The 576,716-nt window shown below is 36.3% G+C and overlaps 1 protein-coding gene across 12 annotated transcripts; it reads left to right on the forward strand.

Annotated features, from left to right (window-relative positions):
- Nucleotides 1-12,236: 12,236 nt before the first annotated feature.
- TAFA5 (TAFA chemokine like family member 5) lies at nucleotides 12,237-464,380 on the forward strand. 12 transcript variants are annotated; one of them, XR_007375143.1, is made up of 7 exons: nucleotides 12,237-12,348; nucleotides 237,709-237,858; nucleotides 351,768-351,895; nucleotides 441,149-441,324; nucleotides 460,180-460,289; nucleotides 460,417-462,728; nucleotides 463,405-464,380. XR_007375143.1 is itself a non-coding variant. In XM_048936224.1 (5 exons), exons 1-5 carry the CDS (start codon nucleotides 12,237-12,239, stop codon nucleotides 445,190-445,192), a joined length of 579 nt encoding a protein of 192 aa, XP_048792181.1. In that variant the 3' UTR covers nucleotides 445,193-454,731. The 12 variants fall into 12 exon arrangements, 4 of the variants coding, with proteins under 4 accessions (XP_048792181.1, XP_048792175.1, XP_048792199.1 ...); XR_007375154.1 differs by lacking the exons at nucleotides 460,417-462,728; nucleotides 463,405-464,380 and adding exons at nucleotides 445,410-452,306; nucleotides 459,539-459,705 and having other exon boundaries at nucleotides 460,180-460,271; XR_007375146.1 differs by lacking the exon at nucleotides 12,237-12,348 and adding an exon at nucleotides 115,574-115,920.
- Nucleotides 464,381-576,716: the final 112,336 nt, after the last annotated feature.

The following is a 576,716-nucleotide window of genomic DNA, read 5'->3' on the forward strand; positions in this document are numbered from 1 at the left end:
TGCATTAAATTTATGTGCAAGTCATGTATTTCGTTATCATAGAATTATACAATCATAGAATGGCCTGGGTGGGAAGGGACCTCAGGGATCACCAAGCTCCAACCGCACTCTCACAGGCAGGATTGCCAGCTGCTAAATCAAGTACAAGATCAGATTGCCCAGGACTCCATTTAACCTGGTCTTAAACACCTTCTGGGACAGGGCATCCACAGTCTCTCTGGGCAACTTGTTCCAGCACCTCACCACTCTTTCAGTCAACAACTTCCCCCTGACATGTAGTCTAAATCTCCCTTCCTTTAGTTGAGAATCATCCTCTCTTGTCTTATCACTATCTACCCATGTAAAAAGTTAATTTCCCTCATGTCCATAAACTCCCTTTAAATACTGGAAGGCTGCAGTAAGGTCTCCCTGCAGCTTTCTCTTTTCCAGGCTGAGCAAGACAGTTCCTTCAGCCTGTCTTTACAGGAGAGGTGCTCCAGCCCTTGGATCATCTTCGTGGCCCTCCAAGGAACCATTTCCAAAAGCTCCACATTTTTCCTATCTTGGCAGACCTAGATATGGACACAATACTCCAGATGGGGACTCACGAGGGCAGAATGGAGAGGGACAACCACCTCTCTCACCTTGCTGGCCACCCCTCTTCTGATGGAACCCAGGACACCATTGGCCTTCCAGGCTGTAGACATACACTGCTGGCTCATGTTAAGTTTTTCATCAACCACAATCCCTAAATCCTTCTTAGTAGATTTGCTCTCAAGGAGTTCTTCTCCCAGTTTGTAAACATATCTGGGATTACCTAAGCTAAGGCTTCATTTTCCTTGTGGAATCTTAAAAACAGAAATGCTCAAGCTTTCTATCGGTACCATAGAGGTAATTACACTAAGTCAGGAAGGATAATGTGTTATGAATTAGCACAGAGTTGTGATCTGAAGCTTAGTACATAGGTTGCTCCAAAAGTAATGCCTCATATTTATTTCCACAGAAACTACCACAACACAAAAAGCAAAAAGGAACACTAGTTGACAGAGCAAATTCACCACTACAAAACAGTATTTTTTCCAACATAGTCACCACCAGTAACTATGCATTCTTGACAGCAATCAACAAGAGCCTGCATGCTGTGCTTGTAAAAATCTTCACCAGCAGGGATGATGTATAATATCTATGATCACTATTTCACAGCTGCTATGATGGTGTCACTGCTGAAATGCACAACGTCACAGTGTTCACATCCACTGTTTAGTCTAGATAAACATTCAGCATGTATCAATGAGTGTCAATGGGAGCAATTTTTTTTTCTACGTGGAGGAATTCAATGACATACCTTTGCTTCATTCATACTTCCACATAAGACATCATTTTATCAGACTGCTCCTCTGCTGCTATCTGTTGCACAGCAACAAAATGTACTAGAATACTGTCTGGAAGGTTCAGCCCCCACTGTCATACCATCAGCATCTGCCTCTGACATCATGGGCCAACATAATAAAATAGGAGGCATTACTTTTGGAGCATCCATTGTAGAATAGGAGGCATTGCTTTCAGAGCAGCCCTCACAGAACATCACAAATGCAGTGAGAATTTCCCTGCCTAACAACATACTGCTAACCTTTTCATTCTGATAAATAGACCTACCTGAAAACATAATAATTCTAGTAAACATAGTTGTCATTTTTAATTTATCTTCATGCAAGGGAAAACTATGATACTTAGAAACTTCTTAAGTAATATGAAGGACAGAAACAGAGAGATTTATCCTAAAAGCCAGCATTCAAGTGCTGAGGACAGCTACCTTGAAAGTGATAGTCCAAAGCTCACCCACATGAGCTGAAGCTCAAAGTGACAGAGTTATATCTATGTCTGTTAACTTGCCCTGATCATAATGGTAGGTGTATCTCCATTTTGTAAGGACTCAATTAGAAAAAATGTATTTCGAAACCGGAAAAAAAAAATATTATGAAATTTTTATTAAAAAGAGATATTTCTGTAAAAAGCTTTGGTTCAACCAACTCAACATCTTCTCATGAAAAATGTTTTGTCAAAATTATTCTCACCAGATCTTCCTGAGAGAGACAAGAAAACAACTAATTTTGACATTCTTTAAAGGATACTTATTCTTTTACTTCTGATTTGGCATTGGAATCACGTTAGAAATATGTTTATGTTTCTGCAACTCTGGAAAGTTATCAAAGTTTCCAAGAATGACAGTTTATGGGAAATCTCATAAGATGTGTTATCGAAGTTTAAAAGTAAGTTAAAAAGAAGCTAGGGTGTCTGGATTGCAATTAAAGTAAAGACAATGTATGCTGTAATAGGTTCAGTTCTTGCCATATCATGCCTATAATAGCTTTGCAATTAGGTGGAAAATCTAATGATTCAAAAGCTCTCTTAAAATGATACCGTAGCTAAAACTGACAAGACAGGAAAGAATACTGCGTAGGAAAACTACATCCAGCAGTAGAGTTAATAGTAATGCAGAATACATCATCGTCTAAAAACTTCCCTTAAACCCACTTTTAATCACTTCTGAAGTTTGAAGAACATCTGAATCAGTCAAAACCTGCACAATTCTGCTACACCAAAACTTCTAAGAACAGCTCTTTAAAGTATGCAAGATTTTCATTCAATCTGTTCTCAAATCCAATACTTCTTATGCTTAAAATATTGTGTAAATTATTTATTTATTTATTATAATTTTTTTGTTATAGAGCATAATATTTATGCCCTATATTTATTTTTTTTATATATATAGGGGGCAAGGAAGGACAAAATTCTGTAGAATTTCAAGCAGCAGAGATTATCAAAGGTTCATGTTACATCAGGTGCCAATACTGAACATCTTCAAAAAGATCTGTGGATGTACAGGCGTTCACAATATACTTTAAGCATCATGTTAGTTTCATGTTTGCCACGTTCATATAATAAATAAAGACATTACTAATGTTGTTCCTGTCTGACAAAGAAGGCTTATGCAGCTGATGAGATTTAAAAATCCACTGTGTTATGAGCATCAGAAAAGCCCCTAATGATGAGGGCTGGCAGCTTGTCAAGGAATTATACTGATTGCCTTAATTCATGATGACACAGAAACGTGTTAGGGTTCCATTTTTATTGTTCAGCTAAACTCAGCATAAGAATAAAAATGAATTAAATATTCATTATTGTTCTTGCAAACAAATATACTATTTCCCTAATTTAAGACAAAGAGAGTTGAATTATTTTTAACATTTTGCACATTATTTTTCAGTACAGGACCTACAACTGGATCAACAAACTGTGTGAGTCACCCGATTCCAAACAGAAAGGAAATCTATTCAATTGGAGACAGTATTGCAGGATATCAGTATGATGGAGTGAAACTGTACAGATGAGCAACAAAGAGATATCTGAAAGAAATACAGACTGAGGCAAGAGTTGACCAGCTTTTTGCTAGCTTGCTCACCAAGAGACAGAACTAAGTTGCCCTGAACATAGAATCCTATCTAGGGAACTGATGAACCAGTTCTAATGAGTTGATCATTTTGGGGAATAGTCATTTGTTAAAGCCTTATGAATAAAAAATATATGTGACAAGTTGACATGTACAGCTGAAGCATTCTGTCTCCCTACTTACACTACGTGTTCAACAGGTTTCAATATTGAGAATATCCATTTCTAAAAAGAACAATAATGCTGTTTATTCACAGAATGACAGATTTAGGCTGGGAGGGATCTCCAGAACATCTAGTTCAGACTTCTTGCTCAGGCATGGTAAGCTACAGCAGGTTGCTCAGGATCATGTCCAATCAGGTTTTGAGTATCTCTGCAGATGGAGAACTCTTCAACTTCTCTAGGCAAAATTCATGAAGGACAGTCTCTTGCAGCTTTTTACATCCACCCATTCAGCTGCTATCCACAAAATCCAGCTGACTCTACTGTTACATTCTGCTGCCACACCACGTCCCCATCCCTCATCCACACCAAGACCTGTTCCAAAAAATCCCAGATTCCATCACAGTGAGGCTGAAGTGTAAGGTTTTTGCTACTCTCCATTAGGGCTGGGACCATTGGCATGGGTATGCAGCAAACCAGAGTGCACCCGTGTCCTCACTTCCTGCAGACAGGTTCCTGCACTAGGTATGGGCATTGCACAAAGAGCAGGCATGGTTTATGTGCAGGTAAAGTTTATATGCCAGGCATAAACGCTACTACATAATATTGCTCATTTTTTATTGTAATGAGTAATCTCCATGAAGAAGAATTTGACTTCTCATTTTATAAAACTTACAGATATTGAAAGGTAAAAAAAATGAATATATAGAGAACACAAAAAAGTATTACATGGAGGAAAAATATTTTTTGTAAGAAGAAATGGCATTTCCAGAAATCTCAATTTCCTAATTAATTATCTCTGTTAATAAAAGAAAAAAAAATCGTAGAATTTGAGTCTGAATAAAAGACTTCAGATGAGTGAATAACAGTGTATCATGATATTTGTTGATCTTCTCATAAAACATGTTGAGTTTAATACACAATTTTTGTTTGTTTGATGAAATTTGTCCTAGATATAGCTACTCAGAAAAAGCAGCTATGTGTTGGCTGGAAACTGATTCAATGTCAGAATGTTAATATCATGGGTTATCTCATTATGTGCAACATGATAACAAATTTGCCATGAATATTACATAATTACACTAGGTATTATCAGCACCAGAGACTAGGCATGGAAGCTAAGACTAAGTAAATCAAAGTTTTCTGATATCAATCTTCTACAATGGCCTGTCTTTTTCATAATTAAGCACATTATACATTCATTGTTAAAATTATAGAAACTATCTTGGGATTAGGCAAGAACAGATTTGTCTCCTCTCAAGGTGACTACCCACATAAATAGCTACAGAATCAGCTTCACTTTTATACTTTCTCCTCCTGCCCTGTAATTCTTGATTTATTATATGTACAGTGACACTGTTTCAACAAGGGGATTTTAAGTGCCCCATTATGGAATCATTGATTGATGCAGATTTGCCTAAGGCAGAGACGAGAACTGAACTGAGCTGCCATACATCCTGAACAAATGCTGTAATAACCAGGATGCCTTGAGGACATGGTGTGGCATCTGCCCTACCGTCACCACTCTGTTCTCCTCTAAACATGACACATAGTTAGAACGAAGGATTATAGGTGACTGCCTTCATGAACGGCATCTGGGATAAAGACCCAAATGGATAGCAAAAATACTTACAGTCCCAATGACAGAACAGAAGGTAACTTTGTCCTTGGTATTTTCTACTGGCTATTTACTAGTTATGTCTTAAGTTACGTCCATGTGCTGACTCAGTGTTTAGAGCTTGTGCCAGGGTATATAGCTTTCATCATGTTCTGTAAAAGGATAAATTTTACTGGAAGCCTTAGATGATAGTCAAATACTTTTTAAAGAGGCATGCCAGCATCCAACTTGTATTGCTTTTTTTGGTTTTTAATGTTATTATTTAACAATAATCAATTACTTTTTAAAGGATAATCACAGTTGCTACAGACCTCTGGAGATTGTATATTCCAACCTACTTGCTCAAAGCAGTATCAGCTAGAGCACACTACTTATGAAAGCTTCTAATTTCCACACAGGAAAGTAATGATTTGTTTGAGAGATTTCCTGATTACACAATGTTAGGTGCTTTCTGAAACATGGTGTAAAGATAAAAGAATCACTGTTTCATTCTACTCTGAGAAGCTAGTAGTTAAATAGGCAAGTGGGGAATGCAAACAAATCATATTGTCTGTAAGTCTTGTCAATTCTGGATGAAAATTTTAGCTTTTAAATCTGAAGCTTTAGTTTGTCAAGATTCTTGTTTTCTGATGAAGCTTCTTACTAGTCACTGAGAAACCACATTGCTGCATGGTGAATTTAAATAATTCAAGTTCCGTCTAGGCAGAACATGACTACTCACTGCCAGTTGTTGAGATGAGTTCTTAGCAACATATTAGTAGAATGTTTGTGCCCTGCCTCACTTTCAATTAGAACATTTCATCATATAGCTTTAAATACTTCATAGAGAAATCATTAAATTTTCACAGTTCCAGCAGAAACTAAGGAAAAGAAACATTGAAACAATTGTTAAATAGCTGCTCAGAAAAAAATAATAGCTTAGCTATCAACAGATGTCAGTTCCCAGAAAGTGATCCAGTACTCTACCTTCAGACAGTATCACCTCTTGTACTACAGTAATCTTTGTAAAGAAGTGATGAGATTTCCAGCAAATGCCAGGCAGAAACACTTGCCATATATGCCCTCAACTCTCTGTTGTGCATTTGAACATCAAAGGAAACAATCACTCTTCGGAGCACGCTCCCTGAAAGACAAATGCCAGGGTCATGCAACTGCCAAATCTACAATTACTTCTTTTTCTCAAATAGGTAGGTGCTGAATATATAGGATGTACACCCACAGGATACCTTGATTACTCTATCCTGGAGAACTACATCTTACAGTCATAAAAAGACCAAGGAGAAAGTGAGGGAAAAGAAAACAAAATATATTTTTTGTGATCCTACAGTCTTTAACATTTCTATGATGTGTAAGTTAACAAATTGTGTTATGTCATGCAAAGAAAGCTTATAAAAGGAAATTAGAACAAAAACAGACAAAAACCGAGTACGTTACCCCAAAAACCTTTTTATTCTTTCCTTGCTTAAATCCTATTGAAAAAGAGTTTTGTATGATAATGACTACATATCAAACACACGTTTTTCTGTACTTTCAAAACGACAACTGAATGTTCCTTTCACTTTAATATATTAAATGAAACTAGATCTAACCCACAACAGATTTTATAGTTTATATAATTTATATAATTTCCAACAAAGAAATTTGCTCAGTTAGTTATGATCTCATATCCTTCCTATTCTTTATCTATATACTGAAACAAAAATGATCTACAATAATTTTTATTTATTTTAGTTTTATTTTGTCACGTCCTGATCTTTTTCTTAATATTTAAAAATAACTTCCTAAATTGCCTCTGTATACAAGTTAGTTATTTCTGCTATTACTTTCAGATCCAGTCTATAGCAGCACTGTAGCTCAGGTAATGACTCACTTCTGAATGCTTTGATAATTTGCTAAACTCCAGAATATTTCAATAATAGCATTCCAGATACCTGTTTTTTTTTCTTTTTTTTTCTGAAACAGTGAAGGTTGCTAAGTTACAGAAACGTACTTATCTACCACATCAGTTGCAGGCACTTCAGTGCAAAGAAATCTTACACACCCACATCATAAAAACAAACATTTTATTAGTAAGTGGTACAAAGAGATGCATTTTATTTTAACCGCACCTTAGTTCTGACATTTGAGCCATGTTTGCTTTTGCGTATTAACTGTTACTATGTTTCTTTAGCTCAATATTTTAAGGATCTAAATGAGAATGAAATATTAAGAAAACAACAACAACAACAAAACCATTAAATTTCTTGGTTATTTACAGTGAGGATTTCTTGAAAAACATGCATAGACTTTGATAAGATATCATATTGCCATTATTTTTCTTAAAAGTGTAGACTTGCATTTGTCACACACTGAAATTAAAATGCATGGTTCACCTTCAGACTTTTCCTGAAATTTAGCGTGAATTCTATGAATACTATTTGGTCAGAACAATAATATGGATGTTTTGACAACAGATCAGTTGTACTGACATGTATAAAAATGTTTTGTATAGACAGTGTACTTTTACTGTCACTTTTTTTTTTTTTATGTTTTTCTGTTTGTCTTTGCAAATAACTGGATAATTGGTTTACGGTGATAGTGTAAAACTTTAAATATTTTGGGTTTTTTTGTTACGTTTTCAGTATTAACCTCCACTGCCTTTTCTCTGAAAATTCTGGTGAGATAAAATAATAAGCTGACGTTACATAGATTTTTGTATTTAAATCATGTCTATAATGTTGTAAAAAAAAACATTTCTCTTAATGTTAGCACATTTAAGCAGAAATTCTTTTTTTTTTTTTTTTTTTTTTTTAATCAAAACCTCGAATCAACTAAAACACTTTACCTAAAGCTAAAACTCAATTACTGGCTCATGTATTATTGGTTAGTAATTCTTTACCATGTGCACGTAATCACTGCCACAGAATTTAACCACCCTCTACTTCAAATTTCTCTTATCAAAGTAAATGAAAAAACTCAGAAAGAACAGAAGGTCTCTGCGTAAGACCTGAAGAATGTTTCTTTCCCTCTACCCTCTACATGCTCTGTGCTAACAGTATGTTAGGATTTATCCTCTGAGACTGCACCTGTAATAGAGGTCAACATCACTGCACATGCTTTACAGGTCTGACATTCTAGCAGAAAGCAGTGGTGCGCATACACATCACGCACAAACTGTCTGACACATAAATACAGCATACAACAGACTTCAAACTATGCCTGTTTGAAGTCAATAGAAACATTTTGCTTGTGATTTTAGTCAGAGCAATGGCACACCCTATCTTAATAAATAGCATAACTATTATTTTAATTTCCTTGTAGACATTAACTCTGCCAACAGCAGTGGCAGAACAAGAGATCTGTGTCCCTGATTGTAGGGGAATAAATCTGATTTCTGACAAGCTTTGACATACAGCCTTTATTGTGGGTTTCTGTTTTCTTATTCAAGGTATACTTGCTTTCAGACATCTGTCTATCGCTTTAATCATTGTTTCTACATCTCTGCACACTCACAGGTTTGAATACCGGGAATTTGTTGGAGGAAAAAGTAAGTATTAGAGGCATCAGGCATAACACAATATCCTTGAAAATGACCATGGGCAAAGACGTGTCAAGAAGGATACAAACACATTACTTTAAGGTCATGTCCTGCCACTGCTTCACCACGTAGAATTTCAGTCTATGAGTAGTGTCCCTCTAATGTGACTTATTTCTCAATACACCACATAGCAGAACAGCCAGACCATTGCTTGGGCTCAAAACATATACCTTCCTAACAACAGTGACACAGTTATTTTTAAGGAATTTTAAGGCTTGTTTTTGACAAACAAATCAGAACGTAATATGCCTCACATAAAACTGTTATGTGGATAGCTTTGTAGGCCCCATCTCAGTAATCCTTGTTCTCAGAGCGCAGTACCTTGCTTTCTGAGTAGCCAAGTAGTTCTCAGCCAGCAGAGTTAGCCTGGTCTCAAGTGAGCAATGTCAATTTTCAGAACTAGCAAAGCAATACTTTCACCTCTGCAAGGCTTCAGGCTTTATTTAGTTGAACAGTAATCATGATTCCCATTCCTCAGAGTTAAAACTGGATGTATTTCCAAGGGAAATCCCCTTGTATAACCACAGACTAATGGGTAAACTATAAGATTTGCTTTATAAAATTCTATGGGCTATACTGAAAGGTATAGCAGCGTATATAAAGCTGCAGCTATTCCTCATGGCTTTAAAGTTTATTAATTTATATGTCACACTATATATCTCTTATCAAGTTACTCATGGTTTTTCTCCTTCTTGTAATAGTTAAAATATATAATTCAACAGTATGTTCAATATATGCAGGTGAAATGGAAATCAATTTTCTTTTCACATATCCAGAAAATGGCTCAATTTACATGTTAGTCCTGGAATTGCAATGAACAGTAGCACATCATGCTGGAGTATTTTTGTTGCTTAATACTTATTTACATTTGTTTTGAGAATAGGGAATTTGAAAGTCCAATTCTTTTTAAAAACTCATTATGCAGTAGTACTTTATAACATCAAATTGAACTAATACTTCAGGATACCAAGGGAGGCATGGAATTTATATTGACTTACAAAGGAAATCTGGTGTCTAAGTGAGGGATAGAAGGTGTTACATAAATGTAATCTCTAAATGCAAAATAATAAAAAAGCTTTTTTAAATGACATAGGGGTGGAGAATAAAGCTTTGCAAGTTACATTCTGATTTTTAACTGTAATATAAATAAATTCCAACTGTAAGTATGGCCACATCCTGGGAGAGGATGTTGTGCATATGTATACCAAAGTGATAGTTAGCTACATCTCTGTGTTCACACATGAACACTTGAACACACATGTAGGCATATGTTGAACACGTTAGCCTACTGCCCTAACAGTTAAGGTTGAAGATGACCCTGGTAGAAAATCAGATCAGAAGATCAGACACAACATTGACAACACTTTCATGATGCAAAACTGAATTTATTTCCAAGTACCTAACCAAGTTCAAATATACTAAACAAATACAAGAGGATGTGGTTGGGATATTTTGTGACCTAGCTTCTCTTCTTGTTTGCCATCCCTGCCTGTACCCAGAGCATGACCACTTTGTACAAAACTTCAAAAATTAATTTGAAGATACTGCCATGGAGACTTCAAATTGAAAGGCTCAAGTATTTGGGCCCTTTTAACACACCAAGGTTTTTTTATTACCCTGAAGACTACTGAGCATGGGTGAACTGGAGCCCCTAAGCAGAGTTCCACACCAACGCATCCCTGACCCGTTAGTGACAGAAACCATGTGCCCAATAAGGACCACAGATGAATACAGGAGGAAACTACAAGAAAGACATCAAGGCCCTGGAGCTTGTCCAGAGGAGGGCAATGAAGCTGTGAGGGATTTGGAACACAATTCTTATGGGGAGCAGCTGGGGGAGCTGGGATTGTTCAGCCTGGAGAAGGCCTGGGGGAGACCTCATTGCTCTCTACAACTGCTTGAAAGGAGGTTGTGGTGAGGTGGGGCAGGACTCTTCTCCCAGGTGAAGAGTGATAGGGAGAAGTAATGGCCTTCAGTAAAGCTAGGGGAGGTTCAGGTTAGATATTAGGAAAAAAATGTCCTCAGAAAGTATGGTGAGGCATTGCAACGGATTGCCTAGGGAGGTGATGGAGTCACTGTCCCTAGAGATTTTCAAGAAAAGGGCACAGGACACACTGAGGGAAATGCTCTATAGCGGTTGCAGGCGTGGGCTGACAGTTGACCTAAACGATCTTACTGGTCTTTCCAACATTAGTGATTCGGCAAACGTTTCTGTGACCACAGATGTTGAGCCGTGCAGGTGATGGGGCAGGCAGAGGCCTCAGGCCCCCTCCCTTCCTTTGGAAACGCCGTCTCGGGAGCTCCGGGGGCTCTGGCCGGGCGCTGCCTCCTTCCCTCCCATCGCCTCTCCGAGCCTCTGAGCTCGCCACTCGCCGCCACCGCCAAGGGCCCCCGCACCGCGCCCGCAGCGGAGGCGGCGGCGAGTGGGATCGCGGCTGCAGCGGATGCGCGCAGGTGGTGCGGCGCCGGGAGAAGGGCCGCTCCGTGCGCTCTTCACCTGTGGGCGTGACCACCGTCCCCCCTCCTCCTCCTCCTCCTCCTCTTCCTCCTCCTTTTTTACTTGAAAGGCCAGCGTCGCTCTTGCTGCAGAGATTACGAGCGGAGCTGTGGCTGCGCAGCGGAGAGCGTCTCGTTGTCACTACTGCCCTGCGCGAAGTGTCCCGCTCGCTGCGAATCCGCGGGACCGGCCGGGAAAGGGAACAGGCTGGGCTCGCCGCGGGGCGCCGCTTTGCCTGGCGGACCGGACCGTCCTTCCCCTCTGTCTCCATCCCCGGCCGCTGGCGGGAACCGCCGGTCTCCCCGTCTTTTCCGCGGTATCGCTCTCTCCCGTCCGCGGCGCTGTCCGATGAAGCGTTGATCGGGCGGCAGGTAGCGGCGGGCTCCCTGGTGCCCCGGCCCCGCGGCGGCCATGCGGCGTGGCGCCGTCAGGCGGTGGGCGCCCTAGTGCGGCGCTTGGGCGGGTGGGGGGCGGAAGAGGCCGCCCCGCTGCTGGCACCGCCTCGGCCCCGGTCCGTGTCTGAGGAGATCCCCTCTCCTGGGAGAGGGGGAGGAGAGCGAGGAGAGAGCGGGATAACTTCTGCCCGTTGAAAAAGGAAGGAGAGGGGGACGAAAAAAAAAAACCCGCAATCTCGTTTGTGGGACATCTTCAAAGCTCGGCGTAGCGCCAGGCCCCCGAGTTCCCATAGGACGCACCGACGCTGGTGGACCTCGCCACGGCGGCAGGAGGAAACCTGGTTGCAGCTGCCGCAGCGAACTCCTGCACGCCTTAGAGACTCCTGGGCTTTCCGGCTGGAAAATGCGTCCTGCCGCAGGAGCGTGCTGCTGCTGAGGAGCGTGCGGCTGTGGAACATGCTTGCCTTTGGGATTATGTGTGGAGAAAGGCCGTCGGTCCTGGGGAGAGCTGGCTGGTGAACCTGTCTGACTTTGTCCCCTTCTGGGGAAGTGGCTTCAATGGCTCCATCTCCCAGGAGAAGCAGTAGAAAAGATGCCAATGCCTTGCCAAGCATGTCCTCAACTTTCTGGGCTATCATGATCCTGGCTAGTCTCCTGATCGCTTACTGCAGTAAGTACATGTTTGTCCTGGTGCTTTTCCTGAATGTAAATCTTCAGGTAACACTTCAGGTGAAGGCTGAGGTTTGAGTCTGGCAGGTGCATACTACAGCACATACTACAGTTCGACTCCTCTCCTGGTAAACTAGGTAGAGTGACACTTTAATAATGCTGTTTCTTGGAAGCGCAGAGTGTCCTTAGGTTGAAGATATGGCGTATCTACTGTAAGCATGAACGTTTATTGGATCTAAGGAGCTAACTTTTCAATTGCAGTAACAGTGATCTAGTGTTCACTGTTACCAGATGTTACCCACTTCTCCCTCTGCGTACATGCTTTACTACTTCAGTCCACATTTCATCAATGGGAGCAATTTTGCTTATGTTAATTCCTGTAGGAAGCATATACTTAGTCAAGCGACAGGTGCCTTGACACCTCTTGGATCATGTGTGGTTCTCTGACTGTGAAATTGCACTGGAACAAGCCAGGATACTCCCAGAGAACATCCTCAGCAGTTTTGTGAGCCCTTGTTATTGGTTTTAGGTTCATCAGTAGAGTGTTGCATATTCCTTTTCAAGCTTGGTAGATAGTCCATTAATCACACTCACTTGGAGATAAATCTCTAAGAATCAAGTGGCTGAAATACCAGTACTTTTAAAGGTCTGAATTTTTTCTTGTTCCAGTTCTATGATCTCAGGAAGTGTAATTTACAAGCAGTTATGCAATATAAATGTTATTACTACCCATTCTTTTGGGGAATGCACGTTTCACCATCATACCAGGTTAAGAATTTTCCAACTGGAGGAGTAGAAGCAAGCAAGCAAAATTCCTATGCAGTAATTAAAAACAAAACAATAACTTATCAGGACGGGCCTGCACAACTTTGCCAGAATGCATCCACACTGTATTTTCCCAAGATGAGTGTGATCTATAATATAGCCATAGTGTGTATTCTATTCCTTAGCTGTAATATGAAGACTTTTCTCTGGGCTTGTTGTGTTGGGCTATAATAGGTGGAGGTTATGATGAATAGGAAATGGATTCTGGTTTTCAGGAGCATGTCTGCTGCATTTTTTAACTCTGTTCCATTTCTTTCAAAATGTAGCACATTCTCCTGTTGTTCTATGTTTTTTTTTTTTTTTTTTAATTTTTCTGAAAAAAGAGTTGGCAAAGAAAACCTTTAATTCATTTCTCTGCACATTACAGGGATGCTGTGCTGACAACAGTGAGAAGAAACTTATTCCAAAAAAGAATAGCATATTTTGTAATGATTTATAATTTAACACACTTTGCTTTGCACTTCTCATCTCAAAATCATCTCAAACAGGCCACTCTTCTAAATAATTTCATTTTGTACATAGATCTGTATTCTCATATTCAGTGTACTAATATGTAGGGTATACTTGGCAACACTTAAGATTTACAAGAATTGATATACATACCGAGGGAGAAGTGCATCAGTAAGAGCATGTTTGAGAATGAATAGTTCAAATGTAAAGGGAATTATTAAGGAATTTAGTAAGTTTGTTTTAGAAATCTCTGGAGGATCCTAAGCTTTTCATGAAATGACGTAAATTCTTCTGTGAGTTTATCTTCTATGAGCATAACCTCAGAAAGCATTAATTGTAAAGTCCTTAAAGATACTTTTGCTCAACAGTGAGAGGTTTGACATTGTTCTCTTTTTAAGGAGTAAAGCCTTTAACTTGAGTTGTTACATCTTTATTATTGGCATTATTCACTGATACATGTAAATGTTAGCTAATAGGAAGACAATTTCTGATGTGTTTAAATGACCAGTTCCTAATTACTTCTCTCGCTCAGTGTCAGTAGTTTTCCTCATGGAGTGCACTCTTCATGCCGTATAATGCTGAAAAACACTATGCAGCCTAAAATATGCAGTGTCAAAACACTCCACCATTTATGCAGTATTTCACTCATTTGACAACAACAATTCCAAATGTTAATGAAGCACCGTGTACACTTCATCTAGCTGTACTATTTGCAGAATTGCAAAAATGTTTTTTTTCTGTGTAAAGGCTGAAGATATCTAAAAATCAAGGAAAAAAATACAGCTATTTCAAGGTAAAGTACTGCAAAATTTATGAATTCTTTTCAAGATAACCTAGAGTTTATTCATTTTTTTTTCCTTCAGCTGATTAATTTTTTTTTTTTCTTTGAGAAAAAGCATAATTGTGGTGGCAAGGATAATGGCTAGTTTGCTTTTTAAGAGAAAGAGTCTTGCATTTTTTTTTAATGTAAATGGAGAATAACTTGACCATGTAAAAAGTTTTGTATTTCTCTACAAACCTCATATTCAGCTGAATTGCAGTATGGTTATTTATATCTCTTATATGAAGCAGGATTCTGTGGAAAAAAAAAAATAATCATGTGAATATATTGTTCATGTTACTACAGGAACCTCGTTTTTGTTTTTCTCCCACTGTATCATTTGCATCAAATTCTGCGGCTCAAAAACAAACAAAAAAAAAAAGAACTTTTTCTTACAGTGCTGTAGAAAAGGGAAAATGTAAAACTTCTGAAGCTACCATGCTTATTTTAATTTTTAATATACTACTCTGGTGAAGCTTGTTCCTGAATTAGTCAATGAATATTTCTTTCCTTTCTCCTGATTACTTTGTGTCTCTGTTTCTGGGAGCGTATTTATTGTTCCATGGTTGTTCCTGTTTACTGAAAGCAACTAGTAAATACTGTACTCAGAGTTCCAGCTGACAACTAAACGGATACTATGAAGCCTGCGCTGAATGTATGTGTACAAGCCATTAGATTTAATTTATACTTTACTTTCCAAAGTACAGTTATGTTCTTTGTAATTGTAAAATGATGAGCAGATAACTTATTATTTCTTAAATGTTTAGATTATACATAGGGATAGTGGCTCCATCCTATGGTGGAAGAGAAACCTGCATCAGATCAATTAGGTTAGTTGCTATAGTGATACATATAATGTAATATTCTCTCCCTAGACATTCGGTAGATTCTCCAATGGAGAAGGCTGTGGAGTAGATTAAAGTAGTAAATTAGGCTGTTAATAAAGAAAGTTCACTTGAGTGTCTACCAAGGAGTTTGTTCACTCATCAGAAGCATCATTAAATGTAGAAACAGTCTAGAAATGCTGTCCTGGTAGAAGAGGAAACTGTAATTCAGAGTTGCAGAAAGTATTGCATTTTCTAGATTTCAGATGCGTGCCCTACATAATTAATGAGCAGTAGGAGACCACACAGTAGTACCTACAATGAATTCCTTAAGTTACTGTTTTAATGTCGTGAAGGTCCGCTGAATTGTTTTCATTTCCCTCCTTTTGTAACTGGACTTTGCTTTTTTTTTTTTTCCTTTGACATATTAAGGTCAGTAAACCAATTGAATTTTCTGTGTTATCATAGCTGTATACTAACTACACGAAGAATCCAGCCGATGTGTTTTAGAGTCAGCATCTTCTCTTTTTCCTAGTGCATTTTTATTTTCATTTGATTTGTCTGTAAATAAGGAGGTGCTTTTTATATGTAAATAATGACTTCTAAACAACAAATGATTCAGCATTAGTGAAACTGTGGCTGTTAGGAGCTTTTGATTTTCCATATTTTATACTGTTTCGTAAGTATAAGAAATAGAACATTACACCCCTGTGATATTTTGCTGTTCTATTAATACTTTTAAGGACAAGCAAGCAGTTTATTACGTATTTATTTATTTTGAAAGGCTATATCAAAAACAAGTAATTGGAAAGTTCAGTTTCATGTTTTTAACACTGTGCTTGGAAGAGAGCAATATGAAGCTCTGGTGATGAACTTCTGACTTATTTATTTTCATTTTACTATCAAAATGCAAAGTATTTCCTCTAACTCAACAATTCTGCTTTGTAAGTGCAAGTTATTTCATGAAAGGTAGGCCCTTAGCACAAATAAAAATGCATCTGAAAGACTTGGCTTGGCTTTGTACTGTTAAAAATGCAGATAATTCTTATCAAAAATATTACATTGATCTCACCTTAATTTGAAATTCTGCTGTTACATGTTGGACACTGCTTGCTTGAGAAATACCTTTAAACTGTCCTGTTCTGTAATTATGTAATTCTAGAAAGCAAAGGTTACTATAGTCTTCAGGGCTTATAGTTTCCTTATACTGTTTGAGACTGCTATCAGGGATGAACACTAGCAGTGACAGCTGGGCACTTCTCAAACAGGCACTACTGCACCATCATCTGTAGGCTACTGAACAGTTGTTGCATGATAAGTCTCACTATTCGTTTGTGTTTTATGTAAACCAGTCTCCACTGAATGAAGGACTGCAGCTCCCATTGCTGATCTTATGTCATACATACCACTTTCTCTGTTTTTTACAAATGGAAAAAAAAAAATCTGTACAACTGGTCTGTAGTTTTATTAGCTTTTCTGCAAGAATTACTGTGCTTGTATTTCTCCAAAACTCCACAAGAGTGGAGTTAATGTGACATATAAAGCAACAGTTATAATTCAGACTTCTTTTAGTTTACGTCTACATCGCATAATCTTTTATAACATTACATAAAGCCAAAATATTAAAGTTGTTTTGTTGTGTAATATCCTTGCTACACCTTTTTAGAAAGGTTTCTTAAGAAATAAATAAAATTAAAACCAGCACTTTAAATTTAGTGACCTCTACAAACTCTGCTGTTTGTCAGTGTAGTACTGAATTGACAGGGGGGTTATCTGGCTAATTCTGTTGTAATTTGTCCAGATGATCTTTACATAGAACTCAGGGTGTCAACATAGGAAATGGTTTCTTATTGCCTTTAATGTTGAATTCAGCCTTTAAGGATGAGTAATCACTGTTTACAGTTCTGGAATGTATCCTCAAATTATGAAAGCTACAGCTTCCGTGCAAGTATAGCTCAAGTGATAGATACAGTGTAAAGCAGAGGAGGATGGAGACACTGGAAAGAATGGATGTTCTCAATTAAATATGTGGCTTAGGATTCTCCCTGTCCTTCAGCAGGGTTGTAGGAGGGAGACTAAGATCTTATAGGGTAAACTGTGAAAAGAGTATTGGGAGTGTGCAGCAGAGCCCCTTTGCTCTGGCCTCTACTGCTGTACCACCACCATCTGCCTCTGAAGTTGAGGGCCAATGTTACAGACTGAGACATTACTTTTAGAGCAGCCCTTGGAATTTATTTTAGATTTCCTGCTTGCTCAGTGTACATTCTAGCCATAAAACCATTATTTGAACCAACTAGAGCTGCATGTGACATAGTAAATACATTCTCATTATAGGTGCCTTGAATGTTGTCTTTAACAAAAATGCTTTTGGATACTGAACTGTGGACAGCAGTGTGAAAAGCAAGGACAAATCTACATAGTGTTGGTTAACTGTAATCTTTCTGATTTGATTATTTGTTGCAAAACTCAGAACAGAGTGTTTTCATGCTTAGGTTCATATTTGATCAGATGTGTCGTTCTGCTGTTGAACTGGGAACTTAGTTATTTTGGGGTTGTTTAAAGGGAAGTTACATTATTATTTGCACAGACAAATGGCAAAATTACATACTGTGGTGTTTTTGGGAAGTCATCACTTTGGAGATGTACTTTTATGTTAATTTTTTGGGAAGTCAGTGATATACTTTCACGTTAGCCCTGCAAATTGTCACAACAGAAGATTTTACTATTTGGAAATGTATGAACTATATGAAATATATGTATTTTCCAATATTTTTTCTGTAGACATTTATTTCAAAGATTTTGTGCATTTTTAAAAAAGTGTAGACTGGCTGAAGCATAGGAATTGCAGGCATAATTGTGTATAATTTTGCATTCATATGATGATCTACTAATTTCCTGAAGTTTTTGTGACTTGTCCTATTTCAGGCTTTGGATGAACTTTTTTTTTTGGTCACCTTTCTTCAAACACTTCTTTGCTCTCAGGCAACAACCGAGTGTCTCATCTAATTCTGGGGTGAGGAATGTAGTAGGGTATTTTCTGAGTGAGAGTTAGCTTGTTACTTGTTAGCCTGTAGCCCAGGACATCAATAAAGAAATTTTTCCTAATATCCAGCCTGAATCTTTTCTGATACAACTTTAGGCCATTCACTCCTGGCTCTCCAACAATGGCAGCTCCTGCTCTTCCAAAAAGAGAATGTGGTAATAGGGTGGAATTTTACAGTGCTTTCAGGATAACATATCTGGCAAAATAAAGCTTCTTTCTGTCTTTGTGACTGGAACAGGCAATTTGAGACATAACCCCCTTGTTCTCTTTAGTGTTGTGATGGTTCAGAATAGGGGCTATCATTGTCTTTAGGCTGTTCACTTTGTGTGGAGTTAATTCCTGAGTGCTGTTACCAGATATGTTCTGTTTTATTATTTTGTGTAGCAAAGACTGAGGAAAAGTCCAGAGCAGAATAGCAGAGAGAGAGGTGACAATTCAAGTTGCAAGTTCTGTTGGTTGAACTCATCCCTGATTTTCTTCAGTTACAAAGTAAAATCATAGTGACCAGTTGTACTCAAGCACAGGGATAGAACCTACTGGTTCCATTAGCTAACAAAGCTATATCATTAAGGAGAGAAAGGTCCTGAATTCTTACAGAAAAAAGAAATTACTAGGTACGGGGAAAACAAAAACAAAAAAAGGGGGGGGCTTCCAAATTCTACCTATCAAAAAGTAAGAGGAATTTGTGCTCTTGTTAATCAGTGTAATTTATGATGGCTTTTACCTTTAGTCTTAGGCCTTTTTTTTGATCCTTGATTCCCAAGACCGTGATATTGACAAATAGATTCTAAGAGATGATAGTCTGACAAAGTGACATACTGTTAATGCCAAATGCCTGTACTGTTTTTAATACTCTCAGATGTCTGTACCCTTCTTTGTAGAATATCTAATCTTTACATTGAACTACTGCAGCTTGGTAAAACAGTTTAGCCAAATGGTAGAAGTGAGCCTAAGCTACGCTTCTGCGCTTTTCTTTAAATAGTTCATTTGCTGACAGAAACATAGAAGTGCTGTGGGACCAGCAATGCCTGACACTTCTTATCTTTCTTCAGACTAACCAAAATATGAACATATCTGATATTGTGAAAAAGTTATGTGTCGCTGATGGCGTTCTCTGGTGGTACTGAAAGAGTACACCATTTTCTCTTTTTCTGTTCTGGATATAGTTTTGAATGAAAAAAATTGTTTTCTGAATAGAGCTGATCCTGTAATCTGAGTTAATCTTGAAAATAATTTTAGTGAAAAATACCAGAGAGCTGTTCCAGGACTTTTTCAGTACACTCTATCAGCAGTACTTTATTGAACGTTCACCTTAAGAATCATCTCAGGATGAGTAAGTGTATGTTACGGTTGGTGCTACAGCTTGAAAGATCGTGGAGAAAATGGGAAAAGAAACAAATAGGGAAGGAGTGCTCACCTGTATCCAAAGATCTAGATTCTCATGAAAGGCTCCACAGAGAGAAAGGACCTCAAGAAAGAGATCCTTCCTCAGTGGCAGTCAGCCCTTACATGGGGTCTAGGAGGAGTGCAGTCAGACTCCATCCCTTCCAGTCACACAGCTGAATTGCTTTCACCTGTGCCCTCAGGGCTGACTCAGTCCTTGCCTCAGGTGATTAATCAGTGGTTTAGGCTGTGACTCAACAGTTCCCATACACTGTATAAGCATTTATGAATGTCTATGCACTATAAAAAAGCAAACAAACAAAAAAAACCCTTCAGTTTTTAAAATAAAAACAGGAGGCGTTAGCAATCATTCTCACTGAATGTAATTTAAAGGTGGTAGTTTCCCTGAAATCATTTCCTATAAAACATTAGACCTAGCAGATATTTACATATCTTAACACTCAGGTCAATAATACTTTTAAGACACCAAAAATAATTCTGGTGGATGTTTTCTGTTGCGAGTTAGGAACAAGACCTCTCCATCTCCCACAGTTTTCCTGTTAGGTTATCAGCTCCAACTAGAAAAAGATCAAATATTTATGTTCTGTTTGGGTTAAAAGACATGACAAGCACGTTTTTTAGCTTTTTGAATAAGATTGATCTTTCCTTAATGAAGATTTCTGCAGTACAGTCATTTGCATTTATCATAATCTCCTTTTAAAGTCAATGGAAATTGAGATAATTTACTGTACAAGACCTGCAACCTGCTTTAGATACTTTTCTGTTGGACAGTCTGCCTCAAACTGCATTGTGTTTAGTTTTGTGGACCATAATGCAGCTTAGACAACATGCACTTATTTAAACATATGTGTTATCAGAGGACTTCTATTGTTTTTGACTGCATCTTTAGAGTATTGCTTATGTTATTTTCAAGGTTCATGGTTAATGTTTAAATGCTTAATTTTAAGTAATCAGCTCAATATTTCTGTAGGGAAGAAAAAGTGTGGAGAAATAGGTTTGTGGTAAAGATTCATTAAGAGTGTAGGTCAAGATTCTGAGCTTTTAAAGCAAAAAAAAAAAAGTGTAAATTGAGATGTAGTTGGCATACACTACTGGGATCTTCTGAAGACATCTTTGCAAACAGCTTGTAATCTGAACATTTTTTTGCAGTGTATTTTGTCTTACTGTAAATGCTCCTGTTTTGTTGCCAGTATTTTCACATTCTAGACACTCTAAAAAATGCTGTCTTTTCCACAAGAGCTGGAAACTAGGTGAGTTTTAGGTCAGGGTATCAGAGTTTATTAACGTCACTGTTGTGCTTTCCTCATTTTTAGGTGTGCTCTGTAGAAAATATTTTTAAACTTTTCTGCACTGTGCAGAATTTTACGGTGTGATTGACTCATTTAAATCACCTGCTAGTGAATTAGCTAAGAAAGAGTTTAGAGATTAACAATTTGTATATAAATATAGGATGCTGCAGGGAAGAAGAAGACTAGGATTAAAATCCTTTAACTCTTGGTTAGTCCTGAAATAGGCAATTGGACTAGCTGATCTTTAAGGGACCCTTCCAAAAGAGTTTATTTATTCTCCTCTGTGTTCTATTATATATTCTATTCGCCTTGAACATCAGAGCAGATATGAATTGCATACAACCTTGAAGTTCTACCCCTTCAACTCCTGCTCTTACTCCCCTACTGGGAAAATAAGAATCTATTTTTGAAAAAAAAAAAAAAAAAAAAAAAAAGTATGTTATGTTTGTTAGGGTATTGCTTGTGCTAAAATAGTTCCCCAATTCTATGTTCTTCAATGCCAATGTCACTTTTACAGTCCTTTTTGTCTTAAGGGCTTTTTTTTTCCCTGTACTTCATTCTTTTATCAACATAAAACCTTTCAAGGAGTACATTTGTACTTTTTGTGTGTTTCCACGGTATGTATCTTCACTTTGGGTTGTTCACGGACACTTTTTGTCTTAACAGCTGAGCAAAACTAGGTTTGCTTTCTGTATAGCTAGAGAACCCTATCTTAATCCTATCTACAAATGTCATTATTTTTAGTATAATCTTACTGAGAATGCCTTACTGAAGAGACTTTTTAACGTTTGAAGATGTTACGTGGCATCTTTGCTATGTTTTGTAGAGTTTCTTAAAATGCTGCTGCAAACTCTCAGGGTGATAACAAGTTGCGTGAACTGCCACTTGTAATTACAATAAATGGATTTAAGGTATTTCTGATACAATTCCAAGGAATTAGTTTGGAAACAATTTATAATACTTGGAGGCATTTCAAAATCAATTTCTGTGAAACAGCTTAATCTTTATCTGCTTCCATTTTGACATTTGACAGGAATATAGGTAAGACAGTATATTATTTGGCACAAATATTAACTGACTTTATGAGACTGATATCTTATTGAGCATATGTTACACTAAGAATCATTGCTTAATGTTTTCTCAGATAATTTATCTCTATATAGAGGAAAGGGAGTGAATCAGAGTCCTCAATTTTGCAGTGTGAAAATTCTTTCCCTCTTGAGGTCTTAGTACAAGATGCAAAACAAAACGAAGCAACTACTTTTCCTCATTATTTGTATTAAGACCTTGAAATTTCTATAGTGTTTTCTTATCTCTATCACAGACCAAATCTGTAAAATCAAACAAATATTTAATACATTACTTTAGTAGAGTTCATTCTTGGTACATTCCACAGTCTTTCTTTTTTGCTGCTTGTCACAACTGATGCCCATTTCCTTCCTGAGTGCTTCTTTTAAAATTTAGTGCTCCGTGTTGGTGCAGCCTCAGTAATAAGTTTTCTACATTTTTCAGTTTTCTTTATTTTTCTTAACTAAGGTCAGGTGAATTGGTCCTACTGTTCATCTTGCTGCTTTTTGAAGTGCTTTGTATATTACTAAGTCTGACAAGTACAGCTATGTGAATCACGTTGGCTTGCTAGTGACTTCTCAAACAAATTAACTTGATTTATGTGTAGAGGCTTTTCTTCCTAACTGCTAGCCCTGCAGAGGTTTGAGAATTGCACTTGATTGTTTTTCTTCCACATGTATCATATTTCCTGAGCCCAATTATAAACTCTGATCATTTTGCATGTATGTACGTTAGTAGAACTTAAAGAGCAGTGTGAATGATGTGCATTCAATAGTTTCTATTGTTCTTTGTGATTCCAAATTAAGTTTAAAGAATTTTGGAACAACAGAAGTGAGCTGCTGAGGAAAAACATGCTTCCACTTTCAACGCAGGGGATTTGAGCAAACACTTTTAGTTTCCATTTTCTCATCGATGGGAAGAGAGGTAGAACATTTCTCAGGCAGTAAAAGTAATATTGCATTTTTTGGAGGTACAGTAGACCTGCATGCCTGAGGCAGTATTCTGGAGAACCGTGTTACATGTTGACTGTGTTATTTGTCATGATTGGAACATCTAAATTTTAAATACATTTCAGTATTATTCATCTGAAGTTTGCTTTGTATAACAAAAGAAAGTCTGTGTTTTGTTTGGATGTTATACATTTTTCCAGCTGTAGCAGGAATATAAAATGTAAACCATGGTCTTTGTTTGAGAGAGATCTGGAAGAGGTAGTTTTTGGTGGGTCACATAAAACATGGAATGAAAATTTCAGACCTCTTCTGTAAAGTCTAACAGCGGTGTTTCTAAAGTTTGCTTTCATCATACTTTGTGTTCTTATTTTGCTTTTGGATTTACTGAAGTTATCTTGAAGGCTCTGTGTACTTGTACAAATGCATATATTTATTCTTAGGACATAGAACTGTATTTGAACTTAACTTTCTAAAATGTGGTTTTACTTCCCAGATCTCTAAATTCGTCAGGTTATTTTCTTGAAGAGGAGAGATAATCACAAGATTTTTCTTAAAGAGAAGGAAATGTGGAAGCCTCGGAAGGAAGAATTGCGTTTAAACAAAGAAGAGAGGAAATAAAATTGTTAATCGTGGCTATTAGCAGGTTGAAAAGAACTGTAACTTAGATATTAATTTTCTGAGTTTAATAATGTTTCTTTAAAAGTGAACAGAGAGCTTTTCATATCAAGAACAGGTGTATGACACACACACTGGAGAAAAACCTGTCCTTAAGAAATGAAAGCATGGGACTTCACGCTTTTGCTTGTTTGTGTGTTGATTGCTTTATCCTCTTACCTTCGTCTCAGGATCTTTTGATGTATAAACACACAGAAGCAGATACAATTAAGCCACATGATACTTTGGAACATGAGATTTAGTTTAGCTTAATTTCAAATTAAGTTATCATATTGGTTTACTTATATCTTGTCTGGAATCTTTGAGAAGAGTAGTTTTCTTTTATTTAGGAATATTTTGGTCAGTAAATAAATGTAATTTTTTCTTTGATGACTCTTTCCTGAAACATCGTATGAGAACACTTTAAATCTTGATAACATCACTTCTTTCCAGTCCTATAAGGTAAAGAGCTTTATTGATTTTTAGGGCATTAGATACATCTATGGCTGCAAATCATACAAAGAAAACTAAAATTTGAGTTCAGAGATTGCTTTGAGGTAGTGGTTTGAGTGTGTCCAGCTTTGTCTCTAGTGCCTTTTGCAGAGGCACCTGGGTTTGAAACATTACTGCTTGTGAGGAACTTCTACTTATTGAAAGTCAAAACTTCCAATTCCATACTTGCATAATATGAGAACTTTCTTAGTGGAGGAATTAAAGCTGTTGAAAATAATGAAAATCTTAGCTCCCTACAGTACTGTAGCTGAGGCTGGAAGAACAATTTTTTGCTTTTTATGTCTGTTTGGCTAATTAATCCAGTTGCTACACTTAGGCATACTGACACTGCTGGAATCTCAGCCAAGAGGTTGATCTACTTTTAGTGGATAACCGAGAGATTACAACTTTCAGCTCTCTAAAATGCCATTGTGGCAACGAAAGAGAATTTACTTTCTTTCAAATTGACAGTAGGTGTTATTGGGTCTATCCTTGGGAAGAAGGAAGAAGGTATTGCTTGATATATTTATCAACTGCGTAGTCTATCCGTTGATGTTATTTTGGGAAAATGACCATAATGCTTCTTTTCCTGTAAACAAGCATTTTGAACTGGTATAAATACACAAGATGAGGAATGATTTATTGTGTGTAAAGAATTTAAAAGACTCATTTTAAATCAATTGCAGATAATGAAAGAGAATTAATGGTGAAAAGAGTGTTTGTTTTTTTCCCTTGAACTTTGATTTAAAATGACTAATGATGAAACAACGCGTCAGAGATTTGCATCAGTGTCTGAGCCAGCAAAGCTAACAAAGGAAGAATAGCTTCCACAAGTGAAATCCATGCAAGCACAGCATCAAAATATCAAAATGTCTCTCAAAATTTACCTAATTAAATGTACTTTTCTTAAAAAACAGAAGCTAGATTACTAAAGGGGGATTGAAAGATCACTCTTAAAATGTGCTTTGGTTTTCTGTTCAATATGCTAAAATATGAAAACATTTTCATGTGGTATCTACAAATGCAGGATATTTTTTCCCAGAATGTCATTTTACACAGTGATTCTGACCGCGTTTAGAACGAGCACACATATACAGAAGAAGCCTCATTTTATTGCAGATATTTTTTTTCCTCCATTGCTCAACTTGTTTCTGTACAAAAAGAGGGATAGTTAAGCAGGATGAATTCAATTTTCCATGAACAATATTGATTTTATAGTAACAATAGGCTTCTAAATGTAAATGCATTTGGATGACACTGAAAAAGAGAGATTGTGATATGTTGGATTTTGTTTGTTTGTTTTGCAGGACAGGCCTAATGAAGTTGTTTTGCATTTGATGGCAGACATTGCATCAAGTAAAATAATTATTTTAAAGAGAAATGAATAAATCATAGGAAATGTTTGTGAGGCAAAACAAAGTAGTTTCTTTTGACATGTCAAGTGTACACTGAATTTGTGAAGTTCAGAAACAAATGTCAGGGAGTTTTATGGGCCCCATTACCTTTCAGGTTCATGAAATACTGCCAACAAACATACCCATTTCTTTTGTAGAATAAATAGTTCAATAACTTTATAGGATACTTTCTTCTGTGCAAAAGAACTTTAGAGTAAATTAATCTTAATAGACTTCACTTGTAATTTATTCCATTAATCTTGTGGGAATTAGTATCAGAATGATGCTAATACTGTTTTAACATCTTTTACATTGCCAAGAATGGCAAACATAATGTCTGTCTTGGAATTGCAATGCCATGAAATCCTGCTTATTATAGACCAGTGTAGGCCTTTGAAAGTTTGAACTGGGCTTACTTTATACAAGTTTTCATTGCTTCATGTCTGGTTTCTGTTACTGAACATGAACTCTTGAGTTTTGTCCAATTTGGAGATTCATTTCCCTATAAAATCAGTTTCCCCTTTCTTCTGTGCATACACTGCAAATAGGAAATTCTGAGTGACTGCTTCACGCTGCCCAGTCCAACCTGCAAAGCAGGTAAATTCCAGCAAATCTTGAATGAAACTCGGGAGAATGCATTTTGTTTAGTAGGACAATCATACTCTTTAGTAGAAGTGACTGTAGAGAAAGGGTGGTTTTATTTTTTTTTATTTTTTTTTTTTTAGCACTTTTGTTAAGCTTCCAGCATTATTTTAGCCCTCCCGGAGTTTGGTTCTTACCAGCTTCTGTTTAAACAGGTGCGCTTGACAGCTTTCATTCACAATTAGCATGGAGATGAGTTCACTGGTGTGAACATGATGTGCTGCTAATACTCAGATTATGGATCCTGTTGACAAGTAGATAGGATGAGTGTGATCGTTGTGAGTCTGAAGACGGTAGGCAAAAAAAACCAACAAACCAACAACCAAACAAATGAAAAACAGCCTTTACTGTCCTGAGTGTATCAGAGAAAAATGTCAGAAGTCATCTCAAGCTGAATGTTTATCATCTGAAGCTGCCTTTGGAATGGAAAAAGGAGTACTTGGAGGTCAGATGTACCAGAGATGCCAGAGGTCTTAGAATGAATAGGATTGTTCATTTGTTTCCCTATATTGAGAAGGTCATCCAGCCCAGCCACAGATGCTGTCTCAGCCTGGTGGCCTGGTCTGTGAAATCCCGCTGACCAGTTGTGTTTGGCAGGAGAGTTTTGTTTTGTTTTTTAATCCACTACATTAAACACCTTGCTTAGAAGAAGTTATTTAGTACTGCCCAGCAGTTGGGAATGCATCCAGCACTGGTTTATTTGAGTGCTGTAATGTTCAGCACTTTTATTACCTGGCATCAGTAGTCATAATCAAAAGAAGATGAATAAACATGATGTCTGTTTTTGTACGTGTATGCTCATATTCAAGATCAAAATCTTGTTACTGCATTTATGGTAAAAGTTGCTTTGCTAGAAAATACTGTGTCAAATTCTCTATAGAAAATTCATTTATTTGACCCCTTTTTAGAAGAATAATACATTTATTAAAACCATAGAAAAGCTGTCGATATTCTTTTGATTGAAGTGTGAGTGGAAAGAACCAGGCAGAGCTTAATCTTTTGCTAATTTCCCAGTACAGCTTTTGTGTAGAATGTGTATAACTTTCCATTAAAAAAAAATTATGGCTAAAAACATAATAATTCAGGTTCTCTTTTTCTTTTTTCTTTTTTTCTTTCTTTTTTTTTTTTTTTTTTTTCCTCCCAACAAAATGGGAAAAAGGAGAGAAAGGGATAAAGTGATTGCTTTTCTCTTACTACTTCAAAGCTCCCTTTTTCAACATTTTTTTTTGATACGTCAGGTAGCTGCTGTAGTGTGTCAGTGACTGGAAAATTTTCTTAGGATTGTGTAGTCTTAATTGCTGATATGTGTGAACAGTTTTTATTTTTTGTTCCTTTTTTCATAATTATTTGAAAATTTTCTGAGTCTTCATACATTTTTATTTTAGTGCTTTGCTAGTAATTTTCTAACAACTTAGTGACATCAGCAATTATTCCCAAAGTTGAAACCATTTTTCACGACAAATGAAATGATTGTTCTAAACAGCTACTTTTCCTCCTCATGCTTTCCAGATAGTAAAGTCAGAAGTGCAGATGTTTTATACTAAATGAAAAGCATAAATCATTTTCTTTTACACATAAAATCAAATAGCTGTTGCAGTAGCCTCTGTACGTAGAAATTGTTGTTTGGCTGGTTGATTCCAAATGATTCAACCTCAACGTCATTTGATACAAGTCTGGAATATTTTGTTTTTCAGTCAAGGGTCAAAATAATGTTGAAGAATGCCTTATATCTAATGCTACAAAAAGCAATAACATTTGGATTGCACGTATCAAGAGAAATGTATTTGAGTTGCATTTAAAAATGCTGCAGATCTGAGTATAGGATGAAGTGTAACCCCAGTGAATGATACTGAATGATATCGAAGACTTAAATAATGGAAAAGGGATGAACTACAAGTAGAGGAAGTATAACATCATGTGCTTATTAACTGTCCACATGAATTTTTGAAGTAAAATGAAAGCTCCTTGACTGTCATCCAGGGCAAGAGGTTGTTAGACCTTATGGAATTCTTTATGGAATTGTTGTCTGTGTTGCCTGAAATCTCTTACACGTTTAACTCCTTTGAACTAATTACTAAGGGTTTGTAAGTTCAAATTTTAAGTTACACCTCTAATCCCTCTTTCTCTTCAATATTATATGTCCAGTGGTAATGTACTTGTTCTGAGAAGTTACCATAGTGAATACTAGGAGAAATCCCTCTTTTTATTTAACACTTCTTATGTTGATAAAATATGTCCAAGTACCCAAAGTTGTCTGGTATCTTCATAACTTACGGGCTACATCTGTATTTAGTTTAGTTGTTAATTCTGAAGCATAAAAACATACACTCTTGGTTCTATCAAAAAGTCATTCTGCCCAGAAATCACGGCAGCGGCTGTAAATGGGTACTTAAGAAAGCATAAAGGTAGCACTTGTCCCCAAACCCCTTCAATCCTTTCCCTCTTTTCTATTTAGAATCCTGGTTTAATTGAGATTTCTAGGCAGTCTGTAAACCATGGATTGTTTCCATTAAATTCATTTGGCAATTGCATTGAGATATGAAGTTATTGTTTTGCCTCCTTTATCTCATTGGGTCATCAGACACCACAAACTAGTGTAGTTTAGGATTGCAGTAGGATGGTTAGGCTGTGGTTGGACTTGATGGTCTTTAAGGTCTTTTCCAACCTGAGCAATTCTACGATTCTATGACATCAATTGTGCAAGAGACAGCAAAGCTGAAGAGTTGAGAAAACCTGTTTATTTAAAATGATTTAAATTATTTTTAATGTGATGGATAAGGCTTTAGTTCACTTTTTACTTAATTCATGACTACCACCTAATGTTCTTTCTCATGTATATAGCTGAAATCAGGAACAGAGAATGAGAACAATAGCATGCATTTGAGAGTACAAGTATGCATGTTACAAGATTTAAATGTCCTTTTTCTTTTGGCAAATTCAGCTTAGTATGTTGTGTGTTCCTTAAAATATTCATTTTTTTTATGCATCCCCTGAGAAGAAATTATATCCTAGACTTACTTAATTTATATATATCTGTATGTTTGTGTGTATCTCTCTCTCTTTCTCTCTCTCTCTAATTTAATTATTTGTATTCCTTAGTTCCAAAACCCTATCAGGGGCAATAGAATTTTTTTGATTTTAACAAAATATTCATTTCAATAAGAATTTTTTAAGAGTGTTTAGTTTTTCGAATAATAGTTCTGAAGAGAATCAATACAAGGATAGTTTTTAGCAAGAGCAGTAACTAGGTCCAGTTGATAGTTGGCAGGAATTGAATGGTGAACTTCATAGGACTCTTTGAAACTGGGATTGTGCAAAACTGCTTGAAATTACTTTTCAACTCAAAGATGTTGAAGTGAATCCCTAAATCCCTACCTTCCCTCTGGTATTACATACATTGAATAATGAATACTCCATATTTCACTTGCCTAGTTGATCAAAGAACTGGATTTAATACATCTCACTGGCATATCTTTCCTTGCTGAAATGAGGATTGAGATTGACTTTAGGATTTTGATTCTTTAATTAATGTGACTTAAGTAAACTGCAGGTTACTGCCTTTTAACAGACAATCCTGTAAGACGTTTTTTTAATGCCATAATATCTTCTAAACTATTTTAAAACTATTTTAGTATCTTTTATTAAAATGCTTACAAAGGATTTTTGTAATTTGCCTGAAACTCTAATTAAAAAGAGTACTTTGGATTGGTACTAAATTTTTCTGAATGCACAGAAAATTTGAGTTAACATAGAGGAGATAATCCTAAACTCACATTAGCTAAAAGTTGGCAGTTACCTAATTCTTATGCAAAAGTTTTTTACATTGACCTCATCATCAGTGAGTTTAAGAGAAACATCCTTGGTGAAAAATCACAACAGAACCGTTCTTTTTGATTGGCTTAACAATACTGTTACTATTATCTTTATAGTGTACTACCTAAGGAATAATTAAACCAGATGGTGTGTTAAAACCAACTGAAAGAATGAAGACATTTTTACTTATAAGTTGATCAAAATTAGGTAAAACAACATATGTTCATGTTCATTACGATTCCTTTAACTACATATTAAGTGCTTTCCTTAATATTCTTCTTGGTGATCTGAGAGCTCTTCCTCTTGAAAAGAGAAAAAAACAATCCCTCCTTGAATTCCTCCTTTCTGACTCTCCGGCCACTCATACCTGTGTGTTGCTTTGTTATGTATTTTAAATAAGCAGGTTGCTTACTGCAGCATCCTTAAATTATCTGAAATTAAAACGCAGGTCATTGTGGGCCACGTTCAAGTTGTACAAATTGGGGCAGGTATATCCAGAAAGGATTTGGAGATTTGCTAAAGAAGCAGTTTGTACAAATGAGCAAATTACATTTTATGGAGCAGATGTTGAGAGGGTAATTATAAATACTCTAGTTCCTGTTACATTAGCTCTAACTTGCCACTATTTCTCTTTAGCGGTGCCATACAAGGCTAATAATACTGAGTAACATCTTATACCACATACATTGTAACTGTAATCTTTGTGCTTCTTGTGAACCAGAGCTACGTTGCATTACTCCCCAAAGCATTTAGCACTATTATAATTACCCTTGTCATAACAATAACTTTTCAGTCGTGATAGTATTTCCCTCCTAAAGTTGATCCCATGAATGAACTGCAGCTCATGGAAATACACAGTCCCATTGCTTGAACTGATACAAAATTTAATGAGTGGAAATATCCAAATGAGATTTATGATCATAAAGCAATATGAAGTAATTATTTGTCTTTATATCTGCTTCTTATCCAGGTGCTGTTAAAAGAAATACAAAAGATTCATAAAATGAAGTTGACTGTATCTTCATTTTGAGAAATATTCTGAATATTCATGAACTCAATTATACTATATGCTTCTGTCTTTCTAGTGTAAATCACTTCTCTGAAAGGGTCACAACTACCCTTTCAGTTAACCAGCGCAGTTAGCAGTGAGTATCTCTTGTTTTGGTGGTTGAGCTTTCTTCATGTATTTTACTGGGAGAGGTTTAGGTGAACCTTAGAAGCGGAAGGAAAAAATCAACATTCACTTGTATATTATTTTCTTCAGCTCTGAATTTCTTGTTATAAAGAAGTCCATAGCAATAGTACAAGTTGTCATTCAGTGTTGTATTGTTGATGTTATAAAGTATGGAGACTAAACAGAAATGACCCTTGATCCCTTATTTTTTTTTTTTTGAATGGAGAAACAGTGTGATAAAAAGGTGAATCAGTATATGTCACAGGCTTTGCAATTTCCCATGAATATTCCAACCAGAGCATTTAGTATGTATTTAAAGTTTATATCAAGGCAGTTCTTTCAACAATGTTTGCACATCTGTAACATACTGCATATAACATAGTGAGTGTGTTGGCATTGGTAGTTGGCAAGGAACTTTATCTTATTGAATTTAATGCTTATTTAAATAGAATTAAGATTATTAGCTAAAGCTAGGCTTGATGTTGTTAATTCAGTTTAATTCTGTATAGGATCCTGCCACCTTTTTTTAATTACTCTGAAAGCTTTGGTTTTATGACTTCTGTACCTCCATTGGTTTACAGTAATACAACACAAACCTCTGCTACATCAGAAAACAAAACAAAACATTTCTCTTAATAATCTCACCACCTATACAACTATTGAATTAGTATTGAAAGTATTGAAAGTTTTCAAGTTCTTATGATAAAAACTTGGCTGAAGGTGAAATAATTTTGAAAGTAGTTACAGCTATGACATTAACAGAATGCTTATCAATTATACCAATATATACTGTATTGTTGAGTCTTTTCTCATGGGGCTGGAGTGGGAGCATATTCTAATAACAATGAAGAATGAGTTCTCTGTAAAAGAAAAATAAGCTACATTGAGGTTACAGTGCTCAGTTTGCATTATAATGCAATGTTTTGTGGTAATTACTTTGACAGCTCTGATGATGCCTCCCCAGAAGAGGGGTTGGAGTGCTCTAGGCTGTTTTGTTTCTTAAGTAGCTGTATGAGGACCTCAGAGAAGAGAAGAACTCACCAATAGCTTCTGGCAATAGCTTGGAAAAAAAGCATCCTTTATTGTTATAATGCTATGATGTAGCTAAAATAACGTAATTGTGTCTTGTAGTAAGAATAGGGAAAACTGAATCCTCTTTCTTTTTTGTGTCTCAGTCTACTTCCACTTTCATTGTAGGTTTTTCAGAGAATTACAGAATGTTTGATGTTGGAAGGCACCTCTGATCTAACACCCATGTTCAAACAGGACCAACTAGGGCAGGTTACCCAGAACCATTTCCAGATGACTTTTAAATGTTTCTAGTAGTGGAGACTTCACAATCTCTGTGTGCAACCTATGCCAGTGCTCACCCACACAGTAAGGGAATTTTTCTGGTTGTTGAAGTTCCTGTGATCAGTTTGCTCCCTTTACCTCTTGTGTCCCTAGGTATTAGTGAAAAGATCTTGACTCCATCTTCTTTGCGCTCTTCCTTCGGATATTTATAGACATTCATAAAATGATCCTTGAGCCTCCTCTTCTCCAGATTGAACAGGCTCAGCTCTCTCAGCTTCTCCTCACAGGAGGGATGCTCCAGTCTCTTCTTCGTTCTTGTGACTCTTCGTTTTAGACTTTTCCAGTATATCCATGTCTCTCCCAAAATTGAACACAGTGCTCCAAGTGTGGGCTTGTCAATGCTGAGTGGAGGGAAAGGCTTGCCTCCCTCAGCCTGCTTGCCATACTTTGCAACCTAGTAGATTTCTTTGCAGCAAAAGCACTTTGCTGATTCACGTCCATCAGGACCCACCAGGTCTTTTTTGCAGATCTGTTTTCCAGCTGGTTAGCCCCCAGCATGTAGTGGTGCCAGGTTCCTCCTTGGGATCTGCATTTTCCTTTATTGATCTGCATAAGGTTCCTGTCAGCCCGTTTCACTAGCCTGTCGCAACAAAACTTTGGTGTATTTTTCAGTGCTCTCTATTTAGTGTCATTTGTCAGCACATTTACGACCATCTGATCATGAATGAAGTTATTAAACAGAGTTGGAACCAGTATTATCCCCAATGTACACCACTAAATTCTGGCTTCAAACAGAATTTTTTGTCACATGAGCTGGCCTGAGGTGATAAGCATGACTTCTTTGTGAATCCAGTGCTGACTACGCCTGATGACTTTCTTGCTCTCCTTGTAGGTAGAAATGGTACGCAGGATTAGTAAGTAGTTCCATCCCCTTCCCAGGAACTGAGGTAAGGCTGACTGGCCTGTTGTTTCCTGAATGCTGCTTCTTTCTCAATTTGTATGTAGAATTGACGTTATCTTTGCTCCAGTCTTCAGGGGCCTCTCCCAATAGCCGTTATCATTCAAAGACACTTGAGAGTTTACAGTCACATCTGTCAGCTCCATCCGCACTGATGGATGCATCCCATCAGGGCCCATGGACGTAAGTGTGTCCTGTTTATTTATTTTCTAACCTCATTCAATTAAGGATAAGTCTTCCTTGCTCCTTTTTTTTTTTTCCTTATTTTTAAAAATAATTAGTACATATTTGTTTAGAACAGTAGTCTTTTCACAGTTTTTGGTAAAGGCTCACTGTTTTCCTAGAGCATTGATTACTGTAACTTAGAATGGAGTTGAATAAGACTTGGAGTATGCAGAATGAACTGTAAAAGGAAATTAGACATTGCCAAATTATGACTGCTTAGAAATTGGTATGAAATAATATAAAAAAATAAATGTTCTGATACTGTAAAGAGATTTGTGTATTTAGCCTACACACAGATTCATGAGACTTGTAAAGACTATATGGGAAAACCTTCAAGGATGTCCCTGTTAAATTTGATATTGATGGATTTTTGGATACTACTGAAGATGCTGTGCATTTCAGAGTCCTTTGAATGAAACAATTCTTAGGGAGGCTTTTACTCAAATGCTTTCCTTTGCAGCTAGTGTTGTAAAGCATAGGTCTCTTCATTTTTTTTCCCTCTCTCTATATATTTCTAGCCGCATCACAGAATCATTGTCAGTAAGTTTTCAAGCAAGCATGGTGAAGAAATGCAGTTTTAAAAGAACTATACAGAATTAAAAATGATGCACAAAAATTAAGATTAGACAAAATAATATTTGCATTTTTATGTGCCTGAAATCAGTTACTATGTATTGTAATGATGCCCTATGCATGTTAATAGATGAAACTAATTAAAGCCTTCAGAAATTATGCTAGAATATTATTCAAATTCTTGCATAATTCCATATAACCTTCCTAAAATTCTATGTGAATGATTGTATATTAAATTCAACAAATCTGTATCAGGACAGTTTGACCTTTTGGTATTAACAAGAAATCTTATCCCTTTCAGTCTTCAGTTATTAGTAAAAAGCAGAGATTTTGGTGCAGAAATCTGCTGTTGCCATGCTTAAAGAGAACACTCAACAGTCTAAATGGAACAGAAAAAAAATCTGAAAATTATTTACCCTGGCACACTGGGATGATTTTTTTGCTTCCTTGCCTTAACCCTTTAGTTTCATTATCAGTTCTGTTCACTTACTAATTCTAGTCTTTCTAGGTGATGTTCCCTGTAAGGGATTTGGGATTGAAGACTGCATGTTGCGTGTATTAAAAAACATAATTCTGCGTTTTATACTGTCTCAAGGTAAATCAAATAGAAATCAGTAGTCAGTACAAACTAGCTGTCAGTGTTGATTTCCAAGTGGACTCAACCTGACTTACTAAAAACAAGGTTGTTTTTGAAAGACGGTAGATGTAAACAACAAGGAAACACATGGTGCACTATAGCAGCCTGAATTTCATAGCAAATCTACAAACTGCATACACATACAACTCAGGAAGTTATATCTATACTAAGCCTGCTTCATCACTGGAGGGATTATTAAACTGCAAGCTGTGCTTCATTAAATTTTGTACCCATGTTACAAACACCAAACAAATCCACAACTCTTAAGAAAAAAACTCAATTTCCTCAACTGTTTGTATACCTTCTTTTGTGACTTGGGTTAGACAAAATATTATTCTGTTTTGAAGTCTACATTTTTTCTCAAACTCCATTTCTGGAAAATAAAATAATGAGTTGATAATTGTTTGCGTTGTTTTCCAGCATATCATACTGTAGACAGTAGACATAAGTTTCCCTTTTTACAAAACAAAAAAGTATGAGAATAATAGAAGAACAAATGCAGTAAAGCATCTGTACTAGCCTCAGAAGAAGAGAAATAAGTACAACTTAGTATGGTGATATTTCATTCTTCAATTCCAGGTATTCTGTCTCAGATAAAAAATAAAGGAGGTGGAAAATTGAATACTAAATGTGTTTGTTGATGCTCTGGATTCGAAGGCTTGGGAACAAGCACATCCTTTAAGGGCAAGCATGCACTTAAACTTCCTGACATGTGCAATAATTCAGTGAAAATTCTACATAGAAGTTTTTCAGGAAAAAAAAAGAAATCCTTTAAAATAAAGTAAAAAATAAAAAGAACAGGAAAAATTCTACCACTGTGCTCTGTGCGCTCCCCAGACTTGTCTGAAACACCATCTATAATTTCATTTTATTTCTTCAGGGGGGTTCGAAATATTAACGTGTTTAGATATCATAGAATATCCAAACCTAGGTGATAATGTTCTCGTTTGATCTAATGCTTGAAAATTGTACTCGGAGATAACCATGTAAGAAATACCCTTGACTCAGGCCAGGGGTCCATCTAGCCTAGTATTCTGTCTATGGCAGTGGCAAGAGTGCATAAGCCTTGCCATTTTCTGCAGAGCAGTGTCTACTGTTAGCATGACTTATTCATCCAGAACATCTGTGTCCACAGTAGATAACTCAAAGCAGTAACTTTTAGTATATATTTGGATTTTCTGACTTTCATGCTATATGAAGAGTATACATGATACTCCCCCATTTCTGTTACAACAAATCACACAGCCTAAATATGAAAGAGTTTAATTTGAGCTAAAATTTGATTTGGGCGGTATATCTCTGAGGCATGACTTGCACAATGGGCCAACTTGGAGAAAAATAACTGTTTTTTTGTTAGGACTTGGTGCAATTAGCATTAGCACAGGGGTACCTCTTCCTTTATTTGTTTGTTGACTAGTAATGGGGATAGATGTCTTCTTAAGGCATGTACCTATCAACAAGATGAATTCTCTTAAGAGAGATGTCTTAGCTTTATGTGTTTAGGCCTTCTCTTATAACCTGTATATTTTATGGTGTTTCAATATTTAACTCAGTTTTCAGTATTGATCAGACTTTGAAAATTTAGAGATTTTGGTCATTGGTTTATTTATTTATTTCATTTAGATTGATTTAGAGTGTACTATACATGTAAGACAATTTAATGTTTATTTTTGATTTGGCAAAGTATTTTAAACCTAAGTAGGGCAGTTATAAAGACTGTTTTGATTTAAAGAGACAACAGATACATACATATTAGCAACTTTTTAAAAGCAACCCCCCCATTCCCAACCCAATACTATTTCTGTGAATTTTGGTAGTATCTAAAATCCATGCCTTTCAAAGGCAATGTAGAATCACTTAGTCTTCAGACTGTGTAATGCTAGAAGCACAGCTACAGCTAGCAGTAAAAATCCCTTCTGCTCAGCAAGGATCATTGACTTTCTTGACTCTTCATACAATAATGTACTTTGTAAGAATAATTACTGTGATGACATTAAGAGCATTTTTGTGTCAAGCTTCAGCATAAGACCTATAGTTCAATTCATTATATGTTAGCTCTCCTAGAGGAAGTTAGTGGATGAACCTTTTCCCTAGAAGTTTTACTTTTTCAGGTAAAAGAAAATGTTACATATTCCCCATTTGCATTATTATCAAATTGCTGCAAGCCGTTGAAGACAGTAGAAAAAGATGAAATATTGTCAGATTTCTAAGAGCAAGTTTAAATTTTTCTTTAGTGTAATAATATGTTAAAAAGCTGCCTTAAATAAATTAACAAGTGACTTTAAATTTGAAAATTGAGACTGAATAAAAAAGGGTGGGGTAATTTTTTATTCAACTGAAGAAGTTACTTATTTTCTGAACTGATACTAAGAATAGTAATGTATGATGCCAAAAGAAAAATTCTTTTGAGGAAGATTTAATTTAAATTGCATTACATATTTGTTTGAAATCAAGGATTCAGCATTTGTTTCTTCCCTTTCACTTTGAGGATCTTTCATTTTTAATAACTCCATTGCCTAATGCCCTAATCTGTTTATTACTCTATAACTTAACTTGAACAATGCTGTTTCTATTCAAAGTAAACAGATTTAGTGTGTCTGTGAAATAGACTTATGTGTAGTAGGATGCTTTACTATCTAGAAAAGCTTGGAGGTTTCTGAATGCTTAAGAAATGATAATGCCAGTGGATTTAGCATTTGTATATCTGTAGGCTCATGCTTATTCAGTTGTACCAAGGCAGCTTAAGCTAATATCTAATCTTCTTATGGAACGGTTCTCCCTATAACAACAGGATTGCGTATAACAAGCTTGAACAACCACTTGGCTCCAACTGTTGTGCGAAAGGAAGGAAAGAAGGAGTTGCTCAACTTTTTATTCTTTACAAAATGTCTAATTGCCATTATCCGTGAGTATATAGGACAGCCCAAGAGTCATGCAGGGATACGATGTACTCAATATGTAGAAACACAACTTAGAAGAAAATAATGAGTAAGTTATTCAAAGTTGTTCACCTTGATGTTCTCCTTTACACCATTTTTCCATCAAAGGGGGAGAAATTCAAAAGACATAGAACATTTATTTTGGCAATATGTTGAGCTGAGATACATATGACAATGGAGAAAAAAAAAAAAAGTGAAATTCTCTGCTTGTTAGAGGGGAAAACAAGTTAAAAATATTTAGCATTGTTTTCCTGAAATTAGCTTTAAATAGCTTTCTTTGCATATGCATTTTCTGGTTTTGACCAAATTATACTATTCTTAACTATTTATTAAGTTTGAAGTAGGAATCTAAGTGGCACTATTTCAAGCTTGAACATTTTTAGGAAAAAAAAAAAAAAAAAGATACAACTTGTACGTGAAGATTAGTCTGAGTTCATTGCTCGTTTTGCCCAGCACTTTAAATTGTACCTCATTGGTAAAATTCCCTTAGGCTACAAGGGAAATGTAGATCTTCTGTAGTGGAAATGAGAAGCCAAAAGATTAATAACCAAAGTTGTTACATGGATTGCAGAAATCTAGGAAGAGAGTCAAGGGGTGGTGTAGGGAGGAATTAATAAGGGAAGTTTGGGTAATTCTTGCTTTTTTTGTAGTATAAAAAGCTATATCAATTCTTTTTTTTATTTGTTTATTTATTTATTTTTCCATTTAATTGATCTCATCAACGAGCTGAAATAGCCATGTTTAATCTATCTGATTATCTACCTCCAAATATTATCTTCTCTTTAACAAGCTTTGCAACTGAATGTGTCTGAGGAGAAAGCCAGTAAGATAAACTCTTCCTATTCAGATCCTGAACAGGTTCGTGCCGTTTACCAAAGTTAAATGACCTAGTCTTGTCTCCCTTGCTTCTTCAAATATCCACAAAAAATGTGGATATTTTTGCTGTCTATTCCTATTTCCTAAAATCTCATTTATAACTCAGTGTGCTGAAAGAATACCAAGTAACTCTATTGTGGAATCCTATGTTATAAAATAATTAATTACGATATTTAGATTGAGAAACAAAGAGGGCATGGAATTTTCCAGTTTATATTAGTTGTTCTATTCTGGTAGGGAGTGGTAGTGTTCTAATAATGCTATTTCTTCCATTAAAGAGAAGTGTATAATACAGGAAGTGTGAAACGTTTTCTAGTGTCAGATAGGATAAATAAAGAAAAGCCATGTTATTTATAAAATGGTTTATATGCTTTTTCCCCATTCAAGAATGTGAAGAGGAAAAAATCCCAAACATTTAGTTTACCTAGTTGTGCTAGAAATACAAGAAATTTGATTTCCCATTTTTCTATGAAACTCCAAACTGAATTTAAACCTAATATTTTTTTTTCTAGAAGAGGAAAAATATTTAAAAATATCACATTGAAATTGCACAGTTTAGAAATTTCAGGGTTTGGGATAACTTCTGGAGAAGAGTCATCCAATTTTTTTTGTTACTTGAATCCTGTGTTCTTTGTGCATCCCATTTTATTCATCATTTCTTTTAAATTAAGATTTTTCCTATATTTCTTTAACATAGTAACACTGTTGAAAACTAACAAAATTCAATTTAGAAACTTGTTGAAATCAGGTATATAAATTAAATTCATCTTAATGGAAAGGAATCAGACTTTATTTTTCTTATATAGTAATCATAGTTTAGATAAAGCACAATCAAAATATTCATAGCATAATAATCTCATTCACAATTATTGCTTAATACAGGCAAGCTGTTCTTTGTAAATCTGTTTGACTTTTATTTTGATTATAGATTTTAATGCACCGGGTTTATTCAGGTTGTTTTGCTCATCATAGTGGGGCAAATGGGTTTCTGAAACAAGTGCAGGAAGCTGAGGTTTATTAATCAGCACTGGAATCACAGACATACTATGTTAGTATGTTTTTAGGTTGTTGACTGTAGAAAAAGCTACGAGGACTGCTCCAAAACGAATGCTTTCTATTTTACAGTATTGGCCCACAGTGTCAGAAGTGGATGTTGGTGGTATGGCAGTAGAGGCTGAACCTTTCCACTAGTATTCTGTTAAATTTTGTGGCTGTTTGACAGATGGCAACAAAGGGGCTATCTAACATGGAAGTGTGTTCAAAGCAAAGGTGTGATATTGAATTCCTCTATGAGGAAAAAGTGCATCCATTGACATTCATTGATGCTTACTGAATGCTTATGGAGGGCAAACAGTGGATGTGAGCACAACTGTGAGCATAGCGAGGCATGCTGCATTCCAGCAGTGGTGGCACTGACAGTGGTGACTTCCACTGATGTAGACTTTCACGAGCGTGGCATGTAGGCTTTTGTTCATCTCTGGGTAAAATGCATAGCCAGTGATCACGACTGCTGAAAAGTAGTGATTTGTAGGTGAGAATTTCCTCTATCACATAATGTTATTGTGCTTTTTGTATCTGTCATAGCTTCTATGGAAATAAATAAGAGGCATTACTTTCAGAGCAGCCTACATGTTTGCAGCTTTTTAAATCATGCTTTGAAGTAGTATTCCTGTACTGCTTTTTCTTCCTTGTCTTCAGCTTTTATTCCTCTATTTCAAACACCCTTAATTATATTTTTATTCTGATCACTACATTAAAGGGAAAGGATAATAACAGATCCATTAGATTTCATTAAACTGATGATTAAAGCCAGAAATTCTAAAGGTCTGTTTACAAGATGACGAAGTTCTAAATAAATGTATGACTTCTTGGATCCATCATATCCTAATATATCCTTAGAGCTGTAACTAAAAAACAACAGTAAATCATTCTAATGCATTAAATATGAAAGAAAAATACGGCCGAAGGATTAAAATTATAGTCAGGCTCACAGTATTTGTCATTTAAAAAATCATTAATTTCTACAGGCTGCGCATTGTTATTAGCAATTGGATTCTTTTTATTTCTTTGAACACACACTTCGCATTTCAGATATTTGTTCCAAATTACGTACAATGAGATGAATTCTAAACGTAAGGATTCTTTTTTTTTTTCTTTTTTTTAAGCTTTAAAATGAATAGAATCAAATTGTTAAATAGAGAAGTGAACATTCAAATACGATAATAGGCACGTGTGAATTTTTGTTGATTTGAACTGGTTGCTGCTTACCTACAAGCGCAGAGAAAAGGTGAGCAGTGTATTGACCAAAGATGGACGGACTCAGTCTAGCACAACAGTGATATACAGTTAACTTTTTTATGAAAGATACACACTATACATTTCTCTTTCCTTGCTAATAGTTCAAGAAAGAATGAATATTTTAAAAAAAGTAAGCAAGAAAATGAAAATGAATAAAATGATCCTTTTCTTAGCACACTGTGAATACATTCAACATATTGCAGTGAGGAATCAAAGAGATTGAAAGCAAGATAAAATTGAAAATGATTATTTTTTTAATATTTTTTTTTAATATGTAAACTTAGTTAATTCTAGACCAATATAAAAGTAAAACTTGCACTTACAAAATCTCATAATTTACAAGAGAAGCTTATCCATAGCTTGTGGTGGAGAGACCTCTGTACAGACATTGTTTTGTACACTCTAGAAGCAGAATTTCCTCTCAGAGGAAGGTGAACCTTACTATTACCAGCAGCATGGTGCTAGACTAGATGAATAGCTGGATTTATCTTGTGTAGTAATGTGCTTCTTGTATTACAAATATGTGACTGATGTTTTTAGTTTTCATGAGATGCCTTATGGATTATTGGAGATAATAGGATGATTTAGTGAGAAATTTTTAGAGGTGAAAGAGGTCAGTTGGCTTAAATTTTCTCTCATCTCTCAGTGTTAGCTGAGTATATAGGATGTACATCTGAAGGTGTAAGAGTGTCAGAAGAAAGAAGCAGATGTCAAATTATTGTTGAATTTCTACACTAAAGTTCTGTAAAGTTTAGTTCTTGGAACCTTTTGAAGCTTTCCAGAGTTTGATTCAAATTAGCGCAGTTGCAAATTCTAACTGTACTTTCATGTTGCTCTCTGTTATTTTGCCAAAGATCTGATTTCCTTTTTTTTGCTTTCTTTTTATTACTACAAGGCATGAGTCCAAAGATCATTTCAGGGATGATATATATATTTTACTGTTTTGTAGGCCTCCACGTTTCCCAGCTTTTTTTTCCCCCCACAAGTTCCATCATGCTGACCTATTGTTCCTATTCACTTTAACTATATGTATGCTGCACTTCTTAGCGGTGCACCTGAGCTATAATAGTTCAGTTTTTCTTCTCATCTTTGCAAGGCACGGCTGAAAAATTGGACCCAACAGTATGCCATCTTAAAAGCTCGTATAATCTCACTTCTTTTTCAACGTAATATAAAGAGTCTTCTAGTATAATTTTGCATTTCAGCGAGGTTAATTCTGTCTTTCATTAAAGTGCCTTTGTGATCTAAGCTTCTAATGGAGATTTAAAAATATTTCATCACCTGCATATTTTCAGGACCATATCCATTAGGCCAGAAGTGTTTCTTACATAGGCATGAAGAACTCTTTGAACAATTGTCATAATTGAAATAGATTTTTAAATTTTTAATTTTGAGCTATATAGTGTTTGCATTCTATGTTTAAAAATGAGATTTTTTTCCCCACTCTTACTGTTCAGAAAAGGAGACAGGTTGCGTAAAGAAAATGTCTTAGTAAGAAAGTACACCTGATTAGTCTTAATTCTACTGAGAAATGAAAAATACTCTCAGGACCTCCTGATAAATTGTGATGGTATGTAACATTTGTGACTGCAACAGAGGAGGTGACACTTTACAGAATCAGAACGTGAAGATCAGTATGTAAAGTGAATTTCCTATGCAAATGATTTGTTTCACTGAAGAATCATCATTATGAAGAGGTAGAAAGTGTCCAAAACAGAATACATGAACCATGAACCATGATGGTTTTCTACTACATTTCTATGAGGTTAGAATTTCTTCCCCCTTTTTTTGGGCAAAGAGGCCTGTTGTTACTGTCTCCTACCTGATTCTCTTGGGAGGGGAGGAAGGAAAGTGATGGAAGACATGGCAGAATGTAGTTGCAGACATGAACAGAACGAAGGACAAGCATGAGAGCAATATGAATTCTCATCTTTTCTAAAGCTTTTAAGTCCTGCTGCTAGTAGTGAAAACTGCAGGCACTGGGTTTTGCACCATGAACTTTCTGACCAATCCTCAACAGAGAGGATTCAACTACCTCATGAAGAAGAGATGTGGCAAACCAAAACCATAGTTCAAATTGACTCTTCTTAAAAGAATATCTTTACCGGATAACAGTTATTATTACTTTCTTTCCAGCTATTCACTTAAAACCTCCTGAAAGTGGGCACAGGAGATAGAAAAAAAGACTAAGAATTTGTGCAGAAAGAGATTTTGTTCTTTTCATCATTACATCAAATTTGCACTTAAGCTGGGCTGTACTTAGCGGCTAAAATGGATATCTGCTCTCAGTGAGTGGCAGATATCCAGTGATAGTGACCATTACTGACTGTCCAGTGATAGTGACCATCACTGACTACTTCTCAGGTTCAGTACAATTTCCTTTGAGAAAAACAATGTTGCAGATTCTGATGGAATACTGAGAGTTTTGTTGAGCTCAGGTATCATGAATATTTTTTTCAAATAGCTTCAAAGATTGGGTTATATAAATATTTCATTGCCTTATTTGTGTTGTTTAAACACAAGTCTATTTAGTGAATGGTTTCTGGTCCTTCCATGGTCAATAGAGAAGTTTCAGGTTTAACTTACAGTAGACATTAGAGGGGAAGTCAGTATAAAGGCAGATAAAACTAAGTGTATTTTAAGATTTCTAGAAAACCTTTCCAATTGATGGAGAATTTTAGCTTGAAAATGGCTGGAAAAGAAAAAAAACAACCCGTAACAGAAAACCAAGAGTTGGTAATGTTGTTACTGCTGCCATCCTCAGATTTTTTGTTTATGGTAAGGTGCGCAGATTGGCAACTCATGAAATCTTGAAATATCTTATATAGCTCTGCTCTGTCAATTAGAGAACCTCATATTATTATAAGAGGTAAAATTACATTTCTTAATGCTTTCCCTTAACATTAGCTTAAGCTTTGTAAAGAAGATATGAGTCTGTTCTTTGTACAAATTTGTGTAGAGTTTTGATGAATTACGTCTGTTGCTTATACAGCAAAGTAGTGCATGAATAGTTAGCATATTTTATTTTTACATGCTAATTTATTCATAGTACTAAGCTAAAGATCGCTCAGCTCCCCAGTCAGACCTTAATTACTTCAGAGGCTTGCAAGGGATCTATGAATCTAGTTATTCAAGCTTTTTGAAACTGGATTATTCAAAAATTATTGGTTGTCTGTTGCTACTTGTAGTTAGCCATTTGATTTTTTGCTTCTCTTACCTCTAGGGAGGGGAACATAACCTTATTAATATAGTGAAGGACCAAGACTTATGAGTCCTGTTAGCTTAGCTGTATGATTTATATTATGAGTATCCTTTAAAAGGCACTCGACCTTTCTGTGACTAAGTTTCTCAGTTGATCACAGAAGAGAACACAATACAGAACTTCTTTACAAAATATTATATGAGAATTGATAAAAGCACTACATAGGAATAAGAACTTACCATACCTCGTTAGGAGATGCAGAAAATAAATACCATGATAGACTTGCTACATATATAATGCACAATGTCTTGATAAGAAAGTCTTATATATGTTAATGAGGCAAACCTCAATTAAATGGAGCTCCACTGTCAAAAATCATTGTAGCTGCTAACCTGAGCTTATTTATACATTTATCACTGAAGTGTATTGCAGTCAAAAATATTTTATGTTAAATCAGTATAGAAGAACAGAGCATGTATAAGCTATTGCTGATACTCTTGTATAGAATGCAGTTATGGCTTCACTAAGCTACCGGGTCACAGCTGTATTGCCTGCAGCTCAATGATTCTTTCAAAGACTGTTTTAGGGGGGATTACCTTTGCTTCTGGGTGGTCAGGCAAGGAAATGGGGAAACTTATCCTACCTAAACTTATGTACAGCAGAATTCTCTTTAACCATGAGACTGTCTCACAAATGCTGCATTTATTTGTTTCAGGGCTGTATTTTACTTAATGCATTTCCCCTTCTTGTCTGCATAAGCAGTAAAAGTATCTGAAGTTACCTGAGATATCTGAGGAATATGTGATCTTGGCTGTCTGCTAGAAACTGGTATTTTTGTGTTCAGAATTTTTGCAAAAACAAAGGACAGAAGATAGTCAATTAAACAGGTTTCATTCCAAGCCAAGGGGCCCATTACTTCTTATTTTTCGTTGATTCAGGCTACCAGATTTTCAAACTACACAGTCATATCGTTTTCTTGAGCAATTTAATTTTTACCCATTGTTCTAAATAAAATTTCTTTTCCTCTTCCTCATTGCATTAATTCTTTTTGATTAGTTTAGTCTCTCTCTTACTATCTAAGCAGAATGTTACAAAACCAATAGATGACACAACATACAGCTTTTATTTATAATGTTTTCAGTATGGATCTTAAGCACAGGTATCCATTCTCCAAATAGCTTTTCTGGTTTAATAATGTATTTCATTACAGATATTGACTTTTCATTTTAACAAGAGTAAAACAATGAAGTTGGTGGTAGCTGTATAAAGGAAATAATAAAATCCTGTAAAAATGGAAGCTATGTAAAACTGTTGGAGGCTTGGAAAGATTAGAATATCAAAGATTAACTGGGAATTGCTGTTGTCTAGCAGAAGACTTCACTCGGGAAAAATGTTGTAAGCATTTATCTCGGATCCGTAGATGCCATGTGTTTTCAGCTGGAAAAATAAAGACTGTATGAGAGAGACACTTTATGTTCTAAACATTCTAGTTCATTGTTTCTGTGTTAGTCACTACAAAGACTAAGCCTTAGTTTTCTTTATAATAAAAGATAGCATTCCTCTATTTGGTATTGCAGACATGAAAAGATAAGGTAAAGATGCAAGTGTGTTTTATTCAAATCTGTTACGGGCTTGGAACAGTCATGCAATATGAACTTGATTTCATGTTAGGTCCTGAACAAGTTGTTAGTAAATATTTCCTTTCAGGGAATTCATATATCTAAGGCTATAGAGAGAGAAAAAAAAAAAAAAAGTGATTACCACAGGGAAATAACGTAAGTTAGCATGAAGAATGACAGTCATAGCATACTTTCTGTTAGTAAAGTGGAGTATTTTGTTTATGTAGGCTCTTATGGTTGGGAAGAGGAACAGCAGTGAAAGGGTTTTTCCCATTTAATTAATATTATATTTAGTATAATTTAAGGAGTTGGTATCTGTTGATTTATGAGCCCTATGAAGCTTGAAACTTGGCTTCCTAGATAAACTTGGCTTCCTAAAAGCTGTTCCTCTGAGGCGATGCAGTTAGTAGCTCCCTAAGCTGAACTAGTTCAGTATATGTCATTGAGGCATGATAAAAAGTAAAGAGTCTGAATGCTAGATTAACATCATTTTCTCTACAACCAGAAGGACTCTCTGGGTTTTCTGGGCTTTGATATAAAGTGTACTCATTTTCTTGAAGGATTTTTATTCGTGTTGCTGGAGAAGAGTTTAGTTACATGCATTTTGATGGATGAATTATATCAGTAGTTCTGATATATTCATTTTTCATATAAAATATGAGGCCATGGAATCTGTAACTTTATTATTTTGAACAAACGCATTTTCAAAAAGAATAAACGCAGTTCATATTTGAAGTAAAGTGTACGTGTGTTCTAGGCTCTTTTATACAATGAGAGAGATAGAAAAAACCTAGCAGGATGTTTAGATTAAACATTAAAGTGAATAATCATCTTGCACACCAATCCTGCTATGTTCCTTCACTTTGTAATGAATAATTTGGAAGACGAGGAGACTCAGCATTAGTCAGGATAAGGCTGTAAATGCTATTTATCTCTGTTATTTCTGTATTCATTAATTTCATTTCAAACTTTGAGATCGTCACTTTTAGGATACTCACCCATAAAGGATAGAAGAGGGTTTCTTAGCTGCTTATTGTTAGTTTTTTCCTGGTCTTTATAGGATTAGACAATGTCTAGTGAATTCATTTAAATGTTGATTACACTGTCATTATGTGTGCTCTGGGTTTTTTGCAGGAGAAGAATGAGATGATCAAGTTGGTATGTTGTGAATAGACTTTAAAAAAAATTGCAACATAGCACTTTTATTGGAGGAGGAAATTTCATTTAAAAATATACTATCAAATGTGTTTTTCTTAAATGCTGAACTGATGATTCCTTTTATTTTGCTTTTGTTTCTTGAATGTGTCATTCAGGAAAATTAACAGAGATCTACTGTTTGTTGGAACTGTGGTACATGAGTACTCTGTGACAGTGAGTACTCAAGCTGTGGAACTGATTTTTATATATATTTTTTATATTATATGAGTTTTTCTTCTTTATTTGATTCTTTTGTATTTCGATGGTCCAACTTTTATAAAACATCAGTTTTATGACAACAGACTAGGAATTCAGTGATTATGACAGTCTGTAAAAGCAATTTGAACTGGAAGAGAACTTAGCATTACATTTCCAGTCCAAGCCAGTTAATTAAATAATGGTCTTTTCTCTTGTAGTTGTTCCTAAATGTGATTGTGAAATACTGCCTTGTAGCCATGTGGTAGAAGGGCAAAGGAAGCTCTTTGGTAGCACTTTCAGAAATGTTTAATTACCATGCAGATGAGGGAAGAATGTTTTCATGGACCATATGTTTCACTCAAGATAGGGACATATATCTTTAAGAAGGCAAGATAAAGAATACTAATTATTTTTTGTACTTGTTTATACAGCAGATAAAAAGAAAATAAAAGGAAAAAGAAAAAAAAGGAGAGGCAGAAGCAGGTTTCTACTTGTCACAGATCCAGGGAAAAAAAAAAGTGAAACAAAACAAACAAACAAAAAAAGGAACCAGTGCCTAAGTTTTTTCCCAAACCCAAAGTTTTTCAGAGTTTATTTTAGAGAGGATAGAAGTTACTGAAATTATTAAGAGGGGGATTTTTTGTGTACGTGACTGATCTTTGTTTACTAAATATCCGGAATGTATGTAAGTGTAAGAATCAAATTTTCCTTCAAAAGATTTATGTTCAAATCTTCTTGATTTGTGTCTTTCAAATTTTGCCACTCTTCCCAGAAATGTCTGTATTACCAAGAGAACAAGCTCCATGGGAAAAGATGGTTAATGTGCATGAGTATAATATGTATTTTTTCTTCATTAATCACTTAAATAGTTATGTTTGGAGGTTGTTTCTTTGGCTTATTATTGAAACTCTTGTCCTGTATTTTTACATGAACTTTGCTTTAGATGCACTTTCACGTATGTTTCTTGGAGGATAGATGTAATCATCCAATTGCAGCCTTCTGTAAGACAGAAATTATTAACAGCAGATCAGTCAGATGTATAGTTTCAGAAAGCGCGAGCCCAAGGCTCAGTAATTTTGTGAGTTCCCATATGGTTCTCTGGGGCTCTGCAGCAGACTCTAGAATGATTTAAACAAGGGGTGGGTGTGCTGCATCTAAATGTGAAAAGGAGGTATATCAGGGAAGGCATAACCCCAGCTGTGCCAGAGAACGAGACTGAGTTTGGGACATTTCCTGAGGGCAGAATTATAGCGTCATCCAAATGTGTGGCACCTCAGTGATGGATCTGAGTCAGGAGAACCAGTAGCAGGCTGGGTCAGACCTGCGATGTCTGCAGGACTGAAGGCACAGAGATTAGCCACAGCACAGTGTGGACATCCACCTATTCCAGTTGACTGTTGGGTGGATCAGTAACTCCTCAGTGTACAGCGGTCTTCTGGTTAGGATCGCTACATGTATAGTCTGGCATTTTAGGAGGCACAACAGTCATGACATGAAGAATTATTATGTTGTTTTGTAGAAGTACTTAATGCTATTTTTTATGCTCAGTTTGAGCATAAAATTCAATTTCCATTTTTCTGATAATATCTGGACTCTGGTACTTGTTTAACTGCTGTCTGAAACTGACTTCCTGATCAGGTCTGTCTTAGTGGTGGAAATAAATGTCATAATATGTGACAGTATCTGATAATCTACTTATTGTTTTGTTTTTCCTTTAACTGTTTAGTTGTCGACCAAAAGCTGTACCAAGAAATGTGTCTGATTGTTTCCAAAGAATTAGGGCCCTCCCTTGCTTCTGTTTTAAGTCAGTAATGTGTAATTTAGCAGCAGTGAGCTTGTGCATCTTCAAACTCAGTGTAATTTATACACTGGTTCTATAGTGGTTGTGTTTGCTTAAGTTTCATTTTTGCAAATGTAACGGACTCTACATTGGTCAGTGAGTCACACTGACATTGTGAGTGTGCAGGCTCACCTAAATCTTACAGGATCTTAGAAGCCAAGCATTCAGTTCCTTTCTGTGCCTTGAAGCAGGAACTGGACCTGAAGTTCTTCCCTTTTAATATCTTACCTGATTATTTATGCAGCTACTTTCTGTCTTTCCACAGTCTTAACAGATGAATTCTTATCTGCCTTGGGTTAGAAAAGGTGTAGTCTATCCAATGTAGCCTTCTAATTAGTGTGTTCACCTAAGAGAAATTGGGTTGTTTCTTGCTGCAAGGCACTAAGTCATGGCATGAACAATGATCACTCCTATAAATATCCCCTTGAGCTTTTCTTAAAGGATATCCTATCCTTTGTTCTTTGGGAGGGTGACCATAACTACAGGAGATTCCAGCTGTGAATGAAGCATCTTTTTTCATTATTTCATCGTGGTCCTAGTGTTTAGCTCCATATAGATACATTAGGTGCCACTGCTTTATTTGCAATTTTGATTTCTGTTCTGGAAGGTCACAGTTTTTGATTCTGAAAATGACAAAACATTAAATTCTCACTAATTTTATGGCATTTAGGCAATTTTTAGTCATTAAAAAAAAAGTTCAGATCGCTTATTCTACGCTTTTATAGAGTTGATGGAAAAAGAAGAATCATAACCAGCTTTAATTCATCCTGTTTTTTGGTGTGTCTGAGTTGCCTCATGTTGTGGCCTCTGCTGGAACTAAGAATTTTAGTGCCAACTAAATGACTGTTAGACTTCTGAAGTAGCTGCAGTTAAGTCCCAGCTATGTCTTTTTCTGAAGGAAATTAAAAAAAAAAAAACAACATGGCAAAGAAAGGATTGATAGCCTGCTCTCGACCATTTTACTGCTAGTTTGGAAAACTTTTTGTTCAATTGGATGTTTACCCAAGCAGCTTATTCCTTTTCATGTAATTAGATTTCAGTAAATGGTATGGAATATGTCACTTATATGTTCTTTTTTTTTTGCATTCTGTTAGTTTCTTTTAGATTACGAGAATTTCTCAAACATGACCTTTCAACAGAAGACTAATCACTTTAAGAATATTCTTTGAATGCTGGAAAAAGAAAACCTATCGTGAATGTTCAAGACAAAGAACAATTAAATACTTCTGGCACAATGAAGTAGAGAAGAAGACATGAAAGGAAATTTTGACTACTTGTATTTACTCTGTAAATGTATAGAAAACAAAATGGTTTGTGCTGTTCTGCGGTGCTCAAGTGCTAGAATATTAACTGGACCCACAGGTCGTTCTTTAGGGGAGACAGTAAAATTGTCTTTGTATTTAAACAAAACAATTATATAATTCTTTAAACGAACGGTAACAGTAAGTAACTTGATGTCAATATTGCCTCCCTTTTGTTTGAAGAATATTCACTTCAGTGCTTTAACCTGTAACTGTTGCCACTACTTTGGCTAGGCTTTTTGTTTTTAGTTTAGCTTTAGTTTAGTTAGGCTTTTTCTTTTTTTTTTTTCTTTTTCTTTGCATTGTGCAAATTCTTTCTACACGTGCCCAGTTTCTAGAGGTTGGCAGAGAAAAAAGTTTTTTTCCCATAGGTTCTTGACTCTGTGCAGCCATGCAAAACTCATGAATATCTTTACCGAAAAGAAGCCAGCTATCTCCATGAATTTAGGAAAAAATCTAAGGAATCAAAATACATAATGGAAGTTTCAGTTAATTGTCCAAAATTAGGGGAGATGGACTCGAGCAAACTGATCTGAATAATATTTTTTTATCTAGATTGAAGGTTTGAACTACCTTTTTGATATCTTACCTTTTCCATCTCACACAGGACAGCCATAATGGCTGGAAATAGAGGTGCCAGTCATATCTGCTACACTGAGAGAGTGTTTGATGAGTGTAGTGCATTACTATTGAAACAATGTTTCTCATTCTGAATGTGTTGGACTAGCTGATATATTAGGAAAAGCAAATAAATCAGAGTTTGTGGTTGTGGCTTAGTTATTTCAGACTAGTACTGCTGGAACTTCAGACAAAGTGGCAAGAAAAGCAGAAGGGGAAAAAGTTACCCAAATGTAGTCAGTAGAGAACACTTACCATGTACAAATTTTTTTTTTCCTTTTTTTTTTTTTTTTTTTCTTTTTTGCTTCCTAAAGGAAACATACTCTTTTTCCATAAATGAAAGACCAGGAGGGTTTATTAGAGCGTCTCATGTTAGGTGGGCCATACACACAAGTGTCACAGAATTGACTCTGTACCAAATGTTGTTTGTGTTTGCTTTTTGTTTTTATATAAACATCTTGCTAAAATCTGATATCGATAATCTGTGTAGCATCTCTCTAGGTGAGAATTTTTATTCACCTTGACTGCTAACTTGCTTACTTTTTAAAGTAAGTAGGATAAACAAGGGTACCAACAGATGCTTTTCAAAACATGCTGTCTTATTTTCTCTCTGCTATTGGACAATAACTCAAATGCATCAGCAGTTGATGCACAGACTTCTGGTCAAAACTTTGGTGAATTATTTTTTATTTGGTGTAAAAGATAAAAAATTGAAATGTATTTATTACAACAGTATATATTAACCTGAAGACATTCTGTAAATGCTTACTGGCAGAGACACGTGTTAGGACATTTGGAAATGACTGCATTTTCAGTTGATATTTTTCTTTCTGCATAGTTTAAAGCTGTGCAGTCTCTGTCAAATGTCATGCCTGTACTAACATGCATTGACATTTCATACTTCTTTAAGTTTTATGGCTATTGCCTTTTCTGATGGCAATCTTACCTGCTTCAGTATAATGATATATGCAGACAGGTTTTAAAAATACTGCTGTCAGCGTACTTTGCTGCATAACTTTGAAATACTGGGCCAGTGGTGGCCCACTAGTGAGGGAGGCATCCTGCCCCTCTGCTCTGTGCTGATGAGGCCTCACCTGGAGTACTGAGTCCAGATGTGGAGTCTTCAGTGCGGGAGAGACATGGATCTGTTGAAGTGTGTCTAGAGGAGAGCCACAAAAGTGATCCAAGAGATGAAACACCTCTCCTATGAGGACAAGCTGAATGAGTTGGGGCTATTCAGCCTGGAGAAGGCCACAGGGTGACCTGATAGTGGACTTCCAATATCTAAAAGAGAACTATAGGAAAAAAGGGGATAGACTCTTGAGCAGGGGTGATAGAACAAGGGGAAATGGTTTCAAGCTTAAAGACAGTAGATTTACTTTAGATATAAGGAAAAAATCCTTTACATTGAGAGTGGTGAGGCACTGGAACAGATTGCCCAGAATTGTGGTGGGTGCCCTGTCCATGGAGACTTTCAATGCAAGGCTGGCTCAGCCCTGGGCAACCTGACATAGCTGTGCACGTTCCTTTTCTTTGCAGAGGAGTTGGATTAGATGACCTTTAAAGGTCCCTTCCTACTCTAAGGATTCTATGATTTACACATTTTGTTTAATCACATGCACTACTGAAGTTCTTTATTAAAAAGTAGTATTTAAGCTTTGAAGTATGTTAAAAAAGGAACAGAAAATCCCTTCCTCTTCTTTCCAACCATCTATAATTGCTGATAGTTTTTTTGTAATCATCTTATTTTACAGATGAAACTTCAGGTCAGTGAAAGTCAATTTTAAATGGATTTGTTATAATTTCTACAGAAGAGATAAGATTGTAGCATTAAGAATGGGAGAGCTGGCCTAGTACTTTTAATTTCTTGAACAGAATATTTTCTTTTTTTTTAATAATGTTCTTAAGTATCAAAAGTTATATGCGGGGGTTACTCTGAAAGTAGTGCCTCCTATTATTTTTTGTCTTGGCCCATGATGTCAGAGGCAGGTGTTTGTGGTATGATAATAGAGGCTGAAACTTCTGAACAGTACCCCATTACATTTTGTTGCTGTGTGACAGATGGCAGCTAAGGGGCAGTCTCACAAAATGGTGTCTGGCATGGGCATTTGTACGAAGCAAAGATGTGTCACTGAATCCCTTCACATGGAAAAAATGAAACCCATTGACATGCACTGAAGCTTGCTGAGTGTTTATGAAGACCAAACAGTGGATGTGAGCACAGTGAGGTGCTGAGTGGAGCTTTTCAGCAGTCGTGACAGCAATAGTGTGTCACCTCCACTGGTGCAGTTTCATGAGCATGGCACGCAGGTTCTTGTTCACTGCTTGCAAAAGCACCTAGCTACTGAATATGGTGGTGACTGTGTTGAAAAATAATGTTTTGTAGCTGAGAATTTGCTCTACTGAGCAAATTATTAGCGTTATTGAGCTCTTTTGTTTGTTGTAGTTTCCATGGAAATAAATAAGCGGCATTACTTTTGAAACAATATATATATATATATATCCATGTTGCAGTCTGTTTCATCTCTCTTCAGAAAAGATTTTGTACATACTATAATGTCATGACAAAGAGAATATAAAAGAAGACGTATCATCATGGAATAATAGAATAGTAATAGAATAGTTTGGGTTGGAAGGTTTCTTATAGATCATCTATTTCTAAGCCTCCTTCTTAGGCAGAGACATCTTCAAACCTTGCCCTAGACTTGATCTAACCTGGCCTTGAACACTCCTAGGGATAGAGTATTCACAGCTTCTCTGAGCAATGTGTTCCAGTGCCTCACTATCCTTGTTGTAAAGAATTTCTTCCTTGTATCTTATCTAAATCTGCCCCCTTTTAGTCTAAAACCTTAGTCTAAAACTACTCCTTGTCCTGTCTCTAAGCTCCCTGATAAACAGTCCCTCCCCAGCTTTCCCATATTCCCAGTTTGGATACTACAAGGCCACTATAAGGTCTCCACGTAGCGTTATCTTCTCTAGACTGAATAACCCCAGCTCCTTCAGCCTTCCTTCATAGGATTCTGATAATACTCAGGGACCTCTTCTTCACTCAGTCCAACAGGTCCATGTCCTTCTTGTGCTGGCAGCCCCAGATGTGAATGTAGTAGTGCAGAGGGAGTATCTTGAGAGCAGAGCAGAGGGGGAAGATCACCTCTCTCAACTTGCAGTTGGCCTTATGGGCCGCGAGGGCATGTTGACGACTCGTACTGAGCTTCTCATCAATCAGCACTCTCAACTTCTTTTTCTCAGTGCTGTTCTCAAACCATTCTCCACCCAGCCTTTATTTGTGCATGAGATTAGTCTGAGCCAGATTGGGTCCTTGCACTTGTCTTTGCTGAACTTCAAGAGGTTTTTATGGGCTCTCTCAAGCCTATTCTGGTCCCTCTGAATGACATCTCTTCCCTCTGGCATGTCAATCACACCACACGGCTTGGTGACTTTGGCAAACTTGCTGAGAGTTCAATCAGTCCAACTGTCCATGTAGCCAACAAAGCTGTTGTAGTGCCAGTCCCAATGCTGACCCCTAGTCTCCACGTGGACTTCAAGTCATTGATTACAACTCTTTGACTGGAACCTTACGCCAGTTCCTTATTGGAAAAGTGATCCATTCATCGAATCAAAATATAACCATACTGGGACAGGAACAATTGCCATTCTCTTTAAATATTGTGCTCTTCTTTTCTCTCATCAGGTCTCAATTTATATTCTCACTAGGTACTGACTCTGAGTAATGAAATGTCTAATAAAATTCCACACCTTAATACGTTAGCAAGCAATCCAAAACATTTATCATCTTCAGTAGGTAAGTTATTACCATATAGAAACTGAGATCCTTGTTGTGCAGCAACAGTACCTTTAGTTCTATATGTTCACTTCTGTATATTTAAATTGAATCTGCATAAACGGTATATGTTCTATGATAAAAAAATTATCCCAAGAGATGAGTCAGATTAGTTTTTGTTTTGCTTAGGAAAACTGTTTGCAACTTTAGGTTTATGTGAAGTTCTCAATCTGCTCTGTTACTCTGAAAGGCCAGTCTGTATCGCAGTTTAAATTACAACCTCCTGATCTGATGAATCTCATACACAGTTTTTGACTTTAGTGCTTTCATTTGCATCCTTTTTCTGTATAGTGATTGGGATGTTCTGTTTACTGTTTAAATACTGCTATGTCTCCTCCTGCCCCAGAAATTCACTCTGGATCACTCACTATACTGAATGTGGTTTTCTGTCTGCCTCATTTCATTGTGAAACAAAGTGAGAAAGTTGGAGAGGAAATGATATTATCTTATCGTATGGAGAAGAGTTTCTACTCAATTCATTCTTTAAAATGTTCTAATTTGCATGTAAGCACTTTACATTATTTCATTTACATTTTCAATAGAAAGCCAGACTTGGTCATCAAGAATGAAACAAATTTCCTTTCATAATCATGTTGTAGCAATTATTTCTAACATGAATGTGTGTGGGCTGAACAGTTTTGCAGAAACAATTAAAAGATAAAAAATGAAAATAGGATTCAGTTGAAATTTGTACAAGTCATCTAGTAGTCTAGACTCTGTAAACAGTATATGTTTTTATATTGTGGCAGACAGAGTGAATATTGTATTAGATTGAGATCAGGAAACCTTTAGTCGTTTTTTGGCACTGGCTTGGGCTAGGTCCTTTTCTTGTTAGCCCTGTCCATCAGGGCTGTTTGTAGTCTCCTACATTGTTCCTAGTGTGCACGATCAACCATCCTGTTGGCAAAGATATCTTTGCCCCCACTTAGCAAGTTGGGTCTCATCTCTCCCTGAAAGACATCTGGCAGCAGCAGGTACCCTCATGAGTTTCCAGGTTCCTGGAGAGGTCCTGGACCTTATCCCCAGCAGATCCCAAAGTGGAATTCAGTGAAAAATTTTGTAATTTTCTACCAAGTAATATTTTCTTGACTGTGATTATTCTTGTTTATTATAGCTTTTATCAGAGATTATTAAGGGCAGAAAAATATGCAGATATTTGGACAAAGTGCTTCTCTGTGATGGTTCAGAAATGTTGTAACGCATTTATTGAAACCTGATTGTTATCTTAAAAGCTTTCTTGAAAGAATGTTTGTTGTTTGTCTTGTATTTCTTGTTGAATATTTATTTTTTAGAGGGCAAAACATTAAGATTGTCAGTAAATTCTTACATGGACACCACCAGTATTTACAGTTTGTAATTACCATTTTTATTCCTTTGCCTTGTGTTTGTATTACATCATCAACCAAAATGATGGATAACTCTTTAATTTTTTTTGATACATCTATTTCAATTACTATGTTTTATTAACTTTGTCCTCATGCTTCACTATTAGACATATCCTGCAATGTTCTTCCTTTCCTTTGGATTGGTTGCTTTCCATTTTCTCACCATGCTTCTAACTTCAAAGATGTCAGATAAATATGATTTTCCCTGACACGCAACTGATCCTTCAAGGGAGGGAAAAGAAGAATCAGGAGAAGGCAACAGCGGTGTTTTATTCAGTTGCCAGTTTGTAGCAAAATACAGCACATATGTCATCTAGGAATTGACTGTGGCTTTCTTATTCCATGAGATAGTTGTAGTAAAAAACATAAAACTGAGAATATATAGTTCACTTTGAAGCATCTTTGATCGTGTAAACATCATTGCCACTATTATTCAAAGGTGAACACTGAAATTGTAAGAAATTAAGTGACTTTTTCTGAAATCACATATTAGTCATCATCATATCAAGTTAGGTCATCTTGTTCTGATTCTGGTGCACAGAACATATCCTAGTGAAAACTCTTTCAAAAAGACTTGAGGAAAAATAGTCTGTAGTTCTGGATTTCTCCAAGTTTTCTCCTGTTTTAACTTAAATTCCCTCTAATTTTCTTACAAATTTTTGTGCAATCATGCAAATGTTAACCTATCTTTCAGATTTTACTCCTAATTTAATTATTGTTTTAAAAAAGTCTTAAAGAATGGTTAATAATAGCAACTATAATTCAAGTATAATCTTACTGGCAGATAAGAGCTTCCTTCACTTTTTTCTGTTTCTAGGAAGTACAAGGACAGAAGAAAAGTACTGGATGCTTTTGTTAGGAAGACTATGTCTTTAGTTCTAAATACTTTTTTGGTGGAGATCTTCCGAAATGTTCTCCCAGCAGGTTGAGGAGGTGATCCTTCCCCTCTATTCAGTTCTGGTGATGCCTCATCTGGAGTACTGTATCAATTTCAGGGCTCCTCGGTACAAGAGAGATATGGATATACTGGACAGGATCCAGTGCGGGGCTTCAGGGCTTTAAAGAACATCTCTGCTGTGAGAAAAGACTGAGGCACCTGGGACTATTCAGACTGGAGAAGAGGAGGCTCAGGGGGGCCTCATCAATGACTATACATACATGAAAGGAAAATGTAGGGATGATGGAGTCGGGCTCATTTAAGTGATGCCCAGGGACAGGAAAAGAGAGTTGGCACAAACTGAAACACAGAATGTTCTGAGTGAACATCAGGAAGCATTTCTGTACTGTTGGAGTGACAGTGCTAGTACAGGTTATAGAATCTCCAGACTTGGAAATATTTAAAATCCAAGTGGCCATGGTGCTGGCAACCTACTTTACGTGGTCCATCTTTATTTTGGAGCAAGTGAATTTCAGAGGCCCCTTATGATCTAAGCCATTTTGTGATTCTGTGAAGAGATCACTTGCTGCTAAAAGTTTATGAGGTTTTGTGAAAGATCCTTTATCTGTCATGCTAATCTAAATAATTAGGCAGGCTTACTTACAGATTTTTTTTTTACAAGATTTTGGAAATAGTTTGCTTTTGATCTCACAAGCATGTGAAAAGCAAAAGCTTTCACTTTTTTCCTGTTTTAATGGTGTGCAATCCAGTTTATAAGTTATCACTGTTGCTCTACTAGCCTGCTAAAGTGCAGTTTTAAAAGGCAGTAAATTTTGTTTGTCAACAGGGCAGGAAGAAAGCACAGTAATAGTGAAGTTTTCAGTGAAGTCATACAAAAATGGTGTTCTTTTTGAAAAGCCTTGTAGTGGAGGATTTCACAGAATCACAGAATTGTAGGGGTTGTAGGGGTTGGAAGGGACCTCCAGAGATCATCGAGTCCAACCCCCAGCTGATTTTCTTCAGCTACAAGATTTGTTTTGTACAAACCTGCCCTGATCTGGCTTCTTCCCTCATTTTTCTTTTGCAACAGAAAGTCAGCTTTTTGCTGCTTTCCCTTTGCAAAACACTTTTTTCAAATCAGTTTTCATATTAATAACAACAGTACTACTGCATGACTCAAATTAATTGCTGGTACAGAAAGATGAATGCAGCATCACATCATTCAGGTTCTGCATTTTTCTGCTAGCAGTGAATCTGGGTGTCTGTCTGGTCACTTGCTTATTTTCAAACCTTGATAACGAAAGAGTTCTTGTTGAGTTGTGTTTTATTTCATAACAAGACAGTTCTAGATTTTTAAAGTATAATAATGGTTGATTAGTCTAAACTTTTATCTATTTTGATTATTTTTTTCCGGGCATGAATGTATTTAATGCAGTATTTACCATGGCTTAATCATTTATCCCTAAAAAACTGTGAAGTGGCGGCTGATACAAAAACTAGGTGAATTTCTTCTATGTCATATTACATTTTATTCATGAAGCAATGTTAGGTAATATCCATCTTTTGCAGTGTTCTTTAATTATATCGGAGGTCAAAACTTCACCTGGGTTCATTCAACTAAGCATCTAATCAAATGAGCTTTCTTCTGAGAAGAAGAAAAAATGTTTCAGATTGTCAATCTTTTTAAGTATGTATAATAATTTCTATAACCCTAGATTATTTTTCAGTTTCTAAAGTGTTAAGTTAGATGGCAATGTAGAATAAACATAAAAGATGTGATATTCTGACAGTCATTTTAATCTTATTCTCATGTTGTTTAGTACAGTTTTATGTAGCTCTACTGGTATTCTATTTCTTCATAAAGACAAGATACATTTCAGGAACATTACATTTAAATGTTAAGTAGCCAAGCTATAAAAAATGATCCTTCCTTCCTGGAGTAAAACATCTGCTGAAACTACTGAAGAGTCTATTTTCCCTTAATAATACGATGCATATATTATTTCCGTTGATTGGATTACATGTGCATTTGAAGAAGAGAAAAAAATACTAAGTAAGTCTGAATATATTTTTTCTGAACTAGGTTTCTAATGTGATTACAGATCGGGGTAAGAATTACAAGGCAGTTTGCCCAATGATTTCTATCGTGATTACTCTAAAGTGTGACAATATATGGACCTTGGGTTGGAAAGAAGAGTATTGTTCTAGTGTCACATTTAAGTGCAGTGGTTGTTTCCATCTCTTCCAAAGACAATGACTGGTTTCAGCTCCTCTGTTAGGGATCCGGATAGTATCATTTATTTTTCTACCATTCAATTACAGTATCATAGTGCTGTTCAGGAACATAGCCTTGGGGAAAGTTAGTGATGAGAAATGTTTCTTTCTACAGTTAGGCCAGAGATATACTGCATAGCAAAGGGACCTCCTAGTTTTGCAGTACACTTGAAGTCTTCTTCCCCAGTTTTAAATACAGCATCCTGGCTTGTCCCTAGATACTGACAATCATTGAAAATCATTTTGAAAATGAAAATCAGTTATGATAAAATAAAATACTTCTTGGTGGAATGTGTTTGGTTTAAAAAAAATATGTATTTAACTCTGAGGCATAATACATTTTAGGAATCATATTTCAGCAGTAGATGAAGGGTTTTAGTGTATTTATATTTTAGCAGGCTGTTTTTTCCCTTGTGAATTGTCATAAAATGCAGTTGTCCTAGAGATATTTCTATCTATGCAAACCCAAGGTTATCCACCCAGAAATCTAGTGAAAATTCTGATGGTATCTTAACACTTCTAAAGATGTCTACTTCCTCAGTAGGTCTTCCAAATCTATAGCAGTTGAACTCTCATCTCTTCTCCATCTTGACCATTACTACTTTCATTTTAGAGGGACAGGAAACAATGAAATTGCTACTTCCTATTTCAGAGTTATCTGATTACCAGTTCAAGCTGCTTTATTCTATGTCTTGAGATTATTAGAATTATGATGAAGAAAACATGCTAGATATTAAACATTATTTTTAATTAATATATTATATTAATATATATTAATAATATATATTAATATATAATTAATATATTAATTAAACATTAGATATGCTCAGAAGGTAATAGTTTTAAAGTAAAAGAGTTTAGACTTAGATTAGATATCAGGAAGAAACTCTTTGCCATTAAGGTTCTGAAACATACGTGAGATACCAGCCACAGGTTGCCCAGATGAGCTGTGGATGCCCCATCCCTGGAGTCACTCAGGGCCAGTCTGTATGGGGCCCTGGGCAGTCTAATCTGGTAGGTGACTGCTCTGTGCATGGCAGGCATGTTGGAATTAGGTGATCTTTAATGTACCTTCCAACCCAAGCCTTTCTATCATTCTATAATTCCACGATTACCAGACCTCATCTGAAGTACTATTCTCTATTTTAGTATGGCAGCCATTCATGAAAGATTTGATGAGAGAATAGTGTTTTCTTTCTGCAAGCATGCTTCTGTGGCCGATTTCATAGATGACTTTCCATTCACTTGAGCCAACCCTACCAAGCACTAAGAGCGGATGAGATAGCTGAGCCAAGCAGACGTCAATTTGTAACAGTGCCAGCAGGCTATCTGAGTCTCTTCCTATTTCTTTTTCCTCTAGAAATAACTAAGTACTGGCACATTCTGATGTGCGGGTGTTTGAATATTTTGTTTTCTCACAATTATTTGGGACCACTATTCATTCAATAACTGCCTTTTACAAGCAAACAAACAAAACAAACAAACAAACAAAAAAAACAAACAAAAAACCATGTACAAATTTGTACTGAGATTTGTACAAAATTAGTACAAAATACAAGAACAGTGTCTTAAATGGTCATTATTCTGTATGCAAACAAGGAACTGAATTTAACTTATGTTTGTGCTCTGTGAAGTTTTTGTAAACCCAAGTAATGTTTCTGTCAAAAATGACAGAATATCCAAAATCTGAGTTTCATATCATAATGTTGATGTTTTTCCCCCACTATACTGTCCAAGCAATTTTAGAAACGACTTCTCTTGTACTAAATAGCAGTGTAGACATATGGCTTTGCTCAACCACTGAAGATGATCTGTTGTCGAAGATTCATGCCAGCACTTGTTTCGCCAAATAGTTTACTTTAAGGAGCAGGGAATCCAACCTAGTTATCAAAATTTGATCTTTTGAGAGAGCATTAGAAATTTTAACTGTTTCCATGACAACACCTTTTCTTCTTTTTCTTTATCTTTTTGATTTATCTCTGCCATTCATGACAATATGAAGCAGATTGTTTTGTTTAATAATTAAGAAACCTGTTTATCTCATTTTCACTGCAGAAAATTCATACAACTGCAATTACTGCTCTGCATAAATTGTGTAATACCTAGATCACCTTGAATTCTTGAGGCCAGCATAATTTTTATGTAATCAGACTGATTAAATTATAATCAGGCTTTGATGATACTTTATGTCAACAATTAGATAAGTAAAGTTTTAAAGTAGGCAATATGAGAACAAGATTAGGAGCACAGAGGTCAATTTTCTGTTCTACATTGTGCAAACCTGCTTGAATAACCTTAAACGATGGTGTTGGTTTCTTTTGAGTGCCTCCAATTTTAGATGTTTAGTTTCAGGTGCTAACAAATTTTCATGAAGCTGAGTAGCTTCAAGTCTCACTTAAAAAAAAATTGAAAATACAAACACACACTGTCTCTCCTACCTAATAAATAAACAAACTGACTGCTTGCTGCTATCATAACCAGAGGAAAACACAGTGAACTAATCAATCTCCTTCCGACTCACAAAAAAAAAAAAAAAAAAGTGGGGAGAGAGAAAGTGTCATTTGTTCTCAGTTCGTAGTCACTGTTGTTGCCTCAGGGCTGTACCAAACTTGCTACACTCCCCTCTGAAAGACAAGAGAAGAAATCAGATGCGTGTGTAGAACTGAATACATTATCACCAGACTTTGAATGCCTTGAGCAGGTGAGACAGACACATGTGCAGGCACTCTGTATTGCTCCTGCATGAAGACAAAGCACCATTTATTTCCCTTGTGTTCAAAACCTACTTCAGTGGTATTATAGTGAGAATATTTTTCCTCAGTGGCTCATGTGTGCTTCATATGTAAGTATGTAAATATGAAAAATTGAAAATACCTGCTTATTCTTCTGCCAGTGCTTTAGGATTTTGTTTCTCATGACGTTTAGTAAGTACATGGGAAAAATTTTGTTCCATGAGAAGCAGGACTAACGATGCTTGGATTCCCAGGGATTTGTATTCATTATCTTTCCCTCCTTCCTTCTGCAACAACCACAGCTCTCCCTGTGTGGAAAATCCTCTAGGCAAGACCCAGTACATACTGTGGCTCATGCAGAGCTATTCATATATTGATCAGCTGGCCAATATACACATCTGGCCAGCTGGTTGCTGTCAAACAATCTGTTACAAGCTCTGTTCTCACTGGAACTTATGTTTAGGAAGGTTTTTTATCTTACCAGCTATTTTTATAGAATTAGGAAAGTAATGGACTATGTTTTTCAGATAAACAGAAATTGTCCAGAGGATTCAAAAATTAATGAGTGCCACATAAATGACAGACATTCAAAGCAATGATCTGCATTTTATACCTATAAGAAATAAGCTAAATATACTATATGACTATTACTGATGTCTCAATGTCAAGTACTCAGAAATTAGCAGAAGTAAGTATTAAGATTACTTCTGTGATGTGATTTTAACTTCTTTGTTAATATGCTGTATTTTAAATCATTAGCTGTTGGATCACATACTATATTTTCCATCTTCATCTGTAATTTATGTAATTATGAGGAATGCAACTTGAAGAATGTTTTAGATTTCTCTGAGATTTCACAGACCAGGGTCAAAGTTGCAAATTTGTGTTGCAATTAAAAATACATACAAACAAAATCTTGGCAGTATTTTACTTTAGTTTATCACTCATTCTAGTAGAGATATTTAAGATTAGTAGATATTGATTGGGCTTGTTTCTGCCCTCATTTAATTGATGTAAACAGGAGATACTCTAACTGAAATCAATAGGGAGAACTGACCTATGTTTAGTTTGATTTATCCAGAACCTAAACAGTGAATGCTAATTTTTTTCAAACTTCTCATATGACTGTTTCTGTATTTCACCCTACTGAGTAGATATAGATAGCTGGAATAAAATGTTTAGACATCCTAAGACAAGTTCTCATGTGGTTGAGATTATTGTGAAACAAGAACTGTTTATGTGGCAGTTAATTGTGATCGCATATAAGCCATTTTAAATGCCAATTCAGTTATATATATATAAATGTATCTCTTATATATATAAATGTATCTTTTTAATTAAAAAAAAGAAACAACACTATTTTATTGGAAGCAAAATTTAATGCTTGTCATTTAAATTTTATGTAAATAACTATTACTTATAAATATTTGAGATGCCTTCTATATCTCAAATACAGTTTTGGAGTACAGATTTTCATGGACACACATTAGTCTGTTTAAATCAACTGTAGCATTTCAAATTTGATACAATTTGTACTGTAGCATCTAAGTCATTGCTTCTAATTTACCTGATCTACTTTCCTGAGAGGGAAATACATTTCTTACATGCCCCACATTCTGAGCCCTCCATCATGTAATCTGGTTGATTTTGGAATCTGAGAGGTGTAACGTCAAGCATTTCAAGGAAGTCTTCTAGATGGATGCAGGCAAATGATTGACGATCTGTGTCCTACTAACTTATGTAAACAGATAGTTCCTTGAAGCAAATACAGTTTCATTTGCTTCCATTAAAGCATGCATTTTTCTGAAATGACATTCATCCTTCGCATGTCTTATTTTTCCAAGATAAGAGGGATGATCACATTTATGTTCCAAATAGACGTTGAAGAATGTAGTCCATATAGATTCTGAGCAGAGATTATTTCATATTTAGGAAAAAATGCTGAAGGATATAAAGAAAAAAAGTCATGTTTTGACCTCAGACCTGGATATGCTTTGAAAATTTCCCTACTGAATGATTGTAATTTGGTGAATGGAACCTCTAAGTCTAGAGACAACAACAATTAGTAACTGAATATGAATTTGTAGGTGTAATGTATGAAGTTGGTCAGAATACAATGAACTTGAATTTTATCTTTCACTTGGGGAAAATTGAGACTAATTCTTCTGAAATCAGTAGAATTACATTAGAACAAGGTTTGTATATAGAAGGGAAATGGATCAGAATAAATTATTCAGCTATAATTGTTTTCAAATAATTCCCTTATGATCCTTCTGTTCTGGAAAAAAAGTTACTGCGTTAAGAATAATAATTCTTTTTCATACAAGTAAGGCCTAATGCCCTAGCATCAGAATTTGTTACGTGGTTTGAAATGTTAAGAGTATGACATAGAGGTTTGGGTACTGATTTGATATTAAAATGCTGTTCTGGTAATTGGAAGCTTAGTGCTAATGTTGACTCAATTGGTATTCTCAGTACTGCACTGGTGCAGTATCCTTTATCATAGACATCTTTCATATTTAGTATTCTACTTGACTGTTTAGATAGACTAGTAAAAGACTGCCTTGTTCTTAATCACTAAAAAGTTAGATTTTTGCTGAAGAATAATTACTAACAGATATATAGCTGTAAATTTTTTATACAGGTCAAGCTGAGTAATTTTTGTCAATATTTTATAAACATGGAGTCAAACACACAGTTTGAAACCTTTATTTCAGTGTATTATAAGACACAAGATTTTCTGCCCAGAAAGGGAGAAAAAAATCATGGAATCATCGAATATCTCAAGTTCTATGGGGCCCACAAGGATTATTGAATCCAGCTCCTGGCTCAACACAGGAACATGCCCAAATTAACCGTATTTATGAAAGCGTTGTCCAAATGGTATAGGGAAGCTATACAAACAATTTAAAGAAAAGCTATTTTCATCCCTTTCTGGCCTGCAAAACTTTGGGCTGTCACTATTATTTGTCTCAGATTGGGGGAACCTCCTTATACAGCTTTAGTAGCTGTCTGGTTCCAAGAATCTTATTCATATGTCATTAAATGGCACTCTGTGTGGCAAACCTTAATATTACTCCTCAACAGATACTATTGAAACTATCTTTCGTAATACCTTTTATGGGCAAAACAATCTTCAATATGCCAGTTAAATATCTGTGTCACAGATGTCACAATTTAGCTGAGAATAAATCTTATTCAGAGTGTCACAGTTTCACATTTAAGGTCATCTTCACTTGCTTTCTAAGTGAGCTACTGACTTCGGAGAGAACTAGTAACAGAGGTTCAAGGCACACACATATGACCTGCTCGCAGCTATGCTGGATTCTGGTTATGTGCAGTTGTCATAGACAAGATCTGCAGATTGGGTGCAGGCAGGCAGGATGATTGTCTTTGTGCAGTAAGTACCAAATTCTGCTGCAGATGTACTTTAATTAAAGTAATACAAGAGTATTTCAGTACTGAGGCATGCTCTCAACTGCATTTTAGAAGTTTGATGTGGTATAGATACTTTGTTTAATGCAAATCACGAACAATATACTATGCCTAGTACCCTGATCTTGAAATGTATTTTGTAATTCATGGAAGAAGGATCAGTCCAAGTAGAGCTGAAACAACACCTTTAGTGAAGATATCAGACAACTTTTCTAAAGGAAGGCAATTCTGAATAGACCAAAAGGAAGATATAAAGGCAATAAAAGCAGTAGTACAGATACTAAGAAATCATTTTTCTGATGAGTTTTAAGACTTCCCTGGACATTAACAAATTATAATGAAATAGGGTGAAACAGCTATTAGGAAAAAACAGTGAGTCTAAAATTGTGAAGTGGGGAGCATTAGACATCAGACCCTCCCTTCCTGATGCACAGAGATCTATCAGTGATCTATTCATTTTAAGGAATTGAGTATAACTTGCTAAGGATGTTTTGTATTTTGAGAAAGATAGCTTTACATTCAGGGATAAGAGTATCCTACGTATGTAATATGTAGGTCACTCTGAAAGCAATGCCTCCTATTTATCTCCATAGAAACTACAACAGATACAAAGAACTACAAAACTCTATTTTACAAGATAGTCACAACTATTAACTATATATTTTCATCAGTGATGAATAAAAGCCTGCATGCCATGCTCATAAACTTCTGCACCAGCAGAGGTGACCCACTGTTTCACAGCTGCTATGATGGTGTTGTTTCTAGGAAAATATTGCCCATGTATTCCATTGTGCATCAGCCTGAACAGATGGAACTCAGAAGGTGCCAAATCTGGACTATATGGTGTGTGTGGTAGGACAGTCCATCTTAGATTGGCAATATATTCCACAAATTTCAAACTGGTATGGGCCTGGTATTACAGTATTTCAAGTGAAAAGTAGTTTTCTTCTCTGGTCTGGAGGAAGTGTGAGCCTTCAGCTTAGTCAGTGTTATGATGTGGAAATCAGAGTTGATGGTTTTACTGGGTTACAGGAAATCCAGAAGGATCACCTCTTTTCTACTGCAAAAGACAGTATAGACCAGTTTACCTTCTGAGGGCCATGTCTTGAACTTTTACTTTGATGGGGAATTCACATGGCAACTCTGTAGACTGCAGTTTTTGCTCCAGCTCGTAGTAGTGACACCACATCTCATCACTGGTAGTTTTGTGATCCAGGAAACTGTCATTTTCAGCCTCGTATTTATTCAATAGATCCTGAAAAAATTGCACAGTATGTTCTCCTTTTCTTGTGTGAACATTTATGGGATGCACCTGACACAGTTTTTGCAATATTTGTATTTGCCACCGTAATTTCCAACACACTGAAGCTGATATTCAGCTCCATTCACAGTTAACTTTTTGTACTGCTCTGTTTTGCTTGGATGAAGTGCTCTTCATTTCATGGTGTGAGCTGTGCATGTCTGTCTGGAACATGGTTCATCTTTTGTGTCCGAGTCACCTCTGATGAATCACAGGATCACAGGGGTTGGAAGGGACCTCAAGAGATCATTGAGTTCCAACTCCCCTGCTAAAGCAGGCTCCCTACAATAGGTTGCACAGGTAGGCATGATGAGTCTTGAATATCTCAAGGAGACTTCACAGCCTCTCTGGGCAATCTGTTCCAGTGCTCTGTCACTCTTACTGTAAAGAAGTTTTTCCACATGTTAGTACAGAACTTCCTGTGTACAAGTTTTAGGCCATTGCTGAATGGTATCACACAGCCTTCTGGTGAGTCACTCCTCCCGGCTTTCTATCATCAGCAAACTTGCTGAAGGTGGACTCTATCCCTTTATCCGGATTGTTGATGAAGATGTTGAACATGCCTGGACCCAGTATTGACCCCTGGGCATCACCGCTAGTTACAGCCCTCCAACCAGACGCTGCACTGCTGATGACAAACCTCTGAGCTCTTCCAGTCAGCCAGTTCTCAATCTACCTCACCATCCACTCATCCATCACACTCTTTCTGTGATTCATAACAAGGATGTTGTTAGATGTTGTGGAAAACACACTACCTTGCCTTACCCATCGCCTCATTGTGCTAGCAAATGCTGTTTGGTCTCCATAAACATCCAGCAAGTGTCAGAGAATGTCAGTGAGTAATATTTTTAATGCATGCGGGAGTTTAGTGACACACTTTTACTTCCTTGTCAGATGCTATTTTGTCAGGCTGTCGCTCTACTACCGTCTGTTGCATTGAACCAGAATGGAACTGAGTATTGTTGGGAATGTTCAACCTCTACTGCTGTACCACTAATTTTTGCCTCTGACACTGTGGGCCAACAATAAAATAGGAAGTATAACTTTTGGAGCTGCTCTCATATGGAAGTGCATTTCACTTTCAAACATTGGTTCTAAACAATACATAAGGAAAGATCTCACATAGAAAAGTGCTGGAAGTAGGCCAGAGGGTTGTGAACTTGTTTAGAGCTTGCCTATGCTGCTATTTCAAAAATGTATTGTTAGAGATAAATGCCAGCCAGGCTCTGTGTGGAAATAATAATAAAAAAAAAAGATATAAAGAAATATGGATTAAGTACTGTATTTATAACCAAATAAAATCTTGTAATTTTTTTCATTTTTTTTCAGCTCTGTGATTGCAAATATTCCATACCTGTTCATATTACAGGTAGAATACTATAAATACAATCAAAATGTCCCGTCATTAACTAAACTTAGTCCAGATCTATTTTAATGTGGGCCATATTTCCCTATGTGTTAATGTTGTATCTGAAAAAGAAGGGTTACCATTTTAGGCTAGAATGAAAGAATAAAAGGTAAGAGCACAACTTTCTTCTCATTGCATGTAGCAATTAATGTACGTAACTCAGAAATTCCTTTGACTGATAACCACATTATTGGCAAGTGATTCTCACCAAGAGGGTGGAAACAGTGCCTGCTTGTCAGTTCTGTTCTCCACTGAAGTCTGCCCTGACAACACATGTTCATCTTGGCAGGACTTCAGAGGCATTGCCAACTGTATTGCTTTCTGTCCCAGAGCTGTAAATGGTGCTGCAGTTGATACACTGTTAACTGGAATGACAGTCATGGACTACTACAGTGGTTTTACTTTTCAAACTGAACTTTCCAGGATGTTATCTAAATCTGTATGTGTATTTCCATGTATACTTCTCAGCTGCTGGCATACAATGCTGTTTGAAGTACGCAGATGGGCAGCGCGGTTCCATTTACCTCTGGTGTGCATTCTGTCATTGGCAGCTGATATGAGGAAGCTACAGAGACACATCTCCATACAAATGTGATTTTAAAAAGGCAATTTTCATTTTTTACAGAGGCTTTACAGAGTTTTCATAAAAGGTAATGTGCAGATGACTTGCTGCAGCATATTGAAAGTGAAAAGGCTTTATTCAACTTTTGTGCTTAACAGATTACGTGTTATTTCAAAATTAAAGTAGCTACAATTATAAGATGTTATTTGTGGTTGGAGACAATGGACTTCTTTGCAGAGTTTGGTGTTTAATCATGCAAGGCACTCAGCTGCTCTGAAAAGAAGACATTAAAAACAACGTGCAAGAGTTTAATCAGTATAATTATTATTTAAATATAGGTTTAAAGTTTTAATGCTTTTAAATTATAGTTCATTATCCTTACAGTGAGTGAAATCTATACGTTACAAGGAAGACCGTGAGTCTTTGTTAATAGAGTTATTGCAGTTCTTCAGTAGCGTTGCTCTACTTAGCACTGCTCTGGCACGTTTGGATAATACCAGCTCTGGTGAGAGCTGAAAGAGCTGTAATTCTTCTCTTCTAAGAAAGATACTCAGAAATGTTGACAATCTATGGAACTGGAACATTAACTCTTTAATTTCTCAGTGCACTACATGATCTTATGATGTGACATATTGATAACAGGAATTGTAAAACCATGATGGACCCACAGATCATCATCTAGAATGTACTATTATTTATTTATTATTATTTAGAACTGACAGACAAAAAAAATATCAGGGACTCAAAAGACACTGTGGTTTTTAAATTAATTTCAATCTCTTCCTCCACTTAACTGTTTACAAGTATCTGCAAAGTTTAAGAAGTCTGTGAATTCGTAAAATTAGTTGACATGAAAGACAATATTATTATATTTGTTCTTTCAATATTTCATGCTCTTGTCACTATTCTTATCCACACCACGTACCCACAACAATAAATATGTGACATTCATTATACAAGGGAATTCTTACTTTTTCAAAGTTTCAAATTGGCCTAGTGCTTGTTTATTACCTTAAATTTTAATACTAATAAATGAAATAATGCATCAATAATAAGTGCTTGTGGAATTAGTCCTTAAGAGAATATAGGACATATACAGCATCACAAACAATAATTAAAATAATATAATGCAGTAATTCTTAGTACTTCTGGATGTAATGGAAAGTCCACATATATAGAGTATTTGAGTGATGAGTGAATAGGGCTTATTAACTATGTAAAATAATAAATAAATAGTTCATAAGTCATATGAAGTCCAGAGTAGAAAAAAGGAGGCAAAACTGTAGTTTCAAAAGCACCTGTGATTTCTTCAATAAAAAAACTAATGGTGACAACGTTGTATCAGTATTAACTACTATTGAGAACATACTCCCAGATGTGCTGTACAGCTGCTATTACCCTTTTTTAATGCACTACTTCACTGTGAATAGATAAAGCAAATTAAACTCACGTTTTTGCTAATTTAATGACAAGAGGTATACGGGGTCAGTGTCCCGTTGCTTTTTTTGCAGACACATGCCCCTTTAGAAGTCTTCAGATTATTTATTTATTTATTGAAGTGTACAACCCAAGTATAATTGAATGAGCATACATACTTTTTTTTTATTATCAGACAAATGGCTGGATAGATGAAGGGAGAGCAGTGGATGTTGACTGCTGTCTGCAGTTCAGCAAGGCTTTTGATACTGTCTTCCTCATGAGTGAGCTCAGGAAGTGTGAGCTGTATGTGTGGACGGTGGGGTGGATTGAGAACAGTATTGTGCTACACTGCTACATAGCTATCCTGTCTTTATTTGCCAGTCACGCTGTAAACACTGCACAGACATTTCCATCTGTTCTAGGACCCACCTCCTCAAGGCAAATAGAACATTTTAAGAGACAAGCTTTTGTCAGCTGTCTTCTGTTGCTCAAGGAAGGCTGTGAAGAATACAGACAAATATTATAATACATTATTAATAATATTATTATTTAGTATGTAACTTGTAAACAGTTGTACTGCCTATAAGCATAGTTGCACTCAGAGCTGTGAAAAGCTCACAACAGTAACTGAATTTGTGCAGTTGCAGCTAAACATAGAGTCTGATTCTGCAGTCAGTGGGAAATCAAACACTTTAAGCAATCAAAATTCAGTTGTCTTAAACGTCAAGCAAAGGCATCATAAGCCCAAAAGCGGTCATCTTTGCATCTACGAAAACTTAGTAAGGACAGGATCTTTTACTAGGATGTGAAATTCATAACATTGACTTTATCTGTTTAGATTATCAAAACTTTTTTTTCATATCTTTTCTAATATAGTACTTCTAGAAACACGAGAATGCTATTTTTTTATTTTTAAATGTTTTGGCTTGGAAGATTTTTGACTAATTAGTTTTTTGACTAAGGTTTTGAAAATTTAACCTTAATTTTACCTTATTTTAGCAAGGTGCTGGAATGACTTAAAATGAATGTAGGGTCTTAGAAATAACTAAGAGATCAGTATGAGAAAGTCTTTCATTTGGATTATCTTTAAAAAGGTTTGTTGTCATTAAGAAATAAAAGAGCCAGATGTATGAAGTTTTTCATAGGAAAAACTACTTAGAGAAGCTTTCTTCCCCATTTTTGAAAAACTGTATCATAAAGACTAGAATTGGTGTAAAGATTTTAATGCTTTTTAGACATATACATGTGTGCTATTAATACAGTACACGAGTTCTCATGATTTTGCTTAGTTATTTAAAATTGGAATGAGTTTCATGTCTCAAATTACGTTTCTGCTATCAGTGACAACAGGTGCTGTACACTGTAGCATGTTTCGTATGTATATGTACTTTCATCCTCAAAGACATTCTTTGTAATATTGTTGAAAATATGACCTTTCTAATTCACCTGAAGTGGCTTTGTTTTGTTTAACCATTAGACAACACTATTGTACTGTATATAGGTAAATCTCTTAAGAGGCAAAGAAGGATTCTTTTATTGAATTAACGTGATTGTAGGCATTTACTGGCATTTGCAAAACAGCCAAACTCTTTGATGTCATTGCTGGTGAATGATTATTATTCTCAGAAGCTTGTGAGGATTCAGTGATGCAACTGACCTAGTTGTCTCCATTTTTAGTTTTTTGGGGAACAATCAACAGGATTACAGGAAGAATGTATGTTAATTGCAGTCTTCAATTACCTCACAGATCAAGTGGTGTGAGAAAACAGAAAATTGATGTCTGCATTAGTTTATTTACTATCTGTAGATTTGCTATTAAGCAAATGGAATTCAGAATCCAGTAAGCAAATAAATTGTGCCACTATCTTTTTTATTAATTTTACCTTTTGTTGTTGAGTACACATATTTTTAAATCCTTCCTAGGCTTGGTCAGTATTTTTCACACACACAAGTATTATGCCTGCTAGTTTCAGCAGGATATTAAGTTGAAAATCTATTTCAAAAGCTGCTATGGCTGTAGATCACAATAGAAAGCTTCTTTGGTGTTCAGACCAATAAATAAATTAGAAGAAGGGCTTTAAGCTCTGTATGATAAAATGAGCTGAAAGTAGGGCATAGAAAGAACAACCTTTGTAACGAGCCTAGCCTGGAGCTAAGGAGAATCAGAAGTTCATTGTGTATTTCAGTACATGGTGCAACAACAGTATGAGGAGTTGGTGACTGAGGTTTTTCACTGCCTCAGGATGTCAGCAATTCAGCTGTGTATAATGATAGGGAATGCCAAGAATGCACAAAATAAATCTTGTCTTTATAGCTCGTAATTTCATACTGGAGCTGTGAGCAGGCGGAAAGCCTTGACATGAGTTTGTAGCCAGCAGGATATGGTGTGGTCACATTTGCCATCATACTTACTTGATCACCAGGGCACACAGAGTGTATTAGTGTGATTTCATTAAAAGAAGAAACAAAAGCAATTGAAATAAGGCATGAATAAGGCATATGCAGCACTTACTTGTAGACTAAGAGAATCATCTAATTTGAAGATGGTAGCAAGTGTTCTCTTGAAAATCAGAGAGACAAACACTGAACAGATTAATGAATGCCTTATCTGTTGAATCATACACTCCAGAGTTGTTCTTGTTTCTGAAGTACATTTACAGGATGTCCTATCAGATTCTTCATTCTGCTGTGCATGTACCGCTTCTGAAAGCATGATAAAGAACATGCATACGAGCTTGCGGAAAACGATTTGAAAGTATGGACCCATTGAGATGTTAATGTGCTTGTAAATTGCAACAAAATTCACATCTTTAAAGTACTGAATTAAGGCTAGATTTTTAGTTTAAACTATTGGATTAGGACTAACACATGTTTTTTTCATCATTTTCATCAGTTCTTGGTTTTCTACTTCTTTTCTGAATATCCGAATACTTGACATATAAATATTGCCTTGCCCACTTAATATGTGAAATACAGTATTTTGCACTGTGAATGCATGAGATTTCCTCTTTTATGAAGTTTCTTCTGTAGAAAAATCACAAGTTGAAAACGGAGGAATTCCAATGTGCAATTCACAGTAGAGACCGTGTTAATACTGCTCACCGTGATTTTTATGGCAGCCTTCAGGAGTGCCAGGGTATAACTTAAGTGACAGATCTGAACAAATAAATTTCTGCTGTAGCAGAAACATCTTCTAGTATTTGAGATGTTCATTTAGAAGAGTATTCTGGTTCCATTATTAAACGGCAACAGCAACAAAATAGAAAAACAAACAAAAACACCCTGAGTTGTTTAATATAGAATTGATCTTTATTTATCTTCCTATTTCAGTAATTTCCATTTCTTCTTCCATTACATGAAGTCCCCAGTGGTTTCTCACCTTTCTAGAAATGTAAAAAAATCAGTCATATGAAGTGCTCTTTCTAACCTAGTTGCTGCAGAGATTTAGACTTTTGCACAGAATTCAGTCAGCTCTTAAAAATAGCCAGATTCCTTGGGGGAGTAGCCCTGGGGCAAGCAGACTTCTCAGTTTAGCCAGGTAAACAAAATATAAAGAATAAGGGAATAAAGAAAAGCTAGAAACCCAGCAGAAACAAACAAACAAACAAACAAAAAGCTCGTACAAATATTTTTAGATCTTTACACTTCAAAATAGCTCATGATAAAAAAATGCACCTAAAACCTTTCCAAACATCAGCTCTCTAAAGAAGGCTTCATCTTACAGCAGGGGGATGAACCATTCCACCTCTTCAGGGTTAATATGGTTCATTTGCTAAACAGAGTTTAAGACATTGATGCAGAGAAGAACAAGTAGAATCCAGGCTCTGTCCTTGCTCCAAGTAATGTCTGTGCAGGGAATATGTCAAGTTCTTGAATCTCCTAGCAGATGAAGTCCTGCAGAGTTTTCATGGCTCCATCTAGATACAAACTAGCTCTAACCTGGCTGGCAGATAGCAGAGCTTTTCCCAATTTTGCATGGATCTGTGTGTCTTGGAACAGGCTACAGTAAGCAGAACTTGATTAATATTTATCTGTTTTATAGTCTGTGCTGAAGTTTGGCTTCTGAAACTCCTGTGTGCCATGTTTGAAGTCGTCTGGGTTATGTCTATGTGAGCTATATGAGATCAGTAATTAAACGGAGGAAATATCCTAGGTCAGTTCTGACAGTGATTTATCCTTTACCACTTTGGTGCTGCTAAACAGTATTTCCCTCTTCTTCATCAACCATCTTCCTTGTTCCAATTTACTTTTAAACTTGGGAGTTATTCTGACTTAATACTCATTTAGTGTGGAGTTAAACTGACCGTTGTTACACTACACGTAGGATGACAATTCTTAAATAGCTCATCATTTTATAATGTTGCTTTATCCATAAAATGTAAAACATAATAAATAACTATTATGTTTGCAGGAGTTAATTTTCTTTATTAGTGTTTTCACGAACAGAAAAAAATATTAATCACTGAAAAAAAAATACAAAAAGCAACAATTCCAATAATAATATAATACCCTGCTAAGTTGAAAAGGCCCTTGAAGGTGTTTCTAAACTATTAGTAAAAAGACAAGAAGCAGAGGGGAAATAATTAAGATCAGAAGGAAGCAAGAGGTTGTGGGGTTTACAAAACACAGTATTTATTAAATAGTGAGAAATTGAGTTGAGAAATTGAGTAACGAATGGTTTACTGTCCTCCTTTATTATCTTAATTCCTTGGCAAGATATTAATGTTTTGATTCATGTTCATGGTTTTTAGAATTCATGCAAACAACAGGGACCTCTTCAAAAGGAATAGTTGCCTTCTCCCTGTGTCGAACAGGAAAACAGTGGTCACCTTTCCATACATTTTCTCTCAAGATTAAGAAAGGGTGAGTCACTGCTGCTTGGACTGTCAAAGAGAGGCCATTTTCTAAGGTTGGTGTGGGAATGGCATTGCTGTCATGAATTTTCCGCTTTCCGTGAGATCATTTTAAGCAGCATTGCAACACTGCTGTGCTAAGGCCAGAAAGGCACAGTAGTTATGTTGTGCCTCATTTACCTCAAATATACCTTAATTGTTGCTTGAGGGTTCTAAAATAGAGGCATGGCAATAAAAGAATGCTCATAACTTTTTACAGTTGTAGTAGTAATAATATATTTTGTATTTATTGCAGTAATGGCTGGTAATGTATAACTCAATTAGTTTTGACTCCATTTGTTATGGCACTATTCAAATACTGTTCCTCAAACAGCTAATAACTTAAGAGATTAGAATATGACAAAAATAGATAAGAGGATTGAAAGAAGAGAGGATAACAATGATAATTAGAGGTTTTTAGCACAAATAAGTAGTGAGAAATACTTGACCATTAAGCTTTTATTACTTGTTTTCTGCCAGTATGTACGATAGCAGGAGAAACTTAACAGTGGAGGAGATGCTGTCTTCATAGATTCAACTGGGAATTCTTTACTTGTGAAACAATCTTATTTTTCACTTTAGTGTGGCTTTCAGCTAAAATATAAGAGGCTGGCCATTCAGCAAGATAGTACGGTAGCAAAGGTTTGGTTAATTTTGTGAGAGCTTTCCAGTGTGGGGTGAATTGATCTGGGCTTGAAAGGAAGGAAATGAGTCAGGTGGTAGTAAACAAAAACTTTAAAAAAGATAGTGGTATGTGATAATCTAAAAAAATGATTTTACTTACCAGTATTTTGAACTAATTAGAAAAGAAATGGTAACTGAGTAAAGTAAGGGATTGGGACATCAAGGTCAAAAGGATACTGATGACTGTTAGATTGTAGTTCTTGAAGAATTAGAAAAATCAGAAAGAAGTTACAAAATTTGAAAAGCTATGTTTTTCTCCTTCAAAAAGCTGTGGTTCATTTACTGGTATTATACTCTGTAGCTAATTAATAGCCTACATGAAATTATTGTAGTTAATTATGTGGCCATTAATATCCCACAAAGAAAGAATCTTGGTTTCAGTACACAAATTGCTGCAAAAAAAGATTCCAGTTTAATTACGATCAACACTAGAGCAAGAAAGAGAAATTTTTGTTAATTTTATTTAAAAGCATGTCAATTCCTTCCTATCTTTCTGTAAAAGGACATGTCATGAGATTTTTTTTGTTTTGTTTTGCTTTAATTGTTTGTTTTTACTGTGGTATGCAGCTGTTCTCTTTTTTTCAATGCTACAGTTTTTTGGGTTTTTTTTGTTAGTTTTTCAGTTTCTGTAACATCTGAAGTGTGTACAAACATTCAGTAAGTAAAAATCCTGTATAATTTAGAATTTCATTACTAATCTTCAGAATGGTTAAAATCTTGTCACCAGTTAAAATAAGGTAAAATGAAGACTTTTTTGTATCTTGTTAGGAATTGTAAAATCTGGTTGGATTTGCTAGATATACGGATATGTTTTGTGGAAACAATGCTTTGCTTGTATCGGAAATAGTGTTGCCAGTGGCAGCCATGAAGTGTTCATCCCTCTGTACTCAGCACTGGTGAGGCCACACCTGAAGTACTGTGTTCAGCTATTTGCCCCGCAATGCAAGAAAGACATTGAGGTCCTGGATCATTTTCAGAGAAGAGCAACAAAGCTGCAGACGGGTCTGGAGCACAGGCTTTATGAAGAGAGGCTGAGGGTACTCGGTTGTTCAGTCTGGACAATGGGAGGCTCAGGGGTGACCTTATCACTGCCTATAACTGCCTGAACAGAGGTTGTGCCAAAGTAGGGGTTGGCCTGTTCTCCCATGTAACTAAGAATAGAATCAGAGGGAATGGCCTAAAGTTGTGGCAGGGGAGATTCAGGTTGAGTGCCGGGAAATACCTTGTGAGAATCCTCCCTGTTTTTTTTGGCTCAAAGCTTGCTTCCTTAGGTATTTTGTTCAGGAGGCAAGTGATGGATGTTGTGTGGCAATCAACATCGCTGTGTGGACAATTTTACATCTTTGGAGCTGTTTGCCTTTGGAAGATAGTGCTCAGGACTGTTTACTGGCAAAAGATCTAGCCTGCGACCAAAGAACTCCTGTTTGCTATGGAAGACTGGGGGACAATGCCATTGTATCCTGCGAAGGCAAGATACAAGGTGGCACCTCCCTGCTCCCTCTTATCTGCTGTCAAGGCCAGGAAGATAAGAACAAAGGAGTTTCCTGCTGAGATCCCAGAGCCAGAAGCTGCCACTCAAAGGAGAGCTGACTCGACCACTTTGGATTTGAGCTGTCACTCCAAAGACAGCTGACTCGACCACTTTGAAAGCATTGAAAAGGGGCCATCATCGCCATGGTCGTGGTCGTTGTCGTTGTCAACAGAACAACTCTGCCTGACGACGACCCACCACTACTGAGGATCAAAGACGGAACTACGAACCTCACTGGATCCATAGTGGTGACTATGTCCCTCTTGCTGCCTATAAAGACTCCTTGCTTCTTCTCTTCTATCTTCTCTATCGCCCTCCTTCCCTTCCCCATTACCGTAATTCATAATAGTGTCCGTCCTCCCCTTCCCCATTTCCCCTGATTAAGATTTGTAATAAACTGGTCGGACCAACATTTGAACCGTTGCTTCTTAATCTCACGCTGGGTATATAGATAATAAAAGAACCTCCTCTCCCTCCTATAAATTGGAGCGAGACATACCTCTTCTCTGAGAGCGTGGTCAGATGCTGGCACAGGCTGGAAGAGGTGGTGGAGCCATTGACCTTGGAGGTGTTCACGAAATGTTCAGATGTTGTACTGAGGGACCTGGTTTAATGGGAAATATTTAGGTGGACAGTTGAACTGGATGATCTTAGAGGTCTTTTCTAACCTCAATGATTCTATGAGTCTATAATTTTGGGTTGTTTTTCAACATAAGGACTGTTTTATTCATATACTTGTCACTTTTAGTTGTTTCAGTATAAAAGATATCTAGTACCTTCTTTATTGCACAGATATTATCATTAATCTACTCCCTCCCTAATCATCTCTGCCTGTAAAAGAATGCTGGCAAGAGATCAGTTTCCTTGGTTTGCTTCATGCACTACCTCTTATTGGCTTTCTCTTCAGGAAAAAGAAATAATTGAGTCTAATCTTTGAAACTTGTGTCTTGGACACTGATTTGGCAAAATTAGATTCTTCAGTGCACAGACTAAACTGTCATGAAAATGTTTGAACCATAGGGTATACTGGACTACAAAACTCTTAGCAATGCAAGATTTCAAAATTATTTGATTAGCTGAAATTTACTGGGTATCGGTGAATGTTCAATCTGGCTCATGTTTTTATCTTTAAATATAAAGAGTAGTTCTTGAAGATGAACCACCTAACTAAAATTGTTGTGCTAAAATAAATATATTCCATTGACTTTCATAATGAATGCACATCCTCTCAAGTATTGTGACTAGATTCCAGCTAAAAATTCATGTGAAATTATTTTTTAGCTTTTATTGAAGAATAATTGCCTGCAAACCTGTAATAAGGATGTAGTTCTTTAGCCCTCAGTATTCAGTAGCCCTCATCAATTCAGTATTGATGTTCAGAATTACTTTCATGTTGCATTTTTGCCATTAGCAGCTTTTAGTCACACAATTATCATCTCTAGATATAAAACTTCACAAAAATACTGAATGTGAAGATCTCAATAAAGTATAATTCAGTGGCCTAAATAAGGTGCAGCTCAGTGCGATACCTGTGTAAATACCAGGTACATCCACTCGTAGACTTAGTTTCACCTGCTTGAAAGCATGAGAGTGAAAAGGGTTGAAGTGTTGTTTAGCTTTCAAGAAAAACTGTTACGTTCTAATTAAAAGCAAGTTTGAACACAGATTGCTTTTCATCTTCCTGACTTTAATGACAGGCAGTTTATTCTTTTTGTCAACATTCTGTATCCTGATGAGCACAAGAAACAATTTTTTTTCCTAATATTAAAAGGCAAACAAACTCAATTTCTCGAGAGTTTCAAGGAAGTGAAAGACAAAATGAGAAAACTGCAATACCTGCAGTGTTCTTCTCTTTTGGATACCATATGATAAAGGGTTGTTAGCAGATTTTGGATGAAGACAAGAAGAAATGTTAATAGAATATACATTTTTATCAGGTGTTTTAAGATACCTGAGATGTGGATAGGCACCAAGACTGTATAACCAAACTTGTACGAAATTATAAGGTGATTCACCAGGTTGGAAGATGGTAATTGAATTCACCTACCAGGAGTGTATTCAAGCACAGCAAATTCTGAAGACTTGCTGCTCGTAGTTAGCTGAAAGCAGAATAGAACATATGGAAATTCAAGAACAGTCTTTAAATATATCACAATATAAAATGCAAGGTACAAATATTATAAACAGTCAGTTAATCAGTATATATTATGTGTATAGGAATTTATATATATGTATATGTAGGAATATATAAAGGTTATGTGTAGGAAGACTTAGACTATCAAAATGACAGCTATTCCTGTGGATTTTATCCAATCTTATTAAGAGAGGAGGCAGAAGGCCTAGGGCAAAGTGGGCAAAAGAAAAAATGTTCTACAAAGTAATGGGAGAGAAATTCGTCCTGCTAGACAGAGACATCTCTTTGCTTAGCTGTATTAATAAACAGAGGAGATGTTACATAAGCCCTAACCATTGGTACATCATTGGTCACATTGATATGAAAAGCAGTACCATAGTTGTGTTGAAATCAGGTACATAATTTTCTTCTACTCCTCTCAGAAGTCATGTTTATCCTACAGGAGCCTGGGCTGCAACATTGAAGTGCTGCAATATTTCATGAAATCAGATTTACTATTTTTGAGACTTTTGTAGATGGCAGAAACATGCTTTGTAAATCATTATTTTTGTAGCTTGTATGAATCAGTGTAAAAGAAATGTCTGTGAATCTGTTCCAGTATTTGTGGAACAGATTATCCTGTAAATAGCTGATATTTTATTAGCTGAAGCATCAGTTTTGCATTGTCATCAAGGTAACCAGATTTGTTGGAAGGTTAATGAAATCAACCAAACTTCCTTACTACTCTTTACATTCTTTCTTTCACTACTGTATTCTCTTAGAAGTTGGCTACCAATTAGATCATCCGCTCGCCTTTCCAAAATTATTATTTTTTAAGAGAATTGCAATGTATTTTTATTTTTAGGAAAATGTATCACAGTATGGAATGAAGAACTAACTGATGGGATTTTATGAGTGCTCTGTGAGATTAGCTTGCTTCCCCTTTTTTTAAATAGAACAAAACGAGGAATTGACCTGTGTATCACCTGAAATGTAAACTTGCAATAGCAGAATAATTGCTCAATATCTTGCTTATAGTTATATAAGCATACCAGAAGGCTACTGAGCAGGGCTGGAGTGACTCGTGCAAATAAAGAGAAAATCTTGACTCTCCTAAGGTTGGTTTGTTTGTTTTCAAGGGCATGCTTACTGCTTTAATTACCGTAATGTTTATTTGTGAAAGATAAACAATTTAGAACTATAAGGCACTTGATCTCAAAATAAGATCAGTGGGATTGAGATGTAGGCATGATATTAATTACTGTAATCGGGTGTCTGTGGCTGGAATAAAATATTTTTCAGTATATTCCAGTTTACATGCCATTTGTACATACATTTCTGTTGCCTTATTATCCAGCCCTTTACTTTTCTCTCTGCTCAGTCATGGATCTTGAATTAGTTAAAATTTGTTGAGTACATTTAATATGTGCTTTAATTAGGTCAATCACTTCAAATGCCTTATCAGCATTATCAGCATTTTTGCTAAGCACATGATGCTTAAAATAGTTTCACGATGTTTTAATATACATTACCTAATCTTTTTTTTCTCTCTTTTTTTTTTTTTTTTTTTTTTTTTTGCGTGTGTGTGTGTGTGTGTCAAGGTTTGGTTATGTGATAGCAACTAACAAAAAGGAAGAAGTATTAAAAAGAAAAATCAGTCACCTGCCTTTTTTATGGTTCTTATAAAGAGAAAATACAATATTTACATTTGACCTTTGTAGTTCTTCATAACTTATAAAACAATTGCTTCTCGACAGCTCTTACATGTCTCTAAATACTGGCAGTACATAAAGGTTGATCCCTCTGCAGACTTTTCTGCTATGAAAGTAACTCAAAATCAAAATTAAGAACATATGGAAAAGGCTAAGATTCTGAAGACTCTGTGGAAGAAATGATCTGTTTCTTTTTGTTTCTTTTTTAAAATACTTTTTTTTTTTTTTTTCTCCCCAAGGATGTGTAGTGCACTGAAGATAATTAGGGCCATAATCTTGTTTAGAATCAAAAATGTTTCAGACATATATATGACATCACATATTTTGTAAGGAATTATCACAAAGGGTCTTTCAAAAACAAAATTCTATTAATCATTACGTTCAAAAAAGTAATGCACAGTAGTTGCACAAACCTCACCAGTGATTATTTTTATTGAAACGCAAAAAACTGCTGCTTCCAGGTTTCCAGGCCATGATTATTAAACCTGTGTCTTTGACCAGCTTTTGAAGAATACCTGTTCGTTCACAAAGAAAGGACAAGTAAGGTAATTCTGGCAAACTGGCAATTCTGGCAAATAAGAATATTGAATTTACAAAAATATATCAATCTAATTTATATTATCCCAAGTAATTGCTACACTATGGCTATTTTTAATACTAGTTCAGTATTTTCCTCTTAATTTCTCTTAATTCAGAACAAAAATATTTATCCATAAGCTTCAGTATAAGGCTGTAATTACTCGGTACGTGCATCCATTTTTTGTTACACATACATAAATTAAACATTATTTTATCCGAACTGTTAAATGCTCTTGAGCAAGCATTTATAAAGACTTGAACAGGATGATATTACAGATTTGAAAAAAAAAAAAAGACTGAAACCAAGCTTTAATGAGAATGCAAATGAGAATTACTAAGGTTCAGTGAAGGTCAGAGCAGCTTAATCATCAATTTGTGTCAGCAACTTCTCACAAGTAACAAATGAGTATTAATAAAAACTGTTGTCTTAACAGATTAAACCACAAAATTATGATTGCTCTAGAATTTGACCAGCTGTCCTCATACACATGCAGTTCAGTTTAAGTTAGCTTTTTTATCTACAGATTCAGGAGTAAGCTATGTAGGTATCTTATTTATTTTTTTAATGAACATTTAAAATGACTTGGTGTGGTGTACAAAGAGGTGTTCTAAAAGCACGTTGCTCTTCTGTCTAAGATATCAAATTTTTCCCCTGAAAACACAGTTTTCATCATGATGAATTTATAAGGTACTTGTTTCAGTTAAATGTAGATAAGTTGCATGGATATGCTCCTACGAAGTTGAATAAAAATCCTGATTTTCCTAGGGCAAAATCACTTAATTGAAATTTAAATTGAATCTAATTTCACCTTGTAAATTACATCTCTACAACTATATGGTTTTCAAGAATAAAATGTAATGTTGAGAGGGTGATATTTCTTTTATCTGAAGCATTCATGAAACCTAAACAGAATAACCCAAAATAGCAAACTACATTGCTCTTTTAATTTGCCCAACTTTTTATTTTGACAGTTTGAATATATTTTTCAACAAATAATATTCCTTTGATGTAACTAAAATATAAGCAAAAATGATGTAATTAGAAAAAAATTTTATTCTAAACAATTGCAGAAAAATACATAAGTATTTACCTGAGTATGGGCAGTTGTTGGATGCTTCAATTTTTATGAAAGCTGTCTGATCTTAAAATAAGATTATCATGTCACAGTTCCCCTAGTTTATACATCTTTTGGGTATATAGATAATCAAGTAAGAGGAAAGATTCATTAATACAGTCATAGTACTTTGCAAACATGACCTAATAGCTGTTGGATTATTAACAGTTCCCACTCTGACAGCTTGCAGTGTGGGCTGCACTTATGAGATACTTTCTACATCAAACTGTTTAGACAAGCCCACAAAAACATGTGCAAACAACCAAATTAGCAGAACAGTTTTTTTCTTGAGAAAATTTCCAGCATCAGACAATCACTCTTGATTATCACTTGCTATCCTAGAGAATAAGTGAAATCAAATGAATACCACATATCAGCTTCAAGTCCAGCAAGCACTTTCATTTCTTACATCAAGATATGGAATCTAAAGTTAGAATATTAACTTTGTAATGCACAAAACCTTCCTACAGGTGTGCAAAAAGGGATGATCAATCTATGAAACTAATGAAAATTTCAGAAAATATGCAATGGTAATTAGTGTCGAGCATTTACAAATAGAATTGAATTAAGGATTTCTTAATTTTATCAGTATTAGTCGTTTTAAATCAATGTTAAATTAAACAAATAAGTAAATGAATAAAGATGAAAAGATGAACTTCTCAAAAGCTTGAATTAATGGATAGAAATTAGTGAGTGGTCTTTCAGACAAGTTGTATTTTCATGTCTGCTCATTTCAGAGCAGATGGAAGGCAGATCGAGCTCTTGTCCTCTTGCACAAATTACATATCTACATGACCTTGTTTTGGCAGTCAATAAAGGTTGGATTGGTAGCTTGGGTAGGTGACAATTCTTTCTCCTTCCTATTATTACCACATGGACATGTGTTCTCTGTAAGAGGGTAGGGAATTTGTTTTTATGAAGTCCTTTTCTGTTCTTCATGCACTATAACCCATGCTTCTTAAATCTTCATTTATGTGTACCCTAAACACCAGCAGGGGTGCGCACTGATGCTTTGAAGTTCCATACTAGTGTGCTGACTGTGTGACTCACCTGATCCTTATCTGCTTCCAACAGATACCTAGTTTAAAATGATGCAGAAGCTCAGTAACACCAACCAACTTTCTGTAATACTAACTCTAGTTCAATGACTAATGCATAAGAATAATAGTCCTCCTATATAAAGAAATTATATACCTACCAGCTTTGTTTCATTTATGTTCTTAGACCACTGTAGGTACAGCAATAAAGCTAATCGTGTGGGCTACACTTAAACTTGGAGGAGAGAGGTAGGTATCTTGATGTAGGAGTCAAAGAAAAATAGAATGGTACCATCTGGGAAGCCTGCCTTCCCTCTAGGATTACAGATGGAGTCTAGTTGAGCAGCTGAGGTTAGGCTTCTGAGCTTTTATAAATTTGGTGATGGATCCTGTTTGTGCTAGTTTACTTTCATATGCCCTGAATAGTAATAAAATTACGCTTTGCATTATATCTCTTTTATACTCCTAAGTTTATGTATATACTAGTTCTTGGTTTGTTTTTATTTATTTGTATTGAAATGCTCTCAGTGTAGTAGTTGCATTTCATGTTGGTGACACTTAATTGCATATGCTATTTCTAATTTTTTTTATTCATTATGTCTTGTAACTTCATCTGCTACCTCATATGTAACTGAGTTATGATTTACTTTCACCATCTGATTCCCAGTTATAACTCCACATCAGGTCAGTAATAACTGAAACACCCTGCATTGCTGTTAACAGCCATATTACTGTACATGTAAAACTAGTTGCTTCCTTATTTTAACCAGGCTTTAACCAGGCTTATGTATGTAACAGAATCACAGAATCACAGAAACACCAAGGTTGGAAAAGACCTACAAAATCATCCAGCCCAGCCATCCACCCATCACCTACAGTTCTCACTAAACCACGTCTCTCAACACAAAATCCACATGTTCCTTGAACACCTCCTGAGGGTCAGTGACCCAATCGTCTCCTGGGCAGCCCATTCTAGTGCCTGATCACTCTTTCAGTATTTCCTAACATCTAACTTAAATCTCCCCTGGCACAGCTTGAAGCCATTCCCTTTAGTTCTATCACCAGATACACAAGAGAAGAGGCAGACCCCCAGCTCATACAACCTCCCTTAAGGAAGTTGTAGAGTGCAATGAGGTCTCCCCTGAGCCTCCTCTTCTCCAGGCTGAACATTCCCAGCTCCTTCAGCTGTTCCTCACAAGGCCTGTGCTGCAGACCCCTCACCAGCTTTGTTGCCCTTCTCTGAACCCGCTCCAGGGCCTCAATGTGTTTCTTGCAGTGAGGGGCCCAAAACTGGACACAGTACTTGAGGTGCGGCCTCACCAGAGCTGAGTACAGGGGCACAATCACTGCCCTGAGTAAGCATAAGTAAGCATAAATAGAAGATGGAATTTTTAGAAAAAATACTTTTTATATAACCATTCACATGAATTCTGTTCTTATTTTAGAAATAATAGGGGAAAAATACCACATTGAAGACAGTGCTAAGATGAATTGTGAGCTTTACATCTTCAGTGGTAACAATGTTTTTAATCATATTATCCTACCTATTGTAGGAGTTAGCATTTTCATGTATTTTCTTTTAAGTAAATTTATTGTTGGATTACATCATAGGACACATTCCTCGCTTTATTTTCAGTGATTTTTTTATTTGCTGTGTTAAATGTGGCTACTGATTTTGATGACAGTTGGCAGTTAGTTTGCTTTAACTGAATATACTTAGAATGTTACTAGTAACTGAATTAATATCACTTTTATCAAGATTTTTTATCAAGATTTATTTTCTGTTGAAAGTGCTCAGTGAAGTACTCTTTATACTTTTTTCCTCAAATAATCTTGAAAGCTAGAGTAAAAGACCAAAAACTTGAATATAATTTAATGTAACTTAGTTACTTATTCTTTTAGTTATTAATCTGTTCAATGTTTCTAATAACCTTGCTATTTATTTCATTATTTGAAAGTCAAATCATTGTGTTAGTTTTTTATGGTGTCTTCTCATGTAGAAAAATAGATTGATGGAATGATTGAATAAAGGATAATTTCATGATTTAGTTTCATAAAAGGTGGTAACAATAATATGAAGGAGTAGCAAGAAAGGAGAGCTCCAGGAAGAACAAGTAAGGAGCTGTTTAACAGCAAGGAAGACGACAGTGACCTCACCAGAAAGGGTCCAGTCCAGACTGTTTGTGCACTCTGCTTGCACAAACAAAGGAAGCAGAGCAGGTCTGATGGCATTAACCAGAGTAAGATGACAGTCCAGAGCAGCAGACAAGACTGAAGTGATGACAGAGATCTTAGGTCAATGTGGGACCAACTGGGACCAACCACAGCACAGGGATCACCAGAAAAGATGCAGTGAGAAGTCAGGTCCCAGGGCCAGACAAGAAATCACATCTTTACATTGGGTTTTTGGTCCTGATAAGCACAGTACATGGCCAGGCAGGACACAGTTATAGTGTAACTTAGAAAGGGTCAAATGGTGAGAGCCTGAGCTCAAATACAGCTCTTCAGAAAGATGTTGAGAGGCCACTCCTTCCCATAGCTCTTTGTCCTGTCAGGCTGAAACACAGCTATATGGCTGTGCTGTATTAGCACTCGCCCTCACACAAGGGGTTGAACCCTAAGAGGAAGGAGTGCACTAAGGATCCTGACAAACAATTTCATAGATAATTGCAGATATATATATATTTTTCTCTGAACTGGTCATATGGAAAATAGTTATTGATTTTACCTAATGGGTATCTGGGAGAAGTAATTTATTTTGACAATTTAATTTCTTTTCTTTGGTGCTTTTAACTTGCTAAGTGTTTAAAACCTAGCACTTAGAAAGACAGCCTATTATCCTAACATAACACCACGGTATTTTTAAATCTTGACTTGTGGGTTATATTTAAAATCAACTGTGACTTTATTTATTCTTTTCTTTGACGGTGTTTTCCTTCTTTAAATAAATGCAATTGAACTTAAAAAATCCCTTTCCACTTTCCAAGTATGTACTTAAAATTGACTTCATTGAACAACCTGAATCCATTGAAATCAATAGTTATGCAGTATAAAATTATGCAAAATATTAAAACCCATACATTACATTTTCAAGAACTTGATCTTAACTGTTTACCAATTAAACAGTTCCTTTTTGATGGCATAGTGTATGAAAGTGTATCCAGAAGGCAAGTTAGTTAATTCATCATCAAGTCCATAGGAAAACATCAGAAATGTCTTCCTGTACATTCAGGATCCTATCTGCCCACTTTTCTTTGGGAGTGATGGTTTGTACTATACGTCTTCTATGTAATAGCTAATAAATAAAATACTCTTGCAAGTGAAAGGAGATTGAACATCTGTCTTCTATATTTCTGATCTAATATCCAGGCTGCAGGTCTCACAGATAAGAGTACTTACACTGCTTCTTCTTGAAGTTAAACTGCTATGTCAACAAAAAATGCGAGTCAGAGTACCAAGAAAGTGGGAAAGATCTGATTTTAGTCTGATGAGGAACTTGTTCATCAAACAGTGAATGGGCAAGAGGTATGGATTTTGTCCCAAATACGGCTCCTTGACTGCATAATCGTTTAACATAGACATTATTTAAACAAATTAAACTGTTTCTGCCCACAGCTTCTACTGTTATGCAGTCAGCATTGCCTGTTCTACTTTCATGATAGCCTAGTTTCAGGAAAAGATGTAGAAGAGTTTTACACAAGGTGATTACTGCAGAGCTCTTCTGAGACATGAATTCACTATTTCTCAGTTGAGTACAGATGGAAGCCCATCTCGCAATTCCAATAGGAGCGCTATAATTGCTCATATGAGTTACATGACAATTTCTAAGTTTTTCATCATCTGCAGAGGTGCACAGGAATAGGGGTATGAGCAAATAAATGTTAGATCTCATTAACTTCTAATTTAGTTCATAAGGAGTTTAGATTACAGGAGACCTTATTGAAAAACAAATAGCTTTAATAGTTTTAGATATTTAAATCTTATTCTATGAAGAATTTAGATGGACTGGATTCTTTTTCTGAGTTGCTCTTTTAAAATGAAATAAATAAAACATAAAAAAAAATAAAATGCATTGAAACGGCTTATTACTTATTCATTATGATGTATAGAGAAAGAATATATACAATCAGTTTAAAGAATAAAATGATTGGCACATGCTACTCCTAAATAAAGTCATTGCAGAGAGCTTCCTTAGAATAAAATTTCCCTCTATTGTATCATGAAATTTTAATATTACTAATTTAATTACTTTACCAACAAAGAAGGATTCCTAAATGTCTTCATCAAAAGTAAAATCACAGCAAATTTTGAAGCACTTAACATTTATGATTAGCACTGGTACAATGTGTGACAATGTATTTTCAGATTCGCCTCTGCTACCTCTGAAGCTGTACCTCTTGGGAAAATATGGAACATATGGAGCAGTTTGTTTATTTATTTACTTTTTACATTATTGTTAACTTTTAGAAAACATCAATTTAAGTGTGTACAATCCATCCAAAGTATAGGACACATCCACAGAAACATTTTAAATAACAAATTGACGTTCTGTTTTTAATAACTAAAGCCTATTTTTCTATGAAAGAAAATTCTTTCTGCATTTATCTTTACAGTGCATGTTCACTGTAAGTATGTGACAGAAAACATGCATTCCTTCTAATTTCCATGAATGCTTTTATATTATTTTACAGCATTTTCTGAAGTATTTACATTATGTCAAAAAAGAATATTAATGTCAGAATGTATTGAATGCTGAATCTATTGTGTTAAATTATCACTTCCGTTGAAATCAGAGAAGTATTCTGTCTTTAAGAAATCCCTACAGGTGGGGTTTATGCTTTGAAGGTGAAGTTTACATTTCATAAATCCTTTTTGAAGGACTGTAAACAACTCAGTCAAGGAAACGATCTGTTGAATTTGAGGACACGGCTATAATCTAAATCTGCTTAACAGACCTTTGACTAATCATAAATCCGTTCTGTTTTTTTCCTCAGGATTATTTAGCAGTAAAATTTCTTGGAATTTAGTATGTGTATGTAATAGCTGCATTTTACACACTGGTGAAAATATAAATGCCTTGCTTTGTAACATTACAACCTAAATAAACCTGTAGCTAAAAACTTGGAAAGCAGGTAATATGACAGCCCAGATGCAAAAATTGTGTGCTGTAGAAGCTGTATTCCATAGAAAGAGAGTTCTGCATACAGATCAAAACCTGTAATATATCAAAATAATATAATATAATAATATTGATATAATAATATATCAAAACCTGTAAAATACCAGCAAAGTTAGCTATTTCCAATAATTCAAAATTGTATACCTCAAATTATAGTAAACTATTTATCTGTGCACTGGATAACTGATTTAAACCCTTTGCGCACTCCTGGAGCTTTCGTTGCATTCATAATGATAAAAAAAATCAGATGAAAATAATTTATGATGTATATTTTAAGTCAGCATCTAATGTTGGACTGGTATAAGGTTTCGGTTTTCTTCATTTTGTCAAAGAAGAGTGAAAGTGGCAGTAAAAAATTGCCTTGAGTTTTTAATGCCAATAAAATGCCCCTCCCCCTTTTCCTGGATTAGAAGTTTTCCTGAGCTTGACGTGATTGTTCATATTAACAACTCTCAGTTTAATTTTCACCTGTGCTAACTGCTCTGTTTCCTCTTGAATTAATCCATGATATTACAAGATGTTCCACAGAACTCTTTCTGCTAAGAAGTATTCATTTTTGTTTCCCTAGCGCACAGTTATTGCTAGTGTCATCTGACAGCTTCAAGCTTTTATACCAGAGGAGACAAAAACTAGCTACCCCCTGTCTACCTTCCCTGTGTCATCATGATTTTGTCAACCTCTGTTATGCCTCCATTTTTTCCCTTTTCAGGGCTAAAAATTCTTCGGATTCAAAAGTGTTAACTTGTATGATACAGAAGTTATCACTGTATTGCTGGTTATGCGAATATGTTTGTTAATTTCTACAAGTTAAAACATCCACTCCTCAAAATATTAGGCAAAGGTTTTCAGGCTAACAACCACAAAATAAGTAGACATTGTTTTTTAGAATCCCTCCATGTAATTTAGCATGATATTTTCTTTTATTTTTTTTCCTCTTTCCAGGTTACATATAGGTGTAGGAGAATTGATGATGAAAGCAGAAACTGGTTTTACAAACTACTGTCATTTTCCCAGTTGCATGATAAATGGTACTGTATGCCTCATTACTACTGACTACTCTGCCCTGCAAATAAACCAGCAGCAAGCTAATGGCAAGAAATTCATATCAGCAAGGTCTCAATTAATAGAGAACTATATTTGCAGTGTTATAACCTATACTAGAGATATTCTGGTGCTGACCTAAGAGCTGGGTATGCTTCTGTTCTCGAGTCACCCTATTTGTAAAGCTGTCTTGAGAAGACTTTATATGCTGAACTCTATAGTTCAAGGATCAGTAAACTTCTGTCTTTAGTAGCGTTTCAGTTAGCTTGCCACTTTCCATTTTAAGATACGAAACCTCAGTTGTCTTCCTGTAACTTAGCTGAATGATTAAGAGCTGTGTATCATATTGGAAGGAATTAGAGATCCATGTGGTTTCTTACCTGGAAAAAAAAAAAAAAAAAAGTATTTTTAAAGTTTGTGGGTTTTGTTTTGCTTTTATTTTAAAGTACTCTTCTAAATAACAGTAATATGGGAAAGGTATATGAAGACAGGGAAGTTATGTTCTATTACTTCCCAAGATGTCTTCTGTAAGTTAGTCAGTTCACTGATGTACAAAATTCCACATTTCCCTGTTGAATTTTAATGCTGTATTAGAAATTGTAGTGTTTTAGATAGTGGCTGTTGGACATCAATACACTATCACTGCTATTAAAGCAGTGTGGAAAATTGAATTTATTTGTTTAGAATTGAAATGTGAATAAAACATTGCTTGTGATCCTTTTATAAATGAGAGCAACAATCAGAAGATTTTTTTATGATACATATATTTTATGACTGATATTTTCTGCTAGCATCATTTCACTTGGATTCTGGTTTTTTTTTGTTTGGTTTTGTTTTTTGTCTTCTGAGATAATTGTAGTATTTTCCTGTACTCTGTTTTGGCACACTGTTAACAGCAGTAGATGTTAGATACTGTCTATTACCCTTCCCCTGCCAACAACCATAGAGAAAATGTTTGCATCTGCTTTGAGCTGTGCACCAAACAGGAAACTGCTGTGCTTATATTGTGCCTGCACAACTGACTGACGACAACTGCCCTTCAGTGTATATGGGTGTTTTATGCCTAATTATTTTTACTGCAGAGTTGGGAACTTAAGGAAATACTGTGAACAAATCTCAGGTAACTTGGACTTAAGAATAATAGGATAATGAGAATTGAAAAGATGATAAAAATGTGTTTGAAGTCAGAAAATAGCTTTCCAGTACATTTATCCTTTCACATTGGATATTTTAAATATTTCTGATTTTTATTTTCTTTTCCTTAGTAATTGCTATAAATACAGCAATCAGTAATACACTTTCCCCATGACATTTTCAAATGCTTTTCTGGTCCTTCCTCCTCCTTTCCTGGAAGTAATATGTTTTTCTATGCATTGAATGTAGCTTTGAAGAGTAGTTCTGTAATTATCCGACAAAAAAATTTCTAAGTACTGGCATATTTTTGTAACATAAAATCTGTTAGTTTAGCCAAACTAATTAGAAAATGAGCAATTAATTCATCTTGGAAACTGAAACTCAGTTGGAACATATTTACATTTCTTTTAAAAAACTATTACTGTTTATATGAACATATATTTTACACTGGAGATAATAAGATTTTTAGTGAAGTGAATGGTAATGGTTTGGTCATAAATAATATTATTTGCAATCGGAGTATTATTTTTAAAACAAATGAATATTTTCTTAATTTATTTTATAATGAGTTAACAGGTAAGCTATCCGATTCTCATATTGGAATTCAGTTGGTATTTGATTTGATTTTAAACATTAAATTTCCATGAAGAAAACTCTTGTTTATATTTTTATACATAGCAAGTGTTTAACTCATAGAATCACAGAATGGCTTAGGTTGGAAGGGGCTTTAAATATCATCTAGTTCCAACTCCCCCTGCCACAGGAAGGCTGCCACCCACCAGATCTGTTTGCCCAAACTGGCCTTTAATGCCTTCAGTGATGGTACATCCACAGCTTCTTTGGGCAGCCTGTGCCAGTACCTTATTACCCTCTGAATAAAGAATTTCCTCCAAACAGCTAATGTAGATCTCCCCTCTCCTAGTTTAATACCATTCCTCTCTTGTCCTACAACTATCTTTCCATGTAAAATATCAGTATCCCTTCAAGTATGGAAGGTCAGTGAAATATCCCCAGGACCTTCTCCAAGCTGAACAACTCAACTTTTCTTCATAAAAATGGTGCTCCAGCCTTCTGATAATCCTTGGATCCTCCTCTGGACCCATATCAACAGCTCCAAAGTACTTCAAAGAATTCAATCATAGTTAACCTGTGTGTTGATTCCTCTTCTTAAATCTAGATAAAACTATATTACGGCATCAGTCATTTCAAAGATGCCATCCATACACAGAAATATTTGCTCATTAGAGAAATGAGATCTTATCCAAGTGAGAAGTTAGTATGATGACACTCCATCTTTCAAAGGGATAAGCATTTAAGTATCCATGTTTTGAACAAAGCAACTTTGGGTTTGGTAGTATAATGTATTGCTATGCTTTATTACCTGTCTTTTGTCATAGAACGGAAAGCCATGTCTGTAGTCATATCACAGAATTGGCCAGGGTTGCAAGGGACCTCAAGGATCATGACTCTCCAACTGCCCTGCCACATGCAGGGCCACCAACCTCCACATTTAATGCTAAACCAGGCTGCCCAGGGCCCCATCCAACCTGGCCTTGAACACCTCCAAGGACGGGGCATCCACAACCTCTCTGGGCAGCCTGTTCCAGTACCTCACCACTCTCTGGGTGAAGAATTTCCCTCTGATTTAGTCTGACCTAAATCTCCCCTCCCTCAACTTCAAACCATTTCCCCTCGTCCTACACATATCAACCCTTTCAAAGAGTTGATTCCCCTCTCCTCTGTAGGCTCCCTTTAGGTATTGAAAGGCTGCAATGAGGTCACCCCGCAGCCTTCTTTTCTCCAGGCTGAACAAGCCCTGCTCCCTCAGCCTGTCCTCATAGGGGAGGTGCTCCAGTCCCCTAATCATCCTAGTGGCCCTCCTCTGCACCCTCTCCAACAGCTCCCTGTCTTTTCTGTACTGAGGGCTCCACACTTGGACACAGTATTCTACATTGGGCCCCACAAGAGCAGAGTAGAGGGGGACAATCACTTCCCTGTCCCTGCTGGACACCCCTCTTTTGATGGACCCCAGGATACCATTTGCCCTCCGAGCCGCAAGAGCACACTGTTGGCTCATACTAAGTTTTTCATCTATCAGGATCCCCAGGTCCTTCTCCACAGGGCTGCTTTCAAGGACCTCTCCTTCCAGTCTGTATGGATGCCTGGGATTCCTCCGTCCCAAGTGCAAAACTTTGCACTTTGCCGTGTTGAACCTCATCAGGTTCACCCGGGCCCACCTTTCTAGTCTGTCGAGTTCCCTCTGAATGGCATCCATTCCTTCAACCGTGTCGACCGCACCACTCAGCTTGGTGTCATCAGCAAACTTGCTGAGGGTGCACTCCATTCCTACATCGATGTCATTGATAAAGATGTTGAAGAGCACTGGTCCCAAGACAGACCCATGGGCTGCTCGTTACCGGCCTCCATTTGGACATAGAGCCATAGATGACTACCCTCTGTCTGCGGCCTTTCAACCAGTTTCTTATCCATCGAGTGGTCCACCCATCAAATCCACATCCCTCCAATTTGGAGATAAGGATGTGGTGGGGAACCATGTCAAAGGCCTTGCTCAAGTCCAGGTAAATGACATCGGTCGCCTTTCCCTTATCCACCGATGCCGTCACTCCATCATAGAAGGCCACCAGATTGGTTAAGCATGACCTTCCTCTGATGAAGCCGTGCTGACTGTCACGGATGACATGCCCATCCCTCATGTGGTCGAGCATGTCATCCAGGATGATCTGTTCCATGATCTTCCCAGGCACAGAGGTGAGACTCACCGGCCTGTAGTTCCCCGGTCCTCCTTGCTCCCTTTCTTGCAAATGGGAGTGATGTGACCCTTCCTCCAGTCAACTGGGATCTCACCTGACAGCCACGACTTTCAAAAATGATGGAGAGTGGCTCGACAACCACCTCAACCAGCTCCTTCAGAACCCTGGGATGATATATGTCAGAAATTTTTGATTGCTACGATACCCTCTTTGGAAAAAAGAAAATTAAATACCACATACACTCTGAAAAATAATGAATGTTTATTCTTACAAATACTAAACTGAAGGTGTTGAACTTACTTAGAATCTAATCAGTGTCACCAGTTATCCTGACTTCCTCAGGATAGTGAATAGTCACTTAAAAAATCCTTTGTGCGTTCATTCAGATAGTTGTCCTAAGCTGTGGGCTTCTTTGTGGCTTGCTGCAGTTTACAACAGAATATATAAATGTTAGCGAGGAAACTATTGAAGTATGTAGTGGACAGTACAACCTAAGATCATTGAGGAAGCAATAGCATTTCAGTAAACTATGAAAGTATGTCTTTTACTAGGAGCAATGACTGGAACTTACTACACAAACTTTATTAAAATCTTGTCCTTATATATCTGCTTTTCAGAATTTCTTTGTTGTTCAAGAAACAATATGCAAACAGGATTTTTTTGTTTGTTTGTTTTATTTTAAAGGATTTTATTTTCGGCTTTCAGTCGAATTTATACTGAAAAGTATGTTTTCTTTAATTGCTTTCATACTTTTTTTCCTAATGCAGAGAAAAATGCCAATAATATTGGCTACAATGGTGCTGTGTGCAGCATAAATGGCAGCACCACAGAAAGAGAGTGAGAAAAGTTAGCAACTCATGCTCAGCAAGTGACAGTTTCAGTGCAGGTGCAATACCTGAGGTCAGTACAGCACAATGTTAAGTGGAATCTCTGAGAAACTAAAAAAATTCTTCCTGGATTGAAGAAAATCTGTAATTACAGTATATACTCAATTAGACCAACAAAAGCAACCACTTACATGAACCATGATTATCATATTGTGTAGGAATTTGGCAGTAATAAAGGCATGTGGCTAAGTTCCTTGAGAAAAGAATTTCTCACTTAAAAATTGTTCCTAAATTATTGCCAGTAGATTCTCCCTCTGGAACTCACTGTATCGTAAAAAATGCAATAACGGTAAATACTGTCACAGACACAGTGCATACATAAACCATCCTTAAGAGTGTGCATTTGAAATACTGAAACAAAAATAATACATTTACAAGCTATGTAAAGCCATTACAGCCAGGAAGGTAATAAGCCAGTTTAGGGCTCTACTCACTATTCTCTATCACCAGAGAGAATGCTTCATAAAATGGGGAAAACATAGATGAATATGTTTTGTTTTGTTTTGTTTTTAAAATTTTATGCTTGGAAATTCAGAAAATAAGATATAGAAATGTGGACATTCCCAAATGAAATTTTGCCTGCTTTGCTGTTAAAGGAAAGTAATGGACAAGATTAGAAGTAGGGATCTGAGGGTACAAGAGATGGGCAGGCTTCTAGCTAAGAAGCTAAGACTGAGAGGCGAGAGAATCTAGGAAACTTACAGATGACCTGGTAACTGATGTGCAAGTTCACATGTGTGGATTTGGAGAAGCACTGACATGACGTGATTTTATGTCTGCCTGTTTTGACTAATGTTTATGATGTTTCAGTAGTTTATAGACTGAGCTGATTTTTAAATGAGCTGCTGATGTATTTATCATTATGGGAATCAAGTAAGATAAGCATTTAATTCATTCCAGTAAAACCTTTATTGTCTTGCAGAGTTCTGTGATTGCATGCATTCATTTGACAGGATATCCTCCAGTTGCTTTGTCTGTGCAGCACAGAATAACGGTAGCAATGCTTCATTAAGAGGCAGCCATGCTAAAAACTAATAAAAAGTTATCATTCTATGTAACCACCCTGTAGACTCAGCACTCTTTGTTGATATCTTTTCTGTCATGACCTGAACGTTTATATTATATTGAATTATAAGCAACATTTAAAACTGTATATTGCTTTTGCTACTAGCTTCATGACATGATAGCTATATTCCAGTGTATATGTAGGTTGTGTGTTTGTTTTATTTACCTTTATTTATACTAATGGGTTCATTTTAATGAGTCTGTTCACACGGTGATTCATAATGATATATTTCAGAGACAAGTGTGAACTAATTGATTTGTAGAAGAGGGTAAGCCCTTGGTTTTTAATCTTTACACCATCTTCTGAAATCTTTCACCTCTTCTGAAATTCCAGCTACTCAGGGCTAAACAGCACTTGCTTTCAGACATCATTTTTAGTGTGAGCTGTTAGGGAACATGAATATATATATATACATATGTAGTAAAGGTAGGCATACTTTTTTAAAGACTCTATTTGAAATGTCTTCTTTAAGATTAGCAGTGTCTTTATTTTCCTATCTATATCCTCCTTCTGCAGGAGGCTGCTGTTGGTGTATAAAGGCTCTGAAATGCATACAAGGGAACAATTCATGATGTCTCTTCCTTAAGTTTGTACGTGGTTAGATGTAGAGCTATTAATATCTTTTGCAACACACTAGTGCTTTCAGTAATTAAGGCATGTCTGACCATAAATGGAGTTGTGCTACTTACACAGAAAGCTTAGTACCCCTGGTAGGCTAGATTCATTGTTTTTACCTCAATCTAAGATTGAAGAGGTTCAAAGAGTGGCCTATTCTTCAAGAACAGAACTAACCACAGTGTTAGTAGACAAGTTTGTAGTATTTTTGTGTTTGTTTTGAACAGCTGAGATAATTCAGTTCATGTTTTCTACAAAGGCACATCAGCAGTGGAGCATAAGAAGCTTACTTCTCCCAAATTGTTTTTGGTGTATAGTTAAAATTATCGCCACAAGATGGAGTTCTGAACTTTCCATCATGAACAATCATTTCATTGTATCAACAAGGAGTAAACATCATTTATTTCTATTATACTTCCCTTATATCTGAAAGGATATATTCTCCAGGAAGAAGGTAACAACTTTGAAACTATTTACATGGCTAAGATAGAACCTTAATGCATTGTTACTGATAGTTTTAAATCTGTGCTTTTTATCTCTTCTAGTCAGATATGTTCATAGTGAAAGGAAGCAGGAAAAGAAAGAAAAAAAAAACTAGTAGATTCTCATATAGCTTTATTGTCTAAGAATCTTTTCTTCATCTTTTCCCATTCCTGTATGTATTCACTATGAACCTGCAGCATATCAAAGATGTTGCAAAGATGATCTTGTTACTGATTACAAGGAAGGAACTTTCTGCTACATTTACACTTGAAGTTTTGAAAATGAAAGCAGCATCTACACTTACCACATATATAAATAATGATTGTTTATAGTATGTGGGATTTAGAATAATTAGTTTACTGTTTAATGAATGTCTTGTGAAATGCAAATTGTAAGAACACTTTTTAGTTTCGGTTGATGCTTCAGTTTACATGATTAATTGCTTTGTAACTATGATAAGATTTTAAAAGACTGATGGAGGTTGAACAACTAAGTGAGTTTAAAGGACTTTTCGTTTGATCTGATCTGTACAATAAATATAGTTTCGTAACATCAGTGTTTCTATTCCACTGTAAAATAATATTTTCATAAACACATATTACAGATCTATGTTTGATTTTTTAACTTGTTTCTTTTAATTATGTAGGCTTTACAGTCTGAAAATGCATGCAGAACTCTTACCGTTTTATAAGGCAATTGCTGGAGTTAATTGCTGAAGCTGTAGCATGACAGCTGGTGGTGCTTTGGCGCGTGTGGTGCTGAACGGACAGCTCATGGCAGAGCTGAGCTTTGCCTCAGTGGTGCAGTATGGGCAGCCGTATAGAAATGGTTACAGTATGTGAGGCTTTTAAAAATTACATTTCAAGTAAATATGGCTGTTTATAGAAAATAATTTGTTCCTCTTATGGGATACACTACAATGTCTGAGGTCTTACAGTCTTGTACTTTATGAGGACCCTTCCTTTAAATGATCGTGCTTTAATGCTTAGAAGAACAAGAAAAGTAAAATATTGGTATTTGTGTTCTTTTTTTTTTTTTTTTTCTTTCTTCCAGTCCTTTCCTCTCCACTCCCCCCCTTTTCTTTTTTTTTCATTAGTTTATGATATGGTGTGTTAGTTCTCCCTCACCTTATCTGCAAATCCCTTGCTTTGGGATATCATGCAATATAATTTTAATCTGTTATGTTACTCAATAGTAATGAAAAGTTCAAACTGTTAAGCTTTAATTGAACAAAACCAAACCAGCAGAATTATAATGAAGCAATTAGCGCTTTGCTCTAATTTTCTTTAACCCAGTTATTCAGTCATTAGTAATTTCATCTCTGATATATTAAGCAAACTTTGAAAGTTCTATTGATCTTTTAAATTTTCATGCTATTCATCATTTTAGAAGACAAACAGAAAACAAAGCAAAATAATGAACAACAATAAAAAACACCTTTGCTCTGAAGGTAAACACAAGAACTCTTGAGAATAAACACTAAATTCAGGAGTTTCAAACACATAACTACTAGAATGTGCTTCTCATTATTATAGGAAATGATCTCATTAATAACCAGGAATGATGTCTTCCTTTGTAGGGTCAGAAAGATTTCTGGTGTAACCTTCCTATTTGTTCTCTCTGTTGACTTAAATGTCTTAGAGCGTGCTCAAATTCTCCTGAAAATATTTAAAGAATGTCATACCTTTAGTGACTTGGCCCTCTACTTCATAGACAGGTCTACTGACACTTAAGCTTCAACAGGAGCTAGTACAGCAACAAATTTGAGAACAAAATTTGGCCTTGTATATTTCAAACTTTAGAATGATCACTGCTGTTCTGTTGATACTTCTGCTTATTAAGGATTAATTATTGAAATCATTTGTAATAGTATGTTGTTATCCATGTACCGTGATTATTACCTTCCAAATGAAATAATGCTCTTTTCAAATTTCAAATAATGCTCTAATTCCTAACATTTTTGTAAAGTAATATATTAATAATCAAACTAATTAAATTCAGACCCAGACAATTCTCATATGTTAAAAATTAGGCAAACACAAAAATTAACTCAGATTGTAGAGCTAATCATTTATGCAACACACAGCTGTGTGTTTAAGAAATCTTAGTGATAGGGCCTAGTTTCAGAACTCTAAGTTCTATATTAGATTTCATAGAATTATGTTTTATCTAACCTCTACCCATTTAAGAGCAAATTTAGAGCAGAGAGAGATCTAAGAAATCATCTTAAACAAAATAAAATGGGCATCCAGTTAGAAGAAATGTAACATTGCACAGTCTTCGTGGAGATAGCTGGATAGACCTTTTTTTTCTGGAGTTATCATGTTATTTTGTTACTGTATTTCATTTTACAGACAGAACTATGTCATTATATGTATTTCCACAAATGCAGAAAGAAATACCATTTAAACCTAAGTTTTTATTATTATTATTTTCTGCGTAAGAGTGATTGAACACCAGAAGATCTGGTTCAGAGAAGTTGTGGAGATCCATGTCCTGACATTGAAACAGTTCTGAGCAACCAGAAAGTTAGTTCTGCTCTGACCAGAGAGTTTGAACAGTTTGATCATCTGCGTAAGATGATCTCCAGAGATTCCTTCTACATTCAACTATTCTGTAACCCCATAATTCTGTGAAACTGGAGAATATTTTCTATGTTTCTGGGTGAAAGGAACCTAATTGGGGAAACTATGTTTTCTGTCTGAATTTTTACGGGATAACTACCAGTAATTCCACAGATTTTTATTGTTTAATGGGTCAAAGTGAAAAAGACTATGTACTTGTCCATAGTCAATAACATGACTACTCAAAAAAGCCCCAAACTACCTCACATCTAAAAGACTGTGTTTTAGAAATCCTCTAACTGGAGATTATTAATACAGACAATGAAAATGAGACCTTTGCAAGAGAATGAATTTGCTTTGCTTGTGCCATTCTCTGAGATGTTACCTCTAGGGTGGCAATCTGTTAGCTCCTGGTAAAATGAGCACAGTGCAGCTCATGAGCAAATGTCAAGTAACATTTTATGACATTTTTGTTTACTGAGTCTTCATCATTCACTTTGCTGGTTATGCGGATAGTGGTTTTCCATTTTAAGTGGTGCCATCTATTTTAACTGATGCTTAAACTGATGCTTTCCTTTCCTCTATATGATCTTCCTATGAGAAACAGCAAAGGCTGTTGTCTATACCATCATAACTACCCGGAACTCCTGCAGACAGTTTAGCTCCCTGTGTTTCCCTCATATCTTAACTGCTTAACTTCCAGTTACCAGTGTGGGAATTCTGTGGCATTTTCATTAGTGTTTGACCAAGCACTCCAGATCTCTTATTAACATATAAGAAGGTTTGCTGTTAACTTGCTTTAGATTTATTGCTCTTTCTTGCCAGTTTTTTTTTTTTTTTCCCCTCCCTCCTCCCTTTAAAGTATCCAGCAGGCTCCTCCATGTAATAGACAAAGGTATATTTTCTCTTTGAGTGAGAACATGTACTGTGGTGGCTGTACTCTGGTGGCAGCTAAACTCTACCATAATTGATCTGTCACTCTCCCTCCACAAAGGAAAAGGGGAAGAACATATGAGGAAAGAGGAGGATGTGGGGATTGGTATAAGGACAGGGAGATCACTCACCTACTACAGTCATGGGCAGACTCAACATAGGGATATTAATATAATTTATTGGCAATCACTAACAGACTAGAGCAGTGAGGAACTGGTGTTTGTTTACTTTCGGATGATTGAATGTTTTCTCCCAGTCAGTTGTGTATCTCTGGGGATGAAGTAGTCTGGGGATTAACCTATTCCAACCAGATTACATGGCCTGAACTCATATCACAAAGAGGATGTTACAGGCTTGAAGTTTTGGTTTTGTCCTTAAAAACATTTCCTCAAGTCTTGTTTCACTGCTTAAAGACCACTTCCCACCTGCATCTAGGAACTACTTGGTACTATTACTCCTTTAGTTGGATGCATTTTCCAGCTAACTCTAACTAACCTCTGTTTCAACAATGTGGAAAGATATGAAAGGAAATAAAGAAATGGTCATACAGGTAGTCATTTTGTTGTCTATCACCTGTCCTTTTTTTTTGCTTTTATGAAACAGAGCCACCACCTATATACTGAATTAGACTATGTTTTTTACAGGTGCAAACAAAAGCAGGTAGCTTACAGGAGCAGGCAACCAACTTCACTGTAGTACTGGAAGAATGAGAGAAAATTAAAAGCTACTCATGCAACCTAACTGGGCACCTAAGCTCTTTAATAACAAGAGTCTCTTTTTCTAACCTAATTATTTTACCCATGTATAGTTCACCTACATATTTTTTTTTCTATTGTTTAATGACAATTAACCTTAGCCAGTTACCTAGTTGTTGCAATTTTCTCTGAAATTCTGAAGTAAAGGTATGGTACCTGCTTTCTGTTCTCAAGATTAGCAGCTGTGTACTAAAGCAGAGGAGAGCCTAGAAACCCAACTACAACCCCGTTTTTTGGGGGCAGCACTGGACTACTGCTGCCAAAGGGGAGCACTGTTCTCAACTTGATATTTAAATGAATTCAGCACTGTCTGATAAAGTTCATTGTGGCCAGACTATGATGTTTTGATCTATTGGGAAAGTAAACACCAATAAGACATCTCAGTGAGAGAATGAAGGAGAAGAAGGAAAGAATAATAGATTCCAAACTGGGGTTCATTGAGAACAGGTGATCTGAATGGCTGTTTCTAGTATTTGTACTGCAATGATATGTATGTATATATATATATGTATATATATATATATATACATATATACAGTAATATATATATAAAATATTGGGATGAATCTCGAGACACAGTGTAGTCTATACTCTTACGAGAATGAGGATTACCCCTAATGGATATTTATTTAACTGAAAAAAAATCACGTTAAGATGTGGCTTCTCTGTCAGTGATAATCTGCGCCATCATTTAACTGTCCCGATAGCTAGACTGTTTTCAATTAGCATCTGATGTAAATCCCCTCTGCTATGTTGGTAGCTCTAATTAAAACCAGATCTAATTTATCTACATCTTTCTTAAGACATGAAGCCACAAACTGAAAAAATGTGCTATTGTTGGAACTGCAGGAGCGAAGTTTAACAGATGCTGCTTGCCTTGTCTCTCTCTTTTTTTTTTTTTTTTTTTTTTTTTTCTGTGTGTGTGTGTGTGTGTCAATGAATTCCAAAGTTATGCTTAACTTTGTTTCAACACGGTGTTTTTTGATCATTATTCACTTTATGATCCACTACCCCTTCACATCTTTTTCTATTATTTATGCAGTTGTCCAATACTTCTATATTTAAAAAAAATTATAGCATTTGAGGAAAAATGTGATGCCTGTACCTTTCCCCTTCCAAAATGAAAGACAATGTGCTGTGTTCCTGATTCGGTAGAATCATGTCATCATTTGATCAGATCTCTGAGTTCATTATACTGTTATCCTCTCTAAATTACTAAAAAACTATCCTGTAATATGGAGAATAACCTTGATGCTCAGTGCATATCTTTGCATGATTCTAATATTTAATTTATAAGCCAAATTCTGTTCTCTGTTTTTCTGGGGTAAATACACTTACTGCAGTTGTCCCTCCTGATTTGACCTCATTAAAATTGAAAGTACTATATACCTCTTATTACACAAATAGCAGAAATATTTTATCTGAAAGAAACCATGTTGGGAATATAGTGAGCCTGTTTTTGTTTGTTTGTTTTTGTTGTTGTCCCTTTTTTACTTTATTCCTTCTAGATAACGAAATGCTTTACATCATCTGAAGGAAAATATTTTTTTGTATTAAAATCCAATTCTGGATATGGTGCATCCTGTTCTGGATATGGTGATCAAGGAATACATTTCTATTGCTCTTCTATATTAGAACCAGTTATGGCCTATTTAACTGTCATTGTTTCAGTAACCTGTAAATTTGTTGCCGTAATGAAGCTTCTCAATAAACAAAGTTATTCTTATTTATTAAGTCAGCAACGGAATCTGCATCTGAACAGAGAGGCTTATTGTGTAAAGATCTGAGGTTATATGTAACATATTTTGAAATGCTGTATATGGATGGCAGAATATAGTCATGGTTACGGCTGCGAGCAGGAAATCACAGTTTTGAGTCTTGGCTGTGCCACAGACTTTCTGTGTGACTTTGGACAAGCTACTCTTTGTGCATTAGCTAATAATACTATCTCTATCTCCCAGGGGTGTTGTGAGAATACATTCATTAATGTTTGTAAGGCGCTTGGATACTATAGTGATGGGGCCATATAAGCACTTAGAGAAACAATCCACTTTTGCAACAATGTGCATCTCCCTGACTAAGGACTTTTTTGCTGGAAGTTTTTCATCGATGCTTGTTATGAATAAATCTACTTTATAATGATACAGCGAGGTTAAACTGCCTTTTGGAGTGCAGTCTCACTTTAGTATTCAGAACAGGTGGGAACAGTCATAAGTTTGAAAGCTGTTCCCAAGGAAAGAGAATAGAATTTTTATACTCAGGAATTTGAATAGAAAAGATACCTCTCCTGATTCATCTAGTTCAAAACATGGAGGATTATTTACATCTGTATCTGTCTCACAAATAGTTTATTCTATTTTAAGCACTTCTCATTACATTGTCTAAACTACCTCCTCAGGCAAGTCATTCCATCGCCTAATTGCCTTTAAAGTTAAACAGTCTGCTCAAATGTCTACCCTATTTTTTTTTCCTTGTGGAAATAAGCTGCTCTTTCAGTCTGTCCTTTCTTTCTGAAATAACCTTCACTGATTCGTGTTCAGTTCAGACACACAACACAGTTACAGCAGGTTAACAAGGTATTGCTTTAGAGCTGATGGGAGGTAAATTGGTGAGCCACTGTAATTTGATTTGATAATTTGCCTGGCTGAGTGCTGTACAGTATTAAAATCTGAATGTGGGGCTGAGAGCATTAGCACCAAAGAGAAGAACAAGAATATTAAGTATTCCCAAGGCCTTCATAGAGAACTTGTTGATAATAAGTTTCCAATCTAGGAAAATTGTTGCTGCAAAGAGTTCATAAAGAGCTGTTTTGTGTTGTTTTTGTTTGTAGAAAGTAGAGGCAGAAGATAAATTATGGAAGTAAGTGATCTGGATGAAAGTGAGCAGTCCTTCTCAGAAGTGGAAAGGATTTTAGAGGTTTGAAACTCGGGAAACTTTTTAATTTGGGACCTTGAAATCAACCACATTTCCCAAAGAGAGAGAAGTATCAAATACAGATTGCAAAAGGTTCATGAAAATGCTTGGCTGTTGGAAGACAGAAACACTGAAAATGCCCCAGTGGTGGGAAAAGATACTGTGTCCTTGCTTTCTGTATTAAATCTAGAGAATCCACATGATCTTCAAAAGTATCCAGTTATGGCAAATCAGAACTTGCAGTCAATTACAAGATGTAAACTTACAGTTTAAACCAGCATAATTGCTTCTTGGGCTTATAGGATTGCTTGTTGTTAATGTACAGATTGCGGTGAAGTCCATCCCTGCACTATTGTTTGAATATGTACTGAATAGGATTGTTCTTTAATAAAGTTCTTGTGTAAGTGATAGTGGAAATGCTTCTGAAAGTGATGACTTCTCAAGAGGAATACTGCTTTTAAGCTATGGTTGGACTTTATTAGCTATACGTAAGACAGAGCTGTATCATTTATTATTATTATTATTATTATTATTATTATTATTATTATTATTATTATTATTATATTCCTGTCTGTTACTGGGAATTGAATGGGTTTGATATCATCCTCTTTTACACATATAAGTAAAATATACCACTGTGGGCAGAAGTACAAATGAAAGAAAGAAGCAAGATAGAATATTCCATCACAAAACTACTACAGAAAGAGCTACAGGTAGCAATATGTAATTTTAACTGAATTCACAATCATCAGTCTGCTCCCAACCTCATGTACTGTTTCCTAGGCTTAGCTAAAGTCTCAGTACAGCCATCTCTCCTTTCAGTCTTTCAGTAGATGCAGGACCTATGTTTGAAGATTCATAATCAGAATTTAATATTTTTTTAGTAAAACTTGTTGCAGTACTGAAGTAAAATCAAAAAGAAGCATCATTAACAATATTTAATAATGAAATATTATTTGAAGTTAGTTGCTTTTCATGACATCTCTTTTTAAGTTGCTCGTGATTCTGTTAATTAGGCATTATTGCAATCCTTTGTTACCCAAAATTTCCCCAATGCCTGTATTTTCATACTAGATTACTGCAATAACAATAAAATTTCTACCAAAATATTTGGAAATAAAAAAAATCTCAAAAGACTCAGAAGACCACTGTTGTTTTAAAAATAGGGAATCTTTTACATTTTATGTCAAACTAATGTTCTTTGATACATGGCATGCATCACACGCACATGAAAATAATTGGGATAACAATTTATATACTGAAAGACATTGTACAAAAAAGAAAAAAAGTCTGTTTGCACAACTCCATTCTGATCACCAGCCTATCAAAAATAGGACCACCACCACAATGAAAATTTAAGTTTCTGTTAAAATTTTCTCATCCTCCGTGGTGTCTCTCACAAGGAACATAAACATTTTCAGTAGTATATCTGAACAGGTAAAACAAAAACAGTTAAACCTACTCAGACTACTACAGTTGCATTACTAGAACTTAATGATTGCCTTACCCCATGCCAACAACTTCTTGAGGCACAATTTTGATATGTGAAGCAGTAGAGTGTACAATCTGGAAAGGATAAGAACTTTTTCCTTATGGCACAGGAGATTGTCGTGATTTCTCACAGTAGGAAGTCACTGGCTCATATGCTTATTCTGTCCACTTTGATAGGACAACTTTATTGATAAATAGCTTCATACCTATGGCATGCCATTAGGATTGATGCCAACTGCACGTTTCCAACAGATTAACTTCTTCCTTCCTCATCTCTTTGCAGACCTTAAACCATAAGGTGATGCTCTGTATACAATTAGAAACTGTGTTGCTCATACTACCTTCTTCTCATTTCTTTTCTGTATTCTTCTGAAGTGATTATGAAGGAAGGATATTTATTTAAAAAAACTAATGATACCTAATGGAGGAAAAAAAATGTGTATGGGCAAACAGAAGAAGAGAATACACATTGTTGTTGGCGTTTAAAATAAATGTAAAATGCCCTATGACAGTTATTCTAGTTTGTTATACTGTCTTTTGCTAGTCCCTCTTTTTGACAAGTGATTGTCATTTTGTTGAGTTCTTTGATTTGTCCTCTTTTCATGGAATACTGTTTTTTTTTTGTTGTTTGTTTGTTTGTTTTTTGTTTTTTTTCCTGTAGTGAAAAAAACAAAAGAAAAAAAGAAAAAAAAAAGGGGTGTTCTTTTTATGTCATAGTTTCTTCATAAAAACTAAAACAACAACAAAAAGCAACAACAACAACAACAAAAGAGTCAACAAAGCAAACTGTTGCTGGATCCAACATTTGACGGCATTAGAGTTTAGGATTTTATTTCATATGGCTGAATTTTAGTATGAAGGCTGTAAGTAGATGTGCTATATACTATGTTATATTTCCTTTATAGGGAAGATATGAATACTTAGCCTCTTTCAAGGAAAGTGGGGGTGGGGAAGAAAAAGGCTATTTTACCTAGTTTCAGTTGTATTAGATGCAGCTGGGTATGTACTTCGTTGACTTGTATCTGAAATGATGCAAAAATACTTTCTAAAATCACTGGAGGTCAGTTTTAGTAATACTGTTCTCAGCATCTGGAGGTAGCCATTATATAGAGTAATTATAAGGGGAAACTTCAAAGTCTTCAGATCTATGATCATCAGGTCTGTGGGCTGCTAGCCCCACTAATGTTGTAGTTTATTCTGTGTTCATTTATTTTTTTCATTTTCAGAAGTGATTCCAATTGAATCATTTATGGTTCTTCCATTCAGATTATAACAGCTATTTTGGAGCGGATAACCCTCAATGGCTGTATATGAGACATTGTCCGGGGTGCTTCCAAGATGCTTTTGAGCTGGGTAAGGAAATCGCTGAGTGTTGACACGTTCTGAAAGCACTGTGGCATGGACTGAGAGCATACAGTTTATAAAATGTGTTACTAACCTATTATTTTTTTTGCATTAATGACAGAATAGACTATAAATCTTTCCTCTGAAGTATAAAAATGAACCAAATAAGCACTTAATCATTTGCCAAAACAAGAAAATCAAATATTTTCAAAAATGAAATACTGTATCAAGTCTGTGTATAGTAGTTCATACAAAAAACCTTTGTCATCATTAACCACTTCTAATGTAGCCATTCAATGTATAATATCATACTGATCTAATGTTATAATGTTAGCATTATATTAGTATACTGGTGAGGTAAACTGTAATCAAATTTTTGCAGTGACTTTAGGGTCAAAGATAACTCTTTCTGTGGGCATGCTTTAACCAGTATGTCAATTTAAGACTTCAACTCATATTCCAGCTCTAATCTGTGATCGACCCTGCACTGCACATGTAACCTTATACATTCTTACAGTCATTAGCAATTAGCTATGATGAATCCTCTGCCCTTTCACATATAGACATGGGCAACTAAAAACATGTGGGCTACTGAACTTGAACCTGTGCCCAATAAGGCTGTATGGGCATGGGGTGTTTGTGTGGACCTTCTGCTGCTATAGTATTCTTTGTAGTATTTCATCCATATGAAATCTGACTGAATCAGCTGCAGTATCTGCAAGATTTTTACTGAAGTTAGTGTGCTGCTAGTAGCTGAAGTTGCAACGTAACAAAGTTAATGTTGCCCAGTATGTTAAGGGTATCGCTTTAATAGCTTTACTTTTTTGCTTTTAAATGCCAAAATCTTAGATGCCCCCTTTCGTTTTGTAATTAAAGCTTTCTACTTCAAAACAAAACAAAAAAAAAAAAAAAAGAGGATATAATCCTTTAGAGACGTGCTTTTCACCAAAAAAGAAAAATAGAAAGAAGTGCAAAGCTGCTATACAGTGTCCACTTCATTAGCTGTAGTAAGCTTTGGGGTGTCTGATGTGTCTGGCAAATAGAAAAAAAAAATACAAAAACAAGCAAGCAAACAAATAGTAAGTAGGTTGCACATGCAGGAGATTATATAAATCTGTATTTCCTACCATTATCCCACCCCAGGTGTATATCGATGGGCCTCCAGTGTGTTAATTTCTCATAGCAGAGTCTGGTAATAAAACTCATATTGGCTTGCAGTAATCCATTTTCATCCTACTGAACAAAATTTGTCGTATATTACTTAGTGTTATCTGTCCATATCTAATAGTCTAATACTAGCTAGAGACTTGCAAATTTGTTGTTTTTTTCTTTTTTTTTTTATTATTGAAAACTAGGAGACTATATTATACATGAATGGCTTGTAAAAGTATGGCTTTATATTTCAGAATGGCAAGCAAGTTTGTGTTCTAATTTCTCCTTTACTTAATCAAGTTTTCAAAATGATGTCCTGAACACAGACCCAGAAGAAATTTAATGTACAACGTTCTGGGTCTCCTTTAATGTCACAGTTGGATTCAGGTTTAAAACACTTGAAAACAGAGTTTTCAGGCTTAAAATAAGAATGCCATAGTGGTAAACCCATTTTAGCTCACACATAACTGTTCTAATTGTTTCTTTTGTGCATGTAACAATTTTTTTCTTTTTTTTTTCTTTTTTTTTTTTTTTTTTGAGGTTTTGAATATTTTTAAAGCATCTGCACATTAATCTGAGAAGTATTTGTCCCTTCTCCACTGGTTTGTTAGCAACTAGTGACTGCCTCTTCTCTCAGTAATATCAGCCAACAAGCTCAAACATTACAGAGGCACACACTGTCTCTTCCTTGTATGTTCAGAGCATATTTTATCTAACTCTGGAGACGCCTTCTTTGCTCTAGATATGTTCTATTTTTGCTGCAGTTTCCATTCTTACCAATCAGCAATTAAAAGTGTCCATTGTTTTGTGATTTCAGCTCCTGATCAGTGTTTGTGATATTCATGTTTTGAGGGGAAAGGCCAACGGGTAAATAAATATAAAGAAAGTTTTCTTGGTAAAGTTTGAGCTATAAGACATAGAGCTTATTAGGCAGGCTGCTGATGAGTACGAGTTTACAATTTGTATACTACTGCTCCTGTTGATTCCATATTTTTTTTTCCCCATCTCCACTTAGGTGAGGGAAAGCAACAAAACCCTCAAAACGTTCTAACTTTTGAACTTTTCTGTACAAGACTGTTATACTGCATTGCTGGCTGATCTGTGAAGGTTTGCTATGTCTTGGTTCATATGACTTGAGTCACTGCTTATTCTGCATGGCTTACTTTATGGATCTCATTTTCAATGAAGAACTTACTGATTAAATGTCACAACATTTCAATTGTGTTTATTTAGGCTAGATCTTCAGGAAGTGATGCTGGAAACTGTGGATCTTAAATTCCATTAATTTCATTTGTTTAGTCATCGCGGTTATAATACAAATCCTTTCCAAGGGAAAAAAGGAATAAAAAAAAATAAATTTTGATTAGAAGTGAGAAAAAAGCAAATTATTTTAAAATACAAAAAGTGAAAATATGAGGATAAGCCTGTTTGTGATTTTTTGTAGCTCTGCAGTCACTGGAACATTTAAGACTGTTGTTCATCAGTCTTAACTGTGAGTTTTGGGTGTTATATACTCTCTGAACTATTTTAAGATGATAATCTTACAACTGGGGGCAGGTGGAAAGGCCGCTGAGACCCTGTAGACTTTCTCTTTGAGTTTAGTAGTTCTCTTCCTGTGTCAGAGTTGCTGCCTATTTTATTCTTTGTAGACAAATGAAAGTGTCTTGAAAGCATTTTGAGTATATGAAGGCCATAACCAAACCAGGAAAAAAAAAAAAAGGGGGAGTGGAAAGGAAGGTCAGGCAGGCAACATGATTACACAATTGTCTCCATTCTGACACGTGTGGTTTTGATGATGTAATACATCAGGGGGAGGTTGTTTCGGATACTAAAGGGTATCCCCTTTTGAAGGAGGGGTGGGTTCCCCTCCCTCCTTCAAAGATACGAAACTATCCAACGGGAGACATACTGTACATGTGTCAGATAAATGAAATCACACCTTTTGGAGGACTGTATGAAAGTTCTTGTCTCTCTCTTCAGACATCGATTTATTTCTTCCTAAAGAAGTTGAGGGAAACCTCGCATGGAAACGATTCCATGCTACAGAAGGCAAGAATGAGTTTCAGCATCGCAAGGTTCCTCACGGAACATGCTGTCCTATTTCCTTTCTCAGTGGCTTCTACTTTGTGACAGCTTGTGTCCTCTCTCCTATGCATAGTGGCATTAGTTTGTGTGGATATGTGCTGGTTGCAAGTGCCACCAGTGCAGGAAGTGAATTCTGTTAACGCTCTAAATGTTGCAGTCCCAGATGTGTTGGTTTTGTTTCTACGTCAGAAATTCCCCAGGTCATAATGCTGTCACTGTTCTCAATAGGAAACCTTAATTGCAGAGCTAGTTGGAAAAGAGATTAGCTAGCAGTGTTGTCTGGAAAATCTTTCAGCTGTGCAGTGTTATCTCATCCCCTGATATTCCCCATCCCCACCCCTGAGGATTCCTAGCCTGCTGCATTTGGTGAGATACATATGTTTTCCCCAGCTCCAAGAACTGTGAAGGGTTCCTCTGGGATATCTGAGTATAGATACCTAAGTGTGTCTTCAGTTGCTAGGTTATTTTTAGTCAATGGGTGGTTACCAAGTCATCTATAATTGTGCTGTTAAATGTGTCAGAGCAGCTACTGCAAAGTGAGGTGCTCCCTGTAACAGGTTGAGTGTGTAAGGTAAAATGAGACTACAAGATCAGAAGTACTTAAGTGAGCTGTTTAAAGCTTTGAGGGATATAAGGGTCTCTCCTATGTAATGCTTGGTGAGCACATATGGGGAGGGTGGTCCACAAGTATATCACAAAAGGAGGAATATGATGATATACACTTTGACCCTGCTATCCATAGTTCCTGTGGCTGGCATACTGTGTCATTTCTGATTTGTGGTGGTTGGAAACTTAGCAGTGATCAGTGGTTTCACAGATCTTTTCACTTCTTAGCCAGCTTCTGTGCTGCCCTGGCCAGCAGTGGCTAAAAGCTGTTGCCAATTGGTGGCTGTTTAGTGGAAGAATGTGCAGGAAGTTCCCAGTGGACAACTGTCCATATGACATGCATTGCTGGCGCAGTTCTTTCCCTATGAATAAAATCATACCTACACAGAATCTCAGTAATAGTGAGAAGAAGGCAGGAACAGCAAAATAAGGCAAGTGGAAACCCAAAGAAGATCCAAAGACTTTTTCTAAAAATATGCATCAGAAGTATTAAGCAGAAAAGACACACAACAGCAAAGAAATTACTCCTTGCTTACTCCAAACCATCCTGACTGCATTATCCCTTTCATGGATCTACAGGCAGGAGAAAGGGCAGGAAGAAGGGTTTGTTAAAAAAAAAAAATTGTTTGTTAAATTAAAAAATTGTTAAAGCCATATTAATCACACACATCATTTATTTAGGTGAGTGAAGGGAAAAATGAAGTGAAAACTTCAGGCATTCATGGAAGGAGATGGTCAGATGAATACACTGTGAATACAGTATATAGAATAGCTACCTCACCTCTCAAACCAGCCATTAACAGAATTTCTCTAGAGATGAATTTCTATTTTGGTGTGCTTGCCATCATCAGCAGAAGATCAGTGATGGTATTTTGAAGAGTGCTGATGTGGTGGCCCAATAGCAAGGAAATGTGAACCAGCTGTTGGTATATGGAAAGCAATGGGGAAAAAGTATTTGGAGGCTGCAAAAAAAAAAAAAAAAAAATTGGTAGAAATATACCCATCTGTATTCATTACTTACACTCAATATATCATTTATTTTGGTTAGATTCAAAGTGGGAAAGGATTTATAATGCCACTTCAGGCATACTTGAAAGATGAACTGGGTGAATTTCAACAAAATAAAATGTTAAACTTAGCATCAAGAGAAGCATTCCAGCTGAGAGAACCGCTGGGCTGGAATAATCGCCTCAAGTGACTGGTGACAGAATATTGCCTGAGTAACTCAGAAGTAACAAAAATGAAATCCAGTGGGCACTGGCAAAGGTTTGGGCTCGATAACCTAATAATAGATACTGTCTGCTCTTCTCTCTCTCTTTTTTTTTTTTTTTTGGTGTGTGTGTGATTCAGTGCCAGTAGTAGATTCCAAATTCATTAGTGAAAATGGGCTAACGTCATCTCATGCTACTGTATTTAGATCTGCATTGGCCATGCATAATTTTGGGGCTTATCGCATGAACAGGAATAAAATCATTATGCAAAAATACATTCAACACAACTGAAAATACCAGGCGCTTATTTACAGTGGTATGGAACACAATATAAACATGGTCGTGTTCCAGGAACTTTAGCATTTTTTTAATTTAAAATATCTCATTATGGAAGAATGGGTCTTTTAAAGATTGGTGGATTTTTTTTTTTCCCCATGGAATTAAATGCAGAGCAGAGAAGATATTTTTAAACCTCTAGAATTGAGCAAGGGCTGCTGTCTTCGCTACAGAGTTCCAGTTTTAGTAATTCTGTTGAACTAGACAGAAGTTCCAGAAAAAGGAACAAATGAGCTGCGTTTCCAAAATCGAACATACATTTGGAAAAGATGCACTTATTTGTTGTGCAGCTTCCCCTAAGAACCAGGAAGAGCTCATATTTTAAGTGCAGTTGCCTTTGCCACGTGATTATCTGGAAAATGCATTCCTTACTGCTTTTCCCAGTTGCAACACTGTTGGAAATCTCTTCCAGCTCTATGACCATCCTTCACCTGTGCTAAGGGGCTTTCAGGTGCTCAGCATCCCTCTTTAACATTAGAACACAAGTGGAAGATTCCCTGCGGAGTGGTTTCCAGATAGAAGCTATTGCTGGGACAAGAGCTTTTTGGTTCTGCATTACTGGAGATGCCTGAGGTCAAAGCTTTGGCAAAAACCTGGAAACAAACAGTGAGTTGGTGCTATAAATCTCTTGGCCCAAGCAGCTTGCGAACTGTTGGACAGGTGTTACTGCATTGGTTGGAGTTCAAACCTTAATAGGCTGAAAGGTTTTAGTAAGGGGAATTTATTCTTAAAAGTCTTCCAGAGAAGTCCATGCTGGTAATTTGAGGTATCTTTAATATCTTATAAATCTTTACGTAGGTAACAAGTCAAGAATTTGAAGGTGGCTATTTTTGAACAGGGATCATCCTATACCTGAAAGGTCCAAGTCTGTCAAGAAAATGCAAAAAGCACAGCACACCATATTTAGTACAGCAAGCATCGTTGCCAGGTACCACTGTCCTCCCAAATGGGAAGTCTTCTGGAATCCCTTGTTGCTATGAGACTAAATATCTCCGTACTGTGTGAGTGCTGAACCAGATTTTGCTCCCACTTACACCACTGTGCGTGTGGAGGGACTCCCCTGTGGCTGCAGGCACAGCGCTGCGTTCTGATGTCGTTCTTCTGAAAGGGTCTGCTCCAAAGGCTGCTAGAGCCCAGGAGTGTTTGCCTCATGCAGGAGCTCCACAAAGTAAGACCAGCTTAAAATCAAAGAACATGGGGGCTGCACTGTCGCAATGAACCTCAAAGGAGCAAACAAGGGATTTCAGTCTGCTAGCAGTGTCTCTTTGTGTGCTTTTTGGAAGGCAGTATGTAAAATTTGCCATGATATCTCCCTACCAGCTTTGCATGTTCATACTGAACGGTACATGTTGCTGATCCAGAACTGCATAAACTGTTGAGACACCTTTAAAATCTACATATCTGGAGACTTAAAAAAACACATTTTTTCAAGGTTTTTGGTAGGGTTGTGCGATTTTCTTAGGACTGCTTAAGTGTAAATATATGAATTTTCTTTAGTGACTCAACCTGTTTCCTCTTCATCCAGAAGACAACAAACAAAACCCAACTTGAACTGAGCCCAAGCATGGCCAATTTCTCACCAAAGGGTACATTTGAGAATTAAAGATTTACATGGAGTATCTCTACTGTAGCTCTGACATTGCTTTAACATTGCATTGCTGTAATCTTCGAATACAGTGAATACAATAAATGGGTTTATAGGGATTTGTGTGAAGTTTAAAATTCCAGAGATAGTTTTCAGTGTTTCTCTGTGCTATCAGCAAAAAACAAACAAACAAACAAAACTGCACACCGTCAACAGGAAAATGTTTGCCCAACAGAAACACTGATACTGTATTAATCTGTCCTTCCAAGCCTCTTGAGCACCTGCTGGTTCTTAAAAACTAAGAAAATATGCCAGCAATGAGTATTACCAAAAAATCAGCATAAATGCAAACATTTCATCAAAGAGCTATGAAAGCACAGCTTCGCAAGCATTCTCTTACTTGGTTTGGATCTCCAAACTACGGATGCGCTGCTGCCTATCCCGGATAACCGGGGTAACGCGGCGGCCGCCACCGCTCCGCTCCCGCCGGTAACGCCGCGCAGTCCCCCCGCAGCCGGCTGGGGATCGCGGTACCTTCCTGCCGTCCGCGGAGCAGCGCGCCAGGGCGCTCCCGCAGCGCCCGCGCCCCCGCCCGCCCCGCGGCTCTCGCTCCCTCCGTCTCCCCAGCGCGCCTTCCCGGCGAGGAGCTCGGGGCCGGCAGCCCTCGGCAGGCACTCCCGGCCGTCGGGGCGGCCCTCCCAGCTCCGCGCCGCAGCGGTCCCGCGGCATGCCCGCCCCCCGGCTGCATGGGGAGCCGCTTCTGTACCGCAGCTCGGCCCTTCCCCTGGAGCGAGCGGGCGGGCGGCAGCAAAACCACAGCCTTGGCTTTTTTTTTTTTTTTTTTTTTTTTTTTTTTTTTTTTAAAGAAGGGGTGATTTATGGCATTCCTTCATTTGCGCTCTCGCTTTCCGCGGCGATGGCTGCGACGGAAGCATCAACCTGTAGACTGAGCTCGCTCCCGCCGTAGCCCGGCGTTCGGAGGGCGCTCTGCGGTGTCACCGCCGGGCAGCGGCGCCGGGACGGGGACGGACGAGGGAAGAAGCGGAGCCCCCGAGGCGGGAGGCGCGGAGCCGAGCGGAGGGCGGCCGTTCCCGCGCCGCCGGGGATGTCGGGCTGAGCCGAATCCCCCCGCGCCTCGGAGGATCTCGAGGATCTCCGAGCCGGGGGAGGAGGAGGCGGGGGGGTGCAACAAATTGCCGCCAGCCGGGAGAAGTTGCAGTAAAGAGAAATCCCTCCCTCCCTCCGCTCCCTCCCCTCCTTGCTCGCTCGCTCGCTCTCTCTCTCCCTCCCTCCTCCCCGAGCCGTGGCAGCGAGCGGCGGAGCGGCGGCCCGACGAGCGAGCGAAGGAGTGAGGCGGCGAGCGGCTCCCGCAGCCCGGCGATGCTGCAGCGGCTCCCGCGGAGCCTCCCCGGGATGGGCCCGGCCCCCGCTCGCCCCGCGCCGCCCGGCGGCGGCGCGCCCTGAGCGGGCGGCGGCGGCGGCGGCCCCGCGGCGCAGCGGGCGCTGTTGCGCAACCTGCCCGGCGCTGCCGGCCTCCCTGCCCCCGCCGCCGGCTCGGCGCGGCTCCCGCGGACACGGAGCGCTGATTCATGGGGCCCCGCGCCGGCCGCCTCGGCGAGGAGAGCGCGGCGCTGCCGCTGCCCCCGCGCGGGGTGTGAAGCCCCGGCCCCTCCTCCGCAGCCCCGGGCTCGCCCGCCCTGCTCGGGAGTGTGGTCCCTGCCGGGAGCCGCCGCGCCTGGCGCACAGAGGGAAGCGTTGATGCATCGCTGTGGAAATTCATTGTGTGACTTTCTGGGTATTTACTGAGTTTCAGACCGAGATGCAGCTCTTGAAAGCTTTATGGGCACTAGCAGGAGCAGCGATCTGCTGTTTTCTTATATTTGTCATCCACTCACAGTTTCTTAAAGAAGGTAATTATATCTGCATGTCTACATACCCTGATCTTTAATACTACGGTCTGTACGAGGTGCCTTAATTATTTTTTACTGTTTCCAGTATGTTCTATTTACAGCAGTGCTTCCACGCCGTTTTTATTTTTTGTTGTTGTTGTTGTTTGTTTTTTTGGTTTTTTTTGGTTTCTTTTCTTTTTTTTTTTTTTTCTTGCCGCTTAAAGCCTTCTCGTGTTTGTTTCGTTAGCAAATAGCGAGCTTTGGACTTATGTTCTTGGTAAATGCATAGATGTATAAAATCGGTTTGATGTTTGCATTCTGCATTTTAGTGGACGTCTCATGGCTCTGTGGGGTACGTCCGGTGCATAGGAAATATTTGTTGCTGTCAGATGACCACCGAACAGCAGTCGTCATGGGAGTATTAATAAACCAAAAACCCCTTAACAAGTAAACGTCTTATTTTTATACCGAATCAATAGGCATCCTTTCCCTCTTCCTTGTTCAGTAAGTTTTCAATAGATGGCACTAAAGTTCTATGGAAAGGGCAGGGCAGAGCAAATCCTGGGCATGCAGCGTCCTCCTCCTCGCTGCCCCAACAGGAGCAGAGGCCTTTGCATGCTTTCAAGGCTCTGTTTTTTCCACCTTGCGGTCAGAAAACTGTGATTGCAATTTGTCGGAGAGAACAGCTCAGATGGGGCGGCGGGTTTTATATTACAGTTTCTTTTCTCTTTATTTGCTGTGTGAGTTGGGTGGGAAAAGAAAGCGTTTGATTAAGTGGATAGAGGAATTTTCTTAGGGAGCAACGCTCCTGTGTTTCTAGTTTTGTTTCCTTATCTTCTTTCCTTCACTGGGAAATTACACTTATTTTTTTTTAAATTTTTAATTTTTTTTTTTTCCGTGTTGTAATAATGATTCCTTTCCTTATCTATAAAGGAAACTGCTCTGAGATACGAGCGTGAATCCTGAGAGATGTAGTTATACTGGGTGGCTTATGAGAAGGATGCTGTTCCTTAAGAAGCACAACGCAGAAACATGGGGTTTTGACAGACCCACGTATTCCTTTTTGTCACGGTAGTGCAGCCGAGGTGGTGGCTTCTGGAGAACGCAGCCGGGCTGGCTGTGGAGCTCTGCAAAGTGAGGAGAAAAAGTTTTCTGTGCCTGGGACAAAGTTTCTTTCCGGGCTGGGCAGAGCGCCTGCCCTGCGCCCGTGGAAGGGCCTCTGCTGGCGGTACTGCAGCGCGGGGCGTCGCACCGCCGGGCTGTGCCTTTGTGCTGATCTTTCCTGGGACAAAAAAACAGGGATTTGCTCAGTTTGCTTGGTCTAGAAACCGGTATCCAGAAAACCGATGGTGCCAGAGATTTCTCCTTTAAGAAAGGAGCCCATGCTTTAGTTGCATTGGGTGCAGTGCCTTTAAAGCATGCCTTTAAAATGCTCGGACTGGTCTGTTTGTGTATCTCTGTCTAATCAGATGACTCATTTTGAGGAGATACAGCAGAAAGAAATATAGCCCGGCATCTCAGGCTAATTTTTTTTTTTTTTTTTTTTTTGTCAGCATTTGCATGATGCTGCTTCTTTCTTTCTCCTTTCTGTTCTTTTTTTAAATGTCTTTCACTCCTTGATTTTTAGACCCATGTTACCCCAAAAAAATCCATAATGGAAGAAGCATTTAGTATCACTTTAAGTATTTCTTCTTGCATTGTGGGATGGAAAACTGCTGTTAAGTTAATATGTGAAGGCAGAAACCATGGCCATGCACCCAGCACTTCAACACGTTTTCCACTGCTTCTCCTCCAGCTTTTATAGCCGCTCTTCACTTTCTGAGCACAGGGAGAAAGCTGAAGCCGTGGAGCTTGTTGGGTAACTTAATTACACCGGTCTGTTTATACTTGTGAAGAAAATATTTCTTTTTTATTTCTTCTTTAACACTGTGACCCGTGTACATGCGGTAAATACAGACTGTGTGTGTGGGGGCTGCTTGTCGGCCCTTCCTGACCGCTGCTCATCTGCACAACAGCGTTCCCATCCCTGTGTACAATTACTTCACCAGTGCACGTTGTCACCCCCTTGGTTTCAGTCCTGACATGGAGCAGTGCAGTGGAATTGGGCTGAAACTCGAGGTGATATAACTGAATTCTTCTCTCTGAGGAACTTTCAGAATATCTAATAAAAATGATAGTTCTAGCCACCATGGATTGAAAAGCAGGGATGTAGGAGGAGGAGGAATAGATAATAGAAGACTTAAGCTGCATATTGTAAACAATTAGCAAAAGCAGCATGGAATTTTCTACTTTTTTGTTTTGAAGCCTGCACTAAGCAAGCAAGGGAAAGCAAAGTGAGGGAACGACTAGCAAAGCATTTAACCATAAGTCTACCACACTGGTTTACTGAACAGATATGTATCAAGAAGAACACGTGAGATGGCAGTTACCTCCAGAAGATGTGGAGTTATTCTCTGATATTTGAGTTAGCCTTTTGCATTCAGATTTTATTAAAAAGTTGGGAATGGTGTGTCTCATTACACATAATGGTGCTAGACTGTTGATTTCCTGGCAAAAAGATTAATTTCCCATCGGAGCCTAATGAACTACATGGGCTCATTGTTTGCAACTCCGCTGTGCGGTTAAATCCCGAAGTTAAATACTTGGACATTTTCATGTGATTGTTTCTTGTGCAGAAGGATAATTTCCTGTGGTCCCAAGCAGCAAACAAGTAAGCCACCCGTTTGCCAAGCTCGATCAGATGAGCTGATAGCATGCATCTCCTGAGACAGTTTGACAGTACAAGTTTATACAGCATACATTCCTTTTGTTTGTGAGACAACTGATGTAAGAAGAATGACATGAAGAATTAATTAAAGGTCTGACTTAATTTATTAATGTGCACTCTCTCCATTTTTGATTGTTTTGTATTATTTACAGCTTAGTATTTTTCCAAAGGCCAGTCTTAATGGAAAACTGACATCACCTTCACGTCTTACATCTCTAAATGATTGCCATTTGCTTTTTTTTTCTTTTTCTGTATAATTTTCCCTTTAATCACTTTGAATTAGTGATGTTATCTGTTAAACTCTTGCCACCTATTAACACAAGAAATTTTGACAATTTCAGCCGTGCTGCATGGCTACAGAGTATAACTTTGATGACATCCAACTAAAACTTACTACCAGAAGCAAATCCTCCTTCAGTCATATTCATAGATACGTTATTGTGTGTTACTGTGGTCTACTGAGAGTTTTCACACTGTTATGTTTTCTTTTTAGTTCCTATGCTGAACTTATATTTTTTGCTAAGTAGACCTGTCTTCATTCTTAAATATTTTAACACAAATTTCTGAGTTAAGGCGATTTTGTAGCAGCCTTACATTGCTGCAGTTTAAACTGCGCAAGAGACAATGAGTGCTTGTTCTGAGATGAGTGGGAAAGAGCTGTTTAAAGGTTTATTTTCATGAATATGTTTTTTTCAGGAAGTGAAGAATGGGTGACACAGGGTGCCATTTTTTCCACACTTAGGCTTTTGTGTGGAAATACAGGTCATCCTGTGGCTAATCCGTTCCCCTCTGTCCAATCTGTCCTTCAGTGTTTCTATAAGATGAATAGAGCTGTGAACCCAGAAAAGGGCATTGTGATTCGTAATTGCAGTCCCAAGCCGGTCTGATCTTCCTGCAAAGCAGTTTAATGCGCCCCAGTCAACCCCAGTCACTGTGAAGAGGTCTGGAGAACTGAAATATCTGCACCTTTTTTTTTTTTTTTGCGTACACAACTGACAATTAAAATAAGGAGTTACTTTTCACTACCCGAGTCTGGTTTTAAATTATTTATAATCTGTAATTCTCTTTCAAAGAGAGCCGGGGAAAAAAAAAACTGAGTTGGTGCTATGCACACTAATTGTGGGCCCTCCTCTGCCCCAGACACTCACCCTTTCACCTAACGGAGCATTTAACCATTCAGGCACAGTAATGGTGGGGAAAGGTAAAGGATACACTTTCTAAGTATGTCTTTGAATACCGTGGAAAACAGTGCAGCAAAGGGGTAAACTTTGGAAGGGCACGAGTATACTGCATCCAGGATGCATTACAGCCTAATATATACCTTCAACCTTTTTTTTTTTTTTAATCCTGTGGTTGTTAATTAAGAGCCTAGAACACCTCATCTATCAAGGGCAAATTAATATTTTGAATCATTTATGAGCGGGACTAAACAGAAACACGGGTTCAGTCCCAAGACTCAAAACAGAAAGAAGTAGAGCATTAAGGTCTCAAAACTGCATCCTTAATCTGCTGGGTAAAATCTCTGGAGCAAGCAATGTAAAATAGGCAGTAGTTGAGTAGAGGCAGGAGAATTCTGATACTTCTGTTATAAACTGATTATTATAGTTATAAACCAGAATTTTAGTATCACCTGTGCAAATTTAGCATATGTGGGTATATACAAATAGTGGACCTGTTTAGCACATCTTTCATAGTTATCTTTTTTTCTGCCCTAGGCAGAAGTTTGCAGTTGTTGGTTACACTCTGACTGACACTTTTCTGTCAGGAATATTTAGAGGAATCATTGTCACAACAGCGGAAACGCTTCAGTGCTTACTTCTAAAAAGCACATTTCTTACTCATAATATCTTGGTTAAGGTTATTCTTAATGTTAATATCTTTAATCTGACACTTTTTACAGATTGTAAGATACTAACCTGCTGTAAAACTATGGGGATATTTTATACATTTTTAATGTGTTTTTAGGATGTACATTTTGCAACTGGAAATATCCAGGCCATATTATTTCATTTAGGTAGCCCCAGATGACTCTGCTACCCCTCTGCTAACATGCAAAAACCTCTGTTGATGAGATTATTTCTTAGGAGCTTTCTGTTACTCTAACCTCACAGCTTTGTGTAGTTGCTAGGACTAATGTGGACTGCTGTATAAAACATTTGAGTAGAGGACTTGTCTTCTGAAACTTTCTGAGAATCCTGCAGTATCCATTGAAAGAACTTGAATGTGATTTATTAGGAGAGCTAATATTCCCCTTAAGATTTGTTTTTATTTCATATTTAAAACATTCCAAAAAATGACTTGAGACAAAGCAAGAAAGAAAACTGCCCTTAAGAATGTGGGAAAAAAGTTTGCTTTTATCTTAGAGGTTTTTTTTTTTTTTCTTTTTTTCTTTTTTTCTTTTTTTTTTCTTTCCATTTGCCCTGTGTTTCGAAACAGTGAGGGACCTTGCATACAAGATGTGCTGTGTATGTTACCTATACATATGAGATCTGAGTTGAGAACAGTTTGTCTCAGATGTAAATGTTTCTGCTTTTTGGTGTTCGGTTGCTTTTAGAGAACTGTTGTATAGTTATTTTCTCCTGTTCATCCTATTTTACTGGTCAGTGAAGAGGCAGATAGGAGTGTGATTCTCAGAGCAGCATGACAGATTGGAGAGGGGTGCAGGATGCTGGAGTGGAGGGATTGCCTTCTCATTCAAGGAAACAGATTTGACTGTTAAAAAACCATGAACTTGAGTATGTGCTGCGCAAGGAAAGAATACATATTTGAAAGATTTTGGTTTTTCCATTATTTATTTATTTTCTCATTTTCTTATGTACTTATGTTAGGATAGAGAAGTCACGCAGACAGAATTCTCAAAAGTTTCCTTTTCAGGGAGGTCAGAGAGGTGTTTCTGTCTGGTGTCTGGTTGTGCCAGGAGATACAGAGAGGAGGAGTCTGGTAGTTTTTCTGTGCATAGAAGGCAGCTTCAAAATAATCTTTGGTTTTGAGTGATGAAAATTACAGATGCATTTGTCTTCACAGTGCACCATAGATGGTATAAAACCCCTACTTTTCCTGACTGAGTAATCTGACAAAAGGAGTTAGTAACAGATTTTCAGTAGTCTTTTTTGTCTGCCCGTTTTCGTGCCCCAAGAGCACGAGTGAGGAAATGCTGACCTTTCTCAGTATTTACTAGCACTACCTATTAAGAAAGGCAGCACTGTAGACTGATGTGATTCACATCATACAAAATTGTGTACTTGTGAGATCTGTTGATTACTCTCTATTTCTCTTATTTCTAAGTGGACATGCACATTTGATCTTTACTGTATCAGAAATGAAGCTGGAATTAAAACAAGGCATACACAATGAGGTATCTTTAACTAAATTTAAAGCATTGAGAGAAAAAAAGCATGTATTTAGAGATCAAGAGTTCAATATAGTATTGATAAAAAAAAATATATCTTTAACATAAGTTCACTAATACAAATATACGTAAAGGTCCTCATTTATATTATAAAATATATATATTTAAATATAATCATATGAAGAAAATGAGCAACACAAGCTCTTGTCCCAGTGATAACAACAGTGTTTGGTTTTTGGTGGTATGTAGGTGTCCCACTTGGAATCGGTGGCTCACCTGTGTATGAATGGCCAGCTCCAGCGTATGTTCATACGAGTCCAGGCCAGGTATCTGTTACATCCAGTGTCAGGATTTTAGTGCATATTTATTTTGCTCAGAAATTATATCCTCTTGCTACTTTAAACCTTTAGTAAGAAAGGATTCTATTTAATAGCAAAATCCGATTATTTGCCTAAATGTGCTTATTATGTGTGCTCTAGAAAACCAACACAGTGTAATGAAACTGCCTATTCATTATGTTTTACCTTTGGCACTACATCCGTTCATGAGAAATGCTAGTCAGAACAATAGATCTTCCTACTAATTGTCATTAGTCTTGTGAAAAGCAATGAGTAACATGTTTGAAATATATCCAAACAACAAATTAACATATAAATAATCAGAAAAATAATGTAATGGATCAATACCTATCGAAATATATTCTAAAAGCAGATGCAATGCTAATGCATGTTTTTGTGTGAGAGATTTATTATTTTTGACCGTGAGGAGGACTGTAGAAGTCTGCTAATGTGAAAAATTGGTTTTACAATAAACCAGTGTAATTTGGATCTCAGTTTCTTTCTACCATGCTACAAGGCCATATTTTATTCCAAAGTGTAGATGCTTAACAGCAATCATATGAAGAGAGATGTAGGCCGAATTAGGTGGATATACAGGAGAACAAGGGGATGAAATGCAACGATAGAAGATCTGACCTAGAAAGGAGTAATGAAGAGGTCGAGGTCATTATGTTTAGACAAGTGACTGCTGTGTTGGTAGGAGTTTTCAGTGGATAAAATTTTGCCTTAGGAGTAACAAACCGTTCTTTCTGAAAAGCGAGAAGATGGTGAGAAGCAGTCGGCACAAACTGAATTGAGGGAAATTTAAGCTCGATATCAGGAAAAAGAGTAGCAAAGGAAATTTGTGCTAAACATCAGGGAAGAATTACAGATGGCAAGGACAGTTAAGGACTGCAATAGATTTCCTTGGGAAGCTGTGAAACAGGAGAGTTTTACTTTCAGGTCAAAAGGTCATGTGTTAGGAATAGCATCACCAAGTTGAAGCAGACAGGTAGACTAGGTGACCTCTTGAAGCTCCTTCAAGTCTTATCCTCCAAAATGCTAGCTTACCTGACATGTATTTAGAAAGCTGAAAGGGCTTTAGGAAGCATCTAACTTTAGGGCAGTTTTCTGTTAACTGATTAAGTGAAGGCTTATGAGAAGATACACTGGGATCTGAAGGAATTCAGAGGATAAAGCAGTATATGAAATCTCTCCCAGTGGTTTGGGTATTTTATTAGCTAACCACTTTCTGAGTTAGAGATGTAATTGAAAAAAAAAACAAGCAGAAAATCTCATGATTTATGACTTCCGGGACGTGTCAGAAAATAAACTGAGGTAGCTAACAGTTAATTTTTTAAGAGCTTTTTACTCTGCAAGTTCTTCAGGACTTCAGGGTGTCATGAAATAGGGCCTTACTCTGTTCATTCTTCATATACAAAGAGCAGTGAAATTAGAACGAGGAGTGATCCAGAAATAATGCCTCCTATTTTTATTTTTACCCATGGCATTGGAGGCAGATGTTGATGGTATGGCAGAAGAGGCTGAACTTTCCCACCAGTGTTCCATTACATTTTGCTGATGTGTGACAAATGGTAGCACAGGGGCAGTCTGACACGTTGGTGTCTGACATGGAAGTGCACATGAAGAGAATGTAAGTAGCTGAATTCCTCCACAATGAAAAAAATGCACCCACTGACATTCTCTGATGCTTGCTGCATGTTTATGGAGACCCAGCAGTGGGTGTTGGCACATTGAGGTGCTGGGTGGTGCATTTCAGCTGTGAAGGCTGCAACACGAATGACAAGCCACAAACCAGATGCCCATATACAGCTGCTGTACTGAGAAATGAAGAACATCTCAATCACCTCATCCACACAAATAGGTAGATTATGACCAGGAAACTGTGTCTGGAGATGAATATTAGCTTCAATGCACCAGAAATGGTGGTGGCAAGCTTGGAATATCATTGCATATTTTGTGTCAGATGGGTCCCATGAATGCTCATACAGAAACAGAAAGAACACTGTATGCAAGATTGCCAGGACTTACTGAACCAATACAAGGCTGAAAGTGAGAGTTTTGGAGTGCATCATTACTGGTAATGAGATGGAGCCACTATGAGGCAGAATCAAAACAGCAGTCTATGGAGTACCAACATGTGAATTCCACATCATAGAAGAAGTTCAAGACACAGCCCTCCGTGGGCAAAGTTATGAGCACTGTATTTTATGGTAGGAAAGGGGTGAAAGGTATTTCTGGTTTTCCTGGAACCCATCAACTTTGACTGCTATATTGCAGCACTGACTAAGCTGAAGGCTTGAACTTGCAGAGTCAGGTCCGAGAAGAACCACAGAATCATATCATAGAATCATAGAATTGCCTGAGTCGAAAAGGACCAGAATGATCATCTGGTTTAAATCCCCCTGCTATATGCAGGGTTGCCAATCACCAGACCAGGCTGCCCAGAGCCACATCCAGCCTGGCCTTGAATGCCTCCAGGGATGGGGCATCCACAACCTCCTTGGGCAGCCTGTTCAGTGTGTCACCATCCTGTGTGTGAAAAACTTCCTCCTAATACCTGACCTAAACCTCCCCTGTCTCAGTTTAAGACCATTCTCCCTTGTCCTATCACTTTCCACCCTCGTAAACAGCTGTGCCCCTTTTCATATGCTCCCTTCAAGTACTGGAAGACCACAATGAACACAATAATGCCAAGCTCCATACCAGTTTGAAGACCATGGAGTGCACTGCCGATCTTGGTGGACTGTGCTATCACACCCACCATCTAGTCCAGTTTCTGTACTTTCTGATTTTCATCTTTTTGGGCTTATGAAAGACGGACTGTGTGGGCAATATTTTCTGAGCAATGAAGCTGTTACGGTAGCTTTGAAACAGTGGGTCACTTCTGCTGATGCAGATTGTTATGAGCACAGTCTGCAGGCTCTTTCTCATCACTGATGAAAATGCACAGCTGATTGCGGTGACTGTTGAAAAACGGCGATTTGTAGCTAAGAATTTGTTCCACCTTGATGCAATGCCATCCAATTTTTATTTCTGTGTGGTTTTAAATCCAATTTCAAAATGAAAAGCAGCAAGCTGTGCCGACAGAAGATGCGTAGGAAAACAGAGGTCACTTGTTAAATAGAAATAGGCAAACCTAGACATAGTCTGCTGTTGGTGTCACACACCACAGCTTGTACTTGGAGCCCGTCTTATCTGGAATTTGTTCATGCCTCTGGAACAGCTACACACTGCAGAGTTGTTCTGCTTGGAGGTGTAGGAGAGCTGAATACCAGGTGTTTCTTCCCTGAGCAGCATTAATATTTATTTAAAGACAGGATATAGGAAATCTTTTATAAGATTCTGTAATGAAAAGTAAAAATTTCTTTACACCTTTACAGTAGTTTGTCAGAAAGCACCCACATTTTACGTGGCTGTGTAGTGAGCACTAATTAATCATGACAATGATGTTTTATGGTATCTTTTGTACTTTACTACAGCTTTTATTATATTAAATTACATGGTTTTCTGCATAATTCTTTCGATACAAATTTATGGCTTTAAGGAAAAAAAGAAACACAGCACTGCTCCATTATTCAGTGTTGTACATGTTTTAGAGCTGTGCATGATGGATCTGGGAATACTTTTAGCCTCAAGAGAATCAAACAGTTATTTGAAATGGTCACCGCTTGAGTATCACCTTGCTTACGGCTATGAACTAATTGAGATTAAACTAAAATGATTGTGAGATGCTTCCTTTTCCTGTGCATTGGCAGTTCCCATTATCTGTTAATGCTTTAAAAGTATTATTTAGTCATTTAGCCATTAAAAAAAAAAAAAAAAAAAGAGATGTGCTTCTGGGTTCCTCTTTCATTCTTGCTTTTGCTTTAGTTTTTCTGAATACATATCAGTAGATGAAGTAGATTCTTCAGCTTCATTTATTGCGAGATCTCATAACTGCTGTAAGCATTTTTGTATACTTGGCCAAAAAGGTACACAAACTGTACCAGATGCTGCCTTGACTGTTGCAGAATTGTAATGGATGCTGGTGAGACTTCGAGTCAAATCTTTAAAGATAAAACTCATTTGTTTTGTGCTACTTCTTTCTTTGCATTACAGACTAATAGCTCTGTTTGACTGAAACTTTTTCAACTTTCCATTCCTGTCCCTTTTTTCCATATATGTCCCATTTTCCTTTGTGTTGTATCAGTTTTTCCTTTGTGTGGCGCTTTCTTGAGCCCCAAAGCATTTCACAAACCACACATGGCTTTTCAGTTTTTAAAATAAGCTTAAAATGAAAAGTGTCCCTGGTAACAGCCTTCAGAAACTAAACTGAAAGGCTAAAGGTGGCAATGTGGTGGTTAGAGAAAATGAATACTATTTTATGTTTTCTATATTTTTTTATGTTGAGAATGAAATCTTGTCACCAAGCTGATGGTGAGCTTCTTTCAGCCCACTTTAGCAATGTTCGCAGCATTCAATGGTTCTTCAGCTCACTTTTGCCTTGGTTCATTGGCTTGGGAAAGCATCTTTTCCTATCTGTAAGATTTGTGAATCAAATAACTTGTATCTGCAAAGTAATTGTTACAGAAGAGTTTTGCAAACCAACCAATTAAAGCTTATGCTTCACTTAGGCAGGTTTGGCTTATTACACCTGTTCTTTGCTCCATGCTGAGTCAACTCCTCACTCCAACTCCTGATGAGACTGTCATTTTTCTGGTAAAATGAGGTTATTTTTCTGGCTCCAGAGATTCTAAAAGTTAGGTATTTATACTATGTGCAATTGCATACTCCTGTACAGTGAATTATTAGTACTCATAATATCATCTTCTGTTTTAGTACGCATTGAGGCATACCTAAAGCCAGAGTTGTACCATTGCAAACTACCCATTAAGAAATCTAGAGAAGCTCACAGTTCACAGAAGTACACACATTAAATAAATAAATACATAAAGCACAAGCAAATAATCATAGACTGACTGGGGTGGGAATGGAGCTCTGCAAGTCACCTGGCCCAACCTCTGCCCCAGCAGAGACACCCAAGGCTGTGTCCAGGAGGCTTCAGGGGACATCCAAGGAGGAGACTCCACAGCCTCCAGGCAACCTATGTCAGTTGTGCATCACCTGCACAGCACAGAAATTCTTGCTTTTGTTCAGGTGCAATCTCCTGTGTTCCAGCTTGTATACATTCTCTCTTGTCCTTTTAGTGGGGACCACTGAAAAGAGCCTGGTTTATTCCTGCTTGCACTCTTCCTTCTGGTATTTATGGTTGTATTAATGCTTCTTGACAGCTAGAATTGCTTAATTTCAAGGAGTCCTTGTCCACTTCCAGCACACTCCTGCCTTCTGTCCTGTGTGCTATGCCAAACAGCCACAGCTTCATTCTTCAAGCATGTGTGGGAACACTGGGGAAAAAGGAGATTGTCAGTGGATCTGTTATGACACTCAAATATCATGGATTTTCTCTTAAATTATAGGCTCCCTGACAGACAGTTTCCTTTCTAGTTTTGTCTATATGCTTGCGTAGCCTTGACTGTCCCTCTTCCCAGTACAGAATTCCTCCAGTATGATTTTTAAGTTAGAATATGGCCACTTGTACAGTGGGCATCAGGACATTGAGGTATTACCAGTGTTCTGTTTTAGTTGCTTTGGAATACATTCTAACAGAGAACTAAGGTGAATGAGGAATTGATGCCCTTTTCATAATTACCTTTTCTTTATTGCATGGAAATTTTTCACTAGATGACTCAGAATTGCAAACTTACAGGGTGACTGGTCCTTAGGAAACAAGAACAAATGCCCACACTGGGGAGGGGAGACTCAATTCTGTGTATGGTCAAGCTCATCTATTTTTATATGCATTTTATTATTCTCTTGCTCTTTAAAGTTTTCTTCAGTTTTGTGAGCTCTGTTATGATGAGAGCTAAACCAAATTATATTGATAATAATTCTTAATATTAAACTCAGTCCACATAAATAATGCATATCTAATAATTTGCATTATGGATCTGGAATGAATGTAGATTCTCTATTTGTTACAGGTATTTTAATGAGTAGTTTGAAAATGACTTTCAGTTCAGAAGTAGATGAGATTTGCAAAGCTCCCTTTTTCAGCAGACAAATGATGAAAGTCAAATTAAAGGGAGTAGCTTGTCTTTCTGATTCATACTAATGCTATTACTTTATGAGGTGATGCTGAAAACGACAGATCCATCTCTGGATTCCTATAGTTCCTGTTCACTGTAATGGGAATTGCAGACACCTGTGTACCTTTAGGTAGGCAGTTTCCTGAATTCAGTGAAGCCGTCCTGTAATAGAGTGGCATGTCAAAACACAACTTCCTTTGTAAGAAAACAAAGCAATCATATTTTCTGCTCCATTTTTTTTTTTTTTTAACAGAAAAGGAGAGGAAAAAAAAACAGCACGATTTTCATAGAATTAACAGTAAGAACAGCATAAAAAAGACTGCAATTTGCAGCGTACTTTAATTTTCTAATAGTTTACAATTACAAAAAGCCAAACAGAGAAACCTTTGACATAGAACTACTCATTTGTTTGATTGCTTTCTCCTGGGTTTGTTTATGGTTTACAAGTGGTCAAGGTTAAGCAGAGGTGTGTTTACCAACTGTGATTTAATCACGACCTCTTAATGTAACTTCATCTTTTAGTACAGACTGTAGTGGTATAAAATAAAGAGATTTTTTCTCAATCCATATGCAAGGAAAGATTATGTACAAGCACAATGGAAATGAAGAGTTTGAAATGTAGCCTCACTGTTAATTTACATTTTGAAAAACAAAAAGTTACCATAGTAACATGTAGGTTGTAAAAATTTTCTAGATCTGATGTATTAGACTTAGGAAACTTATTTGCATGAGACATTTCTCAAGTTTTGTGAATAACAAGGAGCCTAAATCTAGGCATATATGAGTTTGGCCTCAAATAGTTCAGATTTGTGCAAAGCATTAGTAAATTATGCAACCCAAGCCTTTCTATCTTTTCAATTATGTTTTTCTAAGATAATTGTTTCCTTTTTTTTTTTAAACTTAATATTGGTGAAGTATATAGGTGTTTTATGCACTCTGTCACAGTTGGTTTTGTTCAGAAACCATGTATTTAATATTGAGGAGTTGTAAATTTTTGCGACAGTACATTCTATTATTTTCTTACACATTTATGTTTAAATCTATTTAATAATTCTTATTTCTAAAACACAGTATGTACATATTAAAGCATATATCCTACATGAAATATCTTATATTTTCTGTATAAGCCAGAACTTTGATAAAACAGACCAAAATATATAGTTCTTTATGAGATCCCTTTTAGTTTAGCATTTTTTTGTACTGTTCACTATAGGTATCATAAATGGAGTGCCACAGACTGCTCTGGTGGCCTTCCAGCTCAGTGTGCAGCCAAACCAAACAAGTTACTTTCATGGAACAATCTTCAAGATCAGTTGTTTAACTACTTTGTAACTCAAGTATAAGGAAGCACTGATTTCTTATTTTCAGTTCTATTTTTTTTTTTATTACATATATCTGTATTTGTGAATTTTCATACATACGTTTAAAAATAGTTAAGAAATAATAATGTTTGCCCCAGTCATCATATATTGCTTTCTCAATATTGTGGTGTTGGACCCAGCTCTACTGATGATGGCCAGTGGCCTTTTCAGTCATGGTTTAATTTTTTAGGGTGAAGATTTTTGCTGATGCACGATCTTGTTTAGTGTTGTAACTTGAATAATTCTTCCATACAGGTATGGACTTAAAAATAGATCTTATTTCTGAATGTGTTACGTAATAAAAAACTGCTTATCACTTTACAGCACTAAAATATTCCAATACTTTTCAACTGCAGTCCTATTTCAAAGTCTCCCACTCTCTTAAGAAATATTAGTGCATATAAATATAGATATTTTGTGTAACTCATGTTCTTTTCTATAGAACCATTTTTAAGAAGTTGAAAGCCCACTGTAGAACTGAACACACCTAAACCATTGCCCTGCTTTAAGGTTGCTGGCGATGGACATTCTATCGCTTTCCTGTATTTTCATGCTGCACTCATCTATAATATCTGCATTTTCTCCGATGAGTTGCTGCAGTATCAATCATTTTGTCATGTGGGTAGGCTGGAGCAGAAAGCATGAACGCACGCAGCTCTTTGAAAACCTGACATACTTAACCCAATTAAATCCTAAAAGGTAGTATTTTACATATGATTGCTGGGCTTGGTTGCAGGATGAGGGAATGGCAAATCATGTCCTGCTGGAGATGAGGGACCTGCTGGTGACACCTAGGCTCAGTGGTGGGTTGTGGCATCCTTCTCTGGAGTGACAGTTCCAGGATACTACTTACAATCTCTTTTCTTCCTTTGCTCCTATCTTTGAGGTAGCTGCAGCCATTTTTTTATACTCACTTGCGGCCATCTCTGTGTTCGCACCTCAGGGTTTTTTATATATGCAAGATACAAAACACTTATTCTTTTTGTTATTCCTGTTCTTTCAGTCTCCAAGACTGCATTCATAGAATTACAGAATCATGGAATCCTTAGAGTTGGAAAGGACCTTTAAAGATCATCTAGCCCAACCCCCCCTGCAATGAACAGGAACATGCACAGCAAGATCAGATTGCTTGATCTAGCCTTACCTTGAATGTCTCCAGGGATGAGACATCCACCACATCTTTGGGCAAACTGTTCCAGTGCCACACCACTGTCACTGTAAAAGACTTTTTCTTTATATCTAAGCTAAATGTGCTTTCTTTATGCTTGAAATCATTTCCCCTTGTTTTGTCACAGCAGACCCTGCTACAGAGTCTGTCACCTTCTTTTCTGTAGCTCAGCATTAGATACTGAAAGGCCATTATCAGGTCACCTTGCAGCCTTCTCTTCTCCAGGCAGCACAGCCTCTTTCAGCATGTCCTCATAGGAGAAGTGTTCTGTTCCTTTAGTAGCCTGTGACTGACAGTGCCTTGTGTTTTGTACACTCTGCCTCTGCCATCATCCTCTGCTTACAGCCCAGAGAGGGTGTCGTGCTCATATCAGCACATCAGATTGCCTACTGGTGCTTGCCCTCATGCTCCTCTGCTCCACAACATCTTAGGTCAGCTGTTGGTTTTACAGTTTGCTATTAAACAATAATGTGGAGTTTTAAAATGCAGAGTCCATGAGTGTTACTATTTAGTGGTGGCGGCCACGGAGCTTGACCACCAAGACAGCCCAAGGCCTGCTGTAAGTCTCGGTAATCCAGTTCATAACGATGCATTCAGTATTGTGGCTAATTTCTCCCTCATGTTGCTTTGTGTCTTTCTGAAATGTAAATATGTAAGGGAGAATTTGTATTGATATTTTTTTCCTATTTAAAAAAAGCTGTGAGTTTTTTGTTTGAGGTAGAGAAGGCATTGAAAGAAGTACATTTTGCTCTTTAGTGGTACTGTTATTTCTGACCATTCTGAAGGAGGTCACCAACAAGCCTCTGACCACTGGGAGAGAACTGGGAAATGCTGGGATAAAATTTGGGTATTACATCAATTTTAATGTAAACATTCGGTTCTTGGAAGCTTTTAGGGGCTACAGTTACTGCTGTAGTCAATCTTGAGTTTTTGAAAATCATCTAATTGTGAGTCTTAATAGTCTAATTTTTTTTTTCCATTTTCAGAAGTTTTGACAAATGTATAGGTTATTTCTTAATGATAAAGGTGATAATTGACTTGTATAGTAGAGTGCAAAATCTATTAGAAAATATTCCTTACATGCACTTAATTAAGATCTGTCTTCTGCATTTTTATATGTGAGTGTAAGCACCGTAAAGTCTGGCATTTCTCTGGGGTCAGGGGACTGTGAGCACTGAGGGCTCTGCAAGAAACCTGGCAGTGCAGAACCTAACCACCAGGGCCCACCTGGCAGAGCGCTGGAGCAGCTCCAGACACAGCCATCCTGGTACCTCCCAGGGGATGGAGACTGGCTGAGGCCAGGCTGGGACACAGGCCTGCAAGTGAGCTAGGCCTGGAGATCCATGGCAGGAGAGGGAGCTGGAGACCTGCCTTGCTGCAGCAACTGCAGCAGCCTTCTAGCGTGAGGGCTGATGTCCCTGGGCTGAGGCGGGCTGCTAGGACTGGGCAGGGTGGAGAGGACTAGGGGCTGGCTGGAACTTTAGCGTCTGTAGTGCCCTGACAGTTCATGTTTTTGTAGCTGGCCCTGTAGTAAGAAAGCTACTCAAAACTGTAAGAAAAACAGTGTGAAAATATCAGCATTCATTGACGCACTGATTTATTTTGCGTATTATGTCACAGACATGCACTTGTGTTTTAAAGATGATGTGCATTATGGATTTGGTAATAGGTCCTGAATGAGCCTGATTTGGACTGCGAGTTGAAGAGAATTTGAATTCTGCACTTAAAATGATTGATGTGGTATTTCTTGATATTGATACTTCAGGGAAACACAAACTCCTGCTGAAAATGCTACTTTTTCAGAAAGATAGAACAGGAATCCAAAGGGGAGGGGTAATGCTAAATTGAACTGTACTGTATGTTCTCTAAATCCTCTCCAAAGTGCCAGTGAGAATTCCTTTCTCTAAGTGTGTACAATGGGAAGTCTGTTGAGGCTTAGTAGTACCCAGATGTTTTAGAAGGGTGTGAAGTCGTCTTCCACAGATGTGAGTTTGTGTTGTGATGTGCTATGGGAGACGTCTGAAAAGACAGTGTTATACCACTGTGCAGTCATTTTAAACCGGTGCTTTCATATCCTTTCTAGTTTCTATACTTCCACTTGATGCTGTAGAAATTGAGTAATGCTGAATATGGGATATCATAGTCAATCTATGGTAATAGACTGTTACCATGACATAGTGTTTAGTCATTTTAGCATCACATCGGAGAGGACAATTGGTAAAAGAATGCAGCTGAACTCTGAAATGTTAAAAAAAAATGTAGGAATCAGGAGCAAACCATACGTGCTTAACTTCTTTTTTCTTCTATTGCTCATTATGGTATTACAACATTATGACTTGCATCCCTGCAAATTTAGTAATACTTTGCTGTATTTCTGTATGCTAGAGCAGCTCATATTTTAGATGTTTTCATGATTGAATCATATATAAACATAGTGATGCATTTAACTGCGGTAGTACAATGTGCTCTTTGTATTCCTGTATGCAAAACACAGGCTGCTATGTCACTGAAACACACATTGGCCTTCTGTGAGATAGTTTCCGGGGAAATTATGATTTATTTTTTCAAATAACAGTTGTCAGTGCTGTGATGTACTGCTGGTAAATCAGTAATCAGAACTCTTTTCTAACCCCTCCAGCTGTAGCAGTGTGCTCTTTTTAAATTCTGCAAATACCTCAGGTCTCTGTGTGCAGATATGTGCAGTGAATCTTTGCTGCTGAAACGGTAGTTGTCCTTCCTTCACCCCTCCACTACCAAAGCTTTACTTTGTATTTCAGTTGGATCACAATCCCAGCTGTCCTGAAGCTTTGTGAAGCTTACATACAGTTCTGGGACCTGACAGGCTTAAATGCACATTCATGGAAGGTAGCCTGCTTGCATTTTGTTTTAACTGGATGAGTGACTGCTTTCAGCAGTGTGGAAGTGCTCTACTTGTAAGGAGCATGTGTGCATATTTATCTGAATCTTGTTGTACAGAATGTGTTTTTGATTTTCGTTCTGGTATGATGACTATAATTTGGATGTTGGATGAAAATTGGAAATCTTGTGACCACATGAGTGGTATACTTCTTGAATCTTTGTTCAAACAGAAGATGAAATGTTTATTTATATTTCGTATCCCATGTTTTTCCTTTTCTGTACATTCAAGAACATTCTTAATTATATAGTGGTAATGTTCAGCATCATAAAAATTGCGAACATGTTTAAGGTGTATGTTTGCGTTCTGTAGTATTAGGCGTGTATGTACTGTGAATATGAATGTGGAGAGTATTTCATAATTCCAGTAAGCAAGGGACTAAGTGCTATTTGGTATTCATCATTACCTTTAAAGAACTTTGTTTTTCAAAGGTTTGTAGCAAGTGGTGGAAGATAGAAAATAATGATACCCTTGTCACTTGTCAAACATTGCCAAGACAATAAGTGTCTCTCACTAACAGGAAATTCTGAATGTGCAGACTGAAGAATCTGTTGACAAAAAGCTGCTTTAGCCCTAAATATACATATAGGCTTTTTTTTATAAATGAGAAGTTAATAGTAGGTCTCATCTGTCTTTTAAGCAACTCTGAAAACGTTTTGTCACTCAAGTTCTATTGCTCTTTTCGCAAGCCAGCTTTTATTCATCTGCATGCTTCAGCGTAAGCACCTGAAGTTCAATTGTACACCATCACAGTCAACCACATTATATTCTGTCTATAAACTGAGTTTGTGGTTCTCTCTACCATTAATCCTATCATGGACTATTACAATATTGCTTTTGCTACTGGGAATCTAGATTTTCTTCAGCCTAAGTTTATTTGTAGCACGTATCCATTTGCTGTTTTGCACTTTGCGGAGTTTATCCCTGCTGAATTTGTGAACATTCTCATATCTCTTCTTAGCCTTTGTTTGCACAGAATCATAGAACAACAGAATGTTCTGAGTTGAAAAGGACCACAATGATCATTTAGTTCCAACCTCCCTGGTACGTGCAGGGTCGCCAACCACCAGACCAGGCTGCCCAGAGCCATCCAGCCTGGCCTTGAATGCCTCCAGGGATGGGGCATCCACAGCCTCCCTGGGCAACCTGTTCCAGTGTGTCACCATCCTGTGTGTGAAAAACTTCCTCCTAATACCTGACCTAAACCTCCCCTGTCTCAGTTTAAGACCATTCCCCCTTGTCCTATCACTATCCACCCTTGTAAACAGCTGTTCTCCCTCCAAGCTAAACAAACCCAGTTCCCTCAACCTTTCCTCATAGGAAAGCTGCTCCAGCCCTCTGATCATCTTAGTGGCCCTCCTCTGGACCCACTCTAAGAGCTCCACGTCCTTCCTGTGCTGGGAGCCCCAGGCCTGGATGCAGTACTCTTGTGATGGGGCCTCACAAGAGCCGAGCAGAGGGGGACAAACACCTCCCTGCTGGACACTCCTTTTTTAATGCAGCCCAGAACACAGTTGACCTTCTGGGCTGTAAGCGCACACTGCTGGCTCATGTCCAGCTTCTCGTCCACCAGAACCCCCAAGCACTTCTCTGCAGGACTGCTGAGGGAGATCTTCCCCCACTTTATATAAATACCTGGGATTGCCCTGACCCAAGTCCAGCACCCTGCACTTGGCCTTATTGAACCTCATTAGGTTTTTATGGGGCCACTTCTCCAGCCTGTCCAGGTCCCCCTTGATGGCTTCCCTTCCTTCCCATGTATCAACTGCATCTCTCAGCTTGGTGTCATCCACAGACTTGATGAGGGTGCCATCGTCTGTGTCACTGATGAAGATGTTGAAGAGCACTGATCCCAAGACCGACCCCTCAGGGACACTGCTTGTGACTGGCCTCATCCTGACAATGTTCCCGAAAATGTTTTGCCACATTAAATGAAAGCATTTATTTTTCCATCATTATTCTAGAACGTATATTTGCAATTCTCTAAATTATTTCAGTAGTTCTTTCCCATACAGTGGCTTCAACAGGTATAATCTGAACGTTAACACTGACTTACAGTTGCACTGAGCACCGATGTTTATTTTTGCCTCCCTCTTTAGCAGTACCTTCTCTCTTCTATTTTGTTATGCTAGCTGTTGTCCTTTCACAGCCTCTTAACAGTGACAGTAAATCTATCACCAGTTCATCTTTCTAGTTCTTTTTCCTCCTTTGTCATTTCCAGCCAATAATTTCCCAAGTTTTTAATATTAATCATTCTAGTTTCTGCCTACCTGGCTTTTTACATTGCTGTTCACAGAATCACAGAATCACAAGGTTGGAAACGACCTATAAGATCATCTAGTCTAACTGTTCTCCCATTACCACCGCTACCACAAGCACTAAAGCATATCTCGTAGCTCCTCATCCAGGCGTCTCTTGAACACTGCGACTCCACCACCTCTCTTCACAGCCAGTCCAGTGCCTGACCACGCTCTGAGAGAAAAATGTTTTCCTCATGTCCAACCTAAACTCCTCTGGTACAACTTGCGGCCATTTCCCCAGGTCCTGTTTGTTGCCTGGCAGAAGAGGCCAAACCCCTCCTCACCACAGCCTCCCTTCAGGAAGTTGTAGAGTGCAATGAGGTCTCCCCTGAGCCTCCCCTGCTCCTCATAAGGTTTGTGCTCCAGACCCCTCACCAGTTTCATTGCCCTTCTCTGGACACGCTCCAGGGCCTCAATGTCTTTCCTGTAGTGAGGGGTCCAAGCTGACTTCTGATAATCCAGTCATCAGTTCAGATTCAGTTTCTCTTACATTGTATTTTGCGCTTTTTCTTTCTTTTTATTGTTTTTTTTGGTCTGTATTAACAATGTCTCAGCAATCTGTGTATTGTAATTCTTTTGAAGTTCTAGTTTAGAAGGACTAACTCACTAGAACTCACTAACTGCAATTATAACATTTTATTTGCACACATAAAAGCATAGGGCCAAAAAGAAGATTTAGTATCTGATCTGAGTTTAAACTGGCATTTGGAGGTTGGATTTCCAAATTAAAACTGTGCCTATGTCTCAGAGGAATCGATCAGAAATAATAAAATAGCAGGCTCAGGTTTTGTTTTTTTTTTTGTATTTCTTAGTACAGTAATATTATAAGCCATCATAATTAAATGAGAAAATCATGGTTGTTGGTTTGTTTTTTTTTGTTTGTTAGTTTGTTTTAGCAGAAGTGAATTGCTAAGCCTTGGCTTACCTATGGCAATAAATATTTAATTAATCACCTCTAATTTTATACACTGTATTTTGTCTACTTGTTTCTAGCTAGAAAGCAAAAGAATGACAGTGCTTATTTGTTCTCTATTGCAGAACATTTATTTATTTTTTCCTGTGTCTGATACCTGCTGTTTGAGAAATATGGTTTGGAATTGTCAATGGCTTTTGCTTCTGCAAGGATAAACTTAGTGCCTTGAGGATTTTGCTGCTTATTTTCCAGTGTATGAAGTTTGTAGACTTTTCAAGTTATTTTTGTATTTCTAAATGTTCTTACTGTAAACAAGTAATGGGGTTATAGGAAAAGAATAACTTGAGAAATGTTTGTGTTTCTTTTTTAGATTGAGAAGCCCCTTCAAACTTAAAAGGCCTCAGAGACTCTACTGAGTAAAGTGGAAATTACTAAATATAGGTTGACTGCCTTGGGATTTGGACATTAAATATCTGCCTTGATTAATATAAATAAACAAACAAACAAACAAATATACGTGTGTATATATATATATATATATACATATATATATATATATATATAATAATTGAGTAGGTGAAATTAGATTCCCAAATGCATTTTGATTCTCAGGTAGGATTGTTCCACAGTTGGTAAAGAAACATCTCAACTTTCTCTTCCAGGCAGACGTGAAGAAGCAATATTTTACTGTCTTTGGGATAGAATGTTTGTACAGCTGTGGGGTGTGAAACTATCAAATTTCCATTTTTTATGTGAATCACCTACCTGACTTAATTTCACTGAAATATTAGCAGAAATTCATTGTTCTTATGTGTGATCAATGGCTCAGCTTTGATCCAAACTGTACATCAAGGAGGGATTCCTTTTTTGGAATGTTTTGTTCAATGCTAGCAAAAGTTTCATGGTTTGAGATCCTGAGATATCAAATCAAGAAATTCACTGCAGACTTCAGGGCTACCAACTCATGGGAACCATGAGCAAAAAAATAGTTTGTTATCCTGTAAGCTGTTTTCCATTTCTAATTCTCTTATTCAGTACATCTCATATTCTGTGGACTGATCTCCAAATGCTGTCCTGGTCCCGTGTCAGAGTGAGTGACGAATACGTTACCTCCTGCTGGCCCTTCACTTGTATCATTTGCCCTCAGGAGGATTTCGGAGGCATGTGCTTTATAAATGGCATCTTCTATCTTCTTTTGAGAATTGTTAATGCACTTTTAAAAGGAATAGTGTTAGCACATTTACAGCACAGTGCAAACTATAAACTTGATTTATATGGAAGTACATATTTTACTGGAGAAGACAGTGTACCCTAGCTGCTTATAATTTGACTGTAAATTTACAGGATTCTTTTTAATGCTACAAGCTAAACTAGAATTGGGAGTTTCTGAAAATGAAGTATTTTGGCTGAGTTTTGTGACCTCCTTTCATGTGTAAATACATCAGTGGTTACATTGCTTCACAGCATTCGCTGATTAAGGTTTTCTATTTTAAGCTGTGATTTTTTTCCTGTTATGTATGTTTCTGGTATTCTGCAGCAAAAGCTGTGGTTATTTTTATACTTTCAAATAGAGTTTCTTCCATTGAAACCTATCAAAGGAAAAAAAAAACAAAAACAAAACTGCTTCAGAATTTAAACCCTGGAAGTATGATTTGTATACGCTATGACTTTTTCATTATTTACTAACTTGAAATGCTGTAAATCTTATCCTTGGAATCAACATACTCTGCTCTATTGCTGCAGCAGGAGCAGCGCTCAGGCAGCGAGCAGTGAGCTCAGCTGACAAGATTCTGGCTTGTGTTTCTCTGACACAAACATGGCTCAGAGAAAATGGATACACAGACCAATTCTGGCAGGAGCAGTATGAGCTTGTGGAGGGAGTTCTGTGCAGGTTGGATTGCTGTGGAACTGATACAAACGCTGCTCGTCTGAGTCTCTGAGTGGACTGGGTTCAAACTCCTGAAATGTAAATAAGATTTATCAGTTTCAGGAAGGAAACCTGCATTATTTGATAAATGTCTACAAAAGGCATTTAAAAGGATAGTTAGAAAGCTTTCTTGGCCTGGAATTCAACTGGCTTTGAACTTATCAGTATACTGCTTAATTAACGTCTTTGTGCAGCAGCACTGAAATAATAATGTGCTCTAATCCTCTAAGAAGTAACACAGTCCTGAGCTACAGCTGAATTACATGATGTATAAATCAAAATTTGCAGGGCACAGTACCTTTTGGGGGCTTTATTAAGTGGTGTGATTATGAAAAAATAGAAAAATATGAAAAGAGGCATTTTTGTATAATCATTTATGTCATTATCCTCCATTTCATTAATACTTAAGTTTAATAACACTTAGAATTGGTATGTTTTATTTCAGTCATTTCTTACTGTTAAGAAGAGCACGCTGTATAGTTAGTGTAGTGCATGTGGACTTTTTTTTACAAATTCAACTTAACAGAAGAAAAATAATTTATTTCAACATGTTATTCATTTTCTCAGATTATTTTGCACTTAGGTCAATAGAATGAGATTTTCAATGTAGTGTAAACTAATTCCAGTCAGAAGAAAGTGATGCTAACACAAATGACATGTTTTTAAATAAGAAATATTGCCAAATACTCAATGCATTTAGTCTGCACAGGAGTAGGTTTTGAATAAATCTAGGATATAACTGGTGTATTAACACTGCTCCTTGAGCAGAAAATGAGGGAACTGCCCTTCAGAGGTGGAGGCTTATTTAATCCAAACCAAATGATGGTCTTCAGTTCAGCAGCTTCATTTTGCCAGAAGGAAGAGCAGAGTTGAGTCCCTTTGTCCCTGGCGCAGTGCAGCCCCATCCCCACCGCAGCACAGATGGGCTCCAGTTGGGCTGCTTAAGGTCTCTGTGCTGCTGTGACAACAACAGTCTGTGGTAAAAACAGCAGGTGGAAAAAACAGTTTCGTTGTTTTTGTTTTTGTTTTGTTTTGTTTTGTTTTGTTTGTTTGTTACAAAGGCAAAAAGTAAGAACTGACTCCATTCTATGAAACTGAGGTTATCCTCCTTTTTAAGCATAACTGAGAAGCTGCTTTCAGTTCTGGTGAACCCAAGCTTCAGGATCTTTCATCCAGAGGACACAGACCTTGCTTATTGTTCTAGACCACAGAGGTCCTCTTCCCCTGGCCTCCTTGCTCCTTCCACCAGGGACTCAGGCTGTCAGGACAGCTACTAAGATTTAAGTGAAGAAATCAGTTGTCTGGAAAATGTAAGGGAATTTCTGTCCACCTGGGCACTGCCATATTGTGTTGGGAAGGATGATGCACATAGGATAGGATCTTTCTATATGAGAGTATGAAATTGAATACTCTGAGGATGGTACCTGTATACTTCTTATATTTAAAAAAAAAAAAATCCATTCACAGACACCAGTGTCAAGCAAAAAAAGGCATTTTGTTGTTATTTCTGCTGTTCTGATGGTTATTTTTGGAAAGTATGAACTTGCACATTTGGTTATCTGTGAATATAGCGGTGGGAAGACATGAGCCCTCACCACTATGTTTAAGAATCCAGCTGTGCATACACTGACATGATGATTCATGTGCTGACCTTAATTCATATTACAGTGCCCCTTGACAGTGTGCCAGCTGTGAACATGCACACAAAGTTTAACAGGATCCATTCTTGCTGTCTGGAAACTATGAAGTTTGTCAGCCTTTTTTTAGTTACCATTGCATTGTCAAGTACTGTAAACAAGGATATTCAATGTCACAAGGAATATAAGAGAGAGTTATGTTATCCATCAGCATGATCTAATTGGTTTGTGTTGGAGCAGAATACTGAATGTATAAAATGCAGCCAATTGGAGAGGATAAGACCTTACAGCCTCTCTAGACCTCACAGCCAGATTCACTGTACGCACATTAATGATGGTTATCTTTTCATTTGGTGAAAATAAGAAGTTGTTGGAATGGAGTGCTGCCAAAGAGGTGTTCCCTTTCTTATTTTACCAACTGTATTCAGCCTAAGAACTGAGAGGAATCCTGTTGTTTTCAAATTGTTTAAAAAACTAATTTCTAGTAACAAATTGCTTGCTAACCAAATTAAATCAGCAGTCAACTTGGTTTGCACCTGTCTAGTTTAAAAGTAAATGACCCATTTTGGAGAAAAGTGTTTTGTAATTTGAAATGGAGTAATTTATAGACCGAAATAAAAAGGGAGAGTAACAACTGCAGTATTGTCATCTCCAAGGAGCAGGAGCATTCTTTTACCCCAGACTTGATAGCTAATGGCCCTTCTTTTCTATTGAACATCCATTGCAGGAAGCAGTCTCTCAGAGATATGGAAAGGCAAGCCTTTCTGCATTAGAGTTCTATGTAGGGGCAGTGTCCTCTCCAGCTACCAGCTCGAAATACTCAAAATAATGCAGCCAATCGATCTGTTTACTTTTGCTGTGCTTTGGATGGGAAGCTTTGGACTGTACACCCTGCCCTACAGTACTCTGAAACTTTACCTGGAGGGGACCCCTGCTTTGAGAGTGTCCACACTCCCTTCAGAAGTCTACACATCAAAACCAGACTGTAATTCAGTAAAAACACTGCTCTTAACTTTGGTGAGAAATGGGTGTCATCTTATGTTGTCTAAAAGTAGGGATTTGTTCACTGGAGGCATACACATACATACAACATGCTGATGTTTTATTTCATGAAGAAGTACCACTTTTTATATGTGGACATCGACTTGTGGGGATGGAAGGAAGGAAAGATCCTTTCAGAGCTTTATTTAGCAAAGGTACTGTTGAATTCTCATTGTTGTGTCCTCTCATCCAAAAATGAGATTCTCTTCCTGCATTCTTCATTTCTACTGCATCTGGTTGAGCTGTTCCTGGCCAGAGACTGTGCTTGTGTTTACCTTCTGCACTGCACTGAAGTTGGAAATTTATCTAGAAAAAAATGATCAGTAAACACTAGTAAGTATTGAATTCCATCCAAACTTGTCATAGTTACCTTTCCCAAGCATTATTTAATATGATTATGAATATTTTATATTATTTATAGCCTTGATAGGAACAATGTTGCTGTCACCGAAGGCTCTGTCCTGAAAATAGCTGAACATACCATGGTTAAAGGAAGACAAAAGCAAGACATAGGCAGGTGAATGAAACTGTTACTAATTTCTACTGCTAGCTGGAATTATGCTGCTGTTTGGCTAACTGCTTTTGGCCATTGTCCTCTAAATTTAATTGCCTGGAGGAAAGAAGCCTTAGGCTCTCAAATGTTGTAAAGGTAAAACAGTACCAAAAATACTGAATACAGCTGAGAGGTGAGAGGTGGTATTTTCTTTAAACAGTCTGAGACCTTTTTCACCTAGGATGCATGTTGACTGGCTGAGTAAAAGACAGAATTTTTTTTCCTACACAGTATAACTCCCTCTATAAATCTTTCTTCTTCTTCTTCTTCTTCTTCTTCTTCTTCTTCTTTTTCTTCTTTTTTTTTAATTTTTCAGATAGCTTTTTCTAGGAGGTGAGGACTTCAAGCATTACTTCAGTCAACCTAATAATTTTCGTATTATATGCTCTTACAGATTTTTTCAGCAGCTTAATGAAACAGAATGATTGCACCAGAGCTTACTCTGTAGTTCCAGTGAAGCATGTACAAGAAGAATCGAATTGGTGCTGTCTTGTTATTAGCAAGAAATAACTTTATCTGATAGATGGATTTATAACTATAGTAACTGTGTTTTGTGGAGTTTTTTTAATCCATTTTTATTTATTATAAATGTTTCAAGAAATATTGTTGGGTTTGGGGGGATGAGCCTTGTGTATTTATTAATGATGCTTGTTTTACAAGTTTAAGCCTTACTGGTTATGCACACTATATAGAGCATGTGGACCCACTACTGAGAGTTTTATGAATGTTTCATGTATGGCACTATGAGACCTTGCATGTGAGTTCAGATAATTTAGAGGTTGCTCTGTTCTGAACAACCTTGGAAAAATGCATTAGGTCAGTGCGTATCAACATTACATACTGTGTTTTGTCCTTCCTTCTTTCTGACTCATCTATTGTTAAAGGAGAACTTAGATTGGACTGGGTCTAGGGTTTCCCCTGTGTAAGCTGGAAGAATAATTAAACAGGCTCAGTTAATTAGTATTTGTGAATTGTTCAAACCTTACAGTGATAAGGTCCATAAATATGCCATGATATAAAATAAAAATGATTTACTTGAAGGCCATAATCCTCTCTGCCCTTTGTCAACATATGTCCTATGTAGACTGTTAGTTTTATAGCAATATGCTTCTGCAGCATTTGCCTTTTGAAAAATTCAAGATGATTTATCATGAATTAGCCAATTTTCACAGTACGTATTGAGATTGGTAAATCTTTCTCTTTGTTATAACACCATGAAATATTAAATGGCAATATATGTGAGTGAATTGACCATGGGAGGTCTATGCAGAGCTAATAGAAAGACTGCTAAAACTGTGGATGTCTGATGCCACCATTTTGCTTTGACTTACGTAGAGAGAAATGAATGGTATCAGCTGAGTGCAATTCCAGCAAAGAACGAGATTAAGAAGAATTGGAGCATAGTAAGAGATTCACTTAGTTGTGACTTTACTTATTTTGCCTAGGCCTAAGTGTAACCTAAGAATTTATGAAGCTAGTGGCAGTGCCTCATACTGGAGCATTTGTCCATGATTCAGAGTCCTAGATTTTGTAGAACGGTTCAGATATGTCTTTACTAGAAGTCAGACTGATGCTTACAGAGGTGCCATTGGTACACACCTTTCTCTGGTGCGCTGTTCTTGGTCCATCAGTGCTCTCTACACCTCTGCAGACCTACAGCTCTCAGGAATCTGATCACTGCTGCAGCTTCACATCCTCTTGACTGTTACGAGCTTGGTGTTAACCGAAGTGGTATTAGCAGGGAAAGAAAAGGGCACCAGGGCACAAGGTGGAGCAGGAATGTTATGAAAGCTCAGAAAGGGGAACAGCTTCACCTACTTACTGTCTGTGTTGCCGTCTGCTGAATATATCTCATGGGTCGTGTTGATCACTTCGGATGCTGGCACAGAACTGTAAAACTTAGTGTCATGAGCTGTTCCATATTGACTTTATACCCCATGGGATCAGGGTATACAGACACGAAATAACCACTCTTTAGATTATCACTTCCAAATGTGCAAGATAACCTCAATAGCTGTTTGTGATGAATTGGCTTTGACTTGAGGGAGGTTGCACAATTGTTTCTAGCTCTGAATCAGAGCCCAGAAGCAGAAAGGAATTGTGCACTGGAAACTAGCCATAACCAGGCTTGTGCCAGTCAGTAGCACAGCAGCACTGCAGTCTGCATGGTTATCGCTGTCATTATGGCTCATCTTCAACATTATCCTTCGCCCCTGGTTGGTGTCTCAGGAATCATGAGAGCCTTCAAGTGGAATGTCTTACTCAGCTTGCTGGAGGCACTGCAGATACAGTCCTGGCAAAGCCTCACCAACTCCACTGCTTGACTTTACCAACAGTGTCTTCTACCTGTCTGTGGTTTATATATGTTCCACGTTTCTGGTATTTTTTCTTCATGCTGATGTTTTTCTTACAAAATCATCACAAATTAGGGTGTTCATGAGGTCTTTTGCCATAAACCTAACACTTATGGGGCACCACTGAGGGAACCTCTTATTGCTGTAAGTTTGCTTTGAAAAGAAACTGTTCAGATAATCCTGCCCTGAGAAGACATCTACTCTTTTCCCAATGATCTTCCAATCCAATGCTTCCACTCTTTTCCCACTGCTGCTGTTTTGACTGTTTTAGGTACTGCCAGTGTAAGGAGTTTCCTTGGTCCTAATTTGGGTGTTTCCCTTGCAGATACAATGTTCACTGTAGTGTCTCATCATCTCTGGATTAGTTTGTGGAAGTGTCCTGTCAAGAATAAAAGGAGAAATAAAAATCACTGTGGCCCAGGTATGACGGAGGCTGTGAAACTCTCTTCAGCACTGGGAATTTAGCTTGACTGGTTCACTTCAACTGCTGCTGTATTGCCAGCTGCTCATTAGATAGCCACTGAAGTTGATCTAATTGTGGTCTGTCTCCTTATAGTAATGTCTCTGGGGCTTGGAAGAAATACTCATAGTCCTCTTCATGTCAGGCAACTTTTGCACTTTTACACTGTGGCACATCCTATGTGGTCCTCTGCTTGAGGGGGCAACAAATGCAGCATGGTCTGTGTTAATTAAGGTCCTCCCTCTGAAAAAGAGTTGATTTGGGAAGGCTGTTGCAGAGTTGGCTAAGTGCAAACCAAAAACTACTTTAGTTTCATTCTCTGTGGCATGGATAACATCCTTTCTAGGACTTTAGGATGTGTTAGTTGGAGTCAAAGCTGAATCTGGACGTGGACAACTTCCTGTAGATGTTCTCTGTAGCTAGGCAGTGTGCACAGTGGGAGATCTGTTCTTGTGGTTGTCTCTAAAGCTGCTCTCAGAAAGTAGTGTGTATGCAGGCCTTAGAATTAAGTATGTATTAAGTAAGTGGAGGGCTAAACAAAGAAGTTGGTATTAATGCATGAGGATGGAGGTAAAGAAGAACTAGATGAAGATTATGCCATTGATTGAGATTAATATAACAAAGCTCTGCCAATGTAGGTCCTTACTTTTGAAATCCTCAAAAGTTTAAAGGATGTGATAATTCATGTATAATATAGTCTGGTTTACTTAATATTTGTATGAGGTGGCCAATGCTTTCAAATTGTGGAATGTTTTCATTTAGTTTTATGTGATTACACAGATGTCACTACAAATTACTTTATTAAATTAGTAAATGTGTATCTGGATATATGTGATGGTTCTATTCTTAGGTTTTCACACTGAATCTTTCTCAGGAAGTACCTTGGCCTCTAGAGTAGTGATGTAAAATTCGTTTGTGGACTGTATATCTGCCAAGAAACTGCATTCGTGCAGGACATTGTGTTTGGGTTTTTGTTTGTTTGTTTGTTGGCAGCTTATAGACTTATTTAGTGAAGTCTGTACTGGAAAAAAGCATAAAAGGTTCCAGAGCTTGAAATGAGGTACTGTGCAAAGGACCTTTGTTTACAGAAGCAAAACTGAGAAATAATTTTTCTTGACATCGAATTAGCATTAGACCTTAGCCTCAGTAAATGCTGCTATTATTTCCATTATTTTTTCTTGGTTTAGTGTTAATATGCAATTAACTTCTCACGATTACTTATTTACCTTTTTTTTTTTTTTTTCTTTCAAAGGGGATGATATTATTAAGGTAATTTGGATCATAAGTACAGGAGCACCTCTCTTTTAGATGACACTAAGTTTTTTTTTTTTGTATTATAGTTACAGCATGAATGAATTTCTTATAATCATTCAAAAGTCTGATATGATTCAGTTTTTATTCCTGAAGGGTATTTTATTATCTCCTTTTACCCTTTCACACTGGAAGCTATTTTAACAACTGAAATGAGAATATGGGATGAAGCATTTGTTTGCACTTAAAAATTCTATTTTGCACTCAAAATTGAATTTTGAAGCACAATTAATATATGGCCAATGTTTTTTTTTTCTGCTTTTCATTAATCTATGAAGAGTTCTTGATGTATCTATATGTGGTTTTCCAAATAGAATCTTGGCAGACTTCCACTGCAAGCTAGGCTTTACTGCTATTCATTAGCTGGCTTATCAAAATAGTGTAATCAATGCCTGTCATAACTTAAATACATGAACGATTTCAGTAGCCCAAGTAGCTATGTTTGCTTCTCTTTGAAAGAAGTATTTAATTCCTATAGGAACCAGAAAGTCAAATGAACACCTGCAGAGTTTACTTCTATCAGTTTTATCTGTATGCTTTAGAAACTCTGGATTTGTTTTAGAAGCTCATTTTTCATTCTTTTCCTGTCAAGGCACCTGGGAATATGCATTTTTTTTGTCTTATTATTATTATTTTTTTGCTGATAATGCATTACTGAAAATTATTAGATTCTGCTGAGATAAAAATACAGCCTGGCTTATGAATATACAGCAATCAATAGATGCTATTGATTGAGATGTATGACTTTTCTTACAGACATTTGCAATAATCTTCTTAAGTATCACATGTACCTGAGCAACAAATGGAAAGAAGTTGCAGTTCTATAAGGACTTGTCTAACGTTGAAACAATGAGCAGCAGGCTGAGTTATTAAAGAAGCTCCTTGAAAACCTGAAGAGATGATTGATGTATTGTTTTGATTAGAACTGTAGGATGACAGGAAAATGGACTGGATTCTTCATAAGGTTTTTGTATCTGATATGTGATTTCTCTGTCTTGTTTTTTGACTGACAGGATTTTTTCCTGCTTACTCTTGACATTTTTGGGGTAATTTACCTACAATGGGAATTAATTTTTTTTTTTTTAACTCATCAATAAAACATTACCTTTAGTAATATATTTTAGTGACACGCGATTCAAATGCAGGAAGTTCACATAGATATAATTTTGTTAGTTTGATTGAATTTATGGGAAGATTTGGGGAACACTGACTTCTGTGAAGTTACATGTTTTATATATGTGTCATATGATGCTATATTGAGTATTGCTTTGCAAAAGCAAATGAAATCCTCATGTTTTTGAAAAACAAAAGAAAAAAAAAATCTGTTTTCTGAGGGGTGTGTTCTGCAAATGGCTAAGACCACTCTCAGAGGCAGTTTAAAGTATGAGGAACTTCATGAATCTGTAGAGTTTTTTTGGGGACAATATTGATATAAGCTGTTTTAAATAAAATGCCAGACTCCTGCAAATAATTTGTTTGTCATTTAAGTGTTACCTTAGCTTAAGGTATAGAGAGCTGTCTTTGTGACATTTTTCATTTGTAGAATGCTATGTCTCCACTGTATTGTCTGAATAATTTGTAGTGAATAATTTTAGACCACAGCAACAGATATGATAAGCTGTAGCTTTAGCAGCAGTACCTATAAATATATTGTTTTTGTTTCAGTTACTTCAATTGCAAAAATGTAGTCAGAATATTTGGAAATTATATTTCATGTATTTTTTGCTTGTATTACATATATAAATTCAATACTGAATTGCAATTTTTGGTTTATATATAGAATACTTAAAAGAATATACAAAACAAAACAGAAATATGTTATGTCCTGAACTTATTATTTACTTATTTGTTTTTTGTCAGGGAGACATAAAGTGATGCTTGAAATACTAGGGATTTTTATATGGTCATAAAAAGGAATCATAGAATCTCCTGGATTGAAAAGGAACACAATGATCATCTAGTTTTAATCCCCCTGCTATGTGCAGGGTCGCCAACCAGCAGACCAGGCTGCCCAGAGCCACATCCAGCCTGGGCTTGAATGCCTCCAGGGATGGGGCATCCACAGCCTCCTTGGGCAACCTGTTCCAGTGCGTCACCATCCTGTGTTTGAAAAACTTCCTCCTAACATCTGACCTAAACCTCCCCTGTCTCAGTTTAATATCATTCCCCCTTGTCCTATCACTATCCACCCTCGTAAACAGCCATTCCCCTTCTTGTTTATACACTCCCTGCAAGTACTGGAAGACCACAATGAGGTCTCCCCAGAGCCTTCTCTTCTTCAAGTTAAACAAGCCATATTCCCTCAACCTTTCCTCATAGGAGAGCTGCTCTAGCCCTCTGATTGTCTTCTCCATCATCTCCTCTGGACCCACTCTAAGAGCTCCATGTTCTTCCTGTGCTGGGGGCCCCAGGCCTGGATGCAGTACTCTTGTGATGGGGCCTCACAAGAGCCAAGCAGAGGGGGACAACCACCTCCCTGCTGGACACTCCTTTTTTAATGCAGCCCAGAACACAGTTGGCCTTCTGGGCTGTAAGCGCACACTGCTGACTCATGTCCAGCTTCTCGTCCACCAGGATCCCCAGGCACTTCTCTGCAGGGCTGCTGAGGGAGATCTTCCCCCAATTTGTATAAATATCTGGTATTGCCCCGACCCAAGTCCAGCACCCTGCACTTGGCCTTATTGAACCTCATTAAATTTTCATGGGCCCAATTCTCCAGCCTGTCCAGGTCCCTCTGGATGGCTTCCTTTCCTTGCAGTGTATCGACTGCACTGCTTAGCTTTGTGAAGGTGCACTCACTGGTCCCAAGACCAACCCCTCAGGGACACCGCTTGTGACTGGCCTCCACCCTGACACAGAACCACTGATCACAACCTTCTGGCTGCATCCAGCAGCCAATTCCTAATCCATTGAACAGTCCATCCTTCAAGTCCACACCCCTCCAATTTAGAGAGAAGGATGTGGTGAGGGACCATGTCAAAGGCCTTGCAGAAGTCCAGATAGATGACATCTATCACCCTTCCCCTGTTCCCTGAAACTATCACTCCATCACAGAAGGCCACTACATTGGTCAGGTACGATCTGCCCTTGGTGAAGCCATGCTGGCTGTCTCAAATCACCTCTTTATCTTGTATGTGCCTTAACATAGCTTCTAGGAGGATTTGCTCCGTTATCTTCCCAGGCACAGAGGTGAGGCTCACCAGCCTGTAGTTCCCCGGGTCTTCCTTTCTCCCTTTCTTAAAATGTTTCCTTTTTTCCAGTCACCAGGGACTTCACCAGACAGCCTTGATTTTTCAAATATGATGGAGAACGGCTCGGCAACCATATCAGTTATTTATTTCAGAACCCTAGTATGGATATCATCTGGCCCCATGGACTTATAAACGTTCAATTTCATGGTGAGGACTTGGACTTGTTTCACTATTACAGTGGGACAGAAACCACTCCTCACACCCTCACCTAGAGGCTCATGGTCCTGGCAGACACAGGAAGCCTGATCACCCATGGAGACTGAGGCAAAGCAGTCACTGAGTACCTCAGCTCTTTCTGTGTCTGAGGAAGCCAGCTCCCCATTACCTTTCATCAGAGGGGGAACACTCTCCTTGTCCTGTCTCTTCCTGCCCATGTACCTGTAGAACCCCTTCTTATTTTTCACATCCCTTGAAAAGTTCAGCTCCATCTGCACCTTGTCTTTCCTAGTCCTACCTCTACATAAACAGGCAAGCAAAGCTTCCTTAGCAGCAGCATGGAATGCTTCCTCAGAATCCCACCCAAGAAGATAAAAGTGAAGAAATTAAGGAAGTGAACGGTCTTTTGATAAAACAGTGAGGTTTCTTTAGAGAGTATTCAGATGTAACATTGATTCTTTGACTCTTTTTGTTTATGTAACTGCGTGTTTTCCAAAGTACTGAAAAACATGCTGTCTTGTTTAATTCTTTCTATCTTTTGCTCTCATTGGCACAATCAGAGCAAAATGACTTTCTCTTAATAGAGCCTGACAATTCCGAATCTGACTTACAGTCTCTTTTTCTCAGCCTATCATCTCTATAATGGGACAAGGCAGTTGGCTTTAACAAATTCCTGTTTTATTACTAGCCTTATATATTTTTTGTCACTGTTATGCACAGTGGCATGAGTAGCTGTTCACATTGTGTTGAATAACATGCCAAAATTGAAAGTTATCGTGTTTCACAATGTGAAACCAATAAAAAGCTGCAATATTTCTGTTCACATGACCACAGTATTGCTTAGTTTTTGAGAACCTTCTTATATACCTATTAGGATTGCTCCATTGAGAGTAGGAAGTCTTTATTGGGCTATGTGATATCTACAATTAAAGTTTGAATGTGTTGGGTTAAAAGTGGATAAAAATCTCCTTTATCTTAATTGCATAGGCATTACATTGCCAAAATAAAGCATACATCTATAGTCAGAATACATTCCAGAGGGCTTGTCAGTATATTCAGTCTGTTGTATATCCCTACATGCAAACAAAAAAATTATGACATAAAGTAGTTATATTTAATGTTGCTGATATGAGGGCAGTCAATAATACAGAAGGCAATCATAAAAACGTACAGAAAAAGAAGATGGTACTGGCAGTTTTTGAAAGTTCTCCATGGTTCCTTCTCTGAATATTCTTCTAAATATATAGTTTGATTTCTGATTTACACTGACCTTTTTAGGCAATATAATATCTATTTCAGAAGAAACAGATAAAATGAGAAGATTCTGTACTCACTATGAGATAGGAAAAACTATTATTTCTTCAAATTTTATTGAAGAATATGGAATTTAGTAAGGGACACAAGACTTACTGGGAAGATGCTATAGCAAACACGTAACAATATGTGTGGCAGTAGGAGGTGTTAGTCAGACACCACTGGAGCTGCCCAACTATATGAGAACTTTGTCTGCTGTTTGTGCCAGACATCTACAAAAAGTCTAGAATTATTTCCTAGAATGTTTTTGTTCCTGTTTTTATTCTCTTGAGATCAAGACACATATGACAAAAGACACAAGAAGTAGCATATGCATTTTTAAAATATTTGAAACCTTTTAATTTTGATTAAGATCTCTTTCATAGGGACTTCAATTCAGACTAGTATTAGGTCCTATATTTATGGGAACCACAGTGCCTAAGGAATTGAACTTTTAGGTTAGATAAAGAGATGTCTTAGAGCTTCTGATATAGCTACCAGATTAGAATTGGTCATTAACCTTCACCAAATGGATCTTCTCAGGCTTGAAGATGAAGACCCACTGCCAATGCTACATCTCCTATTTTTGCCAGAATGTATAGGAGTGACATCAGTGTCTTTGTTTCTTTCTTCTGTTCTTTTTGCTATTCTGAAATTTCTGTCTGAGACTGAAACTTACAAGTTTTGGACATCTGCTACTGACATTTCTGTGTAGTAACTGGAATTATTTATAGAGCAAGAAAATTCAAGATGCAGTTATGATGAAACAAAGCACTTGGGAACCTCTTCCATCCTTTTCTTTTAGCAGTGTTTAATGTGTGCAGAAAAGATGAAATGGCCAGGAGTTAATTCCATTACATTTGTGGAAATTAATAGATTTAGGTGAGATGTGCTGAGTTAGAAACTCCACTACATATGGGTGGGATTCTGATAGCAAGTTGGGATGCAGTCTGTGGTAGCTCAGCTGAATTTCTGGTACTCCTCATTCAGAACCAGAAAGGGAATACGCATTTCAGGTATAGTGCTTGGGGCTCACATTTAAGGACATTTTTCTCTTATCTCTACTTTTTACTGTTATTTTGTAGAGGCTGACACTACTTACAGACAAAAACATTGAAGTGTTGATATGTGGCTGTCTGCATGTCTGGAGAAATATTAAACTCAATTTTTAATGTGTTTAATAACTTGAATTTGGCCAGCTTAACCTATAAATTTAATTCTACCCTGAATACCAGATATTCTTTCAGTGCTGGTAAATTGAAGAAAAACTGGAAACAGTGAGAAGGCAAATCACAAAGAATAAGACTTAGTCACTTCAGAGATTGTGTCAGCTACTTTATGCAAGCTAGTTCCACTACTATTTTTATACAGTTGGTGGGAAAAGTGACTACGTAGATGCGTACATTTGTCAAGCTTCAGAGGTAACCAAAAGAGAATAGCAGGAATACGGTATATATCAAGCTCTTCTTTTTTTTTCCGAGATAACCTGCTCTGGAGTATTTATCTAAGGTATATGAGCAAACCCTCAGGTAGCTTCTGGAGGAGTGGTTTCTGTGTTTTTCCCTAGAGGAACTTGATATTTGTACTTCTCAGCCCAAGAAGGTTGCACACTCTGAAACAGTAATTAAACCCCTCAAGGCACTTCTTGCTCTTGTCAAAGTAGAACCCCAGTGGAGCCAGAGATGTTGGCATTTTAGAATCATAGAATCACCAAGCTTGGAATAGACCTCTAAGATCATCCAGTCCAACCGTCCTCTTATCACCAATATTTCCCACTAAAACATGTCTCTTAATATTACATTGAAACGTTTTTTGAACATCTCCAGGGACAGTGACACCACCACCTTCCTGGACAGCCCATTCCAGCAGCTGACCACTCTTTTGGAGAAGTATCTCCTAATGTTCAACCTGAATCTTCCCTGGTGCAGCTTGAGGCCTTTCCCTCTCGTTTTATCGCTAGTTACATGGGAGAAGAGGCTGACTCCCACCACCTTACTACAACCTCCCTTCAGGTAGTTGTAGAGGTCTTCCTTGTGCCTCCTCTTTTCCAGAGTAAATAATTCCAGTTCCCTCAGCTGCTGAGGGACTTGTGCTCCGGACCCCTCACCAGCTTCTTTGCCCTTCTCTAACAATAGTTCAGGGCCTCAGTATCTTTCTTGTAGCAAGGAGCCCAAAACTGAGCACAGTACTTGAGGTATGGCTTCAGCAGAACTGAATACGGAGGGATGATCACTCCCCTACTCCCACTGGCAACACTATTTCTGTGTATATATGTGTATACATGCCAGGATGCCACTGGCCTTCTTGGCCACCTGGGCACACTGATGGCTCATGTTCAACCAAGCATCAACCAGTATCCCCAGGTCCATTTCTTCCTACCCTGCCCCAAGCCTGTAGTGTTGTAGTGTTGCCTAGGGTTGTTGTGGCCCAAGTGCCGGACCTGACACTTGGTCTTGTTGAACTTCATCCCCCTGGCCTTAGCCCAGCTACCCAGAAACAGAAAAAGCTTATGTAAGGGTGACTAGGTCTCAGCCTAGCGATTCAAGCAGTCTTTTGAAGAGACTAAAATCACCTGTGGTCTCTGATCCTTCAGTCCTAATGTGCAATGCATCTGCCGTGGCATAAATTACAGGGCTTAGTTCTGATGAGATTTTGTAGAATTCATCTATGGGAAGTTGGAACATATATAGACTAAACATCATTCTGCAGTTACATATTGACTAGGCTTTTATGGTAGCAGCTAGTGAAAATCTTAGTAATTACATTATAAGTATATACATATCAAATAGTAACACCTTTATTTGTTGAAGTAAACAGTACATGTCTTAGAGTGAAAGTAAAAATTGCAGTGATAGAGACATTTGCAACTGCTTCAGTGAGAGACATGTAGTCAAAGTAGCTAGTTCATAGAATTAATGTTTAAAGTTATTAAAAAGTAGTGCAGGGCAACAGTTCAGTATACTCCACTAGATTATAAACACCTTTTTCTCTAAACTAAGTAAAATCTAAAGGAATTGACAACTTGATTTTTTTTTTTCCTGTTGGTGTCATACTGAACATTGCTCATCATAAATGTTTCCATCTTTCATTAATAGGATTCATTTAATTTTTAATACTCTTCAAGAACCGTGTGTCTAAACATAGAGCTAGTTCTTCATTATTCATACATACAAATTCCTTTAGTATATACAAGATAATAATTCACATGCAGGTCAGGTTTTTCAGTCACTTTCCCTTTTTATGTTCCCATCTGGAATTTGTTCCATAGTGATGTGGTCAACACAGTATAGAAAACTCTACAGAAGTCCTGGAGCTATGGACACGACCGTATCTAGTACTTGCTTTTGGATGTAAGGTTTGGGTAATCTCACCAGACATCTGAGAGTTTGTGGGCACCATTGTGTTTTCTCCCTCTCACTGTCAAATGCAAACATTAATTTCTGAAAGTTACTGAAAAATATTTCTGTGCATATGGAAAGTTAATGCTTTGCTGAGAGAGTGCAATCATTAAAAAGCTTTCCCAAGTTCATTTTATTACATTTCATACCACTTACACAGTCTTGTAATGGTTTGTTGCTAATGCTGGTATACTTCCTATCTGGGGCTTCTTTTTTGTTTTCACAAGTCCTTACTGTCTAGACATTTAATTCTATGTCTTTAATGTTTTTACTTCTCATGTCTTAAGTTAAAATTCAACCCAGACATTTGATTTATATTTTTTCCTATAAATTTTAATTGTAAATATTAATTATTTAGTATTTTTTCCTAATTAAATATTGTACCAGAAAAAATCCGAAAAAAAAAAAAAAAAGATGTCATACTCAAAATATTATTACAGACAAGAGGGAGCACACAATAGACAGACCAAAGAATTTATTAGTGGTCTATTTTAAGTCGTAGCAATCTAGTGAAAAGATAACAAGCAGATCCTAGTTCACATTCAAAAATGCAAGTCTAAATTTTTTATATATATATATATAAATCTAGTTAATCATAACACTCTTAGAATTGTTATATTGGAAAAGTTAATAGTTCTTACCTTTTCCTCAGGTGCTGTGCTCACCTTTCCAGTGCTCTGGGTCCTAAGGACCTATGGTTTCAGTCTTAGCCATACAGAAGGGTGGTGGGATGGCACACGGGGAGCCTGCTGGTAGGACTTTGATGTTGGTTGGACTCCTTCCTTCACAGCAGTGGAATCTGCACCAGGTTATTTTTTGCCCTCCTGGCTTCTCCCAGCATGGTATAGCGTGGCCCTGCAGCCCTCCCAGCCTCAGCCTCCAAAGTCTCCTGCTTGCCGGGCAGTGACTCCCAGTCTTTGCCAGACCCTTGACAGGAGGCACTGCAAAGCTCAGCTCAGGCAGGCAGGCAGCAGCACGTGGCCCTGGGGCGGGTGCTGAAGGCGGCTCGGCCCAGCTGCGGCCTAGGGGAGCCCAGACAGGCCTGAGGTCTGTGCTTGCAGCTCAGGGCACATCCCCTGGATTTTAGGAATAGAAAAAAATCATATGAACTGGACCATAACAGGCAAAAGCTACGAATGAGTATTTATATCTTGTCACTTTTATCCAAAAAGACAATGAAGTCAACAGCCAACCCTTCAAAGGTTGTGAACACTTGCAATTTTGCCTTGGGTGGTTTCTCTTTGAGTTAGGGATGCATCCCTGAAAACCAAGCTAGTCTTTCAGTGTCTTTCTTTAAATAAATATCTACAGATAGGCCAAAGTTCATAATTAATTTGTTTCTAGTAATTAATCTTGCCTTTCATTGAGAATCCTGACTTGTGACTATGCTTAATTTTTGTTTTTTAACACATCTTTTTTTTTTTTTTTCTTTTTTTTTTTCTTCTTTTTTTCCTTTCAGTGTAGAATATAATCTTCTCAGGCTGGTTAGCTTGTCTGTCATAAGTCTAGTAAAAAAGACAGTGATGTGAAGAGTAAGTGAAATTTATGCAATGCTGTCACAAGATAAAGTTGTCATTTACTGGAGGAGCACATTATAGCCTTTCATATGGAAATTTCTTGAAATTTCTAATAAAAGTAATCAGAGAGGCTACTTTTCCTAATGCTAAGAGGCATCTCATATGTCTTCAGTGCTTCTTTGTTATCATGATGTGTTATGATTCATAGAGTGGATCGCAGAGTGGCACGGCACATATCTCTTCCTATGGGACTTGACTGTTTCAGAGACGAATGTCAAATTTTTGCTCCTAATTAGTAATGAGGCTGATTTAGAGAACTAGGAACTAGATTGTTTTGAGAGAGATTATTTGTTGTCTAAAAGATTACAACCATTATATATTCAGCAACATAAGGCTTGACAATATAGAACTGAGGCTGCACTGAAATGGTCAGTTAGAAATTTGCTTTGAGTTCAGCAGGAGCACTACTGCCCAGTAGCAGAAATAAAGGAAGTCAAAGTAACCTGCATTAACTACTTGTATACTCTGGTCCATTTGTGGCACCTTGTTTCTGAATCTGTGTTAATTATTTTTGAAGTAATGTGGAGGTCAGGATTTTCAGTGCTAAGGAGCACAAGTGAAGGAGTAGCGAAAAGAGGAAGGCTTGCAGTTACATGAACCAAGTCAGAAAATAGGCTGGGAAGAGTGATGTAATCTTAGTTTTGTTCTTGGCAAAAGGAAACTCTTTATGTGCATACTAAAATAAACAGAACTGAAATTAGTGTATTTGAAATCTTAAGAGTCTAGTGAAATAATTATTTTTTTATTCCAAATCTAATTGTTACAGAAGAAGAAAAAAGAAAATAAGGGGAGGATGATTATTGTGAAAAAATTTTGGATACTAAATACTGCGAATATTGTTTTGGGCATATTTACTTCTTTCTACACCTTTCACTAATGTTACATTCATCCTGCCCTGCTCTTCTGCATCATAAGGCTGTTGGCATCAGTTGTGATTTGTGGTGAGCCACCAGCATCTGGTGGGGTTTTCTTTTTCCTCTTTTAGAACTGTGATACCAAACTTAATGGTTTCCTCTTCATCTCTTTATAATCTGCTTGGGACTCCTTCTGCCCATTCCTTATCATTTATGCTACCTTCTTTTTACCCTTTGGTATGCAGTTCCACATTGCATTCAAACCTGTTACCTACAGTATGCCTGATAAATTGGATGCTGTTCTTTACTGTCTTTCTTACATTTGCATCTGTTTTTGCCCAGTTACCAGGTATTCTTTTCTTTACCTGTCCATTGGTGACTTTTTGTTACAGCCCTGGGTCTCTGAAGGTCTACTTTCTTACTGTCCTGTGCTTTTATTCCTCTACACTACTGTATCCTATGTCTCCACCATTGCTGTAGCTATTGCCATGCCATGTTTGTATTCTTCTGATACACTGTCATGCTGAGATGACAAACATTTCTTTCTTTGGAGAGTAAGTACTTGTTACTGCTGTTCCTAAAAGTTATGATTGTACCACACAGTAATTCCAATACAAATAAAGAAGTAGTCACCTGAGCCTTAATAAAATTCCTGTTTCCACCAAACAAGTGGAAACAAAGATCCAGGGAGACAGAGACGAGTGTAAATTCTCTGACAGGTGTCATTCTCAAGGCCACATAAAGGCAATGCAAAACCAGCAGCGTTGGGTTTACTGCGCTACTGAGATTCTGTCTGTAAAGGACAGGATGTTGAACAGGAAACTTGGGAAGGGTCTATTGATTTTATCCTGATAATGAACTGTTACATGGCTGCTTATATTCAGACTGTTTTACCATTTCAGGAAATTTTTTAGTGTTTTCTGTTTACCTCACTATGGTACAAAGACATCATTGTACAAAAAGTGGTAGTGAAATATCCTCCCTGAAACAAATACAGTCACAGATCAATGTCAAACTTGGTTCAGTGCTCATCCTGACTGCAGTTGTGCATGCTTTCCATCAGACAACAGAATAATGTCCTGAAAAATGTTCCAAGGAATTTTGACATGAAGATGCTCTTTGCATTTATCACGCAAAAAGTGAACTAGAAATTTTGTACTGCATTAAGTTTATGTAACAGTTTAAACTAAAACTGTCTATTTATACTGGTCTTTCTCATAATTTCCATGTACACTACACATAAATACATACAAGAAATGGTAAAATATAAATAGTTGTTTTGGTTATTTAACTTAAAAAGTATTAACTCTCACAACATACTATAGTGAGTGCTTGCTTTTAGTGCACCTTTCCTGATTTTCACTTCCCAGGACATACTGAGGTAGATTTTAGTTACAAGATTAAGAGGAAGCTCTAGCACTGAGTTCTGCTCAAAGTGTGATGAAGTGAGAAAGAAATCAATGGTTGACAGGATAGAAATTTTAATAGTCTTATTTTACAGCTGGGGCTACTGTGTTATACTGAGTTGCAGAAAAGTTGTCAAGCTTTTCTTTAATTTATTGTTTGTGAAATAATATCTTGGCTTTTCCATGAGCGCTTTCTCTCTCTCTCTCTCTCTCTCTCTCTGATCTGCTTCCTTAAAGCATATTCGTCGTCACATATTATGGGTCTGGGACAGTTGCCTGTGATTATATGATTGCTCATGAATGCTGTGCTAATGGTATTTTTCCTGAAGAAAAATATTGACTCATTTGTTTTGAACTCCTACTCCACCCACATGTAGTAGTGTAGAATTATGTAAATTTTGTAAATGAGAAAAGTAAAGTTCTACCAAGTGTAATGATGTTTATTTAAATGTGGGTATCTCTTATTTCAGCTTTATTTGAATGAATGACTGCTATGGAAGGCCTGTTCTAGCACATGTAAATATTTTGTTTTTTATATTTAATCCTTAAAAGGTTGTCTATGTAACATGACATCATAAGCAATAGAAGATCTAATTAAATAAATTCAGTTTTACTTCCACTTATCAAATTTAGATTTACTGTGCTGATATTTAAAACTTTTTGCTTTATGTTTTAATTGCTATACTTTTATAAAATTCCTAGACTAGAGAAAAAAAAAAGATTTTGTGTTTTGGCCTTTTCTACTGTACATCATTCAGGTGAGATTTCTATGCCTTTGCTTGATATGAGTAGCAATTCACACTAAGTACATTAAACACATTCCCTCTGTGTTAAACCATCTCTCCATTTGTTTCAAACTCTTTGTAACAGGAAGGAGAGTGTGTAACACCAAACTTAAAACATTACTATATTAAAAGCAAACAAACAAACAACAGCGAAGAAAGAAAAGTGCTTCACTGCACAAGAAGCTGAGAATACATTACAACAATATTGTAATGGTTTCAGCAGAATAAGAAGATAGTGTTGGACCATTTCAGGACATCCTTTATTTAAATTGTAAAATCTATATTGATTATACTGTCTTTTTATTATTGCAATTTTTTTTTTTTCCCATAGCAAATATGGTTATGGAAAAATGGAAACTTAACTACAAAGGATGAATTATACTCTATGTCATTCCAGAAGTACAAAAATATATATAAAAGCTGAAATGAATGTGCATCAATATAAGGAAGACTTCTGGGAATTACTGTGGAAACTATCGAAGTATTACAATGACAATATAAAAATAATCCTATACTCTCTGAACTATGTAAGTTTTGAAAACTCCAGAAACTAACATATCAAATGAATCAACAGAGGAAAAAAGTCTTTAAAAAAAAAAAAAAATGTTTTGTAGAACTTTCCTTTGCTTTATTGCCAAATCTATATTCATTTCTTTTTCTTGCATTTTTCTTTGGTATTTTTGATTTGTTTTGTATTCTTGACTATTGGCTTTCAACAAAGAGCTACTAAACCAATTAAAAAATGTTCTTTTAAATCACCTTGTTCTAGGAATCTAAAATGTTTTTAAGTTAAATTATAGACTTCTTCTGAAAAAAAAAAAAAAAAAAAAAAACAAAAAACATTGACTTCAGATGCAACATAGGAGTTATGGCGTCATGTTTGAAACTTGTGAGGATAAAACTCTGACATATGTATCTCCTCCACTTACCTCTTACGTCATTAAAAAGTTTACTTCTATCCTAGGAAATGTCTTTTTGATATATGGCTTTAGTACCTGAAGGGAATCAGCAGGCATGGATCACAGCAGGTGATATAGGTTTGATGGAGAAGGTTGAAACAGTGATTAGGTTCTTAATTAACAAGAATCTACAGGCTATAAATTAGTGATAGCAGAAGTAATTAAGCTGCTTTTATTTGAGTTTGGTGATAAACATACCTAGTTTTAGGAGGCAAACTATGTGAAGATTAAAATAAAAATATACTCTTTTTTTTTGGACGTGCTACACTTATTTTTCAACTGTAATGAAATGAACACATTTTTTTCTTCTGTTACTCTTGTTTGAGACTTGTTAATTATTCATTAGAAGTTTTTGTTTTGTTTTTTGTATGTGTATACCTTTGTTTTATTTCTTTGTGAGGGTAAGTGTACAAGCATAGCAGTCAAAGGTGTGTGGGGAGAAAACCTCTTCTTCCTTGTTTATTTGTTTCTACTCTCACTTTTTAATTTGAATATCTCTTGGATCTAGAAAACAAAATTATTTTTGGCTATTGTTTCTGTTTGGGGGACTCTTTTGTGTTTCTGTTATGCTACTGTTCACTGGCTAAGCATGGACATCAACTACTTCGAAAAAATTAAACATGACATTGCTCAAATGCTTAGTATTTGTGAATCTCTAGAACCTTCTGAGTTTTTCAGTGTCTTTAAATGCGATAATTGTTTGTTTTGTGGTGCTTTTATTGGAAACAGAAAAGTGCTGCATTGCCAGTGGATATTTGAATATTCTTAGGGTGTTGCTGTTGATAGATATTTTGTCTCAGTTGAAGCAGCAGATAGACAGAATAAACCACTTTTGTTTCTGTTTTTTTTTTTTTTTTTTTTTCTAATATTCTTTCTGCATTTATTCTATGTCTTCTTTTTCTGCTTTCTTTAGGACTTTAGATCACCTTTAGTAGCTTTCCTTTTTTTCCTCTTGTGTTGAAACTGCATGTAATCTCATGCAACTACAGGAGATTGAGAGCTCTCTTAACCCTACAGTCACGTCAAAATAATTTATCTGAGTGTAATCAGCTGATGCTTGTAGCAACTTTGCATCCATCCAGATAATTTATTATTTTTTTTATAGAATCACTTAGGTTAGAAAAGGTCATCATGTTCAACCATTAACATGACCTACCAAGTCCCATTGCTAAATTATGTCCCTTAGTGCCATTTCCACATGTCTCTTAAATGCCTCCAGACATGGACTCTACCAGTTCCATGGGTAGTCAATGCTTGGCCACCTTTTCTGTGAAGAAATTCTTCTTAATGTTTAATCTAAGCCTCCCCTGTTGAAACAAAGGCAATTGCTTCGTGCTCCTTCATGTCACCTGAGGTAAGAGACAACACCCTCCTCTCTGCAAGTTTCTTTCAAGTAGTTGTAGAGAGCAGAGAGGTCTCCCTTCAGCCGCCTTTTCTCAAGACTAAACGCCGGCTGCTCTTCATAACTCTCATTTTCCACTCTCTTCACCAGCTTTGTTGCTCCTCTTTGTGCACGCTTGAGGAACTCAACATCCTTCTAGTAGTGAGAAGCCCAAAACTGAACACAGTTCAGTGAAGTCAAGGTGAAGTCTCGTTAGAACTGAGTAAAGGAACAAACAGTTCTCTTATCCTGCTGGCCATGCTGTTTCTGATTTTGCTAGATTTTGTCATTCATGTGGCATATTCTGTTGTTTTTATTTTTGATTAGAATCTCCTCAGTGGATAATATATCTAGAGTTAGTTGAATCTTACTCTTAAGATGAGTCAGTTTTACTCCTCCTCTCTTTGCTCCTCCTCCTGATATTTCTGCCTCAGAAACAGTAATATTATCCAACTCATTTTTTTAGAGATCAAAGGGAATTCAGACTGAGGAAAGCATACTCAGATGCGTCAGACAGGGAGCACTCCAAATATTGGGCTCCATCAAAAGAGGGTTGGTCAGCAGGGACAGGGAGTTGATTGCCCCCCTTTACTCTGCCCTTGTATGGCCTGATCTGGAGTACTGTGTCCAGGTCTGGAGCTCCCAGTACAAGAAAGGCAGGGAGCTGTTGGAGAGGGCCAGAGCAGAGCCACAAAGATGATCAGGGGACTGGAGCACCTTCCATATCAAGACAGGCTGAGGGAGCTGGGCTTGTTCAGCCTGGAGAAAAGAAGGTTGCGGGGTGACCTCATTGCAGCCTTTCAATACCTAAAGGGAGCCTACAGAGGGGAGGGGAATCAACTCTTTGTTAAGGTAGATAACAGCAGGACAAGGGGAAATGGTTTGAATTTGAGGGAGGGAAGATTTAGGTTGGATTTCAGGGGGAAATTCTTTGCCCAGGGAGTGGTGAGGTGCTGGAACAGGCTGCCCAGAGAGGTTGTGGATGCCCCGTCCTTGGAGGTGTTCAAGGCCAGGTTGGATGGGGCCCTGGGCAGCCTGGTTTAGCATTAAACGTGGAGTTTGGTGGCCCTGCATGTGGCAGGGCAGTTGGAGAGTCATGATCCTTGAGGTCCCTTGCAACCCTGGCCATTCTGTGATTCTGTGAGTGATAAGTGCAACCTATTGAACTTTTTTCTGGCTTCTGCTTCCTAGGAAGTTTTTTTGCTCTGTATTTTATTTGGTTCAAGAATCAGTAGATCCGAAAAGCAGACTGCTAAGGAGACTGCTCCCTTTGATTATTAAGTGAATATATTTGGTGTGGAGCCAGGAATGGAACATCTTGTAACTGTTGGCAGCATCGCTAAAAGAATAGGTATCCTCATGGAAGGGGGCAGAGAGTGTTGACCAGTAAGAAGGAAGAACAGGCGTAGAAAGGCTTTCAGAAGTTGTTGGATTTCTGTAAACAGCTATCTGTTTTCTTTTGGGTATGGTCCAGTGACTGCAGGATCTAAACAAATCATTTTCAGGCTCATGTGATCATGAAGCTGGACATTTTTATTTATTTATTTATTTTAAGCTACTTCCTTTCTTCTATTCTGTCAGAATCTCTCTGACTTTTCATGTCTGATGCCAGGAATGTGACATTCATATTTTTTTAGCTCAGGAGGTTGCCACTGTAAATCTGCATAAGACTGTTCTCATTTTCTCTTCAGAAGTATTTGCACTGCTAGAGAAAAGTGGAATGCATCATTTAAGACAATTTGGGAAACTGTTTCAGTGAGCTCATCTCGAGTAAGGATAAGAGTCCCTGTTTGAGCATCTCCCAGTTAGGAGAGATGGTAAATGCAGGATAGTCCCCTGCTCTTTTAACTTCTCTAGTGGCAGTAGAGATATCACAGGTCAGTACCCGTTCTCCTTCTCTGGTACGACTTATGTAAAGGAAATGCCAGAGAAATCACTGGAGCACAGCACACTCTGGCTGCCTCCCTAGCTATGTTATGACTGGGTGTCCTTGAGTATGACAAGTAAAAGCGTTTCTTTGTGTAGGCCTTGTATTCTCAGTGCCTGGGACACAAAAACACTTCCTGGCTACATCCCATCCTGGATCTGCTGCATCCAGCAGATTTTCCATGCTGCAGAAAAGCTGGCAGACTGTGTAGTTTCACAGATTTCACAATCTGCTCCTAGAAGCCAAAGACAACCATGATTAAAGGAAGCCATAGTATTGAGGGAACCGTTCACCCAGGAGTTATTTGTTTTAACAATTTCAGCCATTTAATTCACAAAAGAGAAGGAAACAAACAAAAGGGAATGTAACAAACAAGAAAGAATACAGCTTAACACAGCTGCTGAAAATAGTCTCCTTGGGTTCTAAAGTACAAAACTCACTGTTTGGATGCATAGGTATCTTTTTTAGTCACAAACATCAGTAACTGGAAGGAGAAGTTTGGTACTTATAAGCAATACTAGATTACATATGTTGCATTAGAGTCTCATTGGATTTTATCATGAGGATTCTGGCTATTTCACTGCAACAAAGTGTCCTTTGAAAGATAACAAAGAGGAGGACCTGGTTTTCTTAGTGACAGAACATGGTGCATCCCTGAACTCATGGTCAAGATCTCATTTTTTACCTAGAAGCTAAGAACTGTTTCATTTTAAGATGAAAAAAATAGGTCATTTACATTGCAGGCAGTAGTGTGTATCCTCCAACGCTTATCAAGAACTTGATTCTTACTGGCTTTGAGGAAGGGAGAAGGGAGAAGAAAGCTTGCAGTGTTTGGCTCATACTGAAGTTCATAATTTGTAGGTTGGCAGGTTATGGTTCTTACTGTGTGTAAAATAATGCTGAACATTGATAAAACACATTATTAATTTCAGTAGAAAATGGCTTAGCTTCTCTTTACAACTGAAAAGAACATTAAGGGCTATCAAAATTCTGCAAATATGCATTTTGATTTCTTCTGCAAGATGATTTAATGTGATTTTGTTTATCATGATTTTTATCATAAATTTTATTAGTTCTCCAGTTTTCCTTTCCTACTGCTATTTATTCATGAGGTGTCTAAAACATTATTGTACAACAAAACTAAAAGTTCTTTAAAAAAACTAACCCTCACGAGCAACAATAATAATAACTCCCTCCCTCTACTCCATAACTTGTTGGGGTTTGATTATGCTAGCACAAATTTAGACTTCTCTTTGTAGCAAATGATAGCTGTAAATTGCTTTGGCATATTATCTTCCATGGACTTAAAATATCATTAGTTTAATATTTATTATGCTTCATTAACTATATAGAAGTTGCTGAATGATTTAATTTTCGTAAATGGGAGTTATCTTTACATAAGTTCAATCATTAGGACATTTTATTTATAATTTTATGCTGTCTCAAAGTTAGTGAGAAGAAATTGACTGTTGTGAAAACAGTTACTTTTAACACAATTGAATATTTTCTCTTTGGATCCAAGCAGATGTTGAAGCGTGCAAAAATAATGTTTTATATTAATTCGTAGATATTGATGCAGCTGATTTTGGGTAAACACAACAAATTCATATATTCCAAAACTATCTAGTGTTTGTTTCCCTTTTTCCTTGAGTTTGGAGTTACCTTCTGCACTTCATATTGCAGATGCATGTTATAATAAACAAAGCACAAATTCTGATTCTTAAAATAGACTGTTACAAACATGATTTGTAGTATGTATGTAAATGTCACACTTACTTGTAATGAAATATTGAGATTAATACTCTGAGAGAAATGATAATCATCTTTGTTTAGCAAGTGCAGCAAATATCAGTAAGAATACAGATATTTTTAGTCAACAACTGCAGCTAAGGCTGTTTTCTTGTAGAGCAGACTAACAGCTTTTTGGAGTATGATGGACGGTGAGGGTGTGAGAAGAAGTGGTCACCTTGAGGCAGATATCAGCTAGAAATTTCTGTGTACCAGAGGATTAGGAAATTTCATTTATAATTGAGAAATATCTTTTATTTTGGCATAGAATTTCACCTGCAGAAGTTGGCTTAGCATTGATGTCCTTTTGATGAACAAAATAAAAACTGATATAAAATAAAAAATAGCTCCATGAGACTTTCTATTCAAAACAAATGTATAAAAGCAAGAAGTAACAGCAACCAGTTGTGATAAAAATGAGTGTTGTGCTAGATTTAATAATTCATAAGAGTAATAAAAAGGAGGAAAAAAAGCGATATTCAATTTACTGTTTCTCTTTAAAGCTTTATTTCTACCAGCCTCCAGCTGAGTTACAGACCAAGAAGGACAAACACGAGGACTGCAATTGTACCAAATGTCCTTGCTGAGATACAGTATTTCATCTGTCAGAAGTAAAGCTGTATTAATAGTTAGGCTCAAATAACCAGTCCTTAAAATTTTTCTGCTCTGAAATCAACAATATTGAAGCCAAAGCTTTGTGATATTTAGCATATGCAGTTTTCTGCTTATTATTGAGCCACACTGAAATCTTTCTTAAATGCATACTTTTGGAATTTATCATATTTTCCAATCTCATTATTGTATGGTCATTTTTTTAAAGACTTTTACTTTAAAAATTTCTCTACCAAAAGTATAAGTGTTTTAGTTGTCAACTGTTTTACGGTCAGGGCTTGTCATTAATATACTCATTCTGAAGAGATAGCAGAAGAAGCAAAACATACAAACTGGTACTTGTAGATATCATAGACTTATTCCAAGAAGACCAGAGAAATTCAGGTTCAGAAGAGTGAGGCCTGCAAAGCTTTTTGAGCAAGGATGGACATGCAGTGGGACCTGTAGAGCCAGTTTGTCACTGACACTTAAAATCAGAGAAAAGTATTTTTCTTTTGAATGAGTAGACTTAGTTGTATAGTTTAAAAATCATTCATAACTACGCTTTCAAAATATCTACCCTCAAGTATAAATGAGTGAAACAACCAAAAAATAGAAAACCTCCTTCTGATGATGTGTAAAATGTGATAATAGCTCCCTTAAAGTTATTTAAGGTAGAGCATATTTTGAGCCAAATAAAATAAAGCATGAGGTAAGGGAACAATTAAGCTGTTATCAGCATTTCTTGGCCCCCAGACCTTTTAAAAGGTCAGGAGCACCTAGAAAATTGCCCTGAGAGCTAGTCTTTTGATTTCATCTTATCCTTCCTGTAAGGCTATTTGTTACATAAAACTGAACTATTTCTTTCTTTCTTTCTTTCTTTTATTTGTTCACATGACATACTTGGTGTGATTTTCCTAGAGAGACCATCTGAAGTTTGTGGTAAGCCACTGGTTTCATGGAATTTACTCCTTTTTTCACCCTTTAGGAATCATAGCTAACCTTATTACATCCTCCATTAATTAGTTGTAATGTACTTTCCCTCTTTTGTAAGTGTGCAAACAGAATTCTTTTTCCCTTCTCAGGATGCTGAAATTGCTGATGGCTCTTCCTTTTCTTCCTTTCCTGTGCTATTAGCTTCTTCCACCAACTTTTTTCATTTGTTTGTTTGTTTTTCCCCAAATCCTCTAATTCCCTACTTCTTTTCCTACTTGTAAAAAGCCAGCTGCTTCAAGAAGTTAATAGTACTTATTAATTTATTTTTTAATTTACTGATCTTATGTTGTCTAATGGATTTTTTCCTGAAGGTTTTGCAGTCATGTATGGTATTTTGTTTCCTGTTGTGTTTTGTTTGGATATATATATATATATATAATTTTTTTTTTGCAGTGAAAACATGTATCTGTATTCAAAAGCTGAAAGGAAAAGTTAAAATTTCTGTAACTTAGTGTACAATGTGAGAGTCCTCATTTCATGGAAGAAATTAAATCACATTTCATGTGATAATTGAGATATCTGTACTACTTTGGTCTCTTAGTGGGTGTCCATTAAGTAAGACAGATGTCTCATAATCTCCTTTTCTTCTCCATCTTTCTGTGCTGATTGTTTTCCTTTGACCTTAATAATTACAAAACTGTAGCTATTTGGTCCTCCAGAAATACCATTAATAATTTTTCTTCTGTGCTGTAGGATTCTGACCTAGGAATTTCCTTAATAAATTGTTCAGCTTTTTATTTAGGAGAGCTCAAACTAGGCCTAAACTAAAGTCTTGCGTGGTGGATTGACCTTGGCAGACTTCAAGGAACCCACTCAGCCCACCCTCAATAGGAACAGGAGATAAAATAAGATGGAAAAGCTCATGGGTTGAGATAAATGTAGGGAAATCACTTAGCCATTGCTGTTATGGGCAAAACAGACTCCACTCGGAGCAAATTGATTTATGGACAACTACAGTAGATTTGGATGGTGAAAAACAATGTATTAAAACAATACCTCTCCGTTAACCATTTTCTTAAATTCAGCTTCACTATTGGGCACTCTACCTGCCCTCACCTTCCACAGAACACTGCAGGGGAATGGGGAATGGGTATTGTGCTCAGACCAGAACAGATCATCTGTACTGCTCCTTCCTCACACTTTTTTCTTACTCTTGTGTGAGCCCTTCCCAAGAGCTGCTGTCCTTCACTGTAAACTTGCTATTAGCATGGGCTCTTCACAGGCAACAGTTGCTTCAGGAAATATCCCCCTGGCATGCATTGTGGTGTGGACATGTGGGTCAGAACTAGTTTTCTCTAATAGCTCAGTTAATTGTCATCTTTCCTTCTAGTGCTGAAAGAAATCTTCAGACAACATCCCCCTTAAAGGCAGTGCTGTCTTGGAAGGTGCTGACTTGTCACACTAAAGTAACATTCTGCTGGAGTCTGAGCATTTTCATTCATATGCTGTTTCTACTCTTGACATCTCTGAATACTCTGAATTAATGAAGTAATAAACAGTGAAAAAATAAATTGTCAAGTTACTTTTTCATTGAAATAGAAACCAAGCATTGACAAACAACAACAACAAAACCTAACTCCTTGAAGTATCAATTGAATTTTTATTCAGTCTCCTATTACTGTTTTGGTAAAAATTGACTTTTGCCTTGTGTAAAGGGACATAAGCTTGACCACTGAGGCAGATTTGGGTGGATAAAATCCTGCCACGTTTAATTCAGTGATATTTTGAGACCATATGAGTGTTACATTTTAATGCAAATACATTAGAAGATTTATGGACCAGGTTGAGAATGGATAGCACTGCAAATTGAATCTGGTGATAGTGGGGTGATAAAAGTTTATCTGCAGTTGAGTTAGTAGTCTGGACCTTTATTTATTGGGCTATTTGGGATACTTAGAGCTGAGATTTTGTGTATATTCTTGCTAATTTTATTCAAAATTTGGTATCTAAGTCTCATGTCAGAGATATCGGTTCTGATTTTCTTAGCAGAGTAATTTGTTCTGTTATTTTGTAGATAGGAGTTGAAATTGATGAATGCATATTACCACCATACTTTTTCACTTAACTGTAGAAAAACTACTACCATGTCACATTATTTTTATACTTAAATGTTAATCTGATATATATGAAAGATATGATAGTAAAGTACCTTTGAGAGATGGTGTAAATAAGAAGACTAAGTTTACTGTCTGTGTAATATATAGGCACACATATGTGTGTGTTTGTACCTAGCATAAAATTGCAAAAACAACAGCAAAAAAGAAACACCAAAAAACACATTCTTCTCTGTTTCTCTCAACAATTGATATTTATTGATAATTTTCTTTTTATATGTCTGTATTGATAACTATCATTAGGGAATAATACATGCATTGTAATCACTGGAGTGTAAATAAGTATGTCTCTTTAAAAGGAAAATTCAGATGGTTTCACCTAAAATATGCACTTTTTGCTTGTAAAATGTATGTAAATACACTCTTGTATGAAACACAATTTGGAAAGAAGGAACCATTTAACCTATGATAGTTAGCTACTTAAAGCAGTAATTCTGTAGTCTCTCCCTCGTTCTTTACCACTGCTACTTCAGTGTGGAAGTGTTTTCCTAAAAACTAGTAATTCCTTGAAAATGGTGAATTGAAAAAAAAAAAAAGTTTTTGCATCATTTCAACTGAAATTTACAGATAGCTTAACATCAATATGAATCCTACAGTGTATAGATTTCAACTAGGAGGTTGAATAAGTCTTCTTTATTTGTGATCTGTTTTTTAACAGTGAAGTTAAAATAATAGCTTTCCTCTAGAATACAGTTCCAGTCAGGAAAAGTTGCTTGGATTACGCTCTGTAAAGTAAAAAACTGCAAAGCCAAACTACTGTGAAGCATGAAACACTTCTCTCTCCTTTCCAATTCTAATATCATAATAGAAACTAACAAAAAATATCTTTGCCTTAATAAATATGTATATGCTTCAAAAGAAATGGAGAAAGTTCTTACTCAAATTTGGAATTAGAGTTTGAATTCAAATTTATTGATATTGTCATTTCTTTGACATTTTATTGTACTTGCTTGCATTGTTTACATGCATGCTTAATGTAGTAATTAAATAATAATTATAAGAAATAATAAAAGAAGGGAAAATTACTGTGCAGTATTGAGAAATCTATCCCAGTTGATCTTTGCATAAAATATATTGATAAAGAAGGATCCTCATTATTCATGTGCCAGTAAGGCTCAGTGACTTCTAAAACTGAGTAACCATAGCAACACAATTGAGTTGAATTCAGAAGAAAGTATAGGAGTAAGTTTACACTTAGCCTTCTAATCAAGTTATTATATGAGATCTGTTCTTACGATGTAACTGAGTTCAGGGTTTTTTAACTAATCTCTTACTAATGTAAGTGTATGCAGGTATATTATATATATGTCTACATATATATAAAACATAGTTTAGATGAATATTTAATTTCATTGCAGCCTTTTTTCTGATTTTCTTCAGTATATTTTAACAAGGAAATCTGCCAACATCTCCCCTTCCATTTCTACTTCATATATATATTTGTATATGAGAGTTAGAGAACTATTCTTGACACAGATTAATTTTAAAAGGCAGATTTGTTAAGCACTCTCTGGTAAAATACCCTAGCAGTCTAATGAATTAAAAGGATCACAGATGGATTATTACAGAAAAGCATAATAAAAGGTTGAGAATGTAAGGTAAAGTAAGGTTTTTGCTACTGTATAAAGCATATGTTGTTTTTTAATGTGATAAATTACAGAACTCATAGAGTTTTGCGTAGTACTTGGCCCATATTCCAGTGTCTGTCTTTTATATTGCTAGTGATTGTTGACTGAGAAAATGTATTAGCCTTTTTAGAAAAGTATGCCTCAGGTATTTCTGGACTATTCTATTCATATAATGGCCTGCTGGATAATGTTTTCTCTTTTATATGTTATTGTGAACCTCAGCCTACATCTTTTCTTAACATTTTTAATCTGTATGAGGGTATACCTCCTTGTATGGAAGAAAATGTATTGAATTCTGTAGGGTTAATTGTAGTGCTTTTTTCATATTATTTTTGCTTTATGTCATGACCTAGAGACCACAGAGTCAAATACATTAAGAAATTAGGAAGATGTATTTGTATTTTGAGTTTCTGTACTTTAAAATTCTGAAATCTGTAGTATGTCAGTTTATCTGTGATAGCAATATTTACTTTCTACCTAAATTCAACACTGTTGGGAATTAGATCTTTCTTCTTAAATGTTTTTGCCCTCTTTTTTTTTTTCACTTGTCTTCTTCTATTGCACAGAAGAATAAAACTGGAAGCTAAGTCCCAAAATATATTCTCTGGGTTCAGGTGTAACCTCTGAAATGCAAGAAATGTCAAGCTATGCCCACTGAGCAATTCATGAAGAAATTGCCTCAAGATTTTGATCACTGTTGGGCTTTTATTGTGAAAGTAGTTGACATAGAAGGACACCTTTAGAAGTGTGAAAACAAGTAACACAATGAAGTAAAAATGATAAAATGGAAAACAGAGCTGGCACAGTACAGCTCTTGGCCCTGGCAGCTGCCAGGAAAACCCCACTCATCATGAGAAAGTAATTTCTGTTGATTAACTTTCATTTTAATATCAGAGGAGAGTTCAAGCCAGGCCAAAAAACCATCTTAGGAAGCCCCTTTATTTTTAAGATTTAGCTAAAGGAACACTTTATCCTTTAAGTAAATTTTTTCTCAAATCTAAACGAATGTTGTTGACAGATATCTTTCCAATGAAAAGAATATATTGAGAACTCAAAGGAAAAAAACCTGACAAAAATAAACAACAGAGATCCTAAGCAGACATGCAAATCACTTACGTGGTAGAACGTGGAATCACTTCTTCCTTTCCTGAGATTTGGTTTGTAGGGGAGACATTTTCAGAAGAATCATCTATGGTATGACAATATCAAAGCTTCAGTAATGTCTTAGATTCTCATAATTTTCCCAGTAAGGATTTATGTCCTCATACTTGCTATCACCATCATTTCGTGGAAGGATGAATTTAAGTCCATCAGATGTCTTATATTCAGACAGTTTTGTAAAGTTCAACAGATTCAGTAGATCTTTGCCTACTACTTAGAAGTGTGCCATGTGTTTTATAGTGTAGAAGGGACACATATATTCTGATACTCTAGCTCTAACCTACTTACTGGATTGGATGAAGTGTACTCATTTAGGCTTGGTAGTCACTGTGGATCCAATTATCCACTGCCTGCCTCCTTGCATGATCATTTATAGCCATGTGAGAAGGTATATAATATTACCATGATATAAAGTCATTTCATCTCTGATATGCCTAGGTGACAAAGACTACAAAAATCATGAAGCAATGGAGTTTGTGATACTATACTTGAATAACTGTGATACTGACACTGATGTGTCGCAGAAAATTGAAGATTAAAATCTGGTGAATTTCAAACATTCCTTGTTTTATTTTAATCTTAAAAGCTTGCAGAGGTAAGGAACAAAAAACACTCATACAATCTTGAATTAAAAGTCCAATTTATAAGATAATTTTGGCTCATGAAGGTGTTGGGATGCTTCCTTCTGTAAGGATTATACCAAGGAATAAATTTCTACATCATTGCAATGTTAGAAGTAAAACACCTTTAAGACATCCTAGATACATGTAGCTTGAACTTAGACCTGAACTTATGGAGACGTTTAGATAACATTTGTATTTTTTCTTAGGCTGATCTGGGAATTTTTCTTTCCTGTTCTTTTTTCATTTCAGTCATCCTCATTTAGCCAAGTGTGTTCCTTTTTCCAAGAAGTTGTCGAGACAGAAACACTCAAGAATTGTATCTGTTATTTTTGTAGCTTTGTAAACATCAATGTTTTTTGAATTCTAATTATTTTCCATCTTGTTTTGAAATGTCTGTTACTTATATTTTTAGATTTTTCTTTTTTCTTTTTTCTTACAGCTACTGTGACTCATACTTTGGGAAAATATATACTATTGTGTTTTTTTCCTCTTTTCCTCATGTGTCATATGGAAATATAATGAAAAAGTGCCGTCAAATAGTTTTTCTCACAGTCATATTAACCACTACTTCCCAGTGCTTCCTGAAGGCAACAAGATGATTAAAACATTCTAGCTTCCTGTCATAGTGGAGGTTGTTAAAATATGATCCTCTTGCAGCTTAAAGGATACAGGACAGATATATAGAAATATAAGAATTTATTTTTAGTCTAATTAATATCTTCATAAACATATCTAGACAGAGTAAAATAAAGAGTAGATCCAGTTATAAATTTGTATTATCTCATTACTAGTGACCCAGACATGGTTATAGAGGTGATTACAAAAAATGTCCAGCTTTGTGTCTTTTCCTTGGTGCTGTGCTTAACCTTCCAGACTCCTTTTGGGTCATCAGGTTGTTGGTTCCTGGTTTCACCAAGGCAGCAACGTGGAGATGATCATAGTGAAAAATAACATACTAAGGTCTGTGCTGAGAGGGGTATGAGGTTCAGGGTGGGGACGTCTTCCTCTTCAGTCCTCAGACATGCTTGGGTTTATTCTTAAGTGAGTCCTCATGTAAGGACCTCAGACCTCAGAAGGTCTGCTGCCTCCTGGTTTCTCCCAGCAGCGTGAGCAAAGCCTGACAGCTTCCCCCAGCCTAGCCCCCAGGGGCTTCTGCTTGTCGGGTAGCAAATCCTGGCTTTGCCAGACCCTTCCCACTGATGAGCTCAGCTCAGACAGGCAGGCAGCAGCTCTCGGCCCCAGGGCAGGCGCTGACACAGCTCAACCCAGCTGTGGCCTAGGGGAGCACTGAGGCCTGTGCACGCAACTCAGGGCACAGTTCCCAGGCTTTTACTTTACTTTTGCCCCTGCAAGTGACAGAAATCATCATAGTCTACAAGTAAAAGCAGCTTTTGGTAGAGTTGGCCTCCTATTTTATTATGTTAGCCTGTGATAGCAGAGGCAGACATTGGTGCTATGACAGTAGAGGTTGAACCTTCCCACCAATACTGTGCTAGATGTCGTTGCCATGCAACACATGGCAGCAGAGGTGCAGCCTGACAAAATGGCGTCTGACATGGAAGTTCATGTGAAGAAAAGGTACGTCATTAATTCCTCCATGTGGAAAAAAACCACCCACTGATGCTCATGAATGCTTGCTGAATGTTTTTGGAGACCAGACAGTAGACGTGAACATAGTGGAGGCGGTGGGTGGTGTATTTCAGCAGGAGTGACAGTGATGGTGTGTCACCTCTGCTGTTGCAGATTTTTAGGTGCACACCATTCAGGCTCTTGTTAGTCACTGGAAAAAATGCATAACTGCTGGTGATGACTGTGTTGAAAAAATAACGTTTTGTAGCTGAGAATTTGCTCTATCAAACAGTATTATTGTGCTCTTTGTATCTTTGTACTCTCCATAGAAATAAATAGAAGGCATTACCATCTATTGCTTTCATTGCATCTAATGCTTTCATAAATAGAAAGCATTACCATCTTTTACCATAGAAGGCAAACCATCTTTTCAGTGGTGAGTGGAGACATGACAAGGGGAAATGGCCAGAAACTGGAGCATAGGAAGTTCCGCACAAACATGCGCAAGAACTTCTTTACAGTGAGGGTGACGGAGCACTGGAACAGGCTGCCCAGGGAGGTGGTGGAGTCTCCTTCTCTGGAGATGTTCAAGACCTGCCTGGATGCCGACCTGTGCTACCTGGTGTAGGGAACCTGCTTTGGCAGGGGGGTTGGACTCGATGATCTCTGGAGGTCCCTTCCAACCCCTACAATTCTGTGATTCTGTGATTCTGTGATTACTTTTCGTGTGAACTCTGAATGTCATCAAGCAGAACATCACTGCTGGTTCAGACAGCTAGGATAATGTTTCCAAGATGTTTTGGAATTTTTCTTCCTCTTTGTGTCATGATCTGTCTCACCATTCCCTCCAGTAGGTGCTCTTTACCCTGGAACTAGATGTGTATTTTTAATTTACAACAGCAGCTTATTGCTTGCAGAACTAGAGTTTAAGAAGTTCTTCTAATTACTACTTGCAGCATGAGAAAGACAAAACAGAGGAAAGGAACTGCAAGAACACTGAAATCCTTCTGAAATTTGCATGGCATGGGAGAATAGCAATTTGTGGTGGTTGAGAGATATATGAAGGGAAGGAACAGAGGCCAGTGGTACAAATGCAGAATGAAAGAGGATAGATAGTAATTTAGCTCTGCTAAACTACTGAAGGTAGTGAATGTTTGGGAAGGGTGAGGTGCAGCCTGTTGTTTCTTAATCAGGATTTGATGTGTTCATGAGTGTGTGTGTGTGTGTGTGTGTGTGTGTGTGTGTGTAGGGAGTCTGCTGTACAGCCTGCTAACAGAAGCTCTCATGGTGTTCCCAGATGTGTCACAGTTGAAAGGGCTCAGGGTAAAAGCTGTAGCTTCAGATGCAGCAGCACAGCTTGCTTGCCTCTTCATGCCCCATGAGCTCCCTTCTCTATGAAAGATCTTCACTTTTTTTTTATTATTATTTAATCATATGATAGTTCCTTTTAATAGCTCTGATAGAGGATGGCAGCATCAGGACAGTGATAGGAGCTGTATGGCATTTCTCTGAACTTAAGGGTGAGCAGTGGGTCACTGGAGTCTCCTGTGGAGCAGCCAGAGATATGTGCATTAAAGTTTGATTTTTCAACCTTAAGTTATTGTACATATATAGTGGTAGAGAAGATGCACAGAACTAAAAAGTCAAGAGGCAGAAAAACTCTTACATCAGAACAATTGTATTATCTGTAAAAGAAAAGTGTAATGTGTTGAGGTCAGTCTTTAGGAGGAGTAAGGGGCAATGTGACTTTTTGGACGTCTCTTGAAATAGCAATATTATTTTTGTTATATATAGTATTTTAAAATATTTTTCCATGTTCAGGAAAAAGAATTCTTATTTAACCCTTATGACACTCAACATTACTTGCTTTTTATTTTATCTCAGGAGACAAGTAGAACAGGAAGTACTATCTTAAAAATGTAGATAGTGGCATATTCAAAGAAAGAAATATATATATATATATTTATATTATATATATAATATATATTTAAAAATATATTTGTAAAATATATCCTTAATGCACAAACTGATGATTTAAAGCTGTTTATCAAGCCAAACTGCATATCTTCATTGAGCTATGTTTTTTTACACAGTTTTTGAATGTACCACTCCTCTTGTTTTCAAAGAAGTAGCTTTGGTTTGATGCTTTGTTTATAAATGGGAATGATATTCAAGTATCAGAAATTTCTAGAACTGTGAAATTTATTCCTGTGTTACCTTTAGTTCTGTACTGCAACAGCAGTTCCATCCAACTGAGCTTTGAGAGTAAATAGATATGGTGAAACATTCCTCTGGAAGTGTTCTGTTGAGCACTTTACAGATGGACAAATTATATTTTACTAGGATTCCATACAGAACTTAATTATTTTTTCCAATTGAGAGAGAGAGAGAGGAAAACTTACTGGGACCCCACAATGGGTTTGAGAGAGAGATGCAACATATCTCAAGACATGTTGCAGATTTCCCTTACTGCACAGCACTGCAGCCCTAGCTCCTTCCCAGCTGCAGCGGATCACAGCACACTGCTCAGTGCAAGATTGCAGTAAAAAAAAATGTGTGCTTGTGTAGGTGTAAACATGTGTCAGCCTATTAAGTAAATTTCCAGTTCCAAAAGCAGTAGATGCTCGTTTATTAGTAGGAATTGAATTATGGGGAAGTATTAAGAATCAATGATCCATAAACAGTAGGACCTGGATTGCCTAGAAAACTATCTGTTAGTTTACTTACGATTTCTGTATACTGATACTTTTCTCTGCATTGATATGCTTCTATGTATTAACTGCTTTATGGCTTCCCATTATGGAACAAATATCTTCCAGTGTCTTCTTATAAAATTACGAAATCTTTAAGGCTAGATGTCACTCAGTGGTTACAGAATGGATAATATATAGTAAATGTGAAATGCTTAACACAGAAATCTTTGAGTCCTTCTCTTCTTCCATTTATCCAGTACACAAAGTTGTGATTTGAGGAAGGGTTTGAAGGTGATTGCCAAAGATCAGTGTACATGAGCTGTTCTTAAGCAATTAATTGCATTGTTGGTTGAATTAATTTGTGTTTTCCAGTGAATATGAGCCAGGGTGTTCTCAGTCCATTTATTTTATGCAGACTATTGGCAGAATATATATGTATCCATTTTCAATACTGCCAGGCTTAACCAATACACTTATTTTCTCAGCAGAATTTTTATTCCAAAAGAGGTAAATTATATTACTCTGTGCGCATATCTAGTGTTACAGCTGAGGGTTACATCATGAAAAATTTCCTTATACTGCTATATGTGGTGTTAGAACCAGTGTTAAGAAAACGCGTGGAAAACTGTAGAGGAAGGATGATATTATAAGTGAAGAAGAGGTTGAGATCTGACATAGTTTCATCTTGCTGCATAAATTGTGCAAGGCTGTGAACAAGTCACATTCTGTCTCTGCCAATCCATTTGTAAAATGGTACAAAGTATGGTACCTTGTGGAGATTTAATAAAATTAAATAGTGTTTGAATGATGTCTGGGGAGATTTGAATCCAAGATGTGATCGTTTACTGTAAGTGCTGAGTAGGACTTAGGGTGGGGGAATATCTGTTATAGTATACTGCATAGAGATCTCACTGGCAACACAGAATTTTAGAGTCTTTATATGCACTCTTTTGGTATTTGATCTTTTTGTTAGTTTTCCATTACCGTCCTGTAAAGTTCAGCTACTTCTAACTGTGAAGTTAATCCGTACTCTTTTATTCTGCTAAATTTCTTTCTCCTATTTCTTTATATTCACATTTTCTTACTTACCTTCCTGGATCAACGTTCCATCTCTTAGAGATAATGTGGTTGAGAGCTGTCTCCCAGCAGTTATCAGCTCTTTCTAATTCGTCTTCTATCTTTCCGCTGCCTGGAGACATACAGTTATGAAAGAAACTCAAGGCTGTGCAAAACTCGTGCACTTTGATTTAATTTTAATTTGTTGATGGTTTTTTTTTTCTGAATAGCAAATACTTATCTGGTTCAATATTTATTCTGTTTTTCAGAATTTTTGTGCTGGATATTTCTCATCTATCTATTTGTAATTATTTATGTTTACAATGGAAAAAAAAAAAAAAAAAAAAAAAGCTATTTTAGTTTATACCTTTGAAGTTATTTTGTCATTTCCTTGTACATTTGGTAGCAGATTTGTAGAATTTCCTGTAGACTGTACTTCAAGAAATAATGCAGTGAAGAAAGTATGTTGTAGCTTTTTTAATTATTGTGAATTTCTTTCTCTATCATGGGTTATTTGTCAGTATTTGTTCTGCTGTCTGCTTCTGTATTGACAAAAGTCAGAGCTGTTTATTTTCAGCGCTTTATGAATTACTTTACTTTCCTCTCCCTTACAAATGTTTTGTTTTTTTTTTCTTTCTCCTTGGATACTGAAGGTATGAAAGATACTGAATTACTTTTTAAAAAGTATTTAACATCAGTTCTTTTTTAGTGCTATATAAACATCTCTATCTCTGTGTTACAAAAGAACACAAAATTACTAAATTGCATGATTCTTCTGCATAAGAGGGACAAGTAGCTCTGGGACACAGTTAGGAATGTCGTTTGCAACACATGGGAGTTGCTATTGTTCTTGCTTTAGCGGGTGGAATGTCACTTGAGTATTTTGCCTTGTCTTAGGCTTTGAGCTTAAAGAAGGAAATAAATGAATTGGATGAGGTCCAAAGAAGACAAGCAATATCCAGAACCAGATATTATGAAGAATAAAGAAGGTTTGTTAGCACTAAATAGAAAGGTTGAGAGGTATAAATGTCAATGCAAGAAATACCTTCAGTGAAAGATTATTATGAATAATTACTGATTGTATTTCCCTTATCAAAGAAGATAGAGTAAAAATAATCTGCATAACTTGTAACACTGAGGATTTGCAATAGATACAAGTAAATTCTTTATTTATGACACACTAAATACTTGAAAAACTGTAGGGCATCTGGGTCTCTGGAGTTTTAAAAAAAGTGAGGCAAATCTGTACTAAATATAGTATAAGGATACAGTGTCCTCCCCCAGAGTCAGGAGGGTAGATGAAACAACATCTTTGTTTTTCAGTCTCATATTTGATGACTTATCTCCTTGCCTAATTAAACTAGTATGTGTTTGTGAGATGTGATACAGAAATATTTAAAACTATTTTAATGATTTTGTAACCTAAAGTTTTTTACAAAGATGCATTCTGTATTTACACATGCACACATATATAATGCATGTATATAATACATATATACAATATACATACATTCATGTAAAATGTATATGTATATATAAATATGTAAGTAAATATGCATGTTATTCATAAGTAATTATGCATGTGCGTGCATCTCTGAGTTTTATAAGCAAGTGATACTGGAAACATAAATAAACACCTGGATACAAAACCTTTCTTTGAAAACTAAAACAGAACGCTACATGTTGAAAATAGAATCATGAAATCATAGAGTCACAGAATGGTTTGGGTTGGAAGGGATCTTTAAGGATCATTAATGCTAATCCCCATGCCATGGCAGGGACATTTTTCACTAGATCAGTGTCATTATCCAGAGAACTAAATCAGGGTGCCCAAAATCCTGTCCAACCTGGTTTTGAATAATTCCAATGGTGGGGTATACACAACTCTGGCCAACTGGTTCCAGTGTCTCACCTCCCTCACATTAAAAAAAAAAATAAAAATAAAAAAAATGGCCTTCCTTAAATCCAATCTAAATCTATTCTCTTTCAGTTTACTGCTATTGCTCTGTTTAATTTAATTAAATTCATTTAACATACAGTCTAAGAAACAGTGGTAGTGTTTTTATTTTTACACGTGGGACAGCAGAAGCTGCCAGCAAGGCTGGAGGTGTTCAAGTTGTTATCTCTGTGGGATGAAGAGAGACAGATAATTATTACCTGTGGAACACAGAGGAGTTACCTAGGGAGAGAAAGTGAGAAAAATAATAATGTGCCTCTCTTAGGTACATGATTTTTAGCATGTGGCAAAGCTGTAAGTTTTAGTTCCCAAGGTTGTCTTTTGGAGATATTTGGTAAGTCTCTGCTGACAAGCAGGCTGAGAGATCAGAAATACAGTAAATGTTTTATGGAAACTGTTCTTCCACTGACTAGATGTTTTGTCTCTCCCTCTTTTTGTATATGAATTAATTCCTATGTTGGAAGGTCTGTTCCCTTTGACCTACATAGTTTCATAACAGTTATAAAACTCACGCAGGATGAGCGTGCATGCATAGGATCCATGAGTTTGATGACTCTGTTATGCAAGGATTTTTCAATCCACATTGTGAAGAGGGAAGTGCATTTTACATTCTTATTTCTGGGAAAGCTTGTCCCCTGTGTTGCACATTGATGGCAATTTTGATGATAAGTTTACTGGAATGGAAGACTTTTTTAAGGTTAGACTCAAAGGGTGGTGAGGTCCTGGCATAGCTGCCCACAGAAGTGTGTGCTTCATCCCTGGAGGTGTTTAAGGCCGGTTTGGATGAGGCTCTGGGCAGCCTGAGCTGGTGAGTTGAAACTAGAAAGCTTTTAAGGACCCTTCCAACCCCAGCCTATCTATGGTTCTATGATATGTGAGGAGGATGGAGTTCCTGATTAGCTCTTCAGATTCAGTGTGACTTGTGCACTGAGAAAATTCCTTCCAATTTTTGAAAATTCAACCTTAAATTCATAGATAAGAACTCTTTAAATCAAGTTTAGTTGCTATTGAAAACACTAATTCATAGTGTTTATGCCAGGATTTCAGTAATAGGAGTGGTTTAAAGTCTTCTCATTTTCTGAAAGGGCATGTGATAATAGTATACATTAGCTTTTACATTTATTGCAGTGCAGCAAAAATAAAAAGTCAAAGTCAAAGGCAGGGGAAAAAAAATCTAATTACCGATTTCAAGATGTAGCTGTAATGTGTTGCAGAAGTTCTTTTATTCATGGATTAGGAGTCTTCAGTTTGAGGAAGACAGAGAGAAGTCCTACTAGTTCTAATAAGTGGGGTGGAGGTTCTGGCTGAATAGCAGGAAGATGTTGCTTCTAAAATAGTGAAAGGCACTTTTCTATGAAATGCTAATAGAAGAAAAATGATATGCAAATATGGTGGGTCTTGCAGTAGCCTCTGTGTGAATGTTTAAAAATGATTATCAGTTCTTCTAGTAGGTATGTAGCTGTGTTCAGCTGTGTTTTTTTGCAGCATGGCTGGAAAGTAAGGATGGAAAGAGAGAAAAGGCAGTTCCAGTATTTTGCTGCATGGTGATTTAGCTGGGTAGGAATTGTTGGGTTGCCTAAAGAACCACTTTGAGGTTTCACAGATCAGCTCAGTCATAATGGCCATTGCCGTGTGTAAGAAGTGAGCCCTGCTTCACTGAGCAGGACTGAAAAAGGGGTCATCCCTTAGAATGTGAAAACAACTTTCAGGTTTCAGTATTTTTCTGTGGAAATTCAGATTGGACCATTTATATAGCTACAACTCAATGGAAAGTTTGTACATCACAGGCTATACTAAAGCATAAGATTAATATGCTTTTGGTTATTTTAACAGGTTTTCAATAATGTTATGTTTGAATTGCCAAAACAAAACAAAACAAACATGCTTCTAGAATCACTTGTTTTAAAAGTGCTGTTGGTCTGTGTCATGGCCACCTGAAAGAGAAAAGAATTCATACTTTTGCCTTTGCAATAGTACATGCTTGTACAGAAGACCTAAAATAAATGTGTCTGCAGCCTTGTAGAACATTACAGCTCTCAGGTATTAACTGGCTTGTTTTGGAAGTTGCTGTTCATTGCCAGCAATTTCCCCAGCATTTTAGCTTAAAATGTCAAACTGAGAGGAATTTTGCATTAAGGCATGCTGTGATCTGGAAAGGTGAACATGTGCACACGTGCTCTGTCCTGCTGGGCTTGCTGTGAGTGACTGCAGTGGAATTGCCAGGTCACAGCCTGAGCCAATGGTTCAGCACCAGGTGAGAAGGTGTGGATAACACACAGAGCTCAGGTGCAAGCAATGCACACCACTGACTGGAAGGGCTGGAGCCTGGGTCCAGCCCTCCTCACCCTCATTCAAGGGTTAGCAACTGAGGGAGTTGCATTTTTGGATAGAGGTTGTGCTCCTCTTGAGCTATTGATGGTTATTGGAAGGGGTGAGCCAGTCTTCCTTTGTTTCCTGTTACTGTTCTGTGGTGCCTGTTTCTGTATTGAAGACGTTGTCACCTTTTGCCATACAGTGATGTACCTGCACTAGCACAGCAAAATGGATTTAATGTAAAAAAAAATAAAGACATAAAGGAACAAACAAAAACCCAAAGAAATATTATCATGTGCTGTTTTCAAATATGTCAAACTTCCTGCCTGCACCACCTTACTCAATTTTAATATTGAGACTAACCACATTTTAAAGACACGCTGAAGTACAACTATTCAACTTAGGCTTTAAGTCATATTTTTGCTTTAGGGGATTGTAACCAATGTGTTTGAGATCTGGTTGCCATTAGGCTGCCTTTTAGGTCATAGGCCAGGGATAACAGGAAGATACTTAGAAATAGGTTGTTATTTAACCAACCACCTGCAGAACTTAGTCCACCCCAGCGAGGGCTTCTGGAACAGGGAGTTTTACTGTCTTTGGCCCAGGTACAGACACCACTGGCATTGGAGCTGAACAGCAGCCAAATTTATCTCTGCAGCTGAAATGAACCCTAAGAATTAGGGATTTGAAAAATACAAATTGAGAAATGGGGTGACGTGGTTATAGGCAGCCTTGAATACCGATACAGAGGGTGAAAATAGGAATGCATTTCCTAACAGTTAACAGCTTCAGTGGCAGATGAATTTCCAGTTATGTGATCATCACTCTTCTGTGAGTTTCTATTTCTGAGAAGTAATTTTTAGGCATCATGATTATATATAGCTTTGTGCATAAACATTACAAAACATTAAAAATTCCATATGTAGACTGTTCTGGTGAGTTTGTGCTCTTGCCCTTTGTAGGTACGTGTGATGGAAATCTGTAATTGGCTTGCTGACAACTAAATTTCTGGTCACAAAATTTATGGAGGAAGTGAAGGAAGACTGGCAGGCTTAGCCTGAACTGTACTATGACTCATAGGAAGGAGTCTTCCCATTTGCTTCAATGAATGTCTGTAGGGAGAGGATGCTGGCTGCATCTTTTAAACTATGGAGCCAAGTCTTGGAAGAGATGATCTTTTCTAGAGCTGCTCATGCCTGAGAGTCTCCAGAGACAGCTGTTTTAAAAACAAAGCAAAACAAAAAAATCTGGCAGCATAAAATGTTAGGAGTTGGATAGAAGACTGCCTAGTATTCTGTTTGATAGTAAGTGCCATCAATTTTGGATGTTTCCAGGATTATGTTCTGTGTCTCTACAATTAAAAAGAAAATAAGACAAATGCATCACAGAACATTAGCATAATTGTCGTAATGTTGCAAAGGCTGTGCTTGCAGCTTGTATTTTCTTAGCTGTTTGACTTGAGCTATTTAGCAAAGGAACTATTTCTACATGACTTACTAGGTAAAGACTACATTTCAAAATCCATTTTTGCAGAAATAAAGCAAGAAGTTCTCCAACTCATGGAAGAAAACAGAAACTCCTTGAATTGTCTGAATTGAGGAGTGAAAATAATCATTAATGAAAGATAGTAAATTGATTTGGGAGATACAGACTACTAGAAAGGTGAAGGTCTTGAAACAGAGGAGATATTAAGGCCTCTCAAATCTTATGATCAAACTTTTCCATCAGCTGTCATGCTATGCTTTTGAGATAGGGAATACCAGCACTGTCTGGTTCTGCCCATACTACTTTTACTGTCTCAGGGATTGGTACTGCTGGATGCTAGAGCATCCAAAATAAATGAAAGCACAGATGGTGCTAATTGAAAATGTATTTCCAAATGGTCTGTTTTCTGAATTGCAGATTGGGACTGTGTTTTAGACCTGTCCCAAAGATGTCTGTTGACTAGGACATCATCATGTTATGTTTTGTTGGCTACCCTCTCTTTATATAGACAGATAAAGATCATTGTACATGGGTATTTTGTTCAATTTGTTTTTGCTGTCATTTTGCTGATGTCTGAAATGCTATTATTTACATTATAGAGCCAAACATGATGGTCCAGTTGGGCCAGAGACTGTAATTTGAGAAAAAAAGATGTCAGCATGGTTTATGAGCATGGACACCACACCAAAGTTAAATTCCTTTCAGGCTGGAGATGATTCCCATCTAGCTATTATGCAGCACAGTCAGAAGGAGTTCAATGTCTGTCCATATCTGTTCAAATTGCTGAAGAAGAAAAAGGAGGGGAGTGTGGAAAAGGAGGAAAATGAGACTGAGGTTAGACATTGGATTAGCTGTGAAGGCTTTGTGTTAAACTAATCCTTTCTCACTGAAGCCACATTGCTTTTTGCTGCTTTTTAACTCCTGACCTTTGTACAAAACTTGACGTCTTCAACACTTTCATTATTTTAGTAGCTGTTCTCTGAATTGCTTCCAATTTCCCTCCATCTTCCTTTCATGGAGTTCAGGTACCCAAACTGACTGCTGTGATTTAAATTAAATTACACTGGTTATTATACCATGGACAGGCTATCACATTGGGGGCGTATGATGGGATACCCTTAGAAGTGGTTACCTTCTGATTGCAATGCTCTACTATACAGTTATATTAGGTTCAGTGTTTACTAGAACCTCTAACTTTTCACTCAGTGCTACTGCTACTTTGTAAGACAAAATCATTTGTAAATCATCCTTCCAGCTATATTCAGAAACTTTTCTAGTTTTAATTTCCTTATGTTTCCCAGGTTTGTTCACTGTTCAGTTATTGTTCTTCAGATGTATTTGAAGTATCATCCAAAACCAAAGCTTTTTATTTTTGCATTTTTACTCATTCAGATAAGCACATTGCTCCTAGAATCAGTCCTTTAAGGGGTGTATTTAAAGACAAATGTTTACTATTTTGAAACCTGCCAAGCAGAGGTTTTATTGTTACTTATTTATTGCATAGATAATATAACAGTAATCCAATTAAATCTAAAAAATCAAATATAATACTCTAATAAGTATAAGTAAAGCAAAGTACTGGATTTCACTGAATGTTTCCTCTTGTAGAGTAGAATTCATGCATCTATAGTAGGGAACGTGTATTTTTCAAAATACAGATAAAGTTTTGCTTCTGATTCACATGTTAAACATTATTAAGTGCTTGTAATAACATAGTGTGTAGCCTTGAACCAAAATGACTTGTGCTGTATAAAAACAGGAAAGAAGGCTCCAAAGGTCTTAAAATGTAAGATCAGAAAAGACAAGAAAAGGTGAGTATGAGAGCAGGTAGTGTTGCTTTGCAAGATGTACTGTGGTTATAGCACACTGAAAAGCCTATTGACTCATGGGTTCCTTGTTGGAAGGAGACCAAACGTCTAGATTAACTAATACACTTGGTAAAAAATAGCATTTTAGGTTTGTAGCAGGTCTGGAACAGAGTCTAAATATATGGTGAAATAATTTGCTAATTAATCAGATTATCTGGGAGGTTACTATTTCCATTGTGCCAAGTTTTATGTTCGTGAAAGGGAGGTGGAGAGCATCCTGATACGAGTATTTTCAGCCTGCGTTGGAAGGAGCATAAGAAACTTTTGAAAGTTTCCTGCTGGTTGGCATGATGGACACAAAGGTGTGTTTGAAGCTTTGAATTTGTCAGAGGCATAAAGCAACCATGATTTATATTTTAATTTGCACATTTGGTCTTTTCTTCATTTTGAGACCACCTGATATTTCGAAAATGACATATGAGCAGGTACAGTACATACAATATATGTCCTAGAATGTTTAGGAGTGGTTTTTTTTAGATATTTGAGTCAGGTTGTTTTTTTTTTTGTTTTTTTTTTTTCCCTATTTTTTTCTGGAAGGAGTTGGCGTGTGGCCTTCTCTGGGTTTCTGGAAGCCAAAAAATTCTTTTGATGCCTGTATGAATTGAGGTTGGGTTACCTAGAAACAGGGGAATGAAGTACACAAAAATGATATGGTTTGATTATGATACATAATTTTCAAGCTCTTAACGTTTGGTTTCTGTTACTTATTTCAGGATGCTTTGTATTTTTTCTTAATGCTTTTTTTTAGTGTATTAATCTATTGAATGTTTCTGATATGACAGGTTTAGTTATATGGCCAAGTTACCTGTTTTTAACTTCTCCATTCTATCACCTCAAGTTTTGATAGAAGGTGCAAAATACAATTATTTCATTTTATTTTTATTTGCCTATGCGAATGGCTGCCAGAGCTTCTATCTTGACTGTTTAGAAGTCTTGGTGTCTTGGAGAGGCAGTATAAGTGACCATGATGTTGGCCAGAGTCTGGCTGCCTAAATGAAGGGAAAGCCAGATGGACAGCTTGGTAATTCAAGAAAAAAGACAGCTGTGACTTAGCTCAACATTTATTTTCTGAGCAGAAAATAGGCTTGTTAGGGTCTGTCTCCTCTTCCTTCTTAGTAGCCCAGAAACCTTAAGAATTCTGCTCCATAGAATACACTCGATGGCCTTGTGCCCAGCTGCAAAACCTTGGACAGACAGATAATTGCCAGCAGCCAGGAACAAATGCTAGTGGAAACAGTCCTGATACTGGCCTTAAGCTTTGAGATAGATTTGTTTAGCCAATATTGTTTACACAGGGCCATCAATTGTCTGCTGAAAAATTGCTCATTCTAAAGATTAACGATAATTTGTAATCAGTGTAGGGAGTTAGTGTAATTCCCTTCTTTTTTTAGAATGTAGAGAACTTCCAGTGGTCAAACAAAGTATTTGGAGAGGAAATTAATAAGAATTTGGTAAATGATTCTTTCTGTAGCCATTTCATTATTTCAAGTTCACAAAAATATTGTTTTCCTTATTTTAAATTTAAGAGACAATAGAAAAACTCTTTGAGTATGCATGTACAAGAACATAGACTACATATGCCCAGTTGGTTTATTTTTATTTTTATTTTTATTTTTATTTTTATTTTTATTTTTATTTTTATTTTTATTTTTATTTTTATTTTTATTTTTATTCTTTTATTTTTTAACCCAATACATACTTCAAGGGACACATGGATTACAAGATGAAGAGGTCAAATATTATTTTAGTTTTTTGTCATTTTACTCTTGCTTTGAGTGCTGGGAAGTGCTTGACTTAATGGGCTGTGACTTCCAAATGTGACTATATATAGGAAAACCGGTTTTGTATCGTACAGTGCTCTGGGACCTATGTGAGTTCACCGAGTTTTGTAGAAATTCCAAGGCAGTATAAATCTTGAATTTTTATGATATTTATTTTTTTATTTACAAATAATTTTTGAAAGGTGTAGGCATTTACACTGATATTTTGATTGTTAATAATGTATTAATAAATGTTTTCTGAAAATCAAATTTTATCTGACATGGTGATTGAAGTAAATGTGACTTCACATGAGCAGAAATATTCAAATATTTTTATATAGTATGTATTAAGAGTGAAAATAAGATAGAAAAGCTTATAATATTTAAGCTATAATAAATGATTTGCAATGAGAAATTTGCAAACAAATGTGTCTATCTTTGGAGTACATATTCATATCAATTGGTATTGAAGAGAATTAAGGAAATATTCTTTTGAGATGAATAGTAAAATACACTTAGTAGATTCAAATATATCCTCTGATCAGGTAATAAAATACATTTTATTAAACTACTTAAGAGATACAGTCTTTGGATCACACAAAAAAAGAAATAAAATCTAAGAGTTCTCCATGCATCTCAATGAAATCCATTCACATGTTTTAAATTTCGTTATGGATTCACATATTGTAACTCACTGCATAATTCTATTTGTTCCGTAAATAGAATGAATATTTTAAAGTGATACATATGTGAATTTGGAAGAAAATCTGAGCTGTCACTAACAGAAAATTTATGCTGGCAACAGTGATAAAGTACCACATGTAAAAGGACTTGAGGGGAGGTTGTTTTGTTGCTTTTTGACATTGAGATTGTGTGACGATGAGAACTACTGAAGCATATTGCACTGATTAAATGTAGTACATGGGAGTTGCAAATGTCACAAAACAGATGGAATAGTAGGAAATTCTTCACTGTTTGAAGGGACTGTCTAAAGCCTTGATAGCCTGGTCTAACGATTGTGCCAATAAAATAGTGAATGAAATGAAGATCTGGTAGCATTAACAAAAAAAAAAGTGAACTGATTTTGGAACCAGGAGCTCTAGACTGCTATGGAATTACATTTTCTTCTTTTCTCTTCCTCTTCCGATGGAAGAACCAAGATTGTGGTCACAAACAGACATACAGATGCTATTAGCCTTCCTCTAGCAATAAACATACATTAATCTGTATATATATTTGGGACTTAAAAAACTAAAATTTGAACACAAGTGAGTGCATTTTGTTTCACTGAACACAGATTTGGAATATGTAAATATTACTAAATCAAATGCTGTTTTTTTTTCCTCATTAAGCACTAACAGTAATGAGTGTATTTTTGGTGGAGAAGGGGAGGGGCTCAGCTGCAAAACTTTAATTTAAAACATTTTTTTTTGAAGTTTAAAATAATCTGTAGGGTAGTATAAAAGGCAGAGGGATGAGAGAGATTCCTGGAAGCAGTTCACAGATAGTAACAGGTTGTTTACTCACATGCAAGGTCACATTTTTAATGCATTTTAAAGAAAATGGAAAATTTATAGGTAATATTTCAAGAGTTTGAAATCTTGACAGAAGACAAAGAGTTCCCTAAAAATATCTTGATTCTTTTTCTTTCTAGTATCACACATTGAAACTACATGATTCAAATGCAAAACTAATTTACCATTTGTTTCACTTACACTAAAATACTGAGATTACTAAAGTAGAAGTGCCCAATCCATTGCAAGAAAATTGTCTGTCAATGTTGATTGTTTATATGTCATAGAATCATAAAATGTCTTGGTATGGAAGGGACCTCAAAGATCAACCTGCTCTCAGACCGATAGAATGGTTTGGGCTGTGAGGGCCTTTAACATCATCTAGTTCCAATCTCCCTGCTGTAGGCAGAGACACCTCCCTCTAGACTGGGTTGCTCACAGCCCCATCCAGCCTGGCCCTGAATGTCTCCAGGGAGGCAACATCCACAGTCTGCCTGGGCAACTTGTTCCAGTGTCTCACCACCTTCACAGCAAAGAATTTCTTCCTGATATCTAGTCTAAATCTCCCCTCTTCCACTTTAAAACCATTTCCCCTTGTCCTGCTGCTATATGCCCTTATAAAAAGTTTCCCCTCAGCTTTACTGTAGGTTCCCTTCAGGTACTGAAAGACTGCTCTAAGGTAGCCCCAGAATCTTCTCCATGCTGAAGATCCCCAGCTCTCAGTATGTCCCCACTGTGGAGGTGCTCCAGCCCTCTGGTTATCTTCATGGCCCTCCTCTGGACCCACTAAAACAGCTCCCTGTCCTTCTTGTGTTGGGAGCCATAGAACCGAACATGGTAATTCCAACTTCTATGCTGTGGACAGGGATGGCACCCATCAGATCAGGCTACCCAGAGCCCCACCCAACCTGGCTTTGAACAACTTTATTTTTCCTATAAACAAAGAAATGTTTCTGCCCTCTCCTTACTCAATACATACTCTTCTGTATCTGCATTTAGCTTATGTTTCTTTGAATTGCTGAGGAACAGAAGTCAGAAAATATTGTTTTACATAGTCATTAATCAGTCAAGAAAGAAATTTACCAATTACATGTTTTTTTTTCTTAGGTAGGCATGATAGTACTTGAGGATCTAGACAGAGTTTTTTAAATTTTTGCAGATGCAAAATACTATTCCAATTTATGTGGCATCAAGTATTGCCTTTTATTCTTTGAATAAATTGATTCAGCTAGTGTTATTTTGAGTTTTATCATCAAATCTTGTTTATGCACAGAAGCTGTTGCAAAATGAGCTCGGATATGAAATTAAAACATCGTAACTATTCTGTGCTGTCTTCTTTTAAATTCTGAAGTGGACTAAATTACCCGAACAAAGAAATTTTAGGACTAATGGAATAAGAGTGTCTGTAGGAGAAGCTATTACAGATTGTTTTCCCTGGATAGATAAGCCTGGAGTCAGTAGAGGAGCTGAGTTTAATCTGGGTCATCTGACTACTGCTTGTGCAGCCTGTTCTCTGGGCACTTTCTCTCTGCTAAGAGCCTCTTCTTGGGGAATTATGTGGTGATATTTTCTACATTTGCACTGCAGTGGTAAAGATTATTATGGTATATCTGTTGCTATGATTTTGTGGTATCCTACTGAGACATCTATTCAGCAAATAAGTTGCAGTTTCTGAAAAAGAAGTTACTGATCTAATGTGATGTTGTGGTTATAGGAATACACGTACTACATTTTCATTGTTTGACATAGGCAAGGAACAATCTCCTATTCCTAATGTATTTATTGTAATATGGAGTAAAAATGAAATCACTTGCACATTCCCTTTTTGAAAGCAGGATAACAATCCTATGTTGTGGCAGTTCAGGACTGAGCACAGTTTCAAGTGTTAGGAGAAAAATACTCTTATGAAATCCATAGGTGGTGCATTCAGAAGATCTCTCTATAGATTTTGCACATTGCAATTACCAGGTGAAATTTTAAAAACAAACATAAAAAAAATTATATTTGGCTGTGTCAAATACTAAGTTCAGGGTATAGGAAAATGTTTTGGTGGCTAAATCCAGGAACACGTGTTAAGAATTCTTGACTCTTGTGTGTCCCTGGAGAAAAAGAAGTCCTCAGTACTCTTATTTGCTTCAAGGCCTGCAAGCAAAGGAGATATGCTTGTGTATGTGAGGGAGGGGATGATCTTTTGTCTTTGAGATTACAACATTTGATTGGGTCACTTCCTTCCTCATCTCAAAAGGTTCAGTGTCAGCTCTTCTGTGGTTACTCTCAGTGGACAGCTCAGCACCACACAGCTGCTTGCTCATTTTTCCAAGGTGGGATGAGAGAGAGAATTGGAAAGGTAAAAGAGTGAGAACTTGTGGGTTGAGGAAGAAGGAAATTTAATAGGTAAAGCAAAAGCTGCATGTGCAAGCAAAGCAAAATAAGAGATTCATTTGCTACTCCCCATTAGCAGGCAGATGTTCAGATACTTCCAAGAAAGCAGGGCTTATGATACATCAAGGTTTATTGGGAAGAAAAATGCCAGAATATTTATCTCCTACTCCTGCCTCCTTTTTCTTTAACCCAGCTTTTATTGCTGAGTAAGATCCCTTATCATACGGGATTTTCCTTTGATCAGTTGGGTCAGCTGTACTGGTTCTATCTCCTTCTAGCTCCCTGTGCACCCCCAGCTCCTCTCTGGCAGAGCAGCATGAGAAGCTGAAAAGTTCTTGGTTCAGTGCAACACTGCTCAACAACTAAAACACTAATGTATTATCTCCACTGTTTTCATTAAAAATCCAAAATTTGGTATTATGTGAGCCTCTATGAAGAAAATTAACTATCCCAGCCAAAGCCTTGACAAACTTTCAGAACAGAGCCTGGCATCCAGTTGTCATGTTGAGCATGCTGAGAAGTTCAAGCACCTGCACATCTATGTGAAGTCAGTTGTTCCTTTGTGCAGCTAAGAACTGATAACTTGTGGAGCAAGGAGGGGTGAGAAGCAGCATGACTTTGTGTCTGCTGATTAAGGTTTTTATGGGGGCTGTGGGAGTCCTGGCTTCAATTCCTGTTCCCACAGTGACTGCTTAGGTATAGTCTCAGGAGGAATTAATATAAGGAAGGAAACTTTCTGACATGATAGAGATAAAACTCTAGGTGTCTACAGATCATGAAGTAATGGTAGGCATGCATGGAGGTAAAACTCTAGGTGTCCAGAGATCATTAAAGTGAAAATAAAACTTACTGAGGCATACAGAGCTTTTTGACATGTACATTTGGGCACCAAATTCTTAGCTAAAATTTACCATGTTGAAATGTATCCTTGTATCAAAATGTCTTAAAATAGAAAGGAAGAAAGGAAGAAAAAAGAAAGGAAAGAGAGATGAAGAAAGGAAAGAAAGGAAGGAAAGGAAGAAAGAGAGAGAGAAAAAGAGAGAAAGAAAGAAATATGTTTATCTAATCTTTCCTTAACGACTAAGTAGTTCTATGAAGTTCATAGAAAACCTTTCCTTGTTCACTCAAGATTATTGGATTTAGACATGCTTCTGTAGTTTCTGGGCTTTTGTTACTAATTCTGGTCTTTGTTCCAAGTTTTTATCAGAAAGACCAGATATTGCAAATAAATGAAAACAAATCTGGCTATTGTTCCTTAATCTTTCTGTTGAGTCACTGTAAGCGATTTCTGTAAAGAAGATTTTCCTTCTTCTATATGATATATCATTCTTACAAAAGCAAATGCTTGTTCTTCTGAGTTTATGTCAATCTGATAACTTCATGAAGACCCGTATTACCTGTAACAGAAGAAAGAAAACTTGTAAAAGCAATTAACAGCAATCAAAAAAGAAAAGATATATCATGAATAATGAGTTTATATAGTTGCAGAGCTCAGCAATGAAGCAGCAGTAGTATCTCAGAGTTGTTAAGGTGGTTTTAAAATATAATACTCAAACATTTCTTTGGAAACCCAGGCTGGATGTGGCTCTGGGCAGCCTGGTCTAGTGATTGGCGACTGCACATAGCAGGGGGGTTGAAATTAGATGATCATTGTGGTCCTTTTCAACCCAGCTCATTCTATGATTCTGTGAAACTAGATAATTTTCCTTCATTATCTGATTTATGGGTTTGTTATATTGTCTTTTTGTATATATTGTCTTTTTGTAGTAATTTGAGATTATAAGCTATTTTGAAAAAAGTAATTAAAAAAACCCACAAAGTTTATTCTGTTTTAAAATTTGAATTCAATTAAACAATTTCATCAGAGCATCATGAGAAATACTCAGGTATTTTCAAATCATTGTGTCTTTCTAAGATTGCTTTTGCAATCTGGAGCAGGGTGTGCAGACTCCTGCTATGTTTATTGATTACTTAATAAAAATTTTAAACAGAAATACTAGATTGATTAATATATTGCAAAGAAACAAATACCTTATTACTTGGCATTAAAAATAAATGAATAAATAAATTCTGGAAAAAAACTCCATGCATCGTCATTTACTGTAGCTACTTGAATAATGGAAATTACCAGGGCTTTGTCCTGCTAGAATTTGAGTGTCTCCAAATATGGAGATCCCACAGTCTCTCCAGGTTCCTGTTCCACTGTTTGCTCTCAGTGTAATTTATTGCCCCATTGTGTCTAACTAAACTTCCTTTTGTCATGGTTTCATGTCTCATTGTTGTACACTTTCTAGAAGGATGTCTATCTTTTTTGCATTCTGAAACAATCCAGGCCATTAACTAACACCTAACCTGTACCTCTCATGGAACAACTTCAAGCCATTAAGAGACACAATGTTTCCCAAGTCTCTTTGCCAAGAGATGCAGCTGAACAGACGCATCTCTTTCATCCTCTCTGGGTCCATCCTGTGCTCCAGTCCTCTGACCAGCTTGTTGGCTCCCAGTGGACTCACTCCAGTACATCTTTTTTCTTTTCTGTACTGAGAAGCCAAAACTGGATCCAGCATTCCAGATGCAGTCTCACAAGTGATGAGTAGAGTAGACGGATCATTTCCTTGGACCTGCTGGCTTCATTCTTAACTAATACAACTATTGACCTTCTTTGCTGCAGAGTCATGCTGCTGACTCATATTTATTTTGTTGTCCACCAGGACACCACATCTTGTTCTATAGTGTTGCTTTCTAGCCACTCAACCATTAATATGCTGTTCAGTGGAGTTTTATTTCTGCTTGTACAGGATATTTGCCTAGGACTTGCTATATCTGCCAATGAAGAATCATGTGATTTTTAAGAATAGTGTTGCTGATACTTGAGCCATTTTTTTCTTCTTGTCAAACAATAGCAGAAAGGTTGTTCAAAACATCGGGGGGGGGGGGGGGGGGGGAAGTTAGTTGCCTGCTTGTGCTTCTGTGTTTATTGCTGTCATTACAGCTTGCAGGATGCCCACAATATTGTATAGTTAGCAAATTAGCAGTGACTGTTAGAGTCTTATATCTGTGTTCTCAAAGTGCTTTTTATGTTTTCTAAAAAAAAAAAAATTTTTTTTTTTTTATTTTTTATTTTTTATTTTTTTTTTTGTCTTAGAAATATAAAGAGCATAGGCAGCTTTTTCACAACAGATTCTCTGAAGGTAAACTGAAATAATTGAAGACTCACACTATATTTGATTTAAGCCCATTTCTGTGCAACCTCAGAAGCCTAGAAATGCCTTAATCAAGAAAGATTTTCATATTCTGTACTGTGGGTACTCTCTGCTAGTAACACAATTGATTGGCATGTAGCCATATAGCCATATAGATTACACTTTAAACTTTTTTTTTCTTTTTGTATGTGCATTAAGTGGTTTGTTCAAATCAGGAAGTACATTCCAAAGTCTTGGAATTGCTAAGGCAGATAATACTGCTTGGTCAAGAACTGTATGAGTTGATGTCTATTTCAACGCAGAATGATTAAGCGATGCTGTGGAGTTTGTTGCTCCTCAGGCTTCTTCAAGAGGTAATCTAGAGATATAGCTAACTGTACAAGCTGCTTCACAAAAGCTTTTTGTTTGAGTTCAAGTTTCAGTTTTAAAATGCACTATTCACATGTTTTTAAAATTTACTCTTCCTGTTGTGTTACAAGAAAGCTTTCAGAGGCCCCTTATTTCCCACATTTTCATTACTGATAAATCCTGCAACATGATATAGCCCAAGTCACTTAATATTAATGGTGGCCTGCTCCTGTACAACAGGAAAGAGTGCAACAATAGATGGATTTGGCAGGCATTGCTGGCTGGAAATATGGATCTAACTGCTCACCACCCAATATTATGTGGAAGAACAAGAGACATTAAGAAGAAAGATCTCTCCTCAGGTGTTTCGTGTACTACATGTGGTTGGGATTCAAGTTAGTTCTCTCTACAAGTTTGGATTTTCCAGCAGTTTAGGTATCTGTTGACACATTTTGCATGTTTTTGGTTTGTTTGCTTGTTTTCATCATTCAGAACCATTGTTAGCTGATTCTTTAGCTCTGCTGAGTCTTGGTTTGCAGAAAGGACCTGAGGCTCAGTGGTTCTGCTGCTGGCTTCAGGCACATAGCCTTTATGCACAGTTCATGAAGGCAGTTTTCAGAGACTGAAAGATTTTATGTCCCCAGTGTATTCTCGTTATCTCATTGTTATCTCATGTAGTACCTTATAAAGCAAGTGCCCTTATTGTTTTCACAAGCTTGTAACCTTGTAAAATATTTAACTTAATCATTGAAAATATTCATTGATTTTTTCTTCTATATACAAATATATTTGAGTGAACCTTTTGCTTATTCCTGAAACGTTTCAAAATACCTTTCCTTTCTTTCCTAATGAAAGAAAGTTGTGTACGCATGTGTGCATTTCTGCAAGTTTATGTGCTGAAAAGAGGAGCAAAAATGTTATGTCTGTTACAAACTGAAACTGGATACTGCTATGCTGGATTCAGAAAATGTTTCAGGCAATTAAGGGTTATTCATGTGTATTTTCAGTAAATTCTCATGCAGTACTTCAGGCTGTATCTTTTCACTAAAATCACTGTTTCCTTCCAGAATATCCTTTCTTGATTTGAAAATTATGTAGCAGAGGGAGAGCATAGAGAGTTTTTCTCTCCTCTTAGTTTGGGTCAACTCAACTATTTGCATGTCTCATAGCTTCCAATTGTTGTGTTTTAATCTGTGCTTGTAGAGCTTTACACTGAGATATTTCAGTATGAAGACAGCTGTGTTTTTCTGTGACAGCCCAATCAGTATCAGCGTAACTCTTTTGGTATTCTGTTTATGGCAGGAAACCTTTGTGTGAACAGTTTTTCATTTTTGGATGAGAAGATTAGCACTTATTTTACTCATCCTTCTCACAGAACAAAAGAAGAAATTTAAATGCTAGCATGTGTTGAAAACTTTTGTTTCATTCTGCAGCACTAGATATGTTCTGAACTTGCACTGAAAAGGAAACAAAAATAACTATTCCCCATGCCATAATAAGGGGAAGCAAAATCTGCTGCTTGCTTGGGTTGGCCAGATCTGGAGAACACAGTGCAAACCAAAGTATCGGCAGAAGAGAGGCTTCCTTTGTGCACTTCCATTTATTTACTTAAAAAACTTGAAATCTGAAGGTGAACCAAACCCATTTTAATGGTGCTGTCATTAAGTGAAATCAGTCTGTCTCATGTCCCACTTCTTTTGGAGGAAAAGAGGCTGGGGGGGAAATTATAGATGTAAAAAATTAATTTTCCACTTTCCCACACTTACAAACATTTGTGGGTCTTCAGGAGATGTCTAAAGCAACAATGCTTATTTTTGAATATATACAAGTAAAATAAATATACAACCTTATTTTTTTAAAAATACAATGTTCCTGTTGATGCTCTCTCTGTATTTCAAACAATTAAGCTTTAACTCTTTCATAACCTGAAACTCAGTTGAAGATGGATTTTCATGTCTGTGATCACATCTTGCTATCCTGCTTGTTCCTTGAAGCAGGAAAGGTGCTGAATGTACAAGACCCAGATTTTCTAAATTCATCAGCGACCTGAATTCTTGTGCATTTTATATTTTGCCTACTCAGATCAATCTAACTGACTGGATGTCTACACTGATAATAGGATTGTCATGCATGTATTGAGGCTGCAAATAGTCTAAGTAAGCTTTTATTGTGCCTTGTTACCTAAGGTCAGGTGAGGAGGGACTGGGAAGAATTTTGCCTTTGTTCTATCGAGTATTCTGAGATAATTAGATTGCCTTTTCCTTCCTTCCTTCCTTCCTTCCTTCCTTCCTTCCTTCCTCCCTTCCTTCCTTCCTTCCTTCCTTCCTTCCTTGCTTCCTTGCTTCCTTGCTTCCACCCACCCGCCCATGTGCAGGGTGCTGTACTTGGGTCAGTGCAATCCCAGGTATTTATACAAACTGGGGGAAGATCCCCAGCAACCCTGCGGAGAAGTGCTTGGGGGTCCTGGTGGACGAGAAGCTGGACATGAGTCAGCAGTGTTCTGGGCTGCATTAAAAAAGGAGTGTCCAGCAGGGAGAGGGAGGTGATTGTCCCCCTCTGCTCGGCTCTTGTGAAGCTCCATCACAAGAGTACTGCATCCAGGCCTGGGGCCCCCAGTACAGGAAGAACATGGAGCTCTTGGAGCAGGTCCAGAGGAGGGCCACTAAGATGATCAGAGGGCTGGAGCAGCTCTCCTGTGAGGAAAGGTTGAGGTAACTGGGCTTGTTTAGCTTGGAGAAGAGAAGGCTCTGGGGGAACCTCATTGTGGCCTTCCAGTACTTGAAGGGAGCATATAAACAAGAAGGGGAATGGCTGCTTACGAGGGTGGATAGTGATAGGACAAGGGGGAATGGTTTTAAACTAAGACAAGGGAGGTTTAGGTTAGACATTAGGAGTAAGTTTTTCACATAGAGGATGGTGACACACTGTAACAGGCTGCCCAAAGAGGTTGTGGATGCCCCATCCCTGGAGGCATTCAAGGCCAGGCTGGATGTGGCTCTGGGCAGCCTGGTCTGGTGGTTGGTGACCCTGCACACAGCGAGGGGGTTAAAACTCGATGATCATTGTTGTCCTTTTCAACCCAGACCATTCTATGATTCTATGATTCTGTGATTTCAAATAGTTAAAATTAGATAAGTTATCTATTGATTCTGGCACTTTGACAGTATTTTCTTATGAAAATTGGTGCTGCTTCTCTCAGGGTATTATTCCCTGCACTCCTATAAAAATTACAGTCTACTGTATTAGAAACATATTTATGAAGAAACTAGGAACAATTTAATACAAGTAGTCCATGGTAATAGATAAAATTAGAGAAATGCATAATGCATGTGAGAATCAGCAATTCTCTGCTATAAAAATGCTCATGTAAAATTCACAAATTCTTCTCAGAGCAACAATATTTTTATTCCTACTTCTGTAGCTAGGCATGTCTTTTATTGGAATGATATTTTGAAATACAATTTCCTTATACCACAGTCATTTCCTCATTACAGGGTGTTGTTTTATTTCCTATTAGAACCATTGTGAAGTAACAGTCTGAGTTGTATCCTCATAAGGAAGTGTTGTTGAGGACCAGACTCTTGTCCCAGCACTGACTCCTGAGAATACCTGTTACTCCTAACACCATGAAAAATATATTCTTTTCTTCTTTACTAGTGTGAAGCTAATGGAATTACCATCATCTAAAAAGGAGCATAAAAGTCAAGCTAGTTGCATGTTTTACTACCTTTTTTCAAGCTGTGGTAGTCCATGGTTCTTCCTGAGAAGCATTCTCCCTCCTGTAGTGTGGGCTGCCATCCTCTTGATCCTTGCTGACCGAGATACAGAGTGGCTGATATCAGTTAATACTCTGCCCACAACCTGCAGCACAGTTGTACTCGTGGTTTCACAAGTAATAGCTTGTGGGATGTATTCTGACTGGAAATCTGCCTAAGAAAAAATGGAACATATGCTAAATCCCTCCTCTCCTTTTATTTGCCAGTATTTCCATTTCTCAAATAGATTCACCCTCGTAGAGATGTGATTGCATTTTTCATGCATGACAGCCTCTGTGGCCTCAGGATCAAAGAAGAATCTTCTGCTGAAGTTTCAGTGTGTTCTTCTGTGTTTTTTGTTTGTTTGTTTGTTTTAATAGATTTGCTTTTCTGACACACAGTTTTACGTTCATTTAGTGTGGGAAATATTTGCATAATAACTTGAACACTTAAATAACCAACTCAGTACTGACTAGGCACAATATTAATTGTTTTGTTCTGTGCATTTTTTATTTTTTATTACTTCTTGATTATTCTCCTCTAGAATACATTGTGTCTTGGAATATGTCTGGACTAAATAACATGTTGCATGTTGCTTTTATTAAACTCTGTTTTAATTTCAGTGAACTGAAAGATAATTAGAAAGTATTTATTATTTTATGCCAAAGAAGTACCAATCATGAACTCACATTGGAGCGGACAGTTTATGATTATAACTGTACATCAAGATCTTCATTAATATGCACATTAACTGAACATAATTGACTGTAAAATGGCTGGACTGTGGTAAAATATTTAGAAATGGAGCTCTTTACTGCAGTAGTTTTTGTTTCAAGGAGAACAATAAACATGTCCATATTTTCTTTTAATATGCTTTAGTAAATGCTGCCATATTAGTAAGCAAAATGATGTGATCACAAGGGCTTCAAAGTTTCTTCTTCTCTAGAATGCTAATGCTATTAGTATCAAAACATATGTCTGTGGAAGAGGAGGCTGAGGGGAGACCTTATTGCTCTCTTCCAATATTTGAAAGGTGCCTTCAGTGAGAGTGGGGTTGGCCTCTTCTCACTGGTGACAGGTGACAGGACAAGGGGAAATGGCCTTAAGTTGCACCAGGGTAAGTTTAGGTTGGATATCAGGAAACTGCTTCACAGAAATGGTTGTTAAGTACTGGAATGGGCTCCCCAGCAAGGTGGTTGAGTCACCACCCCTGGATGTGTTTAAAAACCGTGTGGATGTGGTGCTCAGGGACATGACTTAGTGGAGAGTTGTTAGAGTTACAGTGGTTTGGTTAGGTTGTGGTTGGACTCGATGATCTTTAAAGTCTTTTCCAACCTGAGCAATTCTATGACAGTATGATTCTATAGAGGAAATAGAACAGAGAGTTTTTGTAGCTGGGGTCTTTTGTGCCTGACTATTGCACTTGGAACTACGAGACTAAAAAATAGCTGATTTTACTACATTAAAATTTGGACTCTAGCAGCTTTCTTTCCAATTTGTTATAAGTAACAATGTGTAATTATACTTCTAGAAAATAACTGTCATTCATCTGAACTCACATTTTAAAAAAATTGATACAGTATTAGGGAAAATATCTCACACACTTCCATCATTTTGAGTTACTTTTCAAAGGTAAGTGATCTTATGCTAACATTTCACAGAGTTTGATGGTGTCTAACCATCAAATTGATTTTATTTCTTCATACTAAATGTATAAACCTGCACTTTAGTGATGAGGTGCTTAAAATAAATTGGTAATTATTCCTTAAGTTCATAATGCTTCTTCTAGTAGTTACAGACTTATCTTAGAAATAATACTTTCTTGAAATCTGGATTTGTGTGAACTTTCTATCATATCTGTGGAATATAATGAGTAAGGTGTAACAAATTTATTATTATGGGCTTTCTGGATTCTGTAAGACAAGCTTCTCAACAGCAAAGGACTGAAGATCCCAATTTTCTTTAGGAAACATAATTACTTAATTGCACATAAAACGTCTGTTGCAACAAATGAGAAACTGTATAATAGCATTGTGTTTATTATTACCAATTTCTAACACAGTCTCCCTTATGTTCTTTCATTATAAAATGTTACTAGCATAATATTTTAAAGCAAAGGTATAGATATAATCCCTTAAAGTATTTGGTGTTGTTGCCCGTCTTGTTCTCATTACAGAGATCTATCAAAGCCTTTCCTTCACACAGCCCCGTAATATCCCTGTGTTAAATACAGTACAATTGAGCTTCACAAGAGTGTTTTCAGAATGGATAATGTAATTCTGTGCTGAGGTTTGAGTGACTTTTGTTGGATTTTGCTATAATCTAAGATTTGATGGGCAAAATTTATTCCTTCAGATACATCCAACTGTCATCAGTAATTTATTTTTTATTCTTTGAGCGGTGTTCTAAGACTTCAGAAAAGGCACATTACTTTCTTTAATTTAGATTTTTGAGAATAAATGCATAGAATAATCTCCTGAAAAATATTTGCCTTGGTATTTCATGCAACTTTAAGTGAATAGTTCTATTTAGTACAGAGAACATGAAAACAAAAAGGTGTTGATCTTCTTCCTGCTTTTGTTATTCCTCCAGCTGAGAAGCTTCAGCTCAGATGTACCATCTGTTGGGTATTTTCCACATTTTTTACGTTAGATTTTTCTTTAAGTTTTTATGTTTTCTGACTAGATTTTCACAAAGAGTCAGATTATTTCTCCCAGTTCACTTATTGAGTCAGTGGCATTAGAACTCAAAATCTTAGTTCTCTCTGCGCTCCCCCCCCTTTTTTTTATAACACAGAAGCATGAAAGCATGAAGGAACATTTTGTGATAACCTTCATGCTCAGCTGTACCATTTTTCTGATATGTTCTATTATGATATGAATGCACATTGTTACTGTTATTGCATCAATACAAGTGGATCTGGAAGAATTCAGAATAGTGATCTTAATCTGCATACAAAACATGTGAAAAAGTTTGAGGACAGATCACAATGTATGGTGTGTAGAGTTCTTTGCAAGTAAATTTACAAAGAATGAGTAAATGTATCATATATATATCTTTGCATTCATGTTGTCATATATTCCATTGCACAAATATTTGCCTTTTAAATGTGTTATCCTGGCATTTGGGTATTGATTTCCTAGCATATTATATCTCCACAAGAAATTTATAATTTTTAACATTGTCTTTTATTGTTGTAGCTATATATTTTCTGGCTTGCTTTAGACCATCTGCAGTTGTCAGTTACCTGGAGAATTTTGGAGAATCAGGAAAAGCCTTTATTTCATGTTAGTTGTTAGGGTGCAAATCTTGACTATTTGGCTTGGAAACCAGGGTAGCTCCACTGATACTAATGAAATGTTTACAAAGCTTGTCACATCTCCTGTCCTCATGGAGGTTTTGGAAGCATTGAGCGTGTAAGGCTCTTCTTTTTTTGTTCCCTTCACTGTATTCCTGAACACCTGGTATGATGCATGCATGTCCCATTGCTCCTTCGTCCTGTGAAATATCTTTCTTTCACAAGAAGCACAGATAAACCTAACTTTTCTGTCAGGATTATTTAAGCCATGTTGTGTCCTTAAACCGTCAGTGAGAGCTGAGTCAGAAATCAGAAAGAGTAGCAGCGTTTGATAAAAAAGAATATAGTTGGCGTTAAAGTAGTGTTGTTTTTTTATTGGCTTTTTTGTTTTGTTTTCTTTTGTTTTCCAAAGCTCACAGACAAATAACTCCTGAAAATATGTTATTTCCTTGTGCTCTTCTGAGAGTGGTACCTTTCAAAACACTGTATGATGTTGCCTTGACAAGACAACCTAAGTATTAGTTTGTTTTAAAGAAACAATCTAATTTCTACTCACTGTGTTTGGATAACAAAAGGAAAGGAAAAAAGACTCTGATTATCTGTACCACAGAGAAGAAAAGTGGCCTTTTCATCTGCCATCTCCTTCTCATCCCATGAGTAGCTATGCCAATTTAATGCTTGAAAGGTTAGTCTCTTCATATAGACTTATATTCTTGTAAATAAATTTGAAAACAAACAAAAAAAAGCAAAACAAAACAAAACAAGCAAAACATGAGAAAATTACTGAAATTTCTAAAAAATTCTTCGCTGTGACATTAATGCTCTTAAAATGTTTTGTCTATCAACAACTCAGTGTTTACATGATTTATTTGCTATTGCACATTTTCCTGACTGTACTAATATTATGATAATCTCTTTAAACAGTTGATTCTGACTGACCTAATTTTTAAACTGCTGAGCATTTATCACTTATACAGAAGAAAATCTGTTTCAGAAAGTGTCTGTTCTGTTGGGGTGTGGATGTTTATGCATGCTTACTTTTCTGTCTCTCATAAATCGTGGCATCATAGAATGGCTTAGGTTGGAGGGGACCTTAAAGATCATCTAATTCCAACTCCTTGCTGTGGGCAGTGTTGCTATCCACTAGCTCAAGCCATTCAGAGCCCCATCCTATCTGGCCTTGAATGCCTCCCAGCAATGGGATGCACACATTCTTCTCTGGCCTACCTTTTCCAGTGCCTCATTACCTTCTGAGTAAAGAATTTCCTCCTAAACATCCAACCTAAATATCCCCTATTTTATTTTATAGATTTTCCCCTTTCCCCTATCACTATCAGACCACGTAAAAAGTTCATCTTTATCCTCTTTATAAACTTCCCTCAAGAACTGGAAAGCCAGAGTGAGGTCTCCCTGATGCCCTCTCCAAGCTAAAGAAACCAAGCTCCCTCAATCTTTGTTCATAAGAGAGATGCTCCAGTCCTTTGATCATCCTTGTGGCTCTCCTCTGGATTCACTCCAACTCCTTTCACACCAAATCCTTTTTCTGTTGGGGGCCCCAGGCATAGATGCAGTACACCAAATGGAGAATTAGATGGGAAGTGTAAGGGGGAACAGTTATATCCCTTTCCCTGCTGGCCACCCATCTTTTGATGAAGTCCAGGATGCAGTTGCCTTTATAGGCTGCAAGCAAACACTACTGGCCCATGTCAAGCTTTCCATCCACAAGGATCCTTGAGTCCTTGACCACAGAGCTGCTCTCAAAGAGTTCTTTTCTGTACGCATAACTGGGATTGCTCCAATCCAATTGCAACACCATGTATTTGGTCTTGCTGAACTTCACTAGGTTCACGTGGGCCCACTTTTCAAGCCTGTCCAAGTTGCTCTGGATGGTATCCCTTCCATTGTGTCAACTGCAGCATTCAGGTTTGTGACATTAGGAAACGTTTTGAGGGTACACTCGATCCCAGTGTCTATATCATTGATCAAGGTGCTGAAGAACAACAGTTCCAAGATGGACCCTTGTGGGAAGCCACTTATGACTGGACTTCACCTAAACCTAGAGCTGCTGACCACAACCCTCTGACTGACCATCCAACCAACTCTTTATCCACCGAGTACCCCAGCCTTAACAACCAAATATCTCTGATTTAGAGATAAGGATGTTGTTTGCAACCATGTCAAAGGCCTTGCGCAAGTCCAGGTAGTCAACATCAGTTGTCCTTCCTTTGTCCATTGATGTCATCACTCCAGTGTAGAAGGCCACAAGATTGTTCAGGCATGATCTGCCCTTGGTGTAGCTGTGCTGGTTGTCTCAGATCACCTACTCTTCTCACGTGTGTCTTAACATCTCTTCCAGAGGAATCTGCTCCATCATCTTCCCAGGCACAGCGGTGAGAATCACCAGCCTGAAGTTCCCTAGGCCTCCCTTTCTACCTTTCACAAAAATGGGACTGAATACTTCCTTCCATGTTTTTACTGAGATTTGGTTTTTCCTTTTAAATTTGAGCCTCATATTCTTGCATTGTTTTCCACTTTTCTCATGAAAAAATAGGCTAATGATGTTTTGGTTCTTCAAAGAATAATGTCATTTCAAGAAGCAAAGCAGTGGGTAGAAATAACTTTTCAAGTTCTCAATTCACAATTGAACTGTTGCAGACTCTTTTCAAAGTCTGCATCTGCATCCCCAAATAAATAAAAAAGTAGCATAAATAATTTGAAGCCAATACATTTAATTTTCTTTTTGTTGTTATTATTATATCATTAGTGGAACCTGTAACAATTAAGTGGATGTAAGAATGTGTCAGTGTAGTCTATTGGAATTTTCAAATTACATTTATATATTTTAATAATATGTTTCTTATGAACACGTTTTCATTTTACATTAGAAGTATCTGGAGTTATGGTCTAAACAGAACAACCTTTTCTACTTAATAGGTGATTTAATGAGAAATCCTTATATGCTGTTGGAATACAGTGTGTGTGTGAACCAACTGTGAAGTTGGTTCCTAGATTCTGAATCTATCTGATGTGAACTGCTTATTAAGCAAGGAACAGCTGTTCCAAACATATAAGAACTAGATATTGTTAGGATATTATATGATTAAATAGGTAATCCTCTTATCAAGCTGTATTTCTGCATGTATTTTAAATAGTTATGTCATCACTGCAGATACTTTTGCATAGTTCCATGCACATTGGAAATGTATATTGCTTGTTTATTAAAAATACGAAGCTTTGAGCATGGATGCATTTTTCATCACCTTTCCATGCTCAATAGACTACTACTAGATCAGTTTATATTATAAGTAATTCAACAAGTCGTAGACAATAAAACAGGATTCTCAACAGCCTACTCTTTTGGAGAAATAGTTGTACAAGGAAAATAAACTTTTTTTTCCTTCTTTGGAAAATCAATGTAATATATGCCTGAAATTTATTTTGTTCTGGCTAAGCTGAATTTGTAAGAATATTTTTTTTTACTATTACTATTATTTTTTATTTTCATAAGTAGTATCTATGAACAAGTTCAGTTCACAGATAGTATCTATGAACAGTCAACAGTTATTGCTGGACACAGATTTCATATTGTAAAGTTTATTTTTGATACTTTTCCATGTGAAGATGAACACAGCTGCAGTGCATACAGTATAACAAAACTAGGTCAAGCAGACAGATTAATGATGTCTGGCGTATAATCACAACCATTTAAGTAACATATTATTCTCTTCCTTTATGTCATTTCTATGCACAGTATTATATAGTTTACAGAAAGGCGATGTTGACTTGTATAATTTATTATCCAGGAAACACTGTAATCATGAAGCATATCTACAATATATTTATAAGAATTGCCATGTCACTTGCATAATCCCTGTTCAGCTTATAAATAAGTGCTCATCTAGTTAATTTTAAACAGTTTATCCTCAACCTGAGTTTAAAAGAAAACAATCTTTGACTGAAGTACTCTTAAAAATATTTTCAGTCAGGAATAATAATAATAATAACATATTTCTTACTCTTTGGCTGTGATTATTTTAATCAACATCGAATTTAATGTAATAGAAATATTCTCAGTGAGGATATAAATAATACTCTGCACTAGTATTCTCAAAACTGTGCATAAAACCTTCTACAGGTCTTCATTCTGTCTTTTACCCATACTGAAAGAAGTAATTTCTAATCTACAGCTAATGTTGTACATCAGTTGCATAAAGTAGCTCGTAACATATTTAGTGGGAGCTCAATATTAAGCTTTGAGCTAGTTTCTACAAGTATCCCGATCAGATATTTTTTCAAGATTCGCAGATTCTGCATGTTACCATATCAGATAAAGTGACTGCAAAAAGGATAGCCAAGTGTCTGCCATGATTGCAGATTTCCTCACTTTGCTTTGGACTGAGAGAAAAACTCAATACCATTTTGGCTGTAGATTAATTCAAAGATGATTCCAAACATGCAGCAGAAAACAAATTGTGATTGCTTTGGTTGTTTCTCCCCATATCATCATTTGGACATGGGAACCTTTGGTCTCTGAAAAAGAGACTTTCATGTTACACCTAGGAAACACAAAATTTTCTTGCAATCTGACTGTAGAAAAACATTTAATTTGGTTGTTCTGATTTGACCGTCCATTCCAAGCCTAAACAGAAATCACAGAGTATGCCCTGAAGTCACAGGAGCAGGTCCAGGTCCATTAAATAGCCAAAGCCAAATACCAGGTGGTGCAGCCAGGAGAATTTGCTCTGAAAAGTGTCATACAAAACTATAAGGAGTGGTGGGAAAATCTGTTCAATTTGACTTTGGGACTATGGATCATTCCCTGCCATTTTCCATTTAATTGTACAGAAAAATACCTGGGGTATCTATGCAAATGCTTTTATTTTCTCATCGAAAATAAAATTGACAGTTTTCAGCCTTGATTCTTCAGTGTTTTGAGTAAGGGTACCTCCAGCCTCATGATTTTCCTTCTAAATAAATCTCAGAGCACCAGTGGATTGCCAGAAGGAAAAAGGATTCTTCATGTTTTATGAGTCTCCCAAATGAGAAGTAGCTTAATGATTGATTCATTTGGTGTCACATATGGAAACAATAACATTATGTATAATAATAGATTCAATTAATGGAGAGTTAAGGGAAAAAGAATGTAGTTAATGAAAGGTAGCAGACTTTTCTACAGAGTTTTTTTCTAAGGAAATTTGAAACATTGGAGAAAAATATATCAGTAATAACTCTTAACTGAGGCTACTTCTTTTGAACTTCAGATTAGTTCAGCAAGAACATCAACAGTGACAACAGGACAAATGTGCTACTTGGGGATGAAAACCAATATAAAAAATAATGATAGTAAGTTTATTGCACATCATAAAACAGTATGCTGTACAATATAAAGCAGTGGCAGAATAATACCTGATTGAGGAAGTTCTTTTTAATATTGGAAATAAAGAGGATGAAGAAAACACTAAAACTGAGCTTCTGATAGAAGAAAATGACATACACTTTCATATACATCAGAATGCATTTAGCAGACGTGATGGAGAGATGTTTTGCTAACTGTGTCTAAAACACGTAGTAATAAAAGGTTCTCTAATTTTACAAAGCATGTTAGTAGAAGCTGAAGCCAGAAATTCAAATTAAATATATAGCAAATACTTTCAGTAGGGAGGTGATTAACCACTGGGACAAATTGCCAAGAGTAGCAAGTGATTTTTCATCACATGAGGTTGTCAGATTAGAACTAAATAACTCTCAGGAAATTATTTGGCTCTTGCCAAGAACAAATTATTGGTCTCAGTACATTGTTAACTAGATGAAATTTTAAAGCAGGTGGTTGGGATAGTGGATCAAATAATTTCTTAGATTTATAACGTAAAATCAGAACGAATATTTTATCCAACTTCCGCTTATTGAATCTCACATCAGGAACTTAATTGCAACATTGTACAAGTTCAAGTTGGTGGAGTATTATTAATTCATGTTATGTTCCCGTTGGTGCTACACCTTACTCAGGAGATACTCTCTTGTTCTCTACTTGATCAGATCTAATGTCATAGGCTTGCTTTGATTATTGTTTTTTAAGTAATTCAGTCTTGGAGAATCTGCTGCTTGGGATGGAACAGTATCATTGTCAGTAGAACTAAACTCACTGATTTACATAGGTGAAAAACTATTTATTAAAAAAGAATCACTGAATATCATCAAAATTTATTTAATATTGGAGTGATAGGTCAAATTTGAGGGACAAACTGAAGGCTTGGTTGCTATGGCTGACATGCATACATATTACTGCAATATGCAAACACATGACTCAGAAATAATTGAGGGAATTAGTACAGAAATCCTGCAGTCTCCTTTAAACTCTCCTTCTGTGATTATATATGCACTTCAATTGGCTATCTTGGATTTTCTTCTGTACTTGCATATAAATGTTGTAATATAAGATAAGAATCTTTAACTGCCTGAAAAAGAATATTTAAATGGCAGGTGATGGTATTGTATCAGCAATCACTTGGGGAAGTCCAGATTGAATTAGTCTGTTGCTAAGTATGTGTGGGTGACATAGTAGATGCCTCATGCCGGCAGTCCCAGGACATCCAATGTGACTTCTCTGGGCAGAGTTTTTTCTTTAGTGATGCTTCAACAGGCACTGTAAAACTGTTTGTCTGTTTCACTGGAAGAGTTTTAATGGAGCTTAAGTTCTCAAATATTTCACTTCAGTACTTTATTTCAAATATAAATTCATATGTTTCAGAGGTGCAACAGTATTGTGTCATGCTGAAGAGAAAGTGATGCAAAGTGAATTGGATTCTAGTCTGCCAGCCTTCGCAGTCACACGCCTGTGCTTTCCAAGCTATTAGAAAAATTAATAAACTCACTCCTTGGATTAATGGATGGGTTTGCAGGACACCATCAAACATAAATTTTGAAGCTGAATGATATTTACATTGCTATTTGTACTGTAAAATTAGTAAAGGTTATTAATTCTATCTGGTCTCCATATGATCAGTTTTATACCATAATTACATGCATAGACACACACAACCTCTTGAGAGGAGTGCTGAAACGAAGGCACTTAGCAGTACATGAAGGGCTGAAGCAAATGTTCACAAGTTATCCTATCTGTCAGTTTTACATTTTTTTCCCTTTGCCTTTTGGTCCTTCTGCTCATCTTGATAGGAAGATGGAATCACTACATTTTCTGTGATTATGCTGTACTACTCAGATCATAAGGACTGTCTTGCCCAAAATTTTAAATACATATTCCCACAGTGATGAAATCAAACTGACTGTGCTGACCTGCAATCTCTGCTACAGAGACCCTCAGACAAGATGGGAAGTTTCGTTTCCAAGTGCTTTTGTGCATATGTGTGGTAGCTAGTGCTAAGAATGAAGAGGTATGCAAGGAAATCAAGGAATTGAAAATTGTTACAAGAATGTGATTTAAAGACTCCTGTGTATCCACCATCAAATTTTATTTGGTTGGTTAGTCTTGCTTGATTTGTTTATTTGGTAATTTATTTTTAGTATCTGCAATACAACATATTTTTTTCCTGATTACAAAAGGCAGATTCCTCAAAACTTGTGTTTGTGAGCTTTATTTCTTGATTTTTCAATAACTTTATATTTTTAATAACTTCCATGAATTTTCTTGGAGAATCTGCTGCTTGGGACAGAACAATATAATTGTCAGTAGAACTAAAATCACTGATTTACACTGGCTCACTTTTAGGGATCATCAGATCTTATAAAAATGAAGGAGAACAAAATTAGAGCACGTCTTTCTATCATTCAGTCCACCATTTAGAAATATCATCCATTTGAATCAGAGGCCCTTATCCTTCTTCATTTAGGATGTAATACATGCCTTTTTTCTAAGGGGCGAGGAAGGAAAAAGTGTTCCAATTTAAGAATATTCAGTATTTTACCAATTAATGTTCCCTTACAATGTTAAAACAATGTGAAAAAAATAAATATCTGAATTTGCAATTCTGACAGTTGCCAATTTTTTGTCATTTGTCATCAGGGTAACTGAAAAAGAGTTATTAGACTTTCAGTACTACCCTTTGTATACTTTCTACTTTGAAATCTCTTCAGGGAAGATGTCTCTACTTCCTGTAACATGAAATTATGCTGTAAATTTTATTAGAGATTTTTAACAATAAGTTTTTATAACATAATGCGAGTGTTACAGCATCATACTGTTGTTTTTTATAGCATCATACGATTAATGATTTGCTGAATCACTGTAGACCTTTATCCTTTCAATATTTGGCCTACATGCTCTAGGTTTATCTCACTGTCATGACCACTCTATCCAAATCTGTACACTAAGACAAAGGAGCACAGGTATAGTAAAAGGACATGTTATTTTTCAAATCTTGCTTTATGATAGATGGACACATTTTTTGTAGGTTACATTTTTATATACTGATCCCCCATTTCAAACAGTAGTGATATGGTCCAAAGGCTTTCAGTTACCGCAGTATAGTTTGTCAGTCATTAATGTGACTATCTCTAGCTAGAAAATATTCTGTATTCTCAAGAATTCAAGAATTGGAAAATAAAGGATGGACACAAACTTTTAAACAAAAATGTAATTCTGTATTACTATAGGAAAGCCAATTTCAGTGACATTTTTAGTATTGTCAGTGAGAAGACATCAATCTACAATAACAAGAATTGAACAGAAATATAATCATGAGAGTTTTGGGTTATTTGTTTAATACTGGGTCATTAGGCTGTTATATAGAGAGGAGAAATGTTACAACAATATATTTATTGGTGATAAATAGCTTCTTGATGACAAAGAAATGTGACAGTTTTATTTGGATAATTTGTTGGTAGGTGCACTGAGCAGTTCCCAATTGTAGATGGAATCACTATGGAAAAAATGGCTTTACAAGTTTTTTTTTAGTGAGCATGCAAGACTTTTTTTTTTTTTTTTTTTTTTTTTTTCTTTTTTTTTTTCTTTTTTCCCTTGGATATACTTGTTGAGCTTGCATTTTAAGTTCTGTACATCAGAGTTTTGTATTAGTCAGGGGAAATGACAGTGTATACCACCTCAATAATTTCAACATTATTGAGTAGAGTGTGAAGTGGTAGTAATACAGAGTTAATCTCTACTGTTTTTCCACTGCTTCTCAAAACGTTGTATTCACAGTATTTGCATATTTGGCCTCAGAGGAAATAATATTTGAAGAAGTCAAATAGAAAGCTGTTTTTGAATTTTGAACAGTGCACATACCAAAAATACCTTCCTAGAAAATATGCAAATAAATTTGACGGAATTTAGTAGTAAGTGAAGTTAGGTTTCATTTCCTAGATCTTACAAGAAACCTTCAGTTAAGGGTTATCTCCAGGAACATGCTAGTAGAGGAAAATCCTTTCAAAATCACTGGTCAAGTTGGGCATCCATCTCCCCATAGATTCCTGATACAGTTTTCTGAGAAAGTTGGTAGGATGCTGCCATTAGACTCATTCCAACAAATGGAATCACATTCAAGTGACTTGAATGTCACTTGACACAGCACTTCTACTAATATTTGTGTTCCCGCAAATTTGCAGGAACTGCTGCAAACTGCATTTATCATTTCTGTACCTCAGTTTTGGGAAATGTGCATATGCCTTCCCCTATATCTAAATGAAGGATTTTCTCTGTAGGAGGCTTCAAAATAATTCAAATGGTAGGATCTCTAGAGATATATCGGTGACCTTGTCATGGGTATCCTTCAATCCTGTGCTTTCCACTACATATTGAGATTTGTAAAGAGAGTTTGATGTGCTTTTTTTTTTTTTTTTTTTTTTTTTTTTCCAGTTCCACTCTCCTATACTCTCCTTATAATTTATCTTTCATGGGAGCATGGAGGCTTGGAATTTCATTTCATGTTTATTTATTTTTTTTCAACTTTTCTACATCGAGCCCTGTTTTCTGTGCTTCAGAAACCTTGTTCATGAAGGCTTGTTCTGACAAGATACAAATATTTATTGGTCTTGATAATGATAGAACTGGTCTAACTTGTTTTATTTTACTGTAACTTATTTATTGTATTGAGGAGACGGAAGACCTATTCTGAAACTCAGAAGTTCAAGTTCAGAACAGAGACCTTGACAGTCTGATGCTTTAGAAAGGAACATTGCTTTGTGTATCTTGACCTGCAAGATGCTTACTTCAAGGTCTGAATCACATTTTCAGACTGAAGGTATCTTTGTTTCTGCAGAGATTAAGTACCTTTGTAGAGACTCTGCTGTTTTTGTGCAAGACCTGAAATGTGGAGGTTTTCTGACAACAAATGCACTAAAACAAACAAACAAAAAAGAAGAATTACATTTAATAGTGTAATGAAGAGCTTTGCAAAATCTTCTTTCTGGAAGCACATATTGGTTATAGGGATCAGTCTTAATTCCATGTACTTATTTTAAATTAATAACGATTAGTTTCTCTTTTCTTGGATAAGTATTTCATGTCAGTGATCTCAAGGACCAGGGTTTTTGGTTGAACTTTAGATTCGGTGTATATATACATATATATATTTATATCACTGACTTGGGGCTCACACTATTGAGAATGGACAGGCTTTCTTTCCACGTGTAGGAGGACCTCAATTACAAATAATGTGCACGAAATGCATAGTCTGCAACTCATGCTAGAGAAAAGAAAAATAACACAAAATTGTTTCTGGTTATGTAGGTACTTCTTATCTAAGAAGCTCTAGCAGATTTTAAGAATGCTGCATCAGCCACCAAATAAGGTAACCAAAGGCTTACCTTTGTAATTACAATTAAATAATTATAAACTATATGACACAGTGGAAAGAGGAAAATGAATGAAAGGTGAAGAAAGAGGAGACGTGCTCAGGAATCAGTAATTGGAGCATTAGAAAGAAATGGCAACTAAACTGGCAAGACATACTTAAGAATCCTCAATCAGTGTAAATGATTCTATTTTCTCCAGCGTGAAAACATAATCCATACCTTAACCTGACCATTGTGTTAGTGGTGAGCCTCCAGACAAATTTAGCCTCTGTTATCTTTCCCTAAGGATATCCCTAAGGATACCCAAGAAAGGGAAGATATCTGGATCCTTGTGGCTGATTCTTTATATATGAATAGGATGTGTATATATATATATTTACATCCTCCTCCCCCACATTTTTCTGTGATCTGTCATCCTCTGAAAGAAACCTTTATTTTCTAAGGCAATGGATTTTGTTTAAGCCAAGGCTGCCTATCTTTGTCCCAATGTATGTGCTAGTTCTTCTTACACTTTTCTCAGGCAAGCTGTTTCTTTTTAAATTGCCAGGATGAGGCCTTTCAGGAAGAATCCTTGTTTGTCCATATGACAACAAAGTGAACTAGAAATCAGCTGTTTCAACAGATTGTCTTGCTGGATAGCTAACCATGTGGGAAGCTGTTTGTCTGCTGAACTGGAGCCACCGTGGATTAACATAGCTGTCTTACTTTCTTCAGAATGCCTCTATTCCAATCCTCTGCAGGCTGCACATCTAGCTGCCATTTAGATCTTCATTCTGAAATCCACCAAGCCTTACTGATAAAGTGGTGCTGCTTTTGGAGGAGACCTTTTTTCAATCTTTAGTTGACTTTGGATCCTGTGATTTTTCTTCAAATACCTCATGCTTTGTGTTCATAAAGACCATCACTTTAAAACAGAACATCAAGAGAATGAAAGATCACTTATCATCTGAGGAAGCAGTACCTCCTCAAATTATTTCTCCATTTGTAAATTCACAGCTTTTCCTCCTTCCCCATGGAGATTTCAAAGCCGAGAGCTGGGTGGTGGTCTGGTTTGTTCTGTGAATCTCTGAGAGACCAGGGACTTGCATTTGTTTGCTATATGTATTTCTGAAACAACACAGGCCTATAGACCTTGCACTATGAGTTCTCAAATAGGCAAAATATTTTGGAGTAGAAATTACGGAATGAATAACCATTTTTTTTTATTTTGCTGCAGGATTGACTATAAATGAGAAAGAAAAGGAAAGCGCATAATTCTCCAAAGCTAGAAGAGATCCTCTGGGCTGTTTAAGAGCTTGTCTCATGTCATATGCTCTAGCATAGTGGAGTGATATTAACTGAAAGAGGTCGGCATATGCTCCAGCTAATCATGGTTGTCACTTGAGCTCTCATAATGCTGTTATAAGCTACTTTGATTTAGCGTATCTTAAAGATACACTCTGAGTTTCTCTGTAGGCCATGCAGGCACTGACACAATTCAGAGAATGTATTTAAACAATTCCTATAGCTTCTTAAGGCAAAGCAAGCTCAGGATTGTTTAATTATGCTTTCGTTTGCAGTTTAATGTTGTGCCCTAAATAATTTATTTCTTTCAGAATAGAATATTTAAAAGCAAGTGACAAGGGCAAGTTTGTTCTCCTCATAAATCCCTCTAATTGCTTCCATAACATATAGAACATGTATTGAATTCTGTATTAAAGAAGAAACAGAATGCATTTGAATCCTCACTTATATAAATTATGATGTTTTGGGTATATAAATAAAACTAGTATCTGCAAATATGAGCTGTTTATTTTATAAACAATTACATGTAAATACAGTAATTCGCTATTCAGGATAAGGAAGAAAAAAGCTGTTTCACCATGACTGCTACTCTCCTATGAGTAACAAAAGAAATGAAAAAAAAACAAAAAAACATAATTATATACAATACAGTGTAGAATAGATGTTAATTGAATTATGAAAATGCGAAGCATTTCTGTGAAGCATTTTATGTGAAGCAACTGAGAGAGGAGTAATGTTCTTGCAATGAAGGCAAGGTTGACTTCTTGTTGTTTGTTTTGTTTTCCTGTGTATTTTTAGCATGATACAGTGATACATTCAGTGATACATTCTGAGGGAGACCTCGGAGCACTTAATGGCCTGAATATACGTTTCCTCCTGAAATAAACTCATGTTCAGCAGAAGTCTTAAAGTTCAAAGCTCCTAGAGCAAAGCTTTTAAAGTTCAGACGCTTAAGTATAAATTAATGTCTATTTATGCATTGTTCTGTTTAATTATATTCACATCTTCACCATAGCATTCCCTCAGTTGCCTGCTGTACAATCATGTACGTGGAACTTTAGAGAAGCACATTGTCTAATTCTTGAAGCTGCAATTAAGTCATCCATTTTAAGTTCATAGTCAAAATATTTCCTTTCACTTTATTTATTTATCTGTTTATTTATTTATCTATTTATTTATTTATTTTACTTGCCCAGGCTATGCAGAAAAAATATTAAAGCTCAGGGTAATATTATAATTATAATGACATGACACATGTTTAAGAAGATATGAGTCTTCAGTATTTGAAAATGTTCAAGATAAATGAATGAGAGAGACAAAAACTAAAAACTGCATCTGGGGGAATCATACTTTGGAATGCATTATTTAATTGATAAATAAGAAATTTGTTTCAGGCAAAAAAAATTGTGAGTAGGAGCCAAAAAATAGAAGCACAAATATGCTAGACGTACCAGAAAGAAAGAGGAAATAAATAAATAAATAAATAAATAAAAATAGGAAAAAAAATGGCAGAGATATTTGCATTTTATCCACATATTTTAGTTATTTAATTTCTTAACAAAATCATTACAAACATATATTTTCAGATGACTTAAAGCTTTCTCTGAATGGATCAGATTTTTGGTTTTATGGGTTATTTTACTGTAGAGGAAAGGGACTGACTTGTAGCAGATGGAATCTGTTGGAATTTCCTATAATTATTTTCAAAATCTGCTGCAAACCTTTAAGCAATATGAAAAAAGCTAAAGTTTTCAAAATATTCCTATATAATGTATTACCTGAAAGAGAAGTCTTTTGTTAGTGTTGTATCTATTGGTAAAGGACCTTCATAGCACTGAGGATCTTGTTATATATTTAGAATATATATTGATATAACATATATTCATTTAATGATTTTGTTAAAAACTTGTTTTTCTCTTCATTGATTTTGTCATAGAGTAATAGAAAAATGTGAAGATTATTTTGGAAATCTGTGATTTAAAGCCTTATTCTATAAAAGATTTCAAAGGATAATAGAGATGTGATCCACCCATTTAGTCTAGACTAGGTTTAAAATATAAGATTTTCTGCACTTATACTAAATTGCTGATTTGGAAAGGACTAAACAGTGAGATCCATATTGGTACTTGGTTTGAAAAACAAGCATGTAGCTGGAATTGCATCTGCTGCAAACTTTAAATCTTGTTATTACTGATTGTTATTTGGAGATAGACAGCAGATTTTGTTGATGAAACTAGTGTTCATTGACAGTGTTCACTGTTTTAAAGATTACTGCTGCTCAGCAAAGTTTGTTCTAAGGAAGTATTTTTGCATTGGATTCAGTGATCCTTGACAGTATTTAGAGAGTGAAAAAGTAATCCTTATCATACGGACTGCCTTGCTATGATGGGAAAGTGACTGCTTAATGCATCGTATCATGTATTTTTCTTTTTCTTTTTTTTGTTCTGTATAAGACATGTATAAATGTTGCCGCATCATCAATCCTTTGCCTCATAATTTTTCTTCATCAGCTAATTTCTGAAACTCTGTCCACCAGGTTCAGTAACTCAGCAATATGATGTTCTGAATTACTAATTCACTGAAGCATTTTGCAAAGATTGCCTAGTATTATGACAAGTTTTACAAGACTTCAGCTAAACATACAGTGGCAAGCTAGATAAGTCAACAGTTCCCAGCTTTGGTCATTGTCAGCAGTCCATCATCTGAAGCACATATGTGAATTTCTAATAAAGTAAAATTTATTATTTATCTCACTGCAGCTGTACTGATTGTCTAAAGAGAGTTTAAGGAGCGAAGAATTAGTACAAAGAGGTTAGAAGACAGAGATTGGCTTACATTATTTGGTAAAACTGTAACAATGTGTCATATTTGAAAAGTAGATTATTTACTTGCTTTCCATTCTGTAATCAAGAAACACACATTTTGAGTAGGCAGTCTTCTATATTTTTGTATCTGTACTTATACAGCATAGTAGCATGTGGTTTGAAATGATGTGCCATGTTGACACGTTTCATTGATCCCCAGTGATAAATAAGTTTTCTGAAGAGCTACATATCAGTTGTATGCACTAAGCTTGGGAGAGAATACTGATCTTCCTTCATTAAATTAGTTACACTGGAGTGTTCTTATACTTCCAAGTAATATAGTCTTTTACATATTGCCTTATATATACCTGATTTTTCCAGGGAGTGTCACAAATGCACTCACTGTTCCTTAATGTTATATTTTGCATTTCGAGCTCAAATTTAGCTGACAAATGTGAAAAAGCACATGTTGCCAGAGAGCTTTCAAGAGACAGGCTGTGAAGTCTAAAGAACATAGGTTATTCCAGCTAAGGTTGGCACTGACTTCTGCTAAAAGTTTTTCTCCTAGCATAAAGTTTTTAAACTTGTACCTGCAGAATATAGGTTATCATACTTCTGATACAGATACTTATTTTCCAGTTTTATAGGGATGGAAGTATTACTTTTATTTTTCTCATTTTCTTCTACTCACATTCTGAAGCGCTGAAACACACAAAATGAGAGCATTTTGACAGTTGGTGAACAAGATTACATTAACATTGCACTACTTTGTTTATTTGAATACTCTGATTGGGGGGGGGGCATGTGAACAACAGAAGGACATGTTAAAGATCACAGAATCACAAAATAGTAGCATAATAGAATGGTTTGGGTTGCAAGGGGCCGCAAAGATCATCTGGTTCCATTCGCCTGCCATGTTCAGGGTTGCCACCAGATCCAGGCTGCTCAGGGCCTCATCAAACATGGCCTTGAACACCTGTAGGGATGAGGCATCCACACTTATCTGGAGAACCTGTTCCAGTGCTTCTCCACTCTGCCTAACATCCAAAATAAATTTCCCCTCATCTAGTTTAAAGCCATTCCAACTTGTCCTTTCACTGTCTGTCCACGTTGGGTCGTACCCCCCTTCCCCTTCCCCACCCCCACCCCGCTTATTAAGCTTTCTTTAAATACTGGAAGAGCCCAATGAAGGCTCTCCAGAATCTTCTGTTCTTCAAGCTGAACAAGCCTAGCTGCCTCAACTTTTCTTCCTAAGAGTGATCCAGCCCTCTAATCATCCATGTGGCCCTCTGGACCTGCTCCAACATCTCTGTATCTCCCCTTCTCCACATTTAAGCATTCATCTCAGTGGCATGACTGTCTTGACATGGAATTTGAGCTGTTTAAATTAGAAGGATTACTACGGAGGGTTTCACACAGTTCTTACAGAAGTCAGTGGAAAAAATCCTGCTGTCTCTCTAAGCAATGTTTTAGAGCATTCTGGGCTCTGAAGTCCTTCTCACCAAATGTCTTTATAAATAATCAGATTTTATTTTCCTCTGATAAGTACCTGGGTTTGTTGTGGAGAATCTTACTTTATTTCCAACAGTTAGCTACACAAGTTTCTGCCACTCATATTGACATGCCTGTGCAATACAGATTGAAATTCAGACTGATGGCATTTATTGTCCATGAGATCTAAAAAAGGGTGTGACAAATAAGACTGTGTGTCTGAACTGTATTTAAAGAGGAAAAAGTGCTAAAATACACTGCTACCTACTTTTGATTGATGAGTTAGATTATTTTAAAGACAGATTAAGTAGCTGAATTTCAGCAGAGCAATGATGTGTTTCAAAACAAAGCACCATCTCCCTAAACTACTTATTAAAAAAAAATAATAAAAACAACAAAACAATAGACTTAGTTCAATTTGTTAGTAGGGCAACAAAGAAACCTTCCCAGCTAAAATCAAAAGAAACATCTCAGACATCAGCAAACATCAACTGGTTCTGAAGCCTGATAACTAGAAATTTAAGTTTACCCACAGTGACAAAGACTTACGGTTCTGTTGCCTTGATGTGTTATTTGTGGAGTCAACAGAAAGCAATGTAATGAAATATTGTAGGTGAAAGAAATAAGGACTAATTCAGGCAATTTTTATTAGCTCTTTTGTTGTATGATAGAAATTTGTGTGGGGATTGAAAATAGAAAATGCAAAATGCCGAATATAATTTGTTTCATGCCTCCCCACAAGGTACAGAGCAAAATGTAGATACTATTACATTTTCATTTAAATTGCACCTCTAGGGTCATTTCTTCAAATCCTCATTAAACTCATTCAGAGTGGATTTCTTTTTAACCAAGGTCAGGATGATTGTATTGCAAATCTTTGGACACCGTGAGTGGGAATTCATAAATCCTGACATTGGGAACCAAGGTTGCTCTTGCCCTACATTTAATAAGGAGAGGAAGTAAGATTAAGAAAAAAAAAAAAAAAAAAAAAGAAAAAAAAAAGCAAGCTGCTTTCCCCGATGGTGTTAAATGGAAAATCTAACTTTGCTGGGATTGTAAAATAAGGCTTTTTCTTTAAGCAGGTCACAATGCACTGATGATGTCTCCTGTGATATTCATCATTTATATTTCTAGTAAGCTGGTGTGTAACCTGTAATCACTTGTCAGTTTTCCCTTTCTATGGCCTGGTAGTCTTAAGTGCACGCTAGTGAAAATATATCATAAATTACTTTTACATGAAAAATATGAACAGTTAATAGAATGGTTAATTTAAGAAATAGATGTATAATTAACAGAATGTTTTTTCATATCCATCATAAATCAGATTGTGCACCCTACTGAGTAGTTGTGACTTATTTTTGATACTGCATTTAACTTGTCAAGAAAATCTGTTGCTTTTAATTACAGAGAAATTATTTAAATTAAATATTTAAGTAACCAGTATGAACATTTGGAGAGGTGTTTTTGTGATGATGACATATTATGTTTCGAAATAAAGAATAAAAAAATCATACTGTAAGCTCATATAGTCATATCATCCAGGATTACTGACCAATTTCTCTTACTGATTTGGTTATTCTCAGGGAATACAACACGGACACAACAATAAATAAATATAGTGTATAGCTAATGATTTGAGGTAGTTACATAATTGTAGTGAAGGCAACTTTCAGTTCTGTTTTCCATGAGGACATAAAGATCTCAAGATTACTGTCTTACTGTTTGTTGTAGTCCTTCATTGTTTCTACTTAGCAGATTTTAATCTGTCACATCTGAGGATGACTTTTCTCAGATTTGAAGCCTTATTTTCAGAATGAATCAAATGGCTAATGAAATAAATTCCTTAAAAGTGAACAATATCATAAAAGCACTTAGGAGTGGTGGTGCTGGATTGTTTCCTGCTATTTAAGTATATAAAATCTCAAGAGGGTCTTTTCAAATACAGAATTCTTCCTGGTAGACTTCATTGTATGTTCAACCTGGACAAAAGACTTTGTTTTCTGGAGACAACCTTTAGCTCCCTTACTTTATGTGTAGCTGCAGTTGGCAGAATATATTTTATCTCTAAAAGATTTATTTTAGCTATCCAAAGGACATTTCTGTGTCTCCCTAGGAAACCATGAAGTTCATCTTTTCTGTTTCCTTCCCTCAGTGATCTGTTGTCTCCAGATTTTTGTGCAATCTATTAATTGTTCCTTACCCAGTTGAAAGAGGTGGTGGTGAATGTTTTATGAACAGGATGGTGGGACCTCTTCCACTTCCTCTTCCCCGTTTTCTTTCCTTTTCTTTTGTTGGTTGTACAGTAATTCCTTGGCACAAGGGAAAACTTTATGTAAAAGAAGTGACATTGCAACAGGCATTCTAGAGCCAGCCCTCCATGGGGCTCTGTCCCACTCCTCTCTAAACATTAAGGGATGGCCACATGCATTCAGTCAGCTAATCTGCAAATGTTTTCTCATCTTAGCCAGAACCTATTAAACAGGTTCTTTATAGTGTTTTGTTTGCCGTAAGATTAATCCCTTCTATTACACTACAATTGTTGTAGTGATCAAACAGCATCAAACTCAATACAAAAAGCGAAAAGCTGACGTAGTTGTATGTAGCAGGCTTGTGATTTCAGAGGATCTGGCATCCTGTGCCGAACAATTCAGTTTAGGTTCTTGAAGCACACCTGGCAGTTTTCCTTAAAATTATTATGCATGTATTTTAAAATGAGGAAGAAATAATATAAAATACAAGTGGTTTGTTTGTTAGTTTGTTTTTCCAACAAAAAGTGTCACGTGAGCAGAACAATCACTATCCAGCATATTATACTAACATTTGCAGAAGTTGCTATTGCTTATTGACTTTACAAATCTAACTCTATGAACTTTAATATAGTATGGTTGAGGCATGTATTAGGCCCTACGCTATTCAAGACCCTTAGCACCTAACTGGATATAAATCCAAGTCAAAATCAGGTAACTGGTGATACTGAACGGCATGTGAGCTCTTCTTGGAGAGAAGTTGAACAAATATATAGCAAAATAAACAGATGAACAAATAAAAAGAAGTACTAAATAATGAAGTGTAATTTCTTTAATGTAAGTACAAGAGACAGTCTTAACATTATGTTTAAAACCTTAATTAACCAGTTATATTTTGTGTGTTATAAACATATACATACACAGTGTATATGCCATTTTTCAGAGAAGGTAGCAGAAAAAAAATAGTAAGTTATAAATTTACCTTGTTTTAAGAGATCTCCAGTAACAGGGAACTTCACTTAATTCTCCTTCAGTAAAATAATTACACTTTGATCATAAATGCATAGTAAACCTGTTGATTGCTTATATCTAAATATTTTTTATGGTTTTTGGACATAGATTTTCTTTGCTACCTTTAGTATGTAGCAAACATACACACAGCAATCATGAGATTCCAAAGGAGGGTGGGCAAGGAAGAATGTTAGAGTGTTTATCATACAGCTGTGCCAAAAGTAAAGGCTCAATGAATGAGATGGAGATTAAAGCCAGTAGTCTGAGCCTGTATTCAATCACTGCAGTCACTCTGTTTGCCTCCTGCATGCTGATGAAGTGTCATGAATGGTCCCATGTACTTTTATTCCAATATATTTCAGGCAGTAGTGATTATTGCTTGTACTCAGCTAAAGCTTGAAATAGCTGGCAAACTCGTGCTTAGCAACTGAAGGCCTCATCTTCTCTCCCTTGGGACCACTAACTCAAAAATGTGTTACTTCTTTTAAAAGGTGAAGTTAGGAGTAGGAGATACTTTACATTCATTGCTTTCCTTGATAATTTAAAGAAGAAACCACATACTGAAGCCTACAAATGATTCTGTTCCATAAATAATTATTGACTGATTTATGAAGACCAAATGCAGTTTCTTTTATCACATATTAAACTGTTCTATGGTTGAACTACATGGGAATTTTTACAAAGCCTTTGTATGTGCTGAGAGAACATAAGCACTCTCTTTAAAAATAATAATAATAATAATAATAATAATAATAAAATCTCTTACTATATTTTGATAAAATCCTTTGGAAGACAGTTAGTATTAAATCATTTCATTTTGTGCTTCTATTAAGTGCTTCTGCTATGGTTTCTATTTTTTTGCAAGCTCAATCTTAAAGGGAAAATGAGGGCACTTTTGTTAAAAACATGACAAAATGCAGAGCATGTTTTGAGTTGTAGACCTTCAGCATGTACACCGAAGAATTCATTAAAAAATGCAGCAATATTATTCTAGTGTGAATTATATGCTGCTCTGTAGGTTTCTATTTTTGGTTACCACAAGATGGCAAAAGCAATGAGCACACAAATGCAAGGATGAGTGAGTTTCATAATAACGCGTTCCGCATTCACACTTTATGCACATCAAGAGAGAATTCAGGCACAGCAGGGGTGACAATCACTCCAACAGTCTTTTGAAATCAAAGTACTTCCCTGAGAATGTCTTTCCAGTGCTAATTGCACTCTTCTATTGCGGGTCTTATATTGTGCAAAGTAAAATGTTTATACTGTCACAGGATACAACTCCATCACTCGGGCAATGGAAGGTAAAAACTAATCAGGTTATTAAATAAATGTATTTTCGTCCACGTCTTGCTTCTTTTGAGTTTAGGGTTGAAATATCAAAGTCTCTGTCCTTTGTCACCAAGGGACTTCGCAAAGATGCTGTTTTTTCACCAATCCCAAGGAAGTCTCTCCACTCAAGAGAGCTGTTACAGTGTAGGAAGGGTTGGTTGCCTAGATATCGAGACTTTTTTTCCTGCTGTTTTTCTGTTGTTCTGTTCTGATCACACAGTAACTACTATCAGTGATTTTTTTTTTCCTGATAAGAAGACGAAAAAGCTTAAAATACAATTCCTATTACAGAGTATTATAAGATAGGATATGGTGTGCATGCACATGTTTATGTGCATAACATTGTATAAAGAATCTCAATAATCAATATATGAAACTCATTGTGTTGGAGATAATGTATAATACCAGTCAAGCAATCTTTTTATGAAAGAGTAGAAAAAAGTTTCTAATTTTTTGTCATGTTCCTGACTACACAGAGGTTTATCTAAAGGGTTAAACAGTCAGTCTGTTCTTGATCATTATTTCTTGTCTTTACTTTTAGAGTTGATAAAAGGGTAATTGGCAGAAAGGATTGTCAGATGTAAGTGGAACTGGGAATCTATTAAATATTCATTGTTGAAAACACAGCCAGATTTCCCCTTCCTTGTCATTCAAAGGCCTGGTTCTTCATTGCTTTGTGTTTGTATAGCCATTTGCAACTGGACACATTTCATGACTGTTTTAGTCTTGCTGTTCTGAATGAGAAAATATTAGTTACTAGCAATGTACACATTTTTGTAGATCAGTTTTATGAGAGCCATGTATACATGTCAACCTGATGCAATATTTATACATCAAAACACCCTTTCCTGATCTATAAATTTAATGTATTATTTACTCTTCTCTCCTAGAAGATGTCATTTATAATCTGTTTATCCATACACATATATCCACAAATGTGTGTGTGCATGCATACATTCTCTCCATATATGTGTATATATATATTTGCTATTTAAGCAGTAATTTTACTTGCATATTCTGGCCGAATACTGCTGCAGATTCAGTTCTGTTGTCAAATACTAGTACACCATCTCTGCAGTTTTTGAGTGTGGAATGTTTACTAACAATTTTGAACTACAGACTATTTCCATTATATATTATACATAATTATACAATGTATGCCCCATTTCTATACTGCATGCAATTTTATACTGTTTTAAGAAGGTTTGTGTGGTCAGAAGTAGTTTATGTATATTCTTTACTCTGATTAAAGTCTCGGTATTGTTGCTATTTGTTTTTTTAGTAGTGATCAACTTCATTTGAAAAAGGATACCAGAATTCAGAATAGATACCAGAATCCCAATTAAAGGGATTTTAATAAGTTTATCTCATACCAACAAGGCAATGCTGTTATTGTAAATTGATATTTATATATGAAATCAGGGAGTGACAGATAACAGAAGCTGTCTACTTGAAACTGCAAGAATACAAGTGGTGATCCAGGTGCACATATTTAAAACATTTAAATCATCAAAAGCCGTAACCAAGACACTATGTACTGGTGGATTCCCACAGTGTACGCTAGTATGTATTAGTATGTTTCTTGAACAATTAATCATTTAATCATTGAATGATTTAGTTGGGAGTTCATCTAGTCCAAAAACAGCATGTGTGGTAGACAGTTGAGAAATTGGGACTTTTATCATGTACCTCAACAAGGAAATGAGCTGTGATGGAGGGGATGCAATGGGGGCACAAATTGAAGCACTCATGCTAGCAGGAGCCTTTTTTGGTGTTACACTTAAAATCTGTTTTGTTGTAGTAGCTCAACACTGCTGAAAATCAAGTTGATGATTTACAGCTTGATGAATAATAATCTGTAATTGTAGAACTTTGAGAATTTAGGAGTGCTGTTGATTAGTAAACCTTAAAATATCCCAAATAATTAGATGGATAATATAATCTTTTTTTATAACAAGGGAATAAGTTAAAAAACTTTTAAGAATCTTTACCAGAACTCTACATCACTACATGAAACAGAATTGAAGTTGCGTACTCCCAGTATAAGGTTTAACATCATTGCTATGTTGTGGTCTTCTGTACTAAAAAATTATATTACAGTGTGAGTTTCACTGCAACCTGTAGATGTATTCTGACACCTTCTGTCTTGTTGCTTTTTGTTTGATTTTAATCATTCAAGTATCTTTTGTATGATTTTCATAAATACTCTAAATTGTGAAGTTATTTTTCAGTCACTTCTAAATAGTGACCTTATCTCTTTGGATAACATGAATGGTTGTTAAAGTAGAGCTTTAACTTGGATAAGACTTCATTTGATGAATGTCAGAATCACGGCTATTCAGGTTGCTAAAGGGCTGGTCTGGGAGTGGGCAGATTTCCTCATTATTCTGTTGAGTTTCTGTCTGTGAAGTTAGTAATACAACTTTAATTGATTTTATTGGGAGTGAGATTAGTCATTGTGCAAAGATCCATGTTGTACAGAAGAGGTACAACTCTTTTCACGTAAGACTAGCGTAAGGTTGTAGTTGTTTAATTACTATTATAGTGGTGTACTTCCACTGAAATTAGTGCTGTATCCTCCTTTGAACAAGAGCAATACAGTTTGTCAAGCAGAAAAGATACATGGTGACATCAGAAACTGACTCCTAGAATTTTGACTGCCATTCCTCTTTTAAACCAAGACCATATGATTGACATTTAATACATTTCTTCCTCTTAATGATAACATGGTCACTATTTTTGTTTGTTTGTTTGTTTGTTTTTTGTATAATACCAGGTGTATGTTTCTTTTATAGTGAGTTTAAGTGATGTTTCCATGTTAATTCAAAAACAACTGTCTCCCTCTGCTGTTATCCTCCCCAGCATGAGACTAAAATACAAGTGTTTGTGTGCATAAACACAGACACACAAATAACGTAATTTGTATTTACAGCTGTGATTAATCATTCAGTTCACTACTCTTTGTTGCCCCTCAGGTAACATATGCTGTAATGGCCTATTTTCTCTGGAGATACCTTACCTAGTCCTGGGCTGGATGATAGGATTTGTCTTATTGTTGTAACGACTCTCCCTTTAACATCCACTGTATAAGTTCAGATTACCTATATCTAATTAAAATAACTTTATTTTATTTGAACCTAATACATTTTGGATTTGAAGCATTTAGAGAAAAGGTTATATGGCCTTTCAGAAACCCTTTTTTAATGAAATATTTATTGCCAGCTTTCCTGTTCTGATTCATATCAGCTTATCCTCAGGTTTCATTCAAACTGTTATATTGCTATTGGGAAAATTAAAATAAGAACGGCAGACCATAAGTGGTCAACATGGCCATGTATATCTCATATATGTTAGTGGACTGCTTGATATCATTCACCTTTTATTATATCTGGTGGGTGCAAACATTCATTCAATAAATCTCTATTTGCTGCTTTCCTACTTACCTCTATGGGAACATTCTCTTGTCTATGAATTTTAGACATTTGTCTGCCTGCACACAAGTATGACAGAAATACTAACCAGAATCACTGACCTAAACAAGTAAGTATATTCACACACACACACACACACAAACAAACAAACAAAAAAAGTTAATGCTTCTCAATAATGTTAGCGATTCTCCTTCAGAATTTCCTCGGCATTTTCACTAAGTACACTAAGCAGGAGTTGATGATGCTAAGGTCTCTTTACCTTGACAGCCTTTGTGCTGTCCTCTGCACCAGAGAACTCTGGGTCAGTGCTAGTTCAGTGTGACTTGTGAAGCTTCTCAAGTCTCAAGTCCTCTTAGATTTTCTTATTGGAGGCTTAGCTGATAGAAGGTGAAATATATCATCTGGTGGTTTGTAATAAAATCGCTTCCAAATTGGAGGGGATAATTTGGTGCCATCTACCAGATGCAGCCAGAACACTGAGATTTTTACTACACTTGATAGTCTGGTGTTAAAGTTCTAGCAAGCAGGTGAGAAAAAGCAGTGCAAAGAACAGCCAATTTGACTCAGACCTGACATTCTTTTACATATGGCGTTCCCTTAGAGATCAGTGAGAATTCTTCTTACATAGGTAGTTTCTACTTTGAAAATGTTCTTTGATTTGGACTGAAGTTTACATATTGAAAACTAAAAATATTGCATCTATTGATATGGTATTGTAAAGAGTGTTTGTGGTCCACATGGAAGTTGTGGTCAATGGCTCAATGCCCACGTGGACTCTGGTGATTACTTCCTCATGCATTCGTACTGGAACTGGTGCTATTTAACATCATTGTAAGTGACACGGACAGTGGGATCAAGTGCACCCTCAGCAAATTTGCAGATGACACCAAGCTGACTGGTGCAGCTGACATGCTAGAGAGAAGGAATGCTGTCCAGAGGGACCTGGACAGGCTAGAGGTGGACCCATGCCAACCTCATGAAGTTCAACAAGTCCAAGAACAAGGTCCTTCACCTGGGCTGGGGCAATCCCAAGCACAAATACAGGCTGAGTGGACAATTGCTTCAGAGCAGCCCAGAAGAGAAGGATTTGGGGGTATCGGTAGACAAACGACTCAACATGAGCTGGCATAGTGTGCTTGCAGCCCAGAAGGCCAACCGTATCCTCGGTTACAACGAGAGAAGCTTTACCAGCATATCAAGGAAGGTTATTCTGCTTTGATGAGACCCAACTTAGAATACTGTGTCCATTCTGGGGACTAGAAAACACTGTGCATTGAGAGGGCCACATAGATGATCAGAGCGCACCTCCTCTACAGAGAGAGTCTGAGAGTACTGGGGCTCTTCAGCCTGGAGAAGAGAAGCTTCCACTACCTGAAGGGAGCTTACAGGAAAGCTGCAGAGGAACTTTTTATAAGGGCATATAGCAACAGGACGAGGGGAAATGGGTTTAAACTGGAAGAGGGTAGATTTAGACTAGATCACAGAATCACCACAGAACTAGACTAGAACTAGAACTAGACAGACTAGATACCAGGAAGAAATTATTTACTGTGAGGCTGGTGTGGACGCAGGTTGCCCAGTGAGGTTGCGGATACCCCTCTCCCAGAAGCGTTCAAGGCCAGGCTGGATGGGGCTTTGAGTATAAGAAAAGTGCTTCTATTTTATGATAAATGTAAGAAGCCATGCATTTCTAAGCATCTTCATCTTGAAGGTTGTATAGTACATTATATTCTTCTTTGAATTGTCAGTGCACATTTGTGTGTTTACCAATGTACATACTTTGTGTGTTTAGAAAACTGTTAGCTACAGTGTGTGCTGTCTTGGAAACCTTATCACAGGATGGTTCACCATGGGTGACAGTAAATTTCATTCATCAAAATGCAGAGTGAAACAGTGACAGGCCTCATTTTAGTTTCTTTTTATTAAAGACCTTGATCTGAGGAAGTATTATTTATAAGGCATTCATTGAGAAATTGATAGCATACTTTAACTTTTTATTAGCTAGTAAAACTGATAAGCAGTACATAAAAGATATGGACTTTGTTATAGAAGGAATAATAAAAAAAAGGTTAACAAAGTTTTTTAAAAGGTTATCAGCGTAAAGACTTTCTAACACTGCTTTCTGTCATATGAACTCATATGTTGATGTTTTGCTTCTGCCAATAATTTTTGTATTTCAGATCTGCTAAGTCTTGCATATACAAACACGGAATGTATCTGTACACTTCAAATGCTTATATCTTTTCAGTATCTTGAAATTAATTCTTCATCTGATATAAATGTATGAAACATCACATTTGAGCAGTAGTCCCTCTGTATAGTGTAGAGGTGAAAAACTGGATGAATGTGCAGTATAAGTGTGCAGTGACTAAACATTTCTTTAAATTGAAGACATTGTGGCTTATAAATCGAGTATCTCTAGAAGTGTAAATCTCCAATCTAAAGTGCTTTCCTGGTTTTTAAAGGTACTTGAGTTGACTCTCGTCTGTGTTCACTGTGCTGTTTTTGACCAGCCTTGGATATATGTAAAGAAGGTAAAAAACTCATCCTTTCACCCTTCTCAGAATTGGGCAGAGGAGAATCTTATCCCATAAATGGTTATCTTCGTGGAAGACTAGAAACGTGGATATAAAAATCGTGGATCTCATCCATAAAAACTTTTAGTTTCAGCATGCACCTGTTTCATAAGCCATTTTAAGCAGACGGATAAAAATGTTTAAGGCAGCAGTCTAACTGGCCCAGAAAGAAAGTCATTCCTCCTAGTCTGTGGAACAGCTGAGAATAATAGCCAGCACACTCAAGCTTCTCTGTCACATTTGCCTAAAGCACTATTCCCAGACAAACCTTTAAAATAAAAGTAATCACTCAAATTCATCACTTAAAGAGACTGTCAGATTCACTTCCTCTACTTGGTGTTGTCTGGTATTGTCTTATAGGAAGGATATATTTAGCATACTGCATCTATATTTTTTATACTTTTTAAGACAGTGTGATCATCTAAAACCCTGTGATCTACCTGGGGCTTATGTTTAGGGATTTCTTTTAGCTGCCACATAGGCCTTGTAGTTAATAAAATCTAGTCATGTATTCATAGTACCTAAATTAAGGGCTTCATTGCTCTATGCAGTAAACACAGAGATGCTGGTACCACTGAGGAACATTACAGTGTTTTGGTGAGCTCAGTAATGAAACTCTGAGAGCTTACCAAAATAAAATAGCAGACACAGCAGTTACATGCTATTATGTTCTGGTCCTTATGTGCTTGATTTGACAATTCATGGTACCACATAGATTAACTGAACCTATACATCATAAACATATTTTATAGTCACTGCAGAGGCAGAAACAGTCCATGAGGTGGCTGCAAATTGTGTCTGCTGAAGCTCTGGACCTGAGGATACTTTGTTTGCTCAAGGCTCTCAGCATCAAGCCTGGATTTGGGTTTATCTGTAGTACTTCTAATTTTAATTGATGGCACATATTATTCAGTGAGATTATTACTTCTTAGGTATAGTGAGAAATTCAACATTGTTCAAATTTATTTCCTTCTTGGATGTGCGTGCCAGGCTAATTCATTACCTCTCTTTTTCAGTGTTTACTTTTTCAATATTTTGAAATATTATTATAAAACAATTATTATATGTATATATATATATATATAACACTTTAAAGTAACTTCTTTGTTTCCCAGAAGTTATATGTGAGCTGTTGCACCTGTGTTTTCTCAGAAAGTGCAGTACTGCAGAGCACAAAACCTTATAGAATATGTTTTGGATGGTGAATGTTAATGGACTCATTCCATGGAAAAAATGGCAGAAGAATGACAGTGAGTCCAAGATAAGCATATCATGCACATTGCCAAAAACGAACAAACAAACAAAAAAGAGGGAGAGAAAGAAAATGCCCAAGAATGAAAAGCTTTTTTTAGGGTTAAAAAAACAGTGTAGGTGTTTCCAGTTTAAATGTGGCTTAGCAGCTGAAATCAAAACCTGCTGGGGAATCTGGGATTTAATTTGAATTTTCAGCCCTAGGAGCACCTTCTTCTCCTACTGTTGTAATTCCAATTAATAACACAAGGACATATTTCCTCCTTTGTGTCACAATACCATCCCTGGAAAGGAAATCACTTCTTGTCTCATATGCTTTTGCAAAAAGGGAAGAGTAGTTGTCACAGACAATAGTAAAAATAGACAAGTTTATTTTAAGGAAATGGAATCTTTTAAGAATGCAATGGACGATTAGTGTGGCCATGACAGAAAAATTATATCATTAAATTTTTGATGCATTCACAGGTGTTAGTTAGCAGATTACATGTCTACAAGTCGGATGTGGCTAGGTAATAGTTGTTTTCATCTCTGCATTTTGGCCTTCTTATTTTCAAACTTGCTGCAGGTGTAGAGTAGTCAAAGAGTCATAGTTTGACTTGAGTTGGACAGGGAATCGACCAGTCTCAACTCTCCAGCCATGGACAGGGCTGCCACCCGTTAGGTCAGGCTGCACAGGGACCCATCTAGTCTGGCCTTGAACACCTCCAGAGTACAGTTCTTGTTGTGTAGGAGCTGCTTTCCTGTCTAATCAGATGTTTGGGGTTATTATTTCTATAGTAGTTTAAGGACTAAGAAATATGATTTAAAGCAATAAAATTTCAGTGTATAGATCTGTCTTTCCCGTATGAACTGTACTGGACCAAATTTTACCTCAAGTCTGCTGTGGAGCCTGTGATCTTGTAGTAAATATCTTCATACTGGTAAGCAGGGCACTTATGAGATGGCATTTTAAAGTCTGTTATGTGTAAATAGTTCTCATGTTATTTTGAAATGGAAAGCACAGTTCACCTGTACTGCTACATTGCGTCTACCTGATATGTGACTTTATCTGCATGTTCCTTCAAACTGATTTTATGCTCCCTGCAGTGACATATTTTGCTAACACAACAGACTTGTTCCTTCCTGACGTACAGCTTCTGGCTCCAGCAAATGTCAGTAGCTTTTTAGACAATCTTGTGCTTTTTATTCCTGTCTTTCTCAAGAGAAATATCAGCATCTCTCCAAAAACAGTTTCCCCCCTGTGGCTATTCTGTTTGTTTTGTAAACAGTCTAGGTTTATTTTACATGTAGAGGCTGGTAAAACATTCTTCTTACTTTGTTTTTTTGTTTCTCTTTTCTTAACAGTTCTAAGTATTTTAGGGAAGTAATAAGAATGAAAACTATTTCTTAACTTATGCAAATAAGCATAGCTATGTTTAATTCATGCAATTATTTCCTTTTTTTTAACTAATTGAGTTCTCCAGAACCAATTAACTGAACCATCTTGAGCAGGAGGGAAGAGGAGGCCCTTTGAGCTGTAGGTCCTCCCTGAAGGAGCTTTGTGTTGCTGAGATTTGTGCTTCAGACTGGCCTACACAGTGCAAAAAGTTATGTAAGGAGGAAGGACTTAAATGCATTGTCTTTTCTGCTTAACTTTCATAGCACTGGTTATATGTTTTCCTTATTTGTAGTCTTCTTTTAATTCACTATCCAAGAAGAAACACAGAAACTTGATGCAAAACCCCAAATTACTGTGGATTAGGAGATTATTTCTGTAACATTTATGAAAGAAGTACCGGCATTGATGGGATTCATTTGGTTGTTTTATTTGTGAATCTGTGTTAAAGACATTTCTCAAAGCTAGAAGCTGTGGTCTGTCACTGAAGTGAGCAGTGCCAGGGTTACAGGTTTTACTGGTGCTACAGCCTGAAGTGTTTCCAGCCTCTGTGCTGGGATCAGCGAGACTCTCTTCAGGAGATTCAGCTTTGCAGGACTCCACAACGAGGCCCATCTAGTCTCAGACAGGAGTAAGGCAACAAGGGGCACTGGTGTAGTTGCAAACCTAGGAACCATGCACCTCCCCTACAACAGTGACTGACTGAGACCAGGCTGAGACATGGGCCTGTGGGTGGGCTGGGCTTGAGGGCCCATGGCAGGGTGAGGAAAAGCTGTGAGGAGATGAAGATCAGACTTCCTGTAGCTTTTCTGGGACAAATGCTGATGGCCACATGGCTGATGTGAGGTCCTCAGCCTTGGGCAGAGTGAGGAGCCCCAGTGAGCGAACCTATTGCAGCCCTCAGGGCCCTGAAATTAAGTTTCTGGAATATTTTCCTTTTTTCTTTCTTTGTTGTAATACGCAGCATCTGCTGGTTTTGATATGAGACTGTATGGGAATCTGAGGAGTGAGATTGCCATGTACTAAATCCACTGTTCAACCCTTTTCTGGCCTAGAATCCCACTTGGTGTCAATTCCTTATGAAGATTAGTTCAGAATCTTGTCCTTTATGTTTACAACTTTTATGAAGTTTGGTTTTGCATATATATTTTTTTCTTTGTGTTAAATTGTTAACAGTAAGATACTAAACAATTGCATTCAACAGTAGTATCGGATTCAGTAAGTTAGAACATTAGTCTTGTCTAGAAAAAAATGAAATTTCAACATGGGTCCTTGAATCTCCAAAATTATTATTATTATTATTTTTCCCAATGCAACTATTTAGGAGGAGAGAATCTATCTTAATTAAAATTTACTGCTCATTTCAGAATGGAAGGGCTGAAAGCTATTTTGCAATCTTCCTAATGTCTGTCCTGTTTATGTGCTTGAGATGGCTAAGTGGTAGTCTGAAAATTGCAGTAAGATTAGTGATTACTAAAGGGACATAATGTTCACTGTTGTTGCAGTGAAACTCTGAAAATACTTAAAGTCACTTTCTTAAAAGGAGAAGACATTCATCATATTTTTCTCATGTTATTCAGAAGATTTTCTTAACTGCATTCTATAATGATTTTTGCTTTGTAGAATGAGCACTAAAAACATGCTGTGATACCAATGCTGTTTTTATACAACTAAAACCCAGAATAATTCCCTTTAAAACTGTGGAATTACAGCAGTCACATGGCAAGGACGATTCCAGCCAAGTATAGCTCTCAACCAGAAGCAAAGCAAATGGGAAATTCTAAAAAAATCTGCCTACCACTTTTTGATTAACTGGGTACCTGTATGTTGCACTGGTAAATCAATATTATCCAAATAAGTTATTTTTTGTTTATGTGACAATGGCATCTGTCTTGTTTTCTATTGATGGCATATATATAACCACAATAAAACACAGGAAGTGTTTTAAAAAAGTTGTTTAACTGTAGTGGCATGAAGAGTTGCTGTGTAATCTGTTCAACAGCCACAGTATGTTTCAGTAGAAAGATTTGGATTCTACAAGATCCTAAATGACATGCTAAGCATCTTGGTGGCAGATGCTTTCAGTGCCAGAAACTTTAGTAATGTAAGATGGAAATATATAAATACATTCTATTAAAAAAAAAAAGAAAAAAAAAAAAGCATATGTTAAAATTGAAACAAGGTTCTTATTTGAGAGTTGTTTTGAAATTGTGCTCGTTCATTTGAGTAGTTGTTCCCATGCTGAGATACAGAAGCTTAGCCAATTCTGGTTTGTTGCTTCACATTAAGTAACATTTTTTTCAGCAGCTTTGTTTAAATTGATCTTTCTCATTTTATACTAAATGAATTTCTACAAATTTTGCTGTTGAGTAAAAGTGAATGGCATTCTTTGGGGCAAATCAGTCCTTTGTTGTAATCTTTCTTGTTCTGAACCAAAATTGGAAAAGAAAAGGTAATAGGACTGTCTGAAATTGAATGATGTTTAAGTCAAAAGATCTTGTTGCAGAACATCTTCACTGAGGAAGGATACATAATTTAAAAAAAAGTTCTGCTAAATACACACTTAAAATGATCAAAATATGTTGAAATATTTGACATGCAGGTTAATGTCAGATCATAAATTATGCTATATACTTAGGTTCCCCTTTGTTTCAGTGAGAATTGCTGATATTCAGCTCTGCTCAAGAGTTAGCATGACTTTGTTGTCAGAAAGCCTTCAATATTGTAATAGAAAGCTACTGAATGTGTTCCTATGATCTGATTTTGAAACAACTCCTGCATTGTGTTCTCTGACAAAAGAGTATCTGAATCTAGCCAAGATTTTTAATAACATCTAACTTTATGCATTTTAAACTAAAAGAGCTTGTGTTGCTAGGCATCAAATTTATGATGCATGGAAAAAAAAATTATTCACTGGAACTGCAATATAACCCTGTATATACAATTTAAGAGATTTTCTGGATGAACATGAAATCTGAAACCCTGGAAAGACCTATATACTTAGATCAAGTTTATTGCCATTCAATTAACAGATATTATGAGCTCATCATCTGATTTTATTTACTTAAAAGATTTTTAGGGAAAAGTTTTCAGCTTTCCAGCATGAATAAATTTAAAATTCATAATATCTATAACTTGCTTACTAAAATGAACGCAAATTAGATTTTATTTACTGTTAGAGAACTGACGTATTTTCCTCCTTAAAGCAATAGCAAAGAAATAGCTAGACACTTTTTTTTTTTTTAAGTAAAAGGATTATTATAACTTTGAAAGAATCTTTGTTCTTTATTTTGATACATAAAATAGTTTTAAAAAGACATTTTCTTGGAAAATAAACAAACAACCTTTCAGACTATTCAGCGAATCTAAGTTCACTGGTGGTGCTTGTCTTTTTATTTCCCCTCAAGATTGTTTCATTCGGGTTGGATAGAGGTGAATTTGTTTGTGTACTGTGAGTACATCTATAGGATCTACTAAAAATATTGGCCTTTTTTCATTAATGTCCTTTAAAGAGGTCATTGTGCCAACTTCCATGAAAATGAAAGGCACCCTAATTCTTGAAACTGCCTTTAGAAGAAGTATATTCCTTCTGTTTCTTCTCTTTAAACCTTATATTTCTAGATAAAATTCTTAAAAAATAAAAGTAACATTCACAAGTCACAAGTCACATATGTAATGTTATCCTGAATGTTTACTTTCTACTTATTGAGAAACAGAGAAGACCTCCAGATAAACCCAGATACTCTGAAGGTGGGCCTCCATAAATTTGTCTTCCGCTTTTCATGCTTTACAGCCATCTAAAGCCAAGTAACAGTAGATGTAAAATATATTCTTGCAATCTTTGCAACCTGTGACACAGTGACAAGGAAGTACTTACATCACATTAAGTGGGAAAATTTGCTGCAGATCTGCAATAACTTCTATTTTTCTTCTGCAGTAGGAACGAGAATGACAACAGATAAGTGATTTATTTACATATTTATCTTTAAAATCTATAAAATATCTCAAGAATCTATCTAATATTCCATTATATTTTAATAGCTGCACGAAGTTCCTTGAAAGGCAATGTAACATTATCTTTGTAGTCTAGTCTCATTTTAGGTACCCAAGATTTCCAGGTTCTTAAAAAAAAAAAGAGGTTACTGTGCCTGAAAGGAATCATCATCTTTAAAAAGGAGCATAAATAGCCATCTGAAAATAATCATTTAAAAAAAAAACAAAAAACAAACAAACAAAAAAAAACACAAATGGCCCAGGTATTTTAAAATAAATCTTTGTCTAACTAAAACTGGACAGGTTCAAAAGCAGAAAATATTGTCTGTGGACATGTTTATCAACACTCTCTGCTTGCATTCCCTAAAATTTATCTTTACATAAAGCTTCAGTGTTGTTTTTATTTTGAGGGTAGTTCTTATTAACCTTCACCATGCTTGTCCCTTTCCTATGAAATTGGGTTTTATACAATGATTTACCTAGATTATATGATTTAAATTATCTTTTAATGAAAATAACAATAGTATAAAGACTTCCAGATAGGGGAGAATAAGATAGCCCATTCTCTCAGGAGCACTTACTCGTATCATATTTGCACTTTCCATTTTTCTTTGGTTTCCATTCAATTTCTATTCTCAATGCAGAACCTTAAGCGTGATGTTCAGACGCCTAAGGGGTCATGTTCTAAATGCATCTCTGATTGTGTCTTTTTTTCTTGATCTACTAAGACAGCTTCATTCCTTGGGAGGGATGCATATCTTGCAATCCTGAATGAAATGTATTAGCAATGGGTGAAAGTTAATGCTTTTTTTTCTCAGCTCAGGATTTCTCAGTGTATGGATTTCCCCTGCCTGCATTTGAAGAATCACATGCTACTTCCTTTCTTGCTAAACCGGTGCTTTCTAACCCAAGATTTCTGAAAAAAATAGCATATAACAAAGTAAAAATCCCCTCATCAGTGTGTTTATCCTAAGATGTTTTTGTTAATAGTGTGGGTGGAAAAGAGTAGAAAGCTAATGAAAGTCAGGATTGACTTAGCTCGTAAGTCTGATTGCCAGTAACCATTAAAATATTACAGTGATTTTGACTGTTGAATATCTTGTCTATATTTCTGAAGGCCTTAATATCTATAACCTCTATATATTTGCATGAATTTTTAGAGCACTTCATTCTATAATCATCTTTATGATCCTTGCTTTTACCACATTGTACATTCACTGTAGTGTAGGAGTTACAGCAACATGAAATTTAGGTAGCTTAGCATTGAACAAGTACCAGCACTGTTGACAGCCTACAGTGTTTTGGTATTCTGAAAATTTCAGAACTATAACCACAAAAAAGCAAACATTGAAGGCTGATTCTGAGAAGAATAGAAAAAAATACAGTACAAAGTAATATCATTAGACTTATAGATGTTAATTAACACTGCTGACATGTATTTCACTATTTTTTCAATTTAAGTTACTGCAGATTTAAAATTCCTGGTTTTTCTCTCATTATTTTTCAGAAGTTCAATGAGAAAAGTTTCAATGAAAAAAATTCACTTTATTCTTTAAATATTCTTTAAATATTCTTTAAACTGTATATTAAAAATACAATATTGCATTTATTTCAATTCAATCTCAGTATTTTATGGAAAGAGAATATAGTTCATGGCTTACAAACATATTTTTCCATATATTTCTTTGAAGTGTTACAACTGATTGCTTAAAAGACAGAATCCAACAGAAATGCTGTTTAGTAGTACAGTATGTATGCAAAAATTATAGTTAAAGGTGATGGCTGTTTTTTTTTTTTTTTTTTTTCAGTCTTACTAAACACTGAAATGATAGTATTTTGCTACCTTATTAGCATACTGCTTATATGCCATTTTAATTGTAGTATTTTCACTTTTACTTTTGACTAAGAGTCCACGAGAACAAATTTTTGTAACTTTTTTTTTTTTTGGTCCCTTACATTATGGTCCAAGCTGTAGGGTGGGTTTTCATAATATTCAGGAACACACTGAAGAAGTCAGTAAAATGCAGTCAGTGGTGCTGAGCGAACGAGGCTCTGCCAATTTACTGTCATATGCAGAATAGTTAAATTGTAAGTTTAGCGAAAGACAGGGGGTTAGCTACTTCAAAACTGAGTCAGGTAGAGCATGAGTTGCTAAGACCCTATGCAAAGCAAGAGCCAAAGAGCCTGACAAAATTGGGCATTCTTTGATGCACCTGGTCTTTGAGGAATAACACATGAAGCAATTAAGACTAAATCATACTCACGAATATGGAGAAGGCCTTTAAATATTGTCTGGTTTTGTTTTCCATATACTTAATCATTTTTTTGTAAATACATGAAGAGCATGCAATTTAAATTTTGTGGCTGTAAAAGTAGATTGTTCCTTTACTCAGAAGACATAAGTAACCTGTGTGACCTCAACTCTCTGGCTTTTATGGAATAATCATTTTCTGACAGAACCAGTTTGCAGGGTTTTCACATGTCCACCACAGAGAAAAATTGTATGTCATTTCAGTTTTATTATATCCATCAGCTGGCTGCCATTTATTGTTGAGTGTCTGTGGTGACGTAGGGCCATGACTCTCTTCGGCTGTAATAGATTGCCTGCAGTGCATTCAGTGACTCTGGTACCTGTTGCTGGTTCTTTTTCCAGGTCAACTGGCTGCAGGTACATGTGAGATTGTTACTTTGGACAGAGATAGCAGTCAACCCCGAAGGACTATAGCTCGACAAACAGCTCGCTGTGCATGTAAAAAAGGACAGATTGCCGGTACAACAAGAGCAAGGCCAGCCTGTGTTGATGGTAAGAAGTAAAAGATCTATTCAATTAGTTTCTGCCAATACGAGAGCGGTGTCAACTAGTAGTGCGTGTCAGCAAATAAAAGCTCTTTGGAAGGAATTTTTATATGTTCCTGCTAGCACTGGTAATGCCATTGAAATACCGAAAAGGGTATATTTCAAGTGATTTTTCTTTTTAATTTGAATTTTTTCCTTTTGTTTATAGTTTGATGTGCAGTTGAATGCTGAGAGCGTTACTGTCGTATTTTGCATGTGATGACTGTATCAGCAGTGAAATTGCATTTCCCCCCTGCCTCTTATTCCTTGTAATATGTATATACATATAAAAAGCCACAAAAGTGATTCAAAGCTGGGGAGCTCATGTCACTGCTCTTGTACTGAAACTTAATATTGAAAAAAAATTGATATTTTAACTGGAATATAATATTTGAATACACCTTATATGTCCAGCATTCCTCCTCTCCTTAAAACGATGACTCTGTATGATTCACTGCAGATGCAGTGATAGCGTGCAGACTGGAAAACTGCTGACATAGAAGGAGATATGAAAATATTTCACTCTGATATTGTTTTGTGAGATGAATTTCTGTATGGCAGCTAAATAAGGTGTTAACAACAGTAGAATCTTCAAGACAGGTCTGCCTGCGAACACTGAATGCGTTAGCAGACATTCATAATAAAATAGGAAATATGTAGAAAATACTTGATGCAAAATGGCTTGTTTTGACCTAGCCTTTGTTAACAAACATGAAAAGATGCTTATGTATGGAAATACAAAAAATTCACAGAGCCTTTGAATACAGTCTGGGTTGAGTTCTCAAATAATAATTGCTGAGAATACCTCTCCAGAATTCGGTCTTACCAGCGATTATCAGAGAAGACAGCTCAAAGGAAATTTAAGAGCCTACTCACAAAACTAAATATAGAACATCATGCACATTCTATTTTTGCGTTCTTCTTTCAATGTTTTTGGTACTCTGTAACACAGTTTCTTAGCTGTCTCTCATAATTTGATTCTATATCAAGAAATTCTCTTCTTTCCTGTTATACTATAAGATTGTAAGATTTAATTGCTTAAAAAAGGAATTATTTTCCTATGTAATTTATAGCATCAATTTTGGCAAAACCACTTATTAGGAATCAAAATAAATTCAACAACATTAGCAGTTTAAAACAACAAAATTATATGGGAAAATCTGATGTGAAAGAGGCATTTTTACTCAGTCAGTTATGACATATGGTGCAATTCATTTACTTTAACTTGGGTATCCAGAGTTAGTCACTCTCTGCTACTCACTTTGTTTGTCTTGCTTTGAGACACCCCTGGTAATGAAATTAGACTTCAGACAGCTAAAATCTATCTGTCAGGAAAAAGAGATTAGTACCTCTGGCCATCCAATTGTGACATTAGCTTAGCTTCCAAGTATGGAAGCTTTATTTAATATTTGAAAATATGTTATCTTTTTTAGTATTATTGGAAACTCATGAGGAAGGACTATTTTAAATTCTACTTCTGCTTTCAATGTTCTTAGTCATCATTTTGTAAAAGCAGAGGGCTAGGTTATTGGACGTATGGTTAGATGTTATTTAATCAGGGAGGATTCTGTGTGTAGTACTTCAGTTTTGAAAATTAAGTAGGAAATATGTCACTTGAAATTAGAGTTTCCAATTACATGTTCAAGCACTTTACTTCCAGGTAGTTGTAATAAGATCAAATAACGTAGTTCTTCATTATTTTTATAAAATGCTTGTTAAGATGTTGGGCTCTTTTCTAAGAATGATGACTACCAGATGGGTAGGACATGATATTTTGCTTTCCTTGACCATCTTAGGATATTTTGTAATCAAAGCTTGAAAAGCTTGATAATTCTTAGAGCTGGCTAGTGAATTTCTGAATTAAGTAGAAAACACAAGCCAAGTCTCTTGTCTGTAATTTTTATTTAGGAATGGTGTTAAGAAAATAAGGATTTTTTACATACGGTAAGCACAATTTTATGGGAAAGAATAAACAAACACTTAATGTTGTCTGTAATCTTCTTTTGGTAAATAAAGTTGGCAAATGGACTGGTCATTAACTAGCAAGTATCCATTTTTGCATTTACCAGGTTCATACTTTAAAGAATATACACTGAATTTTCCCATGCTGTTTAACTCAATTTCTAGAAAAAAAGTGTTTGAAACAAAACTACTAAATGCTTTATCTTGGTCAGAATATTTTATCTACGTAAAATCATGTCTGTGAAATGATACTTTTCTTTCTGATGTAAAGTCAAATATTACTCTTTGAGGAATACCACAGCCAAACACATTTTTTGGTTGATTTGTTTGTTTTGTTTTTACAATAAAGAAAAGTATTTCCATCTATTGAAATCTTCCATCTAGCAGAGATTACTTTCAGTTTTTTTTTCCATTGTCCAAACAAATGTTCCTCTGAGCTTTTGTGAAAGGGATATAGAATGTGCTTTTGCATATTTTATTTTATTTTTATTGTAGCTGATGTTACAAATGTACTGCTATTGTGATTTCATTTCTGCTAGCAAAACATGTTTTAATACCTACTTTTCTTTATATGGTTTTGATTTTAATTACATTATTTTTGAAGTAAAGGTATCAGGTTAGACCTTAGTCTTTTAATAATTAATGCAAATTTGTTTGAGGAGTAAGCAGGCATAGTAACTGTGACCTCCTAACCCACTAACAAGAAAAAAAAATACATAACAACTGTGTTACAGCTTTTGTTAAAACTACATTTTGAATCTGCACTACCATTTTTTATAACTTTAAAGAGCATCATGTTGCACCTGGTTCATCGTTTAATGGGAGAGGTACCACAGAATATATTTGGATGTGCTCTATATTCCTGACGCTTTGAAAGGTGAGTGTCAATTATTATAGCAAAAGGAGTAAGCAATTTAAGGACTCTTAAACCTCAGAAGCATTGCCTGAGATTGCACTTGTCAAAGTACCTTTTAGAATAAGGCCTGAGTTGATTACCAAACTCCACTCTGATTTCCACTGCTACTCAACTAAGGTATTTTCTGTAGACATGAGAGACAGTATCTGTCAGATATAGAAAACTGGAATTCTTAGAAAATGAAAATGCTGTGCTTAGGGATAGGTTTGAACAGAACATGAAGAACAGAACTTTTCTGGAAATGTCTTTCAATTTATTTATTTATTTATGTATATATTTATTTATTTATTTATTTATTTTTCAATCTTTAAGTATGGCATTTTTTTATGTAATAAAAACAAAACAAAACAAAACAGTATTCACCCTGATTTCAGGCATGATTTAGTGCTGATTGCTTCAGTCCTAATCCCACTAAGCCATAGCATGTATATGGTCTATTCTGTTTTGATGTATTTTTTAATTTATGAATGTAGGTTTTGCAATACTTTGATAGTAGCTTGCCTTCACTTCAAGTTGCATTATTATTATTTACAGCTGTGTTCCTTAGCCTTTTTTTTTTTTTTTCTGAGAGAGAGAGAGCAAATTCCATAATAATGACCTCAGTTGCATTACTTAGATGAAATAAAAAATTTCAACATAGCATTTGGTTTATCAGTGCAGTATTTTCCATATGTATCAGTCAAGCTTCATCAGTTTTTTAATCTATGAGAGATTGGAAGTGAGCAATTATTCTCTATTTTTCTCCAGTACCTTCACTAATTTGGAACTGTTTTAAAGCAAGTGAAAAAAGTCCTTGATAGCAGTCTGTGTACACATGCACCCATGGTTTTTGTTCTTTCAAGAGAACAACTGTCCAAAAATAATATTTGTTATGCCAAAGTTTTTCTGTAGAATGCAAGTACCTAAGGAGTATGTATTGAACACGTAAATGTTAAATAGATTTCAGGAACTCTATCCAATATATATTTCTGGAACAAAAGTAAACAGAAATTTTCCTCAGAAGATAGAAGCAGTTGATAAGAGGAAAATTGTGTATTAGAAAAGTAGTTTAATTATTTGAAGAAAATGAGTTTTGCACTGTTTAGTTTGTTTACCTGTATTCTGTGATTAGAACATTCACATGCTTCATGTTTGAATTTTGTCCACTAAGTGAAGTGAAAAAACCTGGGACATAGATCCCAAATTCCAAAATTTCTGAAATTCCCGAACTTTGAATGGCAGACACTCAAGTAACTGAGTTCAGGCTTTCAGACAATTTATTTGAAAGTCAGTCTTTTTTTTTTTCTTTTTTTTTTTTTTTTTTTTCCCCCTTATATTTTTAATTCATTAGCAAACATTGTAACATGATTTTTTAAATATGATCTTATTTGTTATAATTTGTTCATACATTATAATTAATGTACTTTTCAGTTGGCATTGATTTATGTTGTTTGACACAGAAATTCAAGATCCACAAGGAAGCCACGTTAGTTTCAATCAATAATTCTCTGCTCTTCTCATTAGCTCTAAGAGTCTATAGGGAGGTGGAGGGTTCAGAATTGATCATTAATAGAATCCTAGGTCATGCAATTAAAACAAAACTCAATTTAATACCTGGAGATCTTCAAAACTTTATCCATAACAACAACAACAACAAAAGAAAATAAAAAAAGAATTGTAATGATTTTCCAGAAAGGACATTTTAGCTTTTACATTTTGAATATTTTGTATTTTTATTAGTCAGATGTTTATATTATCTAGCCTGGCCTTATTGCAGATATCTGTAGATGTTTTGCTGATGTTAAATACTGTGCATTTTAACCCGTGTTACAATTAAGGTAAGCCAGCGTGAAAGACATAAAATTAAATTGCAAAGTGTGATGGGTCTGAAATTACACAGAAAATAAATACTACTGTGTAGACTTTTTGCTGAAACAGAAGCAGCATGGAAGATTATTTGCCCACAATGAGACTGAAATGCTGCTGCAGAAGAAATGCCACTGTTCAACCCTAATACAGAAAGTGAGAAAAATAAAGTGAACAGACCAGTAGCTGCAGCATCAGTGGCGACAGTGATGATTTATAGGAAGTACAGGAAAAAAATAAAGGTTCTCTTTTGACTGAGAATTAGCAACTGGAGAAACCAAAGACATGACCAGAAAAAAATAATAATAAAAAAAAAAAAGCAAAAAAGCAAAAAAAAAAAAAAAAACCAAAAAACAATTTCCATTTGGATGGTAAGTATTTGAAAGTATTGAGTACTTAAGCTCAATACTTCATATGCTTCATTAAGTATATAATATAGTTAATTTATGTAAAGTAACAAAACTAATTTTAATTCTTAATGTTTTTTTTAATTAAAACATATTAAAAAAAGACCAACAAACCCAAAAAACTAGTGGAGTATTCAACCTTTTTTTTTTTTTTTTTTTTTTTTTTGTGAAATAAGCACATCAGTCTGGCTTGATTGCACTGGGTGCAATTCTTAGTGAGCTCTCCAGGTGTTCGTCAGAAATTTTTGAGGAAATTCTTCTCATCCTTGACGATAATTGCTTGCATACGTACATACTGCCATAACTGAGTAAGACATGATTGTGAGGTGATGGATATCTGCCATGAGCAGCAGATTAGTCTAGTGATTTCCACGGAATGACTAATTCTTCAACAGTCCAGCACTGTGAAATATGGTACAGGCACCATTGACCATGTTTTGGAAGTCAGGCCCATTAGGCATTCTCACACTGAGGGGTATCCGCAACCTCACTAGGCAACCTGTTCCAGTGCCACACCAGCCTCACAGTATCTAATTTCTTCCTGGTATCTAGTCTAAATCTACCCTCTTCCAGTTTAAAACCATTTTCCCTTGTCCTGTTGCTACACACCCTTTTAAAAAGTTCCTCTGCAGCTTTCCTGTAGGCTCCCTTCAGGTACTAGTAGAACCTGAAGGTTCTACTGTAGAACCTGAAGCTGTCTACAGTAGACAGCTATAAAGTCCCCCTGAAGTCTTCTCTTCTCCAGGCTGAAGAGCCCCAACTGGTGGAAGGAAGGGATGCCATTGGTGGAAGGAAGGGATGCCATTCAGAGGGACCTCGACAGGCTGGAGGGCTGGGCTCGGGTGAACCTGATGAAGTTCAACACGGCAAAGTGCAAGGTTTTGCATTTGGGCCGGAAGAACCCCAGGCACCTGTACAGGCTGGGAGGAGTGGTCCTTGAGAGCAGCTCGGCAGAGAAGGACCTGGGGGTCCTGATGGACGAGAGACTGAATATGAGCCAGCAGTGCGCTCTGGCAGCTCGAAAGGCAAATGGGATCCTGGGCTCCATCAGGAGAGGGGTGGCCAGCAGGGACAGGGAGGTGATTGTCCCTCTCTACTCGGCTCTTGTGAGGCCCCACCTGGAGTACTGTGTCCAGGTGTGGAGCCCTCAGTACAAGAAAGACATTGAGATTTTGGAAAGGGTCCAGAGGAGGGCGACTAAGATGATCAGGGGGCTGGAGCACCTCCCCTATGAGGACAGGCTGAGGGAGTTGGGCTTGTTCAGCCTGGAGAAGAGAAGGCTGCGGGGTGACCTCATTGCAGCCTATCAATACCTGAAGGGAACCTACACCCAGGAGGGGAGTAAACTCTTCAAAAGGGCTGACAACAGCAGGACTAGGGGAAATGGTTTTAAGTTGAAGGAGGGAAGATTTAGGTTGGATGTTAGGGGGAAGTTCTTTACTAGGAGAGTGGTTAGGCCCTGGAACGGGCTGCCCAGGGAGGTTGTGGATGCCCCGTCCTTGGACGTGTTTAAGGCCAGGTTGGACGGGGTCCTGGGCAACCTGATCTGAATGTGTATGTTTGGTGGCCCTGCTAGGCAGGGGGGTTGGAACTACATGATCCTTGGGGTCCCTTCCAACCCGGGTGATTCTGTGATTCTGTGATTCTGTGTAACTCCATCAGCCCGTCTCTGTACAGGAAGTGCTCCAGACCTATAATCATCTTTGTGGACCTGCTCAATGTCCTTCCAGTTTTGGGGTCCCCAGAACTAGACTAGACTACAGGACGCAGTACTCCAGTTGTTGTCTTACAAGAGTAGAGTACAGGGTCAGAATAACCTCCCTTGATCTGCTAGTAAGGCTTCTCTCGTTGTAACCCAGGATACAGTTGGCCTTCTGGGCTGCAAGCACACTATGCCAGCTCGTGCTGACTCATTTGTCTACCGATACCCCCAAATTCTTCTCTTCTGGGCTGCTCTGAAGCAATTGTCCACTCAGCCTGTATTTGTGCTTGGGATTGCCCCAGCCCAGGTGAAGGACCTTGTTCTTGGACTTGTTGAACTTCATGAGGTTGGCATGGGTCCACCTCTAGCCTGTCCAGGTCCCTCTGGACCGCATTCCTTCTCTCTAGCATGTCAGCTGCACCAGTCAGCTTGGTGTCATCTGCAAACTTGCTGAGGGTGCACTTGATCCCACTGTCCATGTCACTTACAATGATGTTAAATAGCACCAGTTCCAGTACGAATGCATGAGGAAGTAATCACCAGACTCCACTTGGGCATTGAGCCATTGACCACAATTTCCATGTGGACCACAAACACTCTTTACAATACCATATCAATAGATGCAATATTTTTAGTTTTCAACATGTAAACTTTAGTCCAATAGCACTACTGATCTCAACACTGATCCCTGAGTAACACTACTCATCACTGGTCTCCACTTGGACACTGAGCCATTGACCACAACTCTCTGACTGCAACCTTCCAACCAAATTCCTATCCAGAAAGTGGTCCGTCCATCAAATCCATTTTTCTCCAATTTGGTGACCAGAATGTCATGCAGGACAATGTGAAATACTTTGCACAAATCTAGTAGAGGACGTCAGTTGCTCTTCCTTTATCTTGACACTGTAACTCCATCATAAAAGGCCACTAAGTTTGTCAGGCAGGTCTTGCCTTTGATGAAACCGTGTGGGTTACTACCAATCACCTTATCTTTATTTTCCATGTGCCTTGGTAGGGCCTTCAGGAGGATCTGCTCCATGATTTTACCAGACTCAGAAGTGAGGTTGACTGGCCTGTAATTCCCCAGTTCTTTTTTTTTCTCTTTTTGAAAATTGGTGTTTTGTTTCCCCTTTTCCAATCCATGGGAACTTTAACAAACTGCCATCATCTTTCAAATATAATGGATAGCAGCTTGGAAACCTCATCTGCCAATTCCCTCTGAACCCATGGATGGATCTTGTTAGGTCCCATGGACTTGTGCACCTATGGGTTCTTTAGAGGGTCTCAAACCTGGTTTTTGCTTACAGTGGGCAGATCTATGTTCTTAACTTTGCTTTCTGCAACTTGGGCAGTGCAGCTAGAGGCAGTGTGCCAAGACTGAGCCAAGGAAGTCATTGAGCACCTCAGCTTTCTCCATATTCCTCATGACCAGGTCTCCGGTTTCCTTCTGGAGAGGGCCCACATCTTCCCTGACCTTCTTTTTATCACTGATACCCCTGTAGAATTTCTTCATCCCCTCTATGTCCCTGGCCAGATTTAATTCTGTCTGTATTTTAGTATTCCTAACCTGATCCCTGGCTGCTCAGACTACTTGTTTGTAGTCTTTTTCAGGTAACCTGTTTCTGCTTCCACATCCTGTATACTTTGGCTATCTTCTTGAGCTTAAGTAAATCCAGGAGCTCCTTGTTGATCCATGGAGGCCTCCTGGAATTCTTGCCTGCCTTCCCTTTTCTCAGGATGCACTACTTCTGGGCTTGGAGGAGATGATCTTTGAATACCAACGGGCTTTCTTGGGCCCCTCTTCTCTCCATGGTTTTCTCCCATGTGACCCTGCCAAACAGTTCCCTAAAGAGTTCAAAGTCTGCTCTCCTGAAGTCTAGAGTAGCAAGCTTGCTGGGCACTCTCTTTGACAACCTAAGGATTTTGAAGTCCACCATTTCATGATCTCTACAGCCAAGGCTGCCCTTGAACTTCACATTGCCCACCACCCTCTCCTTGTGGGTGAGGACAATATCCTAGCACCTTTTCTTGTAGGTTTCTGTACTACTTGGAAGAGGAATTGATGATCCAGGAAAGGACAAATCAATCAAGGATTTAGAGAAATCAGGTTTAATTGATTATGTTGTAAACTAGTGAATTATTATCTAAAGATTCTGAAGGATTATACACAGATTAAATAACTTTGGATATATTAGGGGAATAGATCTGGGATAAGTGTGAATAAAATCTAATTTAAAATATTTTTCTAAGCCTTGTAACTATAATGAACTGACCAAACTGGAATTATTTTGCACTTATTTTACATCTGCCTTTGATGTTAAACCTGGCATCAATGCACCATTTCAGGTTAAGAGATGACTGTATTTCTAAATGATCATGCAGGGAAATATTTAGGAAAGGAAAATTTAATTATGTGATTTGGAAGGTAGCCAGAAACCAGGGGTTAAGACTGGTACTGTTGCAAAGAGTGCTGTGAGAACTTTAATTGCCTCTAATGCTTAATGCCTTGCTTTCACATTTCATCTGAAAGACAACACCTTCAGCCTCCCAGTGTTTCATTAGATGCATTAGTTCACCAGTGCCAGCAGCTTCGTTTCCTTTAGATCCCAGACACTCCTAAGCAGTCATCCATGTAGTCTAATCCTCCTTCCTCTGCGTGCGCTGATGACAGTTTCAGTACAGAAAAATGTTTGGAGATTATGTGACATTAGATTGTGGAACAATTTTCTGAGGGAGTGGCTAGAAGCCTAATCACTGCAGACATTTTAAACTGAACTGGACAAAATACTAGAGAATGTATTGGACATTATCACTGGGCAGAGTTTTCTGTGGTTGATTTGTTATAACAGAGCATTGCCAACAATCACACTGGAATTGCTTCAGTCTGATTCATTTGCTAACTTCAAGTAATAGGTCAACATGACATTCCTAATTCTGGACTTTGGTCATTGTAAGCTCCATTTTCAGACAGCGAGATGAGATGGACACATCAGGGGTTGCATAGTGTTGGTATTGGAATCAGCTCCTGAAAGCTCCTCTCTTCTCTCTTCTGGGATTAAAAAGCATAGGATGATGAGAAAAGTAGGTTTTCTGCTTGAATGTAATGTGTGTAAACACTTCAGGCTATCAGCTGCTCAGATCACCTTCTGGAAGAGTCACTGTCTTCACTAATTAGAGGCATTTCAAGGGGAAAAATAATAATAATAAAAAATTAATGTTTGCATTACCCTCTCTGCTTGTCATCCTAGGTTCTAATTTTTCCCTGAAAGACAGAGGAAAGAGAGTTTCATAAAAATTTGTGTGTGCAGGTGGACTTCTGTGAAGGCAATGTGCTGATTTCTAGTGAGGGTAAGGGAATCTAGAGAAACAAGTTTTTCTTAATACCCCTACTAAGGCTAAGTTACATTTCCTGCACTATGTAAAAGCATCATCGTGATGGAGTACTTTTTATTTTTGTTTTTTTCTTCCCTAAATAATCTCATTAAGCACAGAGAACTGTAAACAGAGAACTAATATGTTACATAAAAGTGAATTAAGAAAGAATAATATGGTTAGAAATGGCATTTTAAACATAAATACCACTTTATTTTTAACTTACCTTAGATTTAATATCTGCGGTGATAGATGATGTGTCAGAAGACTCCTAGAAAACATTGAAATTGATTGCTAAATTAGTGGCAACATTAATAGCACTGATATATCCAGCACCTGGAATAGACTAATTAATGCTAGGCATTTTTTCATGCCTCTTTCAGAGTACTTTGCAAAGGGCTTATTCTGAGAAAACACGTTTCTTGAAGATAGGACCTTAAAAAGATACCTTTTAAAGGAGATTGTGGAGTTTCCTTCTCTAACGATGTTCAAGACCCATCTCGACACTTGCCTGTATGACCTACTGTAGGGAACCTGCTTTAGCAGGAAGTTGGTCTTGATGATCTCCAGAGGTCTCTTCCAACCCCTGCAATTCTGTGATTGTGTAATAAAAAAGACCAGAGTTTCCTCTGCTGCTGAGGGCTCAGATTATACTACAAGAGAACATGGGTGGTTCTTTTTTGCATTCATTTGCATTCACGATGTTTTAATATCATAATTTAAGTTTTCATAGGACTGTATTTTTTCTTTACATAAACTGTCTCACTGTTGTTTCATTTCTGCAATGCCATATGAATGGCAGGTGCTTTGTAAATACATACAGTCCTAGATGGAAAAGCGGTTGCAAACTAATGACAAGAGTCCTTGTTTGTACAGCTAGATAAGTAAATAAGAATGTTTAGATGTTTCCTTCTGTTAATTACTCAGGCTGGAAAGTGAGAAAGGAAGAAGTTGGGAAAAGACTGAAATTTCCCTCCACTTCTTTCACAGTTTTGAGACTGCCAGTCTTTCCTCTGGTCATCCTCCTTAAGCGGGTGTAGAGTACCTGTACCCTTCCTCCCTTATCCAACAGTCATGCCCATTACCTTGCACTACACTTACAGTACTCTTCATTTGGTACTTTATGCTACGACATGCAGGGAAGACATTGCTAATTTTGAGCATAGCAAAGTCAGAAAGAGACATAAACGTCTACAGAGGTATTTGATACAAAATGTGTGAAAAGAGCTGAAAGAGAAAAGAGCAAAAAGCAAAGAGAGAGAGTGTGGCAAGGATGTGTGGAATGAAGTTAGTTCAATCACTCAAACTTCCTCACCCAGATGTACAAGTCTAGACTACGTCACAACTGATAAGCAAATTCTTGCATGGGCTAGAAAGAAATGAATATTTTTAGACTGCTGTAGATGAAGAATGGAAGTCATTTAAAGACAGAGATTTCAAGACTTGGCAAAAAAAAAGTAGAAAGCTATGATATTTTTTCTTTAACTTTGATAGGATGTTTTGATTAACTGAATGACATTGGCATGACAATATCAATAGATAATGTGAAGCAAAGAAACAAAAACCCTTTTCTTTTTTCTATCATATTGTAGTTTTTATGATTGTCTTTACTGCTTAGATTTTAAGAAACTGCTGCCATAGTCCTGTATAACAATGGGACTCAGTCCTCCAGACCTGGGAATAATCACTTTTTTTTTGTTTGTTTTACTTTTCAAATTTAATATTTGGAGGATATATGATACATACTGAAGGATATTAAGAACAAGCTATCTTTGGTAATATAGATATCAGATAAACTGCTGGAACATACTAGCCTTACATTTTGATAACAGAAAGACATCAGAATTTAGAATAATGAGGTAAGACTTCACCATTAGGAAATATGCTACTAGATCTCTAGTGTCTGGTTTCTCAGTCTTTTTATACAAAACAACTGTCGCGGTTTTGCATGTGTCAGGCCTTGTAAGTGGAAGTCTCAGACTGTATGAGTGCCTACCCTTTGTTCATTTTAATTCAAATCAGGCTATAATTCTCTTATGATTTCACTATCATACGCTGAGAGGTGCTGTATTGCTGCTGGATTCTTTCAAAAGTAAGATGAACTGCATTATCTACATTTCTTGGCAGCACTGGCTGCTGATCCATCACATTTTCATATATTCTTATGGGTAACATAGTCTCTGGCTAGTTTTGAACTCTTTTTTTATATGTTTAGAAACCAAATATATATACTAGATATTACACTACTTTCATTTATGTAAATGCTTTACACAATATGTGTATTATTATTTTTTAATAGTTTTATGTTGTTTTTCAGATCTCCCTTCATATTCATGGTATATATGTATATGATGAATGCATACATACATATATAATATACGCACACACGTGCTCACATACATATAAGCTGTTTTATATGTAAGTGAATGTTACATATACAATTCTGTATGTAGCATATATACATATGCTATAATACATATACAATTGTATTACTGGCTTTATGTGTCATTACAATGAATAAACTGGGAGCTGAAAGGCCAAGACACAAAGCTGTCTTCCAGCAATTAGTGTTTCTGCTTTGAAATTACTTGCTTTATCATGGCTGAGCTAGCAAGTCATCAAGACTTAGCAAAAAAGTCATTGAGTAAAATGTTGCAAAAAATAAAAGGACAGAGTAACCATCGGTTGCAATTGTCCCAAACTATTAATTATACCCATCATTGTAGTTTCCGGGACAAGACAGAGGACTCAAGTCAGGTTTAAACCAGTGTAAGAGCCCATCTGTCTATTACAATGGCTAAACTAATTTCTTATGAATTAAGTGGTGCCAGTTCTTTGTGTTGGATATTCTAAAATGATATTGTGTGCAGTGTGCAAATAAAGATTATGGAAGGGTTTCTGTACTTGAAGCAATTTTTGCTTTTGTTCAGATGTTGATGACTATGACTGGAACATGAACATAAGTTTAGATCCTATTACAGAATAAATAAAAAAGCCTACTCAGACAGAAAGATGTGATTCCTATCTTGAGATTCTTATAATTTAAGGTTCACATACTTCAACCTCTTAGTCAAATTAAGAATTCTATTGAAACTAATGAACCTGTTTCCTTGAATTTAAATTTACTGGACCAGATAGATATAATAAAAAATGATAGAATCAATGCAGTGATAAGCTTCCCGTAAGAACAAACTTGGAGAGGAGATTTGGATTCATATATAGAATAATTTAAATTATGCAGATTTTTCTTTTATATTAATGATTTTCATTTGTTCACTTCTTAAGGCAATAAATAGTGTAAGTTTCACTTTTAAAAAAATTGATACACTTTTTTTCAAATTTGAGAGGATTATTTGAAGTTTATTTGACAAACTTATGAAGGTTTGGATCAGTTCTGGATCTAATGTTCTAGATGAACCTGAATGAAAACCAGAAATCAAAATGAGAAAGAACAATATTTCAACTTTTTTTCCTCAAGGGTTGTGACTCTGTATCCCTGCATGAGTAATGTTAGATCACTATCCTTATTTCTTACTCTTTGAAATTCACAATAACTTCTGAAGTGGTATTTCTTTTGAACTCAGTTATTTATTTCTTCCTCTTTGTGTGTGTGTGTATGTGCCTGTTGATAAACACCAGTTAACTCATGAAAGTCTTAGTTTTTCTAGCTTTTCATACAGATAAGCCTTCCATTTGGGCTCCATATAACTATGAAACATGGAGTAGCTTTTGGCATGCAAGTGAAACAGAAGCACATAGAGGATGTGGAAACAGGCGATTTGTAATCTGATTCTTCATGTGAAAAGATATAGTAATAAAATAAACACATAAATAAAAATTAGCACAGAAAAAAAAACTCAAGGTATTATTTTTTTTAAGATGTACTGTGAAATGGTGAATATTGGAGGAGCAATGACATTTCAGTTTTAGAATATAGTTAGTCTACAACCTTACAAAGCTGCACTTCCAACTTCTGTTTTAATTCTAAAATATAGCACCTTAAAACTCCTTGTTTGAAAAAAATTTCGTAGTCTAGCTTAACACTGTAATTTCTAAGTCATCCAGTTGAAGACTGTGTGTATGGTTTTCTCAGATTGTGTCTGTAGTTCTGATAAAAGATGGAAAAATAAAGTATAATATCTGATAAAAGATGTGGAAAAATAAAGTATAACTATTTTTGAAATCCTTTGCTATCTTCTATAAGGTACTCAGTAGATATTGAAACCAAGCTTTTATTGGTTTATTTATATGACAAAGATTATTGATGTACAAAAGATTTTTTCATTGCTTCCACTACTGATTTCTTTGTCAGGTGTGCATTGTTTATTTACCACTTCCAGTAGTCTTCCATAGGCAGGTATCTTCATGACTACAAACCTTGTCTGAAAATGGCTGCTGCTGGGTGCACCTGTACTAGTACTCCATTGGTGTACAATAAAACAGTACTTCCCATGTCCTTCCTTAAAAAAGCTGTGGACTGGAACAGTATTTCGTAGCATCTTTGCATTAGTTTAGCTACATGCATTTTAGGTTTGTATTAAAATGGTGGTTTACCATTGGCTTGTTCTCCCATCATCAGAAGTTACATTGCATCCTCAAGATCAAACTGAGATCAATTCAGGGCATTGGTTTTGGTTTCTGAAGTATGATAAAATGAGTAAATTTAGAAAGAAAGTTAGTACCTTCATAAATAGTGACAGATAGGCTTCTTGATTTTACTGTTACGTGCTCATGGCTGCTATAGTAGTCCACAAGAGCAAATGATAGTCTTTTATTATGCTGAAGACTACAGAAATTGAAAATTGTAGTCTCTCTTCTGAAGAAATTACAGTTAGAAGACTGAGAAATGGAAACCTGGTAGACAAATCATGAGAGTAACAGTCTTGCTCCAGTTTTGTTCATTTCTGCATACCTGTAGAGGAAGTGAGAGCAGCTAAAAGAGAGTACAGCTAGATTACGAGAGTTTGAGGTGGAAAGAAATTCTGAAGGAGAAACAGTTTACAGGAGAAAAGAGGATAAGATGGGTGAGTATGCAAAGAAGTTCAGACTTATTTTTATAAAAACAGGAAGAGTGAATGACTTCAGAGGAAGCCAGTGCAGAGCACAAAAAAATACTACCAGTGTTTGAAACAACTTATGTCATTATGTCTCTTCTTTTGCTGTTAATAAATGTATTTGTTAGTTTTATTATATCTTTGACTGCAGTGTCTTCACTATATTCTCTTTTTCCTTTTCTTTCACATCCTTTTTTTTTCTTTTCCCTCAATAATAATAATAATAATAATAATAATAATAATAATAACAACAACAATAATAATAGAGTTGTTGAATTCTGAACTACTGTACTTTTTATAATAACAGGAAGGACAGCAGAAGAAAAACAGTGTTTCTTTCTAGCTGTCATGCATAGTTCACTCAGATGGACTAATTTATCTTCCAAAATAAGACATTTGGAAACTCGGAAGCTAGTTAAGTTAGTCATGTTTGTGTAGCTTCCTATTTTCCTCTTTCTTGTCATTCTTTACAAAAGTTGCTTCTGCAAACTTCTGCCCTTTTCTCATACACTTCTTAGCAAGCTTTCATCACATTTCATTGTCTTATAAAAAGAACCTGGAATGGAAATACCACTAGACATCTAGAATGTAAGTTAACTCTTTGGTTAGCTAGTATATTTACTTGAAGTCTGTATTGCTATGGGACTAGTATTTTCATTTCCTTTATTTTTGTTTACAAAGAGTTTTCATGATTTTGGGGAGGAAAACCTTTCTCTCACAAGTAACTACAGTGTAAAAGTTTCTTTAGTTCTTTTTATTCATTTATCTTTATTAGACTGTTCAGACCAGGGTGTCCTTCCACTTTTCTTGCAAAGCACTTATAGATAATCATGTTGCTAAAAATAATCTGAATTAAAATATGAATAAGTCTGTCCCCCATTCATTGGGAAGTAGGACAAGGACATTGCACATAATATTTTCATAAGTATATATGTTCTTGTCCCCTTTCTAGCCCCAGTGTGTGGTCTGTATATATTATTGTTTTGTTTCATTTGTTTGCCTGCTTTAGTTTGAAAATAAGTTAACCAGTCCTGATCTTCATGAGACAGGGTGCTTGGATGAACAATTTAGAGTTGAGGAGATGGAAGTATGTTCAATGTAAGAATGGGGAAAATAGATGTGCTACTAGATTTCTCATGTTGAGAGACAGGTAATTTTATAGAAAGTAATTTGCAGTTTTGCCGTAATGAAAGAGGAGTAGCATCTCACATCTGCTTCAGGGTAAGCACTTGCTTGCGGATAACTCTAGAATAGTTAATCACATGCTCAGATACATTATTATTCATCATTCTACCCCTGTCATAACACTGACTAGTGATCTTGTCAGTACTTTTCAACTAAATTTACAAAAATACACTGGTGAGGAGTGAAGGGTGATGAATTCAGTAAGGGTCATATTATATTGGCCTGTAGGACAAAGCAAGAAGATAGTAGCTCTGTAGCTCTGTCTAGCCCACAAATCCTATCTTCATAGACAAAAAAGTAACAGAAGGGGGCAATTAGTATTTCCTTGGTAATATCAAAGGCTGATGGTGCAAGACTGCAAGTTGCATCCTTTTTTTTTCTTTTTTCCTGTTTTCCTTTTTTTTTTTTTTTTTTTATTCCCATGGTCCCTGAAAGTTTTTCCTAACAGTTGAGACTGTTTGAAACCATGTACAGTTGAGCCTTCATAGTATCTTCAGCCAATCAGTTCAGCTGTCAGGAAATGTCATATGATGTCCCTCGTTCTTCTGCTGTGTTGTAAGTAATGTTTCCCTTTTCCTGTGACACTCAGTGCACTACATGTGCACATTCATTTGTACTCTTCTAGTAGATCAGTTAGTTTAATTTCCGAGTGCTATGACTCTCTCTCTTTCTTTTTTTGAACATTTATTTCAACTATGTATTTTCAGTTTTAAGATTGCCTGAATAGCATAGCTGATGCAGTTTCATAATACGTAGTTTTATTTTCCTATTTTGTTTTCTGTTCTTTCTTAGAAAATTATGCCATTCCTGACAACCACTGATTTCTGAATTTATGTTTATTTTGAAACAATTCTAGTTTGATTACCAGAAATCTCTTTTAGATGATAACAGCTAATTTGGAATATATCACTGTAGTAAAAGCTGTTTTTCCTGTGTGCGTTAGAATGGCTTAGGTTGGAAGAGACTTCAGAGATCATCATCACCTTCCTTTTATTGACGTAGAATTTCATCTGCCATTTCATCATCTTTTATAACTGTGTAAGCTCTCTGTAGTTTTCGTAGTTTTCTTTTTACAACTCAGAATGATGCATTTCCATCAGTGTTTGCACCTCACAGTTCCGGCTGAACAAAAGCTGCAACATTACATCTTCCTAGTTGTCCGACTTGTGTTCACCTTTATTTTTTCTCTTCATTAGTAAAATTCTTCACATCTCTCAGTGCAAGATAGTGTATTAGGCTTCAGGTTATCATTGATATTTTTTCTTCCCCTGATTTCCTTGTTCCTTTCTAATAAAAAAGATGCTAAAAGCAGAACATAGCTGTGGCATTAGTCCATTCAATATGTAGAGATAGTATCACCTCCTGTTGTTTGAAAGAGGAGATTTCTGAGATGAGTTGGAGATTTTTGTCAGAAAATAAGCCTCACACCTGCAGAATCGGGTCTTTTTCAAGGCTGGCATAAATTATCAAATGCTGTTGGAAACTTTCTCTTTAATGTAAGATTTTCAGTTGACTGTGCTGGCCAACATTTAATCTCATTATTGCATTCCAGAATTTTATTTTACTTTACCTATGCATTTTTTCCAGCAAAGAAAGCCTTGATTGGTTGCAGATTTGAAGGAGACTTTATTATGGGCTGAAAATATAACTCAATTTCCCTAAAACGTATAACATCAATTCACACAAATTTGTGGGAAGTTATGCACTGCTTACTTAACCACTAGTAAAAAGTCTATAACTGGCAATTCTTTAGTTAAAGCTTTAGTCCTTGCTCAAAAACGTCAAAGCCAAGATTGTTTATTTTCTGTTACATCAAAATACATGGAAGTGATAGGATTTTTGATCATCAGTAAACTAGAAATGAACTTACAGAGTCTATCAAATGCCCATGAAGAATAATTGGCTCTGTAAAAATGATCTTCTAGCAAAAATGACTTCTGACTCCATATCTCTAATATGGCATGTTGTTGTTTCTGAAACAAACAGATCAGAATTAAGTAATTTTTTTCCATGTTTTTGTGTGGGTTTTTTGTTTGTTTATTTTTCATTTATTTTTGTTGTTTTGTTGCCTGGTTTGCTTGGTTTGGTTTCCTTTTTGTTTTGTTTATTTATTTTGTGTGTGTGAGTTTAAAACAACTCTCTGGAGATCACGTGTACTGAAAATAATTGTTTTTCAAGTTAATAAGAAAGTGAAATATATTCTGCCATAGGAGATAAAATAATGGTTACACTTAGGAATTTATAATCTTCATTTTTTTTCCCTAGCATTTTAAAACTTTGCTTTTACTGTTAATGACAAATTTTGTATTATTATATAAATTATACCTTTTTTATTTGTATTGTAGATGAATGTTATTTAATACTATTATCTTAAAAAGCAGGTTCTTATAGATGCATTATAAGTGTTTTGTTCTTAGTTGTTACTGGATTTTTTGCATTTGTTTTTCAAATTTTTCAATTCTATATGTTTTTAAAGATTTAATTAATAAGTTTAATATTATAAGGGTTTTTTTTAGCATTGAATCTTTAAAAGATAAAGTAAAACCCTCTTACTGTAGAGGTATCTTCATTCATTGCTACTCACTGACAAAGTTTATTTTTTTTTTTTTTTAATTATGAATTAATTAGAGCTTTCAAATAATTCAGACAAGAAATCAGATCATATATATGTATACTATTAATGTAATTGAATGTCAAACTCATTATATAGTATTATAATTTTGGCAAAATCAGGATAACTTTAAGAACTACTTGAAATATTTGGCATTTACAGCACGCATGTTGCCTCTGCCTTTAGGCATAGCCTGAGGCTTAGAGCATTTTTAGCAAGTGGAGCTCTAATAGAATCAATTTTCATAAATAAAAACAGAATTTAAGTTATTCTTCCCAGGGATTGCCAATGTGGGACTATTCAGTAATGTATTTATATTAGTGTTAATTTTTTTAGCATTCTAATTTGATTCTATTTCACGTTTGTATGCTCAAGCACAAACTCCTTCAGGACTATCCCTACATCAGTCAGCACATGCAAATTTGTTCTTATGGTTCTGCTTAAGCTACTCTTGAAATAAATTTAGAGAAGTAGATCTATAAGGTATTTCCAAGGGAATTAATTTCTTAATGGTTAGCTGTATGTTTGCTCTCCATATTAACAAAGTAACAAAGTCACATATTCCTAGAAGCTTATCTTAATTTTACACTTGATATTAGAAAACATGAGTCTTTTAAATGATTACTAAGATAGCTTATATTTTCTGGCAGATATTAGTCCCCTAAGTCTCCTTCCAGCTATTGTATACTGGTAGAAGTTTTTTTACACTCCAGTTTTTCCATAGTGGAGATAATTTGGGCATGACATGGTTAGACTTCTGTGTGAATATGTAGATCTAGTTAGAACTTTATTTCTTTCATCTTTTTGGTAACTAGTGGTATTTCCTGGTCTCCATCATAGATAATGAGGATCGATGTGTGTTGGGGGATACAGAAGAGCTGTAAATATTAATAAGGAATAGAGATTTGGAGTAAATTGCAAGAAAAGGAAAATATGCAATTATATGTTGTAGGTATAATTAAGTTATAATAAAGTCCATATTGATAAAACATGGCACTTTAAAAGTAAGATGTAGTAAGTCACATAGATAAAAATATTCTCTGTAATAGGATGGGTCCATTCTTTCTAGCGTGTTCTTGTTGGCATTCCTGAAATGCCTAAGAGCACAACAAATATGCAAATAAGACATAACTTGGTTATGCATTAGAGATTAAATCATGGGAAGTAGAACAATATTCTGTTTTCTATAAACTGCATAATATATAGATTTAAAGCCCTAATCTGAAAGTATGGTTGCACAGTTGTTTTCACCTTTTGTTCAATATTTCATTGTATGGTATCTCATAGGACTTAACTGTTCTGGCAACTATTTGTTATGTTTTCCAAAGATCATCTTTGCTGTATAGGTAGCAAAGAACACAGTGTTGTTGGTCCTCTTTGAAGAATTTCTGACCTGCCTATTTTTCTAGCTTCTTTTCAGTGTTTCTGTTTCAAATGGGAAACCCACGTTCTGTGCAATCTCGTAATTGTGTAGCTAATTTGATGGACCACAGAGCTCCTAAATATGTGTACTTGAAGATCAAGTAGAAATGTCTTGTAATTTTCTGAATTACAGACTAAAATGCAGCAGTTTCTTCTGTGTTGTAGTGTGCCATGTTTTAATGATGCATGAATGTCTACTCTTTGGTGACATCTTACTAGAATATCGCAGTCAGTATATCCTTGGTTTCAGGCAGTGGTTCAACTGAGTTTGCTTCCAATTAATTCCTTATTTCTCACATAATAAATGTCCTGGAAGATGATTTCAGTCTACGTTATCACTTTTGAGCCTTCTGGGGAAGCAGCAGGGGAAAACTTTTTACTTGACAGAATAAAATCAAAGTCCTTTGTTCACATTATTTTTTGAAATTTATAAAGAATGGTTTTAAAGATGTATCTAGTTTCATTACTTAAAAAAAGTCCTGTAACTTCTTCAGAACTGTAAAATTGGATAACAAAACTCTTTATCGGTAGAAGTCCAATATTCCCGGAGTTTTTGTTACAAGAAACCTTTGTCTGGGGAAGCTCATGGCATTTGTTCATGAAATGAAAACATTTTTTTTTTCAATTATGTTTCTATCAGTTCTGTCACTTGAAAAAGACTTACAGCTGTTATACTGGCTTTGAAATACTAGTCTGCTTCTATAAAGTAATCTTTGATCTTTGGTAATGATAAATGATGAAATTGCTGTGCAGTGTCTCCCTAAATATATGATAACTTTACTTATAGACTGCAACTGTAATACCAAAGTTTTAAAAGTCAGGACAAGTCCTATTGTCCCGAAAAACTTTTCCTGTAGGTATATACATAATTAAGAAATCTTCTATGTGCCAATTCTATTGTCTGTGCAGTAGAACAGCTCTGTCTTTTTCTTATACCAGAGTATCTAAAATCCATGTATAAGAGTAATGAGGACTTGTTTCCAGATCCTTATGTTTTTGTTTTGTTTTGTTTTTCTTTCTAAAATCATACCAGGAATCATTTTGGATGTGGTTCTAGTATGTGGTTCTAGTGATTGCTGGTTGTATTTTGTAAGTCACTCCTTTACACTGTATGCCAAATAGTCTAAGAAAGCAATCAAAAGGTTTAAGTACCACAACCTAAGATTGTGATGTGATGGTAGTAGTAATTATTATTACCTTCACATTCACACATTTTACTATTTGGGAGATCAGAACAATCTGTCAAAAAGTTGTCAAGATTCATCAGTCAAAATGAACCAGACCTTCTTGTGGGTATGATAATACCAGCACTTATGTGCTTTTCCTTAATTTTAAAAGTCTAAAAACTATTTTAATGTGGTTTCTTTTCCTCTTTTTAGAGGCTTTTAGTGTGTACAACATTATTTATCATTTGCTTTGCAATGTATGCTGAAATTTAACTTTGTACTGGACTTTTTAACACTGGACAATCACATGTAAATTTGTTTCTTTCAGTACAGTAGTTATGCTTTCCAAAACTGTGCTCAAATCCTTCTAACAAATTCATACAAATTAGAGCTCTGCCTGTACAACAGTTACAGCCGTTATTCATGCTGTTACATTTTGGTTTAGAATTCAACATTTTCTTTTAGAATTTGACAGTTTATAGGATATAAAAACACAGAACATGATCATTGTTTTCACTGTTAGTAGCTTGCAACAGTTGAGATTAATCTGTATGTCTTCTAGCAGACCTTCTGGGGTTACTAGTACCAGTATTGCAGTGCCAGGACAAAATATTTAGCAGCAGCAGATACCTCACTTTTGAAGCAGGAGGTGGAACGAACAAAAAAGCTAAACGCTTGGCAGAATTCATATGTTCTATTTTCAGTTCTCTAAAGAGATATTACAAACTAGAGTGAGGGAGTAAAAGCTACAGATAGTAATTTTCAGTGTCACTGCAGAAGAAAGACACGGACACTTGTCAGCAGTAGCAATATATACAGCGCTGGTGCTCCACAACCCCCTATGATCTGCTCTGCCCATGCAGTTTGTTACTGAGAAAATAGTAACTGTTTTGTATTCCTCCATGCTGTTGCAGTTCTTCAGTGTCTAGGTACAATATCAATGCTTACTGTACTTTGGAAGCAGGATACATAAAGGACAATGTTTTTTTGTTGTTGTTTTGTTTGTTTGTTTGTTTGTTTTTTAATTATCAAAAACAGTGATTAAACTTAGAGTCATAGAATTCTAGAATAGTTCGAATTGGAAGTACATCTATTTCCAACCTCTCTGCCATCGGCAGGGACACCTTGCACTAGATCTACTTAATCAAAGTCCCATCCAACTTGTCTCCTTAAGCTTATTATAATTTCTAATAGAGCTGGATTTTATTAAATGCTATAGGGAGAATTCTGTTAGTCAACTGATTCACCATCTAGATTAAAATGCGCCTCTCTAAATCAATTTTCAGAAATGTTGCTCTGGTATTTTAAGGAATCAAGTGAAGCTGCTATAGATGCAGGATAAGGAAGTTCCTCTGTGCAACATGCTGTTGTCTCTCTTAGCACTGCCTAGATTAGCACACAGCTCACCTTGTACTCTGCTTGAGTGTAACACAGAGGGCACCCTGTTTCTCTCCTGCCATGGACTGTAACACAAAGTCAGCACAGAACGTGGAGACATTTAGTCAAAACAGTGTCTCATCTAACTTTTAGTAAAGATACCCCATAAACAAAAGTGAATTGTAAGGAATAAGAGGAATAGATAAATCCTGTTTAAGCAATTTATTTTGAAGTCTACAAGAATGCTATTATTTGTGCTCAACACTGATGGCATTGGCACAAGGCGTGAATGTAAAAATTACTGTTCTAAATAAGTTTGGAATTACTACAGGTTTCATGAGAAAACAGCAATTTCATTGGTCTTGATGCAGCATTGTCTTTACTCATTTTAATATTGAGTCATTTAGTTTAATGCTTATGCTTAAAGTATTCACTTTCTGATTGAAAGCTAAAATATCTGAACAAATTTCTAACATAATATGATGCTGATAATATTATGGCTATTCAGAGTCATCATCAGATGCAGCATTCAGCTAAATTGGAATTTCTCTTAAAAGAATAAAAAAATATTTCCTGTCATGTTCAATGTAATGAAAGTAAAACAGGTAATTTTCATTCACTGTGTTTGTGGCAAAACAGATGAGCTTATTATATTTTTTCTTACATTACAATTTATGTTTCAGCCTACAATGAAATATTTATTACTCAGGTTCTTTTCACATATTGTCCAGTGAAACAACTGCATATGCCATAATATCAGCAGTTTCTTAACCAGATTATTACCAACGAGTTACAGAGCCAGGTTTTATTATCGTGATTTATCTCAAATTTCATACCTCCAAGAGAAATGAAATAGCCTCTTAGCATAATTGTATTAATATGTTCTCCATGGAATCACACTCCATGATGTGAACAGAAATTCTCTATTGGATTAAATCATTGCAATATCCTCATAGCTGGTGGTAAACTCAGGCTGAGATTCTTGGTGAAATTATGCATTTAAGTAATGTCAACTTCAGCAAACCAGGTTGACCTTAATCAGCTCTTTGTTTTATGACTTCATATATATGGGAGCAGTATTTCCTGAATAGCCTTGTAATTTATGATCAGTCTGAGTAATTCCAAAGAACTAAAGCTGAAAAGAAAATAGAGAAGACAAGGAAAAAGAAAACCACATAATAAATCCACCTGCCTCAAATATCACTGCTCATTTAAAAGCCTTTCTTTGATATCTGAGGTGAAAATAGCTAGTATAGGAACTGCCTAAATTTAATTACCTAAATTAACCTGTCAGGACCTTAAGAACTGGAGCACACCAAGAGTGACTACATGGCTCTAGGGCTGAAGAACATTGGAGCCTGAGATGGTGTCACCTCAATCCTGCTAGTAAAAGGGAATAGCTTAGGTGGGTACAGGTGAATCTTGCTGAATAGCACGTGGTTGAATATCTGATATTAACAGGGATTTGAGTTTTGTGACCATAGAATTAACTTTGAGGACTGAGGACTTCAGAAGAGAAACAGAATCCAGCTGACAAAATGGGGCAAGAACATTTTTGCCAACTGTCTACTAACCTAGTGAGGAGAACTTTAAGTTAGAAATATAGACAGGATCAGAAAGCAAAGTTTTTGGTGTAATGGGAGAAGAGATCTCAGGAGTGACAAAAAAATAGCAAAAGCATATCTGTTTCAGGTATGTGCCCACAAAGAAAATAAAGCCTGAAAAACAGGTAGGAAGAACTAGAGCATCAGGTACTTAAACTAGGGCTTTAAACTAGATCTGAAGGGAAAAGGTGAAATCAGGCTTACTAGAAATGAACCTAGGGGCAGCTTGCTAGGGTTACCAGCCCTAGCCCATCTGTTGAAGTGCATCTACACCAATGCATGTAGCATGGACAAGAAAGAGGACAAACTGGAAGCCATTGTGCAGCAGGCAAACTACAACTGAGTTGCCATTATAAAAACATGGTTGGGTCACTCTCATGACTGGAATGCTGCAGTGAAGAGCTATATGCTCTTTAGGAGAGATAGGCAAGAAATTTCCTGCTATACCACCCCACACAATAGAGTTTATGCAAAAGTATCATTCAAGAAGAAAATGAGCCTCTAAGAAATATAATGTTTTTCATACTCTTCATAGCTAAATTAATAATGGCAATGCTAGTATGAGGATGGTTGTAGAAAATATGTTTTATCCTCACCAGTTGTAGCAGTGCTACAAACTAAATTTGCAATAATAGCAAGGTAATTTTTTTAAGGTAAATTATGAGTAAGAATTTTCCTGTTGTATACTAGTTTATCTTACAAGGAAGAAAATGTAGAAAGTTTGGGTAATCCATATACAGCATTAAAAGATATTTTCTTGTTACTCTTATTAAAGCTGAGGTGTGAACTGATGAAACATCCTTTGCTTCTTAATCACGTAAACCTTGGAAATGAAAATAATATTGTGAAGATTTTTACTCCAAGGTCATATAAGCAACATGTGCTTTTTACTGTTTTTATAATTATTAATTTAATTTCTTTTTTTAATAACATCTAAAAACGAGGAAAATATTGCTCAAGTGTTGAAAAAAATAACTTTTGAAAAGAGTACTGTAGAATTATTTTAATTTGGAGAAGTCAATAGAAAAACTACAATTTGATTTCATAATGCTGGATTCTTTGTGCATTTAATAATCAGACATTACAGTTCACATACGTTGAAATATATGAGTAAGTAAAATCTTTAGTAGTTACAAAACATAGCTAAGTTTCAAATATAAGATATATAAAAATGGAAATGTTACTTCTCATCTTCATTTTCATTTATTCTTTTGTATTTGAGTAGTTGATGATCTATGAGTTTAGATCTGTGAAATTCACTGTGAATTCAGTGAATTAGTGTTATAGACATCACTGAAATTATTTTATAGTAATGGGATTTTACCAATCACCTCGTGTCTCTGATGGGAGCACTTTAGAGAGCAAAACATTGATGATGTTGACATTATACTAACGTTGTCTTATCAAAATAATTCCATACCAAGTGCAGTCATGCACAAAAGGTTGCAGATACCTGACACGAAATATGTCTTTTGATAAAACAAATTGCTGTAGAATTTAGAAGTAATACTTCCTGAGAATGATACTGTCACCTGGGAAATGTCACTACTGCATCCTTTTGGCCTGCAATCGATCTTTGCACTCCGTTCATCCTGCAGAAAGGTTTGTGTGTACAGGTAATATTTAATACAAAGCCATTATAATTGTACCATGTTACGAATTAAGCAGGATAACCTTTTTCCAAATATAGTGGATTACAAAAACCAGCCTGCCTTCTGTCACTTTTACCTTTACAATGTAGCTCTTGGATTTTAACTAGATCTTCCTTGGATAACTCTTACTGTTACAAGCTCTTCACCATGTTTGTCTGAGTAATGATACCATAGGACACAATTACTCACTAGTAGAAATATCATTCATTTCTTGCAAGATGAGAAGCTTGTTAGCTTGTTTAAATGGGGAAATGAAAACATTTTTTCTCCTCTCCTTTTGCTCACATTTTGAGTCCAGTTTCAGAAGATATGAAAAATGAGCCTGCTTGTCTCATGTGGACAGCAGTCCACATCATAAAGCATCATGTATTATTCAGTTAAACTGGCAGACTTTTGGCAAGATAGCCTAAATGCCAGCCAGCAGACAAGCTGATTTACTTCATAGGTGCATTTGGGACGCCTGCAGTGTAATGATATTAAGTCTTCTGAAATAGTTTATCCTTCCTTATATTCAGAATAAAATGTAGGTTAAAATGTGATTCTGTTTCCGAAATCATTAGGATTTTTAAACCTCACTGAAAGTGAAATTGAGTAATTTATAAGTTCTTGGAAGGTTGCTGATCACTTTCTGCTAAAGATTTACAAATCATAAAACAATACATTTTATGTAAAGCCTATGTAATGTTTTCCATTTTGATTATTGTCTGTAATGAAGGAATTCTACATATTTTCAAATAAAATAACATAAAAATCTTTAAGGTGACTTTTGTTTGTTTGTTTGTTTGTTTCTCATTGTGATTCTAAGTGGATTGTGGACAGCAACTGGGTTGCTAGAAAACACTGGTGTTTATTTAATAATGTATCCTCTGTGAGACAGTAATTCACAAAAAATTATATACACTGCAGCACCTCAGAGTGTTTTCTGCTGCTAGTTGGCATTTGTAATTTGATTGTAATTAATTTGTAATTTCCTAATATAGGAGATTAGTTCTAATGTAAAAAATTTTGTACAGGGAATTCCATCCTTTTTGTTTTGTTTTTCATTAAATAGATATCCTTTCTCTACTTTTCTTCCTCTCTCTTAAAAAAGATCTCACTTTGCACTGAGTATCTGTGCATGCTTATTAAAATGTAAACAAGGAGCAGTGAAAGTGCAAGACTTCATTCACAACCTGACAAAGTTTTTTTCTTTTTTTTTCCCCATGTTTTTTGATTGATTCCATCTAAGAATATGACATTTGCATTTTTATGTAATTGCCAGCTTAAGAGAAGTATATAAGATGATCAGAGGGCTTGAGCCCCTCTTCGATGAAGAAGGGTTGAGGGAACTGACCTTGTTTAGCTTGGAGAAGAGAAGGCTTCTGGGAGACCTCATTGTGGCCTTCCAATGCTTGAAAGGAGGAGGAATGGCTGTTTACGCAGATGGATAGTGATAGGACAAGGGAGAATGGTTTTCAACTAAGACAGAGGAGGTTTAGGTTAGATACTAGGAGGAAGTTTTTTATACAGAGGGTGGTAACACACTGGAACAGGTTGCCTAGAAAGGTTGTGGATGCCCCATCCCTGGAGGCGTTCAGAGAAGAAACCAATCTGCCTGCAGAAATGGCAGCATCAAAATAAAAAGAAAAGATCATGTCTTACAAGTTACATCACATTTGTACGGTTGAAAAATAGAGGGCAATATTCCCTGACACTTTTGCTTGTGCAGACCTTGTGTTTGTTTTGTTTCTAATACTTGCATCTTGTTCTCAGCTACCTTGAGTATTTCCATACAATACTGCAGGATGCAACAGAATACTCTGTTGAATGCTAAACTGTGTGATGTTCGGTGAGATTCTTAATGAACAATTACAACTCAACTGTTTCCATAGATCAGGCATTAACTGCTAATCGTGTGGCATTTGACAGAGTCATGCTGTTGAATGAAATGGCTCAGGCCATCTTACCATGTGGAAAAGGCAGTACTGTTGTTTTTTGTTTGTTTGTTTGTTTGTTTTATCCAGGTGTTGTCTATCATTGGAAAACAGTCAAATACATATATAATCCCAGTCTATTAAATCTTTTTAAAGAACTCCTAGGTTAAATGGATTTAACAGGCAGAATGCAATTAACAAGATGACTTATAATTAAAAAAATCCATTGCTCATTCTCTGGGCAGTATTAGAAAATAAAGGAGTTAATCTGATATTTGTTCACCTGATGACGAGCCACTGCTGTCACTATTCTCCATAGGGGTGGCCTTAAAAGAATGAGGAGATCAGAGAGTCCAGAAAACAGATGGCTGACAGTTACACAGTTAGGCCCTGGGGAGATGGGCCATAATATTGATGACTTGCAACATCTGCCCACCAACTTTAGACCTATCAGATAGGTACAGCAGACTATGTGCCCACAGAGAGGACATTTTGTGAAATGCAGTTTTTGTAGCATCTTGAACTCAAGCAGTTCTTACATATATACAAGAGTTTAAATTATCCCAAAGCAATTCACATGGCAAATCAATTCCAATCAAATGTTGAGTACTGGGGGAAGAGTTTCATATTTTCACTGACTCTTTATGTTTCTTCTCAAAGTTTGATACCGTCATCTTTAACTTTGCCGATTTCTATTACATGCATAGAAACAATAAGTCAGTGAAGAAATCCCCTCATTTTTACATGTAACAGGACTGTTAAGCTTGTTCAGAAAGAGTCACAGTTTATATCTGATTTTCTTACCCATTGTCTTTCATATAGATCTGCAGTAGCTTTCAGCACCTAGTTCAGGTACCAGAAGTCTTATGTTAACAGTGACAATAAGGAAAAAGTACTTTAAGATAAGGGTCTGGCACTGGGACAGGTTGCCCAGAGATGTGGTGGATGCCCCATCCCTAGAGACTTCCAGGGTGAGGTTAGATCAGGCCTTGGGCAACCTGATCTATCTGTGTGCGTCCCTGTTCACTGCAGGGGAGTTGGACTAGATGACCTTTAAAAATCCTTCCAACTCTAAGAATTCTATGATTCTATAATAATTTATTGCAGTATGGTTGTACAGTGCACTGATGGAGGCAAAATGCAGAAGAATTATAAGTATATATATATTTAATGATTTGTTAGCTAAGAATCATGAGTTTTAAAATAACCAGCGTATTCAATTTTTATATTTTTATTCTGTTGGATGAGGAGTACCTGGCAGAATTCCAGAGATAAAATACAGTATGTACATCTTTCTCTTAAGGTCCACTAGCACTTTGCAATGGTGGGATAATTATTAAGAAAGTAAAATCATACTTTTTAAGGCATTTCAGCTTCATAAGAGACTGTAATGTCCTTATTTTTTCTTGTGTATTAATTAACTATTTGTGCAGTGCCAATTGCAACACGTTGTAAATAGCACAACTTCAATTTGATAGCCTGATACTCTGAAACGTCCTTTGTGCTTGTAGTGAATAGAATTATACACTTATAGGAAAGAAGCAGCAATATATTTATTGATATAAAATAGTCAATTAACCACACTTAATTGTACATAAGAGAGTGATGAGTGACTTAGATTTGAGATAGCAAGGTACAGTTGATTATTTACTACATACAGGATAGAGTTAAACTCCATCCACCAAGAGACCCTCCCATTGAGCCACGATGTTCAGAGAGGACCCATTTGGTTTCAAAACTCTTTGAATCAAAGTGATAAGGAGTGTAGGTACGGTTGAATGTGATATTATCATGTTTTAAGTTGTCAGTGCTGTCCTCATTCAAAAAAGTTATTCAAATTAATTTGAAAGATTCTGGTCTTTCAAAAGTACCAACTCTTCCACACCTCATATTTAAAGAGTGGATATATAAAGGATTATGATTTATAGACTGAGGAGGCAGATAAGAGTTCAGAAGTACTGTTTTGGGTCCAACTGTCTCAGCTATTCAAGCAATGCACATGAACATTCTAGTGTTTATTTTCAGTCACTCAGTATATAAACCGCTGTCTTCTTAATTTTCTAAGGGCAAGGCTCCATAAGGGATCTGCCCCTAGACAGTGGGGAATTTTTTTTCCAATGGGACAGTATGCATAGATTCTTTGAAATGCTCTTCAGAAACATTAGGTTTATTCAGACAGTCTAATCTAATGGCTGGCAGCCCTACCCATGGCAGGGAGGTGGAGCTCAATGATATTTAAGCTCCCTTTCCGGCCTAAGCCATTCTCTGACTGTTCGAACATCCCAAGCTCAGCAACAAATCAAATAGAACATTTTCCAGTGATCTTGTCTGTAATTAGTTTATCTCAACATTTAATTTTCTTATGAAAATAGCACGTTTTCAAAGTTTTCTTAAATCTCACATATATGAGGTTTCTCTGAAGCCCCACTAAGTGTTTTTCAACTGTTCCTCTTGGTATTACTCAAATCAGACTGTAACAATAATTAATAAATAGCCCTAATCAAAGTGAAACCAAGTAATAAACAAAGCAAAATTCACAACAACGTACTGCATGAAATACAGCTTGCTGTGTGCGTGTGTCTTCACACTTAGGGTAGCCAACAGCATCTGTGGACCAATTATGCTGAGAACTAGGCATTATATGATTGTGTTTAAAACAGTAGATTGTAAAAAAATTATGTGACATTCAATTAGGTTTGGCAGTGGGACAAAATAATTGACTGATTGACTAATAACAGTGCCACATGTTTCAGATTCTTCTCCTTCCTATTCTTCCTATGGAGAGAGGTGTTTCTTCTCTTCCCTTTCTTTTTTTAATTTTTTTTTCTAAATATTTACTCATTTTTTCCCTTTCCTAAATCTGCTCTCCCAGAGGCATAATCAACATTGCTCATGCCTCATCTCTGACCAGCAGTGGTCCCCTTTGGGAACTTGCTGTTATCTGACATGGAGCAGCTTCTGGGCTTCCATGTAAACCAAATACATTATTCTGAAAACTTACTGCATTTTAGGGTTTAGAGTGTTAACTGTTGATGTTTTTTTCTTTTCTTAACTTTATCTGATATTCAAAAGTGTGAGGGTACACCTTAGAGATAGTTTCTCTCTGCATAAATGCTTCTGCTCATACTTGAATTTCTTATGTGTGCTTTCATAACACAATACCAAATTCGAGAATGTTTCAAGATCAAATATTTGCAATTGCCCAAGTACTTCCATTTGTGCAGTGTAACAGATTTTCTCTGTTGTCTGATAGTATTTCCTATTTTTTAGTCACCTTAAAGTAATTCCAATATGTATTTCCATCTGGTTTGCAAGGTAGTCTTGGTCTATTTAGGAAAATGCAGATTGCCCTATAGTAGATAAAAATTGAGAATGTAGGTCACTTCCAGCCTACATCCTGTTGGCATCCTGCAAAAAGACAGACTTTTTTTTTTAATATATAGCACTATATATCATAAATATACATAACCACTGTCTTAAGACATCCAATAAGTAACATATCTATTAATTCTTCCCACCTCTGGTACCCATTTATGTGCAGTGGTGCAGCTGTGAAGTTCTTCTGGTTAAATTCATTCTTACTTACACAGATTTACCAGATTCACTGAAGGGCTTTAAATTTCTGATACTTCATTAATTTGATGATTCTATATATGAATTACTTAATTTTGACACTTCTCTTCTTGAGTTTTTAAATTCTTTTCATGTACAGCAGCTTAGTATTTATTGCATGTAATCAGTCTGCTGTTCACCACTTTAATTTTTACCTTAGCTAAGTGATGGAAAGCTGTTAATTTAAAGGATTAAAAACAAAACTCAGTGCCTTAAAACTCAGATCATTACTTTATGGAAGCCAATAATAATTGTAAATTCCTTACTTCTTCAATAATCCTCTTGCACTATTTAGCATAAGCTTCAGTTGTTGAGCTACTTCGTATAGGTACAAAAATTCATATTTTTCCAAGAACAAAAAACTGCCCACACAGCTTTCTTTCTTGTCACTTCATAGGTTTATATTTAGTATGTGATTGTACCAACTGATTTCACTCTACTTGTTATTAAGAATTATACTTTAACTTTTCCTAGTTTGTGTAACTGTAGATTCATTGAATTTTGTCTGCTACATCTCTCTACTACTTATGATTTCATCTAGCAACGTGCTGGAGAAGAAATAATGTTATTTATCTACCAGTGTGTTAAGTCTCCTTGGCACTGGAAGAATTGCAGGCTTCTGAGATTTAGATGGCCTGTGAATCAGGCCTTTTCATTTTGATTAGGTTATCTCATACTGCTTTTTTTTTTTTTTTTTTTTTTTTCCTTAATTTTTATGTGTTTTAATGAAGATATATTCCCCATTTCTGCATTTGGAAGCAGCTATTTTTTTTTTTTTTTTTTTTTTTCTCAACTAATTGTAGTCTCAAAAGCATTAGTTTTGCCATTCAGACTACACTACCATGTATATAGTGTGTATAATGCATTTGTTGTTGTTTTTTTTTTTTTTGTCTGTTTTAAGGATAGATTGGAGTGTATGTTTTATATGTACATCTTTTTGCACATTATTTAAGTTGACTAAAAGAAAGGTGAGCCTTTGGTTTTGATTGCTTATAACTTTAAAAAACTTTATCCTTTTGGACTGAGTTTTTGTTTTGTTTTGTTTTGTTTTTTACTCCAGCTGCTTGCCTGAGGCTAAATATTGTTCATCTGTTTCCAGGAAAGAGACTAGGGAAATAATATATTCTGCTTTGTTAAGCATGAGACTAGGAATGGGTATGAAGGGGGTGAAACTGGGAGGAGAATCCACTGAAGAGAAGATAGGAGATAAATGAGCAGAAAGTGACGACAGTAAAGAGCTAGAAATTAATAAAATTGTTTTGGTATGATGTCAAATTGAAAATAATTAATGATGAGAGTTTCACTGGAGAAAAATGACAGGAAAAATATTCACTTAGAAAGATATTTATGATTCCCAGTCTTTACTATTAGTCAACATTGGTGAAACCCACTGTAAAATTTCTCTACAACCTACTCCTTTGTTTACCTACCAGCGCTGCATCCTGCTAACTCTATAGCAGGGATCTGTATAACAAGTAAAACAGGGCCAGAGCATTAGCTTGAGCCCTGGCCTGCAGTCCCCCATTCTGTTTATCGCCGTGGTTCCTAACACATCTGTGGCCTGGAACAGCTCATGGTCTTTGAGGCAGTACCTGAGGGAGTACACAGAATCATAGAATCATAGATATATGCCTCAGGCCAGTCCCAGAGGAGCACTATGAACAGGATAAATTCAAGTCTGACTCTCTCCATGGTTTTCCATTGCTATTTCAGCTTGGTTTTTTTTTTGTTTTGTTTTTGTTTTTGTTTTTTAATCAAATACTCCTATTTGCAGTCATGTCTTGTCTCAGGGCATGGCACAGTTGCAATTGCATGGTAAAAATAGGCTACACACCACCTTCCTGTTATTTCAAACCAGAAAATTAAAAACAACCAAGCCAACCAACGAACAAAAAATGCAAATAACTTTACCATAGAGCCCCATGGTTACTATTGGAAGCTCAGAGATCATTCATGTAGGCACCAATAAACTTCAGAACTAAGAAATATTCTCTCAGCCTATTTTATTTCACTGGGTTTTTTTGTTTGTTTTGTTTTTTGTTTGTTTGTTTGTTTGTTTGTTTTTAAATATACACAGTGCACATTACTGGTGCTGTTACTTGGCTTAAGAGGCATAGATCTGTGTGACAAAGACAGAATCTATGTTCATGTTGGTTTCATGCTGTATAGTGGGCTTTTTCATTTCTCTAATTGCTTGTTTTCCTCCTCTTTGGAGAGGAGAAGGCTAAAGAAAAATTGCTACATTATCCATGGGACTATGAAGTGTGATTTCCAGTCAAGTCATCTCTCATGATGGGCTCACACTGCCACCTTTCCTCTTTTAAGAACAGGCAGTAGTTCTTTCGATCACCCGTCATATAAATACCTGTTGCCAGCTTTGTCTGAAATTGGCCAGAAAAAAATTGGTTAAAATATTAACAGTAAGTACACTCACTCAGCAGTGTCTGACAGTATAACCTCTTCTGGAAGTCCAACAGAAAAAAAAAAAAAACAAAAAAAACAAACCTATGAGGAAAATATTAATAAGGTGGCAAAAGTGAGGTGGAAAATTATGACAGAGGTCTCTGTACATTTGATTAGACAAGTCCTTATTTACCTGAATGAACACTACTGTGGTTAGAATAGGCAGTTTTGTCCAAGGAACCTATACACAATTGTGTTAAACCTTCAGTATTGAATTAAAGGTGAAGGAAGGCTTGTTTCTTGAATCATATCCCGGCAAACTGAATTATATTCCTACCAGTGTCACAGATTTCTAAGCCATTCTGGACAAAGCAAATTAAGCTTCTCAGAAACCATTCACCTAGCATTCTTCATTTTCTGGATGAACCTAAGATTTGAGATTCTGCAGCTCCTGAGTACGTTGGCCTAACTTCACTGAGGGTCACTATGTGTCAGGGATTGTCTAACATCGATTTGCTCAGCAATGGAAAAGGTGTTGGGCACCAAAAGAAGTGTTAATAAATAGTAAATTCCAGCAATTTGGCCTCTGAGGATTGTTCTCTCCTGCTGATTTCTGTTCAGAGGAAGGATTTGTTAAGAGCTTATTTCTTCTCTTTGCCAGGGTTCTCAATGTTTCTCATAACTGTTTATTACAGTTGTAACTCAAGTGGTGATCATCATGTTCTGCTGAAACACCTTAGCAACCTCCCTGCCATTGTGCTTTAAAATGCCATAAATAAAATGCCTTAGAGGCCAGGCACTATTTAGACAAGTAAAAAACAATTGTGTTCTAGTAAAGTAAATGACAGTTCCTGGGTGGTTTTTTTTTTTTTTTTTTTTTTTGTTTGTTTTTGTTTTTTTTTTTTTTTTTGTTTTTTTTGTTGTTTTAATTTTAGAGCAATGAGAACAGATCTGAACTTTTCTAAAGTTATGGACAAAACACTAGTACAGCTGTAATGAAGAAACGTTTTGGATTTTAGAAGAAGTAGGATTTAACCTTCCAAAGCAGCTGGTTAATTAGAATTTGAGAGATTCCTCTGGTATTTTATATTTTTCTAACTATAATTGGCTATCAAGTTACATATATTTGTATATGTTTGTGCTTTATCCAAAACATTGATTTCACCTGAATAACAGTATGTGAAGAAATCAAAACATCTTATAAGGCCAGTTCTACTTCATTGTACAGTTGGTTTCATAAGGATGGATGGAGTCATCCCTAAGCCTGAATAGCTGCTTATAAAAATGTGCATTTTTTTTTAGTATCTTCTAGAGACTAAAAATGCAGCCCATTATATAGTTGGTTTTCAGGGCTGCAAGCCACTGACAACTCATGTTGAAATTCCCATCAACCAACAACTTCTTCCAAGAGTTGTTCTCAAGTCATTCTCCATCAAGTTTTCATTTGTGTTTGAAATTGCTCTGACCCAGGCATAGGTTCTTGCACTTGAACTTCATGATATTCAGATGAGCCCACCTCTCATATCCGTCAAAGTGCCTCTGTACAGCATCCCTTTGCTCCCCTTTTAAAAATCAGGCATATGTTTCCTCTTTACCAGTCAATGGGAACTTCACTGACTGCCACAGTTTCTCAAGTATAATGGATGGTGGCTTAACAACTTAATCTATAAATTCCCTCAGGACCGTCAGGTGCATATTATTAGGTCCCATGGACATGTATGCCCCTTCAAGTTTGTGGGTGGTGTCAAACCTGAATACTCTTACCCTGTGTAAAAAGCATGAGTTGCTTCAGATAAAAAAATGAACAAAATAAGCTTGTGTTAGAGAGAATGTGATGTTTTTTTCCTGATGCATACTGTGTTAGGCAGAAAAGGAGTATTTGGGTGGTAAACTATTTTGTAATTCAGTTTCCCCACTTGTTGCCTTTTACAACATGTGACATGGGTAGGATAACTTTCTTCTGTGTGCCAGGAGGAATGGAGTGGAGCAGAGATTCTGCAAGCTCCTACTCCCCATGGTTCCTGCAAGTCATTGGCTAGGATGCAGCATACAAGGTCCTGAGGGAGGAGGTGAGCCCAGCTGAGGCAGGTTTTATGTTGGGTCCATGGGACAGATAAGGTTCTATCAACCAGGAGCCTTCCAGGATGGGAAGGTTAGGGAGAAGCAGCAGCTGAGATCATTTGATTTGTTCAGCCTAGAGAAGAAGAGGCTGAGAGGAGGCCTCACAAGAAGAGTGGGGGGCAGGTGCTGATCTCTGGTTACAGTGGTAGGACTCAAGGGAATTATGTGAACCTGCATCAATGGAGGATCAGCTGAATATCAAGAAGAGGTGTTTTTTTTTCCCAGAGAGGGTGGTCAGGCACTGGAACAGGCTCCCAAGGGTAGTGGTCATGGCACCAAGCTTGCCAGATTTCAAAGAGCATTTGGATAACGCTTTCAGTCATTTGGTCTAATTTTTCTGTGGTCCTGTATGGAGCCAGGAGTTGATCTCAATTCTTTATGGGTCCCTTTCTACTCAGGATATTCTGATTCTATGATAATGACATCTGACCCTGCCTATCACAGTGTCCTAAATTTTAGATCACTGTTAATGCAGAAAGTGGATGATCTGGACTTCTTTGTGATGTGTGACTTATATTTTTCAAAGGAGTCTTGTGTTTTAAATATATGAATTATCAATTACAGTTTGTAATTCCTTTATCAGGTGTTTTGCCTTATATTCAACAAATGGCAATGCTGTGCATTACTGAAAACTTTTCAACTGAGTGTGTCTTATGCCTTGGCAAGGAGAGGCAAAGCTGAAGATGGTTATTTTTTTTGCACTCTTTATTTTGACGTGTTTGTTGCATATCAATAAATGTCTTAAACATTGATACTAGTCACAGTTTTTGTACTTGCTGTATGCCACTGATCTATATAACAACATTCTTCAGTGCTTGTGCACTGTGCTGGCGTCCTACTCATTTAGTTGAATTTTTTTTATATTCTCACATACCTGACAAAAGTAATCTACTTCTTGCAGTCAGTAATGCAAAGTTTAATTTGGAAACTCAGACCTTTGGGTCTTAAAAATAATTCTCTAACATTTTAGTTCTACTAATCAGGTTATCAGACTGAGAATATTATGCTCTACGATGTTGCATCATCTTGTTTCTGTGATTAACTTACCTTCCCAGCTTTTCAAGGAGATTCTGCTGCAGACGAGGTCTAAAGCATTAACTTTAATGGACTAATCAAGATGAAAGAGAGAGAGATCTGTCCAAATGTACATTGATTCATCTCAAAAACACTTAAAAATGAGAATGCTACTGAAAGCCCAGTAGTTGTAGATTTATCAGTATTTAAAACCTGAGAGACCAATTCATTCTGAATTGTCAGATTAGTGGATCAGACGTCACTTTCAAACCCAATTAGATGTGTTCCTCAAACAAGGAGAAAGTCATTTCTCTAAGGGCAGATTTTATCAAGTGCTTCTCAATAGTTTCTGGGATTAATACTAAGTAATAAGTAGATTTATCACATTATTAACATAGTAATACTTTATCAAACAAATATCACTCTTCTTTGCCCTACTGTAATAGCTACAAGACTGCTGTCATGCTTATTGTCATTAAAAAAAACTAATTAAAAATCCTGACATGAAGAAGAGAAAAAGCTCTGAGCTTGTTAGGTTGTATTTTTATTTTAATTTTATCACTGATGTTCTTTTCTCTGTGCTCTTAGATTTGAAAGTCCAGTTTTGCTTTTCTGCAGGCAGGTGGCTGCCTTTCACTGCCTGTGAGTCCCTTTCTTCAAGTAGAAACTGATCATCATCCAGTATTAGGAATTTTTTCATGATAAAATGTTACTTAAATGTCCAAAGGATTAGAAGAGGTAGAAGGAGAAGAGATAATTTTTGTCATAGCTTTTGGGCTGAGATACAATCAGGAGTAGGTTTGTAGTTGCTGTGTGTTTAGAGCAGCAACTTTGGGAAGCATATAGATTACAAATCTTTTCTTTCTTTCCTTTTTATGAGGGGAGATATGAAATTCAATTGTCTCATTAAGATGTTAATGAATTATTGGCATTAAATTATTGGACAAGAATACTGTAGGCATTGTGGAGTTATGTCCTTTTTTTCTAGATTCTTGTATGTTCTCTCCATGTTTAAGAGATTTTTCCTACACTGACATCATGTTTTCAACAGCCACGAGTGGGAACACTATGTCCTCATCCACACAGCATTTGATAGTTCAAAGAAAGTCTTTTGCTTTGCTGGAAACTATTGTTTGTTAACAATTTTGAGAGATCTGAAAGATAGACTGAAAACTCCAAGATCTGAGGAGTGACCAAATTTAAGAATTTGAGTTTGTGAAAGAGACAAAGATCCTTCTATTGTTGAAAGAAGGAAAGAAGAGAGTCAGGTGCCAGTCTGTAGATCTTTCACAGCAGGAGAAAAGATTTCTAGTCCTATGTTTTGCATAATTCGGTTACTTGTCATAGATGTGAAATGTTGGTTTTGAGTTACTATGAAGTATATATAGTCTCTCACATGCCTAGTAATACCACCAGAACGGTGAGAAGGGATTTTCTGTGAATTGGGAAGAAACTTGACTGGAGCATGTTTAATTATTCTGTTTAGTCTGTACACTATATAAGGCAAGTGAAAACCATACCTTCTTACTAGCTTTCATGTTTGTGACACTGTATCTTTCGTGTTTGTCTTCATTACATTACATATTTAAAGATGTGATTTTTTCTCCCTCCTTGCACCTTTGTTGTATCTCAAAATCAGAAATTGTCCTTTCAGGACAAGATATTCAGAAGTATCAGTATCAAGTCACGATCATGTTCATTAACACAGGTATAAAAATGAGGCCAGGGGTAGTCATAGTTTGATTTCATTTTTAATGAAATTAAATTGTTTACCTATTCCCACAACATGGCTTTAGCTTCAATTTCTGCACTAATAATAACAAAATATTTTTAATATGGTAGTACAAATTAGAAGCTTAGGATATTGAATGACTTTTTTCTGATATCTGATATAAGTTGCTTTATTTTCAACATGGTGACAGATAATCAACAAAAGAAATTGAGAACATCCTGAAGAGCCTGTGATGTGTGTTGATGTTAGCTGTTGAACCAGCCCAGGCAAGACAAGTTCTGAGTTTGTAACTGGCTGGTCACAAGAGCATGTAGCAAATGCTGTCTCCTACTCTTCTCTTAAGAAAAACAGCTACCCACGCTGCATTTTGCCTGATATTTCAGGATTATGCACATGTATTTTTCCCCCCATTAATGTGTATTAGATTTGCTTTAGAAATATCTGTTACATCATGTGAGGCAGTACAGCCTAGCCTTTGATACCGATCTGATTTAGGTATCTAGAAAGAAGTGCTGAGTGTTGGGAGCTCTGGTATGCTGATGCAAATATGCTTTGCACAGCTACACAACTTGGAGGGAAGTTTCTCCTGAGGTTTGCAGTATTGTGTGTTTGGATCCAGCCCAGTGAGCCTTCAGGTTACTCCTAAGGCACTTTGTCTAGTTCTTTTTCTTTTTTTTTTTTTTTCTGAAATGTAAACTTTCCTCTGAGACATTCAGTGGTAAAGATTATACATTATTAGCCTCATTAAGAAATCAACTGGGAACTTGCTGGAGAATAAGCTCAGATGAATGAATTATCATAATTATTAATTTATTTTATGTTCAGAGTCTGTTATTACCTTCCAATTCTTTCAAGATAGAGTAGTTGACTTGCTTTTGTTTTGTCTTTTTTTCAACTATACAGGATTGTAAGCCTTTTTCTTCTTTGCAGAGCAGTGATGTAAATCTCTTTTTAGTTAGGTTTGAACAATTTTTCCTTGCATCTATCCTGTTTATAATGTACAACATTTTAATGCTTTGTGGTGGAAATGCATGATTTATTTGTGATAGGCTACTGCAGTGTAAGATTTTTTTTCCCTTTATTAATAGAAACTCATCACCTTTGCCTTTACTGTGGGAGGTGAAAGAGCTTAATTCTCTCTGACTCAAACAGCACTAATCTGCAAACAGCTGTGCCAGGAGATGTTATTTATCATTCCTCTGTATAAACTCAGGCTGAAAAAAAATATAGATGTTAATATTTCATTATAAAAATACTTAACTATGAGCCTTATTGTTTTTTGTGTTTTTTTTTGTTTTTGTTTTTAATCCCTGAGAGAACTAATAATATGTTATGCAGCATTTATGATTTTGTTTTTCTATTCATTGCTGTGACATTGACAGTAATAATAAACTAAAGGTCAGTAAATCATTTATTTACCTTTTCTTCTTTTTTTTTTAATGCCAATTCTGCCCTCTTAAAGGCTCTGACTTTATGGTGAGAATGGAAACATCAATTTTAATTTTCTGAATAATATTCTATAAAGCTGGTACAGAGAAATGACAAATAGAATTGCATGCTTGTATGCATAATTACTCTTCAGAGAAAAAGAAAAATGGGATGGAAAGAGAAAAGAGAGATGGAAAGGAGAGAACAGGAAGAAGAAAAGGAGAAAATCAACCTAGAATTCCTCATTCCTTTTTCAGTATAAGATACTGCCTCACTCCATTAAATGGCTGTGAGTAAATTATTTGGTTCTTAGTTACTATTTAGACAATTTCCCCTATTTAAACTGTTCATTTAAGTTAGAACAGTAGTTTTCTAGAGGTCACAGGACTTGTGTATTGGAAAGGTATACATCAAAGCATTTTATGTAAACCATACTAATTTTGGACACATCATTTCTCACCAGGTAGACAATCATGATTTCTCTTATGTTTCCTTCAATCTCATTTTGATCTTGACTGTAAATGTGACAGATTCTTTGCTGACTCTGTAGTCTGTTGTGATGTGCTGGTGGCTCATTTATGTGTTGCCTTACCTCAGTTATTCATCCTTCTCAGAGCTCCTTTTCACTTTTGTTTTTTATATGATATGCTATCCCAGAGAATTGTTTCAAATAAACAAAACAGCCCAATTTCAGAGAACTGGAAAAAAATATTTCTAGCAGCATGATAGAATAGTGAGTAATTGTTAAAAGGAGATGGCTGGTCAGTAAATGGACAGGTCAGATAACTTCAGTTACTCAGATTAATGACAACTGAGTAACAATATTGAATGGGCATCCTATGGAAATTATACTCTTAGCGTGTTGCTAGAATGCCATGTTTATGTTATCGACATAGACATTTTGCAAGTCTGCATTTATTTGTGCATTGATGTTTTGACTAATCTATATTAATGAAATTATGTAAAGAAAACATAATTATGTAACTTAATTATGTAGTAAGAAGGAGTGATGCATTGAAATGTCATCTTAATGTACTTGCAAGTCTCCTGAGACTATTGACAACATCTGTTAATCCACTCACCATTGTATTTGTAGTGATTGGTAAAAACTGCAAAAAGCAAGCCCTCTCTCTTACCATTCTCACCTGTATGTAAGCACTGAATTTTACTTTGCACTTGGAAGAAATTTCTAGTAGAAGTCAGTGAGAGATAATTTAAAGACAGAAACTATTTTATATGTATTTTTAAAGCGTAGTTCTCCTATTTTTAATTTGTCATTAAAATTTCCATTATTAGAGAATTAGAAATTGACAGTACAAGTAGTTATATCTCTCCTAAGCACATAGAATTACCAAATCACAGAATTGTAAGGATTGGAGGGGACCTCTGGAGTTCATCTAGTCCAACCCTTCTGCTAAAACAGTTTTCTTAGATAGGTTGCAGAGGAAAACATCCAGGAGCATTTTGAGTATCTCCAGAGAAAGAGACTTCACAGCCTCTCTGGGCAGCCTGTTCCATTACTCTGTCACACTCAAAGTTTTTCCCATTTTTGTACATAACTCCTGTTTTCTAGTTTGTGCTTGTTGCTCCTTGTCCTGTCTCTGGGCATAACTGAAAAGAGCCTGGTGACTTGTCACCCACCCTTTAGATATTTATAAGCATGTATGAGATCTCCTCTCAGTCTTCTCTACTAGTTTCATGTCTTTATTGAACTGGAGAGCCTGGAACTGGACTATTCTAGTATTCTAAATATGGCATCAACAGAGCAGAGTATTTGGAGAAGATCACCTCCCTTGACCTGCTGGCCACAGTCTTTTTGATGTTCCCCTGGGTACCACTGGCACACCAAGAGCACACTGCTGGCTCACCGTCAACCTTCTGTCCACCAGGACACTCAGATCTTCCTCTGTAGTGCTCCTTTTTATTAGGTCAGCCCTAACCTGTACTGGTGCACATTGTTATTCACCAAATACAGGACTCTGCATTTGCCCTTGTTGAACGTCATAAGGTTTCTCTCTGCTCAACTTTCCAGCCTGCCCAGGTCTTGTTGAATTTCAGCAAAGACTTCTCGTTTGTCAGCCACTCCTTGTGGTTTTTATTATTGGCAAACTTGCTGATGGTTCACTCTACCCCTTCATCCAGATCATTGATGAAGTTGTTGAACGAGACCAGAATCAGTGCCAATCCCTGAGGAAAACCACTAATTTCACTTCCAACTAGACACTGTGCCTCTGATCACAACTCTGAGTTCTTCTTGAGACCTATGTTCCAGACAGTTAGTTCTCAATCCATCTCAGTGACCACTCATTTATCCCACACTTCCTAAGCTTATATATGGGGATGTTATGGAAGACAGTGTCAAAAGCCTTGTTGAAGGTAAAGACAGACAACATCCATTGTTCTCCCCTCATCTACCCAGTCAGACATAACATCATAGGAGACCCAAAGACAATCTTGGGTCCTCCAGATGCACCTATGAAGAACAGCAGAGGTAAAAAACTACTTCTTCCCTTTGGACTGATAAAACCAGGTTAAAATCACATCTGTTGTCATAGGCCAAATTATTTTACTACATGTCTTTAGTGCAGTCAGTTATTATGTGAAATCGTGAACGAATGTTCATAATGCTTAATCTGCCATTTGTATTTGAGAACATATTTAATCATGCTATGAATTGAGCTTTTTTTTGTTTGCTTGTTTGATAGTCCATACTCAAACAGTGAAAAATATATCAAAATGGCATACATGAGAAGAGACACTCAGAGACAAAGAAGGACAAAACCTTTCTTAGAACGTTTGTTTATTTCTTTATTTTTGTATAAATACTAGAGGTGAGACTAGTTAGAATAGGAACTAGAAAACCCTAGGGAGTTTGGTATGTTCCTCCACAAATTACAGGTGTTTATTTATCCTTATTTTCTGTTCTCTCTTTCCCTCTTGCTTTCCTTACTCATATGAATGAGGTTTAGGACTGGTGGCCTAGAAGAGAATCATAGAAACATAGAATCATAGAATCAATCATAGAATCACAAAATCACAGAGTCATAGAATCATAGAATCAATCATGGAATGATGAAATCATAGAATCATAGAATGGCCTGGATTGAACAGCACCTCAAAGGTCATCTTGTTTCAACCCCCGCACTGTGGGAAGAGTCACCAACCACTAGACCAGGCTGCCCAGAGCCACATCCAGCCTGGCCTAAGAGAAAAAAGGAGAAGAAAAAAAAAAGAAATGATTTCCAATTTGCAAAAATGAAATTTAACCTAACATTTATGAATCTTATTTATTAACCATCATTCTGCAATAGTAATAATAACACTTGTGAAAATATTTAAAAATGTAAGATATGTTTTCTCTTGTAGATTTTTTGGGTTTTTTTTTTTTTTTTTTTTTTTTTTTTTTTTTTTTGGAGGGAAAGGATAAAAACAGCAAAGAAAATTTTAGACCAAAATTACAGATAATCTAGCAAGTTAAAGACTATCCTTCAAATATTTTAATGTGGCATATGATATTCTGATACATCTGCTATAAAGAAAAAAATGTGTTTGTTGGAAAACTTCATGAGAGTACTATTTACTGTTTGTACTTGTACCTGTACATGATTCCTTTTTACTTTTAATCCTATTTAATCATTGCTATGTATTTCAGTCGTCAAAGTGATTTTGAGGGTAAATCAATGTAAATGAGATGAATAGGATGCTTATAAAGAAGTTTAGCTTGTATAGAAGTGAGGAACGTACACATCTAAATTAAATGCTCATTATACAAGCAGAACACGCTGTTTTGAGTTGCTAGAAATAATCAAGAAGATTGAAAATGTTATGCATTTCAGAACAGTTACAGCATTTTACTATATAGAGTTAATAAGTTGTTTTTTTTTTCTTTTTGAAGAAAGCAGAAATTTTCTGAGAATGAATATATGTGCAACTTTTAGTTATACTACCTTCTGAAGGCATGTGTCTTCTTGATAGGTGTAGTTTAGAGAAGGCTTATGTATTTAGTTGCTACAGAAATTTGTTCTCAGGCTGTAGTACAGGCGAGTTGCATAAGAAAATAATGTAGATGGTAGAAACAGTTTCTTTAAGTTGCTTTTATAAGAGCTAGATTGTTCCTATGTAAAATGTTTTTAAGTTTCATCTTTTTTAGCCTTATTAAAGAGCATAGTTTCAGCCTGCCCGGTCCTTTTAGTAGTGTCTCAAATAAAGACTATTTTGAAAGTAACAGGAAAAAAAGTCATATCTTTGCTTCCCCAGCATGGGGCAAATTTGGTTGAGTAAAAGGGTTAAGTATGAAATGATAATTAAGAAATTTTGGAGAACATACTGCTAGAATAGTTGTGAGGACTCTGCCACTGCAATTTCATATCAATCACCCCCTATTCATATTGTCACAACATGCTGTTTATTGTTAAAGCAAAACCACCATTTAAAGAACTAAATGTCTGGCACAAAACAATTTTTGTAGGGATTGTGGGCATTTTACATCTTACGGAATTCAAGACTAGGTTTGTCACATTTTCCCTGTTTTCTGTGCTCAGTTTTTATTGCACATGCAGAGATTCTCATTTTTATAATATAGCGGCCCTAGCTGTTAGTTTAATGCTTGCAGTGAAAGCTACACAGAAAGAAACTGTGGAAAAGAGACACTTAGGACTTGTTAATGACTAAATGGTCTTGATGTACATAAGTAAAATGTGAGAGTTTTATAGCAAACACAGCTAGAAAGACACTGTATCTATTACTCAGATGAAACCAACAAAACAAACAACAGAGATTTCCATTTCAGTCAGCCACTCTGATGCACTATCCTGACAGGCCAGTGCCTTACCACTACCAAATAAGAAGAGGGCAAGTGTTTATTTTTTTTTTTTAATAATTTCTTTAAAAATCTTTATTATGTCATTGCCTTTGCCTACTAAGAACTGTAATTTGAAGATATTGTTGCCAAATAGTTCAAAGTTACGCTAATGGGAATCAGTTTTCAACTCAGAGAGTGACATGTACTGCACAAAATTATATGAAAGTGAAAGAGAAATTATCTTATTTTGTTCACTTTGTAGCTTTACCTCTTTTCATCCATTGTTTGGTACCTTTACACTGTTCTAACCTATTTTCAAGGGACTAAGTCATGGAATGTAAGAGACATCAAAAGCATCAGTCAAAGTAGTAGCAGTTGTTAATGTGGATCCACCAGTACACACTTTTTTGGCATAAAATATAATTAGCTGAGTCAACAGAATGTAAGTATAATAATGTAGTATTCTTTATTGCTGTACAAGATAGATTTTAGCCTTTGATAGCCCAAATAGTTCAATACATTTTAGAGCCCTTCTTGTACAACACAATACAAATATTCACAAAATCATCATGGGACTGCATCATTTTGTTTGCATTTAAAGTAATAAAGGAACCCAGACACAGGAGAGTTAGCAAATTGATTCATTTGATTTTAAGAGCTTTCTAAACACATTTTTAAAGGAATTTCATGAAGGAATTTTAACTAATGACAGAAACATAACCACAGTTACTTAAATTGATTAGGTGTTGACATTAGTTTACATCAGATGTGATTCTGAAGACAGAACCATTTTGTTTCCTGAATTATGACATCCATAAACTGAAAGCTTTCTTTCAATTCTTGAGAACACTACCCTACCCATTAAATCTCCTTAGTCTGACAAATTTATTTCACCACTGTACTTTTAGTATGTTTTTTTTTTTTCAGAAATCTTGTCAGATCTTTTAGGTGACCTTGAGCAGGTGGACTTGGATTCATCTCCCTTAACTTCAGATGACTGCATCTCAGCTAATTATCCTTAACTCCCTCTACTCGTTGGAGAAATGGGCACTACTAGGCTTGGTTCATCTGAACTGTTTTAGACAGACACTTTTAGATGAGATGAATGTTTGAAGTCGCACTGGATATATTCCACCCCTTTGTTGTATTGCCCTTCTGGGAAATGAAGAAAACTGTGCTATTCCATAACTGCCATATCAATGTGTAAGAAGGGATAAATAATAGCAGTAGGTGACTGAGCCTTGATAGTCCATCAACCCCAAAAGATTCTGATTTATCTGTCCCCATAAATGTGCAGCAATATGGACAGCAAGTCAGACAAGACAGAAGGTGAAGAAATGCAATAAGAAATACATGACTGTTGACTAGGAGATTGATCTAAAGAGCTGATATACTCCGTAAAGCATAGCAGGTTGAGAGAGCTGAAAACTAAAACATGGCAGGATCATGCCACCTACTAAGGATTATTTTGGATTAAAAATAATGATTGAAGAGGTTAGCATGCAGGTGGAAAAAAAAAGATGATTCAGAACGCCCTAGACAAGTATCTTATGTAGCAATTCATTCTTATATCTAGTGAGAAATAATTTAATAATTACTTTTTAAACTTGTACCACTAAGAAAAACTGGTTTAAATATTTTATGCTGATCAAATATATCAATGGGAACCTCTGAAGGACAACATGAAGTCTTGGATTACACGCTAAGAATTGTTCTCAATCTCTGGAACAGCTTACTGTTATAGCTACTGGCTATGCTGCTTCTCATTACAGAAATCTACTGTATAGCACTCAGTCAAATCTGTCATTGAAAAGATTCACTTCTGGATACGATTTTTTTATTATGTTAGAAGGCGATGCTCTTCTGATCATGCAAACAGATCCTTAGTATTAATTTATTAAAATGAGATAACAGTGACTTGGAGAACCATTGAAAGACTACACTTTCAAGATCTCAGACCTGGAATCTGCATTGCAATTTATATAATCTCAGATTTTCTCTGATGCACTGCATTTAATTATAAAGCATATGAATAAAAATATAATATAAATTTGAATTTTGGGCATAGAGTGATGACCAGTTGTATGGCATTTTGTTTAAAACTACGATCAATACTAAGTTGTTACATTAACAAACTCCTCGTATTTCCATGTTCCTGTGAAATTCCGCTACTAAATTCTTCTCCTTTTCATGCACAGATGAATGTTATCATGTGCTGCAAGAAGTGTGAGACCTCCTGAGAGTTCATGTGAAAAGAAAATAGATCTCCTGTGTAGCTAATAAAGGCAGGCTTCTTCAGAGGGTAGCTGAGAAAACCTTGTCCCTCTTCTACTCTTACTCTGAAGGGGGTTATCTTTCCTTTGAATGGGAAGGGAGTTTAGCCCACAGCAGAAGAATCTGAAGTTAACAGCCTAAAGTATATAGCTGTTTGCCTCTCTCCTTTTTCTTGTTATCCCATTTTAAGAGAGCTGTTTAACTCAGCTGTTGTATTGTACTCTTCAAGGAATATATAGTAAGCAGTCAGAGGATCCTATTATTACCGATTAAAGAAAATAAGGCTTTATAATTCTTCATACATCTGCTTTTTAAGAGTTTGTTTTCTTTATTTTGCTTTTCTTCATATATATATACTCCATATAATATCTATAAGCTTGTTCCTGTTATGAATATTTAACAAACAAGAAAACCCTCCAGACTTTAGGTATAGTAAAACATGAGGGGAACAAAACTTTTCATGTCTCAAGCGAGACCTGATTAGGTTAGGCAAGTGAGAAGAATTGAAAGGTTTGGAAAGGTGGGATTTTTTATTATTTTTTTTTCCCTCTGCTTGTGAAAAATAAATGGAGTTCTTTGCTGAAGTTACCTTTATGACATTGATTGACTGACTGTGTTGTAGTTCATTGGTTATATTTCAAGGCTAAAAACGAAGCTCCTCTGGAGAGTAGAGGAATTAGATTTGTATATGTACTGACCCAAGGATTGCAATTTAATATATATCACATTATTTCCCATGGATGATTCTCCAGATGTGCTTGTATGCTGAAGATAAATGATTATAAGAAGGCCTTTTGTTGTTGTCTGTATTAGCAAATTCAGAAGTGGCTTATCAAATCTTTTCTTCTCTAAAAGCGTGAAAGGGGGAAAATTCAGTAACAGGCAATCGAAGCATCAGATTAGCAGAACTGGAAATGTGAATGCACTTTTTAACAACAATGAAAAAAAATGAAAAAAAAAAAAAAAAAAAAAAAAAGGTAAAAGAATAAAGCCAAAAATTAAATAATTTTTCAGTCTACTCCAGTGTGAAATTTCTCACTGGCTCACATGAAACCAAGCTTTTATGTGTTGATTTCTGATAGAATCGATTATCCTGATTTATTTCATTTGGTGCCATATTCCTTGAAAAATTGTCTGGGTATCACTTGACCATAGTTCTACTTTTCTTGGCCATCAATATTACAAAAATTACTTCATTTTACTTTTTTAAGAATTGAGTGTGACTGGTGGCATAGGTGACATACTGTGTGCATTTAAATAATCAAGTTTTACTTTACTGTCATATTTAAATATTTTAAAATATTTTCCAAAGCTACCAGATTTGTCACAGGATTTGAAAAAGAGTGAAATGCATAATTGCTCTCTCACCAGATGTGACAACTGCAGTCTAACAAAATGTAATCTTTGCATACAAGTAGGACGTATGATACAGTGTTTTGCTATAGTCTATGGTATTATATGTAATTGTTAAAAAGCTAAAAGTAAGACTATGTTTTTCTGTAAGCCAGCATGCTTTCAGTATAATTTCATGTTATACACTACCTGCAGCAAATGTGATTATTCACTCCACATACTGTTTGCCTTTTGCTTAAGCAAATAGCCTCTAGTCATCATTTTGAAAGTAGATGTGAAGAAGATTGCATTTCCATAATTAAAAATAAAAATCAAATCCCTGTTCTGTCTTCATTTTAAATTGCCACTGTCAAACTGTACAAATGCACTGAAGAATAATGATTGAAATACTTTAAAAATATCGTTCACAATACTTAGTTTTGGATGAATAATAAAAATGTAGAACATTACAAATTGTTATTTCCTCATTCTAATTAGATTATACAAATCCTTAATGCTTTACTTGAGTAAAGTACATGGCATAGCAATCATAAATCTCATGCATTTTTACACTACTAAATATACGTAGGACAGCTCAATAATCAAAGTAATCATGCAACTTAGTCTTGAAAACTAATATATTTTCACTGTAGCTACTTAAAGGAAAAAAAAAAACAGGATTATACTCATTAAAATTAAACTGTCTTTCAGTATCTATCTTGTGTTAAGATGGAGCCTGAGTGTTTGTCAGTGGCGTTTTTCTTTTTTTCTCTCCATCTGGTATTAAGTTACAGATAGAAAGTGCTTTTTCTTTGTATATTTTATTTTACTCGTGTGTTCTTTGACTTCCAATTAACATTTATTCAACATTTCAGAGCTCACTGATATGTCCTTTTAAAACAGTTGCAATTTTAATAGGTCACAGAGATGACATTTGTCTACAGATCAAACCAATTTCACAGTCAGAGTTTGGGTTTTAAATTATACATTCTGAATACAGTCATCTTGCCTTCTCTGCACTTCCTTTATTTTTAATAATTATGTTCTAAAGATAGGATACTTCTGATATATGTGTATGTGTAATTTTATAATTCATGCAACTATAAGAAATACGTGTGTCATGCGTATCTGACTAGAAAGAACGACATCTGTAAAGAAATGAGTAGTGTAGCTCAGCCTACCTATGCTGAGGCTAGTGAAGATGTACTGATTTATGCCTGCTGAAATTCTGTCCAGTAGGAATAACAAGCAAACTTTTTTTTTTTTTCTTTTGACTTCTGTGCTTTATTATGTATTGCACTATGAAGCATCCAGCACTTGGATTTAATGTTGACTATAGCAGCAGTACAGTGGTGGCGTTGTGATAGACAGATATGGGTACTGTCACCCCCACACGTGCTGTTATGTGCTCAGAAGGGCTTTCATCTGTAGTCATGTGAAAAGTGAAATACTTACGTTCAAAGTTTGTACTTCACTATTAGAGTCATAGCCTCTGTTTTATTCCCTTATATATTCCATTTACCATTAGCATATTTTAGTTAAAAATTTGAGGTGGTATATTTTTGAAATCATTGTTTACTGTTGTTAGAGGTGTATTCAAAATTGATACTATGAAGAAGAAGAAACAACACAGTATTCTTTCAAGAGCTCTATAAATGTGTCATTTAAATATCTCATTAAATTGCTTGTGCAGTGTAACAAAAATTCCCCTGAAAAGACTGTGGCAAAGAAAGCAAAGCTAAGACAGCAAAGAAAACTCACAGGCATTTGAAACAGAGTTAAAAATGACAGTTTTAGGAGGTCAGTCTTGGAGGTTTCTAATTGGGCATCCAGCTGTGATAGCTATACCCGTGGTGTGGCCATGGTGCTGAGATATATTTACTCTCAGTGATGTTTCAGTAGATTCAATCCTCTCATTTCTTTTGTACTAGGAAGAAGGAGACATGGGCCATCCATCCAATGATGTTTGCTTACCTGATTCTCAAGTAAAATGGCATGCATTCAAAATACACAAATGTAATTCCCAATGGAGTGATGTTAAGGAGCACAACCCTGCTATTTCTATGTAATCACATGGCAAAAACTGAAATAACAGCATGAATGCAGAAAGTAAATAATAATGTTCTAATTGTTTTGCTGTTCTGATATCAGTAAACTTGCCAGGATATTCTCATGACTAGGTTGTGCTATTGATAAACCGACTTTGAGATGAAGCTAATATAATTAGAAAGTACTTGGAACTGTCAAAAATACATTATCACTATTAAATTTCTCTGTACATTCCATGGGAAAAATTACAATTAATGTATTTATGTCGACTGAAAAAGGATTCACAAATACACAAAAAAAGATGTTTTGTGTTGTTTTTGAAATCTTGAAACCTATTCTCAAATTTCTTTATCAGAATGGAAACCACATCTACATATTTTTCACTGTTCTCAGGACTGTGTTTAGCCAATGTATCAAAATGCATGAAATTATTTGCCATCACTTAAGCTTACCATAATTTAGGTTTCATTTCAAGCACTGTTACTGTGTAAAACAAAGCACAGATAAGGTGATTTTCACCTTGAAGACTCATGTCTTCAAATGAGGAGTAAAATCCACCAAAAATGCTAAATCTGTGAGCCATTTTTAACCTTCAGGTTCTTGCTCAAATACTCCTTTTGATTCCATAAAGAACTTGATTTCACTTTGCAAAGTCGTTTTAGCGTTTTACCCTGACTTAGCAAGCTTCCTTCAGAAAAGTAAATGATGACCCTGTAATCAGCATCCATACTTTTAATGAACTCCTAGAACTGGTGATGTTTAAGTCCCTTGGGCTTGATGAAATTCACAGCTTTGATGACAATTTGCATGTCATTACCCATTTTTAAATCTTTTGCACATAAATTTTCTTGATGTCTGATGCAGTCATATTTCATCAAATGTGAGTAACCAGTGATAATTGCATCATCTCCTATTAAATTTATGTCCTTTTATTTTTTTATTATTATTATTTTTTTAACAAACATCACTGGAGCACTTCAGTAGCTATACTGGAGAAGTTGACAAAGGTTAAAGAAAATTGCCTTGATGTATTTTTTTTTTTACTGCTTCACAGAAATCAAGAGATTTGGTTGTGTGTTTCAGTGGCACCAAAGAATCCATTTCTTTAGTGACATTACATTCATTATCAATACTTCTAATGAAAATGGCAAATTGTGCCATATGTGTAGCATCAACATTTTCATATGTTGCCAAAGCATACAAATTGAAATTAACAGCTTTACTCCACATATTTTTAAAAATGATTTCCTTATTTCTTCAGTTCACATGGCTATAGTATGGTGAGACAAATGAAATTTTAGAAGAATCTGCTTTTTTATCAGGACACATTCTATCTGCTTGTTCTCCATCCACTACTTAACAAACATGCCATCGGGAAATGGTTTTGGTTTTATTTCGCAGTCAGATTTGCTATCACATAACTAGCTTTCTAGTTATCATTCATACTAATCTGAATTTTAACTTTTTTAAAGATACAGATCCTTCTGGACAACATGCTTGATCACATGAGGAATGGGCATGTGATCTGAGACAGGGAAGGTCATGCTTGTCCAATTTGGTGGCCTTCTATTATGGAGTGACAGCACTGGTGGACAAGGGAAAGGTGACTGATGTCATTTACCTGGACTTGAGCAAGGCCTTTGACATGGTCCTCCACCACATCCTTATCTCCAAATTGGAGGGATGTGGATCTGATGGGTGGACCACTGGATGAATAAGAACCTGGTTGAAAGGCTGCAGACACAGGATGGTCATCAATGGCTCTACATCCAGGTGGAGGCCGATGCTCTTTAACATCTTTATCAATGACATCAACTATGGAATGAAGTGCACTCTCAGCAAGTTTGCTGATGACACGAAGCTCAGTGGTGTGGTTGGCACAGTTGAAGAAAGCGATGCCATTCAGAGGATCTCAGCAGGCTAGAAAGGTGGGCCTGGGTGAACCTGATGAGGTTCAACATGGCAAAGTGCAAAGTTTTGCACTTGGGACGGAGGAATCCCAGGCATCCATACAGACTGGAAGGAGTGGTCCTTGAGAGCAGCCCTGTGGAGAAGGACCTGGGAGTCTTGATAGATGAAAAACTTAACATGAGCCAGAAGTGTTCCCTTGTGGCTCAGAATGTAAATGGTATCCTGGGATCCATCAAAAGAGGGGTGGCCAGCAGGGACAGGGGGGTGATTGTCCCCCTCTACTCTGCTCTTGTGAGGCCCCGTCTGGAATACTGCATCCAGGTGTGGAGCCCCCAGTACAAGAAAGACAGGGAGATGTTGGAGAGGGTGCAGAGGGGGGCCACAGAGATGATCAGAGGACTGGAGCACCTCTCCTATGAAGACAGGCTGAGGGAGCTGGGCTTGTTTAGACTGGAGAAAAGAAGGCTGTGGGGTGACCTCATTGCAGCCTTTCAGTACCTAAAGGGAGCCTACAGAGGGGAGGGAAATCAACTCTTTGAAAGGGTTGATATGTGTAGGATGAGGGGAAATGGTTTTAAGCTGAGGGAGGAGAGATGTAGGTTGGATGTCAGGGGGAAATTCTTTACAGAGAGAGTGGTGAGGTGTTGTAACAGGCTGCCCACAGAGGTTGTGGATACCCCATCCCTGGAGGTGTTCAAGGCCAGATTGGATGGGGCCTGGGTAGCCTGATGTAGCATTAAATGTGGAGCTGGTGGCCTTGCATGTGGCAGGGGGGTTAGAGATTTATGATCCTTGAGGGCCCTTCCAACCCTGGCCATTCTGTTATTCTGTGATGTGTCTTTTCAAATAGTGATCTTTGAAAACGGACGTGATTTCCTTGCAAATTAAGCACAGTGATATTATTTGTCAGCACTGCACTGTGCCCTCTCAGTGTGCATCTTTCAGAGCTGTCCCCATGATGACCTGGCAGCATGGAGCACAAGTTACAGTGTAAGCTGAACTGCAGCCTGTGGCCGTGTGGTTTGACATGACTGCTTCTGTCCTCTCCCAAAGAGATACATTCTCCCGACCTGCAAAGTATAAGCAAGAAGTTCAAGATGAACAAAAACACTGTTAGAACCAATATTATCTTAAAGCTATCTATCTCTATCTACTTAAACATAGATATGTATCTATACATGCATATGTTATAGATGGGCAAGTGAGAGAGAGAAATAAAGGCTTTTGTTTTAATAGCTAAGAGCTAGCATAGAACAAGTATATCTCACTTTTGGTAGCCAGATTCTATTCATTTCTGCAACTTCTTCAACTTCTCCGTTTGAATTTAGTCTTATTATATCACTATAGGGGCTCTATCTCCAAGTGTAAAAAAAGACGGTTATTAAGTGGCAGTAGAGGACTTTCAAAGATTAGCTCAGGTATGGCAAGCTTAATCCGGAACTTTACAGTCTAGGTGATTTCTCTTCTGCTGCCACTGTTACTTGTAATTCCTGCCTGTGGCAATGCTGGCACATCTTCCACTGGAACATGAACACTGGAACAACCTCAGAGAGTCTTTCTTCACTTGTTCTGCTGATGAACCATATATGGTCTGTCATCAGGATCAGGACCAGGGACCAGGGACCAGAACCTGTTCTCCAAATTGCTGAACTCAGAACTCCTGCCCTATATAGCCAAATTTGTTTCCAATATAATCACCCAGATGGTTTTGACCTTTTGAAAATTAACTGTGGTTAGTACGTATGGCCTTGCAGGTCTCTTACCTCCACAGTAGCTCACTAGTGCTCTCTCCAAACATCCATGCAGTTGAGCCATTTCTCATTCTCCCACTTTACCACTTCTGACATCCCAGCATCCTACATGCCAGTGTGGCTTTCTATATGGCTTTCTCATGTCATTGTTTTAGTTGCTGAATTGGCTAAGCCTACAGCCAGTGCATTACTCTGCACCCCACTGCAAGCTCGCTGCCTGTTTATTTACAGATCACATCTGCAAACTGTATGTTGCTGTAAGAGATTATTCTTTTATGCCATTGCCTCAAAGCTTGCTGATGAACAAATCCAAGCAAGTCCTGGCCAAGGGTTGAGAAATCCTTTGTCTGAAGAACACTGATGGACAAGTCCTGGGCAAAGGTTGCAAAATCCTTTGTCCGAGGGACACAGATAGACAAGGCCAGGGCCACGAGAAAGAGAATTAAGCTGCAGATTAATGGCCAGGAAATAGTCTTTTTTGTGGACTTATCTCGAGAAAGTTGGCTATCTCAAGAGGTACTGCACAGGACTGTTACCCAAGCACCCAGGAATGCCACGTTGTAGAATAAGAATAAAAAAGGGACAAATAACGATAAGATTAGGTTGTTTGCACATGAGAAGCCTCACGATCTGCCTTTCTCCCTCCTGGACTTGCTCTACGCTCTACCTGCTTGCTGCCTAAGGCCGGCCATGCTGCTGCTGCTCTTCCCTGAAAGGCTTCTGACAACAGATTTCTCACAAAGAAGAAGAAAGATTTTCTGACAACAGATTCCTCGTGCTGAAGAAGAACAAAGGTGTCTGCCATCAGATCCCTCACTACGGATTGCCTACATGCTGACAGACTCTCCTGGACCTGCTACCTGAGTCCTGCTGCTTCCTCCCAGACTTACCATGCAGCTTTTTCCTGCTACCTACTTGCTGCCCATATTTTTTTAAAATATTTTTTTCACATTTGGTGCCAGAGCATTCATGTATTCTCCTTATCCTTTTTTAAGCAGTTTCTCTACTTCACTTACTCTCAACTCCAATCATCTTGTAACAGTACTAGGAAACTGACAACTGTCAGCAATTGTGAAATCAGTGAGAATACACTTGCCAGTGCTGAAATTTATTGAGGACGTTCTTCATTCCTCATGAAATGCATGCTAACCTACTACCATCTAAAATTCCTCCCCCACAGAAAATATTTCAGAGGTTTAGGAACTCATGTTTTTTTACACTACTGCTTTTCTATTCTGTGATGAGGTGCCACATTTAGGAAAAGGAGAATGATAGTGGTGTTTATAGACAGTCTCTGTTGCTTCTTGGAGGAAACATGAATGCTAGCAGCTTGAGATCTTTATAGCCTGTTCTAGAATCCAAATAGGTAATCAAATATTCCTGAAAAAGACAGATATACAAAAAAGCCAAATTCACCTTCCTATGACCACACACTTTTCAGCTTCTGGGCCCAATGCATTAATTCTGGGTAAGTTTAGCTGAGTTATTTATCTTCATGCTGATGAAAAGCCTTACAGCATTAAACATACACCTTTGGTCTTTCAGGTCATCTGAGGCAGTGCCACTTGAATCTGGAGCTAAGGGATCTTCACTGTGGCCATTCTCTCAGTAAAAATATTTATTTGAAGCTCCTTACTTTTATTTCATTTTCAGGGAGTGTCTCTGCAGTTACTTGCCATGAAAGGAAGAAGGTAGATTTAAACAACTATTATTTAAATAACTTAAATGAGTGTTACAGCAATATACGGCATGCAGGATAAATGCTTATTTCATTTGAATTTATATAAAGGCACTTTGGTACTTAGATTCAAAGGAGCTTTCAATATTTCAAAGCAGACTTTGTGAAATAGAGCCTGAGGGAAAGAGTAATACCATTAACAGGTTTTATATAGTCAAAAATATCAGATTTTTTTATGAGCTCATTTTATAAGACTGTAATTAATCCAGATTGCAGTTTGAATTATTCTAAATAAATTCTTATAAGCATAAGATTCAGTATAAGTTTTTAGATATTTAGAGAAAGACTGTTTGGATACTATGATATACTCTGTAAGCAGGATACAGGATGTACTTTATCACAACAATACTTAAATGGAAAATGAGAAACTTAGGATAACATGACACTGTCACAGTATGACAGAATGTTGCATTTATTTATTCAGAGCTCTGAAGAATGAAATGTATAGCTTAAGATAATATTTGTCCAAAGATACTGTTTTTAATGCCTGTTGTGTTGACCTTAACTCTTATGCTTTTTCTAAACCTTTGCTGTCTATCAAATTTCTATCTAACTTCAGCAAATTGATAGTCAATTAGAGGAAGTCTGTATTTACTTCCTCTCTTACCAACCAAGTTACCTGGCTGGAAAATTAAAGCATAATAATACAAATAATGTGGAAGTCTTTTTGCTGTGATCACATTTAGATAGGTTCAGCAACTCAGTAAAGATAAAACAGCCATTGAAAGTTTCATAGAATTTTATCTTGGGATGGTCCTTTGACAAGGTGGAGGAAATTCTCTTTGAGAAAAAATGCTTGAGTGTTGTTTGTTTGATTACTTTAATAAACATGTTAGAATCTATTAGTACCCACTGACTCAGAATGGGTCATGAGAAATGACCACTCTTTGAGATCATAGGTGACTCTGGCTTTGAAAGTATTTACATTCTGTCTGGGTTTTCAGCTCAGCAATCTTTTGTAGTAAAAATTATCTTTAGATATGTCTCTCTGTATTTAGAAATCAATTTTATACGGATGCATATTTAATGCATATGTAAATGACCAGAAAAAGTGCATTGAGAGGGAAAGGTGAGAGTTCAGCAGAAATGGTTTTAATCAGTTTTCTTTTCTGCTCATCATTAAGATTTGTTTTTTCAAGTCACTACTGCATGCATACTCAGATCTCCATCTTTATTATACCTTCATTAACCTTTTAAAACTTCTGTCTGTGTACAGGAACTTTTCTTTCATTTAATTATCTGTTTAAAATTCACAAATGGTAGCTGCTGCCATTTTGTCTTTTTGACATTTTTCAACTACAGACTGCGAGAAACAGATTTAAGATGCTGGTTTATGTTGCATCCTGATTTTAGCTGAAAAACTGATGCTGGAATTCAGTCATTCATTGTCATTCAGGAATTGTTTTGAGTTGTGCTTTTGTGCTTTGTGGGATCAGCAGACTTCATCTGAATTACTGTCTTGAATTTTGTTTTGCAACTGTGTATTATTTTCCTTGTTCTGTCGCTGTTTCTTATTTTTAGTACGATCATAACATATCCCAGCTTGAGCATTTTATACAGGAATTCTAATTCTTTGCATGTCGATAGGATCACTTGGTTTGCAAGTTGTTCAGATCTTTTATATATCAGTTGATCTATACTTTTCTAAGGCACACTCGTCACTCTGCTATCTAGCAGAGTGCTACCTTGCAAATACAAGACAGCAGTATTTCTTCCACCATGCATTATTTGATGTATTTCATTCCTTTTCTCTTGGTGTCATCAATAGTATTTTCAGTTGCATTTTCTAGAAAACCAAGTGGAAAGATATGCACCCATATCAGAGTTGGCATAAAATATGTTTGTCACTTTTCAGTCATTCAAGCAGTTCTTTCTTTTCTCCTAATCATATTATTAGAACATAATAGTAGTTGCTATGGGAGCAGGAGAACCAAACAGTGGTTGAAGCTCAGTGGCTATACATCTATGTTAAAGGTAACATCTGGTCTTTGCTCCCTTGAAGGTAAGAGATGCGGTGAGAGGAATTTTAACAACCCTTTCACACACTAGCTTGTCCCTCAGTGCACAGTACAATTCACTGCTAGAGAAGAAGTAGGGTTGCCAAATTTATGTGATCGCACTTTGAGATTAGGAGGGTAGGAGGCATACTGAGTTCCTGCCATGGTTCCATATCTAAAGTAAGATGGTTAAAAGAATGTGTGGTACTTTTCCTGCATATCTGGATTATTCATTAATGTTACCACCCTGGCTCACAGCCTTCCTTCTTCAAACACAATTTCTGTTATAAGGAACTCAACCTGACTAAAAAGTCCTTGTCAAAATCTGCCCTTCATCATCTTTGTCGACTTTCTGCTTATTCCCCAGGTGATGCATGCCTTATAGTCATTCCTTATTATAACACATAAGGACACTGCTTGCCAGAACTCCTGTGAGATAAAACCGTAGTCTTCTTTTAAAGGTATCAAATATCTCTTTAATAATCTTCTGTAATTCTGATAGTTCAACTCTCTGGGTACAGTTCCTTGAAACTTGTGCTTTAATAGTTCTGAATATCCATTGAAGAATTCTGAAGTTTAACTCCTGTAACATCCAACCAAAATTCAGAATAGAAGCTGTTTATTTTTATCTGTCAAACTGGTAAAGATTTCTCAGGGGTTCATTTGTTTCTCTGCCTCTTGAAAGTCCCTTTTCGACGTGATAGTAACACTGGGATGTATATAAATGTGAGCTAAGCTATCCAAAACAATACTTTGTGGGCATGCTACAGACTTTTCGAACCGTAATTTCTGCAGTACATGGTGTCAGTTGAGAACCTCATCATTATAAGCAGTCTTCGATGTTATACATAAAAGTTTTCAGTCTTCTTGTCATATTGATTGTTTTTGCTTTCAGACAAAAGGGACTAATGTTATAGGAAAATAATTGACAGTTTAATAATATTTTGCATTTCTGCACTACCATTCTAAGAATTGCTGGATACTCTACACATATTAATGAATTATACTTTCCAGTAACCTTATGAGAAAGTGTTATTATCCTTATTATACAGACATGGAAACAGTGGCATAGAAAAGATAAAAGCCTTATAAGTTCAGACAGCTTATTTGAATCAAGAAAGGGAACAAAACCCATACTCTTAGTCTTTCATTCTGATTATTAGGTCATGACTTTTCAGCCATTACATTACACTGTAAAAATAGGACATAAGAACATACACTGATTCATTGTATTGGAAACTGAAAGAAGTGAGAGCAAGGTTAAATAAAACATTCCTGTTTTTGTTAGAAGAAGGGAAGCTTCACTCCTTTTCTGTACCTTCCTGGCGTGGATAAGCAGTATTTTCCATTACATTTCTCATATCACTAATGAATAAAGGTCTATTTTTGTCTAGTAATTTATGTCTTTGTCCCTAATAATGGTTAATTAAGAAGTCAGTGGAAAAAAAGGGGAGTGATGGGAAAACTAAAAAGATCTTTGGTTCTGAAATTCTGTAAAAGTGAGGGACAATCACATGCATGTATTTTATTATTTTCTTTCCACTTAGCTTTATTTCTTCTAAAACCTACTGAAAATAATAGGTTCAATGGGAAGCATTTCAGAAGAAAAATACTTAAGATACCTTTTGAATGCTTTGAGTCTTTTAAATGTAATTGACAAACTGTGGGAAATCTCATGAGATGACCATCCATTCCACAGTTGCATAAAGCCTTTTCAGTGTGCCAGTAGGGCACAGGGACAAGGTTCATCCCACCCAAGTTCAGGTGCTTTTTCAAAGTCCCAGGGTAGGATCTTAATCTCTTTAGGCATCAATAATCTAAACATCAAACTCTTTACTACTAATAGAAAGAAATAAGAACCATCAGAGAGAAGTTTTGATTTGTGCTGACTTTCTTTATGTGGAAGATGGAGTGTCTATCCGTTAATGACAGAAGAAATGTGGTTGACTGTGTTCCTTATTTAGACAATCACTGAAATTCATAAAATTGGAGAGGTTACAGCAGGGTTTTAGCACGGAGAAATCAATGAACAAGCAAGCAAAACTTTGAAGTATGTACTGTGAGGACTAAGCTGGAGGTGATCTTTCTACATTGGAAACAAAACGTGACAATATATTATTGCAGGTATGTAGCATCTCTCTGCTCTAAAATCTTGTAGTTCATGAACACACGTATAAGTTGGTAAAAGAGCATACTTAACCTGCTGTTTTCCTATACATGCAGGATAACTGTGGGAGGATTTAACTAGCTGAATTGCATCAGGCTCTTAACTTTTCTTTTTTAACCCTGATATATAAGATGAAGCAAAATGAGTACTGCAGAAGAATATGAAGTCATGCAGAAATCAACAAATGACTAAATCACAAAGTGAGAAAAATCATGTGGTAGCACTGCACTGCTTCTGTAAAATTGCTAACACACTGATAAATTAGATTTCTGGGTTTCAGTAGTGACTCAAAGAAAATTCATAAACACTGGTGTTTACTTCCATTCTAAGCTGTCACTCTCCAATCTCACATTGGTATTTTTACAGTTATATTTTCAAACAGAAAGAGCACTGTTTTCCTGTGTAATAATTTACTATGAACCTAAAGTACAATTATAATTGCATACAATCTTTGAGGGCTGTGTAATCAAAAACTATCTGTCAGCCCTGTTAAAATGATTTGTAAGATACAAAACTCTCTATTTTGTATCTTGTATAAAAAAAAAAAAGAAAAAAAGGAGAAGTGCAGTCTGCCTTCAATGCCATACCTAGATATTCATATTAGTAGCTCATTGCTGCGCATGTCATTGATTGAAAAATTCATTGAAATACCGCAGATATTTTGGTCTGGAATGGGACAGAATGAGATAGAATCTCCTTGTTTATTTGATGAAAACTATTTGCTTTGCTTTGTGATAACCTTTTCCCTTTCCCTTTCCCTTCCCTTTCCCTTCCCTTTCCCTTTCCCTTCCCTTTCCCTTCCCTTTCCCTTCCCTTCCCCTTCCCCATCCCTTCCCCTTCCCCTCGCCTTCCCCTTTTCTTTTCTTTTCTTTTCTTTTCTTTTCTTTTCTTTTCTTTTCTTTTCTTTTCTTTTCTTTTCTTTTCTTTTCTTTTCTTTTCTTTTCTTTTCTTTTCTTTTCTTTTCTTTTCTTTTCTTTTCTTTTCTTTTCTTTTCTTTTCTTTTCTTTTTTCTTCTCTTCTCTTCTCTTCTCTTCTCTTCTCTTCTCTTCTCTTCTCTTCTCTTCTCTTCTCTTCTCTTCTCTTCTCTTCTCTTCTCTTCTCTTCTCTTCTCTTCTCTTCTCTTCTCTTCTCTTCTCTTCTCTTCTCTTCTCTTCTCTTCTCTTCTCTTCTCTTCTCTTCTCTTCTCTTCTCTTCTCTTCTCTTCTCTTCTCTTCTCTTCCCTTCCCTTCCCTTCCCTTCCCTTCCCTTCCCTTCCCTTCCCTTCCCTTCCCTTCCCTTCCCTTCCCTTCCCTTCCCTTCCCTTCCCTTCCCTTCCCTTCCCTTCCCTTCCCTTCCCTTCCCTTCCCTTCCCTTCCCTTCCCTTCCCTTCCCTTCCCTTCCCTTCCCTTCCCTTCCCTTCCTCTTCCCTCTTCCTCTTCCTCTTCCTCTTCCTCTTCCTCTTCCTCTTCCTCTTCCTCTTCCTCTTCCTCTTCCTCTCTCTTTTTTTCTCTTTCTCTTTCTCTTTCTCTTTCTCTTTCTCTTTCTCTTTCTCTTTCTCTTTCTCTTTCTCTTTCTCTTTCTCTTTCTCTTTCTCTTTCTCTTTCTCTTTCTCTTTCTCTTCTTTCCTTTTTTTTTTCTTTTCTCTTTTTAATTTTATTTCCTGTTTATATGGAGGAGAAAAGCATATCAGGAACTCTTTTTCAGTGTAAAAATTCTCTTTCCTACAGAAACCTTATGACAGACCTGACCACGGAAGCAGATCACACAGTTGTTTAAAGCTTGAGATGTATTTTGCTGCGCAAAATCTGAATACTGTAAAGTGTTTTATAATATTTTTTCTTATGATCTTTTCTAGCAAATAAAAACATATTAAAGATCTATTAGAAGGATTTCAAGTTGTAATGCTTAATATTCTCACAGTCTGCTGTATGTGTAATGCACTTGAGGAAGAGTAGTAGGCATTTCTGTAAAGGATCGTGCATCTGTAGATATATATTCTCCTGACGTGCAGTAAGCTGCCAGAGTGCTACATGGCCCACTGCTATTCATTCTTGTACTTTAGCTTTCCCCCTAATTTCAGTCCTTTAGCTGCTTTTTTTTAATTGTTTTTGTTCCCTATGCGTCTGAACCAGGGAAATTAGTCTATTTAATTCAACTCCCATTTTTGCTGCTTTGAAAAGGACTTTTACTCTACTGTGGACCCAATTTGACATCAACTTTTTCAGGCAGGGATCAAAGCCATTTGATAGTCATTTCTCTCATTTTGTTGTGTGGCTGCTAACATCATTGCCCATCCCTGACAATGTAGACCAGAGCTTTGGCTAGTGAAAGATATCAGAAGATAATTTATGCTTAGTAGGGAAGTTCAGAAGTGATGATGTCTAGGGCTCAGTGTTGGAGCCAGAATTGTTTAACATTTTATCAGCAATCTTGATGAGGAAATTGAATGCATCCTTGGTAGGACTTCAGAAAAAGTGTTAATCTGTTTGAGGGTAGGAAGGTTCTGCAGAGGGACCTGACTAGCCTGAACTGATGGGCCGCATGCAGTGACATGCCATTCATGAGACTGACTGCCAAGTGCAGCACTTGAGTCATAACAACCCTATACAGCAGTGTAGGCTTGAGGAAGATTGGTTGAAAAGTTACCTGGCAGAAAAGGACCTGAAGATGTTGGCTAAACATGAGCCAGCATTGTGCTCAGGCAACCATGGAGGCCAGCAACATCCTCCTTTGCATCAGAAATAGTGTGACCAGCAGAAATAAGAAAGTGTCTGTGCCCCTGTGTGCAACGCTGTTACAAGTTCTATATTCTGTTTTGCGCCCCTGAATACAAGAAGGATTTGAGTTGCACGAGATTGTGCAGGGAAGAGCAGTAAAGCTGGTGAGCAGCAAGACTGGAACAGACAGCCAATGGAAGTGGAGAATTTGCCATCTCTGGAGATATTTCAGAGGCATGTGTGAGGCATTTAGGTTTTGGTGATAGACTTGGTGATGACTGGGCTTAATCTTGTGTTTTTTTACTGACCTAAATGATTCTATTATTCAAATTTAGAGCAGGGGCGCCAGAAACTCATCTAATTTTCAAGCCTCCTCTAGACCAATAGCTTAGTATAATTGTAAAATCTAAACAGAAAATAATGATTTTTTATTTTTATTTATTTATTTATTTTGCAAGTCTTCCATGTCATTCATAATTCTTGTTAGGATTATGTCCTTACTTTGGGAATAGCTGATTTTGTGGAGGTTCACATTTAGACACCAAGTCTGAGCAGAAAAAAACTTTTTTGAGGACCAGGTAGGAAGGAGATGAGAAGGAAATAGCTGTGTGTGATAAGTAAGTAGTGGTAGGAGAGGCTGGAGGAGATTGTGTCTAGATTAAGGGTTGTCAGAAGACGAAGTCCAAAGAACAGTATAAGGTGTTGGAAGTAATAGGAAAGAGATCTTCAATAGAGATTTTTTGAGGTTAATGAGGAAAGGAAAGGGGTTGAGGACAAAGAAGAGAAAAAAAATGATAAATGGCCTCAATTATCTCCTTTAAAAATTCACTGAGATTCTTGACAGAGATGGAAAGAAAAGCTAAAAGTGCAGAACAGCTCTTACAGGTCTGTGTCTCTGACAAAGAAAAGCTTTAATAGCTGTAAGTAACGTTTATTATCTCAATTTTTAGTGGTGTTCTTGACGTACAATCAGTGATTCCACAGTTATATCAGGTTGGCCTAACAGTCAATGCTGTGCATGAAAGGTGAGTACTCATTACTTCACTTTTTAAAAACTCTTTCCAAATGAGCTGCTTTTGATCAAAGACACATAATTAAAGAATTAAGCAAGTTTACATCTAATAGACTGCCTGCAGTTCTACGCTGCAGTTTTACCAAGCAATAGTCTACTTTACATGATTGTCTATTATACTCATTAGGAAACTAAGCAAGCTGATTGTGTTTCTCTGAGAGGAAACTAAATGAAAGCTAGAAAAGGTGTGTAGTGCTTTAATGAGATGAGTATGGTGCTTGCTCACAGCCTGCTTGTTTTCATGTAGCACATGCATCAACTTGTAAATTATCTTAAGCTTTCAAGTGGTGTGAAGATGTTTTGCCATTTTGGTTCTTCTTCAATGATTGGCAAGTCATGGAGATGGCTGGTGTTCTGGAAGAGGCTTCATTCTTCCTGACAACAAAAGTAACAGTGATTAGTTCAACTTACTTAGGGCTCTGTGCTATAACCCAGCTTCACATCACAAAAGCAACTGGTTTTTATGGGTCTTTTTTTTTTTTTTTTTCCCCATCTTCTTTTTTCTCCCGTCTGTCTCAAATGCTTTCTGAGCAAATTCTTTGCTTGTGGAGGAATGTCACATTCTCTTGCACTGGTTGATAAATATTTATGCCTGAGAACAGCATAAAGCTCTCTTTTGGATGCTTTCCTATTTTACAGTGTGCTGGCTCTTGGCCTGATCTCTGAATTTAGAAAACAGTGTGTACCTGCATGCTTTCTTGACTCAATTTCCTATTGCTAATGGGTCTGCAGCCAGTACTGCATGTGAACCAGAGTGCAGGTTGCAATATTGTCAATGAATTTCAGAACACTTAAATAAAGATGAAGAATAAGTGAATCCTTTTTTACGTATGCAATTGCAAATTTATATGTATGCTTGGAAAAAAAGATACAGTGCACACGACATGAAAACATTTCTGAACTGTTTTGATACTCTGATGAAAACATACAGTATGAAATGAAATTAGATCAAAAATTAGAAGTCTTATGCTATATTAATTTAGTCCTACTTTACAATTACATTTTTCTCCTATCCCTTTTCTGAAATGTATTGCTGAGCTTCACATCTTACATTTTCCTGTTAAGCAAACTTTGTATATATCCATGGAGATGCTGTCCAAAAAATCAGTTAAACAAGCTGACTTATTTTTTCCTGTTTAAAAGAAATAACAGAATATTCAAAATTGTCCTTCATGATCTCTGTCCTCAGTAAGGAACCTTTAACAGTTACTTTCTCCTAGAAAAATGTGAGCTCTCATGGAGTACCCATAGACGTTATGTCATTGGATGAACAGAGGATTGTGAGAAAGATGTAGACTGGATGCTACACTGCATCTATCTGAAAGCTAGGTATATCTCTTCTTGAAACTAGTAGATTTATAGGCCATGTCTGGTATCTCCACTTCTGTATGCTGTATTTGCTTTTGAGGTACATGACTGGAAAGCTTATCTAAAATCCTAGAAAGATACTGATGTCTTTTTTTGCAAGGACAAAGAACATTTCTAGGTCTTCACAAGTCAGCAAAGTTGGCCAGGGATTTCTCCAAGTTTTAGACCTGTATTTGATGTCAACCAACTCAGCTGCAGGGTGGATGTGTCTGGCCAGCCTTCACAGCTGCATGAACTGCAGTTCAACATCTTCATATGGGAAAGATACAAAACTGTATACTGTGTGCTTAGCAGAGCTGCTTTGAGGATTTACTCTGAAAGCGTTGCAAGGTATGCAGCTGCAACCTAGCTCTCAAAACTTGGCCAGTTCATTTTCTATGTCACAAAATTTACATTACCCCAAAATCTTTATGTCAACAGACTGGCCACATGCTGCACTCTCAGTATGGTGAGCAGATGTGAATTGCTTATGAACTGTATGTGGTTACCTGCTTGTCATCTCAACACAGTGCTGATCACTTACAGTATTGTGAGAACTCAGTGATGCTGTTGAATACTGCTAATGAGCAATGTATACTCTGGGTGTATGTATATTCACATAAACATACATATTTAAATTGACAAATAATTTACAAAATTGGGACTTCAGTTAAGAGATATCAGCTTTCATTTTTACGTAGGATATGTTTGTGGCCTAGTAAAGACTTCAATGGGAATCTCAGTGTCAGCATTCAGATTTAAATAAAACATTATCTGAGTAGTTACCTTAATGGAATTACTTTATATACTGATATATTCTTTGTTATTTTCAAATGAAGGAGAAGTGGAAATTGTTTTGCTTAATTCTTGCATCTAGCCTTCCTTAATTGGGAGAATGATTTTACTGACATGAGCGGTTAAAGATTGGGTGAACATGCAGTTGTGTTGCTACTGTTGATTTCTGAGTAACATGATTGCTAAGATTCATTCATTTTGGGAGGGCAAGTTAACAGGGAAAGAAGCATGTCGATGTAAGCTGTACTAAGATATGTTTGCAGAGAGGAAAAAAAAATTAATTTAGAAAAGAAAGAAGAAAGGGATTTAGGCTTGAAATATGCAAGACAGCAGAAGTTGGAAATACTTTAATATTACTGGACCAATTATTATTTTCTCACAGTTGTATTTTTCTCTTTTTCTGATGGAAAAGCAGGTTTGATCTATTTGGTTTCTGCGGACTACGGCTGTGTGTTTCAGTGACTCAATTAAAATTTGCCTCATGCAAATTGTTCCAGTAGCAGATGTGCCTGCCAAGCTGGGCAGAGAAAATGTGCAGCGAGGTCACAAAGAAGATGGTTTTTCATTATGCTCTGCCAAAATCTTAGCTGATCATCACTGAGCATGTCCAGATGTAAAATTTCAATTGCTATCTATTTTATTTTTGTATTATGTTTTTCATTTCCTGCATTCCCATCTCTACTGATGGGTGAAATCAGTTCTTCCCCTGTCAGCCAAGCAAAGTATCAAGTTGCTGTCTCTTTTTGACTTTGGCATTTTTTTTATTTCTTTGCCCCCAGGGTAGATGCATTGTGTATGTGCTTTTAAATCAGGACAGTGTCTCCTATCAGATATGCTGATACCAAGGGGTTAAGAGAAATATAACTATGAGCGGTGCAATCTGCATATAATGTGATGTGGTTGTTTCACTATGAAGCTCCACTAATCATATGTTTCCAGCCCTCTCAATCACTTTGTATGGGCATGTCAAATTAGTGAGTTTCAGGAGGACATTTATGATTTCTGCTGAAATTACTTTGGGGCTGAGAAAGAGCTTTGAAAGTTTAAACTGAAGCTGACTTTTTAGAAGCCACTAAAATCTGGAAACAAATGGAAACCTTTTAGCAATTTTAAAGGGTCGGTGACAGCTTCAAAAATCATTGCTGCTTAAAAAATAAATAACGAGAGATCACCTATGAGTATGATAACTGCAAATGATCTGAGAAAAAAAATGTCATTTTTCAATTTCTTGACTTCCAGGACATATTGGTATGTTATACAAAATCATTGTTTTTCCTTCTGTTGGAATTTAGTTCTCTGAAATAAATGTAAAAATTAAATATAAACAAAAATGTAACACCATGTGCTTGCAGAGTTGGTAGAATTACTGCACCTCCTGCATTTTTAAACCATTTTGTAAGTTTATTTTAGGTAAAAATTCTTATGTGAAAAGAATTTCACAGAGGAAATTTTATTATCACTTCATGATTTTAAATCCTTTTTGTAGGAACTCTAAGTTCTGATATACAGAGCTCTTCATGAAGCCCACGGATTTTTTATATACTGTACCATATCTGAAAGGAAAATAAATAGGATTTGAGATATTGAAAACCCTGCCTCCTTGTATTAGGAAAGACATTTTTCATCTTTAGATTTTATGCCCATGTGAGCTAATTAAGACTGTAATATGAAATAAATCCATGACAGTGCAGATGTTTTAGTTGCAAGACCAATAGCTTGAGTGATTTCCTGTAGGTTTATAGAAGAATAAATATGAATCTCGGTCATTGGTCATGCACTCATTTATACTGGCATAATGTATTACCAGAGGAAAAAAATGCAAATAAGCGGAGAAACAAGCCTGTGTCTTTCCTGACTTTTTTTCTATTGTTTGGTTCTTCAGATCACTTAAGATTGATAGATTTTCCCTCCTTTCACAGCTGGAGTGCATTTCATCTTAATTGAATAACTATCCATTGAATAGAATAAGTATCTTTGGTAGAATTTCTTTCTAGATACCTTGCTGTTGATTAGGAAACAGGCTTTTTGTATCTGTTGGATAAAGAAAAAGGCTCTGTGTTTCTGATGTAGCTTCATCCTGGACTATTTCTTCATTAACTTGTTAAAAGAGAGAAAATATCTATAAGGCTATTTTTTTTTTTTTTTTTTTTGTCCTCAGACATCCATGCACAAAATGAGCATGAGCCAAAAGGAAAAAGAAGGGGAATGAAGAGAGTAAAGGGAACACAAACACGGGAAAATTAGGAAGTCATAAAAGCCAGGCAAAGAATATAAGTATTTCTGTATTTCATCCATGCTCTCAAAATCAGGAATGACCTTTATGAAAACTGAAATGAGTAGGCATCTTAAGCAAGGTTCATTTAAGGAAAAATGGGCAGTTAATAAAACACAGTAGCAGTGACTATGCAATAACTCCTCAGGGACTTCTGATGAAGTCAAGCAAGATAATTTTATATTATATAAAGAATATTAGATCAAATCTTTTGGGTCAAATATCTTATGACTCTTATTAAGTATTTTTTCCTATATGATTGTGGGATGCATGACTGATCACCTTTCTTAACTTTCAGCAGGCTAGAACTCAGATGGTTTTAAGAGAGGCCCTTAAGGCTATGGAGCTGTTTCTGTTTGACAGTTGTGGGCTGGATTCCCTCATTTATATTTAACTGTAATCATCAGCTCTGAGAGGAGTTTCTAATTTTAAACACATATGGTGCTTTCCCCCTTCCTTTTGTCCTCAGGAAAGCTGTAATTTGCCTGGGTGCATCTCTGCTTTAGCTGCCAATACACTTGTGCCCCAGAATGGGCATCACATACAAAAATTGCACTGCTAAAAAATGTTACTTATTTGTGTTAATTTGTTGTAGTGTGTTTTTTTCCTTCCTCTATCCCCATTGTTTTGTTTGGTTTGTTTTTTTCTTTTTAAAGGTAATTTTTATCCAGATCTTCAGTACCATTCAAGCCAAATTCAGTTGTGATGTATGGAATTAATAAAGCATCATCACTTCTATATGCATACTATGTTGCCTAAATAGCTCCCAGATTTATCTTAAAATTGAAATAATCAATGTCAGAACAAAAAAATAGAAATGTAGTGAAATATTATTTCTTGAACTGATAGATACATAAGTAAATCTATCTTTTTCATCTATATATGAAGTACAGGGATTTATTCTTAAAAGGTCATTTTTCTCAGAAATCTTTAATCCAGACTTCAGTCAGACACCCACTTCCTGGGAATATCATGGAACAGATCCTCCTGGGTGACATGCTTGATCACATGAGGAATGGGCATGTGATCCGAGACAGCCAGCACAGCTTCACCAGGGGAAGGTCATGCGTAACCAGTCTTGTGGCCTTCTGTAATGGAATGTTGGCATTGGTGGACAAGGGAAAGGCGACCAATGTCATTTACCTGGACTTGAGCAAGGCCTTTGACATGGTTCCCCACCACATCCTTGCCTCCAAACTGGAGGGATGTGGATTTGATGGGTGGACCACTCGATGGATAGGAAACTGGTTGAAAGGCCGCAGACAGAGGGTGGCCATCAATGGCTCTATGTCCAGGTGCTCTTTAACATCTTTATCAATGACATCAGTGATGGAATCGAGTGCACCCTCAGCAAGTTTGCTGGTGACACGAAGCTCAGTGGTGTGGTTGACACGGTTGAAGAAAGGCATGCCATTCAGAGAGACCTCAAGAGGCTAGAAAGGTGGGCCTGAGTGAACCTGATGAGGTTCAACATGGCAAAGTGCAAAGTTTTGCACTTGGGACGGAGGAATCCCAGGCATCCGTACAGACTGGAAGGAGCAGTCCTTGAAAGCAGCCCTGTGGAGAAGGACCTGGGAGTCTTGATAGATGAAAAACTTAACATGAGCCAGAAGTGTTCCCTTGTGGCTCAGAATGTAAATGGTATCCTGGGATCCATCAAAAGCGGGGTGGCCAGCAGGGACAGGGGGGTGATTGTCCCCCTCTACTCTGCTCTTGTGAGGCCCCGTCTGGAATACTGCATCCAGGTGTGGAGCCCCCAGTACAAGAAAGACAGGGAGATGTTGGAGAGGGTGCAGAGGGGGGCCACAGAGATGATCAGAGGACTGGAGCACCTCTCCTATGAAGACAGGCTGAGGGAGCTGGGCTTGTTTAGACTGGAGAAAAGAAGGCTGCGGGGTGACCTCCTTGCAGTCTTTCAGTACCTAAAGGGAGCCTACAGACAGGAGGGGAATCAACTCTTTGAAAGGGTTGATAACTGCAGAAGAAGGGGAAATGGTTTTAAGCTGAGGGAGGAGAGATTTAGGTTGGATGTCAGGGGGAAATTCTTTACAGAGAGAGTGGTGAGGTGCTGTAACAGGCTGCCCAGAGATGTGGATACCCCATCCCTGGAGGTGTTCAAGGCCAGATTGGATAGGGCCCTGGGCAGCCTGGTCTAGTATTAAATGAGGTGGTTGGTGGCCCTGCCTGTGGCAGGGGGGTTAGAGATTCATGATCCTTGAGGTCCCTTCCAACCCTGGCCATTCTCTGATTCTGTGATTCTCAAGTAATTGTCCACAAATCAGCTAAAGGTCACGAATAAATAAAACTTTACTGCAAAATTATAACATTTGCTTAGATGTCTGTAAATTTAAACATCAAAAAGCTTTGTAAATTGTCTGCCTTTGCTCTTAGTACAATACTAACCCCAGAGGGAGGGAAGAGTGAAGGGCAAGAGAGTTTGTTCGTGTTTGTACATATTGTTATCCTTTTAAAAAAGGCCAACACAAAACATGCAAATCCATATGTTTGGATTTGCTGCTGCCATATTAATTATACATATGCTCACAGTGTAACATGGTGCAAAGCAATCTAAGATAATATAAAAAAGGAATTTTAGGACTGACATCTTTAGTTAGAAATCCCAAACCCAAATATGTCTTTTCTGGGAGTTTCTTTTGCTTAACGTTCAGTGAGAAACATCACAGAGAAAACATTTTACTAACATTAATTTCTCCACTGTTTCTGTGTTTGTAAAACCACACAACTGAAAATCAGAAAGAGATGTTTCAGTTTTTTGAAACAAGTTAATGTATTGATTTTTGACTAAAATTTTGTGGTGAGAATAATTTCATGATAAATCTACTCAAGTAAACTTTTTAATCTTTGATACCTTGAAACACACTCTCTAGTGTCAACATTTAACTATTTAACTGTTGAGACAGTTAAAGTAATGCCTACTTTTGTTCAGATCTTATATAATTTAGACTCTTTTGAACAAAAAGATCTAGGATTATATACAGTTACACCGTGATAGGCATGTAACACATCTGTGATGTGCTACAGTGTCAAAAATGTTAGCCTGAGAGGATGGCAATTTTGGCATCATTCTTCTTGAATCACCTTCTGGAGGTCAGGCACCTTAAAAGCAATTCAAAATGCACCAGGTACCTGTGTATGGGGGGGGTGTTGGTTCCATGATGATGGCTAGCTAAACTCTACCCCATCACAGTCTCACTCCCCCTCCTCTAAATAACACTGGGAGAAAATACAGTGTAAAAAAGAGCACAAGGGTTGAGATAAGGACTAGGAAATCACTTGCCAATTACTGTCACAAGCAGAACAGAATCAGCTTAGAGAGATTAATGTAATTTATTGCCTATTACTGACAGTCTAAAGCAGTAAGAAACTAAAAGAAAAAAGCAAATTAAAAACATTTTTATCTCTATCCACCTTCCCACCTCCTCCTCACAAGGGAGGAAAGGGTAATGGGGGTGGCAGTCAGTCCATAAGGCTTTGTCTCTGCTACTCCTTCTTGATCACTCTCTCCCTCTGTTCCATTAGGCTGCCATCCTTCCCAAACTGATCCTACATGGGCTTCCCACATGCTGAAGCACTTCAAGCACTGCTCCAACGTGGCTCCATGCCATGGGGCCTATCCTTCAGAAGCGCACTACTTCAGCACAGGTCTCCATGAGCAGCAGCTCTTCTCACCACAGGCTGCTCCCCATGGGCTTCAGCTCTGGCCCAATACTGCTCCTGCAGGTGCTCTCCATGGGGTATACCTCCTTCCGGTCTATCCACTGCTGCCCCGTGGGCTCCTCCATGGCTGCACATGGAGATTTGCTCCATATGGTACCCACGTGCTGTAGGGGCATGACCTGCTCCTCCATGGGTCTCTCCTGGGCTGCAGGGATCTTTTGCTCCATACCTAGAGCAACCGACATTGGAGGCCACAGGGCTGTTTCTCTCTACATTTTCTCATTCCTCTCACTCAGCTTTGCTGCATAGCAGATTTTTCCTCTTTCTTAAAGCTCCTCTCCCAGAGACACAACCAGTGCAGTTCATGGCTCAGCTCTGTCCACTGGTGAGTCCCTTTTGGAGCAGCTGAAATAGACTCTTATCTGACACGGGGCAGCTGCTGGTCTCTGCTCACTAAGACCAAACCATCAGTCCTTCTGATACTAAAACTTTGCCACGTATTCCTAATAGAGTGTGAGCAAATGAATAGAAGTCTAGACATAGATACATAAATTTGGCCTGGAGTTCAAGTCAACCGCAAATATGCATAAATATGAATGGGAGTGAGGTGTCCAGCTCTCTTATCGTTGGGAACACTGATGTCTGTTTTTTATAACAATCGAGTAGTTAGCACTGAAAATCTTAAAATGAGCACCCGCTTCTTTAACTGGATGTTATGTTGGAGCCCTATACTCACTTAAGTTCTATGTTGATGGTCTGACACACGTTTTGTAGCTTTGTGCAGCTGGATTAGAAGCAACACTTTGAACCCTCATCTCCTATGCTGCAGGGAATTTCTCAGTCTTCAGACAGATTATTTTGGAGTAAGCTTTTCATGATCCTTTGTGCTGTAGGTGTTGGACTTGGTAGCAAGAAAAAACTGTGTTATTCAAATAGAGAAGGCTGCAACTTACAGTTGAAAGCTAAAGCATTTACAAGTTTCTCTACATGTTGGTGTGGGAAACTTGATCCTACTTGATCCTACTTTTGTTTTAACTGCCCTTTTGACAGACCCCTTGGTTGTTATGTATTTGCTAACTAACAGGTTCACACATGCTTCATTCCTGCTGCCAAATATTTTCCAGTGTGTATGTTTTATATAGATTTATTTGAGTGTAAAAACATCAGAAGTGAAAAATAAATGAACTGGCTGATCTGCTGGGACTTGATCACCAGATGTCTTTGGTGTGTTGAAATTTAGTTGTAGGCATGTTATTCTGGCAAAGGTATCAGCTTCTCTAGGGCTCGAGGTGATTTATGAGATTAGGGAACAATTTAAAAAGAGTTCTCAGCATTTCTTTTGGACATTGGCAATCTTGTGGATTTACACCTAGCTCTGCAAAAGTAAGTAGATGTACAAATTATCCCGAAGCCTCTATTTCTGCACTATTTTCCAAGTCTCACTATAGTTAAGCAAATAAACAAGGTAACTATCTGAGTGTCTTTTGTGAGAACCATGTCTTTACACCCTGAAAAATTGCACTCACATACGAGAGTGCTAAAGAATAATCAGTAAAATTAAGAAGTACAGATACTCAACAGAATTGGGCCACCTAAATTAAGTATAGTTACTAATTAGGTAACTAATTACGTTTAGATCGCCCCACTTAGAAAACATTATTCCAATGCATTCTTTTTCCATGGTTTCCCCATCGGCAAAAAAAATATGCTGGTTTACTGTCCTTCAGAAAATATTTAATTAATTTGGTCATTTACAGAAATATATATTTGTATATCCTAATACAGTAACAAAGCTGCTATCTATAGAATCATGAAGGAAAGCTTAAATGGCTGTACCAAATGTCCTTGAGGTCTTTTCACTGATCAAAGTGCTACTTGTATTTGTTAGTGGAGAGAATTCACAACATACATCATTAAATCTCATCATCTGTCTAACCAAAGAAATCATTTAAGCAGACAGAAAGTGTTCAGCTTCCACATTGTTACTAGGGGCAATTTTTATTGGAACTATCATAGAGTATCCAAATGCCTGAGAAATTCATTTTGCTGTCAAACAGCATGTGTAAGTGAAGTAGCATTTTCTTGTAAAGATTACTGCAAATTGATATAAATTGAGGTCTGCTTTCTGAGAAGAATGAAGTTAATCGAAGTGAGATTAAAGCTATAGGTTCCTTTCATTTACTAGAGGTGCTTCACTGATTTGTTAAATAATGGATTATTTGATGTACTATATGGAGAGTGATGTAGGTCACTTTCAGCATGCAGTGCTGCAGATTTAAAGAAAAAGAATACCAGTGCTTTTTAGTTTACCAAAGAGCATGTAAGAATATTTGTAACAAACACATCCCTTCTCCCTTTTCACCAGAAAAAAAAAAACCAACAACTTATTTGCAACATTTCAAGGCATGCAGTTCTTTTATATCCTTGCCTTATTTCATAGTCCTAACATCCAGTGAAAAAAATCCCTCAGGAAGATGAGCCTCATTTTTTTCATATTACATTGAATTACAGTTCTATTGATGGTTTCACATTTAAAGTGGTAGTCTTTTTTTTTTTTTTTTTTTGTCTTTCTATGTTTTCTGATGCCATGCAGTTCTGTATATTTTTCTACTGAAAAAAGATCCTTTAGCACTTGTAAAGCAAAATGAAACATGATGTCTAAAGTTGTTAAAAGATGATTAATGTTCATGGAGCTTCTGTTGAAATCCGAGTTATCAACTGATACAGAAGAGTAAGAAGTCAGTTCAGTTCAATGTCTATCAGAAAATGAGTGATTTTCTCTCAATTTAAAAAATCTCTATAAGGGTATTTAAATTCCGGTGCCTACATGACAACAGGTGTCTAACCTCCCACTATGGTTGATGGATATCTATCATTCCATCATTTCTTTTAATTGCCTATATGGCATTTCTTGCCAGTTGAGATACCTGAGCATTTGAAGCACTATGATTGGAATAAGAGACTGTTACATGGAGATGAAACTTCTAAGATGAATACCATTCCGTAGCATGAAAGGGAGAATGGGCAGAGTTCCCTGTGTCACAGAAGATGTAGGATACCTACGTGTGAAAAGTGAAGCAAATCTACCCTTGTCAATAGAGTGCAGTGAAAAATTCAATTCACCTAATACTAAATGTCCAGTAAGTTGGACTGCTCAGTTGACTAACTACCAACTGATTATGGTAAAGATTTCAAAATTGTTACTTACTTATGTTCAATAACTTAATTTAATTTTGCTCAGTTTTAAAATATGTAAGCTGAAAACTTCTATGATTTTGCTAAGTAATATATTTACTATAGGAAAGTAGGAATTTGCTTGTGCAGTCAACCAGTTCATATTGAAAACAAGCTATTTGCATGTGCAGTTCTTCTTGTAGAGGTTGTCATTGGAAACATTCTGAACGGAATTCTTTTTCCACACATTGAATGAGAAGTACTTGTATTCCAGAATATGCAACTTAAAATAAAAAAAATAAAATAAAAAAAAAAAAGTTGAAGAAACAGTTTTGAAAAAAACTGAATCACAGGTGCCTGTATGCGTATGTACATTCAGTTATCTATTTTAAATTATTCCTAATACAAACAATTTTTCAATGTTGAATCTTCTCACATATGATTGGAATGAGAAGTTGATAAAGTCAAGTTTGAGACTACCATTATATTTTATACATGAAACATGAAGAAACTTTCCTGCACATAAAATCTTAGTGGAAAACAATTGTCTGGGAAACTGCTCTAGCTTAGGTATGTATTTATGCATATTTCAGATCAGATGGTACAGAGTATTCTTATCTCTTACAAAGAGACTGTACGGGTTAATTTGTTATACTAATAAGTTATATCCGAGCATATAAAAGTAATGCAATTTACATAAAGAAGTTTAAAATTGATATATTTAAGGCTGTGCAGAGTGTATTTCCTTTTTGTTACTATTTAAAAACATTTCTTTTGAAAATCACAGATAATTACTTCAATTTTGGATGCAGTCTAGCACAAGGTATTTTATGTTAAAAAAAAACAAAAAACAAAAAACAAAAAACACATTTGGCCTATCTAAATGAATCTACTTTATTCATTAAATTATTTCTGAAAAGTATAGGCTATTTATCAGACTACCCTTGTAGTTGGTTTCAGACAAAATGACACTGACTGTAAATGGCCATTTAAATCTAGGAATCAGGAAAGCTGGAATAATATGCACTGAGAAATAAGGTGTCAGAAAACACTGCTTCATCACAGTGCTTCTTCGTTTGTGGGATTTGAACCATTGCTGCAAGTCTTTTGAAAAAAAATGGGCATTTCTTATTTTCCTTAAACTGTCTAAGGGGTGATTGTTTTGTGCCTCACTGATGAGTATTCAACACCTGAAAGGATTCCCATTACTAATATCAGAGTTCTGTCTGGCTTTGGTCAAAGACTTAGGTGATGATAAGATATAATGAGAAATGAGTATTCATTATGAAGCAAACTGGATTTTGGAAAAAGACTTCATGTTCACCTCAGTGTGAGAACAGTCTTCCCTTCTTTATTCACAGCAGCAGAGTCTTACTGTGCTGTTTCATTACCACATTGTGACACAGTGTTAGGATTCACAGAACATGCCCTAGTTTTCTCTCCCTCTGAAATTGTATAGCAACAATCATGGTTCACAATAGCTACACCGTCCTGTTTCATCCATTGAAAAAAACTTGTTGCTTTCTTGAGATCATGAGCAAAAACTTTACAAATCCAAAAAAAAAAAAAAAGGAAGAACAAATCATCTGATTAGAGTCCACACAAAGTTACCCATATTTTTCTAATGCAGGGGTGTCTGGATCAAATTTCATGTCTATTAAGATTCAAAAACTAGGCTAGAAACTGCTATCTCTCTATATTTGCACATTGGTGTGTAGGTATTATGTCTTATTGAACATTTCTCATACTGTGTGATTTCTACCATGTTTCAAGGGGCCGCTTATGTATTCATAACCTGTTCAGAAACTGGGTTGTCAATTCATCCAACAGCTGAGTAGTTCTAATCACACACTTACAGTGTGTGAAAGCAAAGCACTTTTATTTCTGCGGAGAATTTGGTAGGACTACAAAGCAATCATTAGCATGTAGGCAAATCATGGAGAAAGGGAACATGTTTAGTAACAACTATCTTTAGATAATTTAGCAGCCAAACTATTTAAATGAAAACCAAGAGTATTACTATTTTTAAGCTCAATGCTTAGGTTTTATTTTTTATGCTTTTTTTATTTGCTTCATTTTTTTTTTACAGCCACTGAACATTTTGGACATAGTCATAACATCCAAACGAGTTACGAATCACCTGTTGAAGAACAGTGAAGTATTAAAAATTGTCAATGGAATAAATGGAGGACATTTTTCTTTCTTAATACAAATGGCTGGTACTTTTTTTCTTTCCCTAATTTCACTCTTAGATACTTAAGAAACAATTTTTAAGACATATCAGGTCCAGTCAGCGATGGACAGTTATGCATTATGAAAATCTCCAGGTTGAAGCTTTTTGCTTTAGGTGTTGTAGTAATGTATTTTATTGAAAAAGTAGATTATGGAATATTTCTTAAATATATTGTCTTTGGATTATTGTAGTTCAAATTATTTAAATTTCCTTGATATAAAAAGTATTTTTTGGACCAATTTGAATACACATTTTCTTACCTCACCACAACCAACAGAATATAAGTAGATTTACAGGGGGTTTTTTTGGAAGAGAGAGGAAATTAGGTGTTCAGTCAGAATTATTTTTCATTCTCAGATAGCTCAGATATTCTCAGGTACTATCAGATAGAATTCTACATTAGGGGAAGGAAAGGTTGGGTTAGAGGCTACCACAGGCTGATGCTTGTTTACCTTTTTAAAAGTAAAGATATGGAGGTAAATTTAAAATCTATCCCGTGTGTATATGTCAGTTCAACATTGGGTGGATTTGCCAGTTACTTACAGAGGGATTTTACCTTGCTGTTTGAAGAACTCCTCAATTTTCTTATCTTTATGAGTTCTGTAATCAGATAAAGGGCTTAAGACATATTGTAGGGATGGAAAGTCTAGATTACCACTGAAACTAATGCTGCTTCCACTGCAGACACCTCCTGCTGCTAGTTCTTTATTTCCTTGGCTATTTTTGAATTATTAGTAGTTACTTCAGTATTAGAGGTAGGCACGTTAACATGCCAGAATTATTCAGCTGATTCATCAGTTTTTATGTTGCGTTCTAAAATAAAATAGGTTATTTTTTTTTTTTTTTTAATGTGAGAGCACCTATTTTTCTTTGTGTATACTCATGCAATACTTAACAAGTAGTAGTCCAAGTGTACTTACAATTTTCAAGCATAACTGAGTTCGCAGGGATTAATTTCCTATTTTTCAGCTGATACTGCTGACAAAGTTGAATGTATGTGTCTGGATTTTACTGATATAATTTATGGTAGCCAGCGGAGCCCTACTAAGCATGGATCTCCAGTTTATGTGCTAGATGGAAAAAAGCCTGCTGTAACAGTGCTGCTGTTTAAAAGATTGAATGGTTTAAATATACAAGTATAGATATAAGTAAAAACCTCTTCTGGCATAGGCAAGGTTTAAATCTCCAGTTTGGATGACATTCATTGAACATACTGAAGTTATTGAAACTACCAGTGTATATTATGATAAGTTTTTGTAGGACAGAAGCCCAAGGGGGAAATGGCTGTTACTTGTACATAAACACAGTTTAACATCTCCTTTTTATTGTTGTCTGCAGAATATTGGAGACATATATTTTTCAGTTCTTTGCCATTGTTACCAGGTTTCAATAGAGGTCGTGGAATACAAAGAAATGGGCCCACCTCTCTTCTGTAGAAACAACCCTGGAATGATATTTCCAGGGAACGTGGCCCATTAAGTTTTAACATTATTACGGTGTCTTTGAACTTCTTTCTGTTAATGCTTGTGGTTTCAGTTGCCTGAGTTGGTTTTGCCTTTATTTTTAAGGTTTTTTGCCTTTATTTTTTATTGTCCAAATGTTATAATGGGCAATTGCTTGAGTTCATTGTATCCATTGACTGATTGTATCAATAGTATAATTTCACACCAATAATTGGGATCAGATAGAAGTTATTCTGATTTAAATGTGAAATACTAAGAAAGTGTTTATTTTTTACTTTCTGGATGAAATCCAGTACACATTTAAGTGAATCAGCCTTTTGTCATTGTCTTCAGAATTATCACAAATAGACAGGAAAACAAAAAAACAAAAAAAAAAAAACAAAAAAAAAACCAAAAAAAAAAAAAAAGAGGAACATAATTGCTCCTGCTTCAGAAAATATTTTTAAATTCTTGGAAGCAAGAGTTAAAGTACATTTCTAATGATCCTTTGAGCATTAATAAGAAGATTGGCATCCCATCGTGATCTTACTATCAATTAATTAGGAATTAGAAATGTTTTTGTCATAAATAACCATCAGAAAAGGTTAAAGGTGATTAGTAAATATCTTTGTAGATTTGTCTATTATTCACCCTAGAATAACTTCCTTTGCAGATAAAAGTAAGCCTGGTTTCCACAGGGGAACATAAATTAGCTAGTGACCTTAACTGTGTGCAGAAGCATTATTTAAGCTTTCAAGTTAATTGTCTATCTCTGTAAAAGTATTGAGGCTCTATTATCTGTTTACCCTTATTTTTTAAGCATTTTTAAAGTTTGTTCCAAATGGAATGAAGATGAAAACAAGTGTATTACAAAATCGAAAAAAAAAAAAAAAAAAAAAAAGTTGTTTGTAAGCTAATTTTATGTATTATAATCAAACATAATCAAATAAAACATAATCAAATATTAGTAGTCAGTGCAATAGTTAGGATATGGATAGACTTGTTTCCAATATGAAAGTATGATCTGTCTCGTAACAGCCTTACTGTTGTGTAAATTTCTAATGAAAATCTCTCTATTTTAACATAGCTTAAGTGCTAACATAGTCATTGAGCCATTATGATTTTCATGAATGAAAATTCTTAAGAATATTTTGCTTTACAATTTTTTTTAATTTAAAAATTAAATTTAATTTATTATTATTATTATTTATTTCCTTTACACCCTAAGTTATTCCTTTCCTTAGAAGGCTTCTAAGACCAATGGACAGTATTCTGGCTTCATTAAACATTGTAAGGAATAAGTTATTATTTATTCTAGTGTTGCATAGGACTCTATCACATAATGAATGAAAAAGAATAAAATCTTTTTTAGTTACTGTAAGAAAAGAAAAAGAAAAAGCTATTCAAATGCTTGTAGTCTGGTAAATGACCACTTTGGTTGGAATGATTTGTCTCTTTAGATAGTACAGAATATGATTTATTTATTTTTGGCCATTTTTTAAGACAAACTGATGTCTTAACTACTCGACTGCAGGTAGGAAGAGCTCTCTTTATCTCTCACAGGTGGTGTTGAAACTGTACCAGCAAATTGAAAAGCAAATTAAATTCATTTTAGTGAGAGAAGATACGGTTGCAAGTAATGAGCCAACAGTAGAAAGGACATAACTGGTGATTTAGAGCTATTAACATTCTCTGGATATACAGTAAGAACCAATTCTTCCTCAGCCTTTTCCAGTCTTTTCCAGGAATCTTTCCCCAAATAAAAAGAAGGTGAACATCGTGGAGCAGGATTTCTATATCCTGTATCTTCAAAATGCATGTAGATCTAAAATATCTTTGTCATACAGATGTTTGGATCATTATAAAGCAGAGGAAACTCTCAAGAAGGACGCAAGTAGGGCTAGGTAAAAATTGAGTCTGTAAGATATTAAAGTCAATTCTTGCAAAGGCCATGATTTTTCTGTCATATTTTTATTGAACCCTTCCCCAAGGCCTTTGAAGAAAGGAAGAAAAAGTGTCATCTATTTAGTTAAAAGAATAGTGTCAGATAATTCTTTCTAATATAGTGCACATTATGTTTGAATTACTAACCATCAGTGGTGGAAAGTGAGGGACCTAAATGAATTCTCTGTGGTTAGTTTTTGTAAAATAAAGACTGTGTCCTCAGAGGCCACCAGAGGTACAGACTTTGAAGATCTTCAGGCAGTGAGCCTGTTTAGATAAGTCAGACAGTGTACAGAATGAGGAGCCAGTTCTAGAAATGTCGTTTCTATTGCAGTCTATATATTACAGTCTATATACTGAGTAAAGACCCTAAATATTAGAATGAGTTATTCCACAAAACAAGGCAGCAGCAGCATTTTGACTTATAAAATAATTGGAGTTTTAATCTATGAAGTGGGACAGAACTGAGGTCTGCTTCAGCTTGGTAAATTTTAAATTGGCATCAGAAGAAGAGGTACTATTCACTACTTTCTAAGTCATTATGGTATATGGTAAAAACATGCACTATTTGTACCCTATCAAGCTCAGACACTGTGTAGTCATAAATGCAAGAATGGGTGTAGACAGAAAATGAAGTTCCTAAATCTTAGCCATTGCAATAGGAAGGCATTTTTAAGACTTTCAGTGGGTCTAGAAAGGTACAAACAGCTCTGGGAACAAAGAGCAGAACCTAACACATCTCATGGATAATTCTTCCCATCATTTAATGTAAGCAAGGATCATAGGATCAAGATATGATCAGTTATTTTGATCAGTTGTCATAGGAACAAAATACGATCAGTTGTTTGCATCCAGGAGAGGCACAACATGATGCAGAGTGCACTAAAGCACTTTCAGAGCAAATCTCCCAGTCTTCATGCTTTAATTTACACTGCAGAACAGTCTTAGAGCTCACAAGCTAAATTCTTTTCGGACTAAATCCTACTGGAAGATGTGTTCCATGGTTGCATCTAATGTGGTCCAATTATAAGTTCAGTGTGTTGAACCAAGATACATGTAGTTGGTAATGAAACCATAAAATACGTATTTGGTTAACATGGATTCTCAGCAGCTGTGTCACACTGCAACCTGGATCCACTTAAGTCTTACTGATATATTTTTTTTCATAGTTAGTGCCTCTAGGTGATGCCAAGGATCCTAGCCCTAGATGTGTAGGATTGTGTCTCACCACTCTATGAGGAGATGCAACTTTTAATTTTGGTGGGATTCCCCTAGGTACAAATCATTTTGCCACACAATGAAACATCAGAAATTTTTAACAGAAATTGTATTCTCACAAATATATGTTTCCTGTTTGTTTCAAAATACTTTTTGTAGCAGCCACAAATCTGAAAAAGGTAAAATTTCTTTTGCCTCTTTTGTGAACACTGTTATTCTGTGTATTTCCATTGCATAAGTTGAGAATGCTGTTAAGAGTGCTCCAAATTAAAAAGAATAAAAGCTCTTATGAATATTGCTATTGGAATTTCACTGGTGACAGTTTTTAATATAGAGAAACCTTATCTGAGATTTACTAAGAGCCAGTAAATGATAAAAGAAATAAAATTCTAACTTCAATTGTATTATGATAGTTTTGCCAAGTCAAGAAAGCAATGTCATCAGTGCACCAATAAAATTATAAACGTGTATTGAGGTCTGCCTTTCATTCATGAAAATAAAAAGCTTTTCCGAGGATCCAAATCAAAACACTTGCAATCTTTTTAAAATATTAATTTAAAAGATTAAAGTCTAGCTTTGATGTGTCATACCATATTGATGGATTACAGCGGATAAAAATGCCAGTAAAATGACATCTAAGATGCAGATTTGAAGCGCTGTGCTTTCGCAAGATGCTTGTAAGCAAAGGTTTTTTCCCCTTTATTCCTTATGTTTTCACTAGAATTGACAGCTACCAGATGAAATCTATGGCCTGACCCATGTTACATCCACTCCTCACAGGAAGAAAGCTCTATCATTGCCAATCAGTGTGTGTGTTGCATTTTATTATGAAGCATTTTTGTATCTCTATGGAATATATTTTATCAAAAGTCTTGGAGGCTTTATGCCGTATTATTTTATAAAACCTATAAAAGCAGGTAAATGGAAAAAACATCTGCTTCAGAAGGCCTTAGAACTCACTATACTTTGCTTCTGAGTTCTTGATTTCACAGGTGGTCTTTATTTGAAATTGATCTTTGCAACACTGAAAAAAAGCAGCTCCTGATTTTTATTCTTGCTGCAGCTCTTTTGCAGCTGCCTCAGCATGAAACTAGTACACGACTCAAAGAACTGTATTTCAAGGCCACTACTTTTTAGCAGATTGATATAGCAAAGCTTCAGTAAATGCAAGATGAATTCAAATTACTATTTTTTGTGGCCCCATATTGTCCCCAGGAAGACATTTTCAATCTGCTAACTCATCTAGATAAGCTAGATCAGTAGGGTTAATAGAGCATGTTGCTTCTCACTAAAAAGCTTGCTTTGCTGAAGTGTTGTGTGGCATTTCAGGCAGCCTACTTTGTCCTTAAGCTGTGGTTTGTGAGTGGTAGAACCATAGTTTAGTGAAACTGAAGAGCTCAGCAATATACAGAGAAAGTCAGAAGGGGAAAAAAAAATCAGAAAAGCATATTTCATCAGAATGTAGTGAATAGTTAAACAGAAATGTTTCATAGAAATGGTCCAATTTGGCCAAAATATCAAGAACAAATTATAGTGGCAAATTGCCAACACAGCTTCTTAGCTGCAGGAAATCTGAGCTTTCTAAGTCTGCAGCCTTCCAAGAGCTGACCTTGTAACCAGGATCTTTTATGCAAATTGCTCCAGGGCTTTAACGACCAATAAATGTGTCCCTTTTAATGGAGCATTTCAATGTTTGAATTTGGTTGGTTTTTGTAATCAGATTGAAATTAGATTTTGGAATATCCAATTCCCTGGTGCAGTGGAGTGACCTTCTTCTGTGTAGATAAAATGGAGAATAATCTTGTGATACAAGGGAAACACTGTCATTTGCAGCAGTTGGATTTTTCAGAGGTGTCTTCTTTTATTATCAGCTTATTTGTGCAAGTGCTGATGGGTTTCCCCATAAAATATACACTGTTCAGTTGTTAGGGTGCTGACAGTCAAGTCCTTTTTTTCACAAAATATTATGCTGGTGAAGTGTAAGCAGCCAAATTAGGACTTTCAGGTGCGTTTACCCCTCTCCTCTGAGGTGACTGTATTGTCCACAATGTTTACAGTATCTGCAAGCAAACGTGATAAAATTCAAGTCAGGTTTTACTCTTCGGCAGCTCAGTGAAGCTAGCAATAGCAGCAGAGGCACTAGAGCTGGCTTTTGTAAGGCTTTCAGAGTCCCAGATATATCCATTTGTACTCAGTACACGTTTGAGTGGCTGGTGCTACAAAAAAGGCTTTGGATGTTTGTTTGTTGTTTTATTTTTTCAAATGAAAAGGAGATCCTGCAGTACTGGTAGTTGACTAGGAAGAGCTAGCATAAAAGGTGCATGCAGGTGAGCAGGTATTTCATGCCAAAATCTGATGCCATTTTGTGTCATCATTTTGTTTACATGCTCACATACAGGACTGTAACACAATGACTATGAATTATAACAGCAGTTCCCTAGACTTGGAGCTTTGTTTGAATATCAGCAAGTATATGTAACACATCTGTTAATGAACCAAAGAGAAGAAGATGCAGGAGAGACTGAAGGTCACCTATAATTACCACTGATTATGACTGTAAATAGATTATGTAACAAAGGAAATGAGAAAGCCTGGCAAACGTCTTTTATACCCAAACCCTGAAACTGTTGTCTTGTTTATGCCGTCTCAATTCTATCTGCTCTTTGTCAGAGAGAAATCAGGGGTCAGAGAGAAATCATTTATGCACTACTCATGTCTTGAAAAACAGAAACTGATCTTTCTGTTTTAGCTTCCTAACCTATTCTGAGGAAAATATAATTTAAAAAAAAAAAAAAAAAAAGTTCAGGAAGGCTCTGCTGTTTGGCAAAGGAAGAGACAGTATGTGTACTTACATATATTTCAGCAATGCATACAAATTTGCTGTGATTTTCAGGATAAAGGCACTGACAGTTTTACCATTTGTGATATCCATGAATTTAAGACTACAGTGGCATGTTCAGAACATCAGTGCAGTCTCACAGGTTCCAGAAGATCTACCTTTTCCAGCTGATGGTTAAGGCAAGCAGATTCATGTGCTAACAGAAACCAAAAACAGGGGACATGTTCAAGATGAGTGGCGTGATTAAATATGATGCTGCTTTGAAAAGCATATGTTTTACTATTCAGGAATATTTATGTCTATACAGTATTTTCAAAGTGTTTATTTATCATGTTTCTTGCTACGTTGCATTCTGGTAATTTTAGGAAGAAGAAGAGAATAATATGGCTCTGATGTAATTAAAGAACTGAACAGAAAGATGGTTGCAGCCTTGGCCTGTGGTTCAGGACCATGTACTACTATCAGGGACAGCAACAATAGCAAGGAGAGGAAATACAAACCTTTGCAGAACTCATTCTATCCCTGGCACAACTGTGCCTAAGGAATATACTTGTGAGAAGCATATTTTATCCTGTGTTCAATGATGTATAAAGAATTTTATAGTCATTTATATTTCTATCAATGTAAAATTCTTACTTCATATTGAGAGTAACCAAATGAGTGGCACTAGAAAGAGTAATATACATGTAGTATAACATAGTATTATATGGGAACTGTAGAGGGAAAGGAACAGTACTTAGGACAAAAAGATGAGCTGGGAAAGTAAAGGAAATCACGTGCCAGAAGGATGTGGATAAGCTAATAACCCAAGGGATGTAGGTCAAAAGTAGCATGATTACAAGTTATTACATTAGCCTGAAATTTTCCTGCTGTGGTTTTTGTTATCAGAAATTATCAGTTCAGGAATAGTCTTCTCTATTGCCTCCTCTCTATCCAGTTAAGCATCCTGATTTGTTTTTGAAATTGCTTCATTAGTTGATACGCACCACAAAATAAGAAATTTAAAATCGGAGTCGTAAGAAACTCATGGCATGAGATAGATTTGAGACTGCATTATGTCTGCCCAGTCTACTTTTACCAAAGGTAAACTGTCTTCCATTTGTCATGGGCAAACAAGGCAGTGGATTTGCATTGTGTTAGGCTACTCTATACCAGTGGCACATGCAGTTTAAAATGGTGGAAGTCCTCATACATGTTTCCTGTGGTAACTTGTTCAGGAAACGGTATCCAAAGAAGGTTGCCGTGGTTCATTTATTTGTTTATTTATTTTGTGTTGGGTTGGTTTTGTTGGTTTTGTTTTTCAGAGGAGATATAATCTTTAGAAACAGTCTGAAAGATGTTGTTCTTCAATTACTTATAATGCATCCCTCCAAAGTAAGCTAATGTCTAGTAGGTTCATGTATACATTTAGGACTTTTTCCCTTAAAAAATGAAAGCCCTAAAAAAGATTATATCATTTTCTTGTTATTCCCAATCAGACTGTTAGCTTTCGGAAAATACATTAAAGCAATAGGTCAACCCAGAGAGTAAGGAGCCATTCCCTTAAAAAGGGAAAAGCTGTAAATCTAAGCATAGATACAGAACAGTCTAAATTCTGGATATCTAGACTTTCAGGATTCTGGGTTTAAATAATATTTCTGCCTCAATTTCCCCATTAAAAAATGAGAAGCAATAAAATGCTTACCTTCATAGTCACAGGAAAGCTCTGTTGTAATTAGATTTTGTCAGACAGAATTGCTGTAAATTACAGTAATTACTGTTCATTAATTAATTCTGTCACTTTTATGTTTTATTGTAATGCACTGTCATATTACTATAGTGTTTAAATTGGATGCATTTAAAATGAACATTCACATTAAAAAGGAGTGAAAGAGAACCTTTTATTGAAATTAAAAAAAGTACCACAGAAATATTTTATTATGATCTAATTTTGGCTATGGGATGCTGAAGCTGAAACGTACTACATTTTGGTAATTGCATGTATTATTATAATGAAAAATGATAGAAAAAATATGTATGAGACATTCAGTATTTCGATTGAACTGCTTATTTTAGTGTAGAATTGAGTATTTAATTGTAGCATTCTCTGTTGAACCAGGTGTATTTCCAGGGGATGTTTTGTGCCAAAGAGAATAAAGGCAGGAAAGTTGACATTTCCCGTGGGAGCAGAAGACTAAATACTAAATATGTGTCTCTCACTGCAGGAAGTATAGCTTCCATTGGCTCATACAACAGTGAAATCCTGTACATGTTGGTTTATTGCACTAGTAGTAGTTTATTTTAAACTACTGCTATGTAGTGATGATAATTAAGCTATTGCTATGCGATAACAATTTCAGATAAATTGCATTCTGATGTTGTCAGTGCTACTGATGTGTGAACACGGAGAGAAAAGGAATCTGCTGCTTCCAGTCCATTGTTAAAGCATGGTTGGCAGAATGTATGCATTTCAAAACTGTTAGGTGGGAAAGGACTGCTTAAGTGAAAATGGAATAAAGTTCTAAATTAACAGGATAGTAGACATGTACTTTCACAGAATCACAGAATCACAGAATTGTAGGGGTTGGAAGGGACCTCCAGAGATCATCGAGTCCAACCCCCCTGCCAAAGCAGGTTCCCTACAGCAGGTTGCACAGGTAGGCATCCAGGCAGGTCTTGAACATCTCCAGAGAAGGAGACTCCACCACCTCCCTGGGCAGCCTGTTCCAGTGCTCCGTCACCTCACTGTAAAGAAGTTCTTGCGCACATTTGTGCGGAACTTCCTATGCTGCAGTTTCCGGCCGTTTCCCCTTGTCCTGTCTCCACTCACCACTGAAAAGAGTCTGGCCTCGCCATTCTGCCCCCCACACCTTAGATACTTATAGACCTGGATCAGGTCCCCTCTCAGTCTTCTTTTCTCAAGGCTGAACAGACCCAGTTCACTCAGCCTTTCCTCATAGGAGAGATGCTCCAGGCCCTTCAACATCTTCGTGGCCCTCCGCTGGACTCTTTCCAAGAGATCCCTGTCTTTTTTGTACTGGGGAGCCCAGAACTGGACGCAGTACTCCAGATGAGGTCTTACCAGGGCAGAGTAGAGGGCTCATCGATGGTCATCAGTATGTTCTTCCATAAAGAACAACAAATGTGGTGAGTTCTACAGTAGGGAGAAAAAAAAAAAAGTTGTATTCATCCTCTGCCTATGGAATCTGTGGATAAATTCAATGAGACTATAAAGAAAATTGTGATTACCTTACAGAAACACAACCTTTGCCTGCCTAGTAGTTCTGTAATCCACCAAATGAGAAGGAACCACATCACACCAATCAGTGCCAGTATAAGAACTGCATGCAGGCTATTATGCTTTTCTAGAAAATATAAAACTAATAAAAAGAAACAAGTGTTCCAGACCCCAAGTCACCCTCAGCCTTCTTTTCTCCAGGCTCCCTCAGCCTGTCTTCATTGGGGAGCTGCTCCAGCCCTCTGATCATCTTTGTGGCCTTCTCTGGACCCTCTCCAACAGCTCTGTGTCTTTCTTGTATTGGGGTCTCCAGACCTGAGGCCTCACAAGAGAGTACAATCACCTCTCTGTCCCTGTGGCCACCCCTCTCTGATGGAACCCAGGATACCATTTGCTTTCTGAGCTGCAAGAGCACATTGCTGGCTCATGTTAAGTTTTTCATCCGTCAGGACCCCCAGGTCCTTCTCTGCAGGGCTGCTCTCTAGGACCGCTCCTTCCAGTCTGTATGGATGCCTGGGATTCCTCCGGCCCAAGTGCAAAACCTTGTACTTTATTGTGTTGAATATGGTTAGATTCACTCGGGCCCACCTTTCAAGTCTGTTGAGGTCCCTCTGAATGGCATCCTTTCTTTCCACATTGAAAAGAGGTTGGCCGTGTCCCTTTGACTCCAACACTTAAGGTATTTACAAACATTACTAAAGTACCTCTCAGCCTTCTTTTCTCAAGGCTGAACACATCCAGGTCACCCAGCCTTTCCTCACTTCAGGTCCTTTGTCATCTTTGTGGCCTTCCACTGAGGTCCCTATATTTTTTGTTCCAGGGAACCCAGAATTGGATAGTACTCCAGGTGAGGCCTGACAAGGGCAGAGTTAAAGGGGAGGATCACCTCCCTTGACCTGCTGGCCACGCTCCTTTTAATGCATCCCAAGATCCCGTTGGCCTTCTTGGCTACCAGGGCACACTGCTGCCACATGGACAACCTGTTGTCCACCAGGACACCCAGGTTCTTGTTCACAAAGCTCCTTTCCAGCAGGTCATGCCCCAGTCTGTACTGATACTCGCAGTTATTCCTTCCCAGGTGCAAGACTATACTTGCCGAGCCGCTCTCAGCCACCTATCAACGCTCCTGGTTAACTGGTGAGGTCCCAGAGGATTGGAGGCTTGCTGATGTGACTCCCATCTTCAAGAAGGGCCTTAAGGAGGATCCGGGGAACTATAGGCCTGTTAGCCTGACCTCAGTACTGGGGAAAGTAATGGAGCAAATCATCTTGGGTGAGATCGCACAGCACATGTGTCCAGGGGATCAGGCCCAGCCAGCATGGGTTCATGAAAGGCAGGTTGTGCCTTTCATGAGGTGATCATCCCCCTCTACTCAGCACTGATGAGGCCACACCTTGAGTATTGTGTTCAGTTTTGGGCCCCTCACTACAGGAAAGACATTGAGACTTGTGTCTCAGAGTGTCCAGAGAAGGGCAACGAAACTGGTGAGGGGTCTGGAGCACAGGTCTTACGAGGAGCGGCTGAGGAAGCTGGGATTGTTCAGTCTGGAGAAGAGGAGGCTCAGGGGAGACCTCATTGCACTCTACAACCTCCTGAAGGGAGGTTGCGGTGAGGAGGGGTTTGGCCTCTTCTCCCGGGCAGTGAACATGACCCTGAGAAATGGCCACAAATTGCACCAGAGGAGGTTTAGATTAGATATAAGGAAGAACTTTTTCTCTCAGAGAGTGGTCAGGACTGGAATGTCCGTGCAGGGAGGTGGTGGAGTCGCTGTCCCTGGCAGTGTTCAAGAGGCGTCTGGACGAGGAGCTGCGAGATGTGGTTTAGTAGCTTGTGGTGGCAATGGTAATGAGAAGATGGTTGGACTAGAACATCTTATAGGTCGTTTTCAACCTTGTGTTTCTATGATTCTATGATTCTTACTTTTGTCAAACTTCATCTGGTTTATTGCTGCTTAGCTCTCCAGTCTGTCCAGGTCTTGCTGAATGACAGCACAGCCTTCTGATGTGTCATCCACTTCTCTCAGCTTAGTACCGTCGGCATGCTTGCTGAGGGTAGACACTATCTCCTCATCAAGGTCATCGATGAAGATGCTGAACAAGACCAGACTCAGCACTGACCCTTGTTTACTGGGAACACCACTAAGTACAGGCCTCCAACCAGACTCTGCACTGCTGATCACTACCCACTGAGCTCAACCAGTCAGCTAGTTCTCAACCTTCCTCAAAATAATAGAACTATTTATTGATTAGTTTACAGAATATGTTCGCACACATCATGTATTTTGTTTAAAAGAGTAGTGTTGGCTAGAAGAGAGCTTGCTCATCTCTGCCTTGTTTTGGAGCATTATGCAGATTTTGTGGAAACTGAAGAATCATGGAATCACAGAATAACAGAGATTGGAAAGCACCACTGGAGGTCAAAAGATCTATCTGCCTTCTCTAGCATACTTAACCAGAACTGCTTCCCAAGGCCTTGTCCAGACAGTTTTTGAAACTTTCAAGGTGACATGGGCAACATAAGCCAGTGCTCAGCCACCTGCACAGTAAAGAAGATGCCGTCTGAACACCTCCTGTGTTCCAATTTCTGCCCTTTGCCTTCTGTCCTGTCCGTGAGCACCACTGCCTGAGTCCATCTTTGCACCCTTCTTTCAGGTACTTATAGACATTGGTAAGATTGCCCTGAGCCTCCTTTTTTCCAGTCCCAGCTCTTTCAGCATCTCCTCACATAAGTCCTACAGTTCCTTAATCATTTTTGTTGCCCTTTATCAAACTCTTTCCAGTGTGTCCATGTATCTCCTGTACTGGGGGAAAGAGGGTGGGGCAGAATTGAACACAGCACTCCAAATGTGGCTTCACTCAATACCAAGCAGAGGGAAATAATCTCTTCCTGCAGCCTCCTGGGAACATAACATTCCTTCTACTGCAGCCCAGGATACCACTGGCCCTCTTTGTCTCAAGGACACATTGCTGGCTCATGCTCAAATTGGTATCTGCTGTGACCCTCAGGTCCTTTACTACTAAGCTGCTTTTCAGCTGAGTGTCCCCAGCATATATGGATGCATGGAGTCATTCCTCCTCATGTGCAGGATTTTGCATTTCACTTTTTGTTCTCACTCTTTGTTCTGTACTGTACTTCTTCTGACAGGTGAGGTAAAAACCCAGTAAAGTTATCTCACTGTAGGGAGAGCTGGAAAAAAAAGGACAGTGCACTGTAAGAACAATGAGCAGGGATAAATTTATTTACAAGCATCCCAAGTTTTACCCAGACAGTCAGACTGTCTTTTTTTTTTTTTTTTTAGTTATGTGCATACAACGTACCTTTAGGAAATTAAAGCCAATCTCACAAGGAGGTGAACGTAATTCTGCTTCAAGGATCTGGTTGATTTGGGTCCCTTTTGGCAGAAAGTTCTCATAAAGAGCATTGTATTGACTCTCAGTTTTCTTTAAACTGGGAGAAATTTCTGTTAAGAGTCTATGTTAGTTGTGGCATCATTTCAAATAGGTAGAACACAGCACATTTGAAGCTTTTTTAGATCTAAGTTCCCTTTAAATTAAAACCAAAGTTGAACAGTACAGGTCATGGAATCCCGGAGCCACACTGTGACTGTATAACGCTATTGCCTAAACCAAATATTATTTCTTGATTTAATTCTTACATTGATCAAAAGTTAAGGAATTGATTTGAGTCGAGGTAACTGAAGCTATGTGGCTATAAAATCCTAGTAGTGTAAAAACAAATGGTAAAATGCATTCTAGAATATTAGTTTACTGTTCAATTCTCTAAAAGGAGCTGCAAATGGAGTGAAACTGATGGACTGCCAGTGTGATTCATAACTGGTAAACAGTCTTCAACAGTCAATGAGGAAAGATGCCTGATATAACAATCTCTGTTTTATCTAAACAGACATCAGTATTTCATCAATACTCCAGTCTTACTCAGTGATGCAGTAGGTCAATTATAACATTGGGTTATATTTATTAGGACAATGTTAAACTTTTTATTCATTTATTTAACAAAATAAGTAAACAAATATATATGAGAAACATAATTTTCTCCAGAGTATCCTGAGTCTTGGCCTTTTCCTTTGTTTCCTTGTTAGTGTTTTGTTTTCCAAACTGGTATGACCCTGTTATGCTTGAGATTATGTAGCTCTTCTTAAACAACTTCCCCAGAGCTTTGTTTTGATGTTAGATGAGAGAAATTATTACTTCACTGGTTTAAAAAAGAACTGTGTTGCCTAATTTGAAAGTAAAATAATGTTGAACAATAATAAAATCAATCCTGTTGGTAATCTGGGATTTTCTCAAAGGTTTAATTTTAGAGACTGCTTGAGAAAAACTGCAGAGTGATCTGTTAGAGTCTATGTCAAACAAAATTACTTTTGTTTATAGGATCTTTTATTTAAAGGAACCTGTTGAGTGAGATGGAAGGTATTTTTATGTGTTTGCATTTGTATTTGTTGCTTTGAATTATATTGCTTGCATGTGTCGCAGAAATGAATGACAAAATATTTTCCTTTTTGATTATGCAAACAATGTTGTTATGTCAAGCAGCTTTCATTTTGTTTTTATCTTAATTATAAATTCAGAGAAATGCTACCTCAACTACCAAATAAACACAGTATATTTTGTCTTGTTTACCTAATCGTTCTAATTATAATGACATTTTCCATTCAAAAATGTTTTTCTTGTTCTACAGTTTTGGAAAAAAAAACCTACTCAGAGAAGATAATAATAATTAAATACTTTGTACTTCAGCAGCCACTAGAATTGTTTATTTTGGAAGTAGTTCTGCCAGAAAACTTCTTTTAGAATTCCCAGATAGAAAACTCTCTTTTGTGTTGGTATAGTGTTTACTTAGTATCATAATGTTGGAAATCCAGGAACAGATAGAAAGACTTCAAGGAAGTAGGGGTTGTGTTTGATCATTTTTGCCTGATAATCTAATAGCATCCAGGGCAAATAATGGAATGTCCAGTACTTGTTTAGATAATTAATTCCAAGAGATGAAAAGGTGTGTATTTTTGAAATATGCAATTATTCAAATAGTCATGCTTTTCTAGTTGTGAGCAGTGTTATTACAACTATGTAGAGAAATGTGGGGTTTTTTTTCCACATTTAATGACTGAATTAAAACTCAAAGCCAGGCAAGACTGGTAATCTTAGATCTTTTTTACCTGTTACAAGTTAAACAAAGTATGAATTATTTTTAATTAATTTTTTTCAGATATCTGAAGCTAAAGGCATGTATCTAAAAACGCAGGAAGGAATACACATCTGTATTGAATTTCCCCTGTAACTCTGGGACTATGGACACACTCTTGGAAGCGTGTGAAAACTTGGTTCAAATTCCATTTCAATGTGATTGCAAGTGAATCAATGACTATATCTTTAATATGTCAAAAGATCGCTCGAGTCAGTGGTTATTCTGAGGGATGCTCTCTTAATCACTTCAGCTGAAATTCCTCCATCTTCTTTAAATTATTAAATTGTCATTGAACTTTAAAGGAATATGTGAAGATGATTCTGAAAAGGCATGGGGTAGCATATGTGCTTCCATCTATACATAAAAATAAGTTTAAATAATAAGTTTTATTCAATTGGAAGATCTTTGGGGCTGGTTTAAATTGCTGTTTTTCAGCAATTTAAGCATTCTAATTTTTTCAAAAAACAGTTACATTTTTCTGTATATAGGCATCAGTAGTGACATTATGTAGCTAATCTGTAGATGCTAACATTGGAGACAAACTAGAATAATGTGAAATTAAAAGTTACTCTGGTACATCTTAAGTGGAAAAAAGAATGTTATTATTCAGTAGGTCTTAAATAACAGTAAATGGAGGATCCCATTGGATAGCTGTACTTCTGACAGAAAACTATCCTTTAAGCTGAAGTGCCTGATACCATTTGTTTTCAGAAGAAAATGTCTTATCGTGGTGTTGGTGGATGATTCACAAACTAAAGGGAGGTAAAAAACATACTAGTGACCACCGTAGTTTTTGTGGCTTCAGGTGTCTTGTTGTGCTAGATCTCTTCTTCATTAAGCCCCTCTGATGATACTTGCTGAAGTATATATTTGCATTGCTGCTGCAAGCCCTTAAGATGACCCCCAGTCACTGCATACTGCAAAGGAGGACTTACAGTTGTCTCAGACACTCCATGATGTCATCTCCATGATTTCAGCATGGCCTTTCCAGAATTTTCCCCTGGCTCCCTGCACACTTTGAGTTCTGCCTGTCCCATCTCAGTGAATACCTGCTTTGCCAGTCCCTGTTGGCAAAGAAGGACGAGCAGCACCAGGCAGTGGATTGACAGGGTGTCTAACATATGAATCAAAGAATTATCATTTCTGTTAGCTTTTCTCCACTGTGTCTCATAGCATCGTTGATCAGTGCTGCTTGCTATCCAAAAGTTGGACAGCAGGCCCAGCTGGCTTCTACTTAACTGGGACCAGGAGCCAAGGTTGAGCAGGCATCATGTGCATCTGTTTTCTGTGGCTGCCAAGGAACAAGATGATGCCATGGGAAATAGCAAACATACTGTGATGACCTTGTTATGCACGCTGACTTGGTGGTTGCTAGACAGATTTGAGTTGCCTGGGAAACCCCCATTTCAGCTCTCAACCTACAATGTTAGTGCAAGAGCCCAAGTAAAGACTGGCATTTATAGAAGCTAAGCTAGGAATTTGTAGAAGCTAAGCTCTGGAAGGTGTGAGGTTGCTCTATTCTTAGTGTTTGTTATGGTCACTTCTTATAGCTGTTGCCTTAAGTATGGCCACAAATGCAGTGCTTTTCCTTAGAAGTCTCAAGTGTGTGCTCCTAGATTATTGGCTCCTACAGATAAGATTTTTACTACATCCTAACTGTGAAAAGATAAACTGCAAGAGAAGTCATCAGGGCCCACATCAATTTCCTCCACAAACTGTGTCTTTTAATAAATTGTAGTAGGTTGAACCAGGCTGGTAACTAGGCACCCACCAGCTGCTTGTTCACTGCTCCCTACACCCCCACAGCAAAATGGGAGAGACCAAAAAAGGAAAAGTGAGAGAAGAGGAAAAAAAGAAAAAAGAGAGATAGAAAAAAATAAAAATAAAGCAAGCAATGCAAAGGCCATCACTCATCACTTCCCACAAACGGACTGATGCCCAGTCAGCATGGTTGCCTTGGAAAAACTCTCCCACAGGTTTTGCTTCTGAGCATGATGTTATCTGTATGGAATATCCCTTTCGTCAGCGTGGATCAGCAGTTCTGTCTGTTTCCCCTCCTAGCCTCTTGCCCAACTCCAGCCTCCTCAATGTGGGGGCAGAGTGAGAAACTGAGAAAGCCTTGATGCTGTGCAAGCAAGCAGTGTTCAACAGTGAAACATTGGTGTGTTATTAGCACTGTTTTATCAAGAAATCTCAAGTGCAGCATCATAAGAGGCTGCTATGAAGAAAATTAGCTTCAGTCCAGCAACATATAGCACATATGCTGAAATGAAAGATCGGGGGGATGGACAACACTCATCAAAATGGACATCTTACAGACAGTGGCCTACAAAACCTAATGCTGCCATTGAGTGAATACTGGAAAAATATATTGCTACATATCTGAGACAGGGGCAGATGTTATTAGAGTAGTATGTCCTAATATCATGTTCAAGTTCAAGGAAGTTATGGAAAAAAATAGATAAAGTTTAGAGAGCAGCCTTGGTAATGATGAAAGAAACATACCTTGCAGGGTGAGACTCCAAGAGCTCACTTTGTAATAATCAAGATGTTGATAAACAGTTAAGAGAACCAGAAATCTCCTGAGATCTCTTTCAAACCTATCTCTGCAATACAGAGTTAAAGGAACTAATGCTGTGACTTTAACTTGAAAAAAAATACAGAACAAACAAAAATTTTTTGGAAAGTGACAGGTGTTATCCTCTGGGACAAATCACCAAAGATGTGGTTTGAAAATGTTAAACTCTGGATTTTCTATTTGCGTTTCCAAAACAATCCTGTAGTTCAGCTACACCTACTGATTGCTGTGATGGAGGAGTAATGAATTCAGAGAATTCCTCTGGGTTACATACTACAGGAGGTCAGAATATTGATTAACAACCAATCTTGCTGGTTTTACAGTCTGTCATCCATAAAATAAATTAGCAGCTCCTTTGTTCTCCAGTTTTGTATTTTTGACTCAACACCTAACATTTTTAGGATTCCTTTACTGCAGTTCTTTCTTTTTTCTTTCTTAATCTGGTTAAGGATGTTGCCAGCCTCCTCGCAACCCTGCCTGGTCAGCAACACCGCATCAGGGCCCCTACCATCTGCATCCTACCCAGCACAGGGACATGAATCACACATAGAGTGTAGCTCAAGTGCTGATTTATTGCTGCGCAACAACTGCCTATACACCATGACTTGCAACCACCCCGTGAGCCCGTGACCCGTTAAGCACCACCCAGAACCACCTCCTGTAACTACCACCCATCGTAGCCCGAGTACCACCCACACCAAGTACCGCCCACAAAGGATATTTTAATAATTGTTCTTGATTACACTTCTCTGCATTTTCTCTCAGGAAACCTAGAATTTAAATTTTTGTACTTTTTGAAATAAACTATAATTTTGGTAATTTGGAAGATGTGTTCACGTGTGCATAAACATAAAATTGTAGTGAATGGAAATTCTCAACACTTACTGAACCCAACAATTCTTGATTTATGTAATTGAATTTCATTTGTTTTATGGGATTATCTGGTTTACACCAGATGAAAAAAAGGCAAAAATACTCTTTGTATTCATAATGAGAGCCATTAAAGTCACATCTTATTCTACTAGCTTGCTCAAAGAAATCATGGGAGATAAATTGGAATTTTACTTCAGTGATTCTCACTGTGGGACAGTCATGAAGAATGTCATTTCTGCCCAGCTTTTTGTGTTGAATCTGACTCAGTAAAAGCATCAACATATTTTTTCTAACCATGGCATATTTTTATCTAGTGTAATATTCAGATGCTTCTCTTCACCTTAAAATTCGTCTTTCAAATTCCTTCTTCCATGTTTGTCTTGCCCCCACTGTTTTAATCTAATTTTATAATGAGAGCTTCCTTATTTAGTTAGCTGACTTAAGATCACAGCTAACTTTTACTATCTTTGACTGAACCATGAAGCTTGGAGTGTTTGAAAAAGGCTTCAAGTGATATGTATCTTTGGCAATATGCTTTGCCGCAAGACAAGCAGACAGACTTGTCTTCCAGTGCCTACATAACCTTGGCAGGAAATGTTAAGTCATGTTTAAATTTAACTTAAAGAAACACAGTGATGTAGCCGATATTACAGTCAGAGTATCTGGAAGATGTGCTTTGTTTCAGGCCCCAGTATGAGCTCCTCATCTGCAAAAATGAGCCAGGAAGGGGTGCAGGCTTCAGAGATATTCTAAATGTCAGAATTGTTATCTTGTCACTCTTCTGGCATGTATCATCAATAAGAAGCTGTTCAGAGAATGTAGAGGCTCCATGTTCTAGGATAAATGTATTACACATACATTAATATTTTTACTGATCTATGTATAAGCTGTCTCAAAAATATATGAAAAATGTAGGATTACAAGTAAAAGAGCATACTAAAGAATATGACTCTTGTCCCAGAGAATCTTTCAAGGAGATAGAATTCTCTGTTTAGTCCTTGTTCTCTTTTTGCTGAAGGTAATCAGGAAAAAAAAAGTTCCTTAAAGCAGTTTCTCTCTGTTAAATAAAGTGGTAGACCACTACCACTACCCCAAGTGTGGTAATATACTGGACTAATACACTGCAAAATGCACTGGTTGTTATGATCTAGACTTGTTAGTATTTTATTTATATTCTAGTGTGTTAACACTGGAACACTAGAATACATGTGCTTTAGTCTTTAAAAGTAACCAAAAATAAGAATGGACACCGCCAATGAATGTGATAAAAGTAATAACATTCTTTTTTCCTGAAGCAATGAATCCAAATGGAATAGTCTGTACAGACAAGAGATTTAAGTGCCTAAAACTGAGAGTTTGTATAGGAATTTCATGAGACCAATGTGATTTCTTTCACAATTGAAGAGTCATTTTGAGAACTGCCATGGTTGAGAGGATAGATGTTTGGAGAAGTGTCTTGAAGTTAATATAATTAAGTGTAATTATTTACAAGAGTGGGCAGGAATGAGAGTGCATCAGGCAGCCTCATTTGGTATGTTGCTCTGCTAAGTAAAGTAGTCAATGGACTTAAACTGAAATAAATTTTAAAGAACTGAGGACAAGACAAGACACAGGATTTTCTACTCAAGTAGAAGTAGAAGTACAGGATTTATATCATTGATATGCTTTCTCTAACATAAACATGTGCATTCAGAAATTAAACAAAACAAGATTAAAAAATAAAATCCTAACTAAAGCATTAACTGCATATATTTTTTGCCATGGGGAATGAATGAACAGTCTCGTGACAGATATAAGCCATAGTGCTCAAGCCATGCCAAGAGGCATTCAAGTGCTGAGTGCTGTGTTACAAGCTGAATGGAGCAGAATACTGTATGAGGAAATCAGGATTTTATTTGTGAACAGTTTCATATCTGAGGTGGAGAATAAGGTGATGCAGGTATGTCATACCTCTTCTCAAGCAAGCAGTACTGCCCTTGAATCAAAATCCTTGCAGACACTATCATACAACAAATTTTTGAATGTATTTGAGGGCAGGGAAAGGTAGACTGTATGGATGATTTTCATAATACATAGGAAGAACAAGAAATTAAAGATAACTCTATTTTATCATATTCCTGAAGCAGCTCTATGTTTGTACATTTTTGTGAAGTATTAATGGCAAACAAAGGTATTAATGGTGTGTGCAGGCCTGATGCTGGATTAGACGTAAGCCTATGTGATTTATCTGATCGTAGTTTTTTTGCATGTCCTTAATTTTGTCATGATTAATGTGTGATGCAATACTTTCTGTATTACTGTGGAATAATTTATACCTTTTTTTTTTTCTCAAATTGGCAATATAAAATCCTTAAGAAAAAAAGCGCTTTTAAAAATAAATGCATGAACATGTTTAATGCTATCAGTTTAGATCTATTATGATAAATTCTCCTTGGGATAATTTATGGTTTTAAGAGTTATGGCAGACCTCCAGGGATCAGCAAAGAAGTTAATTGTTCCTCAGAGATGTACAATTTTTACCCTTTGCCCTTCAGTCAATAGTTTGCAAAGCAGTAACTGAGAAAATGTGGAGAAACAAATCTTAGCATTTAAAATGATTTCTTCTTGAAACAGCTATGCTAGCACATACAAAAGCAGAACCTGCTGGCTGGTACATGGTACTTACACACCACTCTGTCTGCTAACAGAAACAGGATTTTAGACTGGACTGATTCAGGTCTAATCCAGTACAGTAATTTCTGTGTTTCTTAGCCTTAGACTGTTATTCTGGGTCAGCTGATGAATACATTAAGTGCAGTATCCAAGAGTCTATCCATGTTTTGACCAACTGGTAAGGAAAAGCTTAGCAGCAGGCTCTACTGTGCTTGCTTATTCAGCGTGAAATAAAGGCACACAGGAGCTTTTGAGGGGGTCATTTCTTTTTTGTGACTTGTTTTAACAGTGTATGTTGCGCTGGTGGGAACTGGGGGTAAAACCTTCTATATAATGTTAACACTATCACCACATGATCGAGTTTATTAAAATGCCACATGCCTGTGACATTCAGGAATGTGGAAATATTGTGACTATCTGATATGGAATATGTCTTTTGGCCAGTTAGACTTTCTTATCTATCCTCCATCTTTTATTACTTTGGAATGTCTCAGTGTTGCTTGTGTGCCATTATTCCAAACGGTTTTGTGTTCTGTGTTTGTTTTAACCAACCGTCTGCTAGTCAGATTTCTGCCTTGCGGAATTGCCTTTGAGTTATTCTTCGGAGAAAGTATAAAGCATTTCCATTTTTTCTTGTTCACTAATTAATCGTACAGCACAGCATCTGTAAAGTAACAAGCTTACCTCAAGGGGTACCTTAGTGTTGCCATTAGTGCCAGTACAGCAACTTGATGCAGTTCTGGTGACAAAGTCCACTAGCTCACAGTGTGATGGAGTTGCAGGCTCTCTCTCCTTCTCAATTACTGTTTTATATTAGAAATATTTTTAGGAATTTCAATAACAATTTGTCCTTTTTGTGTTTTGTCAGTTTTGACAAAGCTGAAAGTGTGTTCCCCTGTCCTTTACAGCAGGGAAGAAATTGAGAAAAACTTTCAGTGGAAAAACTTTCAGTTTCCACATAAAATCCTACATCTGGTTGTTTATGTGCAATTCCCGATACTGTGAACTCCTATTGGAGGTTAGAGATGAGAGAGATGTCTTAGGTCCCCTAGTCCTTCTCTCCATTGTACATAGAGTAGATTCACATAAGGCACAGTCATGTCTCACCTGCACTGAGAGAGCTTTATTTTCATGTAGCATGAGTGCTTCACTTATACAGGAAGCAAAAGACCTTTTCCTGTAAAGTGTGTGTGAGATGAATTGTAGCACATTGGCATAAGAGACTCTTTGTTAATTGCTACTGTGCTAATAATGCTTTGAATATGAATGTTTTGCAAGCAAGGGACTGGCAAAGAAAACTTAAGCAGGACTAGAACTGAAAGAAAGTCTATAGTGTTTGGCACTGTGGTTTAGAATGGGTTGAGATGATTCAAGTAGTAGTCAGATCATACATATAATAAGCATGCTACTGGTGCTGCAGCATCAACTACTAATGAGAAAAATGTAGCACATTCATATCATAGAAAAATTGCTGAAAGATTTACTGGCTTGTGTGTGTGCGTGCGTGGGTGCTGTGCATGTCTCTATCACAAGTGAACCGAGGGTGTGGTATAAATTTTCAGCAGGCAGAAGTCTTCGCTCATCCATCTCATTCAAAGTTTCAGTCTCCATAATATTAGTCTATTATTTCTGTCATGATTCTCCCTTATTTTGATTATATCACAGCTGGTAAACTTAGAAATCATTGTAAGATATGGTTTCATAGGAATAATCAAAATTTAGGAGTTTGGAGACTATTCTATGATGTAGAATATACTGATAATGGCTTGAGACCTAAATGTTGAGATCTAAATGACCATCTGTTTAATAAACAAATATACTGTTTTTGAGTAAAGGAATTAAAAACCTCTGTGACCATTTTTCCTCACAAAGCAGATAAACGCAGTAGCCCCCTTAGATTTAAACTGTGTGATGCAAATTTTGCACACAGGGATGCATGATCTACCTTCAAACAAAGGTTTAGTCATGGAAAGCCGTCAGTAAAAGCAGCAAATATATGATGATGAGAAATAAGGTTTACATCAGCTGAAAAAAGAGGATTTAGTGAAAAGTGCCTAGCTTGATATAAATTCACTGTTTAACTTTCCAGCAACTTGACCATGTAAATAGACTCCAAACTTTTGAATGCAGGTGAAGTGATTAAAGTATGTTGCTTTTTTCTTTTTTCTTAATCCAACAGTAGAAGGCATTCACAATATTGTGCAATTTAACTAAAATGATTTATGTTCTTCCCATACAACTTCACACGTTATACAAGCTATGCTGCTAAGCGGATATAAAATATTTTCATACAAGCAGCGACAACAACTTTTATTACTAATGCAGTATATGCATAGAGGCATGCATACATAATTCAGGATTATGTATGCATAGATAATTATGCATACATTCTTATTTAAAAGGCCATTTTGTAAAGCTTTGTGGAAAAAGAGCTCTTGAAGATTATTTTATTTTGGTATGTTTTAAATGCTGAGAGTACAGGAACACTTAGGTAGTTTAGTATGGTACTTAAGAGAGTCAGAGAGAAGTAGCAGTTATGGTTTCTTAATCTGCAAGGGGCTATTTCCACGCTGCAGACTCACTCAAGCAGCACTTTGTTGAAAGGAACCCCCAAGAAACCCATTGCAAGTTTTGCTTGAGTCAGTACTGCAAACTCAGTGCCATTGGTATTGTTAGACATATAAATATTTCCAATAAGTATTCCCCATTGCTCCTGTAAAATAAGAGTTCGTTGAGAAAGCTGTTCTGCAGGCAGTTACTACTGAAAGAAAATAATGAAATTCCTGCAGGTGGAATAACCTAACTTGCTTCCATCAGCATTTCTTAAACCTACGATTGCAGACACTGAACCAAGCAATGTTGGTTTTGAAACTCTTGGTTGTATCAGGTGTTGAACTTGTTTGATTCATTTTACTTGATATGCTTTTCAGTGTAAAAGAATGCAATAGCAAGAGATTTAAATTTTAAATGATTAATTTTTAGAAGCCCCTAGTGTTTTGTTAGGCATATGGTCTTATTACAACTGACAGCAGACCACTCAATCATTTAGTAAGGAAAGGCCAGTATACTCCTATGAGAGTTAAAAAGGAGTCTTGTAGAAACAGTACTAAGTAGATCTGAGGAATTTCCTTTTGCTATCGAATTTTATAAGTTGCCTTAAGGGTTTGCAGAACTGTGATTATTGTCTGAAAATCAGTACTGGTTGTCTTCCTAAAAGACACACAGTACCTCAACCAGAAAATGTCAAGATTATTACAGAAAATAAATAAATAAATAAATAAATAAAAATTGCTGGCTTAAATTTTATGGCCTGCATAAAGATGGAGATCAGGTTATATCAATGTAATTTTTTGCTTCAAGTCCTAAAATTTACAACTTATCTCATTTCCTGTAAAAGAGTGCAATTCAAAAAGTAGTTTTAACTCTCAGTGGTCTTGGTCTGATTCTTAACAGTTGCTGGAGAACCATAAGTGTTTACAACACCTTATTTTCAGATCTCATAAAGCTTGAAAAAGTACTTCACCATATGTCCCCTATGCTTGGATCCTGTCCATTGTCCCTACAGGGCACTGCTTTTAACAGTGGCCAGGACTTCTGAAGCAAGCACCAATACCTTGGATTACCCACAATCCTAGGTGGTGGGCAATACCTAAAGGAACAGTATTTCCTATTTACCTTACAGCCAAGCCCTTTAGTCTACTTTTGCAGAAGTAATTTTGGAATTTTCACATGAAATTTTCTGATGGTGAAAGAGAAAGGAAGAATGCTGGCCTTTAACTTCTGTGGATGTTCATATATGTGCTGGATATGCTCAAATAAATAAAATAGAGCCTGCAAAGCGAAAAATGGAAATATTATTCCTTCTAATCAGTGATGATTTCTCTTGTAGAACTCTACAGTATTTATTGTATAAGACACTTAAAGCATTTTTTTTTTAATGTAGAATCTGGTGAGTCTTTGAAAATTAGATCCTGTGTGGTTTATACTGCATATACAGGGTGATAATACCTGCACACTAGCTGAGTTTTGGAAATGAATTACATTATTTGTCTTTTTAAAATATGTCTCCTGGTATTACAAAAGTAAAGTAAAAGTAGAAACCTTATATAAATATAAATTTGACATTTGTGCTTTTGTTTTTAATTACTTAATATGTAGAAAACTTTGCTAAGTTTGAATAATGGTGATTATCCAAAGTACAAAAGAGAGGGAAAATACTTATATTTCAAATTATGTAAAACTCAGGTAAGAAATGGTAACATTTTATGTATGTGAAAAGCTACGTTAAAAAAAAAAAATCATGTGGCCTCTTCTGTCAGTCAGGAATCATGCTGTGTATCCATGATGTCAAGTGGTTAGTTGACAAGATTTGTGATTGATCTTGCTGTCAGCATGTGACAAACGTCCATGACTGTGCTACTGTTTCCCATGGACACATGTCGGTGCAGTGCAGGTTATAGCAATTACCTTCTATGCAGCATTTAAACACTTGTGCCCTCCTATTGGTCAAACACTGGCTAATGAAAGCAGTAACCTTGAAAAAAAGCCAGTTCCAAGTTCTCTAAAGGTTGACATTGCAGTTCAGTACAGCAAGATTCTTCAGGTACTGACAAAGTAATATTTATGAAAAAAAGTTTCAGAAGAGTCACAATTGGCTATATTCTTTGTATTTTCATTGTGAAAGATAATATCATATGCTTGTCTTCCTTTTCATTTTAACCTTTTCACCACTTTTATTAAAAGTTTTCTTAATTTTCATGTAAGTACCATTAAAATGCAAAGAGCGCGCAGAGCACGGAATAGAGGGAAATTATGGGGGGCATGCGATAAGTGCAGTCTCCTCCCTGAGTTTCCTTTTCTAATACTTCTAATTGTTCACATAGAGGCAGCGGTTAGTGTCCTTCTGTGCTAGTCACTGATCGCATTTCAACTCAATTTGCTTGCATGTTCTCTTCTTACATACGTGACAAAAGGAGGGCATAGTTTCCCACTGCTGTAGTTGTTGACAAAGGAAGCCCATTGTACTTGAGAACAGCTGCATTATTATCCCTTTCAGAGCACAATAAAGTGTCACAACCATGTCACAGCAGCAGTGTACATGCTGACACTGGACTTGGAAAGTACCAAAGGCAATGAGGGTCAGAGGAGAACTCTGCTAAATGTTTGTCCTTTGAATGCACAGGGAGAGCACTAATAGTCTTAGAAATAGTTTTAAAAGATTAAAGAATAAGCCATTTCTGTTCTCACATATAATTTCACATTCTCATTCTAATTGTTTCATAAAAGATCAAGTGTCAAATTAAGAAGTAATATTTTTTTTTCTTTGCTTTCTGATCATGCACAGACTTCATTGAGCGTTAGTAACAGCCTGGGCACATGAGCATCGCACAGTTCGAGTCCCAAAAAAGACACTGACTGCTGCCATCATTTGAGTATGTTTCACCTTCCTGAAAGCACAGAATCAGATATTCTGCAGTAATATGTGAAACTGCAGATGCCACTTATATCCACTCCAGTGCTCAGCCTGTTTTCAGACACTTCTTGTAAGATTGGTTTATAATCCTATCATCTTCCTTTCTTCATCAGTTTCATATATATATTTTATTATTATTATTTTTTTAAACAGCTTCTTTTCAGTTGTTACACTGATATGTGCATATATTTAATAGCCAGGAGTACTGGGGCCATTTCTTCTCTTCCACAGTTACACCTGTGTAATGCAGTGATGGTCACAGGTATTTGCCATATTATTTCACATTCTTCCTTTAACCACAGTGAATCTTGTCTTTCACTGCAGTACTCTGCTCATATCACAACGATTGGAATTAGTTTAGTTGATTGAAAAAAAATCAATTCTATTCTTCAGCCTTCACTTATCCTTGTCATCCTGCTGACTTCACTGAACAAGTTGCACAGCTTTTTGACCTTGTTCAGCTGCCTCAGTAGCTGCTACATGCAGTGGGGCTTTGTCCTGTGCTGTCCTCTTTTACCTTCTTTTCCCGTCTTATTCTTTATTTTCTATTATCTGTTTTCTTGTTGCTTTCCATTATAGCCCTCCCTTGTCTCTGCCCTTTGCTTTTGTCTTCAAATCCTTTTCTTTGGATTTGAAACTGTTGTCCCTCTCCAGTTAAATCTGCTGCTCTTGGTGTGCTGGCAGCAAAGTGAAATGTGGTGAAAACCTGATCTCTGGCGTATTCTTTGCTAGCAGATTTTTACTTGCTTCCAGCACACTAATTGAATACAGCAGAGCAGAACAGTAGGGGGTAGCAACAGAAGACTCAGAGTCCTGACGAAGGCTTTCTCCAAGAGTAGCTGTTCAATTAGCATATCTTATTAGATGGCAAATGCTAACTACCCACAGACAGTGAAGTGCTAGATCATTCACAGGTTGAAAAGCAGTGAATATGTACTTCTTTGGGTATTCAGGCATGTGCTGAATTCCTGGCCTAAGCTGTGGACCACGTTTGGCTATTGAAAGTATTGGCCTTGTGATGCATAGAATCCTCTAGCATAGAAGAGGCTACTCCCACAAGTCATATGTCTAGAAAATTCTAACATGTAGATTTTATCTGCATTTATTATTTGTAACGATTCTCATGATGTTTGCTGTGACTCTGTGAGACTTGGCAAACTTTACAGTTCTGTTTTTTTTTTTTTTCTTCTAACTGCTAGATTGTTTTATAAACTGTTGAAATATATGTGCTATATTTGCTGAACTGCTTTTCTGTGTGAGCAATTGTAGTAATTGCCAGAGAAAGGCCAAGGGGTTGAGAATGAATGCAGAGATACACTGCAGTCTCAAATGAGCGCAAATTATAAATAGAAGAAATTTAGTCCTTGCACCTTAAAATGGAAATAGACATAAATTAACTGTGAAGCTGGTTTGTAGAGTATTTTCCATTTTAGGATAGTGCTTCATTCGCACAAGGACTTTAACAACTGGATGTAGACAAATCTAAGGTAACTATCACTAGATCACTAGATTAGTGCTTCCAAAAATAACTGAAAAGAGTGGGATTGGTTATTCACTACTGAAGGTCCCTTGCATTTACTCTCATATTTATTTTCATAATTGATGTATTTATGTATTATTTGTAGTAGCATAATGAGGAAATCCTGCTATTGTGAAACACAAACAGGAAAGAAGATGAGAGCAGTTGAATTTCATTACAGTGTTCCCAGAATCTGCATTCTGCCTTGATTTTTATTTTTATTTTTAAATTATGGGCATGTGGGGTTTTGTTGTTGTTGGGGTTTTTTGTTTTATTTATTTATTTTTTTGTCAAGTGTTCTGGATATTTATTATGTATAAATACTTGTTTCTGATTTGTGCCATATCTTTGAACATTCTTCTTCACCTGTCAGTAGGCATTTATTTTACACTCATGTGAAGATTCAGGTACCTTCTTAAAATTAATAGGATGCCTGTATATCTTGCTAAATGCAGTAGTTTAGGAGCTAAACCTGTCCTGCTGTGGTGTACTGAGGTAGCCAACTATTTACACAACTTCATCCAGCAACCTCTAATGCCACATCTGAATTCCCAGGGACCACCAATACAGATAGCAGAAATATCCCTTAGGCAGCTGTAGTTCAGAATGATGACTGCATAATTTAGAAATCATCTCCTGTATATTATACTGCTCCTCCCCAAAGTACATGGCATAATCTATGCTGTTTCTGGTGAACCAAAATTTTCATCCCTTTGCATGAAATAGGTCAGTAGTGAAGGCTTCTTCTCAGCAGTGGGGACACAATAAAACTTCACCCTTACTGAAGCTGTATTTGGGGTGAGATGAAGGAATTTTCTGCCTTGTCATTCTGTCTTTTACTCTTCATCTAGTCACCTGGTATCAATTTGCAGCCTTAGAGTAGCCTGCAGGAAAGCATTTTTTTTCCATATATTTCTCAACCTTCTTCCCAATCTTGACAGCAAGAGCAAAATGACAAAATGGGTGTCTAGACATTGCAGTATTGCTGTTCTTAGAACTAAGTAGTCTTTGGTCTAGATGTCCTATAAATAATTGAGATGAGCTAACTCTGTGAATTAACACTGCTTCCAGTGTTTTAAGTGGAGCAGAATGACTGCTGTAAAAGGTATCTAAGGTTTGTGATGTTTCCTTGTTGTATAGTAAAATAGATTAATGTTTGGGGCTTATGCACTATTACAGTCAAATCGCTGCACTAAAGACAGTACATTATTGCAGTTCTTGTTAAAGGACTGATTCAGTTTCTTTCCACTGGCCTTTTTTTTTCTGATGCTGCAGTTTCACTGATATGTTTTTAAAAGCCTATTACTATGCATAAAATTATTTTTGTTAATTTCTCATCTGTATGTAATAAAGCATGCTCTTTGTTTCTGAAGGAAAATGGGATGGATAAAGGTCTCTGCACAAGTGACCTCTAAGAATTCAGAAGCGTTGCTTCCAACTCTGCAACAAATTTCTTGTGTTACCGGGCAAGTTAATTAACCTCTGTACTAATTAGGGACAATTAAAATTAGCTGCAAGTTTTAGGTAAAACTAGCAAAATGTAAGAGGCTCTGCAAAGTTTTTTTTTGGTATATGTACCAAATCAGGCAGATGAGAGATATGGTTGGAGCAAATGTTAAAACAGTTGAGACAAGAGTTTACAGCTGAATAAAATAGAAGTAGGAATAGGAAAAACATGAGCTAAGGAGAATAGAAAGGTAGGGAGAATAGTAGGATGATTATACCATTTGGGATCAGCTGGAGGTGATCAACGAGGGAGATGTAGATCTTGTTCAGTTAAAAGGGGAAAAGGTTCACTAGGATAAATTTCTTTATGTAACTGCATCTAAACTGATGAAGCTGAAAATATTCTTGAACTCTAGGAATCAGCTATGCTGATGAACTTTCTTCAAATTTACAGAATAACAACAGTGAAGTAAGGTATGAAAATCAAAAAATAAATATTTTTTGTTCTAATGCATACTTTACATCCTGCATTAACTGATACAAGTTATCAATGGAAAAAAAAAAAAAAAGAATGTGGAGAAGGACATCATTCTGTAAGAAGTATAGGTGATCTAAACCCTCAGTTAAGAAGTATGTTCAAAAACTCTGTATTCTGTCTGGGCTTAGAAGAAATCTTCCTTGCTCTCACTACAAAGAATTTTCCATTTGTTACTTCAGACACCTAGAACTGACCTTTTTTTAGGTTTTTTTCTAACTTTTAGATTAAAATTTTTATTGTGATTTGTAAATGTTTATTTCGTGCACACTTTTCATGCCTAGAAGCTTGATGTATCCTAAAATAATATTCTCAGTATCCAAGTGCTGTTTTAACCAAAATCTTTATTCCATAAAAAAACTGTTGTTTTTTCTTTTTTTTTTAAATTCTACTTCTAAGTTCACTCTCCAGTATTTGGGGAAAAAAAATAATTACAATCTGCCTGTGTTGACCTGACATACTTTACATGGCTGTAACTTTTTGCACTTACTGCTGCTGATTTATCTCACTTTTTGCTATCCCAAAATGTCATGATTTTCAATTGTGAGATTGACTAGTGATGTAGCAACTGATAACTATCTGAATGTAAAATTACTGTTTGAAAGTACAGAAAATAAAGCTGTTTCTCTCCAGAAAGGTATACGTATAATTTAAACTGGGTGAAAGGATTAGACACAAATTCCTAATTGTGATATTTAGCAAAAATAAAAGGTGTTCTGAATCACTTTACAGTTAAATATTCTTGAATATGATTATGGGTGAACTTAAAAAAAAAAAAAAAATCTATTGTGAAGTGCTTTATTTAACAGAATACTTAAGAACACTACAGTGGGTAGATTGGCATCATGTTAGTATCACCTCTGCCTGCCTGGTACACTTCAGACCTGTCTGTATGAGAAGCTGTTGGTTTGTCCCTATTTGTTCTCCTGTTCAAATGTGATTACTCAGGAAAGCAGTTCCACCAGGAGCATCATCAGTTCCTATTAACTTCAGCTGAAGTAAAGGGGCACAGTCTTTCTTAGGGGATGCAAAGAAGCATCAGATCAGATCCCTGAGATGAAATTCAGTTATTTGCAGAAGATTTACACAAAGCTTAGGTATCATTTAAGTACCACCTAATTCTCTATAATGGAACTCAGAGAGGATTTGAGAAGTCTGATAGGCTTTTTGCTGTCTATCTACAGAGATCTGAATTTCACCCCTGGTGAATATAGGAAGTAACTATATAGGAACTATGCTGCCTGAGGAAATACAATGTATTTCTTTGCTTTGATGAGTATAACTCACTTTAAATTACCTATAGAAGTTCTTGATATTGTGCTGATAAAATGGTTGCATGCTTTGCTACTTATGTATTTAGCTTCATTGTGATACTCTGCTGTAATGGACAAACTGAAAAGGAAAAATGCAAAAACAGACATAACCCCACAGATATGGATACGGCCTGTGATGTAGCTGCACATGCTTAAGAGAACAATATGCCTCTATCAACTTCAATTTACACATGAGTGTGAGGGTGTCCAACTGCCTACTGGAAGGTGGCCAAGAAAACAAAGCATGTTATGGTTGGAATAAGTGTGTGTGTTTTATGCAGAATTGTCTGTCTAAAATTGATTATGTTAAGGAAGAGGGCACCGATTAACCAAGTTAAACTGCACGGGGGAAACTACAGAGATTTTGGGAGGAAAAAAATGGTATCAGCTTGAAAAGTGGTAGATTTGCAAGGCAGGGAGAGACCCTATGGAGCAAACTTTGCAGAGCTAAGGTGCACTTTAACAGGAGCTGAGTAATATTTCCTGCAAAAAAAAAAAAAAAAAGCTTTTGCTTTTAGTTGCATGAGCAATCCAGTACACTTAAGATAGAAATTCTGTGAAATTCTCTTGGTATGTACTAAATTTGTGTGGATATAGCCAATACCCAGTGCAAGAGCTCAGGTATTTGTGATATTACAGATAGCTGCATTCTGAGATAGCAACCAAGCAAACACTAAGAGTAATCCATAGGGGAAATAAATATAATTTGAAATAACCTTCAAAAATATGTTTCCAGGAAAACCTCATCCCCGAGATAATAATGGCAATCTAATATATTTTTTTTTTTAGTTTAACTGACTGCTCAGTCTTTCACTGAGCCTTCATATTATTGAGACATTGATAGAAATAGCCATTACAATATGTGATTTACAAAACATAAATGCAAATGGTGAGGTTGTTGTTAATATCTTAATAAGGTTTTTCTGTGAAGTCTGTGACTGGATGCATGCCTTCACTCAGGAAGGATGAGGCTAATACAAGTTACGTAAGAGATGTTAGCCTTGAAAACTGATGCAGTCCAGTTCTCAATAGAGCAGTACCTATGCACCTCAAGTACAATCTGTATTTCATTATTTTATAAGTATAAAAACTTAGTTGATTTGCTTCGAAAAATAATTGTATTTATGAATCTTTTGGGGGAATTGTTCCTCTAGTGATATATTTCAGCCCATGAACAGAGAATGTTCCTATGTAGATGTTAGGGAGCTATGGTGTTTTTTAGTAATGAAAACCTTGTTATAAATTTCAGATTGAGCTCCCACTGAAAGAAATGTTTGTTATATTGCTGGAGCTTACGAAAAATTGTACTGGGACTGAGGACACAAGATGTTTCGTGTCAAAGTATTGGAAAGGATTTTATTGAAATACTTTAAATTACAATTGTATTTCTTGCCATTTTCTAGTGGCACTGGGAATTGTGTTCTTAAGTAATTTCAGACAGGAAATCAAGGGTGTGAAGAGACTGTTCAGGTGAGTGTAAAGAGATGCCACTGGGTGTAAATGCCTGCTTTTAATCTACTTGAACCCAAATTAATTTTAAGCACCATAAGCTTCATGTGCATCTATTTCCCCTGTAGCTCTTTTTGTTGATCTCACGAGAGATGAGATATATGTATGATTCAGATAATAGTGTTGTGCATGAACATAGAGGAGGACATGATCTCTGTCTTTGTGGAATTTGTTTTCACATTGAATCCTAAAGCACACATATACAAGTTGAGGTGGCAAAGCTTTCTCACAGCCTAGCCCAGTATTGTCAAGATGATCTCTGAGAGAACCAAACGAAGGCTGTTTTCTGTGGACTGCAATCCTTACCATCTGTGTAAGACGTATTGTTCATCATTTAGCATAAACATGTGGCACCATGCAAGAAAATCTATGCCTGTATTATTATTTAAAAAAAAAAAGCATCCCAAACTAACTTGGGACTCCAAAACAAGTAAGACATGGAACTGTGGATTCAAAGAAGGTACTCAAAGATGATCAAAGGACTGGAACACCATTCTTATGAAGGAAGGTTGAGGAAGGTAGGCTTATTCTTCTTGTAAAGAGACACCCCACTGCAGCTTTCCAGGTACTTAACATGAGCTTATAAACAGGAGGGAGACTGACTTTGTATGCAGTCAGATATTGATAGGACAAGGGGGAATTATTTTAAATTAAAAGAGAGGTGATTTAGATTCTATATTAGGAGGAAATTTTTACTCAGAGGATGGTGAGGCGCTGGAACAGTTTTGCTGGAGAAGCTGTGGGTGTCCCATCCCTGGAGATGTTCATGGCCAGGTTGGATGAGGCCCTGGGCAATCTCAGCTGGTTGTCAACCCTGCCAGCAGTAGGAGGTTTGGAACTAGGTGATCATTAAGGACCTTTCCAACTCAAGCCGTTCTATAATTTTAACTCTCCACTCTACAATTTTCCCTACATGAAGAATGAAAGAACAATTAAATATCTGATCTTAGTCATATTGCTTAGTATTCCACCAGATTGAACTCAATTACAAAATAGGTGAACTCAAAATAAGTTTTATTATAAGCCAGAAATACTTTTACAGGAATTAACCCCTCATTTTTTCCCTAGCTTGCAGAAAAAAAAAATTCAGTATAGCTAGCGTGCATCTCCTTTAATGCTCTGTTGCTACACAACCTTGAGGAAGTCATGAGGAACCAGCTTACAAGGGGGACTAAGCATTAAGAGAAGCCACAAAACATGTAACACAACACTTTTCGGGTAGTTAGGGACTTCAACTTTCTGACTAAATCTCCTTTCCCCTGTAATAATACAACAATGGGGTTTTTGTTCCAGGCTTACGGTCTCCTTTCCCATAACTTCCTAACCTGTTCTTCCTTCTATGCTAGTCATAGGATCAAAGGTTATCTCAAACTGAAAGAGACCCACAAGGATGTTTGAGTCCAACTCCTAACTCTACCTGGGACCACCTAGAATTCTAGCCCTACATCTGAGAGTGCGGTCCAGATGTTCCTTGAACTCCAGCAGGCTTAGTGCAATGACCACTCACTTCCCTGGGGAGCCTGTTCCATGCCCACCACCCTCTGGTGAAGAACTTTTTCCTAATTCCCTTTCCTGACACAACTCCATGCCATTCCTTTGCGTTCTGATGCTGTCACCAGAGAGCAGAGCTCAGTGCTGCCCCTCCACTCCCTGTGAGGAGCTGTAGGCCCCCATGAGACTTCCTCTCAGCCTCCTCTTCTCTGGGCTGAGCAAGCAAAACAACCTCAGCTATTCATGATGTCCTGCTTATGTTTCTAGTTCCTGCCCTGACTTGCCTACTGTTGTAAATATCACAGGGCTTTCTCAATTACTATCATTATGTTAACCTCTTTACCTGTTACAGCTTTTCTCTCTCCACTGTTTCTCGTGTCTATTTACTATGTAAGCTGTTCACGATAAGATTATTTACAGCCTAACACAATGCATCTCAGTCGTAGGTCATGCTTAAGCTATTGTGGTGATTTAGTAAAATAATAAGACTCCGGTTGTTAGCATCCACAGCATTTCATTGACTGTAAATAGCATGGTATTTGAAGTTGGCTAACTTTTATGTTTTTTTATGTATGACAGGGCTACTTTTTTATTTATTGTTGTTGTTTAAGTTCTGCTTTTATTATGAAATTTGCTGGCACAGCAGATGCAAATAATTCTATAAATTGCCTAAGGCTGTTTATTTAATAACCTATGGGTGCATTATTAGATGATAAAAATAGATGTCTCTAATGAGAAAATGCTTAGAAATAAGTGAAATGTGAACTCTCCTGACAACCTTTTCTATTGTTTATTTGGTTTTTCTTTTTTGTACTTTTTTTTTTTTTCTATTCAGCACGAATTATCAAAACAAAACAGTGGTGTGAAATGCTGCCGTGTTTAGAAGGAGAAGGCTGTGATTTGCTAATCAATAAATCAGGCTGGACCTGTACACAACCAGGAGGTCGGATAAAGACAACCACGGTAAATCACTTCTCTTTTCTATATTCAATATCTTTTTCACTGTGTTTTATTGGAAAACAAAGAATGAGATTTCTAATTGCTTTTCAGCACAGTTTTGTAAAGTCTGTTGCCTTATAATTAAGCTATGGGTCCAAATGTTCTTACTGAAATGCATAGAAGTGCTATCACAAAGACAGGAAAAAATGTAAAATGCCCCTAAGAATGGAAATTATGTCAAGGTTTTCTTATAAGGGATCAGTGGTTTTACTAATGCATGTGTTCAGGCTGAAAATGGTTTCTTATTTCTTCACTTTATGAAAATTTTTGTATGCTGAGAAAGTATAGGATATAAAACTGAACACGTGTTCTAGCAGAGCAGAACGAAAGTTTTCCCTTCACAGGTGAGGAGGAAATACTTTTGCTGCTCCCACCGCAATGGAAAAATCTTTGCATTGACAGATCTTAAGTTTTCATTGAGGCAGTAACTGAGCAGCATAGAAAACCTAGTTAAAAAAAAATGCCTTTTACCTTCATTTTGGTCCTAGTTTGTTGATAGAATCTTCAGATCTATGATTTGGTGTCTTGGGGCTTATTCTTGCAGTGAAGCTGGTAGTGCATATGACAGTGATAGTTTCTAGAGTCTGTAATATACCAAATATTTCAATAAAATGTTCTCAAATGCCAATAACTCCCTGACTTCAGAAATGGAAAAAATCCTGATAAGTAAAATAGAGAAACATTCTGATAGCTAGCTAGACCTTGTGAAATGATTTTTTTCCCTGTAAACATTTTTTAGATTTACAGGGAGCTTGAGTGTAATTTTAAATAAGACAATTTAAAGGATATTTTGTGTTACGAGTACTTATTATTGAGGGCTAAGTTAACGCCTATCAACCCCTGCACAATTTCTCTGTCTGAACATGAGACAGACAGCAGTAGAAAGCCTCTTATAGCTTTAGAATATCTGTATCTTTTACAAAAGGAATGAAGAGTTGATGGGACTTTACAAGTTATATGCAAAAGAAACTCTATGAAATGTGATTACTGTTTTGATGCTCTCATTTTTGGAAGACATTTCATTATGGACAGGGCTCCCAAACTCACTCAGTCCCTGAGGTCTTACTTGAATATTGTCTATAGATATTTTGAATTCAAGTTACATAAGCATGTACAAGAACAACAACAAAAAAGAGACCAAAAAAAAAAAAAAAAAAAAAAAGGGAGATGTTTTAAACATTAATGTGAGCTTCCAATGGCAAGGATTCCTGATATAACTTTGTCAGACCAAATGTATAATCTTAAATCTTGTTAATACAGGGGTGTTTTCTGTACTTGAGGTAAGTGGAAAACCTATGTACCATGACACATTATCAGCTGTCATTATAGTTCTTTATTTGATGCTTTATGCTAATGAAATGGCTGAATAATGCAAAGTAAGCTGAGGATCTATCCTTCAGTATCTATCTTTAATAAAGTGATTCAGATAACCTTTCAGATTTAACATCAGAAGCTTGATTCTGAGCTCTTACTTGTCTGTATAGCTCTTAAATGCTATTGACATGAATTGAATGACTCATGATTTTGATTAACATAAATGAAATTATAATCATGCCCCATCTCAGTTAAATTATGGCCGAGGCAAGTATAATATTATTAAGCAGATTCTTCCCCACATGGAGACGTTGTCATTGGTGAGGAAAGATTCTGCCGGAGAGCCAACTGTAGAACAGTTCTGAGCATAAGTCTTCATCTAACATTGAGCAGCCTTCAACAGTTGGTATCACACATGCAGACACACAACAAACACACAGTATTTTTCAGTCAAGGCAGACTAGCTCTCAGAATATTTAAAGAAGCTCTGAATCCAGAATGGAAAGGAAAGTAAAACCAACCAACAGCAAAACCATGAAAATGCAAGCCATAATGCATTATTAATAAAATTACATTTTAACAAATGTTCGTTTGTTCTCTAGATGCTTCATTGAAGGTTATGAAAAGCTCTGGACAATGGTAACAGGCATGGAAACTATGTCTTAGGATAACTCTTTGAAGTGCTTGACTGTGATTTAAAAGAAGAGAAATTTTCTAGCAGAAACATCATAAGACCTTATTTTCTCTGGTAGTGTTCTTATGTCAAAAGCTACTGACACAGTCAAGTATTTTCTATTTCTGCTCAGAATATGCATCTGAGTTACCAGTCCCACAGTGGCATCTAATTATAATGGGGAGGATTAACAGTGTGCAGAGAAGGGACGGGAAAATGGTCACCAGGAAGTAAGGGAAAAATCATGTCCAAACATATTAAATGAATTATTATACATTATTTGTATTGTTAAGTAGAAACAGTTAACCACATTTTCAGTGGTAGCTATGTTGTATCCTTAATTATATCCTCACTTGTTAACTCACATTTGTTAATCTAATATTTGCAGTCCTTTTCTAAATACATTAATCAGTATCATGAAGATGTTTGGCACTATGTCTTATATTGTCGTGGCGGTGATAGAATCATGTTGCAGAGAGATCTCTGGTAAATGCTGAAGACAGTCATTTGCTATTGTGCTGATGCCAGGACAGTACTGAACTCTGATGGACTGAGACCAGCTGTTGTGATAATACCAGCTGCTTTGATTACAGATAGATGTGTGTAACTTTTTGAATAACTGGATTTAAAAGAAGCACATGAAATTATAGAACTAGTGAAGATTCTGCCTAGGGTATCATTTCTGTATGTGAGAATATAATCTAGGACTTCTGTTTGTTTGTTTTGTTTTGTTTTACTAAAACAAGGATGAAATACTTTTTATTTTCTTGAGATATATTCAACATTTAACATTTTTTTCCTATGAAGTTACCAAGCAAATAGGATAAAAAAATACCCTTTTCTCCAAAGTATGAATGCGAATTCTTTAAAGTGCTACTTTGTTTGTGTCAAAATTCTGTAGACTTTCTATGAAGAGCCAGATTTTTTTCACCACATGGCACTTTTTGTAATTACCTCTGGAAATAATGCAGTGAAATCAGAATTCTCTCCTCACATGGGTAGGAGTGTTTTATACCCATTTTGTGCTCACTTTGCACAGCTATAAATGACTACACAAGGTGCAAGGCAAAGGAGAATCAAACTCAGAGTATACTCTAAATGGATCTGGATGTCACTTCTGCCCTGTCATCCTATCTACAAGGTGTGAATGAACCAAGGATTTTTCATCCGCTAAGAGGCTTTTAGAATGGAGGATTGTCTGGGCTAACTGCCAATCTGTGTATTAAGCCGCTGATACAAGGAAACAATATGGCAACTTGTAAAATAAGGTAGCAAGAGAATATTACAGAATTGTTAGCACTTTCAACGTACCAAATACTCTGATGTGAAAAATGTCCTTTCAGTCACTTTAATACCTTCTACCTTCAAAAGTTCTCCCCTTTTTGCTATTCTCACTATTTTTTTTAAAGAAGATACATTATATTTTAAAATAGTTATGTAGAATCAATAATACCATAAAAGATGTGATAATTATTATTTTTTTCCAGATGTTGTTGAGAAGCTTATCCATTTTATAGGTCAAGTTAAAAAAAAAAAATAAATCTTTCCAGTGTATAAATGAGAAGATTCAGAATGTATCGGCTGTACAGGGGAGATTAATTTTAGCAGCAAAGTGTATATATGTTGTCAATGATCCATCACCACCTAATTGTTACTTAATTAATTCCTTCTTCTACATGATGTGATTTCAATGCATGGAGCTTAACAGAACATTCATGCGCCAATTCCTCAGTAGCTAACCTTTTAAAACCTTTGTGATTGTACTGCTAAATTAGCTGAAGTGGGAAATTAAAGAGTATGAAGAAGCTAAGAGAGAGCTCACAGTGGATAAAAGGTGTAATTACTCTGACATGGAGCTCAGTGCTTAGCTAGTAAAATTTACTAAGGATCTAGTTTCACCAAGGGACGTGACTTTCTTAATAGAGTTTACTTACACACCGAGCAACTTAGCATTCCTCACCATTAATATAAATGACATGCTGGCTGGGTTGGAAAGGCAATTTGTTCTTCACTCTGAGAAATACGACAGCAGTTTTTATTGGCTGCAACTTAAATCAAGATTTTTTTGTAGAGCCTTATCGTACACAGATGTATGATAATGGTAAATCAGTGAAAATATATTGGTTTTCTTTTCATCATTGACTTACGAGCAATATGTTCTCATTCATACCATTACATTCTAAGTAAATAAATATATATATGTTACATACTTGTAACATACTTGAGAATTTACTTTTTTTTAGACTGAAGACCAGCTGGAAATGTCCTGAGGCCATGGTCTAGTGGTCTGAGCTTGGGACTGGGAGCCAGAAACTCCTGAGCTCTAATCCCGGCTCTGACAGTGACTTCCTCTGTGGCCTTGGGTAAGTCACTGAACCTCTCTGCCTCAGTTTACCCAGCAGTAAAAATAAGATTAACAATCCTTAGCTACTTATCTTAGTGAATTTGGAGATTTGAATTAATATTTTAAGAGCTTTAAAAATTCAGATTTTCTTAAAAATGAAAGTACTGTTATTTATGTTCTTACTGGTGATATTCATGTTTTTGTTAGATACTCATATAACTGGCCTTACTGTACTTAGCTTCACTGATGTTCCAGCTCTGAGTGTTTCTAAATGTGCATTCAACATCTCCACAGCTCAGCTGATTGTATTTGGTTAAGCTGTTTTTGGAAGTTTGTTGACGTCTCACCAGTTGTAATTCTGTTTCATTCTAGAACATAATACTCACCAAATAGGCTTTCAGAAAGCACTGAAATTAGAGTAGTGGGATGATGCAAGCATCCATGCTATGCCAAGTTAGGTTTCTCTCTTTCGCTCTGATGGTCAACTTACAAAACAGATGCATAAGACCCACTTGTCAGGAGGTCATCTTCCAAGTTCTCACGCTGTTCTAATTATAAGCAGGGACACTACATACAGACCGAAATTAGAGAGGCTATTTTTTCAGGAATCTGTTTTATCCCTTCATCCCACTCCAGTGAAAGTTTTTAGAAACAAGAAGGAAGTAATGAATCTGAATTTTCTGTCATTCATGTCAAAGACTGTGGGGGAATCAGAATCTTGGGTTAAATTTAATAATCCTGGCTTCAAAGTCCATATACGTGCATCATAGGGAGTAGCAGTGTCTTCTCTTTTGTCTTTTCTTCAGTTGTGGAGAATCAAAATCATTTGAGTTGGAAGGGGTCTTGTAAGATCAGAATCTGAAAGTCCCCCGAGGGTCTGGGGGAACAGGGGGTGTCATGTGCATGTGTATCCAGTTTGATGTGCTTTTTGAGCAGGTGGCCATGTTGCAAGAGGAAATCACTAGGCAGAGAACTATCCAGTAATCAGATAGAGAGACTGATGCATGATATTGTGCAGTTACACAGGCAGACCAAAAGCCCTGTCTGAAGTTCCTGGAAGAGGACGAAGATAAACAAGCTTCCAGCCCTGAGGAGATAGATGGCAAAACACACAAGGTGAAGAGACTGTATGCTCCTTTCTGCTTGGAGCAGAAAGAGGAGCCTCCTTCTTGACACTGAAATGTCCATAAGCAACAGGTGTGAAGCTCTGGGGATATAAAGAGAAAAAGGTCCGGATAATGATTCAGACCTGAAAAGGCACAACTGCAGTAAGACTGCCCAAATAAGGATACAAGTCAGATCCATTGCTTCCAAAAAAAGGCAGTGTCTTAATCACTGGGGGGTACTGAGGCAGTCAGTTGCTGCCTGAATAATCTCTCTAGAGAGATTGCTGCCTGCTCAGGGTCTGTATTCAAGACATCAGGAAGAGGCTAATGGGTATGATAAAACTATTATCTGTTCCTTCTCTTTTAAGATTGGTCACAAGAGACTGCAACTAGGACACTACAGAATATTTTAAAAGATTTTATGTCTCTTGGGAAGATGTTGTAGGGATTAGAAGAACACAGAATCACAGAATTGTAGGGATTGGAAGGGACCTCCAGAGATCATCGAGTCCAACCCCCCTGCCAAAGCAGGTTCCCTACACCAGGTCGCACAGGTCGGCATCCAGGCAGGTCTTGAACATCTCTAGAGAAGGAGACTCCACCACCTCCCTGGGCAGCCTGTTCCAGTGCTCCGTCACCTCACTGTAAAGAAGTTCTTGCGCACATTTGTGCGGAACTTCCTATGCTGCAGTTTCCGGCCGTTTCCCCTTGTCCTGTCTCCACTCACCACTGAAAACAGTCAGGCCTCGCCATTCTGCCCCCCACACCTTAGATATTTATAGACCTGGATCAGGTCCCCTCTCAGTCTTCTTTTCTCAAGGCTAAACAGACACAGTTTACTCAGCCTTTCCTCATAGGGGAGATGCTCCAGCCCTTCACCATCTTTGTGGCTCTCCGCTGGACTCTTTCCAAGAGATCCCTGTCTTTTTTGTACTGGGGAGCCTAGGTAGTGTTCTCCTTGATCCTGCTGGTTGGAGACTGGGATCCAGGCAAAAGGAGGAGAATAGGTCAGTTAAATGAATGGCTTCATGGCTAGTGTTATTCTCAGGGTTTTTGTTATTATTATGACCTGGAATACAGTTTTGAGAGACTGGACACATCGACATTAGATGGGATACAACTAACCAGGATATGTGGCCTGGGAAGAATATAAGGATGCCATCTGAATGTGTAGAGATGGGATCAGGAAAGCCAAGGCACAGACAAAACTGAACTTGGCAAGGAATGTGAAAAATAACAAGAAAGGATTCTACAAGTACACTGGTTCAAAAATGAACCAAGAGTTTACCCCCTTCTGATAAATGAGAAGGGAGAAGTGGCTTCAAAAGACATGGAGAATACTGAGGCACTTGGTGGGTTCTTTGCCTCAGTCTTTCCTGGTAGTCAGGCTTCCTAAATGTTTAGGCAGGAGTCTAGGAAGCAAAAATCCCTCCCACTGTAACAGTAAAGCAAGTCCAAGACCTCCTGATAAGACAATGTATACAAGTCTATGGGGTCAGATGATATGCATCCCATGGACCTGAAGGAGCTGGGTGAATTGGTACTCTCCATCATGTCTGAGAAATCAAGACTGTCAGAGAAAGTCCTTTGTGATGTGGAAAAAGGAAAATATTGCTCCCATTTTTAAGAAAGGGAGAAAGGAATACCCAGGGAACTACAGACAGTTGAGCCTCACTTCTGTGCCAGCGAAAATCATTGAAAAGATCATCCTCAGAAGCTATACCAAGGCACATGTGAGAAGAGGATGTGATCCAAGGCAATCAGAATGGCTTCACCAAGAACAGATCATGCCTGATGTTAGTGACCTTCTATGATGGAGTGATAAATTTGGTGGACAAAGGAAGGCCAATTAATGTCTACCTGGTCTTGTGCAAGTCCATTGATATGGTCTCACACCTTATCTTTTTTCTAAATTAGAGTGATATGGATCTGAAGGATGGGCTGTTTGGAGGGTAAAGAGTTAGTTGAATGGTCACAGCCAGAGAGTTGTGGTCAGTGGCTCTATGTCCAGGTGGAGTCCAGTCAAAAGCTGTGTCCCACAGGGAACCCTTGGGATCAGTTCTCTTCAGCATCTTTGTCATCAACATGGACAGTGAGGTCAAGTGTACCCTCAGCAAGTTTGTTAAACTTGCTTGAAATGAAATGAGAGGAGAATACTTAAATGTTAGGAGCAAAACTCAGAGTATGGTGGGGCACTGGAACAGATTGCCCAGAGAAGTTGTGAATATCCTATCCTCAGAGGTGTTAAAAGACTAGGCAGCCTGATCTAGTTGTTGGCAACCACCCTATGGCCATACCACCATCTTCATCTGACGTTGTGAGCTGACATCATAAAATAGAAGGGATTACTTTCAGAGAAGCCCTCATAAAATATGCAATACGGTTAATGTATACAAGTGATAAAACTTCTTTTATTTTGTAATTAAATCATATAACAAGGCAACAAAATCATAAAACCAGTGGGATATTTGACTTTTTTTTTTTTGTTAAACTAATAAATCAGTCTGGTTTGATGGTGGTGGTTGTAATGTGTACTGAGCTCTCTAGGTGTTTGTCAGAGATTTTTGATGGAATTTTATTCTTCCTGTGCTTCATCCTAGAAAGCAGGTGTTCACATACATACGTACTGCCAAGCTGATGACATGAATAAGATGTGACTGTGAAGTGAGGGATATTTCTCTCCAGTAAGGGAGGCTTACAAAAGTCTGGTAGAGACTCAATCAAATTATGGATTGCAACTCTATTCATTCCATTTGAAAATCTGCATGTAGTGTATTTATGCTGACTGAAAATGGAGTCACAAAAACAAAAAAGATTATTTGTTTGCAGTCTTGAAAGTTGTTCTCAAATTCCAGTTTTTTGCTGTTCGCAGGACTGTGTTTCAGCTTATCTTTAAAAATCCATAAACTTATTTGCCATAATTTGAGCTGGCACTGCAACCTGCGACCTGGTTTCAGCTCAGATGGAGTTACTAGCATACCAATGTTTGGTTGGTACTGAGAGGCTGGGCTGTTCGCAAGAAGAGCCACCATGATGGGGCAGGGCAGGGGGTGGCTACAGTGTGACCTGTTCCTGCAGGCCTGAAGACTGCAAATTCTAGGCATCTGAGTGTTAAAGTATATGCAAAGCTTTAAAAATTGTATTTCAATGAATACCTACATTTCTACGTGGGTCTTGATCTACAAAAAAAAGAAAAACTCTTGAAATTATTTTCATGTCCATTAACTTTGCAATGCATCATGGTTAGGTTCATGGTTTAGTGGGCAATATTGGTGGTAGGCGGCCAGTTAGAAACATTTCCAAAAATTTCTATTAAATCACACAAAACAAGCTTTTTTGACTGAACAAAAAAAAAACAGTGAATATAGAAAATTAAACAGATGTGATAGCATAGCGCTTTCAATAATTTCTTTGACACATTATTTCCTAAAATCATACTTGAAAATAAATTCAGATAGTCCCGTCACATTAAAAACTGCCATTTCAACAAGAAACTGATGGAGGACCTGTGAACAGCACATAATAGCAGTTAACAGGAGCGTATTGATCTAGGTCGAGGTGGCTCAGAAGGTGAGATTTGTGAAAGGTCTAATTTGATTTTATTAAGAATGGTTTCAAAAGCATAAAAGATGTTAAGCCCTCAAGTGTTATTGAAAATCTGTGGAAGGTGGCACATAACAGACATTTCTGTTTTTCTATATTCCCCTGCACTATTTTCATTAAGTGTCAGGAACAGAGCTCCAGTCCTTAGTAGCAGTATGTCTGCACATAAGTTTCTTTATGTTGGGGGTAGACCTAAAGGATATCCTTGTCTGTTTTTCAATCTAATTAACTCCTGTCTGTAAGACCTTATTCTCACCTATTCCTTTTGTTCTCATGTATATATGAGTGTGCTATGGTGCTCAGGAAGGCAGTGCAGCTCAGAGAGTCATGATAATGTTAGAGCCCTAGGTTTCAGTTTTTCATGCTTTCATTAGCGTCTCATTACATACCTGAGACCAGAATTGGAAGTGAGCAAGATTATCTGATGCTTGATCCAAATCAAACCAGGCAGTGAAGATGGTCAGTAAAATCAAAAGCAAAACCTAGGGAAATAAGACCTTTGCCTTTCAAATGACAGTAAAGATTCAAGGTAGCATAAACTAATCTCATTCTAGACTGCACTGGTATAATTCTCCCAGCCCATTCTGGCTTGTATGTGCCTGACCTCTCTATTTGGGCAAGCAATAAGTGCTTGTGGAAATCGCTGGAGCACCCAAACAGAAATCTGTTTTTACTGGGAGAATTTGCAGCAATATCAGCTCCCAAATACAGTCCTGCAGATTAATGCAGTTACAGAACAGATTACCCAGAATAACCCAGAGACAGAAAAGTTTGAGTTATCATTGCCCTAAAGCTCTGGGTTGTGTCTTCCTTTATTTACACATCTCCAATGTCTATCTAGATTTATTTTTTTTTCCCCCTCACTAATGCTATTCTTATCCACTCACACTTAAAGAATTCTAGAGTTGCAGAGGTGCAAACAATGCATGTGAAGTACATCCTTCATATGAAATACATTGATGTATCCCTTTTGAGGGAAAAAGATGCTTGAAAGCCCATGTTCTATGCTGTAGAGAATGATTTATTGTTCTAAAGTGAGGATTTTAAAGGTAGCCTCTCTACTACTATTCCCCATTTACATTAAAGTATATATAAACACACACATTACAGTTCAAAATTCGAATGCTGTTCATCTCTGAATAATGTGATGACGGGATGATTTCTGAAGAAATATTTAATTCTACTGATAGATGTTGGACAGCTTTAGGTACAATAAAAAAATATGGATTTCACATAAAAGTTAAGGATATTTCCTTACAGAAATAATTTTGGTAGCTAGAAGAGGACAAAGATGTTGCAATGGAGAGACTTGTAGAAACATAACTGAGACCTAGCTGGACGTGTGATAACACAGAAGAAAAGAACTTGCAAAGATCCAAGGAGTCATAAAAATATAGGGAGTGTTGGGGGGGCTCACTGTCATCAGTGAAAATAAAGTATTTAAACTCTGTGAGAAGCTAAGAAGGCTGAAGTCTGCAGGGCTTAGGTGAGTTATAAATTTTGGAGGCCTGATGTGAATAATAACTAAAGCCCCAATTGTTGTGATACAGTTCATATTTGATGCATTTATGAAAGAAGAATGCAGGCCCAGTATGGTGTTTCCTTTAGGTCTGAGCACTGACTGATGATCATACTGCTGTTTTTGATTCACTGAATATGTGTAAGCCCTGAGAGAGGGACACATCTCCCCTGGATATATTTTTGTGCTGAATTCAAAGTTGTTCTGGTGACTTAAGTATGGCTTGAACACCAGTAGCAGATTAAGAGTTCCCTGGAACTCAGGCTTAATTTAGGTGCTGATATGCTTATCTCAGATGGTGTTTGAGCTCAATTTGAGCCTAGATTTTTTTTTAATTATTATTTTAATGTAGATACTTTCACTGGAAACTAAAATCTGACTAAATTAAAATTTAACTGGAACTTAAAGAAGGATCTCATTAGGATTGTCGGATAGCATAAAAACCCCTGAGCTAACATGTAGCTGATAATAGCTGCTGTGGATGTGTAGGTAAAATACATTGTGATATGCACAGGAAAATCACAAAAGAATAATCAAACACATGTAGACTTGTCTGTGTAGAATTATATAAAACATGAAATTTGATGAGTTAACCAAACTGGTGGCTAAAGAGGGAGCCAGAGATGAAGCCAATAACAATTCGTGACTAATTCAACACTGTAAAATTGTAGAGGGAGAGGAAGCATATAAACTGGCCTGCAGAGACAAAAGTATGGATACAGAAGGATTTAGAGAAAAAATAAACAAACTGTTCAGTCTACTGAACTGTGGAATATTTTCTCTGAAATGAAAACTCTGAACTGTTTGGGCTGGCTTGAACAGTCTTAGGAAGGGTCTTGTATTGATAGCATATGAAATACATTATCTGATTGGTCTTTACCAGTTCAAGCATTATAATTATATTTTTACATCCTTATAAAAGCCATGGTGAGATAATGCATAAACTATATGAGGGGGACTCTCACACTGTTCTGGGTCATCCATGAGATTTAATTTTTCTCAAAGAGATTTGTTGTTTGTTCAGGCAGACAGCACACTGGTTACAGAAACTTGTCACTGAATTGTGCTGTGGAGTAATGTTTCAGTTGCTTTTGTGTGACTGAAAGTGTATTGATAGGTGATGGGATTTATTTCAGTATTACGTCAGTCTTAACCATCTTGTAGCTAGATTTAAGCCTTTAATAGAATAAATCCACAATCACAATAAATTTGGACATGCAGCAGTGAAAAATGAGAACAGTCAAGACTTTCAACAGTAAGTTGAGAATATTTATGTGAAATTACAGAAAGCAGAATGCACACTGATGTGGAAGATGTTTCCTTACAGCAGAACAAAATGGCCAACAGATTATTTTGAAATAAAGTGAGAATCAGTAAACCTCTTTATAGGGCAGTATCCTTGAAGGCTTTTGTTTTCTTATCTTCTTCCTTTCTGCATTTTTCTCTCTGTTTCTCCACGAAGTACTGAGAATCTCTTGGTGTATATTTTTCCCTACAGAACATTTTTTATAATTGTTAAAACAACAAAATAATTATGTACTCTGTGACATGGAAATAAAAAAAATGTAAAAAGTAAATTTAAAAAATGATATTTAGTTCTTATAATAGTGAAAGTAGTTAAGGCAGTCTACTGAATCCTTTTCCCTTTACATAGTCCTCACAGGACTTCCATCACCCATATGAAAGACATGTAGACAAGTAGGATGAGATTGATTTGTGGTGTTTATGTTGTCTAATCACAGGTATATTTTAATGAAATATGGCATTTTACATACTTCTGAGGTAACTTTTTGTCATATATCTGAAGTGAGTCATACAGCTGAAAGTGCATTTAGTAACCTAGGTGATGCCTACGAATTATACTACCTCAGATCAGCACAGAAGGAATTACTGTAGATGAGAACTGAGCAGAGCTGCTCTCAGTGAAGGAAGAATATCTTCTGTCTCAAAAATCATTTAGAAGTCTAATGTGCAATTCTAGCATGGGAAATAAATTACTTGGCAATTTAGAGAATTTCTCACTTTGACCACAAAACATGACATATCATAGAATCACAGAAGCATAGAACAACTTCAGCTGGAAAGGACCTCAAAGGTCGTTTAGTTCATCTAGATATGCCTTGAGGGTACCACTGGTTACTGCCTTCCATCTGAACACAGAAGCATTGACTATGACCCTCTGGCAATGACTATCCAACCAAATCCTTATTCACTGAATAGTACACCTTTCAAAATGATGTATTTCCAATTTAGAGATAAGAGCATGGTGAGGAACATATCAAAGACCTTGCCGAAGCCCAGGTAGATAACTCTGTCTACTGAAGCTATCACTGCATCATAGAAGGCCACCAGATTAGTCAGGCAACATCTTCCCCTGGTGAAGCCATGCTGGCTGTCTTGGATCACCTTCTCATCTTGTATGTGCCTTAATATATCTTCCAGGAAGATCTGTTGCATGATATACCCAGGCATAAAAATGGGAGTGATGTTTCCCTTTTTCCAGTCGCTGTGGACTTCAAATTCAATGGAGAGTTGCTTGGCAACCATGTATCAACCAATTCCTTCAGGACCCCGAGATATATGTCATCCAGACTAGTACACATTTAATTTCAGCAGGTGGTCTTGAACTTGCTCTTTGCTTACAGCAGGAGGCATTTACTGCCCCAGCCCCTCCCTGAAGTTTCAGGGAGAGAGATGTAGAAAGCCTTTCCACGTCTGTTAAAGCAGTTCTCCCTTCTCACTTATCAGAGAGATACACTTTCCTCAGCTGATCTTCTCTTACCAATGTACCTGTAGAATCCCTTCTTGCTATTTTTTACATCCCTCCTCTATTCCAATTCCATGTGTGCTCTGTCTGGGATTGGATTCAGCTCTGTCTGGGGCTTGGAATAGGACACCAATTATATGGTCAGATTTCTTTCTGAGAATTGAGAATTTTGAGTTGAATTCATCATTAGGCACAGTGTATCTGAGCCAAGGACATGAGCAAATATGCCCAGCTTTGCTATCCAAAGAAGTAGATGCCTATTTAGATAGACAAGAGGACATTGAATTTTCTGTCTCCAGTGGCTATGTAGGCAAGTTAGGTATCTTCTGAAGACAGTGGAATTCATTTTACCTGTTTAATTATCTAATCAATGTCAATTTTAAAAAGCATGCATGTATCGCGGAGATAATTCCATATCTTCTATTTTTTTCCCTACAGGGATAGGTCAGCTACAGGACTTGGGCAGCCTATCCTGTCTGTTCTCCATGATATATCATGATTTGCTGCAAAGTAGCTTAGCTTTTGGAAGAGGAATACAAAATAGTCTCATTCAGGACATTTGCTAGGTGACCATGGTATTTCCCTGAATGTCCTGGTGCTTCAGTAGTCTTTGCACTAAAGAGCCCTAGATGCACCCTAGATGAATAGTCTAACTATGAGACTAATATGTGGAACATGGATGGCCCTGTTGGCATAATGAATAGCTGGATACAGCCTATGTCTGTCTGAGCTTTTCTACTGGTATAGCAAAGCTTCATAATCTTGTCTGCCTAGAGAAAAAGAAATTGGAATCATTAGTGAATTTAAACTCAGGATGCTGCCGGCAATCAAACTGAAAAGATTATTCACAGAGAGAGAGATAAGACACTGGAACAGGCTCTCCAGGGCAGAAGTCATAGTACTAAGCCTGCAAGAGTAAAGAAGTGTTTGGACAATGCTCCTAAAGAAAGGGTTTGAATTTTAGATTGTCCTGAGTAGAGCCAGGAGTTGGACTTGATGATCCTATGTGTTCCTTCCTACTTAGGATACCCTATGTTTCTATGATTTGGTCTAGAGAATCAGACCTATCTCTGTAGTGCTGTAGTATGAGTGCTGAGTGTCACATGGAGGAGTGACAAAAAATGCTTTTGAGGGAGGCAGATTCCAAGCATTTGTTTCCCGAATTTAGTCACATTGTATGCCTTTATTTTGAATTCAAATCATGTACTGGTGCTGTCAGACTAAGAAATATATTGATCTGGATGAGAATAGTATTCTTTTCACCACCATTTCATTTGTTATTTGGGCAGAGAAATTAAGGGAATACTTGCATTTTGAAGGTATGGAAGTCATCCTGTTTTCTCAGAAGATTCTTACATTAAACATCATTTTCTTCATCTGTTTTTCCTTTACAAACTGTTCTCTTTCTTCTCATTCCCTATGTAGCTAACTACTGAAACCAATGGAATTCCATCATGAATGAGTTTGTGTGTGCATATAACAAAGCTAAGTAATAGATATGCTAATTGCAACATACATTATTTATTGAATGGCTATGCTTCTGTCACAGAAATGTCAAGGCATGAGTACTTTCATAGCATATTGTTCAGCTATTCTGCTCTAGGCAGTTTGAAAATGTCCCTACATGCACTACTGAAATTGTTATGATGCTCTGATGGATTGTTATTTGAGTATCATGAAATCGATACATACACTTAATAATGCAGAAAACCACTCCCATTTCATTCCCTAGAAGTAATATCTTAGTTTTCATTTAAAAAAAAAAAATAAAAATCAAAAGAAAGCTGGGCCAGGTCTACCTCTTACTGTGCATTCTGTGCCAAGTATTTATTTGTTTATGAATGAACAAATAAATTCAGAATCTAACTCTAATAAATGTTGTCTTTTTAACAGTGAATTTGAAGGAAATAGAGGGAAATGACAAAATCACATTCTCTGCAATATAATCATTTTAATGAAAGCTAGGAATGCAGAGTTTTTAATGCATGTATATTTTAAATGTGTCAAATTAATGAACTTCAAAATTAAAAAAAAATTACCTCCCAAAGTGTTTCAAAAGTTGCTGACAAGTCAGTTTATACTTGAGTGTTATTCATATGATAGGCACAGCACTAAGCATGTTTGTCACCTCTTAACAAAATCATTGAAATACTTGGAATTTGCAGAAAAATAACACAAGTTTTTAAAGGGAAAACAAAGATATGCACAAAACCTCTGCCATATAAGTGTTTGTATTCATACAAACAATTCTGCCATGAAAGCAAGCACTGCATAAATATTTGGCACCATAGCTTATAAATATTATAGCTAGGTCGTAACAAGTGAAATATCTGCACATCAGGGTTTATGTCACTTTTCAAGGAAAACTTCATTACACTGTTATGAAGCTTAAGCAAAATCACAGAATCTGAAAGAAAAATAAAACAGTAATTTGTAGTTTTTGCATTTGTAGTATTAGTATTTGTAGTATTTGCAGAATTTGTTACATTACAACTTAAAATGTGCAGTGTTTTAGTAGTAAGTAAGGTGCCCTGTGAACAGTGGAACTAACTAACTAGTATTGTATTCCCTGCAATTTTGATTGGTTTTCTTTCTTGTCACCCAGTAGTCTAAGACCTGCAGCTCTTCTCAGAACTACAAATGCATCTAGAACCCTTCTTTGTTCCCTGCTTCCTCACTCTACCATTCCTATGTTCCTTCCTGTGTACAAAATACCATGGATAAATTATCAATCATTATTTACCATCTGGCAGTACAAGCAGGCTGTTTGTGCTGCCTGACCCTGCAGCTGCAAGCTTTCCCATCAGTAGGATCATTAATAAGCATGAATTTGTCACTTACAATTTTTTTACTGTACCCTGTTGCCAAGCTTTCAAATATTCAAGATCTTAATATTTTTGAGATGTTTATCAAATGTAGTTGAAAGTGGTCTACAGACTCAAAAGCTGATAATTTGGGAAGGGACTGTGAAACCTCATAATGAGTAACCAGATTGGGAGTGTTAAGTAGTAGTGCTATTGGGGATTTTTTTCAGAATGATTTTTATTTGTTGATTTTAAAAATATCACATTTTCAAAGTTAAAAGTTGTCACAACTTTGCCAACATGCAAAATCATGCACTGAAAAGGTATAATGAATATCACAAGTTTTTTATGAAAAGTACTTTTTTTTTTTTTTTTAATGAAACCTTATTTCAGGCACCAACTACTCACAAATCATGTATATGATGTGAAATTTTTGCTAGTATCAATAAGAATGAGGACAGATAGTACTGTATTGACTACAACATCAAATGTGAATTCTTGGTTAAAGTTCTAAGTTGTTAGCAAGCTAGACTAATAAAATTACAATGAATTCTCTGTATATTAGTTGAAGAACAGTACATTAGTTCAAGAATAGCCCCCAAGTTCCATATTCAGAGAGGAGAATGGTCCCAAACAAACGTTCTCATAAGATAAGATTTCCTTTTTAATGGTTAGTTCCTAATTACAAATGCAGAGGTAGGCAATTATAGCATCACAAATATTTCGGATTTAACTCTGTACGTATAGGCATGAGGGCTTCTTTTGTAGACCTGAGAGTCTCAGTTAGCCAGCCTCTGCTCCTCCACAGCTGGATTTGGACTACATGAAAGTCCAACCTTAGAGGGCTTGACCCTTATGCACCACTCATAGTGACCATCTCATAAGGACAGCCAGCAAGTGAAGCAGAAATGAACCAAAACACAGACTCCAAATGACTTTTTAATAGTGTGGAAATGATTTCCAAGCACATGATATGGAAATGATAACATAGCAAGTACTCAGTCCCTCTATACCCCGCACTGATGAAGTCACAGCTTGAGTATTGTGTTTTGGGCCCCTCACTACAAGAAAGACACTGAGGCTCTGGAGTGTGTCCAGAGAAGCATGATGAAGCTGGTGAAGGGTCTGGAACACAAGTCTTATGGGGAGCAGCTGAAGGAACTGGGATGGTTCAGTCTGGAGAAAAGGAGGCTCGGGAGTGACCTTATTGCTCTCTACAACTGCCTGAGAGGAGGGTGAAGCGATAGGGGTTGGCCTCTTCTCCCAGATAACTAGTGATAGGACAAGAGGTAATGGTCTTTAGGGAAGGTTCAAGTTGGATATTAGGTAGAATTTATTCACAGAAAGCGTGGTGAGACGATAGAACAGGCTGCCCCGGGAGGTGATTGAGTGACTGTCCTGTAGGTTCTCAAGAGGAGAGTAGGTGTTGCAATGAGTGATGTGATCTAGAGCAGTCACAGGCAGCGGATGATGGTTGGACTAGATGATCTTATTGATCTTTCCAACCTAAATGATTCTGTAATTCAAGTACTGAGAAATATTTTCTTTTTGTTTTTACCTTTTCCACTGGAGGAGGACTGCAAATCCTCTTGTCTTAATTTATTTGATGCTGTTGATGGTGTTCCTTTGAGTCTTGCTAGATATAGAAGGGCAAGATTTACTGAGCTTGCTTCAGTAATATTGTATTCTGATCAGCACAGAGTATGGATATTTCTTCACACTGTATTGTATGTAAACAAAATGTAGGCTTTCCACTAAATTCCAGTAAGGTTTGGTACTCTTTGATGTTCTTTTCATTCTGTTACTTCTTTATTTTCTGTATAAAATTTCCAGCTCTTTGACTTTTTTTTTCCCTTAGTATGTGTACAAAAAAGTCTCATGTTGATGAGTAATCAAACACTTTAGATGAACTTTAACTTTTGCTGTAAACAAAAAACATCCACAAAAATAAATTCATTAAAACCCAGATTTTGAGATAGAGATGATATTGCTCACAAATTATTTCCAAGTGGGTTGTTCTGAAGTGTCTTAATACAAGATAGGGAAAAGGAAAAAAATATTACTGTGTTTCTGTGATTTCTGGAACAATCTCCTTTAAAATGATATTCCATTAGGAGCTAATAAACAGAAAAAGAAGAAAAAAAGAAACTACAGCAAAGATAAATAATAATCAAAGCAAGGATAATGTCTGTGATTTTAGTGTTTGCAGTATATATTTCAGTAAAATAATTTTATCCAGCCATCTTTCATGCCTGAAGAAATAATCAAATAGCTGCTACTTTACCATTAAATGATATGCTGCCCATAGCTCCTGGCTCACTCCGTGGTGCAGGTGACAGGAACAGAAACTGAACTGGTGGTTTGGAAAGGGGCAAAAAATGCTATTCCCTCAAAATACTTGCCTGTGCCCTCTTAGAAGTTTATTGGAAAAGTCTTATTGATAGTTTCCTGGAAAATCTTAGATTGCTTTGCTGTTTTCTTACTAAAATGTATATCTTGCAGTACATCTGCCAGTTGCAGATTTCATCTTTCAGACAGGTTTCATGTGAAAATTTTATTGGCCCCCAGACAGTCATCTAGTGTTGCTTTCAGTGATGGACTTGCTGTGAATCACTCTTGCTGCTTTATCATGAACAGCATCTGAAACATATGTAATCTCATTAACATTATGAGTCCTCTGAAGATAGAACAGCCGTGATAAGGGCTAATCACAGAGTTTTCATCTACAGTGAGTGGCTACTCGTTTGGTCATTTGAGTTAATAACTCATAAAGGGCAAGGAACCAATGGGCTCCCCAGTCTGCTGAACTGCCTCTCTCCCAGCATTCTGCCTCCTGCAGAGCTTGTGCAAGCTGACTTAGTTGGCTGGGTCACAGTACAGGTTTAGTCTTCCTGGAGGGAATGATATGTCTTTTACAGTCCTCTGAAAACAAAATCCCTCTTTAATTAGGGTACACACGAAGAATGCAGGAAGCACAAGAAATACGTAGCTGATTTGAGAAGTCCAGGAGATGTTATTAATGTTCTTTATGTTCATAAAGGAGGTATATTGCTACTTTCTTTACTGTATGTATTTCCCTCATGATAAATTAAGGTGAAGATATCATACTATTGCCTAATTGTAGAGAGTGGCCTGCAGTAACAGAAGAGGTTGTACTGCTGTTAGCATTTTTATATAAAAGAGTTCAAAGCAACACACAATAAAGAAATAGAAACCACCACTACCATCATTTTAGTAAAAGTGCTTATTAGAATAAGAGGGAAGTATGTATCTTGTATGTCATTGATAACATTTATTGTAGTAAATGTAAGAGTTATAAGAGTCTAGGACTATGTCTCATTAATTTACGTGAGGAATGATATTCCCATTTAAATTACTTTTTTTATACGCTTCATTTTTGTTCTTGAAAAAGTTTACAATGTGATTGAAATATGATTTTTAAATTTGTCATCTAAAGAGAAAGTCCTGAGCTACAAAAAGTAACAGGTCACAAAGGACTTAAGTTTGGCCTTTTGTTGATGTTCAGAATGAACGGGAGCACTGTAATAGTTTGAGTTTCAAACTTATCAAAGGATTAGAAAGCCATCATACTTTGTAAATAATGACATTTTGTGTTGTTCTTCACCTAGGAAACATTTTCTCTCAGGTAGTGTGTTGTTGTATACATATGGGAAGAGTATGAGGTTTGCAGCTGGTGGTAGAGGAGAAGATATAGCTGAGACAAGGTGACAGTGATGGAGATAGTGACAGAGGAAGGAGCACACTGACATGGTTTCAGCTAAGTGGAAGAGGAAGGTGGGCAGGTAGATTAACAAACAGAAAAGTCTATATCTGCTCAGTCCATGGCTGTCACTGCAATATGGACATTCAGCAGTCCAGTTAGATCTGGTTTAGGACCAAATGTCTCTGTCTTTTTGTTTTCAGAACTGGTTTTCAAGTGTTAGGAGATGAAGATCTTAGCTATTTAGTTGTAGACTCCTAAGTCCGAGTCATCATTTTTTACCCACTCTTGTTTTTTGGAGGCTTGCGAACACGGAACTTTTTGCATTCATTTTCTGCCAGGTTTTCTGAAGTACAAGTAAGAATTTCTCAAACCTTTATTTGTGAAGGAGAAGATTACCTAAGGCAAGGGATACGGAAAAGGGAAAACAGAGAATGGAAAAAAAAAAAAAAAAAAAAAAAAGCTTACGGGTGATAGGATGCTGCCACAGTAGGTCTCTGTAAATAAAGAATTGCAAATTAAGACTTTGTGAACAGTTATTTGCTCGTAGGCCTTCACAGAGCAGACAAATTTTCAAAAGCTTAGTATTCTGATGGATGAATCTCTACAAACCTGAGAAAAAAAAATCTGAATTGTTTGATTAGAACTCTCCAGATAGTCATACTTTAATTTAAAAACGCAAATCTGTTACTGTGTAAGTATTTTGTACACTCCACTTTCAATAGAGCAATACTACAGGTGCTTTTCTAGCCTAGGCAAAGACTTTAGTGTTTGATTTATTCATACCAATATACACAGAGTAAAACAATTCAACTGAAGCAAAAATCTGACAGTTGCATATTTGGCAGGGCTTTCATTGTTAGTCTCTGAATGAACTAAAATGGATGATACTTATCACACCTTTCTGCAAGCATACTTTGAATGTAATTGTAAAAAAAATTGCATTTTATGCCAACAGTTTAGCAACCATCCGAATAAATGTAAATTCTTGGCAGGCTTTTATTATTTTCTTATTTAGATTCTAAGACCATTTTTCCCAGTTAAAAAAAAATAACAAAAAACAGCAATGAATGTGCTTTTAAGTAAACAGGGTTTTAATGTGGGACACTGATTACAGCAATGGCTTCAGTACCTTCTGTATGTGTTATGTGTTAATAACTGTGTGTTTTTCCCCAGCCTTATAATTTTGTTTCTTGTTTAAATTTCCACCATGCAGTTAGGATTATGGGAACTGGGAAATGTGAAAAAAGCTGAAGGAGGCAATGCTGTAGTCTAGGTTATTTATCTTGGAGCCTTGCAGACCAATGAATTACTATCTGATGGAGGGAATTTCTTGTTGTAGGTCTTGGGCTAACAAATAACTTGAACTATTCAGCATCATAGTTTCATCTTCTCTCTTTAAATATTCTATGCTAACACAGTAATTACACTCATTGGCTTCCTGTTAAATGAGAGAAGAAATATACTATTTTATTTATTGCACCAAATGAAGGGAAAAAAAAGGCTGTTTTCAGCTGCATAATGTGAAAGACGTTGAGGGACTTTTTTTCACTCGCAGATGTTAACAGATTTATGCCATGTAAATTGGTTATGATAATGAAGTTCCAAAATGTTCTAATCAGTGCTTATTCTGTCATATTTTATTTATATTTGTTTGTCAAAATGTATGTGTGTGTGATACAGGAAACTTGAAAATCATAATAAAGCAGCCACATTGAAATATAGGTTTCAAGTTAACTACAGAGATATGTGTTTTAATTAAAATAGTTGTTAAATATGCATTATGAATACTCAGAGAAGACCTAACTTGTTTAGCAAAGTAATGTTTTAAAATATTTCTTCTTGAATTATGTCTGAGTCCTTTTCAGCATAAACTGGACAATGTGCTGATGATTCGGGAAAAAAAATGTTGATATGCTTTAAAAATATATAAAAATTAATATTTAAAATTTATATTTAAACTTCTAAAATGAGCTATTGGAAAGTTCTTCCAATATGTCATGGGTTGTGAACGTAAAGCTGTATGGATGTACTGCAGAGAGTATGGATAACCATTAGGTTGCTGCCTTAAACTTTAACACTGTGTTTTCCATTATGTTTCAGAGTGTAACAACATAAAAATTTTTCCATATTTTCTGTAAATTACGTGGAATTTTGTTTAGGCAAAACAGATCATAGAGAAGCTCAGTCAGAAGAAAAATATGATTCTTCCCAGACCTCAAACTTCCCCGTGTATCACTATCAGAGCACACACAGTGGTATTTAATGTCACAGGGAAATTTGAGATCACACTGAGAAATGACAATGAATATAAGTTATTGCAGATCTAGGTAGAACTGGATATTAGGTGACATAGAAATGCTGATTTGATGTAAGGTAAATACTACTTTAGGCATAATTTAATTTAGCCTGCTGTTAATGTGATCAGAGTGATTCCTAGAAAGATAAAGAATGCAGTCTGTGTTCTGAGTATTACTGTATAGCCATACTTTTGAATCTTTTCTGTAGCCCTTGTAACACAGTAAGCTCAAGTGAGACAGCTTTCTTATACTGAACTTGCTGGTAAGTTATTTATGTCATCCTGAAATCACTAAAGATTGCAGATTCATGTACATGGCTCTCACATGGAAGTACAGGGTGTATTTTTGGTGACATTTGAAAGGCAAAAAGACAGAATGTCTTGCATTTTATTTAATAGGCTATACTTTGCTGAATAGCTTGACTAGTATCCTTCTATGTGGGAAAAAAAAATGTTTTCAGTTTTCTTCCTCACATATACTGTTTTTTTTTGGTGGTAGTGTTTGGATTTTGTTGTTTGTCTGTTTTGTTATCTGTATCAACTGTTTGTTTTAATGAGTTTCTTAAAGATTGTCTGCACAGCTGTCACCGATATATATGTATTTAATGTACAAAATACTTAGGTAAGTGGTAATGTAGTAGATCTGTTCAGTTCAGTGAGTGATAACAAGATTTATGGTGTGGACCCTAGAGACATATAGAGTCTGCATGTTAAGCTGAGCTCCCACTGGAATCAGTAGAAGGCTTTCCTTCCCTTCACGTCAATGAAGTCAGAATTCCATCTCAGTTAGAGGAGCAGCACTATCCAGATGTAGTTGTGTGCCATTTGCCTCTATGAGGTGATTAGAAATGTGATATTCAGAGGAAAAGTGAATTTTCCATAATAAAACCCTGCTAATGTACATAATCTTCAGTGCCTCCTGTTCTTGGCTTATTCTAATCTCTATATGAAATGACTCACATTAAATATATTTATTCTCTGCTTGCATCTCGCAGACAAGAAGAAAAAGCAACTTCTGACTTTTAGTCAAATGAGACACTATTGCAGCCGAACACAGTAGGAAAGACATACACACACATACACACACAAAAGAAAAAAAAAAAAGAGAGACAAAGAAAAGAAGGCATATCAACAATATCAACACAGGTATTTAAGATCAACTAATTGGGAGATGGAGTTGCTGAAGCCTAAAAGTGCTTCCAGAGAATGGAGTAAAACAGGAACTGTCAGAATTGAACAAGCTATTTAAAAGCTGTATGTTAGAGGGATAGAAAAGTTATAGACATTTCTGGGTTTCTTGTGCTAACACTGCAGACACTTGCACAGCAGATAATCTGTGCAGATAGTGACTTTGATGACATTTCAGTGGTAATATTTGTGCAAGGATGAACTGTTCTGGAACAATTTCTCAAGTGAATGAGAAACATACAATTTTCTCTGAAGATTGATCAGGCCGTTCATTTCTACTGTTTTGTTTCAAGCAAAAGTATTTTTGCAATCAACAAAGAACACCACGTTATTTTGAATTTTTGTATATTCTCCTTGGTTTTCACTTTTGCCAGTCTGCACTTCTTGTTTTCATCAAAATACAGTTTGGGAGTTTTTAAATAGATAATTTTCACTCTAATCACACTCAGACAAAAGAGATATTTTAAATACCTTTAATAAGGTTTTTCTGTTGTGGTGTTTTGTTTTGTTTGTGTTCCATCTACCAAATAGGTTCCTGTCCTGTCTGTCTTACTAATATACTACTACTCCGCCATTGTCTCCTGCGTAAGAGGAAATGAAAAATCACAATTCACACTGAGGGGATGTGGTTTAAAAAGCATTTGAGAGAGAAAATGAAAACCTAGGAACATCCAGTCTATTGGCATAAGAGAAGCACAAACTATTTGCTGGATATCATCACCTTTTAAGATGTGTTTGAAAACTTATTCTTTAAGAAAGAATAGCAATGTCTAGAGATTTCGCCCATTATTTTTTTTGGAAATACATGTTGATTTTTTTCACCTTAACATGTAATTACTGATTTAATTAGGCACTTTCCTGATTCAGAATAAACCTGCAGTTTTGGTAGGACCTAGATTTGCAATTTTTTATTACTTTTCTGCTTGATAACACAATTGTACCAACATCAGAACCTAATATATGAATGCTTTTGTACTTTTGACTAAGAAAAAGTATCTATGTCCCACAGTTCAAAGTTAAAAAATAGGAGTACACAGAGTGAACAGTGTGAACAGAATACAGTTGTGCAATAAAATTAAGACTATAACTAAGTGGTAAAGAAAACTTCAGTTATGCAAGTACCCTTTTTGCTTACGATCAACAAGGTCTTCACACATATTTGGGATTAAGTGAATTTAATAGGGGTTTTGGTAACTACTTTCTGGCAAACAGACAAATTATTTTATCTTGGTTTACCAAGGTCCAATTCACTTTCTTTCATTTCTAATTGCCAGTTGTCTTTGGTACATACCTACTGTGTTTTACTGTTCCATTTGTCAGCTCACTCCTCCACTGCAAAGAGAAATCAAACAGAGAAGTCTGCAAAATGTAAATTGCTGTCTTGTACCTGAGAACAAAAATTTTGAGTGTTTGAAATTAACAAATCTAAACTTATTTTCCTTGTAAAGGGACAGAGTTTACACAGTAATCATGTAGAAAATTTGTTTTCTAATACAATTTGGATACCACTTACTTTTATTTCCAAGCGTGAGGCTGGATTTTTGCTGCAGATTTTGAACTTGACTGAGCTATCACAATTGCAGAGACACTGTAAGTGCTTAGTGTACAATATTTTATTACTGAAGGGCAAAGAATTTGGGGAATTGATCATTTTTCTTCTCTCCCCTTTGTGGTTCAGCTTTTGGCAGGTCAGCTTGCTGCATACAGAGGCTGATTGATCTCTCACCGTGTGGAAGTGGCAGGTGCTTGTTAGGCCCCTGTGGGATTTGCTTCAGTCTGCAGTGATTTCTCTTTCTGCTCACAGTATTGTTAATAGCCTCTATCTTTTGGTTCCTCAACCTTTTACCAGCAAACAAAATTGAACCTGTTTAATATAGCCAGCGTTCTGTGTTTTAATTAGTTACTTTAGTGCATGATCACATGGAGTTTGAAAGTGACTGAGTGCTTGCCAAAGGATAGATTTTTGTGGCTCAAATGATCTGCGGTCCACATCCTACTAAATTTAAGCAAAAATAAAGCCTGAATAAACAGTATATTGTCTGAAAAAGGTACCTCTTGGATGACAACTCAAAATATTGTTTTCCTGAGGGATAACATTACAGTGGACACTGTTTTTTTAGATCTGTAGACACGTGAATAAACAGTTCTCCATTAAAAATAAATGACTCTTCTTTTATGAAGTTTCATTAAAAAAATGTTTAAATCACATATCTGTTCCAAAAAATAGTGTTTTACAATGCTCATCATTTAGCAGAAATACTATTTACTGGGTGTCTTTAGATCATTCTTTTGGAAAATACCAGGGTATTAAAGATATGCTCTAAGAAGATTTTAAGAAAAGCTACCAAAAATATTTCAAAACACAAGGGTAAGAATTCAAAATAATACTAGATAGATGTTTCAACTTTTTTTATTACTATTTTTTTTTTCATAATGACTTATTAGAATCCAGATGTCTTTAAAGTAAGCACAGCTTCCAAACTAACGGTTATCTGCACTTTGTTTAAATCAGAAAATCCTTTGCATTTACAGAGGAAATGTGAATTTTCATGATATTTGTGATCTTCTGGTTTAATACAGGTAGGCTAGATGGGATTGTAGTTTGTATTGAAAACACATTATAAATGTTTTGGCTTCTACTTTTTAGAAACCGGTGAGAGAAACATTTTCTTTTGGAAAATTAAAAAAATTATTATGATTTTTGGTAAAGAAGAACGCGAGGGAATAATTAGGAATTAGATGCTGGCTGCTAGCAATTTCTCCTGGAGTTTTGTGTTTGTTTGGTTTTTTTTGTTAGTGGTTAACATTAAAGGTTAGTGAGGCTTCTTGTATCAAGAAACAAGATTCTAGTATGAAAATTTTAGGCTTATTTATTCTTAATTTTGATTTCAAGAACAGATTTGTTGGCCTTTATGTTAGGTAATAATGCAACTACTGATAAAATAGCTACATTCCACTCTTCCAGTATCTCATGCTTCCAGCATAATTTTACACTTCAGCACACAGTACTTTTCTTTTTTGGAAAGCAATAGAACAGCACATAGAGTACTTGTCCCTAAGTGAGATTTTCTATGTGCTCTAAATCACAGAATCACAGAATCACCCGGGTTGGAAGGGACCTCAAGGATCATGTAGTTCCAACCCCCCTGCCTAGCAGGGCCACCAAACATACACATTTAGATCAGATTGCCCAGGACCCCGTCCAACCTGGCCTTAAACACGTCCAAGGACGGGGCATCCACAACCTCCCTGGGCAGCCCGTTCCAGGGCCTAACCACTCTCCTAGTAAAGAACTTCCCCCTAACATCCAACCTAAATGTTGCACTATTGATCTAAAGCTGGGAAAAATATATATGAAGTCTATAAGGACTGCTGATATGCCTACACCTATCTATCCCAATTTTATCAGAAAAATTCCATGACTATGTGAGAGGCAATAAAACACATAATTTAATCTCCCAAATCAAAACGTAGGCCATGGTTAAGCTATAAGGTATTCAGAGATCTTAGCTATGGATCTCAAATCTTCATGTGTATCGATTTCATTTTCATGAAGAGATGTGTACAGGAGGAAATATTTCTGTGACCCTACTGAGAATGTTTACCATCGCATTATGACATTTCCAAGGTCTGCCTGTCTCTGAAGATTCTCAGATTTATGCCAATGAAGGACAGAGTCACAAACACTGTTACAGTTATTTCTATCCAGTTACGTACTCAGAACTGCTGTAATGGATTTCTGCACTTAAAGTTGCTTGTGAAACTGAATTCATCATTCTGCTCCTTGACCCAAAACATCCAAAATGACAACCACTCCTGATGTTGTTTAAGTGAGATATACACTGAATTTCCCCTCTTGAAAAGTGTGTACAATTTAGAATGCTACTTCAAATTCATAGACATTTGGTGTTGAACAGAAACATAGACTTTCAAAAGCAAATAGAAATATAGATATTCTTCAAACCAATAGACATCTCAGAACACAGTATACAAGCATTACTAATTCTTCTCACCCAAACTTGAGGCATTGAATTCATGCTACTGCTGATAAGAATTGGCTGGAAAAGACTAAGTAAGAACGAAGTAAATTCCTAGAAATTTGATTGTTTCTTCTGTGCAAATCAAATGAAGAAGTCTGGATTCTCTTTTTGCAGTTCATATAATTTCTCAAGTTTCCTGAGCTGTGACAGCTTAGTGATTCTCCATTATCTTAAGGTCCTAGAACAGAAATTACCTTAAAATGGGAATAGAATGAATTCTGTTGTGATTCACATGGAGAATCTGTTCCCAAATTCTCACAAAATTCCTGTCTTAGCTTAGTTATTTCAAGTCACCTTACAGCCTTCTCTTCTCCAGGCTGAACAGCCCCAGCTCTCTCAGCCTGTCCTCATAGGAGAGGTGTTCCATCCCTTGGATCATTTTTGTGGCCCTTCTCTGGACATGTTCCAGCAGGTCCATGTCTCTCCTGCACTGAGGACTTCACATCTGCACACAGTAATCCAGGTGAGGTCTCACAGTGCAGAGCAGAGGGGCAGGATCACCTCCCTCGCCCTACTGGCTATGCTGCTTTTGATGAGCCCAGGATAGAGTTGGCTTTCTGGGTTGGCAATGTGTGAGGGCACATTGCTGGCTCACATCCAGCTCACCACTAATATTTTAGTGTTCTCATACCACAGAGGCTGCTGTAGCAATAGAGAAAAAAAAAAATATTATAAGATAGAATATATTGTCTAAATGAGTCAATCTCAAATGACCTTACTCTGTCATGGCATCAAGTTATTTTTCTCGCTTTTAGCAAAAAGAATATATTTTTAACTTTCATTTCCAAGTTATTTTTTTTAATGCTTTTTATTCTTTCAATTAACAAACATTATAATGTTTTTTAACTGTATTCTTTATTTAGATGAAAATACAAGCTATGAGAACAGTGAGTAATAAAATAACAGTGATTTTTATCTTTTAGGATGGAGTAAAAAACTTGCATGTGATTGAATAAACTTACATTCTTTTTCACTCCAGTCTTGGATAGTGCATGAGTAGAAAACATTGCCATTGCATTTCCAAAGGCTCTTTACAGTAATTGTACAACATTAGTCTCAATTTTCCATAAAACATAAATTTCTTGCAATCATTTTAAATGCGTAAATTATAAATAATTGAAATAAATGATGACATACATAACTGTTCATTCACCAGCAGACTTTTTAAATACAAGCCATTTTATTTTATGCTAGACAAGGCAATGCACATGAAGTGCTTAGCTCAGAGAATAAAGAGGGATGATCTACAGGGAAGTAAATCTTGCTTGAAGGTATAATCAGTACTGTACTGTTACTGAAAATCCAGCTTATGTACAATATAGGAATCAATTCAGTTCACTGGTGCCGTCAAATTCAAGATCATTTGTAGGGACAAAGGACATTGCATTCAATAATTTTAATCTCCTAATCTTTTGGCTCTGCCTCAGAAATTACAGAATGGACCTCTTTTAACAATATGCCCAAGCTGTCAGACAGTAAGCATACTTAACACGCTGCACTCTATGAAGTGCCATTAGGACACATCTGTATAGCAGAACACACATATTCTTTGCTGAACTAAGATTTAATTTTGATTTCACCTGAGGCAGCAGAATTTTCTTCTGGCAAAATTAGAATGCAAAGTTGCTTGGTTTTCACCTCCTTTGAGCAATGTGCAGTCAAGAATCATTAACGGCATTTGTTTTAAAGGTGAAGAGCATGAAGTACTTCAAGTACTTCAGGTATTATGTACTTCAAGTCTAACAGTAGAAGAGCATTCACAGGGGAAAATGAAAAGATGTGGTTCTGATCTCATTTCTCTGATGTAAATTCAGTTGTCAGTGCTGAAATTAACAGAATTTAATTTATTTTTTTTAAATCCTTTGAAATTTAGTGGGGTTTATTGTTCAAAGTTTTATTCCTGACAAAGTATTTCCTTCTATTTTACCTGCTTACTATTGTTCGTATTATAATATGTGTACATAGACTACAGAAGGAGCCTCAAGGTGTATTCTTCTGTCTGTGAAAAGTAGTCTCTGCTAAAAGAACAAGGTTTGCCAACATTTTCAAATACAGTAACTTACCATAATTACTTTTCTGTTCTAGTCGTAGATTCAGGTTGTAACTGTTGGCAAATTCAAGCTTTTTAACGGTGCCTACTTTAAGTAACAGCCTTTCAATTATGTGCACTAGCAAAATGCCGCTGATATCCTGTTTCAGCAATCCAGGTATAAAAGAACATTTTGAAGTGCCACATGAAATAAGATAGTGGTGAATAATAAGCTAGAAAATATGCTTAAGGAATCACTTTACTATCGTTCCAGTGTACAAATTATACAGGAAGAGCTGAAGGCTGAAATCTGTTTTTTAGCTCACTTCTGTGCACTGCAAGCTTAGTATTGCTCTTTGCCTACAGCTATTTTTGCACTTATTAAGAATCAGTCAATCATGCAGCTTCTAAACAAAAGAAAATTATTTTGTGTTTGAATTTACTTAGATGGCTTTCCAAATCTCCAAATTATGGTTTTCATATGCAAGGTGGAATAAATAAATGATCTTCCTATCTCCTAATGGTGCTATGAATTCATTCATTGTAAACACATGCCATTAATCTTTCCTTTTAACCTCACTATTTTACTTATCAGAAAGGAAGATTTAATATTTGATAATCCTTTTCTTTAAAAAAAAAAAAATTCTTTAAAAAATTCCAGATTTTTCTTGGCTCCACTGAAATTTTTCATAGATCCCCTTTCCTGAATAGAGCTGACGTGAAAGGTTAGAAGGTGCCATAATATTTTCAATGTTTTTCACTGGGAAAATATTTTATGAGGACGTTATTATGTAAGTGTTTGGTCATAGCATGTCAGGATGCTTTTTTTTTTCTGGCAAGATAGATAAGACATTCATATACTACATGATCTTTGATCTTCATTGAATTCTCTGTAAACAGAAAGCTGAATGAATTCCATGTATCTGTTTGTTTCTCAAAATTATGCTGTCCCAGTGCTGATTCTTAAAAATCAATACAAATTCAAACCAAACATCTTAACAGCCAGGGCAATTAGGCTACCATTTTTAATTCCTGATACTTACAGAGATTAAGTAAATAATTTGTGATGGTTTATCATTGCTGTTTCAATCCTTCCTAGACTTCAGGATTCCAATCTGTCTGCTTAGTCCTCAGCTAGCATCGTGGAAAATGTTCTCCAGGAGGCGATGTATCAGAAAAGGCTGATATAATGATTTGGAAAGCAATTTGAGCTGCCATTCAGCGTGACAGTTTCTTTCTAAACATTCTGGATTTTGTTTTCAAGTGTGAATCAGAAGGAACTGAAGTTCTGAAATCAGCATGATTAAATTGCCTAATTTAATACGATACAAGATTTTAGTTTTCAGTTGCTTACTAGACTCCCATAGAGTGATAAAGGCACATTTTAACTGCTCACTAGGTGAGCTGTGTTAGAAAAGACACACATGGAAAGGGACTCATCACAACATAGTCATTGATACTCCTGTTTGGATTCTGCAGAATTAGGCAAACCCTAACAGAGGATGATTTGTGTCTTCATTAAAGAAAGCAATAAAACTTTAGTTTTGATCACCTGTTGTAGGCAAAGTTAATTCCAGCTAGAAGTAGATTGGTGTACTGTCCCATGCTCTTTATCAAAGGAGCATAGCAATAGCAGATGTAAAGAGCCTTTCTCTGTTGTTCCACATTGCATTCTTATGATATAAAAAAAAAGAAGAAAAAAATCAAAAGAGGAAGAAAAGAAGAAAATTAGTAATATGAAAATGAAATAAGCTGTGCTGTTCAGGTGTGAACAGAGGCAAGCAAGTGCTTGGATGTCTTGATGATGGCCTTGTAAGGAAAACAGTATGAAGTCCACACGTGTGAGGGAATCAAGAGTCCATCATAAGGGAAAGGCATTTAGTGAATTGTTTTTAAAAGAATTGCAGTGCTGTATGGGAACTACTGAGTCACAGCCTGAACCTCTGATTGATCACCTGAGGTGAGCCATGAGTCAGCCAGAGGAGCACAGGTGAAGGCAATTCAGCTGTGCTGCCGGAAGGGGTGGAGCCAGGCTCTACCCCTCCTAGACTTCTTTAAGAACTGGCTACCAGTGGGGAAGGATCGTGTCTGGAGATACCTTCTTCTGCTGTTTTGTGGTGAGTCCAGTATAAGGGTATGCCTTCCATTTATTCTCTTTTGTTATCATTGTCCGCTTTGCCTCTCTTGTTTATTTTGTGATTGTAACATCTTGATATCCATTGATTATACAAGTGCCTTACTTGCTTTTGTCTCATTTGCTTTTTCAGTTTGTTTGTTTGGTTGCTTTTTTTTTTTTTTTTTTTTTTTTTTTTTTTTCCTTTTTCTTTGCTTGGTTTTTGTTTGTTTTGTTGTTGTTGTTGTTTCTTTCTTAGGTGTTTTTTTGTTGTTGTTGATGTTTTAATATCTGAGAGTGACAGATAGGATGTTGCAAGAACATTGCTGAATGTTCCGTAAGCTTTTCAAACACTATTATTTTCTTTCTGTAAGCTAGTTGTGTACTGGTTGTTTTTTTTCTTTTTTTTCCTCAGAGTTTGCATTTTCAAGTAATTGTAAAGTCTTTTTTTCAAGTTGATTAAAACCTAACCAGAGACAAAAGAAAACACACAAACAGATTAAAGTCTCATAGAAATTTTGTAATACACTGTAACGTTTATTACATTGTCTACTTTGTCCTTCAGTAATATTCTACCACAGACAGTAAAAATATTAAAACAAATGCACAGTTCTTCTGCATCACTGAGATAATTAAGCCCAGCAAAGTGATTCCTAAGAATGCCTTACTTATTGCTAGAAGCCAGTTTGTTTCCCAGCAGCCTTAAAAAATTAAGAAGAGAAGGTGGCAAAAAGATGGAGGAGAGCATGCATGACTTCCAGTGACTGTCTTATCCCAAGTCAGCTTTTGGCATTGTAGAGTATATTGCACCAGCTGACCTCTTTTCAAAGGGAGTCACATCTCTGAACAGGGTATGCCAGAAGGGGAACTTTGTCATTTTTGAAAGGGTTATAGAAGGCCACTGACTGAGTAGATGGAAAAATGAAAGAGAACGTCAGGACGTGGCCTAATGGGACAGGCTAGGTAACAATTACTCTTATGACAAAGTTTTCTGGAACAAGAGCTTTAGAAGGATGTCTAACATGTTAGGATTCCATCCCAAATTCTGTCTCAATGAAATACTTATGAGTAGTGCCTGTTTTCTCACTTTAAAGGATAGTATTTACCGGATCTTTTTGTGAAAGCATTATTCCTTCTTCATTTTCCTTAATGTAGCTGTTCCTTTATTGAACATAGCTATGTAACTGCATATTTATTCTCTAATTTTTTGAAATACCCTAAGAATATATAGTGTTTTTAACAGAATCAATACTTTCATTAAAAGTGAGTTTAATTTTATGATTTTAAAGTAAAATTTGTCATTGGGCTTTAAATAGCCAATATCAACACAAAAGTATTATTCAGTAACCAGTGCATGTCATAAATAGCTGTGTGCCAAGCTGTGTGCCAAGTGTTCAAGCACTTAGGATTAAAGGAAAGATTTGAGCACCATCACAACAGTGTTTAGTAAAGATTTAGTATCTGCATTTCTTGAGATGAAAAAACATATATAATTTAGAGTAGACTTTTGTGAATTAAGTTAACATAAGATTAATTTCTTCTCAAGCAGCAATGAGTTCCTGTAGGTGAGTTCACCCTGGCAAGCCCCATGAATCTGCAAATCGGCCTATCTGGCAAGCTCAGGAGCTAGGCTGTGATTCCTGTTGTACTAGAGGATTGTTTTGAATTTCTAGGTGCTGAGTTCTTGGCAGAATTATCCCCTAATAAGGAGCAGGTGTCAGGAAAACTGCCTGTCCTTCTATTATACATATTGCCTGTCCTGTTCTCTCTTTCTCTTGAATAGTCTTCTCAGGTCTTACACAGTAATATCTCACCTCGACAAATTTGCATCAGTTTATAGCAGGATTTAGACAGTTTATAGACAGTTATAGCTGTCTGCAGTGCGAGTACCAACCTAAACTAGTCATTAAAAGGAGATTGGCACTTCATTTAATGAGGCACCTTAAGTGTAAAGAAAATATCAAATACTTTCCAGTCTGTGGCTGATCACACATGAAGAGAGAGATGTGTCCCATCCTCTCAGACATTATTTGATGGAATAGAGGAATGAATTGCCCTTTGAAGCACTTTCACTTTCGAATTGATTGTAGAAATAGCTTAAAGGACTTCTTCAAGCCTATAGTGAGTTGAAGTTTTAACCATGTGAACTTCAGCAGAGGAAAATGCAGAGTACTACAGCCGGGGAAAATAGCCCCATGAACCATGACAGTCTGGGAGGATGAATGTCTGGAAAACAGCGATACACTGTAGGGTGTAGAAGTCCTGATGGGCACCAAATTGAACATGAGCCAGCAAGGTATGCTTCCAGCAAATAGAATCAGCAGCTTATTAGTCTGTGTTAGGCAGAGCATCAACAATAGGTGAGTGGAGGTTATCCTTCCTCTCTGCTTGGGACCAGCAGGGCACATCAGAAATGCCATGACCAGTGCTGGGATTCCCAGTACGGGAGATATATGGACATAAATGGGCAAATCCAGCAAAGGACCACAAAGATTTTTAAGAGCTTAGAACGTCTGACATACTGGAAAAGGCTAAGGGAGCTTTGGACTATTTAGCCTGGAGGTTCAAGGACTCTTATCACCTGGGTAAGTAAGCTTAAGCAATTGATGTGTGAGTTTAAAGACAAACTCGTCTCTACTTGGTTGTGCTCAGAACAAGAGACAACAGGCACAAATGGAAATTTATATAGAAGAAATTCCACTTATACAGAAGAAAAATCTTTCTTACTTTGAGAATGGGCAGACACTGGAAAATATTGCTCAAAGATGTTGTAATGCCTTCATCCTTCAAGACAGTCACGTTTCAACTGGACATAGCCCTAGGTAATCTGCTGTAGTTGAAGGTTTTCTAAGCACAGATTTTGGATTTCTGGACATGTCAGCTATTCTGAGATTCTGTAAGTCTGCTATTCTTTGGAGTACATTTTTAAACTGATATTGGACATTTCAGTTTGGGCTGATTAGTCAGAGATGTAAAAAAAAAAAAAATGTACACATAAGAGGTATACACCCTAGTCTCTATCTGTAATTTACAAAGAGATAGGGCACTTTCAGATGATTATATTCAACACCAAGAAAATAGTATAGATTGATGTTTGTCTGCTTTTTTTACTCAGGTGACTGTAATGCAAGTTAAGACCCAAGATCTAAGATCAAGAAAATTGCTCTAGGTCATGAAAAACACTGTTTTCTGAAAGTTATTAATTATACTTATTACCTACTGTATAAAATATTTTTGTGCTACAAACTACATGTGTCCAGTTCAAGTATGTAGAGTAGGAACAACTGAAAGGCACCAAAATGCAGACTGTTGACCTGAGAATTGTTCCATAAAGTTTATCTATCTAAAATCATAGTGAATGACATTCTCATAATATAGACATTAAAAGCCGGAGTCATTGTGAACATCCCTCCTCTTCCCCCCCCCCCCCCCCCCCCCAAAAAAAAAAAAAAGCTGCATTCGTTACGCAGACATAATGTATTTGTGAACGAAACCAATTGTTGACTAGATGAGTGTAGTATATGCATATGCCCTTTGTTACATGAGATGGAACAAGAGACAAAGAGGAGATATGCAACACTGGAATCCCCTCCAGGAATGCTCTCTGATTCATCCACCCCATACTGAAGCCTTTTCAGAGAGTGCCAGACCTCTGGAGAGGGGATGCTGGAGGAGGAGTTCAGCCATAGTTTGAAATGGTTCAGAGCCTGTTTATCGCTGCTCAGCTCAATTCTGCTAACCTTGACTGCCCTTCCTGTTAATCCTGTGGCTCTTTACCTGCAAGAGTAGCTTTTTCTGTCATCTGCACACTCGTGTGTGGCCAGCCACAGCCTTGAGAGTATTTGATGTTTTCTTTATGCTGAGCATGCCTGATGAAATGAATCGTCAGTATAATCCCACTGAATTCAACACCATTTGTGTTTAGAGCCTGCTCTGCCTTGTAGTCATCAATGGATATGTAATAAAAACAACTGAAAAAGTCATTGTTTTGGAGTTGCTACAAAGCAAACAGAAGGAATTCATTTGTATCTAACTGCATCCAGCACTGCTCTTGTACTGATGTGAGGGTCGATATATAAAAGGATTAAATAGAAAATTGATGTTAATTTTGAGCATCATTAGAAATGAGAGCATATGGAAAACATTTTGTTTTGTTTTCTAAATAGAAAATAGCATGTACTTTAAGGCAGCCAACAGATCATTTTAAGTAAAGGAGGAAAAAAAACCTATGAAAATGCAATTTAAAAAGTCATTGAAAAGTTGTGTTGCATTCTATGGATAATAAATAAGTCACGTAAAAAGAGATGGAAGTGTTACATATTTTTGTTGTAGTCTGCTCCCATTTTCAATTATATTGAAGTCAATGCTCTTAATTAATGTAACCAGTCTAAGGCAGCAAACTCATGCCTATAATGGGCTCACCATTTTTCAGCTATATTTTTAATTGCATTTCATTTTCCAATGTAAAAGTTTCTTTAAAACATTGTCATAGCTTTTCAGGTTAACCAAAAGCAATAGTGAAGCCTGTATGTATACATACAAGCATAAGCCAGCCAACACATGCAAAGTTGAGATGTATATGAAGGCCAATCTGAAAGTAATGCCTTCTGTTTCATTATGTTGGCCCACAACATTGTATGTTTATGGAGGTCCCACAGTGAATGTGAGCACAGTCAGGTGGTGGGTGGTGCATTTCAACAGTGGGGGCAGCAACAGTGGGTCACTTCTGCTGGTGCAGTTTTTTATGAGCACAATTTGCATGCTGTTTCTCATTGCTGGCAAAAATACACAGTGAATGGTAATGAGTATGTTGAAAAAGAATTTTGTAGCCAAGAACTTGCTCTATCAAATAGTGTTATTTTGCTCTTTGTACATGTTAAAGTTTCATGGAAGTAAATAGAAGGGAGTACTTTTGAGTGACTTATGTATACTCTGTATATTTCAACTGGTCTTTTTTGTTTTGTTTTGCTTTTATGTGCCAGGAGCATAGATTGGTGATTAATAGAGAAGGAAGATTGTGGAATAGTGGAAGGTATTTCCTTCAAACATCAACAATTGCTAAGACTTGCCTGACCTGCCTACACAAAACTCACTCACAGAATCACAGAACAGCCAAGGTTGGAAGGAACCTCAAGGATCATGAATCTCCAACCCCCCTGACACAGGCAGGGCCACCAACCTCCACATTTAATACTAGACCAGGCTGCCCAGGGCCCCATCCAATCTGGCCTTGGATGGGGCATCCACAACCTCTCTGGGCAGCCTGTTACAGCACCTCATCACTCTCTCTGTAAAGAATTTGCCTCTGACATCCAACATAAATCGTCCCTCCCTCAACTTCAAACCATTTCTCATTGTCCTGCAGTTATCAACCCTTTCAGAGAGTTGATTCCCCTCTCCTCTGTAGGCTTCCTTTGGGTGTTGAAAGGCTGCAATGAGGTCACCCCACAGCCTTCTTTTCTCCAGTCTAAACAAGCCCAGCTCCCTCAGCCTGTCTTCATAGGAAGGTGCACCAGTCCTCTGATCGTCTTTGTGGCCCTCCTCTGCACCCTCTCCAACATCTCCCTGTCTTTCTTGTACTGGGGGCTCCAGACGTGGACACAGTACTCCCAGTGTGGCCTCACAAGAGCAGAGTAGAGAGGGACAATCACCTCCCTGTCCCTGTTGGCCACCCCTCTTTTTATGGACCCCAGGTTTCCATTTGGTTTCTGAGCTGCAAGAGCACACTGTTGGCTCATGTTAAGTTTTTCATCTATCTAGACCCCCAGATCCTTTTCCACAGGGCTGCTCTCAAGGATCACTCCTTCCAGCCTGTACGGATGCCTGGGATTCCTCCGGCCCAAGAGCAAAACTTTGCGCTTTGCCATGTTGAACCTCATCAGGTTCACCTGGGCCCACCTTTCTAGTCTGTCGAGGTCCCTCTGAATGGCATCCCTTCCTTCTTCCGTGTCAACCGCACCACTCAGCTTGGTGTCATCAGTAAACTTGCTGGGGGTGCACTTGATTCCGTCATCAGTGTCATTGATGAAGATGTTAAAGAGCACTCTCTAAATATATATGATGTATATAATAGCAAGAGGGAATTAATAATTTAAGATTAAAGGAAACAACATTATTTAATATGTTTTCAATGTAGCTCCTCTGCCCAATACCTGAACTTCTTTTAAAATGGTCAAAGATCTTAACATAAAATGTATTCAGTTTAAAAGAATGGTAGCAAACATTCTAGTTTCTCCCCCTCCCTTCTTGTGTAAGACCTATTTTTGAGCTGTTCTCTTGTGGAGAATGAGTTGCTACTTCTGGCGCTGTTCCCAGAGTACTGCATACTTGGTGGTGTGTGAGGCATTGCCTCTTGGGGAAAAGGCAGGAGGGGGGCTGAATCACAGCATTTAATTCTTAATGATTGTTCTGCATGGTCAAGAGGACACAGAGCAGGCAATGCTCTTTATTCATTACTTACTGTTACAGCTATTGGCAGCCAGCCCTTTTAATTTAGTTATCAATACACAGTGTCTTTAATCTTTTACTTTAAAGCCAGTCCAAAATAAATACTAGCCAATGAGCATCTTCTAAGCAAATACTGGAAGATAAATATGATTTAAGGTAGTGCTGTCAAGGGCCTATCAATGCAAGTTCTGAGTAAGTGTTATTTGGTATTCTCTTGACAAGTCTTGTTTCTTTATCAGGATAGTCTCTTCTCTGACAAAATATCTGACAACTAATAGTGCATGGAAAAATTCATATGTATTGCTAATAGATGAGCTTTTCTGATTATCCCATCTGTCTTCTTGTTGATATAGGACAGTCTTCTGAAGTACATTTTCTCTTACTAAATTGAGCTTGGATTTCAGATTCATATGGAGTGGCGTGTCTACGTTTCAGAGTTTACTGAACAACTAGAGAAGTGTCGCCCACTGAGAAGTTTCACTTTATATTTCTTGTCTTTATTTTCACACCCTGCCTGTTAATTACAACCTAGAATAGTGTATACTATATAATTTCTTTGTTGTGAGTTCTACTATTGCAAGTATAGGGTTATTTCTCTTCTTTCTCACTTGTGCACTCATGCATTGAGTTCTTTGGAATGTTTAAATAATTTAAATAGTAAAGATGTAAGCACTTATTCCTAATCTCTTTCATTCTCTGGAGAACTCCATCCATTTTGCCAATATACAAGGACTGCTCCAAACGTAATGCCTCCTATTTTATTGTGTTGGCCTATGACTTCACAAGCAGATGCTGATGGTAAGGCAGTAGAGGTTGAACCTTTGTGCCAGTATTCCATTACATTTTGTTGCCTTATGACAGATGGAAGCAGAGGGGCAATCTGACAAAATGGCATCTGACATGGAAGTGAGTATGAAGCAAAAGTGTGTAATTGAATTCCTCCCTGCAGAGAAAAAAGTGCACATTAATTGGCATTCATTCACGTTTCCTGAATGTTTATGGAGACCTAATAGTGGATGTGAGCACAGTGAGACAGTGGGTGATGCGTTTCAGCAGTAGTGACAGAGGCTGTGGGTCACCTCCACTAGTGCAGTACTTTATTAGTGCAGCATGCACGCTGCTGTTCATTGCTGGCAAACATAGCGTGAACAGTAGTGACTATGCTGAAAAATAACGTTTTGTAGCTGAGAATTTTCTGTATCAGGAAGTGTTCTTTTGCTCTTTGTATCTCTTGTAGTTTTCATGGAAATAAGTAGAAGGCAGTACTTTCAGAGCAACTACATATATGTGAAGATATAGTTCTTTTATCTGAACACAGCATTTCAAATAAAGTGGCTTCAGTTGATCATCCTTTTTTCTCTAGCGATTTATCTGCAAGATTTTAAAGTGTATTGCTGTGGAAGTTCACTTGGTTAACAATGCATCTAAAGCTTGACTTTCTTGTAGAGCACATACACTACAGAAGAACCTTTAAGCAACCTCTCACTATGTATGCAGAGAAGAAAGATGTGCACGAATGAATCCATAATACTGTTCTCATCCTAGCCCTCTGCAAGGTTATGTAGGGAATAGTTCATCTGAACTGCTCTAGGTGTTCAGTTTTGAGTGAATTGAATAGCTCTCTGGATCTATTGATTAAACAGACTAAAGCTTTAGTTGGGCTAATGTGAAAAGCTTCACTTGATATGTGTAAAGCTATTAAATATGCCCCAAATATCCATACCAGGTCTCCAGCCTCTTCTTCAAAAGGGTATCCCTCAGATCCTCTGTGCTTCTGCCGTTCCCATAAGGTTGTCTCAGATACCCTAGGACATTTTAAGTGGAATGGCAGTGGGCGTCTTTATTTAGAAAACTGACTGAAACTCCAAAATTTTTCTGAGTATTAGTAATGATAGCAATGCCTCTGATTTTATGATGTCGCCCCACAATACCAGAAGCAGATGTTGGTGATAAGACAGTAGAGGTTGAATCTTCCCACCTATATTCTGTTACGTTTTGTTGCTGTGTGACAGATGGCAGCAGAGGAGCAGTCTGACAGAATGGCATCTGACATAGTAGTGTGTCTGAAATAAAGGTGTGTGACTAAATTCCTCCATGCAGGAAAAATGACACTCCTTGACATTCATCGACTCTTGCTGCGTGTTTACGGAGGTCCAACAGTAAATGTGAGCAAAGTGAAGTGCTTTTGTGTATTTTGTAGCTGAGAACTTTATCAAATAGTGTTATTTTGCACTTTGTATCAATTGTAGTTTCCATAGAAAAAGTAGGAGGCATTACTTTGAGATCCTGAGTACCTAATTCACATGTAGATACATAAATTTGCCATCATCATCTGTGAGTCAAATCTTTCTCTCTTCAGCTTTTGTAGTTAAATGAGAGGAATCTCATCATCAGCTGAGGTGATAATATTCTATCTGAACTAAAATGCCCAGCTGGTTACAAGTAGAATAAAGGACGTTGCAAGTAGAAGGATTTACCACCTGGCTTACTTTTTCTTGTCTTTCTTTTCATTGATCACTTCTTCAAGTTGAAAGGTATTTTATTACAGGTGCTATATTTTATTCTCTTTTTGTGAATTATTTGCTATTTGTAAATAAATATTATAAAGGTGAGTTCAAATATGTATAATCTCTCATGTAATTGCGCTCACGTTCTTGTCAAAATCTTATCTTCACATTCAATAGGTTTCTCAAATAGGATTACAGCCATGGTTTTTGTAGCAGTTCCAATAGCACTATTGCAAAACCATTTTATCTGACTTCTACCAGTATATTTTTTTATTTGTCAATTTATTTTCTGATAACCGATTTCTTTTCTCCATTGAAGGTTCAATACTGACAGTTTGGATCTCTAAGAAATTAACAATATCTTTGCTTAATATTAGCAATAATAAGAACAATAGTATCAACACATTAAGGGGAAATTTAGGGACTATAATTTTTTAAAACGTCTAGAACATATCTTCAAATTCTTCCAGGAGTGACTGTAGACTGAAGAAGAAAATGCAGTACTGATTTATTCCAAGATCACATTTGCAAAGTTGTCTCTGAATCACAAAGATTAGATTAAAAATAATGCAATGAATACATGGTGCTATGGAATCTGATTGTTGTCACTTGGTAACAGTTTCTAATTTCTATGACTCAGTTGGATTTTCAAGGCACCTTGTCTGGTGATTTATTCTGTTGAATCTACCTGGAGAATCCAGGCCATTAGCAGTGACTGCAGTATCTTTGGGAGTACTTTTGCCTTGGATTAAATCTTATGCCCTGTTTCACACATTTCTGTTCTCCCACTGTATAGCTGTTCTGTCCCAGCTGCCTACCTAATGATCAAGGACTCAGTGCAGGGAAACACTTGTTTAAAATCTGTTGTAAAATGTCATTTAAGCACATACTCATAAATGTAATCTTCAATTCACTCAAAATGTCTTTATTTTAATATGCTTAAATAGACAACCTGTGGCTTAGAACAATGTTGCATCAGATAGTTAGCTACTTTGTGGAGTAGAAGAAATTCTAGCAATTTTAGATAGAGATGAAGATTAACAAATTAATTCTGTTGTGCTTTTCAATTTACTCATGCTTTTTCCCAGAATTTACACCTTTGTTTTTTTCCTGCATTGCATTTTAAATGTCAATAGCTAGTATGATCTTCAGCAGAGCTCAAATAGGCTGCCATTGGCTGTTAGTCCTTCTTGGAGAGAGGCAGCCATCTACCAGTGTGACTGTCACCAGACAATCTCTTGCCACAAAAGATTCTTTGTTTGTATAGTGGGCTTCCCAGATTGGCGTTTTTGTTGGTGTTTTTTTCCTTTTCATTCACTGTGTTTGAGCTTTAAATTTTTTTATTATGAGCATTTATGTGGCTCATTAATGACTGTCAGTAGTGCAAAAAAAACCACACAAAAAATACCCTTGTCATTTTACTGTCAAAACAAGACAGAAAAATGTATTCTTAACTAACTATCCTACTATTTATCTGAGTTGAGACAATCACGGATGGCTTCTTTAAGAGCTATATTGGCAGCAACGATTTTAAACTGAGGATCTGCACTGATTTTGCCTTTAATTTTTTTTTTAACTTTTTTCTGTTGCCCTTTTTAGAGAAAAAAATGTTCAACCAGGATAAAACTTTTTCATGTGTTCAACTCTTTTGTCATTTCCGCCTTTATGCTTGAATCTTCCACAGTAGAAAATAGAGAGCAAACATAAGTCAAAATAAACTATCATTTAAGGAAATAAAAGCATTTTCTTAAGAAAATTAATGTGTTTTATATATATTTTTAAAGCATGTCTCTGTTGCCTTGGTTGCTCTGATTGAAAGAACTTGGTGTACATAATGCTGCAACTAACGATGCCTTGGGAGTCTCAGTACTACAACAGAGAGAGCTTGTAAATAACAGCTTCAGAGGCTGACATTTATTACAAGCAGAAATCAGTAGGTGTTCTGTGTCTCAGCATGCAGTTCAGTGTGACTTGACCGCCCTCTAGTTAGGGGTCGACTTCTTCCATTTACAGAAAGGAGGATCCATTCACCCACCATCCTAGGAACACTGGTAAATAGGTTTTGATCAAACTGTCATCATTTCTCTTCCCCAAATGACTGCTTTCTCATCTGTGAAAGGTTCCATCATCACAATGTCCTGTTTGAAACTGCCTGCTTTAAACAGCTGCCAATAAACAGCTCCTTTTATAATGTACTTCCTGCTATACTGAATTTGAAGGTAAGTATAAGGGAATTACTCTTTAAAGTATCAGAAATATTTTAAATCAGATAGCCCTCTCCTTAGAAGCAACAAGAATCACTGTTGTTTGAAGCATTATTATTTAATATGCTTGTTCGCTGCTTGAATTTTTTCCCAAGTCAATTTTTAAAACAAAAATAATCTCCCTGAGGCTCCAAATAGCCAGAATTATAGCAGTATCTAATTTTAAATTAAGCTCCCATATCGTCTGTGTGTATGTGAAGTAGGTGATCTTACAAAAAAAGCACCGGCTTAAATTAGCTTGATAATAGTCTGTATTTAAGGGCTTAACAGGCTTGCAAGATAAATAATGGTCTTGATAAATATTAGAATGGCTCACTTGCAAGCCTTTTTGTTTAGCAGTGTTTTTCTCCTTGTACTTTCAAAAGAATGATTAAACACACAGAGTATGTAAATTAAGCATATGATATCCCAGTTGAAAGGAAAAGAGTTTAGTTTTAGTTCCACTAACAAATTTAGAAACTCTGGAATTATTAGATTTACTGTGAATCAAAACACACAATGCTTGTTAAAAAATGTGGGAGATTCTGTTAAGCACGTTAAGATCTGCTAAGGTATATAAATGCACCTATACCTATGTAAGAAACAGATGTCATGACTGTACAGGCGATCATGACATGAAATCATGTTGACTTCTATCCTATGCATGTAATTTTGTCTGCACTTATGCTATAGTCAGTGATTAAATAGCTCAGTAATGGATTTATCACTGACCCGCAGTGGTAGTGAGGAAATGGTCTCAAGTTGTACTAGGGTAGGTTTTTACTGAACATTAGGAGGAAAGTCCAGTTGGACATTAGGAATACTTACAGATTAGGAGGAATTTCTTCGTGAAGACAATGATCAAGCTTTGGAATATACTGCAAGATCTTGCACCTGAGTCATGGCAACCTCCCACTGTAAGTACAAGCCAGGGGACAAAAAGAACAGAGCACAGCCTTGCCAAAAGGACTTTGGGGTACTGGTGGTTGGCAAGCTGGACGTGAGCCAGCAATGTGCCCTCACAGCCCAGAAAGTCAACCGTATCCTGGGCTGCGTTAAAAACAGCACAGCCAGCAGAGTGAGGGAGATGATCCTGCCCCTCTGCTCTACACTCTGAGACCTCACCTGGAGTACTGCGACCAGTGGGGAGTTCTCAGTACAGGAGAGACATGGACCTGCTGGAGTGCATCCAGAGGAAGGCCACAAAAATGATCCAAGGGATGGAACACCTCTCCTATGAGGACAGGCTGAGAGCTGGGGTTGTTCAGCCTGGAAAAAGATGGCTCTGGGGACACCTGAGAGTGGCCTTTCAGAATCTAAAGAGGTGCTGTGAGAAAAAAGGAAAGAGACTCTTCAGCAGGGTCTGTTGTGATGGAAGAAAGAGAAATGGTTTTAAACTAAAAGAGAGGAGATTTAGACTGGTTTTAGATTTTTGGTGGTGGGATTTGGTAAAGTTGGCAGTCAGTTGTGCTCTTGAAAGTCTTTTCTGAGTTAGATGATTCTATGATTGTATTGCAAGTATGAGAAAGTGCTAAGAAAAACAGAAATTATAATGAAATTTGAGATGTCAGTGATAATTAGCTGTTATGAATATTCATTTCATATTCATTCTGGATAGTGCCATTTTTCACTATCTTTAATAACGGAATAGCATTTCAAGAAATAGAGATATAATAATAGTCATGTGATAATTAACATGGTCTTTACTGAGTGTTGTAGCACTTATCAAGTGCCACGTGGGCTGGAGCAATGACTAGAAATTTAATTTTCGAACATGGCCAGTTCAATGTGTTTAGCAGAATCATTTGACATTCTTGCAGAACTGCTAATTTACAGGAAGATAAAAATCTGCTTGCAAGTGTTTTCACTCATGCTGCAGTCTCATTACAGAGGCTGAGTGCAAAGCTGGAATTACACAACTGTAAATCAGGACCCCAAATGAAATGAGGGGTGAAAAGAAATGAAGCAATAATGCTCCCAAAGAACTGTGACATCCAATTAATTTGAGGAAATATGATTCACTATCCTGCTTTCAAATTGGCATACACTTAAATCCTGTGGACAGAAAACTAGTATGTTCTTAAATGCTTTTTTTTCAGTCAGGATGGAGGCATCTATGACAGTGTAGGAGGTAGTACTCTCTTTGTCTGCTACGTGATCTTTATAGAATCATAGAATCACAGATATCTGGTTTCAACCCCCCTGCTACAGGGAGGGTTGCCAACCGTTAGCCACATCCATCCTGGCCTTGAATGCATCCAGGGATGGAGCGTCCACAACCTCTTTGGACAACCTGTTCCAGTGCATCACCACCCTCTATGTGAAAAACTTCCTCCTAATATCTAACGTAAACCTCCCCTATCTCAGTTTAAAACCATTCCTCCTTGTCCTATCACTATCTGCCCTCGTAAACAGCTGTTCCCCCTCTTGTTTATGCACTCCCTTCAAGGCTGCAATGAGGCTCTCCCTGGAGCCTTCTCCTCCTCAAGCTAAACAAGCCCAGTTCCCTCAATCTTTCTTCATTGGAAAGGTACTCCAGCCCTCTGATCTTAATCTATTTTGAATACTACTTAGCATTACTGTCTTCTAGTATTCCTTACAAAGGTTGTGATATAACCTCCTGATTCTGTACTAAAAAGTACTAATACTGATGAAGTACATTGAGTCTTTCACTTAATACCAACCTTTGAAGCTACACAGTCTGTAGAACAATAATGGGATCTTCCCTGAGTTTTACTGAATGTTTTGAAAAGAAAGCATGGTTTCAAAAGAAAAAATAGGTAGCTGAAAACCCGAAGCCCTCAGAGAAAGAGCATAATGGAATTCTTCATTTTAGATTACAGAAAGATGCAAAAAAGCAGAATATCTGTTAAATTAATTCTAGAGAACCTCTTTTGTGTAAGTACTATATGAAAATAAGTGAGATAAATATATTACCACTACTCCTTTTGCATCTCACTGATACTTTTTTTTTTTTTTTTTTATTTAGTACCCTTCTTCATCTAGCATGTGAAAGAAGTGGAAAGAAAACAGATTTGAAATTATGTTGATGCAGTATGGCTAGTAAAAAATGATAAAGCACATATGCTAGTAGATTATGTCCACAGCCTCTATTATGTAAAAATCCCACTTCTATTTTATAGTTCTGAAATGTGGGTTTTCATTGTCTGAGAGAGAAAAAAGAAAAGATTAAAGCAATGGGGAGAACATTCTTGATTTGTAGTGTGGAAGAAAAAAAAAAAAAAAAAGAGAATATGCACCTGGTTGTGAGGGAAGACTCTACGTAGAGCCCTGCTGATGCTCCAGGGGAGATTTACCTGGAGCATTCACACACGTTAGTTCACATCAGCAAAATATCTGTCCTATAAGGGCTGCATTCTAACACACTCTTAGATGAGTGGCAAGAACAATAAGATTGTGTATACAGATTCTACCAGTGCATACCCCAGGCAAGTATGTAGGAGAGTTGGTAAATTTCCTACCTAAGATTCTGAGCAAAAACTACTCGTAAAGGATGAGATTCCTTGGAATGCAGTCTCCTTTCCTGATGAACAAGCAAAGCAGATTTGCTTTCAAACCTGGCTCTTTTAAGCAGTAAAGACATTCTACAAAATGTAAGTTGTAGAAAATAGCTTTGGATTGCACAGTTGTAAGGTAATCAAGTATTAATTAAATTGAAGAGTAAACAAAGGCCTATAATAAAGAGCATCAGTTTCAAATAGGCAAGCTATATAGGCAAGCAAGGTAAGCTATAGGCAAGGTAGACAAAACAAGCTTGTAGACATACAAGCAATAGATGGCTCAGATTAACATTTTACTTGAGATCTGGGAGTCCTGTTTAATCCAAGTCCAAAAGTATTCTTGAGGATATATCCCAAGGAGAGAGATAGAAGACATTGAGGATGGGCTCATAGTGGGGTAAATGTTCAGTACAAACAAGAGTTTAGGAGTAAATAGAGAAAGTGCAAAAGATGTAAAGCCTTACACCTAGCAGAATAAAATGAGAACTTCCATAAGTCAAATTCAAGTGAAATGCTTAAGAGGCATAAGATAGAATATGCTTACGGACCATGCAAACGTGAAACTGGAAAAGAAAGAAAACAAAGATTGCTAAGGACATTGAAAGTAGCGTAACTGTTTGCCCCAGATTAAATTGTTTTTATTTTCAACAAGACTAACGTCAAAGAGGAGTGGTAGTATGATTTAAGTTTCTATGTCCTATATAAAAGGCTTTATGTATTTAAATTGTTCTACTTGAGAAGTTAGGTTAAACTACATGGTAGATATTACATCTTTATTAGAAACACTGGTGGCTAATCAGTTCAAAGACATAATGGAAGACATTAAGCAAAGAATTTGAAAAAGCATAATCCCTGCCTTTGGATATAACCTCATAGTCACCCTGCAGCACTGTTTCCATCCTTGGCTGTTTGGTTTAAACTACTTAGCTAACCTAATTTATACTTGTTTATTTCTAGCTGTAATTATAACTCTTATTTCCCAATTTGCTACTTTTGTTTTCCCAAGGCTAAAACGAATATTATTTTAATCTAACTTATCTAACCCAAAGCCTGAGCAGCAACACTTGTCTTTTATTTCTTTTCTTCTTTAACCCAAAGTTAATAGTCTTATTATGTTTCCTACAGATCCTCAGAAGTATTCTTTGTTCATATGCTTTTTTGTTATTAACTCTCCAACTTCTGCATCAGGCCTTCCAACAAATGTGAGTTGCTTTGGTAAGGTAAATGTTACTTACCCGTAGAAGCACCAAGGGAGTCATATCCTGGAGTTAAATAGAAGCAATAATGCTATCATGTAAGACACAAATTAAATTATATCTGGAATGTGTAGTTACTTATACTCACCATTAAAGATAATTTCAAATTGAAACATGTGAAGAGAAGGGTTGCAATAATAATCAGAAGAAAGCCTTTTTGTAACATCAGCTCACTTCTTCTTTTTCAGCTCATTGTGAAAAAAATGTGGCTAAGTCTAGAGAACTGAAACCTGTAAGGGTATACGATTACGTATTGTAGACAGGCAAGAAAGTAAACACCAAAGAGAAAGGACTCTTTCTAAGGACAAACAGTTGCGAAGAACAATTGGATGATGATGATAGTAGCCTGAAATTAAAAGGATTCTGATGGTCAGCGGAAGTAGGTTTGGGAATAACCTCTTAATAGAAGTGAGTTAGATGGTCTAACCAGTTCAAATGCATAGAATGATTAGGTGTATGAAAGAGATGCAATTGTTTGATACAGATAGGAGTCTGGTGGACCCTTACATTCCTGTAATACTGTACCCTTTTTTAAAGGTACAGTTTGTATGCCTTGAGTGCTGACCTTTCTCATAATTTATACTACGTAAGAAACCTTTTTATTTGCTGACACAACTGAACAAAATCAAGACAGTCAACTGAAAAAGAATATTTAACCTTCTTGTATCCTTTTTTGGGGGGGAGTGCAGGGGGTTTTTTACTTCACTTTTTCCTTTTGTTTTGAAATGCAAATCACTAAAATCAAAGTACATTTGGTTTCCTCTGGATTATGTTTTTAAGGAAGTTGCAGTTCATAAAAAAAAATCACCTAATTCCACTGCTGACCCAGTCAGAATATCATGGCCTTCATTTCCTTTTTGGGACTCAGCATTTCTGTAAATATTAAATACATAAACTGTACACATTCAGAACTCTTATAAATCAGGAGTGAGACACTGTTTTGTTCTGCCTCTTGTCTGGATGCTCAAGAAAGCAGGAAGGGTCCCTTGTACTCTTTTGTCTGATTCACCGCAAGCTCCTGCAAAGCAAGGTACAATTTAATCCAGATTTATCATCTGTCCTCCAAGTACCAGGAGGCAATATGAAGCAAGAATAACAGATGTAGCCATGTGTATAGTATCAAGTGGGAAATAACTCAGTGAAATGTTTTGCATTTAACTTGAAAACATTAAGAGAATCACTTGAATGATTGTCAGGTAGAAGGTCATTCAATCCTTGCAGAAGGAAGGGAAAATGTCCTGTGCTGTGTCTGGAGATGGCTGAAATAAAAGTAGCACATAAAGCAAGCTTTCTGACCCAGAGAAAAGGTCTATATTGAAACTGACTCCTAGATTTACGTATTTTCTATTCAGTCTAATAGGGCCATATAGCTTGCAACATGGTATTTATACCCTGGAATCCCAAAGAGTTGTGTTTGAAAAATTACTGCAGAGAATGAATGCCAGGTATCTTTCTTCTTCCACAGATCTAATAAAGCCATTTCTATAAGAATTCAAAGATAACAATTCCATGCTGTATTATGTGGATACATATGGAAAAAATGTCTTGCATATTTTTCCAATCCTATGAGAACCTTTTGAGGACTGAGTGAAATTACTGTTCTTGCATTCAGATAAGTACAGAGCCTTTTCCCCAATTTCACCTGACAGCCTGTGAGGTGAGAATAAGGTCTGATGATGGTTCACTGACAGTGATTGGTTTCACTAGCATCCTACCAGCTGTCAGAAGGACATAATGAGAAGCAATTCATAAAACAGCCAGGTCCAATACAAGGAAATAGCACTAAAGTTACTGCATGTCTGGATACAGCCACTGCTGAACTCACTGACAAAAGCTGTGAAAGACTGTGCCCATGGAGGAGCCCGCCAGGTGTACTGTCAGGAGTGCTGAACCAGGTGCCTTACAAGAAATGACAGTCTGAAATGTTATGGCATGAAATGCTCTAGTGTCAGAGCTCAGGTTTCCATGGAGCAGCGTAAGAATAACAGCAACAGGTCTGTGTGGTCACATTCTTGGTACTGTATATTTGAACCCATGCATTTTACAACTGACAGTGTCAAAGAGGCAAGCCAGAAATTGTGAATGGCTGTTACAGTAATCAGATTTCAACATAGGTACAACCACACCTCTGTCCAGTGTTCTGTACCAGCATACCTAGCCAAAGCATGACTTGCATGTTCACAGAAATGCTATGCTGCTGTACTCTGTTTACATCATCTCCTACCTTTTTCACTGTGTTTGTAAGATTGCTAATGTGCATTTTTTAAAATCCCTGCTCGTTTTGTTAATAGAACCTCACAGCTTTTATTACAGAAATCTGGTGTTATTAGAATTTGCATTGTTTTACATATTCACTTCTAGCTTATTTCTTCCACAGTGTTTTTCTCACATTGTGTCTTTACACCTACAGTGTGCCTCCGGGAAGATTTTCCCGTTACTTTAATCACACGTGACCTTTTTCATAGAAATTATAATCCAGACAGAATGGTTAATGTTATCTTAAGAGATGTTCTAACATATAAAATTCCAAAACATCACTTCCAGATAAAAAATAATAATAAATTAAAAAAACTAAAGTCAGCAGTAGATTTCTTCAGTTAGAATTTTTTTGTGTTAAGAGTTTGCTAAGACTTTTTGCAAGCTTCAAACTAAAACTGATCTGAAGTGTAGTATGTGCTAGACAGCTTGCATTTTCCAATTACAAAAGAATCTGACCAAATAAGAAAGAGCAGCAGAGAATGAAGTAAAGAGTTTAAAGTTATAGGATCATTATGAATAATACGTTTAAGATGCTTTGTATTGATATTATTAAGGATTTGATTAAAGAGGATATTGAACAAAGATTTTCTCTTACATTATAACATGAGGTTAGAAAGAAGTAAAGAATACCTAGTGGAAAAGTAGCTTGTCCATTTAATTGCTTTAGGAAATGACACATTTAATGTTGTGGGAAGAGCAGGGGTACTTGGATCTGTGGCTTGATTGGAGAGACAGCTCTTAAGATAAAATCAAACAGCAGATTCCTTTCTTACTGTGTCTGTAGTCTTTGCAGAGGCCATTTGATGCAAATATAGCTGTAGTGGACTCAGTCATAATCAGCTTCATGTGCCCGTACTGGCACTTGTGGGGCAATCAGATGCTGCAGCTCATCTCCAGCTTCATATGCATTGTGGTATCAGCAGAGAAGTGTTTGCAGCAGGCCCTGTGGGTCTGCCTGTCTGGTGATGAGGCCATCCTGTTCTCACAGGCTGGCAGGAGCTGTGCTGGCACAATGTTGCAACAAAAGCAGGTCATTTGCTATGGCCTGGTGAATTTCTGCCATTTCTGCTCATCCTCTGCCATAGATATAGTGGAGTGACTGAGAAAAAGAGGACAAGGTGCATGCATGCCATATGAAATATGTAGAGAGGCACTGCTTCCCTCAGTCTCTCTGCCATTCCTCAAAGGCAGCTTTAGTTGCCATGGGCTCTTTATCTCAAATGTAATTCCTGTCAGTGGAGTGAATTACCACATTACCACAAGAAAAAGGTTCCAGTTAGAGAATCTATTTCTGCAGAGACAGGCCTGGGTTAGGAAAAAACTATACGTATATATATTTCAAAAGCATGGAATCCATGAAAATCAAGCCCCATTCTGGGTGAATGCCTTTCTAATAGTCACTATACCAGAAATCTTTTTCATGAATTGTCAGTAGACCCTGAGAACCACTGCACCCTTGCTCAAAGGGGACTGCTAAATTCTGATGCCATCAGTCTCCTTGGAGTCTAAGTACAAGTCATTACCCCAAGTCATCCCAGCATCTCCAGCCCCTGCTGGTGAATGGTGTGAGGGTTTCGGTTAAGAGTTTCTCATGCCATCAGAGAGATTAACATCTTTCTGCATCAGTTAAGGGAAATGTGGTCAGCAGTACTTCTGAAATTCCTCACATGATTTTGCCGTGAATTCTGCTTTTGGACGTATGAGTGCACAAACTAGGTGCTACTGTACTAAAAATGTTAGGCATTGGCAAAATCTAGATATACACATTAAATCCCACATATGTCCTTTTAGAATTATTGTAAGGAAACTGGAGGGCCGCTGTTGGAATGCAGCATGCTGCATATAGTAGATATATGTAACCCACTAAAATCAGTAAATCACCTTAGCCTGAAAATGCCATCAGAATGTAATGCAGGGGAAAAAAGAAGTGAAATGATGCAGGAAATGAATGATACCGGAGGCCTGCTAATAAAACAATGTTATACCTTCTTGGCCTGCGTACTAGTATACCTATACAGAAAATCCTTATTTATGACATACAGTATAGTCTGCAAGTTGCTGTGTGTAGAAATACCGTGCTGAAAAGTACCATTCAGTTGGAACACCAAATGCATCCACTGTAATTGCTAACACCCACAGCACTCATTATAGCCTATCATGACCATGCTGCATGTACCTTTCAGTCTTCTGGCAGCTCATTCTGTTTGAAGGGTTGTTTGGAAAAGGAGCATTTTCTGAAAAGGACGTGGATAGATTGTTCCAGTGATAGGCCAGAGAAGGGAATGGAAATGCAGAAATATGATGACAAATATGATGTTTGCTTTGCTTCAGTTGCTTCAGTGCTACAGAATGTAGCATGCTCAGAACTGCCAGCTTCTGAAAGAATGGAGACTTCAGCATTGTCGCGGCCTTTAAAAACAAGACATCTGACAGTGGTGGAAAAAAAAATCTTCAGGATTTTTCAGTCTTGGATCAACAAGATTTGATTACTTAAACTGGCACTGTCAACACAAGTGCCCTTCAGGTATTTCCTTTGGTATCTCTATGTATTGCATTAGTGTAAGGCATCTGCCACCCCAGAAGTTTATCCTATCTTGCACCATAGAATGACTTCTAAATTTATACAGCCTGAAGCAGCTATTGAATTGAAAACAGTGTCTTTGTCAAAGAACAATGCTTTGTGTCACAGAAAGATATAGCTGATCTTGAGTTTAGAAAAACTACAGAATTAGTCAACTTTTGCAGCAAAACTTCTGGTTGAAGTGTCTTTTGAAAACAGTTGGCATTTTTGGAAGAAGGTGCAAGTAAAATATTTCATTGAACAGGCAAATGTTAGCACCCTCAACAAATACGATTATGCATTTGTCTATACGTATAGTACTACTCAAATGGCAACATATGTAAATAGTGTCCTGCTTACTACCACAGACTGAAAAGTAATGTTTTACTTTTTCAGTTGAGAGCAGAATCATACTTTTTTGTACTTGATCATCCCTGCTCCTTGGCTTTTTGCTTGTTATATTAATCTGGTGTGTTTACCTAGCTATCTTGGTCGTGTAAACATAACACATTCTCTAGAGTGGAGTATGCTGTTCATTAGCAGTGAAATTCTAACAGCCATCAAAAAACATGGAAATTAGGCTTCTTCAGAGGAAAGAAAATGTTTATTCTTTGTTCAGACTTCACATAAGAAACTGAAGGATCAACAGGAAAACATCATGAACGCAGTAAAAATAACCTGAGGGAACTTCAGAGCTATCTGTGAGACTGTTTTATCTATAGATCCATGAAGTAGAAAGGCGTAATAATCTAATCCTTCTATCTCAAGTTCTGTGGACAGGTTGAGGCACTGCAACTGTAGCTGACAGACTTGACCTCTAACAAGGCAGTAAATTCCAAGTTCTTTAACTAGGAACTGGTTATGCTTAGTCTCTCTCTGAAGAAACAGAAATATTGTCCAGCTTGAGTTGTAAACATTTTATCCACTGTAAATCAAAATGTTCTCAGTGCTGGCAAATAAGGTGAAGAGTTTTTAGCTTATGAAAAGAACTGAACTGAACTGAACTGAACTGAAATGAAATGAAGGCCAATATTTCTCTTCATCATTAAACTTTATTTGCAGCATGTTCCATGCGTGCTGGGCGACCCTTTATGAATTCTCTTTAAAATTACAAATTATCTTCATGAACCTTGATATAAGACATTATTTTTCCTATTAGTATAGATAATATTGTAGAAACAAGCTAAAGTAATTAGAAATCATTACATCAGTTGCTATTCACATACACATCAAATATGGTATACTCTAACCTCAAAACTTTATAATCCAAATGTGTGATGTGTGAAACTAAGGAAGTGATATTCAGATAAAGAGATGGAAAATAATACAAAGTTAACAAGATTACCCAATGTTTGGTGCGTGGCATGTAGTACTTGTAAAGTTGATATTATGTTAATTTTAGTAAATGAGTAATAGTATTGTGAAGTATATGGTAGTTAGCATATATCTGGCTTGTTCTGAGAAGAGTGGAAACCTAGTCCTTGTGACAACAGCATTGGTTGGAATTGCATGTGGTAATTGTTTCAAATTCTCTGCTGAAGTTTACTGTTCTTAGAAAGGTCATTTTCAATATAAGAAGACCATGGATCAGATTAAATATTTTACTGGCTGTGAGCCTTGTATGCAAAGTCTTTGTAGAAAGCAATCATTACAAAAACTGCAAGATAAACATGTTTTGAATACTACATGTTTTATCTCCCAGTTGTTACCATTGTATATGTCGTTCTCAGGATGTAATGTCAGGTTGCACCCAATCCAGTACAGCTTTACATTTCCTTGATCTTCTAGGCTTGGCTGGAAGCTCATGTCCATTTCTTGCAACTAACAATTGCTTACATAAACCAGTTGGTTTCACTGATATACATGAAGTCTATTTTTTCTTTTTTAAAAAATGAGTTCATTTTCTGTCAGATCAGTGATCTTATCCACTTCCTTCTTTGATTACATTGATTGTATCTGAAGCAAGTGAAGGAACAACTGCATGTTATGAAGTCTGCTCCAAAAGTAATGCCCTTTATTTTGTTATGTTGGTCCATGATCTCAGAGGTGGATGTTGATAGTATGACGGTGTTCCCCTTTGTATCTTGTTACGTTTTGTTGCCATGTAACAGATGGCAGCAGAGGAGCAGACTGACAAAATGACATCTGACATGGAAGTGTGTATAAAGAAAAGTTCTACAACTGAAACCTTGCATGTGAAGAAAAATTGCACATTCACTGACATTCATTGATGTTTGCTGAACGTTCACGAAGACCAAACAGTGGTTGTTAGCACAGTGAGGCAGTGGGTGGTGTGTTTCAGTAGTGACAACAGATACATGAAAAATAAGTCACATTCTGGATGGCCATGCACAGCTGGTGCAGATTTTTACAAGCATGGCTTGCACGTTCTTGTTCACCTCTGATACAAATGCATAGCTTATGCCGGTGACTATGTTGAAAAATGTGTATTTTGTAGCTGAGAATTTGCTCTATGGAAAAGTGTTATTGCACTTTTTGTATCTTTTGTCATTTCCATGGAAACATTTAGGAAGCATTAGTTTTGGAGCGACATATATACGTGGTCCAAAAAAGGGGAATAGTGAACTACTCTGCTTTGCTAACATAGTCTATAATGAAACCAAACCTTTATTTCTATAATGAACAGATTAGTAGTCAACATAAAAGAGTTAACAGCTTAGTACTGGCTTTACTATTGAAATCAGTTAGTGTCATCCATTTGCTTTTATCTTACATGTATGTAATACATGGTGGTATCACAAAAGTGATGGTAACAAAGCAAAATGTTGTCAAAAAATAAAAACTAAAAACATTTACTATATCCTTAATGTGACAGGATTTACTTTCAACAGCAGTCACACCAGTTATATTATGGAAATGCAAAGAAAATGTTTTGTTACAGGATCACATACAAATCCTACTGTTTGTGTACTACTGTCAACATTTACCTTCTTTAGCAAAGTTCAGTGTTATTTTCCATGCTGTTACCAGCTTATCTCATATTTAGATTGCCCCCTATCCATATCACTGTATGCATGTAACCCTGTGTTTGCACTCTAAATCATATAAAAAATTACTGGCCTTGCTTTATGCAAAATAATTATTTCATTTCTGTTCACATAAACCACTTCATGTAGAATCAGCCTTATGATTTTTCTGTTTATCTGACAATGGAGTGTTTCAACTGGATTACTCCAATCAGCTGTTTAACAGAAAGAAAAGTAGTAATACTAGCCATAAAACTACACATTATTTATTTATTTGTTTTCTGTTTGTTTGTTTAACAATAATTGAAGTTTAAAAACCACGTGGATGTGGCAGTTGTCACTCTAGAAGTAATTCCATTAGAGCAAGCAAAAGCCATCACGTATTATTGGATTATTAGAGGAATGCATATTACCTTGTAAGGCACTGATTTTAGATGCTTAAATCTTGTATTTCCACAATAACTTCTCCTGGTTGGATTAGTTGTTAAAGGCTGGAGATAGCAGAGGTTCCTTTCATCTTCATGATCTTAGTTTATCCTAGATCTCTACAATTGCTATTGCTCTTTTGCACTGTGAGGATGAGTACAAAATCATTCATGTTTTTGTTCCAATTTATTGGAGAGCAGTAGTAATATCATATAACAGAATTGCCAAGATTTGTACCAATTGGGAAAATACTAAGCAGATTTAGGATAGGAACTCATGATCTAGTGGAGACTGTACTTTCAGTTATTTCAGATGGCTGCAGAAGAAAGAAATGACTCTGAGGGACAGCTTGAACTATTCATACAGTGACTGTTTATGAGTTAGTAGAAATCCTGGTTAAATTACATCTGTACACACAAAATAATTAATCTGCATTCCCATCTACATTGCCAATGGGAATTTAGTCTATACTAACCTGTTTTATGAAACATGCAGCTCTGAAATGAATTAAGCACATTATAAATGACTTTAAATATTATTTTGTGGACAGTATCAATTAGTTGAAAAGGATGAATTGTCTATCTTGATTTTCATTCTGTTAAAGCTTATCTCAGGATAGCATCATATTCTACATTCAGTATGGCTTTCCATTTTCGTGGATCCTCTATCTACGTCATCTATTTTGATTTAAGCAAAACTTAGGAATGCCTTAGTCGTTGCTGAAGCTGTATTCATTCATCTATTTTAAATTTCCTGGTAATTTTATTGTATTTTATTTTCTAAGTCACTAAGAGATTTTGTTTTGTCTTGATTTGTTTTGTAACGCACAGCACTAGGGAAAATTAATGGTTTTATCATCTCAGACAAAAATAAGAATACTAGCAATACATAGAAATGTACTGAAGAAGGAAAATGTTGGGAAACAATCAATTATATACAGCCCTTGAGAAAATTAAATTTTGGCTTGAATGATTAATGTACAGTGTCTCAAGAACTCACTGAAACCCATCTTAAACTTCTTGATGTGATCAATTCCATTTTATTGCTGTGAGATTTATGCAGTAAAACAAATAAGTGGTTGATTTATCTTAGTGTTCCACTTGCGACAAAGCGTAATAAGGGTTGAAGAAACAGGAATGCAACTACTGTATGGGAAAGAACTGATTGTATGCTGATATTGTTAAGTGATATTTGAAGATGATAGTAATTTTAGACTTTATTTTTTGTAGTTTTAATGGTTTCTGAATGAATCTTGCACTTCAAATAAGGATTCAATTAAAGCAACAATTTTTGCATTCAAACTTTAATATTATATATGCCATATAAAATCCCAGAGTTTTAGGAAGTTTAAAATTATGCATTTTGAATGGAAACTGATGTTCTCTGTTTAAGTCAAGAATAAATGTATTACGAACTTCCTAGGTGTTTTCCTTCCAAACCATGTGCTGGAGATACATCGCTAGGAAGAAAGAGTCAGCTATTTTCTCTACGTATATTGTACACAGCAGTTTTCTGATACAGTCAGAAAAAAAAAGTAACAATGAGGAGGAAAGATGCTTGTCTAAGATAGAAACTTAAATTAAGTCTGGACAATGCAGAAGATCTGAAGAGACACCGTATAGAGTGTATGGGGATCCTTTCCTTCCCAGTATCATTTTATGAACAGCTGAATGCAGCAGAGTGAGTTAACAGGCTGAAGAGATAACAACTGAGTAGAAGACTAATCAGTTTGTTACACTGTGTTTGTGGGAGGAACTCTTCTTTCCTGAGTATGTTTTCAGAATAACAAAGCTGCTTATGCAGGTTTTTTGTTGTTTGTGTGCATACATATTTAATGATCCCATAAACTTTAACTTGAGGTGTGCATCAAGTTTTAACCTCCCAATAAAATATATTTAAATTATTTTCTGAAGCATTGCACAGCCTGTTATTCTATGTCCTATTTTACCCTCTATTTCTTCCATATAAATTCAAGTGAACAGGTGATAATTATGAAAAGTGTGCTCAAGGAAGATAGAAAGGGATTTCTTTGAAAAACAGACTGCATGTGCTTACAGGGAGGTTGATTTCTACTGGATATCTCCCGTCGTAAGGTCATGTCAAACACCTGTGTTACTTACAAGTGAAAGTCAGAGAGGAGAAAATAAACAATCTCCTACAAAGTAGTATTCGTTAAGTAGCTAGGTCAGAATGGAAGATGTTTTTTTATATATTATAATTCATAGGACTCTCTTTTGTTTCTGTTATTAGCATTGGATATATGTGCAAAAAGAAGCTTCACCAAACTTTTTTGTTCTCCACTCTTTTTATACAACATGAATGTAAAAAACAGTCTTGCCAGGGATGAACTGCAAAACCACAAGGAAATTTTTCATGCGTCTGCTACCTTCAGTAGCTACCCATCCACAGCATAAATGCCTTAAAGTTTACTTTCTTCTTTCTCCAAGAGGGAAATAGATGTAATTCAAACTAGGGAAAAGCATTTGAAGGCAGGAAAATAGACTTTAAGCTGTTTTTATTTTTATTTCTGCTGTTATAAGGGTTTTTTTCAGCTATCTTACAGAGTCAGTCACACACCATTTATACCTTTTATTTTCCATAAGGAGTTGCGTGGTTTCCTTTCACTTCCCTTGAATGAAAACAAATATATGAATTTGGTATGTGCTGAGGTGCAGGCTGGAGTGAGAATGCATTCCAGGGTCATAGATTGTCTCTTGATCACATTCTGTCCTACGGAGTGTAAGTCATTGATTGCATTTCATGGGCCTTAAATCAATGGCCAGTAATGGGCCCCAAATTTGCTTTAGAAATAAATTGAGGTTGATTCTGTCATCATATGAGATAGGTCTGAATGACAGGTAAAGCTGTATTAAGGTATGAGACCCTATAGGAGACACTGCATCACATACAAGCCCCTGAGACACCAACCTTCTCATGTTCCTGTGATGTCATAGAATCATAAAGGTCATCTAGTCCAACTCCCCTGCAGTGAACAGGAACACCTACAGTTAGATCAGATTTCTCAGAGCTCAGTCCTGACCTTTAATGTCTCCAGGGATGGGGTATCCACTATCTCTCTGGGAAACCTGTTCTCGGGCTTCACTACCCTTATTGTAAACAACTTGTTTTCTTACATCTAATCTAAATCTAAGCCTCCCTTCTTTTAATTTGAAACTATTTCCCCTGATCCTATCATAGTAGACCTTACTGAAGAGTCCTTTTTCTTGTAGACCCCCTTTAGACAGAGAAAGGACAGTATCAGATTTTCCTGGAGCCTTGTCTTCACCAAGCTCCAGTTCTCTCAGCCTGTCCTCCTAGGAGAGGTGTTCCATCGCTTGGCACACCAAAGATAGGTAGCTTAGCCAAATGAAACAACTCACCTCCCTTTGTGTATTATATCCCATTTTTGGTAGACAGTGAAGAAGGTGGTATGGAAACTCCACTCTCCTTACTCATTTTTGTGTGTTTGTGACAGGTAAAACATGAAAAAAGGCCTTTTTTATCTCGTTGAATTTTGAGTTGACAGACAGCCCGTGAGTATCATACAGGAGTAGCAGATACTCTGTGCTAGCTGGAGCACTTTAAAAATTACCTTGTAGAAAACATATTTTTGAGACCATATCCCATCCAAAGAGAAAGAGTAAGCATTTGGGGTATTTTTTAATGCACGGATATTTTTGAGGTCAGAACAAGATTGCCATTAAAAGTTATCAGCAATACTTTTAACTACTCCTTTTTGTTGTGTTTTCAAATACTTATTTTTCATTATTACAGGTAATATGAACAAAATATTTTGTTCCTATAACTAATGAGTATTGTGATCATACAAGCAATCAGACAGAGTACACATTAGTGGGTCATGAATGCAGACTATGTATTAGAAACTCACTTGCTTTTCACTTTCTTCTGTGCAATATATGGAGATGGAGTTATAGAGCAAACATCAAATATGACCTCTTTGCCTACTGGACTTACTTGTGGAATTAATTATTGTAATATTTACTATTCATCTACTGTGTACATTATTGATTGTAGTTAAATAAGTGCAATAGTATATTATTCAGGTAAGCTGCAATTCTTAAGCAAAATTTCTTAAGCAAAACTTACTAGAATCATGTAATATTCTTTAAACAGCGGATTTTCTGGTTGTTTCTCCGGAGTAGACACTATATTTGCTCAATTTGCTCCAAGACATAATTTCAGTAATTGGAAGTAACATTTTAATTTTTTTAAATGGTGCTCACTTGTTCTGTGGCTAAATCAGAATTCTCCAGCAAGGCAAGATTTGATGCTGCAACCCTAGTTGCTATATCTCAGATTCTTCACTGTTGAAATTTATATTTCCAGTAGTTTTTAACTCGGCTGGAACTACTGGAGGCTACAGCTTGGACTAAAACTATAGAAACAAAATAGAATTTAAAGTATATTTGAAATCCAAATATGTTATGTGACAAGCTTAGCATTCTGGCAGAAACAGGTTATTGGATGACAGGTATTTGAATAGAACAGACTGTCAGCGTTGGCGCTTCCAGTGAACTGTATTTCTTTTAAGGAGTTCTACATCTTAGAAGTTTAATGTTGTTTGTTTACATTAATTTAAGGTTGGAAAATGCTCTGTGATCAGTAAAATGTTGTTTAATCATTCATCCTTTATATACAAACATGGAGATTCTGTGTGTTCTGTTCATATTCTTTGTTTCCTGGTTGTGTGATAGAGACTGAATGAAGTAAATTCAGAGTCTGAAACTATTCTGCAAGAAAAATTCAAAAATCTCCAGATCCTTTCAAAGGAATTGTTAAAGGCAGTTGCTCTTCAGTTATTTACCTTTGGCTCAGTTCTCTGTTTTATCATTTTCTGTATAGAGAAGTATTTGTGTGGATCAGTGAAGTTTCAGCCTCTGTATCTGTTGAGGTAATTCTGAATTCAAATCCTGCATTCCAGTCTATTCAGTATCCCTCTCAGCATCGTGTTGTTGGCTTATTAAGACAATCTGAAATGCACCTTCCAAGTACTCCAACACATTCTGCTTAAATTCCTCCTAATATACTTGAGCACATTCATAGCTAATCTCTAAGTAGGGATATCTATTGTGATAGCTAATAGTTTTGCTAATATTGGCTAATATTGTGTTTTACTGTTTAGCTTATAAAAATGACATGTGTTCTTTGGTAACCATTGGTAGAAAAAGAATGTTTGTTTCAATTTCTAATTGGCACCACCATGGTCACTGACTTAGAGTATACAAATGTATCAAATTCAAGAATTCTAACTCTGCACAGTAGATACTACTACATAAATCTTCTATGATACACTCAGGAAAGCTTCTGACATTTTTTTCTCCCATTTTAATTTTTCTAGACCATCTTGTAGAGCTCATCAAAAGCATCTGGTCGAGCTTTTTGAAGGCAGGTATGACCCTAGGCATTTCAATTAGCCCTACATGCCTACAGTGTAGCTTTGCTATGGAAAACATCTGTAAAATGGCTTTGCAGATTTCTGCTCTCCTTGTGCTTCAGCAATTCTTAATCAAGTTAACTTCATTAAGAAAATAAAATTAATTATTGGTGAGAACGTCTTTTGTAGAGATATTCTTCAATGGAGAGTAAGACTCATCAGGATTAAGAGATGCTCAGTAGGATATCTACTCCTCTATCGTATGCAAAACCTGTTAGCATTCTTTGCACCTCATATACACATTTTCCTTGAATCCTGTGATATCCTATTTATCATACCTTTCAGATTGTATTTACACTGAATGATACGAGTGATATTTTCTGATTAAATATTCTGTTATGCTACAGCATTCAAAATATTCAGCATCACTTTCAGAAACCATTTGAGCTTATGAACTCATTCAGCTTTATTCATTCTGACATTTTTTCATAATTTCTGAAGTATATAGCCTGTGGTCATTATAGAGGCAAGTATTCTCTAACAGAGAGGTCAAGAATATGTATGTTAAATGTTTTTCAGTCGTTTTGATGAGTTCATAAAGGCACAAATGTTAATAGAAGCACATCTTTGCACCTTAGAAGGTGCAAAGAGAGATACGGGTGGAAAAAGGCCTTACTCAAATCCTCTTGTGCGGTATGTTTGTGCATACTGCTACCTCACCTTTCTGTAACAATAGCATAAAGGACTCAAAGTCAAAGTCAGAATCAGGAGGTTTCATTTTGTCTGAATGTTATTTTGCATTCAGAAACATCTGTCTGGGGACTAATATTTCTGGGAACTGCTGTTTTTTTTCACTGTACAGAGTGAATTTATCTGAAATCAGCTTTTCTGCTCTTACTCTGTGCAGACTTTTGCCTGCTGATACAGAATCATAGAACAGCTTGGGTACTTCTATGAGTAGACTGATTCTTTTTATAAGGAAGCTACTGATCTGCTGCTATTTATACCTGTGGGAGACAGTTCCCACAGGTGTTACCCTGCTTAACTACTGTAAGCTACAGTTCCTAGTGAAGAAAAGTGGGCAGTTATCCATGATCTTTATAGCCTATTCAGGTTCATCAGTATTCACTACATTAAAGCATCTGAACATGGCATGCGGGAGTAATGAATTAAACCCTTAGACTTTATAGATAGACCTAATTAAAAATAGTTACTGATGAGGTAGGACGCTTGTGTTCTATTTTCTTTTCAGTGTGGGAGTTTGAAATCTACCTCATCTCTGGTCTGTTGTTAAGGCAAGGGAGAACAAGCACTAAACCTTTTCTATATTAGATTTACCGCTGTGTAGCCAGAAGCATTGCAAACAGAAGGGAAAACATAATGCCACAACCTAGCACAGAAGATGTTCTTTTGAAGCAATCCCTTAAAAAAGTAGGGAGAAATTGCTTGAGCATTTCTTTACATATCATCTCATTAAAAATAGACTTGAATCTGCGAACAGGTTGACATTGCACTGTGAGACATCCACCAAAGAAGTACTAATCAGAACTTGCAGACTCACACAATTCAGCTAAGTGCTTCTCTGATAAAATTTGTAATAAAATTTAATAACTATCGTTCTAACAGCCATACTACCAAAAATTGCACCTAAATCTGTCTCAGTCCTCTTATCTCTTGCTATGATTCTAAGTGTTACTGAAGTGTACTCCTTATTTCCTCTTAAGAATCCCAGTGAATACCTTTATTTTCAGTTTATAGGTGTTAGTTGTAAAACTTAAGGACTTAGCCAAGAATTTAGTTTACCTTCCTTGTTTTCAGATTCAAACAGTGCTTTCCCTAAATCACTAAGCAGATGTGTTCTGACAGAGCTTTCACTTTAGGATGCTTATGTTATATTTTTCCTGAGCACGATATCCGTTACAGAGCTGTCTGGGAAATAAGCCAGTTATAATGGTCCCGAGAGAATCTACAGGACTGCAGAATAGGGAAAAAAACAAGTGTACTTATTTAAATATATGAATGTTTCTCAAATTGGCACAGCAAATGTCAATTGACAGATTTTGATGAATTTTGGCACTAATTTCAGATCAAACTAAGAATAAGGCTTGAATTTAAAATGTATTTATCTCTTTATTGCCATTAATACAGGTCTCAGTCTGTAGTTGCTGAGTTGTCTTTCCTCATTATCCATGCCTTCTTTTTTTATTTTTTATTTTTTCAGATTTTAATGCTGTTTGGGTATTTTTGTCCTTTCAGGCATCTGTATATCTCATCTGTGAGCAGAGCATTTGCTAAGAATTATAAGATCGTTTTCAAATCATCCTTTGATGGCAAAGTGCATAGTTGCAGTTTAAATGTATTTGGCCATGAGTGTCATGTCTATCTTTGAGAAGGATGACCTCTGGCAATAGAGATTTATTTATTTAATTAAATATTTTCATCTGGAGTCAGCCCAAAGGGTTCCAGATGTCAGAGCTTTGACTTATCATAGTGCCAGATTTTAAATGAAAGGTCCCTGGAACAGAGTTTATGTATTGAATATGCAGATACTCTACCATTTATAGAACACTAGTAAAATCAAATATTAGCATAAGTGCATCTTAAAATGAAAAAAATCACTATGTCCTGTTACTTGTTGATAGAGACCTTTTGCTTTTTGAAAGTCAATATGAAAAAAAAAATAGGGTTAATTAGGCATACTTTTATCAGAGTACACTTAAAGTCTTTAACCAGCATATACTGCAAGAAAGTGAGCCCTACATGCCTCCTCTTTTAGGCAACTGTGTACGAGTGCAGAGTTTTTAGATGGGAAAGAAGAATCAGAAATAAATTGTTAAATAAAGGAATGATGAAATCTATAACTAATAGTACTTGTTAAAAATTGAAATTATTACTTATTTTTGACATTGAAACATTTCAACACTTTTAATTCTTGAAATTCATAGAAACTTTTTACTTTTATCATATTTTTTTAATTTTCAATACTCTTTTGAGATTATTTTATGACACAACAGTAGCAATTAAAAACAATGTAGTATTTGGACTAGATGATCTCTGAAGATCCCTGCAACTGAACTGTTCTGTTCTATTGCATGTTTTTTTTATCTACTGGTGTGCTGTAGGAAGATTTATTGATGAAATCCATTTTTAGGTATACATTTTATTTTGTGGTTGTTTTAGTTTTGAACCCTAATGCTACTTAACACCGCTTAAAACACTTAGATCAAAGAGTCTCCTGTTCGTACTGTAATAAGAAGAGGGTAAGCATCAAATGTACTAATTAGAGAAGCAGCTGTTTTGCTGTTAATATCCTGGCTTGAAATAAATTTTTCGAGGAACATGAAAAGCTCATCTGATCTTTAGAAGTTGCATATCATACAGCTGTATATTAAAAACAAAACAACACAAAATAAAAAACATTTATCTGGATAAAGGTGTCAAATGCACCCTCAGTAAGTTTGCACATGACACCAGAATGGGCAGGAATCTTGATCTGTGAATGCAGGAAGGCTCTCCAAAGGAATCTGGATAGGCTGGATTGATGGGCCACATCCAGTCTCGTGACACTCGTCAAGGCAAAGTACTGGGTGCTGCACTTGAGTCATAATCTGTGGAAAAGAATGGCTAGAAATTTGCCTGGCAGAAAATGACCTGGAGTCACTGATCAACAACCAGATGAACATGAGCAAGCAGTGGTGAACATGAACATGAGCAACCAGATGGCCAGGAGAGCCAGTGGTATCCAGCCTGTGTCAAAGGTAGTGTGGCCAGTGGGATTAGGGAAGTGGTTGTTCACCTGTGTGCAGCAGCAGCATCTGTGCCCTCATTACTGTGTTCAGCTTTGGGCCCTTCTCTACAGGAAGGAGGTTGAGTTGCTGGAACGTGTTCTGAGAGGAGCAATGAAAGTGGTGAAGGAACTAAGAAACAGGGTGTATAAGAGCAGCAGAGAGAACTGGGGCTGTTTAATTTGGAGACAAAGGAGGCTGAGGGGAGACCTCGTCAATATTTACAGCTATCTGAAAGGAGATATCAGTGAGGTGGTGCTGGTCTCTTCATAAAGTAGGTAGACAGTCAAGTATTGGAATGAACTACCCAGGGAAGTAGTGAAGTCCCATCTCTGGAGGTATTTAAGTGGATATGGTTTAATGATGGAACTCAGAAGACCTGGTTAATGGACTTAGATGATTCTACAGTTCAATGCTTATTAAAATACTAAGATAATAATTAGTGACATCCAGATTCATTTCTCTATTTAGAGAACTTTCCAGTTATTTTGAGAAACTAGTTGCAGTTAGGTTTTTCTGTCATCAGCAGTGAACCATAGGACCTTTTAAAAGGTAAAGCTTCATTTCATGTATAAGACAAAAGCAAGCATATTTTTCCCTTGAAGACTGTCAGTCAATCCATTTTTAAAGCATTTGGAAGGATTTATTTATTCCAATTTGAAGCACCTATTTAAGATAACCAAGATATGTTTACATAGTGGCAGCATGCTCTGAAAAAAACAAACAAAAACATTTACACCTCAGACTATCTGCTTTTCTGTAAAAATTGTAGAGTAACTTTAAAATGAAATTTACTTTGAAATGAAATTTTAACTTTTTGAAATATCAATTTTTTCCTAAAGTGAAACAAATGTAATTTTTACATATGCCTGGCACCTCTTGAGTCCAGCAATGATAAAAACTTTCTAAAAGGATTTAATCATAGTGTGTAGAGAAAAGTCACAGCTGAACCTTACAATGAGATGTGATTGCAGGGTCAATTTTGTGATTGCACCTTGCATAGCTGTCTTTCGACAGCATATTCCTGCTCGCAGTGTCATTTCCAAAGTGGTCCATGCGTATTTTACAGATTCTGTGGATCACACCCACATTCTCTCCTACACACAGCAGATTTTCTCCACTACTTTAAAAAAATAAAAATATCATTTGCTTCTTTTCTCATTTCTGTTTAATTAGTGAAAAAGGGGCAATATTAGACAAACACAAACTATTCCTTGTTAATTAACCCTGATATACTGACATCTCCAAGAAACTCATAGCCTAAATCAAACATATTCTGAGGAGAACATACAGGTCTCATTGACTGTAGAAGCTCAAACCAAATGATATCATTTGTGCGTTAGTCCTGTACTATATGACATGTAATTTCTGACCTCAAAGGAAAGACTGATCATTACTTCTTCCATCTGATATTTATGAAATGTTGCCTAGCATGTCTGGCAGAGTCAGTAATACATTTTCCTCTTTTTCTGTTTTGTGTCTTGTTTCTATAGCATCTGAGTTTTGTGTGATTTCTCATAAAACATTCTCAAGTTTCACCCACACAGGCCATCTGGACTGTAGTTAATATTTTAGGACCTATCCCTTTAACTTTGATGTACTTTCTTGTAACTGCTAAAACATGGTGATATCTCTTCCTTCTGTCTTGAGAACCTCCCCCTCACAAACCCAGACATATCAGAGGAACCAAGGGTTTGGTACTGCCAGCAGCTGAAGTCTTTCAAATATCTTGTAATTTATTTTTTTTCAAATCTGAGAAAATATATTGTGAGAAAAAGAAATCTCTGCATTCTCAAGAGAAAATGTTTTACCATAATGACAGGAATAAAGTCCTAACATCTCAAAATATTGTACTAAAAAATAAGTTTCATGTTGTTGGTTTTTGGAACCTATTTGTTGCATTAGGTAATACCATGATAAACAGCAGTGTACCATGCTGCATTTGACTAATGACATTGTCAGTACTGTATCTTGGTCCCTATCTTCACCTGAACTTGTTTTCTTCTCATGTTCATTGAACTGCATCTGAGTAAATGTTTTATGAACCAGTAAGGTTCATTCTACTCCTACAGAGTTGGGATGTTCTGTGAGGACCATAAGGTAGTATATTTTGCTCTGATTTAACCCTGAAACATATCTTAAATAGCTCAGTCACTTTTGCAATATTTTTGAGTCTGATGTTACTACTTATTTTGTTTATAATGTGAAAACAAACTTGAAAGATAACGGTCAGAAAAATGTTTCTAGGAAACAAACTGACAGTTCTCATAACACTTGTAATATGCAGAGTATAGTAAGATACCAGCAATCTCATCCTTCTGAACTTCTGGGACTGTGTGATCACTGCAGTCATATTTCTCTCTTAAGGATGGGCCCACGAAAATTTTTGAGTTTTTTTCACATATCCTTAGCCAGCTCACTTTTCAGGCACAGGAACTAATATTAAAATTTGGATCTCTTCTCTGCCATCTGTGTCTCTCAGCCCTGACAAAATGCTCAGTAATGGGAATATGGCTTGGGCAGCAATGCATGTGAACTTACGTACAATTCTAATGAGTAATTCATGGCCAAATGAGGCCAACAGTCACAAAGAGGAGCTGTGTGGTATATCTGCAACTTGATAAAAGAGTAAGAGCAGAATTTATTTCCCTGACCTCGTGTATCTGGGACATTCAACATATTCCAGGATTCTAAGATACCTTCAGGAGCATGCATGTAGGACAGAAAGACTTTTGAAGCAGCATTTGGAGATCAAGGAAGATGTCTGAAGTTTTCTCAAAGGCTCCAAGCATCTGTGTTTAGACAGAATTGAACTCTAGATTTTGTTGACCTTTCCTGAGATAAAACTTAATCATCACACGCATATGTCCACATTTAAATCTCATAATCTCTAAATGTAAATCAAGGAGAATGTGATAGTGGAGAGTTGAAGAGTTGTCATGAAAGAGACAATAGATTAGGAATCACTAGAATCTGATTAATAGAGGTTACTGTGAGGTGGAGGATTCTCGTCACTACTGCTAGTGGCATGTGAAACTTGGTAAGATGACAACGTTCTCCCTTTTTTTGTCAAGTAAAGATCAAATTTGTTACCTCTCCTGAGCTTCAGAAGTTGTATTGCAGCTACTGTTATATAGTTCTCTCTGCTGTGTGTATGAAATTCATGGTAAATGATAGCAAATTCTTTGACATTTGCCACAGTTTATTTTTCCTCTTTTGTTGTTTGTTTTCAGTCTGCTGCAGAAATCTGATCACCATAGCATGCTTGCCAAAGTATCATAGAAACAGGGAAGGGAGGAAGGGTACTAGTGATTTTGCCAAATAATTTAGATCGAGTATGCTGTAGACTGTACAGATCTCTCTGCCTAGAAAGTGACACATTGGTTTGCTTTTGAACTACTGTATTTCACACATTTCTAGTTTTTGTTTAAATATTTTTTATCTGTAAAGCAGAATGCGACACTGTAATGCATTCAGGTGTCTGCTTGTCACTAAAGAGTTAAAAAATATTTTAACTGGCTAGACTGGGATACTGATCCATAAATTCTGCACCTCATCCTTCTTCCCAGCTTTCACAGTCGTGCAAAACTGAAAACTGGAGATTCAGCATAAATGTACGAAAAGATATTTTAGATGGGATTATAAGACTACATCAGAAAAAAAAAAAACAAACCAACAAAGCGTTTTCTGAAAGGTAGCACAGGGGAACTTGAAACTCTACAAAAGTATGGGGATATCTTCACAGAATCATAGAATCGTAGAAATTTAAGATAGTTTATGTTGGATTAAAGTTGTCATTAATTAGAGGATTAACATACAATGTTTTATGCAAAATTCTAAACTCCTGCCTTTTTCCCTTTGTTGAAAAACAACCACCTTCAAAAAATCTTGAGGAAAATACTTGATTCGTCACTATATTTTCCACTGCCCTTTCTGCATATTTGTGGCAGAATGAAGAAATGTCTGCAGAAACATGTTTCTAATCTGATAAAAGACATGAACATAAACATTTTAAGGAATATATTCTTCCCTCTGATAAAGAACCTCCGTGTTTCTGTGAAATGGGGCTGTCTCAGGAAAAGATTTTTCATCTTTTACAATGTGTCTTTGAGGGCAAGAGCTAAATCTTGTAAATCTGTTAACAACATGTAACAATCTGTTAAACTAGGAATTTTTGTGTCTGAACTGAGTATAGAATCAGGATACATGCTTGTGTTTTTTTGCATGTGTATATAAGAAGATTGTCTCAGAACAAATCTGCTTTTAGAAACATTTACCTTCAGAAAATGTGCCCTTCTTTGCAATGATCATAAGGACTAAGAGCAGCAGAGGGCTTTATTCTAGTTCTGTGTCCACGTGCATTTGAGCTTCATTGAGAATTTGTCTAGTTTTCCTGTCTTTGCCATAACTGTATGTTAGTCCTACAGAAAAAAATGCAGTACATGTTGTTTTGTTTTAAAACAGGGCTATAAAAAATTGAAAATTCTCCCACAGTCTTTACCTCAGCTTATATCCTTCCTTACACATATCCTTCCTCTCCTCTCAGTTCCCCACAATTGTCCACTTCCTAATTTCTCTTATGTATGACAGCAAAGTAGAGCAACTTTAAATACTGGGATTTTTTTTTGCATACACGACATATTTGTAAAGATTGCTTGTTGAAAGTCATCTACTTTGCTTTTTTTTTTTTTTTTTTTTTTTTTTTTTTTGAATGATGTGAAACATGACTGCTTTCTTAAGCAATAAGTTGTCAGATGGAATGCATAAAGCAGACACAGCATGCCACTGGTGAATGCTGGCTATTCAGCTCCTCCACTAACTGTTGAAATTTCTATTTATAGCTCATGCTTTGTAAGTCAGAATTCTCGTTTAATGGATGAAATATCCAAATATTCAATCTAAAAGCATATTGCTTTTTTGATGTATAATTCATTGAAGTTTAACTATTTTTACAATCAGTCTTAGGATATCACTGTCCCAATTTTATTGCGAGTGCGAGACCAACCTTTCTCCAGACCAGCTGCCTGTCAATCAGATGTCACTCACAGAGGCCCCTGAGCAATTCTCTCCTCTAATTAGAGATGGAAAAGTAACAGTTTAGATTTGTTCATGGATTTCAGTGCTGGCAGATGTGGGTTGTTGGCTTTTTTCTTTTTCCATCAAGTAGACTAGTAAACCTTAAGTATGAGATAGACAAGACTGCTTTTAAATTTCATCATTAAAACTCACACCATCCTGTCCATGAAAGATATATGTATTTCTGTTGTGGCAGTATAAGTTTTTGGTTTGGTTTTTTTTTTTGTTTGTTTGTTTGTTTGTTTTTGTGGAAGATCACTATTTTGATAGAGTTTTATTAGCACACAGAAATATTTAAAGCATTTTTTCACAGGAAAGTTAAATCCAATTAAGGTTGTATCTCTGTTAGGATATGTTAATAAGCTGTACACTCTCAATATAGGCATACAGGTATGAATATTCAGAATTTAATACCCATTAAATTTACTGCATTGTAATTAATTCCTAGATACAATGGTGATTTAGTCTGAATCTGTCTTCTAGCACAAAGAAAATTCTCAGGAATGGAAAATCCATGTTATTTTTTCACTATCCTCAGTAAGCCCCTTGGCTATTCCTATATACTCTCACCCAAGTTAATATTGCAGTTACTTTTATTTGAAGAGTCAAAGGGAGCCAGAGAAGTCATTTTTCAAGCTTACAATTCCATGCCAGTTACAAATCTCAGTTTTATCTGTTACTTAGGTTCATATGGTTCATACTTTTGCACACCTCTAACCATTTTTAAAAAGTAAGAAGAATTCAGATGTAATTGGTTTATTGCTCAAAGCCTTAAGCTAGGGATATTTTGAGAGTGTTAGTTTCTTAGTACAGAAGAGAATGAAAGTACACTATTTTGCATTGTTACTCCTTACAAGATGTGTGATCCTCTTTTTTCATCACGCTGGCTTTGGACTTTCATAGGTGACAGAATGTGACCTGCCCTGCTCTGTTCTCTACAGTAGACCTGAATGCTCATACAGCCAAAGATCTTCCACCCTCACCCTTGCACTCAACGTCTTTGAATATTCCAAGTGTAGATATTCCTGCTATGATCTCTTTTGCTAGTTTCATTGCTTTTCCTTGGTCTAGATGCTTTCCTTGGTTTAGATGCTGCAAAGCAAGCTTCCATTATTATGCATGCCTATCCTTGGGCTCTTAAACATGGGTGCTGTACACCCATGTCATGAAAGCCAAATGTCTTTCAGCTGAGTTCTAGCAATTTCATTCATTACAAGGATTACCTGATCAGAGGTATAGTCTCAAGGCCTTCACTAGTACTGACTACAAGTAATTCAGTAGAAGGAAGGATGTATGATATAACCCAGCACATTCCAAGATCTTATAAGTTCAAAGAGTATAATGTGAGAAAAGCTGGATTTTTACAAAAAAAAAGAAATAAAAAATCAAGATGATAGATGTTCAGGAGAAGCCGAGAATATAGGTCTGGGAGTGATATTTAAGGAAGAATGACACTTTTTGCTATTAGATCTGGACAAAATATTGATACTAAATAATTGATACTAAATAATTGTTACTGGAAAAAAAATAATCTTTGCAAATAATAAATACTCCTTTCTTCCTACATCTGATTTGAATAGCAGAAAGGAAAAACAACAACAACAACAACAACCAAGCCATCAGCAAATAATGGGTCACAAAGAAAATGCATATTCTTCTAAAAGATGCCTAATAGTTGCATTTTGTTCACTGTAATTCATGAATGCTACTTTGTTGGAGTGCAATTACACAGCATGAATACATTGTGGTACGCTATTCTACTTTTTATAAGCATATATCCACAAGCAGCCACTAGATTTGATGAATCTTATTATTATTAGTTCTGTGGACATTATAGTTTTACCTCTTGAAGATGTCCTTTCCATGGCTAGTTCAGTGTCAAAGAAGGAAGTATTACTAAGTACAGTAGCTCCATGCATCTTTCCCTTATTTCTAATAATCACAGTCTCTTTAAAGTTAGATTAGCTTGTCTTTTCCTGAAGGCTAAATCGTTCAGTTTGAATGTATGAGCAGCATGGAGAAAGTAGGGGGATAAGAGAAAAATTGAATAATCTTTTTAGAGGGGCTATGGGAATTCTCAGCAAATTCAACAGGTCATTGCTACTGCTAGGATCATTGCCAGAAATTTACATTTTTATACCTGTGAAGCATGAGGTATCCTCCAAAGCAGGATAAGATTTCCTTGGGCATTTCGATGCTTTTTTATATATTTTTCAGCATTATACATGGTTAGTTATTCAGGGACCTAGAACAGATAGCTGTGGAAGCAGAAGGGAAGGGGCAGACATGCTGTTTATTGGCTTATAGTCAGTTGGTAAAAGCTTTGGAACTGTTTTCCACTATGAGTAGATTAGTGAGACAGGCTGAGCAAGCCTACATCCATCTTTGTGAATGACTTTGCATTTTTTTTAATTCATATAAAAATACAAGCAAAAATAAAACCATACCAAAACAAAACAAAAAACACTCAACCATTTACACTAGGGGGGGCTCTATGGCATCTTAAGACTCACAGAGACATTCCAGTCAAAAGAGCAAAATACACAGTTCAGCTAAGTAGTTCAGCTGTTAGACAACACTAAAATGTCTAAAATGATCAATTATATTGTAAGGATCCAGAATTTCCAGAAATCAGTGCTGGAAACATGTTAGATTGTTAAAATTGTCATCCTAGTTTGCAAAGGTAACTTCAACAGACAGTCATGTAATAGCACCTGGCTACTGTACCAAAAATAATAACTTTGTTTTACTCTGTCTTTCATTTTTACTCTAAAAATACAGAGTGTAAATCAGAAGAAATTACTAGAGTTTAACCAGGCTTGACAGTGAATTGTTGGTATTTATGTGAATCCCATTTAAAGCAAAAAGCAAAAGGTCAGGCCACACATTCTTGAAACTCAGTCCTGACTGAAAATATTTGACAGCTACAGTAAGTGTGGCTAAGTTTTCTGGTTTGTGATCAGAAATTCAAATGCTTTAATTCAAAACTTGATTTCAGATTGTGCACTATACAAAGACACAATGCCAAAAATGGCATAACATTGTTGGAGCTGTGTGGTATTTCAGAGTTTAGTGTTCACATTGGGAATCTTACCGTGATGGTGGAATACCCTTGACAAATGCATTTAGTCACTCATCATTTGCCATTTACTGCAGTGCCTTGATGGATCAGTGCCCAGAAGCCACTGCACACCTCTTCAGCCTCTGTGTCGAGAGAAAGCACTTCAGTAGCTTTTCTGCAAGGAGTTTTTAACCCTTGCTTTTGAATTCTTGGGTATGTGGAAGGAAGAGGATGAAATACATGGGAGGGGCAACTTTCCCATTTTCCCTTGCAGTTACCAGCTGAGAGAAAAAAGATTTCTATTGAGAAAACACATGGTGGGTTTTGAGGGTTGAATGTGAGATATGTTAACAATCTAGCTCTTGGTTCATGCATGTTGAGTGCCAGTTTGTCCAGTGCACCATGAAGCAAGGGTGATCTCAGCAACGACTCAGGAAAAACAAAACAAAACAAAGATCATTGTGCAGAAAAAGTGACACAAAGGAAGGTTCGCCCCCACTGCAGTGCAGTGGGTGGCATCAGAACCTCTGGCTCCTTCAGAAAGAGGCAGAACCTACTGTCTGAAGCTCTGGGGAGAATTTCTAATTTCACTGAAGTCAGCAACAAGGAGAATTGTACAAAGATGCCTGAAACTAACATGATTCAGTTAATAGAGGTGGACAAAACCAAAACTTTGCACTTGGTAATTGATCCTGTTGCTCTCTTTAATTTGCTGTTGCTGCAAGTTCCCTAAATAGAAGGAAAAAAAAAAAAAAAAAAAGGAAGAAACTATGCTGACACATCGTGCCAAAGCTTTCAACGTTTCTGTGTATATTGTTATTTAATTTATAATTTGCACTGCAATCTGTATTAGTCCAATTAATATTATAGAAATTATTAACAAATAGTCATTGAGAGCACAATTTTTCTTTAGATTTGCATTTCAGACATGCGATATTTCTCATGGTTTGAACTGTTAGTATAAATAGCAAATAAGTCCTTTTTAAAGTCATTTTGGGATCCCTTTTCCATCTTGCCTGACCTGTCTGTTTTTCTGGGGAGTGGTTAACACAGCTGTCATGAGAAATCAAAGGGAAAAAAAACAGGAGATGGGAGGGTAGTTGTACATTCCATCTCTCTTCTGTGGTCTCTTAATGCTCTCTTCTACCTACTCTCTTCCTTTTATCTGTTGTTCCTATTAGCTGTCTTTCTTCTTTATCATGCTTTCATTAATAAATTATGTTTAAAATTCTCTTGCTAATGTACACCTTTCTCTTTCCCTCTTTTCTTCCATCTTTTCCCATTGTCCAAAGTTGTAAATTCACTTCCTGTTCTCTAATCTGTTCCTCTTCTTGTAGTCATTTTATTTCAGTTCTGCTTCCTGCCCTGCCTCAGTGTTTCTTAAATACATAATTCTTTCTCTTCTTCTCTCTTTCTTTTAAGGTGTTGATACCATATTCTCACAGCAAGGAAGTGCAAAGTGGGGATAGGGATAGCAGGAGTGGTAGCAAGCTGCTTTGTCATCCATGAGCTGACAGAGCAGCAGGTAACTGCAAATAAATGTGTCTGAATGAATTCTCTCTATCCTGGGACCAGTATGGTAAAGAAGCACACTATGAAAACACTGAACGCAGTCCATCAGCAGTTCACACTGTTGCTTTTAGCTTTTGGGCCATTTCAACCTAATTCAGAAATGATGAAGCTAAGTCAGCCTAGTTCTTCACACAGTAGTAGTTTACTTTCAGACATAATAGAGCATAAATCTTTTGCTTTCTGTCTTGCTGCTTAAAAAGTAAAACTACCTTAAAAGATGTGTTCTTTTTTAATAGGAGGAAAAATTTGGGATACTGTGAAAACCCCACGGAATAGCGTAATGGGGGAACAGAACTAATAGAAAGAAAACTTTAAAATTATTTATCTTGCTGATTGTATATTTAAAAAGGGGAATATACCACAATAATCATCCAGGTTTTTTGCCTTCAGCCTGTCTGAGGCCATGTGGTTTGGAGATCTGATCACTAGTCCGAAAACGAAAGGCTGTGTGCAAGATTTCTGGGGTGTTTTTTCCTGGAAAAGGTGAGAGGACAAAAGCAGAAATCTATGACATAAACTTAATGCCTTATAAGGAAAATATCCATTTATTTATTTGTTTACCTATCTATCTATCTTTGTAGATACATATAGAGAGAGATCCCTATGTTTCAAGCTGTCACTAAATTGGAGGCAGGTATTTCTTTTATCTGAGAATAAGGTTAAAAATTCTAAATTTGATGTAACAGCTTGAACTAAGTGAATTGGATTTTCGTATTTGTTTTGCTTGTTCACATTCACTGTTCAGTATTTTCTGGCGTTATGCATGGAATTTCCATCAGTAAAGACAATTCTACCTTTTTGGGGACAGAATGATGCTGTAGCAGAAGACAATGTTTGAACATTCAAACTGCATTTTGTAACAACCATTCTTGCTTAATACACCTCAAAATGTTTTGTGTCATACAGTGTCTGTGTGATTTTGAAATCATTTCCAAACTGATACTTTGGGTGAGCATTGTTAGCTGGCATCTTGTTGTACAAATCAATCATTACCTTCTCATCTGTGTTTGTGTTGTTGTTCAGTACTTTTATTTCCTCTATAGTGGAAGCTTTGGTTGTTTGTCTTTCAAACCAACACTTCTTTTTCAACAGCTTCCTTTCCTTTTTTTCTTTTAAATTAGCAGTCCTCTGCCAATTTTCTCTTTCTTCTTTATTTCTTCCTTTTTCTTTTTTTTTTTTCTTCTGCTGTGTAACTAAAGCAATTTTCAGATTATATCAGCTTTTAATAAGCATTATTTAAATTTGATTTGCACTTTTAAGAGCATCACTAGAGGGCAGTATTGATTAAATTAGCATACAGAACTACAAGCGCACTCTAGCGCTCAGTGAAAACTCGAAGGCAGAAAAGCCTCAAGTATAAATATACTTGCACTGTTAATAAATGACTGTCATACTCATTTTCCATCGTATTCTACATGTGTAAATTAATGGTCATCTTTATATCCATGTGTATTAGATATTGCTACATATAATTCAATTCAGGTAAAAGAACATTCTGGGTATTATTTTCATGAAAAAGAAAGTGCATGGAGCTTGCTAAAAAGTAGAAGGCATTGAAATTGTTGTAAATTATTATTTACATTCACGAATTTATTAGAAATAACTATACTAGTCGTGATTTTTTAATAATAAATGTAAACAAAGGTTTATTATATGCTGTTTCTCAGGGAAAATGTTTGCTGTAAAAAATAAATATCTTCTAATTAATTAACTATCTCCTTGAAGAAACTTAGAACAGAGCATTTTAAAATAATGGACAGCAAAGATAATCAAAATTTTAAATGAAGACATTGACTCATTTGTTCTTATTGATTTACAGGTCTCCTGACAAATACAGCAACACAGAATCCTCGTAGGAGTGGTTTAGGCTCTGTGTGAGCTACTTAACTTAGTCAAGTTTCACTGCTGTGGACCATCATCCATTATATGTCATCAACTCAACTGTCTGTTTATCTGTATCTCATGAAAGACAGCATAATTTCTCTACATTATGAGCTAAAGTTTGTTCTACCATACTAAGGATCGCTGGACTAAGGAATATAGAAAAAAGAGATATGCTTGGGCATTAGCAATACAAAAAAGTTCATGGTTAATGTTTCATCTGCGTTATACACCACTGCTGGACTTGCTGTTACCTACATGTTTTAATCTGAAGAGTCTGCTACAATGAAGAGTATCATCCCAATCAGCCTTAGAGAAGACTGTTTTGCCTATGGGAGGACACTGAGGTGCAAAAGAGAAACTCTTCTTGTGCCCTAAACTGTCTGAATTGCTTTTATTTTCTTATACTTTCAATATATACAATAGACCAAAGAGCAAAATCTATTTTAAAGTGGACACAATCTTACTGTTAACAGAGTTATGTTGTTAAATCGTAGGGGGTCTCCACAAAGACATGATTCCAGCTTTCACAAAGCTGAGATGTTGTCCAGCAGAAGTCTTTATGGAAAGCTGCAGTAAAAACTAACCCAGAGACCAGCTCTTGAAATGACACATTTGAGAGAACGTAATGGAGCACTGAAAGGAAATGACCTATGTTTGAAAAACTTGGGACAAAAAGAACATAAACTGTCTACAAGGCACCTTTATTCCTCTGTACTTAGATTGACTTTCTCGTACTAAAATCATTTTCAGTTTTAACCAGTTAAACATGCCTCTTCTACAGTTCCATTTTTGATAGTTAAAGTTGGATAATACAGTATTTGCAAAGAGCATGTTTGGTCATCTGTGGCCTATGTCTCATCTGATACACCATTTAGCACCAGAAAGCAAATTAAAAAGAAAACAAAAGTAACACTTGTTTGAAAGAGATCATTAAATGTATTTTGAAAAGCCTAAAGTTATATATTTAACAGTTTTTATATGTTGTATATTTGTAGAAAATCCTATTTAACAATTAACGTGATGACTCTGACAGTCATGACAAGTGGTTCAGAGTTAAGTTGTGTTTTATTACTTCAGTTGTCTCTGAAGTGACTGGTGTCGTTTGCTTTCTTCCATTGGGACATTCTGGATGTAAAGCATGACGAGAGAGGACTGTGTAGAAAAAGCAAAGAATAATGTTGTTTATATTACATAAATGCATTCAACCATTGCACTGTTAGAAGGCTTTTTTTTTATTTTTTTTATTTTTTTGTCTTTATGTACTGATAAAAATAGAGTGTAAAATATTTTACTCATTGCTCTTCATAGCAAGTTTTGTTTTTTTTTCTTTCTCGCTCTCCCTCTCTGTTCTTCTCTTTCTTTCCCCCTACTTTTATGTAATACAGTCTAAGGGTCTGTTTGCAGCCTATTCCTTTCAGTGTTTACCTCATTATTAGAAAGCCCACTGTTTTAGTATTATTGGTTAGCAAAAATTTAACCAAGACAGCAAAGAAGAGGGGGAAAATGTGAAAAAACAGAGAAACAACAACAAAAAAACTTATTCCCTTTTTATGTGTAAGTTTGGTTCGTAATAGTATGATACAATCAAGAAGGGAGCTTAATTTCTTCCTGGCAAATGTATTATGGTTTCAAGTATACTACCTAATACTCCAATTAACTTTTAATGTTATGCTAGTTCTATGCTACTAAAGAAAAATATATAGAGATTGTTCAAGTTACCATAGATGAAAGGTTCAAAAATGAAAAGTCGATTAAAGAACTTTTTTGAAGGCCTGTTTCAGTATAGGTCTCTGCTTATTTAATGCAGAAGTTGAAGGAAAGATGAAAGATAGATGATTTTGTCTTCAAATAAAATAAATATATACAAAATTATTATTTAATCTTAGGATTTTGACCAGTGTCAAGGTAGCAATTAAAGCCCAGCCACTTGAAAAGTGTTATGGACTGACTGCACTATAAATGACAAATGTCAGGTTTAAAATGTCATGCAATAAGTGATGGTAAATACATTTACTGTATATGTAGACCTCAAGAGCCAGATCCCTCACTCTACCAACTCTCTGTTTTGATTTATTTAAAAGGGAGTGTAGTAGCCTTATTTAGTTAACACAGTACAATTAAAGATGTTACATCATTTTTGTTGCTTTACAGTATTCAGTTTTGTGTTGGTTCAGTTAAATTATGAAAAATAAAGAAAATCCTTTTATAAGTGAGACTTCCGTTCCGTAAGCGTGACATGAGCATGGTAAGACTTAGCAATGGAATGTGAAATCAGGGACATGAATCATATACTGAAACTGAAGCTTCACCCTTCCCTTTTCATGTCCTGTGTACATTCATTCTGGTGTGCTCAGTTTTAGATCAGATTAAGGTCATTTGTCCTCTGGAAACCAGATCCCACTAGAGGATCTAAGAATGGACATCTATAATCTTTAAATTCATAGTTTCCAATCAGTTCTGAACATGCAATGTTATGTCTGTATTCTGAGTACCTCAAACACTGAACAAAAGATGCACACTGTTTACATGGTCTACTCTGGACAAAAATATAAGAGATAAAAATGTTGGGATTATTTATCAGAGATCAGTTAGATTATTCAGTGTGCAACAGACACATCAGGACACTTAGAATGTTTTTATATTCCCACCTCCTCTATAAAGTATTTCAAACAAACAAAATATACAGTCTGTCTTTGTTGATGTGAATTACGAGCTTAAGAGCAGTGGTGAAATGTTTGTCTCTCAGGAACAATATGTTTTCAGTTTATTGTGAGCTTCTAATTTAAAGAAAAAAAAAAAAAAGTTCCATAAAAAAAGCATTTCTGAAACTATGTTATGTGCCTCTTCCAATGCTGCATTTGAAACACGGAGGAGAATGTCTTAATAGCCTTCATTACTCAGCTTGGTCACAAGTAACTTTTCAAAATATGCTTGAAACAGACCAGAAGAATACAGAAAATGACATAATAGATAACAACAGCCTCTTGAAATGAAGTAAAACTGTAAACGGTTTTTGAAAAAGCTTCTTTATAGCTTATGTTTGCCAAGGTGAGGTCAGATGTAACTAGTGCTGTTAATGTTTAACTGTTTAGATATTTAAAATCTGAGATATCAAATGGAGCAGATATTAATATGCTATAGCAATCAATGTGACACATTGTTTTCTAAAGTGCTGATTATGATTTTATTTTATTTTATCTCTCCCCAAATCAGTTCTTTGCAGTAGCTCAGGTTTTATACATGTAATATCCTCAGTCATTCACTTGTTTATAGAAACTATATTCACATACTGTTGCATAAATACTTAACTCAGGCACTGTACTATGGCATATTCATAGAATCATAGAATCATTAAGGTTGGAAAAGACCTCTGAGATCATCTAGTCCAACTGTCCTCCTACCACCAATATGGTGGTATAGCTATACTATGTTCCGTAGTACAACATTTACACATTACTTGAACACCTCCAGGGAGGGGCAGAGACTCCACCACCTCCCCAGGCAGCCTGTTCCAGTGACTGACCACTCTTTCAGAGAAACAGTTTTTCCCAATATCCAACCTGAACCTCGCCTGATGCAAGATAATGATAGAGACATTTTTTCTGCAAGTGGGAATGGCTTACTCTGTGGTAGATAATAGAGTTTCTACCATTAGTTGTTTGTTCTATGAAATAGTTCTGGAATAGCGAGGGTTAAAACTGAATTTAGCTCACCAGTTTAGAGATTAAGAGAAGTGACATTCATCACAATTGTGAGTACTATTCGGAGTTTCCAGAAGAAAATATTCAACACTATCACTGAATGACCTATATGGTTATGAGGAGCAACTGAACTACAAGCTAGTAAATTGACAGTTTGAAAGGCAAATCACAGTAATGACTATTTGAGTCATTGAACTAGTGTAAAAAGAAAAGCACAACACTGAACTTTAAAATAAATAAATAAATAAATGAGTAAGGGTAGAAATGATTTGCAGCTACTGTTCTCTCTCTTGCTGAAAACCTTTCCTGATATCCCAACAACAGTACTATGATTGTGGCTAGAATTGGTTGATATCCCTCGGAGGAGTATGCAGATGAAAGTCATATGTCACCTTTGTGTTAAAATTATTACAGAATTTGTGGTGAAAATTATTATAGAATCACAGAATCATTAAATACCAAGGTTGGAAAAGACCTCCAAGGTCATCCAGTCCAACCATCCACCTTCCAGCAGTATTTCCCCAGTAAACTATGTCCCTTCGTACAACATCATTATAAAGGCCTAGAGAACATGGTACATATACTTAATTCAAAAACAGCATATTCTTGTTTTTATTTTATGCAAGTTTTATAAATTATGCTCTTTTTATTAATTTGTCATACTCTTTGTAAACAGAGAGTGAGAAATATCAAGCCAGTTCCGTTTCTTCTTGGTTGATGCCATGTCCTAACTGTAACTTTTTTTAATATTGCTAGGTTCTCAGGTAACAAAATATGGCATAGCCCTCCCTGAAGTAAATTTGCTTCTGAACTTCTAGTTTCTGGTCAGTGTGTGCTTTATGCCTTTGAGAGAAAGAAGTCTTGTTATATATATACATTTTTTTACTTTACACAGATACAGAAGTTATAACAAAGAAATTATGATACTTTCTTCTGCATTTTTCCTAATGCCTTAGTACACCGGCACACTGAAGCAGAGGATATTAGATTGGGTTTAGGCAAATAAAGATGGACAGGAAACAATATTCTACAGCTGAAATCTAGTTGGGGCATGAATAAAGAAAAGAGGCCAAGAAAGAAACTGAAAGTAAGGCCAGAGAAGATTAAAGATTTTTCATTTCAAAGTAGCTAAATTCTTAACATTTAATAAGTGCAGGGGAGCCAAAAGGATTAAAAAATGAAATGAGGAAATAAGAAAAGAAATATTTCTTATAATATAGGTATGATAATTTAACTAATTATACTTAGTTAAAATATTATATAATATAGTTGTCTTATTTTGGGATATAAATCTCATTAAAATTTGAAAGCCGTGGGTAACGTATAAAGAATAATTCTGTCACAAATTAAAAATAAGCTAAGAAATGTGAGAAAAGTGAAAGTAAATTGCAGTAAGTCAAAATAGACAGTGACTAATGTGGAGCCATTCTATGGCAGAATCAACACAAGTTCCTGAATTTCTTCATAATCTGAATGAAATATCAACAGTGGCTGCATGATTTGTTAGTATCAATAAATTAAACTCACAAGTCAGTGAAGGTGTGGAAGACGTGTGAATATCTAAAGGTAGAAAACATGCAATAAAGTATTACTTTTAAAAAATGGAAAACTGAAAATCAGGCGTTTCAATTCATCATTTGTCATTCCAGCAGACCCAGTATGGCCTCAGGAATGAAAAACTTTAGAGCATGTACAAAAAGGGGAAAAATTGTTTTGTTCTGCTGTTGAGACTGATAGTAATGTTGGCTTGAAGCTGCTTAATTCCTAAGTCAAATTACTGATTTTATGTGGTAAATTGATGTTAGATATATTTTTTCAGAGTTCAGGCAAGACACTGGAAGACTCTTAGGATGAATCTATAGTCACAAAGCATGAAATGCCTTATAATGTCCTGCATAGATGGCTTGGAGAGACCATGACCGCAGTTTCCTAGGTGTGAAGTTGCCAACATCAGGCTAGTGAAAGTGATGTTAAGCACCCTGATGTAGTGCATGGATTCTGTGAAATAAATAAACAAATAAATTTTATTAGTACAGCTGATCAGTTTATATCAGGAAGCAACTTTTCTGAAAATATTAACAAATAACATGTAAAACACAGCTAAAGTATAATAATTAAGAGAGGATATTAATATATGTAGGTCACTCTGAAAGTAGTATCTTTTCTTTATTTCCATGGAATCTACAGTAGATATAAAGAGCACAATAAAACTATTTGATAGAGCAAATTCTCAGCTACACAATGATCTTTTTCAACAGAATCAACATCATTAGCTGTGCATTTTTATCTGCGAGGAGCAAGAGCCTTCATATCTTGCATGTAAAAATCTGCATGGCTGCCTGATACACAGCTTGTTTTTCACATTGCTGAAACATTCCACTGTTTGGTCTCTAAAAATGTTGAGTTAGATGTATGTCAGTGGGTGCGAGTTTTTCCACATAGAGGAATTCAGTGACACATCTTTGCATCATATACACTTCCATGTCAGATGCCATTTTCTCAGACTGCCCCTCTGCTGCCATCTGTCACATGGCAACAAAACATAATGATGTATTGGGAAGAAGGTTCAACTTATACTGCTATACCACCAACATCAGCCTCTGATGTAGTGGACCAGCATAATAAAACAAGAGGCATTACTTTCAGAGCAACCCTCCTATATACACAAAAAAGCAAAAATGTGTCAAAAATGTAATAAAAGGGAAAAAAAGTACAAAATTTCTGTAAAGATCTTTCAGAACAACTACATAAAATTTTAGGAGTTCAATCTTCACAGCTATCTATCTGAGGAGTATGTAATCAAAGAAACAATGTAATCATTTGCATAGATCAATTTAAATTATCAAGGTAATCTAACCACTGCCTCAGTGGGCTAAGTAACAATCAGCAAGTGCTTCTGCCTTCCATCATTGCATAGGAAGAATCCTATATGGATATTCCTGTACAGCCAAGAAGAGAGTTTAGTACAGGCAAAACTACATGTCAGCCTTGCAAGGTAGAGATTTTAGTGGCAGGAAATTCTGACATCAGCTGTCATCTGGAATGACTTGCTGAGTCGTGAAGGTACTGCTGAAAGATTTGCTGTAGCAAACTGAGCCACTTGTTAAAATACAAAAGAACTGCACATAACTTACAGAGCCTCAGTAAAGGGGGCCTTCCCAACACAATGAGTAATACAAATATTAGGGTAAATACATTTATGCTGTTATGTGAGAAGACATTTACTCTTCTATATGCAGAACATGTCCACGTAGACTGATGAAAATAAATGTGTGCAAATTCTGTCCCTCCTGACAGTCACTTCCATGCTAATGTGTTTAATCTGACTTCAGAGCAGAAATGCAACACAGACAACATCTTTAATACATATTAGTCTAATTGATATGCTGCTACCAAACAATAAAAAAGTATGTGGAGTCTTAAAGAGAAGTATACATGCATTTGATAAAAATGACAGTTCTTCAGCGAGCACAGATAACACTTGCACGACACTGGTAATGGAATATTAAAGCCATTCAAAGCAAATCAAAGGATGGTGAGCTCTGGAAAAGTAGATATTCTGGCTGAGTGAATAATAATGATCTTTCTTTGCATAGGTAACCAAACATCCACAAAAATGAGAATAATCACAAATAATTGTAGTGCCACCCAAGCTCCTTGTTGTCTTATTCTCACTCAATGTGCTACAATCATAGGAGAATGTGCAATATAAATACTCAATAGCACTTATAACTCCAAGCATTCCTGTGATTGCTTTTACTGTAATAACTGTAATGAATTTAGCCCAGGTACCTTACTGTCTATTATGTTCAGATTTTAAATTACCCTGAAAGTGAGTCCACCTACTCTTCTAGAAGAAATGCAGAAACTGTAGGCTGCATCTTTGTATGTTCCAGGTACTTCTCACTGCATGAAGAAACAGGGAACATCAGGAATAAATGTGCCAAGAGTGGAAAGCTTTGTCTAAGAACAACGAACCTTGTAGCTGGAAACAACCACAACAACAAAGAAAACTATATTTAAAGGCCTGAAGACAGAAGTGAACGTGTGGAAGTTTAGGCTAGGTCTCTCCAGATTAAACAATTAATCATCTAACCATCCAACCAGTCAAGAGAAACCTCAAAGGACAGAGGTTATGTATAGCATTTAAGAGCATTATTCACACTGTAGAAATCACAGTTTCTCTAATTCAGCTGATCTATAAACAGAAAACTGTAATTCCAGATGCATACAGTAATATCTGCTGTCTTAACATGTAGTGAAAAAGCAAGAGAAGGAATACATATGAAAGACCGCTGACATTCTGAAAGGAAGGTCCTTGTCATCAAGACTTTATTTAAAATAGAAAAGAAAATTTGCAGTTGCCCTGTGTACTGCTGCCTCAGTTTAAGTTAGGGAGCATAATTCTGGGATTGTTATTCATGATGCTAAATACATTCATAACTTTCTCAAAAAAAGGTTCTATACAGACAGATAATTATACAGAAGCAGAACCAAGTTATCCCCATCATTTCTGCATTCTGGTGGCAAGGCTAGGATTTTTGGAGAGATCAGATCTTTTGGAAACTCATTGGTACAGAAGTGATGTCAAGTGTGACTTAGCCCTCAGTAAGTTAATATCATTACCTAGTCCAATACCTTCAAGTCCAAAAAACAGCTCTCAGAATCTGTAAAATCATGTGACTAATTTCTTATATTTGGCAGTAAAGATGGCATTTCCAGCATTTGCGGGAATTAGGTAAAACTGTAACCACAGGCAAAGCAGAAACAGGAAGTTGAATGCTTGTTTCTTGTCTTTCTAGTGCCAACAACATCCACCATTTTGGATGAAATAACTAGTCATTTCTAAATGTTACCTGTGCATAGTTATACTCTGAAACTTCCAACATATTATATACTCCCATTAATATCCAGTTTGGGAAAAACTGGATTCACAACTAAGACTCATTTGTGATGTACAGTTTCAGTTCCCTAGCATGTGCCCAGAATTGCAGGGAGCTGAAATCCAAATGAGTTAAATTGCTTCTCAGTGTGACCAGACATAAGCATTTTGGTGAAAAAGCAAATTTTTTATTGGACTAAGCCACTAGTAGAGAAAATCTTCATAGCAGATCTTAGCTGACATGGAATCTAAGCAGCCAAGGAATAGTCTAATTTTCCCTTATTTTAGATCATCACTGTAAATACTTTTTCACTTTTTCAAGGTGATTTGCCAGTGCACTGGCTACTTCTTGGTAGCTCCTTTCCGAAACACATTATTTCTTAGTAGACCATACTAGTTCTTATGAGAAATGGTTGAGCAGCTTAATTTCAGGTTATATTTAGCATGCTGAATGTATATTAAGAAGACTGGAAGGCTGCAGGAAGTTTCTAAAAAGAGCAAATAGCCAAATCTTGTGCATGTTGCACAGGAGACTCTTCCTAGCAATCAACATGGGTAGTGATACAGCTTCTTGCAGCCCAGAAAGTTTCTGAATATCTAGATGTTAAATACAAAAAGTGAGTGGAGAAAAGCTGTTTTGGTATCTGTTATTTTAGTTGTACCCATGAGGTTAGAGCTTTCTCTGCTTCAGAAACATCTCCTTCCTTGTGGCATAACAAATATTATGAACTGAAAGCCCCTCTTGTCAGCTTAACCAAAGAAATGTGTGTAAATAGCTCCACTGCAAGGCCAGTTCCTATTTTCATGATTTTTACAGTAGTCTTCTTAGACAGCTGAACAGAGCAAATGGCAGATTCATCTCCTGCTTCACCTTTTGGGAGCAACAGTTTGGTGTTGACTTAGGATTTGTTGCAGCCTGCAGTACAGTTAGGTACAGCCAGCACCTGCACTGCAGTGACCACAAGCTGTTCTAAGTGATCTGTTTCAAGGTTGTTCAGCCTGATTTGGCTCCTTTTCTGGTTTCCGGAAGCAAGAAGTGCAGTGCAAACTGACAATCCAATTCATGATCCTGCTTTCAGCTGTAGTCCTCAGCACTTGGCCATTAGCAGGCCCTGAATTTGCTACTCTGAGGGGATTTTGAATAGGTTGCATCATCTCAAACTAGAGCATGATGGCTGCCCTTCTGTGGGAAAAAAAAAAAAAAAAAAAAAAAAAAAAAAGGAGCAGAATATTTCTTCAGAATAACCCTGGTGTTCAAAAAAGAAAATTATACTTTTCCAGAAGTCTGGTACTGTTCTTTTTGGCTATCTTGTGGAGAAGAATTGTGGAAATAACTCTGGATATATGCACAATAAAATTTGTTTGCTTTCTATCTACTTGTAAAGATGTCCTGGCTTTGGAAAAAAAAAAGCAATTCAGCTTGTAAAACAGTTATATGGGCCCAATGGTGATTTTTGTTGCTCTGAAAACAGCTCTTCCTCAAGAACCATCTGAAATGAAAGTCAAAACAGAAAGCAAATTATTCCTTCTCATTCAATTTCTTAAGATTATGCCTAAGATTATATTCAGAGATGAGATTCTTCCTAAATTTAAACATTTACTTACTCAGTGAAAAAAATCGCAGAAGTCTGAGTACAATGATGCCATCTGGTGACACCTACAATGGTGATATTTTTCCAAACGAAACATAAAAGCCATGTCTAGATCCATCAGCTGATCACTGCTCCTAAATTTCTTCTGTTCTACATGAAGGAATATATTGCAGGACCTTCTAATACTGATAATGAGACACATGTCTGAGGACCACCATGCTTTCGTTTCACCTTCAAAAACTTCCTTACAACAAGATGTATCTACTTTAAGAGCATTAGGAATGCATCTGTTAGACAGTGAGTTGGCTGAAGGGAATGTACACTCTATAATAATCTGTTCCTCATCTATAGCGTATCTCAGGTTCAAAGGCAATAGTGTATATCTATATTCATTTCACTGAAAGGTTTCCCTTACTAGAATGCACTGACCAGTACTTTCGTCTTACATGAGCTAAAAAAGAATGCTTACTACTGTATTAATTATTTCAAACTGTAAAATAAAATAAAATAAGCCTACACCTAGTTATTAATAATTCTAGCAGAAAACTCTTACAATGACAGATGACATTAGCCTATAAGGCTTTATAACTTACATGGTAATAAAATGGGGTTACATTTTTGAATTAAATTGATAACATGACCAAATCGATTTCATTAGTGTATCTGTCATATTTGCTGTTAATGATGGCTAACAGTGGAATAGAAACTGACAACAATCCCTGAAAAACTGTGCAGATCAAAATTATATTATACTGGCATTCATGAATTTTAATACCCTTTTGTCATTGCTTTTTTGAACTCCCTTTTTAAATTTGAAGCTCACAAGAAGAGAATTAAACTTTCTAGACCTGTCTCAGCTCCTATAATTTCTATTGTTACAAGCTAATAGGCTCAAGAATGGAAGACATTTCCACTAACTAAAACAAAAAAAAGTCCTTTCTTTAGTGTCTCTTGTGAGTGCTTTTGGAGGAATGGTTGAATTTCCACTGCTGAAGCGTTGGCATCAGAGTCATTTCACTTGAATGACTAGAGAGCTTTAGGATACCCAAATTGCTATTTAGAAGGCTGTTTGTGGAAGATGCTACTTGTATTAATAGACTTTGTTCATCTGGTATGTAACTCCTTTTAATGCTAAAGAAGTCCTGCAAATACCTACAAGAGAATATACCTACTGTCATGAATCATCACTGTTCTCAAATCCCATTAGTAGAACCTAGTGTATGTGAGCTAAAAGTGTGCAAGTAATGAAATGTTCACCTCAGAGCTACAATTGAGAACACCAAAACATTGTTACGTAACGAGATAACGGGACCTTCCTGCCACCTGAAAATACAACAAGATATTATACACATTTCACATGAGGTAAAAGAACCTTATTCTTTTCCATGTATAGTTCCTGATTAGAACCCTTTTCTTGGGTTAAAATCATAAAAAATGGATAACAAATAAGTAAAAGCAGAGTGCAAGTAAGGTATAACATTTTCTTAAACATTTTATTGCTTATTTTTAATACGTTTTCTTGCATACATACAATTGTATACACATTGTGAATGGCACTATGTCTGGTTTGAGTGTACTGTCTTACTTGCTCTTACAGATTATGCTTCTGTTACAGTCAGGAGTTATGATAGCAACATAGGTGAACAAATTCAGAGAAGCTGTAATCAATATGTTTCACATAGCAGAGGGAGAAATATTTGGTGTGCAATTTGTGGAGCTTATTCTTGCCTTGCAAACTTGGTCTTCGCCTCTTCTATGATACCATTAACAAAACTGATGAGTTTTAAATTTCATCCTGTTCTGAGAAACACACAGACCTCAAACTCTTCACAGAGAGAATGCCTTTCTGTGTACACACTGACAATGTGTATCAAAATATTGCTGCCCTTGGTATTTGTAATAATAGTATTGTTATTTTGAGTGTGTGGTGGGTTGAAGCCAGACATCCATCCAGCTGTTTTCTCAGTGTCCCTTCTCAACAGGACAGAGGGAGAAAATGAAAAGTCTGTAAGTAAGGACAGAAATAGGGACTTAGCTTATCAATTAACCACAACAGGCAAAACAGAATCAGCTTGGGAACAATTTTTTTTTTTCTTTTTTTGCCATTTAAGATAAGTTCGGATAACAAGAAGCAAATGTAAAAAGAGCGCTTTTCATCTCCTCTTTTTCCCAAGGCTCAACTTCACTCTTTCACTCTGATCTCCTTGCCTTCCTCCCTGAATGGTTTGAGGGTTTAGAGGATAGCCTATAGTCAGACCCCTCTGTTGATTTTTCCTCCTCACACTTTGCCTTGCTCAAACATAACATGCAGTACATCAGAATAAGCCTATTTCTTCACGGATCTTCCACAGGCTGCAACTCCAGTGCTCAAGTGTGGGGTCTTCTACAGGCTGCAGTGTGGGTATCTGCTCCAACAGGTACCCAGAGCACTTTCTCCCACTTTGCCTTCCCTGACCTAAGGGTTCACAGAGTTGATTCTCACAATATTTTTTTCACTACCTGTGCAGTGCATTTCATCCTCTCTTAAATACATTTCTATACAGGTACCACCATGTTGGCGTCTTGGCCCAGCCATGCCCTGCAGTGGGTCTGTTGGAGTCAGCTGGCACAAACTGTTTCTGAAACAGAAGAGCCCTAGCCTTCCCTCTTCACAGAGAGCACCTGTAGCCCCTCTACTGTCAAAACCATGCCATGGACACACAGTGCAGTATATTTTGCTGTAAGTATTTCAGCTGGGACAGAGTTGGTTTTCTTCATAGTGTCTGGTATGATACCATGTTCTGGCTTTAGAAGAAAAATGGTTTGATAACATGCTTCTAGCTGTTGCTAAGCAGTGCTTACAGTGCCAAGGATGTTTCTTGTAGTGTTCTGCCAGCAGAGGAACTGGGGAACACAAGGAGTTGGGAGGGAACAGAAACAGTACTGCTGACCTGAAGTGTCTAATGAGATATTCAAAACTATAGAATCATAGAATCATTTGAATTGGAAGGGACCCTTAAGGACCATCTAGTCCAACACCTATACAATGAACAGGGACATTTGCACCTAGATCAGATTGCTCAGGGCCCAGTCCAGCATGACTTTGGATGTCTCCAGGAACGGGGCATTAATCACCTCTCTGCACAACCTGTTTCAGTGCCTCACCACTCTTACTGTATTTTTTTTCCCTTACATCCAGTCTAAATCTCTCCTCTTTTAGTTTGAAACTATTTCTGCTTATCACACTGCAACACATGCTGCTAAAGAGTCTGTCCCCTTCAGTCTTATATCTCCCCTTCAGATGCTGAAGGGGTATGACATCATGTGAAAAAATATAAAGCTGAGGGGAGGGGCTGGTGCAGGACTCATCCACTGCTCAGGAACTGGCTGGGCATCCATCAGTGTGTGATGAGCAATCGCTTTGTGCATCACTAGTTTTGTATATAAAACATACATATGCAAATATATAAAATAATTATTGTTACATTCCTCTTGCTTTTCTGACTCAGTAAATAGTTTTTATCTCAACACCGAAGTTCTACTTTTATTTCCCTGATTCTGTCCTCCAACCCACTGGGACTAGGGGGAGTGAGCGAAAAAGTGTGTGCTGTTTAGCTGCTTGCTGTGTTAAATTACAGCAGTCCTTGTGGTGAAAGTGGGGCTTGAAGGGTTAGGAACAGATCTGATCAGAACATGTTAAAACAAAATTGTTCCAAGTGACACAGTAGCTTAAAAGCTGCTGGTTACAATGCTGATCTTTTTGTTCGCAGTGTGGTATTACATGCTTTCAGGGTTATTTTTCTTAACAATTGCTGTGTTGTTTATCATCAATGAAGGCTGGCCTTTATGGTTTTGACAGTTTGTCTATACCACGTGCTCATGTTTTATCGGTCATGGATTTAAATTGGTACTTATAAACAATAATGTCATCACTCTCAGACTTCAGGAGCCTTACTGTGAAAACTTCTAACAAGTACACTGTTTACTCCAGGCAAGCTAAAATAATTGTTGAAAATTTTGAATATACCTGCGATACTTAAACCAGTATGATATAATTGCTGCCTTCTGATATGTTACAGTTTTATTTATGGTTAAGAAACTATTCAAAAATACCACCCAGAGATCCACCCTGAAGCAGGATGGTTGTGAGTGAAGGAGGGAAGATTTAGGTTGGATGTTAGGGGGAAGTTCTTTACAAGGAGAGTGGTTAGGCCCTGGAACGGGCTGCCCAGGGAGGTTGTGGATGCCCCGTCCTTGGACGTGTTCAAGGCCAGGCTGGACGGGGTCCTGGGCAACCTGATCTGAATGTGTATGTTTGGTGGCCCTGCTGGGCAGGGGGGTTGGAACTACATGATTCTTGAGGTCCCTTCCAACCCGGGTGATTCTGTGATTCTGTGATTCTGTGAGTAGGAAGGTGCTTGGAAGGATATGAGCAGGTATCTATCGTAATTATCACCTCCAGTGGGTCTGGAACTCACCCCAGAACAAGTAAAGAATCCTAACAAGCTGATGTAATGTTTTAAGAAGGTATATCCTGATCCTACCAATGCCAAAGCTTGCTGCAGTATTCTGAGCTCTGGAGTGCGCTTATCAAACTCAATTGAATACTATTCAGCACCTTTAAAAGGAAGAAAATGCCTCTGGTTTTGACCCAATCCCCGTGCCGTGCTCTGTGTACGAACAAGATAACCAATCTATACCAGTAACTGTTACCTCTGTCCACAAGCAGAAACTATGGAAGTGCAATTTAGTTCATTTAGTAAGGAAGAAGGTACTCCATACCAGGGCATTTATGAGTATAGGAAGAAGAGACAGAAGGTATGAGTCAGTAACCACCTGACACCTAGCCCTAGGTGAGCTGCGAGACATATGGAAAGATTTCAGCTGTCATCCAGGTGCGTAGTGGTTCAGGTAGATCTGGAGTGGCAACATAAGGGTAAATAATTTCTAGTTCCATGTGCCCATGACACCTCAGGCCATCAAAGAAGAGATGCAATCTGTAAATAGGCTCAGGATAGAGGGGTGGACTTGTCCATGTTATTGCACAGATTATTCATGAATATAAAACATATGCAGCAATTAAGCAAACCAAGAAGATAAAGCCTATTTGGTCTGGAGGACGATGGCTGAAATATAAATACAGGAAGACCTGAGAGGTGGATTTTATCATGCTCCCATAAACCTACCATGGTAAACACCCTATGTTTACAATGATGGAAGCAGCCACTAAATTGCTGGAGATACATCTTGTGCAACACGTCACTGCACGATATACTACTCTTGGCATTGAAAAGTAATTCTTGTGGTGACATGGCACTCCAGAAATAGTTGAGCCCAATCTGATAATAGGACTCATTTCTGAAACGATCTCATTGACAGCTGGGCCATATAGCACGGCATTGAGTGGGTGTATCACATCCCCTTGTAATGCGCCAGCCTCTGGGAAAATCAAATTATATAAGGGACTGTTAAAAACTACACTGAGAGCAGTGAGTACTGGGATATTCAAACATTGGTACACACACTTAGCAGAAACCACCTGGTTTGTTAGCACTTGGAAATCTGCTAACTGAACTGGCCCTGCCCAATCAAAACTATTATGTACTGGATAAGGAGACAAAGCCCCTGTAGTGGATGTGACAAAAAAAAAAAAAAAAAAAAATGCTGGGCAGAGTGTTGTAGGCGACTGTAGGAGGCAATGCAGCAGAGCAGTCTGTGTAATTCTTCCCTTGGGAAAAAACAAGCCTACCCATGGGACTGGTTTTGCTCAAGGGCTTGCACACACCTGGTGTGTAATGCAAAGATGTTAAGTGATAACAGCCAATATTTTGAATTGTATGATGTTAATTGCTACATTTTACTGCATGCCATCATTATTATGGTTGCTATTTGCCTTATCAAGGATATTGCAGTAAGAATCACCCACATGAAAGAAGTAGGAATTCTGATGAAATCAGAACTGGCTTCAGCATGGAGCAATTCAACAGCAAATATCATCCCTCCTGCCCTGAAGGACTGCTATGAGAGATGGATCTCAAAGCCATTGGCTAAATGAACTCCACTGACAGTTTACAGGGATGGCTAATAGACCATGAGATTGATATGTATGTGTATGAATATCAAAAGGCAAGATAGGTAATGGTAATTAAGTAAGATGCATAGAAAATTGTGACATTTGGGCATGATGTAAATGATATGGAATAAATGGGGGATATTATTTCATTGGTATCCAGCCCAATTATGAGAGTAAGAAACAAGAAAAAGCAGGAAAATACACAGGAAGGAAACAATTGTGGGTAAAACTTAGTTTCTTTGCTATTTCTAATGCTCAGCATAATTTGAACAATCTAATGCCCCTTGTTGTTTGCTCTGCAGAGATAGCTGCAACAACATGTGCACCCAGCAGCGCATATCCAGCAGGGAAGTTATCTCATTTGAATATTTTCCAACAATTTTATGTCCCCTCCCAGTGGTTCTGCTGGACAATTTCATCCAAAGAAGCTGCACAAAACCACATGTTCTCCTATGTGCTGTGAAAGATGTGTGTTTTCTTCTTTTAATTCTAATTGTTTTTTTTTTTCTTTTTCCCTTACAGCTTTCATCAATAATTGCATACAGAGGATTTAGCGTATAATCCAGTACATTTTAATAGCAGACATAGACATTGGAAGTCCTTTTAATGTATGTTGCAGTCAATGGGAAAACATATTACACTTACTCATACAGAGCTGCAATCTGTGACTTTTCATTTACTAATATTTGCTGGAGACTAGTCATTTCATTCAGACCATTCTTTTCAGACCATCTTCTCTTGTCTATTTTAAGGTTTAATGCCTCTGCCCATGGCTGTATACCTTCAATGTGAAGTCTGTAGCAACAGGAGTTCATAATGAAAATCACAGGGAGATGGCCCTCCTACCTTTTCTGCTTCCTCTCTCTTCACGATCCTCCCACAAAATTTTAAGCATGGTCTCACTTTGAAGGCAAGGAATGAAACAGATAAGTTTATTGCATTTTGTGTGGGTTAGACATGCATGTAGTGAATAGCATTTTACAATGAAAAGAAATGGGTTTATGCAATTTCAAGAAAATGGTTTTTAATGAAATAGCTTTCAGCAGGAATCTCTGCAAGTTAGATATGCTACACTCTGGGCTACATGCTACATCCTACCATGGTGGAGTACAACCTGCTTTAAAAAAAAAGCAAACACTAGTTTTGATGCTCTAGTAGAAAACAGCAGGAAATGTGGCAGCAATATATGTTATATGTATATATATAAATACACATGTTGTATAAAGTACAATTCTTTTCAAAAAGAAAGTAAATATTAGTGCAACTTAAAAATAACATCATGTTCTTCACATGTACTTCTTCTCAAAGAATAGGTGAGTTTATCAGGTACCTCTGCACACTATTTGGTCCAAATTACTGTATTTCTGTTTCCTTCTTATCCTACTGGTCATTGAGTATGTTTCAGCACTATTCTACATCACTACAAAAGAAAATGGAAAATTCCATATTATTCAGTTATTCTAATACATAAACTTAATTTAATGAAGATTTTTTAAGTGTTTGCTTTTAAATAACATCAAAATGGTCTCTTGAGATGAAAACAATGAAGACATGTCAGGCTGCCTATCCGATGATGGTGAATAAGACAGAAAGGTGGAAAAGAGAAAAACAATTAATTTAAATTAGATTTCTGTTTTGTTTTGTTTTGTTTTTCCATAGAGGAAGCCCTTGATTCAACTCATTTTTATTTATGCATTGTTTCAGAGCCTGTTCATAATGTTTAAAAATGTAACCTTATTTGAGTTTACGAGAAAGAGAAGAACATTTTCCCATATTGCATTCTATTTTTTTTAAAGAACGTAATTTTTGAGAAACTTTGCAACATGATTACGAACATCTATTTCGAATTTATATCCAGTTACTCAATTTGACTAATTCTTTAATATATACGTAGACATTGTTCAGACCACCATTTAATGCATACCGCCACAAGATATATTACCATTGTTTATGATCTAAATCTAATTAAAGAGTATGCAGGAATGAGAAAGGGATCGATATCTAATATTTTTTTTCCATCTGCTTTTCTCATCACTGTTAACATGTCAGAGAAGATGTCAATACTTTGAACTCATACATATGCTCTGTTACTTTTCCACTGATACAAACAAGGTCATTTGTGATGGATGATGCTCAATTATAATGTAGTTTCAGATGATATATTCAAAATTTGTCATATACTATAAGCAAATCTGAAATGCTATATTTGAGATATCTTCAAACAAAATAGATATAAGATTTTAAGCCACTGAAACATCACCTGCAAAGATTCAGAGTATATACTTGTTGGATGCTTTTTCTGTTGAAAATATATAAAAGTTGTTAGCTTAATAATAAATTTCTGTGAATGTAGTTTCACAATAAATCCAGGGAAGCTCTACTGGAAATCTTTCTATATGATACAGCGGGCAATTTACTGAGATCACAAGAATGTAATCTTATTTTTACAAAAGGTTTCAGTTGACAGTCTTGATAGCAATAATAAACTTCTATTTTGTGCTAATGGTTGCAATTATTACACTGAGCAGTTCACCCATACATGCATAGGGTCATATGATTGTTTCATATTAAACTGACCTGTGGTCATCCAGTTATAAGAAGTAGTATCCACATTAATGTTATTGTTCTTTACTTCTCCCCTCAGTTTGCATTGAGTCCTAACTCTAGATTCTGTCAAGTGGCTCACCTCTTGTACTCTTTGATTATTATTTCGATTATTATTTCATTTGTTCTGTTAGTTCTTTTTTTTTTTTTTCCTCAACACTATCAGAGCTTCTTAACATCTATAGAGTTAGAGAATCAAGGGTGTGCCTGTATCCTTCATGGATAGCATGTTTTCAAAGAAATTAAAATAAAGGATGGAAAACAACACAGTATTGTAGAATATGTCTGACTGCATCCATGCCTTTTAAGACATCAGAGTTCTGATACAAGTACAAATGGGATCTTGGTCAGTGATTTCAAAGAGTTGGGATTTCATTTTCTGTTTACACTTCCCTCAACATGTTATAAACTGAGTTGACTGTTATAGTATCCTGATTCAGGTTCACAGTGAACTCAAGAGTAGCACGAGCAGTGGTGAATCAGACTTTCTGTGATCAACAGTCCATGAAAGTCAAAAGAACAAAAATAAGGTGAAGATCAATGAAAGGATATAAAATACAGGAGTAAATGGAAAATTAATCAGTCTGTTTTCATTGTAAGACTGCCATTTACTCATGAGATTATAACCAATGTTAAATAGTAAAATGGATCATTTGACTTTATTTTCTTGTAACCTTGGACTTAAAACAAAAAAAAAAAAAAACTCTTAGCAACTTATTTGGAAACTTAAATGATCATCAATAAGGTATTTCTACAATACTTTGGCGTGACTACGTGTTTTCTCTCTGCTGTGTTTTACTCATATTGAATTCATACTCATCATCTTAAAGAATATAAATATATAATCAATGTTATATTATTTTACAAACTTGTATAAATCACACTAACTGAATGAATACTTCCTAGAAAGAATTCTTCACAACAAATAATTAATGGCATTATTTGAACATTTTTCCTGCTAGACCTCAACTTTAAATAAATAAATAAATATCCTTCAAGGAATAATACTGTGAGTTAGATTTTTGTCTCATTAAACCTCTCACAGATCTAGCCTAATGTACAGCATCTGAATTAACCTTTATGATTTAAATATGTAGAAGGAAAAAAATGCATTCTCATTACTAAAAGAATATTTGTGTTGATGCTTCGGAGTTCTCAGATAAAAAACTGAAAGAGTTTTAAGTCAAAATGTGACCCAAGGGATATGGAATTGTCATATAAAATGAATTTTAGGATAATGGGCAGCAAAAGGTCTAGGGTGAAATAAATAATTAGTAAAATTCGTCTGATCTAAATTATAATCTAAATATATCTGAACACTAGACAGCAGTATTAGAATTTTTCTTGTCTCATTTTTAACTGGCCCAATCATAGGTGGGCTGTTCTAAGGCTTCCATTATACTTAGTGGAGATATTTTAAGTACAATTACTAGTGCTTTGAGAAAAATTTACCTTCTGCTAAGAGGGATACCTATATTTGGTCTGGTGAATTGTACACATATTACTAGCTAGATTTCTCCTTAACAAGAATCTACACCCAAGGTATGTAGATGCTTATACAGTTTATAACTAAAATCGGTCAAAATTTGGCGCTACTACAACTTGATTATAACCCTTTTACAGCCAATAGGTCGCCCTCAGAAGAAAGATTACATATTATAGAGTAAGATATGTGCAAGTAGAAGGGACATGAATCCCTTCACAGTGACTGCAGAGGAAGCCTAGGTGTATAACTTAAGGCAGATTTCTAACTTACAATATTTGTACTTTTATATTTAAAGATTGATAGATGAATAAAAGTTAGACAACTCCCTTCTGTTTTAGTTTTGCATATTTCCATTCCCATATGTATTCTCTTTGCTTTGTAGGGTAAATCACTATAATTTGATGTTTGATTTTCTTGACTAGCCATCTTTACATTGTTAAATGGATGACATACTTTCTATAAAACACAGAAAGTAATCTAGCACTGTTAATTTCTATAGGTTGTTTTTAGAGCCTCTATAGTTAAAGTGTGTTTTCAAGCTGATATAATTAATGAGGCAGTGGAGGAGATAGGTTATGTACAATACTAATTTTATCCATCAAGCAGTTCAAATAGAAAAGAGAAAAATATAGTGTTCTATATGGAGTTTGTTTCACTCTTCTCTGAGGGCTAAAGCTTTGTTTTGTTACAAAATTGGGACATAGGATTATTCTTTCATTTTTAAAAATGTAAATATACTAATAAAATGTTTTTAATAATGTTTCTAATGATGAAAGTTGAATTTCTAATCAGCACACACAAGCATGTCAAAATCCAAAACCCAAAGCCAACTCTTCGTGAAATTCTTCTCTTCTGTAAATCACTTGCATAAGAATGGTGGCAGGGGCATACTTCTGTCCACTGAGAATGAGCATGTCACAGGACCTAAAAAAACTGAAATATAAAGGTTTTTTGCCTTCATCATGACAATATTCCAGTGTCCAAATAGCAACAAAACTGCAGGTGGAGGTTTTGATGCTTCAATGTGTTTACATGTATTTGAGATCTTTGGCAAGAATGCATTCAAAATCGAGTAAATGCTGTTGTCTTGATTGAATGATAATTCCACAACTGATCATGAAAAATATGAACATACAGTTACCTCTCCGTCTTCTTACTCCTGCTTTCAGTCAGGTGTTTAGCCATAATACAGCTTGCTCATGGCCAACATTTTTCTATTGTGTCATTGAATCAGATGAGGTAAGCTTACACTATACTGGACACGTCTTTGAGCTTCACTATGGAAGAGTTCTATAGCTTCTTATTCCTTCTAAATGCAATGTCAGAACTCCCTTGGATTCAAGGAGTTTAGCCTTTTACTCTCATTCTTAACTCTCAATGGATTAAGTGTGGATTCTGTGTGCAGATGCATTGTAAAATCAAACCCATCTGTTATTCACATGGTAATATGCAGTACAGTCACTCCTCTTCATGGGTATTTAATGGCAATATAAAGCAGAGGCTTTTGAATCAAATAATCCATGTTTTTCTCTTTGTAGACTGAAATAAATGAACGTGAGGTCTAAATGTTCACTAAGGTGTTGCGATTTGAGAATAATTTATTATGTACCAGAGTAACCAGTCAAACAATGTTAATTATAGCATTGTTAAAAACTGAAATGCCTAAATCTAAATCATTTAGAAAGTATGTGATAGATATTAAGCACCTCTGAGAAGGAAAAATGCTCTGGGCAAGTGTTTTTAATAAGTCTAGTTTGGTTAATTATTGCCTGAAGCATTGCTGAACTAATTACTTACCTCCAAATGTCCATGCTTTCAGCATAGAAGTACCAGATATTGATTTTCTTTAATTGACAGGATACGGTACTAGACAGACCACAAAGAGCTGAAGGTTAAGCCATTTATAGAAAGTGATAGCCAGGTCCTATAGTGTCACACACTGCATCAATGTGAAAGGGAGACCCAGTCCCTGAAAATCAGCCCTTTAAGGGAGAGGATTATTTGTCTCTGTCATCTGCCCTTTATGGTTCATTTAACATCTTAAATAACCTGTGTGTATTAACAGCGCTTTGTAGTTGCACAGCTCCCAAATAAAAGATAGCTTTCCTGTTTAACTGGAGTATTTTAGCCATTTACTTAACGAGATGTATATCACTCAACAAATAATAAATGATGAATTATTTTTCAAGTCCATTTTATTTACATACTTGCAGATGGTTTAAAAATGAGTTTAAGATGCCTTCTCATTTTCTGCATATCTACCTCTCACCTGTTTTTTATCGTGAATAAGTATGCATATTGAAAAAAGTAATAATTCATTGTAATTTTGACTTTGGGTTTTAGTAAGGTCTCGGACTTTACCAAAGGTCTTTAAAGAATTTTTGCCTGGCTTAATAGATGTAATTTTTCTTGACATAACTTGAGGTATTTTAAATATTACAAGGATCAGTATAATTCAAAGCACCATTAATTTTATATCTTATGGTACTGCATGTGAAGTATAAACAGACGTTGGCCAACTATTCTAGTTTACTGCAATATAAAAAAAAGGAAAACTAATAAAGGCAGCATGGCTTCTTAACGCATGCTATTAGTTCTAGCTCTGCTCACTTAATATTTTTTTTAAAGTTTCTTCTTGTTCTGATTTATTTGTGATTTCTTGTTTTTATTTCAGTTTTTCAGTTTTCTTTATGATTTTTTTTTTTTTTTCTCTTCCATGGTGATTAAGTGCTGCTTAGTTTTTTTCTCTTTTAGGCTGTTTAACTTTTACTCATTTCCCAGTTACCAGTTTCCATGTCATAATTGTTTTTATTCCTTCACTCTCTTACAAAATTTCAGGTATGTACCTAACGGAATCAAATACCCTTGCTGGGAGCAAGAGCACTAAAGATTTTCCCTATAGTTAACAGTGACATGAGTATTGGTATTAGGTCGGATAAACTGCCCTCTGAAGGTTCCTATCTCTAATTTGTTTTTCTGTGGAAGCAACAGGGTAACTGACACTCCTAATGTAGCAGGCTATCTCAAGTTTAAGTTGGCTGAATCTAGACAACATCATAACTTTTTCTTGTCACCTTCTTGTTTTTTTTTCTTGTTTTCTTGTACCTTCATTTTTTTTCCTTTTTCCCTTCTTTCATGCAGCTGGGTTTGTTAAAAATGAACTTAGGATGCAGAAATGGAGTAAATCTCTGAAAGATGTTTTGATTTCAAATCGCTAGCCTTACTAACCATGTGTACCTCCTCCAAGATTTCTTTTTTTGACCAGTGTTGATAGTAATTGAACTATGGCTTTCCTTTGATCCAGACAGGATATTTATATAGAGAAGACACAGAGTAAAAAGAAAGAGATCCTTTCCTTTAAAAGGCTTTAATTCATTCTTTCTCCTTCCCTTTAAATTGGGATATACATATCCAAAGCCAAGTTTTATGCTTTTAGTAGTGTAACAAAATAGCTGTGAAAATTCATTGGCTCTATCACAGTTGCCTTGTATTCATTCTTTCAGATAGGAAAGAGAAGAGAAACAAGAAGAGAAACAGAGATATATGCCTGGAGTTTCTGGTATATATATGTTTTTTGCATGAAAATATGTTATGTATAAAGCAGGTTGAACTCAAGATCAAAGTCCCAGGGCCTATTTTGATGTCTTTTGGATTTTGTTCTACTTTCATATTTGCCACTGGGGTCCATTTTTAATTAAAGTGCATATATTTATGTAAACAGAAGTGTAAATGCCACCGTGAGGTGAAATCACAGTATCTTAGAAAATCTTGAGTCTATTTATCAGCAAACAATAGCGTCTTTGAAATTTCACTGCTTCTTGAAGACTAAATTAGAACAATAATGTAGTTGGTAAGCATCTCTGACATGTTTACTGGCTTATGGAGTTTCTTGGGTAGCCACTAGTACCATGACAAAATAGATCTCTGAGACTCTGATTTGCTTTCCATGTAGTAAGAATTTCTTTGTAAGCAGTTGAATTCAGTAAAAGTTCAGACTTTTTTTTAAAGTTATTCAAACCTGTTGATTTTCATTCTCTCACAATGAGGTATTCACTATATTCACTTACAATATGAGGATTAAGAATTTGACATGCTCTGTTACAAAGAGATTGTTCTCGTATAAAGGATTATTTCAATACCTCTGAAATACGGGTGTTCTTAATGGCTCTCAACTAATAAAAACACTTCAAAGAACCTTATGAATTTCAGCAGGAATTGACCAGTCATGATCTTGTGATGACTGTCTTTTTCTCCAACTACTTTATTCAGAAGACTACTCATTTTAGTACTCGTAGGTATGGCAGCTGACAAAAGATTTAGAGGACTCACATTATCAATAAAGGATATGAACTGTGATCCCAAATCTAGTTATATAAGCACTGTTAAGAAAATTGGCTTTTATTTTTGTATAAAGGAATAAGTATACCTTTTGTATAAAGGTAAAAAAAATCATTTTTAGAGTTTTGCCTGTTAATTTTGGAAAATGGGAGTAAGAAGCACAAATAGTAGATAGATACATATTACTAGAGAAAAGCTTTTCCCATTTCATTTGAACTGAAGTATACAATGATGTTTCAAACTATAGCACAAATATAAATGAGTAAAATACCTCACACCTACCAAATAAATCTCACTGTGTTCCTGAAAATTGAGTTTTCTGTAACTGAGTACTGGCAAAATGCATCATTTGGCTATTTGTTTTCATACTGACTTCTTGCATGGGCAGTCAAACCAGTTTTTAAGTTAGAATCAAGTGTAGCAATGTATAGGAGAATAGCAAAGAGATCAAGCGATAGTAGTAGTTATTCTGTAAACAATTAAGCAAAAAAATAAATTAAAGTGAGAAAATCATGAGTTTCTCACCAGCAGTTTGGGTGCAGGAAAGGAAGAAACATACATATAAATTACAAGTCACATATGTTCCAAACATGAGTGCTTGAAGGCAAAATACCTCCCTCGCTCCAAAAGATTCTGTTGTGCTTCTCTGATGCTTTATTATGCATAATTTTTATTTATTTATTTATTATTTTTTAATATTGCATTATTCTTCTCATTGAATGACAGAATGGTTTGCATTGGAAGGAACCTTGAAGGTCCCTGCTACAGGCAGAGACACCTCCCTCTAGACCACGTTGCTCAGAGTTCCATCTAGACTGGTCTTGAACGCTTTCAGGGAGGGAGCATTCACAACTTGCTGGGAAAACTGTTCCAGTGTCTCACCACCCTCACAGTAAAGAATATCTTCCTAATATCTACTTTAAATCTATCCTTTTCCAGTTTAAAATCATTTCCTTTTGTTCTGTCACCACTGTCCTGCCCTTCTAAAAAGTCCCTCCCCAGCTTTTCTGTAGGCCCCCTTCAGGTACTGAAAGACTGATACGAGGTCCCCCTTGGAGCCTTTTCTTCTCCAGGCTGCAGAGCTCCAGCTCTCTCAGCCTGTCCTCCCTAGGGAGGTGCTCCAGCCCTCTGATCATCTTCGTGGCCCTCCTCTGGACCTGCACCAATAACTTCATATCCTTCTTGTGTTGGAGGCTCCAGAGCTGGATGCAGTACTCAGGGTCTTGTTGAATGTTGTAAAAATGTTTATTTTACCTGCAGTTCTCTCTTTACATAAGTCACTTAGCAGGGGACATTTTTGTTTTTCTCTAGCAGTCTAAAATTTGAAAGTCCATTGAGGAATATAGCTTTGGTTCGGCAGACTGCATCGTCTTTCAATATTATCCCCCTAACATTATCCAGTAATTCTTGTTACATTTTTTTCTAAATATGCAAAATATGTTGAACTAAAGTATGGGCTACTTTCTGAAATATTTGAAAAATTAGTAGGTTGAAATGGCACTTTAAAACTATAGATCAAAACTACAGGAAATTATCAATATTCAACTTGACCATTAATTAATTTTTTATTCTCTTTAATTTTTTACACATTTCAGGTCCAGTCTTCTATTTATTAGCTTCTGGAGTTTCTACACCATAGAAAAATGATTTTGCTTTGTGAAAATATTAAATCTTTGCAGTGTGCTCTAAAAATCAATTAAAAATAAAATTTTATCCTCTTCCTAAGGCTCTTTTCTCTTTTTCCATGCATGTCTTACTTTACAGCAGTACTAAACATCTAGTGATTTCCTCTTTTAACACTAGGTGGAGATAGATTAACTCCTGAAGTTTGTTTCCAGGAGCTTTACACATTTTCTAGTCTTCTTAAAGATTTTTTTTTTTCCACAGATCATGTAATTAAGGTATGGCTAAGTGAAATATCACAGAGTTTACTTGCTTATTTATTTATTTTCACTGTAAGCTTGACATGAAGGCAAAGAGGTAGTGGTTTTCTAACCTTCATCAACATTTAAGAGTCCTCTACTGAGCCCCTTGGAAATAAGTAATCATCTACATGAGGCTGCCTCTTTAAAAAAAAATCTTGAAAATCTGTGCATTCAATGGTGCCTTTCAAGCATATCTAATTCTACTGTGCTATGGTTCTAAAATGTTAAATTTATAAATAGTCAGCTTGAATTATTAACTGCAATCAGGGAACTATAATAATATCTTATCAATTTTTTTTCTAATTAGAATTTTAATAAATGAATATTATTAAATAATATCAAAAGATGCTGACCTAAAAGTTCTGAAGAAATAGAAGAATTTCTGTTCACTGGTGTGAGAACTGGCATGCAAATAATTTGTCTCACTTTGTCTGAACTGATTTCATTTGTTCTTTGAAACATTTCTGCTGGGAAATAAAGAATTTCTTTGGGAAAACAGGGGACGAGCATGTCCAGAAGAGGGCCACAGAGATGATCCAAGGTATGGAACACCTCTCCTATGAGGATGGGCTGAGAGAGCTGGGGCTGTTGTGGATTTTTTTTTCTGTTGCTGAGTGTGGTGGGTTGATCTGGGTTGATTGCCAGACGCCCACGAAATTGATCTCTCACTTACCCTCCTCAATAAGACAGAGCAAACACAAGATGAGAAAGTTCATCAGTCAAAATAGAGACAGAGATCAGTCACCAATTATTGTCATGGGGAAAACAGACTTGATTTGGGAAAAGGTAATTTATTGCCAGTTAACATATATTTGGATAGCTAGGAACAGACAAAACTTAATGCAATAGCATTCTTTTTACATAGTTCATTTCCACTCCTTCATTCCTGACTGATATATCTCCTTCACTCAGTTCAGATTAGAACAGAGAGGGATAGTGGGATTGTGGTCTGCATATAACACTTCCTTCCTACAGTTCCCAATGCACAGTATAGGTCAATGGTCTGCCTGTTCGAAAAAGCAGTTTTTGGTCTCAGGTGGATTTTACTCATACATTTCTATCTCTATTTAGGGAGCCAAATTCACAAGCTAGATATTAACACTTTATTTCTTTAGGGAAACTACACACTGTTCTAATATGTGCATCACCCTCTTCAGTTGATATCACATGGTCATGCAGGAAGTGATTCAGTACATACATGATGCATATTCCACCACAATCTTCTTCAGATATTTCAATAAAAGAAGTTTTCTACAGTAGGGTAGTGTTATTTATAACTATGTATGAATTATATGCACTGCTGTGAGAAAATTCAGGTCAAAGAATCTGAAATTGGAATTTGAAATGACATTTAGCTTGTAAGAATTTCATTCAGTCCTTGAGAACAACCACAAGAAAGGAAACGTCGTATCAGAATAGTACAGTTAAGGCCTCCCTGATTTCGCTCTTAGCTATCTCTTGTATTTTCATGGGTTAATATAGCTCCAAGGCATATTCTTAGGGAATACTTGTGGATGGCCAGCTGGTCAGGAGCCAGAAATGTCCCCTCACAGCCCAGAAAGCCAATTGTATCCTGGGCTGCAACAAAAGCAGTGTGGCCAGAAAGTCGAGGGAGGTGATCCTGCCCTTCTGTTCTGCACTGTGATCCATTACCTGGAGTACTGCATCCAGACGGGGAATCCCCAGTACAGAATAGACATGCACCTGTTGAAGCATGTCCTGAAGAGAGCCAGAGAGATGATCCAAGGGATGGAGCACCTCTCCTATGAGAGGGCTGGGGCTGTTCATCCTGGAGAAGAGAAGGCTATGAGGTGACCTAATAGTGGCCTTCTACTATCTAAAGAAGGGCTATAAGAAAGAAGTGGATAGTATCTTTATCAAGATCTACTGTAATAGGACAAGCGTGTTAAGATTTAACATGGTAGTTAGCGAATCACCACACACAGTCATTTGCTCACTCCCCTTCCCCTCCCAGTGGGATGGGGGAGAGAACTGGGAAAAAAATCGCAGAATCACAGAAACACAGAAACACCAAGGTTGGAAAAGACCTTCAAGATCATCCAATCCAACCATCCACCTATCACCAATAGTTCTTACTGAACCATATCCCTCAACACAAATCCCAAACATTCCTTGAATACCTCAAGGGTTGGTGACTTCACCACCTCCCTAGGCAGCCCATTCCATTGCCTGATCACTCTTTCAGAGAAGCAGTGTTTCCTAACGTCCAGCCTGCATCTCCCTTGGCACAGCTTGAAGACATTCCCTCTAGTCCTATCACCAGTTACACAAGAGAAGAAGCCTACCCCCAGCTCACTACAACCTCCCTTCAGGTAGTTGTAGAGAGTTGTAGAGAGGTCTCTCCCGAGCCTCCCCTTCTCCAGACTGAACAATCCCAAGTCCTTCAGCTGCTCCTCATAAGGTCTGTGCTCTAGACCCCTCACCCACACTGGGGCCTCAATGTCTTTCTTGCAGCGAGGGGCCCAAAACTGGACACAGTACTGGTGAGGTGTGACCTCACCAGTGCTGAGTACAGGGGGACAATCACTGCCCTGTTCCTGCTGGCAACACCACTTCTGATGCAAGCCAGGATGCCATTGGCCTTCTTGGCCACCTGGGCACACTGCTGACTCGTGTTCAGCTGAGCATCAATCAATACCCCCAGGTCCATTTTCTCTACGCAGTCTTCCAGCCACTCTGCCCCAAGCCTGTAGCGTTGCCTGGGGTTGTCGTGGCCAAAGTGCAGGACCTGGCATTTGGCCTTGTTGAAACTCATCCCATTGGCTTCAGTCCAGCTATCCAGCCTGTTCAGGGCCTCTGTAGGGCCTCGTTACCCCCAGGCAGATCGACACTTCCAGCCAACTTGGTGTCATCCGCAAACTTACTGAGGGTGCACTCGATGCCCTCATCAAGGTCATCAACAAAGATATTGAAGATGACAGGTCCCAGCACTGACCCCTGGAGAACACCACTCATGACAGGTTGCCATCTGGATTTAGCTCCATTCACTACCACTCTCTGGGCCCAGCCTTCCAGCCAGTTCCTTATCCAGCCAAGAGCATACCTGTCCAAGCCATGGACTGCCAGCTTCTGCAGGAGAATACTGTGGGAGACAGTGTCAAAGGCTTTACTGAAGTCTAGGTAGACTACACCAACAGCCTTTCCCTCATCTACCAGACAGGTCACTACATCATAGAAGGAGATCAGGTTGGTCAAGCAGGACCTGCCCTTCGTGAGCCCATGCTGGCTAGGCCTGATCCCCTGATTGTCCTGCATATGCTGCGTGATTTCCATCAAGACAATCCACTCCATGACCTTTTCCGGCACCAGGGTAGGCTGACAGACCTGTAGTTCCCCGAGTCCTCCTTACAACCCTTCTTGTAGATAGGAGTCACATTGGCAAGCCTCCAGCCTTGTGCGCTTCTCAAGGAGTGCTGATGGATAATGGCAAGCAGCTTGGCTATCACCTCTGACAGTTCCCCCAGCACTCTCGGGTAAATCTTATCTGGCCCCATTGATTTATGACAGTTCAGCTGGAGTACTATGTCTCTGACTGTGTCCTCCTGCATCGTGGAGGGGTTAGTCTGCACCCCAGCCGAGACTACCAGGTCAGTGAGTGGAGTACCCTGAGGATAACTGGTCTGACCTTTAAAGACAGACATAAAGAAGGCATTCAGAACCTTTGCCTTTTCCTTATCCTCAGTGGTCACGTTCACAGCAACATCCAGTAAATAATGGAGATTCTCCTTAGTCCTCCTCTTACTGTTGATGTATTTGTAAAAGAATTCCTTGTTCCTTTTTACTCCAGTGGCCAGGTTGAGTTCAAGCTGGGCTTTTGCCTTTCTGATTTTCTCTCTATACATCTTAACAACTTCTCTGTACTCTTTCTGAGTCACCCATCCCTTCTTCCACAGGAGGTAGATTCTCTTTTTCTCCTGGAGCCTCAAGAACATCTCCCTATTCATCCATGCCGGTCTTCTTCCCTGCAGGCTCATTTTGCGGCTCAGGGGGACAGCCAGCTCTTGCGCATTTAAGACTTCCTTCTTGAAGAGTGACCAGCCATCTTGGACCCCTTTACTCTCTAATACTGAAACCCAGGGGATTCCCCTTACTTCTGAACAACTCAAAGTCCACCCCACCTTCCAGAAGTCCAAGGTAGCATTTTTACTGCTTCCCCTCCTGGCTCCACCAAGAATTGAGAACTCTATCATTTTATGGTCACAAATAATCAAAGTAGAACTCATGGGTTGAGATAAAACTATTTAGTAAGATAGAGAAAAGGGAAAGGATACTAGTTATATTTTTTACACACACACACACACATGTATATGGATATATGACTAACAAGTGATGCCCAATCAATTGCTTACCACCTTCCGACCAATGCCCTGCTAGTCCCTGAGAAGCAGAACAGAGCCAGAGGAACTCCTGCCCTTTTCAAAACTTCTTCCACATGATTTCATATGATATGACATATCCCTTTGGTCTTTTTAAGTCTAAGTTCTGTTCTAATTCTGTTCTCTTTCAGCTAATTGGGCCCTTTGCTGCAAATGGCCTTGGCTCTGTACAACACTGCTTCACACCAACTAGAACCTAAAAGCAAAACATTTCGTCATACCATAAACTCCAAAGAAAACAATTATATCCCAGATGAAACTAAGACAGAGGGGGACATGGTTTCAAACTAAAGGAGTGGTGAGTTAAATTGGATGTAAAGAAAGCATTTTTTTACAGCAAGGGTAGTGAAGCACTGGAACAGGTAGCCCAGAGATGTGGTAGATTTCCCCACCTCTGGAGACATTCAAGGTCATGCTGGACTGGGCTCTGGGCAACATGATCTAGCAGTAGATGTCCCTGTTCACTGCAAGGGAGTTGGACTAGACATTCTTTAAGGGTCCATTCCTACTCAAACAAATCTATGAATCTATAATGATCAAATACAAAATCTTTTAACTTAAAGCCACTACAGCTTGTTCTATTGCTATATGCCCTTTTAAAGTATTCCTCAGTCTTTCCTGTACTCCCCTTTAAATACTGGAAAGCTATTATAAGGTCTTCCAGGGCCTTCTCCAGGCTCATAAAAACCGTCTATCTCAGTCTGTCTTCTAAAGAATGGTGTTCCAGCCCTCTGACCATCTTCATGGCCTTTCTCTGCTCTCCTTCCAACAGGTCCATGCCCTTCTTGTGCTGGGAACCCAGAACTATACATGGAGTCACAGGAGAATGGAATCGCTTTGGATAGCATTTCACCCCTCCTGCATATCTACTCCATCACATAGGTTGGTGATATCTGCATATTTACTGAGTGTGCACTTGTCACAGTTTTGTGTTTTTTGGTTTTCAGTATTTCACATCATAACATCATGTAGTGCAATGGGATTTAAAGTGTTAATGCTCCAATTCCAGGTACCTATTCCCCTGTACATTTATGGAAGTCTTGTGATCTGTCCCTTCCGGGTGAGACGATCTCTTACTGCCTTGCAGTGGATGCTGGAGGGTGCTTTCCAAGCTGTTCCAAGCTCTTCAGGTTTGACTTGGTCTCAGGAGCTCTCTCTCCTATTTTATTTGATTTATTAGTCTCAAATTCAATTAGATTGTATTATACTGTGTTGTCTTGCATTCCGATATCATAGTCAGTAAAATAAGGTTTCCTCCATAGATTGTTGCCACTGTTTTTTTTTCCTTTCTTGAGCCCAGCTCCCATCTTTCTAACCCTTTTCCCTTTCCCTTTCCGTTTTGTGGTACCAGGGGAGGCCCAGGTGCCTACTGCCCCCCTTTCATGGGCATAGATTGATTTAGTTATTCCGTGACAGCACTCAACCCCACTGTCTGTCACCAACAAAAACGTTGAATAGTGTCAGTACCAATACATACCACCAAGAATCTCCATCACTGCTGACCTCCACTTGGACATAAACACTTTGACTACTACTCTTTGAGTGTGAATATTGAATCAATTCCTTACTCACCAAGTGATCTGTCCATCAAATTCATGTCTCTTCAATGTAGAGACAAGAATGTGATGCAAGATATTGTCAAATGCTTTACACAAGTCTAGTGAGATAACATCAGTTCTTCTAATGTTAGATTGTAAAAATTGTTATTGAAGTAACAATGTTTTGCTACTTGTTTTAAAACAGATATTCAAAAAACAACAAAAACAAAACAAGATTTGTGTCTTTGCAGTTATGTGCCACCTCATCTGTGGTACAGAACATTTGTTAACAAACAGTCCTTTTCACTGTGTACTCAACAGAGTAGTGTGTATGTGTAATCAGCTGTACAAAGCAATGAGAAGTGAATTCTTAAATAGTGAACTTTTGAGATATGTCTGGAACGTGACATGAAAATAGATAATGAAGTATGCAAACATGCTTTCTTGCATACACATGGCTCGTTCCACCTGGATAACAGAGTTAACATCACAGTTGGCCTTATTAATGCATTTTCTGAGCACTGATGGGCTCAAGTTAATGCTTGGCATAAACTGGATGAGCTTTAGATGTATTTTAATTTGCATTGCCAAGCACTGCCTTTCAAACTGCTAATCTTAAAGCCAGGACTGTTAGAGTGGATTGTGAAATGTCCTTTTCCAAGTGCTGTAACCTGTTTGAGTTGCTAAGGGGAAACATTGCCTTGAAGAAATGCCAGAGGAGTGTGTAACATTATAAATATTACCTAGACATAATGCAACAATGATCCAAATCTGTTAGCAATACTTCAGTTTTTTTCAGAAGTCTGGTAAAAGAAAACAAATTTACAAACCAATATTTTATTGAGGCAAACCTTGATTTACATTTACAGTGTATTCATTAGAGTATTAACATATATGAAGAATACTAAAAATGCATTGTATGTATATATATACATTAGTATAATCATGCAGAAATCTTAGTTATTTTCTGTTTGAAATAGTATATACATGCAAACAGCATGTATTAGTACCCTACTAATTTGTATCTTCTGAACACTGGATACATATATATAGTCCCCATTCTTTTATCATGAAATATATGTGTAAAGATCTTTTTGAGACAGTTTACAACCGTGATACTTGTTTGAGAGTAGGCACTTCATGTATGTCTTCAGATTTTATGTTTTAATCCTAATTGCTGTAAAGAACAGTGAGATTTATAAACATCAATTACATGAATATGGAAAATCTTTTAACACTGGCTTAGATCTATTTGATATAAACAAGAATCCCACATTTTCTTAAAGAAAACAGTATTTTCTAATAATTATATATGTTTCTCTCATTTAACTACCTGCTTCAAAGTGGAGAATGATATTATATGATCTTTAGACTGTACTAATTTCATGTTTCACCAATTTTGTTCTGTGGAGATTTCTCTTATTCTATTTGCTCCCTGCATTTACTTTGTTCTTTTTTTCACAACTAAGGACTTTCAAAGAATCTAGCGTCTCTCACCTCTGCATCATCATTCTCAGTACAAGCCACTGCTCTTTTATTGCTAATGCTTTCTCTCACCTTGTCCTTGGTACAACCTCTCTTGTTTGATCTTTATAACTGAAGTTTACAGAGATAGTAAAATGTAATGGATGTATTCTATCAGTCTTGTAAATAATTTTAGTTTTAATTTAGGACAATGAGGAATAAAGGCATTTATTTGGCTATCAATTCAAACTCACTACTGATTATTGATTAAACTTCTTTTCAAATGCTTTGTGCACGCTGTCCATGAACAGTTTTATAGGTGAGTATGGTTCTCCCAGACCCAATAGAAGGTGTGTCTGCTTTCAAACCTCTGTTTTCATTCTGATTATCCATCTAGTGGCTGTTAGCGTAGTTGTTCTTTTTTTAGTCTTGAGAAGAAGCTCTCCTGTTTATATGACCAAAACTGATAAAAGCCTGTGGCACTGGATATCTATGTGTGATTGATATCCCTTTTTTGACACCTAGTAAGTATGTAATTACTTTCAGAAGCTTTTCACAAGGCGTTTAACTCATAGACTGATGTTTACGGAAATTATTTGGGACGATGGAGAGTGTATTTGCTCTTACATAGTCCAGATCTTCTCTGTCATACACTGAATATCTTAGCAGTCAGATTGTCTTCATACTGTTTATGTAATTCGACTTGCAGTTGTTAGTTTTTTCTTCAAAAAAAAAAGTTCATCTAAGTGGATGACCGAATTCAGATTGTTATCCATCTTGCTGGGCTATGTTACTAAAAGCAAGTAAGGGGGAAACAAGAATTTTGGCCTTGGGCTAACAAGAATCTGTGCTTGTATAATTAAAGACCTAGGAGACTAAAGAATTAATTAAAATAATTAGAACTGTATATGCATCTCTTGCTCTGTTGTTCTGCCTGTATGTAGAAAGTTTTTGTTTTCCTATAATTAACTAATATCAAATGATTTTTTTATTAGCTTGGAATAGAAATCACTTGACCAGGATTGATGAACAACAGGGAATGACACAGAAGTTTCGGCTTTTCTGGAAGAATCAAAGCAGCAGAACTATAAAAACTGAAATCTCTGACACTGAAAAACAATAAAACTAAGGATTCATAAAGTGGTGAAAACAAGACACTAGTGAATTTAGCCAAAATGCAGAAAAAGAATAAGCTTAAGAAACCTGAAATATGATGAAGATAAATGAAAATAAGAAGGGAAATAATTATTTTGAGAACTGGAAAAACAGGAGGTTAGAATCAAAATACAGAAATATACCTCTGTATCAGTATTTTGTCTAAGAATAAATATTCTGCCTTAGAATAACAACAGAGTCTGACTCTGTTTTTTGATCAGCTTTCTGCACTTACATTTTAGCAACGATGCAAGTATATTCAGAATTCATAAAATCTGCATCTGTTATGTTTTATACTCTTCTATGTTATTTGTTTGAGAGTCTATTTTGTGTTAAACTCAAGTTATTTTCTAAGGCTTTACTTTTTTTTTTCTTTGAGTTCTTTTATTTCTCTTTCTTTTTAGCACTTCAAAGTTTAACTTCTATTGTTGAGATATACATAGCCTTATTACATAATGATTATAGTTCATTAAAGGAATAAAAAGAACATTAAAATACTTCTTTTAAAATCAGAGGATATCAAACTGAAGGAAATGTCAACCTGAGGCTGCATTTTTCTTCCTTAGACAAACAGACATTTAAATTGCATCCAGATTCAGTGGCAGGGAAAGCAGTGCTAGAAAATGTTTCAGTGCATTATAAAATACTAAAGATAAGTTTAAAAAATGCACAGTGGAGACGGAGATGCCTAGATCTCTCTTCTTTGTAGATGGAATGTGAAGATTAATGGAGCATATGACTGATTTGTAGATGGACAATTTTAGGCTAAAATTATCATACATACTATCAAAATTTAAGTGATTTCAGAGCCTTTTCATGCTTTCACCTTCCTGTATCATATATCCATTATCAATGGCACACATGCCATTTGTTGTGTGGCCGCATTAACAAATACGCTGATTATACAGATACAAACAGGTCCTTCTGCTCCATCTCTCTCTCACCAGGCTTCTATTTGTGTTTACCAACCCGAATGACATGTGCAGGACATAGACAGCTTCTATGGACAAAATAACTGAATTTCAGAAAGTGGAAATCAGGTTGTATGAACCATATCCTTCATATTACACAACCCCTATTTTTACAGTGAAAACAATGTATTCCTGTATCTCATAGGCATTTTATTATTAAAATAGTCAAATAGTTAATCAAAACATATCACAGTGAGAAGAAATAAAAATCATCAAAATCTCTACAACTCTTAACAGAGTAAAAGTGAACTTTAGAGCCATAGTGTTCATATTCATGTTCTTTGGAACCAGAGAATAGGTGGGATGCAGAGCTCCCTACTCTCTCCACCTGTGCACAAACTGTGGCGTGCCCGATCCTTCTTTTTTCCTTCAGGAATCAACTGAAACTTGCTTTCCTCCTTCTGTTCTGTGCTTCCAGTCTTCTTTTCTGTGAAAATTAAGACCTGGGATCTAAATTTTTAAAGAACTTATTTCAGAGAATTCATGAACTTTTTAATGTGGACAAGATACTCATTCCTGTTTTGGTTTTGTTGTGACTTGCTGTGTGGTCTCTAAGCAGTCACTTCACCTTTCTTTGTTTCTATTTCTCCTATTACCCTTAGTTTCCTGTCTTGAGAATTTATTAGAATTTAAAGTTTTTGGAAGACTCTATGTTACACTTTCACAGCATGCACAATGAAACCAATGTAATATAAATAATAATTATAATGAGTCCCATTTTAACTCTGCCCTCAGCTGACAAATGAAATAAAATTCCTAATTTTCTGTAATTTCAGAAAAATTACTTGTTATTAATATTCTTGTGAACACAATAGAAGGAACTGGAGATTGATCAGGCTCATGTCTTCATTCTATAAACTTTTTGGCTAGATTTCATGAAATCAACTCACAGTCGAGTTGGAGTCCAACCAATCAACAGAAGAGACAGACATTTAATCAGGCTTCTCTACAATGGAACACATCCATTTGATAAATGAACTAATTAAGCAAATGAATAAGTATAACCTACCACTGTGAGTGACATTTATAACTATGAAAAAGCTTCAGTTCTGCATTAACAGCTCTAGAAACCCAAAGAAATTGATGGAAAAATGCAAGTTCAATTCATGAAGCACATTTATGTAAACTGAGTTTTACTAGGGCTAGTAATCCAGTATACTGTATGCTGTGTGTGTATAAAGATGACAAGAAAGAAAGACTGAAATAATGTTATTTCACTTCTGAGATTCTCCTAGCATTAGCCATTTCACAGACAGCAGAATATAACAATGGCTCATGCTCTGTCTGACTGTCCTGTTAAAGCAAGTGGAATACCACAACACCTCATCTTCCCTTGAATGTACCAAATCCATGTTTAATTTGTTTGGCACAAAAGCTTGCATGGCACAGAAAAGTTGAGAAGAACTCTGATTCACTTAAACATAGCTTTATAGTCTCACCTATAATTTTTCTAATTGATCTATATAAACATTTCTAGGAATTATCTGACAGCCTTAGCAGCAATGGAAGTCCTCTAGTTGATTTCAGGGGGAAAAATAATGGTCTCTGAGACTGGTTGACAGCCTGCTGCTGTCAGTCACACTCAGTGCACTAGGGGGAGGTAGACCTTTTAATTCTCTGTGTGGTAACCAGGAACAATACTAATTGCTCCAGAGGTTCAAACAAGTCACAAATTACCTAAAATTCATCAGAATTACAATGGACAGTTGCTCAGCAAAAGCTGCAATGTTATTATTCTTATGTAAACTCAGTAGAATAACAAAAGAAAGCAGCTTGGAAAAACTTTAATGATATAACCCTTACATGCAGACACAGGATCAGATCAAGGCTTGGAATGATATTATCCAGAAATCAAGTCGAACAGCATTTTGCCAAAAGTGAAGTCTGAGATAGAGAAAGAAAGATGTGAAAAGAGAAACAAAAAGGAAAGGTATCCTCACCCCCGGATCCATCCAGAAGAAAATTCATAGGGAGAGAAAGAAGCGTGAAAAAGAGAAAAAGAAAAGGTATCAGTATTCTTGGCTCCAGCAATATTCTGTGCTTATAGTTGGATTCTCCAGTGGCAGTCACACACATGGTTCCCTAGGTTTGTGCCTTTTATATTCTGGTTCACACATGCTGTGTCCATTTTTTAGGATCTTCTGGATGTGAGTGAGGGGCTACTCCTGTGCTTTCCCCCCTCCTTCACTGTGAGTCTGTCCTCCAGTGGTGCTAACTGGCCTTGAACACAACACTTCAGTCTCTCACAGGACCCGCTATAGATAACCATAACATCTACTTTTTCTGCAGAGTGTTGGAGATGTTAACGCAGCTCAGTCTCTTACAGATGTCTCCCATATAGAGCCCTTGAAACAGTGGATTTCTTTAAAACTGTGTTTGGATGTTATGTACAGTCCAATTTAGTGGTGAATGTTTTGACAAGAGCCATCAGTGAGGTAACCGAAATCATAAAAGGAGATGAGTTTGTTTTCAGATCTGAATAATTTTATTTCTGTCATTGTGAAACAAATAGTATTTCTGCTCGTGGTTGTCTAATCTGCTTGTATGTGTGCAATTCAGGGTGGTTTTCATTTCAGTGTTACTTAGTGAAGTGCTTCTTCTTTTCCCATTTTAATTACTACCTTATTCTGACTTTTTTTTTCTTTAATGCAGTATTAAGTTGTATTACATATTAAGTTGTACGACAATACCTGCTCCCTTGACCTGACTTTTTTTTTAATCCTGAGATTAAGGGTACCAGAAATTCATCGACCAGCAGAAATCCAGTTAGTGATCTCTAATCTGAACTTGTTAAAAATTACTATCAAATAGAATATTGACCTAGAAAGAACAAACAACAAAAAGTGCATAAATTATTTATTTTTCACATTTCTAGGTATTTACGAAATCTTTTTCAAATAACAGTTTTGTTCATTACACACTGTGTTTATTTCAGTAAATGTGCAATGAGATACCAAGACCTTCATACAGTGTGAAGGCAAATACAGTGAATAGTGTTCTAAGCATGCTTGTTTCCACAGCCTGTGATCAAAATGAGTGCTCCTGAGGGTAGGAATTGATTTGTCTGAGCTTGTGAGGAGACACTGATAAATCTAGTTTGAAAGTGAAATGTTGCTGTTTTTTGTGCCACATTCAAGCAGAAGGTTTACCGTAGCTGGGTTTCATAATAGCACAATTACAATACAACACTACAGTACTACAGCTAAAAAAAATGTAATTGTCCCAAATTAGCATGGTTTTGACATACAAATTGCTGTCCTATATGCTTTTTTTGGAATACTGTTACTTTACTGGGATTATTTCCATTAGCCTTACTTATCAGAAAACTGTATTATATACTTCAAATCCACACACATCCATACTTCAGAGGAAACACAAAGCAGCAGGAGGTGAGAAATGAGAAAAAATAAGAAACTTTGGAGTCTGCGAAAATGAGTTACAGCAATCAGTAACAAAAAGATGGTAGAGATCAGTTTGTTCCTCAGGAACAAAGACTATGATTGCATGGATTACATTCATTGTTAAGATTCCTTTTATGATATGTCAAAACTTTTACCACTGGCCTTATTGTAAAGTATTTGTAGAATGGTAACCTGTGGAAACAATGGCAGCAAGAGGAGCTTGTTGTATGGCTGAAAAATACCATTGTAAATTAGGTTAAATTGACTGTAAAGGTGTTTTATGCATTATTAGCCACACCAAATGCATGAATATGTGGAATGAAAAACAGTTCTTTTAAAGTCACTTATTATGTACAGAATAATAATATATTTCTGTGATAACTCTGCAGAATGTCTTGGAAAGTAGTCACGAGTTCATAAATACAAAATATAATAAACAATTCTTAAATACAGCAGTTTGGTGAAGCCTTAAAAATCTCTGATACAGTTACAAGTTTTTCAGACAAACTGCATACTATTACGTTACATATCTTATATATCTTGCAGACTGTTTAGCAGCTGTTTAATGTGGAAATCTTTAACTTATGATACAATACTATACATACGATGTAGCACTGACTACATCACTATTTATACTGTGATGTGTATAAACAGCTGAAAGTTTACATTTGATTCCTTATAAGAATTTGATTGTAATGCATTTGTTAGGATTAGAACAGTAAGCACATTTGTGATATTTATATGAATACTTATAATCTTTCCTTAGTCTTTAATTTTTTTGTTCTATGATTATTATTTTTTTTAACTTGCCAATCCCTTATGCTCCACCAGCTACAGAAGAGAAAAGGAATTACAAAGCTATTTTGGTGCAAAGTCCTCCTCTATTCCATACATTCTATTTACTTCCTGTCATCTGAAGAAAGAAAATTAGCCTTCTGCCCTCAAATAAGTATTATTATTTTTTTTACCATTAGCTTTTTTCCAAATGTCCAGCAGCAAATTACGCTTACCTCCACTATGATACATTTAACTTTTGCAAACAGCTTCATACCATGAGACTGAGGGACAGGACTTAAACATCATTTTCTTTGTTCAGTACCTCTGCAACTCTTTAACATCCATGTCCTAGGTTCCTTGTGCCTTGTGTAAAATTGCATTAAGTTAGAGTGGGTAGTAGTGTAGAGAAACCAGAGCAGGAAGCAATCAAAGTGTTGTTGTAAACTGAGAGCAATGCTCTTTTGAGAGAAAGCAAGGGATAATAAAACTGGTCAGCAATGTCATGTAGAAATTTCAAGATTGCTGTGATACATTCGGTAATTACATGGGGAAAAGGGACATTTCCTTCATAAGAAACAAAATGCCAGTTGAGACAATTAGACATTCCTTTAGCCCTATATAATAAAGCTAAATCATATAAGCTGGGCTGGAAACAGTTGAACCAACAGAGACAAATTATTTGTGATAATAAGGTCAAAGTAAAATTATTGTGAGAAATGAAATGGAATTTAAGAAAGCGGGGGACAGTTTGCAAGATTAGGGAAAACTTAACTTCCCAGAAAAAGCATTGAGAGAAATTAAGTGCATGTTTTTATGAACATGCACTGATTCATAAAGAAAACTACAGGAGTAAATTAATGACAAAGAACAGATTTGTTGGTAATAAAGTAAAACAATCACAACACAATACAATTGTCTAGTGCCAAGGACATAAGGTCTTGGTAACAACTGAAGCCATTTCCTGCAGACATATGTCATTTCCTGGACAAAATGAAATGTATGAAAGTAATTTTTTTTGCTTTGTGTACCAAAAGCAGATGACAAAGTTGTGGTGACATCAGTAGTATCTGATGTATGCATGTAACAGGCATAGCTAATTGCTTATTAAGAACAAGTGAGTGAATAATAGTGCAGATGTGTATTTCACAACTACAGGGAGGACATGGAAAAGGTTATATTTATCTGATTTTAGTACTTAGATTACACATAGCAGAAACTAGAGCATTTCTACTGATTTGAAATATATTCTACATTTTACAATTCATATCCCATATACTCTCTTTGGTTTGGGAATTCACAACTATAATTGCTAAGATTCTAGCTTTTGACATTAGGCAGAAATATTAAACTTTGTAATTTGCTTTTTGATAAGAAAAATTCCGATCTCTTTCTAGCTTTCCTACATTGCATACTTTTATTACTTCAATGATTTGTATAGGATGAACTTTTACCAGACTCCAAAGATAGATGTAAGTTTTCTTCAGATAAAGAACTGACTCCGACTGTTCTGAAGCCTGCCAGTTTTATTCTATTCTTTTCTTTTTTTATTGAGCCAACTCTGCATTGTAGAGTGATTTTTACTCAGAGTATCCCAAAAACCTCACTCAAACCAATAATCATGTGTTGATAGGTGAAATTAGTTTCAGAATTCTAATGAAGCTCAGCAGCTGGGAGACAGACAGCTCATCTGAAGATTAAATGAGAAAAATTGCCACTTTTGCTGGTTCCTTTAGAAACTCATTTACATTCTGTCAGCTCCCATTAGGAATGGGAACTGCGAATATTGAGGGAAATATGCATGAATTCAGTGCTGAAATAGCCAATCGTGATCAGTTCCTTCTTGCTTACAAAGCTGCCAGAAGATTTTATGTAGTTATGCCTTCTGGAAACAGCGGGTGATAATCTGCTTACCTTCAACAGTTTCCTAATGTTTAATATAACCAAAAAAATAATACCCAATATAACAAGAAGAGCAGAGAATAACAGTGTAATCCTAATGATTGGGATTAAAGTTCCTGGAGCCATCTACACAGTAATCTGTCCCACTGAAGTTTAAAAAAGAATCACATAATTTTTTTTGTCAGAAAAAAATGAATACAAAATGAGAAGCCCCAAATCAACACTGATTTGTAAATGCAGTATCTCATGTTCATTCTGTGGTTAAAAAGTAAGCCAGTTGGGTACTGCTAAAGTCACACCATCTCCAGTTGTTTTTTTTTTTTTTTTCCCCTTTTTGAGCGCAGACAACTGCTCACCTTCAGTGCCACCTTCCTACTGTTTCACTACCAACAGAAATTATGTACATATTTTACTTCAGTTGCTGCTCCTGTCATAACAGAATGGTACCTTACATGGATCACATCACTCTTCTTTCCAACTCCCTGTTACAGTCCTACATTTTTACGTACCTGGAGACTACCATATTGAAGAAATGCACTTAGGAATTGAAGTACGTATGCAGAGGGCAGTGCATATAGAAAAGTAATGCTCCTAGTGAACGTGGGAAAGTTTAATGCCGTTGTCTTGCAGACATTTTTTTTTCCAATATAATTTTCTCTGAAAAAAGTTGTAGGAGATCAATATTGACATAGTTGTCAATATTGAACAATGTAAGTTGTTCAATAAATGCTTTCCTCCTGTACCTGCAGGAGCTTGTACTCATATTTTCAATGAATAAGTCATATTTTCTATTTCATCATGAATTAGGAATACTGCTAAATAGGAAATTATATATATATTATATTATATATAATTATATACGTACATATATATATGCATATATATATATGTATGTACGTATAAAATAATGGGAGTAAATTATTTATTTATTATTTATTATTATATAATAATTTAACAATTCTAAAATAAAATAAGATATCTAAAATATTGTTGGCTTTTAATAAAGCTGAGCAGGTCTTTGTAAATAATCTAGCAGTCCGAAGAGCATACTATCAATTCTACAATGCTACCTAGTATGTACAAGTCAGTTCTAGAAAATATATTAAATGGCTTGAATCATGCAGGCAAAAAAAATTATGTCTGGATCACAATTGAAAGGAGATTATTATTTTAAAGCAAATGATGCTGCAAAAGTAGCCATGATTAATAATAAATTAAGCATATATTTTGAGAGTGATGTGCAACAGATACAGAGGTAGCAAAGACTCTATGTGGAAAGTCTAGATATGTTAGAGAATACTTTATATAGCTGTACATTTAGACTTTTAGTTATTAAAATACATTCAACATATTACCTGACAATTTGTTGTTCCTTAATTCTGCTTTTCAAAAGAATGTATAGTAATAAGAAAGAGCTAAAAGAATGATGCATTTTGGAAACTTCGGAGTTTGGAGAGAAGGATTTAGCCAGCTAACCTTCATAAAGTAGTGTAGGAAATGACATGATCAGAGACTTGTAAGTATTTAAAACACTACAGAAATCTGAATAAAAATTCCCAATGCACTATAGATTTACCATGGCATCAGATTACTTACTTCAAATGCATAAAAATTATGAATAACTAAAAGGAGAAAGTAGATTAATTTGTGCTTACTAGAAAGCATTGGAATAGCTGGTGGATAATATTGGACTTTTTGTCACTTGAAAACTTAAATATGTTTGTAATGAAAGTCCATATTACTTTTTATAACTCATATTCCAAATTTTTAACAGAAAACTAGTAGTATTCATGCGTATGCAAACTTATTTCAATAACTTGAAAAGGAAGCTAATTCACCTTTCAGAAATGTTAGATTCATAACATGGATCACTGTTCTTATGTTATATATACAGTACATAAGAATTGTCTTAGCATGTCTCAGTAGTAACATATAATTATGTTGACCTCAGAAGTAGGAACTGATACATGTATTAACTAACTCTTAAGTTACAAGCAAAGTGTTGTGAAATGGAGTAGAATAGAGTACAGTAGAATAAGAGCAACTTTCTCCTGTTTTGTACCTATGTCTAGCATTACTCCATTCCAACTGCAGAAACAAGGATTTTCCTTTCTTGAACTTCATGCCCTTCTTGATTGTCCAATATTCCACTCTATCTACAACCACTTGTTCCTCCTGGAGGTCAACAGCACCTCCCAGCTTAGTATCAACAGTAAAACTGCTGAGGATGCACTCCACTCCTGCATTCAGATAATGGATGTCAAACCTTTTAACTTGCCTGGGCCACAGTTAGTGAGGAGAAATTGTCCAGGGTGGTATATAAAATAAATAATATATTTAAATATATAAGTAGCAAATTTTATTTTTTATTCATCCTTACTAAAACTTTTTTTTAAAAAAAGAGTACAGAAAAAGTATAATATTAACAGGTTGAATACATATGATCCAGATCATTGATAAAAAGTGTTAACAGAATTAGCACTAGAACTGAGCCATGGGGAATGCTTATGGTAACATCTAGCTGTTTAAGGAGATTGGTCATGATCTTCACTTTTGAATGACACCCTGTGAGAATCCTTTTTTTTTTTTGGCTCAAAGCTTGCAAGTGATGGGTACTACCGTGTGACAGTCAACATCACTTTGTGGACATTTGAAAGCACCTTCTTCCAGAGCTGCTTGCCTCTGGAAGAGAGTGCTCAGGGGTGTTTACTGGCAGAAGATCAGGCCTGTGACTAAACAGCTCCAGCTTGGTATGGGAAAACTGGGGAACGATACCATTGTGTCCTGTGAAAAACAGGATGCAGATGGGCATCCCTGCTCCCTCTTATCTGCTGGCAGGGCCCAGAAGATGGGAACAAAGGAGTTTCTGCTGAGATCGCAGAGCCAGAAGCTGCCACTCCAAGGAGAGCTGACTCAACCACTTTGGATTTGAGCTGTCACTCCAAAGACAGCTGAATCGACCACTTTGGACTTATAAATAAGTTGATACTACCATTGAAAAGGGCCATCATTGCCGTGGTCTCTGTTGTTGTCAACAGAACAGCAATGCGCAACGACCCATCGCTATTGAAGATCAATGACTGAACTATGAACCACGCTGGATCCATGGTGATGACTATCTCCCTCTTGCTTCCCATAAAGACTCCTTGCTTATTCTTTCCCATTCTTTTAATCACCCTCCTTTCTTTCCCCATTACCCTAATTTATAATAGTGTCCATCCTCCCCTTCCCCATCTATCTGATTAAGATTTGTAATAAACTGGTTGGACCAACATTTGAACCATTGTTTCTTAATCACACGCCAGGTATACAGATATTTAGAGAACCTCCTCTCCCTCCTATAAAGTGATTGATATTGAGTAATACATAAAAATTCTAATGTAGTTTGTGAGTTTGCGTTTTGTTTTATATTATAAGACAGTGATTATTGGGGAAAAAAAAAAAAAAAAAAAAGAAGTTGGACTTATTGATTTTTTCTCTGAAATTCAATTTAAATATAGAAGATATACATAGATGTACATAATCTATTTTCATTGTTGGCGTGTCTCATTTTTTTCCTCTGGCATTCATAAGTTAAGAAGCTTTCCTCATTAATTTCCATGTAGGTCAGTGACCTGTATAACAGCTTTGTACTGTAATCACTTTTATACTCTATAAATTGCATTATATATTAAAAATATCATCTCCACATAGTAAACTCTTAATGAATAGTTGAATACATAAAATGTATGTTGAATAAAGATTTTATAAGGCAATTAAGCTAAGCATTGTTTGCACTACTTTGCTTTATTTGCACTACAAAGGGGTATTGTACCGTGAGAAGTGATATGAAGACAGTTGTGTTATTATTGTGAAACTGAACAGCTTTCATAAGTTCTTTGTTATACCATGCTGAAAAATAATTTATTTTGAAGCTATAACATTTGCTATGCCAAGAATAAACATTTATAAATGCATTACTGATTAACAAAAGAAGATAATAAGAATTTGAAAAAATTTTGACCATTTGTACTAGATAGCTATTTAACTAAAGTAAAAAAAATGAGGTTGTCATACGGTAGACGAATGGAATGTATAGAACAAAATTATTTCATCTATCATATAGTGTTTATTTGTAAAGGAATGCGATAGGAAGAGACAGAAGAATGAAACTTAATGAGGTCTCCACAGTATAGACATAGACTGAATTGAAGCTTCAGGTAATTAACACGATGCATATTAACTGGGCATCATATCAGCCTAGGAACAGTGTTTTGATAAAATGTAGGAATTCCATAAAAATAACCTGATGAGAGATTTGTAAGTTTTGTAAATTGGCCATAAAACATAATATGCTTCTTTTGGGAATCTTGCTTAGATACGTCAGTAGTTTTGACTTCCTGGGTGAAATGTTTTGCAAGCTTGTCTCTGCATGGTGCTGAGAGCTATGATCTGGCGCTGAGCAAGCAAAATCCTGAAGAGAATTCAATGTAGCTCTGAATATATAGTTCTGAGATCTGTCCTTTTGGAATAGTATTACATCGTGCCCCGCTGACATTTTACTTAGGGATAGGTTGTTTGAATGAGATAAGCTGGCTGATACAGCTGCCAGCCTCTCTGATTGCCATGGGGCTAAGGAGCCCACTGCTCCTTACTGTACTGTACTGTAACATAAGGCTAATTTCCAGAATTTACATTCTTGAAACACTTATCCATGTAGGCCAATCCCAGGCCATATGAACTGAAGACAATCATGGATAATGGGTTTTTAGGGATAAATACTTTTAGTTGAGCCAGATCTTCCAGCGTTTGAGATAGAACTGTAATTTCTCACACCAAGAAAAAATGTATGTTTGTTTTGATTTTGGATTAAACCCAAATTTTAAAATTTAAAATCATGAAAAGGAATTACCCCTCTCTGCATGGTTCTGTTTAGATATGAAAGATGGGAAGAAGGATGAAATGATGGAAGACTAATGATGAATGCTTTCTACCTCAGGGCTTCTAGCAGTTATCTTTATTCATTCTGTGGGGTAGAGAATGAGAATACCAGCAATAATAAAATAGGCCACAACAAAATACGATAGTATTTTCCCTAAAGCAGTGGTTCTCAGCCTTTCAAAGTAGGTGTCTGATTATTCTGTTTAGTTTTCATGACTCCTCCCTTGCAGTTGCTATGAAACCAAGTTAAAAAAAAAAAAAAAAAATCAGTGGAAAGTCAATAGAATTTACTTGTGTGACTTATTTTGGAAAGGTCATCAGAGTATACTTTCTCTTGAGATTAGGGTGATCAGGAGCAAAGGAGTGAGATTATCTTCATTTCAGATGGTAATTACATTTTCAGCAGCGCAGGAGCATCTAGTTGCCAATCATGACACCACGACTCTAGGAAGGTAAAATTAAGTACCTTTTGTGCTCCTTTATCTATTAGATTGTATACTGTGTTCCCCCTGTGCTTTGTAATGTGCTGAACCTATAAAACATTATTAGCCTGGTCAGTAAAGGAGCACCATTCTTTTTTCCACTGTCATTTAAAATCTCTAGGAGGCTTGAAAGGTTTGCCCTTAAAGAAGCCATTCCCTATTGGGCTATAATTGCATAAATGCTGCATTGCATAAATGCTGTATTGGTTCGTGTTGAATTAAATTATGTACCAGTGTCCCGGGAGCAGAAATAAGACTCATGGGTCTGTAATGCCCAAGACCATCTATGGCTTTTTAATTTTATTTTTAACCCAATATAACAACTTCCAAATCTTTGGGAACAGTGTGTGGGTTATTAAGGAGATACTGCATATCCTCATTGCAACCTCTGCTATTTCACACTTCAATTCCTTCAGAATTCTTGCATCAGCACCATCTGGTCCCAGTGATTTACTGCCCTTGAGGGTTTTTTTTGTTGGTTTATTTGTTGTTTTTTTTTTTTTTAAGAGTTGTTCAATAACATCTTTCTTAGAGGCATCAACCTTTCTTAAGTGCACACTTTAATTTTTTTTTTAAATTATGTTTAAGACAGGAATTTCATCACTGCCCTTCCAAGTAAATATGGGTGTATAAAGCTACTTTATTTTTAAAAACTTGATTATTTCATTCATTGTTTGAAAGTTCAAAGGATTAGCGGCTGTTACATAGTTTGTAAGTTGGTTGCTGAAAAAAAAGTTTCTTCCCACCTCTTAATGACACTCTGATGATCTTGCTCAAACTACTTTCTCTTTTATTATCCTCCCAAAACACCATTTTAGTTTTCCTTTTGTCTCATCTGAGTTTTATGGGATCTTGGTAAGATTATGTTTATTTTCATGATAGGTTATGTTATCTCACAAAGTTCTCAAAAAAGAATGACTAAGTATGTTTCAGAATTTGGTCCCATACAGTATGAAGAATCGTATGTTATAATTATGTTATGTTATGTTATGTATGTCTTATGTTATGTCTTGTATGTTATAATTATTATATATGTTTTCATCCATACAATGATAAGTGATAACTTTGTATCTATCTTTATCACCAGGTGTCTGAAAAATTCCCCCCTATCCCCTACAATTCTCACCTTTATGCTTTGCATACAAGTCAATTTGTTGGAAGAGAGGGCCTACTTTGTTCCTGATATCTGTAATCCACACAGAGTGTAAGAGAGCTTGAAAGTTTTAGAACAGCACACTATTTTTTTTCCATCCAGTTTACCAGAAGGAAAATTATCTAATTTAACAGGATGTCCATCAGCTTGAAAACCAATTGGAACTTGGCTGCTTCAGGGGTCACCTTGACTCAAAATTTACATCCCAGGCCCCTCACCACTATAAATATATATATACACACATACTGCAGCCTACTTTAGAGGAAAGAAGACCACTGAAATGTATGACCATACAAGCAGCAATAGCAAAATGCTGGGGTTACAGGATCTTTTAGTAGTTCATTGAATACTCAGGCTCACATAATACCTTGAGATAGCTTTTTCTTTTATCAAGTAATTTTTAGCAGTATGATTGAAATTTTCATTACACCTGAGAATGTATTGACAATCCTGATGAAGAAATGCTGTAAGGATGCAAATTGTTTTCCTTTGATTATTTTGTCAAGAGAACTTTGATATGGCCTATGGTAGCTTTCTTTTGACCTTGAAAGTGTGACCTTCTTAAAAGATGAACAGATATAGTCCTGATGCTTTATATTACTACAGTTCAAGCTCAAGCCAAATACATATGAAACAATGTGAAGTGCTAGTGTGAACTGTGACAGTCTACCTTTTTTATTGACATAGATTATTCTACATATTAACATGTTTATTTAATATGATGCAAAAGCAACCAGTACAATTCAAACAGGCAATTATTACAGCCTAACTGGAATTGCTGTCTATGGGCAATTCACATTCTGCGCAAGATAAACAGTGGATTGGAAGCCTGTTGCTCTGCTCCTTTTCATCAAAGTAGTTCCTTTGTTTTTACAGTGATGGCAAGCAATTTAAAACTAGATATCATCTTTGAATTCAATTTGTCTGAAAGTAAAAATCAGAGCAATCGGGGTTTACTGAATAGATTTTAAAGGATTTAAAGATTTAAATATTGAGAAGGTATAATTTTAGCCAAGTGTATGACAGGCATGAACTAAACAATAATCTCATGTATGTAATTCATTGGTACTCACACAGCTATTTTATATTGTTAGTCAAATAAATACATTTTCTGTATTGCATATTTCCATATAAATATATATTGACAACATTACAAATACATACAAGCCTTTAAGCAACATATCTCAGGTAAATACAAATCTTTGTATTTTCCATGCATATTTGCATGTCTTAAGGTGAAACTTCCAAGTACAGTAAAAGTCTTCAAGCATGCTCTGAAAATAGTATTTGTGCAGGAAACATCCATTGCTTGAGTAGGTTTGCAATTTAAGCGTGGTAAATTTTGGAAAGACAGATATATTCCTCCCTTCTATCCAAATACAGACCAAGGTCTCAGATGAAGGGTTTTAGTATGGACCATGAGAATGAATAGTCCTAGCTCCTAGTTCCATAATTAAAACTGAACTCATATTCACCAGTTTGTGAATTGATGTTCAAATAGATTTAATTTGTTTGCTAAACCTGTCATTCAAATCTAAACTTGAACTAGTGGAAAACACACATGCATTCACTGAGCATACAAATTGACATCTCCTGCTACTTCATAAGAACAATCCACTCATTACTGTACTATACTCTATTTTTGATACTTTAGAAACTTTCTTCCCCATGCACGTCTTAACTTTGCCTGTAAGTGAAATGATCAGCAAGAAGGTAGAGTAAAAAGTAGCTAACTTCATATACTTTGTACCCAGCAAAAGCTTGATTTTGTTTTCTATTGCTTTAATCTACACATTTTAACCTTAAACAAAAGCAGTTCAGGGGAGCAGGGAATCAGGTTGATGTCACTCCACAAGATTTTCTCTTTGTTGCTCCTCCATCTTCACTCTCTTTCCCTTCTCTAACATGGGGTCCCTCCCACCAGATGCTGTCCTTCCTGAACTGATCCCTGCATGGGATTCCCACAGGCTGCAGATCTTCAAGTCCTGCTGAAGCATGGGTCTCCCATTGACAGCAGCTCCCCCACTCCTCTTGGGGCTGCAGCTCCAGTCCAGGCCCTGCTCCTGTTGGGGCTTTCCATGGGCTGTACCTCCTTCATGCTACATCTACTGCCCCACCCTGGGTTCCTCCATGGCTGCACGTGGATATCTGTTTTTCATGGTGTCCATAGGCTGCAGGATGACTGGCCTTCTCTACCATGGGCCTCTCCTTGGCTGCAGTTAGCTTCTGCTGCACTCCTGGGGCACCTGCTGCCCTCCCTCGGCACCAACCTTGATGGCTGCAGTTGTTTCTCTCTCCCAGCTAATGGGAATTGAACAAGGATTTTCCATCCTTAAATCTGCTCTCCCAGATGCACTGCCAATATTGCTCATGGCTCAGCTCTACCCAGCAGTGGGGTTCCTGTTGGGGCAGCTGGAGTTGGAGGAAAGCTGGAGCTTTGATCTTGCCATGTAATTCTGAGATACGCTCTTAAACTTTTTATGATTTTACTAGATACACCTCCTCCCAAAATTTGAAATATTCAGTATTGCCCTTCTGTCTCTAAGTATTTATTCAAGCTAAGCATACTTGACTCTTGAATCTATTTCAGATTGATTTGCTGTTTTAAGACTGAAATTCTCAAAACTGCCTATAACTCATACTATCGTTACATACACATTTTGCTGTAAATATTTGACCTTGCTACTCAGTAACACAGGGAGTCTGAAATTGTTATAAACAGTTACTTAAGTAAAAAGAAAACTGCAGTCATATTAATGACTGCTGAGAGGGTCCAGTGACTGCTGAAAGGGTTCTAAGCAGCTAACTCTTGGGTTGTTGTTTTTTTTGTTTTTGTTTTTGTTTTTTTTTAATAGGAAACAAAATGTTCCATATTCCTTGAAGAATTAATGCCATCTACACTTGAGTTTTAATCATAGTAGCTAGTGGAGGGCTTTTTCAGCACTACAAAACTTTAACACGAAAGGTGAACTTAATTTGAATCAGGTCCAGGCTTTCTACCCAAATATTGCAAATTCACTAGAATCAGCATCACTAATTCTTTAATAAAATAGATATTTTATGAAAGCTGACAACATTAGTAGAGATTTTTTACAATTGTAGATTAAACCTTTCACAGGGAATCACTAATGACAGTCAGGTTCAATAGAACAAAGATTTCATCTAATATTAGCTTCTGGCAAGTCAATTTGCAAGGTTATTTTTTCAGATTAAATTAGCTGTATTGGGAGGTCACCCTCTTGCTTCTAAATCAAGAAACAAAGACAGATGCATAAAAGCATAATGCTGTAGATGTATTAACCAATCTTTCACAATGAGGAAATTAGCTGTTCACCAAGAAGGGGTGAATAAAATAGAAAGGTATTTTATGACATAATAAATATCTTTTGGAAGAAGTTGGTTAAAGGCCAGTTGAATATCACCACATATACAACCTGCCTGTATCTTAGTAATCAAATTCAAAAAAATGTAATTTCTTAAGTCCAAAAAGCAAGATATCATCACTTCAACAAGCTTAGACCCTAGCTGTGCTGAGCTACAGAATGTAACTGTACTTGAGAAAATGTGACTCCGAACTTCTGGCTATTGCACTTACCAATCATAAGCTAGAAGTCCATCAGTATGGGCTTAAAACATCCAGGCAAGTCAAATAATTTGAATAGAAAATCAGTCAGCAAGTATAAATTCATTTCTAATGGTTTGTTTCTATTTTAGAAGACTATTCAGTTATTTTTGTGTTTACTTCTAAGAAAGGCAGTGGATATAATTATGCAGTATATTACATAGGTTGCTCTGAAAATAATGGCTACTATTTATTTCTGTGGAATTACAACAGATATGAAGAGAACTATACCACTATTTGATTGAGAAAATTGTCAGCTTTTGTCAGCTCTTTTTCAGTATAATCACTACTGTTAGCTATACATTTTTGCCAAGGAGGGACAAGAGCCCATGTACAACGATCATGAAAATCTGCAACAGCACACTAACCAGAACATTACTGGTCTATCATTTCATTGTCAGAACTGATGAAATGTGCCACCCACCACCTCATTGTACTCACATCTACTGTTTGGTCTCTATAAACATTCAACAAGCATGTACAACTGTCAGTGGTCTTAGTGTTTTTCCACATGCAGGAATTCAATGACACACCTTTTCTTTATACGCATTCCAATGCCAGATGCCATTTTATCAGACTACCACTCTACTACCATCTCAACACACCAACAAAACATAACATAATATTAGTTGGAAGGTTTAACCTTTCAGAGCAGCCCTCACATAAAATGTTCACAGAAAATGAAATTAAAAAAAAATTCAGAGAGAAATAAAACAGGAAAGAAACAACCAAACAATTGTAGGGTAAACAAAGACAATGTTAGATCTTTTCCCTAGGATATAACGGGATAACAAAAGAAGAATTACTGACTCACTTTTTCCAATGACTAGCAGTAGCTCAAAAGGAGAATGAGCTTGGCTTCAAACCCTTAAATGAGAGAGGAAAGGTGGATCTAGTCTCCATGCCTCCCTGTCACTCAGATGCTCTGCTTATGCCTGAGTTCCCTGGCTTAGTTACACCTGGTTCTCAACCATTGTTTCACACTGTGACCTCGCAATTGCACTGAAGTAATACAGCTTAAAGTTGTGTCTTGAGTTAAACAATCACATCTGTTTCTTGGAAACTTTTGTCACAGATTAGAATATTTGTGTTTGAATCTCTGCTTCCATTTGACTTTTGTTCAACAACAGAATATCTTCTAGGACTACCAGACCCTCACATGTAAACAGCATAGTCTATTATGAAGAAAAACAACAAACTAACAAGTCTAGTAGAGAAAGGGCAATGAGGCGTAGAAAGGCATGCAGAAATAAACACAGTACTGTGCCAAGTTTCCTTTGCCTCTCACAGTTGTCTCCTTCTGGTAAACGCTGTCTCCTGTGAGTTCAGTCTCAGCTCAACTCCATGGCTAGGGATAAGGATCAATTTCACAGAGTGACAAAGCCTAGAGATGCAGGGGCAGTGGGTTTGAAAGCTTATCTAGCTAGAGTTAATCTATATAGTTCCAGTGTCATCATGGGAGTTCTTTAAATTGAAGAGCTGAGTCTTCTAACTCAGATTTTTTATTCTATAAATTGTTATTCTGTCTTGATGAGTAAAGAAGACTCTTTGATAACTGAGAAGACTCAGTGATAACTGTTAATGTCCAGTATCAGTAAACATTCAGTACAGGAAAATTAATATGAAAGAAAATACAAGTGTTTCGATAGTCTTTTTAGAAAAATCATAAGGTTATTTTTACAGATAGCTTTTGGAGAAGGGCACATTCTAATTTATTATTATTTTCTCATGAACTGACAAGTTAAAATTTGGGATTAATCAATTTGTCTTTATATTATCATTAGTGTGATAGTATATCAGACCTCTAGGGAGCTTTCATACCATCAAAAATAGGCACTGATGGACCTACAATATTCTGCGCACTCCATTCCACAAAGTGACAGAGTGATTAACTCTCTTTGAAATCAATGGAAGCTTGATTGTCTGAAGAAGACTTAGGAACAGCTGATATAACATGCCCTCACATACAGATACTGTACAATGTATTAGGTGTATTTACATGATCTCTGCGGAATCTCAGGAGCTTTATTCAGCTTCCAAGGGAAAGAAAAAGAAAATGAAAGGAGAAAAAAAAAAACAAAAAGTGAAAGAACTATTTTGTTTGTTTGTTTGTTCTGCATTGCAAAAGCATCTTCAAGCTCAATCCAAGAGCAGAATGGCAGTGTATTAGATAATGGAACAAGCTGTGCACCTAAGTACTTAAAAATTGCAGGAAGTTGATGAAAAAGAGCATTACACTTATTCTGCCACTGAAACAAGGTCAGCTATCTGAAGTATTTTATTTAGTTATTATTTAGATTCATGAGCAATATGAAGCACCTATAGAGAAGCACTGAAATACTTATCCATCTAACGAATTTATCTCAGTGAGGTCCTTGGCCATAAATGGATCTCAGAGGCGCTATGTCAGTCATAATAAGAATGAAAATAAATGCCTTGTTCTTTCTTCTCAGAAGCATTTGTGATTCCTCTGAAAGCACAATTGAACACACATTGGAGAAAGCTATTCTCTTCTGTAACAGTAGTTGGTCAGTGGAATTTTCTCCTCTCCTGCTTACCTACCTCTCAGTACAAATCACTGCTAGATTTCCTTTCCTACATCTTTCAACTGACTTATCCAGAAGACATTACTTCTCCAAATGTGTGCTTTCTTGTCTAATAGCCATACATGGTATATGATTGCAGCCCATGACTGTTAGGTAGTGAGCAATGGTTTTCTTTATTTTTAGAGCAAATATGTTTAATAACTGTGTTCTTCTTTCTGATGGCCAAATCTAGAAAAAATACGGTCACTGCAACAGGAAATATGGTATCTGCAAATTTTTCTAGCTGTAATTTGTGACAAACAGACATACAGAGCTCTGAATTGCCTTTGAAACAAACAGTAAATAAATGGCTCTTTTAAGACATTTGTAGACATTGATTGCCAATGACTGCAGGAAAACCTTAAGCACTAGTTTAGTGAAAGAAGCAGAAAAATGAGTGGAAAACTCCAGGATCAGTAAAGAAAACTTGGAAGATTTTAAAGTAGTGTTTAGTCATTATATCCTTCATTCTTTCTACTTCTGTCACCCTTTTCAAATTTCTGCTTTAAAAGCAATTTTCTCTTTTCTGCTTTGTGCTAATTTTTATGTGTTACCTTCTATTGGTTATATGCCTCACATACTTCAGACTTTTCTTCTTCCATTATTTTCTAATTCACTGAGCTATTCTCCTTATTAATTTAATTATCTGCTTTGTTTTTCCTTTCAATCAGTTTTATAGTTTTATCTTGATTTGTCTTTATAGTCTTCTGTCATGTCACTTCCCTGCTGTTTAATTCTTTCCAGTAAAGTCAAAGCGAATATTTTCGTTCACTTTGGTAAGCTTTGAAAGGACTTAGGGTATTGTTAAATATTTATATGATTGCTGACTGCTATTTGATGGCAATAATTTCTCTTTGTGGTATTCCACCAATATGAGTGGTTGGTGCTTGTTTCAGGAAAAATTCTTCTTTCATCTCTAACATTTAGAAGATAAATTTACCAATTCCAGAGGCCTACTGGCTTCCCTCTCCCCTTTTTTTTTCCAGGGGGATTGAGTTGCTGGTACAACAAAAGTAAGAGCTCCAGCCATTAAAGCAACTGGAACCTGTGCTGCAAAATTCCTAACTACATTGCTGACTTTGACCTGAAATCCAAATACAAAGGTAAGCTTACAAGACCACAGAGGTACAGAGCATGAATAAGATGGACACTAATGTACTAATACAACAGTCATCCATACTGCACTTTCTACTAATGAATTTGCTTAAGGCTCTCTGCACCACTTGAACTTACAATGCCTAGGCTCTAGTCTTTTCTGTGAAAGCATAAAACAGTCCTGGAAGAAGAACTGAGAACGTGCCATCTACTCAGACTAAAAAGATCCCGTTCCCTTATGACAACAATGAAGGAGTACATCAGAAATGGACTTATATTCTCTGGGTGGGTTTATATACTTATTCTGTTTTCCTTTAGAGTTTTAGTACATTTTAGTTACAAGGCAGTAGCAGCAGAGCAGCCCAGTAGTAGAGCTGGGATTGAGTTTCAATCCAGGCAAGCTGGATGCTAATTAAATCTTTTCTCCACTGCCATAATTACAAATCTTAATTTATGCTTGATTGAATATCAAAGACTAATAATCTTTTTACTATTTCAACACCTTCTTCAAAATAGCACCAAAAATTGACGAAGGATGGATGGAATTTAAATTTTGGTTTAGTGATAAACTATCTGTATTCTTTCCTACTGAAAGACAGAAATATGAAAAAGGACTACTTTATTACTTTAAGTTTTGATACACTCTCTACTTATTGGGCCCTGTTGCTGCAAACAATTCTATTTATTCCTGAATTTAAAATATAGTTGCAGTCCTAGTAATTTAATGGGATAATTCACACACTTGAGAGTCTGCAACAGTGTTTCTGTGAGAAAAACTGGAATCTTTAATATAAAAGAAGTTATCAATTGGGCTGTCAACTACATTTGTAAATTAATAATTTGACAACTCCAGTTTGCAGAACTCATCTAAATTCATCTAAATTCTGCAACAGCTTTGTTTTCATAATCTGTTTCATAGAACAAAAAAAAGTAAATAGATGAGTAGAACTACTTTTCTCTTTTTTTTTTCCCAAATAAAATGCCCTTTTAAAATTATTTCTGCATTTTCAGTATTTAGCAAAATGTATTCCAGTGTTTGTTTTTTTTTTTAAATACTATCAATTTAATAAAAATTGGTAGTATGTTTTACACTAATTCAGATTACAGTAAGCTCTTCTCTGGGAGGAGCCTTTCTCCACTAACTTCATTCAGAAACAAGAAAAAAACTTGTTACCTAGTTCATAATGTAATTAACTAGTCCACATGGAGGTATTACTGGTTCTGGATATTAAATTGATTCCCCTTCAGACGGTTGTTTATTTTCCCACATCATTATTTCCTCTTCCTGCAGGGCTGTGCTATAAACATCACCATCAAAATTGCCTTTGCTAAAATAGTTCAGGAACTTACATCAGTTTCATGGCTAATAAAAAAGAATTATGAAACTTTACCCCTAGCTTATTCAGTCAAGTCTCTGATATTTAACCGATGTGTGAATTCTTCTCAGTGTTGTCTCATTCTAGATATTTTCCATAAATTCATTCTCTTTTCGTGTCAAACTAATAGAAATTTACCTTTGCTTTGAAAAGCAATTGGAAATGGGATGGGTTAAGAATTTCGCTACATCATCTCCTGATACCAGAGCAGAGAAAAAAAAAGAATTGCAGTTAGTAAAGTATTTGTGTGAGTACTTGTTCAACAGTTCAACAGTTCAACTTGTTCAACTGCAGTACCCTGCAATTATTTATATTCTTTTAATGAAACTACAACTTATTTAGGAATTGAAAAAATCATTTCTGCATTCAGTATTTAAACAGACAACATTTCAATTCTCTGCTTTTAAATTATCTTGCATATATATTGATAGGTCCATAAAACATGAAATACTTCAAGCACAAAACTGCAGAAATTGCAGAGATAAAGTTTTATATTAGCTGATTTAAACAATATTTACTGCAATTTATGATGTACAGTTATAGGCCAATATTTCAGTCCGCAAACCCTAACATTAGTGCAGACCAAACAGAAGGTCAACATACACACTTCTAAGAATAGTAAGACTACCTTTGTATCAAGTTTGTATCAGATCCCACTCAGTGTCCTTGTTACGACATTTTAAGACTTAATTCAACAACAGGAGTTGTACCTTACGTTTAAAGTTTCAGATTCTTCCTGAGCTCACTCTCTCCCCACTATGCTATGTATGCAGTATGCAGTAGCAATATTTTTGAGATTTTCTGTGGGAGAAGTTGTTGGAACACCCATTGATTCAATTATTCACCGAAACAGCCCACGGAGACACAAAGAAATATTTGTGTATCAGTTTTATAAGAAGGAAAATTGAAGAAGAAATGCAGTCTAGAACCATGGAGCAGTCAGTGTCAGTGCCAGTGCGGGATTCAGTCATGATTCATATCCTTGTTTTCAAAACACAATAAAGTATTGTCCAAAGTATGTGAAAACCTCTGACAAAAATAAATAAATATATAAATAAAAAATTTAAAACAGAATGTTTCTGTAACGTCTCATAATACAATACAGACTTCAGATATTGTGAAACACAGATGAAGCCAGACCAGAACACACGAACAAAAATTATCGTTCAGTCTGAAAAAGGGACAGATGCTTACATCAAAATGTTAGCTTTTGAAATGGCAGAAAGACAAACAGAACTAGACTTCACAGACAAGTTCAATTTCAGAAAATATTTTCATCCAAAAGGCAATGAAATCCAAGAATGCTTCTCATAGAAGCATTTTGCATTTACAGTTGTGAATTGTCTTGGCTCTGAGGCAAGTTTAATCTTGGACACTGATAAAGACATACATAGCAAGTGACCTAATTCTGTATCTTCTTTCTGAAATTTACTGATCATAAATTAAACATCTGTTTCAATTTTTCTCTTCAAAATGTATCATTTTTGGGGGGGGGAGTTAATTTTACTTCAGATCCCTGCTTCCAGTCTTCTCTTTAAATCGCACTGACTCTGGCACCTTTTCTAGGTCTCTGCTTCACATTTTAAATCTCAAGTTTTACATCGATCTTATTTGAGCTCACCATTTCCATTGTTCACTAAGAACTGCATCAGGATTTTGAATTGCTTTATTTTCCCTGTCTGTTTCAATTTCTGGGTTTAAATCACATCAGTTTTACATCAACTTTTCAATCACTCTTATCTAAGACATCTATTTTTACTTCTCACTTTAAATTGCATCAAGTTTAATATTGAAGTAATTTATATAACGATTTTCTATTAGTTATTCTCAGCATATAGACTTAAAAAGGTTTTCCAATTTGTATAAATCTCTGTGTATTCTCTAAGTTTTCTGTACCTTTGTCTGATAAGCTGAACTCCAAAATAAATTAAAAATTATTTTCCATAGGGAAATACTGCAACTAGCAACATAGAATTCTTAAAAAACAAAATTAAACAAACAAAACCCTTAAAATTAAAAATGGAATGTTTTTCCTTAACAAGAACCTAAACCACATCTTCTGAAAGTAGTCTTTTCAAGTAGCGTTCAGGAAATACATGAAGTCAGTCTTTGAAAAGAAGCATATACTCCCATGATATAAAATGCAGAAAATTTTTGATAAGAGAAGTCAAATATAAGACAATATTAAGATAGAGGTTAGGCTTTAAAATAGATATAAGTTATAGACTGGTACTAATTTAGTTACACCTGTTTCTGAATAATAGGTAAATGTAGTTTACAGGTCACACATCAAGCTGATCTGAAGAAAGAAAGGCAGCACTGCATTTGGCTTTGATTTAGAGGGAAAGGGAAAACACCGTAAACTAATTCTATTATCTGTATTTTCCAGGAAACAAATCTGCTTTATTACTGTTGTTGTTATTATTGTGTTTTTTTTTGTTGTTGTTGGGATTCTGAAGGCAAGGAATGCAGGACTAGAATTGTTGCTTTGACAATTGCTGATTTTTATAAGGCTGGATTTGTTTTTATATTCTGCAAGTTAAACATGAAGATGTTAGTATCCTATCAGTCTTGCACAAGGGTAAGAGTTCCCACTGTGCTCTTCTGTAGTCTGGCTGTAGACTCCTTGTAGATGGTAGTTTGGGCTGACCACAGACTTACATTTATTTCATTTTGATCCATTAAAATATATGAATGGTCAACTTCCATACATGAGATGATTCAGACAAATTCTATGCATATTGAATGGAAGATGGTTGAATCTTGTGAGAAACAAAGCATTGTTTTTTAAATTATTCTTCTGATTTTAACTTAGAATATACTTTCAAGGATGTGGTTGATCAAAAGTTGCACAAGCCCTGACATTAATCATTCTACCATCAGGAGATTTTATTTTGTTATTATTTATTTCGTTTTACTTCAATTGCATGGTTTTCATCTCCAAATTTTGCTCAGTATTTAATTAACTGTTATTTTCCTTTTTTTCTTTTCTTTCATTATTTTTATTTATAGGTCTGTGGTTTCCACAGGGGAAAAAAAAAAAAAAGTAAAGAAAAACAAAGAAAAGTTTTATAAACTTGCTTTACAGCTGCTTCTTCCATGCGTTGGCCGGTGTGATATAGAAATCATTCATATTTTGTAGGTGTCATAGTTGATAACTGCATCCACTGAACAAAAATACTATGATGAGAGGTATAATCATATTATAATCATAACCCAAGCAGAGGCCTGCCTGCAACACCTATAGGAAAAAAGTACACTGATCATGATATGATTAAAATTAATTTTCTTTGAACCCAATTATAAGTGTACAACAGTAATGTGACCAATATATTATGTAAGTATTTTGTAATATTGTGATGACATAACCAAATAAGATATATAGACATTTTTTACAAATATGTGCATGTTTGTGTACATGTACACATAAGAGATAAAGTTATGAATATGCCTCTGGGAGGCCTCAAAACTACATGCATTGCAAGGTAGACTAATAGGCATGACTTGTTGACAAATCAGCAACTGAATCTAAAAGTTATTGTTGCCTAGTATACAAAATGAAATGTATAAGAAAAATAATTTCATTATAATATTACTTATGCCTAATTGAATCAATGTTTACAATCAGCAGTAAGAAAATTTTGATAATAAGATTTTGGCAGAGACTAGAAATCATTTTTCTTGACACAGGATGTTCCCAAAGTCCAGTAAGTTTTCTTAGGTAGAAACACACCTTCATATGCCTGTCTCCTTGAGTGGTACAAACATGGGAGTTTTCTTAGTTAGGTGAGATTTAAGTTACTAAAACAAAGAAACAGCAGTGACAACAACAAAAACAAGAAGATTATCAGAGCAAGATTATTTGTTCTTCTCTACAGTGCAAGAATATCTCCTGTTTGTTTCTTCTCCACACTTGCAACTCTACTCTAGGTAGAGGAAAAGGTGATCAAATTGTTTTCTTTTCATTCAGGCTTGGATTATAGATGCAGATTCTACTGTAAAGGATCACTCCTTCTGCCCTAATACCCTTATCCCCTGATAGGAGATGAGACAGAAAACTCAGTTGGGAACAGAAATCAATCTGTCACTACCCATTTGATGTAAAAGTGATTGATGTAAGGACCTACATATGGAAGTGGAATCTGTGAGCGAGGTAGAAAAGCTGGGAAAAATGTGAGAACCAGACAGCCTTACAGATGAAAGAAAAAAATACGGTGGTCTGAGGGGCAGAACTGATTTTGGTGGAAAGATCTAATTCAAGAGAATCAGCATGAGCAGATACAGGAACAAAACACCCTTTGGAGAGGATAAGAAGGGGGGATAAGGAAGTTACCAAAGTCATTCTTTTAACATATGCAGTGCAAGTTATACCATCACACTGTCAGAGTAAATGGAAATTCCATAAGAATCACAGAATTGTAGGGATTGGAAGGGACCTCTAGAGATCATCGAGACCAATCCCTCTGCCAAAGCAGGTTCCCTACACCAGGTCGCACAGGTAGGCGTCCAGGCGAGACTTGAATATCTTCAGAGAAGGAGATTCCACAACCCCCCTGGGCAGCCTGTTCCAGTGCTCCGTCACCTCACTGTAAAGAAGTTCTTGCGCACATTTGTGCGGAACTTCCTATGCTGAAGTTTATGTCCGTTTCCCCTTGTCCTGTCTCCATTCAACACTGAGAAGAGACTGGCCTCACCACTATAGCCCCCACACCTCAGATATTTATAAACCTGGATTAGATCCCCTATCAGTTGTCTTTTCTCAAGGCTAACTAGACCCAGTTCACTTAGCCTTTCTTCATAGGAGAGATGCTCCAGGCCCTTCACCATCTTTGTGGCTCTCCACTGGACTCTTTCCAAGAGATCCCTGTCTTTTTTGTACTGGGGAGCCCAGAACTGGACGCAGTACTCCAGATGAGGCCTTACCAGGGAAGAGTAGAGGAGGAGGATCACATCCCTCGACCTGCTGGCCACGCTCTTTTTAATGCATCCCAGAATGCCATTGGCCCTCTTGGCCACAAGGGCACACTGCTGGCTCATGGCCAACTTGTCGTCCACCAGGATGCCCAGGTCCCTGTCTGCAGAGCTCCCCTCCAGCATCTCATCCCCTAGCCTGTATTGCTTCATGCAATTATTTCTTCTTTATAATATTGCTTTCGCCTAATTGAATCAATGTTTACCATGAGCAGTAAGAAATAATCAGATAAAAAGAAATTCCCACAGAAGATTGTCTTAAGATAAATAACGTTAAGATAAGTCTTAAGATAAAAAATAATTTTTAAATGGTAGCAGAACATATGAATCCTGGTTTTCTGTATGTTTTTTCTTTCACTTGTTTGCATGATTCCATAGCGCATTTTCTGAAGCACCTTCCCTCACACCCACGGCTTCCTTCTTAGCACCCCTAACTTCTCTGCTGTACGCTCTCTTTTCTGTGGCCAAAAATTCGCAACTAAGCTAAAGATAATGAGTGGTATAGCTGATTCTGACTCATGCAGTGATTGACCAGACAGCAAGACAGAGCAAACCCAGACATATAAGTACTGAGTCCATCCTATAGGTTTGCACTGAGTAATTACTGTATTTCTCTTTCCATCTTTATTCTGCTGCAGATTTTCAAAACAGCTGTAGGAAATTTAGAAGATATTCAGTTGCCTAAAATGAAACTTGCAGATCTGTTAGAGATAGACCAGTTCTGACTGATATGACAAGCTGTACATGAATTTGTACCCTTTTGTGATGACTGCTCAAGACAAGATGAGATTACCTGCTGGCATGATATCTGTATTTATATATCTTGAAAGTACAGGTGTAGGATGATGTGGTATTCACCATGTGCAAACAAATTATCAGTGATCAATCACTTATCATCAATGGAATGCAGTGGTAAGAGATAGGTAAAATGAATTTTATGAGATAACAGAACAAGAAACATGTATCCAATCCAACTGAAATATATCACAGATAATGAATTCTGGTGTAGATCTGCAGGTCAAGGAAGAGTGAGCAAGATGCAGAGAGTATAAGTAAACAAAACTGATCCCAAGCAAGTTCTGTAGAGAGCAGGAGGAAAACGCAGTCAGAATCACACTATCAGAAGACAACTGATGATGCTCCTGAAAATAAGTTTTTACAGTATTATTACGGACATAGAACAAATGACATAATAGATTTTGTGATGAAGTTTGAAATTACTCAGACATCCATGATGATACTGAAGAAAGCTAATTTTGCACATTTGTGTTTATGATTCAGAGGCAGCTTTTAGCTCTTGTTATTTTTAATCACACCTCTACTTAGGTTACAGTTTAAAATCTGTCATCCAGAAATCCCTGAAGCTTACATTGTTGAAAATACTTCTGCCTTTGGCTGCCCTTAGGGTTGAAGCTAAAGGAGCACAGGGAATTGTGCCAAGGCCTGCGAAGAGTTCAAGAACTATACTGAGACCTGTGGTACTTTGGAACTTTTTCCTTGAAGGGGGGAAAATAATCATTAGATCCCTTTGAATATCAGGAAGAACCTCCTCCCCCATTTCCTGTTTCCTCCTTCTCTGTCTGGAGACTTTCCACTAGGAACTGGAACATTTTCCAGAAAGTATCCCCTTTTTCAAGTGTTCTGTGCAACTCATGTACTCACGCCTCTAGGGTTGAGGTGGATTTTCCATCCCACTTCCTCATATCCACTCCATGGTCACACAGCTAAAATCACAGGGTGGCATGTAATGTGTACCTACTATATTGCCTCCCTCAAGGAGCTCTCCCAGGGAGCTCCTGGGACTGATTCTCCACAGCTGAGATACAACACTGTATGGAGGAAGAGAACTCTTCCTCACATTATTGATGCAGGCTAGAAAGCTCATCCACAGCTGGATTTTCTTGTACTTTCCAGTCTGCTACCACCAATATGTTGGCACACAGTGATGGTGTACTTGATACAGATTCATGCCATATGGGTCACAGACTCCTGACATCATCTGGATCTTGGGATAACTACTCACTGTCCAGGTCAATGTTATGCATCACCTCCAGCACAGCTAATCCCCTCACACTGGATACCTCACTCCATGGTCTACTTGCCTGGGTAACATACCAGGTCTTCCTTGTTCTTTCACTGACAAGAGTCACTTCCATTAGGTGAAGGCTTGTGTCCCTTTTCTAATTGCTTTTTCAGTGCTTCCCTAGAAAGAGATCCCAGCTGCTTCGCTTCACCGCCCATTAAGTCCAGGCTACTGGCCCTATTGTCCCAGCATGGGAGTAGCTGGGTGACAGTATGCTTGCCTGGATGATACCTGAAGTATTTTTGCAATAGTTAAGGGTTGGATGGTTATTGCCTCCTTATGAATTCTATCTCTTCCTCCTTCTCCTGTCCTTGTGATAGCCCTAATTCATCCTTATCTTCTTCTTTCAGCCTTGTCTTAGTAGGAATTTATTTCTTTACTAAAAGAGCTAACTTTGCAGCATTTTTTTGTCTTGTGCATAGGGGCAACTAATACTGGCACAGATTGGTTCTCTGATTGAACTGCAAGTCCTATTGGAGGGGTTGAAATAACCACAATGCCTGTTTAGATTAGATGCCTTATTAGATTTAGAGATCTCTTTAGAGCACTGAATAGTTCTAAACAAGGCTTGGTAGGCACGAACCAGGCCTCAGCAATCTGCAGCGATTTGTCTCTCTCTAGAATTACCAGTGTCACAGCACTCCTTTTCCAAGTATTTTACTACTATTTAAAGAATCTGCAGTTGTTTATGGATGAAGATCCAAAACAACAGAGGTGCCCACTGCTCTAGATACCTACCTATACCATCCCACTCTCCTTGCCACATATAAGTGTCCAGACTCATGGCAGATGCCCAGGAGATGTTTGTAGTAATTGTTTAACCTTAAACAAGACCTGAAACATATTAAATGACATAGCAATAGGAAAATGATGGTTTTAATATTCCCTCTTTTCTCCCCTATAGCCTGACTCCCCAAGGAGACAAAGTGGGAAATAATTAATAGTTTCCAAGATATGGTCCCTGACGTAAGAGAACAACTGTAACATTGAATACAAATACCAGAATAGTTTCCCCAACCAGCATTACACAGCACAGAAAAATGACAACCTTAATCCAGCCCCCAGAAATAATAAACAGCACATCGAGGATTGTATGTAGTAAATAAGGTATTAAACAACTTAGTTCCACGAAAGATCTCTAAAAATAAGAAAAATAACATTGTAAGAATCAATTATTACTATCTATTATCATAACTAACTATTATCATGCTTATAACAAAATTAATACCTTCTGATCAGATCTATCATTACCTCAGCCCTTGGAGCCCCATAGCTTTATGTAGCTTCCCCAGTATGCCTCACAGTATAGAATAGCCTCTTGCCTAATTTGTGCCAGCTGCCCATCCTGTCCCTTGCTCCCACACCATAATGGCAGAAGCATTTCCCCACTGAGTCTCCTGGCCTGACTCTAGGCGTGTTTCAATTGCACTGTGACCCCTTGGTGTGCTATTAACACACTCTACTGAAACCAGGTAAACAAAATAATGTTCTTCTCTTCACTTCGATGCTGCGTGGGTCAATCTATATACCATGTGCATTTGGGTTATTATTCTGTGTTATTACTAGTGATCATTATTCTCTATATTCAGCAATCCAAAGTGTGTTAGTTGCTTTGCAGACCAATACCTAATTTTTTGTCTATTTTGCATGGTACTAACAATCCAAAGTTGTCTGATGTAGTTCAAAGAAGGGCAAGAAGCTCAGAAAAAAAATTAAGGATCAAATGTAACTCATAAAAGCTAGTACTAAATGCTAGATATCCATAAAGTTAAAAATATCCAGTGATATTAAGCAACTTTCTGAAGCTTTTATTGTGAGAAAAATGTAGTGAAGTAAACATGTTAGTTTTATGGGTTATGTGCATATTATCACTGAAAGAAGACTTCAGATGTTTAGCATATAACATTTCTCATGAAGACAGTGTGGTTTTCCAGGTATTTTGCATGTAGACTGAGTGCTCTATCACTGTAGATCCTAATGTCTTATCTAAGCTCGGGAGGTTAAAGTTACTCAGGATCCCTGCATCCCCTGTGTGATACTGTTCTTTAAGTTGACTAGTTTGAAAATGTTAGTTATGTCCCTAACCAGTAGTGATGACTGTATTTCTTGGCATGAACATGTGTTCTAACTTTCTGAGGTGTTGGATTTTACTGTGATTGTCTCACTTATTAAAGGGGGGACTCCCTGTGAATGGAAAAAATGTATACATTTGGCACAAACACCAGGCAACAAAATACAGAACAGAGCATGAAAAGAATTAAAATAGGCAAAGAAAGCTGAAAACATAAATAGGACCTAGCATCTCATTCTGGAAATGACAGACACTTAGAACTTTTAATTTTTAAGCTATTCTGCAATACTAAATTTGATATATGTCTTTGAAGAAGAATAGTATAAAGCTCAGGAATTCTGAGTACTGTGAGCCATGAAGTGATGCTATTCTATTACTCTGGAGAGAAGTAAATTACTTTTATTGAGGAAAAAAGAAAAGAGATCTTGTGAGCCATCAGACTACCAGTGAATTTCCCATTTATGATCACTTCGGATGAAAGAGCAAGGAGTATCTGCACTTGTGACATGCCTGTTATGTAAGATATATAGATTTCTGTGTCTTTGAACACAGCTTGGATTTGTGGACAAATAAAAGTGAACATTATAGAAATACACATTGAAATTTGCAGCTGGAATAATTGAGAAGAATGTTAAATATGTATGTCTTTCTGATATTGGGCGGGAAATCTATTTCAAAATTACAGTGGATTTTTAGAAAAAAAACTGTACTTCATGTTTACTGTGTAATGATACTGCTTATTTAAAATTAGGTAGATTGTGATCTATGTATTTAAACCTCGTGGTTTGTTGAACCACATGTAATAAACTCAATGAATCGCTTTATTTGCAGCCTTGAGAAGAATTAATTGTAATCCCATATCCCTCAAAAGCTTTAAACAGTTACATTTGTAATCCTGACTAAATCCTGGATATCTCTGAACATATAAATAATTATATTTTCAGTGGGGAGAAGCTAGCTATTTTGCTTATCTATCATATGTTAGTAGACTTGTGACTTCCTGCATCCTTAATGATAACACAATTGAATATTATGATTTCAGTCTTTCTTCCTAATCTGCCTTCACAGGGTATCACAGATGCTGTGCCTACTAATAGCTTAATAACTGAAACAGAACAGTATGTTCTACTTAAAAAATAGTAGAACATAGCGCTTACAGTCCCATGAGTCAACTGTGGTAATAGAAAGAACGCCTGGCAACTTTATGTTTATGTTTTATGGACTATGTTCTAGGTTAAAAAAAAAAACAAAAATATTTATGGAAGACAAAATGTCCATTAATCAGTGTTTTACTAATACAGTCTTCATTTTGGAGTTTAACAACACAAAAATTTGTATAGACCTGTATTTAAAATTCTTATGGATGCAAGCAGGTTATGGTTACTTCTCACAATCCAGGAAAATAATCAGGAGTCTAGTTCTTATCCTTTCTGTTGTTTCCTGCATGTGAAGCTACTGAAGACATCTTCAGTCAAATAGAATATAAAAATAAGGGTGTGTAATAGTAAGAACAGTGATGAATATATCACATCAGAAACAGCTAGTTATTTTAGGATATCAGAGATGTTCTTCATTTTAAAAATGCATTACTATGATGACACATCATTTCATATAATGTGTTCATACAATTTTCTGTAATTGTAAATACACCATGACAAAAGATTCTTGATTGGATTTTTTTATATTTTTATGAATCTCTGCAATATCCCTAATGATAATTCTATGACGAATAGAAATTCATTTTTTTCTTTATTTATGTTCTGATTGTTCTCCTTACACAAACATAAAAGAACACTGAGTCAGCGGTAGTTAAATTTCCTTCAGTACACTGGATTGAAAAGCATATTTTGCAGTTGAACTAGAAATGCTGGTAATTAGAGTTATTGAATCTAGCTGGAAACGATTACATTAATTTCCGCAGATTTTATCACAGTGCTCAAAAATGTTATCAAACATAAAGATAAATGCATAAAATCTCACTAATAAAAGTTTCTATTAATGCTGAAAAACAACAAAAAAAAATAAAAATAGAAAGGAGGAGAATATAAAATAATCCATATTTTTAAAGGAGTTTCTTTGCTTTTCTCTAGGCTGTTGACAAATGAGAGGACATGGGCCTGGATTCAACCTTGGTGTAACTCTACTGAAGTTGGGTGAGATACACCAGACATTGTTTTGCCCCAGAGGGTTTTAGATTCATTTATTTTAAATGAAGTCTATACATATTTTAAAATGAGCATTGCCCTTCAGAATTGTAAAGTAGAGAGGATTAAAAAAAAAAGAGATTATGAAAGAGAAAATAAAATGTGAGTGGTTTAAAGTATAAGGACTGATCCAAAAGTAATGCCTACTATTTTATTACATTGACCTATGACGTCAGAAGTGGATGTAGGTGGTATGGCAATAGCAGTTGAAACCACCAATATTCCATTATATTTTATTGCCACGTGATAGATGGCAGAAGAGGGGCAGTCTGACAAGATGGCATCTGACATGGAAGGGCGTATGAAAAAAAGGTGTGTCACTGTGTGGAAAAAAGTAGTATCCATTGACATTCATCAAGACTTCCTGAACATTTCTAGAGATTAAACAGTGGATGGTAGCACAATGAGGTGGTGGATGATGTGTTTCTACAGTGGTGATAGAGATGTGAAACACAAACCAGACGGCCATGCAGCTATTGCAGATTTTTATGAGCGCAGCATTCAGGCTCATGTTCGTCTCTGACAAAAAGACATAGTTAATGGTGGTGACTATGTTTAAAAAGAATGTTTGGAAGCTGAGAGTTTGCTATATCAAATAGTTCTATTGGGCTCTGTATTGGTTGTTTCCATGGAACTAAATAGGAGGCATTACTTTCTGGTCCAGAAATGGAAGGAATTTAACCAGGTTTTTAACCTCATTCATCTGACTCTCACTTTGTTTATGCAATGGTTAAGAATCAAACTTTGGTTAAGACACAAGAGGGCAAGTTATACACCACTGATGCTCCTGACTAGTTTGGATCCTTCGTGCTGGAGACTGAATCATTCACTTGTTAAGTACTTTTCCATGCTCAAAAAAATAATAATAAAAAAAGGAATTATGTCTCCAAAGACGTTTTCAAAATCACAAAAGTGTGATTAGAATGTTTTTATGCAGTTACAGCTGTATAGTTCCTGTCTGAAGAGAGTTATGGTCTACTTAGAGCCTTCATGTTCAATTCTTTCTGTCTTCTTTTCCAGTGTATAGAAAAGTGGGAGAAAATGCAAAGGTCATGGAGTGCTAACTGACTCTGCTATTTGAGGCAGAATTTAATTTGTAAAAGGACACTTTTGTTGTGTCTCATATTGATAGATGAATTGCAGTTCAGTCAATGAACTTTTAAGTGTTCAGAGTCCTTTCTTCCACCCACACTGTTGTCTATTACCAAGTGTATGCTCTAGAGCTCCTGGCTTCCAGCTATTGCTCAAAGCAGTTGCTAGTCTCTTGCAAGACTGCAGTTGCATTAGTCAGATTCATGTTAATGTACTTTATGTCACAGGATAATAAATGGTTCTATACAGATACATTCAGCAGGATTAACTTTTGCTATAGAAAAGGGGAGTGATTTGAGAGTCACGATAAGCAAATTTATAAATACCTACATTGTACCTAAGCAATGAAGGAGCTTGTGGGAGGCTCTCCTGAGCAGGTCCTTTCACTTTGCTTCGCTTAATAGCAAAACCAGCACTCAGAAGAATTTGAATTATTTGCTCTCCTTTTGTGAAGACTTCTTCTGCTGTATCGCCCCACGTTGGGTGCCAAAAATCTGTCACGGAGTTGACCAGATCAATCTATGTCCGTGACAGGGGCAACAGGCCTCTGCCCTCCCCCCCCCACCCCAGTCCCACAAAAATGGGAAGGAAGGAAGGAAAAGAACAGCGGCAACAATCTATGGAGGAAAACTTATTTTACTATAATATTGGAATACAAGATAACACAATATATACAATTTAATTGAAATTGAGATTAATAAATCAGACAAGATGAGAGAGAGAGAGAGAGTTCCCGGGACCGATTCAAACCTGAAAAGCTTGGAATGGCTGGGAAAGCACCTCCAGCACCCACTGCAAGGCAGCAAGAGAGCGCCCCCCCCCCCTCCTTCCCCCCCACCTGGAAGGGCCAGATCCCGTGACTGCTGTAATGTACAGGGATAGGTACTTGGAATTGGGGCAGTGACACTTTAATGCCCCGTACACTACATGATGTTTTGATGTGGAATACTGAAACCCAAAAAACAAAAAACAAAAACAAAAACAAAAAAACATAGAACCATGACAGAGGCTGTAGCCAGCCTTTCCATATAAGTGTGCGTATATACTAATATCACCATGAAAATATAGCCAGATAAAATGAATGAGCATGCTGTCTCATTTCTTGAGAAGAAACACTGCTATCTTCTTGAATACCTCTTGCCTAGAAGAATCAGAATGAAATCGCTCATCCACATTACAGCTAAATCCGAACCTTATTACTTCTACTACTTATTACTTACTATATTTAAATCTCTACAGTTTATAAATTCTACCAGCTTTGTTGAGCAAATCTTAGTTTGTATTAATCAGTTCATTTTCAGTATCTATAGAAACTGCATGGAGCATTCAAGACAGGAATGGGAGATTAGACATTGGATATACAAAATTTTATGTTGGAGATTCACTAACCTGTATTAAACTTCTAATACACTGGAATAATTCAGTGATGAGAGTCAGAGCCACAAGAATTCATTTCCCAGATGAAAGGAATTTCAGAGTCTGACAGTAGAAAATACTGAAGAGGAAGAAGACTAAAGCTAAAATAATTATGACAAATATCTATCTTTTCTGTACTCAAGTTCCAAACTGAAATACTGATTTAAGTGTTCAACTAAGGCTTGGTTTTAGAACTGATAAATTATTTTAGCATTTGTGTATTTCAGTTAGCCTGTTGGAAAGGTTCATCTGGACATTCCAGTTAATTGACTGGCATGGTGGAGATGCCACTAAATTTTCTGTGATAATTTTGTGCCCAGAATATATAGCAATGAACTCGTCAATGGACATCAAGTTGAGGTTAAACTCTCATTTCCCATCTCTCTGGAAGAGTGTCTGGATATCAGTCACAGCATAAAATGCAAGAGATTTTAATAAAATTACAAGAAAAGGATAGGAAAAAGAAAGGGAGCTGACTCAAGCACTTTGGGTTTGAGCTGTCACTCCAAAGACAGCTGACTCGACCACTTTGAAAGCATTGAAAAGGGGCCATCATCGCCATGGTCACTGTCATTTCCGTTGTCGTCAACAGAACAACAATGCCCAATGACCCACCACTACTGAAGATCAAAGACTGAACTACAAACCTCATTGGATCCATGGTGGTGACTATCTCCCTCTTGCTTCCTATAATGACTCCTTGCTTCTTCTTTTCTATCTTTTCTATTGCCTTCCTTCCCTTCCCCATTACCCTAATTCATAATAGTGTCCGTCCTCCCCTTCCTCATTTCCCTGATTAAGTCCATAATGAACTGGTTGGACCAACATTTGAGATGCTGTTTCTTAATCTCATGCCAGGTATACAGATATTAAAAGAAATTGCTCTCCCTCCTATAAATTGAAGTGAGACACCACAGGTTAAAAAAAAAACAACTTATAGACTGAGTTATTAGACTGAGTCTTTGAGTGTACTAATCCAGAATTCGTTAGAATTTAGCTTCAAATTGCCTTATGGGTGTTTTTTTGGATATATCTCCCTAAGTAAGTACTAGTTCACATTTAGAGATCTTTCTTCTTTTGTTGCATTTACTTGAAAAAAACAGAAATATGGCTATATTCTGACGTAAAAATTAGCCACCAACCAGTAATGCCTGAAATTGAAATGCCTACTATAAGGAAAAACTTGGTCACAAGGACAGACAAGCATTGAAAGTATTTCTCAGGAAGAGTGTACAGATTCTGTCCCTGGAGGTTCTCAAGAAACAGATTGGATAAATCCACGAGGGATCTAGTCTTACTTTATAGTTGAACCTGTGTTAAGCAGAAAGTTAGACTACAGATCTCCTGGGATCCCTTCAAACTTGAGTTACCCTATAATCCTATTATACTGAGATAATGAGACCAAAACAGCTGCTTTAAAAAGATATGAGACAGACATTTTCACTGCAGGTGTTTAATACGTAGATGCCATTCTTGATTCATTAAGATCATTCTTGAACCTAAAGCTGAATTATCAATTAAAAATGAAAATATTTTGTAAATGTATATGTTTCAACTTCAAGCAGAAATCGCATAAGCTATAACATATGCCAACATCTGGAATCCATGGGAGTGACTAGACATCCTAAATGTGGGGGTTTGAGTGATTTGTCAAGGTACAATGCAGTACAACACCTAGACAAAGCAACTCAATTCTTTCAGAATTTGATCCAGAGGCATTACATAAATTAAAACTCTTCTAAAATTTTCTCTTAATTTCTTGTCAGATTTTTTTTTCTTCCCTGAATTCTGTAATGGGTTTAGAAAAAGAACAGGTGTTAATGTATTTTGGATGGTATTCTGCAAATATTTTGTGTTATTGAAGTTTGTGAAGCACTATACTGTTTATAACTTATTTTTAAAAATGGTTCTATTATAGAACTGAAGCAGTTGTTAGCACTGATACGGTTCTTTGGCTCTTCTATGTTGACATTTTGAATTAGATTGTCACAGAAATAAGACTCAAGTGAGCGAGGTCTAAGATCTAAACCCATATTCATAGATACTTGATCAGATATCAGGTCTCATTATGGACTGCATCATTCTAAGTTGTCCTATCTGTACATCACAATTTAAATTGGGAATATGCCTTTTTTTTCCTCTTTTTTCTAAGTATTGAACTAAATAGCTACTTCTTCTTTTATAATAAAAAAAGCAATTCAAAAAGAAGGTATTGTCCTTTTACTTAAAGTAAAAAATATTTTTTCACTAAAGCCAGTATGTAATGCTGTAGCTGTTCTTTTATAAGCAGTGCATTCAATTATAGTTACGCACTATATTGTGACCTTTTTATTGGTGCCCCATATATCCACATCACTACATCTGTGCTATAGTAATTAGACTCCTGATGCAGACTGGAATTTATTGATTACATTAGCCTTGAAATATTGTTGTTGTTTTTTTTGTGTGTGTTCACTAGCTCAGCTTCCTCTTTATTGTGCTGATTTTCAAATGCACTTCTACATCATATGCACATATCATGAGTAAGAGTTAGCTTATGTATTCATGCCTTAATCAAAGAGCTCCTGTAAGTCTTGCTTCTTTTCTGTGACTTCCTCTGTGCAGCATGGACTGCAAGTGTTTCACTCAAGTAAAGATCCTGTAAAGAACTTGGATGTTTCTGAGCACCAATTGTCTGTTTTAGTTCAGGGGAGGAGATGGTGAGTGATAAAAGGAGAAATAAATTTGTTTCCTGGTTGTCTAGAACCACCTTGTGAGGTGCACTTGTTCTGATTTCTAATATGCTTACACAGAGTTACAGAGGAACATGAATAGAAAGGAAGAGGAGCATGCTGTGCTCTCTGGCAAAACTTTTATGAGGAGATATTTTGTGTGGAATTGGGAATCAGAAAGCTAGATTATGACTTAGAAGCACCTCTGCTCTCTTTTCCACTTCTGAGGCCTTTGGACTGTTCACAGAGGATCTGGATTCTAATATGTGAGAACTTTCTGTTGGCTTGTTGATATACGCTTAGATTGTGCCCCTACCTTTGCAGCATCTCAGAATTTTTCTCTTGGATGTTTTGCAGAAGACACCAAGACTTGGTATAATTTAGCATATATCAGTCTATGGATTATTTGTGCACACATTTGCTATAGCCTGATGCAATTTAGGAAATAAATTTTGTTATAGATTGTAGCTACGCAGCGTAGCAATGAACTGCTCCCTTGTTGTATATAATTAACATTCTATTCTATACAAAGCTGAACCATCTTCAAAATTAATACACATCTGATCTTTGCTCTAAGTATTGGAAGTTACATGAGGATTATTTATCCAATGGATTTCCATGGTTTCAAAATCAAATTTGACAGAAACTGACTTAATTGTGGCTAACAGAGAAGACAAAGCACAGTCATAAATTAGAATTGCAATTGCTGTCATGATCTTATTTTTGTACTCACCTATATAAGAACATATGTACTTATTTTCATATATGTAGAAATATTTCTGCATTCATTTTATTTGCCTTTCATTTACAGATGTTGAAATAAATTGTCTTAAGAGGAAATATACAGTTTGATTTATTAGTGATTTTTGAATCTTGGGTCTGGACATTGGTTCAGCTTTTCAGTCTCAAAAGTTTGCATTTAACAAGTTGACATTAACTTATATGTTATTACGAAATAAATATAAATACTAGAACTGTTTGTTAATTACTTTTTATCCACAAAGGGTGTATCACTTTATATTTTAATAATAAATGTAGAAATTTGACACTGAGGAGAAGTATATTATTATGACACATCCAAACAGCTCATCAATATTCTTACATGCATTTTTTGAAAGCCAAATTGAGAGAAAAGGCAAAAATGACACTTTTAGATTGATACATAAGATTGAGACCTTATCTACTAATTGGAACCTATTTATTAAAAATTCATTGGTGTTTGAATATCCTTGACATACGTGTTAACAGCAAATTTTTTGAATGGTAGGTACTGAAAGAAATAAAAAGAATGTGTAATTCATTTATTTCCAAATTTAATAAATGAATTCTGCATTAAAACATGCATGTTGTGTTAAGTGATGTTAAGATTAAGACTGCCTCCTCTAGCCCAGGACTCTAGCTCAGTCAGATCAGTGTGCAGATCAGCACCATTTGCATGCCAGTGGCTCCTTTTATATCACATTCTGTTAGCCTCAACTAGTTCCTGATGCTCCCCATGCCCGTGCACTTTGCTTCCTCAGTTGGCAGAGCCCCACTAACACCTTGCAACATCCTGGACTGTCAGGTTTACATCATTTTCAGTCACAATGTTTTGTGTTTTGTCTTTTCTGCAGGTTCTTGACTGTTAGTCAAATTATATGACTGGCCAGGTTTGTTGCTCGTTGTCTTTATTAATGTTAATTGTTCAGATTTTGTCTTTGTGTTGTCTCCCTTCCTGCTCTTATCTTCCCAGATGAAAAACTAAATCTTCTCACACGCACATATCCTTTCCCATTTGTGTGGACTACCAGGCTTGTTCTTATCCTCCCCTACCATCTGCTGTCAGGGTTGTCTCTCTGTGTTTTGTTTATGGTTCTTTTGATTAGATACATTTAAGGGAGCAGACACTCTCGTTCCACATAACCTCACCTGGCTAAAACCACTTCTGGCAACATGAATCATACGAAACAAGAAGACAGAATAGAACAAATGCCAGGAATGAATGTTATTGAAGTTGTCCCTTCATGAAATCAATTTGAATTAGTATTACTTTTCACTTCAGGGTTATACTGTAGTTAATGATGGGGAGGAGTGCTGTAAACAGGAGAAAGAGACTCTAATATGTTTTTAAGTAAATCCTTTGATAAATTTCTCAAAACATCTTGTTCTTTTTTGCACATGCAAATGCTTGAACAACACTAGGACACTCAGCTGACATTACAAATACATAATTTAAAACACTTAAATGACTATAATTCATGAATGTATTTAGAAAAAAGCAATACAGATTGTAATATTAAAGCATATACAGCTTTTCTCTGTTTCTTTCAATGATCTTTAAAGACAAAGTAATTGTCTCTGTCGAAAACAGATTCTGACATGTTATTTCCAGAATGCGTTTCTTTTTTTCAAACTTTTGAACTCAAGAGAATAAAACAAAGCCCATCTTTAAAAAATAGTAATCTACAGGAAACCTTAACGTAACCTATCATGTATCAGCTCATTCACAGTTGATTAAATATCTTAATGTAGATAATGTAAGTATATTTAGGCTTCCTTTGCTGATATAGCAAAGAGAACAATCTTTTTATTTTCCTTCTCAGATCTCATATATAATCTTTTACCTGTTCCTTTATTAACACCTTTACTGCACATCTTTACCTCATTTTCTTCTTTCTTCTCCAGCCTTTAGACTGCAATGTCATTTTCTTTGTGTTTCTCACAGTTGCAACTTTGAAAACTGGATATTCTGGGCAGATGGTTTTCTCTTGCTGTTCTCCCAAGAGTCTAGTTTTAATCCTTATAGCAATGTCCCTTGAGAATACTGTGTATACACCTGGAAAGTATCTGTTTTTCTTTTATACTTCAGTAGTGAAAAATGTAAGTCGCAGCAGCCACAGCAGCATTGTAAACACGTTATGGAAAAAAAGAAATTCACTATTGACAGCTGAATAGAATAGAATATCCCAAGTTGGAAGGAACCTACAAGGACCACTGAATTAAATTCCTGGCTCTACACAGGACTACCTAAAAATTAAACTATGTTTTAGAGTATTGTCCAAATGCTTCTTGAACTATGGCTGCATTGGTGCTAAGAGCATTGTCCTGGGGAGTCTGTTCCAGTGCCACACCACGCACTCAGTGAAGAATCTTTTCCTAACACCAACCCTAACCCTTCCTAGCACAGCTCCACACCATTCCGTCAATTCCTGTTGTTGATCCACGGAGATCAATGTCTGCTCTTTCATTCTTCTACCTCTCCTTTCACTCCCCCCAAAGTAAAATCTGAGATGAAGTTTTAGTTCTAGCACATTAAATGAAACCCAGTTTCAAACTCATAGGCAGAAAGAAGATAAGGATGACCTCCTTATTAGTTTACATTGATATTGATGTCTTACAATGGGATGAGGGGTGGAGTTTTTCCCTCAGCAATGATGGGCTGCATCTTGTTTGGAAATCATATATTAAGGTGTTTGTTTTTTTTGTTTTGTTTTGTTTTGTTTTTTGTTTTTTGTTTTTTGTTTTTTTGTTTTTTGAGTAAAAATCAAATACGTTTGAGTGAAATCCTATGCAGTTCACAGGAAAGTTAGATACTTCAAAATACTCATGTTTATTATAAATTTGGGAAATAAGGGAGTAGTTATTCTTCACTGCATAGGCATCTGACTTATGTGCAGATTAGATATTTGCATCAAATTGAAAAGGACTGGACTTCTCTGTATTTAAGTATCTGTATTTAAGCAATACTGGGCCACTCCTTTCTTTCAAAGGTAACCTGGAAAAGAGGAAGTCTTGCCAACATTTTATCTAATGCTTTATGAATCATGCAAAAAAAATAGTGATGAAGGTAAAATATCCATTTCAGCCTCATGGGTCCAGATCCATATCTCACCACGACTGCTTGCTATAGGCTAATTATCTGACAAAGCTGCATCACTGTAGAAATCAAAGTATATGATTCACAAAGTAGAAGCATAGCAACAGTGCAGTTTTTATGAATGATAAATTAGAAAGAAAACAGGGGAGCTTCTACCTATGTGTGTTTTGAAGGCAGCTTCTTGCTGGAAAAACAGTCATTGCACCATTACATTCCCTGCTGCATGAGAGCTGTGGAAAGCTGGGCTCATTGCTCTATCAGTTCCAAAGGAGCAAGCTAGAGTAACAGATTATGCTGCAGAGCAAGAAGAGCTTCCTATCTGAAGCTGTCACTTTTCTCTCTTTTTATTCCTCCTTCTACACCAGCTGTGACAAGGAAAGAATGAGTATTGCCTCTCCACTGTGTCCTTCCTATGGCATGACTGGCCCAGGCCTTGTCCTTCATTTTTTCAGTAGCAAAACTAAATTTCATCCAGATTCTTTTAAAAAGGCTTAAGAGAGAGAAATCCAGAGTTTCTTTCCCTGCTCCATGGGCTTTTATACAGTTTAGAATTTGTTAAGTTCTTGCAACTGAAACCTGGCACTCTCAAAAATGAATTTGCAGTCACGCAAACAGTGTTTAAAACTGTGAAGTGTAAAGTTTCAAAAAATGCCAAGAAGCTTTTCAGTTTTGAATTTTCATTTTTATTTAGAGCAGAAGAAACACAGTATCAATTTCGTGTTGACTGTTTATAAAGCCTACTCCATTTTTATCAGTCTGAAAAAATCTACTTAAGAAAGAATTTTGTGTAACAGAGACCTATTTTCACGAAGATGATATTTAAATAGGTTCACATTTTGTAGGCTGTGGTTATTTTAAAACATAGCCAGTAGAAAGTAGTAAGTATTGTCTATGTTATTAACAAAGCAACATATTTTTCTTTCTTCTAAAGAAACAAAAATTTAGAAAACAAAGCAGTGGTACTCTTTATTGCTAATTTTTGACATGCAAGATTATTTAGGTCATGTAAGATTGTATTATTCAGAGTATCAGCATCTCGTGTCTGAAACACTAAGGAAACAAAGAAGGAAAGTCACCAGAAGTGACACACTGCAGTATAGTCTAGCATGAAAAAATGCATCAGAATGTATAATGTCTGGAATCAATTCATCCATTTATTCTATAATCCTTTAAAAGAGCAATTTATTTAAGTGATGCTTTGGGAATGTTTGAAGTCATTTTTAAGGATCTACACAGTGGCTTCCTATATTGTATAGCAAGCTGCTACTACTCAAAAGTTTTGGGGCCAATTCCTGGTTCACATGAGAGAAGTGCTACCACTATCGTAAAATAGATGCAAACATATGCTATGAAGTTAATGCTAAGACAGAAACAGATTGGGATGACAACATCCTGGAGACTGCATTAATGGCTCATTTGCATAAAGTCACTTCAGTGAAGGATTTTATATCCAGTTTACTAGTTTTCTCAGCCTGTAGAGATTTTAAAATACTAGCAAAAGAAGACCTCAGAGACTTGGTGGAAAAACAAGCTGTACAGTGTATTGGTAACCTATTTCCTCTACTCTGACTCTTCTGGGGGAAAAAACAAAACAGAACAAAACAAAACAAAAAACAACCAACCAACCAATAGCAACAACAACATATGCAATGCTGACAAAATATTTTCAAGTTTCTAGTCATATAAATGTGTATTTTCTTTAAGAAAATCACTTTTAAATAATGAACTTATCAAATTGTAATTGTCTGGAATCTCATTATTTCAAAACTGGTCGTAAAAGTACATAGTTGTAAATAAGAGCTATGATAATGCAAAATAAGCTTGTTACCAGCAAATAACTCTGCTGACTGAAGCCTGGAAAGCGCTGAAGTAAATAACTAATTATAATTACCTGCTGATTTTACTTTTTATCTATTTTTTTTTTTCTGCTAATTGTGGAACAGAACTATCTCTTTTTAATTTTTTTGAAGAAAAAAAATATAAGCAATTAAGGAAAGTTATCCACAGGTCTTTGGTCTATTAAAATCAATTTCCTTTCATAACCTTCTGATAATTCAGGATGTGTCTGTAATTCACAAGCTGAGCCAGAGGTTTTATTGAAGAAAAGGATCTCTATTGAAACACCTTGGGGATGTTTAGCATTTTGTTACTGAGAATTTAAATTCAGTCACAAAGGAAGACTTCTCTTCAGAGATCCAAAGACAAGTCCATCAGAGATTAATACCCGAAACAAAATGGAAAGGCTGGCCAGAAAGATGTGGATCTGACATGAAAAAACACTGCAAAAACACAACACTTAGAAGAAAAATGTGTTAAAAACAGTGTTATTCTTTAGAGAAGGCTTATAAATGGGTGAAGCTCATAAGTCAAAGACATATTTCCAGGGAATCAGAGATGAAAGTAAAAGCTCATTCATCAGATTTTTAACACTGGAAATTCTGAGAAAAGGCAAACATTTCCTGTACAGTTGTGAAGGATTATTATATAGACATTTGATTAATTAACACATTTAAATATCTGCAGTGAAACAGTTCCCATGTGATTGCTTAAGTACCTTTCCCTAGGCTAAATACAAAAGAGAGAAAATTGGAACAAAGTTGTAGACAGAAAGGATGCCAAGTTATTTCAAAGCGTTACTTGGAGCTGCTTGTAGCTGCTCATAGCTTTCTACTTTGAAACAGTTTTCTCTTCAGGCTGCCATCCCAGGATTGCATCGCATGCCTAGCAGTGGGGATCTGCCAGTAGGCAAGATGATGAATAATTAGAATTTCTGAAGTAGAAGGAAAAAACTAGCAATCACTGCAGTTAGTTTCTGTCAGTTCTTCTTGTGACTGTCAGTTAAGGAAGTCTGGCCACTGTTCTATTCTAGAGGAACAATTCTTTTACTTAACCAACACTTTGTTCCTTCTGTATTTAGCTTCTTGGAATGCATTTTTTGTGTCCTAAGACACCATGTAAAAAGAATCCTCTTAATCCTGATATAAGTATTATTTTTAATTGAGTAATTGTTTAAAAGTAAACACCAGTTTAGCGTTAAATATATGAAACAGGAGAAACATTTATTTTTCCAGAAAAAAATAAAGACAATTATTTGAAGTGCAATATTTTTAATGAATGACAGAATTAGACACTCAACTACATTTTTCAGGATCTTTGCAACTCTGCCTTTTTGTCTTTGAAAATGTGGAAATCTCTTTTAATCTGTAATGAAAGGAAAAAAATATTAGAAACCTAGCATTTAAACCTATTTCTCATGTCAGTGTATCCATTATCTAAAAGTATTTAATTTGTAATACTCCAGTTGCCAGTGTTGCCTTTTGTGTTTTGTTTTGGTTTTTGATGTTTATTTTTCTTTCCTCAGGGAGGGGACTTAAGGATGTAAGGATGAAAACAGCTGCTGTTACGCCTTAAGGGCGTAAGGATGAAAATAGCTGCTGTTCACTGATGTTATTCTGGTATGCAAGTCATTAGAAGCAGCTGTTTGGCTTTCAGGACTTACACTTAAATTTCATTACCTACAATATGTACCTGTGATAGACAGTCATCAGCTATCTCCAGGCTTTTTGTGCATGCCCTAGAGAGTAGTGCAGACATGCCATGATATGACATTCATATTTTCTACAAAGAAATTAAAAGGTTCTGTACTTAGCACAGATTTCATGAAATTCTTACAAGGAATCAATTTTTCATTATAGAACCTTTCTGATATTCAAACTGATATATAAAACAAAGAATAATTAGAATATCATCATTTCCCTTTGATTAATTGTTGTAATATGGCAGGTATGGCATATGGCAGAAAGTAAAACTCCTGCTCACAAAGTCGACTGAATCCATGAATGAAATCATACCACCAGGTTTTGTAGTCATTTTGCATTCACTGCTACTGAAAAGCCCTACCAGTGCCTTGGGATGTGACCAACTAATCCACTTAATACTTATTTAATTATCTCAGCACTCTGTTTTATAATTCTCCATGAACTCCTTAGATATGAACTGATACCTCCTCATCACAGAGCTTAGAACACAGCCAGCGCAAATTTTAATGAAGAAGAAAATTAAATTTAAAAAATACAAAATGCTACCTACATGCTTGCTATTTCATCCATTTAGAATTATTCACAGAATGCATATGAATCACATTTTAAATCTAAAATGCATAATCTCATTAGAAGTTCCAAAATAATAAAGTCTTTCCAGTAATAATTGCAATCTCATACATAATTGCAAATGAAAGATATGAGAAATCATAGTGGTAACAATTTAATGTATTAATACTTAATATGTTACAAAGCAAAAATACATTTTTAATGCAAATTTATATTATATTCAGGATCTAGACCTAATAGCTTTTGAGTTGTCAGGTCAACAGCAAGGACTGCAAGAGCAAAAGGGGGATAAATCATATAGATGTCAAAGGTTAAACTACAGCATCACCAGCAAATGTGCAACTGACATTAGATCATGTAAAGCATCGAGTAGAGGTGTATCTGACTTATGGCCCATGGGCCGCATGTGCCCTGAAGTCACACATTAGTGACTCCACGTATTTGTAAACTTTTAACTTTTAGTATTATGTGATTTTTACTGATACTTTTCATGTGTTGATTTTGTGTAGCTCATGTGGGCAATATAGGCAACAACAGGATGCTGTGGAAGGGAGGGAACAGCACATTGTTAACTCCACCTTTAGCGCCCACCACACGCATTCAGTCAAACCAAAACCCACGTATATTGCATGTTACATGTGCCTGTGACACTTTTATGCATGAAAGCTTTAAAAATGGATAATGTCATGCAAATCCTCATCAAAGCTGTGAGTTTTGTAAAGTCCATGGGATTGCTATGCTGCTGACTATTTCAGGAGCTATTTAATGTATGGAAGCTAACTAGGGTAACATCATTAACTTCTCTGAAGTAAGATGGCTAAGCTGGGGTAAAATGCTAAAAAGATTTTAAAATTTGTGAAGTGAAATGAAATGAGCTATAGAATCAAAAGGAAAATTTGTGTCAGAACTTGAAAAGGAAAAGTGCCTCACAGATTTAGCATGTTTGATGGATTTGACCACGCATTTAAACAGTTGAGCATGTGTGTTCAAGGTAAAAATCAGCTTTCTGTACTTCATTTCAAACCATAACAGCATGTGAGGTCAAACTTAAGTTATAGCATGCTCAAGTTATGACAAACAATATTATGCATTTTTGATACAATGGCTAAACACAGTCCTGTGAACAGCATAAAATGTATAACTTTGCTTTCCTTCTTGATTAAGGAATATGAGAACAGGTTTCAAGATTGCTGAAAAAATCATCAATTTTTTTGTTTTGGGTTTTTTTTGGGGGGGGAGGGGGGATTTTTGTGACTCAGTTTTCACTCTACATAAATACATTACCTACAGATTTTTAAATGGAATATAAACAGCTGCAATCGGACAGATAAATGAAAGAAAAGTGTCATAATTTCTCTTTACCAGACCTTTATAAGACTTCTCTTATCAGAAAAAAAAAAAAAATCCTCACTTTACCTTATTCAAATCATTGCTTTGTAGCTACATTTGTGAACAACTGTTTTCAAGGGTGAAGCACAGAAAAAGTAAAATTAGACAAAAAATATCTAATAAACACCTTGAGAATTCAGTAAGAATGCCACCTTCCTCTACAAACCAGAAATTGATGCACTAGTTTCACAAGAAAAAAGGTCAAATACAGCACTTGGTTAATGTTTTTGTTACTCTCTTTAAAAAAAATATTTAAATAAAAAAGATATGAAATTTTGTTTCTTACATGCATTAACTATATAATATATTTCAAATGCAGCCTAAGATAATTGGACTCTTCACTTGATGCAGCCTGTCAATCAAAAGGTTGGACATGATATAATGGAAACCCACTTGAACACAGGAGAACAGCCATATGAAATAAAAATTAAAAAAGATTTCAAAATCTGTCATAATAATTGCACTTTCATCAAGACAAATTGAATAATGCCAATTTCTAACACATCCATGTTTGTAAGAGTAACATTTTTCTGTGGTTAAGTGACAGAAAAATTCAGCAGTTTTATATTTCAGTCATATTTTTTTTTCTCCTTGTTTCACTCAAACTGACAATGAGCATGCAGTTTCAGAGGCCAGGTTTTTTCCCATGTTGAATGGTGGTCTCCTTCCTCTTATAAAATCTTTATGTACTGGGAGTCTGCAGTGAGTACTTTCCTTAGCCTTCTCTTCTCCAGGTTGAATGAGCCCAGCTCCCTCAACCTTTCTTCATATGAAAGGTGCTCCAGTCCTTTGACCATTTAGCCCTTTTCTGGTCTCACTCTAATGGCTCCTGTCCCCAGACCTTGACACAGTACTCCAGATGGATCAAAGATAGTGGCAGAGAAAAGAGTAATGATCTCCTCCCTTGACCTGCTGGCCACCCTTCATTTGATTCAGTCCAGGATACAGTTGGCATTCCAGGCTGCAAATGCACACTGCAGACTCATGTCCAACTTTTCATCCACCAGACATTTCAGTTAGAAAGTTAGCTGCAAATATTATTGAAACTATTAAGAAATATAACAGATTGTAGATTTTCAAAATTCAAGGAATTTTATCTGTTATTTATCATGTGACAGAGTCCATTAAAATAAGGCATTTGGAGTTTAAACCGTTTTCTCTAAACACAGAATGAATTTACATGGAGAGGAAGAGTTGTGCGAATCTATTAATGACAAGTACTTGACAAAAATCTCCATACTAAAAGAATTTGCCACTCACACCACTGTGTTGAAAGAAATCTGGAATTACTCATTTGTGAGAATTTGAAACAGATGGTCTATAGCTAATTCCTTGAAACGATTAAATTTCGTTTGCACGTTACTGAATGATTGTGTGTATGAGGCTCATGATTCTAAATATTCAGTATCATTTTCTACTGAGAGAATTGATGTATGTTTACTTTGTTCAATTATGATCTGTGAGAAGTGATTTTTGATGCTAAGTAATTTGAAAACAATAATAATAATATTTTTGAATTATGTTCCTTTTAACCTCCCAAAACAATACCAAACAAATGATACAGTGTGATATAGAATTCATTTCCATCCAGAGATCTTATTTCATTGAAATTATATCTGTATTCTTAAGGAAATGTATAGCACAAATAAAACAAATGTATTATTTTCTCACTAAGAAGAGTGGCAATGTCCAAACCATAATGGCAGATGCAATCTCTTTAGCAGGCTATTAAGCAACAATAGCTATTATTAGTTTCATCTGTCTTATCTGTATGAAAGCATAGTAGGATAATTAAGTTTCAGTTTCAGTTTCTAGACTATGCAGCAATTCTAGAAATGAAGAAGTACAATTCTGAGCTTAAAATTCTGTTGCGATTAAGCTTATTGTGATCGCAGCTGCACTAGAGACTGCATCTTCCTTTTATTTTTGCTTTGGCCTACACTTGTTTATGTGAATTGGGTTTTGAAATGGAAATTACTCATAGCTGGATCTCTGCTCACTTTTATCTAAACCACTAAAATTTGAGAATGCTGGATAAAAACCAATGGGAATTTGTAATGAGGCACATTTTTTTTTCCAAAAATGCATTTTTTAAACAGAACTGAAAATGTTACTCAGAATATACCCAAGTTGACTTTTTTTTTTAATTTTTAATTTTGAATATAATGTCAGGTCAAAAAAGTGAGTGTTATAAATAGACCCTGAATTCTCAAGCATTCTCCTGCTTCACTTAGTGCAGTTAGAGCAGGTGTATGACAACGCCATTTCTTAATCTACCTATCTCTACATATATTTCTATTAGAAAAGTTTTGTACACATTGTAAATTGCAAACTGAGTGGATTTGCATTTTCTTACCAGCTTTTTTATTTTAGTTTACCTTTCTAGTAATATAGTATGGACCAACAGTGCAATGAAACATGCGGCTTTTTGAGAGCCTAAGAAAATCAGATAAAAATATACATGAAGAAACACTTAAATCTTCAGGAAACTTCTGCAGATTAAGAAGGACATCATCACTCATCAAGATGTTTAACTAATGGGTATAATCAGAAAATTGAAACAAAAATACTTCATTTGATTTATTCTTATATTTATATCATATTTTTGAACCATTATTCTCCACATAACCTTGGTTTTGATCAGTTTTAAAAATTTTGATTAAAATTGGCTGAGAGCAACAAACCGATAGGCAGTTTCAAAAGTTATGTCCATTCCTTCCAGGTGGTTTTATACACAGGTACTTCTATACTCCTCTCTATTGTTTGTCACTTAATCTTATACATATAATTTATTCTTCTTGTCCATGCAATCTAGCTGTGCAGCAAATGCAAACTCTTATGGAATCTGTAAGTATTTGTGAATATAGTACTGTTTTTAAGATTAGGATCTTTGTTAATTTTGGAGAGCTTATCCAACATTAAAGAAAAGAAAGAACCCAACATTAATTTTGTAGCTTAGTGGACAAATTGTAAGTTTAACATGCAATTAATTTTTTTTCCATCAAATTACGTTCATTAATGAATATAAAATATTCTCAGTAGAAAAAGTATTATTTCCTTAAGTCAGAGAACTTAATGGGGAAAACCTCCTATATCAAAAGTGTAAAATACATTTGAAATAGGTATTTCAGATATAAATAAATAATATTGTTTAATTGTTACACTGAATACATCTTCAAAACATTTTTCTGAGCAAAATTTTGCTGTGAAAATTTGGAAAAATAAAGAAATAAGTACCCAAATAAAAGTAAAACATTATCAGTATTGATAATAGCACCAAAAGGCCATTTCTGAAGCAGGATTATTATGAGTCTCTATGTGCTGGTATTTTTTTCTGACATTTCTTATCTTATGATCATTCTGTTCTATTATTTTTCTAGATTATTTCTGCTCTAAAAATATTACTAGGGCATATGCTCTTTCAAAAGCCATTTCTTAGATTATACTTAGCTCTTGGATTATTTTCCTCCTTAGTGCCATTGCTCTGTGTCTATTGGTCAGACTCCACACTTTTTTTTCTCCTATGTCCACAAAATTCCTTTCCTACTTTTCATCCTTAAGCCTATCATCTAATCTCTTTATTCCTTCTTTTCATCCTGGTTATTTATTCAACCAGCCTCAGTTTTGTCTCACACTAAACCAGACTAATATTGGTTCACCATTTTATGTTTTCCTTTCCCACCATTTCCCAGTTCCACTATGCTTGCAAGCAAAACCTCACTTTATTGGTCCCTAACTTCTGTATGCATTTCTCAAGATCGAGTAGCTTTGCTCATCCAGACTTCCCACTGCTCACCTTTTGATAGCTTCAGGAGACTTTTTTTTTGTTGTTCCTAGGCTACTTTTCTCCATTATCCAACAAGAATCACATGTCTTTCTCAATTGGGTTGCTCCCTTCTCAGTGTTGTTCGGATGCAGCAGAGATATATGCCACTGTAAACAAGGAAAACAAAGCTCTTCCCATCTCAGTTTCCAAAAAGAGTCTAAACCCTGCCCAGACTAGAATCAGGATTAGAAGGAAACTGGTTTCACCCTGATAGCCTTGGTTGATCAAGGAGGCACCGAGATACAGGGAGAGGTAAGAACAAGAACAAGCTTTGTATGCAAAGATGCCATGACAGAAGTTTCTATCTTATTTCTATGTGTACATACCTGCTTCATTTGGGTTGAGGAGTTTAGAGAGCTTGGGCGTGCTTGGAGAGAATGAATGAGAATTGCTAGTTATCACCCCTGGCAAATCTGAATTTCCTGCTACATAAGGACATGCCCTGATGTAAGGACATTCAAATAAATGTTCAGCAGAATGTGAACTTTTCTGTCTGAGGAAAAGAAGTCAATTCTGTCTCCAACTTAGAAACATCTGAGCTGTTGTCAGAGAAAGTCAGACAGATCAGGTAATTCATTACGAAGAAACAAGAACAGCTTGATTAAGTTGCATAGCAAATGGTGCTTGTAATGTCCCTGCAATAACTTCTTACAGAAAATATTAGTGTTTATGAATATTGTCTCTGTCACTCTGGAAGCTGAAAAGGTACACAGTATGCACTATAACTGTATTAGCTAACAGTCACCTGGCAGTAAAAAATTGGTCACCCCCTCAGACATTAATTTTGTGCCTAGTGATATAGCAGGTTGCTGGAATGAGACACTGTTGATTTCACTCACATCTAATGTTTAAGTTTGAGGAAAGATGAAAACCACTGTCTCACCTGTAATACATGAACCATCTGCTCCCACAAATGTTTTTAACAATGTACTAATTCTGTAGACTCCTGAATCTTAGGTACAAAAAGGACTGTGTTCAGTTTCATTTAGAAATACAAAAGAAAATTAAGCAGCATGGATTTTCATGCATGCATTTTTAGTATTGACAGTTTTTCAGCTAATCATGCAAATTATTTTAGTGATTATCCTGCCAAAGGAGGAAAATAAGATCTAAATCAGCTTCAGATTGTATTAAAATTAATTTACTTCAGGCCAGTTGTCAGTGTTTCTAGATTTATAATTCAGTAGGTAATATGTTCAAAAATGAGATTAAGAATTCTTGCTGGAGGACATCAATACAAAGTAGTGATAAGTTAAAGATCCCTGGGACAACCAGCTTCATATATCTGCGGTTGCAGTTGCCTGAAGAACAAGGCATTTTCTAGCCCACATTCAAAGAAATTGGATTTCTTTTTGTTCCAAGCATAACTTGGAAAGCTCTATGTAAATTGACTTCAGTAACAGAATAAGAGATTATTTCAACTCAACTGGCTTTCTAAAAACTACTTTGAATACTGAACTTATGTCATAATTTATGTTTTTTTAAGACAATGGGATTCTTTTAAAGCTCAGACTTTGTCTGTTGGAGCTTTGGAAATGGTTCACAGTACAACTGTACAACTGCACAGGGAACTATCAGCTCACACTGAATACAGAATCTTGTATAAACTGATAACAGTTGTACTAGAGCTTGTTGTAAAGGTCTAAATATATCTTCACATCTGGGCTGCTGTTTTTTAAACTCTCATTTTATCTTATTCTTTTGTCCATATCAGTTTTATTCAACAAATTGTTACAAGCACTTCTTTGTATATAGCACTTGTAAAACAGCATTTAAAAAATCTCTTTTCCTTATTCTAAATGTCAGTGAGGAAAAGAATGAAAGAATGAAAGAAACAAAGAAAAAGAAAGAAAGAAAGAAAGAAAGAAAGAAAGAAAGAAAGAAAGAAAGAAAGAAAGAAAGAAAGAAAGAAAGAAAGAAAGAAAGAAAGAAAGAAAGAAAGAAAGAAAGAAAGAAAGAAAGAAAGAAAGAAAGAAAGAAAGAAAGAAAGAAAGAAAGAAAGAAAGAAAGAAAGAAAGAAAGAAAGAAAGAAAGAAAGAAGGAAAGAAAGGAAGGAAGGAAGGAAGGAAGGAAGGAAGGAAGGAAGGAAGGAAGGAAGGAAGGAAGGAAGGAAGGAAGGAAGGAAGGAAGGAAGGAAGGAAGGAAGGAAGGAAGGAAGGAAGGAAGGAAGGAAGGAAGAAATAGCAATGTTAGAAGTTGTTTCCAAGGCAGAGACAATTTTAAGTGGTGGGCTCTGATTCAGGAGGAACAGACAAACTGTCCAGTTTAAAGTACCCAGAGCTTACTTATTACTTACCTGACATCTCAGCCTGCTCACATACTTTTTAATTCCTGGTTCTGGGTACAGACAGGAAGAGACATACGAGGAAGGACATGGCAGCCCATCTGGAAGGAAATTCTGAAGGCTGAGAATGTGGAGGTAACTGCTATTGTGTGCATTCTCACCACAAAACTGAAATAAGGCTTATATCAAAACAAACCAGCCATGTAGCTTTCCTGAAATAGGAAGCAAACCGTACTCATGCTAGTGGATGGCTATATTGACTATATCTATACAGATAGTGTTAGAGAGAAGAAATAAAAAATAGAGAACTTTAGCATTAAAATTGTTACATTTTAACAGCCGATGTAAAGGAGTAATTGCTCTAGTCTGAGCTGCAAGTTATAATTGCTAAGATCATCTCTTAGGTATAATCATATTCACAATGCCTGTATATTGCTATAAATGCTTCACTAATTTCACACTCCAGTATCTTGACAGTGAGTGTCTATGAAATACCCTGGAACCAGTTAATTTGTTATATTCACAATGATTTAGCTGCTTCTTGTCAATCAGTTAATAGCATGATGAAGCACTTTCAGCTTGTTAAAAATTTGTTCTCCAGTGAAATTTTAAATATGGCACATGCATCTTTTGAATCTTGTGTTGTTACATGGAACTTCTTGTCTTCAAGGAAACATGTACCAGAATCCAATAGTAATCTTTAAGGAGTTTAATATAGTATTTCTTAGAATAAAACTTTTAACAGTTATTCCTTTTCAAAAATGGTATTTTTTACTTGGCAAGTGTCCACATATCTGCATGTACTTCACATTCCTTTAAGTTGTAGGTACCACAGAATAGTAGTGATGTTGCAAAGTCAACTCAAAATTTTTTACTGTGCTTGTTTTTAAAATATCTTTAAGTATTTTTCAAATTGTTTACGTTTGAATGTGAGATTGCTACTGCTAAGGACAGCAGCTAAACACTCTTCACTAGAAGAAGCAGCAATTTCTTCAGCTACTCTTTTATCTCCTATTCAGAAGGTCCTGAATTAGTCAGCATTGTAGAAGCGTATATCCTCTTGATATTGCCTCTTGAGAGCTTTAGTTAGAATTATGTTGAATGTAGTGGAAACAAAAATGGATAACAAGTAAAGTCAAATGTCTCAACTTTGACTCGTAGAACTTCACCAGAATGTTCTAGGAATACTATCAAATAATTCTGCACTTCAGTGTGGGATGGAAGACCTAAAGGCTCAGAGAAGCAGTAAAAGAACAAAACAGGTGATGGACAATATAGTTTATGGACAAATGAATTCTTCACTTTCTTTGGTAAATCTTAGGTGAACCTTGGAGAAAATCACAAAAGCTGACTACTTCCTGTTAGTATTATTGCTGTGTTCTCTATACTAAAAGAGTTGAAAGAAACTGCTGCAGAACAAAATTGAAAGCAGTACCTTCATGTTATTTACACATTTTTAATGTTTTCTTTTCTTACATTTTATGAATTTTGTAACTTTTCACTATACTTTTTCCAGTATGTCAGTGTCAGGCAGAGAGTGTGAATACTGCAGAGATGAGGACTGCATTAAGCTTTTTCATTTGTAGTATGTTACTGCTTGTAACACCAATTGCTTATCAATATCTTTTTGTTTGTTTCATTTACCACGACTCCAGTTTCTGTGTTATCCACAATTTTTTCATTAATGTAGTTTTACTGAGGCTCCAAATAAGGTGAAAAATCATTCCCTCTGGCACAGTACTAAAAAAACACATGTTCACTGAAAGTTCCTTAAATACAGTTGCATTTTAAAACTTATGTGTTAGAAGCTTTTGATCAGTTTAATATATAAAGTTGATATTTGCAATTTCTTTGTTAATCAGAATACTCAGTTTGAAACTAAATGACCTACAAAAGTAAAACAAGACCATCAGCATCATAGTATATTTAGTTTGAAACTGAATGACCTAGAGGAGTAAAACAAGATCATCAGCATTATCCTTATCAGTCCGATGATAGCTTCTCCTGATCAGCTTACAAGCAAGTTCAAAAGTATTTCTTTCCTATAAGCTCGTGCTGATTGCCATTAATTATATTATCCTCTTTTAATAGGTTATTCATCAAATCCCATATCTCTTGTTCCATAATTTGTCTGGGATCAATGTCAGGATGACAGGCCTATAATTAGTTGTCCCATTTATACTTTTAAAATATTGGCATAACATTAGCTTCATTGCAGCTTTTGGAATTGTTCCAGTGCTCCAAGACTTATTGAAAATCATCACTGATGATCAAGAGATCTCCTCAGCTGACTCTTTACAGCTCTTGGAGGCAAAATTATCTGGACCTGCTGATTTAACATCTATAGTACTGTTATTTAGCAAACTTGTTATTTCCCATTACAATGAAAAGCCTTTTGTTATTTAAATCTTATGCAGCTGCAATGCCTGCGTTTTTCACAAGATCATATAAATACATATTCCCTCACTTACAATGTTATAATCCAAAATTCCATCTTCTCCTTTGCTTTCTAGAGCTCTTTCTTTCTATTATTTTACTTCTCCTCGCCTTTATTTCTTTCCCTGCTATAGTTTCTGATTTATCTGAATTTCTATACATTTAATTTTTCATCTGTACCTTTTACATATACTGAAACACTCTCACTTTATACACATGTACTGAATGCAGACTTGTAGGCTTTGGGGAGTTTAGCTAAGGTTTTTAAAATAATCCTGTGGCTCTCACTTAATTTTCAACCCTTGATTAAATGGCAAATTTATTGTGTGCTTCAAAAGGCAGCTTATCCCAGTACAGGGAATACAAAGTATTTGTGAAATTCACTTCTATTTAATACCTCTAAACTAGTAAGTAAAATGGATCATGCCCTGCTTTCTGCAAGATATAATCTTGTATCTTTATTACAAAAGGTAGATAGAAAATTCAAAAGAATAATTAACTGGCACATGCAGACTTCATCTGAATGCGATGACGAATCTGAGTTATTAAAATGTAGTCACAGTTTCCTACACTAGTTTTCTTTGTCCACTTATAGTTTTATTAAAGGAAGTTAGGGACTACTTTTTATAGCAAACAGCATTAAACCTTTTGGGTTTTATTTTCTTTATTCACTAATTGAACTTAAAAAAAAGGCTATAACCAAATTGTTTTGCAGTTTTACAAATGTCTGAGTTATCAAAAGGCAGCTGGAAGTTCCTAAAATGAGTAGAAGAGAATGCAGAGTCATTTCTGGTGAAGTCAACAGATGACATAAATATTGACTGTCATAAAGGCTACTCAGCAACCACAGTCACTTGCCTTTTAAGTACAGGTAAGTACAAAACCAAGCAAATAAAAGCAAGGCACAAATGCCTTTGGAAAATGAGTAATCTCAAAGTACCTTGAACTTTCCATGGCAGGCAATAGTTTCAAACTATTGAGTCTCAATAAGCAAGACACTATTGAGTAGGAAGAGGGAGATTATATTACTGCAGTACATTACATTAGTGAAGTCATTACCTGAACACTGACTGTGTGAAGCTCTTTACAGCAAGGATGACAGATTGGAACAGCTTCAGAAAAGAGATATGAAAGTATTCAAGGTCTTGACAGTGTGCATTAACAAAGACATGCTTTTCAGTTTATACATGAAAACTTTAAGAGGTGGCTCCATAATAAATAAAACACACTGAAAACTGAGATGCAACTATTTAGTGACCTAATGAAACATTTGAACAACTTGTCAAAGACCACAGCAGGTTCTGCCTTATATGATATCATTTATTCAAGAGAATGTGACTTGTCAAATAAGAAGGTATAACTCAGCTGAAACCAGTGAGTTTACCAAGAAGAATGAGATGAAACTATATCTTGTATATTACGCAAAATAGTAGGTCAGCTGATCATACTGACTTCGTATTTTAATATCTGTGAATCTGCTGAAGAATTAATCAGAAGTATACACCTAGAGGAGAACTTTCAAAGCTTAACAGTTTAGAATAGAGAATTGATAATAACAATAATAAAAAAGAAACTTTCATAGAGTTGAGCTTGATCCTGGACCATTGTTGCCGATAAGAATAGTATTGCTGAATTCACTGAAACAGTATCAAAACCCCTATGAAAACAGTTTTTTGGAAAATGATAAGGAGAGGGATACTGCATGGAACAAAGCATAAACTGAGTCAAAGGTAAAATTAGAAAAAGAAGTGCTGGATTCTGTTCAGTTTATTAAAACTAGGTATTGTACTCTTCTTGCCCTCTGTGGCAAATTTGTTTGTTTATGTTGTCCGTAGTCTATGCAACTTAATGAGAAATACTGCCTATGTTGGATATTGGATGGTCATGCTGACAAGATAATGTCACAATCAATACCAAGGAGCTCTGCTTCAAGGATTCATTTCCAAAGAGCATGTTAACTTCTGGAGATTTTCCACAGCTACAGTAAGCCAGGATCTAAAATTTCTGCAGTAAGAGATTTATCACTAAAAGCATTCAGGCTGTTTTTTGTTTTTGTTTTTTCTTTATATATATAGAAGAGTGTAATTTCTTTTTTTTTTTTTTTTAAGAAAAGAGAACCGTTTTTAGTTACCTTCAGATATTGCAAAAACTGGAAGAAAATAGTAACATGCTATAACAGCTTTGCCATTTTACTAATCATTAACTATTTCAATTCCAGTGCAATGCAAAGAGAGTTTTCTAGTGGAGAATGTATTGAAATGTTTACATTTTCTAATGCAAAATGACATTAACTCTAGAACAGTGATTTGGTAAAGATCTGCTAAATGAATAATCCTGAGCATATGAATATTCTGATTTCTTGAATATTCTGATTTCTGTCCCAGAAAACAGTTATATTGAAGGTACACTGATGAAGTCTCAGTGTATGGAGGATATGAGAGGAATAATGTATCCCAAGATTTTGAGAGGAGAGATGAAGTGATCTAGATGTACCAGTGTGCAAAGAACGGAATAGATCAGCTTTAAGATTCACTCCACTAAAGGCCTTGAAAAATCTCTTACACGGACATTTTACTGGATGGATCTCTACAGAACTGACAAAAGTTTCATTCTTGTCTTCTCAACTATCAGAAATGTGTTAGCTCTAAGGAAGTCATTAGAAAGTGGAGCTGCTGGAGAGAGTCCAAAGGAGACTACAAAGATGATCACAGGGCTGGCTCACCTCTCCTATGAAGAAAGGCTGAGGTAGTTGGACACCTTCAGCTTGGAGAAGAGAAGGCTTCAAGAGAAGGGAGACTTCATTGTGACCTTTCAGGGTACTCCAAGGAAACTTATAATGAGGTGTGAGACCATCTTTTTACATGGGATGATAGAACAAATGAGAACAAATGATAGAACAAAGGAGAACAATTTTAAACTAAAAGAGAGAAGATTTAGATTAGATATTAGGAGGAATGTTTTTTACTCTGATGATGGTGAGGTACTGAAACATGGTGCACTGAGAAGCTCTGGCTGCCCCACCCTGGGGACGCTCAAGGCCATATTGGATGGGCAACCTCATCCAATTCATGGCAGCACTGCCCGTTAGGAGGTTGGGATTGGGTGGGATTTAAGGTCCCTTCCAACTTAAGTCATTTTGTGATTCTACAGTTCTATGACAAAATCATTTTGATAAAATGAAAATCAGAATTAAAAAGGGAAGATTATGTATGGTATATGTATATATTGAACAGAATTTATTCTTCAATTAAGGAGAATTTTTGTCTAATAATAATTTCAAAGTAAAAAAAAAACAATTTTTTTTTCTGAACAAATTCCACAATATTTTTTCTTCTTACAAGTACAGAGAACATGATAATCAGATTTTGTAACTTTATTCCTGCTCAGTGCAATTACTTATACTATTTAACACCTAGAGAAAGCAAATAAGAGAGAGAGACATGATCTGTGCTTCCTAGAGCCTAGCTAGCAAGGGAGAAACATCAGCAAAGGAGTCAAACAGGAGAAGACAACAGTGCAAAGGTTAATTTAAAGTGCTGATTTTAGTGGAATTTTGATTTTCCAGACTGGAAGATGGAGAAGACAGAAAGCTATTTATAACTGAATAATCAACTCATAAGGAGGAGAAGATTCCCCCAAACTTGCAATTAAAAACAGTGACAGACACTGAAAATGTTCCCTTCCATTTCCTGCAACCCTGCCTTGCCATCTCAGGGGCATGTCTAATTCTTGGTACTTCACCAGGCTGATACTGACCCATGATCTTGGTTGGTCACTGTTCCCAGAGTTCTAGATTATTAGTATTTTATTTTCATTATTTATTTCTCGATCACATATAAAATATTGCCATTTTACAAAGAGCCCAACTTCAAAATGAGTAAGCGAACATGTTTAGTTCACATTAATGTAAGGCAGTTAGCTAGTCAAAGCAAACCAAAGCCCAATTAGACTTGTTTATACAATTAGTTATCACCAAAAAATAAGGTTAACTGATTTTGGACCTAAGTGAGTGAATACATCTAGCATATCTTATGTACTATGCTCTCAGTTCACGCCAAGGAATAAACTCTGTGTTTCTCACTGCCTGTAGAAATGTTGAGATTCCCATACACTGATCATTCTGTTACCTTGCTACACCATCACACAACACCCTCTTCTGTTAGTTTCCTTCTGCAGAAAGCATGATCTTACTGTAACATGATGTACAAACTTGGTCAGGTAACTGGCAGCTTTCGAAATCTAGATGCATCCTCTGAACTTTTCAGGAAATGGAAGAGTTTAGAGTTGTCTCAGAGAACTGGATGCCTCTGCCAAAGATAGCAGTCAAATTAAAGATGTATTTGAGCCAGACTAAGGAGGTAGTCACTGTGTTTAGAAAAGTCACACTAGATAAGAGCTAGTGCTTCACTCCAGGAGACAGTCAATGAACCTAAGACAGGGATTCTACCTTAGACTTTTCAATGATCAATAAGGATGCTACAGGCAAGCTGATTAGCTAAAGAAAAGACGAGCAGACTCTAGGTGATTCGGTGACTTCCGTTAACTGAAAATTACAAAAAATGGGAAAAGAAAAAAAAGCTTTTATTTATGTCCTTGAAAGACAAAGGAAATTAGACTGACAGGACAAACGATCTTAAGAAGATGTCCCGATATGACTCTAGATAAGATATCATATTACTATAAGTAACAATTGAATTATTCTTTGGAAGTGGCATACTGAGCTCAAGGAAAATAATAATAATAATAATAATAATAATAATAATAATAATAATAATAATAATAATAATAATAATAAAGAGAGAGAGTGAAGAGCTATTCCCAAATAAGATTACTACAGAATGAGTGTCTCAAATATCTTGGATGGGATTTTAAAAGCCCCAAACCCACATGATACAGAAAAAATATTAAAGATTTACTAAGAAATGCATCTTGAAAAATAGAAAAGATCAAAAATCAAGTGAGAGTAGCAAGAATCACAGAATTGCAGAATCACAGATTTGAAGTTGTAAGAGACTTCTAGAGGTCATCTTTTCCGAACCCACTGATCACAGAATCACAAAATGGCCAAAGAGGCAAAGTTAAGATCTGAGAAACCAAAATTGGCTGGATCTCCACAGCTCAGGCAGCTGTGGCTGTCATGCTTGAGGAGTTACCAGGACTGCCACAGCGTCTGGAGGAAGAGTGGGCAAGTCTGTCACAGCATGGAAAGCTGGAGGAAATTATTTAATCCTCATTTGGAGTTTTTGGGGAAGAGGTCCACAACACATTTTTTCCAGTTCCAGCACATGAATATGAAGTCACCAACTTCTCCCCTACTCAGAGAAAGAAGTAGGAGAGCAAGGAGAAATGTTTCTCCTCAGTGGTATCAGAGTAACTCAGTGTCAGACCCAGCTAGGTAAGTAGGAAGGATAGAACAATAAAGGATCAAGACAAGACAGGTGGGAGCCTCTCTCTACCTGAGGCTATCACTGTGCCACTGCAGTCAGTTCATCCCTTGCACCTCAGTCCTAGCATCTGTTGCAGGAAAACCTTTTTTTTTTTTAAGTTATTTTTTGCTTATGGAGTTATACCTTCAATGGTAGAAACAATTAGATTTTAATTAATTTGCATATGTTGTACTGAGACCTGTGAGAGAACTAGAAAAAGATGGCAGATCATAATATATTTTAGTTCAATTATGAGAAATTGCATTAGCTAATAGATATTTTCACCCCCCTTTGAATTTCCTAGATCAATATGTCTCCCATGTATACTATTATTGCAATTTCATTCAAAGCCATTCATAACAATTTACATTGAGAATGTTTTCCACTGTGGTAAGCAGCCATTCTTTGTAAACCAGTTCCTCCTGTGTTTTGAAGTTTTCCTCCTGGTGGCAGCTCTTGACATCCTGGGATAGACAAAGGGAGAAATTTCAGCTTTCTCATAAAAAATATGTTTAGTTGTGATATTTTTCACAGATATACCCTTTTACCTGTCACTTGGATGTTCTGATTTTATTTTATTTTTAATTCCTTGAGAACAGCCCTGCACAGAAGGACTTGGACATCCTGGTGGACAAGAAACTGGACATGAGCCGGCAGTGTGTGCTTGCAGCTCAGAAGGCCAACTGCATTCTGGGCTGCATTTAAAAAGGAGTGGCCAACAGGGAGAGGGAGCTGATTGTCCCCCTTTATTCAGCTCTTGTGAAGCCCCATCTGGAGTACTGCATCCAGGCCTGGGGCCTCCAGCACAAGAAAGATACTAAGCTTTTGGAACAGGTCCAGAAGAGGGCCACTAAGATGATCAGAGGGCTGGAGCACCTCTCTTATGAGGAAAGGTTGAGGGAACTGGGCTTGTTTAGCTTGGAGAAGAGAAGGGTCTGTGGAGACCTTATTGTGGCCTTCCAATTCTTGAAGAGGGCGTATAAACAGGAAGGGGTATGACTTTTTACATGGATTGATACCGATAAGACAAGGGAGAATGGTTTTAAACCAAGACAGGAGATTTAGGATAGATATTAGGAGGAAGTCTTACACTGAGAGGGTGGTGACACACTGGAACAGGTTGCCCAGAGAAGTTGTGGATGCCCCATCCCAGGAGACATTCAGCGCAAGGCTGGATGTGGCTCTGGGCAGCCTGGTCTAATGGTTGGTGACCCTGCCCATGGCTGAGGGATTGAAACTAGATGATCTTTGAGGTGTTTTTCAACCCAGGCCATTCTATGATTCTATGATTTCCTCTGGTTGTATTAGCAGTATTACTAATCCTCTGGTTAAATGATTCATTACATAAGTAAAGAACTAATATAACTCAGAATTCAATGGCATAGACACTGAATTATAAAATATATTCATCTGTTATCATAAGCTTGTCTACTTAAGAACATTTTCAGATTATTTACTCTCCATATGAAAAAGGGAAGACAGTTAGTAAGATGGGACTTGGTGTCTCTGTTTTTTCAAGACTCTTCATTAATTATTATTTTTTTTTAATTATCATTCTCTCTACAGAAGAAGTGAAAAGTAGAAAATTCCAAAGTCTTCTGAATTGTATTTTGTACAAAGGAATCTCATTATCTGAGTATCAAAACTTTCTTCTAAAAGTTTGTATTGCAGACTGCTAACCAGTGCTGAAGGTAAAATATAAAAGATAAATGAAGGTAGAATATATAAGATAAATGAAGCAATACTTCTTAATGGTATCAGTGAGAAAGGAAGAAATATGTTCACCTGTGCTCCATATCAATGCAATAAATCACTTAGGTTTTATATTCCACCATTTTATACAGTAACATTTAAGAATTGTATCTCACAAGATTTAGAAGGCAGGATTCTTTGAGCTGCTTGCTTTCATTCCATCTAGCTCCCTAAACTGAAACAGATTCTGCTGTTAGAGAGAACTGCTGAAAAAGCACTAGTCTCTGAGAATAAAACCTACTTTAGATACAAAATTTATTTTGTTATGTATCACTTGACCTTCTTCCAGATATTGGCCATGTTCGCCTCATTACCTGTGTTCATCATTGACAAAGACATCGTATTTAAGTTTCTGTTAAATACAAATACTTTCTCATCCTCAGAAAACTGACAAGAACTGAGGTGTGTTGTGTGAAACAGCAGTTCTAACAACGCACTGTTACATTCATCAATGAAAATATACTCTTGAATTTCTTTTCATTTTCTCCCTGATCTCTCTAGTATGTTTCCTTATTTTCTTTGAAATCTTTTACCTTTATGGAGAATTTCAAAATATTTTCCATAGCCTTTTCCTAGAAAAACTAATGAGTTATGGACTAGGTAAATGGTCTTTTAAGATCTGTGGGGAAATAACTCACAGGCCACACTCAGAGAGTAATGCTATAAATAGCCCTTTTTCAAGCCAGCAGCCTTTTACATGCAGAGTCCCCCAGCAAAAAATATTAGACCCCATCTTATTCAACATGTTCATAAATGATTTCAGCAATGGAATTAAATGATGAAGTTTGCTGAAGACACCAAATTGAGTAGGGAAGTGGATAGATACCTCTGAAGAGAGAGACACTCTACAGAAAGAATTCAGTAGGCTAGAAGAGCAAACAAACAAGAATGAAGTTCAGTTAAGACAAATGCAAGATTCTGCACTTGAGACACCGTAATACAAGAGTTCAGAACAGACTGGATAGGGAGCAGCTCTGCAAAAAGGGACCTGGTAGATAAGCTTAAAATGAGTGAACAGTATGCTGCTGCAGCAAAGAAAGTCAATGGGATCCTGAGCTGCATCAGCTGAGGCATCAACAGCAGAGATAAGTGATTAATCCAGTCACTGCTTGCCAGGCTACACATGAAATATTTTTTTTTCCTCATTTTGACCCTTGCTATTCAAAAAGGTGCTGACAGGCTAAAAAGGGTCTGAAAAGGAGCCACTGAGAAGATCAAAGGACTAGGACCCTGCTGCATAAGGAAGGCTGAAGGAATTGAGTTTGTTCCATTTGAAGAAAGCTTAGGGGAGACCCCATCATTATGTTCCAATATTTATAGACTTGCTACAAAGTAGACAGACTCCTTTTATACAAAGAACCACATGGAAAAGAAAGGAAGTGATGGGTACAAGTTGCAGTGAGGGATAAACTGATTGGACATAAGAGAAATTTTTATTGTGAGAAAAATCTCTCCAAGTATGTAGTGAATCCACCAATACCTGAGACCTCCAAGGTTTGCATAGATAAGTTAGACAGAGTTGGATCAGAGGTCCCTTTCTACCTTTTTTATGACTATAGAAAAGACTTTTTCTCTCCTTTCAGATGTGGATCAGAAAAAAGAATAAAAGTCACTCGGATTATTCAATGTCCATACAATTGCTAAAATGGAAAAAGAAATGAATGTCAGTCTGGGATATTTTACATGACCTCCTGCATTGCAGGGCAGATTCACAAGTGGTGTAAGATGGTTTTGCTCTACTGAACTTAATGAAACACAGACATTTCACTATCTGAATTGTTATCCCAAACAGCCAGGACAGAAGGAAGAGAATTTAAGACATGAAAGAAATACAGAAAAAACATGTTTTTCTCTAACCCTTTCTTATGCTTTCTCTCACTTTCTCTCTTTGTCAAGGAAGAATTATAAAGTGAAAATTTCAACAATTGCAACTGGCTAAAAAACAGTGAGACTTGTGTCATGATTAGTTTCCCTTTGCTTCCCTGTGTACTGACAATTTTCTGTTGGATAATATAGCAATACCTACCACACAGATTTTTCACTTCATACACTTCATTGGGATTTTGTTTGGTTTGACAATGACACTTTTGACAGTAACTTTTTCTTTCATCTTTTGAATGTGACTCATTACTCCATTGCCCTCATGAGAAGGACAGCATAGAAGACTATATCTCCTACCATCCATTGTAGACAGGAACCTGGCTAATGAGATATGCACAAGTAGAATGTAGAGAGGTTTTGCTAGGTTTGCTAAGAGTAGCCTCATATTTGCTTATTCAGAAAAAGAAAAAAACTAGTAAATGCGATTTAATACTATCGAATATTACCCTAATATTTATATGACAGCACTTTCAGTTGCGCTACTCTGTGTTGTATTTTGCAGGAAAGAGAAAGCAGAATTCTATGTTTAACATACTTTTTAGATGGAAAAATTTGGAATATTTGTAAAATTTTGTAGAATATTGTCACTGTCAGAACTGAAATTGCAGCATGGAATACAGCCATTATTCTCACTGGCTCAAAAGCAAATATAAAATTTAGTGCTCCAGCAAATGATGATCTATCTGCTCTCAAAGTGTCTCTCTCTCTCTCTCTATATATATACACATACATATATATATGGTCTGCTCCGAAAGTAATGCCTCTTATTTTATTACATTGGCTCAAAACATGTTAGCGATATGTCAGTGGAGGTTGAACTTTCCTATTAATATATTATAGTTTGTTGCTGTGCCACAGATGGCAGCAGAGGGTCTGTCTGACAAAATGATGTCTGACATGGAAGCGCATATGAAGCAGAGCTGTGTCAGTGAATTTCTCTATGTGTAAAAATTAATACCCATTGACATTTAGCTACAGTTCTTGAACATTTATGGAGACCAGCAGTGTTTGTTAGCACAGCTAGGTGGTGGGTGGTGTGCTTCAGCAGTGGTGACAGAAATGTGACACAAATAAGTCTGGAACACAAACCATGTTCCAGACGGCCGTGCACAGCTGTTGCAGACTTTTATGAGCGCAGCACGCGGGCTCTTGTTCAAGGCTAGCAAAAATGCATAGCTATGCTGAAAAATAGTGTTTTATAGCTGAGAATTTGTCAAATAGTGTTATTGTACTCTTTGTACTCTATCTGTTGAAGTTTCCATGGAAACAAATAGAACCAATAGTTTTAGAGTTTACATACATGTTTACTGTGGAAATTTTGTGTTTTTGTTTTTTAATTAATCTAAAGTAAATGCCTATTAAGATTTTTATAAAAATAATCTTACTGCTTTAGGGGATTGGAATAGCTACCTTGCTGTGAATTCAGTAAGTCTTCTTCATATCTAAGTTATTTTAGTATGATTTAAAAAGTCATTTGAATATATTTTATAGTAAGAGAAATTGCATACACATTCATTGATTACGTTACAATTGACTACATATGGTACAATAGATGAATGAATGATTCTTTTACATTGCTTGTGTGATGTGTAAGAAAGGCTTTTTTCTTTTACTTGTAACTTGAATAATTTTATTTACATTTCTGGTTATATCTCCTTTTGACAACATGTTTTCCAGTTATGTTTTGTAATTTCAGTAGAAATTAAATTCTACAAGATGTGATGCATGCTTCTAGGTAATATAATAAAAGCAACTTACATTATTTTGTCAAGTCTTCATTTACATTTTTCTTTTTTCTTTTAAATAATTTTTTTCAATAATACTCTCAGAGTAATAATTTTGATTATACTAACAGGACTTTAGAACATCTCCACACAGAAAAAAGTATATGTGCTGCATCTACTGCCAGATTTGCTGATGGTTTACATCAGTGTCTTAAATTTACACTATGGAAAAATTAATAGGCTTCAGTCAAATGTCTCATATTATCTTCAAATGTTAAACTCATTTTATAAGATATATGTGGCAGGATTTTACAGCTGATCACTGTAGTGATGGCCTCTGTGAGAAGAGACCAGGGATTGCCTTTATACTGGGCACAGCTTCTTCCAGCTAGCTCTACAAAGTACTCACTTCAGGTCAAAGAGCAGTAAAGTATAATGAGCACAGGTGAACCTCACAAGGTTCAGCAAATCCAAGTTCAAGGTCTTGCGCCTGGGTCAAGGCAACCCCATTACCAATACAAACTGGGGGATGAAAGGATTAAGTGCAGCCCTGCTGAACGATATCTGGGGTTATTGATGGATGGGAAGCTGGACACAAGCCAGCAATGTATCCTCACAGCCTAGAAAGCCAACTGTATTCTGGGCTGCATCAACAGATAAATGGCCAGCAGGTTGAGGGAGGTGATCCTGCATCTGTACTTTACACTGGTGAGACTTTACCTGAAGTATTGCGTCCAGATGTGGAGTTCTCAGTGCAGGAGAGACCTGGCCCTCTTAGAGCATTTCCAGAGGAGAGCCACAGAAATCATCCTTGGAATGGAACACCACTCCTACAAGGATAGGTTGAGAGAGCTGGGAGCCTGGAGCTGTTCAGCCTGGAGAAGAGAAGGCTGTAAGGTGACCTGATAGCGGCCTTTCAGTATCTGAAGACAAACTACAGGAAAGAAGAGGACAGACTTTTTAGTAGGGTCTGTGGTGATAGAACAAGGGGAAATGACTTCAAGCTCGAAGAGCATGGATTTAGATAAGATATAAAAGAAAGAATCATTTACAGTGAGGGTGGTGAGGTACTGGTTACCTAGTATTGGACTAGATGGCCCTCAGGGATTCCTTCCAGTTCTAAGGATTCTATGATTCTATCTATAAGAAAAGATGAAAACTGCTACGCAGTAGCACAGATGGAACAGAGAGGAATGAAAAAATGGGAGAGAAACAGCCCTGCGGATACCAAGGTCATTGAGGAACCAGAGTGTGAGGTGCTCCAGGAGCCAATGGAGAGGCCCATAGTGGGACAGCTATGTGAAAAGCCATGTATATAGTCATATCATACTCTGTACTCCTTATAGATGACAGGGATATATACATATTTTTTTTCTGTTGGAAAAACTAGTTAATGAAAATTCTGTTGAATTAATATACTTGTAAAAAGGTATTCTAAATTTTCTTTTTATGTTATGCTGTTAAACTGTTAATTTGTTAAATACAAGCAGTGATGTGGGGATGAATTCATGTTTCAACTGCCAATAGCTTGAGAGATATTTACTGTAATTCTTATTACCACCCCTGGAATTGCCAAGACAAAAGTTTCCTTTCTTTGTATAAATTACCAGAGATGTGTTTCCATTGGCACTATTCCAAGTAATTGCTTAGTTCTTCTATATTCCACATAATTTTCTGCCTGCAAATTAATTCTATAGAATTTTAGGACAGGGTTTGCAGTCAGATTTGACTAGAATTAGGGAAGATCAGACATAAACACAAGGCAATTGCATATACCTATACATATGATTGTTTAGAAGGAATTGTCAACATCCACATCACTGTGCCATTTTAATTTGGACACTATTAATAATTTTTCCTTTCTATCATTTGTTACAAATCATCCTAGCATAACAGAGTATATTAACTATAACTTGTACAGATAATTTATATAAAATAATTAAAAAGAATGAAATGACTCAGAGATGCCTGCATGACCAAATCATCTTAACGCATCTTCTAGTACTGCCATTGATTTTATACTATACGCTCACAGATATATCTTATTCTCAGGTCACTGATGGAAAAATAATGCTGAATTCCATTTCCCTGCAACATTTGGAATTGGGTTATGTATGCACATTTCAGTCATAGTATGAATGGCAAAACAAAATTTAAATAAAAAACATGGTCACTGGAATCTTGCTTGTTGCTAGTTAGTTTTCCAAAAGATGAGCTGTGTTTTAATGTATTGAATTGACTTGAATTTTAGCACAATTTTCAATTTGATGAGGTTTGTAATACCTTTAGAGTGTGCTTTCTGTGGATGACCACTGCTAGAGCCCATCCCGTCATGAGTAGCAATTAATGCATATGTCAATAGTCTTGTAGCCTGCTACAAGTGATTTCTTTGTTTATCCTCTTTACATGTGCAAGGAAGCAGTGTTAATCACAGAGCACTGAGCTGTGGAGCCTTGAGGACTAAGTTCACTGATTCATTAAGAAAGGTGAATTGCAATGATTGAAAGGATTCCAGAACTTAAACCACTGCGGGTAAAATTATTACCAAACCAATGCCAGAAGAAACATCACGTTATTTTTACCTTGACTTTGCAACAGAATCTTCCTTGATTTGTTTCCTTTATTATTAAACCAAAAATCATAATAAATATTGAAGTATTTCCTTTATGAGATTTTAGAGATTTATTTAATTTTAAGGTTCAGGTTAATGTAAAAGTAGTGTTAAATATATTGAATTATTCAAGAAATTTAAATTACCCTAGATAATGGCATCTATGTAAATTAAGATGCAACTTTTCAAATTGCTTGCTGACCCATCATGTGATCCTATCACATAAAGCTGCAGATAGTGACAGAATTCTGTGTAGATATTTTGTAGTTCTAGGATATTTTGTCCTTAGTTTTTGAAGATAAAATATTGATATTACATGAGAAAGTGCAAGAGAGTTTTGTACATAGATTTTTCAAAGTACTGCCTCCTACTTATTTCCATGGAAACTACAAAAGATACAAAAATCATAATAGCACTGTTTGACAGAGCAAATTCTCATCTATAAAACACCATTTTTCAACATACTTACCTCCATTAGCTATGAATTTTCACCAACAATGCTCATAAAAAATTGCATGGCCCTTTGGAACACAGCTTGTCTTTTACAGTGCTGTCACTACTGCTGAAATGCACCACCCACTGCATCACAGACCTCGTATCCACTCTTGGTCATCAGCATTCAGCAAGCATGTATCAATACCAATGAGTGCAACAGGTGCAATATCATTTCCACTGTTTTGTTTCATATGCGCTTCCATGGCAGACTCCCACTTTGTCAGACTAGCCTCTGCTGCCACCTGTTGAACAGCAACAAAATGTAGTGGAATACCGGTGGGAAGGTTTATCCTCTACTGCCGTACCACCAACACAGGTCTGTGATGTAGTGAGCCAAAATAACGAAGCAGGAGGCATTCCTTCCTCAGTAGATCTCATATTTACAGAAGCTTGGATCATTGTTGCAGACATGATAAGAAGGAAATCATAGACACTGACTAGGTTTCTTTCTCTCAGGCCCAATGTCTGCAATTGCGTGTAACATTCCTAAGTTGATACAGTAAGATTTACTTGGCAGAAACATTTTCCTTTAAAGAATAAATTCATTTAAAGTACAACCAGATGCTGTCAAAAAAAAAAAAAGAAAAGAAAAGAAAAAAAGAAAAGAAAAAGATATGCTTACCTATTCTTTTAATGACATTTTAAACAAAGGAAACATTTTGTAGAAGCGTCTATAATCTTCAGATGCTATTAATATTGTTAAGACAGTACATTTCCTGAAACTTTAAACACCTGAAACTGTCAATCATTCTGTTCTTAAGGGATCTAATATAACAGCCAGTAGAGTCAATGGAAAGATTCAAGGCAGTGTCTTCAGCTGCTCATAAACTTCATTAAATTAAGCCAGTAGCTAATGCATTAACTCATGATGGTGACAGATTTCAGTCCTGGGTAAATATTTTAGAGGATTCTGTTCTGGTAGTTTCACCTCTTGTCAGTTACTGTGGTTTCACATAGAGTGTTTGAACTGTCACAGAGGCACACAAGTGATTGTCATCCCTGTATTTGTAGACAAACAAAAGCGTATTTAAAAAATCTGTCTCCTTTTGAAGTATATTTTAATGGATCATAGCACATGAGTAAAGTGGATTATCTGAGAACATAAAACTGATAATCCTCCTGAAATTCCACCATTGTAAGATGGAGTTCCATCTTGCCAACAATGTCATTATAAGCACAGCTATACTTCTTTCAGTGGTGGAGGGCTTGGTGACATTCCTGCCACGGCTTTGTTTTGTGCTTTTCTATTACTAACATTCTCTTCTAGGTCTTTTCCTGTCTCTAGAAAAATTACTGCAAATGCCAATACAGCATGCATTTGGAAGTAAGCAATCCACATCTCTGATTCCTGATGTAGACAGGAAACCAGTGCTAGTCACGAGAGGATTAAGCTCCACAGCTCTACACACCAGAAACACTGTCACTTTAAAAATAGTGAGCTGGTGCTGCCGACAGGTTTGTGTCATTTAGAAGCTAGGAGGGCTTAATTATCATACAGCTAATCCCTTAAGGAGAAGTTGTTTGATTTCATTAGCAAAGTATAGTTTTGTATACTTCACAGTAGCTGCGCAGCATGCTTTAGTTACTCACTAGCTCTACAAAGTAGTTTGCACAAACATACCCCCTTACAATAAAAGGCAGTGCCAGTAGAAAAAGAATGAAAAATGGATTCAGGTGAAGAGGTCTAATCAGGAATGTACTGTCAATTTCTTTCAGTTACTTTCATTTAAAGGAATTTAAGCATTTCAAGTTAGCTCTCTCTCTCATATTCATTGCCCTTTTCAGAACTGCTGGAAAAGTGAATTGACAGTTATGTCATGTTACATACTGTATACTTGGAGGACAGTTTACAGATGGTGATATGAACTGCAAAAGAAAAGACATTGGAGGAAAGAGGGCAAATACAACACACATGCTGCCCTGCAAATACACAACTGTGTGTCTGCAGTTATGTGTCTGAATATAACTGATGAAGCATTTTTTTTTAATGTAAAAGTAGTTTTCATATGGATTTCCACATAGAGTTAAAAACTTCATCAATTTTAATTATTCCAGTGATTACTTTGCATTTGGAAATGCTGTAGTTGTTTTTTCAATATCTTCTGAAACACTCCTTTCTGATTTCCTACTTTGAAAAGGAATTAGAGAAAATTAGATAAATGTATTTACATTTCTAAAAATGCAAAACAGCAAAAAATATTTTGCTTGACAATATATTTTCAGATTATTTATGTTTGCTGAATAAAAATAAAAATTATCTTTCATTTCAGAATTAATTGATTTGTCTCTCTTTTTTTTTTTTTTTTTTTTGCTTGTTCTTCAATTTGTACTTCTCAACAGTATTGGCTTGAAGATGTGTTAAGCTACTGAAAGCTGAGGCAGGCATAAGATTCTGCTAGCTTAAGTACATTTTTAGTGTCAACAGCCTTATAAAAATGAAAGTGGAGATACTTAAATATTTTTTTCTAAAAACATTTGAAATAGCATATTCTTTCCCCATAATTCCCATTCTCTACTCCTCTGTTTGCCCTTGTTTCGTTGTCTGCTGCTTGCCTTCTCTGTAAATTTGTGTGGTACCTATGAAAACAATGAAGCTGGTTGTGAAAGATGAATAAAAAAGAAATAGTTTAAAAGCAATAAAATGGTATGAGAAAAAAAGAAATTGAAATGAAAAAAAATGTTTTGTAATGTAGTGCTGCTTGGGGAATAATTCCAAGAGAATTAATCAGGCATAGTACAATAGGGGCTTAGCTTATTGCTGGCTTTAAAAGAGCCTTTAGGGTCTTGCATACAAAGTAAATGGGGCCAGTTGTTCTCTTAGGAAAATCAAGAGGACTTTTGACATTGAAAGTAGGAGGAGCAGGACTGGTCCAAAGTCTGCATATAGGTGAAAGCTAAACTATCCTTTTCAGTGTCAGATTTGACTTAATTATTCTAATGTAAGTCACAATGCAGAAATTGCAGTATTTTTATGTACGTGAATTACCTGAAGCTTGGCAGCTACTAAGAGGGGGAAAGAAAAAAAAAAAAAGGTTTTATTAAGTGGAAAAGTGGAATGATGTACATCTCCAAATGTAAGTTAATCTCAGAAAATTGTCTTTTTCAGGCTAAACAACCAATTTATCAATGTTAAAAAAAAAATCACTATCTCATACATATGAATCAATGTATCAGGGAGATTAGTTCTTCACAGTTGTTTATATCTGTATTAAAAAGGAAAAAGAAACAGCAAAATGAAGACAAATTCTAAAAATGTGCCAGATGATAATAGTCTAAAGATGTGAGCACCACTCAAATTCCTGCACCTATTTGGAAGCTTGATTACAAGGTAAACCTATGCAGATAATTTTTAAACGCCACAGCTTAGCATGCCGTTGGCTGAGAAGTTCAGCTAAGACAGCAGATACTGTGCTGGGATTGCTGAGACCATGCCACACACTTCCTTCTACTCCCAAAACACATAAGTACATGCATATGTATTTTCTCTTAGCAGCATGCTGCTCTTTATCAACACTTTCAGAGTGCCGTACGTCAGCTTTTAAAAAATGTCACATAACTTATGTTCTGATGTTCTGGAAGGGCAATGGAACAGTTAAGGAATGGTTGGATTTTGTGTTGAGGGACATGGTTTAGTGAGTACTATTGGTGATAGCTGGATGGTTGGACTGGATGATCTTGAAGGTCTTTTCCAACCTTGGTGATTCTGTGATTTTGTAATAGACATATAAAACATCCCTAGCCTTTCTGAATTTCATTTGCTTGGAGCATGAAAAGTCTCTGGAATAACTGAGGAAATACAGAATACTTAGTAATGGCAGCCTGCTGAGGTCAGCTCCAGTATTTACTTGCATTATTTCCAGTCTCAGATAAGCTTGCGATACCTGAGTTGTGATAATGATTTTGAATTACAACATTATATCTGTTTTTTTTTCTCATCTGAGTGAGAAAGATCCTTCCATCATTTTGGTCCTCAGCACTGAAGGGGATTCTTGAGAAAAACTGATCACTTACCATAGAATTCTAATTTGTGTAACTGAATTGCTTTTTACCTAAGTGACCTATTTTAAACAGATGTATTTTGCATATGATACAATTTAAGGCGTGTCCATTGATTAATTAATTTATTGTTATTTTTAAGTTGAAAATTTAATTTAAAAATTCTATCGTGCATTCCAGACATGGGGATAACCTCTTGAGATAAGCAATTACATCTCATTTTCATTTGTATCCTGGGGTAATTTCTCTTAATGAGAAACATACCGTCTCAACCATACAGACCTAAGGGTTTATGTCTTATTTTCTTTCCACAGTTGACCTATGAAACTTTGAACTGCACAGCTACAGAAATTGAGATGACCTATAGAGTTCAGTTCTAAACTCATAAATTATGTTGACAGAGTTTTTTGGTCAATAAGCTCATGTGTGCTTGTTTTCATTTCAAACCCATATGTACTTACACCATTTGTGTTCCACGAAAGTTCTTCTTTGTCCTTTTTTTGGTGACTTTCATCATTAACCTGGCATAAAAACAAGAAAAAAATAAGCAGCTTATGTATTACATGCTGTAGAATTTGCCCCACAGATAGTGAACAAAAATCTCAATCAAATAGCGGTAGGTATCATTTCTACTGGTACCAAGGAATGAGAAACATTAATTAAAAAAATTGTATAGGACTACAGTGGTGGTATAAGATAGCCATTGTGACTTCAATATAAGTTTTGAAATTTTGTATAGCCTAAGCAAAGATAAAGGACCCTAATATATGGAAATCACCTTTAAAAACCTTGTCTTCACAGTAGTAATGTAATTAACATTTACAAGTCTAGATACTAATGACTGAGATCAGTGATACAGCTCACAGAAAACAGAATTAAGCCACACTTAATTATTTGTCAAACTTTCTGAAAGAACAGACTTCTTTTGGCTGAGGTGTATATAAAGGATGGAAGAGTCATCTGCATTGTACTTCTGACAGAGGAGGAACAGAGATCTTAGACCTTTCTTGTAATGTATTATTTATGACATTTACAAATGGTCAGTGTTTTTTAGAATTTAAAAATATATACATCTTATCTACTGTAAATACTTCAGCAGTGGATATGCTATTGAAAGTAGGGTTCCATATTAGAATAGTAGGGATTCCAAAAGATGATTTTGTCATCAAGTACTGAAGGTAATATTTTATGAGTTGAAACAAATTTAAGAAGATTATGCTTTTTTCTTTGGGTTGGGATTATATTTTATGAAATGCATGAACTCTCAGTGATTCCTTATTGTACATGACAGAATGCTTAACCATGTGTTCTGAACACAAATAGTTATACTCTACATCTGCTTCGGCGCTGACATAAAAACAACAGCAGCCTTTAAACTGAAGTGAAATTGAGGGATCCTTAAAATCTAAGAGGTTTTCACTCTTACAGCTGCTATCTGATTGCTTTCTGATAGAAGATTATGTATTAAATTGATGATATACCTCAGCTTTTTCTTGCTACAATTCAAACAATAAATGACATTGTAAAAAAGAATTAATCCCAAGGGTATCACACGATTCTCCTTCAAATGCCCACTTCTTCACCCTAAATACATCCGATTTCCTTCTGAATTATATTCATAGTTCTACAGATGTATGTTGGTTAAAACAATTTCATCTGCTTCTTTTTTTTTTTTTTTTTTTTTTTTAAATCTTCCCTGCCATGAAAGTCAAAAGGTTAAAAATCCACCTTACATTTTCACCACTTTCACAAGTTTTACATGCCTAAAAAAACAGCTGATAATGCTTTTTCATCAGATTTAAAGGCAGGCAGTGTCACCATTTCATGAATGAGCAGGTAACTCAGTAAATATGTATCTTCACTCTCCATGATCTTACATGCTGGGCACAACAGGGATTCTTGTTGCAAAACAGCAAGAACCGAATGATGTTGCAAATGCTCACATCTGATTCAACCACTTTTCATCCACTTAGGAATGTAGCGTCAGTACTCAGACTCAGCAGTTCAACATCCTACAGTCCCTCAAGGAAAAATTCTTATGAAGTTACCAGTGGCTGGTTGGTAAATTATTTGAAATCACCAGGGTCCTATTAATTTAAAATGCCTTCAAAAGAGTGACAAGAGTTCTAGACCTGAACTTTTCTTTTTCCCCATAGAGGCAGCAATCTAATAGAGGTAAATGATTCCTGTGAAGAATCAAAGTAAAAGAAGTTGTCAAACGCCTTTACAAAATGCTGTTTTTAAGACTGTTTTCAGATTGTGGTCATCATTCTATGGCAAAAAGGCCTGCTGTGGCAATTATCATTTAAAGTATCTGAGGGGCTGCCTGTTGGTCTCCTTGTGCCAGAAGTATTTTTCATTTATCAAGGACATACTGAGGACTTGATTTACAAGGTGGATAAAAAGCCTTTTTTAGAATAGTACCTTTTTTTTGCTGTTATTAAACAGAAGGCCCATTAATATTTCTCACTGTTTTTTGAGCTATGAGACTGTTTGACCCATGATGTAACACAAAGAATCTTTAAACTGAAAATAAATGCACAAACAAACAGAGAAATATTAAATAAGAAATGAAACACTATTTACAATATTTCCTCTTACTCTGCACACTGTTGATGATTTAGCTTCATAATGACAAATTGTTTTCTTCTAGTGAAGAGAAAAACAAAACACTGTTGAAGAATATGTAGAATAATAATCAATAATTATATATATATAATAAATATAATAAATATATATTATAATTCAATAATTATTTTGTATGAACCTCTAATAAAATTCTGAAAACACTTGTTTAGCAATGTAACTTGAACTTCAGATTGAGAATAGTACTGCTCTAGGCCGAGGCTACAACACATTCCTTTTATGTCCAATACAATCCTATGTATCTGTGAATATTAATTGAAAATGACTTCAAATTAAGAAAAATACCTCTGAAATTTGGGCTGCAGTTTGTTCTTCTTTGGAGAGTTATGAATTATTAATTATTAAAACTATTAATTATTTGAAATCCGGTCCCAAGTTCTAAAAAGATTTTCTTTTCTATTATGTAAGTTTTCAATGATGGCAGTGAAAATATTTAATGTAAGTTCAGTTTCCGGATTTAAGTTCATCCGTTGGTCTCAAATTAATACACCCAATGACTTTCCTTGCCTTGCCATATTCATTGTTTTTTTTGTTTTGTTTTGTTTCTTCTTTGTTTTGTTTTTGCTTTCTTTAAGTAGTATTTTTACAATGCTACCCATTTATATCAAACATAATGCATTCTTTGCTATACAAGTGACTTTTCACCATCACAGGCTGTCCCAAGGGCTTGTAGAGTCTCCTCATTGGAGATCTTAAAAAAAAATGCCTGGATGTGATCCTGTGCAACTTGGTGTAGTGTGGCCCTGCTTGAGTAGGAGGCAGACCACGTGACCTCCAGAAGTCCCATCCACCCTCAACCATTTTGTGATTTTGTGACAATATATTGAATTGGAACTTCATTTCAATATCACATACATTTTAATATTTCACCAAAGCTGAGGTGTTTCAGGATCTTATTTACTGAGAGATTTATGCAGGCATGTGTACAGAATAAAAATCAAGTTATAAAACTCTTGTTTCTATGCTACATAAATCAGAGAATCACTGATTTCAATAGTGGACAAGCACAGAGTAGGTTTAAGGCCTTGGGGGCACAGAGAAAACTAAGAATTAATATTAGATACTTGGAATTCTTTTAAGAGATGAATTAGATACCTCACATTTAACTTTCACACTTTCTTCTGGGCTCACTAACAAGTTGCATGGTAAAAGGTTGTGGTGGCAGATTCTGCGTAAGTATTTCTGTGTAAGTAAGAGTATTCTGTGTAAGACCAAAGTACTCTTCTAAGTTTACTTGTCAATGGCTGTTCTAGTAGGAGAAAGTTACAATTTTGCCTTTGATATGCAGCCGCAGAAGATGACCTTTCAGGCCAATCCTAGTGCATTCACATTTTTCATTTATCCCTCAGCACTGGTCTTTACATGAGCAGGAAATTATTAAAGAAAAAATGACTTATCTGACTTGATAACTTGGTAGTTAGGGCAGCTAGTAACTGAGGTATAATTCTATGGTGTACTGATAAGCTATACTATCAATTTTCTTTAAAATTCAATTAGTATGTCATTTACCTTATCAAATATACCACTTATAGGTGTGTAAAAAAAAAAGTACTTAAAACTCTACAATATTTTTAGGAATACAAGATTTGGTATATTGCCTAAAATACAGCATATTTTTCCATATTCTTCCCATTACTTCTTAGCCCTCCTAGTCCGTTTTCCAAATTCAGATTTCTGTCTCATGGCTTCATTTGGTTTGCTGCTCTAGAACAATTTAGCCTATAAAACAACACACTAAAATGGCAACCAGTTTCTTCTAAAAATTATGCTATGTGCCTATCTTGCACACAAAAATAGTCTTTTAAAATAAACTTTGAATGTTAAAAATGTGGTTTATAGAAAAACAAATTCTTTAAAGGAAGGACATCACAGCAAGATGGGTAAATGCTCTCTCCAAAACTGTGGAATAATTCTTTTATGGTCTTCCGTTCCTGATATGTAAAAACAGAACTAGTTTCTGAACATCTTTCTAATAAACTGACTTGATTGTCATTCTGCTATTTCACCAGAAAGACTCCTTAACAAGTATTTTATCATGCAACTCAGCTCTAGTACATTAATATCACAGCTAAATAATACATGGCATTATTCCACTTAAATTTAAGTGTTAAGTTGCTTTTGTAGAAGTTGTTTCACTTGGAGATTCCACTGAGAATAATTCCTGAATATGTGCATTGGTGAGGATGCTCCTACTGACAAAAATAAGAGGATAAAAAGCAGATTTGAGAAAGCAGTGGGAGAGAAAGAATAGGTAAGCTAATTATGTCTATTCATATCTCTAATTCACACAACCCATTTAAACAACATAGAAAAAATAAAGCAAATCCAAGCATATAAAAAAGCTTCCACTCCTGGAACACAAGGTTCCAAATTTTCTTTTTTTTCTTTCTTTTTTTTCTTTCTTTTTCTTCTTTTATTTTTTGTTCCCCCCTGAATTAAAGCACTCTGGTTTAAAGCTATTACACCACTTATGAAAACCTATGATAAAAACTGTGAGATGCATTAGTGCTAAATCAGCTTTATGTTATCCCTCATGTCTATCTTAAGCTCAGTGTTGTATTAATCTCCATAACTGAAGATCCTATAACACATGGGAGTAGCCTTCTGTGGGTAGGTGTCACAGAAGTACATTTAATCCTTGTTATTATGATCACTGTGGAATAATCACCAAGAGACCTTTGGATTAGGAAGACTATTGGAGGACTATAATGGAGGACTCCTCACAGCAACTGTTAAAGGCTTACACTCCAAGTAGTTCCTTTAAGAATCCTCTTCTTCACTAAATATAGAGGAAACTCAGGAAGAACTAAGCTACAGTAATATTCAGTTGATACATTTACATCTTTTCTTTTACCACAGGACAATGTGATATGTACATTATTTTATTTTGAACTGCAAGTAGCCCTCCTACACATGCCATACCAATGGTGTTTGACAAAAATGGAAAAGTCTCAAAAGGTAGCCTTCTGTTCTGTTCAATCCTCATCCCCCCACATTTTCACCTCATGCTCCACATCTGTTACAGTTTACTTATTCATTTTGGACTAATGAAAATGGAAGAATTGGAAAAAGTAATGTCAAAGGCTTGGTCTAGATCTGTGTTTACCTGTGGCAGCTATTGACTCAGCAGATGTAGCTGCTGCTTCTCTAAAAGGCAAGTCCACATATTCTCCTTCTAAAGCAATAGATTTAACATAGCTAGCATAAGGTTGCGAAGCTAACCTTGAATTATTTCTCCCAGGGATTTATACATAGAAGCTAAAACTGGTGGAAAGCAGACCTTTGTGTGTCACTGAATGCAGGGACTTTCCAAGTGCTGCAAAAAGGTCAAAGTGAAGAAAGAGACCCATCCTAAATTGCCACCAAGGAAAATGATCTGAAATCTGATCTGAAAACTTGAGAACAGTTGTACCTAGCCTAAATAAATAATGTAAGAGTTTTATAATTCCTGCCCAAAGACCATATATTGGATAAAGGACAACAGATGCAACAACCTGCATCTAATTATTTTTTTTACAACAGCTGAGAATACACTGATCTAGGACTGGGGAATAATTTCTTTGCAAGGAGAAGAGGAAAAAACAGCTTGTTTAGAATAGTCAGTATTCCTTTCACGTTTTGCATGTTTTCTTTTTTTTTTTTTATTTCCTCAATCCCGAATGAGAAAATATGGTGAGCAGCAGCCTACATTCCAGAGGTGGAAAGATAAATAGAGAGATGGAAAGGAAATGAAATAACCTCTTGCCCTTCTCTGTTGTAGGATCAAAGGTCAATATTTCTGTTTTTTTCACACATTCATACTACCATGTGTACAGTTTCTTAAGTTCAATTCAAAACAACTATTGATCTCAGTGCTTGGTAAGTAAATTTTCAGAAGATACCTTTTACTGTTTTTATCTGTTTTTAAATTTATATTCTCATAGACAATTAATGAGTGGTCTGTTACCATTCAAATTAGTGAAATTTCCATATCCCTTGACATTAATTACACCTAAATTTGCTAACAAGAACTGGGTTTTTTTTTTTTTTTTGCTAAAAATAAGAATTACAATGTGTACTCTTAAATACGTACAAATACGGTGAAAGCTTTTTGTAACCATTTTCTTACACTGAATAACATGAATAGAAAACTCATTTATTGCGTAGATTTGTCTCTGCTTTTATGTGAATGCATAGCATTTATTTTTAATGCTAATGCATCCTCTCTGGAAATATCACTAGTTTGTTATGAAATTTCTCTTTTGGTTTAACGATGGTCAAGCCTTCATGAAATCAGGAGAAAAAAATTTTCTTTATATTACTGCTGTTGCATATCAGAATGTTGTAACAAGAAATATATAAAATGCTTTATAAAATTTTAACATAATGCGTGAATATATTAAACCATAATAAATAAGATTTGCTTAATTAAGGTAAGAATATTTGATTGCAAGAAATTGAGGTCCAACTGAAAGAATTCACATATGATAAGAAATAAAGAAAAGCTCACAGATTTTTGGGCAGCTGTGTTTTTCATGTTGTTGATGTTTCTTTCCCCTTTCAAAAGTGCTATGAACATAAACTTTTGCATACAGTAATGTCTGGAAGTACACAATTTAAAAAAAATTGATATCTTACAGATGATTAAGAAACACTAAGTAGTGCTAAAAATAGATTTAATGAAGGCAGGAAATGATTGGTTGCAGTTGAATGCAAAAGATATGCAAGCAATAAGAAGAGATTCAATATAGTTTTTGATTTGTTTTCTGATATGAGTTTTGTTATGAAGTTCTTGGATGAACACTTGGATTTAGAAGACCAAGTAAATTGAACAATGACAACTTGCTGGAAGTCTTTGTATGGTCTGTAGAAGTATCACAAATTTAGCGAACATTAATTAGTTTCTGTAATGTATCATGGCAGTGTAAATGAACTTACATTGGCTAGCTGAAGCATGAAGAAATGGATTAGAATTATTCTTAAATACAGATAGATATTACACAAATGACAGAAAACTGAAAGAAACAGTTGCTGAGCTTGAGTATCTTTCTAAACATGTAAATTTTTTTGCATAGGATTGATTCTAAATTTAATTCAAATTAATTCTGGCATTCTAGAATGTACAAAGACATCTGAGATTGTACCTACAGCTCTGCTATGAGAAGAAATTGCTACTTTATATTTAAAGATTGTTTTCTTCAAAATTTATGTTAAAGAACTGAAAAACTGTAACTATATACAGAGAGAGAAATGAATTTGCCATTGTGAAAATAACTTTTCTGTTGTTCTGCTGTTTATGTTCATTAATAGAATTATGAACCTTAGGATTTAGAAATTAAAGGACAAAAGGATATACAGTGGGAAAAAACATTATGTTATCCCTTCTTCTGCTATTAGAATCCCAAAATCTTTATTGTATTTTAGGCAGTTACTGCTGTAAATCCTAAATATGTATCTCCAGCAATGTATTGCCAAGAAATCCTAGCCCATACAGATTTTTTAAGTATGTATTCCAGACTAAGAGGAAAGCAATTATAGCCATTATTATAAATTCTACTGACCCATCAAAAACACTTTGTTTGAAATCTCCAGCATGTTTTATTTCTATTAGTCTGTAGGAACACATCAAAGATAATAGCATGTCTTGCTGAACATATCAATCAGCAAAAATCAGCATAATGCAGTGGCTGATTGAAACATACTTCTTGCCTTACAAGCTCAGTAGAGTGATGGATAACTATGTATATGGTGAGTGCTGATCCTTATGAATGTTCTAGAGAAGCATAATACCAACTGTCAGTCATAATCTGAACTTACTCCAAACAAAGCAAATAAACAAGATCTTAAAGATATATGCAATTGATATTTCTTTGTATCAGAGTGACTAAGTTAATAGGATTGTATATACAAACAAGAGCAAAAGTACAGAAGGTAGGAGGTATTTTTGCTTCATCTTTTCTAGAAAGCAGAATTGAAAACTTGCTTCTGTTCCTTGTTCAACAAAGCATTTAGACTTTCAATGTAGAATTTTGTAGGGTTACTCACTTCAAAGAAACAGATGTTTATGCTTGCAGTTATGCATGTACTTAAATTCTTGGCTAGATTAAAGAGAATTTTCAGCAGTCTGATGAATACAATTTTTGAAAAATGAGATATTAATACAAAGTATTCATGAGAAAAGTAGATGGAAGCAAGAAAATTATTACTATTTCCTGTGTATGTACTTTCTTTTCCAATAAACTTTTTTTTCCATTGTGTTAAATATCTCATTCAGGTCTTAAAACAAGGTGGAGGCTTACTATTATCTTCTGAAGATAAACATAAGGAAGGAAAATTAGAGTAGGATGAAAAGGTATAAAATTTCTGTAGTGAAATAGAATCAAGACATACTATAGGCAATAATAAAATAACATTAATAACAATATATTCTATATTAATAAGTTATTTTCTTTTTACTTTGAAAAAAGCTTTTTCAACATTAGTAACAATAATAATGATCTTCTTTGCTCCCTGAGATAGCATACAACTTTTACAAGGATCACCACATCTTTTTATGAAGATGTGCTGCTGCTCCACTGCTGCAATATTATATTCAATGAAACTATTTTTAACATTCATAATGTAAGCATTTAGGACAGAGGGAGGATGAATAAAATAAAAGTACATTTAAATTTGTATTTCTTGAATTTTTGACACGTGCACCTGCCATTTAGTAAATGGACTGTGATTGACATTCTGATTCTGAAAGGCTTTGGCTTTAGACAATCAAAGCAAAGCAAATGAGTTTCACAAGACTGCAGCTATGTCAGAATAAGTAGATATTTCATCACAGTTAGAATTTGCTTTCAGAATAATTGTAGATCATGGAGGATAATGCACTGTTCTGATAATTTTGGTATTCCTAAGTACTCAAGCAATTGGCTGGCCGTGCAATATCAGAATTATTCAGATAAAGTTGTTTTTAAATAGTCTACCTAAGTAATTACCTTGCTCATATAGGAAAAATTTCACAAGCTGACAAAAGTACTGCCATTCAGTAACTGTCTAGATAGTTTTGTACTCTTCAGAAAAACCTCTCAGAATCTCTCTGGCATGTAAAAATAACACCAATAACTGATTTCTCTCTCAAATTCTTTATCTGGAACCTCTGCTGAGGTCCTACAAACTGTGCTGAACACTTCCTGAAGACTTTCAACAAAGCCTTGATATCTTAGTATTCACAAACCGAAGCAAAAGAGAGTAAAAGTCTCCAAATTTGGCCAGTGATGAAGAAAAGGTAAGTGCTTAATTATCAGTGCAATTATTACTATTATTTTTTGTCACAAAAAGTGTCTTTCACTTGAGAATACCTCTGAAAACTCACTCGTTGGAATTGGAATAGCAGTGACACATAATCTTCTCCCCTTCTTGACACGACATCTGTGTGACAGCAACTGTTATCTTAAGAATTAGAGGATAATATATTTTATCTCCAGAGTCTTCTCCTAATTTTTCTCTTATTCTCTATTTAAGGTTCCATAAAATAGTATTCCAGCATAAACCACAAGCTTAAGATACTCATACTTCAGCATCAGCTGCGTATTCCTCCCCTACCACCTAAAAAACACACACCTAGATCTTTTAATGGGGATTCATGAAAACAGCTATGATTTGTAATACATTAGCATTCCTTTCTTATACTGAGATCAGTGAATTTGCAGCACTATACTACTTGTTAAAAACAACAGTCATCCAGGTATAGAAATAATCATGCACATTCTTGATCTGCATTGTAGGTGCCTTTTTTTCACGATTACAATGTAAAGAATATGTTATTCCTCAGAACCATGAGAGATACTCAGTTCTAACTAAAGTCACAACACAATATAGAGTATCAGACAATGCTAGTCCAATTCAGCAACTGTGCTTTTTGGCTGTAGTCCCTGAACACGGTGACAGTTATTGTGCTGATGATTCTCACTCTCAAAAGTCTGTCAAACTCAATTAAAAACTGCATTCTGGTAATCCCCGTCCTTCACAGCAGCAGCTTGCTGTGGAGATATTTAGTTTATCTTCTACCTGCTATAAGTAATCCTTCTGTTTATTTTCTGTTTCCCTCCCCATGGGCAAACATTCATGCACATGAACGCACGCATACTTAAATCTTCTAGAACAAAGAAGACTATGGGTTTTCTCTGTTTTCTGTGTCAATATTTCCTTTTGCATCTTATTTTTCGAATGTAAAGTTGTTAGGCTGAGCACACAAAAGTGATGATTTTACACTTTCCCATGCTCTCCTCATTCTAAAGGTTACCTATTTTTACAGTGCTTTCAGTTCTCACATAAGGTTGTGTAAAACTTCTTAAGATGAGACATCTAATTATAGGATGCTTTCTTTCAAATCTAATAATATTCAATGAAAAGACAAATAGGATCCTCTGGAGAGAGATCTGGAACACCCCAGATGAACTTCTGCTCTGCATTGCCTTCTGAAGGAGTGTGTCTCTCCAGCAACACCAGAGGGAGTGTAAGTAGTTTGTACATTCACAACCCATAGATGGCGGTTATGACTAAGAGATGACAAATTAACATTTTATTAGAGTATACTGACACCAGAAAAAAATAGTTGGAAGGAAAATTGGATACAAGATACAAGAAGCTTTTTAAATTACAGAACTGAAAAATCTGTATGTTTGTTGTCTCAGTTTTATGAGTTTTGCTATCAGTATTCCACATCACAACATCATGTAGTGCACTGGGAATTAAAGAGTTAATTCTCCAGTTCCGGGCACCCGTCCAGAAGAAAAGAAGAACTACATATCCCAGAACTCCTTTAGTTTAGAGAGGCGATATAACCCTTAGCAAAGTCTTGAGACCTTCCCTTTTGGCTCTCCTCCCTGCTGCTCAACTCGATTGCACATCTCACCTCAGCGTTAAGGTGAGGCCTTTCCACATTTTGAACACTCTCATTATATTTGATTTATTAGCTCCAATCCTAATTATATTGTATTATAGAGTGTTATCTTACATTCTGATATTATATTTAGTAAATTAGTTTGTTTCTCCTCAGATCATTGTCACTGTTTTTAATTATGTGGAGTCTCTTGTTTCCTCTTTCTGGAGGTATGGATGTGTGAATCCCTCTGCCATGCTAGTCATGAAACTGGGCCAAATCAGCCTGTAAACCACTGACATTTGTGGTGGAGAATGCAGGCAGAGGCTGCTTTTTAGCTTTTAGAACAAATCTCTCTGCTCTTGGAGAGCTCCATTAGCTTCGTAAGGAGAGTTTTATCTCTTTTGCAGGTGTTCACTGAAGACTTGACCTTGAAAGTCCAGGCGGGCTGCCAATATTCTGGGATATTTGTAAACTTTGAGCACTGTTATCTTCCTTCTTTAAAGAAAAAAAGAAATGATTCCACTTTCTCTTTTAGGCTTGTTTCCAGACTGGTCTGCTAATTCTACAGAACTTGTGATTTTTAAACAGGCTCTAAGAAAGAATTACAGAATTACAGAATGGTTTGGGTTGGAAGGGATCTGAAGGATCATGAAGCTCCAACCCCCCCTGCCACATGCAGGGCCAACAACTTCCACATTTAATACCAGACCAGGCTGCCCAGGGCCCCATTCAACCTGGTGTTGAATACCTCCAGGGATGGACGGGGCATCCACAGCCTCTTTGCAAACCTGTTCCAGCACCTTACCACTCTCACAGTAAAGAACTTCCATTGACAGTATGTCTTAACAGTAAGTTTAAAAGTACTTAGTAGATCTGAATGAGATTTATCTAATGTCTGTATTATACATAGTTAGTTGCCTAGTATCTTGTTAGAGACCACAACATGGTTAATAACATTCCAGAGCAAATACTGAAATTAGGCCTGAGAAACATCACCCAACATGAGCTGTCTTTACAAACAGCAAGTTTTGAATTTCCATAGATAAAGCTGAAAAATTTGGATGAGAGTTCACTGGGTTTGTTGTTGTTTCTTTTTTGCACTCCTAAGCTTTCCACTCATAAAGTCCTCTAAAATTCATATGAAGCAGGAATTGGATATAAGTCACATAACACTGTTATAAACTTGGTAAAAAACAGTTACAGACTATGCTGTAAAACTAGAACTCAATCTAAGTGAGTAAATTATCATCAGGATATCAAGTGCCTTGTTGCAGGGCAGTATTTAGAACACAGGAAAACACCTGCCAAATTCCACTTAGAAAATTTTCATGAAATGATATATAGTGATCAGCTATTAAAAAAGATCACCACGGGTCTCAAGGAAGGTCTTTAGTTCTCTCCATTGTGCTGCTTATTATATGATCTTTATAAAAGCTTTTTCAGCAAATACCTTTAAGAAACCATTATGAAAGCTTCTGGCACTGAGTACCTAACACTGAGTTCTCAGTGCCTCTGAAATCTTTCCACTTGGAAATAAACCTTTTGGCACAGTAACAGAGATTTCCCAGGCTAGCAGCACTCCAGAGGTCTCTTTCACCGATTTGCATTCCATAGTTAAAACCTCTTTGGAGAAATCATGTAAATTAAATTCTGTGGGGCAGTACTGTGTCAAGAATTAGGAAGAAAAAAAAGCTCTCTGGGCTTATTGACTTTAAGACTAAACATTTGACATTTGTTAAAACATAAGATTGGATGTGTCCACTTCTACTTACAGGCAAGCATGAATTTCATGCTGATTTTGGCGCTGCTGAAAAATGGTACTTGCTATTATTTTAAAGTTTGGATTTGTCCTTGTTTTTCATTAAAAAAAAAAAAGATTCAAGAATTGACAATTAAATGAAGACAAAATATTCATACTACTCATTTAAGAATTTGTTTTGCTTCATTTTACTGGCAAGTTAGTTAGTGATAGTGATGTTTAATAAAACCATGTAAAAAAAGCCAAGTTCACAGTACATTTTTCAGCTCTTTCTTCATTTTGAACCTAATTCATAAATGTTAGTTTCTCATAGTGCATTTATTTTAGGAAGGATTTCTGAGAAAGTTGTTTTGAAACAAAATTTAAAAAGTCTTTTTTAAAAAATTGCAGATATCTCCAGAACCCTTTTTCAGGTTGGTTTTGACAAACAATTAATACAGGTAGATTTCTGAACTTAAGCAGATCACAGAAATATAAGAAATATCTGAAAGTAATCTCTATTCATAAAGTTATTAAACAGTCTTTGGCCCTCCACATTCTGGGAAGATTGTAGGGACTGTAACATTGTGTGCATGGGCCTTGAGCTACGTCACAGAATCATAGAATGGCCTGGGTTGAAGAGGACCGTAATGATCATCGAATTTCAACCCCTCTGCTATGTGCAGGGTCACCAACCACTAGACTACGCTGCCCAGAGCCACATCCAGCCTGGTCTTAAATACCTCCAGGAATGGCTCATCCACAACATCCTTGGGCAACCTGTTCCAGTGTGTCACCACCCTCTGTATGAAAGACTTCCTCCTAATATCTAAACTAAATTTCCCCTGTCTCGGACTAAAACCATTCCCACTTATTCTATCACAATCCACCCTCATAAGCAGCCATTTTCCTCCTGTTTATATGCTCCTTTCAAGTACTGGAAGGATGCAATTAAGTCTTCCAGGAACCTTCTCTCCTCCAAGATAAACAAGCCCAGGTCCCTCAACCTTTCCTCATAGGAGAGGCGCTCCAGCCCTCTGATCCCCTCAGTGGCCCTCCTTTGGGCCTGCTCCAAGAGCTCCACATCCTTCCTGTACTGGGGGCCCCAGGTCTGGATGCAGTACTCCAGGTGGGACCTCACAAGAACCGAGTAAAGGGGGACAATCAGCTCCTTCTCCCTGCTGGCCTCCCTTTTTTTTTTTAATGCAGCCCAATCAACATTCAACATTAGTTTTCTGCCATTTTAGAAGCATTTTGCAATAGAGCTGAAGAAACAGATCTGTTAGTGGTTAACTGAATATAGAGGAAAATCTAATTTTCAGTGAAAAGGCAGAGAAACAAGCGTATATTTATGTACTGGAAAGAGAAAAACAGCTTATTCCAAACACTCCAGCAGACCCTCTCACCAGATGTATTTAGTGTCATCTGGGAGAATGTCTATGGTACTCTCAATTTTTTCTATCTTCTTCATTCTCTGGTAAATCTATAATTCAGAGACCAAGTTATACATTTATTATGGCATAACTGAAGACAGAAATAGAGTTTATCTAAATCCCCCCCTGTTGTTAGATGAATAAAACAGAGTTGATGCACTCTTTAAATAGAATCGATGAAAAGTTCAGACAGTGCACTTCAAAACACTGTCCTTTCTTCCATGTGTTTCCAAGTGCAGTACTGCTTTCACTGAACGTTAGGGAATGATCACTACTAAATCCAAACTGAATTTCAATAGGAAAGCCATAATCCACCTGTTTTAAAAATGAACCATGTTATTAGCTTTGTAATATCTGGTGTTTTATGAAGTGGAAAGTGATGTAACTGTTTTCAAGAGCTATCTTGAAGTGAATTATTAGAATTACCAGAAAAATGAAAGCTTTTGTTCTTTTAAAGATTGTGACTAAAGAAGAGAAGTCTGATTGGATCCTTAGTCTGATTTCAGTGCAAGATCAGATATATCATTTTGCTTGATTTCCACAGACTCTGAAATGTAGGTATGGATACAATTGAGCACAAATCTAAATTATCACACGATTTAAAATTTCCCATGAAATCTGTGAAAATATTAAGAAAATAATTAATAATTACTTACTGATTGAATATGCCTGATTCTGAAGACTATGTATTCCTTGCCTCTTTTACACCTGCATATGAAACTCTCTGTTTCCTTGAGATTTATCTTTTCTAATCTATGTGTTTTGTTTGTGTGTGTCCAGTAGACTTGACATAATATTTGATCTAAAAACTTCATTCTTTCATCTTTTTACCCTGAATTTTTAGCATTATCATTGCTCAAAGCTAAGAGCATTTTGAATGCCACTTTTCCCTCTCCTTTTTTTTGAGAAGGAAGCCATTTCTATTGTCCTATTGTCTGGGTTTGTATCACATCTTATTATTACAAATAAATTAGACCTCCTGACATCAGGATTTAAGTGACTTCTGATAACTGTCTTGAATACATAACAGAGTTGAGAAATAGCACCATAAAGTAGTCACTCTGAAAGTGTTTCTCTGCAGAAACATTTTAGTGGATGTATTTTCTAAAAAATACAGAAAAGTCAGCGTTGATGTTATTCACATAAGCATTGACTTTTAATAGGTGAAATCATAAATATGTTCTCATATTGTCTATAAGAGCTAACTTAGTTTTAAATAGAAATTTACTAATGTAAAATGAAGACTGTAAGTTGGAAACAAATGAGCATTTTTTTTGCTCAAGGAAAGTAATGTCCAAATTTCTGTCAGTGTATTCATATGTGCTATAATTATTATTGCTCATAGTATTTATTCACTTTCTAAGACCGAATTAATCTAAATAAAATCTGGTTTGCACTCATGTTCTATTGGTTTTATTTTACATTTATAACAAATATGAGTGAATAATTTAAATTCATGTCTAATCCATTTCTTAGATATGTTTTGAAATGTCTCATTTCCTGTTTTATTACCTTGGATTTTCATTTGATTTGCTTAAGCATCATGAGGTAAGTATCTATTTTAATAATCATAAAAACTACATTTCAACTTCATTTTATAGTGTTCTGGGTGCTGCTTTCAGATGACTTCTTTAAGATTAATGATACATTTTCATCCACTTGTTATGCTTCCCTTGCATATCATTTTATGATAATTTTGTCTCCAGACTACTAAAAAATATCTTAAGGAACTGCTATGTATTTTCACATAAATGATACATAAAATCTTTGCATATCTGGGGACAATTCAATTTCTTTATTTGAACTACAAAGTAAGTAACCACAGAAAGGGAAGATACTTCAATTTGTCCCCAGCATGTTCTAGTTTAATCAGGCTTCAACACCTGAAACAGTAGCATTCCAGGGAGTATATTAATGATTGCACATAGCAAAATAAACAGAAAATGTTATCTCTAAAAGCAGAGAATAATAATCAGGAAATTTACCTCAGAAACGTAGATATACTTTTCTCAATTCTAGTGTTTTAAACTGTCTCAGGATGTAAGATGACAATATGATTTTTATAAGATTACATATGCAACTTAAATTTAATGTCATATGAAATGGGATTAGTATGTCCCATAATTTGAATTCCAGCAGTAGATATCATTCAATTTTGCCATAGAAAAATGTTTCAGATAATTAAAGTGAAAAGGAATCAGAGGCTGAACTAAATTGATCCTCAAACAAATTATTAAGCCAAATAGAAGAAAATATCATTGTCCTGGTTTTATGATTTTTGGTTATCGCTATTTCACATCACAACATCATGTAGTGCCCTGGGAGTTTAACTGTTAATGCTCAAGGTCTGGGTACCTGTCTGGAAGAGAAGAAGAACTACATTCCTCAAGGGGGCTTTGCTGTCAGAGAGGAGATAGAACTCCTGGCAAGTTCACCTGATGTTCTCTTCTTAGTCTGTGCTTCTTCATCGCTTCTTCTTTGTCAGCTCTCCTCCCGTCTCCCTTCTGTTCAACCGGACTGCACATCTCACCTCAGCATTGTGGTGAGGCCACCTTTCAGACATTCTCTCTCTCATTTGATATATTAGTTTCAGTTCTAATTATATTGTATTATGGTATGTTATCTTGCATTCCGATGCTATATTTAGTAAATTAGTTTGTTTCTCCTCAGATCGTTTCTGATTATTCTGGGGTCCCGTTTCCCTTTTCTGGAGGTGCGGATGTGTGGGTCCCTTCACCTTGCTAGTCACGGAACCGGGCCGAACCAGCCCGTAAACCGTTGACAATTGTAAATAAATTCTGAAATATATTACTCAGCATCAGTAAAATAATTTTGGCTTGTATCATTTGAAAACACCTGAATTTTAGAGTGGGAAAATCCCAAATAAAAATGCAGAACATTTTCAGTCAAATATGTTACAGAACTGCATGCTTAATATTCTATCTAATAAATAATGTTTTCAGTCAAAATTATTGCTAAATTTAATCACAATTTTGAAATTAGTGTTAAAGTTATATTTCTAAAAAGCAGAAATAATCTTCAGATTACTTTTCTCTGATACACATCACAGCCAATGTTACAAATCAGTTATAAATTCCAAATATGTAAATTGTCATCTAGTAGCTTATGTTACAAATGACATAGTGCACTATTTTGAAAAGAAAAACTGTGCAACAAAAGTTATATATTATCTTTTCCCTTGAACTCTCTCAGATTATTTAGTTTTCTTGCTGAACTATCACTATGTGTATTCTGTACTGCCTCAACAGTATAATGTTTTCTTCTATGGAAACTCCTTCCCCAGACAGGCATAGTGTAAGCAAATGAAGGGAGGAATTAGGGACAACTTATTAAGGTTTTCTTTACTTTTTTCTATCTCGGCAAAACCTTGGTGTGACTGTACCAAGGACAACAGGACAAACAAAGAAACATCTCATGGGTGGATTTTGTATTGACTTTGGAGGAGCTGAAAATTCAGAACATGAGTTTTTAAAGGCACCTGTGGCTTGTCTGAGAGAGGGAACAGAAAATCCTTATTGAAAAAGCTAGTGCTAGATACAAAAACACAGCAGATAATACCAACTTATAATTGTTCAGCTATATTTAGAAATGTATATATATTAATGCATGTATGCACAGATTTAATCCTCTATCTGTCCTATTCATAGCTTTGCCTTTCTCCTGACAATCTCTGTAACTAATTCTACTTTCAGTCTCACTTGAACTACTTTTCATTTGCTGAGCACACTTTATCCTTCTTAAATCCTTTCTTCTTTACACTCCTCTCTCAAAAATATCCCTTCTGCTTTCAAATTTAAAGCCTACACTAGCTTTCTATCAAAATGTTATGCTGATGCTTGTCTCCTTTTATGTTACAATTGGAGTTTGTTCTAAGCTAATGTATGTAAAATACTTTTGTGTTCTATTCAGTCTTCTTGAATCCTAAATGTATATGGCAAGATTCCTGAGCTGGTGCACCCATGATACTTGATATTTACCTCCAGCAAGCTTCTACTATGCAGTTTGAATGACATAGAATATAATTGTAAGGCACTGTGTATAATGTGTGAAGAATTGCTGGTGGCTTTAGAGATGCTAAGTTTAAGATACTTATGATGTTACTGAATCACAGGATCACTGAAAACATGTTACTCCCAATACACATTTTAGAGGAAACATACTTGGTCTTTTCATGTTTGTGATATATTTTTTATTTACGATTTAATATATACTTATCTTCATGTGTTCTTTTAACTTCTGATATCTGTTTACTTGTGAGCAATTTAATGTTGTACAAAAGAAAGTACATAACCTCTGAAAAGCTGACACCACACTGAAATCCTGTTTTTGGATTTGGAGTATGTTGCAAGACATACATAAATCTCCTTATGCATTGTAATAATTTAGGCATCTGTAATGCTTGTGCAAAACTTTAGTGAGGTTCACTACTTAGTTGAACCCTCAAGATAAAATAGAGTACCTAAGATCACTATGCTGTGGATGAGCATTCTCCTGAAAGTTATGTTAAAGCATAAGGAAGACAAGGAGATGATTGACAACAGCCAGCATAGCTTCACCAAAGGCCTGATGAAGGCATTTTGTTTCTGCTGTTCTGGAGGTTTCTAGGAAGTCTGATGATAAAGGATAAAGTTATTAGCCTTAAGTGCTTCAAACAAAGAAAGGACAGAGCATCCCAAAATAAAAGCTCAATATTCATGATATGTTAGGCACATGGTTCATGGTTAGAAGAGGATTTTGATGCTTTTGGTAGAATTTTGGTATCTCATATTCGGACTCATCTGCCCTAATTTAGTGTTTAAAACTTCTAACTTACAGTTTCACCAGTGGTGGAAGAAGTAGGCAATTCAAGGAGCAAATTCAAGGAGCTCCAAGGATGGTGTTGTCATCTTTAGCAGTTGATAAGAGTCACAGATTTAATTACTGCTGAAACTCACCGCCCACTGTATTACTCTTGGTGCAGTCCTTGTGGTTTATTAGTGGACATATTTCTCAAAAGGAACTAGGAAAACTTCAGAACACTTAATAATGTGATTGTTCATGAGACTTTCAGGCATTCAACTCAGATCCTCAAATAAAGCTCACAGCACACATCCTCCCTCGTTCTCTCCACTCCACATAGATATCCCATTTTACCTCTGCTCCAAACATATTCAAAGAGCAGGTTTCAGTCACTGTTTCTTCTGTTCCTTGGAAATCTAGAGGCTGATTTCAGAACTTCAGCCTTTTTTTTGTGTAAAGTCAGTGCTATAGATTTGTTTGCTCTGCTCTTACAAAAGAATCTCACAAGCTGAATAAAGGTGGCAGAATTAGGCAACTAGAGCTTCGATGAAAAACCAGAGTAGAAATCACATAGTCAGATATTAACATTTTGTGTGTATCTTTGTGGAAATAGTTGTGTCTATAACTTCCCATTCAGGAGAAAATAAGAGAAACAAATTTTGTGTTTTCTTATATACATTCCCCTTACTTGACCATGATGCTGGTAACAGAAAGGGGCAAATTAGTTTCCAAATTCATTATCTCCTTCATCTTTGGCCTAAGGAGAAATCTCTATAGTAAATGAACCAACTTTTATATTTGCAGATTTATAATTCTTGTCATTCCTAGTTGCAATTTGTTAAAACACATTCAAATATATATTTTACATTATAGTAAATTTTTAATAAGTGAAACAGAGCATTTGAGTGGAAAGAGCGCTTCATTAATAAATCCTAGAAGCTTTCCACTTACTTTTTGTTTTCAAAAGGAGATGAAGCTCTTCTTATAACAGTGTAAGAAAAGACAGGAAATTTAAATGAATGAATTTTAATGTGTAGCGTTTGATTTCTCAGCATTAACTTCCCTTTGGAATATTAACAGAGTTGGTGTGATATTTGTATCTTAGCAGTGACAAAGCCATTTCCCTTTTCCTCTCCTGCCCTCTCTTTACCTTGCCTTGTTTTGACATGTTTCCTGCTGTTCCTTCTCTTATTTAATATTATTGAATTGTTACAAGTAATTTCCATGTTTCATTGGGATCTGAAGCCAGTTCCCACATTTAAGTAGAAAACAGAAATATATGTAGCATTTAGAGTTCTGTAAAAAAGTTACCTTGGTGCTCCAAATATATATATATATATATATATAAAATTTCCATGTATGGTTGTTTTGTTCTATCCATTCTGGAACTAATTAGTTCTTATAGTCCTGAAGAGGAGAGCAGATATGAAGTCAGAGATATGATGCCACTTGAAAGGAGTTTGTGCAGATCCTCTTTCAGCTGCAATGACAGGAAAAGCTCCAAAGACTGATGCATCTTTCAGCATACAGTATGAACATCCAGAGACAAGACACCTTGCATTGGAGGTGGTTATAATTTGTGCCCTGAGCTGTGTGCAAGTGTCAGTAGTTTTCCTGCTGCTTGGAGAAAGGGAAGTAACATTTCCCCATATGCCATCTTAATCACTCTTTCTGGTGAGAAGTTATAAGTATTAATTAAAAAGTATATTTATAAAAGTTGATTTATATTAATACATGACAAATGCAATACTTGAAATGCTGCCTGCATCTTTCTTCTGTTCATCCCACTAGTTTTCCAGGAGAATATATTTTGAAGATAAAATATTTTGGCCTTAAATGTACCATCAGTGAAATAGGCTGAATTAAACAACAGAATGCTGGAATACAGGGATGATGTTAAATACAAAAGCTGTGGCAATAACTACAAAGGATTTTTTTGATTGTTTGATTTTCTTTTTTTTTTTTTTCCCCCAGAGAATAGGATAAAAATTGATAACTTTCATGTCACAATGGAGAATGGTTGAGAGAAGTTCAAGCATGTTGCATAATTCTCCCAAAGAAAAGCTGTTTTTCCAAAACAGCTTGGCTGACTGGTGATGAATTTCAATCTTAAGATGTGCAATTCTTTTACATAGTCATGAAACAGGAAGGAGCCTTCCATCCATCTGATTTCAGAGTGCAGCTACTCTGCTTCTGTTCCATTTTTCTGCAAATAAATTTTTCTCGTCTTGCTAATTCATGAAGTAGATTTTACATTTCCAAAAGGAAATATCACAAAGACCACCAACAAGAAAGAAACATAACAAAGTGCAGAAGTTCTTGAAGTTCTTTTTTTATAGCAGCTTTAAGATGATATTTATGAGAAAATGAGTAAATGTTTGGAAAATAATTTAGTGAAAACAAGACTGATATTGAAGGAAATAGTAGAGGGAAATCATTTTCAAGCTAGAAATTTTTTACATGCAAATAAATTAAAAATGTTTACTATCTTCAAAAAATAGCTCAACTGAAAGTATCTGTCAAGTTGCTAAAAGAATTAGATGACTCAGATAAAAATTAAAGTGAATCAGCTGTTACAATAGAGATGATTCAAAAACTAGTACTTCCTCAGACAAATCTTATAGTAAGTCAAATGTTATTAAGTACTTTAATACACATGGGGAAGTGCATTGAGAATGACTTTCAGTCCTTGTCAGCCATGTGCCATGTTCTAGAACAGAATGAAATACTCATCAAAATACACTTACATACAAATAATAGCAGACTTTGGGAATACAAATATTAATAAGATATAAGATATTAATGTTAATAATAATAAAATAAAACTAATTATGAATTACATTAAATTAGATTGAATTTGGTGATTTTTTTAATTAATAAAGTGACCTTTTGATCAAATTTTTGTATAAGGGAATTTGCAGAAAAAGTACTTGGCACTAAGACAAAATAGTGCTCATATTTTATGTTTGAAAATAAAGTTTAGCCTTTTTTTTTCTTCCCACGAATTGTGTGCTTATATGTAAATTATATTATTCACATTTTAAAATATATTTACAATACTATCATATGTAAAATTTATGCACTGATATGTGAAATATTTTTCCATATAGCTATTATTATTTTATATTTTTAAATATAATAACTACACCTTTTTCCTATAACACAGTAAAGAATTTTAAATTTGTAGAACATCTTTTTTCAGTGTATGATCATAAAAATGGTTTGTGTTGGAAGGGACACCAAGATCATCAAGTTCCAACCTCCCTACCAAAGGCAGGGCCACCAACTTCCAGATGTGGTGCAAGACCAGGTTGCCCAGGGCCCCATACCACCTGGTCTTGAACACCTCCAGGGACAGGACATCCACAGCCTGTCTGGGCAACCTGTTCTAGCATCTCACCACCCTCTCTGTGAAGAGCTTCCCCATGATATCCAATCTAAACCTTCTCTCCCTGAGAAAGAACATGATGGAATGTGGCTTGTCTTTCACATCAGTGGCACCAGTTCTGAAATGCACCATCTCCTCGTTGTGCTCACATCCATTCTTTTGTCTCCATAAACATTTGGCAAACATCAATAAATTTCAATGGCTACAATTTTTTCCACATGGAGGAATTCAATGACACACCTTTGCTTCATGCACACTTCCATGTCAGATGCTGTTTTGTCAGACTGCCCATCTGCTGCCATTTGTTACATGGCAACAAACTGTAATGGAATATTCGTGGGAAGGTTCAACCTCTACTTCCATATCACCACCATTCATTGCTGATGTGGTGGACCAACATTTTCCTCTAAAAACTCAGAATGCCACATCATTAGTGTAAAATTACTGAAGTCTGTTTTTCCATTTTGGGAAACACTTCATTTTTTTACTGGGAAGCTGAAAAAATGAATTATGAATTATGAAAATGAAAATAATAGATATTACTAATATCAAATGCTGAAAATTTTAATATGAGAAATGTCAGAACAGCAATTCTGATAATCATGTTTATTTGGAGAATAGAATGCTGCTGCATATGGCATTTTTTTCCTAGAAAATATATATATATTTATCTGTAAGTAGCCCCTCTGGGTTTGTAAAATCCCAGCTGTGTACAGAGCAAACATTTATCGTCTTGAAAGGCAGGGTTATGTTTCTATCCTGTTTCATTCTGTAAGGCATCTGGTCTTGAATAATTTAATTAGAATGACTCTTTCCACAATGAAATTATTCTATATCACTCCTGTTTCTCAATTTGTCTGAATTTGCTTCAATTACAGTGTTTCTTGCATGTTTGTGGAAATATTTATATTTCATGTATATGATAACAAGAACATAATCAGCAGGACAGATGTGTTCAGCTATGTGTTCATTAGCAAATGAACAAATGAAGTTGTTCAGTTGGAATGAATTTATAGACTGTAATATATAGCCATGAAAACCTGATGTTCACACTGTTGTCATTTTTGAGAGTATATTTCTGTGCAGTTCGATGGACTGAATGCCTAGTAACAATCAGTACACATTATGCATCTTGGATTGCATCTTCTACTTTAATTTAGTCTAGAAGAAATCCAGCTGATGTACTCTGAGAACATAATACAATGTGAACCAAACAGAATTCAAGAGGATTCAACTTGATTCTCTTCAAAAATGTACTTCTAACATGAACTAAGTTAAAGTAATAGTGTAAATGCACCCAAACAGTCCTGATTTTGGATCGTTATGACTTCCCTAAAGACCAGGACACCAAATTAAAATAACCACCTAAAGTCATAGCATAGAGATTATTTTAAATGTGGCTACCTACAGCCTTGAGGTGAAGGATTGTTCATTCTGAGATAAGTCTTCTGGGACATGGCTTGTTAAAAAAATAAAAAACAACACAGATATATTGCAAATAACATATTTGTGTCATGTTTATTTCTGAATTTCACATGAAAAGCTATTAAAGTCTAGGAAAATTATGTTCCTGTGAAGATTATAATTTTTTTAAAGAACTTCACAAGTATCATAGACATACTGAACTTTAAATTCTTTAATTTTTAGACCTGATGGAGGTAGAAAACCAGCAGCATTATTAGGATTCTCTTGCGGGCAGCACCATGTTCTGTTCATCAATCTGCTTTGCCCATTTTCTTAGCTCTCGCTGGGAAATTAAATAATCCTGACTGACAACTGACACATTAATTGCCTTTGAGGGAGCACACCTTTAAAAAGCAGTAATTTAAAGTCTTCTGCTTTGGTGGAAGAACCAATTTGCAGCATCATCAGTCAGGGTTTTGACATGTAACTTTGCACTTGCCATTTTGGTAATAAAGAATCACGCTTGAATCCTGAGAGAGTGTTTCCCCAAAGAGAAACTTAGATGTCTTTGTGAAATTAAGATGACTTTGATAGGGACATGTAATGAATGTTTAAATGAGTTATTAACCTTTCATGACTTCAGCAAGTGTTACTGCAAGGCAATTCATCATTATATTGTCATAAACTGCAAAGAGGTGAATATCACAGTAAGATTCATTTCTACAAAAGTTTGTTTCTTGATAATTTTGTGCATAACATAAAGGTGCATGTATGTCTAATGTTTAATAAGTGTCAAGAAAACAGAATATGTTGATAATAATATATATAAGTAAACAAATGGGATATTACTAAAAATATTTCCCAGGCAAACTTTACTTTCAAATATTCACTGCAGTTCAGGTTATGCTTCTTATTTATTAAAGCAAGAAGAATAATCATCATATTGTGTTATTTTTCATTTTGAAGATAATTACAGTCTATTCAAATAAATTTTATCAGAATACGTCTTTCTTTTTGCAGAATATTAGTGAACTAGAAAAGTTTTGAAATTCTAATATGCAAAATGTTCAGTCAAGTGCATATTCACATTATGAGGGGAAGTACATTTTCAGTACTCCATGCTTCCACTGCTGTAGAGTTGGTTACATTCAGAAGTTACACTGTAGTATGAAGAGCTTTTTGTTTTCTTGTCTGGTTTTCTTCAGAAGGTGCTTTTGATGGATTTTGTTTTCATTTTCTTTCTTCAAAAATATTTTAATTACCTTGAGGCGTGGAAAATAAAGAAAACTGTAGTGATTTCTTCTGAAGAATACAGACTTGCATGAAGAAAATATCTGCACTTAGTAAACTTGTTTTCACTCCAGCTTTTCAGTCTGTTCACAATAAGAATTAATAGTAGGCAAATGATTGCTCTTCATTAGCTTATATATTATGTAGTGACTTTAGATTCTTGACATATCTGTACTTCTCTATTAAATCAGATACTTTCTTCATTTATAAAGGAATGTCACTACTGTAAAATGTTTTTGAAGCAAGAGAAACATATTCTATAATTCTCTTTACATAGATGGAAAAGTATTTTGATTCAATAGTTTAATGATTAAAAAAGAAATACATAATACTAAAAACTGTTTATATTTAATTAGAACAAATAATAAAATCTTATAAAAGTTGTTCATTTAAAAAAACACTGCAAAAATGTTTAAAAAGTTGTAAAGGTTGTTGCATTTATAAATGCACCGCAAGTACGTAAGAATACAATTAATGAGAAACATAACTGATGTACCAAGCAAAATGTTGGTAAGAAAGTCCTTAATCAATGATATGAAAGAATATATTTGACTGGAAATTATTATTCACAGTTTGAAACCCGAGTCAAAGGTATGAGATAATTATCCACAACAGGAGCTCCATGTCCATTTGACACAATTCTGTGACAATTACAAAAGGAATGCTGCCCTTTCCTGTAAAGCATTTACTCTTCTTATTTGTCATTTTTGCCATCATGTCAGCAATTTCAAATTTGAAAGTTAAATCGTGGAAAATGGTCACAGTGGTAATTCATGCAGTGTTAGAACTACTTTTATGTGATTGTTTTAGTAAATGGCTCGTTGGGAAAATATTTTCTGCTCAGTTGAAAGTTTTGCTGCAGGGACTAAAGCATATGAATCTGAAATACAAATTCAAGTTATTCATGTGTAAAGATTGACCTTTCCCTGGTACATTCTTAACAAAAAAATATTCAGTAAGTTGACTGCAAAATGAAAGTTAGTGTTTTTCATTTGGTCACTGCTGTTGACAGTGAAATTAAGGCAACTTAATTTCACTTAAGATTTTAAAATGTATAGTATTCAAGCTAAAAATTAAAATTCAGACAAGTAACAATAAATCTTACCTTTTCAGTAATTACTTGATTAATTTTTTTGTATAAATGCGTGATATGCGGTGATCAAATATTTGTTATGTTCTTTTTTTCTACAGCAACACATGAGCATAAGAAAAAAGCAGTATTTCTGGCTGACTTAAAAACATGTTTTTGGAGTTGTTTTTTGTTGTTGTTGTTTGTTTGTTTGGCTATTTTATCTGTTGTGAATGTGTACAAAAGCTACACCAGAAATTCATAAGATGTCATTTCTGGGGTCACTAGATGAGATATAAAAAACTAATGGGAATGATGTCATCTCTGTTGTTTGTATCTGCACAAATTAAATAAAAACTATCATCACAGATATACATATTTGCATATTCACAATATTTTGATATTAGAGGAAGCTGGCTGCACCCAGAACTCAAAGGATTTTATTATATCATAATATGCAAAAAAGCCCATCATAATAGTGTCAAAAGTATCTAATAGTCTCTCTTTTTTTTAATCAACTGCTCAAAACTGTAATTAGCTTTCACATGAAATGGAGATTCAGTCTGATAAGACTTCTTCATACCTGACATTGTACAAAATACTTAAGCTACTGCATTTTTACAGAAGAATAGGGGTAGAAAATACAGCCATGGCAATCTTGCCATGGCAATCCCTTCCTGCTGTATCTGTAACAAAAAAAGGGCCACACTTATTTTCCCCCTCCTTGAAATCAGGACCTACCTCAGTCATTAACATGACTTCTGAAACTGGTAACAATCTAGTGTCTCTAATGTAGTTTCAAAGAAGTAAGACTCCAGACAAAACCAAAGAAATTATTTATGAGTTCTGCCTTGCTAATTGGTCAACTTACTAGTAAAACTATGTTTTCTCATCCAGTTTATGGAGAAGCAATTTTAAAGAGGGTAGATTTAGATTGGATATAAGGAAAAAATCTGAAGCAGCGAGGGTGATGAGGCACTGGAATAGGTTGCCCAGTGAAGTGGTTGATGCCTCATTCCTGCAGACTTTCAAGGCAAGGCAGGACAAGGCCAGGGGATTTGGACTGGATGGCCTTCAGAGGTGCCTTTCAACTTTGTGAATTGTATGATTCTATGAGTTGTCAGAGTCAAAGTACCCTAACTGCTGGCTCCAACTGAGTGTCTTAGGAAATAATTTTATATCTAACAACTCCTGCTGCAGTCTAGAGATCTAAGAAGGGAGGGAAGAGTGCATGCATGTACTTACATGTATACAAGTGTAGCAGTTCTGGAACCACAACTTTTCACAAGTACATTCTTCATTGCACAGGAGGGTCCTACAAAATGTTTCTTTTTCTCACTCTGCGGGAGAGATACACAAGAGGCTTGAATTTAGCTTCTACAGGGAACAGGAATCTGCTGGTTCTCAGCACTTGAACACATGCTTTTGCAGATTAAATAGTGTATTTTCAAGATAGCTGTTTTTAATATACTCTCAAAAAGATAAGTAATAGCTTTTTGGGGACCCGTTTCCACATAGAAATATTGACAATGCCAGCCTCATTAATCGTTCTTAGTGGAAGGAATAGGATAACAAGAGTCTAGCTTCTTTGCTTCCTTAGGGGTCTGCTTCACTAGACAGATGAGGGGAAAATCTCTTTATAGCTGACTGCCAATTCTCCTCCTGCTGGAGGATGGAGGACTGTTTGTACTGCAGATGAAAGCACATGCTGTTGCACAGATGCATCAAACTCAGAATTTCAATTGTAAAGATGCTGTGAGTTTTCATGCCTTTGCTCTCAAGCCTAGACAAATGAAAGGTAGTGATTCTTGTTGGAAGGAGAAAGAGTGGTCTCTGAGTGTTCTGATGATGTTGTGTTGGAGTAATCCTTGCAATAAATAACTTTTTCATAATAATTTATTACACAGGACAGGAATTAAGAATTTAGAGCATCCAGTCCTTAGAACTTCTCTAAGATATCTCTGCTCCAAACTCTTCTCTACTATGCTGAAGCATAACACAACTCAACAAATTTGATTTCAGAAGAAATATATGCTCTTTCTATCCTGTTACATGAGATTTATTTTCATAAGCTGATGTTTATTTCCTTCTCCTACATTACCAATTTGCCTGTTCTTGAAATAAAACTCAAAGAAGAAAGTAGAATCTTACATCATTAGCATAAGTGTACTTCAACAAAATCACACTTTTGACAAATTTGGTCCAATGTCTTTAAGAAACTTTCATTAAATGGGAATATACCCTGTAGTGCAACAGCAAGCTGTTCAGAGTTCTGCTAAGTTGATCAGTCACCACTATAAGAACCTAGTTTTCTGGAATGCCTCAGGCCTTCTTGTTTCTGCAGAGTGAACCTCACGTTTGATGAAGTTTTTCAGAAGAATTCTCTTGTTTGTTAAGAGTGTATCCACAGCAACATCTTCAGAAATTCTGACATCTTTGTGCTAAGAAAAATCACTTGTATTTTAGTAAATATGTCAAAGTAAATTATTGTCTTTATTATGAATAAAAGTAATTATTCTAATTCTTCACCATTACTTTATTCCATTGCGCTCTGTTTCCAGGGTGTGTTTCCACCACAAATCAGTAGAGTTGTGCTCCTATTCAACTAGGATTTTGCAACTGCCTCATTTTGCTGAAAGAACGTATCTCGAAGGAGATTTTGACAAAGACATTTCTTCATTGATACAGAATAGTTTCAATACAGCATGTTTATAACTTTTTCTTAATCATAGGCAAAAAATATTAAACTGATTTGCCATAGACACCACAAAAATGCTAACAAAGAGATATTTCTGCCACTTAAAACACTGGAGGAATATTATAGATTAATAGACATTTCAGAAAAAAAAACCCAAACATTTTGAAAGTGAATATCTTAAAAATTAAAATAAACAAAAACAAGTCAAAACAGCAAAAAAAGGTAAAACAGAAATGTTAATTTCAGGTTCTCAGGGGTAGATCTTCAGAAATCTGTATCTAACTGGAAGGGGATCGTTTCCTCTGTCTCAGCTAAGAGTTATAAAATAATAACTGCTAATCATGTGTATGTCCTATAGCTATGTAGTTAGTTTTTTTCTTTGTTCACTTCTTCTTGAAGCTAGTACTAGAATTTGGGCAATTGAAAGAATCTCTTAGTTTTTCAAGTCACTGGCATGTCACATTTGAGGAGCACAAGGGATAAACAAGGGTATGTGGATTTCTCTGCTGGAAGCTTTCTGACTTGAAATATCTCCATGGTTTGTTTTTTTTTTTTTTTTTTCCTTTTACTTTCTTTAGGTTCAAATTTTAATCTGAGGAAATAAATTTTTTTTAGATCTCTCCTTTAACCACTAAGGGAAGATGGAGTAGTAGTATGTTGTCCTTTCTCCATGGTGTTTTTCTGTAGGATTAGTTTTTCAGATATTCCCAGAACACAACTACAGCCACTGAAAGTTATTTGGATGATGAATGCCTGATTTGTGAACCTGGTGGGACTTTTCTGACAACTATATAGCCAGTCATTCTACAGTGTCAATATGCAGTTTGTTTTAGAAGGCCTGTGAGCAGAAAAAGACCTAAGTTTTTATTGAATTACCAGATTGTAGAAAATTAAATGCTTAAGCATCTTTGAAGGGCAAGACAGCTGCAGAAATGGATTTTAACAGATCTCAATTTTGTACTGAAGTCCCTGCAGTGGCATTTGCTAAGATGTAGGGTAAAAGTTTCCACACTACATGCACAGGAACACAGAAGCATAAGGATATCTGGAGGAATCCCAAAAACCCAGCCTGAGGAAAACTGTGTTCTGACCCAGGAGAGTTTCAACCCCATGGTACAGGCTACATCCATCAGCATGAGGCAGGCTAAGCTGTTCTTCAGATAACCTTTTGTACTGAGAGGAGTCACTGCCCAGAAACATGGGACACTGTGGACTGTAAAGGAAGCACTGTGGAAGGTAAAGTATTTGGGAATTGCACAAGATTTGTTATGGGATGTTGTGGTGGTCTAAATAGCTGAATATGAACACAGTGCTTTCTCATTCCTGCTCCTCAACAGATCAGGGAGAAAATGTGAAGATAAAAGGTTCATGGCTTGCAATAAGGGCAGGAAGATCACTCACCAATTACTGTCACAGGCAAAATAGACTCAGCATAAGGGAGTATGGCCTGCACCAGCAACTGGATGTGAAGATAAAAGCCTTGGGGCTTTGAGTGCCCTGGTGGCATTAGCTGGGAGACAGAAGGTAGGGACTAGCCTAGTACATAGATTTAGTATATGGATATTGAGAAAGTCCATACAAGACATCCATATAATACATATAATACAGGTATAACATAAAACATAGACATATTTTTTACTATTAGACTGTATTTCAGGAAGAGGAACAAGATAAAGTTGTTGGCGTTGTTTGTGTTCACGAGTGCTGTGTTTTCTACCTTTGACTGTGTGTGATCAGCCAGGTATATATATATATGGATTATACTTGTATGTGTGCCTATTGGGAATATATACTCAGCCTTGTTATTCACTGGCGCTGGGCATGGAGTTGTGTCTGCCTAGACTTTGCTAGGCTAGTTGATTCAGCAGTATCTAATAGTGATTAAGTTTTATTGAGTAACAACTGTAGGATTCCAGCTATAAGGCCTCAAGACTACAAACACTTCCAGTACAACCCTGCTATTACACTGTAGACCAAGATCACCTGTAAGACTCATTCACAGAGTTCTTCCTCTATAACACAGTTTATGGGTCCTCTGCCCTCCATTATCCATTCTGCTTGCAGGCTCTTTCTCCTTTCATTTTCACGTCTTTAACTGGAAGTACTGTCTTCAAAGTAAACAAGAGCAATATATTTTTATTTCTCATTTTAAACAATATTTTGAATGTACTTTCATCTGAATGCCTATATTTGAAACAAGAAATTGCCAGTCTGTGCTGGCTGAAAGCATTTCCAGTGCAAATTACGAAGACTTAAGAGACAGAAGAATGTATACAGACTCTTTCATTTTCAGCGGTTTATGGTAATGTTTACTGTCAGAGACTTCACAAAATAGTTGCTAGATGCACATACAGCCAGGCTTTTTTATAGGATGCACTTTCCTAAAGATGAATACATCTTCATATCCATTTCTAAATAAAAATGATAGAGATCTGAGACTAGGGATAAGACCTAGGGGTGTCAGACTCTGTTAGGCATTACAGTATCTTGCAACCTCATAAGTGGGTGGGTTTGAGGTTTCATTGGTTTTATTTGTTTGTGCTTCTGTTTTTTATAAATTTAAGCCATTTGCAATAATTTAGTAATAGTCCTTTACATCAGCCTTGAGAATTAGCATTTTTTCTAGTTTTCTAACATAAAAATAACTGAGAACTTTTTTTAGAATCATTTTAAAATTATATTTATTTCATATCATCTCAAATGAAATTTCTGTCCCAAACAAAAAAATTTTGTATTTCTGCTCCTGCTGCATTGTCATCCCTAATTTTCCTATTTCATTTGAATATTTGATTCTTTATTCTTCTTATTATAGGGAAGATGCATTTGTGAACTGGCAATTCAGCAAAAATGCAAGGATCCTTATAAAGTTGAAAGGGCTCATGTAAACTTAAAGCACTTTTGATTCTGTGTACTAGCATCAGAGCATGTTCATGGCCCCAAAGTTGAGAACAGGTGAGATCATGACAGTCTTGCTAGAAAGACATCAAACAAAACCATACATAATTTATTTCTAATTAAATTAATTTAGAAAGATGAAAAAATCATGTATGTGTCATTTGAAAAGTTCTGTGTCTGTCAATTCCACTTTAGCTAATCTCTCAAATTACATTATTTTGAACAAACAGCAAAGTCTAGACAATTATGCCTATTTTCTCTCATTTCTTATTTGCTCATACCTCTAACTTCTGTATTCTCTTAAAGGTCACTATAGCAAGTAAAGTGGATACCATAAACAACACAGTGGAAAAAGATAAAAACAGTAGCTTATTTATCAGCTTTATAGGATTAAATTTGACTTAAATTGCTGCTAAACATTGCAATGCTTACAAACTGTGTGTTAAAAAACAAAAACAAAAACAAAAACAAAAACCTCATGCTGCTACTGCCAGTGCTTTTTTTCACCCATGATTTCTTTAGCTATTCCTGTTACATGAGATCCCATCTACTAAACCACATAATGTATTTCCATTTTAAAGACTGTCTGGGGTGTTGCTACATGGGATTAGGAGAGGCTATGAGAACTGGAATTGCTGAGCTGGAAAAGAGACAGATTCAGGGCAAAGGAACAGCATTCTCCTAGTGCCTGTGAGAAGACCATTAAGAAAATACAGACAGGATCATCAAGGCAGTGGAAGGCAGTAAGATAAAATGCACTCAACATTCGTTGAAGTGGGGCTCCATCCATAACAGGCCTTTTGGAAAACGAAGCACAATCAATGGGATGACAGGGAGGGAATTACAGAAAGAGAAGACAAGAATACCTCTCTCCTTTTCTGTTTTTGATGGTACTAGCAGCAGTGGCTGCTGAGTTGAAGGCTGGCAAGAATAGCTGATCACTTTCTATCTCCTGTGTTGTGCTGCTGTCTTGACAATTTTCTGTCTGTGTCACTGCCAGAGGGAGTTTCTTAGCTAAGAGGGAACAGAAGAGGCATTTGAAATTCTGATCCCTGACAAATTTCTTTCACAAGACTTTTATTTAGGTGATCAAACTTAGAAGGAGTATAAGGGAATTTGATTCCAAATGGAGGTAAGAATTCTATGTTCTTCTGGAACTCTTTTTTAGGAATGGATGAAGCTGTTAAACTTAATTTAAAAAGAATAAATCATTTCCTCAAATACTTACACTTAATTTATTGAGAAAGTGTACACTTAAGCTGGTCAATATTAAATCAAACCACTTGCTATTTATCCTCTCCTAAACAGGTATCTAATGTGGGTTTTCTCAGTCCCAGAACATTGGTAGTTTAAAACTGTGCAGTCTACCAAGAAAGTCCCTTTCTGGAAGTTCAAATCTTCTTTGAACCTTATGAATTTATTTATTTTATCCCACAGATAAAACATGGGGAAAAAAACCCAAAAACCAACCAAACAAAAGAACGACTATGATGAGAGGATTCTAACAAAATGTAAAGTACCTGGAATTTTATAACTGTACAGATAAAAGTAGGGATGGAATTTTGTGATAAGTTTCTGACTCGTGGAAAACAATTTTAAGACTATTTTGCCTAAATACTATGCAGGATTCTGTATTGAGAGAGCTGTGTGACATTTTACTATGTATTATTATTATTAAAATAAACAAGGTGAATACATTTTTAACTTAAAAGGATGAAATTTATTGTTTACATCTTCTATTCCATTAATACTTGAATGTCTGTTATATGTTTAATAAATGTGTACCAGCTGTGACCATTAAGACAGCAAACCATCTTAAGGATACTAAATACATTGCCTTGTATATATATTTACATTTATGTTTACAAATGTATATACACACATTTAATTTTGATTTTGTGGTCTGAAATAATGTATATTTTTACACAAGGCAGCATTGAGGAAGAAAGCCTAGTTTTTCAAAACTAACTGTGGGCTTATTTTATGTAAAAATGTGTAATTTATATTTAATTCCAGATATTTTTTTGTTTCACTTTTATGTTTTATTTTTATTTATTTATTTAATCTTAAGCCTGGATGCGGTTTCCTGCAGGAATTAATGAATTGTAAGTTTTCTCCCTCATTTTAATCTCAGGACTAAAATTAAATTGTGTGATTAGAGTAGGCTTCCCATTGAGTTTTATTAGGATGAGTTCTGGTTTCTCTGCGAAACCCTGATGTTTTCCTATGTTCTATTAACTAAATGTATGTTTTGGTGGTATTTTGTTGTCCTGCAGATTTGTGTTAAACTAATTATAAAGTTATACAACTTTAGATTTAGTTTAAGTGAAATCTTAAAACTACACCAAGTGTTCTCTGGAAGTGCATGAAAATGTTATTTATTGGCAAAAGCTGAGAGAAGGTATCAGATCACACTCCATGGTCATTGCTCCAGGCTGCTGTTATTTCTGCAGCTACTGAGCACAGATCGTGAATTAGTGTATAAACATTCAAAGTGTCTACTAGTAGGCAACAAACTGCCTTCCCAGATTACAACTGATTGACTCTAGCTTGTTCCACTTCCTTGCCAAGCTCTCCTCCAGTACAAACAGTTGGCTTAAATCTTCCCAAGACTCAATACACAGAAGTTCATAAAATATTATATAAATCACCGTTTAGCTGTACTTTTTCTGGTTGTTGATTCACTGGCTCTTCAGTTAGGAAGCAATTGTACACTTTCTCTTCCCTTTCCCTTTCCCAATCTGCGTTTTCCTTCTGCTTACATTTTCTTCTCATTTGCAACAATTGCAAGGATAACTTTAGATATCATCATGCATATTTGTTTTCTTACCTGATTTTTGCAGATCACTAAAGTCATTCCAGAAAACTGTATGACTACTACTTGAGTGAGTACAGTGCTTAAACATATCTAAAATGAGGACATCCCTAAAATAAACTGTAAATAAACAAGTAGCTTAATCTTGAGTAGATAAATATGAGTTCATATTTTCAACCTTTTAAAATTAGTTTGAACACTACAGGGGCAGATATTATGGATATACTAAAAAATCTTTATTTAATATGAAATATTTAGTATGAAAGATTCAAACCAAATATATGAATGCCTTTCTAAAAATAATGAAATTAAATCACAAAAAGAGGATTTATGGAGGCCCTGTCAAACTTACTGCAACTTTAACAGGAAATTTCCAGAGTCTTTCAGGATAGAGAGAATCCTCTCAAATGTCAGTGAAAGGAACAGTTTTTAGAACTTAGAATGAAAATGTAGTCATTTACAGGCTTGCTCTGTGGCAGCTTTAATATTGGTTAACTACTTTGCAGTGGATGTCAAGTAGTGAAGATTACCTGAACAGTTCCAGTGATATTATTTTTGATATTGTGTGCTTCTAATAATCCATTTTGCACAAAGTACATTCTAAAATATATGATCAGAACTTAGAGTCTGAAGTGTGCGCTCTTTACAGGTGTAAAAATTATTTGGGGGCAATGCAGTATTAGAGATACTCACCAGCAATAAGTTGCATCAGTTTGTAAACTTTACGTAGACAGAAAGACACATGGAATATGTTAAATGGAAAAAAAAAAAAGAAAAAAAAAAAGAAAAAAAAAGCATATATACAGAGTTTTCTCTGTTTACTCTGTTCCTAGTAATTTCTTTAAATACTAGTTAAGGTTACAGGAGATCACTGAATAGATAATTCATAAAACATGAGCAGCTACTAAAAACAATTTAAAATAATGATTTCAGTAGATGAACACAATAAAGAAAAAAAAAGAAGAAATGCATTAATTCAGCAAATTTAGCATTTGAGTCAAAGAGAAGATATATAGAACTTCACAGCATTTTAACTGTATATAAAATAACAAAATTATATAAAGAACAAGTAAGATGATAAAGCAAATATTCTAATCTTATCCAAATTCCTACGAGACTGAAAGGCAATACTTGTCTGTTGAGTTTATACAGAATTTTTATAGGAATATACATACGTGTGACAGATTTAAGCACTTATGTCAGTAATAAGAGCATCAGCATTGAAATAAAATAACTTGCCAAATTCTTTTCAGTAAAAAGTCTTCAAATATATATTTAATTAATTCAAATTTAGAAGCTTATACTTTGGAGACTACATTAAATGTCTTTTAAATCTGTGCTAATTACTGAGGAACTTCCTAGAGATGATATCACAGGGCAATTATGAAGCCTAGTACTGTCTAGCTGTGCAGAAAGACTACAGAAATAAAGGTATTATATATACGTTCTGGAGAAATCACTGTTCTAATTTATAAGGAATCAATGAAGATATGAATTTTGTTGAGACTTTTCATAAATACAAATATTTAGAATATATAATTGATAATGATATACATCTTTAGACCTCCCATATCTTTAGGGAACCATATAAAAAAATCTTGAAATTACATTTATATTCAGTATAATGTTTTGAGACTACTTACCTAATTATAATTGCTATACCTATTTAAATCATATTTACAAATTGTCTGTTTAATCGTTATTATTGACACATTGAACTGGTTGGCAAGAACAAAAGATGATTTTCCTGTGCTCTGGGCACAGTTGCTTACTTTTAGCTACTCATGGTGCATTTTTTTCATCAGTGCATTGACTGAAAGGGAAAATTATAGTAATTTTACTGAAATATCATAATGAGAAGAAATGTACTTATGCACTGAATTTTTTTCTCATTCTTTAACTGAATAACTGTTCTTCATTATATCAGAGTGATCTTAAATGATTTCTTATATCTTGTACTGTATGTATACTGAATTTAACCCAGAAGGCAGCTCAGCACCACAAAGCTGTTCACCCCCTAACAGTGGGATGGGGAAATGCTGCCATGAAAAATTCTGTTAAGCCGCGTGCTGTATTTTTTAAGGATGTTTAGATATTGAACTTTCATACTGTACTGCAAAAGATTATAGCCTATAACATGCATTAAATAAAAACCAAGGCTGCCACTGCATCAGCAGTTCTTTCTGCCTTAAGAGTCATTTTTTGGTGGCTTCAAAGCCAGTTGCAACTGATAGTTTAGGACTGTTCAATCCCTGTTTAACGTTATCTCTTTCTTACATTAGAAAAGCATGGACTTCTAATTTGTAGGGGGTATTTTCTCATAATTTAAATTGTGAGAATGGTACGTATGCCTTGCCTACATACTGGAAATTTCAAAACATAAATCTGTCCTGTTTTATAAGGTTTTTTTTTTGTTGTTTGTTTGTTTGTTTCCTTTTTTCCTTATATTATTATCTCTGTGTTCCTAAGATTTATTTCAAAGTTTACATCAATTATGCTCTCTCTTAATAATGTTAACTTGCTGCTTTGGTTAAAATCTGCACAGTGAAACACTCATTTTTTTTCAGTTCTTATGCAAGAGTTTTTCAGCTCTCTTTGATTAGCAGTGACATCTCTGCTGGTACATGTCTCAGGATCATTTGGAAAAGTTTTCAGATAGGTCTATACATTTTGAAAGGATTCTAGCCATTTCAGACTGTATAAATAGTTAAATATTCACTTATTCCAGATAGTGAATATCCCAGAAACTCTTTTTTTTTTTTTTTTTTTTTTTTTTAAGAAAAGTGATTTATTTTTCCTTTTTAATGTTTTGATTATAATAATGTTGTATTGGTATACATTTTCAGCTGCAAACTGCTATTGCTTCTATAGGTTTTGGAGAGGTGCAGGATCAACTCTAAATATGAATCATGTAGGAGGACTTAATGTGGCACATATATCAGCCGTGATGACAGGATCATGACTGCTGTTAGACATTGCTGATTTCTTTACTCAAATTCAGGCCTCTATTTGGTAATAACTTGGTCAATTAGATAAATAAAATGAAATTGCAGCATTTTAAATGATTAGCTGTTTGTTCTGTTCTTCTAGGACACATCATGGAACTTTACTACATTTCCCAAGAGCTTCCACATGATCGCTGATCCTGAGTGATGAGGGTGAAGGTTTATGTCGGGTTCTGGCAGCACAGGGAATAGCAGCAGGTTGTAGCCTTCCTCTCTCTCCCATTTGAGTTATTAATTGTAACTCTCTATCTTATAATCTTATGTTCTTTTACCATTTGTAGTAAATGTGTTATCTCTCCTTATCTTTATTGGGTTGTTTTTCTTTCCCTCTCCCCAAAAGGGGAGAAAGGGACACCCATGCCCTGTTATGCTTGAAACCATGACACTTGTGATGTATTTCCTTCATTTCTATTCATACTCTGTCTCCAGAGGAGCATTTGATTCTCTTTCTCCTCCCTCCTTCCCCTCCTCATTTATCAAAAACACAGAAACAGACAACAAGC

The sequence above is a fragment of the Lagopus muta genome, chromosome 1, assembly GCF_023343835.1.
Source record: "Lagopus muta isolate bLagMut1 chromosome 1, bLagMut1 primary, whole genome shotgun sequence".
Lineage (NCBI taxonomy): Eukaryota > Metazoa > Chordata > Aves > Galliformes > Phasianidae > Lagopus > Lagopus muta.

Bases quoted from the DNA above. Each gene is read 5' to 3' on its own strand.
- TAFA5 (XM_048936218.1), top strand. From the start codon at position 12,237: ATGGCTCCATCTCCCAGGAGAAGCAGTAGAAAAGATGCCAATGCCTTG. The intron at 12,349-237,708 runs GTAAGTACATGT...TTCTTTTTCCAG, and splicing joins TCTCCTGATCGCTTACTGCA to GTCAACTGGCTGCAGGTACA. The intron at 441,325-445,409 runs GTAAGTATTTCA...GTCTATTTTAAG, and splicing joins ACAGTGCAGTATATTTTGCT to GTTTAATGCCTCTGCCCATG.